We start from the raw sequence: 574,378 nt of genomic DNA, 5'->3' as shown, positions 1-574,378 counted from the left end.
ACTTCTTCCATGCCTGGCTGCCCATTTCAGTCTCTGGGGGCTGCATGCTCTGTGGTTCCATTGAATGACAAGGCTCTCTTCGCCTGCATTCTCCCCACACTTACTTCTTAACATGAGCTAATTTTGTATTTAAATGAAAGTTAGTTTTCAAAAATATCAAGACACCTATTTTAAAATTTTCTGATACCCTTTGGGATAATTGAAAGACATGCTGGATAGACCCCAGGAGAGAAGGAAGACAAATTAAGATTGAGAAGACTGTACAACCTCTCCCCCTCCCCCAGGCAGCTCCCTTTCCCACTGTTCAGAGCTGATCAGATGTCACTAGTAATAAAGATCGATTGTCCCCAGCTCACTAATGTCAAAATGACTTAGATTGAAAGAGGCAGTCATTAAGGAGAGTGAGTTTCTTCAGGTTTAACAAGTATTGGTTAGAACCTCTAATGACCTGTTCTCTGCTTGCCTGTGTTCCTGCTTCATTGGAATGATTTGATTTGAAAGCATTTGACTCACATTTTAGTCATCGTTTGGTTGTTCCACCATCTGAGCCATTAGTTAGTCTGAAAAAAGAATCAGTGCAGCTCCAAGTGACAGCATTTATTCTATATTCACAGACTTTTCCCAGTTCCCCATTGTAGGCTGGCTGCTGAAGAAATCACTCCCACACAGCTCCCTCTTCTTTTTCTCTAACTGTGGGTCTATCCACCTGCACACACTTCTTTCGACAACAGAAGTGGGATTTTGTGCTGTTAGCTGTGGGGTAATCCTGTCTGCATATCACCCGTGTATTTGTCCCTGCTCCTTCCTCTGCAGTCTGCCTGGCTATAGAAAGCTATCTTTTCTGTTGGAACTATGGTGGTTGTTGTTCAGTCGCTAAGTCGTGTCTGACTCCTTGCGACCACAGGGACTGCAGTACACCAGTTTCCCTGACCTTCACTCTCTCCTGGAGTTTGCTCAAATTCATGTCTATTGAGTCAGTGATGCCATCCAACCATCTCATGCTCTGTCACCCCCTTCTCCTGCCCTCAATCCTTCACAGCATCAGGATCTTTTCCTATGAGTTGGCTCTTAGCATCAGGTGGCCAAAGTATTAGAGCTTCAGCTTCAGCATCAGTCCTTCCAATGAATATTCAGAAGTCCTTTAGGAATTCTTTGGACTGTAAAGATGGCTGAGCACTGAAGAACTGATGCTGGAACTATGGTAAAGACAACAAAAGATTTGCTCTTTGGCAAGTAAAGGAAAATAATAGTATTTAGACAAAATCACTTTTATTTAAAACCCAAACTAAGTAAACTAAGAAAAATTCACATTATTATTTCTTTCTCTTATTTGCCTTCCAAGATTGTATAACTGGATCAAGAGCAGTGATTTTTCAAAATGTTTACTGTTTATACAGGTCATGCAAGGGAAGGAAATGGTTGTATATGATGTACATCCTCATTATGCACTTGTTCAGTTGCTATGTCATGGTCAACTCTTTGGGACCTCATGGACTGTAGCATGCTAGGCTCCTCTGCCCTTCACTATCTCCTGGAATTTACTCACATTCATGTCCACTGAGTCAGTGATGCTATTTAACCATTTCATCCTCTGCTGCCCCATTCTCCTTTCCCCTTCAATCTTTCCCACTATCAAGGTCTTTTCCAGTGAGTTGGCTCTTTGAATGATGTGGCCAAACTATTGGAGCTTCAGCAACAGTCCTTCTAATGGATGTTCAGGGATGATTTCCTTTAGGATTGACTGGTAGCTGTTATTGAAAAGAATGAGACAGGGACTTCCCTGATGATCTTGTGGCTAAGATGCTCCAAGTGCAGGGGGCTTGGGTTCAATCTCTGGTCAGGGAACTAGATCCCACATGCTGCAACTAAAGATTCCATGTGCCAAGCTGAAGGTCAACTCGGCAAGTTGAAGTTGGTGAGTGCTGCAACTAAGACCTGGTGCAGCCAAATAAATCAATAATGAGAAAAATCAGGGAAGACAAGAATATGTTAGGACCCTGTGGTGAAAGAAAGCATGGTGAGTGAAAGGGGTTGAACAAAAGCTAGTGGTACTGGAGCCTAAGAAATGAAGGCGAGTGTTGTGGGATGAGGCTTCAGGGGGGACCAGGTTAGGCAGTGCTGGTGGGTCAGTTCTGGGTGTTTTGCCTTCACACTACAGCCAGTGGGATTCCATTGAAGGGTTCTAAGCAAGGGTTGGGAAGGGATGGAATGCCCAGAATGGCATAGTCTATAATGGGCAGAAAGGATTGGAGAGGAGGAGATCAATTAGGAGTCTGTGAAAGTCCCAATGAGATGGGATGGTAACCTTGGACTACGTTGGTGATGATGGGGAAGGAGAGAAAGGAAAGGATGAGAGCTGTGCAGGAGGAAGAGAGAAATGTTGAGATGACTCCTAGTTTCCTGAGAGGTTTTTTGAGAGGAGGGACATCAAATGAGAATTGGGGAGAGCAAGATGGTGGAGGAGTAGGTGGACGTGGAGTACATCTCTCTCCATGGATACATCAGGAATATACCTTCAGACACAGAAGTACATGCAGAACACCAGCTGAAAACAGACAGCAGTACCTGACCAGCAGAAGAGAATATATAGAACCACGCAAAACTCGGTAGGACTAAAGAACTAGGGGGAAAAACAGGAGTGTTCGTAGGACCGGACCTGCCCTTAGTGGGTAGGGGAGCTGAAGCAGGCGTCCGATCCCCACATCAGGGCAATTGTCTGAGTCAGAGGAGAAATATTTAAGGCTGAGAGTGAAACAACTGATCTGTGGCAGCCTAAACAGAATGAGAATCAGACAGTCACTGCTGCAGCCATGCATACCCTGGACAGGTATGCAGGTTCCTTGGAAGGCGCAGCGGCTGGGAGCTGGAGTTTAGGGATTGTGGAGCAATCCCAGGTCGAGGGCTGCTGTTGACTGCAGAGAGATGGATCGAGAGGATGAGAGGGAGGAGACTGTGGTGGGAAATGCCTGTGGAGGAAAGCCAGGCAGCCATGGAAGCAAGGCGATACTACTGTGTCACATGTAGGGGGTGGAGCTATCACCATAGCCTCTCTCTCCCCACACGCTAGCTTCAGGCAGCTGAACAACAGAGAGGCTGGCCCATCAAAGGCCTGACGCACTGAACTACAGAGTAGGGTGCCAGCCAGGGGATGCCCTCTAGGTGCCTGATGTGCTGAACAAGAGAGAAGGACTCCAGGCAAGGGAGCCCTCTAAGTGCCTGAATGGGTGGAGCTACAGAGAAAGACTGACCAAAGAGGTCTTCTGATTGCCAGCTGCAAGAGGCTCAAAAAGAGACTCTGACAGGGCCATAACTCCTGCGGTGGAGGGAGTCCGTGTCCCTTCACACTTGGAACTGCCAGGGTCCCCGCAAGCCAAGCAGCTGCGTCACCTTCATGCTCAACTCTCACTGGGGCAGAGCTGCCACAGGCAAAAATAGTGGTGTCTATGCGCGCCAGGTCGCTTCTGTCATGTCCGGACTTTTTGCGACCCTATAGACAAGCACAGCCTAAAGGAGCTACCCCACGTCTGAGGTCAGGGGCGGCGGCCGCGAGGAGCTACCCGACATCCAAGGAGTGGTGGCTGCGCGGGTGCAGGAGGGCCTAGAGAAGCTATTCCACGTTCAAGGTCAGGAGGGGCAGTGGTGAGGAGATACCCCTCGTCCAAGGTAAGGAGCAGTGGCTGCACTTTGCTTGAGCAGCCATGAAGAGATACCCCACGTCCAAGGTAAGAAAAACCCAAGTAAGACGGTAGGTGTTGCAAGCGGGCATCAGAGGGCAGACACACTGAAACCATAATCACAGAAAAATGGACCACAGACTCTCGTCTAACTCAGTGAAACTAAGCCATGCCCTGTGGGGCCACCCAAGACAGGCGGGTCATGGTGGAGAGGTCTGGCAGAATGTGGCCCACTGGAGAAGGGAATGGCAAACCACTTCAGTATTCTTGCCTTGAGAACCCCATGAACAGTATGAAAAGGCAAAATGATAGGATACTGAAAGAGGAACTCCCCAGGTCAGTAGGTGCCCAATATGCTACTGGAGATCAGTGGAGAAATAACTCCAGAAAGAATGAAGGGATGGAGCCAAAGCAAAAACAATACCCAGTTATGGATGTGACTGGTGATAGAAGCAAGGTCCGATGCTGTAAAGAGCAATATTGCATAGGAACCTGGAATGTCAGGTCCATGAATCAAGGCAAATTGGAAGTAGTCAAACAAGAGATGGCAAGAGTGAATGTCGACATTCTAGGAATCAGCGAACTAAAATGGACTGGAATGGGTGAATTTAACTCAGATAACCATTATATCTACTACTGTGGGCAGGAATCCCTCAGAAGAAATGGAGTAGCCATCATGGTTAACAAAAGAGACCGAAATGCAATACTTGGATGCAATCTCAAAAACGACAGAATGATCTCGGTTCGTTTCCAAGGCAAAGCATTCAATATCACAGTAATCCAAGTCTATGCCCCAACCAGTAACGCTGAAGAAGCTGAAATTGAATGGTTCTATGAAGACCTACAAGACCTTTTAGAACTAACACTCAAAAAAGATGTCCTTTTCATTATAGGGGACTGGAATGCAAAAGTAAGAAGTCAAGAAACATCTGGAGTAACAGGCACATTTGGCCTTGGAATATGGAATGAAGCAGGGCAAAGGCTAATAGAGTTTTGCCAAGAGAATGCACTGGTCATAGCAAACAGCCTCTTCTAACAACACAAGAGAAGACTCTACACATGGACATCACCAGATAGTCAACAATGAAATCAGATTGATTATATTCTTTGCAGCCAAATATGGAGAAGCTCTATACAGTCAACAAAAACAAGACCAGGAGCTGACTGTGGCTCAGATCATGAACTCCTTATTGCCAAATTCAGACTGAAATTGAAGAAAGTAAGGAAAACCACTAGACCATTCAGGTATGACCTAAATCAAATCCCTTATGATTATACAGTGGAAGTGAGAAATAGATTTAAGGGACTAGATCTGATAGAGTGCCTGATGAACTATGGACGGAGGTTCATGACATTGTACAGGAGACAGGGATCAAGACCATCCCCATGGAAAAGAAATGCAAAAAAGCAAAATGGCTGTCTGGGGAGGCCTTACAAATAGCTGTGAAAAGAAGAGAAGCGAAAAGTAAAGGAGAAAAGGAAAGATAAAAACATCTGAATGCAGAGTTCCAAAGAATAGCAAGAAGAGATAAGAAAGCCTTCCTCAGTGATCAATGCAAAGAAATAGAGAAAAACAACAGAATGGGAAAGACTAGAGATCTCTTCAAGAAATTTAGAGATACCAAGGGGACATTTCATGCAAAGATGGGCTCGATAAATGACAGAAATGGTATGGACCTAACAGAAGCAGAAGATTTTAAGAAGAGGTGGCAAGAATCCACAGAAGAACTGTACAAAAATATCATCATGACCAAGATAATCACGATGGTATGATCACTCACCTAGAGCCAGACATCCTGGAATGTGAAGTCAAGTGGGCCTTAGAAAGCTTCACCACGAACAAAGCTAGTGGAGGTGATGGAATTCCAGTTGAGCTATTTCAAATCCTGAAAGATGATGCTGTGAAAGTGCTGCACTCAATATGCCAGCAAATTTGGAAAACTCAGCAGTGGCCAGAGGACTGGAAAAGGTCAGTTTTCATTCCAATCTCAAAGAAAGGCAATGCCAAAGAATGCTCAAACTACCACACAATTGCAGTCATCTCACACGCTAGTAAAGTAATGCTCAAAATTCTCCAAGCCAGGCTTCAGCAATACGTGAACTGTGAACTTCCAGATGTTCAAGCTGGTTTTAGAAAAGGCAGAGGAACCAGAGATCAAATTGCCATCTGCTGGATCATTGAAAAAGCAAGAGAGTTCCAGAAAAATATCTATTTCTGCTTTATTGACTATGCAAATGCCTTTGACTGTGTGGATCACAATAAACTGTGGAAAATTCTGAAAGAGATGGGAATCCCAGACCACCTGACCTGCCTCTTGAGAAACCTATATGCAGGTCAGGAAGCAACAGTTAGAACTGGACATGGAACAACAGACTGGTTCCAAATAGGAAAAGGAGTACGTCAAGGCTATATATTGTCACCCTGTTTATTTAACTTATATGCAGAGTACATCATGAGAAACGCTGGTCTGGAAGAAGCACAAGCTGGAATCAAGATTGCAGGGAGAAATATCAATAACCTCAGATATGCAGATGACACCACCCTTATGGCAGAAAGTGAAGAGGAACTCAAAAGCCTCTTGATGAAAGTGAAAGTGGAGAGTGAAAAAGTTGGCTTAAAACTCAACATTCAGAAAACGAAGATCATGGCTTCTGGTCCCATCACTTCATGGGAAATAGATGGGGAAACAGTGGAAACAGTGTCAGACTTTATTTTTCTGGGCTCCAAAATCACTGCAGATGGTGACTGCAGCCATGAAATTAAAAGGCGCTTACTCCTTGGAAGGAAAGTTATGACCAACCTAGATAGCATATTCAAAAGCAGAGGCATTACTTTGCCAACAAAGGTTCATCTAGTCAAAGCTATGGTTTTTCCTGTGGTCATGTATGGATGTGAGAGTTGGACTGTGAAGAAGGCTGAGCGCTGAACAATTGATGCTTTTGAACTGTGGTGTTGGAGAAGACTCTTGAGAGTCCCTTGGACTGCAAGGAGATGCAACCAGTCCATTCTGAAGATCAGCCCTGGGATTTCTTTGGAAGGAATGATGCTCAAGCTGAAACTCCAGTACTTTGGCCACCTCATGGGATGAGTTGACTCATTGGAAAAGACTCTGATGCTGGGAGGGATTGGGGGCGAGAGGAGAAGGGGACGACAGAGGATGAGATGGCTGGATGGCATCACTGACTCGATGGATGTGAGTCTGAGTGAACTCCGGGAGTTGGTGATGGACAGGGAGGCCTGGCGTGCTGCGATTCATGGGATTGCAAAGAGTCAGACATGACTGAGCAACTGATCTGATCTAATCTGATCTGATTGAATATAGTTCCCCATGCTATACAGTTGGAAGAATTGCTTGATTTTTAAAGAGTATCTCTCAAATATTTCAACATTTGATTTTATCTGAAGCCATTGTGCTCTTTTATACAGAACAATGGACAAAGTGATGAGGGCCCGATGATCTGATATACCTCAAAGACATACAAAGCCAGACAGGATCCAGAGGACACCTAAATTGATCCAGAGGGTCAAAAGAGTCCTTTGTGAGGGATGATAAAAGAATTAGGGCTTTTCATTCTGGGAAGACCCAGGCTGAGAGGGGAATATAATTGAAATTTATAAAATAATGAAAATCATAGGATAAAAATATGAACTTACAAAATCCCAGAGCACAAGAACTAGGGACAACTTTATCATTTTAAAGAAATAGTTTTAGGGCGAAGTAAAAATAGCACTTCCTTCCACAGAAATAGTGAGTATATGGAACTTCATACTTAAAGGTTGGCCAGGACCAAACCAACAAGTATAAGAGAAACACATATTGTTGGACGGTAGAGTCATAGGAGATTATAAAATGAAATTAAAACCATTGGGTAAATCTTTCTAATTTTGGAGGATGACAACATGGAGACTGGCCATTAAGCTTTCCTGTCCCTATCTGGCATTTTGTCCAAATCAGGGTTCCTGAGTGAATATGCCAGAAAGGACAGAGCACAGACTGAGTTCAGAGGGCATGGCTGCAAGTTTTACCTCCTTGACCTTAGGGACTTACTTCTTTATAATGTACCCTGGTTTCCTCAAGTGGGGGAAAAAAAGGTAATGTCAGCATTAAAATCTGCCTGACTATTGTGAGAGATTCAAATGAAAGCCTGTTTCTGGAAGTGCTTATTTATTTATTTTAAAATATTTATCTATTTGACTGTTTCAGGTCTTAGCCACAGTATGCAGAATCTTCATTGTGGTCCATGGACTCTCTAGTTTTGACATGTGGGTTCTCTAGCTGTGGCATGATGGTTCTGGGGCAACTTGGTTCTAGTGTGTGTGGGCTCAATAGTTGTGGTGCGTGGGCTCAGTTGCTCTGCAGCATGTGGGATCTTAGTTCCTTGACCCGGGATCACACCTGCATCTCCTGCATTGCAAGGTGGATTCTTAGCCACTGGACCACTAGGGAGGTCCCTGGAAGTGGTTTATAGTTGATAAGAAGATGTTATCTATATGAACTTACAAAGTTCTGCTTTTATGGTAGCATTTCTAGTTTTCTGTCCACTGGGTGGGTTGACCTTCATCTTGCCTTGCCTGATCTTGCTTGGCTTCCTTGGGGAGCAATATTTCCCAGTTCAGAGCAAAGGAAAGGACTGAGGGCTGGGAACAATCCCGCATCTTCTCGGGAGGTGGAGAGAATGCAGATATATCTTCTCTCATCCCCCTTTCCTCCCTGGGAAGATGAGGAAGTAAAAGCTAAGGAGAAATTTGCAAGCATCTCTTCTCCTTTATATGTTTTGAGTGATAAAATGTCACCTAAAAAGCCAGTCTCTGGATAGCTTTGAGGGTTCTTTTGAATCTTGGGAAAACTACAAAAGGCCAATATAGGGGGCAGATGAGAAAAACCACGGGGACTGGTTTCTCATGGTTTCCTGTAGGTTTAGGATTTAACGGATAGAGAAAAATTGGGACTCAAATTTCCTTTAAAGATGGTCATTGCAGTTCACTATGGCCGGAAAGCTGATGGACATCCGGAGGGAGAGAGCACGTCTTGTCTGGAAGGTCATCTGAATTTTGGATATGTCCCTTGGGAATCTGACTTAGAGCAGGTAAGGCAACAGCAGGAAGATACACTGATAACAAATAACTTATCTCCTTCATAGCAAATATGGACTGCTTCACCAGGCTTCCAAGCATTCCACCATCCACCCTGCCCTGACCTCATTTCCCATGAGGTATAGTGGGAAGGGAATGGCCCATGAGTCAGGCAGCCCTAGATTTGAATTTTGGCTTCACCACGAATTATCTGAGTGTGCCTTAGTCTCCAATTCACAAAACGGTGATAATAGAAACTCCACTTATCTCTGAGTTGCAGTGAGGAGCAAGTGAGATTATATTTGTGGAGCACTTAGCATAGTGCCTGGCACATCATAGTCCCTAAATCAATGTCAGCTTTTGTCACTATCCAGTACCCTGGACTCTAAGGAAACCGATCACTGGAGACTGCAGCCGTGTGAAAGCAGGGGCCAGGATGCACTGTGCTCACTGTTGCATCTGTGGTGCACACACAGTGCCCGAAGAAACACATCTTTTCACTCCAAGAAACTGTCATTGCCTTCAGTGCAAGTTGTGCCCATTCTGAGCTCAGCTGAAGTCTTGTTTTCTCAGTGAAACCAGCTTATATTGACCTTGCCTCCTGGTACCTCCCAATGGCACACAATTCAGCTCTCAGGTAGCCAAGGATTTGCATAGTTGCCTTGTTGCCAGGTGGCTCAAGGGTAAAGAATCCACCTGCCAATGCCAGAGGCACCAGAGTTGTGGATTCAATCCCTACGATGGGAAGATCCTCTAGAGGAGGGCATGGCAACCCACTCTGGTATTCTTGCCTGGAAAATCCCATGGACAGAGAAGCCTGATGGGCTACAGTCCAAGGGATTGCAAAGAGTTGGACATGACTGAGCATGCATGCCCTTGTATTGTATGTGGTAGTGTTATCTTTCAGTGATATTCAACATTTAGGGGGTTAGAGACCCAGCCTGAGAGTAAATTTGTTAGACTCAGAACCTGCCTCTGATACTCTTTCCCCTGCATGGAACCCATGGGTGGAAAGTGACCATCGTATCGCAGACCTGAGAGAAACTGTTCTTAGGTGCTCCTTTCGACACATGACACAGTGGGATGCTTTGCAGAAACCTCTCACTCTGAGGTCCTGGGAAACAGTCTGTGGCACTTAGAGCTTCCTCATTCCTGGTCTCTTTGAGTTGAAGGGACAGCTGTGCAAAGGATGTTATATTTTTGCTGATTTGTCTCAAAAAACACAAAGCAGCATTCAGAATATCTTTCATAAGACCAACATTCACATATCAATTGGAGCCACTTTTGTAACATAAAGTAATAGCTTAAAACATTCCCCTTCTTTTCCTTTTGTTCTGAAGCTGCAAAAGCCAGTGCTAGAAGCTGGGAACCAGGTCTGCTGAGTTTCTCTCTCCCTTTCTTCTTGGAATAAAGTATCAAGGGTAGTGTCTTTTTGAAGGGAGAGCAGGCATGGGGAAGTGGCACCCACACCTGGATGTCTCCTGCTGTTAGTCTGCTCCAGTCTCAAGTCCACTTTCTGATGTAGATTCCAGGGCACCCTTCTCAGTTCTCATGGAGCCAGGGACCACTGTGACCCACCAGGGACCCCTCCCTGCAAGTCAGCATCAATAACCTGTTGAATAGTTCCCTTTTGACTTGAGCTTGTAACATTTCTTATTATTTTTTTTTTTCATTTTTTTATCCTGTCCTTTTCTTTAAAGGTTATATTTTTAAGTTAAAAATAAGCACAAGGAGACCTTGTGATCCTCTTCTCACTGACCCAGATATTTTAAGTGCTGGAGGACTGACTGCAGCATCTCATCTGGGGATATGGGCTGGCTCTCAGGAGCCAATTAGCTAAAGGTAATAATAAAATATTAATCCTATTTCCGACACATACGACCCTCTCCTGTTTTCCCTGTACCTGCTGCTGCTAAGTCACTTCAGTCATGTGCGACTCTGTGCGACCCCATAGACGGCAGCCCACCAGGCTCCCCCTTCCCTGGGATTCTCCAGGCAAGAACACTGGAGTGGGTTGCCATTTCCTTCTCCAATGCATGAAAGTGAAAAGTGAAAGTGAAGTCACTCAGTCGTGTCCGACTCTTAGCGACCCCATGGACTGCAGCCTACTAGGCTCCTCCATCCATGGGATTTTCCAGGCAAGAGTATTGGAGTAGGGTGCCATTCCCTGAGCCTATCCAACCCTATTCATTCTTCAGTGTGTTGTAGAAAAAGCCATGGACTTGAGGATAAAAGATTTGGATCAACTCCTGACTTAAAGTTACAAACTGTCTGACCTTGGGCGAGTCATGACATTGTGTCTGGGAACCTTTGTTTTTTTGCCTGTGAAAGAGGAACATTGATCATCTCATGGAGTGAGAATCGGGGGCTTAGGGTCCGGCCTGGTGACTGGGGTACACAGAACAGCCTCCAAAGAAATACTTACCAAACTCCAGAAAGCCCCATTTGAGTAATCCTGGAATCATGAATCCCTCCTATTTTTGGGTTTCTGTGTTATTGAGTCTATCTGCACCATACAAGTTAACAGTTAACTAACATTGACTTTAAAACGTGGCTCTAGTTTCTTCACATTCCCAGTTGGTGGATGGATAGGTTCTTTGCAGAACTGCGCTGTGCATTTTTTTCCCCCTTGTGTCGTTGTTACAATAATAGGCACTTGATCATTGACTGATGGAGTACATTACTTTTTCAACTAAATTTGGGTTCTTAGCACAATGCAGGTTATTTTCCTCATCTTTATCCCTCCTTCACTGCTTGCTGCTAATAGTGAGGTAGCAGGAAGTCTTTGAGGCTTTCATTATCTTGTCACTTTGTAGCTTCTCATCAAATACATGCTCTATGTATATTCAAAGATACTGCTGACCTGCCATGAACACAAAATTGAATTGTTTATCCACTAGGAGGATGGGTTTTCCCCAAATCAGCTTTGTTTTCACACTTAGGCAGGGTTAAGGAGGGTCCATCGAGCTGGATGTGTGCCTGGTGAGGCTGCCCATTCCCCTGTTCTGACCCTGAGGTTTATAAAGAAGAGCTGAAGATAACCCTCTTAGGCGATGATAGGCGAGCAGTGAATTTAATAGAAGCCCCAAGAGTCTGCCCTTTGGATAAGAACACTATTCCAGCTGTAACATCACCTCCATGGATTGCCTCTTATGGGTTGAACTGTGTCCTTCTCCTCCTCGCAAAAGGCATGTTGAAACCCTAGACCTTAATTGGAAATAGAGTCTTCATCAGTTCAGTTCAGTCGCTCAGTTGTGCCTGACTCTTTGTGACCCCATGGACTGCAGCACGCCAGGCTTCCCTGTCCATCGCCAACTCCCAGAGCCTTCTCAAACTCATGTCCATTGAGTCGGTGATACCATCCAATCATCTCATCCTCTGTCTTCCCCTTCTCCTCCCACCTTCAATCTTTCCCAGCATCAGGGTCTTTTCCAATGAGTTAGTTTTTTTGCATAAGGTTGCCAAAGTATTGGAGCTTCAGCTTCAGCATCAATCCTTTCAATGAACATTCAGGACTGACTTCCTTTAGGATTGACTGGTTTGATCCTCTTTCAGTCCAAAGGATTCTCAAGAATCTTCTCTAGCACCACAGTTCAAAAGCATCAATTCTTTGGTGCTCAGCTTTCTTCATAGTCCAACTCTCACATCCATACATGACTACTGGAAAAACCATAGCTTTGACTAGATGGACCTTTGCTGGCAAAGTAATATTTCTGTTTTTTAATATGCTGTCTAGATTTGTCAAAGGTTTTCTTCCAAGGAGCAAGCATCTTTTTATTTCATGGCTGCAGTCACCATCTGCAGTGATTTGGAGCCCAAGAAAATAAAGTCTGTCATAGATATAATCTTCTAGATATAGATATAATCAAGATGAGATCATGCTGGATTAGTGCATGTGTGCTAAGTCGCTTCAGTCCTGTCTGACTCTTTGTGACTCCATGTACTGTAGCCTGCCAGGCTCCTATGTCCATGGGATTCTCCAGGCAAGAATATTGGAGTGGGTTGCTGTGCCCTCCTCCAGGAGATCTTCCTGACCCAGGGATTGAACCCTCATCTCTTATGTATCCTGCACTGGCAGGCGGGTTCTTTGCCACTAGCGCCACCTGGGAAGCCTGTACTGATTACAGTGGACTCTAATCCAGTGACTGATATCTTTTTATTTATTTATTTAGAAATAATTTTCCTTTTTTTTTTTTTTTTGGCCCTGCTGTGTGGCTTGTTTTCCGACTGGGGATTGAACCCAGGCTCTTGGCAGTGAAAGCACCTAACCTAAGCACAGAACCACTGACAAATTCCCCAGTGACTGATGTCTTTATAAGTAGGAGGGACTTGGACACACACAGAGGGAAGACAGTCATGTAAAGATGGAGTCAAACATTGGGGTGATGAAAGGTTGTTGAATCACGCGAATACACCGGGATTCTTGGCCCCCGGAGGAGAAGAGTTCAGTCTGGGGCCAGAGATGAGGCTTGATTGCTCAGAGCTTTTGTGTAATAAAGTTTTATTAAAGTATAAAGGAGATAGAGAAAGCTTCTGACATAGGCATCAGAAGGGGGCAGAAAGAGTACCCGCTTGCTAGTGTTAACAATGAGGTTATATAATCCAAAGAATGTCTGGAGGTTGTAAAGACCTCATCAGACCTACTCCCATAATTTACATTTTAAGATAACACTGTCCTCAGGCAAGATACATCCTTGTAAAGACCAGGTCTACTCCCATAATTTACATTTTAAGATAACAGAAGGTTGAATCCGAAGACTGTCCTTAGGCAGAATACATTATTGTTATATAATCCTAAGGAATGTGGAGAAAGAAAAAAGTTTGTCCTTTCTTCCTCCTTGATAATTCTAGACCCCTCTCTCCTTGGGGACCCCTAGACTCCCTATCAACCTGCCTAGGAACTGACTCTCTCAGTGATGCAGCAGTAAGCCAAGGGATGCCAAGGATTGCTTAGAGTCATCAGAAGCAAGGACAAGGCAGAAAGGATTTCCCCCGTGGGGCCTTCAGAGGGAGCATGGTTCTGCTGATTTTCGACTTCCAGCTCCCTATGAGAGAATAAGGTTCTGTTGTTTGTGGTAATTTGTTATGGCAGCCCTAGGAAATGAATCCACTGCCTGAGAGTCTAAAGAAAATGCAAAAGAGAGGTTCTAATTAGAATCGATTACCCATCTTCCCTGAAAGGCATTGGTACTAATCCATCATGCCTTCCCTTGTCATTACTTCTGTGCAAGACTCCCAGACCCCCTTCCTTACACATCTTTGTACATCTCCTTATTTGACTCCCATCCTCCTGACTCCAAGACCATCTCCTATGTCCTCAGCCTCTTCTCTGAATGTCCTATCACCTCTTTGCTTGGATACCTGACTCACTCTTGGGGATGAGGGGACACCCCTCAGGTGTCCCAGGGCCTGATTATGGGATTGGTGTCTGCTTTGCTCCTCATGGCCACTCCCAGACCTATTTGAAAGACAGGCCCTTGAATCTCTAGAAACCTCTGCACTGTAGTCCTCCACCAACCTGCCATCACCCCCTGATCCAGGGATGCTTCAACCCCTGCCGGCTCACTTCCACCCTCATCTGTCCTCACTCTTGGTGGATGGCCTGCTTAGATCAGTCAGCCCCAGTGCTGACTGCACTCTAAAATTATTCAAGAAGCTTAAAAAAAAAAAGCACAGGCACCACTCCCCCTCTTCCCAGTCGATTGAACTGGAATCTTTGGGGGTTGGAGGTCTGTGTAGGTTTTAAGAGCTCCCAGTCATTCTAGTATGTGAAGGTTTGAGACCATCAGTAGAGGTGATCCAAGTATTATTCTGGCTTCTCGATCCTTAAACTTCCTTACTTTCAACAATCCTTTTCCCCTCTCAGACAGCCACTCAGTAATACCGGTGTTTGTCATTACTAGTACCTGTCCCCACTCAACAATGTTGGTTTCTGGCATTTCACTGTGACTGCCACTTCCTCACTTCCAGCTCACTCCCTTCAGAACCCCAGTGCCAACCATCCTTTGACCTCGCCAGGTCCAGCAGGCCATCATCTCTACCTCTTTCCACTTGTCTGTTATGCCCCCTGGCCTTGCCTTCCACCTCCCCAGTGTGAGTCCATGGCCCAGCTCAACTCCGCTGCCTCTCTACCCTTCTGCTGCCTGCACCTGGCAGACCCCAGGATCTGATAACCCTCTACTCACCCGTTCATGTCTGCATCCAAGCACCAGATCTCAGAAAGTGACTGAGTGAAAACACACAGCCCCTGACTGGTCTTAATTTTATGAACACAGGACTCAAGTGGATTTGGCAGTGCTACCTCGTTTCCTTAGTTCATTCATTTCCCTTTCTTTGAGAAGCTCTTTCACACCTTCCCTCTCCAGACCAGCTCACGGCAGGAGCCTTTTCACACCTCCAACAGGTCAGTCTTGTTCGTGCTTCACAAAGTGTAATCACAGTGCACTCTGTTTCCATTCTTTCTCCAGATCTTGCCTGGAGCACCCCTCACTGAACTGTCTCTCCTCAGGGAAGTATTCTCGGACTCTTCTACCTAAAGGAGCCCATCTCAACCCTGACACTGTCTATTCTCCATCGCTTTCTTATTTTCTTCAGGGCACTGACTGCTGTCTGTTTTATTACATGATGGATTGATTTTTGTTTGCTTGTCTGCCTCCCTTATCAGCATGTAGGCTTCATGAAGACAGTTTGCTTCTGGTTTGCCTAGGTCATGGCTAGATCCCCAACACCGGGGACAGAGCCTGGCACACACTAAGCTCTCCAGTGACTGAAGACATGAATGAATGAACGAACAATAACAACAAAAGGATCTTTGTTGTCTGTTTTTTTGAAAAATTTTTATTGGAGTGTATTTGGTTTACAATGTTGTGTTAGTTGCAGGTGCACAGCAAAGTGGATCAGTTATACACATGCACATATCACTCTTTTTTTAGATTCTTTTCCCATATAGGTCATTACAGAATATTGAATAGAGTTCCCTGTGTTATACAATAGGTTCTTATTAGTTATCTATTTTACACATAGTAGTGTATGCATGTCAATCCCAATCTCCCAATTTACGACCCCCCCCCGCCCCCCGCCCCCATCACCTGGTAACCATGTTTGTTACCTTGTTGACTTAGGAGGCAGTATAAACAATGATGAAATGTTTGTAGGCCTGGATTCAAAGTCTGGGTTATCCTTGCTGGCTGTGGGACTTTTGAGCAAACTGCTCATTCTCTGTGAGTTTTAGCTTTCTTATTTGTAAAAAAAGAAAGCTTTTCTCATTTTGTGTCAGTGACACATGGAGACATGGGTATCTGGGGAGAGTGGCATGCCGGGAGAAGGCATGGGAACTCCCTGTGCCTTCCTACACACCTCGTTCTGTGCGTCTCTCCTATCTGGCTATTACCAAGTTCACCCCCTTCACCCAAAAAAATCAAGGTGAATCATGGACCTAACTGTGAAAGCTGAAACTGTGAAGCTTCTAGAAGAAAACATTGGAGAATATATTCATAACTTTGGGGGCAGGCAAAGATTTCTTTCATGAGATCCCCAAAGCACTAATTTTAAAACAAAGAAAAATGGATAAATTGGACTTCATCAAAATTAAAAGTTTCTGCTTATTAAAAGACAGTTAAGAGGGAGGAGGGATAAATTAGGAGCTTGGAATTATATATATTTGTATATATCTGAATCACTTAGCTGTACACCAGAAACTAACACAACAGAAGAAATCAACATAGTAAATCACAACATAATAAATACATAGTAAATCTCAACTATCACAACGTAGTAAGTCAACTATACTTCGATAAAAAAGACCTTAAAAAAAGACAGTTAAATGAAAAGGCAAGCCATAGACTGGGAGAAATATTCCTAATAAATATCTCTAACAAAGGACTCAGATCCAGAATTAGAACTCCTATGAATCAATAATAAAAAGAAAAAAAATAAAGCTTAAAATGGGCAAAAAAAAAAAAAAAAAAAAGAAAGAAAGAAGAGCAATAATAGGAACTACTCCTTAAGGCAGCTTCATGGATTTTGTAAAATTAATCTAAATGCTTTTAGCTGTAATAATTTAATATCTATTCACAACAACCCCTGAGGGAGTTACTATTAACCCCATTTTACAGATAAGAAAACTGAGGCCCAGAGCTATTCAATGACTTACCTGATATCAATGGGGCTAGAGAGTGGCAGAGCCAGGACCTCAGCTTGGTAGTATGGCTTTAGAGCCCACACACATAACCCTTGTAATATACTGCCTCTCCTCAAAAACCCTTTGCTTAATCTCTCCTGGGAAGTTTAAGATGTTTTCCCTTCTCATAACTTAGCCTTGGACATGAGTTTGAGCAAACTCCAGGAGATAGTGAAGGACAGGGAAGCTTGGCGGTCTGTAGTTCATGGGGTTCCGAAGACTCAAACATGACTTAGCGACTGAAAACAGCAACTTAGCCTTATGGTGGGTAAACGCTGAGACTGGACTGTCGTTAGAAGTAATTTAATTTAAGGGATGGAGCGTAAACTTCTTTCAAGAGGAAACATTTGTGCATATTGTGGTCTTCTGTCTGTTGTGGTTCACCAACATCTGAGTTGATTCCTTGAATCTGCTAGTGAAACTGTTAAGTAGGTGCCTGTGAGAAACCATGTATTTGGGAACATAGCAGTCATTGCATTTTCTCCTTTTTATTCAGTTGTTTGGTTACATATACACACGTCTATACCTTTTCAATTTACTGGAGATGTCTGAGCCAAGGAAAATGCTAGTTTGTGAAAATATGGATATACTTTTTGCATATTTTCCTAATGTGTCTCTTTTTAAGTGAGGGAAGTGTGTGGAAAATGAGATTGCTAGATGGTCTTTGGATCAGGGTCACAAGTCCCATGTAAACTAAGGCCCAGGATCGTCCATAATAGCCTGAGCAGTAGATGTGTTCTCAAACAAGAAACCTCATATTTTGAATATTCCTTCCTATCTCTTTTTGCATTGATTTCTTTTCTTCTCATCCTTGAAATTACCTTAGGTTTATTTTCCTCTCTTCATCTCTTGTAGCTGACATCACACATATGGCATTTATTTACATCTGCTTTTTACAGATTTCTGTTTGTATCCTTCATTTGTCTAAGTGAGTGATTATTAACAAGATAACAGAGCCTAAACTAATCATAAGACAAGATGGCAAATGCAGGTCATATTTAAGTATTCTTTGCATAAATCTAAGGAGGTGTTCTTTGCATATAAAGCAAGAATATGGTAATTATGGGTGTCTTCACTAGTTATGACAAATCAGGTTATGTATGATCTATTCTTAATATTTGCAGCACAGTGTTGTGAGATGATCTCTGAGAGCCAGAGCCCTAAGTTCTACTGTGTGACCTTGGGCAAGTTATTTAACCTCTCTCATCTCTAATTATTTCTATCTAAAATGATGAGGTGAATCCAAGATCGTTTTAGGTTAAAGTTTTTTGGCCTCTATTTTGTAATTGAAAACTAAGGAACAACATTTATTTTTAAAACATTATTTTCAAAATATTTCTATAATTAAACTATTTTATCTACATCAGGTCTTTTTCTCATTTAAGTTTAAAATTGGGAGCTTCACCCATTCCAGAGCAATGAATATATATACACAATATATGCTTTCTGATTCATACACACATCTACTTAATACATAGTCTTTATGGTGATGGGACATCTTGAATTTTCTATGATTGTACCAATTAAAAAAAAAACAACTCTGTGGTGTTTCCATATAAGTAATTTTACATCCAAGTACATCCATATACCTCATTTCATTCTAATTCAGGAACTGTGGCCAGTGGATACAGAATGACCTTGCCTGTAGTTTAATTATGTAAAATATGTTGGCTGTTTGGTCACTGGTCAATAAGAGCTTATTTCTCAATTTCTGGCTTTGTTGCTGAAAGCAGGGATTGACTGGTCAATTCCAACTCCCCTTTCCTCAGGCGGCATTTTCCCAAATGATTCCTGAGTCACCCCGAGAGGCACTATCTGAGGCAGTATGGGTTACAGCTCTGTCACAGGGCTGTGTGCACATGCCATAGAGCCCCCTCACTGCACCGCACATCACAGGAAGGTGTGAAGGTGTGGCCCTCCTCTGCCATCCGTCTCAAAGGAGAGGAGGGCCATGTGAGGTCTGGGCTACAATAGTGTTTTACATTTCTCTTTGGCATGGCTTGTCTGCTCCAGATAAGCTCAAGAACATCTTCAAAATTCTTGAGTGTATTTGGAACATGAAGGAAAAAACCCAAATCTATTTAAAATTCAGCAGAGGGCCTCAGAAACAGAAGTGCTCAGGCAAGTTACCACTTGTCAATAATTTTTACATAACAGAAGCAGTTTTATTGCTTGTTCTGATTATATAAAGAAATTTTTTCTTTGAGAAAGATTGAAATACATGTAAAATTATAGAGAATAAAATAAAAATCATCTGGAAGCCCACCACCCTAAGATATCTAATTAACACTTTTGTTAACTTCCACACACTTCTCAAGTATACATGCCATTCACATACAGGTACTTTTATATACATGGGATGTAATAAATGCTGTTTATTGTGAAGCCTTTAAAAAAAATCACATCCATCCCTGGTCGTTGTCCTTGTATCGCCTCCCCCTCAAACAAAGCAAGTATTATTAACTGCTGGAGATATACCTTTTGTATACTTTTATCTATATAGATACATAGTTATATATAACCACATATTATAATATATATGCATATATAATAGCATATGGGATAATATTATACTTTTCACTCAATTATATGTCATAGAAACCCCAAACAGAATAACATTATACCTTTTTTATTTTGGCTCATTAATGTTTCATAGAAACCCCTTCAAATCAACCCCTTCAAATCCCTTCGAATTATATCTCTAATTCATTATTTGTCATTAGATACCTGAATATTCTACAACTTAAATGTCTCATAATCCATTAAAAAATCTCTCTATTTATGAGCATTTACTTTTTCAGTTTTCTGCCATTCCAAGCTCATGATTTTTTTCAGCTTAGGCTCATAATTTTTTTAACTTTCTAAAATCTATGATGCTGTCTACAAGTCTAAATTTTACTTTTTTCACTTGAATTTTTTGGTCAGTTATTAACTTGCTGTCATGATGTTTAGAAAGTCGTCATGATGTTTAGAAAGTCATCATAATATTTAGGTTTCTTTTGGAATTCTCATTTAGATACATGAAAGGGTCTGCGATTTCTTTCTGTAATTACCCAGACAGACCTTCTCAATATGGTGGTTAGAGCATGTTTCCAGCCTCAGGATCTACATACAAATAATTCCGTCTGGAAACTGTTGCTGAAGCAGAAAGGTTCTGGGCAGCTGACGTGGCAACACAGCTTACAGTGTCTGCCAGTTGTGAGGAACAGCAGGCTGTCATGTTGGGATATAGCAGAAGCAGCAGCAGCAACTCCTGATTTAGGGGCAAAAGATGTAAGTACTTACTTTGACCATTAACCAATTAACACAAAGCAAACTCAAACTGAAGAAGGCTAAGAGGGAATACAGTTCCCACTAGAGACCCCTTTAGAAGATTCATTTGAGAAACATTTGGTCTTAACCAGAGTAGAAAGTTTTCAAGCTGGCACATGGTTTTCAGCAGAAGGGGAACTCGCAGGGTCTTGTTTGAAAAAAACAAGCTTTAGCTGTGGCTAATGCCCCTTTCAAGTCTTAACTCCTCCAAGGACCTGCATACTCTGGCAGGGGCTGTTCCCTGTGGGATAGAGTGCATTGCTAATGTGCAAAAAGGACATGTGATTTCAGCAAAGATAAAAATTTTAGGCAGGTTTGGTTATGGGAAGATCAAAGGAGGCTTAGCACTTATAGTGTTTGAGGGAGGGAGAGAGCCTGTTAAATATTTAAGGTGGATTCAAACTGGTGAAAGCTAACTTAGAGGCAGTGGTGGAAACTTCTATTCTCAAGCTATATAGATGACCAGGGGCGTGGGGCCTGCCAACCCAATGACAAATGAAACCCTGGCATGGATCCTTACCTTGAGCTGCTGTTCCTGAGACTGCCACCCTGGAAATCATGTCTGGAGTTCCTGGTATTTTCAGAGTTTCTAAACCATATGTTTATGTGTTGGTGATTTTTTTTTTTTCCTGTTGAGATCTTTTACTCTGATGTTCAGCTCTTTATAAAACCTCACAAAGGATCAGCAGTGGCCCACCCTAAGTGTGGTTAACTTACTAACAGGTATTTCTGATGGTTACCTCTATGCTGGGGGCACCTAAGTGAACAAGATGAAAGATGTCTCTGGTCCAATAATGTTTGCTGCCCAGCAGAAAAAGCAGATGTTATGAGAAGAGGGATGAACAGTGGGTGGGGAGTCAGGAGACCTGAATTCTGGGCAAACCATATGGCACTCTGGGCTGCAGTTTCTGTGCTATAAAATGAATGGGTGGGAGGGATAACTTTGTCAGTAAATGATTCCTTATCTACTGTGAGTTTTCCCCTTGCTGAACAGCTTTTTACCCAGCATTGAATTTGCTCCATGTCTCATTTGGGGATGAGTACTTTATTTATGAAATAGATTTCGCATGTCATCATCTAGGCTTTATCAAATTGTGATTTTATTTTTTAAAATAATTTTTTATTGATTTATTTATTGGCTGTACTGGGTCTTCTTTGCTGCGTGGGCTTTCTCTAGCTGCAGCAAGGGGGCTACTCTCTAGCTGTGATGTATCGGCTTCTCATGGTGGTGGCTTCTCTTGCCGAACAGGGACTCTAGGATAATGCCGGCTAAGTAGGTATGGCTCCTGGGCTCTAGAGCAGAGACTCAACAGCTGGGGCACACAGGCTTAGTTGTTCTGCGGCATGTGACGTCTTCCTGGATTAGGGATCAAACCCGTGTTTCCTGCGTTGGCAGGCGAATTCTTTACCACTGAGCCACTAGGGAAGCCCTAATTGTGATTTTCTGTGACCTAAACCTGAAGGATCCTTTTTGGATGGGTGCACATATAGTATGATATTGGTAAGAGGATAGATTGTTTCTGAAAAAGATGTCTTAAAGGTAGCGATTCCACACAGACTCATCTTAAATATCTATTTCCAAGTGGTTATTGATTGGAACTTTTCTAACTGCTGCTGATTTTTGAGGAGCAAAGACGCAAGAGCCTGGCACTAAGGAAAATGAAATTTCTTAAAATAGGTGTGACCCACAGGCTACAGCTTGACAGAAATTAAATTGAATCAAGAATAAGTCAGGCTGTGCTTCCAATAGAATAGGAAAAAAAAAAAAAACCTACAAGTGACTGTGTGTTGCGTCCTCAGCTTCCCGAAACCCAGCACCATCAGCTCAGTCATTTTTAGCTTTGGCAATTGTGGGCGTCTCATTAACATGTTTTAATAGAATCTGAAGGATAAGATCAATTTATTTAACATAATTAGTATGCATATTTAGCCTTGCCTAGCACCCACCCGGGCATTTATATGTCCCTTGCTGCCTCCAGCCCTTCTAAATGGCAGAAGTGTACTTCCTGACCCAAGTAATCTTCTCCTGGGCTATGAGCTCCATCCCTCTATGGCCTCCTAAGGAACCACATCCATCACTCCTTTCCCTTGTTCCCCCATCTCTTTAGCTTCTCTTTTACACTGGCTTTCCACTCCACCATAGGGAAAAGCATGTTCAAGTGTCTCCCATTTTATACCAAGCAAGCAGCCAGCCAATAAACAATCCTCTTTAATGTTCTACCCCTTTTCTCACCATTCCACGAACCCTATGGAATCCCGTGGGTACTTTCAAGTTCCTATGTAACTTGATCTCTTACCGTTTTTATTCTCTTTACCTCTTCCTATGTCTTATGCCCTGGTTTCCTTGATGCTGTTCCAACTCCTCCTTCTTAGTCTTCATGAACTTCTCTTTCTTTGCCTTTTACCTTTAATTCTTCATCTCATTTTTTATTTTAAAGTCTGTGCTGTTCCTTGACAATGTCATTCATGTCCATGGTTTTCATTATGACTTGTGTGCTGATAACACATAAATCAAAACATATACACATCTTCAGGAAAGAAGCAACATATAAACAAATAAATACCACCCACCACACATTTGAATCCCTGCAGACTTTTCTCAGGAGCTTGTGACTCATATTCACTGTCCAAAACAGGTATGTTGGTATATACACTCCCCTGAAAGGGCATTATCTTCCTGTCTAATTGAATATGGTGAGAGCCATATTCACCAGAGCCTGTCCAGCTGGGCCTCCCCTCTATGCCTTTGCACTTACTGATTCCTCTTCTGGAACCACCCCCATGCCTCAATTCACCTGATTAAGTCCTAATTATCCAATAAGGTTTAATGAGTTTTTTCCTTCCTCCTAGTAAGATTTGGTTGAGTTGGTTGCCCTTCTGTGATCATATAAGAAGCTATGTAACATTTATCACTTTTATCTAAGGTGATTATTTTGTTTGCCTTTCCAGTCGATCGTGAAAACCTAAAAAGCAGAATTATATCCTTATTCCTGCGTCCCTAACGTCTACAACAGCATGAGGCACGTACTAGTTATCCAAGAAACTATTGCAGATTGAATGAATGGTGGGCCAGTGGCTGCCCGTGGCTCCAGGTTGCTATTTTATCATCTTAGTCAATCCAGTGGGAAGACTTATTTCCCAGCAGTTCAAGCATAAGCTCTGGGAGCATGCTTTGTGGACTTGTCCCTGGACATGTGCTAACTGCCAAATGAATCACTTCAGGCAGGGAGCTGCAGGACTCTGTCATGTATGAATTTTGTGTCCATTTTAGAACGGGGATGGGATCAGTCCTACCCATGCTATATAAACTGAGAGGGGGCAGGGAAGCTCATCATAGAAAAACTAATGCTTTATTACCAGAAGCTGGAGGAAAGGAGGCAGGCAGGCAGTAGTAGCACATGTCCTCCACACTGTGTGCAATCTGGATGCTAGGGACAGCTGGGGCTGCCCTCTGCTCCGCATGCTGGCGGAGGCAGCTAGGACAGTCTCCAGTCTCAGCCCTCATCACTGCTGTCTTTATCCACTCAAGCTGCTGTGATGTGGTACCATAGACTGGCTAGCTTATAAACTACAGCAATTTATTTCTCATGGTTTTGGAGACTGTCAAGCTGAAGGCCAAGGTGCTGGCAGGTTCAGTGTATGGGGAGGGCCTGCTTCCTGGTTCATAGATAGCCATCTTCTCACTTCTCACATCTTCTCACCTGTGTCTTCACAAGGGGCATGGGATCTCTCTGGGGTCTTTTTGAATAAGGACACTAATTCCATTTATGAGGACTCTGCTCTCCTGACCTAATCACCCCTCCTCCACAGTCTCCACAAATACATCAGTCTGGGGACTAGGTTTCAACATACGAATTTCGGAGGGATACAACAATTCAGTCTTAGCAACTCTAGTTTTGCATTCTAGGCTCCAACCACACTGAACGTAAAGCCTACTGATGATGTGCTAAATGCGCAGGTCCTCCTTCACCTCTGAGCCCTTATCATATCCATCCTCTTGCTGGGAACACCTGCTCTCTTGCTCTCCCTGCCCTGCTTCCAGGCTAACAGACTCACATCCTTCCTTCCTGGATGTGAGTCTTCCTTCACGTGGCCTTCACTGAGACATCTTTCTTTGCTGGGAAGACTTCTCTGACCAGGTTTGGTGCCTCTGGTGTGTGCTTCATCTGTTTCTTACTGCCATCCTCTCCTAGCACTGACCGCTGGCGTTATTACTACTTGTCTGTTATAAACTCCAAGAGGATAAGGAACAAACTCACCTCGGTCACTTCCTGTGGCCTGCACTTAACACCTAAGACAGTGCGTGGCACATAGTAGGCACTCAGTAAATACATGATTAATGAAGTACTCAGCTCCTCACCCATTTCTTGGTTGTTAAATAGGAATTGGGATTTTTTTGGGTTTCTTCTACATAGTCCTGGGCTTAGCAGCTTTATTAGAGAAACTGTGGAGAGCCAGCTCGTACAGGAGAAAATATTCTTATTACAGTGAATAATGAATCATATGTGTCTAAAATATTATTTACTGAATGAAGGAAATAATTTTTAAAAATGCTCCCAGGGTGAGGCTATATACCCCAGTCAGGTTCATTCAGTGACATCATCCCTCTAATCAATGTCATTTGGACCAGCGCTAGGACATGGTGTCACAGTGTCACAGTGTCATGGATCATAGAGAGTATTCATCCTTAGTGAAAAAGGAAGTATTCTTAAGAGGTTTGTACAGAAGCTATGTTGCAGAAGCAATGTTGAGCAAGGCAGTAAGTATTTTCTCAGCATGCAGAGAATCTATAACATCCATATATGGACAGCTCCCAGAAAATAATGAACTTTGGCCATCTCCCTTTCTATGACTACAGACATTTATTCTTAGAAAAGAAACTTCTCCATCAGCTTGTCGTGTCCTTCAGTGTCCTCCAGAAACTGAAGTCTGAGCTTTGTTTTTTGGCATCATAAGCGGCTCCTATGGAAATTGTCCTGGTGTGCTAAATTCAGCATTAGAACAGCACTCCTGGGGATCTTGGCTTTATCTGCAGTCACTTATTCCAGGCCGAGAGAACAAGAATGTGAGTGCCGCTAAAATACGTGTATGCACTCATGCTGTGCACACATGGGTTATTTCTATATGTGGAACAGTGGGCAGAGGAGTAGAACCGTCAAAGTGGTATGCACCTTTACTGACTGACAAATGAGACAAGAGGAAATACAGAAGTTAATGTTTGAGTTTCTATTTTTATGAATATATATTCCCATATATATGTCAAGTTCAATGAGCCTATTTACAGTGACTGATAACTTTGAAGTTTATGGAATGGGTATTTAAATAACTGCAATTTTGTATTAAATGTGCTTGCATGCATGCTAAATTGCTTCAGTCGTGTCTGACTCTTTGCCACCCCACAGACTGTAGCCCGCCAGACTCCTCTGTCCATGGGATTCTCCAGGCAAGAATACTAGAGTGGATTGCCATGTCCTCCTCCAGAGATCTTCCCGACTCAGGGATCACACCTGTGTCTCATGTCTCCTGCATTGGCAGGTGGATTCGTTACCACTAACACCACCTGGGAAGCCCTGTATTAAATATATCACATGGTTCTTACTAACCAGTACGCTTTTCTGAACAAGCCTTGACTAGAAGTCCTGTAATTGATTTTCTGCCACTTGATGACTGATACTGACACTGCATGAGTTTGGTGAAGTCTCTTACCTTTTCTGGACTCACTTTCATTGCCCCTAAATGGACAAACTCTGCCAATACCACTGGGTGATATAAATAAAGAACCAAGGATGCCTGTCTCGGGGGAAGACAAGCTATGAAGGCAGTGGATTATGATGATAAGAGAGAGATCAGGAGAAAAATTAAAAGCAATAACCCAAGATTAGATTTGAAGCCAATAATAAAGACCAGCTAAGATAAAAGCTATGAACTACCATGATAAGAGAACCTAAGAACTTACGCCCTGAACAGCCCAGAAGGGATCTCTCCTGTTAGGATCTTTTACACAACACTGGCACCAAGCACTGGTGAACACTTCCCATGTGCAGGCACCGTGCCAAGTGCTTTTCCTAGCTCGTGCATTCATCTGGCATCAAATATTCATTGAGCACCTCCTACATGCTGTGAACTGTACATTGTCTTACTCATCCTACAACAACCTTGTGAGGATATCTATTGTAATACAATCACTTAACAAATAAGAACACTCAGGTTAAGTAACCTATTTGAAGTCTTACAGTTAGTCAAGGGATGCTCTGCCACTCGAATCCAATTCACACTGCAAAGCCTGAGCCCTTAACCATCATATTGTATCATATTCATGAGTTTTGCCACAGTTTAGATTGAAACACCTTTAACAGCAGGTAAGGAACCTGGAATACAGAGAGGCAGAGATTTATGGCAAACCTCTATTTAACAGGCACTGTGGTGTTTTGCCATATATGATTTCAGTCTATCTGCATCACAGCCCTGTAAGGTACTTTTTCAGTGCAGTTCAGTTCAGTCGCTCAGTCGTGTCTGACTCTTTGCGACCCCATTTCCTGCTGCACTCCAGGCTTCCCTGTCCATCACCAACTCCCGGAGTTTACTCAAACTCATGTCCATTGAGTCAGTGATGCCATCCAACCATCTCATCCCCTGTCGTCCCCTTCTCCTCTCGCCTTCAATCTTGTATCAGAGTCTTTCCAAATGAGTCAGTTCTTTGCATCAGATGGCCGAAGTATTGGAGTTTTAGCTTCAACATCAGACCTTCCAATGAATATTCAGGACTGATGGACGGGGAGGGCTGGTGTGCTGCAGTTCATGGGGTCACAAAGAGTTGGACACAACTGAGCAACTGAACTGAACTGAGCTGATTTCCTTTAGGATGGACTGGTTGGATCTCCTTGGAGTCCAAGGGACTCTCAAGGGTCTTCTCCAACACCACAGGTCAAAACCATCAATTCTTCAGTGCTCAGCTTTCTTTATAGTCCAACTCTCACATCCAGACATGACTACTGGAAAAACCATAGCCTGGACTAGACGGACATTTTTTTGGCAAAGTAATGTCTCTGCTTTTTATTATGCTGTCTAGGTTGGTCATAGCTTTTATTCCAAGGAGCAAGTGTCTTTTAACTGCATGGCTGCAGTCACCATCTGCAGTGATTTTGGAGCCCCTCATAATAAAGTCTGTCACTGTTTTTACTGTTTCCCCATCCATTTGCCATGAAGTGATGGGACCAGATGCCATGATCTTAGTTTTCTGAATGTTGAGTTTTAAGCTAGCTTTTTCACTCTATTTCACTTTCATCATGAAGCTCTTTAGTTCTTCGCTTTCTGCCATAAGGGTGGTATCATCTGCATATCTGAGGTGATTGATATTTCTCCCGGCAATTTCAGCTTGATTGATTCCAGCTTGTGCTTCATCCAGCCCAGCGTTTCTAATGATGTACTCTGCATATAAGTTAAATAAGCAGGGTGACAATATACAGCTTTGATGTACTCCTTTCCCTATTTGGAACCAGTCTGTTGTTCCATGTCCAGTTCTAACTGTTGCTGCCTGACCTGAATACAGATTCTCAAGAGGCAGGCCAGGTGGTCTGGTATTCCCATCTCTTGAAGAATTTTCCACAGTTTATTGTGATTCACACAGTCAAAGGCTTTGGCATAGTCAATAAAGCAGAAATAGATGTTTTTCTGGAACTCTCTTGATTTTTTGATGATCCAGTGGTTTTGGCAATTTGATCTCTGGTTCCTCTGCCTTTTCTAAAACCAGCTTGAACACCTGGAAGTTCATGGTTCACATACTGCTGAAGCCTGGCTTGGAGAATTTTGAGCATTACTTTACTAGCTTGTGAGATGAGTGCCTCTTGAGAAACCTATATGCAGGTCAGGAAGCAACAGTTAGAACTGGACATGGAACAACAGACTGGTTCCAAATAGGAAAAGGAGTTCGTCAAGGCTGTATATTGTCACCCTGTTTATTTAACTTATATGCAGAGTACATCATGAGAAACGCTGGACTGGAAGAAACACAAGCTGGAATCAAGATTGCTGGGAGAAATATCAATAACCTCAGATATGCAGATGACACCACCCTTATGGCAGAAAGTGAAGAGGAACTCAAAAGCCTCTTGATGAAAGTGAAAGTGGAGAGTGAAAAAGTTGGCTTAAAGCTCAACATTCAGAAAATGAAGATCATGGCATCCGGTCCCATCACTTCATGGGAAATAGATGGGGAAACAGTGGAAACACTGTCAGACTTTATTTTTCTGGGCTCCAAAATCACTGCAGATGGTGACTGCAGCCATGAAATTAAAAGACACTTACTCCTTGAAAGGAAAGTTATGACCAACCTAGATAGCATATTCAAAAGCAGAGACTTTACTTTGCCAACAAAGGTTCATCTAGTCAAGGCTATGGTTTTTCCTGTGGTCATGTATGGATGTGAGAGTTGGACTTTGAAGAAGGCTGAGCGCCGAAGAATTGATGCTTTTGAACTGTGGTGTTGGAGAAGACTCTTGAGAGTCCCTTGGACTGCAAGGAGATGCAACCAGTCCATTGTGAAGGAGATCAGCCCTGGGATTTCTTTGGAAGGCATGATGCTAAAGCTGAAACTCCAGTACTATGGCCACCTCATGCGAAGAGCTGACTCATTGGAAAAGACTCTGATGCTGGGAGGGATTGGGGGCAAGAGGAGAAGGGGACGACAGAGGATGAGATGGCTGGATGGCATCACTGACTCGATGGACGTGAGTCTCAGTGAACTCCAGGAGTTGGTGATGGACAGGGAAGCCTGGCATGCTGCGATTCATGGAGTCGCAAAGAGTTGGACACGACTTAGCAACTGATCTGATCTGATCTGATCTGAGTGCAATTGTGCGGTAGTTTGAGCATTCTTTGACATTGCCTTTTTTGGTACTTTTTAGACTTTATTTTAAAAATGAGGAGACTGGGACCGATAAAGTTGGAATGATGGTTTTCCAAAGGCACATGGCTGAGAAGTGGCGATGTTAAAACTAAATCCAGGTTTTAATTCCTATTTCCTTTCTCCTGTGCCTTTGTTACTTCCCCTACTTCCCAAAGTGATTGAGGGAAGGAAATTGCACAAGGAAACATAAATGGGATTGGGGCTGTGAAACCTGGAGAGAAGAAGAAGGGTAAGTGGCATGACATTTCCCTCTATTTGAAGAGTTTAAGTGAGTTTGAGTCACATATGTGTGTTACCATCAAGGAGGAGTATCTTTATTTTTGAAAATATTTACTTATTTGGCTGCATCAGCTCTTAGTTGCAGAGGCTCAGTAGTTGCAGATTGCGGCCTTAGTTGCCCTGTGGCATGTGGGATCTTAGTTCCCCAACCAGAGATTGAACCCATGTCCTCTGCATTGGAAGGCAGATTTTTAACCACTGGACCACCAGGGAAGCCCAAAGGGAGAATATCTTAACTCTAAAATATTGAGGTGTGTTTCTATAAGGAGTCTGAGGACTTACCAACTGGAGAACAAACACTTCCTGCCCCAGGTAAAGCAAGAGAGTCACTGGCCACCTAGGTACCCTATAGAGTCTTATGTAAGAGAGAATTTTTATCCAGCAGTGGAAAGTTTGGAGTGCTACAGGTCTGGAGATCAAAGAGCTGTATGCCTTGGCCTGAGTCTCTGGCTTAGACACTGCATCACCTGCACGGATGGATTCCTTCCAGAGATTCTTCCCAGCTCATCAGTTATGTGTCCAAATGTCTGCTCTTGTTCAAACATTTCCATCAAATGGCAGGGAGTGACTCCCGGGGATGCAAGGTATGTGTATGTGAACATGTGTCTGCGTGGGATGTGTGTGTACCTGTCGTGGTCCAAGTATGAAATTTTTTTTGAAGTTTTTCCTGTTTTGTTGTAAAAAGTAATACAGATTTGAGTTTTATTCCATTATATTCCATATTATAATATTTTTGTTTGTTAAAAATTAAGGTAATATTTTAATTTGCTTATAAAATAAAATTCATGCTGATCCTGTGGCACCCTGACAGTGGCTACAAGTTGTCCAGTGTGAGAAGCATAGGACTGCATTGTCATGAAGTTTCTAATTCTGATGTTCTTACCCTAACCCATTGTTTTATGTCATGCGTTAGTTGTGTAATATTGTCTCTCAATTTTTCCCTGATCTCATGGTTCAGTGGGGACACTGGGTCAAATGTGGAGGAGGAGCTGTGGATTTCAGAGCAGTAATGGATAACCAATTAATTCCTGACTGATGACTGACTGATGACTTGTACCAAACGCTTCCTGAGTACTTCATAGCATTTTCAGGGAAATGGTAATAGTTAACATTTATTGAGCATTTAGTATACGTCACGTTTGTAGTTTTTTAATCTAAAAGTGTACCCTTAAATGATAGCTTTCTGAGAAAGGTTCTGTTATTATTGTTCCCATCTTATAGAGCAAGAAAAGGAGATATAGAATAACTTGCCCAAGTTCACACAGCTAGTAGATAGTGGAGCTGAAATTCACACTCTGCTTTATCCTGCCTATTTCCAGTTGGCTTTGGGGGCTTGGAGGACTCTCCCAGCATGTATAGCCTTTTATTTCATTTAGCAGGTGCGTGAGTCATCTTTGCCTGATGGAAGCTTGACGTGGGGTTAAAAGTCAGAGCAGTATCCATCTGCCACCCCACTCGTCCAGGTTCTGGGGGCATCGATAAAAAGGGAAGGGTGAGGAGAGGAGAGTGAGGCCCCGTCTCCTTCACTTCTAGGGTAAGAGCAACAGTCCCAGGATTGGCACAGGTAGCTCATGCTGCCTGTGCCAGGGTAATTGTCTCTGGCCCTTACACCAGGTTTTCCTGGCACGTATCCTTGCTGATAATGGAACTGCTGACAGGCATGTGCTGCTATGCCTCTCACCTGCCACCCAACCCTCCTGAAGAAGGAGGTTAAACCCTTGGTTGCCAATCCCTGGCTGAGGCCATGAACTCTGTATCTCCAAGGCAGGCTCCAGGGGCTGGCTTTGCTGGAGTCTACGGCTGCTCTGCACTAAACCTTCCCCTCCCCGCCCCGCCCCCGACTCCTTGCTGGAGCCAGAGCTATGAGATGCTAGCTGACTAAAAAGTGCTTCACTGTATCAGATGTTTTTGGAAAGTCTGGGGTCAGCATTATCCAGTCATTCCCCTTTAACTGAAGTTTTACATTTTGAATCATGATTGAATGTTTTTCTTTTGCTGTCGTATTGGAGAGGCCTCTTATGTATTTCTAGGCACCTCACTTAAACAAGGTATGCAGAGAATTTGTGTTTCTGTCTCATTTATGCCCTATATGGCACCCCTTCAACCACTCTTCAGTCAGTCCCCTTAACTCACTGCCTTAACATTCCCTTTTACTTTCCCTAGGAACTCTCTGTCAGAGTTTAGTTCTATACTCAGGCTGGGAAAACTACTGGATACAATCTGCAGCCAAGACTGTTGCTGCTATACATTTCAGAGGTCCATTCATTTATAGGTAAAGTCTTTATTGTGCTCTTGTCACACACCAGATGCTGTGCTAGGCCCAGTGGTCGTAGCATGGACAGAACCACAGAGGCTCAATATCCTCACGGAGCTTCAAATCCATCTAAGGGTCCAGTAACAGCTGCATTTCCTGCCTACTGGTTCCTCTGAGGACACGTTCCTGGTTAAAGCCCACTCCTGTTTTCCACACTGGCCAATCCAGACCATCACCACATTTCTCAAGTTTATCAATATAAGCTCACTTTGATCTCTAGCAGTCTCCTCTGCAGAGAAGTCTCAGTAAGTACTCAGTCCCTTTTTGAACAGACTTGTCTCCATCCAAGCCTATCTTCACCACCTTAATCTCTTTCTTGGAGGGAGAAATGCCCTTTATTTAAGCTAGGCTTAACTTTTACTTCTATACTTCCATATGATCAGCCTCTCTTGAGATTTAGTCCTTCAGTAATTGTATTTCATTTCTGTATCTCCAATCTCCATATGAATCAGCATATAACCTTTTTCATCTTGTCTATGCTACGCCAGTTCTTCAATCCTGAGTGCTTTCTAGTAGTCCTGGCTATTGTCCCCTCTTCTTCATACCCAGGCTTCTCAAAAGAATGATTCTTACTGTCTCCTTTTACTTAATTTCCATTTGCAGCACAAGTGATTTCTGTGTCTAATTCCTCACACCATTGACTGTAGTTCCAAGAAAATTGTCTGTGTTGTGATCATCAAACCTCCTTATTGGTAAAACCAGTGTAGGGGGAATACTTCCACTGTTGCCTCTTTCAGTGTCTCTCCTACACTTGGCATTGTCGATGACTCTCCCATTTCCGAAGCCATCACCTTCCCTGGCTTCCGGGACACCATTCTCTCCTGGCTTTCGGCCCACCTTCATTATTGTCTTTCACAGGCTCCTCTTTCTGTGTGCAGCTTTTCGATATCTACTGCTTCCATGAACTGAAAACCTCTTTAGGGAAAGGATTATGTTATTAATCTCACTGTCCCCAGTGCGAGTGACAATGCTGGGCATGGAGTGGGTGTTCAATAAAGATTTGTTTCGTGAACGTATGACTTCCAGAATCATCTTTCCAGAAGAGCAGACTGAGCACAGCCAAGCGATCTTGGAAGCTTCGGGGACTCACTGCTCCATTTTAGCAACTTGGGTAAATAATTAATTACTGCTATGACAGTACCACATTTGGATATAGTATTGATTAAAAACCATGTTAGTTGATTTTGTCTTTGAAAATAAGTTTATTGTAGGAAAAGTTAGAAAACATGAACAGCCAGAAGAAAAAAATAAAATCATCCACAGACCCATTACCCAGACAAATAATTACCGGTTATCTGTTGACATAAGGCCTCTCAGTTCATTTCCTAAATTTTTACTTTCAGTAAAGAAATGGGGTCAAGCCTGGAGAGTATCTCAGCTACTGAGCTGGCCTTTGCAAGGCTCACTGGTCATTAAATCCTAGTGCTCAGGGATTCATGGCAAACCTGACCTGGATCTAGGTGGGTGTTCACATCTAGCAGCACTGTTATGGTGGGAAGAGATTAGCTGCATTATTAGCAGTGATGATGCTTTTGTTAGATAGATGTCAAACTAGGATATTTGCACCTGGTTGAAGCAAGATCCTCTAGTGGTCTGGTATCTGGAGAGGAAGGCAGAGAAAGGAAATTCACAACAATTAGTAATTGATGAGGCTCCAGTTCCAGGGCTTGACTTCCCTGGTGGCTCAGATGGTAAACTGTCTGCCTACAATGCAGGAGACCTGGGTTTGATCCCTGGGTCAGGAATATCCTTTGGAGAAGGAAATGGCAACCCATTCCAGTACTCTTGCCTGGAAAATCCCATGGACGGAGGAGCCCGGTAGGCTACAGTTCATTGGGTTGCAAAGAGTTGGACACGACTGAGCTAATTCACTTTCACTTTTCTTTCCAGTTCCAGTGGACACTTGGCATACAGAATAGAAATTGGGCGAGACGACAGGACACTTGGGGAAGGGAAAAATGTTAACACTAAACTGTTTCAGCGTATGAGAGCCTATGAGATCATGTGAGGACACTGCAATCAGGTCTTGAGGTGACAAGACCAATTTTAGCCCAACTCCTTTTGGGGATGAGCTGCTATGGTACTGTCAAACTGAGTGAATTTTGTTAGAAACCAGGAAGATTTGAGCTGCCAGGTTGAAAGACTTAGTAACTGTTGATTTATGGGGCTAGGGAAGGCAGGGACTGATAAATCCCAAACCTTTTGGAGTGCTGAAACCCCATACAATCTGTTTCATTTCATGACCCATATAACTGTGGTATGCCATATGTCTATATAAAATAATTAAAGCTAATTAAGATTAATTTTGGTTGGTGAGTATATGAAGAGTTTCATAATAACTCTTGAGATGACTGGAGATGCTTTGGGACATCACAAAAGGAGCATTTGCAATAATGGGGCTAGATGTTTAACCCAGACGCGTGAGATGAAGGCTAGAAACAGAATGACAGTTCTGTGGTTGAAAGAACACTGGAATAGGAGTTAGGAGTTGTAACCACTGCGCCGGGAAAGTGATTATCTGAAAACAACAACAACCTGGTTTTGCAGCACTTGCCAGTTTCTGTGCTGTAAATACCCTCACTGTGGTGGACTTCAAATTATCAACAGTTTTACTGTTGGCTCACATAATTCTTGGATAATTAATAATCACACTTTGGTAAGCCCAATGCAAGACAAGTCCAGTACATCTAGATCATCTTAACTGAGCTTCTAGCTAGCTTTGTGATGTTGACTAAATCACTTTATCTCTCTGGATCTGGTTTTATCACCAATCAAATGAAGTTGCTAAAATAACCTGTAAGCTCTTCCAAAGTTAACATTTCAGTGACAGAGCTGTGTTATAGGGCAGGGCTGTGCTGTGCTGTGCTTAGTCGCTCAGTCATGTCCAACTCCTTGCGACCCCATGGATTGTAGCCCTCCAGGCCACCTCTGTCCTTGGGGATTCTCCAGACAAGAATACTGGAGTGGGTTGCCATGCCCTCCTCCAGGGAATCTTCCCAACCCAGGGATCTAACCCAGGTGTCCCACATTACAGGAAGATTCTTTACTGTCTGAGCCACTAGGGAAGGCCAAGAATACTGGAGTGGGTAGCCTAGCCCTTCTCCAGAGGATCTTCTTGACCCAGGAATTGAACTGGGGTCTCCTGCATTGCAGGCAGATACTTTACCAGCTGAGCTACCAGGGGAGCCCTTGGGGGCACAGCTAACATCATGTTATAAGCCAAAAGAGTTATATCAGATCTTCATGAATGTTATTGTGAGATATTGGGACACATAATTTGACATGTGAGTCTGTGTTGTAATCAACCATGTTCTGATTCCTGTGGTCATTGTGTGTGTCCTTTTCCAGTACCTCTTCTCTGGAGGATTAAAAATGACAGTGAGGTTATTAGTGAGCCAAGGCTCAAAGCCCACCAGAGGGGTAATAAACCACGACAGGAGTCAGAGATTCTATATTCATCTGTCATGGCCTCGGAGTCAGTTGAAGGGCTGTGGCAAAATCTTTTTCTAAAAAACTTAATTAATGAAGCAGGCTCTGTCTTAGTTTCAGCATGCAGGATCTTCCTTGTGGCGCACGGACTCCCTAGTTGTGGCACTCAGGTCCAGATTGTGTGGCCTCAGTTGCTCCGTGACCTGTGGGATCTTAGTTCCCTAACCAGGAATTGAGCCCTTGTTCCCTGCCTTGCAAGATGGCTTCTTAACCATTGGACCACCATGGAAGTCCTCTGTGTCATAATCTTATAGCTTAGGTACCTTAGCCTATTTGATCATGAGCTCAACCATGGACCATTAGTCCAGGCCTTCCCTGGACTAATAAACAGCATGACAGTTTAATTTGCTCAAAGATTTTTGATGACAAGGACTGTGTCCTTCATACTTATGTGTGTCAAATCCTGACACATAATAAGGACTCAGTAAGTGTTTGTTGAAAGAAAGGATAAACATCTGAGCCTTTTTAGAGCAAATTCTGAGTTTGATTTGTTTTTTCTCCCAGCTCTATTGAGATGTGATTGATGTATAACATTGTATACATTTAAGGTAGACAGCATGATGATTTGCTAAATTTTAAAATATTAATTCAAAAGTCGACATGAGCTTCTTTGTGTTCACCAGGAGAACTTTATTTTTCAAACAAGAGAAATTATTTTCTTGTTGTAATAGAAACTTTTCAGTGCCTTCAATTCAGTATTGAGCATTTAAATTTGCCTTCCATCTGGATAACACAATTAATGCACAGTCAGAATCCAATGGCGAGAAATTCAAATGAGAAAAACCTAAACCAGGCATTTACTACCCACCAGTGAATACTCTGGGCTTCTCCAGTGGAGAAGTTAAAGAATTGGCCTGCAATGCAGGAGACCTGGGTTCGATCCCTGGGTTGGGAAGATCCCATGAAGAAGGAAATGGCAACCCACTCCAGTATTCTTGCCTGGAGAATCCCATGGACAGAGGGGCTGGGTGGGCTACAGTCCATGGGGTCACAAAGAGTCGGACATGAGTGACCAACTAACACGCACAGTGTGTACTCTGCCTGCCTCAGCCAGTAGAATTAGCTCATCTCCTTTGAAATGAAAAGATAACATTTATTTATAAAGCATACATAATTATATATCATTCAGTTCAGTTCAGTCACTCAGTCGTGTCCCACTCTTTGCAACCCCATGAATTGCAGCACGCCAGGCCTCCCTGTCTATCACCAACTCCCGGAGTTCACTCAGACTCACATCCATGGAGTTGGTGATGCTATCCAGGCATCTCATCCTCTGTTGTCCCCTTCTCCTCTTGCCCCCAATCCCTCCCAGCATCAGAGTCTTTTCCAATAGTCAGCTCTTTGCATGAGGTGGCCAAAGTACTGGAGTTTCAGCTTTAGCACCATTCCTTCCAAAGAACACCCAGGACGGATCTCCTTTAGAATGGACTGGTTGGATCTCCTTGCAGTCCAAGGGACTCTCAAGAGTCTTCTCCAACACCACAGTTCAAATGCGTCAATTCTTCGGTGCTCAGCTTTCGTTACAGTCCAACTCTCACATCCATACATGACCACAGGAAAAACCATAGCCTTGACTAGACGAAGCTTTGTTGGCAGAGTAATGTCTCTACTTTTGAATATGCTATTTAGGTTGGTCATAACTTTCCTTCCAAGGAGTAAGTGTCTTTTAATTTCATGGCTGCAGTCACCATCTGCAGTGATTTTGGCTATACCTCATTTTATATCGCTTCACTTTATTGTGTTGTTTTACTACCTGAAATCTTGGGCGAAAGCTGCATTGAGCAAGTCTCATGGCACCACCTTCCCAATAGCACTTGCTCACTTTGTGTCTCCACGTCACATTTTGGTAATTCTGGCAATATTTCTCTTGTTTTCTTTTTCATTTTGTACGCTGGCAGTATTTTAGGTTTTTCCATTGTGATCATATTTGTTATGGTGATCTGTGATCAGTGACGTTTGATATTACTACTGTAATTGTTTTGGCAATTTTTAGCAACAGAGTATTTTACATTTATTTATTTGTTTGTCTTTGGCTGTGTCACCACCTAGTCGTGGGCTCAGTAGTTGTGGGTTTAATTGCCCTGTGGCATGTGGGATCTTAGCCACATGATCTGTGGGATCAACCAGGGATCAAATCTGTGTCCCCTGCATTGGAAGGCAAATTCTTAACTACTGGGTCACCAGAGAAGTCCCCAGGGATTTTAAAATTAAGGTATATACATTAAAAAAAATTTTGTTATTTATTTACATTTGGCTGTACTGGGTCTTTTTTGCTGCACGTGGGCTTGCTCTAGTTGCAGCGAGCAGGTCTCATTGCAGTGGCTTCTCCTGTTGCAGAGCATGGGCTCTAGAGTGCAGGGTCAGTGGTTGTGGTGCATGGGCTTAGTTGTCCCATGGCCTGTAGAATCTTCCAGACCAGGGATCAAACCTGTGTCCCCTGCATTGGCAGGTGGATTCCCAACCACTGGACCACGATGGAAGTCCTACATTTTTTATAATTTTGTAGACATACAGCTATTGCACACAATAGATGATGGTATCATGTACAACATAACTTTTATATGCACTGGGAAACCAACAGATTCATATGACTCACTTTATTTCAGTGGTCTGGAATTGAACTCGCAATATCTCTGAAGTCAGCCTGTGGTCCTCATGATGACCCTCCTAAGTTAAGTATTGTTATTCCTCTTTCAGGGGATCTTCCTGACCCAGGGTTCAAACCCATGTCTCCTGAGTCTCCTGCATTGGCAGGCGGATTCCTTACCACTGAGCCACCTGGGAAAACCCACCTTGTTATTCCTCTTTCAGAGAAGTAACAGAGGTTGAGCAATAGAGCGTCCGTGGCCCAGACAGGAGTTAACAGCCCATAGGTGGCACTCTTCTCCCCAGGCCAGGCTGCCTCCGGGCTCTCTGCACTTCCTCTCCGTCGGGTCTCTGTCCTTTGTTTGCTGTGCAGGTTTGCATTCTTTCACATGTGCAGGAACCTGGCTCAGCCCACTACCAGGCAAACAGAAGCAGCAGCCTCTGACTGGGTTCTGGGCAAACACACCAAGCCGGGTCTGGACGAAGGAGGGAGCTGGGCTGTACTTTGCCCTCGTGAATCAGCCCATGGAGGCTGGGCAGTTGCAAAGGTAGCTGACAGGCTGTAGATCTGAGAGCCAGGTAAGTCTTGGGAGATGTGGCACCTGGACTTTGACAGTGTCTAGGAGGGGAGAAGACACTCCTGGAGCGTGCGAAGGGAAGGTGGCGGCTGTCAGAGCAGGTGTGTGGGGACTCTAGTGCCCTTGTAGGCTTTGTCTTGGCTGTGCTTGCTGTGCTGTCAAACTAGGAAAGGCAATATTGACCTTAGTGGGGCCAGGGAAGGTCATTTATGTGGATGTGTGAGTATGACTTGTCCCTGTGCATGTAATGCCTTCATTGGAGTATCTTAAGTGCTTTTCATTTGGGGTCCTTAATTGTAACCTGAGCCTTAACAAGCTGGAATTGGTATCTTGGCAACAGAAATCAACTGGAGTTGACTTTGGCGAAGGGAGTGGGTAATGTGTCTTTGCCGTCAGAGAAGGGCTGTCTAGTGAAAATATCTGGGGATGAGGTGGAAGAGGCTTTCGTCTTCTTTTTTTTTTAATAGATTTCTTTCTTTCTTTTTTTTTTTGCTGTGGACCATTTTTAAGTTTTTATTTATAAATTTGTTTCAGTGTTGTTCCTGTTTTATGTTTTATTTTTCTGGCTATAAGGCATGTGGGATCTTAGCTTCTTGACCAGGGATTGAACCCACACCCCCCTGCATTGGAAGGTGAAGTCTTAACCACTGGACTACCAGGGAAATCCTGAGGCTTTCTTCTTGTTGAGCTTCCTTGTGTCCAAATGCTTTCAAATCCCATAGGCCCCCTTCAGGAAGGACTCAGGTAGCCTTTCACTGTGTCTGGGGCATTTGGCCTTTGCTGAGATTTGCTGGAAAAGGCTCTCGTTACACCTGACTTTTTCAAGGATGTAAGCTGACAAGGGAAGGAAGGTGCAAGTTTAGCTGTGATTGTTCTGGAGGTAGAAGGCACTTCTGCGCCTTGTTCTTCTGGAGCATTCTGCTTACAGCTCTCTGCTCATAGCTGTGGACCCTGGCTCTGCGGCATTGGAGCAGAGTGACATCTTGATTTCAACACACACACCCTTTGACCTTTGCTTCTGATATTTATTATTATATTGAGCTGGGAGTTTCAGGAGTGGGAGCAAGTTGTGGATCCGACCCGAACTTTTCAACCTAACGTAGTTCCCAAGGGAGAAGGAGCATGGGGTCTGATGGAGCCGTGTATCCTCCTGACACAGGAGACTCCTGAGCAGCTGTAAGGGGTGATGGGTGCTTTCCTTTGAAGGCAGCTGGGTGCTGGTGCTGCTCTGTGATACAAGCAGAGAAGCTTGGAAGGTAACTTGTCATTGGGAGCTGTATCCCAGTTTGAAGAATAAGTGGGGAAAACCAGTTTGATCCTGGGGAGACTTCCAGGTTTTAAAATCTCCGGGCAGGAAGATTACTGAGACACGGCTCTCTAGTTTGTCACAGAAGCAATCCCAAACCCTGTGTCTCCTCACCTCCACTGGAGGAGGGGCAGGCATGGGCAGGTTATAGAGCATAGTTCTCTAAGACTTTAAGGATTTAGAAAAGATGTCTCTTGAAGTCACTCTAAGCTGCTGCTGCTTCTTTTTAAACATCTATTTATTTGGCCACGTTGGGTCTTGGCTGTGGCACGTGGGATCTTTGTTGCAGGCATGGGCTCCAGAACAAGCAGGCTTCAGTAGTTCTGGCATGTAGGCTTAGTTGCCCAGAGGCATGTGGGTTCTTTCTGGACCAGGGATCAAGCCTGTGTCCCCTGCATTGGCAGGAGGATTCTTCACTACTGCACCACCAGGGAAGTCCCTAAGCTTCTTTTTATTTAGGAAATCTTTTCAGCTACTCACCCCACGCTAATCTCTATCTCTGATGACACTGTTATTCACTGAACCACTACTGTATCCCAGGCATAGTGTTTAGCACTTTGCATAAGTATCCCTAACGCTGACAGTGTTAATTATTCCTTATTTTATGGGTAAGGAAATTAAGGCTGGAAAAATTTAACTTGCTAATAAGTGGCAAAGTCAAGATTTTTTTTTAATTAGAAAATAATGTATTTGTTTTTTTTTGGTTGCGCTGGGTCCTTGTTGCTGCATGCTGGCTTTCTCTAGTTTTGGAGCGTTTATCATCCATGGGCTTCTCATTGCGGTGGCTTCCCGTCTTGTGGAGCACAGGCTGTAGGTGTATAGGCTTCAGTAGTTCCAACATGTGGGCTCTAAGGCATGTGGGCTTCAGTAGTTGTGGCATAGGGGCTCGTTAGTTGTGGCTCTTGGGCCCTAGAGTACAAGGGCTCCTGTAGTTGTGGTGTGCGGGCTCAGTACGTGTGGCTCACAGGCTTTAGCTACTCCTCGGCATGTGAGATCCTCCTGGTGTGCTAAATAACTTCAGTTGTGTCCAACTCTTTGTGATCCAATGGGCTGTATAGCCCACCAGGTTCCTCTGTCCATAGCATTTCCTAGGCAAGAATACTGGCATGGATTGCCATGCTCTTCTCCAGGGGGGTCTTCCCGACCCAGGGATTGAACCCGTGTCTCTTTTGTTTCCAGCACTGGCAGGCAGATTCTTATCCACTTTACCACCAGGGAAGCTCAGAGTTAGGATCTGAACTGGGTCTAGCTCTGTCTAAAGCCCACTTTATTTCTATGACAGCACAGGGCCTCCTGAATGACTGTTTGTTGGTGAAATAGGTGAGCACACATGTCTTTAATTGGAATACTTTGATTGTGTTTTGGAACTTCATATATTGTTCTTTCTCCCAGGCCTCCCACATCTATTGTTGCTCCAAATATACTTTAAAATTTTTGTAACAACCTCAATATAATTGTCTAGCCTGTTATTTATTTCAAGTATCTGCTTGCGATTTTTTCAGATGTCTCTGTCTCAGCGCCTGTGTGGTTTGTTTTAGATAGAAGATTTTTGAGGACCATGGTGCTTCTTTCACAAAACCTAATTAAGCATCATGCTTGGATATAGGCCTAAAATGATCATTTGTTTTCTTTTTGTTTTGTCTGACGGGAAGATGAAATAACTACACAGCCGACTCAAAACATTAGAGAATTTCAGAAGATCTAGGATGGAACCTTGGATTCCCCAGTGGCTGCCTCAGCCATCGGGGAGGCCCCCAGCACCATCAAAGGATCCAGACCGAGGGCTTTGGAAAGATAGATACTATCAGCCTATTCCCCACTCTTGGCACAATGGAGAGAGGGTCCATCAAAGGCAAGATGTGGGCAGGAGCCCCCAGCCACAGCAGGACCCCAGGGAAGACCTCCAGGAGCCTCACTATGCAGCCAGATCTGGGGAATGGCGTCCACCTGTGTCCGGGGTTGACTATTACGAAGGCGGTTATCCCAGTCAATTGTATTCAAGGTATGAGTTTAGAGCTTGGACTTGATCCAGCTCTCCCAAATGCTTGTGAACAGATCGTTCTTTTCCGTCTTCCTTTTCCTTTTATTTCTCTTCTTCCTTTTCCTCCTCCTCCTACATTGACTTAGCTAAACCCCTTCCTTTCCCAGGCTAGATTGTGGTGACTGAAAATATAGTTTATTTCCCTTTGTTAGTCCCTAGGGGTGCTTCTTAAGAAGCCATCACAACACAATTGGGTGTTGGGGGCAGAGGAGAGAGTAGAAAGAATGGTGAAATTCAAGACGGCAGATGAGACCCTCTTACTCTGGCATCACAAAAGGCAGGATTTGTAGACTATGGAAAAGCTTTTCCTATGGATGTCTATAAAAAGCTCCTTATCCTCTTTGATGACTCTAACCCAGGGTTAGCACCGAACCCACCAGCAACATAAGAGTCCTAGTACCTAGAACAGTACCTACAGTGTGATGCCTACACAGAAAATATATACATTGAGTGAATGATTGGGAACTTCAAAAAATCAGAGAGCAGATAGAAGCTTGGAGTCTCCAAGTTCAGAATGAAAAGGTCTCTGTGAGGTAATTCTGGGAGAATCTGGAGTTTCTACTTTTGGCCTTCATGTTTTATGCAATGTTGCAAGCCATCTATTTTTCACTTTAGCTTTTTCAGGTGGGATGATATTTTCCTGCTTCTAGGTTTAAGGTTGAAATTATGACAGTTATTGTAAAGAATTCTGTCCCTATGAAATAGTAAAGAATTATTGATTGATAAAAATAGTGTTGAATTCTTGAAGGAAGGTCTGTTAAGGGTAGAGGCAATAACAGCAAGCAGATTTAAGATGGTCCAGTTTGACTTTTCCATCTCATTTCCATCTACAATATGCATGGGAATTCCAGTGGTATATTGGGTACTTTACACAGTTATCTTGGGAAGGGGGTTCCTAAGGTGATATCAGGGCAGGGTTTTCTTAGATAATATTTCATGTTGTTGGATGTGTGTATTTGAGGAGTAAGAGGGATCATGAGGAAGGAGAAGAGACACTCAGCTGTGGTTTTACTGTAAAAATTGCAGCCTTGTTCTGACACAATGATTCTATTCCTGCTCCGATTCTAGATTTTCGGTTGTAGGATGAACCATAGCTTTAGAGCAGATTCTAGACGGGTATCTCAGTTTTGTCCTCTGGAGTTGTTTTGTCTGTCAAGTCCTTCATTGTTTTTCTTTTTTTAAAAAATCGTTTATTTATTTGGCTGTGCCGGGTCTTAGTTGTGGCACTTAGGATATTTGGTCTTCGTTGCGGTGTGTGGAATCTCTAGTTGGAGCATGTGCGATCTAGGTCACTGACCCGGATCAAACCCAGGTTCCCCGCATTAGGATCGTGAAGTCTTAGCACCAGACCACCAGGAACGTTGCTCTCCATTGGTTTTTTCTTTTGCTATGCTTATCCTTGAATGAGTGGCCTTTTTTGTGATTCTTTAGGTGGAGCATTGAGGATCTCTATCAGAGCTATTACTCTCCAGCCCTAAGGGAAGAATATGCTTATGGAAGTTATTACTACCATGGACACCCACAGCAGCTTCAGGAAGAAAGAGGTATGGAATAATCTCCAAGAAGCCTTTGGGATGGTACCACTGGTCTGACAGGGCAGAGGCCAAAAGGGCCATGCTCAGAGCCTCATCCTAGGCCTCCACCCCCACCTGCTTCTTTCTTGGTCAGATGCTGCTGCTGCTGCTGCTAAGTAGCTTCAGTTGTGTCCGACTCTGTGTGACCCCATAGACAGCAGCCCACCAGACTCGCCCGTCCCTGGGATTCTCCAGGCAAGAACACTGGAGTGGGTTGCCATTTCCTTCTCCACTTGATCAGATGAGGCCACAGCAAACACACTGCTGCTAGACGTCTTGAGAAGAGATAGAAAAGAGTCATTTCTCTTTGTACATGTAGGTGTAGTTGATGGTACTGAAACTATTTTTATGTTATTAGTGTTATGGATAGTTTGTACTTCATCCATTTTTTTTCTACTCCTCATTATAACCAAGATTATAGTCTCTCCCTGATCAAGTAACAGTGAAGTCAGTTCTTAACAGTGGAGTCATCAAGTGCGTGGCTGGGCTGTAATGAGCCTGACCATCACAGAGTGGCAGATTTGCACAAAAAGGAATTTATACCCTATACCAACAGTAAGGATTTAGGTATGTGTTAATGGCAGCTTCTGACCTACTAGTAAAGAGAAAAATCTGTTTCAGTGCTGAAAACACACACACACACACACACACACACGATCCCCACTGTTGTACTATCCTATACAGTCATGCTGATTGGTTCAGAGAAGACTGAGATTCATCTTACAGACTTGTTGGCTTTCACTTACCAACTTTATTCAATTTGACAAATACAGTCAGCCCTCCAAATTTGCCGGTCTGCCTCCAACTGATCATTGAAAATATTTGAAAAAAAGAAAATTCCAAAACTTAAAACTTGAATTTGTTGCTTGTTGGCAACTATTTACACAGCACCTATGTTGTATTTACAACTATTTGCATAGCATTTACATGGTATTATTAGTTTTAGAAGTCATCTAGAGATGATTTGAAGTTTATGGAGGATGTGCATACATTCTATGCAAATATTATACCATTTTATTAATATATAAAAGACTTTAACATTCTCAGGTCCTGAAACCAATCCCCTAAAGCATACAGAAGGATGACTGTATGTCTTTATACCTGCCATGCTCCAGTAACCTAGCTTCACAACTTGCTAGAATCTCCGAACTTTTAGGAATAGGAAGTGACCTGTCTTCGTTTTGTTTTCTCTGAGGGTGCAGTGCCAAGGCAAGGGAGTCCTTATATCTGGCAGGAAGATCATCGAGATCAAAAGTACCTCAATGATCATCAACATGAAAACCAGAATAGTCCATTTGGAACAAATAGGGAGACCCAGTTCCAGTAAGTATGCAAGGAGAGGCTGGTTCTACAGACTACGTTTGGCAAACTTGATGTCATCTGGTACTGGTCCCTCATCTTTAGAAGCCCGTCTGCTTTTGTTCTGGCCACAAGGCTGGAGCTCAGGCTGGCCTGAGCCAGCTGTTCACATAGACCCTTGAAGGAGGGGTTCTTTATTCTGAGTGGCAGTTTCCCAAACCTGCCTAAGTCCCCAAACCTGTGAGGTTACTTGAGGTCCATCTTGAAGGAGGGCATTAATTCTGTGTTGGCCTTGGAACAGATGTGGCCTTGCATAAGTTCTTACAATTGCATCCTGCCTGGGGATGGGGTACTTCTCCTCTGCCCAGTCCTGTGCCCTAAGAACGGTCTCTCCCCTGGGATGAGAAGAGCAAGGAAGAGCATTTTGTACATGTACCTGTCTGGTACCCTTAGGCCTTTCCCCTGCCAGAAACTCACCAATCCGCCTGCTCTGATTTAAGTCATTCTGGGATGTCAGGCCACAGAGATCCAGCCTTCTCTGCAGAGTTTGGGGGCCACTTCTAGTAACTGTGCTATGAACCCCGGACGTTCCTGTTTTTCTGGTTTAATAGACTGTGGCAGCACAAGAGAGGACCAGGCTTTTCCCTGTGGCACATGGGCCAACCCGACACCTGCCCACACTTTGCGGCAGAGCAGCCTCCGGTACAGAGCAGCTCAGCCTGCTGGCCTGCCCTGGATCCCCTCTCACATGCTCCTGTCATCTTGCTGCAGATCTAAGAGTCGGAATCCTTATAAAGACAGTCCTGCTTCTAACTCTGGACAGGAGAGGCCCGAGGACCTGTTCATGGAGAGTCCGCTAACTGGGGCACAGAAAAACAAGGTAACCTGAAGTGACACAGGGCGGGTGGCCTGTGACAGTGCATCACAGCTGACATCATCAGCAGTGGCAGGGCAGGGCCCTGGGGACGGGGGTCCCTAGTGCCAGCAGTCTAAGGGGTACCATTCCTCCCCTCTTGGCATAGCCTCCATGCCCATGTCCTCCTTTCCCTGATTCCTGTTTCAGTCTTCTGGGTCTGGGGCCCTTATTGAGCCCTTTTGCATTTTTTTTTTGCCAAGTTAGCTGTCAGGAAATATCACCCAAGTCACTCCAAGGTGGGAAAGAAAAGAAGTGTTACCGGTACCCTGGTGGACTAGCAATTTGGTTTACTCAGGAAGTGGGAAGTTGCTAGCATCTTTTAATTTGGGTATGAAAAGCAGAATTTTAAACTTTTCTTGACTCTTCCATTTCTCTCTTCTGAAATCTTACTGGGTGTACCAGTTGGGCTATGAAATGGAGCTCTTGAATATTTTAAACTTTCAATTTTGGAATAACTTTAGATGTATGGAAAAGTTACAAGAGACAAGGTCTTAATTTTTGACAGTCTTGTATTAATCTTCTATCCCTGATTAGGTTTGTATGATTTGGGGGAACAGTTTCTTCTGTACACCTAATACTTAACAGGGCCGGGCACCTATTAGGACTAACAGTAACAACAACGCAATAACAGCAGTCATATATGAGTATAGTACTTTACAGTGTGGACAAAGAGCTTTTGTATCCGTTGTTTGTATCTGTTTTACAATCCTCCCAGAATATAAATTCTGTGAATTTCTTAAAAAAAAAATTTATTTATTTGGCTGTACTGGGTCTTGGTTGCGCATGCATCTTCACTGCAACACGCAGGATTTTTTTTTAGTTGGAGCATGTGGAATCTTTTAGTTGTGGTGTGCAAAATTTCAGCTGCATCATGTGGGATCTAGTTCCCTGACCAGGGATTGAACCTGGGCCCCCTGTATTGGGAGCACAGAGTCTTAGCCCCTGAACCACCAGGGAAGTCCTTTTGTACCTGTATCCTTAGGGAAAGCATTGCACCTGGAGCATAGTAAGTGCTCATTAAACAGTTGGCGAGTGAATGCAAGAGGTAAGTACTTGAACTATATAGGATAGGTATGATTATCTACATTATAAATGAAGGTACTGAGCTTAGAGAGTCTACGTCACTTGTTCAAGGTCACAGAGCCTGGTATTAACAAAGCTGGAATTTGAATTAAAGTCCCCTGACTCCAGGACCTGCACTCTACCCACAGCCAAAATGAATCCTTTAGCGAGAATTGTCAGTTGAATGATCCCTTCTTTTCCTTTCAATATGTCCACATTCATTAGATTTATTTGAAAGTTTGAATTTTGTTGCTTTAAAGAAACACTTCGGAGGACTGTGTCTCTGAAAGTGCCTCTGATTCTTCCCATGTGTTCTTGTTGTTTTTAACTTCCAGCTATCACTGATGGAGGAGTCCAACCTTCTCTGGCAGCATGAGTCTGGTCTCACCTCCAGCAGCTACGAGCTCAGTCAGTACATGGCAGATGCTTCCGAGCTCTGTGACCCCATGACTTCAGCCGTTTGGAGCCCAGTTCAGGCTGGTGGGTACTGACGTGATTAAAGGAGTTGGCTGAGTCTGATGAGAAGAGGGCTGGGTGGCACATTTCTTGGAAGGTCAACTTTACCTGGTATTTCCAAGAGTAGATCCCTTGTCTGCCTCATTTGCATATGTAGGTCCCCTGGGCAGAGTGGCCAGCTTTGGCTCCATTCCCCATCTTTTCTTTGGTACTGAAGAATGCATCATAGCTGATTTTTGGGAAGGAACGCGGCCCATGGTCATCATCAGGTTGGGAGAGGAGGCCCTCGGAGGTACTGTAGGTAACAAGGGAAGAAAGTAAAGACCAGAGTCAGTTTGGGAAAGTCAAGGCAGGCCACGAAGGTCTGGATGTAGGAGATTTGCCCTGAGTACTGGGGCTATGAGAGCCAGTCCCCAACCTGTCACCCTTATGAGAGTCTAGCCCTGGTACATTATCATTTGGACTAAACCATCAATTACTTGCATTATATTATTCTTTTTTCTTTTTAAAATTAATTTTTTATTGGAGTATAGTTGATTTACAATGTTGTTATTTTCCGCTGTACAGCAAAGTGAACCAGTCATATGTATACATATATCCCCTCTTTTTTGGATTTCTTTCCCATTTAGGTCACCGTAGAGCACTGAGTTGAGTTTCCTGTGCTATACAGTTGTTTCTCTTAGTTTTCTATTTTATACCTGATAGTGTATAGATGTAAATCCCAATCTATCGATTTATCCCATGCTCCTTTCCCCTCTTGGTGTCCATACTATGTGTCTCTCTTTCTGCTTTGCAAATAGGTTCATCTGTACCATTTTTCTAGATTCTACATACATGCCTTCATATATGATGTTTCTTTTTCTCTTTCTGACTTGTTTCACTCTGCAAGAAAGTCTCTAGGTCCATCTACATCTCTGCAAATGGCACAATTTTGTTCCTTTTTATGGCTGAGTAATATTCCATTGTGTATATGTGCCATATCTTCTTTATCCATTCCTCTGTCAATGAACATTTAGGTTGCTTCCATGTCTGGGCTATTGTAAATAGTGCTGCAATAAATTTCAGGGTGCATGTATCTTTTGGAATTATGGTTTTCTCCAGGTATATGCCCATGAGTGGGACTGCTGGGTCATATGGTAGTTCTGTTTTTAGTTTTTTAAGGAACCTCTACACTGTTCTCCATAGTGACTGAACCAATCCACTTTCCTACAAACATTATAAGAGGGTTCCCATTTCTCCACACTCTCTCCAGCATTTTTTGTTTGTAGGTTTTTTGATGATGGCCATTCAGACCAGTGTGAGGTGATATCTCATTGAAGTTTTGATTTGCATTTTTCTAGTAACTAGTGATGTTGAGCATTTTTCATGTGCCTCTTGGCCACCTGTATGTTTTCTTTGGAGAAATGTCTATTTAGGTCTTTTGTTCATTTTTTTGATTGGATTGTTTGTTATGTTGATATTGAGCTACATGAGCTGTTTATATATTTTGGAGATTAGTCCCTTGTGTGTTGCTTCATTTGCAAATATTTTCTCCCATTCTGTTATTTATTTTTTTTTTTGGTCTTGTTTATGGTTTCCTTTGCTGTGCAAAAACTTTTAAGTTTAATTAGGTCCCACTTGTTTACTTTTGTTTTTATTTTCATTATTCTAGGAGATGGGTCAAAAGATCTTGCTGTGATTTACATCAGAGTGTTCTGCCTGTTTTCATCTAAGAGTTTTATAGTGTCAGCCTTACATTTAGGTCTTTAACCCATTTTCTGTTTATTTTTGTGTATATAGTGTTAGGGAGTGTTCTAATTTCATTCTTTTACATGGGTTGTTCAGTTTTCCCAGCATCACTGTTGAAGATGTTATCTTTTTTCCATTATCAAATATTGGGTAACCGTAGGTGTGTGGGTTTATCGCTGGATTTTTTTATCCCATTCCATTGATCTATATTTCTGTGTTTGTGCCAGTACCATGCTGTCTTATTACTGTAGCTTTGTAGTATAGTCTAAAGTTAGGAAGCCTGGTTCTTCCAACTCTGCTTTTCTTTCTCAAGACTGTTTTGGCTATTCAGGGTCTTTTGTGCTTCCACACAAATTATAAAATCTTCTGTTCTAATTCTGTAAAAATTGGCATTGGTTATTTGATAGGGATTGCATTGAATCTGTAGATTGCTTTGGGTAGTACAGTCATTTTCACAGTATTGATTCTTCCAGCCCAAGAACATGGTATATCTGTCTATCTCTTTGTGTTGTCTTTGAAATCTTTCGTCAGTATCTTATAGTTTTCTGAGTACAAGTCTTTTGCCTCTTTAGGAAGGTTTATCCCTAGGTATTTATTCTTTTTGTTGCAATGGTAAATAGAATTGTTTCCTTAATTTCTCTTTCTGATCTTCCATTGTTATCATACAGGAATGCAAGAGATTTCTGTGCATTAATTTTGTATACTGCAACTTTAGCAAATTCATTGATTAGCACCAGTAGTTTTCTGGTGGCCTCTTTAGGATTGTCTATGTTTAGTATCATGTCATTTGCAAACAGGATATTTTTACTTCTTTTCCAATTTGGATTCCTTTTATTTCTTTTCCTTCTCTTTTTGCCATGGCTAGGATTTCTAAAACTACGTTGAATGATAGTGATGACTGCAGGCATCCTAGTCTTGTTCCTGATCTTAGAGGAAATGCTTTCAGTTTTTCATCATTGAGAATGATATTTGCTGTGGGTTTGTCAGGTATGGCCTTTATTATGTTGAAGTAGGTTCCCTCTATGCCCACTTTCTTGAGAATTTTTTTTTATCATAAATGGGTGTTGAATTTTTTCAAAAGTTTTTTCTGCATCTATTGAGATGGTTGTATGGTTTTTATTCTTTAATTTGTTAATATGGTACATCACATTGATTGATTTGCATATACTGAAGAATCCTTGCATCCCTGGGATAAATCCCACTTGATCATGGTATATAATCCTTGTAATATGTTGTTGGATTTGGCATTATAGTCTGACATATTCTTAAAGGCCTAAATCTGACTTGGAGCATGTATTTCTTCTAATTATGTAACCCACCCAGAACCTTATCTTGGTCCCAGTTGAAATTTGCGAAGAAATATGTCTGTGGAATATTTCTTACATAAAGCAAAGCAGTGGTTGTAATGCTAACAGTGTCCACCTGTATTGGTTGGTCAGAGGACATCTCAGCAGCTGGTCCCAAGGAACCCATGAAGTTCTATGTCCCTCACATGCCTGTGAGTTTTGGGCCAGGAGGTCAGCTGGTGTGTGTGAGTCCCAGCTCTCCCAGTGATGGACAGACAGCCCTTGTTGAACTGCACAGCATGGAGGTAAACAAGATTCTGTGTCCCCTGAATGTCAGCACATTACTCCCTGCTTCCCTTGCCTGAGCCCTGGCATCTCCAGGAATAGAGTGCTCTTGGAGGGGCCTGAGCCATGTACCCTGTGGATTGGGGTGTGTGTGTGTGTGTGTGTGTGTGTGTGTGTGTGTGAAGGAATGTGTGGGGCTCTTCTCTGAAAGAAGTAATGCTAGACTGATGTTTTACCTGTGATACTGTTGGCTCATATCCAGCAACTAGAGAGCTCATTTTTGTCTTTCTTCTTTCTCCATGAGGCATTGAGCCACACCCTAGGACCAGCTCTGGGTTCTGATACTGGACTCACCTGAGGAGTGGGGCACTGGGGGCACATAATCTTGAAGACCAAACTTGAGTTTTTTGTTCCAGGTTATTCTGAATGATTCTGAGGAACAAGAAGAGATGAGGACTTTCTCAGGACCACTGATCAGGTAAATCGCCATAAAAGTTGCCAAATAAGGGCTTTTGAAACCTATAAAATCTTCCTGCATTTTGGGGATTTGGGCTTGGCTTTCTTGAAAGAAAATATCTGTCCCCATTGGAATGGAATCTCTGTGCTACAAGTTGGAGCCAGATGTGGCTTGAGTCATTTTGACAAGCAATTTGAGTGTTGAAAGACAGAAAAAGGTTTAAAAATCTGAAATCAGTTCTATTTTACAAAGGCTATGTGGTAGGAGGTTTTAATGTTCTGGGTACTTAATAATACTTAAACTGGTAGAAAATTGGGGCACAGCCTCGGAAATCATAGGCAAGTTGCTCATATGGAAAACATTTTTCTGGAGAGATGTATAACTCAGTCAGCATGAGTTCCTAGACAGTGTGCAAGTCTGCCCTCTGCAGGATTGAGCTAGAACTGCTTTTACATTCCTAGTCATGTTTCTGATAAATACTGAGGATGTTCTTTGTTGTGGAGAGAAGAGTTCAGGCTGGTGTCAGAGGTGAGATAATGCATTCTGAAGCCCTTTAAATATCATCACAACTATACAGATGTGTCCTTATCCTGAAGCTTCCCCCTCTAAGAAAATCCCTGGGGTATTTTGACAGTTCCTTCAAGTAAAAATGAATTGTCTCCATTTTTACACACAGGTGTAGCAATGTGGCCTAGAGTACCGAGTTGGGTGTTTGGACACCTAGGGTACTGATCCCTATTTGACTGACTTCATTAAATAATCTCAAGCAAATAATAATTCCTGTTTATGGAGCACTTTATATATGCTACACAATTAGCTAATTCCTTTTTGTATAAGGTAGACTTTAAAACAGTGTTTTAATAGAAGTATAGTTGATTTACAATGCTGTGTTAGATTCATGGGTACAGCGAAGTGATTCAGTTATATATAAATCTGTTCCCTTTCACATTCTTCTCCATTATAGGTTATTATAAGACACTGAGTTAGAGGTAGACTTTTAAAGAAATTTTATTTTGTTTGTTTATTTTAGCTGCACTAGGTCTTCGTTGTTCCACACGGGCTTTCTCTAGCTGTGGCAAGCGGGGGCTACTCCTTGTTGCAGGGCACTGGCTTCTCACTGCGGTGGCTTCTCTTGTTGTGGGCACAGGCTCCAGGCACGCAGGCTTCAGTAGTTGTGGGCACAGGCTCTAGGCATGCAGGCTTCAGTAGTTGTGGGCACAGGCTCCAGGCATGCAGGCTTCAGTAGTTGTGGGCACAGGCTCAGTAGCTGCAGAGCCAAGGTTAGTTGCTCCACAGCATGTGGAATCTTACCAGACCAGGGACTGAACCTGTGTCTCTTGTATCCGCAGGTAGATTCTTATCCACTGTACCACCAGGGAAGCCCTGGAGGTAGACATTTTAATCACCCCTGTTTTATCAGAAAGAGCAGAGTCTCAGAGGAGATAAGCAACTTGTGTAGGCTGAGAAGTTTAGAAGGGAGCTTCCCTGGTGGCTCAGAGGTTAAAGCATCTGCCTGCAACGTGGGAGACCTAGGTTCAATCCCTGGGTCAGGAAGATCCCTTGGAGAAGGAAATGGCAACCCACTCCAGTATTCTTACCTGGAGAATCCCATGGATGGAGGAGCCTGGTAGGCTAAAGTCCACGGGGTCACAAAGAGTTGGACACGAAGGCTGGATTTAAATCCAGGGTTGTCTGATCTCAAAGTCTGTGCTCGAACCTGCCACCCAAATAGTCATTTCAGGTCTCTGGGCCTCAGTTTCTTCCTCTGCAAAATAGAGACCGTGGATGAGAGAATCTCTGAGGTCCCTTCCTGTTCTATATGGAAACAACTGCCCTGTAACTACAGACTCACTGTCCCCATCCTGGGTTGTCCTGTTTCTACTACCATCTCAGTCCCAGCCCAGGCACCGCCCTCACGCTGTAGGAGGGGCTTGTGGTCCTGCCTGGGGGAGGAATCTGTCCCTCACTCTTTGCTCCTTGAAATCTCTCCCTAGGGAAGATGTGCACAAGGTGGACATCATGACGTTTTGCCAGCAGAAAGCAGCACAGAGCCACAAATCTGAGACACCGGGGAGCAGAGACTCGGCTCTACTCTGGCAGCTGTTGGTTCTCCTTTGTCGGCAGAATGGGGTCAGTATCACCGCGGCCGGAGGATGGGCAGGTGCAGGCTGGACTGAAATTTAAATTTTCCTGGGAGAGAGAAGATTCGTCTTGGGGCATAATTATAAAAGGTAGCATTAAAGAAGCATGCCTCCGGCTCCGGCCCTATCAGCCTGAAGGCGCCCGATCTCGTCTGATCTCGGAAACAAATGGCCTCAAGAAAAGAAACTGCTGAGGTCAATGCCAGAGTGCAAATGCTATAACTTTTCCCTGCTCTTCTCCACTGCTGCTGCTGCTGCTGCTAAGTCGCTTCAGTCGTGTCCGACTATGTGCGACCCCATAGATGGCAGCCCACCAGGCTCCCCCTTCCCTGGGATTCTCCAGGCAAGAACACTGGAGTGGGTTGCCATTTCCTTCTCCAATGCATGAAAGTGAAAAGTGAAAGTGAAGTCGCTCAGTCGTGTCCGACTCTTAGCGACCCCATGGACTGCAGCCTACCAGGCTCCTCTGCCCATGGGATTTTCCAGGCAAGAGTACTGGAGTGGGGTGCCATTGCCTTCTCCACTAGCCTCTGGTTATTGCTCAGTTCTTGGGTTACCGCACCAAGCAGATAATACACCTATGAGAGTGTGCATATTTCTGGTCACCTTTGTGGCTCCTGAAAGGCAGAAAATAGCCATGAGAATGAAGGTGGAGTTTCAACTACCACAATGCAAAAGGGACTGTCTTGTGTTTACATGTGGGTCTCCTCCTGAAGTGGACGGGCGCTCTGGTGCCCCGCCTTCTGCAGTCTGGGGTACCAGCATGGCGACGAATGGGAATGGGATTCTCTTTGCTTTGCAGTCCATGGTGGGGTCTGACATCGCCGAGCTGCTGATGCAGGACTGCAAGAAGCTGGAGAAGTACAAGCGGCAGCCGCCTGTCGCCAATCTCATCAACCTGACGGATGAGGACTGGCCAGTGCTGAGCTCTGGGACCCGGGACCTGCTCACCGGGGAGATTCCTCCCAGCGTGGAGACGCCTGCGCAGATCGTGGAGAAATTCACTAAGCTGCTCTACTATGGAAGGAAGAAGGCAAGTACCGCGCCCACTCCTGCTTAAAATAGTCCGGGCAGCCCTATTAGCTCACCCCTCCCCAATGATATGAGTGACATATACTTATTTTATAACAGTAAGTTCAGAAAGGTACAAAGGAAAAAAAAAACATCCAAAGTCCTACCATTAAAAGATAATACCTGTTAAAATTTTGGTATATGTACTTCTAGTATTTTCTATGCATATGTATCAATATTAAAAGTTAAATTAAATTACATATACAAGTTTTTTTCTTTTTTTCCCTTAAGATTATATGGTGAAACCCTCTCATGGCATTAAACTGTGCCACTAAAAACTAGATTATATTCCATTATATGAATGTATCATGTTTTATGCACAATTCACTGCTGTTGACTGTATAGGCCATGTACACTTTTGCCATTCTCTGGTAACTCAGTGGGTAAAGAATCCACCTGCAATGCAGGAGACCAGGGTTACACCCCTGGGTGGGGAAGATCCTCCGAAGAAGGAAATGGCAACCCACTCTAGTATTCTTGCCTGGAAAATCCCATGGACAGAGGAGCCTGGTGGGCTACAGTCCATGGGGCTGCAAGAGCCAGATGTGACTTATCCACTGAACCACCACCACCATAATTATGCAATTCAAAAATCTTGTTATATAAATCTTTGGATGACCTTTTTATTATTTTTTAAGATAGATTCCTAGAAGTGGAACTACTAGGTTAAAGAGTATGTACTTTTAAAAGGCTCTTCACACATACACTAAATTAGTTTCCAGGAAGTTTGTTTACAAATGATACCTCCATCAACTATATCTAAAATATGCATTTCAATACTGAATACTTTAATTCCACTGATGAAGTGATGTCTTCCGTATTTTTTGATATGTAAGTTAGACTTTGACATTTTTATGTTATTTATTAAATTTTAAATAGAAGTATATTTGACAAATGAAATGGCAAGATAAAGTGTACAATGTGACTTGATACATGGTGTGAAAGGATTCCCCTCACTGAGTTATTAACATATACATCACCTCACACATGTCCCTATTATTTTATACCCTAATTTTGAAGTTGAGCTCACATTTTACAAAAGTCTGAAGTGAAGTGAAGTGAAAGTCACTCAGTTGTGTCCGACTCTTTGCTCCCCTCCATGGACTGTAGCCCACCAGGCTCCTCTGTCCATGGGATTTCCCAGGCAAGAATACTGGATTGAGTTGCATTTCAGTAAACTTAAATATTTGCATAAATGGTTGAAATCAATTCGAATCAATTAAAAATCAAAAGATAAAAGGAATATAACAGGAGAAATGATGCTGTTCCTTGCTCCCTCCCAACCACAAGATTTTTCCTCTCTGAAATATATGGAGGTATTTCCTCCAAATATAATTATTTCCTCCCTCTTTGCCCTCATAGCATATTACATATCATGTCTTCACCTTCCTTTTGTCATTTAACAAAATCTTATAGGAAACACTCAATATTGGCATTGGTAAATTTTTTTTCCGTAAAGGAACAGACAGTAAATATTTTAGGCTTTGCTCAGGGACAGAGGAGCCTAGTGGGCTGCCGTCTATGGGGTCGAACAGAGTCGGACACGACTGAAGCGACTTAGCAGCAGCAGCAGCAGCAGCAGCTACTTAGTTCTGCTGTTATTGTGTGAAAACAGCCATGGATAATCTGAAAATAAATGGGTGTGGCTGTGTTTCAATAAAATTTTATTTATGGACATAGAAATTTGAATATATCACTTTCATGTGTAATGAAGCATTATTCTTTTTTTTGATCTTTTTTCAATCATTTAAAAGTGTAAAAACTTTTCGTAGCTTGTAGGCTGTACCAAAACAGCAGTGGGCTGAATTGGGTCTTCGGGCCACATTTTGGTGACTCTTGTTTCTTTTTATATACAAATACCTTCCTCATTATTACTTAGAGCTACATGGGTTTATATAGGTGAATTATAATCAATTCAATTGAACTTCTGTAGATTGACACTTAGATCATTTCTAGTCTTTTGCAATTACAAATAATGCTGCAATGAATAACATTGTCATTTTGCCCTGGGGAGAGAATATATGTAAGGAAAGTTTGTAGAAGTGGAAGCTTTGGATCAAAGGGTATGTGGTTTGTAATTTTGATAGATACTTACAAACTGACTTTTTAGAGGTTGTACTGATTACTCTACCAATATAGAGAGTGCCTGCTTCCCCCCACTCTCACCAACCCAGTGTGTTTCTTTTTGATATGTGCCAGTGTGAGAGGTGAAAAAAATATATAGTAGTTATTTGCATTTTTCTTATTATAAATGAAGCTGAATATCCTTTAATCTGTGGATATTTTTGTCACAGATTTTCCACATTTTTCTGTGGAGCTTTGATACCCATATATTGATTTGTAGGAGCTCTTTACTTTTTTAGGATTTTCTGTCTGAAATAACTTTTTTGGAGTGATATATAGAAAGGCTTTTCCTGCTTCAAAATTAATTTATGAAAATGAAGTTGAAATACTTTTGTGACTTCACCTTTACCTTTAAATCTTTAATTGTGTGTGTCTTTGTATGTGATGTTATCTTTTAAATGAGAGATGGACATGATACTCAGTGAAAATGGGATCAACTTGTAGCATATATGTGTGTGTGTATAGTCATTATATATTTAATATATATATTCACTAAATAGTAGGCACTGCTATTTCTTGCCTGGAGAACCCCAGGGATTGGGGAGCCTGGTGGGCTGCCATCTACGGGGTCGCATAGAGTCGGACACGACTGAAGCAACATAGCAGCAGCAGCAGCAGCTATTTCACCAGTGATTCACTTACTCAATAAACATTTATGTAGCAGCCACTTCTAAGGCATCAAACCCAGTAGGGGATACAGAGATAAATCAGTGATGATCTCTTTCTTAAGAATAAGTAATGACCATAACAACAACAATAATAAAAGAAAATATTTGAAAAATACTTTCTATGTGCCAGATACTCACCCATCAGCTTATATGCATTATCTCATTTATCTTCATAGAAACCCTCTAGTTTAGGTTCTATTCTTATTCTACGTATTTATAAATGAGGAAAGTTAGTAATAAAGCAAGGTTTAGATTTAGGAAGCCTGGTACCTGAGCTTGGGCTTGTAACCACCCACCACATCATCTGTCATACTATGACCCAAAGGTCGCAAGGGTAGATAGAGCCCTGTGGGAGTTCAGAGAGATCTGTGAGGAGCTGGACTCCACAATATTTTTAAAATCTTATATTAACATTTGACTAGGGTCTTAATTCTGGCATTGTGCAAGATTGATAGCCTCCATATAAGTTTCCAATTCATCACTTATTCTTAAATTATATTTTGGGGGATGCAGATTTTTGACTAAAGTAGTATTCCCCAACAATCAAAATGGTTGTCTGAGGAGGCCTTACAAAGAGCTTAGAAAAGAAGAGAAGCAAAAGGCAAAGGAGAAAGGGAAAGATACACCCAACTGAATACAGACTTCCAAAGAATAGCAAGGAGAGATAAGAAAGCTTACCAGTCTTTAGTAAATCCTCCTAAAAAATACTACTATGAAATAGTTTAATGTACAAAAATATCTATCTTCTTTTCCCCAAAAAGAACTTCTTTTTTTAAGATTTCATCTGGGTTTCTTTTTTTTCAAATTGAAGTATAGTTGATATATAATGTTGTGTTAATTTTTGTTGTACAGCAGAGTGATGCAGTTATACATATAGATACACTTTTTAAATTTTATTTGGCAAAACTAATACAATATTGTAAAGTTTAAAAATAAAATAAAAATTAAAAATTTAAATATTTTAATTAAATTTTTAATATTTTAATTTAAATATTTTTAAATATTAAAACAATATTTTTTAAATATTGTTTTCTATTATGTTTTATTACAAGATTTTGAATATAGTTCCTGGTGCTATACAGTAGGAACTTGTTTCAAAAAGAGCAATCTTAATGTCATTTTTACTTCTACTGAGGCTGAATTTCCTAACTGTGATTGTTTAAATTTATTCTCTCTTCAAATATGATAATGTGGGAGATGTTGGGATAATCAAATACATTTTCATTTGGAGGTGGAAATACCTCATTAGTAATCTCCTGTCCAAAAATCAAATTATTTTGGGGACAGTAAGGAAATTGCGTGGTCAGTTACAAGGTTGTATCTGACTCTTTTGTGACTCCATGGACTATAGTAGTCCACCAGGCTCCCCTGTCCATGGGATTTTTCCAGGCAAGAATACTAGAGTGGGTTGCCATTTCATCCTCCAGGGGATCTTCCTGACTCAGGGATCAAACTGGCGTCTCCTGTGTCTCCTGCATTGGCAGGTGGCTTCTTTACTATTCAACCTCACATATAAATTAAACTCTTACTAAATAGTTTTGAAAATTAAATGAAGAGATAAATATATGTATGTGTATGTTTTTAAATTTGCAGCTTTTGACCCATGTCACCAAATTAATGGCATGATTACTTTGACATATGAAGTTGACTAGTTAACTAATAAGCACTTGATATTTAGTAAGTAGTTAGTTATGGTGTTAGGAGGGGTAGAATAATGGCTATGTATACTGGCTTAAACATAATAGCAGCCTTTTTCTCTTCATGTGATAGTACTGGGCAGGTGAACAGAAGATGGGGCAGCCCTCCTCCATAAGTAACCCAAGGGCTCAGCTGTATGAGGCTCTACCATCTTCAACATAGAGTTTCTAAGGCTCCTGGGTATCATCTGCATTCCAGCCAGATGGGGAAAAGGCCACGGAGGACCGAGCATGGGGAGTTCTATGGGCCAGACCCAGAGGCTGCATGCATTGCTTCCATTCCCATCTGATAACCTAGAACTCAGCCACACCTCAGTGCCAGGGAGGTGGGAAATACAGTCCAGTTCTTGGCCCAGGAAGGAGAGCATGGATTTGGGTGAGGAACTAGGTGTCTCTGCCACAGTTGTTAATAAACAGTTCCTCTACTATGCCCTGTGAACACCATCTTACAACTCATCTTTAGAGATGCAGTCCTTGGTGTGAAATGCCTCTCATTCTTGGTGCTTAGGCTCATGAAAGTATCATGTGACATTTTCTCAAGAGATAAAGGTAACCATGTTTGTGGGGAGCTAATGAAATCATGTAATAGGTTCTGATAACATGAAGGTTGGAGAAAGGGACAATGGAGAGAGCTGCCAGCTGAAGCTGGTTCCCTACTCCTTCTTTCTCAGATTCACATGGGAGGCCCTGCAAGTCTTCCTGGAAGCCTAGCCTCCACCTGCTCAGGGGGCAGCGGCGCCCAAGCACAGTTGCTGGTTGTGTTAGAGGAAGGTGAGCAGGGTACTGACGGTGGTGTCTGTGTTCTCAGGAAGCCTTGGAGTGGGCCATGAAGAACCATTTGTGGGGCCATGCTTTGTTCCTCTCCAGCAAGATGGACCCAAGGACCCACAGCTGGGTCATGAGCGGGTGAGTCGGGGACTTGCACAGGGAGAGCCCAATGGAGCGGAGAGACCTCCCCTCCAAATGTGGGGATGAGGGTAGGGAGAAATACAAGACGCACTGAAGAGCCCCACCCTCCAAGCGTCTTTCCAATTCTAAGTCGGGTGTAGTATTTCTCTTCTCCAGATCCTGAAAACCTAGGCGCGGATACATTCTTTTTAGCTGCTGAGTTGAACAAAACATTTTACTGACATTTTCTCAGGGTCAGAGCTTTCAAAGATTAAACAGGATTCTGCATTGCAGTAGCCTTCTCTCATTGGAAGAGAGAAGTTCCTAGAACTCTAGAGAGTTCCATCAGTGAGGGGGTGGATCACTTAAGGGTGACTGACAGAGCCTTAGGACTGAGAGGTAGTAACTCACTGCTTAGTCCTGCAGTGGGGTGTGGGTGCTGGGAAGTAGGGAGGGATACAGAGTAGCAGGACTGTGAGCTGTGGTAGAAAGGGGTTTATCCGGCTGGAGATTAGATACGGAAGACTTCATCAAATGGGAGATGTCAAGACTGAAGAGATGCCCTCGGTCATAGTTTGCACTGGCATACCAGGACCTGGGTGCCAGGAGGCACTGGGAAGAGGGCTCAAACCAGAATGGGATGGGAATGGAGGTGTGAGTACCTAGCCAGGAGTTTAGAACAGGGGCGATGAAACAGTTAAGGAGACCCAGGATCAAATGGAGGTGGTGGGTGTAGCGGGTGCTGGGGTCAGCCCTTCAGGCTGCAGTTAGCATCTGCGGGTGGTTGGGGACAGATGTGTGGCAGGATTGGGGTGGGTGGGGGCCTCCCATAAGGAGCAGGCTGGGGTCAGACAGTGAGAAGGATGTTAACTCAAAATTTATCTTCCCGTGTTGGTTAAAGCCTTGAAGCTACCTTCTCAGCTCGTTTAGTTGCTTAGTCATGTCTGACTCTTTGCAACCCTGTGGACTGTAGCCCGCCAGACTCCTCTGTCCATGGTCTTTCTCAGGCAAGAATACTGGAGTGGGTTGCCATTTCCTTCTTCAGGGGGTCTTCCGACGCAGGGATTGAACCTGAGTCTCTTGCATTTGGCAGGCAGATTCTTTACTGCTGAGCCACCAGGGAAGCTTTATCTTATATTTAAGTGAAGTGAAGTTGCTCAGTCGTGTCTGACTCTTTGTGACCCCATGGACCGTAACCTACCAGGCTCCTCCGTCCATGGGATTTTTCAGGCAAGAGTACTGGAGTGGGTTGCCATTTCCTTCTCCAGGGGACCTTCCCAACCCAAGGACTGAACCTGGGTCTCCTGCACTGCAGGTAGGCTCTTTACCATCTGAGCCACCAGGGAAGCCATCTTATATTTAAGTTTGCCATAAATCCTGCTGGGCAGAGTTGGATAAGAAGATGGACACCCCCACTTTAAGTTGGGTCTGTGGGGCTCACATCTATCCCACTGCCTGGGAGTCTATTCTTCACCATGGTCCCTGCTGAGTCTCTTTATTACTCCGACCCTCAGTCTTCCCAGTAAATGGTGACCACCGTGTTCTTCATTATGTTCACTATGGGTCAGAATAGTAAGGAGCACTGAACTTCTATGAGGAGAAGCACTCCCAGCTCTGGAGGAAGGATGCTTTTAAAGACAGCATTCTGAGGGATAAATCTCCTTTAGGTTTTGGAAGTGAGCATCCCACAACCCTGAGCTGTAGTGTACATCTCTGCTACGGATTTCCACCTTGGGCCATTGATGTTTGATGGGGCCCAGTGAATCGTGAAATCTCTCTCTCACTGAGTATGCTTAAATCTCAAATCAGCCATAGAGCTTATTATATCCTTGTTAAGCAGATCCCACGGTTTGTCATCAGCAGGATCATTTCTGGGCCCTGCTCTACGCCTCTTCAGTTACTGAAAATGACTATTTAGTACTTGTGAGCAAAGGCACAAGAGACCCGGGTTAGCAAGAAGCCCCCCAAAACCAGCACTGAGAACTGTAGGCCAGGCCTGGAGGAGGACTGCCTCGGGGCAGTGGGTCTCGAGGGTGGCTGGGGAGGAGGGGTCTGAAAAGAAGAGGTTCAGGTTTACCGTTGGGCTCTCAGGGTTCATTGACTTATGCGTGGCTCATCTCCGTGATGGATGAAGGTCTATAAAAATGGTTTGCTCAAGAGTTAGGGTGTCAGTGCTGAAGTGCAGAAGGTCTCCCCGGGTGGTAAGGTCTGTTTGGGGTGTGTGGTGGGATGGGTGTCCTAAAGTGGGATGGAGCTGAGCCATAACCAAAAAGCAGAGAGAAACTCAAGTTTCAGCAGAAGCCACTGCAAGGCAACGGGTTAAAGGAGCTCTTGATTGGGTCCCCACTGATGGTCGGTCCCCTCTCTCTGCAGCTTCACCAGCACACTGGCGCTCAACGATCCACTGCAGACTCTCTTCCAGCTCATGTCGGGAAGGATCCCACAGGCAGCCACGGTACCCTTCATAACAGGAGCCCAGCATCCAAAGGGTTTAGTGTGTGGGGACTGCTCAGCGACGAAGTGATGGCTTTAGAGATGACAAATAAAATAACTGTCCCTTAATCCCCTCCCATGTGCCTGGCCTTGTGCTAAGTCCTGTGATGGATATTATTTCATTTAATGTGTGGAGGTAGGAATTATTATCCCTGTTTTGCAGTCATGAAAACTGAGATGCAAAAGTGTAAAATGACCCAAGATCACAGAGCTAGGGGCAGAGGAGTCAAGATCGGTACAGGTCTGTCTGATTCCGAAGATCTTGCTCTTTCCACAAATCCACAGCTACCTGCTGAGTGGAGAATAGTGAGTGAAGCTGAGGCTGCTCTCCCCGCTTACCACAACCAGGCTTCCTTTCTTCCCCACCACTGCACGAGACCCTTCAAACAGGGACACTCTAGATTCTACAGGTCATCAGCGTGAGATGTGGTTCAAGAGAACCCTGAGGCCACCTTGATAGTTTTCCCATTATAAGAGACTAGATCTTTTTGTCCTAAGGCATTCCTTCCTTATCCTCGAAGTCCAATAATTTTAGTAAGATATATCTTATTGACCATCTGTGTCGATTTTTGGGGGAATAGAGCACGCTCTTTTAATATGTGCATCCATCTCTTACAGTTCAGGAAAAATTTCTTGAATTATATCCTTCAGTATTTGTTTTGTTCTCTTATATTGGTTTTCTTTTCAGGAACTCCCTCTATATATAAAATATAATAATAATATATATATATATATATGATTCTTTCTTTTCTTCTTTTTTGCTGTGTCCCTCCTGTGTGTCTCTTACTATGTTTTCATCAGTGACTCTTGCTTGCTATGCTCTTTGAAATTTTGTCATTAAAAAAAAATATATGTATTTATTTATTTGACTTTTTTTGGTCTTAGTTGTGGTGCTTGGGTTCTTTGTTGTGGGAATGGGGGCTTCTCTCTGGTTATGGTGTGTGGGCTCCAGAGCACGTAGGCTCAGCAACTGTGGTGTCTAGGCTTATTTGCCCCATGGCATGTGGGATCTTGGTTCCCTGACCAGGTATAGAACCCACATTCCCTGCATTGGAAGGCAGATTCTTAACCACTGAACCACCAGGGAAGTCCCCTCCATTTTTGTCTTTATTTCTTTGATTTTCCTGCCCCTTCTCTCCTGAGCTTTGCAGGTTACATTTGCCTCCTCCTGTTCTCCACCATCTCTTTCCTCTGCTCCTATAACTTAGCTTTAGGCCTTTGCTTCATAAAAGAAATTGTTTCATTATTTTACTTACATTCATGATGAAATATTTGGTGACCATTCTTTGTTTTGTGGTATCATTTTTTTTTGGTGAATGTTCTCTCTACCGTCTTCCTTCCTTTTATCTTGATGGTATATTTGTACAAATTCTGTATTTGTTCCTTCACAGGCTTCAAGCCTTCCTTGGGCCAGTTATTTACAGGAGGTTTGAGCTGGGGAGATGCCAGGGCCATCTTCCAGGCCAGCTGGCATTTCCACACAACCTGGTATTTTCTATGAGCATCTTTGCTTCTCCCCAGCCAGTGGAGATGGCTGTGGGATCCCCTGTCTCTGGTGTTCTCTCTCTCTGCCTCCCGAACCCACCTCTGCTCAATCTCTTTTGGAAGCCTTTTCTTGTATTTAGAGGCTTGGGTTTTTGCTGACATTTAGTTTTAATGAAAACACACTCACACTTTTGCTTTTTTGTCCTTCTTATTGCTTGTGGACAATTTCAAGAAAAGAAAAGAGAAATACTGACTTTCATGCCCCTTTGTCAAACGAACTGGCTATATTAGAACATGGGATGCACCTCACAGTTCTGCCGAATGCCTGTGCTCTGCAGTGAAATCCTACCATGTCACAAAACGCTAAATGCAGGGAGTGATGTAATCAGCATATGGTCCATTGGGTCTCAGTGTACTGGTAGAGTTTGCTAAATGATCCCTGCTTTGGGGTGAGAAAACCAAGGAGCCAGAAGTGATATGACAGTGTGGTATTTGACCCCGTGTTGGAGAGTTCCCTAGCATCACAGCAGCCAGTAGAAGGCCAGACTTTGGTCCTTAGAATAACAGGTGTAGTGGACGAAGCATGGAGACTGGAAAGCAGAGATGTGGGCTTCTGTCACAGGCTTAACCTAGGCTCTGCTCCTCAGAGTCTAGCTGTGTGAACTGGGTCTTGTTACTTAGTCTCAGAGTCTCAGCTTTTCATCTTTGTGGGCATTTTGATGCCTAACAGAGCTATTGTAAAAATTAAAGGAGAGAGAATATCTGAATGTATTAATGACCATACTTGGCCCATTGAAGTTAGTTAATAAGTGTTCTTTCTCTCTCCCCACCTCCATAGACCTGCTTTACAGTGATTTCTGCTCCCCCGCCCCACCCCCCAAATCACCTGGGGAGAAGACAGAAGAATTGCTTCTAAGTTTTTGTTCTTTTAGCAAGAGCTTTTCTGTTGCTGGTTCCCTTAGTTCCAGCCAGAAAGAGCCTGGCTCACACGTTAAAATGGGGATAATAATAGTACTTAATGCATGTGATTGTTCATAGGAGAAATGCTTAGCACAGGCTGCGGCCCAGGGTCAGAGTGCAATAAATGAGAACTGCTATTATTTTTGTGATTTATTATCATCATTCCTCTCATTCACACTGCTTTGCCCAGATAAACAAAGAGTATCTATAAAATGGAGCTGGAGAAAGCATCTTTTGTTCTGTGGGATAATTACAAATACAATAGCAAATAATTGTGAATTGTTTTGACCTCAGATCTTAGCTATTACTGTCAATCTCCTGTTCTGTCCATTCTGTGTAACAAATTGGAGGACAGACTGGTCTGCAAATCACCTCCTTTCCTCTGCTGTGCTTCCGTGTGTGTGAGTATTTACACCTACATGTAATTTATAAAGTGCAAACCAAGTGCAATCTTATTTTATCGTCAACAGTAATCCCGTCAGGTAGACATTATGATCTCGATTTAAGAAATGAAGAAACAAAGCTTCAAAGGCATTAAGAAACTTGCTCCAGAGGCAGGGCCCCTGTTGAATCCAGAGCCTGTGACATTGTTTTGTTTATTGCTATTTCCTCTGCCCTGAAATTCCCCGTCATTCAGGAGAAGGACGGCCCATCCGTTCCCATGGGGCTTCCACCCGCGTCCACTTCTCTGACTACCCTCTACCGCCCCCTCGTGGAGCTCTGCTGCCCCTGCATCGTCACTAGCGACAGTGCTGGCTGGGCGCCTTGGCCTGTTTTCTCACTCCTCAAGAGGCGATAGGAATTAGATTTCAGAGTTGTGCGAAGATTAAAGAAGGTCATGTGTAGAAGAGGACTCGGTAAAAACAGAAGACATTAGCCATTTGGTAAAATATTAAGGAGCCCAGTGTTCCCCTGTTTTCTTACAGGTTAATATGGAGTCCTCTCATGAACCAAGGGTTTGTGATCCTCCTTCTTCCATGGAAATATCAATATTTTTTAAAAAAAATTTTGTCCCCAGCTATTGAGATTAGGGGCATCAGGATGAAATTTGAAAATTAGTGACTAGTAGTGTGATTTTATTTTTATCTACCTCCCAATATTGGAGAAGGAAATGGGAACCCACTCCAGTATTCTTGCCAGGAGAATCCCATGGACAGAGGAGCCTGGCAAGCTACAGTCCATGGGGTCGCAAGAATCAGACATGACTTAGCGACTAAACCACCAAGGACCACCTCCCAATATTCCTGTGTAGGTGTGTATGTAATGTGTCTGCCTACCCATCCTTCTAAGAATTTTGCTTTGTTAAAAAAAGAAAACTCAGAATCAATGAGTGGCTGCACTGCAGGCAGCCAAATAGGCATTCCTGGCAAATTAGAAAATAGACAACAGCCTTCCTTAATCTATGCTCTGGCCAGGCTGTATTACTCAGCCAATGTGCCATTTTTCTGCTGCTTTTCAGTGTTGTGGGGACAAGCAGTGGGGAGACTGGAGGCCACACTTGGCAGTGATTCTGTCGAATCAGGGTGGGGACCCGGAGCTGTACCAGCGCACGATTGTCGCCATGGGGGACACCCTAGGTAAGCAGAGACCAGCTCCGTCCCCTCCTCGCCTCTGTCTCCAGGCCAGCTTTAAACACCCCGTGCTTAGACTTAGGTTCCGTGTTGGGCCCGAATCTATGTCTCAGGCATTCCTTTGACCCAGGAGCCTCAGTGTTTTGGGGACAGAAAATCCAGGGAGAGGAGTGTCCTTACCTTTCCGTTTCCCAGATTTCTGCTGCGAGCAAGTGCAGGCCAGGCCCCTGAGACTCCGGGGTCCCGCCTCTGCAGGAGGCTGCCCTGAGTGGTTGCTTCCTGTGCCCGGGTCAGAGTCCCCAGCAGATGGAGTTAACACCTGGAGCCTCTCCCCTACTGTTGTTGTCGGTCCCCCAGTGACCCAGCTCAACCAGATAGGAAATTCTATTTTTGCCTGAGCCCCCCTGGGTAACTGTGTAGCCTTTATTTCTATCATCTCTTTGTGAATGTGGCCTTTTAAACACTTAGGGGCTGTTGGATGTTGCAGATCAGTGGTTCTCAGATTGGGTCAAGGGACAGAATATTTAGAAAATCATTGCTTTGTGGCACTTCGTGAAATACTGCTCTGCTAAACTTAAAATAGCTACAGGTAAAGTTGTGTCCAGTCAAATGACAAGTTATTCAGCACCCGAGTAGAAAGAACTAACTTTTGTTGAACCTTTTTGGGTGCCAAGCTAATTACTTTGCCTACTTGAATTAACTCAGTGTTGAACTAATGAAAAAGGTATGGGAGAACACTTAAAAACTGGGAACAATTTGGTAATGAATGTGATTTTTATGAGCACTGGGAAAAGTCTTCTGTTGTTTGATTTTTGCAGGGGAGGCATTAATGCCCCAAGAAGCCTAGTTTAAAAACCGCTGCTTCCAACGGTCTGCTTCTCTGCTCAGGTGTAGGCATTTCTTACCTATTTCTCCCCTTCCAGAAGGACTAAAATGCTTAGAAACGTCCTCATCAAAAGTCCATTAGGGGGAATGTGAAATAGTGCCTTCTTCTAGCTGGAGAAGTGAAATGTAATGTCGGAGGGCAAAAATAGGGTGGGAGAGGGAGTGGGGTTTGGGGTCTGTGGCTCGTGTCATGGAGAGCTTGTTCTTTTATTCCCGTGAAGCTGTCTGCTCCGACCTCAGAGCCGCTCTCAAGCCCTCTCCCCTCCCACCCGGATGGTGGGTCCCTCCCTTGGTGGGCGTGTTCCCTGACCCAGGCTTGTTCTCCGCCTACAGCTGGGAAGGGGCTGGTGGAGGCTGCTCACTTCTGCTACCTCATGGCCCACGTGCCCTTCGGCTACTACACCGTGAAGACAGACTACTTGGCCTTGCTGGGCAGTAGCCACAGGTATGCCAGTCTTCTGGGGGACAGAGAGTGGCGAGGACGTCTTCCGGGGGATTGGGTTAGCCCTAGCTGGGTTTCATGGCTTCCTTTTTCCACGGTCTCTTGTGAATTTTCAGCTGCTGCTGATGGTTTTTCAGCACAGGTAGGCTCTGGGCTGAGAGATGCCGGGAAGAGTGCAGCATCACACCGCCAGGGGTCCTCAGGCCCAGGCCTTGCTCCCGGAAGCTGCGAGCTGGGGCCCGTGGGTTGTAGTGTGCCTCTCTGGCCACTCGGTGGCGCCCTGGCTCCATGACCAGAGACTGACTCTTGGAAAATGCTAATACGAGCGCGGTGGCTTGAGGCTGTGCGTTAGGCAGCCGTGGACCTATTTTCAGAACCGGCCTTGGGCAAAACCTGCAAGTGGAAGAAGTTTGTGTTTCGCCCCCACAGCTTACACTGACTTGACACACAAGCTACTCAAAAGTCAGGCCTGTCATTTATTCCCTGCTGGCCATAACATTAGACTTCTCACAAAGAAGGACCTTGATAAGCCCCTAGACAGTGAATAAATGGATGAAAAGACCAGGTTGCTCCCCAGCCACCCTCCACATTCTGGATCTTTCTTTCTCTCTCTCTCTGTGATAGTTAAGATTTCCTAAGCTCTTACATTGTACCAGCTGTTTTATTTGCACCATTTCCTTCAATCATTACACATGTACCCTGTGAAGAAAGTGTATTTTTAAGCTTCACTTTATAGAGGAGGGAAACTGAGGCACAGAGAGGTGGAGTAACAGGTCTAAGATTGTACAGCTAAAGTGCGGTCAGGTTGGACTTGGAATCCAGACTGTCAGGCTTTTCTTCGTAGAAACGCATCATCTCATGACCTGTCTGTCAAGGTCATGGTCTCTGATAGCACATAGTTAATTTGTCAGAGAAGCCTGTCTGGGCCAGATGTGACAAATAAGCGAAATGGGTTATGCAGTGTCCCCAACCCTTTTGGCACCAGGACTGGTTTCGTGGAAGACAGTTTTTCCGCGGATTTGGATTGGTGGGGGAAAAAGAAAACCTCGTATGGTTTCGGTATGATTTAAGTGCATTATATTTATTGTGCATTCTATTTCTGTTGTATTGCATCAGCTCCACCTCAGATCTCCAGGCGTTAGATCCTGGAGGTTGGAGACCCCTGGGTTAAGGTGTCCCCCTCCTGTGTACTGAATGAGGATGTTTCTGGAGATCCAGCCCTGACCCCAGGGGAAGCCCCAGTGATTATGGTTTCAGCCCCCACGGCAGCTGTTTTGGGGCCTGTGCGGACTCTGAGGGGCCCCCCAGATCACGTTTGCTCAGTCTGCTTTCTCACTGGAGCAAGCGTCCGGTGTAGGGACTGTCATTTGATTTTTGGCTCTGCGGTGCTACCCTCTCTCTGCAGGGCCTTCTTTCTTCAGTGCTCCCGGAACATCACATGGCTCCCTCTTTCCTGCTCTTCTGCTCAGGCTGGGGTGACCTGTCCCAGACACCCAGTCTGGGCTCTCAGGGCACTAAGGCTGGTGCTCAGCATGGTTACATGCTGGGAGATGCAGTGCCCCTCTGAGCTGGGCATGAGAGCATCTTGCCTTAAGTGACCCTCCAGGAAAGATGGCAGGAACCGCCCCCACTCCCTGAAGTCCCCCCGCTTGGCCCCCACCTTCCCCCAGAGCCTTTGGGGGCACAGATTCTCCTTCTTCTCTTGGAGCTGCCCCAGGGATCAGCCCAGGACAGAAACTCTGCCGTGAATGGATGCAGCTGGAGTTCGGCTATCTGTGAGTGAAATCCGTCCCCCACCCGCCCCAACCTCAAACTCTTTTATTGTTATTCTCTGGTTTTAGTCAAGAGTTTTTGAAATTTGCAACAACTGAGGCTATCCAGAGGACGGAAATCTTCGAGTACTGTCAGATGCTGGGCCGTCCCCGATCCTTCATCCCTTCTTTCCAGGTAACTGAACGCTCACGAGGCCCTTTCTGCATCTGACGGCTGTGGGCGGCTGGATTCTCAGCCTTGCTTTCTGGCAGGTAGTGGCTGGGCTAAGTCATCCACTGGACTTTTCCTCATGAGCTGGAGTGTGGGAAGGGTTAGGATGTCTTTCTAGGTCTCCCCAAGGTCTGCGTTTTTAAGACAGGAAAGCAAAACCTGGCAGCAGCCTCTGTGCTGCGGGCTCCTGCCTCCCTCCTGACAAAGGAGAATCAGGCAGGCACCCCTGGGTCCCACGCCTGTCTGCAGCTCCTTCTGCTCTTCTGTCTCCAAACAGCTCCATCTTCTCCTCGGCTCCACGGCCATCCTGCCCGGAGCGGCCCCCGGCTGCTCACTGTTCCTACTCTCCTCTGACCTGCCGCTCCCATCTCTCTTGGATGCCTCCATCTTTAACTCTGGAATTCCTCCCTGCTCTGTCCTTTGGCCCCTGTCTTCCTTCTTCCTCTCAGGGCTGCAGGTGTGTAGGCAGCATCCATGTCCAGGTTCTAACCTGTCAACCTCTCTACTGGATGCCCTGGTGTCCCCTTGGATCCCCAGAGACTTCTTCAGTGATTGTAGTGAGAGAGTATCTGGTGGCAACAACACACACACACTCACACACACAGACCACCACCACCACCACCACCAAACACAAAACAAAGCCTTGGAGATGAATGGATTACTGTCTGTAGGGCAGTGACCCAGTTAGTATCTTCTGTAAGGGTTTTACCAAAGACCCATCTTTTCCAGCGCAGCCCTGCCCAGTGGGCTCCTTTGTGTCCATGCAGGTCTTCAGTCTCTTTCTCTTCTGTAGTCATCCCACCTCTTAGCTGTCTTTGGACTGATAGCAGTGAGATCAGCTGTTTTTAGGGAATGAGTTTTGCACACCTGGCGCTGTGCTATGATCCCCTGACTGAGCGATGTCTAATTCTGTGAGGCAGGCATGATTACTGTCTTTTCGCAAGAGAGGTTCCAAGGAGTTACATGCTATTGGCTCACATCTCTTGGGTACCATTTGCTCTAGGGACTTTACGTGGATTATCTCATTGAATCTTTGAAACCACCAAGGGGGAGATCGTAGTATCATCCCCGTATTAGAGTGAGGAAACCGAGGTGCAGAGAGGAGGTGGGGGAACTAGCTTCATGCTCCATACCAGCATAGAGCTGGGGTTTGAACTTGGGTCTGCCTGTTCCCAGCCCCTCTGTACTCCATCTGGCTCTGTCCCTCATGCTTCTCTGAGCCCTTACCTGTATCTGTCTATACTCTCCCTCTTAGGCTTGAAGCCCCTGGCACCAGGGGCATTTTTTTTTCTTCTTCTGCCTGTGCCCCTGGCTCCTGGTTCTCTGCCCCCCACACACCAGCCTTCCCAGAGATACAGGCTGCCTGAGAAGAAGTGGAGAGGCTGGTGGATTTCCATGGTGACCAGCACCTAGGGAGACTCAGCTGATGTGCCCCCGTTCTCTGCAATGATGGAACTGCAGGCTGGGTTTGGAACTGTGCCTATACACAGATAGAATGCCCTAAATGTTGCAAGGCCCTCTTTAATATTTGGACCCAGAGTTAGCGGAAGTTGGCAGTCCACTGACTTCCAAGAAGTCTTATCTCCACTTCTCTCTTTCTGGCCCTGCTCCTCTTCGCAGGTGTATAAGCTCCTCTATGCGTCCCGTCTGGCAGATTATGGCCTCACGTCCCAGGCCTTGCATTACTGCGAAGCCGTTGGCACAGCCCTCCTGAGCCACGGAGAGAGCAGTCACCCTGTGTTATTAGTGGAACTCATCAAGGTGAGCTTCTCAAAGGGCTCTCTGCAGGTGTGTTATCTTCAGTGTTCAGAGAAAGCTATTGTAAAGCGGCTCAGAGCCCCATTTCCTCTTCTTTGAACATGCTATAAAATTGGAGCCCCTGGCTGTCTTTGACCACATATGCATGCCCAGATGTGATAAGCAGAGGCCTGACACTGCATAAAGAAGGATGCTATGGGTGGGAGGGGCGGGGGACGGGAGTGGGTTTGAAATGGGACTGGAAACCAGGCGTGTGCTGTGCAAGGAAGTCATTCTTGCATCTGCCTTTTTGGTACAGTAAAAATGCATGTTATGGCAAACCATTTTAATTATAAAAGCTGGGCTTAGAAAATATAGTTTAGTGATTAAAATGGGAAATGATCCTTATTAAAATGCTTTTAAATGCATGGAATATTTTATCACATGTGAGATACATTCAAAAAAGAGAAAACAAAAACATCAACTTTTAGTTCCTGGGAAAGAAAACAATCAGGCAAATAGTTGTTCCAATTAATTGAAGAAAAATCCATTGGCTGAGAGTGAAAAGGCAGCCTACCATCACTTTTTGCTTTGCTTTAAATGCGGCCCAAGTGTTGGATTCTGTAGCCAGTAAAATCTGTGCTACTGAGTGCCCTTAATGGCAAATTTCTGCCAACAGGATGATGGTTGTAGGCAGCTCAGGAGCCAGAAGGGAGGAGTCGGAAAGTTTGGGGACTTTATGATGGGATGTTGTTGTTTGGTCATTGAGTTGTGTCCTACTCTTTGCGACCCCATGGACTGTAGCCCATCAGGCTCCTCTGTCCATGCGATTTCCCAGGCAAGGATACTGGAGTGGGTTGCCATTCTCCCCTCCAGGGGATCTTCCTGACCCCGGGATCAAACCTGTGTCTCCTGCATTGGCAGGCAGATTCTTTACCGCCGAGCCACCAGAAAAGCAATGACTGAATAGTCTTGCAACATAAGCAGTCCTTCGACCGGCAGCATGGGCTTCACCTCATGGGGGGCTTGTTAGCAATGCTGGATCTCAGGCCCCACAGACTTCTGGGATCAGAATTAGCATTTTAACAAAATCCCAGGTGGTTCCTACCAGCTCTGAAGTTTGAGAAGCACTGCTCCTGAGAACAGCTTTGCAGAGACATAGAGCAGAGTAGCAGTTTCTCCTCATATTTTATTTAGTATCTAACACCAGGATGGTTTAACTGTTTATGTTGCGATTTGAGGAAGGTATCTGCTGACTTTGCTATTCGGCAGTTCTTTGTAATCTGATTTACAAGTGAGCAAAGGCTTCCTATCTTCTTTTTTCTTACTGCTTCTCCTCATGGTCCATTTCTCCTACTTTTCTCCCTCCTTTTCCCTCTCTTACCATCTGGAAACCGGGCACAGCTGGCAGAGAGACTGAAGCTGTCAGATCCTCTGGTTTTAGAACGCCGCCGCCACCGAGGAGACAGGGACCTGGAGCCGGACTGGCTGGTGCACCTTCGGGGGCATCACAGGGAGCTGCAGGTGAGGGGGGGACGGTCAGCGGGGTGGGCCTCTGCTCCCCTCTTGGCTCTTCTAGACACAGGGTAGGCAGGCACTGACCTCGGCAAGTCCCCAACACCATGGAGGGCCGCGGTGTCCTCTGTCCCCAAGGAAGCACAGCCTGATGGGGGAGGGGTAGCACTCAGCTTCCACACCCTCCCCCCACCCCCACCCAGCCCCCTCCGCTAACGCGCTCCCCTCCCGGGTGGAGACATTTTCCTGTGTTCCCCTGTGTGACGGTGGGACCCTCTCCCGAGTCACCCGGCCACCCTTCTCCGAGGTCCCGGAAAATACATGTTATGACCATCAAAGCTCCCGTCTCTCTCTGTGAGGAACAGTGGCTCACTGTGGCCCGGTGTCACTTTCATGTAATGTAGGGCAAATGCTGAAAAGACTTCCGGACCTTTCCTTTTTTTTTTTTTTTTGTTCTGACAATTGCAAAAGCGGCTGGTAGTAATTGTCATAGTAATTGGAACAGGGCCTCCTCCATTTCCTTTCTTCCTCTGTCTCTGAGAAAGGGGCAGGTGGATTTTTTTTTTTTTTTTTTTTTTAGACACATGCGGCCCTTGCTTCCCCTGTGTGCTGTGGGCCCTGGGGCCTTGTGGTTTAGTTCCCTCCTCTTGCCCCTTCCTCTGGGAGAGGAGGATGCCCTGGCCTCTGCCTGCTGTCTCCGAGCAGAGTCGGGAGGTAGGAAGACCCGTGGGCTCCCAACCCCTCACAGCCCCCACACTCACCTGAGGCTCCCTTACCTCATCACTGCTGAAGTGTCTTGACTTCATTTCAAATCATGTTTCCTTGTTTTTGTTTTCCTTTGTGTCACCTAAGAGGATTTTACTTTATCTTAATAGCAAAAGGAAGCAGGAGACATTGGCCGTCCTCAGTCTGCTCAAGCGGTTATTTCGGAAGCCAGAAAAACTCCAGGTACCTAAACTAATGAACTGAGTGTGTAAATAACTGACTCTTGGGATCTGATTATAGGAGATAACCTAACAAAAAACTTTTCCCCTTCCTTGCCTGGAGTGCCTTCCTCGCCCGTGTCAGTCTGACCTGTGGTCCAGGCTTCTCTCTGCACAGCCCCACCGGCCACAGCCTTCCCTTCTGTTTCTGCTTTGTTAGAGGTTTTGTTTCACATTCAGGCTTTAATCTTGTTGTTGCTGTGCTGTTATATAGTTGCTTCACTTGTGTCAGTACCATCTCCCCAGGTGGATGCATTTCTTGATGCCTGAGGTGGCGGATCATCTGTATTTCATGTTAGCGGTGGGTACATTGGAAGTGCTTATGGCGTTTGAGCATCAGCTGCCGCACACGTGAAATAGGCTTCAAAATGTTTTCAACAGATCCCTTCTTTTCCCTTAGGATGCTTCAGTTGTTGGGCTGGGCAGACATTATTATCCCAGTTAACTCCATGCTGTTTCCCAAATAGCACTCACTGGTGGGGTGAGGACAGGGTCTCACGGCTTTGCTTCCAGCTGGTTCCCAGGCTTTTGTACCTCCTTTAGGAATGATTAAGGGGATAGCAAGTATGGGCAGGCCTTGGTCTCTGTTTCCCAGCTTTGCTGCTGTGCCCCAGAATCGGTGAGGGGAGAGGGATGCAGGAGAGCAGGCTGGGTGCTCCTGAGTGGTCACTTCCCCTGGGAAACAGCCGTGTCTCCTGTCACCCTATCAAGCGGGTAGGTCAGCCGACCTCACTAGTCCCATAATTTGGGCCAACCATTGTCCATGTCCACAGTCCACGCCTTGGTCTGTCTCGTCAGCAACACAGTGGAGCCAGAAAGAATGTCACCAAGTCCCCTTCCTGGGCCAAAGCTCTTATCTTTCAAAACAAAGCCATCATTTCTGTAGTCTGATTTGGGTTTTACATTGAAACTTTCTAAATTCCAAGTACCCCAGTCCATTAGTTAAATCCACAAAAAAGTTTATCCAAAAGCTAAAACGTGTGGAGTTAGACTAAATGGTCATTTCTGCCATCCCGACCCCCGGGTTTAAAAAGCTCAGAGATCATGCAAGCTATAAGGGAGATAGTTTTGAGCACTCTAAGTCATAAGCAGTGGAGGTGTTACAATCGCTGCCGTGTGATACTCGTCACATCGATGGTGGCCACGTCAACTGGCCTGTCCTCGTCACTGCTTTCCAAAGAGCAGGCTTGTTCCTGGTGTTTAGTCCACACAAAGGCCACATTACAGGTCTCACCTCTTCTTCTTTGTCTTGTGTCCTTAGAAAACACTTTCTATCAAGATCTTTCTGGACCTCAAGGCAACTCAGAAGCCTATGGTGACCGCTCTGCTCTGTGGCCAACTCTGGAGCAGTCGGGCCCAGCCCAGCTCAGCCCACAGCAGCCCCGCTCCTACCCAACAGGTGGCGGTTCTGGGCAGATGGGGGTCCCAGTGCCTCTCTACTCGGTTCCTGAGACCCATCTTCTGGGGACCAGTGGCAGCATGGCAGTGACAGGGGCTCCCGGAGGAACAGCCTGGGAGGAAGCCCAGCAGATCCACCTGCCCCCTGGTAAGAGCTGCCAGGAAGGCAGCGAGCCTTGGGTGGGGAGGTGTGGAGGGGAGCAAGCAGAGGAGGGCGGTGCGGGGGCCAGTGTGAGGTGTGGGGTGGGAGCTTGTGAAGCCCTGGGTGGTGGGTGCGCATGTGATTGAGGGCTTCCGGGTGTCAGACCTGGGCTGGTAGCTTCGCGTTCATCTGAGGGAGATGGCTCTTTCCCATTCCAGCCCCGCTCTCTGCTGGGATAAACACAGCACAGCCTCCAGCAGCCACTGCGCGCTCCCTTTGGATTCCGTAGTCTCCGGGAGAGAGGCGGTAGAAGGCCAGACAGTGCCACTGTGCCTCTGGCTGCAGTTTAGGCCAAGTCCTCTTTCTGAAGTCAGCTGTGTCAGGGGCTGCGGGCAGAGGCTCGTGCTTCTGTCCATCAGGTCTTGGACAACAGGGGCCGAATGTGGGTGAGCACTGCTGAGTGATGCCAGGAAAGTGCTGGAAGCCAAAGAGAAGGGTCAGATCTTAGACCTTCTAAGACAAGGTCCTATCCAAGATGGGAGGCTCACACATAGGGGAAGCCTGGGAGGATCCCTGTGATCCAGCCTGACGTGGCTTTCATTTCCAGGGTTCCCATGGAATGATCTTGGTTTGGGGTGGAGGTTGGGTGAGTGGCATGTTCTGGGGTGGCCGGAATTGAGAGGCTTGTGCAAATGGACCTCATATTTATTCTGATCCACTGGGGGCTATGTGCCCAGAGCTCCAGCCATTTGGCAATTAGGAAAGCTGACTGTGGATAGAAGAGAAAGACCCAAGTTCACATCTTGATTTCTGTTGTGATTTCTCAGTGTCTCCAGAAACCCTTCAGCATCCTGATGGGCAGAAGGCTATTTCCAGACCCCAGGTGAGAGGACAGAGTCCCCAGATGACAGCACCCACTCTGAGCTGTGGATTCCCTCCAGCTGCCCCAGTTGCTCAGCCACATGCAGGCACCTTCCTGTGCCCTGCACCAGCCCTTCTTTCCACATTGCCCCTTGTTTGTTTCTACACCAGATCCTGAGAGGTGGAGAGGAGACTCGTTCTTGTTCATTTCACTCCTGCCAACCTGTGTCCGTGGGGGCAGGACTGGGTTTACCTCTGGTCTCGCACATCAGCCCCCTCCAATGCCCTCTTCTTACTGATGCACTGAACACTTGCTGTGCTCTGCGCCATCAGGGAAGACTCTTGATATTTCTATCTTTAACATTTTTACCTTGCTCTATTTCTGAGAAGGACCTATGGCAGCTGTGTCTTTTCTCTTCAGGTCTTGGAGGTAACCATGTCTAGTTAATCATCTATTCAGCTGTTGAATGAATGAATCCCTCCACTAGTAACAGGCATTGCTGGTCCAGATTTAAGATTCTCTCTAGCTTTTCTGGTTGGAAGTGATGTCATAGAACTATCTTGAGTAGTAACTAAGCTACAGACCTTAAAACTTGTTTTTTCCCCTAAATTAGTGCTTTATTGTTATATAAAATCTGAAAAACAAAGAGAAAATGTCATATAAAGTGTCAAACAGCCATCACTCAGAATCACATAGCCAAATAGTCTATTTTCTTCCTATATTTTTTCTATGTACACATTTCTCATGCTATCTAAAAGCAGAGCCTTCCTATGAAACCTTTTGTAAGTCTCAGTGATGTGAAGGGAAGAAGCAGTTACCTCAGTACACATCTTGCTAACAATGCACAAAATGAATCGAGATGAAGCGCAGATGCTCAGAGATGCGGTTCAAAGCCACGTGAGATGCTGAGTGTAGATTCCGGTAAAGGAGCTTAGTGGGGCCAGTCTTGCTGCTTGGGATACAAGCTGCCTCTAAAATGGCTCCTACAAAACAAACGCTGAATGCTTTTTTCACTTTCTAACTTTTTTGGTAAAACTGAAAGTCCTCTTTGGATTTTTTTGGTTGTTTGTTAGTGAAAATAGGTACTAATGTCAGTCTTTGGTAAAAGCAAAGTTGTATGATACAAACTTTCAAAAAGTGAAGGAGACCATCTATATGGGTGTATATATAGATGTGTATATGTTAGTTTTCGTTCCAATCCCAAAAAAAGGCAATGGTACTACCGCACAATTGCACTCATCTCACATGCCAGTAAAGAATGCTCAAAATTCTCCAAGCCAGGCTCCAGCAATATGTGAACCGTGAACTTCCTGATGTTCAAGCTGGTTTTAGAAAAGGCAGAGGAACCAGACATCAAATTGCCAACATCCACTAGATCATGGAAAAAGCAAAAGAGTTCCAGAAAACCATCTATTTCTGCTTTATTGACTATGCCAAAGCCTTTGACTGTGTGGATCACAATAAACTGTGGAAAATTCTGAAAGAGATGGGAATACCCGACCACCTGATCTGCCTCTTGAGAAATTTGTATGCAGGTCAGGAAGCAACAGTTAGAACTGGACATGGAACAACAGACTGGTTCCAAATAGGAAAAGGAGGATGTCAAGGCTGTATATTGTCACCCTGTTTATTTAACTTATATGCAGAGTACATCATGAGAAATGCTGGACTGGAAGAAACACAAGCTGGAATCAAGATTGCCAGGAGAAATATCAATAACCTCAGATATGCAGATGACACCACCCTTATGGCAGAAAGTGAAGAGGAACTCAAAAGCCTCTTGATGAAAGTGAAAGAGGAGAGTGAAAAAGTTGACTTAAAGCTCAACATTCAGAAAACGAAGATCATGGCATCTGGTCCCATCACTTCATGGGAAATAGATGGGGAGACAGTGGAAACCATGTCAGACTTTATTTTTTTGGGCTCCAAAATCACTGCAGATGGTGATTGCAGCCATGAAATTAAAAGACGCTTACTGCTTGTAAGGAAAGTTATGTCCAACCTAGATAGCATATTCAAAAGCAGAGACATTACTTTGCCAACAAAGGTCTGTCTAGTCAAGGCTATGGTTTTCCCTGTGGTCATGTATGGATGTGAGAGTTGGACTGTGAAGAAAGCTGAGCGCCGAAGAATTGGTGCTTTTGAACTGTGGTGTTGGAGAAGACTCTTGAGAGTCCCTTGGACTGCAAGGAGATCCAACCAGTCCATTCTGAAGGAGATCAGCCCTGGGATTTCTTTGGAAGGAATGATGCTAAAGCTGAGACTCCAGTACTTTGGCCACCTCATGCGAAGAGCTGACTCATTGGAAAAGACTCTGATGCTGGGAGGGATTGGGGGCAGGAGGAGAAGGGGACGACAGAGGATGAGATGGCTGGATGGCATCACTGACTCGATGGCCGTGAGTCTGAGTGAACTCCGGGAGTTGGTGATGGACAGGGAAGCCTGGAGTGCTGCGATTCATGGGGTCGCAAAGAGTTGGACACGACTGAGCGACTGATCTGATCTGATCTGATTTGATGGGCTTCCCAGTGGTGCTAGTGCTAAAGAACGTGCCTGCCAATGCAGGAGACATAAAAAATGTGTATTTGATCACTGGGTTGGGAAGATCCCCAGGTTGGGAAGATGCCTGGAGGAGGGCATGGCAACTCACTCCAGTATTCTTGCCTAGAAAATTCAATGGACAGAGGAGCCTGGCAGGCTACAGTCCATAGGGTCGCAAAAATTCAGACATGACTGAAGGGACTTAGCCCACGTGCCTAAATGTGTATATATATATATATACACATACATGTGTTTTTAAATGGTTGAGAACATATGTAGATGAAGCTTCATTTTCTATTTTTAATACTATAAAATGAGATTTTCCATGTCATTCTTAAATATGATTTTTAGAATTGGTATGATAAATTCACATCATTGCTCATGCGTTTATTCATTCACAAATACGGAGATCCTGCAGTGTCCCTGGTCCTGTTATCGAGGGTGGGGATACGTAGGGAACTAGACAAAGCCTAATTTCATGGGGTTTCTGTTCAGTAGAGGCAACTGCAAATACAGCACTGTATGCTTGAGGGATGTTCCTTTAGACGGTGTGGGAGGGAGTGCGTCTCTGAGCTCAGCATGGATGGTGGACATGAGCCAGGTGAGTATTCAGGGAACAAGTGTTCAAGGCAGAGGGCATAGCAAGAGCAAAGACCCTGTAATAAGATGACCTGGTACAACTGAGGGAGAGTATGGGCTGTATCTAGAGAGTGGTGGTCCAGTGGTTAGGACTTTGCACTTTCATTATTGAGGGCTTGGGGTCAGTCCCTGGTTGGGGAACTAAGATCCTGCAAGCTGTTCAGTGTGGTCAAAAAAGTAAAAAAAGAAAAAAAAAAAGTTGAGAGGGCTAAGAAGCCAGACGAGAGAGACAGAGAAAGGCAGGATCATAGAGGGCCTGGTAGGCCCTGGAAGGAGCTCGGATTTTAATTCGTCTTTACTACTTTGTTAAACACTTCAAGTGTCTCTCTCTCCCTTTTCTTTTCTACTCTTTCTCCTTACTTCTCCCTTCCCTTCAATATGTAAAACACAGTGATGGACATTCTAATATATAAGCCCTTGTGTATTTCTTAAATTACTCAGTTAGGAGAGAAATTCCTAGAAGGAAAGTCAGACAGCTTGGGTTTGAATCCTTGCTCTGCCCTTAACTAGCTGTGTGACCTTATACAGCTTGCTTAACTTTGCTGTGTGTTAGTTTTCTCATTTGTTAAATGGGATGATAATAACAATACCTACTAACAAGATAGTTGTAAGGTTTAAATGACTCGCTGTATATAAAATGCTCAGAATACTACTTGGTACACAGTAAGTTCTATACTCATTAGAACAAAAAATGAAACTTTTTCTGTATTTGCCAAAGTGTTTTTTCTAAAGGTTATACCAATTATCTTTTTCTGAGAGTGCAAATTGTAAATACAACACAGAAGGACAAATACCGTATGATTCCACTTATACAAGGCGTCTAGTTTCTGGCAAACTCATAGAGACAGAAAGCGTAGAGGTTCTCAGGGGCCAGAGGGAAGAAGGAAAAATGGGGAGTTAGTGTTAATGGGAACAGAGTTTCTGTTGAGGTTAATGAAAATTTCTGAAAATGGAAAGCGGTGATGGTTATGCAACATCATGAATATTCTAATACACTGAACTGTACACTTTAAGAGGTTAAATGTGTAAATTTTATGAAATGTATTGGGTTGGCCAAAACATTCATTTGGATTTTTCCATAAGATGTTACAGACAAACCTGAGCAAACCTTTTGGGCAACCTGATATATTCTACCACACACACAATTAATACAAAGGGATGTGGGTGTATTTTACTCCCCCCCGTACAGTTGCTCACAGTTCATCTTGAGCAAGTCAGCTAGGAAGTGAGGTATGGGATAAGTTAGATTCAGTGGTTGTCACCTTCCCTGATCTTTGCATTTAGGGGTTCCCTGAAGGGTGTTTCCTGGCTCTCTTCGTCTCCAGTGGAAGCATTCCATACCCCTGCTCCCGGCCTTGGCATAGTTCTGGAAATCCCATGCTCTTGGGGACTAGTAGCACAGTGGCCAAAACCCTGTAGGATTAAGGATAATCTGAAGATGGAGACTGGGCTCTGCCCTTGTCCTGAGAAGTTCAGCAAGTTATTCCTCGTGGCTAAATCGTGGTTTCCCTTCAGTCATATTAGATCCTGTAAGGCTGCTGCTGCTGCTGCTGCTAAGTTGCATCAGTCGTGTCCGACTCTGTGCGACCCCATAGACGGCAGCTCACCAGGCCCCGCCGTCCCTGGGATTCTCCAGGCAAGAACACTGGCATGGGTTGCCATTTCCTTCTCCAGTGCGTGAAAGTGAAAAGTGAAAGTGAAGTTGCTCAGTCGTGTCTGACTCTTAGTGACCCCATGGATTGCAGCCCACCAGGCTCCTCCGTCCATGTAAGGCTATCCCTGCTGATTTATCGAGTAGGTCAGGTGAGGGAGTATATGTAAATGTGCCTTTGTAACCTGTCAAGTGCTATAAAGATGTTACTTCTCTTTCGTCTAATTCCAGGTGCCACTGATTCCCAGAGCTCGAAGTATTTCTGAGAGTTCCATCGTATCAGTCAAGGAAGATGAGGAGGAGTCCTCCGAGAAGGCAGATAAAAAATCTTCCCAAAATACCGTCCAGAGAGAAAAGCTCGGAAACGTGAAGGAGAACACAAAGGTGGAGGGGTCTTTTCTTCCAGATGGTGGTGCAGCGCTGGGGAGCCGGGCTCTTGTGGGGTCCCCTCCTCTCCTGTCTCACCACCGTCATGGTGAGGGGGAGTTAATCTCCACCCTACAGACCACAGAACTCCCCCTCTCTCTTCCAGAGCTCAGGGTTTGGCTGGTTCAGCTGGTTCCGCTCAAAGCCCACCCACAACGCATCCCCCTCTGGAGAAGAAGATTCGTCTGACAGCCCGGACTCTGAGGTGACCTCGGGCGGAAGGTTGTGGGGGGGGCTGGACAGGGAAGCTCCCTCTTCTGTGGCCCCTTCTGAGGAAGTTTCCTCAACTCCAGGAGGGCCTGGAGCTGGCCTCTCCACCCTGGTCTGGATGAAACTGGTTTTGTGATGGGAGGTTGTGGGAGACAGATTGGTCCAGTGAGGGGAGAGGCAGATGACGAAAGGCCTTAAAAGTTAGGATGTAGAATTTTAACTTTCGAGAGCCGGCAGTGACTTGGCTTATTGAGCAGAGGAGTGGTATGAAGACAATGGAGTGTGGTGGAGAGGAGGCCAGCCCTGGTAGAGGGTGGAGGCCGCCATGTGGGTGCTGCAGGAATGCAAGCAGGTGGCATGGACGTGTGGAACCATCAGCGCCACCCTCCTTTCTCCACTAAGCAGGAGATGCCCAGGGCAGCGTCTCTACCTCAGCCCAGCCCAAGCCTCTCACTGACACCTTCCCCAGATCCCCAGTCTCTGCTGGGTGCCAGTGCCTTCTCCAGGGACACAGGTATGCCAACCTCCTGTCCTCTGGGCCCGCTGTGGTCCTCTCTGCAGTTTCCAGGGTTTGGTGGGGAGCCTTCTGGGAGTGGGGACTCCTCTGTCCTGAGTAGTTGGAACACCCCTGACTCATTGCTTCCTAGGTGGAGATGAAGTCCGAGGGTCAGTGTCTGGTGTGGGGACAGCTGAGGGCCCGGGGAGTGGAGGCTTGTCGGGACCTGAGGTGAGCAGCCCACCTGTGTGTGAACTGAACTTTCATGGGGGCTGGAGGTGCTGCCCCGTGAGGGCCTGACTCGTGGAGAGTATGGAGAAAGCTTCTGTAGTGGTTTGCTAGGGCTGCCAGAACAAGGTGTCATAGACTGTGCCGTTTAAACACCAGATGAGTATCTCCTCACAGTTCTGGAGGCTGGAGAGCTGAGATGGAGGTGTCCGCAGAGTAGGTTTCTCCTTGGCTTATAGATGGCCATGTTCTCCCTGCATCTTTATGTGGTCTTTCCCTGGTGTGTGTCTATGTCCAAATTTCCCCTTACAAGAATACCGGTCATAATGGGTTAGGGCCCATTCTAATCACCTTTTAAAAAAAAAATTAATTTCTGTTGAGTATGGGGCTTCTCTGGTGGCTCAGATTGTAAAGAATCTGCCTACAATGCAGGAGAGAAGGGTTTGGTCCCTCGGTCAGGAAGATCCCCTGGAGAAGGGAATGGCCACCCATTCCATTATTCTTGCCTGAATAGCTTTACAATGTTGTGTTGGTTTCTGCTGTAAGCAATGTGAATCAGCCATAAGTATACCTATATCTGTTCTTTTTTTGAATTTCCTTCCCGTTTAGGTCACCATGGAGCACCAAATACAGTTCTCTGAGCTGTGCAGTAGTTAATCACCTCTTTAAAGACCCTGTCTCTGAATGCATTCTGAGGTCTCTGGGTTAGGACTTCAAGACAAGAAGTCTGGGGCAGGAACACGAGTTAGCCCACCACTGCTTCCTTATGTGATGTCTAGAGAGCGGCCTCGGGACTTCCTGGGAGTCCAGTGGTTAAGACTCTGTGGGTCCAGTGCAGGGGGCACAGGTTCAATCCCTGGTTGAGGATCCAAGATCCCACATGTCACAAGGCACAGCCAAAAAGACAAACAAATGAAATGAAAAAAGGGAATGTCCTCTTTCCCTGTCCCCAGTAGGAGCTAGAGTTCACCAGTATCCCTTGCAAGGATTGTGATAAAGCCTTGACGAATTGTCCAGTATGGATTTCATGCCAGTTGCTAGGAAAACAATTTTATTTCTTGGGGCCTGGTTACGGCACTCTTGTAGTATTTTAGGCTTTTCAAGGAATATGAGATTACTTTTTATGATGCTATTAGTATGTTTTTTGTGGCCTTTTCTTCTCACACAGCAGCACCTGAGCCTCTGCAAAGCTCCCCCAGGCTCTGGGGGTGGCTGTGCCCACTGGAACTGTTTTTTTACTCAGGATTCCCTGAGCTGTATCACATTTGCATCTTTCTTTTAAATTTTTTAAAATTTATTTATTATTTGTTTATTTTGACTACGCTGGGTCTTTGCTGCTCTGTGGGCTTTTCTCTAGTTGCAGTGAGTGGGGCTCCTCTCTGGTTGTAGTGCATGGGCTTCTCATCGCAGTGGCTTCCCTTCTTGCAGAGCACAGGCTCTAGGCATGTAGGCTCAGTCGATGTGGTGCACAGGCTTAGTTGCTGTGAAATCTTCCTGGACCAGGGATGGAACCTGTGTCCCCTGCATTGGCAGGTGGGTTCCCATCCACTGCATCAGCAGGGACTGCATCTCTTGACCAAAGTTGATTCTCAGGGAAGCCCCTGACAGTCTAGAATCCAGGAAGTGGTGACTAAGAGGATTTTCTATTATTTTCCATCACAGGGTGTTTCCACTGAGCTCTGCTTCAACGCTGGTGTTCTGCTTCCCCCACCCTCTGTGAAAGGGAGTGTTCCTCTCTACAACCCATCTCAGGTTCCCCAGGTAAGGAAGTCCTGAGGGAGGAGGGGTTTGGAGCATGGGTTCTGAGTGAAGGAGACCCTGGTTTATAACTTACTGATAACCACTTACTATGCCTGAGTTCTTTAGCAATGACTAACCTCTGTAAGTCTCAGTTTCTGCGTCTGTATAATAGGGTTAGTAGTAACTACCTCACTGGATAGTTATGAGGATTAAATCAGGCAGTCTGAAAATGCTCAGTCAGTGTCACTATTATTAATATTGCTCTTGACCTTTCATAGGTCTTAAGACTCAAGAGAGACAATTTGTGTCGGTGTTGTGTGGTTGCACCAGAGCAGTGTCCTGAGGGTGAGGGGATCATTGCAAACTTTGGTTGAAACTAAACTCCCTGCTTCTGCATGATCTGAGGCAGACTGCTTGCTCGGATGTGTTATTGGCTTCTCTTCTTCATAAAATCAAATTTCTTTCTCCTTATTTAAGAGGTAAAGGTGTTGTGTGAAATTGAATAATGAGAATACCACATGGGAAGCCAAATGCTCCTGAAGGGTTCTAGACTTTCAGGATGCCTAAGCTCAATCCAGCCAGTCAGCCCTCAGCAGAGTCATGCTTGGGGTTATAACCTCGTGCTGTGCTTGTCTTTTTCCAGCTCTCCACGGTTACCAGCCTGAACCGGCCGAATCGCCTAGCTCAGCGCCGCTATCCAACCCAGTCATGATGAGAAGGACCACCCATCCCAGGCTCGTCTCCCTGAAGCACAACTGTTATGTTGTTCTTGTTTCTTAATTTCCCAGCCCCTCTGCCATATTTGGGCCCCAAAGACGGTTGTGCTAGCCAGTTGCTTCCACGGGGTATGGAGGAAGCAAGGAGACAGGGTCTCCCAGGACACAGCTCAGTTCAATCTCTTAAGATAAGCTTCACAGTGATGGTGGAAATGACTTCTTCAGGTGGAAAAGCTGGGTATATCATCAGTCTGGAGGGGAGTGGAATGCCATGGCGGCAGCATTAAGGACGTGGCTGTAGATCCTTGGAAAAATCAGGGCTTAAGAATTCCTCTGCGGGAATCGAAGATAACAGCGCTGGACTCTGCAGCAGCAATTACTGGGGGAGAGGCACTCAGAGCAATATTCTAGATTAACTTTGACTCCTTCCACAGCCTTAGTTACAGACCAATTCATGGCTCGAGTTAGCAAAGGATTTTTGAATCTTGGAAACTCGATCATTGTTTCCTGTCATCATTCTCTCTTGGGTGACATTTCGGCAGTTTCCTTCTTGGTTTTGGTTTGTGCACATTTTTTTTTTTTTTTTAATGTGGTTCAGATTAATTATATTTCTCTCACTTTCTTAGCTGGTCCTATTTTTTCACATTCTGGCATCTGGCTATCAAGTTAGATTGCTGTAGGCATCATATTGTCATGGTAACTACCGAACCTAATGATGCAAATGGATGGAACATCGGTGTAATAAAGGACGGAAAATGTTCCCTAAAAATTCACCCCTTGCATAAGAAGAGGATCCAGTGTCTGAGATTGTTAATACTTCCCTTCCTCCCTCAGGCCTTTGCAAATTGATGTTCAGAGGGTCAGAGGAGCCCGAGGGAGGAGGGGACCCTCTTGGAAATTTCCATTTCTCCTTTCAAACCCCCAATAGGAATGACTCTTGCTGTTTGTCAGATTTGTTGAAAATTGCTCCTCACAAAGAACATTTCTTTGCATGTGTAATTGTACATACAGGTTTTGTACTTTAATGTACTACAGTTCTGATGTTGATAGTGATTAAACCAGATAATTTTATAGCAGATGCTTGTCTCTGGCTGATTTTTGCAGAGGGTGAGTACACACTGTGTGGTCTCTTCCCTGAGGTCTTTCTAATAATGGTTTCATTGGGTGATAAGGTGCAGACAGCTGGAAAAAGCCCTTAATTAATGAAGAATCTAGGGACTGATCCTCTTAACTTGTCTACCGTTATTTTTACAATTAAAAAAAAAAAGAACAAACCCACCTCTCATGAAAATTAGTTACTCCGTTAACTAAATGTTGCACATTCTGTCCTCTAAGAAGTTTGTTCATCTCTCAGATTAAATTAGGAAATGTCCGTGTAAGTGTTTTGCATCTAGAAGGCCCTCAGTGAGTGCTGTCCTTGTCTTCCTGAAGACTGCAGCCCCTTCAGTTTGGTGTGCTGACACCCAGTGGCGGAACAGTGTCAGTCGTGTGTGAGTTTCAGAGGCACCAAATTGTTTAGACTTGAATCCTGGCTCATCCACAGTTCACCTTGTAATCTTGGACAGGGTAATCTATTTGTTCTTGTCTTCAATTCCCTCTTCTATAAAATGAGGATACTAATTACCATTGCAATTATAATAATTACAATAGTAATTATAATAGTACTACCACATAGGACCCTGGAGGAGGGCATGGCAACCCACTCCAGTATTCTTCCTTGGAGAATCTCCATGGACTCCAGGCTCCAGGAGAGGAGCCTGGCAGCCTGCAGTCCATGGGGTCGAAAAGAGCTGGACATGACTAAGCACATGAGGCATCGCATAGGGCAGAAGAATAGAGTCAATCTCTTAAAAAAGTACCTAGTACATGCTACACATTATATGTGTGTGTTTCTAAAAAATTATCAGTGTACAATCTAATAAGTAAAATCGCCTTAATCTTGTTGCCTACCAGATTAAACTGGATGTTTATTCACTTAAAAATTTTACTGAAGTATAGTTGATTTACAGTGTGGTATTAATTTCTAGTGTACAGCAGAGTGATCCAGGTATATATATGTGTGTGTGTTTATACACACACCTGCTTTTTCATCTTCTTTTCTGTATAGTTTATCACAGGATATTGAATTCCCTGTGCTGTACAGTAGGGCCTTGTTGTCTATCCCTTCTCTGTATGATAGCTTGCATCTGCTAATCCCAAACTTCTAATCCATTTCTCCCCTGCCCCCTCCCCCTTGGCAATCACAAGTCTGTTCTCTATGTTTGTGAGTCTGTTTCTCTTTCATAGATAAGTTCATTTGTTTATATTTAAATTCCACACATAAGTGATATCATATGGTATTTCTTTTTCTGATTTACTTCACTTAGTATGATAATCTCTAGGTCTATCCATGTTGTTCCAAGTGGCATTATTTTGTTCTTTTTTATGGCTGAATCATGTTCCACTGTATATATGTACCACGTCTTCCTTATTCATTCATTTGGGTTGTTTCTATGTCTTGGCTATTGTCAATAGTGAACACTGGGGTGCATGAATCTTTTTGAATTATAGTTTTCTTTGGATATATACCCAGGACTGCAGGATCATATGGCAACTCTATTTCTAGTTTTTTGAGGAACCTCTATACTGTTTTCCGTAGTGGCTGCATCAACTTGCATTCCCATCGACAGTGTAGGAGGATTCCCTTTTCTCCACACCCTTTCTAGTTTTGGTCGTTTGTAGGATTTTTAATGGTGGCCGTGCTGACCTGTATGAAGGTGATACCTCATTGTAGTTTTGATTTGCATTTCTTTAATAATTAGTGATGTTGAGAATCTTTTCATGTGCCTATAGGCCATCTGTATGAGACTGTTCCTTCTTGATGCAGGTGTGTAATGGGAAGAATAAATTAAAATTAGTTTTCAATAGGTGTTCTCATGACGAAGCTGGTTTCTCTCCGTGCATCCCGCCTGCCACCAACGTTAGACCATGTGGCTTAGTGCCCCCAGGAACAATGACACAGGGGAAGTCCTCTCTCATAAAAAGAAGCACTTTAGAGGAAGAGAGTGAGGACCTAAGAGGAAGGCAAAGATGCCTGTGTTCTTTCACTTCTGCCTCCTGTTGGGACTATTCATGGAAAACCAGGGACTACAGTGTCAACAAAGGAGGCCTTGAGCTTAGTTACTTTCCAGGCAAAGGAAGTAGTGTGTGCAGCAGCAGACACATTTTCTGAGGGGAAGATCAGAGGGTTTTATGCAGTGGAAAGGGCGGAGGCCTTGGCACTTATGCTAATTCATGTTTGGAAGCTTGTACTCCAGCAAAGTCAGAATGCATCCATTCATTGGTGTGTGGTTGGTTAAAACAAGTCCTGCTGTTCACTGGTCAGGAAGGAACCCTCAGTTGAGTGCAGTAAGGGTCTGATGAACTGGGGTCACTCAGAGGTCTTAGTAGTTTATCATCTTTTATTAGTGGTGGTGATGGTGGTGAGGTTGCTAAAGGTCATGATTGTTTTAGAGCTCTAGCGGTTAAAACCAGTTGTGAAACAAAGCATATGCAACTGTAAGAACAAGATATTTTTTCCCTCCTATATAGATAAAAGCTTGAGGATATAGAACAGGCTGTGCTAGAAATATGCTGCCAGGAACAGGGAGCCTGAGAACACTGGGGCTTGTGGCCTGTTGCCTCACCTACAGCTCCTGGGAGGCTGCAGGCCTCTGCAGGCCAAGGAGAAGCTGGCTTTGGCTTGGGAGCTGTAGCATCCTGGCCTTGGGGATGACCATGGTCTGAGGCAGAGCCTCCGGGTCCCTGCAACCTGGTGCCCATGGGACTCTTGGAGGCAATGACTGTGCACCAAAGGTCACAAGGGACCCGTCGTGCCCCAGCAGATGCCAAGTCAGGACTGGATCAGACCAGCCACCTGCAAGGAGAGGGGCTGGCTCTGTCAGCCACAGACCTTCTTTCTCATTTGGAGAGAAGAAACAAACAGATCTTTCTCTCTTTTAAAAAAAGACTTACCCAAAGACACTCTTTAAAAGGGAAGAGACTGAGATATTATTAATTGGCAAGTTTGTTTTTGCCCCCACACTCCTCAATGGGGTGTGAACTTGGAGGAAGAATAGTTATAGGAAATAAAGGCGCTACATTTTCCTTAAAAAACAGAGTGGTAATGTGCAAATTTGCAATCCTGCTATATACATATAATTTAATATTTATATGGAAACATTTAAACCTAATGTTCAGTAATTTGGAAGAGAATAAACCGTTAAATTCCATTTAAGTGTCTTTATCACATATCACCATTCCTGCCTTCTGTCTAATCCACTTATGTGGCTATAAAACTGCAAACAAGCCTTGCTTCCTCAGTCACCTATACAGCCTCCTCTTTCGCCCTAACTTAAGCTTCAGGTTGTTCAGGATCAAAGCCTCTGCTAGCTTTTTTTTTTTTTCACCCTAGAAATCACCTTTCTCTTTGGTTTCTTCCTCTGAGCTACCAAGCATAGCAAAAGACTGCCTCCACCTCTTTACTAAAATCAGAATATTTTCTTCCCAAGAGAAAATATGTAAAACACTCCTGAGCTTGGAAAGAATAATAGGTGTGTAATTTGGGTCTCTCCACTCACAGGGGTTTTTCTGTCACTTTCTCCGCCAAGAGAGTGAAATGGAAGTGGCCTTTTCCCCTCTTGTTTTTGCCATCTTAAGCTGGAAATTGCGTATGGTGTGGTCTGAATATAATAGGATGTTAGGTACTTTCCTGAGTTTGCCTCAAACATGACCGCCAACAGTGCCTTCTCTCATGAGGTACTTAATCCAGGTACCATTCATTCAGATCCTTCAGAAGTGATTTCTTAATGAGATTTAAAGTTATTGTGAATGAGGATTTAGAGCATGTTCAACAATTTTCATTGCAGTCTCACTTAGTAGAGGAATCTGCTTCCCGTACTCTTTCTTTTTATATGTATCTCTAGGTAATGGTACTTCAAGGGAACTAGGTCAATAGCAGTGTAACTCAAACTTGACTGACCCATGCAAACTGCTTGTTATTTTAATGTGAGATGCTTTTCTGGTCTTTATCCAACTTAGAGCCGATTCAGTGTCCCATTTTTAAAGAATCTCTAGAGAGGAGGATTCCATGGCTTCTCTTGAGGTTTCACTGTAGAGTTTCACACTCTCAAACATTAGGAAGGTATTCCTAGTACTTTATACCCAAATTGCTCATGTGGCTCTTTAAGACTCTCAGCTGGTCCTCAGCGGAGATGGAAAACAGCTGCTCACCACCACCTGTGCTTGGAACTCTTCCACGCTTTGGAAGCCCATTAAATCATGTCTCAGCTTGTGAAATGAAGGCTCACAAAAAGGGTTTTTTTTGACCAGAGTTGGGGATTAAATCAGCTAAATGTTTGGAATTTTTTGGTAGCTATGATGACCAGACATTCTGCATTGCAATAACAATAGATATGTATTTATTGAGTACTTATGTAATAGGAGTGGAGCAAGCATGCAGCCGTTAGTCTGTAATTCTTATCAGGAGACCTTGAGCGTGGCCAACAGTCAGTGTCCCAGTGGTCCTTGTGGCAGAGAGTGCAGATTAAGGCCTTCTCCCTGGGGCCCTCTAGGCCCCCCAGCCTCCGGGCCAGTGGATGAGCTGGGCAGCCTGGGGACAGGCTGAGGGCTGGATCCTGAAGAGCTCCAGAGTCCTCACCGTAGCTGGGCACAGGCCTGGAAGCAGCAGCGAACCTTTTCCGCAAACCCACAGTCCATGGAGGCCTCAGCAACTGGAGTGTACGGACATGGCCTTTAAGGTAACAGCTTTAACCGGTTTCTCTCCAAGTTTCAAAAGTTGGTCCAGCTTAGATCAATTGTCACCTGGGAAGTGGCCAGAGGTCAGGGTTAAGTTGCAAGGACATTGTACTTCAGAGTGTCTCTGTGGTTGGGGCTGTTCTCAAAGAGGGGCCATTGTTGTGAGCTGGGGATTAACCTGAGTGGTATTTGCTACAACGTGTATTCCTATTGGTTCTATACAAAGGATTCTCTCCAGTTCAGATGAAAAGCCTGAGGTGCCAGCTGGGCCCTGGGCATCTGGCTCCCACAGTGATGGCGGCTGGGCAGGGTCTGGGGACCTGGCTCTGAGGGTGCTGCCAGTTCACCACCCCGCTTCAGCCAGGCCTGGGCACTGGCGGGAGGACCAAGACTGGTGCTGGACGAATTCTCCTGGGTGGATAAGTGGCCCATGCAGGGACCCCTCCTTGTAGCTAAGGCCTGGACCTCAAACCCTGACATTTTGATATTGTTTGGCCTCACTGTGGGTCAGGCACAGTTACTTGCATTTGATAACACTTTGTGTCAGACACTATGCCATACACTGTGTGTGTGTGTATGTATGTGCTTAGTCATGTCCTGTATAGTAGTATTGCAACGCTTTATTAATGGGGAATCTGAAAACTCAAGAGAGAGTTTAAGCAATTTGTCCAAGGTCACTTGGCTCGTAAGGATGGAGCTGGGATTAGACCCCAGGTAGTCTGGCCTCAGAATCTGGGCTTTGAGCTACATTGTCCCTGGACATACATACATTTATCTGTTCACTTATTCATCAAATATTAATTGAATGATGTGTCAGACGTTGCATTGCTTTCCCATCAAGAGAATCTTCTCTAAAAATACTCAGTCTTGTGAGGGAGACAGACACATGAACACAGAAATTGCTGCTTAATGTCAGAACAGTTGTACTTAAAAATATATTCAAAAAACTTAATTACCTTGATATCTTTAATAATAAGGAGTTTCATCTATTTATATAATTTAAGAGCTAATATAATATGTAACATGTTCAAATGGTACCATCTATTGTTGGTTAAGATCAGGGTGAAGTTTACTGCTAGTACGTAGAAGAGCGAATTCAAACTTTTGGGCTCAAGTGTAAAGTGGCATTAAGCTGCAGGGGGCGAGCATGAAGCCTGAAGGAACAAGAGCCGTGGTGCACTGTGATGACAAGGACAGGGAACAGTGGCATCGGAAAGGAGGATGGTCTGATTTAGATGTACCAGACTGCCATCACAGAACACCTGCTTGCTTCCTCCTGCCTTTTCCAGGATCCTGAGGCTGAAACAGACTGACTATTGCAGTGGAACTCTCTTAGGGAAGGGTCCAAGGTGAGGAGTGCGTGTGATGTGTGTGTGTGTCTCTTTTTACCTTTTTTTCTAGACTTTTATTTCCTTGTCACAGTTGCTGCCTGTCTGGAAGACAGCCCCTCCTTTAAGCATCTTCCAAGTGGCTGATAGTATGTAGCTATTCATGGAGTCCTATTTACCAGAATAGGATATGACAGATCCTAGGTCAATAAATCCAGACTTAGGGCTAGAAAACTGTAGCTAGGATGTTATGTTCCCCCAGTCTGGCTTCTTAGAAATCTGGACTTTTAAAAAAACTTGTCTCGGAGTTCCAGAAGTCCATTTTGGAACATAAAGGATGATGATCACTGTATTTTTCACTGTCCTTGTGTTCTACAATCATGATTTGAGATCACAAGGAGATCTCATTGTCCTGGAGTAGACATAATCTGAGTTGGGGGCTGTAAGAATTTATTTCTAATACTTCTCTGAATATTTGGATGAATACTCATGAATTGAGAACAAATCAGAGCCTTACACTTGTGACTTCTTTATGTAATTTTTCAGCTGCTTCTCCTTGAAGACAACAACATACCAGCCCCAACCTCACAGATGGTGTTAGTCATCCTGATAATGCACCTCAGTTAATATTCAAGTCGGGATCCAGCTACACTTACTTGCTTTGTGCAACAGGTACTTGAACAACAAGCTGTAGATACATTGACGTTTGCTAAATCAAATTAGTTTTTAAATGTACTGGAGTGGCTTGCTATTTGAAGGTAATTGATGTTAAAACCCTAAAATAAAAAAAATGGTTTGCAAAGAAAATGTTCACTTCAAATGAATCACTCAGTTTATAGAGGCTGACTTTGTGGTCTTGGGGGAAGATACCACAGTAAGAGAAGACTTCCAGTTCTAGGCTCACATCTCCCACTAGCTAAACTGGTGATTTTAAGTAAATTAATAGAATCTCTCAGTGTCCCCAAACTTCTCAGCTAAAAACTTGGATTTGCTCATTCAACAAACAAATTAGGACCTCTCATGGAATAGATGGGCTTCCCTTGTAGCTCAGTCGGTAAATAATCTGCCTGCAGTGCAGGAGACCTGGGTTTGATCCCTGGGTCGGGAAGATCCCTGGAGAAGGAAATGGCAATCCACTCCAATATCGTTGGAAAATCTCATGGTGGGCTGCAGAAGAGCTTGGTGGGCTGCAGTCTATTGGGTCTCAAAGAGTCGGGCATGACTGGGCGGCTGACACTTACTTACTTACACTCATGGAATGGATAGGTGAAAAAAAGGACTAGCTCAAAGAGCTCATGGACAGGATGGGAAACCAAGTGAACAAGTATATTTCAAGATAGCGATTGCTCCAGGAGGTAGCAATGTGCTGCCGAGGGCCCTGATACTGCCTGCCAGGGAAGGAGGTGACTGGAAGGTTCTCGAGGAGGTAACTATGGATGAAAAGACCATGGATTGGAGAAGTTATGTTAACCTGTGTGTAGTGTTCAGTCACTCGGTCATGCTCGACCCTTTGCGACCCCATGGACTGTAGCCCATCAGGCTCCTCTGTCCATGGGATTTTACAGGCAAGAATACTGGAGTGGGGTGCCGCTTTCTCCTCCAGTGATTGAACTTGGAACTTCTGCATTATCTGCATTGGCAGGCGGATGCTTTACCACTAGCGCCACCTGGGAAGCCCTTAGTTAAAGTTTTGATTTCCAGGCTGATAGTCTTTTCCTTTGACTATGAGAACATAATTAAAAATATAAAGCTGTTTTATTAGTATATCGAGAGTGTGTCTGTAGTAATAAAAATGTCAATAATAATAACTGAGATTTTGTGCTAGGTGTTGTTACTTGAGTTCACATGTTTACATTCATTAAATTCTCTTAACATAAAGGAAGCAGGTATTTGGAAGAAATTAAACATGGAGTTCAAATAACTTGGACAGCACTGCACAGCTAACGATGCAGCTCAGAAAGCTAGGTGTTGGGTGCTTCATGTATGTTGTCTTATTTAATCATTAAGATAACTCAAAGCAGGTGGCTTTATTTAGCTTCACTTCACACTTGAGAAAATGTAGGCACAGAGAGTTTAGGTAACTTTCCCAAGATCACACAGTATTTTCGGGTGGGGGGCTGGGATTTGAACCTATGCAGTCTGGCCCCAGAGCCTAGACCCTTACCTTCTTTTTTTTTTTTTTCTAATTTTATTTTATTTTTAAACTTTACATAATTGTATTAGTTTTGCCAAATATCAAAATGAATCCGCCACAGGTATACATGTGTTCCCCATCCCGAACCCTCCTCCCTACTCCCTCCCCATACCATCCCTCTGGGCCGTCCCAGTGCACCAGCCCCAAGCATCCAGCATTGTGCATCGAACCTGGACTGGCAACTCGTTTCCTACATGATATTTTACATGTTTCATTGCCATTCTCCCAAATCTTCCCACCCTCTCCCTCTCCCACCCTTACCTTCTGTTCACTTAGTTTAAAGTGGTTGAATCTGTCCTGCAAACTTGAGCAGGACCACTGAATGTTATCCCCAGTCTGACACTTCTGTCTCATCTAGGGTGAATCTCTGTTCCTCTGTTTTCCATCTGTAACTGAGGAACACTACTCATGATCTTAAGTGTTTAGGCATATGTCTGTTTTTTCCATTAGATTTGTGACTTCACAGGGACAGGGCTGATACAACTTACCTTTATATTTCCAGAACCTTTCACAGTGCCTATGTATAATAAGGGCTCAGTATTCAAAGTAGACCTGAATGAATATTTCCTCGTTATGAGTACTTGAAAACTGTAAGAAAATATTTACAAATTATGTCTGCCCTAGAGGTTGCCATGCGGGATCATCCTATTGTTAGAATTTGATCCATCTCTGGGAAGATTCCCTGGAGAAGAGAAAGGCTATGCACACCAGTGTTCTTGCCTGGAGAATCCTATGAACAGAGGAGCCTGGCAGGCTGCAGTCCGTGGGGTCCAAAGAGTTGGACACAACTGAGCGACTAACACTCACTGCATCTTTAGGAATTGAGACGGGTCTCAGTACATAGGAAACACTCAAAAAAAATCCATAAATAAATGATAGCTTAGTAAGGGAGGCAAGGGGTGCAAATGAGAATTATCACAACTTTTGGGAAACTGTCCGTGGGAGAGGTGATAGAGATCGCTGGGAGGGGGAGCCCAGGCTCCTTGCAGAGACCCCCAGCAGACCGCCTTCATGGCAGCTGATGGAAGGGAGGTACCTGCTTGAGGTCAAGGCTCGTGGTATTCTGCACTGACCGCTCCTTATTTGACCCTCAGGGGTGCTTATTTCTGGCAGAAGCATTTTTTGGTTTTAGAAGGCACGTCACCCCCTTTACAACCTGTGTAATTGCTATTGGAATGCTTTGCCCTGGTAGTGTCTTAATTAGGTCAAATTTTATACCAAGGGCTTTAACTTAATGCTACATTTGCAATTCTAAGACCCCACCCCTACTCTTGGCACTGCCAGGAAACACTCACATTTTCTAGACATGGCAACATCCTGACCTGGAGCTTGTTTTTGCATTCTTGCATGCAAATGCAGCATGGGGTTGTGGGTGGGAGTGCGGAGCCGGGGGGGGGGGGGGGGGGGGGGGGGGGGGGGGGGGGGGGGAGTGGGGGGTGGGGACGGAAGCCAGGCGAAAGGAGATATGTGTGTCAGGAGAATCATCTAAATGCTTCTAGAAGGGGAAGCCCATTTTTAAGTTGCCCTGCTCCAAGTGCTGCCTGGATGGAGATTGTTTGGATAATTGCAGGATCCGAGGCTGTTCGTGTTTAGTTAAATTATATAGTCTTGCTCTCTGTGGGTTTTACAAAAAGCCATCTTTTTATTATCTGCCTTTCATCAAGCAGAACACACCCCTAGAGTTACACCCTTCCTCTCCCCTCCACGCCACCCCAATAATGAGAAGGAAGCCATCTGCCAAGAAAACAAACACAATATAAAAATTACACAAATACATAATCCCCAACCCAGAAGGGAAGGAGCAGCTGCCGCCTGGTCCAAACAGAAAACAGCTTAATATTTATACAGAAGAGAAGGTCCCCCAACAGGCCATAATTCCTCTGTGGGGTGGGGGCAGATGAGGGGAAGTCAGGGATGGGAATCACCTCCAAGGTCTGGGTCTAAGTAGGGACACGCTGGGAATCAGTTCATTAAGCTCAGTGTTGCTGTCCCCTGTCACAAGGTGCATTCAGGCAGCACCTGGGGAGGCTATCAATCTGTCACTGGAAAGGAATTGGAGGGGGGAGAAAGGAGGCAATTGGAAATGAGGATGGCTGGGGACTTTTCCTCCAGCGGGAAGTGTTGCTAGAGAAATATGGAGCAGGGCCATCCCCAAGGTAAGGTAAACGCAGGGCTTTTGCCCTTGGCCTTGGGGAACGGTGCCTGGGAGAGATGAAAATCTCTGCCATCACATTTCAGACAAGCCTCTTTCCTTACTCCCGATCTGCTCCCGGGGAGAATTTTACTCCCCTCCCCTGAGAAGTGCGCTTTCTAACATTTCAGTCAACTCAGGGCTTGCACTGATTTATATATAACTTGTATCTAATTCCTTAATCAAATGCTCTCTGACTGAATAGAAATGCAGTTATTAGAAACTATGCAGTTGCATGGAAGCAAGGCAATCTTCCGTTTTATTGATAAATCAGAATGTTGAGACAATGCTGCCAAATGACATGACAGTTCTTTCTAAGGAAGAGGCAGTTTACAGAGCTGTGTAAATCAGAAGTGCCCTTAAACTGTGGTTGGGGAGACATGATATGGCAAAATGTCTACCAATAAAGTGGAGGATTACAGCAAATTACCCAGTTTATACATGCAGGCAAAGCTTCGTTTCTCGTGCCATGTTCGAGAGCCAGTAAAGCTTGCAAATGTGATGGGAGCCACTATTTCTGCCTCTGTGCAGCTGTTTATCAGCAGCTTTTTAACACATTTTCACATATTAATGAGGTGGCATAGCAGTTCCAGAATTAGAACAGTGGGATGTATCATTGTCTGCCTTATCTGAAGATATGCCTGCTGTCAGCATCACTGCCAGGGTGTGTACCACGGAAGATGGAAATTTTGGTGGATGAAGCAGGTGCGTGTAACCTCTGCTTCCCTGTGCCTCCAACCCCTCTTCTCTGATTGTACCTACATTGGCCCTGGCACTGCTGTTTTCAGGTCTTGCTGCACTTTGCAGCTTTATCTTTTTGTTTCATTTTTTAAATTTAATTGAAGTATAATGATCTTATTACATTAGTTTCAGGTAGAAAGCAGAGATTCAATATTTTCATAACTATAAAATGATCACTATGATCAGTCTAGTTACCACCTGTCACCATACAAAGTTATTTTAATATTATTGAGCGTATTCCCATGCAGTACATTACATCCCTGTAACTTATTTATTTTGTAACTGGAAGGCCATGCCTCTTAATCTCCTTCACCTGTTTTACTCATCTTCACGCCCCCTCAACCATGGCAATCCCCGGTTTGTGCTCTATATGTCTGCTCCTGTTAGATTCTGTTTTCTTTTTTAGATTCCACATACAAGTCAAATCAGATGGTATCAATATTTATCTTTTTCTATGTGATTTAATTTACTTAGCAAAAGGCCATCTAGGTCCATCCAGGCTCTTGCAAATGGCAAGACTTCATTCTTTTTTATGATGAGTAATATTCCATTGCATAACTATATCTATATCCTGTGTGCTTTATCCAGTCTATTGATACTTAGGTTGCTTTCAAATATTGGCTATTGTAAATAATGGTGTGATGAATATTGTTTCATGATTTATGTATCAACATGGCTTGAGAATTCTTCTTTGCTTCTCCATTTTCTAAAATAATCCCTAATATTTAGTCAGTGGTGGTGGTGGTGGTTTAGTCTCTAAGGCATGTCTGACTTTTGTGGCCCCGTGAACTGTAGCCCACTGGTTTCTCTGTCCATGGGATTTCCCAGGCAAGAATACTGGAGTAGGTGGCCATTTCCTTCTCCAGGGGATCTTCCCCACCCAGGGATCAAACCCACGTTTCTGGCATTGCAGGCAGCCTCCTGTGTTGCCGGCAGATTCTTAATCACCGAGCCACCAGGGCAGCCCTGTTTAGTAGGTACTCCGTAAATAATGAACAAATGAATGAGTGGGTTGGTGGATGGATGAAAGTCTTTGTTTCCTCAGAGACTAACCTCTGCAGGCAGCCTACCTGTCATAGTTTCAAGGAGCAAAACAGGTGTGAGGCATGGTTTTCCTTGAATTTGCCTACACGTGGTAAAGTGGCAAATGAGATCTCCGAACTAAGAGGCATCAGAGAATTTAGAGCATTTAACCTGGAGATTTCCAAACACAGCTGGAGCCAGAACACTGCAAACTTTTCACCAGTTTTGTTAGCCTTTACTTGGCAAAACAAAAAGATCCTAAGCCCCTGCATTTTGAGAGGATGAAGAGGGGAAGTTTAATTAGTCTGTGAGATCCCAAAATCTGGACCCATGTATTAACTCATCTCTGTCTTGAAAAAAAAATTCACTGAAACCACCCTATTGTTTTTTATTATTTTTTTAATTGAAGATAATTGCTTTACAGAATTTTGTTGTTTTCTGTCAAACATCAACATGAATCAGCCATAGGTGTACATATGTCCCCTCTCTTTTAAACCTCCCTCCCATCTCCCTCCCCATCCTACCCCTCTAGGTAGATACAGAGCCCCTGTTTGAGTTCCCTGAGACATACAGAAAATTTCCATTGGCTATCTATTTTACATATGGTAATATAAGTTTCCATGTTACTCTCTCCATACATCTCACCTTCTCCTCCCCTCTTCCCAGGTCCATAGGTCTGTTCTGTATGTCTATTTCTCAATTGCTGCCTTGCAAATAAGTTCATCAGTACCATCCTTGTAGATTACATATGTATTAATGTTAGTATATGGTCTTTATCTTACTCTTTCTGACTTACTTCACTCTGTATAATAGGCTCTAGTTTCATCCACCTCATTAGAACTGACTCATTTGTGTTTCTTTTTATGGCTGAGTAATATTCCATTTGGAGAAGGCAATGGCACCCCACTCCAGTACTCTTGCCTGGAAAATCCCATGGGCGGAGGAGCCTGGTAAGCTGCAATCCATGGGGTTGTGAAGAGCCGGACACGACTGAGCGACTTCACTTTCACTTTTCACTTTTATGCATTGGAGAAGGAAATGGCAACCCACTCCAGTGTTCTTGCCTGGAGAATCCGAGGGACGGGGGAGCCTGGTGGGCTGCCTCCTATGGGTTCGCACAGAGTCGGACACGACTGAAGTGATTTAGCAGCAGCAATATTCCATTGTGTATATGTACCACAACTTGTATTTCTATTCATCTATTAGTGGACATGTTCAAGCTGGTTTTAGAAAAGGCAGAGGAACCAGAGATCCAATTGCCAACATCTGCTGGATCATAGAAAAAGCAAGAGAGTTCCAGAAAAACATCTATTTCTGCTTTATTGACTATGCCAAAGCCTTTGACTGTGTGGATCACAATAAACTGTGGAAAATTCTGAAAGAGATGGGAATACCAGACCACCTGATCTGCCTCTTGAGAAATTTGTATGCAGGTCAGGAAGCAACAGTTAGAACTGGACATGGAACAGACTGGTTCCAAATAGGAAAAGGAGTTCGTCAAGGCTGTATATGGTCACCCTGTTTATTTAACTTATATGCAGAGTACATCATGAGAAATGCTGGACTGGAAGAAACACAAGCTGGAATCAAGATTGCCAGGAGAAATATCAATAACCTCAGATAGATGACACCACCCTTATGGCAGAAAGTGAAGAGGAACTAAAAAGCCTCTTAATGAAAGTGAAAGTGGAGAGTGAAAAAGTTGGCTTAAAGCTCAACATTCAGAAAACAAAGATCATGGCATCCGGTCCCACCACTTCATGGGAAATAGATGGGGAAACAATGAAAACAGTGGCAGACTTTATTTTTCTGGGCTCCAAAATCACTGCAGATGGTGACTGCAGCCATGAAATTAAAAGACGCTTACTCCTTGGAAGGAAAGTTATGACCAACCTAGATAGCATATTCAAAAGCAGAGACATTACTTTGCCAACAAAGGTTCGTTTACTCAAGGCTATGGTTTTTCCTGTGGTCATGTATGGATGTGAGAGTTGGACTGTGAAGAAGGCTGAGTGCCGAAGAATTGGTGCTTTTGAACTGTGGTGTTGGAGAAGACTCTTGAGAGTCCCTTGGACTGCAAGGAGATCCAACCAGTCCATTCTGAAGGAGATCAGCCCTCAGATTTCTTTGGAAGGAATGATGCTGAAGCTGAAACTCCAGTCCTTTGGCCACCTCATGCGAAGAGCTGACTCATTGGAAAAGACTCTGATGCTGGGAGGGATTGGGGGCAGGAGGAGAAGGGGACGACAGAGGATGAGATGGCTGGATGGCATCACTGACTTGATGGACGTGAGTCTCAGTGAACTCTGGGAGTTGGTGATGGACAGGGAGGCCTGGCGTGCTGCGATTCATGGGGTCGCAAAGAGTTGGACACGACTGAGCGACTGATCTGATCTGAGGCTGCTTCCATGTTCTAGCTATTGTAAATAGTGCTACAATAAACACTGGGATACATGTGTCATTTTCAATTTTGGTTTCCTCAGGGTATATATCTAGGAGTGGGATTGCTGGGTCATATGGTAGTGAAACCACCCTATTTGTTTTAAGTGAGACACTGGCCTGCTTAAAAGAATTAGCTCATTTCAGCAAATCATAAGCTGCCTGTAGCCCCACAGGCTCCTCTCTGTCTTGACTCTTCAGAGCAGGGGTCCAGGCTGGGCCACATGAGTCATGCAGGGATGCCATCACTAGGCGATAGGAGGCTTTTTACATCCAGGTCAGTCCCTGTAACAGGAGCACAGAAGCCAACACACTGATTTCTAATACATTTCCTTCTGCTCCAGACGTAGTTGCTCTGTCCTTAGGTGGAACATATATGTGTTTCAATCATGTAAATACATGTAAATTCTGAGCTACAAGAATTCTGGTTGGTATGAAAAAAAAAAAGACTCTGCACAGACACATCTGCTCAATTATGTCTCCTTTATCTGAATCCCTGGAGCTCATACTGTCTATGCCACACAGCACAACAGCCCTTCGTTTTTACATTGTCTTCTGTGCTGTTAATTATTCACAATCTTATCTCTCCTAAAGAATGGAAACACTCTATTTGAATCCTGTTATTCATTGATAAACTTTTTTTTTGTCAACAGTCTTTTTTTGGAAGTGTTGGCTGCTCACAGTTCTACATACGTTGGAGAGATCAGAGATTCTGTCGACCTGGTTCCCAGCCCTGGCCCTATGACTGATGGATGACAAGTGTACCAGTGAGAACTGAAACTTGCAGCACCTGGATCCCTGTCGCTAAGAGGGAAGAACAGTACTGACCTACCTCATGCAATGCAGTGTCATATGCATTAACTGTCTAATGATGCTAAAGCTCTTTGAGCATGTAAACGTGAAACATTATCATTATGGTTAATACTAGTCTCCAGGTTGTAAGTTTTTTCTTTCCTCAAAGAGAAGCAGAAAGATTATTTAAAGAAATACTGAATAGAAGGCTACAGTTTGTTCTTAAGTCATGATTGACTTTGATCAGAATGGTGTAAACAGTGCGTATGCGGTCTTGAAGTCCTCAAGATAATTATTTCTAACTTCAGGGCATGAAGACTTCTCTTTCTCCTCCTCCCATCAAGGGAAAAAGAAAGAAAGAAAAAACTTGGAAAGCTCATGCTCTTAAAATATAAGACGATTTGTCAGGTCTGGAAATAGTGTTTCCTAAAACCCTTGCTACAAGAGAGGCCCAACTGAGTAGACAGAGCTGGACTCAGTCTTAAACATCTTGCTATGGAAAGACCCAGAAGCAGGAGAGGTTGCAATGAGTTTTTAAAGCCCCTCCAGTTATTTTTTAATTCTAGAATTTCAAGAGAGAAAGGATTCTTGGAGATCCAATATCCTTGTCCAGTGCCCTTTCCACTTGCACTGGTGAATCCCCAGTGGTATGTCTCCAACCGGTGTTGTAACAAGTTGCCACACACTTAATGGCTTAAACCAACATGAATTTATTATCTTGCAGTTCTGGAGCTTGCAAGTCTGAAAAGAGTCTTAGGGACTAAACTTAAGGCATTAGCAGGGCTGGTTCCTTCTGGAGGATCCGGGGGAGACTCTTCCTTGCCTCTCTCAGCTCTGGTGGCTGCCCACATTTCTTGACTTGTGGCCACATCACAACAATGTCCACTTCCATCATCACATGGCCTTCTCCTCTTCTCTAGCGGTAATATCCCTCTTCCTCCCTCTTATGATGGGCCTTTTGATTACACTGGACCTGCTTGGATAATCCAGGATAATCTCTCCGTCTCGAGATCCAGGCCAAGGGAACAGTGAGTGTCAAGGTCTCGAGGTACAGCATGCTTGATGTGTAATAACAGCCATGAGGCCAGCATGCTGTAGGTGATGGAAGGGGAGGGAGTGGAAGGAGAAGAGCTCCCTGAAGCAGAGAGGCAGATCTCATAGGATGTAGGGTCAAGGTAAGGACTTTGGTCTTTAAGTGAGAGGGAGACTGTGGTTGGGTTTTGAGCAGAGCAGTGACTGACATGATCTTTACATTTTTCAGGGATAACTCTGGCTTCTGGGAGAGACAGGAGGCTCTTGGAATAATCTAGGCAATAGGTCATGGTGGTTGGATCAGGTGGTGGGAAGTGCTGAAATTCTGGATATATTCTCAAGGTTGAGCTGTTAGAATTTTCTGGGGGATTGGCTGTGGGGCGTGAGTGAAATACAGAAGTAAAAGTTGACTCATAGGTTTTTGGTTTTAGCAGAGGAAAAATGGGGAAAACTGCAGGAAGAGAGAGATGTCGGGAGAAGATGGAGAGCGTGGTTTGGACATGTTAGGATCTGAGAATTACAAGTGGAGATGTGCCAAGCCATGCAGCTGGAGTTGCTAATCTAGAGTTCAGGGGAGAGGCAGGAGAAGTCTTCAGGAAATAAATATCAAAACCTACAATGTCTGCTTACTTGTTAAAGGACAAAGGCCAAGCCCTTTAATATGACATTTAAGGTTTTTTATGGGTTGATCTCAGCCTCATCTCTCACTGAGCTCCTATACCCAATGCTTCAGTGACTGATATTTTCAAAACTCCTTGCCCTTTCCAGCTTCATAGTCTCTGGCTCGTGTTGTTCCTTTGACCTGGAAAAAGCACCCCTCCCTTGCTATCAGAATCCTGTTCATCCTTCAAGTCCTGTGAGTCTCTTCTGCTTGCTTTAGTTGAAATCCATCACGCCCTCCTCTGTGCTCCCAAGTAGACAGATGGTGCATTCTCCCTGATATCTGACTACTTTTGTTTGTCTGTATCCCCACTAGATTGTGAGTTCCTTGAGGGTAGGGAAGGACCATGGTTCATTGGTCCTTATATCTCTAAGATGTCTCCAAGATGGAAACAGACAGGGGTGAGATTCTGAAAATCGGAACCCTCAGTCCGTCAGTTTACCGTTGCTGGTTTTGGGGTAGACATGCCCGGAGGACATGGCCAGACAAGAGTAGACTATTGATGATCACACGGTGTTGGTTGAAACCCCCACATGGAACCCATAGACCAGGGAGCTGGCTTCACTCCGTGTGAGTCACACTTTCTTCTTGGTCTCCTGAAGAGCGCAAGGACGAGACTAAAAACTGGCTTCCTTGGTCCCTTTCTTATACCCAAGCCTCGACCCCTGTGTGAAAGCAGGAGGGCATGGACAACTGAGTCTAACAGGGAGATGGTCCAGGGGAATACAGCCTAGAGCAGAGCTGGCCTAAGTTAACCCCTGAGGCACTGGGAGATGGCACGGGGCGTAGGAAGCCAAAGGCTTAGCTTCTCTAACTAACCAAATAGAGGAACACAATCTGGAAATTAAATGAGGGGCCCGATAGGAGAGCAGAGAGCAGGGCAGGGATGTTAACAGCCTTTGACTTTTTAAAAACAATTGATATTTTCTCTATGGCTATGCTGGGTCTTGTTGCTGTGTTGGCTTTTCTCTAGGCGTGGTGCATGGGCTTCTCACTGTGGCGGCTTCTCTTGTGCAACGTGGGCTCTAGGGTGCTTGGGCTTCACTAGTTGTGGCTCCTGGGCTCTAGAGCACAGGTTCTGTAGTTGTGGTACACAGGCCTAGTTGTTCCTCACTGTGTGGGATCTTCTTGGATCAGAAATCAAGCCTGTGTCTCCTGAGCTGGTAGGTGGATTCTTTACCGCTGAGCCGCCAGGGAAGCCTTGACTTGTCGATTGCACGGCTGTCCCACCCCACGTCACGGCCCGGCAGTGCTCACTGTGGCGGCTTCTCTTGCTGTGCAACATGGGCTCTAGGGTGCGTGGGCTTCACTGGTTGTGGCTCCCACTCTAGTGCACCTCCTCCTTGGCAGTGAGCTGCCAGGGGAGGAAAGCCTGAGGCCCACCTCCAGATGGAGCCCGTCCCCACATCTGGCCCTGATTTTCACCAAGAAGGTGTTGAATAAGGTTTCACTGAACTTGCTGAATTGGATAAATCCTCAGGAATGCACATGAATCCCTAATGTAAAGACTTAAGGGTTACTTTGTGTCAGTGATAGCAAGTGACATAAACATCTAAGATTTTCCTGGAATCCTAGTGTAAGACATGGTATAGTGTAGTGGGTGAGAGTGAGGGCTCTGGAACTGTGTGATTGTGGACAAGTTAATCTTCCAGGGCCTCAATTTCCTCATCCATAAGATGGGAGTAATGATATTTCTCACCTCATGATTTTTTTTTTTTTTTTGCATTGGTTAAACAAGTTAATACTTAGAGCTGGGTGCATAGTGAATGTTGGGTATGTTTTAGCTATTTTATGTGTCAATTAATTATAAAATGTCAGAGTTGTATGTTAGAGGATATGTCTAGGTCTGTGTTTTAAGAAGGTTTAAAATTTCTGAGGAAGATTTAGATTTTTATCACACTGTCAGTCTACTCAAATAGTCAGTTCATATCCTGGAAGCAAAAATGACTCTTCTTGTCTAGAGGGACCATCTTATGGGAGCTGGTTATGGGACTGTTATTTAGGCAGCTGCTTTTTGGCATGATCCCAAGTGAAATGTTTGAGCTGGCTCTTCCCTCAGGCTCAGAAGTCACCTGGCTAATGTGAACTTCAATGGTCCTGGGATGCTCAGCTGGAATCTCTGGCTTGTGTTACCCCAAGCAGGTGTTCTGAGACCAAAGGGACAGTAATTGGCAACAATGGTTGTTGGAAGGTTACCAAAGACTGGCTGGGAATAGTCTCATCAGCACGCGCGCGCATGTGTGTGAATATTCTCATCAGTGTGTGTGTGTGTGTGTTCTCTCCAGATAGGTAAGAAGGGTCTTGCTGCATGCATGCTCAGTTGTGTCTGACTCTCTGCGACCTTACAGATTGTAGCCAGTCAGGCTCCTCTATCCGTGGAGTTTCCCAGGCAAGAACGTTGGAAGGGGTTGCCATTTCCTATTCCAGGGGATCTTCCTGACTCAGGGCTTGGACCTGTGTCTCTTGCATCTCCTACATGGAAAAGTCCAAAAAGGGTCTCACTAGGAATCTTTGAAGCCAAATTTTCTTCTGAGCTTTCCTGGCTTTTATTGTTCAGAATTTCACTTCTGTCTTGGTAGTCTGAGGATCTTTTTCTGATCTTTTTCTCCCTTCTATTAATATTGTCCGAATACAATAGTTAGAACTGTGTAGAACTGTGACCTGAGAATCCTCAGAGGCCTTTCTGATGGTGTCATTTTAATGCTGTTACTTACCTTTTTAAACTGCATTTCCCCCCCTTCCTATGAGGATCATCCTTGAACAGTGAAAACTCTTCATGGTATGAGGTACCTGGCAATGGCAGAGGGAGCTCTTAGGTAAACAAAGACTTTTGTTTTGCTGTCTGGTTAATTAAACCTCCCCTTTCCTCATATTCCTGTGTCAATAACGCTGGTCACTTTCTGAATTCTAAGAGGAGGATTTACTTTTGAAATAAGAAAAAAAAATCAATGCTTTAAGTCTTTTTTTGGAACCCTATTTATTTAGTTGGATCACTTATAATCTTTTATTTCCTGTGATAGATTTTACACACGAATATTCATTCAACAAATATTAACTAAGAGTCTGTTGGGGCAAGACCCAGTTCTAGCATTGAAGGGGAATATAAATATGATACATTTCTATCTCTCTATACATATGACATAGATTATTTTCTAATGATGGGACATGACAAATGCCAAAGTAGGGGACTGTGTGAAGAAAAAGTTGAGAAAGTTGTTACAGGGAGGGAATAATTCTGATGTCATGGAAATGTGTGAAGATTCATCCTTCCCTAGAGGATATGTACATTCAAAGGGAGTGGTCCACACTTAAACTCTCCCCAGGGCATTGTTGCTCATGGCCCACGACCCCTTTGGGATGGACTTCGCGGCTGCCTATGGGGTCCTCTGCTCGATTCTGAGAGGAGGCAGTTCAGTGTGAGGCAGACCCTGCCTCTGCTCTCTGCTCCTCTAGCTGCTGTGTGCCTTTGGGTGAGTTACTCAACTGCTCTGAACCTCAGTTTGATCGTCTGCCAAACAGAGAGAGTAGCACCTACTTCATGATGTAAAAGTTGAAATGAATTCATATATGTACCATACATGGTAACTAGAAAGTGGGCAGTTCATGTAAATTCCCTCCATTCTTATACCAAGATTTACATTTCCTTTTCCTTCTCTTTTTAATTTCCTTTTTCTCTTGTAGTAGGGGTGAATGGCCAAATCACTTCAATTATTCTCACTGGGTTCCAGGCACATCTGAGATTAATATCAGCTAGAACCTGAGCATCATTGCCAAAACATGAGCTCCTTAAGCTGACATGTGGACCACATGAAGGGACTTTTTTCTCAGTGCTAGGTGATGCTAATTGCCAGCTGATCTGAAGCCAGAGTTGCTTTCCTTTGTTTAATAATTTATATCTTCTCTGAGAACACCGAGCTAAAGTTTAAAACTACAGAAAGTAATGATTTATCTAAATGCCAACAAAGCTAAATGCAGTAAAATCGCCCAGACTCCCTTTGTGGGTTGCTACTCATGCACCACCCCGAACACCAGGTGGCATTTGAGGGAGTATTCGTGTGGACAGCAAGAGAGTTAAGCTCCCGGGGTGTTAGGTCTCCTTGCAGCCTCGCTCTGTAGGTGTCACCAGCTCAGGCTGGCTAAGACGCCAGTAGGACTCATGGAAATGGGTGTGTTACAGTCCCGAGGCCCACCGCATAGGGCTGCACTTTATTTCCATTTATTCTTTCATCAAGCATTCATTGAGTACCTACTATGTGGCAGGTCATCTGCTGGGCATCGTGCAGAGTTACAGAGCTAGAGATTGCCTCTCTCAAGCCGCTCACTCACAGTCTGGTGCAGAAAATGTCCATCAGTGGTCAGTTATCCTGTTCTTCACCCTCCCCACCCATGCTTCCCAAGTAGCAACAGAGCAATAACCTTCTCCAGTATTTTTCCTTCTTTGTGGCATTTTGGGAGGTTGGGACTTGGGGAGGGTGGGGGAATAAGACTGGAATAACAGGAATAACCATTTAAAGCAATTGCAGTGTGCCCTGTATAGTACTTGTTGTTGCTCAGTTGCTCAGTCATGTCCAATTCTTTGTGACCCCACGGCCTGCAGCACGCCAGGCTTCCCTGTCTCTCACCACTCCCGGAGCTTGCTCAAACTCATGTCAATTGAGTCGGTGATGCCATCCAACCATCTCATCCTCTGTCATCCCCTTCTCCTCCTGCCTTCAGTCTTTCCCAGCATCAGCATCTTTTCCAATGAGTTGGCTCTTCACGTCAGATGGCCAAAGTATTGGAGCTTTAGCTTCAGCACCAGTGCTTCCAATGAATACTCAGGGTTGATTTCCTTTAGGATTGACTGGTTTGATCTCCTTGCTGTCCAAAGGACTCTCAAGAGTCTTATCCAGCACCACAGTTTGAAAGCATCAATTCGTTGGCATGCAGCTTTCTTTATGGTCCAACTCTCACATCTGTACATGACTACTGGAAAAACCATAGCTTTGAACATAGGGACCTTTGTGGGCAAAGTTATGTCTCTACTTTTTAATATGCTGTCTAGGTTCATCATAGCTTTTCTTCCAAGGAGTAAGTGTCTTTTAGGCATTTTATATCTAATATCTCATTTAACAGATCTATCCAGAAGGAAATGAGATTTATGAACTATAGATGGGAACAGATCTGGAATTGTCAGAAGTGTTCCTTCCTGGTCACTCTGAGAGATCCAATTTCACTTCACGATCACACAGTTAACAAAGAGCTGTCACTGATTGTGGTTTGACTTTGTGGAAAGCTTGGTACCCTAAGCTGACTTTGATGGCTCAGGTATCTAAGGAAACCCTCTCCATTATAAGAAGGCTATGAAATCAGTCACTAAGGTGTGGCCAGAAGATATAAACATATCTTTGCACCTTTGTTTTCCTCTAACCATAAATCTCTTCCCCTACACGCACATGGTTGGCTCCCCCACCTCCTTGGCCCCCTTCTCCAGCAGATCTCTCTTAGCACTGTTGTTACACAGAACGCCCCTGCTCCCTGGCATTCCTTTTTTAAAATGTAATTTTATTATTATTTTTTGGCCAAGCTGAGTCTTCGTTGTGGCGCGCATACTTTCTCTAGTTGCAGTTGCAGTGGCACTTCTAATTGTGGGTGTGGACTGAGTTGCCCTGTGGTGTGTGAGATCTTACTTTCCTGACCACAAATAGAACCTACATCTCCTTCATTGGAAGGCAGGTTCTTAACCACTGGACCACCAGGGAAATTCCCTGCTCCCTGGTATCTTTTCTTTTTAAAAAGTTTAATTGGAGGATAATTGCTTTACCATGTTGTGTTGGTTTCTGCCATACAACAGCACAAATCAGTCATAATTATATATATGCCCCCTCCATCTGGAGCCTTCCTCCAAACCCTGGTGCCACCTCTCTAGGTCATCACAGACACCATACTGGGGTCCCTGTGTTGTAGAGCAGTTTCCCACTTCTTGCTGTTCAACTTTTCTCCATAGCGCAGATAGTCATCAAACAGAACACATTTTACTTCTTTTTTCGTTTGTCTTCTCTTTCCCCTTATGAAAGGCAAGTTCCACGAGGCCTGACAGTCTCTCCGTTTCTGTTTCCCTGCTACAGTCTCAGCACCCAGAATAGCACCTGGCCCAGAGCAAGTGATCAACAAATGTTTGTTGAATGAATCAGTGACCTGCTGCTATTAATATTAGGAAGAAATGACTTCATGTAGCCTAAGTGTAGAGTGAGGCCCTTCCTACAACAACAGGATCAGGAAATGTACCATTCATTCATTGATTCATTCCTTCAGTGGGTATTTACTATGCAATTAAGTTGTGCCTGGCACAGTGCTGGGCTTTGGGGTAACAAATGTAATGAGACATGGTTTCTGCTTCCAGAGAACTCAGTCTGTTGAGGGAAATGGACCCATAAATAATATTAATGGTGATAATGATGATGGCTTGCATTTAATGGAGTGTGCTACAGGCCAGATGCTGTTCTATGTATGACTCTTATGCCCAATTTGCAGATGAGGAAACAGACACAGAGTCCACACATTCTGAAATGTGGATGGTGTGTGTGACAACAGCTTGCATTGTAACTGGGCACTTCCTTAGAGTGGAGAGGGGCAGGTGGGCAGCTCTGAGAGGCTTATGGGTAAGAATCGCTCTCTTGCCCCCATTGCCTGATTCCTAGAGTTGCTGGACATGTCTCCTTCCCTCACTTCAAGCCTCACTGCTCTGGACCTAGTCTCCCCTGAGCTCTCAGCAAATGCTCTCCTTCCGACCCTCATGACCCCCAGTTCTTTTGCTCCTGAGTCTGTAGGCCTCTCCAGTGCTCTAGAGCAGGCAGGATGGCTCAGCCCAGACCTCACAATTCCTCACTCTGTACTCTCAAATCTGCCCTCAGACACCCGACATCAGGTCCTGTGTCCTCTCGGGGAGGGGAGACACTGAGACCATTTCCCAGATTCTGCTCGCTCTGTTGGGGGAGGGGGCTCCACGAAGGCCCACCTTTGCCAAAAGGGTCTTTTGGGAGTCTCCGAAAGGAGAGTGCAACACCGTCACCCCTCTCACCCTGTTTGCCTCCCCTCAGGCCCTTCTGAGCCTTGGGTGACCACCCTTTGCGCATCAAAATTCTAGGAGGTCACTTATCTTTCTCGCCTAATGATGTGTTACAGAAAACAAGCTTCCATTACTTGCAAAAGTGTGACGGGAACATGAATATTAATAACTCCCATGGGTTTCCTGCAAACATCCATCACTGCGGCTTAGAAAGCTTGTTCAGGGTTGCTTGGCATGGGGGTAACTGCTCAGCAGAACAATAATAAAGCATTCATGAACCCAGCTCAGGCGGAGCGCTTCCTGGGGCTTTGAGCTGCCGTGTTCCTGCAGGGCTGAGGTGGGGAAAGAGCTCCCTTGCACCTGGGTTTCGGCAGGAAGAAGCTTCGCTTTGGTTAGAGACAGGACTTGGCAGCTGCACGGGGACCCAGTGGCACTGCATCGGGGCTTTCTTTTGATCGAAAGGAAAGTTCTCTTTGGTGACAGCATCTTGGAAAGTGGGTGCATTAGATTTGAGCTAAGTCAGGTTGGAGTGATGGTAGAATCCAGAGCTGGTCCAGCACAGATTATTAGAACTTCCAGGCTCAGTGTCATCTCTCTGAATACATGGAGGCCACAAAAGGCAGGAGAAAAATCAGCATCAGGGCCAACAGTAGAGAATCTGGAGAGGATCAGTCCTTTGGAGAACCCTTGAGCAAGGGCCATCCGGATAACATTGCCCTTGTCCTACCTTCAGGGTTTCCTAATAAAGTCTGCTGATGTAGTTTTCTCCGCAAAAGTCATTTTCTCCAGGGAGTCTTTAGGTATATACTATTTTCTGCTCCCTGGGTCTCTGGATGCCTATTAGGATCTCAGGGTTGACTCAGGCTGTGGTAGAGCTCCTAGGTTTCCCATCTCAGGCAGCGCTGTTCTAGTAACGAGTGCTCCCAAGATCTGAAGGGAATTCCTGGCAGAGCTGGAGAATGGTTAGATTAAAGGGAGATGGGGTTGAGAAACATCACAGCTCTGCTTCTTGGGTTCTGTTGCCCCAGGAACCCCATGTGATCTTTAGGGTTTGAGCTCCTGGTTTGATGGCTGTTCAAGAACACTATCGCCTGGGTCCCCTAGTTGAAAATTACTGTTGAAATTTATTTTAATGTATACCGTGTGTGCTGTATTTAAACATTTGTTACTGTTTTTCAGTTGATAAGTCATATCTGACTCTCATGTGATCTCAGGGACTACAGCACCCTAGGCTTCCCTGTCCTTCACTCTCTCTCAGAGTTTGCCCAAATTCATGTCCACTGAGTCTGTGATGCTATCTAACCATCTCATCCTCTACCACCCCCTTCTCCTTTTACCTTCAATCTTTCCCAGCATCAGGGTCTTTTCCAATGAGTTGGCTCTTCGTATTAAGTGGCCAAAGTATTGGAGCTTCAGTTTCAGCATCAGTCCTTCCAGTGAATACTCAGGGTTGATTTCCTTTAGGATTGACTGGTTTGATTTCCTTGCATCCAAGGGACTGTCAAGAGTCTTCTCCAGTACCACAATTTAAAAGCATCAATTCAAAATCTTTCATATTTCTAGCTCACAAAAATAAAACAAAATCATTTGGATTTTCTAGGGAAAAATATCTTCTTAGGTAATTTCAATGTGATTAGGGTAGCATCTCTTTTGCTAACTTTAGGTCAATAATGAAATCTACAGTGTTAATGAAAATGCTCATTTTCTTGGGTAGCAGCATGCAAAATCTCTCTGCTGCACAATTAACAGTGGTAGGGAAATTTCTGCCATTTCTTCTAGCTGTCAGATTTTCTTGTAGGTGGAATTCCATTGTCTTGCATCAGAACAGGCCATGCAGGTGAAAGTTATGGAAACAGCCATGGCTTTCTTCCTAATGTGCTTTATTGTAGGAGGTCATTGCCCCACAGAGTTTCTGGCATTGGGTGTGTTGAATCATAGTGGCCTCTGCCTGGAGATGTTTATCTGGGAGAAAGCTTGGTATCATCATGGAAGGAATAAAAAGTTGAGGTCAGAATATCTTCAAAGTGAATGTTCACTCTAAAATTTGCTAGCTATGTGATTCTGCCCTTTCTGAGCTTCAGTTTTCCCATCTGTAAAATGAAAATAAAAATAACAACTGCTCTTTCTACTTTATAAAATTATCCTGAGGATAATATGAAACCCTTTTATGGGTAATAGTTTTGAAGACTGTGTTGCTAAAGGGTTGTTGTTTTTGTTGAATATTGTATAGAAATAGAGTTAAACCTTTTCTAAGAATGCTCCCAAAACACTCTTTGAGCTATTGTAAAGTGGTTGCCAGGCGTGTGCAATAAAAGTGTGTAACATAGGAAGGCTTCTTTTCCAGTCAGAAAGGGAAAAAATTTTGACTTGGTGATTATAGCATGTAATGTTGACTATTTAAGCAACCTCTATTCAACCTCTATTCTTACGTCAGTCCTTTCTTCTTTGTAAAAGAACCCTGATTTTGTTATATGTCTGCCCTTATCATGATTGCATGTTTCAAGGGAGGCAGACTTTAGCCCAGAAGCAAGATTGGTCTAAGTCAATGGTTCCTAAACCTTGATGGGCATCAGAATCATGCAGAGGGCTTGTTAAAACACCAGTTGCTGAGCACCAGCCCTGATTTAGTAGGTCTGGATGGTGTCAGAGAATTTGCATCAAGTGATGCCAATACTATTGGTCTGAAGACCAGGCTTTGACAGCCACTGTCTGAGCCAATCCTGGTGATCCCCTCCTCCTTACCAGTTGTTGTTGCTCGGTCACTAAGTCACATCTGATTCTTTGCAACCCCATGGACTTCAGTATGCCAGGCTTCCCTGTTCCTCACCATCTCTCGGAGTTTGCTCAAACTCATGTCCATTGAGTCGGTGATGCCATTCAACCATCTCATCCTCTCTCGTCCCTTCTCCCCCTTGATGTTTAGTGGTTAGGTGTAGATACATGGGGCAACTCTTCCCAATGAGATGTGATAAGTTTGCAGGGGGCTTAGGGGAAAGGGGTTCTCACTTTTCAAACGAGACACAGAGAAGAGATGGCTCCTTTTCTACCTCTGAAAAAAGTCTGAATGGAGCACCTGGGACTGCTGCAGATATTCTGGGACTATTAAGGGAGCAACACTTAAAAAGGACAAAGTGAACGCTCTTAGAATGACCAATCTTTTTTGGAACCAGGGGCTGGTTTTGTAGAAGACAGTTTTTCCACAGACTGCAGTGAGGGGTAGGGATAGTTTTGGTTTTGCCTGGCCCTCCACCTCCTACTGTGTGGCCCCGTTCCTAAGAGGCCACAGACCAGTGCCATCAGGGACCCTTGATGCAAAGCACCTGGGTTCTTACTGATGTCTTTAGGTTACCCAATTAAATATGGAGTTGCCTACCTTATTAAGTCATTTTTAGTTGGAGTTCTCTGTTACTTTCAGTCAAAGACAATTGATAAAACAACAATAATGTTAAAATTTCTTTTCTGTCATGAGGACAGTGGGGTAGGTTATGGGACAGGATCCCTGAGCCTTACTTCAAGCAATGTGAGATGCCTGGCATTAGAGAATGCACTCAACCATGAACCATGTGCCTTCATTAAGGTCTAACTATTAGAAGGAGGTTCCGGAAGAACCAGTTTAGGAAGAGCTGGAGGTTCTGAGCAAGTCAGGGTATGAGTAAAGAGTTCCTGACCAACCTGGGAGATGTGAGCATATGAGAACAGGCTGGGCGCACAAGCTGGAGAGAAGGTAAGCTCAATGCCTTAAGGATAGCAAACTTATGAGGATTTTGTGGGCTGGTAGGTGGGAAGGTGAACCCAGGGTTGGAAAGAACAGCTCAGGAAAGGCAGACTAAGAGGATCAGAATTGGAAGGTAGAAAATAAGCAAATGTCAGAGGAACTTGGGAGCTTATATGCTGATTGAGATATTATGTCCCCATGATACATTATTTTTTACTATTTTGACACTGGTAAAGCTATTCTCAGGCTTCCCAGGTGGCGCTAGTGGTAAAGAACCCTCCTGCCAATGCCGGAGATGTAAGAGTTGCAGCTTTGATCCCTGGGTCTGAAAGATCCCCTGGAGGAGGGCATGGCAACCCACTCCAGTATTCATGCCTGGAGAATCCCATGGACAGAGGAGTCTGGCAGGCTACAGTCCATAGGGTTGCAAAGAGTCAGACACAAATAAAGTGACTTAGCACGCACACATGCAAAGCTATTTTCAGTTAAAAGACAACATGGGTTCCTGAGGTGGACTTTATGCCATCTGGTCCAGCCTGTGATTTCACGATAATTACTAGAACTCTCTTTCCCTCAAACTCTAGGATTGTTGCAACTGGGTTCTTCTAGTACTGGTGGGCCTGATCTGTGACCTTTCGGTGTTCATCCCATTTCCTTCCTATTACTTACCCGAATGTCTTCAGTGGGCTGCTGCCTACCAACCCTACCTGCAAACATTACAGGCTGTGGTTCTGCTCCTGCTCCTCTGTTCTGTGCCAGGCCCAAGGGTCCTTGCCCTCAGCACTGGGGATGCAGCAAAGAAAAGAAAGAGCCTTGATCTCAGGATGCCCAGTCTAGGGCAGCACTGTCCAGCATAAATAAAATAAAAGCCACAAGTGTAGTTTTAAGTTCTCTAGTGACCACATTAAAAAAGTGAAATGAAATTGTGATATTAATTTAATAGTCTATTTTATTTATCCCAGTGGTTCTCAACCAGGGGAGATTTTGCACCCTAGGGGCATTTGGCAACGTTTAGCAATGTCATTAGGCAAGTTTTAGTTGTCACAACTTGGAGTGTACTGGTGGCATTTAATGGGAAGAAGCCAGAGATGCAGCTGAACATCCTACAATACACAGGGGACAGCCTCCCATAGCAAAAAGCCATGTAGCCCCAAATGTCTATGCTACTGAGGATGAAAAATCCAGATTTAACTCAATACATCTAGAACCTTTCATTTCAACATGTAATCAAATGTAGAAAACTCATTAATTTGATATTTTACATTTTTTAAAATTCTAAGTTTTAAAGTCTGGTGTGTATTTTACACTTACATCTTAATTCAGGACAGCCATGTTCCAACTGCTCGATTGCCATGTGTGACTAGCAGCTACCAGACAGGCATAGGAGGTGTGTAGTCAGAGTCCAGGAAGCTCTGAATGACCTCAGTTTCCTGGGCATAGCATGCCTTTGTGAGACGGATTTGATAAGGAATTGGGATAAAAGGATTGCATGGAGTCTCTCTGATCATTAAACTAGGTAAGAATGCAAACATATTCAAAACAATGCCTATGCAGCCTCTTGCATTATTTCTCTGCAAAAATGTCATCAAGAGATTGTAATTTCTTATTCCCTTAAGGCAAAGGTCAGCATACCCTGTTGGGAAGATTACGAAGGTGGTAGCTTCAATGCAGCTCTGAGGATTTAGATATTGATTACTGAGGCTTTCATGCAGTCAAACAAACAACCAAGCAACATGCTTTGCTTCTTCCTATAGTTTTTCCCTTTTGAAAAATGAGAAATGAAATGGGTTCAGGTTAAAAAGGTGTCGTGTAGTAATCAGAGCTTTAGAACCATCCAAACTGACCTTAGTATAACATGCTGTACTTGGTAATCCCCAATTTGAAGGCTTCGCAGTATCTCATTAGTCTGGAGTTGCAGTACAGATAACTCTGTATTGAGTGAGTAATTAAATGTGGCACAAGCAGGGGAATGGATTAGTGACACATTCAGGGGTTCCTCTGAGGGGGCCTTTCCTGCCTCTGCCTGTGAGGGAAAGTATAGACAGGCTTAGCAGAACTCCTGCAAGGAGGATCCTGGTGCAAAGGCAGAGTGAGATGTCTCGTGTTATCTGCAGGCCAGGGCAACATGCCAGTCAGTGTGGGGATGGGACCTTTTGGAAGCAAGGCCTCGTCTATGAAGCAATGGGGTCAATTCTGTGGTGCTGCTGGTCTTTTCTGGGCTAATTCTGGGAATTCATCCTCAGCTTTTCTGAGCAAGCTGTTCATTCTGTCTTTAGTAGGACAAGGGCTTGCTGTGTTTACTTGAAGTCAGAGTGAAGAATGCTTCCCATTCTTCTAGGACCCTCCAAATCAGAGCATACCCAACACAGGCAGGCTTTGTCTAAAATGAATAAAGACAAAAAGAGCACTTTCTCATTTTTTACAGTGTCAACATGATGCTTAATTTCATAGAATTGAAGGTTTGGAGAGAGACTCAAGTAGTTTACTTTTTGGCTTCCAGAAAAGCTGTCATTCAACTTTCTCACACACCTGAAAATCCACCCTAATTTTTTGAAGTCCACCAGGGAAGGAGGTTTAAAAAATCTTTTTGGAAACATTCAGGTTCTCTTCAGCCCTCAATGAACATATATAGGGCACTGGCTCTGAGCAAGAAATTATTTAGGAACCATGAAATTAAAGGAAAGAGAAGACAGCTTCTCTTTCGAAGGAGCTCATTAGAGAGACCTGAAAAAGCAGGGGCAACAAGTGCCAAAGGAATGGCACAGCCATGAAGGCCTGCAGGGCTTGAGGAGAGGACACTGAGGTGGGCTGAGCGAGGCGGAAGGCCAACCCCATCGGTCTTCTGCAGGGGTTGAGGAGAGGACACTGAGGTGGGCTGAGCGAGGTGAAAGGCCAACCCCATCGGTCTTCTGCAGGGCTTGAGGAGAGGACACTGAGGTGGGCTGAGCAAGGCGAAAGGCCAACCCCATCGGTCTTCTGCAGGGGTTGAGGAGAGGACACTGAGGTGGGCTGAGCGAGGTGAAAGGCCAACCCCATCGGTCTTCTGCAGGGGTTGAGGAGAGGACACTGAGGTGGGCTGAGCGAGGCGAAAGGCCAACCCCATCGGTCTTCTGGGGTTGGACGCAAGAGAAGGGCCTGGTGTGAGGAAATGCCATCTCATGCTCTCCCATCCACTGTCCCCCCTTTAAAATCCAGTCCCTGCAATGTGACGTCAGCAATGCAAGGCAGCACAGGTGCAAGACAAGTCAGGCTCGGTCCCAGCTTCCAGGAACTCACAATGGACTAATGCAGATTTTCAGATCTTCCATAGACATGTGACTCTTGCTCACTCATTTAATAAATTTTACTGGTCTTCTGTTCTGTGCCTGGTCCTGTTCTTGATGCTGAGGATACCGTGAGATACAAGGATATAGAGGATACAGATGCAGAGGGTACAAGACAGATTTAAGGCCTGCTTTATAAAGTTCATGGTGTAGGGGGGTGGGAAACAACAAACACATAATTACAAGTGTGATAAGAATTATAAAAAGGGGGCAATACGTGCTATGGGAGTATATATGAGGTATTCCTCTGACCTAGGAGAGAAGGCTTCCCTTGGGAAGTGTTGTTTAAGTTGTAATAGGAAAGAACAAATCTGACTCCATGTTGGATGTTTCTTTTACTTTAACCTTTGTGTTCTATTGCTGGGCTTTCCGGGTGGCACTTGTGTTAAAGAACACACCTGCCAATGCAAGAGACATAAGAGATGAGGGTTCAATTCCTAGGGCGGGAAGATTGCCTGGAGGAGGGCATGGCAACCCACTCCAGTATTCTTGCCTGGAGAATTCCATGGACAGAGGAGCCTGGTGGGCTTCAGTCCATAGGGTTGCAAAGAATCCGACACGATTGAAGTGACTTAGCACACACATACACCTTCTATTGCTATAAGTTAAGAATGTTGCCTATAGCTTAAAATATACAGGGTAGCCCATTCTCAAGGCTCTGATCTTTAAAGGGATAACACTTCCATTCTTACAGAGGTAAAAAGTTGCAGAATGGAGAATGACATTTATCTTGTAGGAAGTTAACAGGGACATCATGAAACGACCTACATGGACAGCTGCAGGAACAGAGGATTCTGACACTAAGAAGTTCACACCAACCAACCACATCCCCTCCCCTTTTGGTATAAAAGAAGCCTGCATTCTAACTTGGGGAAGATGGTTCTTTGGGACACTCGTCCGCTATCTTTCTGTTTGCTGACTTTCCAAATAAAGTCACTCTTCCTTGCCACAACAGCTTGTCTTTTGATTTATTGACCTGTTGTGGAGTGAGTGGTTTGAGCGTGGACCCTGTAACAAAGCCAACATATGAGTGAAGAATTGAGTAAACAGGTGAAGGAGGAGAGAGGAACAAGGGGAGAAGAATGTGCCTGTCATAAGGAAAAGACTCCCAAATATCCAAAGTGGAGAGAGTGTGGTGCTTTTTGAAGAACAGAAAAGCATCCCAGATGGTGGCAGCAAGGATGGAGATGAAGCCCAAGAGTTAGGACAGGCCCATCCTGGGCTGGAACACGACTATATGTGCTCTGGGCACAATGGCCAAAACAAATCAAAGCTAAAACAAACATTTTGTCTTGTCTCCCAAAGACATGTGTGCAGGGGAGACTGCGAAGTTGCACAATTTCAGAAGACTGGTGAAGACCCTGGGCATCTTGTCTAGGAGGGTCTCTGCCCAGACCCCTGCACTTGCCACCTCCCCTCCTGCCCCACCAGCCTCTGGACTCAGGACTTACAGATGCCCTCCACCTCCAAGCTCCACTCCACTGGTCCTCGGGTTTCTTGTGACTCTGGAGGAATTGCTGTGAGGCTGAGTTCTCAAGTATCTGGCACCCGGTCCACTCAATGAGTGTGTATTTCTGCTGTGTCAGGAGGGGTACCTGGTATTTGATTCTTCTGCTGAGCTAAGCCCCAAACCCTGAGGAGGCTCCAAGCAGCAGTCTCTACATGCCACTGAGTTAGTTCATCATTGTGCGCCTGCCTCAGTTTCCCTGCTTAATACTTCCAGGTACCTGCTGAGGCTGGAGGTTTGCCCAGAAACTCTAGTCCTCAGTGTTTACTGAGTACCTGAGATAGTGATGGAGTGCTGGGGATGGTGTTAAAACAAAACAAAACAACACACCAGAAGAACTGGCCCATGATCACATACATTCAAGTGTTAGTAATAATTTAATGTGTTGAATTATCATTAGTATTTTGAAAATGTGAAAATCATCTTTTTTATTACTTCAAAGGAGAAGATGATTCTTATTATAAATATGACACTTAAGTAATTTCATCGTTTTTTAAAAATTTTGATCTTGTAGGTGCCAACAATTTCTTCTTTCTCTTTTCAGTTGACAGATAGCAGTTTTAATATTCATTACACTTTTATGTTACAAAATCTGCATGAGGTAAAAACTGGCACTGGTTCCAGGGATGGAACTGAGTCCAAAGTTGTTAATTCGACACTGAAAGCATCTTACCGTTCAGCTCCAGCCTCCTGCCACTGCTCCTGTCCACGTTCTCCACCCTTAGGCTCTCTCCTCTATGTTTGTGCTCAAACTGTCCCCTCGGCCTGGAATGTTCTTCCCCTTCATCTTCACATGCCATCATCCTTGTCCATGAAGACCTCTTCTCTTCCATTTCCATTGGCTTGCCTGTTTCCTCCCCCAGCTCTGAATTCTTCCTCTACCCCTGGTTCCTCATTTTCCATTTTCTTTATAGTCTTTTGCTTGGACCCCTGCTCAGACTTGTGTTCATATGAATCAGCTGTGTATAGCTAACACCGATTTTTGAGGTCTAGCCTAGAAAGCTAATGACAAAATATCTTCCTGATTGTATAATACAATTAAAATAGTTTCTTTTTAAATTGAGGAGGTATGGAAAGTATGAAGATCACAGGGCTTCCCAGGTGGCGCTAGTGGTAAAGAACCCGCCTGACAAGGCAGGAAATGTAAGAGATGAGGGTTTGATCCCTTGGTCAGGAAGAACCCTTGTAGAAGGATATGGCAACCTATTCCAGTGTTCTTGCCTGGAGAACCCTGTGGACAGAGGAGCCTAAAGGGCTATAGTCCATAGGGTCACAGATAGTCAGACACGACAGAAGCAACTTAGCATGCACGCATGAATGAAGATCACAAGGGCTTCCATCAACAATGGAGGGGTAGTCAAGAGTGCAGCTAAATTACTTAGCCTCTCTGAGGCTTAGTTTTCTCCTCTGTGAAATGGAAATGATAAACCCTGTCTCATTGGCTTACTGTATCAGTTGACTATTATGTGTAAAATGCTCAGGAGAGCTTCTGGCAAGAAATAAGTACTCCGTACTTCCAATCCCAAAGAAAGGCAATGCCAAAGAATGTTCAAACTACCACACAATTGCACTCATCTCACATGCTAGTAAAGTAATGCTCAAAATTCTCCAAGCCAGGCTTCAGCAATATGTGAACCATGAACTTCCTGATGTTCAAGCTGGTTTTAGAAAAGGCAGAGGAACCAGAGATCAAATTGCCAACATTCGCTGGATCATTGAAAAGGCAAGAGAGTTCCAGAAAAACATCTATTTCTGCTTTATTGACTATGCCAAAGCCTTTGACTGTGTGGATCACAATAAACTGTGGAAAATTCTGAAAGAGATGGGAATACCAGACCACCTGACCTGCCTTTTGAGAAACCTATATGCAGGTCAGGAAGCAACAGTTAGAACTGGACATGGAACAGCAGACTGGTTCCAAATAGGAAAAGGAGTACATCAAGGCTGTATATTGTCACCCTGCTTATTTAACTTCTATGCAGAGTACATCATGAGAAATGCTGGACTGGAAGAAGCACAAGCTAGGATCAAGATTGCCCGGAGAAATATCAATAACCTCAGATAGAAGACACCACCCTTATGGCAGAAAGTGAAGAGGAACTCAAAAGCCTCTTGATGAAAGTGAAAGAGGAGAGTGAAAAAGTTGGCTTAAAGCTCAGCATTCAGAAAACAAAGATCATGGCATCTGGTCCCATCACTTCATGGGAAATAGATGGGGAAACACTGGAAACAGTGTCAGACTTTATTTTTTGGGCTCCAAAATCACTGCAGATGGTGATTGCAGCCATGAAATTAAAAGACGCTTACTCCTCGGAAGGAAAGTTATGACCAACCTAGATAGCATATTAAAAAGCAGAGATAATACTTTGCCAACAAAGGTTCGTCTAGTCAAGGCTATGGTTTTTCTAGTGGTCATGTATGGATGTGAGAGTTGGACTGTGAAGAAAGCTGAGCGCTGAGGATGCTTTTGAACTATGGTTCTGGAGAAGACTCTTGAGAGTCCCTTGGACTGCAAGGAGATCCAACCAGTCCATCCTAAAGGAGATCAGTCCTGGGTGTTCATTGGAAGGACTGATGCTGAAGCTGAAACTCCAGTACTTTGGCCACCTCATGCGAAGAGCTGACTCATTGGAAAAGACTCTGATGCTGGGAGGGATTGGGGGCAGGAGGAGAAGGGGACGACAGAGGATGAGATGGCTGGATGGCATCACTGACTCGATGGCCGTGAGTCTGAGTGAACTCCGGGAGTTGGTGATGGACAGGGAGGCCTGGTGTGCTGCAATTCATGCGGCTGCAAAGAGTTGGACATGACTCAGTGACTGAACTGAACTGAATTTGGTAACTATTGTTATTAGAATAACCATGGTAATGTTTTCAGACTCTTATTTATACTGTTATTTCTATTAAAAGTACTTAGCAAATTCTAACCAACAGTCTTGCAGGCAAAATTCAGATCCATTCTGTTTTCAAGCTGTGGGCTGCTTCTCTCAGGGCAGAGAAGTGACCTGCTTTCCATCCCAGAAGCATCCACAGATGTCACCAGGAAGTGGAACAAACGTACTTGACTCTCTTGTCTGGGCCTTCAGATCGTGTGTAGCAGCTGAACAGTCACTTCGGGGTGAAACCAACAGAAGGTGAGGGTTCAGTCACTTGACTCAGTGACAGGTGCTGTTTATAGCACTCAAGCTCCTTCCTGGAATGGTTTCATGTTTGTGACACACACCATGTGTTAAGAGTGCACGCGTTCCACGTTTGGTCATAACACGCCGACCAATGGTTGGCCTAGCCTTTGGTTTAGACAACCAGATGGAACCCCCTGGGTTGAGGGTGAACTCCTCCTTATCTCACCCAGCCTTCCTCCTTGTACCACGAAGGCTGTCAGGATGACTGCTCACATCCTGTTAGGGAGAATTACCATAATCTCTAACGGGTAGTTAGGGACAATGTTCCAGTTTAAAGACTTTCATGGGCCGTGAAAACTAGCACGTAAATAATAATTTATCAGCCAGTCACATAGAGGATGCCACATGGAATGACATTTCCAGCACTTCAAAATGCACAGAAGCCATATATCATAATGGGACATAAAAGTTACGTGCGAACAGGCTGTAAAACAACAACTGTTTACCTCAGTGAAGGTTTTATTTACATGCCCTCTGGCATGTAAATAAAAGACACTTAAATGTGCTTCATATGGGGCTGAGGATCACAGCTTCCAGCAGAGCCTGGGTTAAGCGGGGATGCTTTGGGTACACACACTGATTGCTGCGTGATTTCAGAGGCTCTGGTAAAGGTCTCTCTAGCTCCCTCCAAAACTCACTTTGCCTGCTTGATGCTTAAAAAAATCTCTTGGAATCAAAGCTTTATAATTACAGAAAATTTAATTTGACAAGTTCAACATTGGATTCAATGTGAAATACCATGGAATACACAAATAGCCAACATTTATAGCACTCTGTTCTTTATTGAGCACTTCCACATGCAGAACCTTCTTTATGCTCCAACACTCCAGTAGGTTGAATCATTGCCACCAGTTATGAGCCGGGACCTGTAACTTAGAGAAGTTCAATGATTTGTCCAAGGACACATGCGAGTCCCGTCAGGTCTGAGACTTGAATCTGGTGTTTCTGAAGTTGTCTCCTTAGTGCGCTTTCCACAAGAGCAGGCTCTTATATGAAATACCCTACAGAGGAAGTCCTTGACTTAAATTTATATCACCCTGAGAGCCAGTTTTTAAAGGTAGGGATGCAGATGAGAGAGTTGGGTCAGCGGTCTTCCTGGGCCCTGCTCAGCTGGGGCAGGCCTGGAGGTCCCCTCCTCTGTGATGCCCTCTGCCTGCTTGCCCTGCCCAAGCTGATGGGTGAGTGTACACACACTTCCTTTAAGCTCGACCAAGTTGATCCCATTCCACATTTGCATTCCCTGCTGGGATTGGAGCTCTGTTCCGATTCCTAGTCTCCTTGGCCAAAGTCCTAGAAACTTGCTACGTCCTTGCTGGTTCTCTGTCCCTCTGCTCCCACCCTCAGCTGAGGTTTTGTTCCTCTGCACAGACTTATCAGGACTGGCTGCCGATTGTAGTTTTCTCTATTGTAGGAATTGCCAGTTGTTCATTATTCCTTCGTTCATTGAACACATTTTTATAGAGCACCCAAGACAGACAAGATACAGTTCAGAGTCAGTTCTTCTCAGTTCTCAGGGTAACCCTAATGAAGCAGGAGCTTGCCACATACCTTTCGAGACTGTGTGTGTGTATTAAGTTGCCTCAGTCATGTCTGACTCCCTGCGACCCCATGGACTATAGCCCGCCAGGCTCCTCTGTCCATGGGATACTCCAGGCAAGAATACTAGAGTGGGTTGCCAGGCCCTCCTCCAGACCTTTAGAGATTATGTAAGTGTTATTGTTGACTAGCTCACCAGATGCCTTGAAGCTGGGTCTTTTTCCTCTAAATCTCTGATCATCTACTGTTAGCCAGAAGAACTGATGGCTTAGTGGGGGCACTGAAGTGGCAGGAGGTGAGTCTGGATCATGGTTGGGGTCAGAACATGGGAAATGGGTTCCAGGAGACCTTTAAGACACCATGGGAATTAAAAAAAATTTTTTTTTGTCAGAGTACAGTTGCTTTAACCCACTCCAGTATTCTTGCCTGGGAAATCCCATGGACAGAGGAGCCTGGCAGGCTACAGTCCATGGGGTTGAAAAGAGTCAGACACGACTGAGTGACTGAGAACAGCACACCCACATAGTTGCTTGAAAATGTTAGCTTTTGCTGTACAATGAAGTGAATCAGCTGTATGTATACATATAACCTCTCCCTCTTGGGCCTCCCTCCCATTTCCCCTCCCACCTCCCACCCCTTTAGATCACCATAGAGCAGTGAGTTGGGCTTCCTGTGCTATATAGCAAGATAGCATAGGAATTTCACAGTATCAACAAGGTCTGGCTGGCCCTGGCTCCAGGTGAGTCTGTGAGTGCTCTGCTGAGTGACAATCGATGAGCCACAGAGGAAGTGGGGTAATTTATAGAAAAGGGTGACAAGGAACGACCTTCAGCATCTTTGTTTAATAACATTACCTTCACAAGCTGCAATCCTTTAGTTTCACAGATACCAGTGGCAAGACTTGAATGAATTTTATCTGAATTTCTGCTTTATTTATTTCCCTGCTAGCTTCATTTCTAAAATCACCTTTGCTGAATGACAACTCAATCAATTCAATAATATGCAATTTTACACAGTAGGAACCTATTCCCATACCCCCCTTCATATTTAAAATTGTCGGCCGCTTCCTTGAATAGCCTATGTGTGTTTCAAAGCCAAGTTATTTTCATCTCCAGACCCCCGAGGGGGAATGACACTGTGAGATGGACAGAGTCCTGACTTGAGGTTGAAGATGCTCCCCTCTTCCCTTTCTTTTTTCACATGCATCTCTCGTTCATCACAGCCTGAGCTGCCAGCTCACGTTCAATTTCCCATCAGTTCAGTTGTGTTAAGGAATCATTGGCTTGATGGGCTTCATTTTAGAAGCTTTCTGAGATGCTTGGCTTTTTCTTACTTTGTTTCCCATGCTTTTTGGAATCTTGCCAGGGTAAATGAAGGTAAAATGAACGTGTATATTTTGGCTTTGTTCTCCACGGCCGGGTAAAGTGATGGACAGGATTATATTACTAGAGGAATTAAGGAGGATATGGGCTGCACACGTTGGTTGATCCACAGAGTCTGTGAGTAATGAACTGGAAAAAAAAAGCTGCTGATTGAAAATTTGAATCATTAAAAGCTTTGAAATCAACAGCTTCTCTTAGAATTTCAATCTTCTGTGATTTGCTTAGAGTCAGTGCGGCAATGGTCTGAGCCATAGGCCACATTGTCAATCACAATGAACAGGGTTTGCTCAGGGCCTCTGTTGTTTCAGAGATTAAACACTTTAAAAAGCTACAGTAACTCTTCTAGGGCACTGGCGTGGTCATCATGGTATAGTGCTCCCTGGACTTTCACTGATTTAGAATTCACATTTTCCATTATTTGTAAATGACCCTCCAGGTTCAAAATATAATTTGTATTCTTATTGAAGCATGAATCAGAATTGCGCTTGCTGGCTGGGATGCTGGGGTGCAGTGGTAGATTGCATGGCTGGCCTAATGCTTTGCCCTCGCCACTCAAGGAAAAAACGTTTTTCACTTCTTGTGTATACATATCATGGGGGAAATGATGTGATATAGTGGTTCTTTGTGAATTGAGGGGATTCATAGGGATATTGGAAAGAATTACTCGTGAGTGTCAGGCTGTACTGTCGGTATGTCTTATTGTAATGAGATCAAGTACAGCAATGCTTTTCTCATCTGTGAATGACTTATCTGGACATTAAGAAATAACTTATTTTGTAATCAGCCTGTAAAGAAATGGGTTGCTGAGAAGACAATATAGATGTTCCCACATCCATCCACACTAAAACGCATGCTCTTAGCTCAAAGATGATCTCCTCAAGCCCTCATCCAGATCTGCCCTCTGCCCTTTTAGACTTAGATTTGTCTTCAGATGCAAAGAGTTGAACCTAAGATGCTCATGGCATCTGTGTCTTCTTTGTGGCTCACATGGGCTCGTTTATTTCAGTATTTCTCATCTACATACCTATGCCTGTTATCTCCTTCATATCTAGTAAACAAGCAACATGCATACTCATATGTTAAGAGTATGTTATAAAATGTATGGCATTTGGATTTGTATAATTGTATTTCAGTGTATTTTTTTCTTTTTACTGTTTTATTTACAGCATAATTTTTCAGAATTTATCCATGTTGGTGAATGTGCTTGTGGTTAATTCTCCAGCTGCATTGTCTTCCAGAGCATGTGTCCACTCTGTTTTGCTCACAGGACCAGATATAGATGGCATTGTTGGCTCAATGCTTTGCTGCCACAGTGCTGTGAAGACCATCCTTTTCTATGCCCGTATGTGGTCCTGGGTAAGTGTTCCTGGGTGGTAGCACTAGAGTCAGATTATAGGTTATAATAGAGGGGTAACTGAACACTGCATCTCACATGGTATTCTCCAGATGACTGTTCTACTTTTTTCTTCTATGGGAGTGAACCAGGCTTCCTGTATCTTCACATTCTCATCCATATAAATTAGCATATTTCTGGGTATTATTAATACAGAGCATCTCATCATATATTTATTAGTCATTTGGATTTGTCCTTCTGGGAATTGTGTAATCATATCCTCATCCATTTTACAATTGGGATTCCTGTCTTTCTCATCAATTTGTTGGAATTCCATGTGTGTTTTAGACATTAATTTTTGTCAGTTTTAGCTGACGCAATTTTCTTCTGGTATCTTTTGTTGAAGGAAATTACTTTTTATATGACAAGTGTTTTATTTTGGAAGAATTTGAGATTTACAGGAAAGTTGTAAAGATACTGCAGTGTTCCCGTATTACCTTCTCCCTAATGTTAGCGTGTTATTTATTTATTTTAAAACTATTTATTTATTTATTTGGCTGCCCCAGGTCTTAGCTGCAGCATTCAAGATCTTATTTGCGGCATACAGGTTCTTTCCGTTGTGGCAGCAGGTCGTGTCTAGTTCTCTGACCTGGGATTGAACCCAGGCTCCCTGCATTGGGAGCATGGAGTCTTAGCCACTGGACCACCAGGGGAGTCCCCCTAATGTTAACATAATTTTTGGCATATTTGTCAAAACCAAGAAATAACACTGGCTTAAGAACACTAACTAAATCACAGATTTTTTCAGATGTCACCATTCTTTTCTCTGATGTCCTTTTACTGTTCCAGGATCTAATCCAGGATACTGCATTGCTTTTGGTTGCCATGTCCTTAGGCTCTTTTGATCTGTGCTAGGTTCTCAGTGTTTCCTTGCTTCTCATGATGTTCGATGTTTTGAAGAGTACTGGTCAAGAATTCTGTAGACAGTCTCTCGATTTGGGTTTGACTGCCGTTTTCTTATGATTAGCCTGGGCTTACACATTTTTTTGGAAGAAGACCGAAGAAGTAAAGTACATTTCTTAGCACATCACATCAAGGGGTACATAACATCAACATGACTTATTACTGGTGACGTAATCTTAAACACTTGGTTAAGGGGATATCAGCCACTTGTCTCTACTGTCAAGTCGAATTTGTTTCCTTTCCCTACTCTGTTCTTGGACATGAGTCAGTGGGTTCAGCCCACACTCAAGGGGAGGGGAGTCAAACTTCACCTTCTGGACAAGAAAGTAACTACATATGTTATTTACAATTCTATAAGGAAGAAGAAATCCTTAATATAATCAAAAATTGCCAAATTTTCACCATATGGCTTGTGCTTTTGAGATCTTGTTTCCTATCTGAAATACCACAAAGATATTCTTCTATACTTTCTTTACATGCACACACCAATATAATGCTAATTTTTAATATTTAGGTTTTTAATCCATCCAGATTTTACTTTTATGTGAGGTGTGAAATAGAGTCTAAGTTAAAATTTTCTCCTTAAGTTTTTTTTTTTTAACTCTCTTTCTTAAACTGATTCTTCCCCCACTGATTTATCCTGTCAGTTGTCCATATATCCCAATTTCTAACTTGGAACTCTTTGGGCTCTGTTTTGTCCCACTGGTCTATTAGTCTGTTATTGTGCCAGTACATAATAGAGTTATGCTATGGCCTCATAGTATGCCTTCATATCTGGTAGGGCATATCAGGGCATATGCCTTCGTATCTGGCATTGTGAATTGAATGGTGTCCTCCAAAAAGATATGTCCACATCCAAATCCCTAGAACCTGTGAAAGTCACTTTATTTGGGGGGGAAAGTTGTTACATATGTATTAAATTAAGGTACTTGAGATGAAATGAGCCTGATGACCTGGATGGCTCCTAAATCCAGTAGCATGAGACAGAAGAAGGAAAATACAAACACAGAAAGACACAGAAAAGAAGGCTGAGGTGAAGACAAAGACAGAGATTGGAGAGAGACAGCCGCTCAAGGACTGGGAAGCACTGCCTCATCCTGCAGAAGCTAGCAGAGGCCCCATACCGATTCTACCTTAGAGCTCCCAGAGTAAGTGTGGCTCTGCCAACACCTTTATTTTGGACTTGTGGCCTCCAAAACTGTGAGAGACTGTATTTCTGTTGTTTTAAGCCACCCAGTTTGTGGAACTTTGTTACAGACTCCTCTGTCCATGGGATTTCCCAGGCAGGAATACTGGAGGGGTTGCCATTCCCTTCTCCCAGACTGAAGCCCTGTTGCTGCTGCTGCTAAGTCGCTTCAGTCGTGTCTGACTCTGTGCGACCACATAGATGGCAGCCCACCAGGCTCCCCCGTCCCTGGGATTCTCCAGGCAAGAACACTGGAGTGGGTTGCCATTCCCTTCTCCCAGACTGAAGCCCTAGGAAACTATAAAATACAGTAATTAACTGCTTCAGTCCCTTGTTTTTCAAAATTCTCTTTTATTCATGAGTACTTATTCTTCCATTCTCATTTTGGACAGTTTAATGATATGTTTAAAATAATCCTACTGAAATTTGGTTCCTAATTCCATTAAACTTATAAATTTATTTGGGGGAGATTTTCCATCTTTACAGGATTAAATTATCTTATCTTTTAGTTGTGGCAGCAACTATCTAAATCTATTAGCATTGTTTTTTTTTTTCCCCATTAATATGAACTTATATGACCGAAGGGTTTTAAGATTTTCTCTATGAAATTCTCATATATTCTTTGTTATTTCCAAACAACAACAGTTGTACTTTTCCCTGGCAATCTTCCTGTCTCATTGCACTGGCCAAACATTGAGGGCTATGTAAAGAAGCTGTGGTAATAGTAAGCATTTTTATCTTATTCTGGTGTGAAAAGGAATGCATTGAAAGCATATTGATTACATGTGAGGTTTCCTGTGGGTGTTTTGGTAGACTGACTTTCTTCTTTAGCAACTTAAGGAATTTTTTTCTATTCCTGATTCAAGGGGTTGGGAAAATAGACCTCCCATCTTGATAGGAGCAGATGCCAAGTTATACTACAAAGGTCCTGGACAAAGTGATGAGTGGAAAATTGTGACTGTTTTTGTGCTTTCACTTCCACAGGGTAAGTTACTAGCTGTATCTTGCATAGAGAATTTCTGGTTGAAAGCCAGGTGGGGAGTTAGGGACTTCTCAGTTATGAGAGAAGAAAATCCCATGGATGGAAGAGCCTGGTAGGCTGTAGTCCATGGGGTCGCTGAGAGTCGGACATGACTGAGCAACTTTACTTTCACTTTTCACTTGCATGCATTGGAGAAGGAAATGGCAACCCACTCCAGTGTTCTTGTCTGGAGAATCTCAGGGACGGGGGAGCCTGGTGGGCTGCCGTCTCTGGGGTCGCACAGAGTCGGACACGACTGAAGTGACTTAGCAGCAGCAGTAGCAGCATCCATGACTTAGAGGTCGGTGTTGATGAAATGAAGCTTTTAATTTAAAAAATTGAAATAGGGACAACAAAGGGGTGGAATACTGAAAAAAAAACACCAGTAATGTTTTGTGAAATTTTTCTTTTTTCTTGTTTGGCCATGTGGAACGGGAGATCTTTGTTCCCCAACCAGGGGTCAAATCCATGCCCCTGCAGAGGAAGTGTAGCATCTCAACCACTGGACTGCCAGGGAAGTCCCCAGGATTTTTTTTTAAAAGTGAATTCCCAATAGGTACAACCATCAACTTGATCACAAATTCATCAGCAAATATTTGTTGTCATTATGATAGACCAAGCATTGTCATAGTGACTGGCGGAGAACAAAAAATAAGACAGTTTGCCCTCAAAACACTTTTAATTTATTAGGATTAGAAAGATACCTCAGTCCCTCAAAGAGGGCCAATAACACAAGATAAAATGTAAGAGACTTGAAAAGACAGGCTCAAAGAGATGGCAATAATGCATTCATCTCTTTAAAGAGATTAAAAATTTGAATGTATCTTCAATAATACAATAAAAACCAGTGGAGGAGATTCACTTTTCATAACTAGGCCACAAAAGTATTTGAATTCCAAAAGCAAGAGATGTTTATATTAAAATTTCTTCACAAATGACACCCTACTAAGTACATTTCCTAGAGATTTGAAAGAATTAGTGTAACTTTGAAAATAGCTTCCTATGGTCTGACTCTGAATTAAATGTAGGAGACACGAACAGGTTTCTATATCTGTATTGGAGTCTCTCCACTTACAAACCACTAATAACAAAACTAACTTGAAGCATGTGTTGACATGAGAATTGGCTAGTAGAAACCACTGTGGAAATCTTAAGATGCTGTGGAACTAGGTCAGTAATGGGCGTTGGCTTGCCTCCAGTTGCTTCTGAAAGGGAAAAGGAGTTCGATGACAGTTGAGTGACCATTTAACCTGCTATTAAGGCAGCTTGGCTGGCAGGATGCCTGGTGATAAACAGAAGAAGAAAATTTACAGAAGACAAAAGTAGGAGCTGCAAAAGAGATCAGATACCCTTCTTCTCATCCTGGGCACTGCAGGCTTTCTGAACAGGACAAGTCTTTGTCATATAGGATTGCTGTGTTGAGGGAGTTTGGCATCTCCTCTGGCTGAACATCAGTGAGGGTTTCCCAGTGGCTCAGTGGTAAAGAATCCACCTGCCATTTCAGGAGACATGAGAGACACAGATTCGATCCCTGGGTCAGGAAAATCTCCTGGAGAAGGAAACAGCAACTCACTCCAGTATTTTTGCTGGTAAATCCCATGGACAGAGGAGCCTGGTGAGCTAGTCTATGGGGTTGCAAAAAGTTGTACATGCCTGAGCAACTGAGCACACACACACTCTGAACATCACTGAGACAGCGAGCTAGGAGCCCTTAGGAAACAAAGTTGCCAGGGGGTTTAGAGGGAGCAGAGTCTGAAGATGCCAGTTAATGGAGAAACTGAAAGATTTAATGAGTGGCAGCCATATTGTAGTATTTGAGGGGATTTCAGTCAAGTTAATCCATTTTGCGCAGGGCTTCCACACTATTCTCTTTTTCTTTTGGCCGTACCTTATGGCTTGTAGGGTTTTAGCACCCCAACCAAAGATTAAACCTGGGGTCACGGCAGTGAAAGGCCTGAATCAACCACCAGGCCACCAGGGAACTCTCCAGACTATTTTCAAAAATTTGCTTTCATCACATCATGACTCTGTTCTAAAGCCTGAGATGACTCACTATGGCTTACAAATGTAGAACATATTCCCAGGCTTAACATTTGCTTTCTCTCCAAAACTCATCTTCAACACCCATCTTCCATTATCTTAAGTGGACTTTCCCTGTTCTAGTTAACAGAGCCCAACAACAGAATTTTGAATGGTCCAGAATGATCAAGATAGAAAATAAATTAATGCTGGTGTCATGTTTCCAGTGGGGTTCAACACCAAGGCTTGTCTCTGTTGCTCTGAAGTTGCTATTTGTTAACAATAGCATTCTCGTGTTGCAGGAGTTACCTTTCCCTTTGCAGTTTCCTGATTTAAAATCAGCTCTCCAGTGTTGTTCTGATCACAGTCCTTCTATCTTGACCACAGACATTTGTCCTGTACCTAAGTCTTTGCTTCTGTGTATTTCCCCACCCCTTTCATCTGTTCTTCTTTATATGAACTGTCATTTCCAGGAGACTGAACTTCAGTAGTAGATGCTTCAATTAGATTCAAGGTCTATTGCTACCCGCCTCCCCCCAACAACCAATTATCCATTTGAGGCTTCATGGTCAGAAATTATTTTCTTTGTGACCTAGTTGGTATGATAAAATTTTTATTTAGCATTGTCTTAAAATTATCTGTAATGTTGCACAGAAAACCTGTTGTATAAATCCAAATACTCTTAGGATTTCTAGTGCATAAATCAAACTTGATGTTTCATTTATGATAGAAATTTGGGACCCATTCATCTCTGTGTCCTCTCCCTTTTCTTCCTAAGCAGTCCCATAGTTTGGTGACGTAGCCTCCTAAATAGTTCTGAAATTAAACAGAAACTCTCTCAATTCTACTGACAGGTCTTTAGTTCAAATTCTTACCATCTCTCACTTGGATTATATAAATAATCATGAAATGTTCTCTGTTTCTAGATACTTCTCCCCTGTCCCACCTAGCCTCTCACTTCTACCTAAATTCGACTTTTACCATGTTACTGCTCTGCTAGAACCTTTGAATGTTTCCCCTTTTGTTCCAGGATAATATTCAAAAGACTTCAGTCCTTTCATGGTCTAGTACCTGCCCATCTTCCATCTCCTCTCCTACCCCTCCTCCTCAGCCTGTGTGTGTGTGCTCAGGCACGTCCTACTCTTTGTGACCCCACCGACTGTAGCCTGCCAGGTTTCTCTGTCCGTGAAGTTCTCTAGGCAAGAATAATGGAGTGGTTGCCACTTCCTGCTCCAGGGAATCTTCATGACCCAGGGATCGAACCCAGATCTCCTGCGTATCCTGCATCGGTAGGTGGGTTCTTTACCACCATGCCACCTGGGAAGCCCTCTGTACCCTCCAGTGGTGCCAAATAACCATAGTTACAAAAATCGTACTGTATTTTTTATGCTGATATGCTTTTTTGGGGTATTTTATTTTATCACATCAGTTATTTGGCATGAATCCCCAAAGAGATTCTCCCTGTCTTGGTAAGGTAAGAGAGAAGTAGATTATCATATCCATGTATCTTTTCTTTTGGTGGAGGTAGGAAGGACTCTGTCATTTTTTTATTATTTTCTTTATTATTTCTAACTTTTAATATTAGTTTTATGTGAGTTCTCATACTATTTAAAGAAGTGAAATTACCCCTCTCTTTTCCAGTCTCTCCCTAGAAATTTATAGTTGCTTGTTTTTCTACTAGGTATTATTTCAATTATAGGAATTATACACTAATAACCTTCCTTAGCTTTGGCACTTTTTCTAGCCTGACATTTTCAAAAAGTAATTTTATTGGAGTATAGTTGCTTTACAATGTTGTGTTAGTTTTTGCTGTACAGCAAAGAAAGTCGGCTGTAAGTATACATATATTCCCTCTTTTTTGGATTTCCTTCCCATTTAGATCATCACAGTTCCCTGAGCTATGCAGTGAAGTGAAGTGAAATTTGCTGTCGTGTCTGACTTTTTGTGACCCCACTATACAGTCCATGGAACTCTCCAGGCCAGAATACTGGAGTGTGTAGCCTTTCCCTTCTTCAGGGGATCTTCCCTACCCAGGGATTGAACCCAGGTCTCCTGCATTGCAGGCAGATTCTTTACCAGCTGAGCCACAAACGAAACCCAAGAATACTGGAGTGGGTAGCCTATCCCTTCTCCAGGGGATCTTCCTGACCCAGGAATTGAACTGGGGTCTCCTGCATTGCAGGTGGATTCTTTACCAACTGAGCTATGAAGGAAGCCCTGAGCTATGCAGTAGGTTCTCATTAGTTATCTATTTTATAGATAGTATCAATAGTGTATATATGTCAAATCCCAATCTCCCAATTCATCCCTCACCCTTTTCCCCTCTTGGATCCATACATTTGTTCTCTATGTCTGTGTTTCTATTTCTGTTTTGCAAATAAGATCATCTATACCATTTTTCTTGGAGAAGGCAATGGCACCCCACTCTAGTAGTCTTGTCTGGAAAATCCCATGGACGGAGGAGCCTGGTGGGCTGCAGTCCACGGGGTTGCTAAGAGTCGGACACGACTGAGCGACTTGACTTTCACTTTTCACTTTCATGCATTGGAGAAGGCAATGGCAACCCACTCCAGTGTTCTTGCCTGGAGAATCCCGGGGACGGGGGAGCCTGGTGGGCTGCTGTCTATGGGGTCGCATAGAGTCGGACACGACTGAGGTGACTTAGCAGCAGCAGCAGCATACCATTTTTCTAGATTCTATATATATGCATTAATATATGATATTTGTTTTTCTCTTTCTGACTTACTTCACTCTGTATGATGTGAAGTAAGTAAGATGAGACCATCTGTATGATTGTCCACGTCTCTGCAACTGACCCAACTTCTTTTTATGCCAATATGCTTTAAAAATGCTATTCTTTTGTTAATGACTACTCACCCATCAAGATGCCTCTCTGGAGTCACCTTCTCCTGGCAGCATTTCCTGATCTACAGGCTGGGTTGGATGCCTCTTCTGTGTTCTCTACGAGCTCCTCGTGCATTTCTCTGCCTTAGCATATATCACATTGCATTGAAGTGATCTGTCCAGCTGCCTGTCTTCCTGTCTTGACTGTAACCTGAAACCTAAAGTCTGTCTCTGAGTCATCCTTATATCTGCAGCCCCAGCACAATTCGTGGCATAAAACTGATGCTCAGTAAATGTTTTCTGAAAGGTTGAATTCGAATTTGTAAACTTTCTGAGTAAGGCCGAAGAAAAGTGTAAAGTTGAGAAATACCTGGTAAGTTGAGGTGATACTGACAAGTCGGACATTTCAGGCCAAAAGACATCAATTTTTATGATCTCTCAACAAAGGGTTGGGTCAAATGATTCCATCTGACCTCTGACCTTCCCCCCTGCTGACCTGGGAGAAGCGAAGGCAGTCTGCTGAGTGAAGCAGATGCAGGATACTGCTGAGTGCTGACTTGGTTTCATCAGGAGATGGTGGAGAACAGTGCTTGTTATTGAAGGCTCCAGGGAATCAGTCTTTTCTTGCCTCAGGGTTGGTACTGCTGAAGGCTGAAGGCTGTGTGTCTGTATGCGTGTGCACCACATGTGGGCACATTATGGTCATGACAACAAGCAGGATGTTTTGCAGAAGCCCCAGGGTAAACAGGGAGCCATCTTAATCAGCCTGATTGTGAGGCACCTGAGACCTTGATGATGAAAGGCTTTAATAATTCGAACAGCTAATATTTTATGGATTACCTACTGTGTGCCAGGCAATATTCTAAATGTTTTGTGTTCATTAACTCATTTAATCTTCACAACAACCCCAGGAAGCAGGTCTTCGTTTTAGAGACTAGGAAACCAGGGCTTACATAATTGAAGTGATACACTCAAGATTAGTCAGTTAAGAGATGTTAGGGACAGGGACAACCCCAGGAGCAGGGCTCAGGAGCCCAGCTCTGGGCTGACTGCCTCGACTATCTCATCCTGCTGTCGTGTCATGAGCCGGAGCTAGTGCTGCTCACTTTTTGGGAGCCCAGGTCTGCAGCTGGTCACTAGGGATGACAAGGGGGCATTGATCTTTGAAGGGATGTGGGGAGTCCCACCTGGTGGACTTTTGGGCACATGGGCAACTGAGTTCTAGTCTGAGGGAAAGTCTCAATGGGAGCATATGTAGATCTGTGATCTGTGGGGGGAAGAGCTGTAACCACTGGCCAGACAACAGGCTCCCACTGCACGCTCTAGTCCTGGTTAGAAGCTGGACTGGAGGCTGGTAGAGTGAACCCACCCTATGAGCACCCTTGCAGTGGAACCTGCTGGGGCTGGAGGTGGCGATGGAGTAATTCAGCAAAGATCAAGAGGCTAAGTGCCAAGATCTGGGCTGGGAATCTACATACATTGACTCTAATACTCACACTGACCCTGCAAGGTGGATATTCACCCTGTTTACTGATAAGGAAACAGTCTCAGGGAGGTAAAGAGCCCAACTTGCAGCCTTAGTCTGAGCTGAGGTTTGAATCTGTTTCTGCTTGACTCCAAAGCCCATCTTTTTGACCCATAAGTCCTGCCTTTCCTGTATAGTGCCTGCTTTTTTTTCTTTTACTCTTTTATTTTCCTCATTCTCTCTTCCTTTCTTCCCCTTCCTCCATCCCTTCATTCCAGAACTTCCTTCTGGATCATTAAAGGAGAGCTGTGGCCTGTCTACAGAGTGGGGATATTTCCCCTGGATCTGAGGCAGCACGAGAATTGGGAGAATGGTGACCCACCCCATAAAAATTCACTGCTACATTCGATTTTAATCCCTAGGTGTCTGCAGTCAGATTTCACCTCAGATTCTGTCTTTGTCATTTTTCAACTTTTTCACATGCCTGGCAAGTTGGTGTGTGAACAAAAGCTGAGTATGCAGCTCAGGGAGGGCCCAGCACTCCCTGTGGGCCTGGAAAGAGGATTCATGGCGCAGCTGTGGGATACACAGCCAGCTGGGGGCTGTGAGGCTCAATTGTGGAAACCCCCTGTGAGTCAGCAAGAGCATGGAATCCTGAAGGCCAAAGGCACCCATAGCATATTGCTGAATTGGACAGTGATGAAATCAATATTTTATGTTCTGGAGTCATGTGCTTGTTGAATGGGGTGGAGGAGAGACTGAGAGATAGGAAGTCCTGCAGGAATGGAGACCATGTAATATGGGGCTGAAATTAGATGATGGAGTGGGGACGGGAAGTCATGGGGAGATGGAAAAGGCATCAAGATACTACAAAGGAGTAACAGAATGTGCTTGATTGTGGGCAGTGATAGTGCCATGGGATGAGAAGAGTAAAGCATCATAATAGAACCGGGGAAATCAGAAATGGGAGCTCATTTGGGGAGAAAAGGGTTAATTTTAAACAGTTTTTAGCATTTTTTGATTTTTAGGTAGGTATTTTGAAAAGGATTTGGTTGGAAATGCCTCCATTCTTGCAGAGACCATCCTTGTCTTTCAGAAATGTCTTTCAGTAATTTGAGAAATGTGAATCTCCTACCCATCTCTTCAGGACTCCTGAAGACAGAGATAAGCCTTCTGTTTCCAGTGATCATGGGCCAGATGAAGCCAGCCTCAGGATAATAAACCAGGTAATTATATCCATCCTTGCTATGACAATAATGGTGTCGAGGCAGGCAAAGATTCATCAGAGGCAGCTTCGTTGGCAAGCCCCAGGGAGACTTGAGATAAAGGAACTGATTGTCAGAATCCATCGCTGCAGTGTGACACCAGGGGGTTGTAATGATGGCCGAGGGCCACATTGTGCCTCCAGAGTAAAGAACTGTGGAGATGAAAAGGAGAAAGACACCTACATCCTTGCATGGTACCCTACCAAGTCTGCGTGGATGGTCTGGATCAGTAATTAGAAACATAGCGCAATAAATATTGAAAGAAACTTCTGTAAACATTCTAGAGGACAATGAAATTAGAAATAATAAGCAGATGGGCTTTTATTCAAGGCAAATCGTGCCAGATGGACTCAGTACCTCCTTCTTTTTTTTTTTGTTGGATAAAAGTACAAAGTTGGTGGATGAAGGGAAAATCGTACATTTGATGTCTTAGGTTTGAAGATAGTTTAAACCATTTGAATCTTCCAAGAAGTCTGATTTGCAGAATTGGCTCAGAATACCTGGAATAGAAGCACATACCTGACAAAAAAAAGTTAGATAAATGCTGCTAATTGGGCAATAGAAAATGCTGGAACTCTGGACTGGTAGGATAGCCTCAGGAGTGGTCTTTCAAGGGACCATTGAACTTTGGAGCCTGAAGGGACCTTAAAGATTTTCAGTTCCAACCCTCTAAGTATAAGGAAACTCAATCAAAAGGAGACGATGGCTTCACACAACCAAGGCTAGAACAAGGGTAACTTGACAATTAGTTCTGCAGAGTGCCAAGTCTGCTCTCTACCTAGCATCTCTCTTACGTAGGAAGGGAAATCAATACATTCAAGTACATCCTGAAAGGATTCTAAATACAAAGACGAGATTATTGGACCCCAAGCAAACAAATGTGTATGTGTGTGTTCAGTCACTCAGACATGTCTGACTCTTTGTGACCCCATGGACTGTAGCCCACCAGGCTCCTCTGTCCATGAGATTCTCTAGGCGAGGATACAGAAGTGGGTTGCCATTTCCTCCTCCAGGGGGTCTTGCCAAGCCAGGGATCGAACCTGTATCTTCTGTGTCTCCTGCATTGGTAGGTGGATTCTTTACCACTAGTACCCCTTGGGAAGCAAAGCCTGAGATACAAATCTGTTTTGTCAAAAGTTTTACTTTCGTTTTAGGTTCAAGGGATTTGTTAAGAAAAGAAACCACTTGTTACACACACAATGAACAATTTCAACATTTAAGAGAGGATTATTTGACTTGATTTCAATATACAGTCTTTAAAAGAAAACAGAAACAGTAGAGACAGATATTCGGAGAAGGCAATGGCACCCCACTCCAGTACTCTTGCCTGGAAAATCCCATGGACAGAGGAGCCTGGTGGGCTGCAGTTCATGGGGTCACTAAGAGTGGGACACGACTGAGTGACTTCACTTTCACTTTTCACTTTCATGCATTGGAGAAGGCAATGGTAACCCACTCCAGTGTTCTTGCCTGGAGAATTCCAGGGGCGGGGGAGCCTGGTGGGCTTCTGTCTATGGGGTCACACAGAGTCAGACACGACTGAGGTGACTTAGCAGCAGCAGCAGCAGCAGTAGAGAGAGATATTACATCACCAAATTGGGTTGACACCTACATCTAGACTTGAACAACACTGGGAAGTCCTGAGAAACAGCAATCTGGAGTCCCAAATGGAAGAGGTCCTGGTTGGTACATCCAACTTACAGGTGAGACTTCACATTGCGGTTTTGGGGCTCCCGCTTATAACCTTAGGCTGTGAATGTCATCATCCGTTTGTATGAAAAAATGCAGCTCTGGTTTTTCTTTAGCCTTTACAGTGCTGTTTCACCTTGTGAATCATAAGATTTTCCAGACCCCAAAAGACTGACCAGGTCCTTGGGGCTCCAGAAATTCCAGGACCCTCTCCGTTTCTTATCTAAAGTGTTGCTTGGCTTGCTGGTAACAATTGGTGTGCTTGCAGGCTGGCACACAGTCCAGCTAGGGTCAGAAGTTAGTGAAAGGCCTGCTCTCCTACTTCTGAAGCCTCAACAAGACTACGTCCATTAAATTTCCCTAGCAGGATCACGTCCCCTGCAGAGGGTGGGGGCCTCCAACAAAGTGGAGATGGTAGTTGAGAAACAACTGGGAGGCTTCACTCCAGGCCACACTCCTGAGATCCCGGCATGGCATTCAAGCCACTTTCAGTGGCACTAAGTCATCATTGCTGTGAAGCAACTATTGCCCAAGTGAGGGAATGACAGAAGTTGAGGAGGTTTGGTGACTTGTCCAACTAAGGTCCAACAGCAAGCTTGGAGCAGAGCTAGGATGAAAATTCCCGTCTTCTGATTATGGTCAGGCTTTCTTTCACCCACGTTTTGCCTTTAGTAAAATTCTGATAGAAGCCCGGTCCTGCCTGACCCTGTTATTCCTCCAGAAAAGTCCCTTCTTCTCTTGGGTCCTTTTTCAACTTGTCTTTCTGCCCTTATACAGTTCCCGGATGCCTAGCGTAGCCTTCCTGACTTCACTGAATTCGCCCCGTTCTTCATCATATTGTATTAGTCTCCTTTCCCGTTGCTGCCACGTTCTGAGCTCAGCCTTCTGTCACCCTAAAAACGAATTTCCCCCATTGCCTTTACAGGTGATGGTTTCATCTCCCAAGTGTGCTTCCTCGTTTAAAAAACAAAACACACAAGGACACCTAGTGTATCGTGACCTACAGGGAGGGAGCCTGTCTGAGCACCATCGAGTCAATGCCTAAGAAGTAGACCCTGCATTTATGAAGAGGACTGTGGGCTGGGAACTTTCCTAGGACCCCTCTCAATAGTTCTTCCTTTCTTATGCAGAGTAACTTATTTCCCCCAAACCCATATCCGAGCACCCTGTCTCTACATATTCAACAGGGGACCTTGCGATTATAAGGATTAGTCTTTTGGTGGGTGGCAGGTTGAATGGGGAGGGGATGTTAATAAGTAATTTTGCTCCCTTCACACATAATTTTTATTCAGTCAGAGTGTGGAAGAGTTTTTGCAACAGGTAGTGTTTTGTTTGTTTGTTTGAAAGAAGAGTCATTGTGATTAAAGAAAAAATGTAAGCTTATCTCTATTTCCTTCTACTGCTGAAAAATAGCTCCTTGACCTTCACTGGTCCAGACTTTCTGCTCTGGGCAACCCATGGGGCAACACTGTTAAATACAATTCTTGAAATTTTTTTCTAAACCTCTTTCTTTTTTTTTTTTTTTGATAAAAATCCTTAATGCATCTGTACTAGGAAGCACTCTACTTATCATATGCTATGCATTGAATATTTGTTTCTGTTCAATATTCATAGGTTGAAATCCTTACCCTCAAACTGATGGTATTCAGAGATGGGGCCCTAGTGGGTGATGGGATCTTGAAGGTAGAACCCTCTTCAATGGGATTGCTGCTCTTCTATGGAAGATCCCAGAGTGATTTCCCATCCCTCTGCCATGTGGAGACATAGCCAGAAGGCAATGTCTGTGAACCAGGAACTGGGTTCTTACCAGATACTATTGGCACCTTGATCTTGGACTTCCCGGCCTTCAGAACTGTGAGAAATAAATTTCTGTTGTTTACAATCCACCCAATGTGTGGTATATTGTTATGGCAGCCTTAACGACTAAAACCCCATCCAATGACTACAATATTTTTATTTTATTTTATTTTTTCTTTTACTTACCTTCCATGCAGGGTGCACAGCACTAAAGAAATGTGCCTTTTCCCCTTCCTCATGGAATGTGAGCTATTGGAAAGAGTAGTGTCTGGGCATCACTAGACTTGTGTTTTTATCCCGAGTCTTTCATGTGGGAGCCTTGGGCATGTGTCTTAACCTCTCTGTGCTGCAGCTGCTCCTGGGTCCGTTGAATTCAGTGCACTATGACCTCCCTGAAGGCAGGAAATATAGCCTATGTTTCTTTATAATGCCTGACACAACAGGAACAAATTTAGTAAACATTTGGGAATCTTACCTCTCAAAGTTGCTGAAACACATCATCACACACATCCATCACTAACAAATAGCCCTCAATACAATGCCAAATACATGCCTTTCATTACTTAATCTAATCACCATGATTCTGCAACACAGTTATTATCACTGTTTTGCAGAGAAGAAAACTGAGGTAGAGAGAGATTAAGTGATTTACTTCTTTGCCTAGTTGGTAGCAAAGTCGGAATTTAAACTCAGGTCCACCTGCCTTTGTTCTACTAATCTATAGTCAGGACCTAGGCTCCTCATGTAATAACAATACAGTTGCAAAGGACTTTTGACTTTTTAACTGTAACAATCAAGAAGCTTCTTTGCTCTAAGACACAGTAAGAAAAAGCCACAGATTCTGAAAAGGAAGACTGGTGGAGGTGGGAGGCGGATATTATCTCGTCCTTGAATGGTTTTCTCCAGGACAGTCCTTCTGAGGCCCCACCCTCCCCCAGTACTTGACTTGATTGACCTTGGCTGGTGGGCAGTTTCAGGGTTTGCCTCACTTCTGGGTTCAGATGCTCTGTTTCTTTCACTCAGCTAGAGACTTTGGTGAAGTTATGGAGCCCTTCTATGTGCCACACGTTGTATGGGCCCTGAGTATACCCTGTGAACACGATGGGGCTTTTCTGTTTCTTTTAGGGACTTACATGCAAGCCAGGCAGCTGGAGAAGTAAACAGGCAGTTTCTCTGAACAGGTGATTATAGAGAGCTGCACAAGTTCATGGGGTCACATAACTCAGCCTCGGGAGCTGCGGAACGCACGCGACAGGAAGCGGCTTCTGTGTGAGGACCTCGGGAGGAATGGCAGGCTAGCCTGGGGTAGGACAGAGGGAACAACCTAAACAAATCCCTGGAGGATAGAGAGAGCATTTTACATTTAGAGGCTAAAATTTGCATTGTTTTCTTTTGATCCAGAGCCACAGTATTTCAGGAAGAATCCTCCTCCACCCCACACCATGCCCTGGTTTCATTCAGTAATGTCACTGTGCTTGTTTTCTGGCTCTGAGGTCAGACAAACCATCTCCTTCCCCAGTTCCTTCTGGTGGTGGTTACTGGGGTCCAGGCCTAATGGACTCCTGGAAGAGGTCATTTTAGTAACTGAAGGGCTCAATGACACACCTGCTTCATATAAAATTCAGCCTCAAAACAAGTAATATTACATCTGAGAGCTGTCAGCGTATTTATCTGGCATATATTTTTTACTCAGTGACAAGTGGGTGCTTAGAAGCAGGTTATGATACTCAGTTTTTATACTGAGTATAAACTGGTTTTTGATTTTTTTGTGTGTATAAAATGCATGTAGAACATCCCAAGTGGCTTTTACTCAATTATCATGTTTCTTTTTAACCTTCCCATGGCTAATAATAAGCAAATCCTATTTTTTCTCTTAAATCTTTCTTTGCAATCCCTAGTTGAAAGTTTGTCTTTTTTCTTTTTTTTGGTACCTCTTTGATAGGTTTGATTAATGTCTTTAGAAAAAGAAAAGATTAGTTTTTCTTACCCTATAATTAACATTACTGCAGAGGGAGCCAGAAGCTGGGGCTGGTGGAAGAAAGCCTGGGACCGTGGCTTCGTCTCCCGTATGTGTGACCCCCACCTCCACGGGGAGCCGCAACAATGGGGCAGCCTCACTGTGTTCAGTCTTCAAGTCTCTCCTCTTACTATTTTTGCAGTTAAAGATAGAAATCCCTCTATTTTGTCATTTGCTAGGAGGGGTCTCTCCAAGCATCCTGCCTATTGTCCCCAAAGCAAATCTACTCACAATGTGAAATATTGCATGTACAACTTTTTTTGGTTTTCTTTTTTTTCTCCCCCCAGGTTTTGCAAAGTAACCAACTTCTGCAGTGGAGTGAATCTGCCCAGGGGATATTTTTTACCCTGAATAACAATAACTCCCCTAAGAGTGGAAGTTGCTTTTTTGCAGAGCTATATTATTGTTATTTGGGACTGATTGACTGACTGTCAGTCTTTTCTGCCAGGAACAGAAATGCTAATCAAGGCTTCAGCACAATGGAACTGGGGCTCACACGTCTCTACATCGCTCAGATCCACGTGGACGACGGTTTTGCTAAATCTCATTTTTGTAGGTCTTTCTGGAGATGCGGCCTGTAAGAAACTCTAGCAATCTAGAGAATGTTCTAACTGAGCTCAATGTAGTACATTTTTCACCAAATTACATTAGCATACAAAACTTGGATTATTGATTTCTTCTTTACTTCTGGTTTCTGGGCAGAAGTCCAGTTTATAGAAGCAAAGAGAACATGCACACACGAGTTGAGATTCATCTATTTGTTTATTTGTTCTTTATTTTAGAAACCTGGGGCGTGATTCAGAGAGGTGGTATGACTTTGTACTCTGATTTTCTCTACCTAACACCTCCATTAGGCTGCACTCAATCCTTCCATGGCACAGGCTTTATATTTTGAATCCAAACTGGAGAGGGAGGAGCAGGCAGGGAACCATTTGCCAGGGACAACAGAATACCTGCCTTTTGCTAAATACCTACTGGATGTCAGGCAGTGATGACCCTGTACTTACAAGATCTCTTCTGGGGTATATCCTCATTTTACAGATAAGGAAATTCAAGCTTACTGAGGTTAAGTGACTTATTTCAGGTCACCTAGAAGCAAGTGCAAGATTAGTGGCTGTTCATTTTAGAAAACAGTCTGGCAGTTCCTCAAAAGGTTAAACATAAGAGTTACTGTGTGTGTGTGCTCAGTCATGCCCAACTCTTTGCAACCCCTTGGACTGTAGCCTGCAAGGCTCCTCTGTCCATGGAATTTTCCAGGCAAGAATACTGGAGCGGGTTGCCATTTTCCTACTCCAAGGACAGAGTTAACATATGACCCAGCAATTTCATATATAAGTGTGTCCCTAAGAGAAGTAACAACATTCAGTTCAGTTCAGGTCAGTCACTCAGTCATGTCCGACTCTTTGTGACCCCATGAATCGCAGCAAGCCAGGCCTCCCTGTCCATCACCAACTCCCGGAGTTCACCCAAACTCATGTGCATCGAGTCGGTGATGCCATCCAGCCATCTCATCCTCTGTCGTCCCCTTCTCCTTTTGCCCCCAATCCCTCCCAGCATCAGAGTCTTTTCCAATGAGTCAACTCTTCGCATGAGGGGGCCAAAGGACTGGAGTTTCAGCTTTAGCATCATTCCTTCCAAAGAAATCCCAGGGCTGATCTCCTTCAGAATGGACTGGTTGGATCTCCTTGCAGTCCAAGGGACGCTCAAGAGTCTTCTCCAACACCACAGTTCAAAAGCATCAATTCTTCGACGCTCAGCTTTCTTCACAGTCCAACTCTTACATCCATACATAGGAAAACAACAGGAAAAACCATAGCCTTGACTAGACAGACCTTTGTTGGCAAAGTAATGTCTCTGCTTTTCAATATGCTATCTAGGTTGGTCATAACTTTCCTTCCAAGGAGTGTCTTTTAATTTCATGGCTGCAGTCACCATCTGCAGTGATTTTGGAGCCCCGAAAAATAAACTCTGACACTGTTTCCACTGTTTCCCCATCTATTTCCCATGAAATGATGGGACTGGATGGCATGATCTTCGTTTTCTGAATGTTGAGCTTTAAGCCAACTTTTTCACTCTCCACTTTCATTTTCATCAAGAAGCTTTTTAGTTCCTCTTCACTTTCTGCCATAAGGGTGGTGTCCACACAAAAACTTATACACCAATGATCATAGAAGCATTATTCATAACAGCCCAAAAGTAGAAACAACCCAAATACTCTTCAACTAGTGAATGAATAAATAAAATGTGTTCCATTTGTATAATGAAATATTATTTGACCATAAGAAGAAATGAAGTTTTGCTGTAGGCTGAGCCTGGATGGATCTTAAAAACATTTTGTTAAGTAAAAGAAGTCAGTCATGAAGGCACATACATTGCATGACTCTGTTTATACAACATGTCCCAAATGTAGAGAAAATAGATTAGTGATTGCCAGTGGCTGTAGAGAGAGAGCTTGGGGGCAATGGAGAGTGACTTATAATGGTTCCAGAGTTTCAGTTTTGGGTGATGAAAAAAAATCCCCCGGAATTGATTCTGTTTGCCTCTCAATTGCTTCTAAATTCTAAATTGGCTTTAAAATTGATTGTGATGATAGTTGTACAGCTCTGTGAATATACTAAAAACCACTGAATTGTACACTTTAAATGGGTGAATGGATGTGAATAATATCTAAATAAAGTTATAAAAAAATCAGTGGCTACTGCCCACGATGCTTATAGGGAGAGATGATACTACTCAGATTGGGGAGTAATGCGAGATGTTTCTACTGACAGAGACCAAGGTACCAACCAGCAAGCAGCAGCATCTAGCTTTTAAAATATTTACTAAGTACCTGACACTGTGCTCAGCACCTTATATATGATATCTAATTTCATCATTGCGCTAACCCCATGAGCTTTGTGTTACTTTTACTCTCATTTTCTAGGAGGAAATTGAGATTTAGACTCCGTAATTTTCTCAAGGTTGCCTATCTATTAAGTACTATAGCTGCCTCTTCTAAATAAAGACCTTGGAAACAACTGTGCTGATTTATCCAACTTCCGCATGGTATAGTGGTGGCTAAGAGAGGAGAATCTGCAGCTAGATGACCTGGGTGTGACCCAGCCTCTGCCTCCTAGGTCCTGTGTACCTGTGAGCAAGTTGCTTAAAGTCTGAATTCCACTTTTTCCTCTATATAATGGGATAGTAAAAGTATTAATCACACAAACATAAATAAAGGGTGCTGCAGTCGTGTCCGACTCTGTGCGACCCCATAGACGGCAGCCCACCAGGCTCCCCCGTCCCTGGGATTCTCCAGGCAAGAACACTGGAGTGGGTTGCCATTGAAGGTTGGAGATTAAATGAGATAGTATATGGGAAGCATCTAGGACAGTGCCTGGCACATAGTAAGTGCTCAGTACATGTGAGCTATTATTATATACAGCCACTGGGGGATGGGAAGACAGGGATGCACAAGTCGAAGCTTTTGGCTCAGCTACAGTCTAGTGGGGAAGGCGAGTATAGACAGAATTGAAATCGGGGATGACGGTGGAGAGCAGAAGCGCAGAGGCAGAGTGACTAATGATGCACGAGGGCCACTCTCGCTTGTGGTCCTAGATCTTTGGTCTTCTAGGCTCTGGTATGAGAGTGTTAACTGCAGCCGGATTTTCCTCCCTTGCCCTCAAGGTTTCAGGCATATGTAAGAATCTGGGGAGTTTCATGGTTTTGCTTTTCCTGACAGCTTGGTAAAAACATAACACTAGAAAGGATAGAGCAGAGAGAGTAGAAAAGGTCTTTGATTTGGGTTTCTTGAATATTTACCATTAGATCCTTAGGCTATTATAACAGAAATTTGATCAGGAGATGAGTCTTGAAAGAAGAGTCCGTGAGGTTTGTTCATTCTTGATGTGGGTGTTTCCTCCTATTCCAATTACATGAACCTGAGGGATACGTTGGAGGTTTACTATTCATTGAGAAGCATGAACTGAGATTTATAAGTAAATAAGCCTATATATATGTTATACCTAAAGGTTGAAAGAGAGAGGGAGAATGAATTCAAAACAGGAGATTAGGTTTCCAAGTATGAAGCGGCAGAAGGGAGAACCAAGTATATGGAGAAACTGTTTGATGCATGTGCTTCTGTTTTAGTTCCCCGCAAGGCATAATACCTCTTGCCTGGAAAATCCCATGGACGGAGGAGCCTGGTAGGCTGTAGTCCACGGGGTCGCTAAGAGTCAGGCATGACTGAGCGACTTCACTTTCACTTTTCACTTTCATGTGTTGGAGAAGGAAATGGCAACCCACTCCAGTGTTCTTGCCTGGAGAATCCCAGGGATGGCGGAGCCTGGTGGGGTGCCGTCTATGGGGTTGCACAGAGTTGGACACGACTGAAGTGACTTAGCAGCAAGGCATAGTAGGCCTTCAACAAATATGTGTCCAATCTGAACAAATAGATGGTTTATATTTCTAGTTCATACATTGGGGATGACTTCTATGACCTTCAGATTCCAGATTTATGTTTACGCTCTGAGAAGTATTCAGAAAATCAAGCGATAAGTGAAACCACCTCTCTCGGGCATTCTCTTGGCTCCATTGTCCATCCTTGCAAAGAAGCCCCGGGAGGGCCTAGAGGCCAATCTGGTAACTCATCCTGGCTGCGCCTTAGAATCACGTGGGGAGCTTTTGAAACATGTGGCTGCCGGTTGGGCCTCAACCCAGAACAATCAAATCAGACTCCCTGGGGGAGGAGCCTGGATGTTGGCAATTATCTGTTCAAATCCTCCCCAGGTGATTTTCATAGAATTCAGGGGTGAGAAGCGTGGGGCTAAGGCGTCTGTAGATGGGAAATGCGGGTGCTACCTGCCAGAAACCTTGGTGTGTGGTTGACCAGAGGCATAGAACCACAAGTCTATCCTGAAGGAGTGTGGAAGTGTCCGTCACCCTTCAGGTTGCCAGGGTTATTTTCCAGAGATCTCTCTAAGCTTGGAGTGAAGACATCCCCACCTGCGGCAGAGAGGAAGCTGGAAGCTCGGCTGCAGAGAGGAAGGAAGCTGTGGTAATGAACAGGCACTGAACTCCCAGCGGCTTCAGTGCTGTAATTTTGAGATTTCCTATAACCTGAGACTAGGTACCAAGGGGAGGGCGTGTGGGAGGGGATGGGCCACCACAGAGGTGGTCTCCTTGCAGGTGCTGAGCTGGGTCAGCGGAAGGCTCCACACCTCCTGCAAGGGCGGCAGCGTTCTCTGGAGACCCGGCTCCCACAGCAGCGCCGGCTGCACGGCACTCCGGGACTCTCACTGTCGCCCTCTAACAAGCCCATTAAGATGATCAAAGAGTCACTGGAGAGTTCTAGGGGCCTCTGGAGAGTTTGGAGAGTGTGTCTGCGACCACGGGAGCATATACATCTTGCCCTGAACTGAACGGCCGAGGGAGGATCCGCTTGTACTTTCAGTAGGACCAGACTCTCAGCCATATAGCTCTGAGTGCTCCCTACTTAGCAGAAGCATCCTAGAAAAGATACCTGGCTTCTAGAGGCAGCGTGGCTCCTTCAGGGTCTAAGCTTTCCTTCAGCAAAGGATGTTGTTGGGTCCCCTGTGGAGTTTGGGGCTATCAGGGAAAATGTAGGTTCCAGGAAGGAAAATTTTTATTGTTCTTGAATCAGGAGAATTAGATTATCAATGTCAACCCTTCTCCAAAATGCATTTGCACTCACATTGCTCTCTGCTGCCTTCTCTAGAATCTCTCTGCAACCCACTTTCACCACACCATATCCCCTTCCTGTCTCCCTCCCTCCTCCCTCCCAAAGATTCCATCTCAACTGTTCCCGCTTGATAGAATCTCCCACAAAGGTGCATTTATTACTGACCAGCTTCTTTATCTTGGATAGTATATCACAAGTAGTCAAGACTATTGCTCTTGAAGGTAGTTTCACAGATTTAAGATGAAGAAACAGTATCCATATAGTTCCAGAGTCAAGGAAGTGTGATAGCCAGACAGTAAAAAGAAAAAAAAAAATAAGACTGTTGGAGAGTAGAATTTTACTCACTAGAGCCGGCTTGGACTTTAGATATGAAACATTTGATTTATAGTTTCTATTTCACGCTGATAGAAAACTCTGCTTACCCTTATTGGAAGGTCAAATGTGTTGGGTTCTCTAGCTAAGGTAGTTGTTAAAATCTATTTCACATTCAAGGAAAGGGGTGCTTGTTATTCACCACATTCCTATTTTAATTATGATTTTCCTGGCACCATTTTTAACAAGAGGAACCGAAGGCCTGCAAGGAGTGATTTCTCCTATCAGTTCGTAAGCCTGCCTTTCCCCCTCCAAGGAGCTGCTCCAGCTCTACAGATGAAACGCGATGGAGGACTGAGTGATTACCTGGCGGATCTGAACAGGGTGGAGTCAGCAGTCAATTAGAATAGTTCAATTATGAAAATCCTTTTTTTTTTTTTTTTCACTTTCCCTTTTCACTTTCTTTTTTTTATTTTTTTTATTTTTTTTTTTTATTTATTTTTTTTTCCTCTAATTTTATTTTATTTTTAAACTTTACATAATTGTATTAGTTTTGCCAAATATCAAAATGAATCCGCCACAGGTATACATGTGTTCCCCATCCCGAACCCTCCTCCCTCCTCCCTCCCCATACCATCCCTCTGGGCCGTTTTCTCTCCCATCTTCTTTGCTCTAGAGAATGATCATCTTAACTCCTGTTGCTCCACTCACCCTGACTTGCAGCTCCTTCTCATCCTCCTCTCTACTTGGGTCTTGGCCCCCCCACCAGCCTAGCCCTTATCTTCCATGCCTCCTGGGAGAGGGATTCCTCACCTTTGTCCTTTCCCAGGTGAATGGACTCAGAATTGAGCCGCCCTTCAATTCTCATGGCATTTCCCAGGTGTGAGCCCACATCTCTGAGACTGTACGGCAGGCTTCTAGAACTGCCCTTGTCTGAGACTCTCTTTGCACACCCTTTGGGCTCCATGGGCTTTTTCATGGATGCTCGTGCTGCCTGTTCTTGCCGGCTTCCCTCATGAGGGACAGAGGCCTGTTCCTAGCCCGGTGTGAGGAGGGGGCCTGCTCCCAGGCACAGACCTCAGGTCCAGGCACACCGCCCCACAGGATTTTTGGAAACAGCTGTGTCCCCTGACAACTGGCACCTCCAGGGACTTCCTCTTCACCATAGTGTCAAGCACTTGCTTGTGTCTTGGTTAGAGGCAGCCAATCCCATATTTGATTGATCCCCAACTGTCAGCCACATCTTCACCACAGCAGCTATCTGGTTATACGCCTTAAACTGGTCTCTGGCATTTCTTGCTGGCAATATGAGCACCCTGTGCGTGTGTGTGAGTGTGTGTGTTAGTTGCTCAGTCATTTCCAACTCTTTATGACCCCATGGACTATAGCCTGTCAGGCTCCTCTGTCCATGGGATTTTTCAGGCAAGAATACTAGAGTGGGTAGACATTTCCTCCTCCAGAAAATCCTCCCAAATCAGGGATCTAACCCACGTCTCCTGCATTGCAGGTGGATTCCTTACCATCTGGGCCTCCAAGGAAGCCCGTGAGCCACCATACTAGATATTTATTCCTTTATTCCCTCACTTAATACATGTTTATTGAGCACCTAGTGTGCACCAGGCCCTCTGCTGGATGCTGGGCACTAAGAGTTAAACACTACACACATCTTACCCTTAAGGAATATGTGTTAGGTTGCCAGGGCGGCAGAGTACCGCAAACTGCGTGGCTTAACAATATGAACTTGTCCTCCATGGTTCTGGAGGCTGAAACTCTGAGGTCAAGGTGCTGACAGGGTGGAGTTCTTCTGAGGCTGTGAGCAAGCGTCTGTTCTAGGCCCCTTTCCTAGACTCATTGATATCATCTTCTCCCAGCATCTTCACGTTGTCTTCCCTCTATGCATGGTTGTGACTGTGTCCAAATTTGCCCTTTGTATAAGGACATCAGTCACGTTGGATTTGGGACCCACTCTGCTCTGGTATGACCTCCTATTAACTAATTACATCTACAGTGACTATTTCCAAATAAAGTCAAATTCTGAGATATGAGTGGGTGTGGTTGGGACTTCAACATACTGCTTCTGAGGGGCTGAATTTCACCCATAGAGGTAAGCAGGTCATTTTATGGGGGCAGTAATGGTAATAAGAAGTGTGTGTGTGTGTATATATGTATATATATCAGTTCAGTTTAGTTGCTCAGTTGTATCTGACTCTTTGCAACCCCATAGACTGCAGCATGCCAGGCCTCCTGTCCATCACCAACTCACGGAGTTTACTCAAACTCGTGTCCATTGAGTCAGTGATGCCATGCAACCATCTCATCCTTGGAGTCCCCTTCTTCTGCCATCAATCTTTCCCAGCGTCAGGGTCTTTTCAAATGAGTCAGTTCTTTGTATCAGGTGGCCAAAGTATTGGAGTTTCAGCTTCAACATCAGTCCTTCCAATGAATAATCAGGATCAATTTCCTTTAGGGTGGACTGGTTGGATCTCCTTGCAGTCCAAGGGACTCTCAAGAATCTTCTCCAACACCACAGTTCAAAAGTATCAATACTTTGGTGCTGAGCTTTCTTTACAGTCCAATTCTCACATCCATACATGACTACAGGGAAAACCACAGCCTTGACTAGATGGACCTTTGTTGGTAAAGTAATGTCTCTGCTTTTGAATATGCTGTCTAGGGTGGTCATAACTTTTCTTCCAAGGAGTAAGCGTCTTTTAATTTCATGGCTGCAATCACCATCTGCAGTGATTTTGGAGCCCCCAAAAATAAAATCTGACACTGTTGCCACTGTTTCCCCATCTATTTGCCATGAAGGGATGGGACCAGATGCCATGATCTTAGTTTTCTGATTGTTGAGCTTTAAGCCAACTTTTTCACTCTCCTCTTTCACTTTCATCAAGAGGCTCTTTAGTTCTTCACTTTCTGCCATAAGGGTGGTGTTCTCTGCATATCTGAGGTTATTGATATTTCTCCCAGCAATCTTGATTCCACCTTGTACTTCATCCAGTCCAGCATTTCTTATGATGTACTCTGCTTATAAGTTAAATAAGCAGAGTGACCATATACAGCCTTGACGTACTCCTTTTCCTATTTGGAACCAGTCCAGTGTTCCATGTCCAGTTCTAACTGTTGCTTCCTGACCTGCATACAGATTTATCAAGAGGCAGGTCAGGTGGTCTGGTATTCCCATCTCTTTCAGAATTTTTCACACTTTGTTGTGATCCACACAGTCAAAGGCTTTGGCATAGTCAATAAAGCAGAAATAATGTTTTTCTGGAACTCTCTTGCCGTTTCAATGATCCAGCAGATGTTGACAATTTGATCTCTGGTTCCTCTGCCTTTTCTAAAACCAGCTTGAACATCTGGAAGTTCACAGTTCATGTATTGTTGAAGCCTGGCTTAGAGAATTTTGAGCATTACTTTACTAGCGTGTGAGATGAGTGCAATTGTGCGGTAGTTTGAGCATTCTTTGGCATTGCCTTTCTTTGAGATTGGAATGCAAACTGATCTTTTCCAGTCCTGTGGCCACTGCTGAGTTTTCCAAATTTGCTGGCATATTGAGTGCAGCACTTTCACAGCATCATCTTTCAGGATTTGGAATAGCTCAACTGGAATTCCATCACCTCCACTAGCTTTGTTCATAGTGATGCTTCCTAAGGCCCACTTGACTTCACATTCCAGGATGTCTGGCTCTAGGTGAGTGATCACACCATCGTGATTATCTGGGTCGTGAAGATCTTTTTTGTACAGTTCTTCAGTGTATTGTTGCCCCCTCTTCTTAATATCTTCTGCTTCTGTTAGGTCCATACCATTTCTGTCCTTTATTGAGCCCATCTTTGCATGAAATGTTCCCTTGGTATCTCTAAGTTTCTTGAAGAGATCACTCATCTTTCCCATTCTGTTGTTTTCCTCTATTTCTTTGCACGGATCACTGTGGAAGGGTTTCTTATCTCTCTTTGCTATTCTTTGGAACTCTGCGTTCAAATGGGTATATCTTTCCTTTTCTTATTTGCCTTTGCTTCTCTTCTTTTCAGACCTATTTGTAAGGCCTTCTCAGACAGCCATTTTGCTTTTTTGCATTTCTTTTTTGTGGGGATGGTCTTGATCCCTGCCTCCTGTACAGTGTCACGAACCTCCATCCATAGTTCATCAGGCACTCTATCAGATCTAGTCCCTTAAATCTATTTTGCATTTCCACTATTTAATTGTAAGGGATTTGATTTAGGTCATACCTGAATGGTCTAGTGGTTTTCCCTACTTTCTCCGATTTCAGTCTGAATTTGGCAATAAGGAGTTCATGGTCTGAGCCACAATCAGGTCCCAGTCTTGTTTTTGCTGACTGTATAGAGCTTCTCCACCTTTGGCTGCAAATAATATAATCAGTCTGATTTCGGTGTTGACCATCTGGTGATGTCCATGGGTAGAGTCTTCTCTTGTGTTGTTGGAAGAGGATGTTTGCTATGACCAGTGAAAACATATATATATATGTTTACAGTGGACCTAGTGAGTGGAGATTAGTTCTCTTCACTTTTCAGAGTAGACACACCCTCACAGCAGCTAATATGTATCATGTGATAACTATGTACCAGGCATTGTTTGTGTCTCCTGAGAATATCCTACGTGTTGAACACTATCCAGTGATTTATGTGCATTGACATAACCCTGCGAAGAAACTGAGGCCCAGAGAGGTTATGTAAACAGACCAGCTTCATACAGTAAGGGATGAGAAGCAGATCACGTATATTTTATCTGGAGTGAATCACTTAAACTTTTTATCCCCCACCTCCCTGTAGCACCAGGCTCTAATATTACGGATCTCACTATTGTTTTAGATCTTGCCCCTCACAGGGTGAGGCTCACAGAGATTACCCTGTAAGGCAGCTCTCTGAGTCAGGCCTGCAGAAGCCCTATTGCTCCAGGCTTTTCATCCCTGTGAGCAGAACCTCACCCCTTTGGGCCTTTAAAATAAGCACCCCCCATCCATCTCGGGTTCTATTGGTTACCTGTGCTATATCTTTCAAATATAGTTCTACTCATTTGCTAACTTGCTTAGTGTTTCTCTTCCTGATAGAGTACAAGCCTCATGAGGACAAAGAACCAGTGTTACTGGTGCCTAGCACCCTGCCTGGACCATAGAGGCTTTACAGAAAGACCTATGGGTAAATGGAATCCGCTACAGATAAAGCAGATTTCTTTGGAGCCTTCTCCAAAATGAGATTTTGGTAACGCACAGGGCACGAAATGACTCTAGGAACTCTGGGAACTCATAATAGATAATTGAGTAAAAATTAGACACTTAGAGCATCCTCGCTGGTCCCTGGCACAGCTGCAGAGGACACCGAAGATGTGACTCCTTGCACCAAAGTCTCATTACAGCGATTACTGATAATTATCATCCTAAGTGGAGCGGAGAACCTTTCTACAGCTCTTGCATTGTAGCTACAGGTTTCAATTTCACTTCAAGTATTGATTTCCCTCCCAGAACCCCATCCGCATTTTTTCTTCTAACAGTGGTCCTCTCCTGCTGCTTTGTAGGAACAGGCTGTATGTTCCAGGCACACTTGACTGGACTGAGTTCATGTGGAGGGGAGTAATTTATGGACTAGGCATCCCTGAGGTGGTGGAGTCAGGGCAGGTTGCTGGTGTTGGAAGGCCCGTGTTCTTACCCCGGGATACATATAACTCATACTTTATTTTGAGATTGGGTGTCCTCATTTGGGTGAAAAGGGTAAAATAATTTCTGTCCTGCTCGCTTCACAGACTGTTAGAGTTCAATTAAGATAATGCACAGAAAGCATTATGACCCAGCGTGTGTGTGTGCATACGCACATGCTAAATTGCTTCAGTTGTGTCTGACTCTTTGTGACCCTATGGACCTCAGTCCTCCAGGCTCCTCTGTCCATGGGATTCTCCAGGCAAGAGTACTGGAGTGGGTTGCCATGCCCTCTTCCAGGGGATCTTCCTGACCCAGGGATCAAACCTGCATCTCTTATGTCTCCTGCATTGGCAGGTGGGTTCTTTTCTACTATCGCCACCTGGGAAGCCCTCGTGACCCAGCATAGTGATTAGTGAAGTCGCTCAGTCGTGTCCGACTCTTTGCGACCCCATGGACTGTAGCCTACCAAGCTCCTCTGTCCATGGGATTTTCCAGGCAATAGTACTGGAGTGGATTGCCATTTCCTTCTCCAGGGGATCTTCCCGACCCAAGGATTGAACCCGGGTCTCCCACATTGTAGACAGACACTTTACCCTCTGAACCACCAGGGAAGTCCTGACCCAGCATATCCACATGTATAGAGTAATTACCTGGTAGCAGCATGGCAGAGTGGAAAGAACAGGAGCATTGGTATCTGACACATGGGCTCAAATTTTACTGCTTATTAGCTGTGACTTAAGTTATTGAAAAATCTGTGTTTCCATTTGTCATCTGTGAAATGGGAAAAATAATATCAACTTTACATGCATATGAGGGCTAAAGGGAATGATAGTTGAGTGGCTCTTGGCATTTAGTAGGTGCAGTAGTAATAGTCTTCCTATTTGTTTTACTTTCTTACTTCGATAATGCCCTTCTATCAGTATTATATTGCTGTCATAACAAATTGCCAGAGTTAGTGGCTTAAAACAATACAAATTTGTTATCTCATTGATCTTTAGGTCAGAAGTCTAGTGGGCTTGGCTGGTTTCTCAGACTATCTGACTGAAATGAAGGTGTATTGGCAGGCTCTGGGAGATGATCTGCTTCTAGGCTCATTCAAACTGTTGGCAGGATTGAAGTACCTCTGGTTGTAGGACTGAGGTCACCATTTCCTTTTTGGCTGGTGGCTGGGGAGTTGTTCTCAACTTCCAGAGGTTGCATACATTGCTAGGCTTATGGCTCCCTTCCTCCATCTTCAAGCCAGCCATGGCTGCTGGACTCCTTATATCAGATCTTCTGACCTTCTCTTCTGCCTCTCTTCCCTTTTTAAGAGCCTAAGTGATTATGTTGGGCCCACCAGAAGATCCAGAGCCCTATTTTGGGATCAGTAAACATAAATAGGTCCATTTTGCCACGTGACCATTTTGTGACAGTTTAACACACAAAAGTTCCAGGGATAAGAACGTGGGCATCTTTGGTGACCTTTATTCTTCTTACTACAACCCTATGTTGATATCCTATTGCTTCATATGTATTAACACTACTTCCTCAATAAGATCTAATATTCAAGGTACTCATTCAATGCCTGGCATAGAGTAAGCGCTTGACAAATATTAGCTTCAATTTTTGCTATTGATAAGCAGCTGGCAACAAGTCTTTTAATTTTCCCACCAGTCCTAGCATATCCACCTGGCTGAGGGAATATCACCTTTACTCTCTATTTTCATTATCTCCAGAAAGTGTTTTTGGTCACAGCCCTCACCCACTAGGCTGGGTTCAGTGCCAATCCTTTGTGTTAATGAATCATAGGACTTAACTTTGTTTAATTTCCCTTGCATCTCTCCTTATAACTCTTCCATCAGACTCTCAGCTTTTTGAGAACAGAAACTAATGCTTTTACTTGTATCATTTAGTAGAGTTTCTGGTATACAATAGATGCTCAATAAATGCTTATTGAATACATGAATGATGAGAATCTATTACACACTTAAAAATAATTGATCAAATAATTACTGGTTGGAATGCATCACTTGTACAACGAAACACTCAAGGGGAAATGTATGTACCTGGATGCTGTACTTTCTAAGAGACTTGTCTTTACACAGAGGTTTCTTGAAAGATAAATATAGGCTGTGTTTGTGATTCTCTAGGCAGATCTTGTGGAGGAAGGCAGTACTGAAATTGCTGCAGACTTGTGGTAAAAATGGCTTGGAATTCACTGAATGATTTTGCCACTTTTTTTCTCTGAATGCATCAGAGAACAAACAAATACAGAATTGAAATCAAGCCATATCAGCTTGGCTTACTTCTCATTTGCTTACTTACTGGGACTTATTATATCTAACAGCAAAATTGGACCCTAGTGTTATTTCTCTTGGAAATTCTAAGTAGCTCTTCCTTCTGCTTTTTCCCTCCCACATGTCGAATGCTCATTTTCTATCCATTTTGTGAAGTCTCTTAACAATACTGCAAAGAGACAGTGGTCAATAATGATCAAATAAGAGCAATGTTCATAGCATGATATACTTACTGTTGATGTCTGTATGCTTGTTTTCAGCATTTAAAAATTTTATCTATTTCAGTTTGTTACATTGATTCCAGATCAGCCAGGAGGCTGGCTCCTCTTGCCTGGGCCTGAATCCGTTCACAGCTATTTTGAGCTTGGCTGGTCCTTTTGCAATAATTGCTCCCACTCAGGGACTTGGGTCTTTTGATATTTATTTTTAGGTTCAATATAGTCACCATTATTTTAAAGGAACAGTTTTATTATCTGAAACAAACAACCACAAATAAAAAATTGGAGCCAAATCACAGGTCTCAGGACTCAGATGAGGAGTAAAGAAAAATTGTGTGGAGCTATAAATGCTTTCTTCACAGTTTTCCTTCTATTGGGCTGGGGCACATTTTCTGCCATCACAGACCAGTGTTTGGACATCAGATTATGTCTTGATATAGTAAATGTGCTGCCCTCTAGTGGACGGCTGAGAACCCTAGTTTCCTTTGGATTCAGTGCTCCCGTTTTGGAATCTCAGTCCAGCTCGGGTGTGTGGCTTACTTGTGTCACTGAACCATTTTAGGGAAGGTGGTTCTCAAAAGGCACCACTTCTGGTTGATCACTCTTGCACAATTACTTTCAATTCAGAAAATGTTTCTTGAACATTCCCTGTGTACCAGACATCAGTCAAGGTACCTGATAAATACACAGACATCTAATACATGGTTCCTGATTTCAGAAGCTTATGACTTTGTAAAGAAGACAAACTTATACAAGAATAAGTAGAATGGGAAGCTGACTCTGTGAAGTTCTACAAATCCAAGGAATTTTTAAGTGCTATGTATGTAGTGGCACGGCCAAAGAGGGCTAGGACTTAGTACTGGACCAATGGTTGGCTCAGTGCCTGACTCAATGGTGAGTGTTTTGTAGTGTGATATGTATGATTGTGAGAAGGTTCTGTAATTAGAACATGGTCAGTGGTGTCAGGAAGGGCTGCAGCCAGAAACTTACTGGCATCTTCCTCTCCTGTCACACTCTGACCATTTCTAGGGCCACACTGGATGACCTCAGCTGCAGCATAATAGCTGGCAGCATGGTCAGGAGCAACACACTGGCAAACTGTCCAGCAAGACCGTGTCCATTAACCGACGTGACAGGCTGATGTGCCACACATAGCAGGGCTATGCGAGCCTATGTGTGTGTATGTGACGGCCCAGCCTGCTGACATGAAAAGTAGGCACTAGGGACCCATCCATTGGAGAAGGCGATGGCACCCCACTCCAGTACTCTTGCCTGGAAAATCCCACGGACGGAGGAGCCTGGAAGGCTGCAGTCGATGGGGTCGCGAAGAGTTGGACACGACTGAGCGACTTCACTTTCACTTTTCACTTTCCTGCATTGGAGAAGGAAATGGCAACCCACTCCAGTGTTCTTGCCTGGAGAATCCCAGTGACGGGGGCGGGGGGGCCTGGTGGGCTGCCGTCTATGGGGTCACACAGAGTTGGACACGACTGAAGCAACTTAGCAGCAGCAGCAGCAGCAGGGACCCATCAATACCAGCAACTTAGGAGGAAAAGGAGAAGGTGGGAGATGTGGGTAGAGTGGTCATGGAGGAGCAGTCATTAGGGTTTGGGCTGTCGTAGGGACTCTGACTTCCATTCTGAGTAAGGGGGAAGCTATGGCAGGGTTTTGAGGAAGGGGTGCTATAACCTGTTAAAGTTAGTGAAGCAGTCAGCCTGAGTGTTGGGTTGAGAATACACATCATCAGGGAAAGACAGAAGCAGGGACACCAGTTAGGAGGCCCTTTAAGTAATTCAGGTGAGAGATGATGGTGGCCTGGATCAGGGTGGTAGATTGGGGTTATGAGAAGTGGTCAAATTCTGGATACAGTTTGAATGAAGAGCTGATAGAATTTGCTAATGGACTAAATATGGGGTATGGGAGAAGTAGAAGAATCACAAAGGGTGCTAAGATTTTTGGCCTGAGTAACTTGAAGAGTGAAGTTGCCATGAGCTGAGCTGGGGAGGCCTGAGGGAGGAGGTTGAGGGAAAATGAAAGTTCAGATGTCTCTTCGATGTCTCTGTGGAAATTGTGAGCACTCAGTCTGGTGTTCAGAGGAGAGGTGTGGGCTGGAGATGCAAACGGAGAAGTTGTCAGCACAGTACATAGTGTTTAAAGCTAGAAAGACTGTGTGAAGTCACCCAGGGTATGACCATTGGTCAAGAAAAGAGAGCCAAGTACCTGAGCCATGAGATTCATTTAGAGTCACACTTGAGTTCTCAACTCTGACAATCCCAGAAGGAAAGGGAAAGATCGACCTTGTCTTTTCCCAATTTATTTGACCATGGAGCCTGCTTTCCCTCTGTGTGACTGTGGGATTGCTGTTTCATTGAACACATTTTCGAGAAGGCCACATTAGGCTTCTTAGGGCCATAAGGGGAGGAACTTTCTATGATCTACTAAGGAGTTTGGACTTTATCTTGTAGGTGGTGGGAGGTCCCTGAGGGATTTTAAGAGAGGAAGTAACAGGGTGGTATAGTTTTGTGGCAGTGTGGAAGGTAGTTTGGGGAGGGGAGTCTGAAGGAAGAAGACAAGTGAAGAGGTGATTGCAGTGGCCTAGGTGAAAGATGATGAAGCCCTGAAAAGAGCCTTTGGGAATGGAGAGAAAGATTCAGATGAAATGAATATTTAGGAAGTTTAAAATCTATAAAATTTGAAGAGCAATTAGCAATAGTATGTGATGAAAAAGATTCTATGATAACCCTGAGGGTTCTGGCTTACATAGGATTTTCTATAATTACCTATATCCCTTGGAGAGGTCTATCAATGCAAGCTATAAACCAGCATTTCATGTAACTAACTTTTATTTTTAACAAGGTTCCAGTTATATTTTATTTTACAAGGAAAAAAATGGGAATCAATTGACTGCTCAAACAATGCTGCCTTCTTTTTTTTATTCATAAAGTCATACTGGTTTTACTAATCCAAAAATGCTTAAAAATGATACTTAATAGAGTGAATGTAATTGATCCATTTGAATGTGCTGGGAATTATGATGGTATTTTCTTTAACATTAAAAGTTATATTTTTGGAATTGGTATGTTTTAATCTTTTGTATACATACTACAGATTTAAGAAGAAAGCAGATTACACTGACTAGAAAAATGTTCCTAGGGCTTTGGTTAAGAACCTTGGATGTATGCCTGGGCCCTGTTTTCCAACACTGATAAAAAGTGGGAGACATTCCAGTATTGCTTATTTTGATTGTTCTATGTTCAGAATGCTGGCTGAGAAATGCTGGCATTCCTCTGCATACTTCATGGACCCTGGAAAGAAAGGATGCTTCTTTATGGTAGTGGTGGCATGTCCATAGCCTTTTAAATAATCTCTTGCCTGCAATGGTGGCATCTCCTGAATAGCTTAGGCTCCAAAAACTTAATTGAAGAGGACCAAGTCATTTAGGGTTATGCAAATGATGAATAATGTCATATCTTGACTATTAATGAAGTGCAGAAGAAAGACCTTCAGATCAACACCTAAGTAATTCTTCAGAAAAAAATGAACATTTTTGGGGGGGGATAGTAAATATTTGTTCTGTTTAAAAATATTTTTGGTTTTCTTCTCTCTAGGCACATGTTGGATTGAATCTCCTGATCTGCATTATAAAAGACTGGTCATGTGACTGACTTCAGCCAATGAAATGTAAGTGGAAGTGATGCGCATCACCTCTGGATGAGAGTCAGTAAGAGCCAGTGTGTAATTTGCTTTATTTCCTTTCTGTCGTCATGGTGCCCAGTGATGCTTCAGATGACGGAAGCTCTATTGGGTTTTGTTCTTGAGGAAGGCAATGTGGGGATGAATGCCTACACGATTTGTAAGCTTAATTATTTTAAGTGATTGAGATTTGGGGCCTGTTTGTTATAAAGCTCGTTCTGACTAATACACTTGTAATCCTTCATTTACATATTTAAAAATACTGCTTATATTTTCTGATTACCATATGTTCATTGTAGAGAATTTTGAAAATACATAACAACACAAAAAAGAAATATTCACTGAAATCACCTACATAGAAATAGTTCCTGTTAATATTTTGAGGTTTTTTTTTTTTCTCTCATATATTCATGTTAAAAAAATCGAGATCACATTATATACACAATACTGCTTTTTTACTTCATATTATAGCAATAGTCTTTAAAATATAGAAATAATCCTGTATAGTATTAATTGGTGAAGGAGTGTTGTAATCTATTTTTTATATTTATATCATATAATTTAGAACAAAGTTGTATTTTATTTTTGTACTTTTTCTTGCTGTAAATAACATTCTGGTGAAATATTTATATCCATCTTTTCTTGGATTGCTGCTTATTTCCTTAGATTAGATCGTAGAAGGGGAATTATTGGGCCCAGGAGTATGCATATTTTTTATAATTTGCTACATATTGCAAAATCTCCCAGGAGAAAGGTTGTACCAATTAACACTCCAGCAGTGAGAGATGGGCCATCTTGCCACCCCTGTTGAGTATTCAAATTCCTTTTAATCTCTGTTAATTTGATAGGTGAAAATGCTATCTTGTTTTATATTTGCATTTCTATGATTGCAAGTGATGTAGAACATTTATTTCTTATGTTTATGAGTCATTTGCATTTTTTCTTTTGGGAATTGTCTAAATGGATTCTCAAGTCCCCCTAACGCCCAAACTGTTAAACAGAAAGCAACACAGGAAACCAGAAGCGCAGTTCTGCTGCCACAGAGCCTCGGCACACGTGTTTTGAAGTGTGAGCATCGAACAGGCTTCTCTTATTCCCTCTCATCATGCTTGTTTTGATTATTTTCTCCGCAGTCATCTCTCTGCACAGCCCATGTCTCCCTCAAGCCTTGGTCTCCCTCCAAGCATCTTATTGCACCAGGCTGTAGTCATGCCTGAACCTGAAATTGTGAAGAGGGAAGGACAAATGTGATCAAAGTTAGTTTTGAGTGGAAGAACATTATTGTGGAAAAAATCCCCGAAGCGTCCCCCTTATGAAGGTCCCTCACTACCGACTGGTATGTTCCCAAAGCAAAGAGGTGGTGGGCACATCCTCTCCTAAAGGGTCAATGATTAACAGCACAGACTGCCTCTCTGGCTTTAGGCTTGAATCTACTGTCCCTGGTGATAAAGCTTAAATTACTCTTCCTGGAAGCATTCTTATTTATTTCATAGACATTGCATTACCCCTGATTGTCTATTTGGTGCTTTTAAGAAGAGAGAAGAAAGAATCTAAATTTCCCCAAAGTGAGTGTTACTTTTTAGCTACTGTGAGATAAAAGACAGATTGAAATGGAGCCAGAGGGACCTGCCCTTCACCCTCCATCTTCATCGGAGTTGGAAGCTCACATTGGTATGTCAGGCAGCAGCTGGCAGGCTCTTTTATCATCATTAATTGTCCGCTGAGTTGTCACAAGGAGAGACTAGAATTCGAGTTTAATTACATCTGTATCATCTCTGATAAAGTTCAGGAGATTCTGGTGGTGCAAAACAGGCATGGGCCAGTGATGTGCCAAGGATACTCTGCAAAGCAGAAACCATGTGTGTTCTTGAGTGGGAAAAAAGGTGAATTAGCTGAATTCTGAGGGAAATCAGGTGTTATCAAGGCTGGACAACTCTCGTGAGATATGGTGATGGAGAAGATGGGGGAGGGAAGCTGCTGACGGCATTGAGCTGGTTAAGGGTGATTCGATTTCTGTGGAGCAGGTGCAGGGGACTTTCCAGGTAACAAAGATTCATCCAAGGAAATTTGCTTGTCTTTATGGACAAGAATCTACTGCCAGTGAAGGAGCAAAGACATATGTTGGGTTTTCTTTGAAGAAAATACAATAGCACTCCCACTCCCATTTCTTTTCTTCAGATGGTCTCTGATTTAGTTCTGGAAATATGTGCTGGTGTAGAGTGTGGCTTAAGTGACAACTTTGACTAAAAGAAGAACTAAACTACAGTTTAGCAGAAATGGTTCAGAGTAGGTGGCATGGGAGCTGAGTGTATCTGTAGCTCATTGTTTCATGAAATAGTCAACAAGGGCTAAGAACCTTCATCACACTGCGGCAATGGCCCTTCTGCCTGGCTTAGCCACACAAGGTCGCATTCTGATCTTGTATCAGTCCTTATGACCTTCTGCTTCTGGTGCTTTCATTATTGACTGAACCTTCTGCCTCAGAATAAACTTTGGCCTCTGCTCTGTTTCCCTTCATTGGGGCATGGATCTTGTGCTCCAGATTGTGAACCACTAGGCTTCATCTTAACTCTCACTTTCTGAAAGACAATCTGAAGCTCTTTCAAGAGATAGCTCTTGTAGAATTAAGTGTTTTCAAAGAATCATATTGATTGGCCATCTGGCCCTCTGCTTTTCAAAAGGATAATTTTAGTGTGACTCTCATATCTTAGGAAGAACAATTTATTTTAGTCCTTAGCCATCTTTCAGCATTAAAAAAGAGTAGATCATATAAATGCAACTTGAAAAATCTAAGAAGAATAATTATATATGGATGTATGTATCTCTGTACACAATAAAAGGGCTTTGCCTACATTCTAGATCTCCAGTGAAGTGTTATGGTCTTTTGTGTTAGGTCTCTTATACAAACCACTAAACTAATCTTTGTTCTGATTTTTACAGTCAGGTACAAAACTGGTGGTTCACTTAGTAAAGAATCTGCCTGCAATGCGGAGATCTGGGTTCGATCCCTGGGTTAGGAAAATCTCCTGGAGGAGGGCGTGGGAACTCACTCCAGTATTCTTGCCTGGAGAATCCCCATGGACAGAGGAGCCTAACAGGCTACAGTCCATGGGGTTGCAAAGAGTCAGACATGACTGAGTGACTAAGCACAAAACTCACAGGGGTAAGTTTGGAAAAACAGGTACATCAAAATCAGAGTGCTCAGAATTTAAAATATGTTGATGAAGTATAGATACATAAGAAGATTAAAGTTAAATACAAAAAAATATATATGTATACACACACACACACACATATGCATGCTCAGTTGTGTGACTCTTTGTGATCCCATGGACTGCAGCCTGCCAGGCTCCTCTGCCCATGAATTATCCTGGCAAGAATACGGAAATGAATATATATATATATATATATATATATATGCCAAAATTTTTATGTGATTGTAAGTTTCTTGAAGTCAGAGGTTCTATATTTGTATTTCTGTGCAACAATAACAGGGTACTAGGGACAGGGTAGATGCTCAGTAAATATGTACTAAATGTATAGAATATTTACTGAGTATGTTAAGTAGCTGTTAGGAGAAGGCAATGGCAGCCCACTCCAGTACTCTTGCCTGGGAAATCCCATGGATGGAGGAGCCTGGTAGGCTACAGTCTATGGGGTTGCAAGAGTCGGACTCAACTGAGAGACTTCACTTTCACTTTTCACTTTCATGCACTGGAGAAGAAAATGGCAATCCACTCCAGTATTGTTGCCTGGAGAATCCCAGGGACGGGATCCTGGTGGGCTGCCGTCTATGGGGTCGCACAGAGTCAGACACGACTGACATGACTTAGCAAGTAGCTGTTATAGTTACCATATGCTCTGGTGGGCTAATCATGTTAATTGAGATGTAGACAGAAGTAGAAGTAGGTGTGGTGCACTAGATACTGAGCTATTATTGAGTGCATTCCACTTTACAGAAGTCATCAGGGTGCCCCTGAGGTCACAGAACAGAGGCACCTGCCTCTGGGCTGGGTTTGTACTATAGGGGCAGCTAGCTGGGTGTAATTCACGCAGGCCTCTGATAAAGGGGAAAGCTATATAAACCCATATAACCATGGAGTGAAGTCAGGTAATAATCACTTTCTTTGTCTCCCACTACTTTCTTTTCTTTTTTTTTTTTAGATGAAGTATATTTGATTTACAAGGTTGTGTTAGTTTCTGGTATACAGCAAAATGATTCAGTTATACATATATATGTGCATATATACACACATATTCTTTTTCAGATTCTTTTACACTATGATCTATTATAGGATATTGAATATAGTTTCCTGTGCTCTACAGTAGCACCTTACTGATTCTCTGTTTCACATGTACTAGTTTGTATCTGCTAATTCCAATTTATCTCCTCCCCCCATCCTTTGGTAACCATACGTTTGTTTTCTATGTCTGTGTTTTTGTAAATACATTTTTGTTTTTGTAAATTGTTTCTGTTTTTGTAAATAAGTGCATTTGTATCATTCTTTTAGATCCCACATATAAGAGATATCTTAGGATATTTCTCTTTGTCTGACTGTCTTTACTTAGTATTATCACATTCAGGTTCACCCATGTTGCTGCAGATGCCATCATTTCACTCTTTTTATGGCTAAGTAATAGTCCACTGTATGTTTGTACCACATCTTCTTAATCCATTCGTCCATCAATGGGCACTTAACCTGCTTACATGCCTGGGTTATTGTAAATATGCTGCTATGAACACTGGGGCTCATGCATCTTTTCAAATCAGAGTTTTCTCCAGATATATACCCAGGATTGCTGGATCATACGGAAACTTTATTAGTTTAAAAAAAAAAACCCTTAGAAAGGCAGTTTTCCATTCTTACTGCCTTTCCAAGTCCTTTCTATGGGATTATTTTTTCCTCTGTCCCCAAAGAAATATAGGCAGGCCCTGTCACTCTTCTGTCCAAACCAGAGCAACACAAATAGTTCTCCCATCACTTCAAGTCACACAACATCCTGTTAGGATGGTAACGAATGTATCTAGTCCTGCTGCTGCTGCTAAGTCGCTTCAGTTGTGTCAGACTCTGTGAGACCCCATAGACGGCAGCCCACCAGGCTCCCCCGTCCCTGGGATTCTCCAGGCAAGAACACTGGAGTGGGTTGCCATTTCCTTCTCCAGTGCATGAAAGTGAAAAGTGAAAGTGAGGTCGCTCAGTAGTATCTGACTCTTAGCGACCCCATGGACTACAGCCTACCAGGCTCCTCCATCCATGAGATTTTCCAGGCAAGAGTACTGGGTATCTAGTCCTATGATGTAGTAAAAACTAATTTCGTTTAAAAATAACACTTTCCCCTTTCTCCCAGTTCAAGCTTATTCCAGGCAGAAAACCATGGTCAAGGAAAAGAAATGCTGTCAACTTCCCTCTCTTCTCTCCTCTCTGGTCACTTCTAATCCTCCTTCCACATTCTACTAACTCTGGGTTCTGACTAGGGAGATCATACATCCTAAGAAATTAGGCTAGTCTCCTGGGACCTAGTTATTAATATTCCCTTGTATCAGGGTTCTCCAGGGAAATAGAGCCAATAGGATATTATGTATACTATAAATTATAATTGTCTCATGCAATTATGGGGGCTGGCAAGTCTAAAGTTTGTAGAGCAGGCCAGTAGGCTGGAAACACAGGCAGGGTTTCTAGGGTATAGTCTTGAGGCAGAATTCCTTCTTTTCTGGGAAACCTTGGTTTTTACTCTTAAGGATTTAATAGCTGAATGAGCCCCCTAGTAATTGGGGGTACTCTCCTTTACTCAGTGTCAACTGATTGCAAACATTAACCACAAAATACCTGCATGGCAGGATCCAGGCTAGTGTTTGACCAAACAACTGAGCCCTATAACCCAGCCAATTTAAACAGAGTGAACGCTTGCACCTTCTCCTTGGCAGAAGCCTCTCTGTATGTAAAATAAATCACATGGCCACTCCAGCCATGGAAAGGAGAGGAGACAAGAATGCAGGAAACCTCTCTCTTAATGGCGTCTCAAGATGGCAGATATTTAAGCCTGACTCTTGCTCTTGGGGCATTTTTTTGGGTTCTTTGGAGATGTTCTCTTCCCTCCCTCAACACTAGGGGTCTCTAAGCTTGGTTCCCCACAGGGCATAGGCAGCTCAATTCTGGTAGTCCGGACTTGGCTCCAAGGTAATGGATTCCCTCACTTTGCTGTCAGACAAGCAGTAAGCCCACATCTCACCTTTGAGGTGGGAGTCAGATGTGCGCACAAGAAGCACGTATTAGGCTTTCTGAGGAGTCTTTTTGAAATATCTTGTCCTCTGTGTGAGATGAAGCCAGGAGCCACTCATCCCTTAAGGTGTTATTCGCTTAGTTGTGTCCGACTCTTTGTGGCTCCATAGACTGTAGCCTGCCAGGCTCCTCTGTCCATGGAATTCTCCAGGTGAGAATACTGGAGTGAGTAGCCATTCCCTTCTCCAGGGGATCTTCCTGACCCAGGGATAGAACTCTGGTCTCCTGCATTTCAGGCAGATTCTTGATTGTCTGAGCCACCAGGGAAAATGAAAGTGTTAGTCGCTCATTTGTGTCCGACTCTGCAACCCCATAGACTGTAGCCTGTCAGGCTCCTCTGCTCAGGGATTCTCCAGCAAGAATATTAGAGTGGATTGTCATTCCCTTCTCCAGGGAATCTGCCTGACCCATGGATCGAACCCGGTCTCCTGCATTGCAGGCAAATTCTTTACCATCTGAGCCACCACAGAAGCCCAAGAATATTGCAGTGGGTTTCCTATCCCTTCTCCAGGGGAACTTCCTAACCCAGGAAATTAACCGGGGTTTTCTGGAGTGCAGGCAGATTCTTTACCCACTAAGCTACCAGGGAAGCCCTAGGCCACCAGAGAAGCCCATCCCTTATTACACAATTTTATATACACATACACACACCTTTATTGAGCCCATCTTTGCATGAAATGTTCCCTTGGTATCTCTAATTTTCTTGACGATATCTCTAGTCTTTCCCATTCTGTTGTTTTCCTCTATTTCTTTGCACTGATCACTGAGGAAGGCTTTCTTATCTCTCCTTGCTATTCTTTGGAACTCTGCATTCAGATGCTTATATCTTTCCTTTTCTCCTTTGCTTTTTGCTTCTCTTCTTTTCACAGCTATTTGTAAGGTCTCCCCAGACAGCCATTTTGCTTTTTTGCATTTCTTTTCCATGGGGATGGTCTTGATCCCTGTCTCCTGTACAATGTCACGAACCTCTGTCCATAGTTCATCAGGCACTCTATGTATTAGATCTAGTCCCTTAAATCTATTTCTCACTTCTACTGTATAATTATAAGGAATTTGATTTAGGTCATACCTGAATGGTCTAGTGGTTTTCCCTACTTTCTTCAATTGAAGTCTGAATTTGGCAATAAGGAGTTCATGATCTGAGCCACAGTCAGCTCCCGGTCTTGTTTTTGCTGACTGTATAGAGCTTCTCCATCTTTGGCTGAAAAGAACATAATCAATCTGATTTAGGTGTTGACCATCTGGTGATGTCCATGTGTAGAGTCTTCTCTTGTGTTGTTGAAAGAGGGTGTTTGCTATTACCAGTGTGTTCTCTTGGCAAAACTCTAATAGCCTTTGCCCTGCTTCATTCTGTAGTCCAAGGCCAAATTTACCTGTTACCCCAGGTGTTTCTTGACTTCCTACTTTTGCATTCCAGTCCCCTGAAATGAAAAGGACATCTTTTTTGGGTGTTAGTTCTAAAAGGTCTTGTAGGTCTTCATAGAACTGTTCAACTTCAGCTTCTTTAGCATTACTGGTTGGGGCATAGACTTGGATTACTGTGATATTGAATGCTTTGCCTTGGAAACGAACCGAGATCATTCTGTCGTTTTTGAGATTGCATCCAAGTATTGCATTTCGGTCTCTTTTGTTGACCATGATGGCTACTCCATTTCTTCTAAGGGATTCCTGCCCACGGTAGTAGATATCATGGTCATCTGAGTTAAATTCACCCATTCCAGTCCATTTTAGTTCGCTGATTCCTAGAATGTCGATGTTCACTCTTGCCATCTCCTATTTGACTACTTCCAATTTGCCTTGAATCATGGACCTAACAGAAAGCAGAAGAGATTAAGAAGAGGTGGCAAGAATCCACAGAAGAACTGTACAAAAAAGATCTTCACAACCAAACCAAGATAATCACGATGGTGTGATCACTCACCTAGAGCAGGACATCCTTGAATGTGAAGTCAAGTGGGCCTTAGAAAGCATCACTACGAACAAAGCTAGTGGAGATGATGGAATTCCAGTGGAGTTATTTCATATCCTAAAAGATGATGCTGTGAAAGTGCTGCACTCAATATGCCAGCAAATTTGGAAAACTCAGCAGTGGCCACAGGACTGGAAAAGGTCAGTTTTCATTCCAATCCCAAAGAAAGGCCATGCCAAAGAATTCTCACACTACCACACAATTGCACTCATCTCACACGCTAGTGAAGTGATGCTCAAAATTCTCCAAGCCAGGCTTCAACAATACATGAACTGTGAACTTCCAGATGTTCAAGCTGATTTTAGAAAAGGCAGAGGAACCAGAGATCAAATTGCCAACATCCGCTGGATGATGGAAAAAGGAAGAGAGTTCCAGAAAAACATCTATTTCTGCTTTATTGACTATGCCAAAGCCTTTGACTGTGTGGATCACAGTAAACTGTGGAAAATTCTTCAAGAGATGGGAATACCAGACCACCTGACCTGCCTCTTGAGAAACCTATATGCAGGTCAGGAAGCAACAGTTAGAACTGGACACGGAACAACAGACTGGTTCCAAATAGGAAAAGGAGTACGTCAAGGCTGTATATGGTTACGCTGCTTATTTAACTTCTATGCAGAGTACATCATGAGACATGCTGGGCTGGAAGAAGCACAAGCTGGAATCAAGATTGTCGGGAGAAATATCAATAACCTCAGATATGCAGATGACACCACCCTTATGGCAGAAAGTGAAGAGGAACTAAAAAGTCTCTTGATGAAAGTGAAAGAGGAGAGTGAAAAAGTTGGCTTAAAGCTCAACATTCAGAAAACGAAGATCATGGCATCTGGTTCCACCACTTCATGGGAAATCGATGGGGAAACAGTAGAAACAGTGTCAGACTTTATTTTTGGGGGCTCCAAAATCACTGCAGATGGTGACTGCAGCCATGAAATTAAAAGATGCTTACTACTTGGAAGGAAAGTTATAACCAACTTGATAGCATATTCAAAAGCAGAGACGTTACTTTGCCAACAAAGGTTCGTCTAGTCAAGGCTATGTTTTTTCCAGTGGTCATGTATGGATGTGAGAGTTGGAATGTGAAGACAGCTAGCACCGAAGAATTGATGCTTTTAAACTGTGGTGTTGGAGAAGACTCTTGAGAGTCCCTTGGACTGCAAGGAGATCCAACCAGTCCATCCTAAAGGAGATCAGTCCTGGGTGTTCTCTGGAAGAACTGATGCTAAAGCTGAAACTCCAATACTTTGGCCACCTCATATGAAGAGTTGACTCATTGGAAAAGACTCTGAATCTGGGAGGGATTGGGGGCAGGAGGAGAAGGGGATGACAGAGGATGAGATGGCTGGATGGCATCACCAACTCGATGGACATGAGTTTGTGTGAACTCCGGGAGTTGGTGATGGACAGGGAGGCCTGGTGTGCTGCAATTCATGGGGTTGCAAAGAGTCGGACACGACTGAGCGACTGAACTGAACTGAACACACATCTTACAATCTTATACCCTTGACATGAATGAGAGGATGGAGGGTTGATTAGTTTTTGTTTATTCCTTTGAAATTCCTCATGATGGCAAAGTGATATCTATGTTTCAAGATTTTAGCCTGAAGTCCCATTTTAGTATCCTGTACAGAGGCACACAAAAATACATACTTCTGTACATTTGTCTATAAATATTATTAGTCCACAGAACTTCCAGTAACAAAGAAAAGTGGGCTAAGGAATTGTGCCTCACAATGCCCTTCTTTGTTTTCTATGTAATACTTTCTGCATGTTTATTGTGACCTCATTTTGCCAGCAGATAGGGGTGTGTGTGTGTGTGTGTGTGTGTGTGTATTTGTGTGTTTGGAGGTGGTGGGGAGAGGAGGGTAGTACACAACTCTCCAGAGAGTAATTAGTCTGGGTTCTCATATTCTTCTGGGTTCAACCCGGGGTCTCACATCAGACAGCTGTATGGATGCTCTGTAAACCAAGAAGTAGGGTGAATGCTCCTGCTGGCATCACCCTTTGCTATAAAGACATTTAAAACAAGGCCCGAGGCAAGTGGGACATCAAATAACACTATTGCTCTTATAATAGCAAAATATTGAATATTTAAAAGGTAAGCAGGCTTGAAATTTGTAATGGAAAGAAAATACCCCTTTAAGTCATTAAGGAGTATGAGGAACCATAGCCTTTGAAAAATAGTTGGAAAAGTTTGGAGAATTCATAAGTCAAAAGAAGCTGGGTTACATTCATGAATAGGCAGAGCTTTGAGTGAAAAATAAGGGCCAATTCAGAGGTCCATTTAAGAAAGTGACCAGAGCATAATTAAAGTAACTGGCTTCATAGCCAATTTGGAATTCTGTCTCTAGGAAAATGGTTACTATGTGATATTCACAGACAAGCCAGAGAAAATGAGCACGCAAATTGGCATTGAAGAAGAACATAAGCTGAGGTGGTTAAGAGGGCAGGTTCTTGAATGAGAATGAACAGACCTTGATTTGGCTTAAATAATTTATGATCTGAGTGGCATGAGGATACCTGTAGAACGTTCTCTACCTTAATTTTCTCACCTTGTAAATTGGTGCCTATCTCATAGGGTGGTTGTGAGAATGCTCTTGATACATAGTAAGTGCTCATTAAATGCATTGCTATTATACTTAGAATTTTTGTCTCCTAGAAGCACCAGAAGTCTGATATGAAGATGAACATTTCTGATAAAAAAGAGAAGACAAAGCTGAGCTCTACTAGAGAGTAGTTCAGATTTTCTGTTGAATGGATTTGATTATATAGTCACCAAAATAAATAATTCATTCCGTTTCAGATATAAAAGAGACAAAAGTATGCCAAAGAAAGTGTTTAATTCCACAAATAGAGGGAATGACTTTCCGTTTGCTCTTGTTTCTCAGTGTTTACATTACTGAATCTCTTTTCTCCATAAGAGACCAAAAATTCCCCAGAAGTTGTTTCATCTTCTGATTATATTGCATTATATTGGTTTATAGATATGCCTATTAGAGACTCAGTTCTTTAGTCATGAAGATATGACTCATAATAATTAGAACAGACTGCACAGTATAACCAAGACACCCCAAGTCCCATGTTGCATATTAACAGAGGTTTACTTACCCCTTGGACTACAGCCTGTGGCTACAGCTCTCCTGAAGGGTTTCCCTCCAGAATTGAAGTAGTAACCTGGTACCGTTTTATCCTGTGGCTCCCATGATTGCTATGGCCTTTTTGATGTCTTCCAGTGGATCTTTAGTTTCCCCAACTGATAAGCAATGATATGATTTGAAGATGATAATGTGAGATGTTCTATGTTCAGCTTGGGGATGGCAAACATTATTTATTCCCATATTCTTTTCACCAGAACCTGGTCACATGGCCCCAAACCTGACTGCAAGGGAAGCTAGGAAATGTAGGTTTTCTATATTCCCATGAGGGGAAAGAGGGACTGGAAAGCATTTTAGTTCATCTCTATGCATGACTTTTGTTGATGTGACGTTAGAGTTTTTGTACTTGTAAACTTTTATAGGATGGGTTGCAAGAGGATTGTTGAGAGATCTTAGCTACTAGATCAAGGCAAAAGCTTCTTGAACTTCAGAACGTGAATGTGTGCATTGATCTACATAGTGGAGAGGACTACTTTGAGTAGGATGGCCCTCGATCCACTGGGCAGGTAGAACTCATTTTTGCTTACATAGGTCAAGATGCTGAAGAAGTGGCAGGTACCATATATTTGCTTGATAGCATCAAGGTCCTTTCAGATATATTCCAGAAGATGTTGTGACCTCTTTCCTCTGGCTGATCTAATTTAACTTGACGTTAACTCGATATTACATATCTTCTATGTTTCTTCTCTAGAATTTCCCTCATTATGCTTCAATTTTCACATCTAAGTCTAGATCATCAAAATGGCCTTTGCTCTGTCTACACTCATGGATTCATACATCAAACAGTTGTTGAGCATCTCTTATGAAAAGACAAGAATGTGTGCACGCTAAGTCACTTCAGTTGTGTCTGAGTCTTTGTAGCCCCATAGACTGTAGCCCGCCAATGTCCTCTGTCTATGGGATTCTCTAGACAAGAATACTGGAGTGGGTTTCCATGTCCTCCTCTAGGGGATCTTCCCAACCCAGTGATGGAACCTGGGTCTTTTATGTCTCCTGCATTGGTAGGCAGGTTCATTTTTGGTTATATCTTCAGGTAGTAAGGTGGCTTTTTTTCCAAGGGGTAAAAGCTTTCATGAAACAATATATTCAATCATAGTCATTCATAGAAGGAGAATATAGTATCCTAAAGTAATAATAATACTATATATCTGCAAGCTTCTCATTTGTGTAGTTCACTCCAGAAGAGGATGGGCAAATATGGTAGATTGTTGATCAACTTTGAGAGAAAGAACTTAAGACTGCTCTCACAAAGTTTTCAAATGGCAGTAGAACTGTATAATGGTTGTTTTGTACTATTCTGGGCAAGGCTGGATTGTCTGTGACCCTTAACATCTCTATTTCTTTGTTTCTTCATCTCAGTCAGTGTAAGCTGGACCAGATAATGACCATAGCTCTCTCCAGCTTTTATTTATTTATTTATTTTTAAATTTTATTTTATTTTTAAACTTTACATAATTGTATTAGTTTTGCCAAATATCAAAATGAATCCGCCACAGGTATACATGTGTTCCCCATCCTGAACCCTCCTCCCTCCTCCCTCCCCACACCATCCCTCTGGGTCGTCCCAATGCACCAGCCCCAAGCATCCAGTATCATGCATCGAACCTGGACTGGTGACTTGTTTCATACATGATATTATACATGTTTCAATGCCATTCTCCCAAATCTTCCCACCCTCTCCCTCTCCCACAGAGTCCATAAGATTGTTCTATACATCAGTGTCTCTTTTGCTGTCTCATACACAGGGTTATTGTTACCATCTTTCTAAATTCCATATATATATGCGTTAGTATACTGTATTGATGTTTTTCCTTCTGGCTTACTTCACTCTGTATAATAGGCTCCAGTTTCATCCACCTCATTAGAACTGATTCAAATGTATTCTTTTTAATGGCTGAGTAGTACTCCATTGTGTATATGTACCACAGCTTTCTTATCCATTCATCTGCTGATGGACATCTAGGTTGCTTCCATGTCCTGGCTATTATAAACAGTGCTGCGATGAACATTGGGGTACACGTGTCTCTCTTCCCTTCTGATTTCCTCAGTGTGTATGCCCAGCAGTGGGATTGCTGGATCTTTTTAGAGTCGATCATTTATCCTTTCTGTTCTCGAACACTCTTAAGTTTCTCCTTACTTCTTTTTCTTCCATGCCATGGTGGGAGTATAAGAAGAAACAATTTAATTTAATTTTAATGTCATCTGAAGTCAGATGTATTAGGAAGACAAATCTTGCAGGGGAAAAAAATCTTCATCCCAAAGCTAAATACTATGGTGTTGGCAGTCAGATCAAGCACCAACTTTACGCATTAACTGTGCTCTGTGAGGTTTTCGCTAAAGGTAATAGTTTCATTTCAAGAGGGCATGATATGACCCATGATATTTTCACATTCTCAAGAGTAACAAGCCATGAAAACACAGGATTTATTTGTGTGCATGAGTTCCAAAAATCATCCTTTGATTTTGCATGCTAGGAAAAACATCAGACTGGGGCAATGTTATCAAAGGATCAACCAGGTTATTGTTCAAAACATGGAATTCTGGGCTCCACCCCATAATCATTAAGGTCAAGTATCTGGGGTAGAATCCAGTAATCTGAATTTCTGACAAATTCTCTGGTTTGGGAGCTTAATAAAATTTGGCAACCTCTAAACCACTAACCAAGTCACAGAACTGTCCTCATCTGTAGAAGGAGAATACTGATACTTATTCTTTGTCACACAGAATTGTTGCATAGGTTAAAAGGATAGCATGGACCCAAGGATCTTTACTGAATGAAAATTCCCTGCGAATATAACTTTGAGTTGTTACTGTTGGGGCAAAGCCTAGTCAAACTACCATCTTTTGATTTTGCATTTTCTTGAAAATGTCTCAGGTCCCCCTCTTCTCAGGAGCTTAGTTAGGCCAAGAGTATCAGCATGTGATGCATTCCTTCTGGACCCTCTGCTTTAGACAAGTTCATGTCAACTGCTGCAGCTCCAAAGTGCATGTGGAGTTAACTCGAAGCAAGGCTCTATTTGTGCGCTTGCAGATTTTAAAGGGGATAGCGCAGTGCTCTCTTCTGTTTGTCAGGGACAAACAAAGCTATTAGCTCTAGGTCTAGGGAAAGGAAAAAAAAATCACTTTTCATGCTGTGCAACCAACCCTAAGTCAGGTCAATCTCTCCCTCATTGCTGGCTAATATCCAAGCCACAGTGAAAAGCGGATGTTTTTGTTTAGAATGGATTTTTGCAGTGTTTATAAACCAAGACTCCTTGAAATTTTCATTAGGAGGATCATACAGTTCACCTCTTGTCCTGCCCTTTCTCCTTTCTCCTGGAATAGTTGAGTGATTTTGAAAATTCTCAGTAGTTTAATTGATTAGTAAGGAGAGTTCATTGTGAAAGTCACCTTTTGCAAGGCAGAACTGAGATTGACACACAGTCAAGATTCTGTGACCTTAAAGGATGAAGAACAAGGAACGAGGAGAAAGTGACCTTCCTTACAGTCCCGGATACGTGAGGATGAGAAGGGAGCAGTTATTTGGAACACAGTGCTGGCACTTTGTGCTAGGCATGGAAGATACATTGTATCATCAAATCCTAACAGTTTATAATCCCGTGATGTACATTTTATTATTACTATATTTATAGGCAAGGAAATAGAGGTCAAAGTGCTTAACTTGCTAATAGGTGGTAGAGCCAGGATTATTTCTGTGTAGCAAACCATCCTAAAGCTTAATGACTTAAAACGATAATCACGTATTGTTGCTTGCAAGCCGGTATCGGCTGACAGGTTCTGTTGATCTGGGTCAGGGTCAGCTAATCTTAGTCGAGCTTGTTCATGTATTTGCAGTCAGTCCCCTGGCTGGCCGGTGTGTGTGTGTGTGGCTGACTGGTTTAGGATGGTTTCCCTTGTGTGTCTGGCAGTCAGTTGACTGTTGACTAGACTGATGAAGCTGTGACAGGTTGTATTTTCCAAAGATGACCACAGTATATTTTTATTCCACATACCCTTTTTACAATTTGACATTGCAGTTTTCTCATCTCTGCCCCTTTCCTTTGAATCTGGGCAGGCCTTTGAGACTGCTTGGACCAATAGAAGGTGTCAGAAGTAATGTTCGGCTGATTTCTAGGCTTAGATCTTGAGAAAATGGCAGCTCCCAGTTTCTTCCCTTCATGGCTTTGCTCCTGGAAGTTACCTACAATGCTGTGAGGTTGCAGAGCAGTCACTTGGAGGGGCCACGTGTGGATGTCCAGTCCACAGTCCCAGCTTAGGTCCCAAATGACAGCCAGCAGACGTGTGAGTGAGGGAGCCATAGGTGACCCCAGCTCCCAGGTGTCTGGTCCCCTCAAGCCCTTGAGCTGCCCAGCTGATGCCAGAGGGGGAGAGATGAGCTGCCAGGGCCAGGCCCTACTCAAAGTGCTGGTTTGTAAGGAAAATAAATGATAGCTGTTTTAAGTCACTGAGTTTGAGACACTTTGTTTTACTCCAATAGATAACTGCAGTGGTTATCAGGTCATGTGTCTTATATGATCCAGCAAGCTAGACCGGGCTTGTCTGCAGAGTGGTAGTGGGGTTCCAAGACAGAATGTAGAAGCATGAAAGGTCTCTTGAGGCCTAGGCTCAACACTGGCACACTCTCACTCCCAGTGCATTCTGTCGTGCAAAGCAGATCACAAGCCAGCCTGGTTCAAAGGAAGGGGAAAGGGACTCTGCTTTTTGGTGGGAGGAGCTGAGAAGTCACATGGAAAAGTGCTCGGATGAAGGGAGATGAAACCGCGTGGCCATTTCAGCAGTGTATTGCATTACACAACCTCCTGAGCCTTGGGGACAATTCAGGTCTGTAAGAAAGCTGAAGGGACACTTAGAAACACAATGATTGGTTTTCATGTAACAGTATATAGAGAATGAGGCCTGACTTCTGGCAAACTTGGCCATATAGAATGTCATTTGCAGGAAAGGAAAGTCAAGAAGAGCCATCTTCTTCACCAATGGCACAGGTATGCCATCTTCCTACAGGCCCAGTGGAGGAGGAAGGGAAGAGAACAATTTTTTTTATTGAAATATAGTTGGTTTACAATGTTGTGCTAATTTCTGTTGTACAGCAAAGTGATTCAGTTATATATATATATATATATTCAGTTATATATATATATTCAGTTATATATATATATTCAGTTATACATACATACATATATATATATATATATATTTTTTTTTTTTTTCTTCTTGAAATAGTCTTTTCCATTCTGGTTTATCCCAGGAGATTGGATGTAGTTCCCTGTGCTATAGAGTAGGAACTTGTTTATCCATTCTAAATGTAGTAGTGTGCATCTTCTGAATCCAGGATCCATCCCTCTTCCTCCTCCCCACTACCCTTGGCAACTACAAGTCTGTTCTCTGTCTGTGAGTGTTTCTATTTTGTAGATGGGTTCATTTGTAGCATACTTTAGATTCCAGATGTAACTGACATCATATGGTATTTGTTGTGTTAGTCACTCAGTCGTGTTTGACTCTCTGTGACCCCAAGGACTGTAACTCTCCAGGTTCTTCTGACAGTGAAGCATGGTGTGCTGGAGTGACTTAGCAACTCGTGGTTGTTCATGACTTAACAACTTAACGGAAGCAACAACATAATGGCATTTGTCTTTCTCTATCTGAATTACTTCACTTTGTATTATAATCTCTGTCCATCCATGTTGCGGCTGATGGCATTATTCCATTCTTTTTTATGGCTAAGTAGCATTCCATTGTATATATGTATCACATATCCTTTATCCATTCATCTGTTTACTGGAGATAGGTTGTTTCCATATCTTGACTTCTGTGAATAGTGCCATCATGAACATAGGAGTGCATGTATCTTTTGGAATTATAGTTTTATCCAGATACATGCCCAGGAATGGGATTTCTGGATCATACGGTAGTTCTATTTTTAGTTTTCTGAGGAAATTCCATATTGTTTTCCATAGAGGCTGTGCCAATTTACATATATACCAACACTGTAGAAAGAGAAAATGGAACAATTTTATTCCTTTATGCTGCAGAATACATAGGACGTATATCAAAACCTGACTTACATTCATTTATTGATTTGAGAAACATATATTCACTGTGCCTATTAAAAGGTTGAAGTGATGGTTTGGGGACTATTGTCAAGGCTCTTTATGCATCCAAGTTCATGAACATTTACTTGTGAAGATGGGTTATGCTGGGAAGCCAGGTTTATTTTGGGGGCAAACGGCATATTTTTGTTAGCTCTGGAGTAGGTTTAGTGGCTCCTGGTAGAGATCTGACTTGTGGGAAAGTTCTACCCAGTTGCCAAGTTACTGGGCTAGGGAACCAAGGCATGTCCTCTGGCCCAGAAGCCCCAGGCATCTTTTGACTTCTTCTGACCAAGTGAATGGGATTCATTTCAGCTCACTGCTACTTAAATCAGCTAATAGTTATGGAGCAGCTCCTGTGTTCCAGTCATATTGTAGGTGCTGAAGACATAGAGATAAAATAAGATCTGGGTCTTGCTTCACAAGTGTTCATGGCCTTGAAATAAGTCAGTGAACCAGTTCTTACCATGCTGCTGCTGCTGCTGCTAAGTCGCTTCAGTCGTGTCCGGCTCTGTGTGACCCCAGAGACAGCAGCCCACCAGGCTCCCCCATCCCTGGGATTCTCCAGGCAAGAACACTGGAGTGGGTTGCCATTTCCTTCTCCAATGCATGAAAGTGAAAAGTGAAAGTGAAGTCACTCAGTCGTGTCTGACTCCTAGCGACCCCATGGACTGCAGCCCACCAGGCTCCTCCATCCATGGAATTTTCCAGGCAAGAGTACTGGAGTGGGGTGCCATTGCCTTCTCTGAGTTCTTATCATACAATGTGCTAATTCCTATGACCAGCCAAACAGCTGTAAACAAGAAGCACTGGAGAAGGACAATGAATGGAACCCATGAGTCTGGAACACTCTGGGATGAGAAGGGGTTACACAGAAGTGGGTTCCCATAGATTGGTGGAATAGCAAGTGCAAAGTTCTGGAAGCAAGGCAAGTTAAGATAGGACAAAGAGCCCAGAGGTGTGGAGAGAAAAGCAAGAAGTGAACTCACAGAGGAAGGTAGAAACCAAGGGAAGTGACACAGTTGGACTTGGTTTTAGGAATCAGAAATATGGAGAATTTATTCAGGGAGAAAACAAGACAGGGGAATTTTGAGAGACATTTGTGATAATCCAGGCCAGCAGTGATGAGGGCCCCAACCAGGACAGTAATCATAGCACTGACGTAAATGGAAGTAGAGTTGATTTTTAAAAATTAGAGTGTAGCTGATTTACGATGGGTTAGTTTTAGGTGTATAGCAAAGTGGCTCAGTTATACATATATATTAGTTTTCAGATTATTTTCCCTTATAGCTTGTTACAAAATATTGAGTATAGTTCCCTGTGCCACACAATAGGTCCTTGTTGGTGATGTAGTTTATGTATAGTAGTGTGTATATGTTAATCCCAAACCCCTAATTTATCCCTGGAGAGGACATTTTAAGGATGTACTATCGTGGGACTTGGATTAAGGGGATGGAGCATCAGGAGAATCCAGGATGATGCTCAGGTTGGAACAGGTGGATGATATGGCCATTGTCTGACATGGGACATAAGAGGGTGAGCAGGCCCAATCAGGGTGATGCTGAATTTGCCTTAGAACATGCTGTGTTGGAGGTCCAGTGGGCATCTAGCCTGACAAAGTGTATCCTGAAGACTTCATGACTGTTTCCTGGGTTGTTCCAGTTTCTTTCTTCTCCCTCTCCTTGCCTGTTTCCATTTTTTTTTTCTCAGTGAAAGACAATAGCATGTGCCTTTATTTATAATGGCAGGGGGGGACAGATGTGAAAAAATAAAACACCTGAAATTGGTTTATTTTGCATTGGTGACATTCCTTAAAGTCTTGAGAATGATGAATTGGGCAAAAATCAGTGTATGATCCATGAGGACTTCTTTAATAGAGAAGAAATTAACCATTCATACTTGCATCTACAGAAAGAAATTAACAGTCTTGCAATTCTAGAATCCTTCACAATAAGGAATTCTTAAGTTCTCATAAAGTGAGGGGGGAGAAGGGGAGAGAGAAAATCATCCAGAACAGTGTTTCCCAAATTTGGCTGTTTTCAGACATTTTTTGCGGGAGGGGGATGCAGGTTTTCTGTGTAACATTTAAATGTTTGTGTGTTCCTTCTGGGTGTCATCTAAACAATATATGCTTGTCCAGGATTCCCTGGACACCGTCTGACCTAACAGTGTTGCCGTATGATCACCGCACCTACATTTAGACCTCTGATCCCTGTAGCACAAAGTGAAGACCAACTGTGCTTAACTTTTCACGTGGTTTCTCTCGGATTGAGAGACAGAACAGACAGAACCGTCGAACATTTCCTGTGAGATCTGTGAGTTGTCAGGGTTCAGGGCAGTGGTTCACAGCAGTGACTTTCAAAGCAGGAAGGGATGGGGTGGGGTGGAGATGGTGGCCTGGGAAGACACCTTTTGAAAAAGCACATTCAAAATGCCTGTTGATTTCATAATACAAATTCTAGGAAGTCAAACTCAACAAAATAATTTCCAAGCAGTAGCAGAAAACCAACTCTAGCTTCATGCTTTGGGGCCTGAGATACACTTGGTTGAGAAACACAGGCGTTAGAGGTAGAGGCAGCCCAGCTCAGAAGAGACCCTTGTGAGAACCATGTAAGAACATGTGCCAAAGAGAAGGACCATCTTTTGGGTCAGTGAGTGAATCCTAAGCATATCTTGTCATGGTCCCTGGGAACCCAAAGGGCCAATCCACAAGAAACCCGAGACATCCATCAGACCTGTTATTTTGGGCAAGTTGGTCCATTTTTAATACTGAGTCAAAAGAAGCCATTGACTTCCCTTCCCCGTTTATTGCGGTTAAAATATTTCAGAATTTTAAGTAAACAGTTGCTGTAACTGGGTACAGTCACCCCAGGTCCATCCTCCAGGAACTGCTGTCATTATCTGCAATGCCATCCTGTCCCCAAGGGGGGATATCAGTCTGGGTCTGCTCTGTAATTATTGCAGAGCTCCAATTTGCTTTAGCCGTGTCAACAGTTCCCCTCTCTCATGCATATTTACTAGATCCGTGCATCCACCTATGCACTCTTGACCGATGAAGACCCGAGGTACCGTTCTGGCTCCGGTGAGCTGCTGCAAGTAATCTTGAATCTCACTGGTATTACCGGCGGCTGTAATATCGACAAATTCCAAAAGCCCTTGTTTGAAGGGCAGTTGGCTGAGAAGCTCCTGAGTCTTTCTGCAGTAGGGGCAGGTGGGCTTAATGAACACGACCACCTTCCCAGGCTGGATCTTGCTGTTGACGAACGCTTGAGCCATGCTGCCTCCCTCCGGGGGGTACACCGCCTGTTTCCATTTTTAACTCACCTTTGCCCTACAAAAACAAAACCTCCAAAATAGTGAAAACTACATTTGAGAGAGTCTTTCTGTTCATATGGAGTATTAATTGTACAAGTCTCCACCACTTCCGAGGTCGTGCGATGTACTCCCTTCAAAGACCCGTGGGTGCACAGTGCATGGCTCCCACATTTCGTAAATGACTGCTTCTACAAAATGCTGTCAAACATTGGGATGAACCCACTCCAGCCTCACTGGAATGCACAGCCTGGAAGTGGAGGTGTGGGTTGCTCTGTAAGGCCTTTTGCATCTGCCCCCAAACCTAAATCTATCACACAGTGCAAGAAAGTTACCTTCCATGACTTTATACCACTTTACAGTTTACAAGTTACAACTCTAATTGGGATCTCACAACAATCACCTCAGGTCTGTGGGAAAGATATTATGCATTCCATTTCACTGATAAAGGAATTGAGGTAAAGAAACATGGTAGATCTGGAACACAAAGCCAGGCCTTTTCCTTTAAGCTCAATGTTCTTTCTGTCCTGGCATCTTGACCCTCTTTGTGCAAGAACAGCTAAGAAACAAAAGAGCTTGACAGGGTCTGGAATTAGATCCTCTAAGCAAACATGATAGGATCTGGCTTAGGGGACATCAGCGGTCCCTACAAAACTGAAGCTCCTCCATGATGTTCCGGGCAGTGTCACTGGTCAGAGGCTGTTGCATTTGTCTGCTGGGCCCTTTACTGAGGTTGTCTGGTTAGAGTCGTCGTCTAGTTTGAACTGTCACTACGGTTCTTTTGGGAGTGCTAATTCATAGAAATATGTATATTAAGTATATATACAAACTTTCTGCTTTTATGCATAGGTATTGTTCTTCCTTGTCACATTGTATTTCTTTCCAGCTTAGTAGCTGGTGAAGCTCAGGTACCACCACTCAACCAAGAGCTAAGGTTCATGTCTGAAACTGACAAAGTGGTGAGCAGTTTGCCCCTCTTTACTTACAGTCTAGGTCAACAGGGCCAGGGATCTGCCAAAGGAAGAGCAGGGGAAAATATCTCACATGTTTTGTTTACTTGCTTGATAAGTTGGTGTGCCACTGCCTGGCAGAAGGAGTTTGAGAGAGGATATGTTTTAAACAGATATGCATAGATATTTGCTGGAAAACTACATTACCCAGTGATGTGATGGGAAAGGTATTGCCCAATGACCAATCTCTTATATAGTACAAGGAGAGGTAGTGAAAATATGAGTATAAAGGACTTTAATGTAAGATAAAGGATGCTCAAATGTAAAAAAAAATATATATAGAAGTAAAAACTCCTAAAAAATCATTCCCAAGGGCATTCTTTGAATAAATGATGAGACATATTAAAGTCATTTGAAAGATATAGCACCAATTTCCAGCATGAACAAATGGAGATATTCTCATGAGAATAAGTGACATTCTTGTTTTTGCTGGGGAGATATCCTCTTTTGTTTAGGAAATTGACTAGTGAGAGTGGCTTCTTGGGCTGTATTTCTTTGTCCAGTGGCTCTCTCAGAACCTTGGAGGTTGAATATCACTTGGCAGGCGGTGGGAAGCTCAGCCAGGAGAGAAAAAACCAACACGCCTGTCTTCCTTTAGCCATGGGCCAGCTTTGTGCTCATCCCAATTTCTTGTCAGTCCACTCTTCCAAGCAGGGATATCTTTGGGATCCCTGACAACAGTGTGGAGGAGGGACGTGAACTGGAGGCACGGTAGCTTCAGAAGCTTACCAACGTTGCCCAAGAGAACCCTCGGGGAAGGGAAAATTAGAAGCCATCAGCGTTCCTGGTCACTTCTCCCTAAAGCCCTTTTGGGGTTGATGAAGACCTGGGCAGTAGCAGGAGACAGGCCTGTAGTTCTTCGCAGCCCATGGTCCATGCTCAGGAGCCCCTGCTCTGGTCTTTTGAAATTCCAAGTCACACCCTCTCCAAGAGGATGGTTGGAGTTCCTACACTGTCTGCTCTAGTTTAGCTTTGTCATAATCATTTGGGAAATTGCTTATTTGTTGGGAGGCAGTATGGCTTTGGGAAAAGAACCCAAACTGGCTCAAAAGTCCCTAAGTTCAGACCCTGTTGCTGGCTAGTGATACTGAACTAGTCGGTTTAGCTGTCCAGAGTGGTTTCTACATCTCTAAGATAAAAATGAAATGATTGTACATGGAAAATTCCTACATTAATGTGCACCTGCAATCAGAACTCAGACGTAGCTATTACTATATAAGTATTATTATTAGTAAGTATTGTTACTGCTTTCTATCACTGTTGCTGTCAATGGAGCTGGATGAAGGTTAGGGGTAACCCCTTCATCAAACCCCACCCCAGATTCCACAGTGGAACTTGCTTCCCGGCTTTTCCTAATGCTCTCCCCTGCCCACCCCACCCTTGTGGCACACTCTCACTGCTGGACCTCCCTTGGCAATTCCTTGAAGGTGGTGTTTATACTTGTCCTCTTAATAAAGATGATCCCCCAGCTTCCTGAATGCACAGCAATCTGCCTTGCCAGCCTGTCCAAGATGTTCTCAAATATAAGTGCTGCCACTCATTTTCCCTCCTACCCCTTCCCAAGCTCCATGTAAAGCCATAAACAGTGTGGGATAGATGACTTTTTAGCCAGATGGTATAATAATGATAATGATAAAAATGTAATAGATACTAATTACAGAATATCTACTATGTAGTTAGGTGTTTTCCTATTTCATTTCATTGAACCCTTATTGCAATCCTTTTGGATGCTAAGAACATGCTTGTTCCATTAAACATTGACCAAACCTGGGGGTCCAGTCATCTTGCCCTCCTTCTATACCATTCATTCTTAAGGATCCCCAAGGCCCAGAGTTTCAGATCGTTTATTCATTTGGAACCAGCTAAGGAACCACAAAAGACAGCAATTAGTCTGATAGTAACAACTGGTTTCCTTTCTCCATCAATCAACACCCCACAGCCTATTGAACAAGCGAGGTGTATCCTATAAGTAATACATCTTATTATGGAGGAATCCCAAAGGTTCAGTACTGGGTCTCGGCCCCCCTGAGTTTCTCTGTGACCTTCAGTGGCTCAGCCAGGCTTTAGGCAGCAGGTGCTGGAAGGGAGGGTCTGTGAAGAGCAGGAGAGGTTCTCCTGGGTGAGGATCTCAAGCCTTACCTGGGCCTGAGCCTGGGAGTGCTGCCTCCTTCCTTAAAGTTTACACAGGATGACAGCTTTTGACTGGGTTATGCTCATGTAGTAGTAATCAGGAGACAGACAAAAAAATGAAGATGTGTTCATGTGTGTGTGTGTGTGTGGTTGTGTGTGTCTTGGGGGAGGAATAAGGAAAAGGGCATGACCACTCACATCAGTGTTCTTGCCTGGAGAGTTCTGTGGACAGTGAAGCCTGGTGGGCTACAGTCTATGGGGTCACAAAGAATCAGACTCAACTGAGCGACTTTCACTTTTCATGGAGAATTGGGCTGCAGGTAGGTGACCAATCATCCCAGTTTGCCTACGTCTGAGGAGTTTCCAGGGCACAGGGCTGTCACTGCTAAGACCGATATGGTCCTAGGTTAGCCAGAATGGTTGGCAACCTTAGGTGTAAGAGGGGGTAACAGTTAGTCCTTATTCTGAGGGATAATGCACTATTGTGGCTGATGGTTGGCCTGACTGGGTGCAAAGTCTAGCTCTACCTGGGCAAAACAGACCCCGTGCCCCAGTCTCCTCATCTGTAAACTGGGGCTGATATGGTACCTGTGTCATATGTTGCTGTGAAGACTGAAGGACACACCAAATGTCAGGTCCCTGACATACACAAGTAACTGACAGTCACTGTGATGTTCTCTTACCTGGCAACACAGCCCAGTTCCATGGGTGCTCCTTCCTGAGTCTAGGTGACCCAAGACCCTATGAGACCCCCTGTTGTCAGCGTTTGGTACAGAATGCAGTCTGATCTGTGCTGCATAGCAACTTCTTGTAGGGTGTTTGTTACTCTTAGAGGGCTTTTTGCCAGACTGAGAGCTCTGTGGGGGGTGGGGGAAACCAGGGCTGTGCCAGGAGTAGAATATTTCCGAAGACAGAGTCTGGTTCTAAGCACAGACTGTGATAAATGTAAAAACCCAGGAAGGGGGCACTTGAGGTGTCAGCAGGCAGAGGGCCCGTGTCTCCATTAGTTAGTGTTAGTTGCTCAGCTGTGTCTGGTTCTCTGCAACCCCATTGACTATAGCCCAACAGCTTTCTCTGTCTGTGGAATTCTCCAGGCAAGAATATTGGAGTGGGTAGCCATTCCTTTCTCCAGTGAATCTTCCCGACCCAGGGATTGAACCTGGGTCTCCTGCAGTGCAAGCAGGTTCTTTACCATCTGAGCCACCAGGGAGGTCCATGTCTCCATTAGCCCCCCTCTTTGAAGAAGGGGTGTGGGTGGGGTGAGGGGAAGATAGGAAGGCAGAACGCTAATGAGCTGGCTAGAAACACTGGGGTCAGTCCCGCCCAGACACACCAGACCCTTTTCGTCATCTGATAGTCACGCTCTGAGCACACTCACACATCTAGACACACACACTTTCTGCTGGTTCAGCAGCCTCCAGAAGGCAAGATGTAGGGCTTGCTTTTCCTGAGTTGCCTGATCCCTCTTCTCGCCTCCATTAGGTGTGCAGACACTGCAGACCTCCTTCTCTGCATTTCTCCCGGTGCCTCTTTCTGCCCGGGTCCTGTTTCACACCTGGCTTTTCTTCCCAGTGCTTTGAAGAGTGGGGACCCTGCTTTGTAGGATAACAAATAGAATTGTCAAACACATCAGCACTGCCGCCTGCAAAGATAAATGGGGTGACACATGGAGCAACCTCTGTGGATCCTGGGGCCCCAGCAGGAGCTGACACTGTGACAGATGGGGGGGCGAGTGGTGCTGACACAATCGGGTCACCTGAATGTCGAGGGGTGAGGGGGGTGTCTGCTCCTCCCTTGGCTCCCCTCCCCTCTCTACCTTACACGTGCTGTGTTGCTGGAGATCATAAAGAGATAGTAGGCAGGTCACCGCTCCTCACCAGCCTTGTGCATCTTCCCTGTCAGTGGCATGGGGCAAGGAAGCAGGCTGTCTGCAGAGCATCCTGTCATCTCAGGAGTGACAACTGAGTTATGCGCAAGGAGAGCCGGTCCTGGGCAAAGACCAGGGCAAAGTTTGTCTTTTTCCCTCGACTTGGTCCTTTTCCAGATCCACCCTGCTTGGTGACACTTTCTCATCAGTCCTTCCAGCAGGCTATGCTCATCTCTGGTTCTCACCCAGGAACCCCTCCCAATCCTTGCCAATCAGCCTATGCAATCGATCTTTCCACTCTTTTCATATTGTACTCTGTGTCCTGCTTTATCAGGTATCAGAAGGTTGTCCCACTGATGGCTCTCAAACTGCCCTCCTTTGCAAACAGAATACACATCAGCACATTCCCAGCGAGGGGCTGGGCTGGGCTGGACATTCCCGAGTCCCTGAAGGAGGAAGGCCTACAAGAGTTGAAATTCTATTCCAAAGGGATGCAAATGCCTGGCAGCACTTAGGGACAGAGCTTCTGGGTGGTAACTCTTTCTTTCCAACTTTCTCTTTTATTCTGCTTAAAGAGAAGCTTTCCTTTGCTCACAGGTGCTGTTCTCAGCTGAGGTCTTCTCTGGGTCTCTGGTTTCAATATCTATTGCTGATGGGCTGCCAGGGGCCCAGGCAGTTCAACTCTAAACATGTAGTGAGGATCCATTCTCTGTTAAACTATGTGCTGACTGCTCTGAGTTGCGGGGCACAGAGGGGTGGCTGTAAAGATAAGCAAGCTGGAATTTGTCACATCTGGGGACTCACAAGTTAGTTGAGAGGAGAGACATGTATGAGCTTTAATACAAGACTAGCCATGAAAAAGAGGTAATGGGGCAGAAAGAGGACAGGAGGAGGAAGACTAATCTTGACTTGAGAGGAACAAGGACATGCTCAAGGAAGAGGTGGGTTTTGGTAGGGCTTCGGAGGATGAAGAGGATCTGGACAGGCTGAAATGGTGGGGAAAAGACTGTGTATAGAGAGGAATATGAATTCAGACAGATGGGAGATGCAGAGTCTTCTGGGGTCTGGACTTGATCAGATATGACTGAAGCACATGAAAAGTGTGTGTGTGAGTGAGAGAGAGAGAGAGGGAAAGAGAGAGAGACAGAGCGGGCAGAGAGGAGAGGGGGAGAGAGTGTTTGGTTGGGAGAAAAGATTGGATACAGCCTTAGGGTCTGTATTTCATTCTGTTTTCAGCTTTGGATGGGAAGACAATGCTTCGCTTCTTTACTTTCCATTTAGCTTCTCACTGCAAAATTCTCAGTGGAATTGGATGCTGCTCTAGTAATAAGTAAGGAAATAAACATCACACTGTTCTCTTGGATTCTCCAAAAAAAACCAAACAAACAAACAAACAAAAAAAAAAACCGGGGGTGATAGGCAGTAGGGAAAGAAAGGACAGAGGGGAGAAGAGACTGGTATAGAGTGCCTTTGAGTAGAATAAATGAGCTGGTACCAATTACTGAACCTCTTTTAGTTTCCCTGTCTTAAATGGGGATAATATATAACTTCTGGCCAAATATGGGGATAATAATACTTCCCCCATAGGGCTGTTGTGAGGCTAATGGAGAGAATGTATACAAAATGTTTAGTACATTACCTCTCAATACCTGGTGGCTATTATTATGACTATCCCTCTGTCTCCTGACCCATTTTAGCAGGCAACAGCTCTCAGACAGTGTTAATGGGTGGCTGTATAAAAAAAGCACGTGGTTTGTCCACAGGAATGATGTTGCTGAGGGATGCTCAAAGTCCAGATGATGAGGAGACTTAACAAGATCAATACCACTTTTGGAAAAGATTATATGCTATACTAGGCAGCAAATAGACCATTGAAACTGGATTTGGAAGGCATTTATGGAGTCTATTAGAGATGGTTAAACATATCAACACAGAGAAAAATAAATAGTGGATCACACACATGCAGCCTGCTAGTACTCTTTCTCTGTGTGTGCCCTTTTTCTCTCCCTTCCCCTCTCCTTCCCCATTTTCAGGTTTAGGTAAGTAGGACTGAGTAAATAACTCTTCTGAGCAAAGCTGAAGGAGGAAACAACATGGCATCATGGCTGTGCTTATCTAGTCATTTAGAGTGTGTGAAATTTCAGGAGCTGAACAGAAAAGTGATGCTTCTATTTACAGGGGGCAGTGAATGAGTTCTCCCTGGCTGATAAGCTGATGGGTTTTCCAGAAATAACTGAAATCTTTTGGTTAGCTTTTTAAGGTTACTAGTGAGCAATTTAGTGCACTGGAGCAATAATTTCGTATTCTCTAGTGGCTTGAAATAATTAGATTATTTTGTGGAATGAATAAATGAGAAGTTAACTCACTGGCATGGATCAGTGTGGTAACATGATTTATTTCTTGTAAAGGTGAATGCTCTAGAGTCTTGACCTTACAGATGATAGTTTTGACTCCCTCCCCTTTCTCATTTATAATATGTTTTGGGTTATTTTGTGAGGGAGGCTGCCCAGTGGAGTGGGAAGAGCGTATGGACTTTGGGATCAGCCAATTCTTGATTCCATTTTCACGAGGTATGTGACCTTGGGCAAATCACTTGACACACCAGACCCCTCTTTCCACTAATCAGGAAAGGAGTGGTAATAATACTTACCTTATATGAGAGGCATATGAATTAAGCCCGTTACTGAAAGGAAAGCACCTATTACAGCTTCTAGCCCACACTGGGAACCCAAACAAACATTAGATTCCTTTTAGTCTTTCTTGCCACCTTATTATCTTAAAATGATTAATGTTTATACCAAGGATAAACATCCAGCACATTAATTAATGGTGATTCTAATCATTTGTTAGGTTAGAAAGAACTTCTGCCTTGATAAAATGCTTTAATGAAAATGTTTACTGCCCTGTTCTTTTGGATGAAGGGGATGGTGTTTAGCATTTTGCTTTATGGCCACTAATGACCCATTTCAAGGCAAAACCTCTATCTTCAAACCAGCCAATAATTCATATATAAAGTTTAAATAGAATCTTGATTAGGGAAGTGCTTTTGTATTCTCCTCTGTTACAGCATTGTACACAGTGGACATTCTGCAGCCCTTAGATAAAGCACAGAAAAGAAAAAACCAACAACTGAATAGTAGTTGGAGGTTAGAGAGCTGGGAGAGTTTTGGTCAGCTGGTGATAGAAGCAGACCTTGCTTTTCATACCTTTGCTAACTTTTGAATATTTGCAGACTCCCCAGCCATGCTGGGTCCAAATGACATAATACAGCAGCATTGGATGGAGGTATGTGCTCTCAGCTTCTGCTAGAACATTACAGCATTAGAATTCTTGATACAATTTATTCCAAGCCTCAAATCTGTGTATTACTTATCTGCTGAATTGAACAAATTGAAAGTGATCACATTTAGGAACTATTAGTGGGAGGTTGGTTCTTCCTCCTCTTTAATAACATCTTGAGAGCTAACGGGCTTCAGTGCTATTCCTCACATCCACCCTGCCTCCCTCCACACAAATGAGCTCAGTTGGAGGTAGGGTTTATTGACATTTAAATGAGCATATTTGGCTCACTGTAGCATGGATCTAAATGAACACTGCTTTGGTGCATTGAAACTTAATGATTTCCTCTGCATCCAGGTGAGACGGGAATGTTGCGGCATTCAGGTGGGGATGAAGACATATGGAACACAAATCTTCCAGTCAAGAATTAATATCTTGATTATATCATAGGTTATTTTAATATTGGGATGTGGGAACTTTAGGAATGTTCTTCTGAGCCTGGAAAAGTAAAACAATAGCTACAGAGGGGTTGGAAATCAGGAGGAATGCCCAGGTGAGATTATTGATAAGACTAGTTTTTTCTTATGGCTTCATGGTCTCTTTGGGGACTAAAGACACAACTAAAGACTAAAGTTGAGCTATTTCAAATCCTGAAAGATGATGCTGTGAAAGTGCTGCACTCAGTATGCCAGCAAATTTGGAAAACTCAGCAGTGGCCACAGGACTGGAAAAGGTCAGTTTTCATTCCAATCCCAAAGAAAGGCAATGGCAAAGAATGCTCAAACTACTGCACAATTGCACTCATCTCACATGCTAGTAAAGTAATGCTCAAAATTCTCCAAGCCACGCTTCAGCAATACGTGAACTGTGAACTTCCAGATGTTCAAGCTGGTTTTAGAAAAGGCAGAGAAACCAGAGATCAAATTGCCAACATCCGCTGGATCATCGAAAAAGTAAGAGAGTTCCAGAAAAATATATATTTCTGCTTTATTGACTATGCCAAAGCCTTTAACTGTGTGGATCACAACAAACTGTGGAAAATTCTGAAAGAGATGGGAATACCAGACCACCTGACCTGCCTCTTGAGAAATCTGTATGCAGGTCAGGAAGCAAGAGCTAGAACTGGACATGGAACAACAGACAGGTTCCAAATAGGAAAAGGAGTACATCAAGGCTGTATATTGTCACCCTGCATTTAACTTCTATGCAGAGTACATCATGAGACACGCTGGGCTGGAAGAAGCACAAGCTGGAATCAAGATTGCCAGGAGAAATCTCAATAACCTCAGATATGCAGATGACACCACCCTTATGGCAGAAAGTGAAGAGGAACTCAAAAGTCTCTTGATGAAAGTGAAAGAGGAGAGGGAAAAAGTTGGCTTAAAGCTCAACATTCAGAAAACGAAGATCATGGCATCTGATCCCATCACTTCATGGCAAATAGATAGGGAAACAGTGGAAACAGTGTCAGACTTTATTTTTGGGGGCTCCAAAATCACTGCAGATGGTGACTGCAGCCATGAAATGAAAAGATGCTTACTCCTTGGAAGGAAAGTTATGACCAACCTAGATAGCATATTCAAAAGCAGAGACATTACTTTGCCAACAAAGGTCCGTCTAGTCAAGGCTATGGTTTTTCCAGTGGTCATGGCACAGCAGCTGCTCCTCCAACCACACCCCTCCTCCTGCTCCCCCACTCACAGCCCTTGACCCTGGCCAGCCTCCCTTGACACGGGCCACCAGATGGGCTCCTGAGACCCTCCCCCACCCCCACACATGGCAAAAGGCTACTGTGTGCAGCTCATTCCGCTGGGGGTGGAGAGTGGGAGGGTGTACGCTAGACCTTGGACTGGCAAATACAGGCCTGGGGTGAGTGGTCAATGTGCCTCAGTTTCCTCCCTAATGGCAATGGAATTTTTATAATATCTGAAAAGAGGGGACTTCCCTGGTGGCTCAGACAGTAAAGAATCTACCTGCAATGCAGGAAATGTGGGTTTGATCCCTGGGTCGGGAAGATCCCCTGGAGGAGGAAATGGCAACCCTCTCTAGTACTCTCTCCTGGAGAATCCCTTGGACAGAGGAGCCTGGTGGGCTACACAGTCCATGGAGTCGCAAGAGTCAGATATGACTGAGCGACTGACACACAAACACACACATGTATGGATGTGAGAGTTGGACTGTGAAGAAAGCTGAGTGCTGAAGAATTAATTCTTTTCAACTGTGGTGTTGGAGAAGACTTGAGAGTCCCTTGGACTGCAAGGAGATCCAACCAGTCCATTCTAAAGGAGATCAGTCCTGGGTGTTCACTGGAAGGACTGATGCTAAAGCTGAAACTCCAGTACTTGGCCACCTCATGCAAAGAGTTGACTCATTGGAAAAGTCCCTGATGCTGGGAGGGATTGGGTACAGGAGGAGAAGGGGACGACAGAGGATGAGATGGCTGGATGGCGTCACTGACTCGATGGCCGTGAGTCTAAGTGAACTCCAGGAGTTGGTGATGGACAGGGAGGCCTGGCGTGCTGCGATCATGGGGTTGCAAAGAGTTGGACGTGACTGAGCGACTGAACTGAACTGAACTGAAAGACACAACCCATTTGGTATTTGGTGATGGAGCTTAGAATCTCTGAGGGAAAATCATGGAAACCAAAGTTCATTCCCTGTAAATACTGGTCAGTCATGGAAGACTGCCTTCCTCAACTCCACATGCCATCCAGCCGTTCTCCCATTTCTCTGATATTCTCTAATGCAAATTGCTCCAAAGAGTTGTCTAAATACATTGTTTCCGTATCTTCACCTCCCAATCTCCTGTCAACCTACATAGCTCAAGCTTCTGACTTTACCAGTTGATTCAGTCCCCAAGTTGTATCTGATTCTTTTGACCCATAGCCTCCCAGGGTCCCCTGTTGATGGGATTTTCCAGGCAAGAATACTGGAGTAGGTTGCCATTTTCTTCTCCAGTTGGTGGAACGCAGTTTTGCCAAGATCACCAATGACCTATCTGTTCTGACATCCACTTTCTTTTCTCATCTTGATGACCTCAAAATATTTTGGGGGCAATCCTGACTATTTTCTCCTTCTTGAAACAGTCTCCTTTCTTGGTTTCTATAGAAATTCTTTTATCTTGAGTCTTCTCTGACCTCACTGATCCTGCTTCCCTGGTCTCCTTGGCTGTTTCTTTCTCTTCCACCCAAACACAAAATGTTCCGAGAGCTTGGACTTGAATCTTCTTTGCATCTCCAAAAGTTTCCTCCTGTGTGGTCTACTCTGGTTTCATGTGTTTAAATGCAATGTTTACAATGATGTCTCTGATATTTGTATTTTCTCTCTCAGCCTCTCTTTTGAGTTCTACACTTATAAATCCAACTGTCTCCTTGACATTGCTACTTGCATACATTCTAAACTGAGTAAGTCCAGAAAGGTACCCTGGGTACCTATTTTCCAAGTCCTGAATATTATATCTACCACCAAGTCCTGTCAATCCACATCCTACAAATACTTTGCTGTGTCCATTGCTATGCTTAGTCATGGCCTACGTCATCTTTCAACTGGACTAGTACAACTGCCTCCTGATTGGTTTTTCTTTCAGTTCATTCTACCCATAGCCACAGCTTCCCTGCTCAGCACTTACCTGTCAATGTACCATGCCATACTTGCTCTGGCCCTTTCCTCTCTAGTCTTTTCTTACCATACAGTCCTCCTTATTCATCATGCTGTAGTCATGATGCTCTTCTTTCTGCCCCTTGAGCATACTGTACTCCTTTACACATCAAGGATTTTTCACATTCTGCCCCCTTTGCCTGGAATGGTAATTTACGTCTCCAGCTTAATGGCATTTATTATAGGCCAGGCCAGTTCTAAGTGCTTTTCATGGATTAATACATTAAATTCTCATATCACCCACACAAGATAGGAACTGTTATTCTTCTATTTAACTGATGAGGAAATTGATTCACATTTACTCATCTGAATGTTCTTTCCTCCTTTTCGTGTGGCGTCTCCCTCTTATTTTTTAGATCTTATCTTAAATAACACTCTGAGGATGCTTTCTTTGTCTTCCATATCTAAAACACTATTTTCAATCTCAGTTCCTTGTTTACACTTTTATAGCATTAACTATAACTTGCAGGGTTTGTTTGTTTGTTTATTGGTTTACTTGTGCTTTTGTCTTCATGGACTGAGATTAGGTCTTTCTCACTCACTGCTATATCTTGTGGCTCAGAATGGCAGCAGACTCTTAAATATTTGTTGATTGAATGAATGAGGGAATGAATGACCACCTAACTTGGAACTTAGTCGATGAGGTAGGTAGGGAGAGGGAAGGAAAAGGGGTGGGAGGATATGTTGTGTGGCAGCACCAAATGAGTCAGAGACCATGATGTCCTTGTCCACATAACTTTATCTGTTCCATCCTAGTCTTCCTGAAACAACAACAAAACAAAATAAACAAACAAATGAGTGAGAAAGAGCTTAAAGAGGAGAAGGATTACTTATGTATATTTCTCTGATCAGTCTAAGCACTAAAGTAATGAAGACCTACAGGGTATACATTTAGTGGGAGGGAGGAATAGACAAAAGCCTAGAACCAGTAATCAGAGTTTGAAGGAGTGACTATAACAGTTTGTCTGGGTAGAGGATTTGAATGGGAGTGCACTGAAAGATAATTTCAGGAAATCAGGTTGGATCCTTGAGCACTGGCTTAGGGAGTGTGGATGTGAATCACTGAAGGTAGAAAGCCACTGAAAATCTTTGTACTAGTAGTTTTGGAATTACCAAGACTCAGGAATTACCAAGACTCAATATATTATAGACATTAAATTTGTGGCCTTGCTGGTATGTAAGCTATAAGAAGTGAGCAGGTTATAAGAATGTATTTCCTCTGTGTTACTCATTGTTCCATCTATGAGGACCCACAGTTTCAGTTCCAGTAAAGCTATGTTAGATGACGTTAGCATATAAGTGAGCTTGTAGCTAATTGTAAGAATCTGTACATCAAATTTAAATGATTTAAATAATTATGCAGCTTTTATTTTTATTTTTTTGTCTTGCATTTCTAAATAGTATCACTCCCTGGCTTCACTAACTATCAGATGTTTATTATATTAATGTTGTTATTGTCATCTTTATTATTCTGTATTTTGCATATTTTTGTAATTTTCCATTAATACTTTTTGGTGTAAGAGGGTTAACATATACACAAGAGACAGTTTTCATAGGTTTAAAAATGTTTTTGGGGTGAATTATTCTTGCTTCACTAGCATAAAAGTGACAGTATTTATTTAGCGTGGAATTGGTACAGGGGTAATTGATTGTATCTTTTCCTCTAAACTAACTTCCTTTACCCTTGTGAATCACGTGGTACTCAAAAGAACCAAACAGGATTCATGGAGAGGAAGCACTGCCTTAACAGTGTAAGGCATAACAATAACCCTGCCTTAACTTTCATGAGACTTGATGCAGACAGTACTAGAAATTCTTGGGGAATAGCCATCCAATCATAAAAAAAAAATAATTAAGTGGTCATAGAAGAGGCTAGATTCTCAATCTGGCTTTCTACATTCTGCATGGGTACCTGTTCAGAGATTTGACAGGCCCAGGTATTAGCATTTCCAATTTCCCTCTTTTTTTTTTTTTTCCATTTCAAGGGAATGTTAGATTATATTCAGATCTCTAAGTGTGGTCCAAGGATCCTTGTGAGGTCCATAAGATCTACCAGTGGGTCCATGAAATCAAAACAATGTTAAAAATAATATTAAGACATTATTTAATTTTTCCACTTCCAGGTTCTCATGTGCACAGTAGAGCTTTCCAGAGGTTATGAGATATGACATCACAAGAGATTAAATTGGAGCAGATATGAGATTCTAGTTACTTTCTTTAAGCCAACATCTTTCTTAAAGATATTAGAAAAACTGCAAAATAGTGTGATTATTTTCATAAAAATCCTTTTTTACTGGAAAAATATAATTAAAAATAAAAATGTTATTTATGTTAACATGTGTTAGATAATAATATTTAAATGAATCAATAAATCACTGTTTTAAACATTTCTTATTTAAAATTTTGAATATGGTAAATATTGTGAGCATTAACAATTCTTCTGGAAAATGTAAAAGAGATGTATTAAACAAAAGCCTTTTAGGGTCCTTAATAATTTTTAATAATGTGAAGGGATCCAGAATCTCCAAAGTTTGGTAATTACCACATCGAAGTGACTAGTGTTACTAGTAGTAACTTTTTCTTTGTCAACAGGAGGGACACTGAAGAATTAAAGAAATAGAACACCCGGTAATACTAGCGAGGAGATCAGAGTGGGGCCAGGCTCACATAGGCGAGGTCTCTTGGAGGGGGGAGATCAAGACCTGCCCCAAACCTCTCTATATCCCCGTGTCCAGCATTATATCTAGCACAGGACAGTGGCTGCATACAATCTGGATATTGAACAAGCTAATGAGTAAGTGATAAAACACAGCTCATTCTCCTGATAAGGGCATTTGACATGGTGTACAAGGTCTAATTAGGGCTAGGCCTGCCATCCACAATTGAGATGAGCTTTTATTCAATTTTCAATTCATCTATGTATTCAATGGTTACTTATTGAGCACCTATTATGTGCCAATTGCTATGTCTAAGTCACATTACATCTTCAATTTTCTCATCTCTGTAAGGGAAACTCAAATAATCTGTGAAAACCCTTCTAGCAATGTCTTCCTCTGGATAATACAAGAGCTCTCTCTTTGTCTCCCTTGGATAAGCTAACACAGGGAAGAAGATAACTTTCCTCAGGCAAAAAAGCATCGTCTGTTTAAGTGCTGCTGCAGAAACTTTAGAGGCAGATGGTTGACTGCCTTGGCATTTTACAGATAGAAATGGTCAAGTTTGGAAATGGAAAAAATTTAAACTAGAAATCAGCTAGCTCAATCTTATTTTCTAAAATTTATTCAGTATTAAACTCCAACTGAATAATTTCAATTTAGGGAATTTGGAAACCCTACCAGTGTCTCTCCCTTTGCAAAAAGATGATGATCAGAAGTCTTTTGTGAGAATCTGAGAAATTTTCTGCAGTCAATGCAAGCCAGGAAACTGTGTCATTGTGCTAAAATGGGTCATGAATTTTGAGAGAATGAATGATCCCTTTCTTTTAGTCACTTGTCCACAACTTCCATTCTGGTTCACAAAGTCTTAAGTGCTCAAGTTCCATGGGCCTGTTTCTTGATTACTTGTATGAAGAAGTTCCCACATGTATTTGTCAGTTTTCATTAGATTATGTTACAGTAACAAGCAACCTGTATATACCAGTGGCTTACAACGAAGGTATATTTCTTGATTGCATTTCATACTGGCTGTGAGTCAGAATTACACTGCTCCTGCACCAAATAGCTTCTTCCTTTAAGATTCTAAGTTGAAGAAACAGCCAGCATTTGGAATAGCTGTTACAATGGAAAATGAAAAAGAGATGTGGGCAAAGCATCCAACGGTTCTTATGTAGAATGTGGCATTCAGTTCACATTCAGTTGGCCAAAGTAAGTCTCAGGCAGGCTGCCGTCACGGTCACTGGGGGCAGGGGAGATGCTCCTCTCAAAGGGGGTTCTGAAATCGCCTGGCAGCAGGCAGGGATGAAACAATACTATCTAGCACACCATTCTTTGCATGATATATAAACAAACTGCTTTCTCCATTCGTTTCATTTTACTTTATGACAGTTAAGAAGGAAAGAGAATCTTCCTGGAGTTCATGAACTTAAAAGATATGCTTATGGGACTGTTAGAGCATAGTTTGGGGGACTTTCTTGGCATCAGAGATGAGTCTTGCTTTTTCTGCCATGGACTTAGAAAAATAGAAGAAAACAAAAGAAGCAAAATAAACATGTTCTCACTGACAGCATCTCAGTGGTGCTGACAAGGGGCCTCCTTGTCTCTGGCATTCTATAAGAGAGACAGTGAAGAAGAGATCTAGCTACTACACATTTTCTTCTTCATCTCTGTTTCTACCTGTGGAAACTCCACCTGTCTAACCTCTGACCTGAGAGTATGAGCAGCGGCAATGCCCTGTCACTGAACTCGATCAATGAAAACTCAAGAAAAATGCCTGGAAATGCAACATGTACTCTTTATCTCCCTTTTCCGCTCCAATTCTCTAATGTCTCCTCTTCTATTTTAATTTACACCATTAACACTCTGCACCTGGACTCTTATAATAACCTTGTTTGGTTTCACTGCCTTTGCATTTATACTGTGGTCATCTAGTCTCCCCTTGAGCGATTGCTCTAACGTATACATGAAACCATGTTACCACCCTGTAAAATTATTCCCCAGGGCCTACATCTTTGATCCACAATTTCATTACCTGAAAAATGGGAAAATAATATCTATTTTGTAGGGATGAGGGTGAGGGTGCTACGTTATGCTAAGTCACTTCAGTTGTGTCCGACTCTGTGCGACCCTAGAGACGGCAGCCCACCAGGCTCCCCCATCCCTGGGATTCTCCAGGCAAGAACACTGGAGTGGGTTGCCATTTCCTTCTCCAATGCATGAAAGTGAAAAGGGAAAGTGAAGTCATTCAGTCGTGTCCAACCCTCAGCGACCCCATGGACTGCAGCCTACCAGCCTCCTCCATCCATGGGATTTTCCAGGCAAGAGTACTGGAGTGGGGTGTCATTGCCTTCTCTGGAGGGTGAGGGTAAAAGGAGATAATACATGCAAAGTGCCTAACACAGACTCTCAATAAATGGCAGCTAATGATGATGATTATGATAAATATCATAACAATCAAAATTTGGCTCCCCATCCCCACCCTGCCATCCCTACCTGCACTGTCTGCTCTCATTTTGTCAAATGATGCCTAGTTCCCTAATCGGCCACCCTGCTCTTCAGCTCCATGCCACTGCCCTGGAATTCCGCATCTGGAATGCTTTTCCTCACTCAGTTCACTCAGGTCCCCGCTGCTTAGACTGAAGATGCAGAAGTACCTCACTGGCTGTGTTACTCCCGTCCCTCCAGGAGAATGAACTGTTCCTTGCACGGCCACCCTTGAATCCCTGTATTGTCCTCTTCTATATTCCTGTTTGTCTTTTCTGCTAGAGTGTGAGTCCTCTGAGGACAAAGACTCTGTCTTAGTTACCTCTACAAATGGGCCCCATTGCCTGGCATGTTCTAGGTTCTCAAAGAAACGACAGACTGCAGGAAGGCTTTGAATCAAAGATAGATTATGATCAAGCAAAGGCCATGCTCAAATTCTAAGCTTGGAGTGGGAAACTGGAGAGCGGGTCTATATCCTGTACTGTGCGGGGGCTCAGCCCAGCCTTGGATAAAAGTGGCTTTGGGATATATGCCTTTAGGAAGATAAATTTATCATGAAAAACAAAAAATCAAACCCCGAGTTAAAAAGACCTCCAGATGGGCTTTCTCTTGATATAGTAAGTAGGTCCTTTATAGATCCGCTCCTTAGCATCCTAAATCTTGAGCTGTCATGCTGCTCCTGGGGTTAGCCAGTTGCTTTAGGCTGAGTAGGCGTGCGAGGATAAGATTAAAACAAGTAATTCTGTTTGCCTGCTGCACACACCATTGTTTAGCTAGAAAAATTAAATTCTTATTCAAGCCTCTCAGCATGTTTAATAAATGCTTCAGGTGCATAGAACCGTGTGTGAGGCAGGAAGGAATAAGGCCGTTCTCTGGGAGTGACACATTTATTAACCTCACTGAGTACTGCAAGCCTGGCACCTGGGATGCTGGTCAGGCCGTAGGCAAACCTGGCAAACATGGATGAGTAAGACCCCCCCGTGGCACTCCTGTTCTGTGATACAGCGTAGCTAGGAGGACAGAGCTCCTGTTTCAGCATCAGGCAGATCTGGGTTCAAATGCCAGCTCTGCTGCCTTGAAGCTCCTTACTTTGGATCTGCTACTTGTTACTCTTCTCATCCCAGGCTTCTCAGTTCAGTCACTCTGTCCTGTCCGAACCAGCAGGGAGGTCACAAGCTTGTTATTTTTTATTATGGTAAAACATATATAACATGAAATTTGCCGATTTTTCCATTTTTAAGCTTACCAGCTCAGTGGCATTAAGTACATTCACAATGCATCTACTTTAATTTGACGTATGAGGAGGTATTTTTACCCCCTTCTTTCCACAGATGAGAAAACTGAGGCTCTGAGAAATTAAATGATGATGACTCTTTTAAGATTCCTGGAGTTAAACATGAGAAGCTATTATGATTTTCCTTTCAGGACACAGGCCAGAAAACCCTATTTAGACCATTAAGGAGGGAAAGCAGAGAATGGAAATTCTGGATTAGTTCATTCTTTTTCTCTTTTTTTTAAAATTTAGAGAACATGTTATTACTTTCTGTAATCAAACCCACATAGATAAGACCTTACATATTTAATACAGTGCATTACCCCTGTACAAACAGAAAAAATTGGTTTAACGTTTCTAGACCAATATGCTGTTAATTTCTGTACAATGCCAACCCAACATGGTATAACTGGGATTGTTTGTCATTGTTCAGTTGCTAAATCAAGTTTGACTCTGCGACCCCATGGACTGTAGCATGCCAGGCTTCCCTGTTCTTCACTATCTCCTGGAGTTTGCTCAAAGTCATGTCCACTGAGTTGGTGATACTGTCTAACCCTCTCATTGTCTGCTGCTCCCTTCTCCTTTTGCCTTCAATCTTTCCCAGCATCAGGGTCTTTTCCAATGAGTTGGTTCTTTGCATCAGGTGGCCAAAGTAGTATTTTTTCCAAAGTTGAGAGCACAACTAAAGTTTCCAAAAATTCAAATTATATATATATATATATATATATATTTATATTAAAGGACCAATAGCAGTACGTTATGCATCAATAGCAGCGACAGCTTTTCCAGGTTCAACAGTCATCTGAGCAGACTTATAGAGACACCCAGCGCATGCCATTTAAGAAAGAAAAGGAAAAAGGAAAACCTCGGAATATAGCAAAGTTCCATTCCTGTTGTGCTACCTGGCACCATTTTTTAAAAATTGGCTTCTCAATCGTCATCTAGAAAGAAAACATTCTAGAATTAGGTCATTAAAAACAGACCTGATAAAGCACTGTCACTACTATGTATCATGAAGCAGGTACGAGGCATTCTGTGTTCACAGAGGTATGATACAATTTTGTTAAGAGTCATTAGGCTTCCTGATGCTTTAGCAGAGATGCCTGCCTCACCCCATGGAGGGAGTGGAAACAGACAGCACGCCGAGACCCCTGCCTCTGCTGTCCTGCGGAGGTGGGTGTCCAGGCCCCAGCTTTGGTGCCGACCTCTCAGGCTGACCCACTCCAACCACAGCTCCAGGGAGGGGGAAGGGAAGGAAATGAGTTAAGTCTGTCTTCAGACGCGTTGGTATTGATTCTGTCAGTTTCTTGCTGCTTGCTGACAGAAGATAGATGGCTCATAACGCAGCTGGGCACAGCACATTAGATCTCCGTCTCGGGGCTCCTAAATCATTTCGAAATTTTAAATTCCCTAATCAATATTTTATGGCAAGCACGAGACAGGGATTGGGCCCGCTTCTCTTCAGGGTGTGTGCTCGCACACGGGGTCCTGGTGGAAGTGAGTAGGCTAGAGGGGTCCTCCCTGCCTGGGGAGAACTTGAGGGCAGTCATTTCCTACCGGCCAGAACCAAGGGGCCCTCACAAGTTACATGATCCCAGTGATCACCTTTAAAGGGGAAGAAGTCTGAGGACAAGAGATGATGAGGTTGGTCCTTAGTCGCCTGACTTGTAACAAAACTGAGACCAGAATTCAGGTCTTCTGACTTCCAGCCCAAAGCTCTTTCTGTGAAAGCATGCCTAGCAGAGTGCATGGTACATAGTAGATACTCAACATGTGTTTGTTCAGCATTAAGCAAATGTTAAAACTCATAAACAGCCAAAGTTTGAGCCAAATGAGTTTTTGTGCTTATTAAGCGCTAAGTGTCAGCCTCTGTTCTCAGTTCTACACCTGTAAAATACCAGTCTGTACTCACGATCCCATGAAGCAGGGACTATCATTTTCCTCATTTCACATACGGCAGAACTGAGGCTCTGAGAGGTGAGTGGCTTGGCCAAGGCCATACAACTGGTGAGTAAGGAACCTGCATTGAAAGCCAGGCATTCGGGCTTGCGAACTTGTGTCTTAGCCTCTGTGCTGTGTTGGTGCCCCATACAGACTGGGTTTGCTTTCATCAGTTGTGTTTAGACCCTTATCCAAAGTCCATCTGCGTTTCATCCCTTGAAAGAGACAGAAAAAAAGAAAGAAAAGGACTTTGGTTTTGTAACCAGACAATGGCTTCATCTGCTAAATAATCCACCTGCAATGCCAGAGACCCCAGTTTGATTCCTGAGTTGGGAAGATCCCATGCAGAAGGGATAGGCTACCCACTCTAGTATTCTTGGGCTTCCCTGGTGGCTCAGGCAGTAAAGAATCTGCCTGCAATGTGGGAGACCTGGGTTCAATCCCTGGGCTGGAAAGATCCCCTGGAGGAGGGCATGGCAACACTTTCCAGTATTCTGACCTGGAGAGTCCCTGTGGGCAGAGGTGCCTGGAGGGCTACAGTCCCTGGGGTCCTAAAGAGTTGGGCACCACTGAGTGACTCAGCACATCAAAATGGCTCAAGAAGTAAGCAATCAGCTGTCTAATGCTAGACTTTCAGAGCTGATGAAAGTGAGGGCCAACGTGACAGTGTTTAGCAGCTGGTTTCCTGAGACTTGTAACAGAAAGCAGGCACTTGATGAAGAAATTTTGGTGATTCTGGCAATCAGCAGACCTGTTAAGTGCTGCAATAGAGAAAGAAAAAAAAAAAATCCTCACCAGTTCCACTGGCTCACAAAGCCTTTCCCCCTGGATCTGGTCCCTCCCTGACTTTTTCGCCATCTCTTCCCCTTGTTACTCACCCAAACTCATAGTGCTACAGGTTCCTGCTTAGGCCCTGCCTTGCTACCAGATGTTCCCTTGGCCTGAAATGCTTGTCCACATAGTTGTCCCATGGCTGGCTCCTTCCTGTAATGTCGATCTCAATGGAAAACACCAGCTGTTCAGAGAAGCCTTCCCTGCTCCCCCAGTCAAAACTGCCTATTAGACCAGAAGCTCCTTGAGAGCAGGAACCTTCCTGCTGATGTCTAGGACAGCACCTGGTGCACGATAGGTGAGGAATAAATACCAGCACAGTGCAAGAAGGGTAAGTTCTTTGAAGAGGGCCCTCAGATGGTCAGACAGAGCACACAGAAACTAGGAGAGTAGGGCAGGAAGGGAAGGGAAATTATAAAAGATTTCATGCCTGTGCGTGACCAGCCCCTGGGTCAGGGATCTCACGCCCCCCTTCCCTGGGAAGTTCATGCTAGTTTCGTCTTCTTTAAAAGAATTTTTTTTATTTGTTTGTTTATGGCTGCGCTGGATCTTTGTTGCTGCTAGTGAGCTTTCTCTAGCTGTGAATGAGCAGAGTCTACTCTCTAGCTGCAGTGCATGGGCTTCTCATTTCGGTGGCTTCTCTCGTTGTGGAGCACCGGCTCTAGGGCACGCGGGCTTCAGTAGTTGTGGTGCACAGGCTTAGCTGTCTCACAGCAGGTGGAATCTTCCCAGACCAGGGATGGAACCCATGTCCCCTGTGTTGGCGGGTGGATTCTTAACCACTGGACCATCAGGGAAGTGCCCATGCAACTTTCTGATGGCTGCAGGGTTCTTCCTTATTTGGGTGTGAAACCTGATTCCACTGCTTCTGCCCATTCACTGGTTTTTGTTATTTCATTTTTAATTGGAGGATACTTACTCTACAATATTGTGACTGTTTCTGCCATATGTCAACATGAATCGGTCATAGGTATAAATACGTCCTTTCCATTAAACCACTCTCCCACCTCACTCCCCATCCCACTCTTCTAGGTCATCATAGAGCACCAGCTTTGGGAGGAGGTGTGGAGAAAAGGGAAACCTTTTAAACTGTTGGTAGGAATGAAAACTGATGCAGTCATTATGGAGAAGAGTGTGGAGAGTCTTTAAAAAACTAAGAATAAAACTAACCTATGATCCAGCAATCCTACTACTGGGCATATGCCCTCAGGAAACCATAATTGAAGAAGACATTGCTCCCAATGATCATTGCATTCACTGGTTTTGATCCAAATCCTGGGGCTGCCTGAAAGCCAGGCTCCATCTGCAAAAAGCTCCTGAGACCCCAAGAACCCCACCGCACTGGGAATACTGTACCGGCCAGGAACCAGAAGGAATCGTGTCAGGTCTGAGCTGCAGGGATTTGATGATACACCACGTACAGTTGAGCTGTCAGAGTCAGCTTGCTCTTCCAAGGGAACAAGCGGGGAATTCTGGGTCAATATCCTCTGAGAGCCGTAGGAGGTTCTGCCGAGAGCCAGGAGGGAAAGCCAAGGACTTGGCTGTGTTCCTTTTAAAGGGTCCTATTGCAAATGCTGGGGAATCATCATGCTCTCATCCATTTCCACATTGTCTGATGCATTGCAGAGCCCTTTCAGGCGTATTCTTGAATGTTCTCATCAATCTTAAACAAGATATCTGAGACAGGGATCACTGCCTCTGGAGAAGGCAGGACTTGCTGAAGATACTCTGCCTGTGACTTCAGGACTATCTGTGATTACACACAGAGTTGTGCTTCTCAAAACCAAGTATGTATAAAAGTCACTTGGAAAGTTTGCTAAAACACAGATTCCATGGGCCTGAGGTGGGTCTAACAAGCACTCAGATGATGCTGTTGCTGGCGGCATTGGTCCAAATGGTCCCACCCTGACCGGGTGGCTGCATGTGACTGTCACACAGCTGCCTCTCTCTGAACTCTGGTAAATAGCAGATAACTGCAGAAAGCACGCCACATATGGTATCTCATCTGATCTCAGAGTGACCCATGAGATAACTATGGTTATCATTCACATTCTGCAGATGAGACTGAAGGTTCAAAGAGGTCAAGTAACTTGTCCAAAGTCCCTCGTTCTGTAAGTGGCTGAATCTGAGTTTTGCTGAACTTTAGAGCAGTGGATTTAACCACAGATGGCATTGTCTGTCATGATTAGGGAGCATGGAAACTGCTTCCTGGAAGTCAGAGGGATTTGGGGTTAACTAGGTCTCCTGTCCTCACTGGAAGAAGGGCCTTGCTTCCCACTGAGCACTGAGATGAAAGCTGAAATTTCTTGACTTTAGGGAAGAGCCTGACTTCTTTCCGGGAGTCAAAACTATCCCAAGAGCTAGGTGGTCTCTATGCCACTGTAGTTCCTAAGGCATCAGATCCAACCCAGAGGATTACTTTAAACTTCTGTTAAGATCCGAGTGCCATTGTCTAGGGTGGAGCCACCCTGGGCAAGAGAGCCAAACAGATGTGTTGTGGGAACCTCGGACCCTGTGTGTGCCTCCTTTCATGCTGCTCCCTGCTCTCCCCAGTAGCATTTGGGAACTTTCCTGCATTTTGGTCTTTTAAACTCAACAAGAGTTGTCAAACTCTCAAAATGGAAAGGTTAGCAAATTTACAAATAACTCCTCCCATAGGTCTTTGCATTTTAAAGAGTCTTGAGAGAGAAAAGCAATGATTTACCAGCTGAATTCATTTCTACATGTTTCATTTCTGACATCACAAGGGGTAGGTAGGACAGATGATTTGGGACCTGGGTCTTCCTCTCTTTCCTCCCTGTACTTCATGGCACCAAGCACATCTGCTGTGCTGTAATTATTGTGAGGCTGCCTGTTTCATGATTGCCATCTCACTGGGTGATAAACTTCACAAGGAAGAGAGACTTCTGCTCTGCTCTCACTATTGCTCAAAACCAAGACCTGTGGTGGGTTTGAAGCTTAGTCACAGCTCAGACGTGCTCAATGTCATGCTGTTTTTCTATAACTGTCATTAGCCATCATTTTTTGCTGTTGTGGAAAGGCGTATTCTTGAGAATTAAAGGTAAGCTTAGTCAAATTCTGGCTCAATTTGTAGTCTCTTTTAACTAATTCGACAGTCAAAACTCAGGTATTTTAGAATTCAAAAAGTTGTCTTTTATCAGTGTTCTTCTCTTGTCGCCTGCCTGGAATGGTGCCTAATGCAGGAACCATGGAATCATGGAAGCAAGAAGTGGGAAGATTCCTGTCTGGCTTGTTTTCTGGCTTCTGGTCCTGGCTGGCCTCTGAGCTGGAGTAGTTGGTCTGTTTGGTTTGGGGATGTTATTCTCACCGCATTGGTTGTCTCAGCGTCTGTGGCTGATGTAACGTGTGCTTTGTCTTCCTGGTTCAGTCCGAGTGACTACCCACCCAATTTGTGTCTTGACTCAGTTCTTGCTAGCCACAATGATCTTATGAAATTGCCAGGGTTAAAATTTGTGTGCATGTGTGTGTTTGTGTGTGCATACACCTGCCTGTGTGTGTGCTGCAGGATGATATATCTCCTCTGATGGGGGCTCCTCATTCCCACTTGGGGTGATGGAAGCAACAGCCTGGAGGGGTGCCTTGGAAGGGACAGACAGGGTCTGTACGGCAAGTGTGGCGAAAAAGAGGGAGCTGGGCATTCAGGCAGAGAAAAGATTCATTATAGGAAGAAAGAAAGTGATTGGCTTTAGAGAAAAACCAGTGCTCCCCCTTTACAGCTGACTCTTATTATATCCTATCAATGGGAAATTGTGCCCTGAAGGGAGGCGGCCTTAGTTTATCTTTAGCCTGCAGCTGAGGTCTTGGAGTCATGTGGTCGGAGGATTCTCATGGTCGGGTGGTCACGTAGTCTTGAGAAACTGGCACCAGCAGGGAAGAATAGGATATCACCTTAAGGAAAAAACAGGATGCCCACCAGGGCAATGTGGCCACTGTGACTTCATCCCTTGTTTGGCAGGTCACCACAATGAGCCATTTTTAAACTATATGCTATGAGCCCCTTGTGGACTCTAACAGGGTCCTCTCAGGACACTCACTTACATGTAATTTAATTTCCTCGATGTCTTTCTCTGTGATTTTCCTTGAGTTTCTTCTCATCTAGTAGGGGCAAACTGTTCCCACTTCATCTCTTCCATCCTGCCTACTCTATGGAGTCCAGAAAGGCTTTTTTCATTTTCTCAAGTGCCTGGTTCTTGCACTGAAAACCCTGGGCTTTCAAGATTGCTGTCTTTTCTGTGAATTAAAAAAAATTAAATTAGGATGTCAAAGCCACCTTCTTCTTGGAAAACTTAATTCCTTGTTTTCTCTTCTACTCTACCCCCAAGCCATGGATAACTCTGACTCTGAGTTTAGAGGGCTGGTGGGCAACACAAGCTACCAAATTACCAGGAATGAAAAATGCATAGAAAAATGCTTCAAAATATTTTTCTGTTTGATGGAAGGCACCAGTGTTTATGGAGTAGACATTGGTAGTGTTGACCCAGAGTAAATTCTGAACTAACATTAAGGCTCATTTTGAGGTCCTTTGAGCCTTGGAATATTGAATATATGAAGGTTGATTGGAGACTTTAAGATACCACACACTAGGGACAGCCCAGAATAATGTGGTGATGATTATGACAATAACATTTCATTTTACAAGTATTTTCCCTACAGACTATTTTATAATTCATCCTTTATTTTATTAAGCAATATATTGTGTGAGACACAGTGCTAGGACATGTTCCTATGTGAGGAGACAAAATTTATTAAATTGGCAGTGTTTATGAATTTCCCTCTTTCTCCAGCCCATCAAAAATAATCTTGTTATTTAGTCCAATTTTCTCCTGCCACCTTTTTTTTCCCCCAAAAAAGAAAGGATTCTTATTTGTCGAGAAAGAGCTTAAGTTAATGTAGATCACAAAGTGCTGAGAGGGAGGGCAAGAAGATGTGGAGGAACGTCTTTCTCTCCCTCCTCCGCCTTCCTCCCTCCCTTCCTCCTCCCTTCTTTCTTTTCCCTTTTCCTTCCATTTCTGCTCCCTCCACTCTCCTCCCCTTCCTTTGTTCCACTTCCCTTCCTTTTCCATATATCCTCTCCCCTTCGGGGCATTCTCATCGAGGTTCTGGGTTTCTTTCCTATGGGACTAGCCAGAGGTGATGACTCCCAAAGTCTGGATTCAGGCTAGGGAGAGCCAAGAGCCTACACTTGGATTCCCAGCCTGAACCTGATGCTTAGTTAGCTCCATCTGAATTCTGAGACAGGCTGAAACCTGGGACCTGGGACACTTTGCTGCAGTTCTTGCACCTGGACAAACATCTCCTTGAGCAACAAAATACAAAGAAATTATAGGGGACTAAAAATAACTGAAAGATGATGCTCTGAAAGTGCTGCACTCAATATGCCAGCAAATTTGGAAAACTCAGCAGTGGCCAAAGGACTGGAAAAGGTCAGTTTTCATTCCAATCCCAAAGAAAGGCAATGGCAAAGAATGCTCAAACTACTGCACAATTGCACTCATCTCACATGCTAGTAAAGTGATGCTCAAAATTCTCCAAGCCAGGCTTCAGCAATATGTGAACCGTGAACTTCCTGATGCTCAAGCTGGTTTTAGAAAAGGCAGAGGAACCATAGATCAAATTGCCAACATCCGCTGGATCATGGAAAAAGCAAGAGAGTTCCAGAAAAACATCTATTTCTGCTTTATTGATTATGCCAAAGCCTTTGACTGTGTGGATCACAATAAACTGTGGAAAATTCTGAAAGAGATGGAATACCAAACCACCTGACCTGCCTCTTGAGATATCTGTATGCAGGTCAGGAAGCAACAGTTAGAGCTGTACATGGAACAACAGACTGGTTCCAAATAGGAAAAGGAGTACATCAAGGCAGTATATTGTCACCCTGATTATTTAACTTCTATGCAGAGTACATCATGAGACACACTGGGCTGGAAGAAGCACAAGCTTGAATCAAGATTGCCAGGAGAAATATCAGTAACCTCAGATATGCAGATGACACCACCCTTATGGCAGAAAGTGAAGAGGAACTCAAAAGCCTCTTGATGAAAGTGAAAGAGGAGAGTGAAAAAGTTGGCTTAAAGCTCAACATTCAGAAAATGAAGATCATGGCATCTGGTCCCATCACTTCATGGGAAATCGATGGGGAAACAGTGGAAACAGTGTCAGACTTTATTTTTTTGGGCTCCAAAATCACTGCAGATGGTGACTGCAGCCATGAAATTAAAAGACGCTTACTCCTTGGAAGGAAAGTTATGACCAACCTAGATAGCATATTCAAGAGCAGAGACATTACTTTGCCAACAAAGGTTCGTCTAGTCAAGGCTATGGTTTTTCCTGTGGTCATGTATGGATGTGAGAGTTGGACTGTGAAGAAGGCTGAGTGCCGAAGAATTGATGCTTTTGAACTGTGGTGTTGGAGAAGACTCTTGAGAGTCCCTTGGACTGCAAGGAGGTCCAGCCAGTCCATTCTGAAGGAGATCAGCCCTGGGATTTCTTTGGAAGGAATGATGCTAAAGCTGAAACTCCAGTACTTTGGCCACCTCATGAGAAGAGCTGACTCATTGGAAAAGACTCTGATGCTGGGAGGGGTTGGCGGCAGGAGGAGAAGGGAATGACAGAGGATGAGATGGCTGGATGGCATCACTGACTTGATGGACATGAGTCTGAGTGAACTCCGGGAGTTGGTGATCAACAGTGAGGCCTGGAGTGCTGTGATTCATGGGGTTGCAAAGAGTCAGACACGACTGAGTGACTGAACTGAACTGAGCTGAAAAATAACTGTGAGCACATGTAGCCATGACAAATTTGGGACAAGAAGATACAAAAGGTCCAAAAAAACCCAGTCGCCGTTTCTGAAGAGCCAAGAGCGAAATCAGGGTACTGTGCATGTCTCCTTGTACTCAAACCACCTAAGCCAGCCCTTGGGCCCAACGCCTGGACCCACCCCCTGTGCTCACCCCATATAGGGAACCAGCTCACCCCTCACCACCCCTGGGGAGTGAGCCAGGGAACCTGTTACTTGTTCTTCTGCCTCCTGCAGCCGCAGGAGCCTCCATAAAGCCTTGCCTGAATTTCTTGTCTGGCCTCTTATCAATTTCTATTGATTGGGGAAAACCAAGAACCCCAGTGGGTATCAGTTCTACTGTGGTGGGACTGAACAGTGACCCAGTAATAGTGGTTCCTCCCATCCTAGTGTGCCATTATTTCTTGCATGCCCAGCTTCCTCGGGAATTTCCTGGGTAAAGAGGGATTGTCAGGTTGGAATTTAAGCCATTGTGTGTCACGCCCTGGGGATCACAGGTGGTGAAGACAAGGGATCCAACCCTCCAGGAGGTCCCCGTGCAGCGGTGGAGAGGGCCAAATGCACGGGAAAGGACAGCATGGTAGGGTGACTGCTATTCTAGGCGTGTGTGCCGGGTGCTGCTGGAGCACATGGAGGGCATCTCATCCCGCCTGACCAGGGGAGGCTGCCTGGACAAAGGATGTCTAAGCTAAGAAGCTGAGAGCTCTGGCAGAGGCAGGGGAGCAAGCAGCTGTGCTGATTTGTGGAGTAATCAGATGAGGACGCTGAATCTAGGCAAGCTGAATAGAATAGACAATGGGATTCCAAGCAGAGACGGAGGAAAAGTAGGACTGAGGATCAGGAAGGGGAATCAAGAATACGAAGCACCTGATGAGAAGATCCGACTCATTGGAACAGGCCCTGATGCTGGGAAAGACTGAAGGCAAAAAGAGAAGGGGCAGCAGAGAATAAGATGGTTAGATAATGTCACCAACTCAACAGACATGAACTTGAGCAAATGTTGGGAGATAGTGGAAGCCAGACGAGCCTGGCATGCTGCAGTCCATGGGGTTGCAAGGAGTCAGACATGACTTAGTGACTGAGCAACAACCTCTCTCCTCGAGGGTGAGAACTGGAGCTGGAATGGGGGTGAGGCCAGAGTTGGGGAGGAGAGAGAAGCACAGAGAATCAAAGGCTAAGCCTGGGAATGCCCAGGTTTCAGGGCTGAAAAGGCAGAGGGGCTAGAGAATAATTTAGAGAGCCAGCTGGGAAATCCTAGCAACCTGATCAAAGCACCACCAAACCCTAGGTCCTCTCACAGTCCAGCTTAAGAGTGTGCAGCCCTCACCCCTTTGTGTTTCTGGCCTTACAGGTGATGTTCACCACAGCTACCATCTCTCAAGGGAGTACCAAGCAGCAGGCACTATGCTAGACTAATATATATATTATCATCTGAAGTTCTTAGAATTCAGCGCAGTAAACATCAACTTTCCCATTTTACAGATGAGGAAACAGGTTCAGAGAGGTTAAGTGACTTTCTCAGGGCCCCTGTGCCACACAAGCTGGATCAGAACTGGGATCCAAACTTCTAAACTCCATGATAAACACGGTTGTTGTTCAGTTGCTAAGTTCACCCCATGGACTGCAGCCCGCCAGGCTCCTCTGTGCTCTACTACCCCCTGGAGTTTGCTCAAATTCATGTCCATAGCATTGGTGATACTATCTAACCATCTCATCCTCTTTCGCCCCCTTTTCCTTTTGCCTTCAATCTCTCCCAGCACCAGCGTCTTTACCAATGAGTCGGCTCCTCATTGTTTTTATCGTTCAAAAGGGCTATTGGAAGTGTAGCCTTTCCTGGGAGCTGGCAACAATGCAGAGTCTCAGGCACCATCCCAGAACTGCTGATTCAGAATTTGCATTTTAATGAGTGAATTAGCCACATATTAAAGTTGGTAAGCTCTGCTGCAAGCTACCTCCACACATCTCCTACCTTCTGACCTTGTGTCAGGGGTCCACGCTGCCCCTGATTCTTTGCCTCCTGTCCCCTCCTATAGTCCTGTTCTGGGAAGATGTGCTGTGTGGTTTGCTTGGTGGCCCTACTCTGCTCGTGATAATTAGAGTTTGGCGCTACACTTCGGTTTCTCAAAGGGATGGTTTCTTATGGGAGTGTTGGCATGAAGGAGAGTCAGCTTTTCCATGGTGACGGTCTGTCCCCGGAGGTCTGGCACTGGGCCTCGAATGTACTGCTCCCCAACTGTGCTCATCAGATCACTGTGATCCTGTTATTCTCTCTGAGCACACATGGAACCACTGAAGGTTGAAACTCTCCCCACCTGGCTCTCCACTCTGCCCATCCCTCCCCTTGGGTGGATGTTCCCTGTAGTCTACTTACAGGAGAGGAAGAAACTCAATAGCATTTGGCTGCTGTGCGCAGTTGCTGATTAACATGAAGTGTTAGTGTTAGTAGCTCAGTCGTGTCTGACGCTTTGCAACCCCATGGACTGTAGTGTACCAGGCTCCTGTGTCTGTGGGGTTCTCCAGGCAAGAATACTGGAGTGGGTAACCATGCCCTCTTATAGGGGATCTTCCCAACCCAGGAGGGATGGAACCTGGGTCTCCTGCATTGCAGGCAGATTCTTTACCATCTGAGCCACAAAGGAAACCATGAAGCATCATGAAAATTATTACTTTCTGTTTAGCACATTCATATGCCAGGCATTGTGCTGGGTTTTATGATTTCCATTGTACAGATGTTGAAAAGAATTCTTAGAAATGTGAAGTGATGTACTGAAAGTCACATGGCTAGTAAGTGGTGGAGATGGGATACAGTCCCACAGTTACTTGACTCTGAAGTTCATGCTTGTTTCACATTACCTCTAGAAAGGCTTATGGTTCCTAATTTCTATTAATCAAAGTGACAGATTATTGTAACTTTGAATCTTTGCAGACTTCTAGTGCAGTGGCTTTTAAATGTTAGTGCACATCAGAATCAGCAGATGGGCTGGTTAAAACTCTGGTTTAGTAGTTACGATGTGAGGCTAGAGCATTTGCACTTCTCACGAGTTTCCAGGTGATGCTGCTGCTGCTGCTGCTCCAGGCCATGCTTTGAGAACCACTGCCCCTCTGGACTCGAAGGGGTAGAGACGAGCAGAAAACAAAGCACTCGTTGTTCCCATCCCCTCAGCCTGCTGGGCAGTGCTGCTGAGATGCCTGTGCCTTGCTTTTTGCTTCCTGGACATTATTTCACAGGAGAGCAGAGGTCTGGCTACTTGCATCTGTTTCAGTTCAGTATCTCCTCTTGTCTGGGTAGTATGTAGGCTGGTCCACTGCCCTGAACTCAGGAGGGTCACCTTCTAACAAGCTGAGGATTTAAAAAGCATACAATAACACAAACAAAGGCCTAGAAACTGAAAGCATGTTGATTTACGGGCACTGCTCAGGAACTAGTAATCCAGTTCAGAGAATGAAAAAACCTTGGCTCATCCACCCAACTAGAGGGCTTCTCTGAAATTCATGAGATTTGTAAAAAATGGGATTCATCATTTGCCTTTCCCTAGAGTTCTTGCCTTGTTGTATATACCCAAGCTTCCAAACAGAGTTGACTTTGAATTTCCATGATGGACTATCTAAGCATGTTTGGGAGAATGCTGGGGGTCTGTCTACATGCTAACCCTATAGGCACTCTGGCAGTGAGAGGCACGGTGTACAGAGCATCGGGGCTAAGAGCAAGAGGCTATGGAGTGAGATAGAGCTGGTTGCGAAAGCTGGCTCTGCTATTTAACAGCTGAGTGTCCATGAGAATATTACTTAACCTGTCTGGATCTCATTGTCTCCAGAATCAAGGCTGATATAAAAAATATTTAGCCAACAGATATGGCATGAGCATCAGCCAGTCGGAATGGATGGAGGCCAAATCTGAAGCAACGCCAACTGTAAACAAGCCAGAACCAGGGTGGAGGACTGGCTTGCATTTTCAAATACGATGTGGGTTCCATCTGTGGTTTATCTCTGGGCAGGAAGGAGGGTGTGTGTATGTGTGTGCGTGCATGTGGGTGTGTCCCGCACACTCAGAGAACAACAGGAAGCCTTCCTGGGAGTGAGACCACCTGGCTATTTCAGGGTCATGAGAGATATCTCTTTTGGAGGCCTTGGACCATAGTCAATTTGGCCTGTCCCTTTTCCACAATCTGGCTGGTAGCCAGTGAGTGGGAAGCCAAGAATGAGAAAAGGTTCTGTGGGTTGATTCTTATTCTGCTATCTTTGGAAAGAGGCAAGGCCAGATTCCTATTATTGCTCAAGATGTGGAAAAGTACAAAAGACTGCATGAAGGCCTCTCCCTCCAGACATGGTCGGGGGGACCTGAATAGTCCTTGTCCTGGTATACAACCATTGGTTGACCTGGTTTACCTTTTCTGGGGAACAGGACAATGTACCTCACGGGCTTGAATTGAGAAGCAAACAAGACAATAGGTGTGAAACACCAGGCACCCAGCAGGAGCTCAGCTAACGGACGCTCTGTGTTGATCTTCTAGGCCGTGTGCCTACTGCGGGAGCTCTGAGGCTCAGGGGAGCTCTGTCCACTGCCTGAGAGCCAGGGAGCCAGGTAAATTTCCTGTGATGTTGTATGGACCTTGCTTACTGATACCTGAGTGGGTCTTTATAGGAAACTTGTACTGAGTACTAAAACAGATGAGCTATTTGTTATGCAGGGAAAGTAAGTAAAAGAAAAGTACTGCTGAGTTCTAACATGCAGGGGGGAGAAGGCCTTCCTATATGGGGCCTCGTGAAAGTTTCAAGGTTGGTAGCAGTAGTGTAACCCCAGTGCGAATAGCTTGGCAGCTGCAGAGGTGAGGGTATGGCTAGCAATGAGGTGGATGACTGCGTCAATGTGAGGACGAGGGAAGGTGGCCACGAGGCAGATGCACAGCCCCATGTCATCCTCAAGGTCAGCTGTGGCCCCTGGCGCCTCTTGCAGGGGCATATGGTAGCCGTGAGTGAGTGAGTGGGGGAAGGAGCGTCTCTGCTCCAGTTCTAGGGGAAACCAGGCTGCTGCAGCCCCCGGAAAACCTGGGATGAGGCAGTGGACCTGCCGCAGGGCAGATGGACAGGCAGATTCAGAGCCTTCCCTTGTCCATGTGCTCTTCTAGACTGCTGTGGTCCAGGAAACAACAACCGACTATGTCTACATCTTTGGATGTTACACCTGTGTCTCTTTCCTCTGTTCTCTCAGCCACTATAGTCCTCATCTTACTCTTGTTAGTTTAAAGTGGGCCACCCCCTCCTCCCTGAAACTCTTTTGTCTTATCTATTTATTTATGGCTGCGTTGGGTCTTGCAGTGGGCAAGCTCTTCATTCAGGCATGCAGGCTCTCTCATCATGGCACGCGGGCTCCAGAGACCCTGGATTCAGTAGTTGTGGCGCACCAGCTTATTTGTCCGGCAGCCTGTGGGATCTTTCCAGACCAGGGATTGAAATTGCATCCCCTGCATTGGAAGGCAGATTCTTAACCCCGTGCCACCAGGGAAACCCCACTCTTTTGTCTCTTGAGTAATGTGATTTCCTCTCTCAGTCGACCTCATACTTCTAACACCCCTCCTTGGAAGACTCTTTCCTCCTCATGCATCTTTGTTTCAGGGCTTTCTCTCTCTCTCTCCAGGTAACTGCATCTGCATTCAAGAACTCAGTGGTCCCTGTGCAGGAGCCTGAAATCTCCCTCTCCAGTCAGGAGCTTGTTCTTTAGTATTTGGATATAGTTAGTATTTGGATGCCCTCTGGGTGTTTCCTCTTTGGTTGCTGTCTGGATTATTGTGCTGACCTCCCGATTTAGGAGCTGCTTCAGGTTTCCTCTCCTCTAGTCCACACTCCTCCTGCTGCCCAATTTTTTTCCCCCTAAATTACCCACTAGAATTTACCCCTGGGGCAGCTTCAATGATTCACCAATACCCACAAGAAAACTACCCAGTATGAGTGGTGATAGTGGTAAAGAACCCATCTGCCAGTGCAGGAAATGTAAGAGACACAGGTTTGATCCTTGGGTTGGGAAGAAGCCCCTGGAGAAGGAAGTGGCAACCCACCCCAGTATTCTTGCCTGGAGAATCTCATGGACTGAGGAGCCTGGCAGGCTACAGTCCAGAGGGTTGCAAAGAATTGGATATGATTGAGCGACTTAGTGGGCTAAAAGAACCTTGATGTTTGGCGTCTGCTCCCTTGCCAGCCTCCTTCCTCCTTTCTCTCCCACCCAGTTTGCAGACGCTGACCTTCTTGACCTTGTGTCAGTGTCTCAAATACAGTGCATCTCCTACCCCTCCGTGCCTGTAGACATGCCGCTATCTTTTTCTGAATTGTTCTTCCTGTTCATCTGCTGGTGACATTTGTCTTTTCAGACTTTTCTATGGAGGCATCTCCTCTGTGAAGTGCTTCCTGACACCCAGGCCTGGCTTCCCCTGCACAGTCATGCAGGGCCCCAGGCTCAGAAGGGCCCTGCGTTTCATGGAATGCTCTGCTGTCACCATCTTAAAGTTGTAAAGAATTTAAAAATAAAGGACTGTGCATTTTTATTTCACTCTGAGGCCCATAAATTATGGATCTGGTCCTGTTGCCATCCCCACAACAACACCCACACGGCACAGTCGTGACACTTGCTAGGTTGTGTTGCAGTCACTGTGATCCGCCTGCCTCACCTACTGGCTGGTGCGGTCCTTGAGACCATGTCCCATTCATCTCTAATCCTTAGCCCCCAGGGCAGACAGTTACACAGAGTAGGGACTCGGTGAATGCTTGAGGATAGAGTTAATTCAGGGCTGTGAGTTTTTTCTCCTTAGTCTGGGAGAATCCCCTTTCCCTTTCCTTCTTTCTTCTTTTGTTTTTTAACATTTATTTAATTGGAGGACAATTCCTTTACTGCCTTTCCCTTTTAAAAACATTCCCCATGTGAAAAGCAGTTACCAGAAACAGTGAGCTCCAGTTTTAATTATTATTATTATTTTAGCTTGGCTTTATGACCTAGCCTGACTCTATTTACTTCTAGGGGCATCAGTTGACTTATCTGTGAAGTGAAGGGCATGACCAAACTTCAACACTTGGGGGGCTTTTGGGCTGTAACTCTCCAAGCCCCCCTCTCTCTCTCTCTGTTTTGGTTCTCTCCTTCAGAACAGTCAAGAATCCTCATCCTTTATACTCCTTTTTGGAAAAAAACAAAAACAAAAAAACAAAACTCGCCTTCTCTCTCACATTACCTCTTTTGTTTTTCATCAGGAAAGGCAAGGCCAGATTCTTCACTCAGCAAAAGTGGTCTTTGTTGACATTTGGAGGGAAAAAAAATGAAGAGAAAAGTCAAAGATCCTTCAGAATCTTGGTGTTTGAATATTTAAAGGCTCTGAATGCTAGAGATGTTGACAGGTCTGTGTCAGCTTTCGTTCTGATCCCTAGGCCATTGTTCACTCTCCAGAAACAAAAGGAGCTCACTTCAAGGGTCCGTGTGCAGAACAGATTTGCCGGCCAACTCTTCTGTCTGCCTGGCCTTCCCCGGCCCCCACGGCTGCCTGCCTGACTGCTTCGATGCCAGAGTTCTCAGAATGCTCCTCTCCAGCGTGCTCTGGGGACTCCAGGGTGGGGCTGAGGGAGAAGGTGGGGGGAAATTGAGTTGGGAAGAGGACCAAGGCAGAGAACCAACCAGAGTTGGTTCTCAGGGACCCCTCTCTCATTTCTACCATTTTTACTGCTTTTCTATTTGAGGGCTCTGGGTAAGAGGTGACTGGAAATAAAGGGTTGTAAAGCGAAAAAAAAAAAAAAAAGCATGAAAGCCTCTGTCTATGGACCTGGTATAAAGTCTCAGTCCTGATATCTAGGGCCGCCGTGGCTGGCTAGACTGACTCTGTGGCATGATTCTTGTCAATAGGAAAGAATATAAATTTTTTATGCTTCCTGTTCTTACTCTCAATCCAGTTATAATGGGGAAGTACGGTTCCTGGACTGGTCTCTTCACCCGCTCTCCCTGGCCACAGGCTGGGTATTGGCTGGGGCTCCAGCTTCTTGGCAAAGGCTAGGACAGGGTGGTTGATAACATTGCTATAGATGTTAAATGGCCGAGGAGGCCACCTCTTCACCTGAGGGCCTGGATCCTTGCTGAGAGACCATGCCCAGAAGGACTGGCAAGGATAGGTGACGGGACTTGCTGGCTGTGGACACCCCTGTCCTCCAGTCCCCAGACCATAAATATCTTATTTGTTTTACCAGAGGGTCTTCTGGTAAGCCCAGCCATGGAACACCATGGAACAGAGGGTGGCACGGGATGTGGAGCTGAGGTGATGTGGAAGTCTGGAGCCCACCACACCTGGGATTCGGTCCCAGTTCTGCCGCCTAACTCGCTCTGAAGTAACTCCATGTGCCTGTTGCTATGTTAGATCCTGTAGGGGAAAAAGGAATTTGCACTCTAAATGGGGAGAAAGAAAATCCAACTTTTTGGCTGATAGGAAAGTTTACTTAGCCTCTTCACCTCCACCTCCCAAACAAGCCAGACAGAAACCCAGGAATTGAAGAGGAGAAACTTGGCGCAGTATCTTTCACTCTGCAGGAAGATTGGGAGAGGACAAAGGCTGTTGGCAGAAAAATTAGTTCAAAATTACATTCACAGGAAAAACGTGTCTCCGTAGTAGCCCTCTTTAAGGATTTTGGCAGGGAATAAATCCTTACAGTTTCAGATGTCTGGTATGTTTAGATACATATTCGGGGAAAGAGCAAATGGCAAACTGGAATGGTAGACCCGGAAACCTTCCTCCTCCACAGGGACCCAGAGGGCCCCCCGCCACCATGCCCAGCAGCAGGAACTGGGGGCAGAGGAGACCCATCTTTGACTCATGACAGCGAGCAGAGCCAGAGCAATTTAGGAGCTACCCACGAGGACTTGGGTCTATGTGATGTGTGGGGAGGGGTGGTTCTGAGTGGTTTAGAGGGGAGAGTAAGGAAGAAGGGGAACTTTAGGAAGGAGTTAAAAGAGACAAGGACTGAAGGAAAAGGAAGGAAAAGGCAGCTTAGGGAAAGAGGGCTTGGTCCCATGGAACAGTGGTCCCCAACTTTTTGGCACAAGGGACATGGAAGACAATTTTGCATGGACAGCAGGTAGGGGATGGTTTCAGGATGATTCAAATACATTACATTTATTGGGCACTTTGGGGGCTTCCCTGGTGGCTCAGTGGTAAAGAACTCACCTGCAATGCAGGAGCTGTAGGAAACATGGGTTTGATCCCTGGGTCAGGAAGATCCCCTGAAGGAGGAAAGTATTCTTTCCTGGAGACTCCCATGGACAGAGGAGGCTGGTAGACCACAGTCCATGGGGTTGCAAGAGTTGGATATGACTGAAGCGACTTAGCAGGCATGCATTGGGCACTTTATTCTATTATTACATCAGCTCCACATTGAATCATCTGGCGTTAGATCCTAAAGTTTGAGGACCCTCTACCTGGAAGACTCCTCTAGGTTCCAGGGAGTGTCCATGTGTAGGCATAATCGGAGGCACCTCAGAGAAGGGAGGGTACCTCGAGGTGGCCAGGATGTCTCAGGGAACAGGCAGGATTTGAGCTGAACCCTGGAGGACAGAAAGATTTTCATAGCCAGGTAGAGGGGGTCAGTGAGGACACTTCAGGTGTAAGGCTGTGTGGTGAATAAGCTGTGTTTTGGTCCTAGCCTCTGCTGCATCCTCCTGTCTCCTTTACTGGCTGCCCTCCCCCACCCTCAACAGGGCTTCTGAGCCCATCCTAGCAGTGGCCGTGGCCCCATCTCCTTGCCCACAAGGCTGGAGCATTTACTCAGGTCTGGGACTAGCCCTTCCTGGGGTCTGGAGGCGATGGCAGACAGCCCTCACCCTGCCTTAAACATCTACGCAGCGGAAGGTGAATTTCACATTTCCAATTATGACACAATCTGCTTGGTGTGGAAGTGGGAGCCTGTTGACTTTAACAGCCCAGCTGTTCCTGTCTTCCGGACGATAGTGAAAATCTCTTCCGAGCAGAGGGGCGAACAGTCTGAAGTTCTGATGGGAGTCCTCCCGGCTGCCACAGAAGAGCAGTTTGTTACGGTAACGTGGCCCTGGGGGCCTCCGTGTTCCTTTCTCGTGCGATGCAGATGGGACCACCAGGCCCGGCTGTGCTGGGAGCTATTTTCTAAATGTCACAATTCTCTGAGACGAGTGAGTCCCATATTTCTTACGGTTTCTTAAAGCCTGTATTACAGAGCTGTCATTTGTTTGGGCTTCCTACCAGCTTCCTTCCCTCCCCCTTCTCCCTGTCTTACCCTCCTTATGAGGAGGTAGAGGGAAAAGCCCCTATTTCTTTCTGCTCATCAAACTGAGCCCTGCCTGCTTTCCCAAGGCTTAGTCCTTCCTCTGATCCCTGTGCCTGGCTGCCCTCTCCACTGGAAGGGACAAGCCCTCTTACCACCAGGGATTTTTCAGAGAGGGGCCCTTGAACCTGCTCTTGGCTCTTTAACTTCTAATTGCCTTTTAATGCCTCACCTTCTTCTATCTGCCTTTTGAATCCCATCACTCGTTTCCAGCCTTGTAGAAGAGGCTGTCTCACAAAATTAATTGCAAAGCAATGGAAAATGTAAATGTAGTGGAAAACATGGTGAATCCCTCTTCTGAGACTAAAGTATGGTTAAAAATGGTTTATTCATTTTTAGCTTAGTCCTCTCTCTGATGAACAGCTGAGCTGGTACAGCTTTTTGGGCTTCTTGGGTCAGTATGAACACTCTTACCATTGTTCACATCTGAGGTTTTACTGTAAAGCAATGAGTGTAATTTTTTTTTTTACATAAATATACCACAATTTTGTGAAATGGAAAACTGCCTTCTTCAATGTTATCAACTGGTAAGTACTTTACACACACCAATTGTGTGTTTAGAATTGATAATGCAAAGGTTTTCATCAAAATTTCATCTGAGTCTGTTCATAAAAAATTGACATATGTCAGAAAGTACAATATTTCAGCATCTAAGTTATATTTGCAAAATGGCTTCTTAAATATGGAAGTGGCTTAAAAAGTGTTTGTCGGATCATAAGTTCTGATTTTTAGTTTCAGAAAGTATCACCCCGGTAACCATACCCTCATGCCCAGGGTGTGTCATTGCATACAAACATTGATCAGACTTCAGCATCAGTTTGTATGTCATACAAGAAAACCACATTCATCTCTCCACCGTCACCTTCATATTGACCCAAAATGTTTCTACCTGCTTTACTCCAATGACTTTAGACTGTCTAACCTTCAGATATGAAACGTTCTTATAACGAAAGGTATTGAAAGAATAGCTACAGGCTCTGAATAGGATTCTTAAAGAGGATCTCAAAAATATTCTAACAATTGTAGCACTGAAAAAAAGAGACTCTGTCCCAAAGGATCCACTTTTTAAAGTTGAAGTATAATTGCTTTACAATGTTGTGTTAGCTTCTGCTGTGCAGTGACGTGAATCGGCTATATGTATACATATCTATTCCCTCCATCTTGGACCCCCCACTATTCTACCCATGTAGGTCATCACAGGGCACTCAGCTGAGCTCCCTGGGTCATATACGGCAGATTCCCACCATCCATCCATTGTACACATGGTTGTGTTGTTCTTGTTGTTCAGTCGCTAAGTTGCATCTGACTCTTTGCAACCCCATAGACTGTAGCATGCCAGGCTTCCCTGTCCTTCACTATCTCCTGGAATTTGCTCAAACTCATGTCCATTGAGTCAGTGATGCCATCCAACCATCTTACCCTTTGTCACCCCCTTCTCCATGTATTTAGGTCAAACCCAGTCTACCAGTTCATCCCACCTGCCCCTTCTCCTTCTGTACCCACATATCCATTCTTTACATCTTCATCTGTATTCTTGCTCTGCAAACAGGTTCACCTGTACCATTTTTCTAGATTCCACATATAAGTGCTAATGTACCAACAGGTCCACTTTGAAGGACATGGTTATTGGATTGTGGGCAGAGGAGGTGTCTTCCCCTGACTTCATGTATCTATGTGAAGAGCTACCTCTAGAATAGCGTTACTGGCTAATCCATGCCTCCTGCACTCCTCCCAGGGGGCAAAGAATAACTGAGACTAATGGTGACTTAGGGAGAAGACTGGTAACTTAGGGAGGACCAGACATGCATGGCTCAGCCCCTTCGGGCTCAACTTTCAGGTATGCGACATCTCTTGGCCCTGAAGTGAGTGAGAGGCCTGCCCTGGAGAGGTCTTCATGTGTGGGTCTGATTAACTTGGAGATAAAGTATTAGCAAGCCCTCCTGGCCACAGATCTAAAACCTCATGGTCAAAAAACTTGGCAATATTTTGAATTCTATCTTTAGGGCTCGGTGTATTTCTCTCATTTAGTGTTTTATTTATTACTATTTACTTTTGGCTGTGCTGGTGTCTTCATTGCTGCACAGGCTTTTCTTTAGCTGCAGTGAACAGGGGCTACTCTGTAGTTGTGCACAGGCTTCTCAATGCAGTGGCTTCTGCTGTGGAACATAGGCTTGCTCTAGGGCACGCAGCCTTCAGTACTGTGCTCAGCGGTTGTGGCTCTGGGATTCTAGAGCACAGCCTCAGTAGTTGTGATGCACAAGCTTAGTCGCTTCATGGCATGAGGGATCCTCCTGGATTGGGGCTTGAACCCTTGTCTCCTGCATTAGCAGGCGACTTCTTTACACTGATCTACCAGAGAAGCCCTCTCATTTGGTTTTAATCTCCAGGGGTTGAAGAAAGAGGTGTTATTTATTAGCCCCAATGGCACCCCACTCCAGTACTTTTGCCTGGAAAATCCCATGGACGGAGGAGCCTGGTAGGCTGCAGTCCATGGGGTCGCTAGACTCGGACATGACTCAGTGTCTTCACTTTCACTTTTCACTTTCATGCATTGGAGAAGGAAATGGCAACCTACTCCAGTGTTCTTGTCTGGAGAATCCCAGGGATGGGGAAGCTGGTGGGCTGCCGTCTATGGGGTCGCACAGAGTCAGACACGACTGAAGCGACTTAGCAGCAGCAGCAACATACCATCAACTATGTTCATTTGGCTGTATAAATTTTTGTTGCCTTTATGAAAGCAGCTCCTTTGCATTACAGTTATACCTGATGTAGTAAAAAGCTAGGAACAACAAAAGAGGAAGTCTTCCTTGGCCCTATCCCTTTATTTTATTAACTTAAAAAATTTCAAGAAAAAAATTTCATCAGGAAATATGAAAGAGGGAAATGCCCATTTCCTACTTGTGGAAGAGAGTTGTGAGTAACTCCACTTGCTTTTGATAAAAAAGGGTGGTTTTTTTTTTTCCCCACAATAGTTTATTTTTATTTTATTTTACTTTTTTGGGAAGGTTTAATGTATCATTCTAGTGGAAGCCTTCCTTCATTGTGATAAAATTATCCCATTTCTTTTTAGAATCAATAGAAATGAACAACTTTTGCTGTGATTCTAATTTCTTCCTACAGTAGAAGCTCATACATAGCAGGGCTATGCTGTTCAACGTGATCACACCTTCTTAGCTGCTGGATGTTCTGTTGTTTCTCCTTGCTTTCTCCTGAGGCTCAGGTGTGGTTGTTGGAGATTGTTAGGTGGAGGTTTCTGGAGAGAGGCCAAGGGATCTTTACCCCTGAGGACCAGCATCACAGCTGAACTCTAGAAAGATGCTTTTTTCTTCCTGGTCTCCTTGTGCCCATCTAACCTGAGAGCAGGGAGAACTTAGCTCACCTGTCCTTTGGGTTTCCTCACTGGGGACAGATATAGACCTTCCCCTGCTGGTGTGCGTGGTGTGCGTGGTGTGTGTGGTGTGTGTGTGTGTGTGTGTGTGATCTGCACACAATGAGCTCTACTAGCATCTGTAGTTCTGACCTGGACATTCCGAAACTGGGCCTCCAGGCTTTCAGTAGGCCCCACAATGGAGAAAAATTTCACCAGTTCTAGGAAAAAAATCTAGAAGATCTAGAAAAATCTTACCAGGGTCCCTGAGGCTTCCCCTGTATTCATCCTGGTGCCTTTAAGCTCCAGAGCTCCTTTGGTTGAGAATTAGAGATACATTGGAGATAGACATGTGGCAGGCAGGGGGTTCGTCTGGGGGGAACATTGTGTGGTCAAACCACTCTCTTTCCAGAATCTTCTTGATTCCATCCTTGCCTGTCCCCACAAAGTAAATATTAATACCATCATGGTTTATAGCAGTCACCTTGGAAACCCCAGGCACTTGAGAGCTGGTTTGTCCCAGGTGGGAACAAAATGTATTAGGCCCTTCAGCAAGGGCTAATGTGATTGATGTGCAATATAACCCGACTGCTTCTGAGCCTGGGGCTGGTAATTTGGCCAGGCTTCCCTCTCGTCTTGGTGCTCATGGGAATCCCTTCATACATAGTCCAATCTAGTTTCCCTTTGGGCTTTCTCTACCCAGTTTTGAACTTCTGGCTTCCTTGCCTCTTGTGGTCTCTGAACTTCGGTTTGAATCTCATCTTTTCAGGAGCTCTGTCTTGGTTGCCCCTCTAGATCTTGTCTCTAGAAGGAAGTGCCCTCTATAGAACCCTATCCCAGCCCTGGACCCTTGGCTGATGCCCTCTCTGGGTGGTGGAAATCAAACAGGTGCCTGATGTCAGATGTGACAGAACCTGAAGGCTGACGCAGGGAAGTTTTGCTTTGAATAAGAGGTGGCCCCTTTTTATTAGCAGAGGGATTTCCCCAGTGGCTCAGTCCGTAAAGAATCTGCCAGCAATGCAGGACACCTGGATGGCCCCTGGATTAGGAAGATCCCCTGGAGAAGGGAATGGCTATCCATGCTAGTATTCTTGCCTGGAGAATTCCAAGGACAGAGGAGCCTGGTGAGCAACAGTCGATGGAGTCGCAGAGTCGGACACAACTGAATGACTAACAGGTTCATGTTTTCTTATTAGCAGACCTGGAATTGCATGGTCATATCCTATGACATTTCCAGAGCAGGTTTGGCAATATGGTTTTTTGGATACCCCAAACTGTCTCCAGTGTTTTTACAACTTTCATGAAGTTTGTATGTATTTCTCAAAACAAAGTTATTTTAGCTTTTTATTGCAAACAGAGCAGTAAGCCAGAAAGCAGGATGAGCAGGAAAAGAAGTGGGATTGTCACACAAAGCAGAGACAACTTTGGTGAGATTCCTTTCTGTCCTACTGGCCTTGTCTCTGTGCATGTGAAAATTAGGCCAAAAGAGGCTTAAGTAGAGAAAAAGGATTTTAATAGTAGAGAAGACTTGCCTCTTGATGTTTTATTTTCTCCCTCCTCGAATACCAAAACCAGACCCGTAAGTCTGGGTGTTTAATTTCTGTTTCTAGGACATGGAAAGGAATTTAGAGTTTTCAGAGCTGTAAGAGAATGAGAAGTGATTTGATTCAAATCCCTGTTCTATAGATGAGGTAGCTAAGGACCAAATTACTGAGCTGAGCCAGCTGAGGCTGCAGTCCGTTGGTGACAGGTATGCAACCCAACGCCAACCTCCTGACTGCCCGCTAGTTCTCTGTCCACTTATGTTCCTTCATGTTCAGAGGGGGGAAAGGAGGCTGGAGAAGTGGAAGAAGGTAGGTCTCAACATCCCTGCTCTCAGCTGACAGCAAGGATGCTGAGTGGAAGCTGCCAGAGAAGACACAGGAAATCAGTTAAAGTATAGCTTTGTGCTTTTCAGCATCAAGCTTAGGTCAGCTGGGTGAGAAAAATGCAGAACTCGTAACTAAATGTTCCCTCGATTTCTCTAAATTTTGCAATAGAAGGTATGTAAGTCATATGTTTAAGGCAGTATCCAAAAACCTCACAGAAGCAGTTATGAAATATTTTGTTTTACTGGCAATGGGACAAAAAATAATTGGGCATTAAATCAAGGAAATGGGGAAAAGGGAGCTGCAAATCAAGGGAAATGGTAGAAAATTAGGTCTTAGTGGAGAGAAATGTGTACATATGAACTGCTTGATGTTTCAGGGGAAGAAAGATAGTCCTGTAAATCTCCCCCTTTAACCCTTTAAATGTGAGGACTGAGTTGTGCTTGCCTCTTGGTGTTTGGGGAGCCATCCACTTTGCTGAGCAGGCAGTGGGGTGGGGCTTGGCTTCTCCCTGTCCCATATTGTCAGAAATGGAGTGTGATGATTTAGAATTAGCTCTTCTCTTTTATGGGCTTCCCTTGTAGCTCAGTTGGTAAAGAATCCGCCTGCAATGCAGGAGACCTGAGTTCAATCCCTGGGTTGGGGAGATGCCCTGGAGAAGGAAAAGGCCATCCACTCCAGTATTCTGGCCTGGAGAATTCCATGGATTGTATAGTCCATGGGGTCACGAAGAGTCAGACACAGGTGAGCAACTTCACTTCACTTCACTTGTCTTTTATGGGCTTCCCAGGTGATGCTAGTGGTAAAGAACCTGGCTGCCAGGAGACATAAGTTTGATCCCTGGGTTGGGAAGAACCCCCAGAGAAGGGCATGGAAACTCACTCCAGTATTCTTGCCTGGAGAATCCCATGGATAGAGGAGCCTGGTGGGCTACAGTCCATAGGGTTGCAAAGAATCGGACATGGCTAAGCAATTTAGTAAGCACGCATGCACTTGTCTTTTAAGGGGCTTCCCATGTGTCTCAGCGGTAAAGAATCTGCCTGCCAATGCAGGAAACTCAGGGGATGCAGGTTCGATCCCTGGGTCATGAAGATCCTCTGGAGGAGGAAATGGCAACCCACTCCAGTATTCTTGCCTGGGAAATCCCATGGACAGAGGATATGGCCGGCTATAGTCCATAAGGTTGCAAAGAGTTGGACATGACTGAGCGACTGAGCAGAGCAAAGCCCTTGTCTTTAATGGGAGTTTGGGATCAAATTCCTGGGACTCTCACAACCTCTGCATTTCTCTTGCCTCTCACTGGGCAGAGAGTGACCTCAGTCTCTTGGCAGCTTAGAACCAGGGAGATAAGCAAAGGCCTTTGCTGGAGGGCACTAGGGCCCTGCCACCAAGCCACATAATTTCATTAGATCCCACTGAAAGCATGCCTTATTATCGGTCTCCTCTATATGTACTTTCTATAAATTATAAATTAAAAAATAAATAATAAACACCTTTTTAATTGCATATCCTCTATTTTTTCCTCTTGTCAATTAAAGTGAACTTGCAAAGCTGCTTAACACAAAAAAGCTACACAGCCATCAACTCTTGTTAGATGTGGTACAAGCCGTTACACTGATTTTCCCATAGCTGCAAGGATTAATCACAGATAATCATCACAAAAGGATCACACCCGTATAAATAATATAAAAATAGCAAAATGCCCAAAGTGGAACTACTGACAAAAGAAGAAAACCACTTAAACATGGATACCTCTGACTTGCCACTTAGGGGGCAACGGAGTGGAAACAGAGAGATCTTAATGCTTGCTCTTGAAAAATCCTAGATGTGGTCCATTTGATGAGGGATGTGGGACCAGGAAAGTGCTGAAGTGATTGACTGGCTCTGGGATGGAGGCAGCCTTTATATATTCATTTTTAAAGAATTTATTTATTTATGATGGTGCTGGGTCTGCTTTGCTACACCCAGGCTTTCTCTAGTTGCAGCGAGTGGGGCACCTGTCCAGTTGTGGGGCACGGGCTTCTCACTGTGGTGGCTTTTCTTATCGTGGAGCAAGGGCACTTGATGGTTACCTGGCTTGGGCAGATAGAGACTCAGTCAGCATCGTTTGGTTCCTTTTTGAGTGGATCACTTGAGGAACACGGGTGTAGGGCACTGGGTTAGGTGAGGAGATGTAGTCATGTTTCTGCTATGACCTTAGGGTTTCATGAAGGGTTGGAGGTTTGAAGCCAGTTTCAAAGCGAGAAAGGCACTTGCCCTGGGAAGAGGACCCAGGACCACAGGGACCACCACCACGTGTGGAGAATTAAGGTACTGGCATAACTGTGCCATCTTAGAACCAGGTGTTGGTGACGGCAGGCAGGCTACAGCTCACGGGTGCCGGCTTGAATAGTGTTCTGTCGGTGTTTGAGGCTATTGTGTGTGCTTTGCTTGTGTGGAGTAAAATGAAGTGGAGCTTGGGCGACATCTCAGCAGGTTAGATATGCTGAGGTCTAAAATGTTTCTCTTCAGATTGTGGATGAGAATACTGCTTCTGTTCTGACTGAATTGGTTCTGCATTTGAGGTTACAGGGCTTGTCCAATCAGTATCTTTTATCAACACTTGAAAGCTAACATTGGAAAAGGAAAAGGCTTAACTTCCCTCCTGCCTGGTCTTCCCAGCACCTGGGTGAGGGGTTTCACACGCTGCCTGTGCTGGGATTCACAGCTGGATCGACCGGGACCAAGCCCCAGGCCACATCCCAGAGTCCCCAGTGATCACCTGGTCCTCCAGGAAGCCGAGGCAGGGCCTCTCAAGCTGTTCCGTGTGTTGCTCTCCAGTGTAACCTTCAGGTGGTTCTTCCCTTCCTCCCTCTAAACTCCTGTCTTGCTTTGCTTTGGAATCATGTGGTTGTCAGTCCTCAAGATGGCAAGACAAGGTGTCTGCAGGATAATGAACAGCTGTGGGAAGATAATTAATGCTCTCCGACCTTCCTTACAGACTTTACCACCTCGCCGCAGCACCGCCAGCAACATCTGTGCTTCCTAGCAGCTGAGCTGTAAAACACCCTTCTCCACTCTTTGTGAAACAACCGTCAGACGGGCCAGCACCCACATTAAGGGCAAAACTTCAAAATGCTACACGCGATGAGCTGCGCTGTTCCCAAGACACAGATGTTGAGTCTCTCCATGAGAGAAGAGGGATGAGAACTTTGCGATGTATTTGGTTCTGGTGTGGATGTGGAGGGAAGGCAGAGGTGGAGGACAGGAGGACCCGGGAGGAAAAGGCTTTCAGTCCTTTCTTCCAGGGAAGGTTGCTGAACCTGCAGGCTTTGGAGCCAGTCCAGAAGTGCTTCGTCAATCACCAGGGGAGAGGGTGGGGTCATCTGATAGAGGCCGCATTCAGAACAATGAGTAGAACGGCACAGGCACCATGCAGAGCAGACCTTTGTTGTAGGGACTTAGTGCAGCCGTTCCAGTGTGCACTTTCTGCATATCAGACCTGGTCTCATGTTCCATGATCTCTCTTCAACCTCAGACATAACAATATTTTATTTAAAAAATTTATTGGAGTATATTTGATTTATAACATTATGTTAGTTTCTGCTGTACAACAAAGTGAATCAGTAATAGGTACGCATACACCCCCTCTTTTTTGGATTCTCCTCTCATTTAGGTCACCACACAGCACTGCTGAGTAGAGTTTCCTGTGCTCTACAATTGTTGTTGCTCAGTTGCTAAGTCGTGTCTGACTCTTTGGGACCCCATGGACTGCAGCATGTTAGGCTTCCCTGCCTTTCACTATCTCCTAAAGTTTGCTCAGATTCATGTCCATCGAGTCAGTAATGCCATCCAACCATGTCATCCTCTGCTGCCCCCTTCTCCTACTCTCAATCTTTCCCAACATCAGGGTCTTTTCCAATGAGTCAGCTCTTTGCATCATGTGGCCAAAGGATGGGAGCTTCAGCTTTAGCATCAGTCCTTCCAATGAGTATTCAGGGTTGATTGCCTTTAGTATTGAGTGGTTTGATCACCTTGCTGTCCAAAGATGCTCAACATCACTCATTATCAGAGAAATGCAAATCAAAACCACAATAAGGTACCATTTCACACCAGTCAGAATGGCTGCAATCCAAAAGTCTACAAGCAATAAATGCTGGAGAGGGTGTGGAGAAAAGGGAACCCTCTTACACTGTTGGTGGGAATGCAAACTAGTACAGCCACTATGGAGAACAGTGTGGAGATTCCTTAAAAAACTGGAAATAGAACTGCCTTATGACCCAGCAATCCCACTGCTGGGCATACACACTGAGGAAACCAGAATTGAAAGAGACACATGTACCCCAGTGTTCATCGCAGCACTGTTTATAATAGCCAGGACATGGAAGCAACCTAGATGTCCATCAGCAGATGAATGGATAAGAAAGCCGTGGTACATATACACAATGGAGTATTACTCAGCCATTAAAAAGAATACATTTGAATCAGTTCTAATGAGGTGGATGAAACTGGAGCCTATTATACAGAGTGAAATAAGCCAGAAAGAAAAACACCAATACAGTATACTAACGCATATATATGGAATTTAGAAAGATGGTAACAATAACCCTGTATACAAGACAGCAAAAGAGACACTGATGTATAGAACAGTCTTTTGGACTCTGTGGGAGAGGGAGAGGGTGGGATGATTTGGGAGAATGGCATTGAAACATGTATAATATCATATATGAAATGAGTCGCCAGTCCAGGTTCGATGTACGATACTGGATGCTTGGGGTTGGTGCACTGGGACGACCCAGAGGGATGGTATGGGGAAGGAGGAGGGAGGAGGGTTCAGGTTGGGGAACACATGTATACCTGTGGCGGATTCATTTTGATATATGGCAAAACCAATACAATATTGTAAAGTTAAAAAATAAAATAAAATAAAAAACAAAACAAAAACTGCTCACTGGGACGACCCAGAGGGATGGTACAGGGAGGGAGGAGGGGGGGTGGTTCGGGATGGGGAACACGTGTATACCTGTGGCAGATTCATGTTGATGTATGGCAAAACCAATACAATATTGTAAAGTAATTAACCTCCAATTAAAATAAATAAATTTATATTAAAACAAAAAACAACAACTCTTCTCTAACACCACAGTTTGAAGGCATCAATTCTTTGGCGCTAAACCTTCTTTATGGCCCAACTCTCACATAAGTACATGACTACTGGAAAAACTGTAGCTTTGACTACATGGACCTCTGTCAGCAAAGTGATATCTCTGCTTTTAAATACGCTGTCTAGGTTTGTCATAGCTTTTCTTCCAAGGAGCAAGTGTCTTTTAATTTTGTGGCTGCAATCACTGTCCGTAGTGGTTTTGGAGCCCAAGAAAATAAAATATGTCACTGTTTCTGCTTTTCCCCCTTCTATTTGCCATAAAGTGATGGTACCCAGTGCCACGATCTTAGTTTTTTGAATGTTAAAGTTTAAGCCAGCTTTTTCACTCTCCTCTTTCACCTTCAAGAGACTCTTTAATTCCTCTTGACCTTCTGCCATGAAGGTGATATCACCTACATATCTGAGGTTGTTGATATTTTCCCCAGCAATCTTGATTCCGTTATATGTTCTATACAGTAGGTTCTCATTAGTTATCTATTTTGTATATAGTAGTTCAAGCATAGCAATATTTACTGAGTACCTATTACACCAGAAATGGCTTTAGCAGATTTTGTAACTTCGCACATGATGCAAATGCTTTAACAATAATGTCAACTTTCTCCCCTGGTTTATGAGTGCTAATTTGCATGTTTATGACTCGAGTCCCAGCTGCATTTGCAAAACCTTAGTCTCTTTGTAGTCTCACCCACCCACCCTCAGCCACCATCCACGTATTCCTGGGCATTCCCAGGGGATGTCTCATCAGTGATCAAGGATGTGCCGCTCATGTTCTCCTGATCCTAGCTCTTGATGTTGTCTTTTATCCACAGGACCCTTGAGGGAGGGTATCCTGAGGCTGGTACCTTCCTGACTCAGGTGTTGGCTTTTGATGCTCTCTCCCGACATCGCTATTCGCACTTTACTGTACATCAGTGTCACACCTTGTTCTCTGTGCCCTCAAGTGGCACTGGAGTGTCTGGGGTAGCACAAATATTCCTGTGAAAAACAGCTCCTTTGCTTCTGCTTGTGACCCCTGTCTGTATTCGGCAAAGCCCAGCTGGAAATCTTACACACAGGATCCATTTATTTCCTTACTTCCTTTATCCCTCCATGGATGGAGCCCCAATCTCCTCTCCTAGCAGGCCACTTCCTCCCCTTGCAAGTAAGTACCTGGCCTGTGAGGTGGCCATACACCTCAATTGGCCTCACACAGGCCCTTTTTGACCTTAGCCCACCATCGAGTAATTCAGCTAACATCAGGTCTCAAATTGCCTGTCCAGGGGACGTTCACTGCTGTTACAAAGAAAATGACATGGCATGGTGCAGATAAGGTCTAAATAATTTTGAATCAAAGCAGAAAAAGACTTTCTACCAAACAAACTTGAATAGCACCCTTGCTCAGAAGAATATGGAGACTCTGCTGGTTAGAGAGACCACAGCCATGGAGCTCAGGATGGGAACTTGCTGCTGGAGGGTTAAAGAGGCATAGCCAGCACTTTGCAGAGCTGAGAAGGGTGGCACCTTCTTAGAAATGAACTGCAGTCAGTTCTTAAAAGGCTATTCTCTGGCTAAGTGCTTAAGACAAGACTAAAACTACATTTCAGCCTCAAGGAAGCCATAAAGACAGAACCATGTGGGGCCATCAGGAAAGGGCTCAGGCAGGCCCAGGCCTGGTCCCTGCCTACAACTTATCACAGATTCTTCGGCAAGGATGCACAGGAGAGAGACATTCATATTCACTGCCTTTCTCTACACATTCTTAATAAATCCTTAAAAAATCCTTGGTAAACCCCCAAGTTAAAAACTCTTTGTTGTTGTTTAGCTGTTAAGTCATGTCCAACTCTTTGCAAGCCCATGGACTACAGCCTGCCAGGCTCCTCTGTCCATGGGATTTCCCAGGCAAGAATACTGGAGTGGGTTGCCGTTTCCTTTTCCAGGGGGTCTTCCTGACCCAGGGATGGAACCCATGTCTCCTGCATTGGCAAGCAGATTCTTTACCACTGAGCCACTGTGGAAGCCCAAACACTTGTTAGATGTTGCTAAAATAGAGACCTGGGCCCAGACAAAATATGCTTGACTAATGGAGTTGAGTCTCTGATGCCTAGACTTTTTAAAACTGTGATCTATTAGAGAGGCTTAGTTCTTTCTGAACCTACCAAGTAGTCAGTCTTCATTATCTGATTTAACGTTCTTCCTTGATCTATGGAATCCGTTTGTTTTGAGCCTGGCACAAGCCCTGACCCTCGAGTTGCTCACAGTCTAGAGGGAGAAAGGAATGCACACATGCTTAGTCACTTAGCCGTGTCCAACTCTTTGTTACCCGTCTTTTCGACTGTAGCCCGCCAGGCTCCTTTATTCATGGGGTTTTCCAGGCAAGAATACTGATGTGGGTAGGTATTCCCTTTTCCAGAGGCTCTTCCCAACTCAAAGATCAAACCTGGGTCTCCTGCATTGCAGGCGGATTTTTTACTGTCTGAGCTACCAGGGAAGCCCAGAGGGGGAAATGGACAAATCAATGGCACAGAGTGTGAGAGTTGGTATCCAGGAATGCATAGAGGCAGTCAGAACTCATAGAGAAGATGCCAGCATCACATTTGATAGGGGTGGCTCAGGGGTGGGATTAAGGAAGGCTTCAGAGTGGCGGTAACTCCAGAGCTGAGTCTTAATAAGTGAAAGGGATTCTCAGAGTAAACAGTCGGCATAAAAATATGAAGCCTTGGGGAGCATGATGCATCTGAAGAACTATCGTCAATTCACTATAGTTCAAAATTTTGATGTGAGTGTATTGGGGCTAAGTTAAGAGATCTGGTGAGAAACTAGATCGCAGAGGGCCTTGGAAATGAAGGTAGTCATGCTAAGGAGATCACAGATTGTCCAAAAAGCAACAGGAAACCGTGGACTGATTTAAGCATGGGATTGACATGTTTAGAGTTGCCTTTTAGAGTCTTCACTGCCCATTTGAGTGGGCATTTCACTTTTCAGCAGTTGCTGGTGTAGGTTTTCTTCTGCCTGACTTAAGAAAAACATCTTCCAGGTAGGTAGAGCTGTGAGGAATACATCAAATTTTCTGAAACAACATGATATGGAAAAAAAAAAAGTATTTTTGTCCAAATAATGGTGTGCTGGATAATAAAAACTTTAACAATAGATGCATCATTCCTTATTAGAGGTGAGATGGAACTCAGTGTTGAAGGCAGTGGTGGAGAATCAAGAGAGTAGCTGTGATTCTTGGTTTCGTCATGGTTTTCCAAAGAACCAGAAGAGAAGCACTGTCCTCTTGGTTGAAGGTGTGAGTGGATAGCTACAAATCCTACAGAACTGGTATCTCAGAGGCTTTGGTGGACTGTTCTCAGTTTACATATTTTGACCAGCTCCAGCCTGGAAAGTTTTATATGTGCCCATTTTGGACAAAGTGAGTGATTGAAGCATAATGTCGAGGAGCCTTAACTCTTTGTCCTTGGAGAGCTATCTTGGTCTTTTTGGAGGACACATGTTGACATGGACTGAACCTTGTGAGTGAGAAGAGCAGGGGGCTGCTGGTTGGCTTAAGACAGTTTCATTGGCTGCTCAGTTAATACTGTTCTCAGCCTTTTGGATTTCAAGCTTTTATTATCCAGCACATTATTTGGACAGAAATAATACTTTTTTTTTTTTTTCACACCGTGTTATTTCAGAAAATTTGATGTATTCCTCCACGGCTCTACCTGCCTGGAAGATGTTTTTCTAAAGTCAGGCAGAAGAAAACCTACACCAGTGACTGCTGAAAAGTGAAATGCCCGCTCTTCACAATGTAATTACCTTGACAAGTATTTCTAATTGCCACTTCCCTTCCTCCAAGCCCTCCTTTTCTTCAGACATTGTGAATTTCTGGTAATCTTGGGTTATTATCACACTGAGCTGCTAACCTGAGTCTTGACACTCCTCCTGGAGACCTGTGTCAGAAATAATTATAGCAGAGAGAGGTGATTCTTCCTTGGTTATTAGCAGTTGCTGGTGTTGGTATCCAGCATTGATTAGCAATTTGGAACACCACGTTCCTTGGACTTTGTTTCTTCTTCTGTTCCTTGGAGGACAGAGCACATTGTTCTTCATTTCTTTTGCCTCTGTTTGCCCTTGTCTCTGTCTGTGTGTTTTGAGAAGGTTCCTTTCATGCTCCACTGATTTATTTACTTGTAACCTTATTTTCTGCTCTCTTGTTTTTCAAACCGTTTGCGGGCCATTGGTGAGGTTGAGAGACTTCACCTCTTGGATACTGGGTGTGGTTGTGGGAGTTCTGGGAGCTGAGAACTCCCATCCAGGACCATTTAGCACCCAGTAACCCAGGGCTCCAGGCTTCCTTGGTGGCTTGGTGGTAAAAGAATCTGCTTGTAATGCAGGAGATGTGGGCAATGCAGGAGATGTGGGTTTAATCCCTGAGCCAGGAGAAGGAAATGGCAACCCACTCCAGTATTCTTGCCTGGAAAATCCCATGGACAGAGGAGCCTGGCGGGCTACAGTCCATGGGATGGCAAACAGCTGGACACAACTTAGTGACTAAATACCACCAACCAACCCAGGTCTCCAGCAGAAGCAATGGAGAGGATAGAAGGGAGAGGTGAGACTGGATTGAGCAGGAACTGGGAAAGTGAGGGGTTGTTGCCTGCACAGATGTCTGCTGCCAAGAAGCCTGCTTCTTTCCTTTTAGACAGCCTTTCTCCTGTTTGTTAGCTGGGATTGCTATGGGGTGGGAGATGGGGGGTGAAGTTTATAATCATAGCTCTGAAAGGATTCTCTCTGCTTGCATGGTGCATGAAGTGCATATCCTGCCTAATTAAATATCACCCCTGTTCTGAAGAGGCTCTCTTTTGTGTGGCTGCGTAGAGTCAAAAGAACTTCAGGAAGGAACACAGGGCAATTCCTCATCAGAATTCTAGCTCTGCTTCCTTCTTTCCTCCCTCCCCCTCTCTCTGTCTGTCTTTCTTGGATTAGCTGAGCAGAAAAGTAAAATTAAATTAAGATAATTTCTTTCCTGGTCTGTTTATTCTTCTTAAGGTTTACTGAAACCAGAGTCTCAGTCCCCAAGTACAGTTGACCCTTGAACAATGTGGGGTTAGGGGCACTGATCTTCTGCACAGTGGAAAACCTGCAGGTCACTCAAAGTCGGCTCTTTTTATCCATGGTTCCTTGGCACATGCAGATTCAACGAACTCTGGATTATGGAACCTGGATCACGTAGTATTTCCCACTGGAAAAAAAAATGGAGTATAAGTAGACCTGTGAATTCACGTTTGTATTTTTCAAAGGTCAGCTGTATAATATGGGTGCTTCTGTGCTGCAGTGGGGGCTTCCCATGTGGCTCAGTGGTAAAGAATCCACCTGCCAGTGCAGGAGACACAGGAGACATGGCTTTGATTCTGGGGTTGGGAAGATCCCCTGGAGAAGGAGTTGGCAACCCACTCCAGTTTTCTTGCCTAATGTGGTTGCTGTGCCTTATGGAGACTCTTCCATACTTCTGTCCTTGGATAGACACAGTTTCTTAGACTCTGGATCCCAGCTCTTTGAAAAGACAACTGTCCTAAAGTTCCCCCTGTAATTGAATTTACTGCAGCATAGGATTGAATGGCCACTGGAAGTCTAGGATCTCAGTGTAACAGCCTCATGTGACATATAGTTTATGTGCTCATTTAGTTTTCCATTCAGTAAACCTATATTAAAACACTTTATCATGCTGGGTGATAATCTAAGCATTATTGATATTTATTGAGAATCAATTATGTTTCAGGAACTTGTACACCTATTATTGGAGTGACTCTGTTGCACAGAGCTTACTAACATAGACTTTGAACTTGAACAGATCTGTTTGAAGTCCCAGTTCCATCAGTTGATATACGTGTGACTTTAGTCATATCCACTAACTTCTCTAAGCCTCAACATGCTTATCTGTGAAATAGTGATTATATTACTTCCTACCTGGCAAAGTCGTTGATAGAAATAAATGACTTAATGCATATTAAGTGCTTATATTACCTGGCACAGCATAAATTTACATGATCTTTTCTCATTTAATCATCACAAGATCCAGAAAAATATGTTTGATTGTATTGTAATTCTATTTAGAGGACCCAATATTGGATATTTTGGAGAATTTTATCCAAGATTTTAGAACTTTAAACCATAATGTTAACACTGCTTCATAGTTGAAGCAACTGAGATGCAGAGAGGTGGTGGAATCAGGGCCCTACCCCAGGTCCCACCGACTCCCAGGCCAGGTCTCCACTGAGACTTCACATCCCCCCTCGTTTACATTATAATCTTCATGGCCATCTGGAAGGAATCTCTTTGAACTGTCTAAGACTGTCTACCACTTACCAATGTTAGAATCATTCCTCCCTTGTTTGAAGGGTGAGTACACAGTTCATATTTTCCAGACCATTTTCATCTCTTCTCTGTGTGCACTTTGGGCCTTCCGTCCTCATTAACACCTTGACCAGAAAGGAAATGTAAAAGGAAATAAACCTTAAGCCACTCAATTTTGTTCTTTATTAGCAGCTGTTTTTGAAAGATCTGGTGGATGGGGAGGCTGACTTTTAGCTACAGTGGGTTTTTTTTTTTTATAGTCACAGATTTAAATTATTTGGGCTACCTTTCTGGATGTTACTGTGAATAAATGAGAGTTGTTTTTCTGAGTCCCAGTGGGCCTGTGGTCACAGAAACCCCTGTCTGCCCAGCCAGCAGCTCTGGCCTTTCCAACTCTCCACCCTTTCTACTGGTGCTCTCTTTATAGACACTGCCCTGGGGGCTTCTCATTCTGCATCAGAGATGGAAAGGATTCTCTTCAAGGTCACACATTTGTTAGGACCACCATGTTGCATGGGTGAAATGAGGCCTAGATTTGTGCAGGGTGGTGGCCCTGGGCTGACTGGAATTAGAAAAACCCCAAACTGGAAATCAAAACGTCAGACATTTCTCTTCCTTCTTATGTTTTAAAACCTAGTTCACTTTCTAGCTGTACCACATACTCCTTGGAGAGTAAAGCTTTCCTTGGGGTCTCCCCGCTGCTTGTTATCTGGACTACATTCAGCCAGGGCCTGGGAGTGTAGCCTGGAAGCCAAGCCTCTATCAACCTTGTCAAGTGGACTTCCTTCTGTTGGTTTTTGATCTTGTGAGTGTCAGCAGAACACAGTCCCCACATCTTGTGCTCTTTTGGCCTGCCCCAGTTCTTAATTTCTTCTTCCCTGTTTATCACAGAACTCCAACATATCCTTTTGTCTTTTATCACCTAATAGCTTTCTCCTGTCACCTGACTTCCAGCAATCAAGTACGGGCTGAATTTTAATGGTGGATATTACGCAACCGCTTGGGAACTGGGGATGACAGCTTGGCCGAATAGCTTCAGTTTTCTCATCTGTAAAAGCCTGGGGTTCTTCTAAATGGCACACATGGTCACATTTGGTACTACTTTCCTATGATCTTGTCAATACTTGTTTTAGGAAGTTCCTCTTGAGATTCACAGAGCCAAGCTGGAAATCAGGTAGAATAAAGAATGATAAGTAAAATAACCAAAATGAAAAATACCTGGGTGACCTTGGGCACTGTGTTTAACTTTTCTGTGTCTTATTTCATTAACTCTAAAATTGAAGACTAGCCTCTGGGTGAGACACAGGATAAAGTGGCCCTGCTTTTGAGGATCTGGTAGAGTAAGAAGAGAGAACGTTCTTTTTATCATTTAAACCATTTTGTTTCTTTATTGGAGTATAATTACTTTACAGTGTTGTGTTAGTTTCTGCTGTGCAATGAAGCGAATCAGCCATATGTAGACATATATCCCCTCACTCTTGAGCCCCCCTCCCACCCATCCTCTAGGTTACCACAGAGCATGGAGCTCAGCTCCCTGTGCTATGCAGCAGCTTCTGAGAAAACCATCCTTCAAAAATACTCATGTACCCCAATGTTCATTGCAACACTATTTACAATAGCTATTAATAGGACATGGAAGCAACCTGAATGTCCATTGACAAATGAATGGATAAAGAATGTGGAACATCCCCTCTTAAGCGACCAGTGAGTCTGACTAGATGAGGAAAGGGGAAAGGGCATTACCGTTACTGCTGGCTATTCAGAGGAATGTGAGAAACTCCAGGAACCCCCAGTCCCATGAGTTCCTGGGAAATTCCTCCACAGAGCAGCAGAACTTCTAGTAGGGATTTCCCCCTTTCATCACTGTTTGTGTCTACATCACTGTCCTCCATCACTAACGGGTAGAATTCATCCTACTGAAAAGGCCTGAGCCTTCATTTCTTTGGAAGTCCTCTGCAAGCAATGACTTGTGACTGGCATCCAAGTGCTGTATTCTGTTTGATCTTTAAGATATCTGATGGGGATATGCAACCTGGCAGGTTTAGATTGATGTGCTCACATTCTTCTGGCCCTCCATTCCCCTTTAAAGAAAACTGAGTGTTTTTATTTGAGTCAGCCGCTGTTCCCAGGGCTTCCCAGCTGGCACTAGGGGTAAAGAACCCAACTGCCAATGCAGGAGATGTAAGAGACTTGGGTTCAATCCCTGAGTAGGGAAGATCCCCTGGAGAAGGAAATGACAACCCACTCCAGTATTCTCGCCTGGAGAATCCCAGGGACAGAGGAGCCTGATGGGCTACAGTCCATGGGGTCCAAAGAGTTGGACACGACTGAAGCAACTAAGCATACACACATGCTGTTTGCACCAAGATTTGGGACTGATATGTTTTTAATAGTTTGAGAAAGAAAATTCAGAAATAAGAGAGGTGATTGGGTTGTCAGAACTGGAAGATTTGGGGTTGAGTCTTGGGGAGAGATAAAAAGGAACAGTAATATGTTTGGAGAGGAAGGAAGGAAGAAGGATTTAGGGATGTATAGCCTGCTGGGTTGGAGAAGGCAATGGCACCCCACTCCAGTACTCTTGCCTGGAAAATCCCATGGATGGAGGAGCCTGGTGGGCTTACAGTCCCTGGGGTTGCTAAGAGTCGGACACGACTGAGTGACTTCACTTTCACTTTTTACTTTCATGCATTGGAGAAGGAAATGGCAACTCACTCCAGTGTTCTTGCCTGGAGAATCCCAGGGACGGGGGGGGGGCCTGGTGGGCTGCCGTCTCTGGGGTCGCACAGAGTCGGACACGACTTAAGTGACTTAGCAGCAGCAGCAGCAGCAGCCTGCTGGGTGTTGCTGCCCCAGTGTGGAGTTCCAGGGAGGGAGACCTAAAGTCAGTACCCTGCGTACTGGGGTAAAGATTTGGAGAAGACCCTTTGGTGAGCAGTGAGAGCTCTCCTAGGTCATGGGGGGACCATGCAAGTTTGAAATAGAATCCTCAGCTTTTCCCATCAGGAGTATTTACACTATTCTGCTTCTCAAGAACCATAAATGTACTGGAAAAAACAAGTTAGCAAACAGGTCCCTCTCTTCAATTTTGGGAGACAGCCATGCTATATGAGCTTAACAAATATATTTTAAACTCTGCTGGGTTTCTGATTACAAAAGTCACGCTTGTTCATTGTAGAAAATACAAAAAAGCATCTAGAAGAACATAAATATCAACTCAAATTCCCCTTCTGAGAGATGGCCACTGTGAACAGTCTGTTGGTGGACTGTGCAGTCCACACACACTTTTCTAACAAACAGGATGATCGTACCCATCATTTTGTAACTTGCTTTTTCACTTAGCAATAGAGTCTGAATATTTATATATGTCTTTATATATCTAGATTTCCCAGGTGGCTCAGTGGTAAAGAATCCACCTGCCAATGAAGGGGACTCAGGTGCCATCCCTGGACTGGGAAGATTCCCCCGGAGGAGGAAATGGTGGCCCACTCCAGTATTCTTGCCTGGAGAATTCCATGGACAGAGCAGCCTGGTGCGCCAAAACCCCCGGGGTCTCAGAGAGTCAAAGACTGAGCAACTGAGCACACATGCATGCCTTATGTACTTGCCCTCAATGTGGTTTTTAATGTGGGGCACTGACTCTCAGCTGGATCTTCGTAGTTACTGATGTGACTGAGTAGATCAGGGCAAATATGGATTCACTACGTTTGCTCTGGTCCACGTGGAAGTTACCTCTGGTCTCTGCCTCACTCTGCTTTGCTCTGTCTCAGAAATTAAAGGGACACGACTGAGCCTGAGCATGATGATGACCTTCTTGTGAAGGTGAAGAGTGCTTCAACCCTTCTCTTGATCACATTCCTTTCAAAAAACTTGCTTGTTAGCCCCCTACACCCCATTGTTTTTCATATTTTTTTGTGACCATGGTTATATCCCTAGCTCAGACCCTTAATTCTTCCCACTTAGTAAGCCATCATAAGAGAGTTCTTATTTGTCTTCTCAGATGGCTCAGTGGTAAAGAACCCAACTGTCAATGTAGGAGATGGAGGTTTGATCCCTGGGTTAGGGAGATCCCCTGAAGAAGGAAATGGCAACACACTCCAGTATTCTTGCCTGGGAAATCCCATGGACAAAGGAGCCTGGCGGGCTGCAGTCCATGGAGTCACAAAGAGTCAGACACGATGTAGTGACTGAGCATGCATATATTTATCTTCTACCCGCCAGGGTCTCTCCTCCAACCTGCTTTACAGCTGTTGGTATATTAATCATATTAAGCTACAGCCATGGTCTATCCTCTGCTTGAAATCATTTAGTGTTTTCCTGAAGCTGTCTATGTCAGGTTCAGACCCCCTAGACTGGCTTCTGGGATCTTTTTCATATGGCCTCTTGTCCCATACAAGGAAGGAAACTTCAACCTTTCTCTTTCTGTCTTCCTACCAAATCCATTTGGTCATAATCTCCTATGGATTCTACCCTGCTCTTACCTAAGAGCCCTCCTTCTTTCTACCCCTTTGCTCCTGCCTTCGCGTACACCCTGCTAATCCTCTGAACAAGAGTAGACTCTTCCCTGGCTTTCCTGCCTCCAGCCCTCCCCCTTCTACATTGCTCATCACACTGAACACAGGAAGTGCAATATGACCATCATGCACTCCCTTAAAATCTTTAATGGCTTCTCATAGCATCTGGAAGAAGTCCCTAATTTCTTAGCATAACCTAAGCTTCTTCCTGATGTGTATCCCCCTGTGTCCCTTTAACACCATTTTGATGACTATTTTTGCTACGCAGCATGTAGGATCTTAGTTCCCTGACCAGGGATTGAACCCACGCCCTCTGCGTTGGAAGCATGGAGTCTTAACCACTTGACTACCAGGGAAGTCCTTGATGTTGGTCTTGAATCACTCTGAGTGCCTTCAGTTCCCTGTGTGCCCCAGAAGTGGTCTGGTCTTGTATACACTGCCCCGCCCTCTTTCATATCCCCACCTTCCTCCTCCGTGCCCCTGGGTTTAGTGTCCATCCTAAGGGCTTCCTCAGCTCCTTGTTCTCCCTGGTACTTGAAGTCCAGTTACATTGCATTATTGCCTTTTTGCTTGTCTGTAGAGAGACTTCAGCTCCTTGAGGACAGAGATGATTTTTTATTTGTCTTAATATTTCCCTAACAGCTGATACAGGGGATACAGCAGATTCATTTAGTCATGTTTGGTGTATGAATGAATGGGTAAATACCCTAAGATTAGGTAGTGATGCATCAAGCATTCAGACAGAGAGGGAATGGGGCAGTGGGTGCTGATGGTCCTTCTTTGATGATGCAGGCAAAAGGAATTTGATAAATGGTTGTATATAACACACAATTCCCATGATTGCTCTGTCTTCATCCCTCTGTCTGTGCTTGGGGCTGTTGATACCTACACTGTTTCTAGCCTTTACAGTCAGGGTCTCTTTATGTGTTTGTGTGTGGATTGTGGCTGGAACACTGTGCTGTTGGCTGTGATCCTGGGGATGGGGGGATCTCTGTCTGGGAATCTGAATGGAGTCATGACTAACACAGGATCACTTTGACCTTTGCCTATGATTTGATAATGATGGCAAGAGCAATGACAATGATGGTGATGATGGAAAACACACACAAATTTTACCTATATCAAGTTCAGGCTGGGATGTGAGTGATGCTTTTATTCCGAACTGATCACAAGGCCCATCCCTAGTTGACAGTAAGCTTGACATGTCCCTGGTATAAGCCACTAAACACTATGCAGTTGTTTTTAAGAGTCTCTGTGCTTTCATCCAAGGCTCACACATAGAAACATTCAGATTGCTTTGCCTTTCCTTTTAAGACCCTCTAGCATCGTCCTGTTGCATTTGGATCTGAGATCTTTTTAATGGACTGTGAGGTCTTACCATGATCTGAATCCTGCCTGCTCTTCCCATTCTCCTTTCTTCCTTAATCACCCTGTTCCAGTCACTCCAACCTTCTCTTTGCCTCTTCAGCGTCTCTTCTTGTGCCATTCTCTCTGCCTGGAATTTTCTCCCTTTGCTTTTTGTGTGACTGATTGCTCTCTTGCTTCAAGTCCCAGCTTGGTAACCATGACCACCCTTCCGAAGAGAGCCCTCCACTGTGCACTGATCACTGTGAGCATCTCATTTTCTTCATAGCATTGCTCAGTAGCTGTAACTGTGAATTTATCTTTAGATATACCTATTGCTACTCTTCAAACCTAAACTCTAGAACTTACTAGCTGAATGACCTTGGGCAAATTATGTAACCCAACTTTCACCCCATCATCTTCATCTGAAAACAGAGATACTTTTCTTGAGAGCATTTACTCTGTGCTATTTATTTAATGTGGATTTATTTCAGCCTCCCAACAGAGGGGCACAGAGAGAGTACCCAATTGCCCAAGGTCACACAGCTAGTTAATGGGGATGGGATCTGAACACATTTAGTCTGGTTTCAGAGTCCATGCTCTCTACTGCTTTGCCAGGCTAAGTGCAAAAGTTCCGGGATTGCACCAGTGAGAAGCTTCCTCCTGAGCCCTGCTGAGTTTTCTCTGAAAGTGTTTTGCATCATAGCAGGGATATTTACCAGCTTTCTAGATCCATCAGAATACTTGAATTCCCCCTCCAGCCCCTACCACCCCTCCTGGCCTCACTTACCCTCCTTGGAAGCAAATGTGGCTTTAGTGTCCCCCTGAAGGCTGGAAACCAAGCCCCATCTTTCAGAGTGGCCCTGATGAGGTAGAAGCAGGGGCCCCCGCCTTTATGCGTTGGTAGCAGCTTTTAGACAAATATGCTGCGTGTGCTCCTGGCTGCATCTGCTGCCTACAAATAGCCAGCTACAAGGAATTCACTCTGGGTTGATTCTCCTTTTCTTTTCTTCCAGAAAAGGCAAGAACTGTGTGGGGAGGAGAACCTTTACTCTGAAAAGAATTGTGACATGCAGAGCTGGCCTTACTGTTCCACAGATCAGTTCTGAGGACTCGAGCCTGGCGGCAGGGGCAGGGGGCTTGGCCCAGGAGGATGCAGGCACTGAAGCCCATCTTTCCCTAGTGGTCCTGCCATGAGCCCCTGACCGTGGCATGAGAGGTGCTGCCGACAGACAGGCTTTGCCTCCCGGCTGCCAATGACAGATATCATCACACACGAGCCCGCATTTCCATTTCCAGAGCTGGCTTCTCCTTTCTTTTATGAACAGAGAGTGTTGAAGGCCTGTGGGGATTTCTTTGAGCATCCCTCCTAGTTGATGAGCCCCACCTTTGGGGCTTTTCCTGCAGTAGTTGTGCTCCTCTCTATCCTTCATTCTACCAAATATGTCCCTGTATACCAGGCATGCAGCAAAACACTCTTAAATGAATATATAACCCTCAGTGACTCTCAGATGACCCTGAGCAGATCTCCTCTGCAGGGAAGGGCATCATAAAGAGAGGAGGTGGTGTGAACAAAGACACAAGATCAGGGAATTGTGTATGCCATCAGGAAATCATAAGCTCATGTCTTTGGCCCAAGACAGGGTGTAAGTGAGGACTGTAGGGGTTATTCTTTTGATGCCCTTAGTACCTATTTTTTTTTAAAAATTTATTCTTTGCCTTTCTTGTCCCCGCTCTGAGCCCCAGGAGGCTGACTTCTGTGGTTCAATCATATGGGCTCCCTTGCCCTGTGCTTTGCTGTTGGAATTAACCAATAGAAGGCCCGACAAGCCATCAGAGGTTGGGAATGAGGAGAATTCAGGTTGTTTATTTTCTTCCCTCCTTCCTCTCCCTCCCAAGCTGGCTGAGGTTCTGGCAGAACTGCAGCCCCTCACTCCTCTAGCGACACTTGTGTCACGGCTCACCTTCCTTCAGTGTCAGCTCTCCCAGGGATCTGGTAGTACCATTCCTACTCTTGCTCCTTCAGGCCTAGGGGCAGGTATGGCTTCTCACTGATTCCTGGTCCCTGTGGGACTCACTTTCCCTTGTGTGCTGTGCTCTGCTTAGTCACTCAGTCGTGTCTGACTCTTTGCAACACCATGGACTGCAGCCCACCAAGCTCCTCTGTCCATGGGGATTCCCCAGGCAAGAACACTGGAGTGGGTTGCCATGCCCTCCTCCAGGAGATCTTTCCAACCCAGGGATTGAACCCAGGTCTCTGGAATTGCAGGTGGATTCTTTACTGCCTGAGCCACCAGGGAAGCCCAAGAATACTGGAATGGGTAGCCTGTCCCTTCTCCAGGAGATCTTCCCTACCCAGGAATTGAACTGGGATCTCCTGCATTGCAGGTGGATTCTTTACTAGCTGAGCTACCAGGAAAGCCCTCACCTTCCCTTGCTGGTTACCTAATCCCTACTTGCACCTGTGTAAACAGTCCCCTGACTGAATTCTTTGTAGTTGAACCCTTTAGCATGCGTGCCATCTATTTCTGGTGGAACCCTGACCAATGCAGAGAATAGTGGGAGACTAGGCTAGAAAGATGGCGCTTAGCTAGATTTTGGAGAACATTAAGGACTATGTTCAGGATTTTATATTCTTTTAATCAGGCTACTTGGAAGTCATTCAGTGTTTCTGAACACAAGAAGGGCTTGAGCAGAGGTATGTGGCAACAGTCAAAATGAAAAGCAGTGAATGCAGGAGAAGGTGCAAAGGTGAAGAAGTGATGAAGAGGTGGGATCACTGGTTGTGTGAGAAATGGAGAAGGAGCCTTTGAGGTTGAGTCCCTGTCTCTAGGACCAAACTAACAGGAAGGTGCCCCCGCAGAACTAGGAAATAGAGGGGAAGTCGCTGTTACAGTTGGTTGAAGTTGAGAATGCCTCAAACCTTCATCTATAAATTGTGGTCATGGTTGTCCGCCTCAGAGGGACTGTGGTAGTGTCAACTAGTTCATCAATCACCCCAAGCCTGTTACAGCTCAGAAAATATCACATGGAGATGCTGCCTTCTTGGAAAAAGGCTACTTAGTAATCAAGAAAATAAAATTTTGGTGCCTTTGAAGGTTAATCCACAGCAAAACCATCTGGAGTTTGCTAGATAACAATGAGATCTCAAATAATTTTGTAGATGTGCTTTTTATTTAGACTTGAGATGAGGAGGCAAAATATATCAGATGAGGATACCTTGGGGGAATGAGGGCTACTGAGCTTAGAGAAGGCTGTGGGGAAAAGAGGTTCATTCTGACAGAGCCAGCAGCAGCTCTGAGAGCCATGAGTGGAGGTGTGGGGGAGGTAGGCTTCTACTGATAACACAGAAGCAGCTTCTATGGATTGATTCACTCTGCCCATGGGTGGGATGAGCCTCTTACAGAGTGGTGAATGCCTGGTCCTGAATGGGATTAATTTGAAGCTCAACAGTTTCTGTTCAGGTACTTTGTGAAATGACTTCCTCCTTGTGCTATAAATCAGGGTGAAGAGAGTCACATCCTATTCCATTTCCCTCAGTTCCCGCCCAGTGACCCCCATGATTACTTCTCACCTAAACACAGATGCAGAGGTGGGTTAATGGCCACAAATCTACACCCGGCAGTGTCCAGGGTCATGGCCTTTCATTGCAGGAATGTTCCAGAAGGAACTGGCAGGGGACAGAGCAAATAGAAAACCCTTCATGAGTCAGAAGTTGATAATACTTTTGTTGCTGTTATTCAGCTGCTAAGTCATGTCCGACTCTTTGCGACCTCATGAACTATAGCCCGCCAGGCTCCTCTGTCCATGGGATTTCCCAGGCAAGAATACCGGAGTGGATTGCCATTTCCTTCTCCAGGGGATCTTCCTGGACCAGGTATCAGACCTGAGTTTTCTGCATCTGCAGGCAGGTTATTTACCACTGAGCCACTAGGAAAGCCCCATGATAATATCCTGTTTCCTATCAATTCAGATGAACAGCGTGAGTTTAATTGGTCACCCATGTGGGTGGCAGATACTCAGAAGAGAGAACAAATGTGCTTTGATTCCCTAGTGGTTCCACCAGCTGGGGAGTTTCAAAGATGACTTTTTAAATCTTAGTTGAAATGGGACAAAGGTAATGTGTTGTGATGAAAACATGTCTGCAATGTAGAAAGATGGCAAGTGAAGAATTTCTTGCTAAGTGGGGGCAGAGAAGAATCTCTTTAGGTCAAGTGGTGTTAAAAAAGATACATGCTATTATACATGTTTCAATGCTGTTCTCCCAAATCTCCCCACCCTCTCCCTCTCCCACAGAGTCCATAAGACTGATCTATACATCAGTGTCTCTTTTGCTGTCTGGTACACAGGGTTATTGTTACCATCTTTCTAAATTCCATATATATGCGTTAGTATACAATATTGTAAAGTTTAAAAATAAAATAAAATAAAAAAAAGATACATGCTTACATAGAACCCTAATAGTGTGAAGGAATTCAGAGATTTTTTTATTGCTCAGTCTTCCATTTGATAAAGCATACATATTATTTACAAAGCAAGTTCAAGTTTACAAACTGACCCATGCGCATTTTATCTTATGAGGCAGGTGTGGCAATAACTGTTTGCTTGATGAGCAAATTGAGACTCAGAGAGGCCAGGTTTCCTGTTCAAGGTTATGCATATGATAAAGAGGTGAGCCAGGCTTTGCCCATTAACCCTCTAGTCTTCCTGGTGGTGGTGGTTTAGTTGCTAAGTCATGTCCGACTCTTTGTGACCCCCATGGTCTATAGCTCACCAGGCTCCTCCGTCCATGGGTTTCTCCAGGCAAGAATACTGGAGCGGGTTGTCATTCCCTTCTTCAGGGGATTTTCCCCACCCAGGGATTGAACCTGGGTCTCCTGCATTGAGGAAGATTCTTTACCAACTGAGCCACTGAGCCACCAGTCTTCCTACCATGGCATAATGGTGGATTAGATTATGATGAGTGCTGTGTATTTATTTTATGCCAGATGCTGGGCTAAGCACTTTACCTAGGTTAGCCCACTCAGTCCTTATAACAATCCCCATTTTCCATATGGAAACAGAGTGTGCTCCCTCCAGCCTCTGGCTCTACTGAAGCACAGACTGCAGTTCAATGTCAAGGTTGTTACAGGCTCACCTTGTCTCTAAGACTATGATGAAAGAGAAAGGCCAGGAGCATTCAGTTCAGGGGAGTGTGTGCAAGTCTGCGCATGTACAGGGTATGTATGTACAAAGAGCTTCATACTTTTTCTAAACTGCCTTCTAGCCACCTCCACTTGGTTATACTCCCAGAAATGGAAATATCCCATTTCTCAAACTAAACTCATTAGCTTCTCCCTAACATTGTTCCTCCTTTTGCCTTCTCCGCCTTGTCCAGGTGCCTCACCCAGGCTCAGCACTGGGGATTTGTGTTGAAGACCTCTGGACTCTACTTCACCAGAACTGCTCACAGCCGTCCCAGTCGGTCCAGTCCCACTGCTGTGCCTCAGGTCACATCTACGTTACCTGGACTTTAGAAGTCAATGTCTAGTCTGGACTCTTTCTCCTGTTCCATTCCTCTCTCAGTCCACTCTTCTTGAGAGCATCTCATTTGCCAGAAACATGGATCTCATCCAGTTGTTCTCTTTCTTCAAACTCTTCATTGGCCTCTTGTAGTCATTTATTCCTCAGGTGTGAATTGAGCAACTGCTAAGTGCCAAATGCTCTATTAGCGGTAGGTATAGCAGAGTCAACAAAGCAGCTACAGAGCCTGTCCTCGTGCGACTAGAAAAACGCATGCTCTTCAGCCTAGCATTCAAAACCATCTGCAGTTTGGCTGAACTCATCTTTCTGGCCTTTGTCACCTCTCTGCTGATCTGCAGGTAATATCTATATCTCTTGTCATCCTGTCAAACTGTGTATCATTGGGGTCCTTCTTTGTGCCTAGTTGAGTGGTTACCTGAACCTGGAGTTTCTGCTCACTTGTCCAAATTTCCTGTGACCTAACTCATCTGTATCTCTTTCTTGAATTCTCTCCAGACCCTGCTCTGGCCTTAACAGCTCTGGTCAGAATTAGTGTCACCTGTACAGTGAGCACAGTGATTTTGAATGTAATGGTCATGTTCACAGTCTGCATTATTTCTCTGCATGCCTGTCTTCTCCTTATACTGAGATGCTTGAGCATCCTTGAGAGGAATGTCTCATCTGTGTTTGTGTTCTTGAGACTTTGTTCGGTGCCTGGCACACAGTAGGTGCCTAATAAATACCAGCAACTTTGAAATGGTTAGAAGTGGAAGTTCTTAATGGTACTTCCCACCCTGCCATCATCTACCACCCCATTAAGAGCTCCTTAAACAAGCTTACTGGGCCTTCCCAGGTGGCACCAGTGATAAAGAACCCTGCTGCCAGTGCAGAACAGATGCAGATCCGATCCTTAGGTTTGGAAGATCCCCTGGAGGAGTAAATGGCAACCCACTCCATTATTCTTACCTGGAGTATCCCTTGGACAGAGGAGCCTGGTAGGCTACAGTCCATGGGGTCACAAAGAGTCAGAAAGACTGAAGTGACTTAGCATGCACGCAACAAGCTTTCTTATACAAATAAGATGTCTTTGTATCCTGGTGTACAAGTGCAGGAAGGCGCTCGTCAGCCTCTAGGTGGCAGTGTTACTGTGCTCAAAGTAAGGTCGTGTGTCAAGTCAGGAAATCTTAGCCCCTTAGGGCACCTGCCTTTCTTTCCTCTTCCTCCCTCTCTTTCCTTTCTCCCTTTCTTTCTCTCTCCCTCTCCTCCTCCCATCTCCACTTCTACTCATCCATTCAGTCTCCTCATAGGTTTTTAGAAACATCAAGATGCCATTGTAAGGACCGAGACAAATGTACAAGGTCTCCTGGAGACCCAGCCTCCTCCACTCATACTTGGTGTAGAATTTTACTTCTGATACACCCCATTTACAATTTGAAGATGTGGATGGGTTATGCTTTTCTGAGAGCAGGAGATAGAAAGCAGCTGTTTTTAGAGGCAGCCAAGGAAGCAATTCAAAATGGCCTCACACTCTTGGCTGGGTGTGTCTGGGGTGCTGGGGGCTGAGGGAACACCTGGCTGTGCCTGGCAGACCCGAGACAGGCTTATGGACCAGGACTAGGGAGGCTGTGTCTACAGAGGGTGTTTCAGGTCAGCCCAAGATGAGGTGGCCTGGCAGAGTGTGCTGGGGACCCACCTCAGAAGAGGAACGAGAGCAGGGGGTGGTGGTGGCAGGGCCCAGCTGGGTGGAGGTGGGCAGCGGAGCTCCCAGAGGGGCTGCGAAGGCAGGTGGGCTGTGCTCTCTGGGGACAAATCCACATCTCTACGTGCCTGTTTTTCCAGCGTGCCCACTGTTTGAACAATTCAGCGTTTCAAAGTAGGGGTGGGGATGGAGGAGGAGGGAATTAGTAATTTAAGCATGAAAAATGTCAGTTTGCCTCAGAGCAGACTGCCTTTCTGTGCCCTGGCTCCTTTTGTGTGGTTTGGATTTAGACATATCTGGAAGATCCTTTGCCCAGGACTAATAGGAAGGCTCAGGGTGCTGCTTATTAGGAGATGTGACGGCACTTCCTCTCACTGTGAGAACACAGCGGCCTTGTGCCACTGGTTTCTATTTTTTGCCACCAAGAAACCCTCTCTCTCTCTCACACACATACCCCCCTCCACAAACTCCCTGGATTTCCACTCGTAAGTTTGTCTTTGAAACAATTAAAAATCCATTTGTCTTCCTCTAAATCTCATCCTCTTAGATTCTTTTCCTGCCATAGGTTTAAGGTCATTTGATTTAGCAGAGAGGCCCTTTTGTGTGCAGGCAGTTAATGAATCCCACTCTTTCCTCCTGCCAAATTTCTCAGTATCTTTTACTTTCTAAATATGAACTGTGTTTTCTGCTAATTTCTCCTGTGAGTAGCATGTGCTTAGTTATCTGTGACTTTGGGGATCTCACTGTTGTTGTTATCATTAAAAAAGTTGGGGTACTGCTTTAAAAGAGGTTTAGGACTTTACTTCATTTGCTGTCTCCTTATAAAAATATGTTCTTTTTAGGAAATCTTTGTTTTATTCTGTCCCCAGTTCTCTGATTGGTGCCGTTGAGCACTGCTACACTTTGGGTATTTGGAGGCTCATGGGTGAGGTACCGTCTTTTCCCGAACCTGGTTGGAACTTGTAGCCCTGTTGTCTGTTGGAGAGTCAACCTTTTCTCCCTCCATGCTTTAAATATGGGGAAGAATGAAGAGAAGAATCTGTCAGGTGGGTCTGGAGTTCAGCCACAGTCTTTAAAATTCTGCAAAGTTCTTTCAACAAAACAATACATATTTTTTCTTTTTTCTTGCCTTCTCTGATGGGCTTTCCAGGTGGCTCAGGAGTAAGAATCTGCCTGCCAATGCAGGAAAAGTGGGTTTGATCCCTGAGTTGGGACGATCTCCTGGAGGAGGAAATGGCTACCCACTCCAGTATTCTTGCCTGGAGAATCCCATGGACAGAGGAGCCTGGCAGGCAGTCCATGGGGTCTCAGAGTCGGACACAACTGAGCACACAGGCATGTCTTCTTTGACGATTTCTCAAATGTGGCTTAAACTGCTTTGTACCTGGGCCGAGGCTGGCACCCTCTGTAACCCTTTGCTGGGTTTCTCCTCCTGTTGGTTTCCTTGCAGCTTCACCAGTGAGCCTAAGGAAACTCACTGCCTACCCATGGGAGGTATGCAAAGCCTGCTCACTGTACCCCTCTCCACTAAAGGATGTTTAGCAAATTTCTAAAAAGTTTGCTATGATAGAAAAGGAAGCTGTTCAGGAAAAGAGATGATGGCTCTAAGGGCACCCAACGGGCTGAAGTGTGACTGTGGAAGTGGGATCAGATTGGCTTAGTGGTTGTAAGTGGGTTTGCAAGTTGGTCAGATTTGGGTTCCAATCCCCAGTCCTTCCTTAGCCTCCCCAGGCTTCCTTTCTTTATCTGAATAGGGATAATCATAGCACCCCAAAAGTTTATCCTGAGGACTACATGACATAATGCAGGCAAAGTTCTTACACAGTGCTAGAACATGCCATGTGCTCAGGGAATGTCATCTGTGATCTATGATTAAGGTGATGACTCTTAAGGCTGGAAGGTACCTTAGAGATTATCCACCACCATCAACTACCATTTCTTCCAGCTGAGCCGAGGCTCTCAGGCAGCTGTTCGCAGTCTCTCAGCAAGCTGGTGACAGCAGCTTCTGCTAGAAGGCAGGTCTCCTGACTCCTAACCCAGCATGCTTTCTCCTGCAGTTACAAGCCCTAGACCTTCCACCCTTTTCTGCTGATGGCAGTGGGTGGTGGTGACACACCAGTTAGGATTACACAGCCATTCATTCAATCACTATTTATTGAGAAGATGCAATGACAAGAATATATGGATCCTGTATTCAGCAATCCTATTGTGTCACTGGGGGAATAAATTATGCAACATTAACTAAAATTCAGAGCAATATAATAGGTGGGCTTCCTGGTGGCTCAGTGGTAAAGAATCCACCTGCCAATTCAGGAGACATGGGTTTGGTCCCTAGGTCAGGAAGGTCCCCTGGAGAAAGAAATGGCCACCCATTCCAATATTCTTGCCTGGGAAATCCCATGGACAGAGAAGCCTGCTACAGTCTACTGGGTCACAAAAGAGTCAGAGTTAATGAGTAAACAACAACAGAACAATATACGAAAGTACCTGGGAAGGCAGAGAATAGAGGCCACACAGAGCTGAAGGCTAAGGTAATACTCAATGAAAACTTATTGGGCCCCTGTGACATGCTAGGCATGATGGAACATATAACTTTAAGAGCAGGAACTGTCTCTGATTTATCTTTGCATACTCAGCAGCAGCTAGCATGGTGCAAGCAAGTGGTAGGTAGACAGGAAATGTCTGTCGGGGGACTGAGTAACCTGAGTGCTCTATCTTCTATCATTAGTTTAGGGTCATCATGAGGACTAGCTGGCAGGACCACCATTTCTGCTGCTTCTTCCTCTTCTGCTTGTTCAGTTCTGTACCCTTAGGTGTCCACAGCAGGACAGCAACTCTTGGAAGTTAGGCCTGTGGTGGTTGCCATAATTGCTCTGCCTTAGGAAGGACTCTGCTCATAGGTGTCTGACTTCCCCTGGGGGGCCATTCTCTCCTTTCCATCAAAGCCCTTCCCATGAGGTGTCCTGCACCCTATACCCACAGCACTCTGTGCTATTCTGATCTGATCAGTGATTGCATTCCGTGGTGTTATTGCCCAGCTTGGCTGCTTTGTCAGCAAGTGAGCTGAGAGGTGTTTTCTGATTTCTAGTGGGTTATGCTACTTTGGCTGGAGGGATCAAGAGGACCAGTGTGGGTAGATTTATTCCTCAAATAATCCTCCCCAGACACCTTCGTTGGCCGTCTTTGTGGAACAAATGGATGTTGTCAGCGTTATTGATTCGCCCTTTCCCCCTCTCCTGGTGGGCAGTGTCTGCGTCCTCATCCCTCCTTTCTCTCGGGAGCAGTGAGACACTTTAGAGCCATTTCTAGGAAACCTCTGCCCTTCCCTTCAGCATTTTGGAGAAGGAAAAAACATTTTTACATGAGTACAAAATAATGGAGTTGTGATACCCCAGACACTCTGCTTGTGTGGCACACTGGAGTCCATGGAAAACAATTTGGTGGACATAATTTTAATATGGGCTTTTATTTCTGATGGAGGTTCCTTCTCTGCTGGCTTGAGCTTTTCAGTGATTTGTAGATGGTATACAAAGGAGAACATTCTGATTTTTTGCTCGCTCTGCAGTAAGGGAAAGATGAGGGCTCAGAGAACCTTCTTTTAGTCTAGTAGTTAGATTGCTGCTGTCAGTGGCAATTTGTGTTCCTCATGTAGAGGGTGGGGAAAGGAAGCGGGCTCAGAAGTGTTAGGCTTGGGTCACATAATCAATTTAAAAATGTTATATTTATTTGTTTTTTTCTTATGAAATTATGGAAGACTCTTGAGAGTCCCTTGGACAGCAAGGAGATCCAACCAGTCCATCCTAAAGGAAATCAGTCCTGAACATACATTGGAAGGACTGATGCTGAAGCTCCAATACTTTGGCCACCTGATGCAAAGAACTGACTTGTTGGAAAAGACCCTGATGCTGGGAAAGATTGAAGGTGGGAGGAGAAGGCAGGAGGAGAAGGGCATGACAGAGGATAAGATGGTTGGATGGCATCACCAACTCGATGGACATGAGTTTGAGCAAGCTCTGGGAGTTGATGATGGACAGGAAAGCCTGGTGTGCTGCAGTCCATGGGGTCATAAAGAGTCACACACGACTGAGCAACTGAACTGAGATTAGAGAAAAATCAGAAAATGACATAAACAAGATCAAGAAAGAATTATTAAAACATCACAGTGCTAACAGCTTACAGATACATATCTTTTATGACTTAGCATGGCCACTTCTCAGGGTCAGAGTACAGAAATGGCATAACTCCTTCTTTCTATTGAAATAAAAATCAGGGCTGCTTTATGTGAACTGAAGTTAATCATAAAAATGTCTTGTATCTTTTATTGAAATTATAAAATATACTTGTTTATCATCTTATTTAATCTTATAATGACCCTTTGATTCAGGTTGTTCTCATCCTTGTTATCGGAGAAGGCAATGGCACCCCACTCTAGTACTCTTGCCTGGAAAATGCCGTGGATGGAGGAGCCTGGTAGGCTGCAGTCCTCGGGGTCGCTAGAAGTCGGACACGACTGAGTGACTTCACTTTCACTTTTCACTTTCATGCATTGGAGAAGGAAATGGCAACCCACTCCAGTATTCTTGCCTGGGGAATCCCAGGGACGGGGGAGCCTGGTGGGCTGCTGTCTATGTGGTCACACAGAGCCGGACACGACTGAAGCTACTTAGCAGTAGCAGCATCCTTGTTATAATAACCTCCCCATCCCAAGACTCAGAAAGATATAGTGACCTTTTCCAATTAATTTTTAAAAAAATCTGGCCACACCATGCAGCATGTGGGATCTTAGTTCCCCAACTAGGAGTTGAGCCCACGCCTCCTGCACTGAAAGCGTAGAGTCTTAACCAGTGGACCACCAGGAAAGTCCTGACTTCCTCCAACTAACTAGCAGGTAAATGGCAGACCTGGGTTTTGAACTGAAGTTAATTTCAGAATTAAAGTTCAATCTACGAGATTCTAGAGACCTCATCATTTTATAGAGCTCTGTGTATCAGTCAGTGATTGGTACAATAATGCTGTGTAACAAACCACCTTAAAGCTCTGTGGCTCTCAACAGATTACATATGCTGTCACTTACACGTCTGCAGATTAACTGTGGCTAGCAGGTTTAGCCTGGCTTTGCCTGGGAGGCTCTGCTTTCGGCTTCAGGTTGACTGTATTTGACTTAATCCTGTGTCTTGTGTTCACATCTGTTCCATGTTGTGTTTATTCTGAAGACCAAATAGAAGAAGAGGCTCTTCTCATGGCGGATCAATACGAGATCTAGGATGAACCACACATGAGCACATTGAAAGTCCTTGTTCCTACCATGCCTGGCCATAGTCCTTTGGCCAAAACAAGTCACAAGGCCAATCCCATGCAATGAGGAAGGTTATAACACCCACAGTAGGAGGGGAAGGGAAGTGAATAAGATAAGCCATCACAAATACGCAAAATATACTTATCCCCATCCCAACACTCTTAGATTACTCCCCCTCTCTACACCAGGTTTGACATCTAAGATCTTGCAGTTATAGCAAATCCTGATGTGGCTCCTATTGACTGAGACATTTATGAAATAAAGAGACAAGTTATTTGCTTTCCAACCATGTTAACAGGAACAGAATAAATTCAATAAGCACTCCCATTTGAAAAACGTAAGAATGGCAGGCGCATTGCAGTCACTATTGTTGTTCACTTGCTAAGTCATGTCTGACTCTTTGCAATCCTATGGACTGCAGCACGCTGGGCTTCCCTGTTCTTGGCTATCTTCCAGCGTTTGTTCAGATTCATTGTCCATTGAGTCAGTGATGCCATCCAACCATCTCATCCTCTGTTGCCCCCTTCTCCTTCTGCCCTCAATCTTTCCCAGCATCAGGCCTCTTTCAATGTGTTGGCTCTTCACATCAAATGGCTAAAGTATTGGAGCTTCAGCATCAGTCCTCCCAATGAGTAATCAGGGTTGATTTCCTTTAGGATTGATTGGTTTGATCTCTTTGCTGTCCAAGGTACACTCAAAGAGTCTTCTCCATCACCATGATTTGAAAGCATCAATTCTTTGGTGCTCAGCCTTCTTTATGGCCCAACTCTGTCACTGAGACACAGCAGTTCTGAAACCCTGCTATACAAATTAGCCAGAGTTCCTTATTGTGTAGGTATAGAATGTTCTTTTATTATACTAGGCTGGGTGGTTGACAACTGTAAAGCCCAAGATAATAACTATTTTAGGTTTTGCAGGCCAGATAGTATCTGTTGCAACTTCTCAACTTGATGTTGTAGTAAAAAGCAGCATAGAAAATATTTAAATGCATGGGTGTGGCTGTGTTTCAATAAAACTCTATTTACTAAAGCAAGTAACAAGCAGGGTTTGACCTGTGGGCTCATGGTTCACTGATTCCTGGATTAGGTCCTAGTTCTGTTCCCTGGAAGTGACTCACCAATCAATTGTTCTCCAATTCTTTTGGGTGCTAACATTCAGGGGTCTTTCTTTATTCCATTATCTCCCATGCCTATTCACTTCTGAAGAGACCTTTAGAGAATACACATTTCTTTCTGGATAAGCAAATTTTTCAGCCTGCTTTCTTTTGATTTTTTTGATGTGGACCATTGAATCTTTTATAACAATGCTTCCGTATAAATTTTTGTTTTCTGGCTGCGAGTCAGGTGGGGTCTTAGCTCCCTGACCACGGATGGAACACATGCCCTCTGCATTGGAAAGTGAAATCTTAATCACTAGACTGCCAGAGAAGTCCCTCAGCCTGCTTTCTGCTTATAGAAATTTGGGGACAGGAGATCTTTTGGCATCTCAAACAGTTAGTCCCAAGTTGAGAATATTTTACCAATACAGATGTCTCAAAAGTTTTGTGTCTCCTATGTCTGATTTTAGTCAATTCCATGTTCAGTTCAGTTCAGTTGCTCAGTTGTGTCCGACTCTTTGTGACCCCATGAATTGCAGCACACCAGGCCTCCCTGTCCATCACCAATTCCCGGAGTTCACTCAAACTCATGTCCATCGAGTTGGTGATGCCATCCAGCCATCTCCTCCTCTGTCGTCCCCTTCTCCTACTGCCCCCAATCCCTCCCATGTTAGTTACACCTATAACATTAATAAATTCTGAGAGGTGCCTCCCTCTTGAGACTAATTTTAGGTATCTTGGGTTTATTAAGTGTCCATGGGATTATGCTTTCTGTCTTTCTAGGAGCACTTTCGGAGAAGGCAATGGCAACCCACTCCAGTACTCTTGCCTGGAACATCCCATGGACGGAGGAGCCTGGAATGCTGCAGTCCATGGGGTCACGAAGAGTCAGACACGACTTCACTCTCACGCATTGAAGAAGGAAATGGCAACCCACTCCAGTGTTCTTGCCTGGAGAATCCCAGGGACAGAGGAGTCTGGTGGGCTGCCGTCTATGGGGTCACACAGAGTCGGACATGACTGAAGTGACCTAGCAGCAGGAGCACTTTGTTCAGCTGAAAGGAACTGATAATCACCAATGCAGTCCTTTCAAAAGTTGTGACAAAGGATGTGAGAACTGCACCCTTGATATAGTCTTTGTCCTGAGGCTGATAAGATGGTAAAGTGAAAAACAGTTTTAAACCCCTGGAAATTCTGGGCATTCTATATTCTTTCTCAGTTTTGTTGGCCAGCTGCTCAGTTTCTTTTTAAACTCAAGTTTGTCTTGCAAAACCTTATCCAGCTGGTAACAACCAAATTATACTATCAACGTTCTGCCCTGACACTTTCTTACTCAATGCTTCAAATTCATTAAGCACATTTTCTATCTTCCAAGTTATCCCAGATGAGTTTTGCCAAGGGCTTCATCACTATATAACATGGGATGGCATGTTTCTAGCTCTCCATAACGGTTTCCTCATCATCTGCTGCCTAATCACCAAACTACGGTCACGTATTTTAGACGTTCATGATGGCAGGACTGCACTTCTGCTCAATATTTGTGTTGCCTAACTATTGTGACAATAATACTGCATTGTAAACTACCCCCAAATGCATTACTTACAGTAATAAGCACTTATGCTCACAGCCACATGTGTCCTGGGTGATTGTTATTCAACTGATCTCAGCTGACTTAAACTAATGAACCTGTCTTAGGCTGTGTATTGACTGATGTTGGATCCAGGCTAGGTTTTGGGCTCAGATGTTTCTTACTATTTCGGCCTAGACTGTAAAGGGCAGCAGCAGCTTGGGGATAAGCTCTTTTTATAGTGTTATCACTGAGTGCTAGCCCAGTTGAACTACACATGGAAAGCTTCTTCTTGCATCATACCCACCAACATTCCACTGGACAAAGCAAATGACATGATCAAACCTAACATCAGTGGAACAGGGAAGTATACTCTGTCTACAGTGGGAAGGGGAAGGAATGACTTTTTAGATGATTTCATTCAAGTGATCACCCTAGGATTTACTTTCAAGATATTGGTGTCAAAAAGAGAAAAGAAATGGATATTTATCCAATGTCTTACTCAAGATATCTGGCTTTTCAATTTATTCCTCACCATAGCTCTATGACCAAGTTCTGACAAATGGGATGCAAATGATGTGTGAACTTTTGGATTGTGTCCTTGAAAGAAACGGGTATGCTCTCCTGTTGCTCCTTTCTAACTCCTGATGTCTGGGACTTTAAGAGCATCTTAGGTCCCAAATGAAAGCCATGCATTTTTGATGGCAGGCTGCTTTCCCAGTTCTGGACTATTATGTGAATGAGAATCTTTGCTCTTGTTTAAGTCACATTAAAAAAGAAATCTTTGTTACAGTAGCTTCACTGCTGTTGTTCAGTTACTAAGATGTGTATGACTCTTTGCAACCCCATGAATGGCAGCACGTCAGGCTTCTATCCTTCACTATCTCCCAGAGTTTGCTCAAACTCATGTCCATTCAATTGGTGGTGCCATCTAACCATCTCATCCTCTGTCACCCCCTTCTCATGTCCTCAATCTTTCCCAGCATCAGGGTCTTTTCCATTGAGTCATTTCTTTGAATCAGGTGGCCAAAGTATTGGAGCTTCAGCAGCAGCATCAGTGCTTCCAATTAATATTCAGGGTTGATTTCCTTTAGGACTGACTGGTTTGATCTCCTTGCTGTCCAAGGCATTCTCGAGTCTTCTCCAGCACCATGATTCATAAGCATCTATTCTTCAGTGTTCAGCCTTCTTTGTAGTTCAACTCTCATATCCATACATGACTACTGGAAAAAAACATAGCTTTTACTACATGGACCTTTGTTGGCAAGGTGATGTCTTTGCTTTTTAATACTCTGTCAAGGTAGGTCATAGTTTTTCTTCCAAGGAGCAAGCATCTTTTAATTTCATGGCTGCAGTCACTGTCTGCAGTGATTTTGGAGCCCAAGAAAATAAAATCTGTCACTGCTTCCACTTCCCCCCACCTATTTGCCATGAAGTAATAGGACTGGATGCCACAAATTGTACATAATACTTTTAGATTGTTACACCATAGGGGAAAAACTATCTTGTTTAAACCACTGCATTTTGTCTGTTAAAGAAACATAGTTGGTTTCTTAAAGAATAGAGATTGTTATACTACCCTTCATGGTGGTTGAAGGGATTAAGTGAGATCATGTGAATAAATCCAAGAACCTAGTAGACTTGATGCTTTTGAACTGTGGTGTTGGAGAAGACTCTTGAGAGTCCCTTGGACTGCAAGGAGATCCAACCAATCCATTCTAAAGGAGATCAGCCCTGAGATTTCTTTGGAGGGAATGATGCTAAAGCTGAAACTCCAGGACTTTGGCCACCTCATGCGAGGAGCGGACTCATTGGAAAAGACTCTGATGCTGGAAGGGATTGGGGGCAGGAGGAGAAGGGGACAACAGAGGATGAGATGGCTGGATGGCATCACTGACTCGATGGACATGAGTCTGGGTGAACTCCGGGAGTTGGTGATGGACAGGGAGGCCTGGCATGCTGTGATTCATGGGGTAGAAAAGAATTGGACATGACTGAGCAACTGAACTGAGTAGTAACATAGTAGACACATATGTAATTGATATAAATATAAACAACTAATATATAATACAATTAATATAATTATTATAATAATAATTATAATAACTACTGATCAAGTTCTAGACAAAGTCAGTGAAGATTATCAGCTCTAAGAAACTATCAATTCTAGTTCACAGGGAACCCCCTCTTTCTTCTGTCTCCATCACCTTCCCTGCAGTAGTTGCCTCTATCATCTCTTCAACTGTGGTCCACTTAGACTTCAACTAGTTTGTCTATAAGTAGTCCTGAGAATAGTGAAGAGTTGGAAGTATTCAAGTGGGAGAACTCAGGCCTTGAGTGAGATATGCCAAGTGCAGTTGGGATGTTTCATTGGTTTTCAAAATAAAATAGCAGAAGTGCTGTGTATTTTTTTCCCTTCAAACCACTGAGTCTAGATTTTTAAATTATAGCTCAATCCCTGCCAGACCCCTCTCAAATGCATACAGGTAGTTCAAGGAAAATTCATCACCATTTCTGGAAAAACAGCCTTACATTTAATAGTCTATGGACAGAAGATCAATAATAGTCTCTATGCATAAGTAGAATAATATATTTTCATTATATATTCAGGGTTTATGGAGAGGTGTTATGAGACTGGCAAAAAGAGTGGCTCTCATGCCTCAAAGAAAATCTGTCCTTTGTTCCTTAAGTAAGCATTTACTGAGCATTTTCACAAGCCTGGTGCTTCGTTGGGGATATAGAAATGAACGAGATGTATTTTCTACCCGCAAAGAGCTCGCTATCTTGTAGTTGCAAGAAGGCAATAGATGGCATGCTTAAGAGCATGGACTCTGGAGCTGGTCTAGTTGGGTTCAGTCTCTGGCTCTGATGCTTCGTGGCCTTATGACCTTGGAGTTCATGTAAGTGCTTTGGGCCTCACTAGCTTCTGTCATTGTGTTAGTCACTCAGTCGTGTCCAACTCTTTGAGACCCCAAGGACTATAGCCCACCAGGCTCCTCTGTCCATGGAATTCTCCAGGCAAGAATACTGGAGTGGGTTGACACTTCCTCCTCCAGGGGGACATCCTGACCCAGGGATCGAACCTGAGTTTCTTGTGTCTCCTGCACTGTCAGGCAGATTCTTTACCACTGTGCCACCTGGGAAGCCCTTTAAACATTAAGTCAGTTAATACCAGTAAGGCACTTAGAATACTGCCTGGCACATACTAGGGTGGCACATTCTATATTGGCCAGTTTTATCCACTAGACTGTAAGCTCTGTGAGGGCAGGGATCTTATCTGATTTTCTCACTGCTGTGTATGTAGCAGCTAGCCTAGAGACTGGAGGGGGATTCCAACCTCTGGGTGGCACAGTGGTGAAGAATCTGCCTGCCAATGCAGGAGCCACAGGAGAGGTGGCTCTGGGTCACCTGGGTCAGGAACCCCCTGGAGGAGGAAGTGGCAATCCACTCTAGTATTCTTGCTTGGAAAATCCCGTGGGCAGAGGAGCCTGGTGGGCTACAGTCCATGGGGTCATAAGGAGTCAGACATGACTGAGTACACACACACACTAGGGCCTGGAACCAGGAAGCATTCAGTAAAAATTTGTTGATTAATGAGGTGGCACTAGTGGTAAAGAACCCGCCTGGCAATGCAGGAGACACAGGAGATGTTGGTTCCATCCCTGGGTCAGAAAGATCCCCTGGAGGAGGGCATGGCAAACTACTCCAGTATTCTTGCCTGGAGAATCCCGTGGACAGAGGAGCCTGGTGGGTAGTAGTCCTTGGGGTCGCAGAAAGTGGGACATGACTGAAGCAACTTGGTACAAACACATGCTATGAATGAATTGAAGAAAAGGAAAACCACTAAACCATTCAGGTATGACCAAAATAAAATCCCTAATGACTATACAGTGGAAGTGACAAATGGAGTCAAGGGATTAGATCTGATAGACAGAATGCCTAAAGAACCATGGACGGAGGCTTGTGATGTTGTACAGGAGGCAGGGATTAAGACCATATCCAAGAAAACGAACTGTAAAAAGGCAAAATGGTTGTCTGAGGAGGCCTTACAAACAGCTCTGAAAAGAAGAGAAGAGAAAGGCAGAGAAGAAAAGGAAAGATATACCCATTTGAATGCAGAGTTCCAAAGAATGGCAAGGAGGGACGAGAAAGCCTTCCTCAGTGATTAATGCAAAGAAATAGAGGAAAACAATATAATGGGAAAGACTAGAGATCTCTTCAAGAAAATTAGAGATACCAAGGGAACATTTCATGCAAAGATGGGCTCGATAAAGGACAGAAATGGTATGGACCTAACAGAAGCAGAAGATGTTAAGAAGAGATGGCAAGAATACACCGAAGAACTGTACAAAAAAGATCTTCATGACCCGGACAATCACAGTGGTGTGATCACTGACCTAGAGCCAGACATTCTGGAATGTGAATGTGAAGTCAAGTGGACCTGAGAAAGCATCACTATGAACAAAGCTAGTGGAGGTGATGGAATTCCAGTTGCGCTATTTCAAATCCTGCAAGATGATGCTGTGAAAGTGCTACACTCAATATGCCAGCAAATTTGGAAAACTCAGCAGTGGCCACAGGACTGGAAAAGGTCAGTGTTCATTCCAATTCCAAAGAAAGGAAATGCCAAAGAATGTTCAAACTTCATCTCACATGCTAGCAAAGTAATGCTCAAAATTCTCCAAGCCAGGCTTCAACAATACGTGAACCATAAACTTCCAGATGTTCAAGCTGGTTTTAGAAAAGGCAGAGAAACCAGAGATCAAATTGCCAACATCTGTTGGATCATCAAAAAAGCAAGAGAATTCCAGAAAAACATCCACTTCTCCTTTATTGACTATGTCAAAGCCTTTGACTGTGTGGATCACAACATACTGTGGAAAATTCTTCAAGAGATGGGAATACCAGACCACCTGACCTGCCTCTTGAGATATCTGTATGCAGGCCAGGAAGCAACAGTTAGAACTGGACATAGAACAACAGATTGGTTCCAAATAGGAAAAGGAGTACATCAAGGCTGTATATTGTCACCCTGCTCATTTATGTTATATGCAGAGTACATCATGAGAAATGCTGGGCTGGATGAAGCACAAGCTGGAATCAAGATTACTGGGAGAAATATCAATGACCTCAGATATGCAGACGACACTACCCTTATGGCAGAAAGCAAAGAAGAACTAAAGAGCCTCTTGATGAAAGTGAAAGAGGAGAGTGAAAAAGTTGGCTTGAAACTCAACATTCAGAAAACGAAGATCATGGCATCCAGTCCCATCACTTCATGGGAAATAGATGGGTAACAGTGGAAATAGTGGCAGACTTCATTTTTTTGGGCTCCAAAATCACTGCAGATGGTGACTGCAGCCATGAAATTAAAATACGCTTACTCCTTAGAAGAAAATTTATGACCACCTAGACAGCTTATTTAAAAGCAGAGACATTACTTTGCCAACAAAGGTCCGTCTGGTCAAAGCTATGTTTTTTTCTAGTGGTCACATATGGATGTGAGAGTTGGACTATAAAGAAAGCTGAACGCTGAAGAATTGATTCTTTTGAAGTGGTATTGGAGAAGATTCTTAAGAGTCCGTTGGACAGCAAGGAGATCCAACCAGTCCATCGCAAAGCGAATCAGTCCTGAATATTTATTGGAAGGACTGATATTGAAGCTGAAACTGCAATACTTTGGCCACCTGATGCAAAGAACTGACTCATTGGATAAGACCCTGATGCTGGGAAAGATTGAAGGCAGGAGGAGAAGGGGACGACAGAGGATGATGAGATGGTTGGATGGCATCACTGACTCAATGGACATGAGTTTGAGTAAACTCTGGGAGTTGGTGATGGACAGGGAGTCCTGGCATGCTGCAGTCCATGGGGTCACAAAGAGTCATACATGACTGAGAGACTGAATTAACTAACTAATGTGATGAATGATATAATGAATAGATAACTGAATGTATTGGCATTCAAGCTTTCTGTTGCTGCAGATCCTCCACACTTCAAAATGTTTCACTGAGCACTTACTATGCTTTGCTGCTGCTGCTGCTGCTAAGTCACTTCAGTCGTGTCCAACTCTGTGCGACCCCATAGACGGCAGCCCACCAGGCTCCCTTGTCCCTGGGATTCTCCAGGCAAGAACACTGGAGTGGGTTGCCATTTCCTTCTCCAATGCATGAAGGTGAAAAGTGAAAGTGAAGTCGCTCAGTCATGTCGGACTCTTAGCGACCTCATGGACTGCAGCCTACCAGGCTTCTCCGTCCATGGGATTCTCCAGGCAAGAGTACTGGAGTGGGGTGCCTTTGCCTTTCCGTACTGTGCTCTGACTCCTTGTTAATTGATTTCATTTAGCTATCTATAAGTTTCATGAGTTATGTATCATCAACACAATTCACAGATGTGGAAGCCAAGGCTCAGAGAGAGAAAATGACTGGCCTGAGTTCACACAGATGCTAATGGGCACATTCAGGATTTGAACAGAGCACACTGCTGCTCAACTGCTGGTGCTTTTGAACCCCTGCCCTCTCCTGCCTCCTGACATTCTGTAAATGGCAAGTTGATGGCATCTGTATTCTCACATGCACTGACCCGTGTTTCCTTATGCAGGTGCCCATCTACAGTATGCAAAGGGAACTGAGCACATTGGGAAAGGGATCTTGGCTGCCATGTGCTCTTCACATGGTTTACCGGCTGAGAAGAGGAGAGCGAGCTTTGGCTCTGAATGCTGAAGGGCTCGTTGCCTTGGCGGATCCTGTACTCCTTAATGTTTAGGAAATAGAAGATGCAGTTGAACTTGGAACTGATGTGTCTGTTCCAGTCATTATTTACCCAGGACACCACTTTATCACAGGAGCTCCTAAGTGTCTGACAACGAGGAAGGCATCTCATTAGTGCCTGGGAAGTTATGGGGTGGGCAGATGGCTGTTCTCTTCTTTTTCTGGACAGAAACACAAATGTCTCAGAGAATGGAGTGGAAGCTTAAATTCTGGGGACTTCGATAGCCAAGGCAGACCAGTCCCTCTCTCTGTCCCTTTCTTTACCTTTTGTTAATCGTAAAACAAAATGCTTTCTAGCCTCTTGCTGTCAAGTTGGTATTTACAGGCAGTGCAGTCCTAACAGGTCAAGGGAGAGCAGCAGTTCCTAGATGTACCCTGATACACATTCTTGACTTAGCAGCTGTCCCAAGCCCTGTGTGACTAGATGAGTTAGGGGAGGGGAACTGCAGGTAACCTGGTACCTTTCATCATTGGCAGGGTTGTCTGTACATAACAAGATATCATATAGTGTCAGCAAACTCTAGTCAATTAACTCTAGGTCTTTCATCTTCAGGAACCAATGTCTGGAAGAACTGTGATTTGATTGTTTAATAATATCCTCACGTCAGATGGAAAACAATGATGACAGTAATAGTAACCATGATGATAACAACAGATAATATTTACTGAGTGCTTCTGTGTGCCCATACTGAGCTAAGTGCTTGGCATGCACTATCTAATTTAGTCATCAGAACAATCTTATGAGTGTTTAGTATAACAAAAATTAAGCACCTGGTATCTGCTCTTCATTGTTTTAGGCATTTGGGATAGATCAGTGAGCCAAACAGCAGGGAAGTATAAACAACAGATGAAGTAATTGAGTTATATGGTATACTAGAAGGTAATGAGTGTTATGCAAAAAAAAAAAAAAAAGGAAAAAAAGGCATAGAGGAGATGAGGGTATTTGGAGTATGCAGAGGGACAGTTTGCCATTTTAAATAGGGTGGTGGTGGATGACGTTGGATGGAAGACTTGGCAGATATGAAGGAATGAGTGCTGCAGAGAACTGGAGGAAAGGCGAACCAGTGAAGGCCAGGGGTGAGAGCATGCTGGGTACTTACATTTTTTAATATTTCATCTTTCTTTATTTTTAAATTAATTTTTATTGGAGTATAGTTGCTTTACAATGTCATCGTTCTACTGTATAGCTGTTATACTGTATAACAGCTATAGTTATACACATATCTGCTCTTTTCTGGATTTTTTTCCCATTATGGTCACCACAGAGCATTGAGTAGAGTTCCCTGTGCTATACAGTAGGTTCTTATTAGTTATCTATTTTATGTCAATCTCAGTCTCCCAGTTCATCACTCTCCCTCTCTCCTCCTTAGATCCATATGTTTGTTCTCTATGTTTTGCTTTACAAATAAGATCATCTTTACCATTTTCCTAGATTTCACATATATCACACTGGGTACTTCTGAGAGCAGGGGGAGAGGTGTGGCTCAGTGTGGAGTGAATTGGAGGAGGGGAGAAGGAGATGACACCAGAGAGTTAACGGAAGGTGCAGATAGGGTAGGAATATAATGAGGCGCCCTCAGAGGGTTCTGAGCAGAAGAATATGATCTGATGTACTCTGGCTGCTGTGGTAGGTGATTATCACTCCTATTTTATAACCAGGGTTTAGATGGCTCACCTGTCCAGCGTGACAGAGCTGATAAGTGCAAGAGCAGGACAGACTTCCAAGTCTACCCGATTGCAGATGCCATGCCTCTAAGCACACTCTATTTTCTGTATTATATGATCAACGCTAATTTCCCCACAAATAGATGATTTCCATTTGTTCTTCATAAGTCTTTCCTCTTCTGCCCCTGCCCTCTCTGCTCCTTGCCCAGCCAAGCTGGGATGTGGTGGTGATTTTTGTTCAGTCTTGTAAAAACCTTTCATTTCTTGCTATCAATGCATTCTCACTTGTGGTTATTTATATGCTGATTCATTTCATACAAAGACAGAATATTGTCAAGTTCCAGCTTTCTCTTTTGTTACCCTGCTAAGTGAGTGGTGAGTGTGTGAGGACCGTGTTTCGGTCCATGGCCACTTTGGGATGAGCAGAACAATTTCAGGCATTGGCCACTCTTAACATCCTCTTCAGTGGCCTAGAGAGTTGATGGCAGAGGGATCATAGCCACTCAGTGGGAAATCAGGGCTTATTTCATTCCTTTTTCCTGAAACTAGTGCTTCTGTCTCAGTAGGGGCTCCTTTAATGAATCAATTAAGGAGGGTATTATTATTGGGAGCTGTTTTCAGCCCAATTAAAACCTTGCAACATGTCGGTTGTGATAATAAAAGTGAGTTAAATCTCAATTTTTCTTTATTAGGGTGTTTATTGGAAGATTGAAATGTTCATTAGGTGGAGTAAAGTCACACATCTGTCTTTTGCTCATCAGAAGCACAGTGGAAACTATATTGCACTCGGGGTTAACGTGGTGGCCTTTTTGACATATATACATAGAGCTGAGTTCTAACTCTGCTTCTGCTGCAGGAAAAAATACGTTTATCAGGTTCACAACTCAGGGAACTTTCTTTTGCCTCGTGTGACTATGGAAAAGCTGACCGTGTTTGCTTGTCTGGAAGTAAGATAATGGGTCAATATTTGCTATATTGATGAGCCAAATATGTAAAGTTTGGGGAGGACAGAATCTCATGCTAATCATTTGTGATTAGCACAGGAACTAAAAACCACAGATTTTGTAAACTTTATAATTTGGGGCCATAAAAGTTTTCCAACATATGGAAAGCACATAAGGAGCAAATTATTGACACGCATATATCGCTGCCAGCTTTATCAAATCTTAACATTTCCCTTATATTTACGTCTACATTTTTTTTGTTAAAACCTTATGGATTTAGGGACTTCTCTGGTGGTCCAGTGATTAAGACTTTATGCTTCTGGTGCAGGGGAGTGGGTTAAATCCCTTGGTTGGGGAACTAAGATCCCACATAACATACATATGGCCAAAAAATAAATAAACAAAAAATAAAAGAAAACATTGTGGATTGAAAACTACCTCTTGTGAAGTCTTCCCTGACTCCATTATCTGTCACTACTCGATTTCCAAGGGTTAACTATCCTCTGAATTTATCATCCCATACAAGTTTTTATACCATTACTCTATATAATATATGTGTGTATTTGTAATCATACAAGCTATTGTTTTACTTGCTCTCAAACTTTGCAAAATTTTTAGCATATGGTGAATATCTTATGTATGTCTTTCTATAGCTTGCTTTTATTCATGCCATATTTTGTTTTTGAGATTTATTTATGTTGACATACAAAGATTAAGTTTATTTGCTTTTTGTGTGTGTATTTATTTACCTCAATTAACTTATCTGTTCTCCTATTGATCAACTTCCAAGATATTTCCAATTTTTCCTGATTACAAATAATATTGCGGTAAACTTCATAGTATGTCTTTTGGCTCATGCTTGCAAGTCCTAGGCTAGAGTTTTTGAAACTTAAAATGAAAAAAGGAAGAGATGAACTTTCCATCACAAATGTAGTACATGCATATTTCTTACTCGTGAGTATACACCCCACAAAGGAAAGTTTTTTCAAACTGTATATTCTTATTTCCATGAAGCACTGTGATATTTACTTTGATTTCTATTCTGTTCTGTCCTGTCTTTACCCATGCTTTCCTATCCTATTCTATTTATTCCTTTTCCCATCCTTTTTTCTTTTCATCTAAAAAAAGTGCTGATTGCAATTCACTAAATTGATTTTATGACCCAGGATTGGGTCATAGACTGGAGTTTAAAAAACTGTTCTATGATGTATTACCAGGAAATAAGAATTTTGGACATCTTGGATTTTATTAAATATTGAGAAAATACTCTCCTAAGTGGTGTACCCTTTATTTTGAATTTTTTGGATGTTTTGCTTTAGGTGTGTCTGTTTTCAGCAATAATAGGTGTATTAAAAACAAATTCCAATATGATGTTCTCTGATGTTTTATTGAGAGTTTAATCTGCACATGCACACCACGCAGTGATATATTTGGACTTATTTTGACATTTTTATTTTGTGTTTTTATCATTCTTTCCCCTTGTTTCTTTTATTTTTTGTCTTTTTGCCATCTGTGCATTGATAAAGTTTTTATACTCCCATCATCAACCCCTTAGTTTTCCTCTGTTGGTTTGGAAGATAAAGATGGTAGTACTTTTTGTTGATAGCTCCCCCTAACCTTAAAAAATACACACTTTACTATAAATAATTAGTAATAATTTCAAGTTGTTAAGCACTTTTATCCTTCTTTTGCACATAATATGGACCTACCATCCTTTTGAATTGAGTTTATCTATTGCATCATGTTATTGCGGTCTAAAGTTTAACTTTACTTTTTTTTTAACATATAAAAATGTTTTTGATTTTTATAGCCAGTAGTTAATTAAATTTATCAACTTAAATTATTTTCTGTTCTCATGTTTTTTTATTTCTTGCATTCCATGCTTTCCTTCTGTATCCACTTTTTGCTGAAGTACATCCTTTTGTGTGAGTGAGGATATATGGAGAAGACATTCTTTGTTTTTCTTTTTTTGTGTGTGACTAAAAACTACCTTTATTTTGTCCCTAAACACCAATACAGTATAATAACACATATATATGTAATTTAGAAAGATGGTAACGATAACCCTGTATGTGAGACAGCAAAAGAGACACAGATGTGTAGAACAGTCTTTTGGATTCTGTGGGAGAGGGAGAGGGTGGGATGATTTGGGAGAATGGCACTTAAACATGTATATTATATGTGAAATGGATTGCCAGTCCAGGTTTGATGCAGGATACAGGATGCTCAGGGCTGGTGCACTGGGATGACCCAGAGGGATGGGATGGGGATGGAGGTAGGAGGGGGGTTCAGGATGGGGAGCACGTGTACACCCGTGGCGGATTCATGTCGATGTATGGCAAAACCAATACAATATTGTAAAGTAATTAGCCTCCAATTAAAATAAATAAATTTATATTAAAATATATATAATTCTAATTTAATATTTATTTTTCCTCAGCATTTAGACATAACTCCATTGTCAGTTATCCTCTTTGTTGCAAGTAGTGTGCCATCATTTTAATGTCATTCTTTTGGGGGCAATTTGGCTTTTCTCTTTGGGGTTCTGAGGCATTTTTCTCTTTTTCTTTTCTCCTTGATGTTCCACAGGTTTACTAGTGTTAGAGGTAGATTTATCTTTACTTTTCCTGCTCAGAAGTCCGAAGGCAGACTTGATTTGATGATTCTTGTATTATTAATTCTGGAAAATTCTTAGTTCTTTAACTTCTGGGATAGCACTAGATATTTTTCATTCCATTCTCTTGTTTCTTAATTGCCTTTTAATTTATATTTTTGTTTTCTCTGTGATGTTTTCTGCGTGAACTTCTCTGTATAAAAATTTTTCAACATATGAATTATTTCTTTGAATGTCCAATCTAGAGTTTATCTCACTATTTGAGATTTAAATTTTGTGATGTCTCTCATTTATAAGATTCCCCTCCCTAGATTTACTAAGGTATTGATAAATGCAAATTATATAGCATGTAAGGTGTACTTTGTGATTTGATATAGCTATACATTATAAAATGAAATGATCATCACAGTCAAGCTAGTTGGGATCTTCTCATTCCCATCTGGGTTCTGTAGTTTCACAATTACTCTTTTTAAATGGAAGTTGTGACTTTATTACTTTGAGTTATGTAAATGCAACTTTGTCAGAGAATGACACATATGCACTACTATGCATAAAACAGATAACAAATGAGAACCTATTGTGTAGCACAGGGAACTCTGCTCATTGATCTGTGGTGACCTAAAGGGGAGGGAAATCCAAAAAAGAGGGGATATATATGTATATATATATATAGGTGATACACTTTGTTATACAGCAGAAACTAACATAACATTGTAAAGCAACTACACTCCAATACAATTTGAAAAAAAATCTCTGTCAGACTGTTTCATAAAGGTAATTTAGTCTGGGATGAATTTATGTTCAGAGAGTGATTCTGTTGACTGTTTTTCTTAGCATTAAATTTCTTCTGGTGTTTTGAAATTTTAGTTTTCTGGCTAAATACTGTTGGTCTCACGTCTCCCTCTCCTTCTCTCTCTCTTTCTCTTTGTCTCTCTCTCTCTGTGTCTCCTTTCCCCTCTTTACTCTTTTATTGTAAAAATTATTTATTTATTTATTTTTGGTTACACTAGATCTTCCCTGCTTCATGCCCACCTTCTCTAGTTGCGACGAGCAGGGGCTGCTCTTCGCAGCAGTGCACGGACTTCTCAGTGCAATGGCTTCTCCTGTTGCAGAGCACAGGCTCTAGGCACGTGGAGCTCAGTAGTTGTCGCTCGTGGATCCTAGAGCACACGAGCTCCAACAGTTGTGGTGCCTCGGCTTTAGTTGCCACACAGCAGGTGGAATCTCCTCAGACCAGGGATTGAACCCATGCCCACTTAACTGGCAGGTGGATTGCTATCCACTTTATCACCAGGGAAGTCCGCCCCTTCACTCTGTACTCATCCTCCATGTCCAGGGGCTTTGTCATTCATTCTATCTTGCTTCTGCCACGTCAGGTTTATACCCACTGGAACTCTTGTTCTGAAGTGAGGTTGGGGATAGCACAGATGCATTCACTATGTCATGAGCTACTGAGTTCAATTTCTGATGGAGAGGATGTATCTGGTCTTCTAGCCACTCTGGTAGTTCTGGCCAAAGGGAGGTTGTGGGACAGGAAAATCTCCCTACCAAACTCTGGGCCTGAACTCATGGGCATTCTTCGATTCCTCTGTCTTGATGGTCAACTTCCTGGCCACCCTTTTTGTATACAGACCCAGAATCCAGCAGGCTGCAGCTTTCGCTCCACTTACCATTTTGTCTTTCTATTCTATTTCTGGATCATAGAAACTTTATTTTGGTTGTTGAGCTTGTCTCTTTAACTTTTTTCTATTTTCATGTTTTGCCTCGTTGGTAAGTGTGTGAAACAGAGAGTATGTTTCGAAGTGTAAACTCCCTGTGCATGCTTGATGAGGAATGATTGGTTTTCCTTTCATGGTCTTTCTCTGTTTCCTCTTCTCCCAAGTTAACGTTTCAGAAGAGCTTCCAATATCCTCTCTTTCTCTTGTCAAATGTAAGAACTAGATCTGTTTGCAAATGAGTTCATTTTTTTGTCACTACAAGAAGTCTGGTTAACATTCCTACACGTAGTTACTATTTTTCTCTTGTTGTAAGAACTTTTATTCTCCTAGCAACTTTCAAATACACAGTGTATAGCATTATGAACTATCGTCACCTTGCTGTACAGTACATCCATTTTTGATTGCTTTTTTTTTTTTTGATATTGAATTGTTGCGGTTGTTCAGTCGCTAAGTCATGTCCAACTCTTTGAGACCCCATGGACTGCAGCAGGCGAGGTTTCCCTGTCCTTCACTATCTCCCAGAGTTTGCTCAAATTCATGTCCATTGAGTCAGTGATGCTATCTAACCATTTCATCCTCTGTGAACTGTTTAATACTATTATGTTTTGATTACTATGCTTTGCAAAATAGTTTAAAATCAGAAAGTTTTGTTCTTTCTTCAAGATTGCTTTGACTGTTCAGGGTCTTTTGTGGGTCTATATAAATTTTAGGGTTAAAATTCTTAGAATTATAACCTCATGCTCATCTTTCTTTGTTGAACTCTGATGTGGGCTATGTGCTGCTTCTGAATAGACTGGCCTGAGAGTTTCAGGGTTCTCTTGACTCATCTAGGTTGGTTTAGGCATGTGAACTCTGGGGTTTAAAATGGGTATGAATTTCTAGAGTAACTATTAAGTGGCTGTGAGGTCTCAACTAAGTTAAATTAATTCTATGTCTTAATTTTCTCCTGTGTAAAACAGAGATACTAACTGAACTGGTCTCAAGCGTACAGTAAGGATTAAGTGAGATAATGCCTATGAAGTGCTTAATTCAGTTTCTTGGTATGTTAAACACTCACTAAAAATGGGAGACTGGCATTGACATATACACACTACTATATATAAAGTGGATAACTGAATAAGAACCTATCATGTAGCACAGGGAACTCTACTCAGTACTCTGTAGTGACCTCTATGGGAAAAAAAGTCTAAGAAAGAGGGGATATATGTATATGTATAACTGATTCACTTTCAGTTCAGTTCAGTCACTCAATAGTGTTCAATTCTTTGTGACCCCATGAATCGCAGTACGCCAGGCCTCCCTGTCCATCACCAACTCCCGGAGTTCACCCAGACTCACGTCCATTGAGTCAGTAATGCCATCCAGCCATCTCATCCTCTGTCATCCCCTTCTCCTGCCCCAATCCCTCCCAACATCAGAGTCTTTTCCAATGAATCAACTCTTTGCATGAGGTGGCCAAAGTACTGGAGTTTCAGCTTCAGCATCATTCCTTCCAAAGAAATCCTAGGGCTGATCTCCTTCAGAATGGACTGGTTGGATCTCCTTGCAGTCCAAGGGACTCTCAAGAGTCTTCTCCAACACCACAGCTCAAAAGCATCAATTCTTCGGCACTCAGCTTTCTTCACAGTCCAACTCTCACATCCATACATGACCACAGGAAAAACCATAGCCTTGACTAGACAGACATTTGTTGGCAAAGTAATGTCTCTGCTTTTGAATATGCTATCTAGGTTGGTCATAACTTTCTTTCCAAGGAGTAAGCGTCTTTTAATTTCATGGCTGCAGTCACCATCTGCAGTGATTTTGGAGCCCCCCAAATTAAAGTCTGCCACTGTTTCCACTGTTTCCCCATCTATTTCCCATGAAGTTATGGGACTGGATGCCATGATCTTCGTTTTCTGAATGTTGAGCTTTAAGCCAACATTTTCACTCTCCACTTTCACTTTTCATCAAGAGGCTTTTGAGTTCCTCTTCACTTTCTGCCATAAGGGTGGTGTCATCTGCATATCTGAGGTTATTGATATTTCTCCCAGCAATCTTGATTCCAGCTTGTGTTTCTTCCAGTCCAGCATTTCTCATGATGTACTCTGCATATAAGTCAAATAAGCAGGGTGACAATATACAGCCTTGACGTACTCCTTTTCCTATTTGGAACCAGTCTGTTGTTCCATGTCCAGTTCTAACTGTTGCTTCCTGACCTGCATACAGATTTCTCAAGAGGCAGGTCAGGTGGTCTGGTATTCCCATCTCTTTCAGAATTTTCCACAGTTTACTGTGATCCACACAGTCAAAGGCTTTGGCATAGTCAATAAAGCAGAAATAGATGTTTTTCTGGAACTCTCTTGCTTTTTCAATGATCCAGCGGATGCTGGCAATTTGATCTCTGGTTCCTCTGCCTTTTCTAAAACCAGCTTGAACATCAGGAAGTTCACAGTTCACATATTGCTGAAGCCTGGCTTGGAGAATTTTGAGCATTACTTTACTAGCATGTGAGATGAGTGCAATTGTACAGTAGTTTGAGCATTCTTTGGCATTGCCTTTCTTTGGAATTGGAATGAACACTGACCTTTTCCAGTCCTGTGGCCACTGCTGAGTTTTCCAAATTTGCTGGTATATTGAGTGCAGCACTTTCACAGCATCATCTTTCAGGATTTGAAATAGCTCAACTGGAATTCCATCACCTCCACTAGCTTTGTTCATAGTGATGCTTTCTAAGGCCCACTTGACTTCACATTCCAGAATGTCTGGCTCTAGGTCAGTGATCACACCATGATTCACTTTACTGTATAGCAGAAACTAATACAACATTGTAAATAAACTATATTCCAATAAAATTAATTAAAAAATAAAACAGCAAAAGTGATTGCTGTCATAATTATTCCTGTGCTTAGTTGCTCAGTCATGTCTGACTCTTTGCGGCCCCAGGGACTGTAGCCCACCAGGCTCCTCTGTCCCTGGGGATTCTCCAGGCAAGAATACTGGAGTGGGTTGCCATGCGTTCCTCCAAGGGATCTTCCCAATCCATGAATTGAACCTAGGTCTCCAGCATTGCAGGCGCATGATTCTTTAACTCTCTGAGCCACCAGGGATCCCTAAAAATAATCCTGAATATAATCCATCAGGATGGGAAGATTGCTAGAAAATTATTCTGAATGAAAGACAGGGGACTGTAAGGGACCACTGTGAGGGCACCAATAGAGTGAAGATAATTTAGGAAAGAGACCACAAAGTAATAAAGGGATGCCCTCTGATGCATTTGTCTCCTAAACCCACTACAGCTTTTAGTAACTCTCTTAATGTGAATGCCTCCTTCAAATTGCAAACGCAGCAGTTAATAGGAAAAATGATGACATTTTAGTTCTACTGGGCCAAAGCCTGAAGCTTAAGTCTAGAGGCAGCTGAGTTACTGTGGAAGGAGCCCTGTTCTGGGTAATGGAGACCTGGGTTTGATTTTTGTCTCTACTTCCCTGGGTTAGTCATGCCACTTCTTTAAGCTTCAGTTTCCTTATCTGTAAAATGTAAATGGTAATCCTGTTTCTTAGGGCTATGTTGAGGAAGAAATGAGATAATGTGTGTGTAAATGCATGATACCTAACAGATGCTCAGTGATTTTTATTTATTTTTTTACAAAGAGAGAAATCAAAGGGATTTAGTGACAAATGCCCCAAACACTGGCTCCTTGGATCCCAATCTCAACCCACATTTGTGCGACTCTAGCTGGAGGCCAGCACCCCTCCACTTTTCTCTGCCTTGCCTGCATGTTTAGTCATGTCCGACTCTTTACAACCCTTCTGGACTGGAGCCTGCCAGGCTCCTCCACCCATGGGGTTTTCCAGGCAAGAGTACTGGAACAGGTTGTCATTTCCTTCTCCAGAGGATCTTCCTGTCCCAGGGATCGAACCCCTGTCTCCTGAGTCTCCTGTGTTGCAGGTGGATTCTTTACCCGCTGAGCTATAGGAAAGGTTTCTGTAGGCAGGAAGCAAGGAGGGGCGTTGGGGCTTGGTAAAAAGCCTGTGACAAAGGTGGTGGAGCCCTGTATGACATCTGTATGACAGATACTGCTCTGAAAAAAAAAAAGACTTTTTGGGTTGCATCAGGTTTTTGATCATTTGGAAGTGAACAGTCTGAAGACATGTAGTCAGAGTACTAGGGGTTGGGACATGTGGCTGATGCTACTTTCACTCTCTTTGATTTTTTTTTTTTTCTTTCCCAATGTCAGACTCAACTTGGAGGCTTCTCAGTACTGTCCCTTATAGGACTTTTTTCCCATCCCTTCCCATACTCTCTTCTGTTGTTTAGTTCACTAAGTTGTGTCCGACTCTGTGAGACCCCATAGACGGCAGCCCACCAGGCTCCCGTCCCTGGGATTCTCCAGGCAAGAACACTGGAGTGGGTTGCCATTGCCTTCTCCAATGCATAAAAGTGAAACGTGAAAGTGAAGTCGCTCAGTTGTGTCTGACTCTTAGCGACCCCATGGAATGCAGCCTACCAGGCTCCTCCATCCATGGGATTTTCCAGGCAAGAGTACTGGAGTGGGGTGCCATTGCCTTCTCCAATTCAACTCTAAACATAACCCTAAACTTCCTTGAAGAACCTTCCACATAACTTCTAACTGTAAAAAGGACAGTTTTAGTAGGGATGCTAAGGGAGGGGTGTCAACACAGTTCAAAGTCTGGGCACTGTTTGAAAAGAGAATGATTGAAGAACATTATTGAAGAAATTAAGGCATTCATATCTATTCATACAAGAGAGAAATCATCAAAATGAGTGCTTCCCCAAATTGGTCATGCAGCAGAATAGTCTAGGACCTTTTAGCCTCAGATTCATGTCCCTACTTCAGAATTACTGAGTCAGAATTTCTGGGAGATGGGACCTGGCAATCTAGATGTTTATCATGGGTCATTGAGCAGGGCCCAGGTGATTCTGATGCAGCCTATTGTTGTGAGATACTGGATGAAATGACCCTAAGACCTCTCATAGTGAGTTGGGAATCTCACAGAATCTTAGACTTTGGTTAATATTTTCAAAAATATTTTTGTCAAAGAGGAATGAGTTGGTTCAAGTAATATCCTGACATCTTATTGAAGGATAAAGGTCTTAATTCTCTAATTGATTAAAATGCACCCCCAAACCTAATAAAAAAAAAAAAACCCAGCCATCTAAATCTAAGCAGATCATGAATAGAACTGAACTCTTATACTAGCAGAGTCGGGGGAGAAGCTGGTTGCTTTTTGAGGGTAGGGACATAGATGATGAATTTATTTCACGTGGTAGAGCAGTTGTCATCAACCTGGCTGAATATTAGAACCACTCTCCAGAGCAATTAGGTCAGAAGCACTGGAGATGGAGCTTGAGTGTTGGTATTTTTAAAAGAGCACCCCCAGGTGATTCTAATATGTAACTATGCTGAGAACCACTGCATTAAAGAAAGAGATGTGCTCTCAGGGGAAAGGATAGAAAGGCAGGTTGTTAGCGCAACACAAGTGAATCTTCCCTGGCTAAGAATAGCAGCTCCTTTCTCTTTTAAACAATCAAGATGGGTGGGCTTATTCTCTGGAAACTGAGGAGAGAAGGCAGGTACTGAGAGGAAAAAGGAGTGAAACAGAACCTGATTTGCACTTTAATTTGGAAGAAAGCTGGATATGCTGGATGGTTTTTGTTTTTCTTTCCCCCTAATATCCTAAAATGTATCCATGTCTCTATTCCCACCAACACCCCCTGGACTACTAAGTGAATGATTCTGATTTAAGCCTAACCTCAAAGACACCAAAATAGGACAATATTTATAATAACCATACTCTGGAGTTCTTTTGATGAGGCTAACCTGTGAAGTAGGCAGACTGCAGGGAACCTTATTCGTTTCTTCTTTTTTTTTTCCTTCTGCAAAAGGCTTTATTGTTTCCATTTGTTCCACAGCTGGGTCCAAGGCTCCAGGGTCTTTAAAAAGCTGCCTGGTGGCTGCAGGGAGAGACTCAGGTGGAAGCCTTGATACAGGGGATGCAAAAGGCCCCCCCCCCCCCCCCAAAGGCTGCTGGGTTCCAGAGGCTCCGGTGCTGGAGGGTGAGCCTTGGACGAGATCCTTGTTCAGCCCAGTCTGGGGGCGGGGTGGGGCGCCAGCCTGCGGGGTGCAGTCAGGTGGTTGCCATCTTCTTGATGAGCTTCACCTCCTCATCTAAGGAGTTGTTCAGTTACTGCATGCAAGTTCACATTCATGGTGCATTCATGGTGTACAGTGAGGTCAATGAAACTGAAACATCGGAGTTTGGAGCAGAGAAAGGTTTATTGCAGGGCCCTGTAAGGAGAAGGGTGCTTATGCCACCCACCCCCAGTAAAAACCCAAATTCCCTGAAGGCTTTCAGGAAAGCATTTTTTAAATTTTATTTATTTTTTATTGAAGGATAATTGCCTTACAGAATTTAGCTGTTTTCTATCAAACCTCAACATGAATCAGCCATAGATATACATATATCCCCTCCCTTTTGAAACTCCCTTCCATCTCACTCCCAATCCCACCCCTCTAGGTTGATACAGAGCCCGTGTTTGAGTTTCCTAAGCCATACAGCAAATTCCTGTTGGCTATCTATTTTACATATGATAATATAAGTTTCCATGTTACTCTTTCCATACATCTCATCCTCTCGTCCCCTCTCCCCATGTCCATGTCTATTCTCTATGTCTGTTCCTACATTGTTGCCCTGTAAATAAATTATTCAGTACCATTTTTCTAGATTCTGTGTATATGTGTTAGAATACGATATTTATCTTTCTCTTTTTGACTCATTTCACTCCATATAATAGGTTCTACGTTCATCCACCTCATAAGAGAATTAGAATTAGAATGAATTAGAATTAGAATTCACATTAGAATTAGAATGTGACTCAAACGTGTTTCTTTTTGTGGCTGAGTAATATTCCATTGTATATATGTACCACAACTTCTTTATCCATTCATCTATCGATGGACATCTAGGTTGCTTCCATGTTCTAGCTATTGTAGATAGTGCTGCAGTGAACAATGGGATACATGTGTCTCTTTCAATTGTGGTTTCTTCAGGGTATATGCCTAGGAGTGGGATTGCTGGGTCATATGGTGGTTTTATTCCTAGATTTTAAAGGAATCTCCATACCATCTTCCATAGTGACTGTATCAATTTACAACCAACAGTGCAAGAGGGTTCCCTTTTCTCCACACCCTCTCCAGCATTTATTGTTTGTAGACTTTTTGATGAGGGCCATTCTGACAGGTATGATGTGATATCTCATTGTAATTTTGATTTACATTTCTCTAATAATGAAACTCCAGTACTTTGGCCACCTCATGCAAAGAGTTGACTCATTGGAAAAGACTCTGATGCTGGGAGGGATTGGGGGCAGGAAGAGAAGGGGACGACAGAGGATGAGATGGCTGGATGGCATCACTGACTTGATGGATGTGAGTCTGAGTGAACTCTGGGAGTTGGTGATGGACAGGGAGGCCTGGCGTGCTGCGATTCATGGGGTTGCAAAGAGTCGGACATGACTGAGTGACTGAACTGAACTGAATGGAATAATGAATGATGCTGAGCATCTTTTCATGTGTTTGTTAGCCATATGTATGTCTTCTTTGGAGAAAAATTTGTTTAGGTCTTTTCCCCACTTTTTGATTGGGTTATTTGTATTTCTGGCTTTGAGTTATATGAGGTCCTTATATATTTTGGAAATTAATCCTCAATCAGTTGTTTCATTTGCTATTATTTTCTCCCATTCTGAGGGTTGTCTTTTCACCTTGCTTATAGTTTCCTTTGCTGTGCAAAAGCTTTTAAGTTTAATCAGGTCCCACTTGTTTACTTTTGTTTTTATTTCCATTACTCTGGGAGGTGGGTCATAGAGGATCTTGCTTTAATTTATGTCAAGTGTTTTGCCTATGTTTTCCTCTAAGAGTTTTATCAGGAAAGCATTTTTAAAGGCCACGGTGGGCAAACAGATGGGGAAAGAGTGGAAACAGTGACAGACTTTATTTTCTTAGGCTCCAAAATCACTGCAGATGGTGACTGCAGCCTTGAAATTAAAAGACACTTGCTCCTTGGAAGAAAAGCTATGACCAACCCTAGACAGCATATTTGCCAACAAAGGTCTGTCTAGTCAAGGCTATGGTTTTTCCAGTAGTCATGTATGGATGTGAGAGTTGGACTGTGAAGAAAGCTGAGCGCCGAAGAATTGATGCTTTTAAACTGTGGTGTTGGAGAAGACTCTTGAGAGTCCCTTGGATAGAAAGGAGATCCAATCAGTCCATCCTAAAGGAAATTGGTCCTGAATATTCATTGGAAGGACTGATGCTGAAGCTGAAACTCCAATACTTTGGCCACCTGATGCAAAGAACTGACTCATTGGAAAAGACCCTGATGCTGGGAAAGATTGAAGGCAGGAGGAGAAGGGGACGACAGAGGATGAGATGGTTGGATGGCATCACTAACTCGATAGACGTGAGTTTGAGTAAACTCTGGGAGTTGGTGATGGACAGGGAGGCCTGGCATGCTGCAGTCCATGGGGTCTCAAAGAGTGGGACACGACTGAGTGACTGGACTGAACTGAGGAGTCACAGGGACATTGTAGGGCTTGTGATCAGCTCATGCACAATTCTCTGACTGATGGTGGGTAACAGGGCTGAGTCACAGGGGTTACCATTATCAGTCCTTAGGCTCCAGAAGGCCTGGGGTTTATGTGCTCATGGTCCTCACATGGTTAATTTCCTCCACCTGGTGGTGCTTTCTGGCATCTGAGAAACTCAGGAAATATATATGTGGTACTTCAGGGAGGAGCTACAGCAGAGAACTTGGGGGAGGGATCTCACTGGGAGGGCCTCATCAGGTTCTGCTGGGTTAAGAGCTGGGCGTTGGTCCATGCAAAGTTTGGGATACAGACTCCAAGAGGCCTGGGTCAAGTTCTTCTCCGGGGCCACCATGTCTTCCATGGTGTACAGGGCTTTACCCCATTCATCTTGGGATGGTGTTGGCCCATCCAACACCGTGAGATGGTGTTGCTCTCAGTAGAACAAGAGCAGCCTCTGCACTGGTTTTGTGTCTACAAGAAACACTGGGCACCCTCAAGCTTCTCCTTGGGACTCATGGAAGAGGTGGTCCAAGCCTTCTGGACCCCACTGTCACAGTTGAAATAGAAGCCCAGAGAGAGGGGTATGTGTAGGAGGCCCTCAGATACAGCTTGTCTTGGCAGCTCATGGTGGCCTGGGAGCTTGTGGTTGGTTGGTGATAAGCTAACGACAAAAGCTGGTGTTGGCTGGTGCTGGAGGCAGAGGACAGCTGAGAGCTTGCTTCCGAGGGAGGCTGTGCCTGGAAAGGAGGTTATAGAATATGGTCACAAGCTGCAAAGAAAGGGAGTCCCTGGTCTGTTTTGTCCCAAAGCTGTTGAAACAAGAGGCAACATGGGGGTGCCAGCCTACTGTGTTAGTGTTAGTTTTGGGAGGAAAGAAATAGGGAAATTAAGGGACATAAAGGAAATTGGGGGAGGCAGGGCTAAAAATTGGGTTGGGGGTCTGTTGAAATATATTTCTAGGCCCATGATGGAGCCACTTCAGCCTGGGGTAGGATAAAGATAGCCTTCTTGTCCCTGAAAATACTACTCCTGAACAGAAAAACTCAGCCTGTCCCCCAAAGCTAAGTCCACTCTCTCCACACAAGGTTGACTCCATGACCCCAGCCAATCGTATTTTCTGTTTCTATCGTCCTTGTTCTTTCCCATAAAAGCTTCTGGCTTTCTGCCCTATCTTGCAGTTCTCTGAAAGAAGACCACCTACTTCAGGAAGTATTAAAGTTTGTTTTAATACTTTAAATAAGGTGTTTTAATTAAAAATCTAAGTTTAAAAAAAAATCATTTTCTTTTTAACAGTTTCTGTTGATGAGTGAGCTTGGAAGCTGACTGCTCGTAGCACCAGTGAGGCAGCCATGAGCCCTTTGAATTCATTGTTCTCATCCTTACTGAGGGACCTGGTGAGTCACTCTTGGATCTGAACTCCACTTACTGTGTGCAGCTCTCCTATCTAAATAGCTTTATTTAAAAACATATATACTGTTTCTGGAAAAGTTCTGCATTTCTGTGAAAGTTCAGGATTGCTCTATGGGAAATCCATAATGGATGACAGCTGTTAGGCAATTTGCAAAGCCTAGAGGTAAGTTCACAGCATAAGCTGCTGGGGGACTTAGGAAAATACATTCAGAAAAGAAACTGAGACTGTTTTGACCCTCAGTCTAAGTAGGCACAAGTTAAACTATTAAAAACCGTCCAGGCATCTGCCACTACAAAGAAATCTATGCAAGAAAGGAAAGACCTATTGCGAATGGCAGTCTCAGAAGCCAATGATGTAAAACCTTTTGATGTTATGACAACTTCCTCAAATCAGTGTTTTTTTTTTTGTTGTTGTTTTTTTTAGTGTTTTTTTTAATTGAAGTGTAATTGATATTATGTTAGTTTCAGATGTACAACATTCTGATTCACCATTTGTGTACATTGTGAAAGGGTCACCACACTAAGTCTAGTAATGTCCGTCACCATACATAGTTAAAACTTTTTTCTTATGATGAGAACTTTTAAGATTTACTCTTAGCAACTTTCTAATATGTAATACGGTGTAATTAACTATAGTTACCATGCTGTGCGTTATACCCCTATGACTCTGTATGACTATTTTATAACTGGAAAAGTTTGTACCTTGTCTTCCCCCCAATCATTTCTCTTCCCCCACCCCCACCTCTGGCAAAGACCAATCTGTTCTTTGTATCTATGAGCTTGTTCTTTTCTTTTTAGATTTCACATATAGGTGAGATTACACATTATCTTCCTCTGACTTTATTTCACTTAGCATAATGCCCTCAAGGTCTATCCATACTGCTATAATTAGCAATATTTCATTCTTTTCCACAGCTGAATAATATTCTATTGCACACACATATACCACATTTATCCATTCATTCATTGGTGGACACTTAAGTTGCTTCCATATCTTGGTTTTTGTAAAAAATGCTGCATTGAACCTAACTTGTGGGTGCAGATATCTTTTTGAGTTAGTGTTTTCCTTTTCATTAGGTAAATACTCAGAAGTGGAATTGCTAGATTATATTGTAGTTCTGCTTTTAGTTTCTTTTTTGTTTTGTTTTTAGTTTTTTGAGAAACCTCCATACTCTTTAATATAGTGGTTGCACCAATTTGCATTCCCAGCAACAGTGTACCAGGATCCCCTTTTCTTCTCATTCTTAAAAACTTGTTACCTCTTGCCTTTTTGATAATAGCCCTTCTAACAGGTGTGGGTGATATCTTGTGGTTTTGATTTTTATTTCCCTGATTAGTGATGTTGGTCACCTATAAATCTCTTGAAAAACTAGAGCCTGAGTTCTTAATATATTTTGGATATTAAACCATTATTAGGTATGATTTGAAAATATTTTCTCCCATTCAGTAGGCTGCCTCTTCTATTTCAGTTAATTTTTGTGTATAGTATAAGATAGCGATTCATTGTCACTCTTGCGTGTGAATGAGTTTTCTGCCTCTGCTTCTAAAAAATTCTCCGTTGATTCCAGCTTCACTCACCCATTTTAGCTGCTAATCCTAATCCTATTTCTGCATGAGGAGGTAGAAAGGAATTTCTACTACCCTTTCTTGGCCCAGCATAAGCCTCAACTTCAGGGTTGTAGAACCCTCAATGAGAGTAGCAGCATCAAAGGACAGCCTTGGGGGAGGTGTGGGCAGCACCCTCATCATGGTGAAAACTCTAAGCTGTAGCAAAAGAAAGCAGTGTGCTTGTCGGGCAGTGCAGCCTTGACACAAGTCACACAGCTTGCTGCCCCTCCCTAACCCCACTATATAGACGTCCTGGAACTTTTACTTCTCCCACTCCATTATCTCTTTCTCTCATAAGCTCCACTGTACAAAGTCTGCAGCATGCAGTTTTGTTTATTTATTTATGGTTGTGCTGCGTCTTTTGTTGCTGTGCATGGGCTTTCTCTAGTTGCAGCGAGTGGGCAGCTTCTCTTCCTTGCCGTGTGCGAGCTTCTCCTTGTGATGGCGTCTCTTGTTGCAGAGCACAGGTTCTAGGGCCTGGGCTCGTGGTCTTAGTTGCCCCAAGGCAAGTGGGATCTTCCTGGACCAGGGATGAACCCATGTCCCCTGCATTGGCATGTGGGTTCTTAATCACAGGACCACCAGGGAAGCCTGCAGCGTGCAATTTTGTTCTTATTAAATGCTGCCTGCTGTCTTGTTATGTCCTCTCCCCAGAATGGCTGCACACGGGGCGGGGGCGACTTTTATCTCTGATGTAAAGCCCGACGTGGTAGGTGAGGCACCCGTGCTTGCTAGCGGCATGGACTTCCCACCTGTGCCTCACCTTCTCTCTCTTCATCTCTTGCTTCTGGTCTGCAACAGCACAATGTTGACTTCTAGGGGAGAGGTTTGACCTGAGGAACATAAAGACCTAGCTGAGAGGACAACGTGACCAAGAAAACGTTCACGACCCGCTGAGTCACCATCATACAACATTGCGTTGTGACAGCATGAGGGCTCCTGTGTGTGTGTGTGGCAGGGGGCGGTGGGGGGCGGGCGGCAGAAATCATCTTTCTTTTTTTGAAGGCACAGTAGGAAGGAGGGTGATTGAGCTGAAGATGTACTCTGGGTTGGGGTCAAGCTGGCTCTCTAAAGGCTGCGAACAGCCACTCAGAAATGCTCAGAAGTGTGGAAGGTTTGCAACCAAACCATCGCCTCCAAACTGGAGTTCCCTGAGTGTGTCTCAGAAGAAAGGCTGCATTAGCAGGTTTGGAGAGGGAGCAAAGATGCTAATGAAGCGTGAACTGGCTGCTTTCTGCAGAGCCTTCTGGGCACCACGCCACCATCTCGCTTTCTTTCCTACCCATTTATTTATTTATATTCTTAATTAATGGAAATTTCAACTCCCATTAGATCGGGAGGAGTCAGTAATAAACAGCCAGAGCATTAGGCAGGCAGCTCTGCTGGAGAAGGGCAGAGGCTCCTCTGCCTGCTCCCAAATTCCGGTCACATGACTGGCCTGAGTTCAGGGAGAGAGAATTCATATGCTGGCTCTATGCATGAGAGCCAGGAGTCTGGGTTGAAGGGCCACTGAGTTCCCTGGTATATACGAGTTTCTTTAGGCATCATTGAGACTTTCCCTATTTAGCTGTGTTGGAATCAGGCAACCCAGGTTTGAAGCCTACTTAGCTGTGCCAACTTGGGCAAGTTAACTAACCATTCTATGTCTCTTTCCGCTCTATTACATAGTACCCATTTCAGAGGATAGCTGTGGGTCTTAAATGAAGTCAAGTGTGTGAGTACTCACTGAATGTAAGCTGGAACCCACATGTGCTCATATCAACACAGCTCCCGTCTTAGGAACCTCAAACAGACCAGTGGAAGCTCCTTTAGGGAGAGGCCTGGCGAGTACCCTCTTTCAGGAATGTCCCAGACCGTGTTCTGCTCTGGATTCTGGCATCTGATTTGGAGATGGCAGTGTGAGCTGGGTTAGGTGGGAGTCTGGAATCTCAGATATATCTTCATCACTTACGAAACTTGAAAACCTCTAAATGGGTATAATCCAGGGCTCAATGTGAACGTGGGTCTTAGGCAGAGTCAAAAAGCCATTGATGAACTGGGATGTGGTAGAGTCATAGAGTGGGAAGAAGTAGTTGATATCCCTTAGCAAGAGGAAAGCTCCCCAGCTTGGCTTAAACAGAAGGCTTCAGTGGGCTCCCAGATCACGAGGCTGAGAGCCCCAAGGAGATAGGGCTAGGAAGGGGAGTGATTATAGAGCTTCCATCTGATGTCACACCTGCTGGGTTTGGCTCCTGCTCCACAGCTTACTGGCATCTAGAACAAACTTTATAACCTTTCCAAGCCTTAGTTTCCTAGCATGAAAAGTGAGCGTGATAATAACTGTTATTTTCATGGAGTTATTGAGAGGTTGACATGAGATAACATACAAAGTGATTAATAGAATGCCTGGCAAGTTCTCAGAACTGTAAGCTATTATGATTAGATCTGTTTTACTCATCCCTCTTTTTCAGTTATAGTAAGTACTCAATAAATAAGTTGTTAGATGATCAAATGGAGAATGTGAGACATGAAACAACTCCCTAGCCTTTTGGCTTTGCTTACCTTGATGGAGGGTCCCATCAGATGTCCTCGCATGCCACTTCCAGATCAACACACAGGGGATTCTGTGCCAGGTTCATAGAGACCCGTGTGCTATTTCACCTGAAAGAACAAACTCCCTTCCCTCTTTTTTGAAAGATAACATTCTATATTGACAAAGAACAGAGTAGCCAAGATCCTGGGTATCTCTGGAGAGGAAAAGAATTAAACTGCTGTGTTTGAGTTAAATTACCAGCACCTTTTTGGATAAGAAGGATCCACTAGTTATCTTGGCTGGGCTATTGGATTTCATTTCTAAAGGAAAGGGGCAACTCCAAAGGTGAGCAAGACATTAGTGGGTATTAAGAACAAACTGGAGCACAATTGGAGAAGAATTGTTATGCTCTCTGGTAAACCTGTGCTCTGTGGTCACCTTGGCCATCTCATTCACTTTGCAGCTCACCTAATCTCGGGTAGGACACAGCAGAAATAGAAAAGGTCCCTGGAAGGACAGAGCGGATGGCTATGGGGGAAGGGGTGACTTCCACACCAAGAAAGATGAAATTTTCCATTCTAAAAGGAGCAGGGGAAAGGAGTAAGCCTGCTCCGGGTGGCGAGTGTAATGAATGAGAAGCAGCCAGCCAACTGCAGGCTCCGCCTTGCCCTTTCCCCTCTTCAGAGAAGGAGGCAGCACTCCACGAAATTAAAAGGGAGCAAATTTAGAACTGATGAAAGGAAATGCTCTCCACACAATGTATAATTAACCTATGAAGGAACCTAACCTGCTCGCTATTAACTGAGGCAAGCGGTTAGCCGGGCTTTCAGAGACTTGGAAGAATAACAGCCATGTGGGCAGTTACGCTGGTTAAGGCTGCAATTCCCGAGGTAATTCCTCTTCTGCCTCCAGACACAAAGTGATGGGCAGGAGGAGGAAATGCACCTCCCCTGGGCTGCAAAAGAAGGGGGTGAGGCTGGGCATTTAGTGGTGAGGATGTTGGTACTGCAAGAGGCTATGGGAATGCTCCAGGGAAGAGAGGAGACTTGACTGAAATCAGATGGCCTTTTGGTGGTAGAGCCCAGGGGGCCAGAGTCCTCAGCCAGGGACGTCCTGTAACAGTATGTGGCCCCAGGAAGGTGTTAGGGTCCTGGCACTGACTCTTATTTCTGCCTTGCCCTTCACCCTGTCCTGTGCTCATGGCCCAGTTAGTGGGAAGGGTATGGTTAGAATCCATGCCTGGGAAATCATCTGGATACAGTCCTGGGCAGGAATTCGGACCCAATTAAAAAAAATTATATTTATCCATGTGATATTAAGTCTCGCACAAAGAGCAGAGTGACTGTATAGAATAGAGTAGAACAATGCTTATTTTTAGGGAAGAGGTTGGTATTAACTGGCTTCCCAGGTGGCCTAGTGGTAAAGAATCCACCTGTCAATGTAGGAGATGTAGGAGTTTGAATCCTTGGGTTAGAAAGATCCCTTGAAGAAGGAAATGACAGTCTGATCCAGTATTCTTGCCTGGGAAACCCATAGACAGAGGAGTCTGGTGGACTACAGTCCGTGGGGTCATGGAGAGTCAGACATGACTGAGCACGCATGCATGCTTGGTATTAACTGTTCAAATGTCATCTTCACTTCTTAAGTGTATGACTGTGGGCCCTTAATCTCTCTGAACTGTTTTGTTATCTTACTAATACCTTCTTCAAAGACATGAGGGTTAAATGAGACAATATTGAAAAGCATTTAGCATGTAATGGTACATGGTAACCATTCAAAAACTGGCAGCTAAAATTATTATTAGAACTAGAATTAGCATGAGCTGACCTCATGCTACAGGAGAAACCCTTTTTGATTTATTGTCTATCTCTTTATTCTCTCATTCACTCAACAGATACTTCTTGAACACCTAATATGTACTATTTTAGATACTAAATATGCAATGGTGGGTGAATATGGTTTCTATCCTGTTGGAGCTCATAATTAATTGGAGGAGACAGTGGTACAAAAAATTCAATGCTGTGTGACACATGCTGATTTAGAGGTGGGGATCTATCTTGTATTGTGGAATCGTAGGAGGACTTCTATTTGTTAAATATTAAGCACTAACTATCTGTTAGGCTCTGGTATATGCATTCATCAAGTTCAGTTCAGTTGCTCAGTCATGTCTGACTCTTTGCAACTCCATGGACTGCAGCACTTCAGGCCTCCCTGTTCATCACCAGCTCCCAGACTTTACTCAAACTCACATCCATTGAGTTGGTGATGCCTTCCAACCATCTCATCCTCTGTTGTCCCCTTCTCCTCCTGCCTTCAATCTTTCCCAGCATCAGGGTCTTTTCAAATGAGTCAGTTCTTCACATCAGGTGGCCAAACTATTGGAGTGTCAGCTTCAGCATCAGTCCTTCCAGTGAATACTCAGGGCTGATTTCCCTTAGGATGGACTGGTTGGATCTCCTTGCAGTCCAAGAGACTCGCAAGAGTTGTCTCTAACACTTCAAAAGCATCAATTCTTCAGTGCTCATTTTCTTTATAGTCCAATTCTCACATCCATACTTGAGGAAAAACCATAGCCTTGACTAGACGGACCTTTGTTGGCAAAGTAACGTCTCTGCTTTTTAAGGTGCTGTCTAGGTTGGTCATAACTCTTCTCCCAAGGAGTAAGCATCTTTTAATTTTATGGCTGCGGTCACCATCTGCAGTGATTTTGGAGCCTTTTGTCATGTTACCAGTCAAGTAAATCCCACCCTCAGAAAAATGACATGCTGCAAAGTCATTCTGTACTTACTGGGAATTCCAGAGAACCTTCCAAGAACCCGAGTTTGCACTGACAATACAATTTCTATTAAACACTATTTACTACCAGACAACATTCTGAACCACTCAAATGTGGTTCAAGGCAATGTTTATCATCTTAGGGAGAGATGTTGGTCAATAAGCCCTGGAAAATAAAGTTCCTGGAAGACAGCCAGAGTTCTTCTAAGAATTTGAAGGCCCTAGGCCCTCCCTCTTACATTTGAGGCCTTATTCTAGATTTTAGCAAACATTCCAAGGATATGATGTGATGTGAAATGTCTCCATACTTCCTGGTAAATTTATCTTTTCTTTTTGTTGTGAAAATTTTAAATTATTTTCTAGTTTTGATTTTAACATCATTTATGATGATTTTTAGAAATTATATCCATATTAAAGAATTCTCATGGGATTAGAAGACCTTAAATGGTTGTCTAATATAATGACTTTTTTGAGGAATGTTAAATTGAACAATTAATGAAGTTGATATAATATTACATCTTGTAGACATTCAATTAAACAATAATTTCAATGTTATACTTTTTTTTGTATTTGGAACCACTTCCTTTAGTTTTTTAGGTCCAAGACATTTCTATAGGCATTTGAGAGGCTCTTAAGCTGGAGGCCTGTTGCCTCTGGATGGGAGAGACTTGGGGCAGCAGCAGGTGTCTCTGGCAGGCCAGCTCTGACCCTTTTCCTCAGCTTTGAGGGCCCCTGAAGATGATCTGATGAGGTCTATATTAACATGCTGTTAATAAGCCACATTAGAGTAGATTTAGGGCAGGGTAGTAACTGTGAGGCAGATGTTGGTGAGCTATTTCCCAAGCATGCCAATGAAGTATGAGTTTCTTTTGGATCCTCTTTCCTATTTATCTTTCCCCTGTTCTGCTTCTCTTCATCCTCTCTCTTTAACCTTCTCTCCTGTCTATGGCTTTGTCCACCAGGGGAGTAGCTCATGGCCCCACTAGAACCCTCCCCACTCTGCAAGTGCTACTGAAGTCACTTCTGGCCTCAGTGAAGGCATCATGGAAGGAGGGATGGCTATAAACCCAACACCTGCAGAATTAAAGACAATTATGGAGACACTTTTGATTTCCAGTTGATTAAAACTGGAAATACAAAGTGGTTTCCATGTATTTCTTTATTAAACTAATGTCCTAATGTCTTGTCAGAGTTCAGTTTAGTTCATTGCTCGGTCATGTCTGACTCTTAGTGACCCCATGGACTGCGGCATGCCAGGCCTCCCTGTCTATCATCAACTCCCAGAGTTGACTCAAACTCATGTCCATTGAGTTAGTGATGCCATCCAACCATCTCATCCTCTGTTGTCCCCTTCTCCTCTCGCCTTCAATCTTTCCCAGCATCAGGGTCTTTTCAAATGAGTCAGTTCTTCGCATCAGGTGGCCAAAGTATTGGAGTTTCAGCTTCAGCATCAGTCCTTCCAGTGAATATTCAGGACTTATTTCCTTTAGGATGGACTGGTTCGATCTCCTTGCTGTCCAAGAGATTCTCAAGAGTCTTCTTAGTGAGAAATGAGTTGTTGAACTTTGATCCTTGGTCAATTTTACTGAGTGGAGAGACTGCTGAAACTTTCTTGTTGGATTGCTTAGAAGCATCCTTTGCCGCTATTCTGTGCAGAACACCCTTCTATCTGCCTCATGGCTGCATCCCTTATAGCTCAGCAGCAAGTCACCTCCTGGGGAGCTCATCCTTGACCTCTCTGCCTGGTGCTTCTCCTGGCCTTAACAGTTGTTTACACACCTATTAAAGTGATGCCTGTCTCCTCTTGTAATGGTTTGTTTTACTGACACGTCTGACTCCCACTGTAAACTCTTTGTAGGCAAAGGCCCTGTTTGCTTCCATCTCGGTATCTTCAGCTCTATGCACAGCAATAGGCATGCAGTAGGATCTAAAGCAATGAGATGACTGATTGGAAACTTGGACCCTTCTTGATCTGCTGATTTTTGAGTCATTTTCAACTCTGTCTAGCCAAGTCAGGAAAGACTGCATGCTTGGTCTATCTTCAAGAAGAAGTCATGTTGAACATCCACTCACCCCATGGTGTCCCTTCCCCTAAATGTCCCCAAAGCATGAATCATAAGACCTAGCATCTATCGCCCGGAAAAGGCAATGGAACCCCACTCCAGTACTCTTGCCTGGAAAATCCCATGGTTGGAGGAGCCTGGTAGGCTATAGTCCATGGGGTCGCTAAGAGTCGGACATGACTGAGCAACTTCTCTTTCACTTTAATGCATTGGAGAAGGAAATGGCAACCCACTCCAGTGTTCTTGCCTGGAGAATCCCAGGGATGGGGGAGCCTGGTGGGCTGCCATCTATGGGGTCGCACAGAGTCGGACACAACTGAAGCGACTTAGCAGCAGGAGCATCTATCGCCACCATAGATATTTTAAAAATTGCAATAAAGAAGCAAGGGTGCAAATAGGAATAAATACCTCTAGCTGTAGAAGTGAAATAAATCAATATCACTTCTTTGTGGCCAGAGATGCTTAATAGGCAGAGATCACTGCCAGAAATGTGTTTAGCAGGTGATGAGGGCAAACCTGAGCTCCAGGAATGAATCACCCAACTGCTTTTCTCATCTTAGAGTGAAATACCTTTTTCTTTGGCATTAGATGATGAATATAAGTCTGTATTCACAGGATTTGATTCTGGTCTTGCTTCCAGGACCTGGAGGGTGTGAAGGGTTGAGGGTCACTGACCACTTTCAGCTGGGGTTGAAGGTACTGGTTGAGGCTCTTCCATTGGCCTGGAACACGGCGTTACCAGCCCCTTCAGTGCATCATCTTATGCACCATCATCTGATTAAAGTAGGATAAAGTGCCTGCTGACACCCCTGCCTATCTTCCCAGTCTCCTTTTCAAAGCCCTTTCCAGGCACTTCTCTCTCAGGCACTTCTCTCTCAGGCCCTCTGCTCAGGCCTTGCCAGGATGCTTGGGCCTTCCCTGCATGCACCCTCTGTTCTTGCCCACCTACTTCTTTATGCTTCTTTGTCAGCCTGCAATGTCTCTTTGCCCTGTCTTTCCCACAAGGCTTGCTCTTCAAACCTCAACCCCAAAGTCAATGCTCCCCTGACTGGAAATTCTTCACCTTCCTGAAGGAGCAAGTTTCTCCTTAATCTTTGATCCTGTATGACCTTATGTACCCCTTAATTATGGCTCTTAACCACGTTCTGTCATAGTTTATTTTTACAGTGATTATAATAATTAATCCATCAGCAAATCCTGTCAGCACTACCTTCAAAATATATCTGAAACTTGACCACTTCCTACCACATCTGCCTCTGCCACTCCGGTGAGAACCATCATTTCTCGTTGTAATTGTTGAGATGCCCTTGACCTGCCATCCTTGTCTCTATTGGGCTCCCTACAGTGTACCTTGCACATAGGAGCCGGACGGGTTCTTCTAAAAGATGAATTAAACTCCATCATTCCTCTGCTCAGAACCTTCAGTGCTTTCAGAGGGTTTTAGGGTTCTCCAGAGAGACAGAGCCAGTAAGATATGTCTATATGTAAAAGGAGACTTTTTTTTAAATGAGTCTTCTCATTGATACATTATTGTTTTATTTATTCATTTTATTTTTGGTTGTGCTGGGTCTTTATTGCTGCACGCAGACTTTCTCTAGTTGTGGCAAGTAGGGGCTACTCTCACTGTGCAGTGGCTTCTCTTGTGGAACATGGGCTCAAGGGCATGCAGGTTTCAGCAGTTGCAGCAAGAGGGTTCAGTAGTTGAGGTACATGGGCTTTGTTGCCCTGTGGGCAAGTGGGTTCTTATTCCTGGACCAGGGATTGAAACCACGACCCCTGTATTGACAGGTGGATAACCACTGGGCCACTAGGGAAGTACCGGGAGATTTGTTATAAGGGATTGGCTGACAATGAGTGTGGAGGCTGGCAAGTCCAGAATCTTCAGTGTGGGCTGACAGTCTGGGAGACCTAGATGGGGCAAGGATACAGATGAAGACTGAAGGCAGTCTGCTGAAGAATTCTCTCTTGCTGGCGGTGACTGGTCTTTTTGTTCTATTCAGGCCTTCAGGTGGTTGGGCGAGGCCCACCCATATTATGGAGGGCAGCTGGCTTGCTGAAATTCACCGATTTAGATGGTACATATGTGCTAAGTCACTTCAGTTGTGTCTGACTCTTTGTGACCCTATGAACTGGAGCCCCTCAGGCTCCTCTGTCCATGGGATTCTCCAGGCAAGAATACTGGGGTGGGTTGCCATGCCCTCCTCCAGGGGATCTTCCCTACCCAGGGATCAAACCTGTATTTATCCCGCATTAGCAGCAGGTTCTTTACCTCTAACGCCACCTGGGAAGCCTCATTTAGATGTTAATTTCATCTAAATACACCCTCCAAGTTGACACATAAAATTATCTATCAGGCCGTGTCATTTGGTCCTCATCACATTCCCACCTGGCCCCTGGCTGAGTGAACAGTCTCTGGGTATCTGTCTTGTCTGTCCTTGTGTTCCAGCCACGACTGCCTCCTTGCTGCCCATGGCACATTCCTTCATCTGGGCTCTTCTCTCTGTTCTCAGAAAGAGCTTAGAGGGATTCTCCCCACCCAGTTGGTTGCATGTCTTTCTCCTCCTCCTAAAAGTCTGTCTATATTCAAGTGGCACCTTCTTAGAGAGGCCTTTCCTGACCTGTTTCTTCTTCACATTTCCCCCCTGGCACCCTCTAGTGCTTTACCTGATTTATATTCTTCCTGGTCCTTTCCTGACTTTGAATCATGCATTTATTCCTTCAATTTCTGTCTCTATCTAGAATACAAGCTCTGTGGGGGCAGGATCTTCATATATTTTTGTCACTGTTAATATCCTCAGCACCTAAACAGATGCCTAGCACACTAGAAGCACTTCACAAACATTTATTGAATAAATGAATACATTGAAAATATACTAATGGCAAGAGACCCTGGTTTGATTCCTGGGTCAGGAAGATCTCCTGGAGAAGGGATAGACTACCCACTTCCCTGGTGGCTTAGATGGTAAAGAATCTGCCTGCAATGTGGGAGACCTGGGTCTGATCCCTGGGTTGGGAAGACCTGGATTTGATCCCTGGGCTGGGAATATTCAGGAAGATCCCCTGGAGGAGGGCATGGCAACCTACTCCAGTGTTCTTACCTGGAGAATCCCCATGGATACAGGAGTGTCATGGGCTACAGTCCGTAGGGTTGCAAAGAATTGGATGAAACTGAGTGACTAAGAACCTCAATATATATTAATTGCTTCCTATTCTTTTTATGTTTATAACAACCTGTGGGGTAGATTCTGATCTCACACTAGACTTATACTAGACTGCAAGATCCTTGAAGGCTGGGACTTTGACGATCTTATTCAGGGCCATATTGCTAGTACCTAGAACATAACATGATCTCAAATATGATCAGTAAATGAATGCATGAACAAGGCACCATTTTTAACAGACAGGAGATTGAAGCATAGAGAGGGGAAGTGACTTTTCTAAGCTACTCTAAACAAATGCAAGAAACAGAATTTCAACCTGGATCATCTAACCTCATTACACAGCCTATAATGATGTCTGTTTCCCATTCCACTGATAGAGCTCTGTAAGGATGGCAACTATGACTTGTCTATCTTGATTTCCCCAGTTCCTAGCTTACTGTTGGCACTAAATAATTGTTTGTGGGCTGGAAGTAGCACAAGCTGGAATCAAGATTGCTGGGAGAAATATCAATAACCTCAGATATGCAGATGACACCACCCTTATGGCAGAAAGTGAAGAGGAACTAAAAAGCCTCTTGAAGAAAGTGAAAGTACCCTCTCCCTCTCCCACAAAGTCCAGAAGACTGTTCTATATGACATTGATTTTGAGTTTACTGAGTGTGTATGTGTTCATCTGTCTGCATGTGCTTTTCCTAAAAAATACTGAATTTTGTCAAAAGTTTTTTCTGCATCTGGCTCTAATTGACCCTGCAATCACTCTTTTATTCAATCATATGATATGATGACCAGTTCTCTGTGCCATCCTTTATGATTTGATAAAATGCTAATCAAGTTGTTGCAAAGATTATTTTCTAAATGTGATTAAAATCTATATTCAGTTGACTTTAAATAAAGGAGATTATCCTGAATAATTTGGGTAGGTCTGATCCAATCAGTTGAAAAGCTTCAAAAGCAGAACTAAGGTTTCCCTGAAGAATACATTCCACATGTGAACTGCAGACAATCTACCCTACAGAATTTAGACTTGCCTACTTAGTTCCCAAGATCATCTAAGCCAATTTCTTGCAATAAATATTAATAAACCAGTTATGGTATAAAAAAAAAAAAGAAAGTGAAAGTTGAGAGTGAAAAAGTTGGCTTAAAGCTCAACATTCAGAAAACGAAGATCATGGCATCTGGTCCCATCACTTCATGGGAAATAGATGAGGAAACAGCGGAAACAGTGTCAGACTTTATTTTTCTGGGCTCCAAAATCACTGCAGATGGTGACTGCAGCCATGAAATTAAAAGACGCTTACTCCTTGGAAGGAAAGTTATGACCAACCTAGACAGCATATTCAAAAGCAGAGACATCATTTTGCCAAGAAAGGTCTGTCTAGTTAAGGCTATATTTTTTCCAGTAGTCATGTATGGATGTGAGAGTTGGACTGTGAAGAAAGCTGAGTGCCGAAGAATTGATGCTTTTGAACTGTGGTGTTGGAGAAGACTCTTGAGAGTCCCTTGGACTGCAAGGAGATCCAACCAGTCCATTCTGAAGGAGATCAGCCCTGGGATTTCTTTGGAAGGAATGATGCTAAAGCTGAAACTCCAGTACTTTGGCTACCTCATGCGAAGAATTGACTCATTGGAAAAGACTTTGATGCTGGGAGGGATTGGGGGCAGGAGGAGAAGGGGACGAGAGGATGAGATGGCTGGATGGCATCACTGACTCGATGGACATGAGTCTGAGTGAACTCCGGGAGTTGGTGATGGACAGGGAGGCCTGGCGTGCTGCGATTCATGGGGTCGCAAAGAGTCGGACACAATTGAGCGACTGAACTAAACTGAAATAATTGCTTATGAATAGAATGCATCCTAGTTCTTTCATCTTCCAAGCTCTTCCATGATGGAGGGAGACCCTGAGGGCTCAGCGGTCAGAATTTCTTTTAGGTGATGTTGCACTTAGCTTTCCAGTTCAGGCATAGGTAAAGAACTCAAAATTTGCCATGAAACAGAACCAAGTCCTTTACCTCTGGTGGTATGAATTCAGGCCTCCATTTTTCTCGATAAGGGATAACACTAGTGTCTACTTCCATGGATTACTTTTAGGGTTAACTGAAATAATATATGTAAATCATTTATCTCTGAGCCTGGCACACTTGGATTGCTTGACAGACGCTAGCTTTTATCATTTGCTGACCTCTTTGCTCTGAACTTGCAGCACTTCACTTGGTGTGACCCTTCTCAGATATCACAGTACATCCTTTACCTCCTGGGGAGCCTCCGGAACACCGGGCTGGATAGACACCATGCCTTGCAATTTATGTTATTGCATAGGTAGGCTGAGAGTGCTGCTTTGTGCCTCATAGTTGTTCAGTACTTAAATAAACCAGTGTATTCCTGCAGTTCCTGTAAGAGAAGTCCATGTCACCAGATTCTGTGATGACTCCATGAAAGTCCGAGGCAGGTTTCAGCTGATGAACTTGGGAATTTTTGTCTACACCAATACCCTAGGGAATTTTGAATCCGATGACAGTAGTTTAGGTGCCGTGAAAACAGATTACAAATTTGTGTCTTAGCGCATCCCTTCGAGTCCTGCCAGCCATTTCTTTTTATCCAGGAGAAGAATCATAGTAATGTGGATGTCAAACAAAAATACTGAAAAATTTTGCTTTGACCTTAATTTCTAAACACTTGAATTTAAAAACAGAGCACCTAAAATTCCAAAGGAATCTAGGTCATAACATAAACCAAGTGATGTGGGTAAGTAGTCAGGAGAAATAGGAGACAAATACTGGATAACATGGGCATGGAAGGACATATTTGAGCAGAGTTCTGAATGACAGGAGAAACCAAGCCTTGCACATCTATGGGGGAGATGAGCAACCAGGCAGAAGGAACAGCGGATGCAAAGGAGCTGAGGCATAGAGTGTTAAGTGTGTGTGAGGAACAGCAAAGAGACCAGTGTGATAGGAGCTCAGTGAGTGAAGAGAAGAGGTTGGAGATGAGGAAGCGGAGCAATCAGGGGGGTGGTTCATCCAGAGCTTGATGAACAGGCTGTGACAGGGGATTTGGCTTACACAGTGAGTGAGGTGGGCCACCCCAAGGGGTTCCAAAGAGAAGAAAGACATCATGGAATTTACATGATTTACTTTTCTAAAAGATCGCTCTGACTGCTTGGTGGCTTGCAGGAGGACAAGGGCAAAAGTAGGCAGACCAATTGGAAAGCTGTTAAGTTTGAGTGAGAGTATGGTAGCCCTCACAAGTGGGGGTAAATAGAAGTGGTTTATTTTGAGACGTATTTTGAAGGTAGATCCCATAGAATTAGTGGATGGATTAGAAGTGTTTAGAAGTGTTTGAAATGATATATAGGATAAAAGAGATTAAAAAAAATTTTTTTTTTCTGGAGCAACTTATCAAATAATTTGATATGTTGAAATGAAGAGTATATAATAAGGAAATAGCTTTGGGGGGACAATTGTGGAAATTAATCAGTTTTGGATATGTTAAATTTATATATCCCAGTGGAGATTTGGATAGAAAATTAGATGGAGAGGGCGGAAGTTCAAGGGGGAGAACAAAGCTCATGGTGTACTTTTTGAAATCATCAACAAAAAATGGGATTTATTTCTGTCTTTTTCCCTTTATTAATTGAAATATAGTTGACATAATATTTCGTGTATACAGCATAGTGACTCAGTGTTTTTATAGATTATATTCCCAATAAAGTTATTACAAAATAAAGGCTACATTTTCCTGAGCTGTGCAGTATACCCCTGTTGCTTGCCTATTTTATATGTAGTAATTTGTGTCACTTAATCTCATACTCTTATCTTGCTCCTCTCCTATCCTCTCCCTACTGCTAACCATTAGTTTGCTTTCTATATCTGTGGGTCTGTTTCTATTTTTGCTATATACACTTATTTGCTTTTATTTTTTAGCTTCCATATACAAGTGATCAGTTCGGTTCAGTCGCTTAGTTGTGTCCGACTCTTTGAGACCCCATGAATCGCAGCATGCCAGGCCTCCCTGTCCTTCACCAACTCCCGGAGTTCACTCAAACTCATGTCCATTGAGTCAGTGATGTCATCCAGCCATCTCATCCTCTGTTGTCCCCTTCTCCTCCTGTCCCCAATCCCTCCCAGCATCAGAGTCTTTTCCAATGAGTCAACTCTTCACATGAGGTGGCCAAAGTATTGAAGTTTCAGCTTTAGCATCTGCTACTGCTAAGTCGCTTCAGTTGTGTCTGACTCGTGCGACCCCAGAGATGGCAGCCCACCAGGCTCCCCCGTCCCTGGGATTCTCCAGGCAAGAACACTGGAGTGGATTGCCATTTCCTTCTCCAATGCATGAAAGAGAAAAGTGAAAAGTGAAAGTGAAGTCGCTCAGTCGTGTCCAACTCTTCGCGACCCCATGGATTGCAGCCTACCAGGCTCCTCCGTCCATGGGATTTTCCAGGCAAGAGTACTGGAGTGGGTTGCCACTGCCTTCTCCCCAGAATGCTAGTTACTCCTAAAGGAAATGTACAACGTCTTAAGAGTCAGGTACTTAACTTCTAGTTCAAGAACTGCCATCACTGATTTAACTTTCTTTCAAAAGGTATGATTCTGATTTGTTCTTACAAAGTTGGTCATTGATTGAGGGCAGAATTTGACATAGGGTAGAAATTGCTTTCAACTCAGCAACTAACACCTGAAGAACACCCAGGACTGATCTCCTTTAGAATGGACTGGTTGGATCTCCTTGCAGTCCAAGGGACTCTCAAGAGTCTTCTCCAACACCACAGTTCAAAAGCATCAATTCTTTGGCGCTCAGCTTTCTTCACAGTCCAACTCTCACATTCATACATGATCACTGGAAAACCATAGCCTTGACTAGATAGACCTTTGTTGGCAAAGTAATGTCTCTGCTTTTGAATATGCTGTCTAGGTTGGTCATAACTTTCCTTCCAAGAGTAAGCGTCTTTTAATTTCATGGCTGCAGTCACCATCTGCAGTAATTTTGGAGCGCCAAAAAATAAAGTCTGACACTGTTTCCACTGTTTCCCCATTGATTTCCCATGAAGTGGTGGGACCAGATGCCATGATCTTCATTTTCTGAATGTTGAGCTTTAAGCCAACTTTTTCACTCTCCACTTTCTCTTTCATCAAGAGGCTTTTGAGTTCCTCTTCACTTTCTGCCATAAGGGTGGTGTCATCTGCATATCTGAGGTTATTGATATTTCTCCCAGCAATCTTGATTCCAGCTTGTGCTTCTTCCAGCCCAGCGTTTCTCATGATGTACTCTGCATATAAGTTAAATAAACAGGGTGACAATATACAGCCTTGACGTACTCCTTTTCCTATTTGGAACCAGTCTGTTGTTCCATGTCCAGTTCTAACTGTTGCTTCCTGACCTGCATACAGATTTCTCAAGAGGCAGGTCAGGTGGTCTGGTATTCCCATCTCTTTCAGAATTTTCCACAGTTTATTATGATCCACACAGTCAAAGGCTTTGGCATAGTCAAGAAAGCAGAAATAGATGCTTTTCTGGAACTCTTGCTTTTTCGATGATCCAGCGGATGTTGGTAATTTGATCTCTGGTTCCTCTGCCTTTTCTAAAACCAGCTTGAACATCTGGAAGTTCATGGTTCACGTATTGCTGGAGCCTGGCTTGGAGAATTTTGAGCATTACTTTACTAGCGTGTGAGATGAGTGCAATTGTGTGGTAATTTGAGCATTCTTTGGCATTGCCTTTCTTTGGGATTGGAATGAAAACTGACCTTTTCCAGTCCTGTGGCCACTGCTGAGTTTTCCAAATTTTCTGGCATATTGAGTGCAGCACTTTCATAGAATCATCTTTTTGGGATTTGAAATAGCTCAACTGGATTCTATCATCTCCACTAGCTTTGTTTGTAGTGATGCTTCCCAAGACCCACTTGACTTCACATTCCAGGATGTCTTAGTATCTCTAATTTTGTTGAAGAGATCTCTAGTCTTTCCTATTCTATGTTTTCCTCTATTTCTTTGCATTGATCACTAAGAGAGGCTTTCTTATCTCTCCTTGCAATTCTTTGGAACTCTACAGTCAAATGGGTATATCTTTCCTTTTCTCCTTTGCCTTTAGCTTCTTTTCTCAGCTATTTGTAAGCCCTCCTCAGACAATCATTTTGCCTTTTTGCATTTCTTTTTCTTGGATATTGTTTTGATCCCTGCCTCCTGTACAGTGTCCTCCTGTACAGAACCCCCATCCATAGTTCTTAAGACACTCTATCAGATCTAATCTCTTGAATCTATTTGTCACTTCCACTGTATCATTATAAGGGATTTGATTTAGGTCATACCTGAATGGTCTAGTGGTTTTCCCTACTTTCTTCAATTTAAGTCTGAATTTGGCAATAAGGAGTTCATGATCTAAGCCACAGTCAGCTCCTGGTCTTGTTTTTACTGACTGTATAGAGCTTCTCCATCTTTGGCTGCAAAGAATATAATCAACCTGGTTTCGATGTTGACCATCTGGTGATGTCCATGTGTAGAGTCTTCTCTTGTGTTGGTGGAAGCGGGGGTTTACTATGACCAGTGCATTCTCTTGGCAAAACTCTGTTAGCCTATGCCCCCTCTTCATTTTGTACTCCAAGGCCAAATTTGCCTGTTACTCCAGGTATTTCTTGACTTCCTACTTTGCATTCCAGTCTCCTATGATGAAAGGACATCTTTTTTGGGTGTTAGTTCTAGAAGGCCTTGTAAGTCTTCATAGAACTGTTCAACTTCAGCTTCTTCAGTCTTACTGGTTGGGGCCTAGACTTGGATTACTGTGATGTTGAATAATTTGCCTTGAAAACAAACAGATCATTCTGTCATTTTTTAAATTGCACCCAAGTACTGTATTTCTTTTGTTGTCTATGAGGGCTACTTCATTTCTTTTAGGGGATTCTTGCCTACAGTAGTAGATATAATGGTCATCTGAATTAAATTCAACCGTTCTAGTGCATTTTAGTTCACTGATTCCTCAAATGTTGATGTTTACTCTTTTCATCTCTTGTTTGACCACTTCTAAGTGATAACAAACTGTATTTGTGTTTCTCTATATGACTTATTATTTGGGCTTCCCTGGTGGCTCAATTGTTAAAAGAATTCACCTGCAATGTGGAAGACCTAAGTTCAATCCCTGGGTTGGGAAGATTGCCTGAAGGAGGACATGGCAACCCACTCCACCATTCTTGCCTGGAGAATCCCCATGAACAGAGGAGCCTAGTGGGCTATAGTCCACCGGGTCTCAAAGAGTTGGACATGACTGAGGAACTAAGCACATATGACTTATTTCACTAAGCATAGTAGTCTAGGTGCATCCACATTGTTGCAGATGGTAGAATTTCATTATTTTTTATGGCTGAGTATTATTCCTATGTATGTCTGTGTGTATACACCATATCATCTTAGTCCACTCATCTGTTGGTGGACATTTGGGTTGCTTCCATATCTTAGCTATTGTGAATAATGCTGCTATGAGCATTAGGGTATATTTATCTTTTTGAACTAGTATTTTCATTTTCTTTGGATATATACCCAGCAGTGGAATATCTAGATCATATGGGACTTATATTTTTAGTTAAATGAGAGTTAAAGCCATAGGAGAAAATGAGATTATCTGGGAGTGAAAACAGGGAAGGGAGGAATGACAAAGTCTGTCTTGGGGTAATTCAGTACTTAGAGGCTGGAAGAGAAGCCACAAAGGAGACCGAGAAGTAGCAGTGATATTGAAATAAAGAGAAAACATGAAGAATGTGGTGTCCCTAAATCAAGTTAAGAGTCCATTTTAAGGAGAGAATGATTACCCATGTCAAATGTCTCCAGGAGGTAAAGGTAGACATTGAGAATTGACCCCTGGAGTCCATACAAGATACATACTGAATGCTATTAGAAGCACTGTTTATTTTTAGCAAAAATATCAGAAGCATTCCTAAATGTCTATCAGTAGGAGAATGGGTAAATATGTGGTGCTATGTTTGCATGATGGGATTCTGTTCACCTGACAAAAATTAATGAGAGTCACATGGATGAATCTCACAAATTCGGTAGTAAGAGCGAAAATGGAAGAATCTTTATAGTTGAATACCATTTATGAAGTTGAAGAATGTAAAACAAGCATATTGCTTAGAGAAACCTACATACTAAAAGTGTAAAGAAATATGTGGAAATTAAATATACTAAATTCAGGATACTAGTTACTTGAAGACTGGAAGAAGAGGAAGCCATCCAGGAAGGATACACAGGAGATATCTGACAATGTTGGTGATGCTCTGCTTTTTAAGCTTGGTGGTGGGAATGCAGATAACCACTGAATTATTTATACTTTTCATATAATCTAAATATTGCCTAAGAAATTCTAAATGAAAAGGAAAACAATAATTTAACCACTGAACTTGTCAATGAGGAAGTCATTTGTGACCTGGATAAAAGCAGTTTTGGTGAAGTGTTTATGAACAAGCTGATTGAAGTGGATTTGAGAGAGAAAGGGAGGGAGGAAGTGAAAATGAGGCAGACAGACAACTGTTTAAAGAAGTTTAAAAAGAAGCACAGAAATAGAGTGCTGGCTGAAGCGGATTTTGGATAAAGGAGGAAATGATTGACAGAGTGACTCCAAATGTAAAAATTCCCAAGGCCAAGTAATGGAAGAAATGAAAACATAGTTTGTTTATTTAGCATTAGCAGATAATCAAAATCTCTTGGTTTCCCTTTGGTGTTTTGGCATTTGATTTGTTCATTAGCATCTTCACCGGAGAAGGAAGAACTCAGATCAGTTTTTTTTTTTAATTAAAAATTTTTTTAAATAAATCAATTACTTTGGATTCTGGTGAAAATAATTTAGTAAAAGCCAACTGGGAAGGCATTGGAAACAACTCGTATCAATGAGGTTTGTAATTACTGGTGGATTAATAGAGATGGAACATTGAATAAAAGCATTGCACAGACTGCAGAAATTATTTCAGGTGTTTTAGAGTGTGTGGTTTCTGGAATTAGGAAGGTTGTTCAGACTGGTGCTCAAAGGCCACTTAGAACTGTAGCTTTCAAGAAAATTTCTTGAAGGTGGAGAGGCTTTTCAAGTAATTATTGTTCTGTATACAAGACCTGTTGCCATAAGGGATGGGACTTGTATTGCTGTGCTGGTTATTGTTGTTTTTCTAGTAGCTGGTGTGAATCTGTGAGCATCCTCTTACCCTATCTACTGAAGCTCATTTAGACCAGGCATACCTATGAGCAAGATAATGCACATAATAATATAATACGGATTATACTGAGTATCATTTACAAAGAATCTGTTCTGTGTCATGCACTTTCCTAGGCATTATGGCCCATTTCATTAAACTCTTACAACCTCCATGCAAAATAGGTTTTATTATTTCCATTTCAGGTGGGGAAACTGAGGCAGTACTGAGTTCCATAGATATTAAGTTCCAGGGCTGGAACTGGAACCAGGCTAACTCTGTCCTGCTCTAGTTTTCTGGGCAGCCTGTAAGGATGGCTGTGATCAAGCCTGTGACATAGACTCAGTCTCACCCCCTCCATGGGACTGCAGTTTCTCACTAGGAAGGCCAGTCTTCTTATTTCATGGTGTTTGTGTTGCTACTGGACATGAGGCAGTCTGGATAGGAGTGGTCGTTGTGGGAAATAGAGCAGCACGTCAGTCAGAAGTTTTGAAGCTCTATGATGAATTGGGAATAAAACTGTAACAGCACGTTATGAGCCCTTTGACTTTATAAAACATCCTGTGTTTCTAAAACATCCACAGCAACTGTTGTTGTTCCATATTATTTAAATGAGCCAGTGTCCTAGTTTCAGGAGGAAGAGATTTTTTTTTCATCAAATTTACCGTACATCTGTTTAAAGGATGTGGCAACAGTATGTATAAATCTCCAATCAAAATATTACAGAACAGCCAATTTTATGATATTAAAAATGTATGGCCAGATACAATGTGCTGGAAATATGAAATAATCATGTGATGCCTTTTCTGCTCTGTTTATATTGGACTGTTTATTCCCAAATTAAATCTTGTGTAAAAAATATACCAGACAAAAAAGGAGTTAAGCTTGGCACTGAACAATTAAACTGATGCTATACAAGTGTGTCTGTATAATATGCCAACGTGGCAGATATAATTTAATAGCTATAGAAATTTTTGTAATATCTTAAATAGATTTTGAAACATTCAAATTATATATGCCATTACATATAATGACGTTTTATGGGTATTCTATAATATAATATAGAAGAATTTTAAAGCTCCTCTAGTAGGAAAATCTTCAAATGTTTTATAAGTAACAGGGGACCTGCCTTTGAAGGACATCTAGTGCTAATTGATATTTTGTTTTCCTTGGGGTTAAGATCCAGCTGGACTTCTATATAAGCAGACTAATACCTTCAGATTTTCAAAATAGAGATAACATCTTCTTTCATGGAATACCATCACCACCACCACCATCAGACCAACACTGAGATTTACGATTGCCTTCTACATGAGTAAAGCATTAGTCAATTTCCATATAATATTTAATCCTCAAAGTGGACTGTGAGGTGATTCTTGTTAATTCATCTTATAGATGGAGAAACTGAGGTTTAGAAGGTTAATTAACCTTGCTCTAGGTCACACACCAAGATCTCTGCCCCGAGAAGCTTGATGTATGTAGCACTGATAATTCACAGCACGGTTTTAGCAGTATCACGTTGGATGGTTCTCACAACCTCTCTGCTGTAGAGGAGGCAGATAGGCGTGCTACTCGGAACAGTTAAGTGGCTCTCTCAGGGTCACCAGTGGCGAAGCTTGGCCTTTGGATTACTGACTAGTGTTTTCCATCAAACTTCACAGAAAGCTTCCATGTGAAAGGAAAGCCCTTTATTGATTGGGCCTGCGATGCAGCTGCAGGAGACAGATGGGGTTGGAGATGGGGAGTGGGGGATGGACGGGAATTCAGAGAAAATCAGTTTTGTTTTCTCTTTTCTCACAGAGATTTTCTCTGCCAGTCTGAGGCCTTGCATCTGATTCTTGGGAAGCGAGAGATTGTAAGCAGGAACCCAGAATGTAGATTTCATACAAACCCTTTGTGATGCATTGGGAATACCCTAAAGCACACTTTAGGATGAAAATTTTAGACCGAGGTCCCCTGGGGTGTGGGAGATGAGGGAAGTCTCCCCTCTTCATGGACCAGACTGCAGTTCAGAATGATGCTGGCACAGGAAGACTTGGGGTGGGACTATGCTCAGGAAATGGCTCTGTTACTGGGGGGAGGGTCAGCACGTGGGGCGTGTTGGACAATGTTGCTGCCAGGAGTGGAGAGGGGAGGAGACACAGTGCTGGCTGCAACAGGTGATGAAGGTGCTTTGTGGTATCCTGGGCCCTTTCAGAAAAACCTGGGAAAGTTTTGGCAGGGTATGGCCTTACAACAATAATTCAAGACGTACAAGTATACACACAGGCTTCTCAGGTAGCTCAGTGGTAAAGAATCCACCTGCCAGTGCAGGAGACATAGGTTCAATCCCTGGGCTGGAAGAGCCCTTGGAAGAGGAAATGACAACCCACTCTAGTATTCTTGCCTGATAAATCTCACCTACAGAGGAGTCTGGCAGGCTACAGTCCATGGGGTCATGACTGAGCAACTGAATATGCACGCAAATGCATGCACACACAAGCATACACACACACACACACACCTTCCTACCTTGAGAGAAAGAAAAAAACGTGTTGGAAACATAGATGGGAAGTAAGTTCAGGGTGACAGAGGATATTAGAAACAGACAGGAGCAACATAAGGTCAGAGAGGTGGGTTGGTTCTGGAATATAAATCTCAGATGGGTAAAATTATTTTGATAGGCCATTGGCATTACTTGAAAGTTTGTGAGCAGGGTATAAGGGGGATCAGAACTCAGCTTTAGGAGAATGAATCAGGAGATGATGTAATAGATGTTTTAGAGTGGAAAGAACCTAACACACAAAGAGCTTGGTGAGGAGCCTTTGGGTAATACTGGGATATCCCATTTAGCACAGGGCATAGGTTTCTGAAAACGGGAGTGCTAATTGGATTGGTGCTGTAAAGACTCTATATAGCAAAAGAGTGATTCAAACAAAGGGTCATGGAGTATGAGAACCACTGGAGAGAAGAGGGAGCTGAAGAGAAATGGGTGACCTGGGGGTCTCGGTAATGGGGAAGGGCTGGTATGATGGGAGAAACTGGGGCAGCTGGAAGGAAGGAGGGACTGTGTGTGGTTATGAAGCACACTCCTGGGAGTGAAAGAGTTGCAGGTGATGATAAGGAACTGGAGAGAGAAACCCTTTAGAGGTTAGAGAGTCAAAGAACTCAAGAATCAGGGTGTTTGGGGCCAATCACGATGGTGGCAGGACAAAGTACAGATCCTGAAGATTTCAGGGAATGAAGAACAGTGTCCTTGAGGGCAATAGATCACAGAGCTGAAGATGGTGCCATGTGCCTCAGGGAGAGGGTGCTGGGCTTTTTTATCCATCTTTTTTAAAAATTTTATTTTTATTGGTGCATAGTTGCTTTGCAAAGTTGCATTAGTTTCTATTGTACAGCAAAGTGAATCAGCTATGCTTATAGATACACATCAGTTCAGTCGCTCAGTCGTATCTGACTCTTTGCAACCCCATGGACTGCAGCATGCCAGGCCTCCCTGTCCATCACCAACTGCCGGAGTTTACTCAAACTCATGTCCGTTGAGTCAGTGATGCCATCCAACCATCTCAACCTCTGTCATCCCCTCTCCTCCTTCCCTCGATCTTTCCCAGCGCTAGGGTCTTTTCCAATGAGTTGGCTCTTTGCATCAGTTGGCCAAAGTATTGGATATACATGTCCCTTCTTTTTTTGGACTTCTTCCTATTTAGATCACCACAGAGTGCTGAATAGAGTTCCCCGAGCTCTATTAGTTGTTTATTTTATACACAGTAATGTTGTTGTTCAGTCGCCAAGTCCTGTCTGACTCTTTGCGACCCATAGACTGCAGCAAGCCAGGATTCCATCCTTCACTATCTCCCAGAGTTTGCTCAAATTTATGTCCACTGAGTTGGTGATGCCATCCAACCATCTCATCCTCTGTTGCCCCATTCTCCTCCTTCCCTCAATCTTTCCCAGCGCTAAGGTCTTTTCCAATAAGTTGGCTCTTTGCATCAGTTGGCCAAAGTATTTGGAGCTTCAGCTTCCAATCAGTATCAGTCCTTCAATGAATATTCAAGGTTGAATATTCAGGAGTGTACGTATATCAGTCCCAATTTCCCAATTTATCCCACCACCCCTTCCCGCCTTGATGTCCATAGTTTTTTTCTTTATGTCTGTGTCTGTATTTCTGTTTTGCAAATAGTATCACCTGTACTATTTTTCTGGATTGTACATACATGTGTTAATATATGGTATTTGTAGAGACATGGATGGACCTAGACACTGTCTTATGGAGTGAAGTCAGAAAGGGAGCTGGGCTGTTCATGTAAGAAGGTGCAATAATGTCTGAGAGGTGCAGGAAGGATGATTCTAGACCTGACTCCCACTCCTGAATGACAGGGGTGTTGGGAGATTGGGGAGCTTCCACTTGTGGTGTTACAGGGGAAGTAGGGTCCTCAGGGGACAGCCGTGCCAGGATAAGGGAGTAAAGGGACATTCAGTGGAGAAGATAAGGATGTGAGGAATTTGTTGGAGATTCCAGACAACAGGTGCAAGGACTGAGGAGAAATGTGAGTGCTAGAAATTGGATCAGGGTGATGAAACATCAAGCTATTGGGGAACAGAGGAAACAAAGAGGATAAACCACTAGACAGGCCTCAGGTTAGGAAGGCATTGTCATGAGGCTGCACGTTTGCCAAGACAGCAGGTCCTGAGAGTCTGCTGAGGGTGAGGTGCTGGTGGCCCCCAGGGCTCATCTGCAACCTTATAGGGGGCCTGGGCTCTGGGTAGCAGTAGAATGGAGGGGTATCCTGCAGGCTCGCATGCTCTGAGTGCAGAGACAAAGTTGGGTGGGCAACGTGCTTTGAGCAATTGAGCCTGGATACCCAGCTCTGACAAGGCAATTTCGCTAAAAAACAATCTGTCACCTCCACCATAAACCCACTCACGTGGCTCCACCTCCCCTTCATCCCAAAGTAAAAGTGCTGGACATAGTTTACAACCCCCTCCCCCAAACTGTGCCTTCTGGCTCCCCCTTGAGACTTCCTTTACAAATCATGTTCCAGCCATCCTGAGATGCTCGTAATTTCCTCAACATATTCTGCAGCTTTTGATTAGAATTCTTTCCTTCCTATGCATCTTTCTCTGACCTCTATAGACCAGTGGCCTCACTGTGGCCTCCAGCTCAGGAATCTGCTCCTCCAGGAGGCCTTTCCTGACCATCTAATGTTGGATCAGATGCCTCATTTCTCATAGAACCTCTGCTATTATCAATACCCTCTTATTACCTCTATTATGGGATGTGATCTCCTTTCTATAGAAAGCCTTCACTAACAGCACTTGCCTCTGAGAACTTTTCTAGGCAGACTCATATCTTATTCACCATCACATCCTCAGCATCTTTCATGATACCTTACAATAGAAGACTGCCCATTAAGTATTCAGAGAGAGATTGAGATAACAGGAGCTGAATTAGGTCAGTGCTGGAGGGAAGAAAAGGAAAGCATGGATTTTAGAGTCATAGAATTAGAGAACTGGCAAGAATTAGCAAATTTGTAATGTGTGTGCATGTGTATATGTACACTTGTGAGTTTAGTGGGGAAGAAAGGAAGGTCTCAAAGTCTGACTTGGGGTTTTGAACCTGGGTCAGAGATAAGATTGGAGTATCATTAACAGAAACAGAGGGGGCAATTGGAGACGCAGTGTTGGAAACAAAACTGTCGCCTTCAGGATTGAGGCTCAGGTAAGATACACAGATATAGAGAGACAACTGAAAGTGGTAACCTTGGGTGGAAGGTGATAAATTCAAATTAATGAAAATCAAGAGAGGAGAGAGACAGAAGTGACTGGCTAGGTTGTAATGGAAGAACAATCACTGGAGATTCATGCTCTTCTCTTCAGGCATTTAGTAGAAAGAACAACAGCAACAATAACATCATCATCATACTATTATTATCCTCCTCAATACATGAATACTACAGATTTAGGCTTATTTTTTTAAAAAAATACTTATTTGGTCATGCCAGGTCTTAGTTGTGGCATGTGTGATCTAGTTCCCTGACCAGGGATTGAACCTGGTCAATCTAGCATGAAGTGCTAGTCACTGGACCACCAGGGAAGCCACCCTAGGCATTTGTGTGTGTGTGTGTGTGTGTGTGTATAAACATGGAATCTAAAAAAAAGATACAAATAAACTTACTTATGAAACAGAAAGAGACTCAGAGACATAGAAGACAAACTTATTGTTACCCAAAGGGGGAAAATTTAGCAGTTTGGGATTAACATATACACACTACTATTCTTCAAGAGATGGGAATACCAGACCACCTGACCTACCTCTTGAGAAACCTATATGCAGGTCAGGAAGCAACAGTTAGAACTGGACGTGAAACAACAGACTGGTTCCAAATAGGAAAAGGAGTCTGTCAAGGCTGTATATTGTCACCCTGCTTATTTAACTTGTATGCAGAGTACATCATGAGAAATGCTGGGCTGGAAGAAGCACAAGCTGGAATCAAGATTGCCGGGAGAAATATCAGTAACCTCAGGTATGCAGATGACACCACCCTTATGGCAGAAAGTGAAGAGGAACTAAAAAGCCTCTTGATGAGAGTGAAAGTGGAGAGTGAAAAAGTTGGCTTAAAGCACAACATTCAGAAAACAAAGATCATGGCATCTGGTCCCATCACTTCATGGCAGATAGATGGGGAATCAGTGGAAATAGCGTCAGACTTTATTTTTCTGGGCTCCAAAATCACTGCAGATGGTGACTGCAGCCATGAAATTAAAGGATGCTTACTCCTTGGAAGGAAAGTTATGACCAACCTAGATAGCATATTCAAAAGCAGAGACATTACTTTGCCAACAAAGGTCCATATAGTCAAGGCTATGGTTTTTCCAGTAGTCACGTATGGATGTGAGAGTTGGACTGTGAAGAAAGCTGAGCGCCAAAGAATTGATGCTTTTGAACTGTGGTGTTGGAGAAGACTCTTGAGAGTCCCTTGGACTGCAAGGAGATCCAACCAGTCCATTCTAAAGGAGATCAGCCCTGGGATTTCTTTGGAAGGAATGATGCTAAAGCTGAAACTCCAGTACTTTGGCCACCTCATGTGAAGAGTTGATTCATTGGAAAAGACTCTGATGCTGGGAGGGATTAGGGGCAGGAGGAGAAGCGGACGACAGAGGATGAGATGGCTGGATGGCATCACTGACTCAATGGACGTGAATTTGAGTGAACTCCAGGAGTTGGTGATGGACAGGGAGGCCTGGTGTGCTGTGATTCATGGGGTTGCAGAGTCAGACATGACTGAGTGACTGAACTGAACTGAACTGATATATAAAATGCTTCCCTGGTGGTGCAGTGGTAAAGAATCTGCTGTCAATACAGGAGAAGTGGATTCAGTACCTGCGTTGGGAAGATCCCCTGGAGGGGGAAATGTCAACTCACTGCAGTATTCTTGCCTGGGAAATCCCATGAACAGAGGAGCCTGGTGGGCTATCGTTTATGGGGTTGCAAAGAGTCATACATGACTTAGCAACTAAGCAATATCATGTATGAAATAGTTGACAAGGACCTACTTTATAGCACAAGGACCTGTGCTCAATATTTTGTGATAACCTATAAGGGGAAAGAATCTGAGAAAAAAAAAAAAGACATATAAAACTAGGACTTCCTTGGTGGCTCAGATGGTAGAGAGTCTGCCTGCCAGTGCAGGAGACTCAGGTTTGATCCCTGGATTGGGAAGAGCCCCTGGAGAAGGGAATGGCAGTCCACTCCAGCATTCTTGCCTGGAGAATCTGATTGGACAGAGGAGCCTGGCAGGCTACAGTCCATGGGGTTGCATAGAATCAGACATGACTGAGCGACTAACACTTTATGTATATAACTGAATCACTGTGCTGTATACCTGAAACTAATTTGACATTGTTAATCATCTATAACTCAATTAAAAAAAAATTAGTAATCTCTGTTACCTCCTCTCAGCCTCCTCAAAATTTTATGAAGTTTGTAGGGTAGATATTATTTTCATTTTGTGAGTGAGAATGAGACATGGTGATTATGCTGTCAATAGGGGCAAAATAGACTTCAGACTGGGGCTCTTGGTTTCCAGCTATTGCTCATTCCCCTGACTACCCTGCTTCCCTCAGAGAGGGAGGGATTAGATTTCTCAAGGGTATAGTAGACCTCCACTTTATTCTAGTTTTTAGCATACTGATGTTGGAAGTAACATCCGTGTGTCTGTGGCTCTCAGGTCTCCTCTGCAGCCCATGTCAGAGAGAGAAGTCACTCTGGCAGTCTGCCACTCTGATGGCATGTGGCCATTTGTAACTGCAAGGTTGCAACTTGGCCAGCAGCCTCACAATTTCATCCTTGAGTTCCTTCAGACCCTTGGGTTGGTGCCATCTACTCCTGGTAATTTATTTGTTTCTAAATTTGTCAATTAGATCTAAAGCATCTACTGCTTTACCACCACATTTTGTTTTCCCTTAATCCCTATGTTCTGAAAGATAATTTGTGACTAAGAATTTCCTTAGCATATTTCTCAGTAAGTACTTTATAAGTATAGTTGGAGTTTAAGTAGGACCAAGACTGATTTATATTGGCTGGAGACTCAGAATATTTATCTGTTGAAATTTATATCCGATAGAAAGTACGGAGAAATATTCCTCTTCTCTCATCAAGAGTTGTGGTTGAGGTTGGGATTGCATAGAAAAACAGTGATCTCTTACTCATGGTTGATATTTACCACCCTTCCCTCCCCTCTCTCTAGCATCTCCTTATCCCTGTTATTCTCATCCTCCTAAAGAAACTGTTATGAAAAATGTCTACAAATGGTCTCCTGAATATCAAACCTAAATAGCTGGCATCTCTTTTGTTCTACTGGGATTTTTGGAAATGTTGGACGCATATTTCCAGGCCCAGATCTTAGGATTCATTCTTGATTCTTTTTTAACTCTTATTTTCCTTATACTGTTGATGATCACATGTATATTTTCTTTTTTAGCTTGTTAATATGGTTAGTTACATCGACTGATTTCTTTTTTTGGATGTTGAATCATCATCGCATTACAGGGATAAATTCTTCTTGGCCATAGTTTACTATCCTTTGTATATATTGTTGAGTTGTTAAAATTTTGTTTAGAAATTTCAGGAGAAATTTCATCTGTTTTCATGAGAAATTTTGTTTGGCCATGTTCTACATGTACTTTCTTTGTTTTGGGTATCAGGATAACACTGGTCTCATAGCCTCAGTTGAGAAGTATTTCCTCCTCTGAAATTTTGCGGAATTTCGTTTAGAATGAAACCAAATTATTTCTTTAGCGTCTATTAGAATTCACCAGTGGAGCCATCTGGACCTGGGTGTTTTCTTTTTGGGAAGACTTTTAAGTATAAATTCAATTTCTTTAATAGAGATAAGTCTAATCAAGGGTACATTTTATTGTTATTATTTTTAAGAGATTCTTTTTTTTTTTTTCCAAAATTGAATGCAGTTGATTTACAATGTTAGTTTTTGGTATACAGTTGAGTGGTTAAGATTATATATAGATAAGTATGTAGATATGTGCTTGTGCTTAGTCACTTCAGTCTTGTCTGACTTTGCAATCTATGGACTGCAGCCCACCGGGCTCCTCTGTCCATGGGATTCTCTAGGCAAGAATACTGGAGTGGGTTGCCATGCCCTCTTTCAGGGGATCTTCCCGACTCAGGGATTGAACTTGTATCTTCTGTATTGCAGGTGGATTCTTTACCACTGAGACACCAGAGAAGCCATATATATAAATATATACATCCACTTTTATGCATTGGAGAAGGAAATGGCAACCCACTCCAATGTTCTTGCCTGGAGAATCCCAGGGACGGGGGAGCCTGGTGGGCTGCCGTCTATGGGGTCGCACAGAGTCAGACATGACTGAAGTGACTTAGCAGTAGCAGCATGTGTGTGTGTGTGTGTGTGTGTGTGTATATATATATTTCCAGATTCTTTCCCATGATAGGTTATTGTAAGATAGTAAATATAGTAGGTTCTATACAGTAGGTCCTTGTTGGCTATTTAATATATAGTAATGTGTATATCAGATCAGATCAGATCAGTCGCTCAGTCATGTCTGACTCTTTGCGACCCCATGAATCGCAGCATGCCAGGCCTCCCTGTTCATCACCAACTCCCGGAGTTCACCCAGACTCACGTCCATTGAGTCAGTGATGCCATCCAGCCATCTCATCCTCTGTCGTCCCCTTCTCCTCCTGCCCCTAGTCCCTCCCAGCATCAGAGTCTTTTCCAATGAGTCAACTCTTCGCATGAGGTGGCCAAAGTACTGGAGTTTTAGCTTTAGAATCATTCCTTCCAAAGAAATCCCAGGGCTGATCTCCTTCAGAATGGACTGGTTGGATCTCCTTGCAGTCCAAGGGACTCTCAAGAGTCTTCTTCAACACCCCAGTTCAAAAGCATCAATTCTTCGGCGCTCAGCTTTCTTCACAGTCCAACTCTCACATCCATACATGATCACAGGAAAAACCATAGCCTTGACTGGACGAACCTTTGTTGGCAAAGTAATGTCTCTGCTTTTGAATATGCTATCTAGGTTGGTCATAACTTTCCTTCCAAGGAGTAAGCATCTTTTAATTTCATGGCTGCAGTCACCATCTGCAACCCAAACTCCTAATTTATCCCTTCTCCACCCCTTTGCTCTTTGGTAACCGTAAGTTTGTTTTCTATGTCTCTGTGTCTGTTTCACAAATAAGTTCATATGTGTCATATTTTAGATTCCACATATAAGTGATGTAATATGGAGTTTGCCTTTCTCTGACTTACTTCACTTAATGTGATGATCTCTAGGCTCACCCATGCTATTGCAAATAGCATTCCTTCATTCCTGTTTATGACTGAAATAGTTCCGCATGTTCTTTATCCACTCATCTGTCGATGGACATTTAGGTTGTTTCCGTGTCTTGGTTAGGGCTCAGTAGTAAAGAATCTGCCTACCAATGCAAGAGACATGGGTTCTATCCCAGGGTCAAGAAGATCACTTGGAGAATGAAGTGGCAACCTACTCCAGTATTCTTGCCTGGGAAATCCCATGGACAGAGGAGCCTGGGGGGCTACAGTCCATGGGGTCACAAAAGAGTTGGACCTGACTTAGTGACTGAACAATACCAGCAACAACAACATATCTTGGCTATTATAAATAGTGTTGCTGTGAACATTGGGGTGCATGTTTCTTTTGAATTAGAGTTTTTGTCTTTTCCAGATATGTGCCTAGGAGTGGAATTCCTGGATCTTATGGCTGGATCGTAAGGAACCTCCATACGGTTCTCAGTAGTGGCTGCACCTATTTACATTCCCACCAACAGTGTAGGAGAATTCCCCTTTCTTTACACTCTCTCCAGGATTTATTTGTAGACTTTATTATGATGGCCGTTCTGACTGGTATGAGGTGACATCTCATTGTAGCTTTGATTTGTGTTTCTCTGATAATTACCGATGTTGAGGGTCTTTTTTTAATGCCTGTTGGCCATCAAGGCTGCATATTTATTGTTGAGTAAGGTTGATAGTTTGTGTCTTTCAAGATGTTTGTCTATTTCTTCTATGTTGTTGATTTTCTATGTATAAAATTATTATTATCCTTTTATTACCTATAGAATCTGTAATAATGTCTCCTCTTAGACCCTATATTGGTATTCATGTTTTCTTTTTTTTCATTCCCTCTGCTCAGTGTTACTGGAGGGTTATCAATTTTATTACTTTTTTCAAATAACCAGCTTTTGGTTTCATATTTTTTACATTTTTTTGTTTCCTTGATTCCTGTTTTGACCTTTATTATTCCTTGCTTGTGCTTATTTTGGGCTTAACTTGCTCTCTTTCTAGTTTGCTAAGTTTAAAACTGATGTGATTTGTGACTTTTCTTCCTTTCTAACATAGGTCTTTAGTGCTATAGATAACCCCTTAAGTACTATGTTAGCAGTATCCCATGATTCTGGTTTGCTGTGTTTTCATTTTCATTCAGTTCAAAATTCTTTCTAATTTTCCTTTTGACTTCTTATTTGACACATGTGTTTTTTTAAGAACTGTGTTATATACTGAGAAATACTTGGGGGATATTTTCCATATAACTTTCTATTATTGATTTGTTACTCCATCGTGGCCACAGACATATTTTGTATAATTTGAATCCTTTAAAATTTATTGAGATGTATTTTATAGCACAGAGTGCTTTTTTAAAATCAGAGGGATTAAACTTTTGGGGATCACATTTATGATGGTCAGCCAGCAATGCCCTGGTTAGCAATTTACCACTTTTCAGCAGCGACATCCAAGCAGCCCTCTCCTTATAAAACTCCCTTACTTCCTCTCTTCATCCTCCTAACCCTTTATATGCCTCAACTCAGAAAGGCCTTTCCCAGGGCAAGCCTGAAATTCACTTGCTTTATTTGATAGAATGGAAGGCAGGAGTGTGGAGTTAGGCTGATAAAGTCAGAAGAAAGGACACAAGGGCAAATAAAGAGGTAGCCCGAGGAAAGCTGAATTGTGACTGTAAGAGACATTTCATTCTACAGCTCACAAACTGACTCAAGGCAATTCCAAAAAATATTTTGAGCAATGGCAGCATTACTGGTTGAAGAGTTGTAACCTTGGAGATTGCTTTGAATGACAGTACTCATTTGGATGTGTGAGGTCCCTGAGTGCTTTAGAAAAACATTAATCATTATTTTTTGCTAAACATGTAATTATTTTAGTGAACATTCCAAACTGAATGCAGTACAAGCATGAAACAATTTTCCTCTCTCTGATTATTGCTTTCCACCAAATTTCGTCCAACCTTCCTTCCTTAGAATAGTATCATAGATATTTTCCCAGAGCTTTGTGATCATTTTCAATTATTAAAAGTCCAGTACAAAGAATCCACCTGCCAATGCAAAAGATACTGATTTGATCCCTGTGTTGGGAAGCTCCCCTGGAGAAGAAAATGGCAACCCACTCTAGTATTCTTGTCTGGGAAATCCCATGGACAGAGGAGTCTGGTGGGCTACACAGTTCAGGAGTTGCAAAGAGTCAGACATGACTGGGCAACTAAACAACAACAGACTTATTTAAATTCCTGTCCCATTTCCTAGACTGACCATGGTGGAGGATCTACTGTGAGGATGAGACCAAGACCCTCCTTTGTAGTCTTTTTATCCTCAAGCCTGTTGGAAAGAGGGACTGAGATGAACAGACAGACACACAGCACATATTCAACTATTGCTTATCATCCTGCTCAGTCCAGTGAGGTGTGTGTGGGTGGTGACAGTGAAGCGGGGGGAACCCAGAGAATCCTGTAGAGAAACTGGAATAGCCTGCCTACAGGGAAGCTTGGCATTATGCTTCCCAGGTGAACATCTGCTTCTCCAGTGGTGGTGATGATCTGCGTGCGGATAGAATTAACCAAGGTGACCTGCAAGGTTTCTCCTTTTGACCTACAGGGCTCTCTCATATTCTTAAATACGACAGTGGATGTTTAGTCAGCTGAACTTGTATTTGTTTCTTTGCCTTGCTGTCTCCCTCTCGTTCATTTTTTACTTGCTCAAAATAGTCATCAGTAAGCAGATATTCAACAGGGGAAGAAAGGGCATTTTCCTTTTTTTTTTTTTTTTTTTACTGAGTAGTTTTTTTTTTTTTTTTTTAATTATTTAATTTTTGGCTGCACAGTTTCTTTGTTGCTGTGTGAAGGCATTCTCCAGTTACAGAGAGCAGGGGCTACTCCTTGTTGCAGTGTGTGGGCTCATTGCAGAGCACAGGCTCTAGGGTACGGGCTCAGTAATTGAAGCACTCGGGCTTAGTTGCTCCCAGGTATACGTGATCTTCCCTGACCAGGGATTGAACCCATGTCCCCTACATTGGCAGGGAGATTCTCAACCATGGGACCAGCAGGGAAGTCCCTACTTTCCCTTTTTTGCTGGTATCCTCAGTCTCTAAAAATACTTCCCTTCCAGTCCCTATATTTGTCATGGAAGATGATAAGGGAAGGGGAAGACCATGTACTCTCTCCTTTAATGTAACAGTCTGTATGGGCTAAGTTCTGTCATGGTAACAAACTCCCCAAGGTCTTAGGAGCTAAACACAATCTAAGAAAAACCTCTCAAGTTACTAGTTCATCCTAGTTGGTAGGCAGGCTCTGGTCATCACTGCTGACATAGAAGCTACCATTTGAATGGTGCCAGCCACTGTGTTAGGGAGGAAGAAGAGCTCTGGAAGGTCTCACACTGACCATTTGCTATTCTGGCTGAGAATGACTCACGGTCTATAACTAGTCATATGGTCCTATCTTAACAAAAGGGTCAGGATGTGCAGCTCTACTGTGTGCCCCAAAGGGAAAAGAACCAGAAAATTCCACTGACAGCACTAGTCACCACCATGTTGGTCTCCATGGAATGTCGTCCAGTGGGTCTCTCTCTCCACTCACATATCCCCAGTCTCCTGCTCTCATAGGCAGTTGGGAGGTAGGGGTGGCACACAGGCGGATGAGGCCATGGCTAAGGCAGGCTGATTCTTATTCCACCTATTGTCATATACACATTTATGGGCATATGAATGACACCTGCTATAGCAAGTAAAGTTCAAGACTACTTGTAGGGATGGAAAACCTTGGGTTTGTAGATTCACCCCAACACAGGGCTATTTGAATACAGCCCCTCTGTTATACATTATAGTTATTTGAAGAACATTGTATGAAAAACTATGTGGCAGAGACTAAATGGATGAGCTTCAGTGTAGACAAGATCTGGTTTATACACGTTAAGACCCAGGTACGTTCCATATGCTTCCCTGGTGGCTCAGTGGTAAAGAATCCACCTGCCAATGCAGGAGACACGGGTTCAATCCCTGGGTCAGGAAGATCCTCTGGAGAAGGAAATGGCAACTCACTTCAGTGTTCTTGCCTGGGAAATCCCATGGACAAAAGAACCTGGCAATTTCAGTTCATGGGGTCACAGAGAGTCAGACATGATTTAGTGACATGTTATTTAGTCGGACATGACTAAATAACAACAAAATGTTCCATATAAGCTAAGAGTCGATGTGAATCCAAGGGCTGTGTTAGAACTATAAAACTTGGTGAAATGGTAGTTTAAGAAAGCTGAAATTCTTTATACTTTACAAACACCTGACTGGTAAATAGTATGATTGCAGTGTCTAGACTTGTGACAGGGATTTCTATTGAGAAAAGTGGATAAGAGCAAAAGGTAGCAAGCAACGACTGAAAAATCCTTAAGCCTTTCAAAGTTTTACCACCTGAACATGGTGCTTTTGCAGCTTTTAATTTGTTGTTGTTAACATAGAGCCATTATGTCACTTCTCCCTGCCAGGCATCTCCTTATCTTTTGATATCTTTGTTCCAGGATGTTTTCTGTGTAAAAAATGGGCCCATTTCTTGAATCTCCCCAAACCAGTGTAGCCCACAGTCATTTCTCCCCTGTTTGAACCACTGCCATCAGACTCACTGCCACACAGCTGTTCCTTCTCTGAGCCCCAGTGGCTGAACTGGGTGGTAATTCGAGAGCAGGGGCGCACACTGTGGTTGAAACCCTACCTTATAAGGACCTCACTGATGTTAGAACAAGTGAAGGACAAAAGAGGCTCTATTAGAGGTGTTTGGGAGGTAACAGGATTGTGTGAAGGACCGTTGTTCTGCTCTCTTAGGCATATTTTTACTATAAATGAGACATTTCAGTAACATTTTCATTTTTGGTTGTAGAGGGAGAATGATATGTTGAATTTGGAATCTGGGTCTTAGACACATGGATTTCAGCTTCTGGGCTGCACAAGTCAGCTCGGGAAAGATAGGTGTGGGGGAGGAGAAACTGAACAAGCCTTAATCCCTTCCAATTCCTACATTACAGTGTTTCAGCAAATATTTTGCAAAAGGATTTTCTGGATGAACTTCAAACTGAAAGAGGTTCACTTTTGTGGCTCAGAGAGCTGTGCAAATGATTCTTTTTTCTTTAAAGGAAATGAACATTGTTTCAAGCTGACATTTAAACCTCTATTCTCTTACTAGTCTGTCACATTGCTTCATATGTTTTGGTCAGACACACTTCCCAGAAGAAAAGGATATTTATAGGATTGTAGGAATGTGGAGTCCTGGTTTTTGTCATTTTCTGCTTATATAAAAATTCTAATAATAGGGCTCAGAAGCCTGACCAGCTTCTGCCTCTCTTATGGATTTGGTAGCTCCCATGGAAATAGCAATTTAAAGGATGAATAGAGTTTCAATAAGAATAACTCTACCTAGAGATCTTTTCAACTCTGTCTCCTCTTTTTGCCTGGAGTCTGAGACACTAAACCCAAGGGTTGTTTGAAAGAGTTTTGGATTTTTATTCCATTCTATTGCTCACAAAAATACATTGGCTTTTTTCAGGCTACATTGAGAAATTTTCAGGCTACATAGCCAGATTAAAAAAAAAAAAACTTTATTATTCTTATTGTTGTTTAAAAAATATTTTTGGCTGTGTCATGTGGAATCTTAGTTCCCTGACTAGGGACTGAACCACTGCCCCTGCATTGGAAATGCAAGAGTCTTAACCAGTGGATCACCAGGCAAGGCCCATAACCAGAGTTTTGGATCTGGTTGAAGAAGATCCAATATGAAGAAGTGCAGTCTTCATAATAAGGAGTCCTTTAGTGTACCTGTTATAATCTCAGGAGTCTAACTCAGTAGTCAGCAGACTACAGACTGTGGACTACATCAGCCCACCAACTTTTGGTGAATAAACCAGGAACATAGCCCTACTTGTTCTTTACATACTGCCTTCAGTTGCCTTCTTGCTATAATGGCAGAGTTGGATAGTTGCAACAGAAAATATTTTGGCTCAGAATCTTCAGGAGGAGACTGCTGAATTAATTACTCTCCTGACTTCATGAGTGTTATTACATGAGTCTGAGAAGGGCCCTCTTAGGTTTTACTTTATCCCCATCTCCAACCTCCATTCCCTTCTTTCCCAGAGGCAGTTATCTCCCTTTAAAATGTGTATCATTCTGTTTAAGCATGTTCTTAGAAACTGTTTTTGTTTTGTGTGCATGTAGTCTTGGTTTTTGAAAAGCATGTATATTTTGTACTCTCATTTTATTTATGACTTTTCCACTATGCTGTAAGATCTCTTCTTGTTGGCGCGTGTATATGTATCTGTTGCCTCTAGCACACAGTGCGTATCTGCCGCATTTAACTTACTCCCTGACCCAGTGATGGACGACCAGGTTCAGGCCACTGTGCACAGCCTACTAGGTTGGCACCTGCACAACTCCACAGCTGCCACTGACATACCCTGCAAGTAGTTTACAGTGAACATCTTGAACATACCCTTTGGACCTGTGTGAAAATTCCTTTTAGCTATATAATCTAGGAACAGATTTGCCAGCTCATAAGGTATGTGCGCTTCATTTTGTAAGTAATGCAAGACTGTTTCCCCTGAAAATACCACTGGTCTCTATTCCCCCCAGCAATATGAAGGAAGTCCAGTATACATGTATTCTCTGCCCCAATACCTGGCATCATCCAGTTTTCTAATGTTTGTCAGTCTAATTGGTATAGAGTGAAATCTCAGTGTTGTTTTAATTTGCCTGCTTCTGACTACTGATGAGGTGGAGTATCTCTTGATATGCTTCTCAGGTTTTTGATTTCCTCTTTTACAAATTGTCTGTTTATATTAGTTGCCCATTTTTCTAATGGAGATGCTCTCTTCTTGAATTTACTTTGCAGCTCTACTTTCTAGATATTAGTTCCTTAGAGTTTTAAGTATTGAGCATGTCTGTCTTCTAGCTTAGTTCCTGATGTCATTCAGTGCATGTGTTGCTATTTGGCAGAAACAAACACAATATTGTAAAGCAATTATCCTCCAATTAAAAATAAATAAATTTAAAAAAGAAATAATTTTGTTGCCATATAATTCATTGAGTTATTGTTTTAGGATTCAGACTTGGAAAGTTTATTTAGACAGTTCTATACTCTTACAGACCACCTGACCGGTCTCTTGAGAAACCTGTATGCAGGTCAGGAAGCAACAGTTAGAACTGGACATGGAACAACAGACTGGTTCCAAATAGGAAAAGGAGTACGTCCAGGCTGTATATTGTCACCTTGCTTATTTAACTTATATGCAGAGTACATCATGAGAAATTCTGGGCTGGAAGAAGCACAAGCTGGAATCAAGATTGCCAGGAAAAATATCAATAACCTCAGATATGCAGATGACATCACCCTTATGGCAGAAAGTGAAGAGGAATTCAAAAGCCTCTTGATGAAAGTGAAAGAGGAGAGGGAAAAAGTTGGCTTAAAGCTCAACATTCAGAAAACTAAGATCATGGCATCTGATCCCATCACTTCATGGGAAATAGATGGGGAAACAGTGGCTATTTTTTTGGGCTCCAAAATCACTGCAGATGGTGATTCCAGCCATGAAATTAAAAGACGCTTACTCTTTGGAAGGAAAGTTATGACCAATCTAGATGGCATATTGAAAAGCAGAGACATTACTTTGCCAACAAAGGTCCATCTAGTCAAGGCTGTGGTTTTTCCAGTAGCCATGTATGGATGTGAGAGTTGGACTGTGAAGAAAGCTGAGAGCCAAAGAATTGATGCTTTTGAACTGTGGTGTTGGAGAAGGCTCTTGAGAGTCCCTTGGACTGCAAGGAGATCCAACCAGTCCATTCTAAAGGAGATCAGTCCTGGGTGTTCTTTGGAAGGACTGATGCTAAAGCTGAAACTCCAATACTTTGGCCACCTCATGCGAAGAGTTGACTCATCAGAAAAGACCCTGATGCTGGGAGGGATTGAGGGCAGGAGGAGAAGGGGACGACAGAGGCTGAGATGGCTGGATGGCATCACTGACTCGATGGACGTGAGTCTGAGTGAACTCCGGGAGTTGGTGATGGACAGGGAGGCCTGGCATGCTGCGATTCATGGGGTCGCAAAGAGTCGGACACGACTGAGTGACTGAACTGAACTGATACTCTTACATCATGAAACATTCTTCTGTATTTCTTCTATGTGATATTAATTAGGGATTCCATTTTATTTCTCTCTAGCAAATCAATTTCAGCCAAATGACTAATTCTTTCTTCACTGATTTATAGAACTATTTTAGTGTGTATAATGGCTTCCCCGGTGCCTCAGCAGTAAAGAATCTGCCTGCACGCAGGACACGTGGGTTTGATTCCTGGGAGATCCCCTGGAGAAGGAAATGGCAACCCACTTCAGTGTTCTTGCCTGGGAGATCCCATGCAGAGAGGAGCCTGGTGGACTACAGTCCATGGGGTCACAAAAGAGTTGGATACAACTTGGCAACTAAATAACAAAACATGGTCCTATGATGTCACAGATCTCTGAGTTTTCTCTTCAGTTCCTTGGTCTATTTACCTGTTTTTATTTTAATGCCAGAGTTATTAAAAAACTGTCATCTTACAATGATATTTTGCAGGACAAGTCCTTTCTATTTAGTCTTCTCTTTTAACAACAACTTGCACATTAATAGAGACAGTTTTCTTTATACATGTTGTTGTTCAGTTGCCAAGTTGTGTCTGACTTTTCGTGACCCCATGGACTGCAGCATGCCAGGCTTCCCTGTCCCTCACCATCTCCAGGAGTTTGCCCAAGTTCATGTCCATTGAATCGGTGATGCCATCCAACACCTCATCCTCTGTCTCCCTATTCTTCTTCTACCTTCAACGTTTCCCAGCATCAGGGTCTTTTCCACTGATTCAGCTGTTCACATCAGGTGGCCAAAGTGTTGGAACTTCAGCATCAGTCCTTCCAAAGAGTATTCAGGGTTGATTTCCTTTAAGCTTAACTGGTTTGATCTCCTTGATTTCCAAGGCACTCTCAGTGTCGTCTCCAGCACCACAGTTCGAAAGCATCAATTCTGCACCGCACAGTCAAAGGCTTTAGTGTAGTCAATGAAACAGAGGTGGATGTTTTTCTGGCATTCCCTTGCTTTCTCTATGATCCAGTGAATTTTGGCAATTATCTCTGGTTCCTCTGCTTTTTCTAAACCCAGCTTGAACATCTGAGTTCTCAGTTCATGTAATGCTGCAGCCTAGCTTGGACAATTTTGAGCATAACCTTACTGGCATGGGAGATTAGTGCAGTTATTTGGTGGTTTGAACATTCTTTAGTATTGTCCTTCTTAGAAATTAGGGTATGTTTATTATGTTTCATGGAAATTTGAGTTAAGGTTTTATTTTGATTGCTTTAATTTAAATATTAATTTGGAAGTAATCCACATTTTAGGCTATTAAATCATCCTATCCAAGAGCATGGGATCTCTTCACTTATTTATTACATGCACATTATCCTCCTGTATGTCCTTTATTTGTATTTTATGTTATTTTTATAGAGGTCTTGTATGCTTAAAGCTCAACATTCAGAAAACTAAGATCATGGCATCTGGTCCCATCACTTCATGGGAAGTAGGTGGGGAAACAGTGGAAACAGTGTCAGACTTTATTTTTGGGGGGCTCCAAAATCTCTGCAGATGGTGATTGCAGCCATGAAATTAAAAGGCGCTTACTCCTTGGAAGAAAAGTTATGACCAACCTAGACAGCATATTCAAAAGCAGAGACATTATTTTGCCAAGAAAGGTCTGTCTAGTCAAGGCTATGGTTTTTTCAGTAGTCATGTATGGATGTGAGAGTTGGACTGTGAAGAAAGCTGAGCACCGAGGAATTGATGCTTTTCAACTGTGGTGTTGGAGAAGACTCTTGAGAGTCTCTTGGACTCCAACCAGTCCATTCTAAAGGAGACCAGTCCTGGGATTTCTTTGGAAGAACTGATGCTAAAGCTAAAAGTTTAGTACTTTGGCCACCTCATGGGAAGAGTTGACTCATTGGAAAAGACTCTGATGATGGGAGGGTTTGGGGGCAGGAGAAGGGGACGACAGAGGATGAGATGGCTGGATGGCATCACTGACTTGATGGACATGAGTTTGAGTGAATTCCCGGAGTTGGTGATGGACAGGGAGGCCTGGCGTGCTGCGATTCATGGGGTCGCAAAGAGTCGGACACGACTGAGCGACTGAACTTAACTGCACTGTATACTTTCAGTGATGTTGACTTTTACTTTGTTGCTGTTGATATTGCAATCAGTATTTTTCACTCTTTAAAATGACATTTTCAGTTGGGTTTTACTAGTCTAGGGACAGTGACTTTTGTAGGTTGATCTAGTATCTGGCAGCTGTTGATTGTGCTGATTTTTCTAGGTAGATTATCACATTTACGTAGAAGACAATTTACCATCTTCCAATCTTTACACCTATTATTTTCTTTCACTTTTTTTTTGCAACATTGACCTCTTATACTAAGTTAAATTAGTAGAGATGATAGAATACAGCACCATAGGAGTAATACCTTATCAACTGCTTTTTCTGAATCAATAGATATTATTATACAATTATTGTTCATTGATATTTTATAATTTATATATAGCTATATATACGCTATGCTAAGTCACTTCAGTCGTGTCCGACTCTGTGTGACCCCATAGACGGTAGCCTACCAGGCTCCCTGTCCCTGGGATTCTCCAGGCAAGAACACTGGAGTGGGTTGCCATTTCCTTCTCCAATGCATGAAAGTGAAAAGTGAAAGTGAAGTCGCTCAGTCGTGTCTGACTCTTAGCGACCCCATGGACTGTAGCCTACCAGGTTCCTCCGTCCATGGGATTTTCCAGGCAAGAGTACTGGAGTGGGGTGCCATTGCCTTCTCCAATAGCTATATATATTTAACTACAATATAGTGGATTTACAATGTTAGTTTCAGGTATACAGCAGAGTAATTCAGTTATACATATCTATGTATTTTCAGATTCTTTTCATTACAAGTTATTATAAGTTGTTATAGGATATTGAATGTAGTTCCCTGTGCTAATCAGTAGGTTCTTGTTATTTATCTATTTTTATATAGTAGTGCGCATCTGTTAACTCAAACTCCTAGTTTATTTCCCCCTTTCCCCTTTGATAACCGTAATCTATGTCTGTGAGTCTATTTTATAAATAAGTTCATTTGCATCATTTTTAAAGATTCCACAAATAAGTAATACCATGTGATAATTGTGTTTCTCAGTCTGGCTTACTTTGCTTAGTATGATAATTTCTGGGTCCATCCATGTTGCTGTACCTGTCATTATTTCATTCTTTTTTATGGCTGAGTAGTATTCTATTGTGTGTGTGTATATATAATACACTATATATATATATATATATATATATACACACACACACACACACAAACACCACATCCTCCATGTCTTGGCTCTTGTAAATAGTGCTGCTATGAACATTGGGGTGCATGTATCTTTTTGAATTAGAGCTTTGGCATTTCCAGATACATGCCCTGGAGCGAGATTGCAAGATCATATGGTAACTCTATGCTTAGTTTTTAAGGGAACCTCCTTATTGTTGTTCTGTATTTTTCTTCATTTTGATCATGATAAATTATGTTGTTAGATTTTTGATGCATCCCTGGTTAATTTCACTTGAGCTTGATACACATAAATCATTGTTGATTCTGCTAGCTTCTATTTTATTTTGTATCTTTGTATTGAAATTTATAAGTGAAATGACTCTAGAATTGTCTTTGCTTATGTTTATCTAGTTTCAGAATCAAAATTACATTTTCTCATAAGATGAGCTAGGTGAAGTTTCCCTCTTTTGCTATTTTTTAGAAGCAGTGCTTAAAACTGGAATTCATCATCCCTTGAGAATTTTATAGAACTCTTCCATAAACTATCATGCTAGTTTTGGGATAGGAAAGTCATTGAATTTCTTTTATAGCTCTTAACTGGTTTCTTTAAGGTCCCCAAATCTTGTTGCTATAATTTTGACAGTTACAAATTTTTAGTCTTCTATTCATTTCATCAGTGTTTTCAAATATACTCACCAACAGCTGTTTCTTAATGTCTTCCTTCCTTACTCCCATCCATCCATCCTAATTTCATGAGGAGGGCATGCAACTTTTCTCTTTTTTCCCCTTGATCAGTATTGCAAGAGATTTATATTTTATTTTCCTTATGAGACAAGAAAATTGTCTTTCGAATGTGGTAATCTTTTGTTGTGTGTGTTCTCTATTTCTTTGATTTTTGCCCTATTATTATTTCCTTCGTTTTCATTTCCTTGGGTTTGCTCTAAGGCTCTTTCCCCAACTTATTTAGTTACATGCTTAGCTAATTTACTTCTAACTTTTCTTATTTCCTGATCATTTATTTAAACCTATAAATTTTTCTCTAAGCATGACCTTACTAGTGTCCTGCAGAATTTGACAAGTGGTATTTAAATTATCATTCAGTCCTGAATATTTCTAAATTTCCTTTACCACTTCCTGCTTAACTGAATAATTATTTGATAAAATGTGACTTCATGTATATAAAAATGTAAGTTATCCTTTTGCAGATAATTTCTGTTTCATTGTTGTTGAAGTCTGATATTGTTCTTCAGTAATATATTGAGATTACTTTAATGATCCGACACGTGGCCTATTTTTGTAACCAGGGTGTGATAAAAGCTATATTCTTTATTTATTGTTCCCATATATATTCTGTATATACTTAGTGTGTTCTCAGTTGCTAAGTTGTGTCTGACTCTTTGTGATCCCAGAGGCTGTAGCCCTCCAGGCTTCTCTGTGCATGGGATTTCCCGGGCAAGAATTTTTTTCTATCCCTGACTCTTCCCTCTAATAACACACAATACATCAGCATGCTCTTATGTTCTTTTCTTTGTCTCCCTACCTTCTTGGCTGTTAATTAGGATTGACAACAGGTTTCTGTGATGTGTAAATATCCATCACAATTCAAGACACAAAATAAGTATCTGATGACATTGTTCCTTTTTCTCCTTTAAAGGAAGTTTGTTTCTTTTAAAAGGAAAAGTTTGTCTACTGTCATCCCCAAACTAATGTCATTAACGGAAAGTTTTTCTGCTAAAATAATCAGTATCAATTGATTCATTTATTGAACTCCTATAAGGTGTTATAGCACATAAAAAAGAAAATGACACATGTACATCTGAAGAAAAGTACCTCTATGCTGTTATTTAACTGTGACAGATAAAGAAGTTTGTGGCAGTCTATATGAATTGGATTGGGGCTTCCCAGGTGGTAACAGTGGTTAAAGAACCCATCTGCCAAGGCAGGAGAGGTAAGAGACACAGGTTCAATCCCTGGGTTGGGAAGATCCCCTGGAGGAGGGTATGGCAACACACTCCAGTATTCTTGCCTGGGAAATCCCATGGGCAGAGGAAACTGGTGGGCTACAGTCCATGGGGTCTCAAAGAGTCGGACACAGCTAAGTGACAGCATGCAGATGACTTGATATATGTAAAGTATGGGTATGAAGACATAGAAGACACAGACCGAGCTTTAATTCCTCTTTCTCTTGTCCATAGGGTCTTCCTTTGCTTACTCAACAACGGTCAGATAGAAATCTTTAAAATCCCTCATCATGACATCTAATTATGGTTGAGATTTAAAATCAAGTGACTGCTATCTATTTTAATAAATACATTTTCTGTGAAAGATGTCTAAGATAAGTTTATTCTTGTAGCCTCAGGATCCTGATAGATACAGGGATTATACACCACATATTGGGTTTTATAACTCAGACTCTTCTGGGATTTTTAACACAGGTTGGAACTGTCACTCATACTCAGTGGAGTAGCTCTCTGGAGTTTTTTAGTAACAAGGTGCTAATTTAGTAATAGCCCTGAGCATTTGTGAATATTCTGTTATAGATATTTTATAAGCATTAACCATTTAATCCTTTACAACTGGAAAGGTCGATGCATAATCCCAATAATTCACTTGGGGAAACTGAGGATCTTCAATAACTCACCAAAGTCAGGTAACTAGCACAGGACAGAGCTGGGGTTTGAACTTGTCTGTGCTGACTCTGGTGCTTTTCTTCCTTCCACTGTACCGCAGCTGCTCCAATATGACTTCAAACTGGAAAACTCCATACACACGTCTGAATCTCTTTCTTGTATTTCAACCTATTGTAAGGGGCTCACTTACACACCTTACCAAGCACACACATACATGGTTAAAAAGGATCAGCACCCATCAAAATCATTTCACTTGTGATCCGAAATCCTATTGAAACGCTGATCTCCTGAGAGAGGTAATGCTGGAGGGTTATGGCATTTCTTGGTTTCTTGATTACAGTAATTTGGCCTATATTTCCTTATTTGTTTTTCTTTCCCTAGTGCTCAGGTAGAGGACGGGGCTGGGGGTAGGAGCTAGGCAGGGGAGGCAGGTCTGGCTTTACTTTTATTGGCTCTGAGGACCATGAAAAGCTTAAGGGGAGCAGGCTTCCTTGCTAAAGTTTGTTCCCAGCACTGCCTCTCGGGAGGTGGTGGGTGGGATGCAGGGAGGCCTGGGTTTGGACAGCCTTGATGGGCAAGGAGAAGATGCTGGGGCAAATGATGAGAGAGGCCTCTCTGTTTCTGTTTATTATGAATAATTTCAAAAAGGTAAAGGCAAGAGACTGAGACTATAATGGTGAAAAGGAGATAGCACAGCCCGGAGCCCAGGCTCAGCTTCCCAGGGCGTCTTCATCTGTCCCAGGGAGGCTGGTGCCTGCTGTCACTGACTCTTGCTCCTGAAGCCAATCTCTCTCTTAGGAGGCTCCGAATCTCCCAAGAACCAAGGAGTGCAGTACATATTCCTGAAAGTCACAGTGACAGGTGGGAATGTAGCCAAATGCCCCACACCATCCATTTATCATTTCATGTAACGGGCTGCTGCTGTGCAAGGTTCCTGTGGGCCAACTCTTGCAGCCAGTTCCTTAGTATCCCCTCCTTCTTCAGGAAGCTGACAGTTTTACCTTGACCGACCTTGGGGTGGGGTTGTGAACAGTTTCCGAGAAGTGGATCAACTGTGTCAGAGACTCTGCCTAGTGTTTTATTTTGTGCTACACATACAGAATAAACTCATTTCATTTCCACGATAACTCTTTACTGAACGTTAGATATAATTTTCCCTATTTTACAAGAACTGAGGTCTAGGAAGTTAAGTGAGTTCCCTAAGACTCCTCAGGATGAGTAAGTAGTAAGAGTGGGATTCAAACTCATCTTTGGCTCCTTGTCTTCTTTCTGGTGACATGGATCTCTCTCAGCTGTGCTGTTCACCCCATTGAGAGGACAGCCCCTCCCTAGCCCTTTAGAAATGTGAACAATAATGATAATGATGAACAAGGATGGTGATCATCCCAGCAAGAATGAATAAACCTTCCATTGAAAGCTCTTGGAATTTGTTTGAATTTCCTCTTGTCAGAGTTATAGAAATTAATGAGCTGCTAGATCTGGACCTGGTGTGCCTTGATAAAAGGACTTATTTTTAGTGCTTTAGCATTTAAAAGGATCTGTTATAATTTCATGCTTATAATAACACTAAATAAGGGCCTGTATTTGTCTAGCATAATTGGAAGAAGCAAAGGAAAGGGGAAACAGTTACTTCCAAACAAATGGCATGACTGCTTCTTGCGAGAAATTGGAAGACAGAGAAACCCCCCAATGAAACAAACACCCGGGCTTTAATTATCCTCCATGGAGAGCATTTCCCACAGACCAGAGATGGCCTTTAGGAACACAAAGTCCCACCCAGCTAGGCTGGGAGTGTGTGGGTGGCTATGGGGGTTAGAAGGCGGGGCAGGGTTGTTTCAGTTAAGGAGTGATGCTGTCCATGAACAGCTTACTTGAGTTGCTTTAGGACCAGAGAGAAGGCACAGGAGTGCCGGTCCTTCCCTTTTTTTGACTGTCTCGGGGATGATTTATTGACCTGTCCTTTTGTCTTTAACCTCACTGTCTTTGAGGCCTCTGAGAACACGGTGGCTGAAATAAAGAAGGATGAGAGAGGGTTAAAGCCTAGGACGTAGTAAATGGACTACTCTCCCAGACTTCCAGATCAGCCCAGGGTCACTAAGTCTCATCCCTCCCTTGCTCTCTGCCCGGAACCCTTTTGTTGAGCACCCTCCTTACACGCAGCACCTGGGGCCCCGCCCCTCTCATGGCCACACCCCTTTCGTGGCCACACCCTCTCCCCATAATCTGCACCCAGTCCTTCATCTGCCAGTCTCTTTCTCCCACAGTAAAATTTTTTGCTCTCTTTGTGCATTTGCATTTCTGCTGACTGCTAAGATCAGTTTAATTTCATGGGTGTCATTTCCTTCAAGAAATCTCTCTCTGAGCAGCAGCCCATCGAATCCCCGATAAAACATATTTTCCTACGGTAATGATTTTATGGGCCCATAAGTCATGAATTTATTATGATCTCAGCTCCTGCTGCTGATTGCTGTAAAATGCAAAGTAATTAACAGCGAGCGGTAGCAGTTATTCCCACCTGGTAACGTGTTCCTTCGTTCACTGATGGGTTTGATTAAAGTAATGACTAAAGAGTAAAGCCCCGCTGTAAAATATTAGCATGATTAATACTGTATCCTAAATAAGAAACAAAACTAACGGGCACGGTCGGAGAAATTAAAAAAAAATGTATACACATAATCCTTCCTCTTCCACCCTCTCCCCCTCCCTTAAGCAATTGTTCTGGCTCATTTAGGGTAAGTCTTGCTTCCATTAAATAATGTATGGCTTCCAAGGCTAGGGGCTGGCTAACAGAGCATGTTGCACACTTTCCATAACATCTTAAGTGCTGGTGTTAATTTTTTCCCCTTTCCTCTTTGATGTGCAGAATGGAGATTAGATGGCAATGTACTTCGGACTACAGCCTAGATATCAGTGACAGGGTCCCTTTCATTTCTGTGTGGGGAATGGGTCTTCATGGGCCATCTGGGACAAGAGCAAAAGGAGCTTTGGTGACTTTGCTTCTCTCGTTGACTAGCTGGAGCCTGGAGAAAGCTCTGTGGGAGTTCAGGGAAAGTATTACTCGGGCGATCCCCAACCAGAGAGCTACAACTGAAGCTGATGACCTTCAACTTTACCTTTCGTAATGTTAGAAAAAACCTGTAGTGTTGGACTGTTCTGTGGAGAAACATATATGCCTCCTCGGTGCCTGAACACTTCATTGTCCTTATTCGTGGTGCTATAAAGAGGTACAACTTTCTTGAAGCCTCACTTTTCCTGAAGATGGAGTTGGAGGCCCTCTTCACTGTGGGGTTGGAGGCAGTTCTGTGTGTGGAACTCCAGAGCATCTATACCTCTCAACTCTGAGGAGAACTGCTGCTACTGCTAAGTCACTTCAGTCGTGTCCGACTCTGTGCGATCCCATAGACGGCAGCCCACCAGGCTCTCCTGTCCCTGGGGAGTTCTTGCCTGGGATTCTCCAGGCAAGAACACTGGAGTGGGTTGCCATTTCCTTCTTCAATGCATGAAAGTGAAAAGTGAAAGTGAAGTCGCTCAATGGTGTCTGACTCGTAGCGACCCCATGGACTGTAGCCCACCAGGCTCCTCCATCCATGGGAGTTTCCAGGCAAGAGTACTGGAGTGGGGTGCCATTGCCTTCTCTGCAACCAGGCACAGCCCTCCTGAAGTGGCTGTGGGCAGATAGAGGTTGACCGGGGGCTGAGGGTGAGCTGGAGGAGATGGCCTGCTGAGAGAGGTCTTGGAGAAAGGGGAGAGATATGCCTTTGTCTTCCTCCAGTTGCTCTGAAATTAATTTCATACCTACCTCTGTGGGCTGGGGGAGAGAGAGACAGAGAAATATAGGAATATGTGTGCAGTAGAAGGACTCTCAAGCATTTGACCCAGGAAAAATTTAGGAGCGTCTTTCTTATGAGAGAATTGCTTGGCCAAGTGTTGAAAGATGGTCTATGGGAAGACAAGAGCCCACTTCTTCAACTCTTTGTGTGTGCATGCTAAGTCTCTTCAGTTGTGTCCAATTCTTTGCCTCCCCTATGGACTGTAGCCTGCCAGACTCCTCTGTCCATGGGGATTCTCCAGGCAAGAATACTGGAGTGGGTTGTCATGCCCTCCTCCAGGGGCTCTTCCCAACCCAGGGATCGAACCCATGTCTCTTACGTCTCCTCCATTGGCAGGTGGGTTCTTTACCACCTGGGAAGTCCCTGGATGCCTATTATATGCCAGTCACGGGACTATAGTCTCTGTCGTTAAGAAACTCCCAGGTTAAAAACTCAACTAAGAGAGAAGATGATAAAGCAAACCTCATGGGCAAAAGCATGAGTAAAAGAAGAAATGGGGACCTTGGGACTCTTGGTCTTCATTGCCTTGTGTGTCTGAGGGGCTGGAGAGAGAAAGCCACACTGCTAGGTAGGAGACAGAGGTGGATGACATAGGTGGTCCACTTCGTGAATTTGGAAGGGAAAACACCGTCTTTTATGGGAGCAGTGGGCATCCTTTTTCTGACCCATAGCCACAGACAGCATGGAGAATAGTGCCATCAGTTTACACCTCTCCTTGATTTAGGGAACTTTCTTGGTGGTTCAGATGGTAAAGAATCTGCCCCCAAAACAGGAGACCTGGTTTTCATCCCTGGGTCAGGAAGATCCCCTGGAGAAAGAAATGGCAGCCCATTCCAGTATTCTTGCCCGTGAAATCCCTTGGACAGAAGAGCCTGGAGGGCTACAGTCCATGGGGTTGCATAGAGTCAGACACAACTGAGTGACTTTCACTTCAGTTCGATCCTTGATTTAGAAGAGCTCAAAGCACTTCAAAGTACAAGATCCTTGTTGGGGGAGAAGTGAAGGACAGATGTAAGTGGAGGCTTCTTAATGATTTGGGGCCCTAATTCTGAAGAAGGAAATGATTTGTTCAAAGCTGCTCTTAGTAAGGGGCTGGTGTGAGATCAGACCCCATGTCTTCCCCATTAACAAGTCATGCCTATTTGCTTAATGGATTATGCTTCAGATGCCAGGTTTCTGGAGGCCATGCTGACAGGCCACCCAACTGGGTTTGAGCAAACTACAAACAATGGCAATTTGCACAGCTCTGTTGTGAGTCCCTGGAATAATATCACATGGGCTGCCTGGGAAAGAATCTGACAGAAAGGCATCAGGTGGTTTTTTTTTTTTTTTTTCTTTTTTTTCCTGTACTAAAAACGACAGCTGCTTCCAAAGTGCAAGGTATTTTCCTAATCAAGGATGAAGCTGTGATGAGGTGAGGTTGGGGGTTAGGTGAGAGTAAATCGATCTCTAAAAATACTTTTTCCTCTTCTCTTCCCTTCTTAACAAATTAGGGAGAAACCCCTTGTTGCATGATATTTCAGAAATAATACAATAGACATGTGCCTTTCTGCCTTTACTCCTGGAGCCCTTGCTTCTCAGGGGTAGAGGAAGGAAGAGTTATGGGGATCGAGGTGCTGGCAACCAGGAAGATAAACGCAAAGCCCTCCCTCTCTCCACCGCTGAGCAGGTCAAAAAATGATTGCGTTGGGTGTGAAGGATTTATGTCTGCCGTGAGTCAGTCAGAGTGTCGGGGTAAATCAAGGCTGACATTTTTAGCATCTGGGGAAAAAAAAGCAATTGCATTTTATGTCTACATTTTGCTCAGCTAATCAAGGTGCGGAAGAGACAGTCTGCCTGGGGAAGCTTTTCCACTTTTTATTATTTAGGTAGGGTTTGGTTCGCCCCATAGAAACATGGAGCAAATCTATAAAGGCCTCAGTTTAGAGTCAGGAAGAAAGGAAAAGGCCCTCCCTGTCACATTTGATTTGGAGAGAGAAGTTGGCAAAATGTATCAACAGCTGAGGAAGGGGATTTGGGGAGGAGCTGGACATGGGGGGTTTCTGAGCAATCTTATGAACAAAGAAGTGAAGAGTCATCTTTGCAAAGAGTTTTTCTCTCACTGAGTCTCCAACAGGACCTAGGATATACTAGAACTTTTATTTATTTTTTTTTTTTTATTTTATTTTATTTTTTTTTCTCCAATTTTATTTTATTTTTAAACTTTACATAATTGTATTAGTTTTGCCAAATATCAAAATGAATCCGCCACAGGTATACATGTGTTCCCCATCCCGAACCCTCCTCCCTCCTCCCTCCCCATACCATCCCTCTGGGCCGTCCCAGTGCACCAGCCCCAAGCATCCAGCATCATGCATCGAACCTGGACTGGCAACTCGTTTCCCACATGATACTTTACATGTTTCATTGCCATTCTCCCAAATCTTCCCACCCTCTCCCTCTCCCACAGAATCCATAAGACCGTTCTATACATCAGTGTCTCTTTTGCTGTCTCGTACACCGGGTTATTGTTACCATCTTTCTAAATTCCATATATATGCGTTAGTATACTGTATTTATGTTTTTCCTTCTGGCTTACTTCACTCTGTATAATAGGCTCCAGTTTCATCCACCTCATTAGAACTGATTCAAATGTATTCTTTTTAATGGCTGAGTAATACTCCATTGTGTATATGTACCACAGCTTTCTTATCCATTCATCTGCTGATGGACATCTAGGTTGCTTCCATGTCTTGGCTATTATAAACAGTGCTGCGATGAACATTGGGGTACACGTGTCTCTTTCCCTTCTGGTTTTCTCAGTGTGTATGCCCAGCAGTGGGATTGCTGGATCATAAGGCAGTTCTATTTCCAGTTTTTTAAGGAATCTCCACACTGTTCTCCATAGTGGCTGTACTAGTTTGCATTCCCACCAACAGTGTAAGAGGGTTCCCTTTTCTCCACATCCTCTCCAGCATTTATTATTTGTAGACTTTTGGATCGCAGCCATTCTGACTGGTGTGAAATGGTACCTCATAGTGGTTTTGATTTGCATTTCTCTGATAATGAGTGATGTTGAGCATCTTTTCATGTGTTTGTTAGCCATCTGTATGTCTTTTTTGGAGAAATGTCTATTTAGTTCTTTGGCCCATTTTTTGATTGGGTCGTTTATTTTTCTGGAATTGAGCTGTAGGAGTTGCTTGTATATTTTTGAGATTAGTTGTTTGTCGGTTGCTTCATTTGCTATTATTTTCTCCCATTCTGAAGGCTGTCTTTTCACCTTGCTAATAGTTTCCTTTGATGTGCAGAAGCTTTTAAGGTTAATTAGGTCCCATTTGTTTATTTTTGCTTTTATTTCCAATATTCTGGGAGGTGGGTCATAGAGGATCCTGCTGTGATGTATGTCGGAGAGTGTTTTGCCTATGTTCTCCTCTAGGAGTTTTATAGTTTCTGGTCTTACGTTTAGATCTTTAATCCATTTTGAGTTTATTTTTGTGTATGGTGTTAGAAAGTGGTCCAGTTTCATTCTTTTACAAGTGGTTGACCAGATTTCCCAGCACCACTTGTTAAAGAGATTGTCTTTAATCCATTGTATATTCTTGCCTCCTTTGTCGAAGATAAGGTGTCCATATGTGCGTGGATTTATCTCTGGGCTTTCTATTTTATTCCATTGATCAATATTTCTGTCTTTGTGCCAGTACCATACTGTCTTGATAACTGTGGCTTTGTAGTAGAGCCTGAAGTCAGGTAGGTTGATTCCTCCAGTTCCATTCTTCTTTCTCAAGATCGCTTTGGCTATTCGAGGTTTTTTGTATTTCCATACAAATTGTGAAATTATTTGTTCTAGCTCTGTGAAGAATACTGTTGGTAGCTTGATAGGGATTGCGTTGAATCTATAAATTGCTTTGGGTAGTATACTCATTTTCACTATATTGATTCTTCCAATCCATGAACATGGTATATTTCTCCATCTATTAGTGTCCTCTTTGATTTCTTTCACCAGAGTTTTATAGTTTTCTATATATAGGTCTTTAGTTTCTTTAGGTAGATATATTCCTAAGTATTTTATTCTTTTCGTAAACAACTAGCTTGATGTTTTTAACTAAATTAGCCAGCTGCTAATTGACCGTTTGTTAGTCCTTGAGCTGAAGCAACCAGCGAAATAACTAAGTAGATGAGATGGAGCTGTTAAAGCAGCTGATGTATATTGACATGGTTCAAAATCAAGCCACAGTTAATGTGTGCAAGGGGAAAAGAAAAGCGAACAAATTCACTAGTCATATTTCTTTTTAGCTTTCTGTTTTCAAGGCTAATTATTGGTTTATCTAAGTGCTTTGCCTTCATAAATGAGAATGTATTTGGATTTCAAAAATCTTCTATTTTGCACCAGGGACTAGATTCAGCAAATAGACTTTCATATGTTAGTGGATAGTAATCATGATAGCTAACTTTTCTTGAGAGGGAGAGGATTTCTTATTAAATCACCAATGCCTCAGGAGAGGGTTGCAATCTCTGTTTTACAGAAGGGGAAACTGAAGCTTAGAGAGGTTGACTCCTATATTTGAGGTTGTATCTGGCTCTTCCTAGCTGGTAATAACTAAAAAGTTCTTTGAACAAAGACAATTCTGCCTCCACAACCCTCATGCCTAACTTCTCTGTGGGCTGCATCAGAGTTGATCTCAGCAGAGATGCACAGTTACACTAATAATGTTAGAATCAAGAGCTTTTATGAAAACACACTTCATTAATAACTAGATTTTCCTTTTCATGGCCCTGAAAAAACTTGGGAACCAGCCACAGGTCCTGAAAGTGTGAGATGATGATGGTAATAGCTAAAATGTGTTACTTACGTGGGCTTCCCTGGTAGATAAGTGGTAAAGAATCTGCCAATGCAGAGGATGTGGGTTCAGTCCTTGGGTTGGGAAAATCCCCTGGAAAAGGAAATGGCAACCCATCCTGGTATTCTTGTCTGGAAATCCTTATGGACAGAGGGGCCTGATGGGCTACAGTCCATAGGGTCGCAAATAATCAAACATGACTTAACAACTGAACAACAACAAATTGCTGACTTGTCATATGCCAGACACCATGTTAAGCTCCTTATACTTACTTACTCACAGTATCCATAGTCCTAAAAAATGAGCCAGTTAGGAACCCAAGCTTCAGATGAAGAAATGGAGGGCCCAAGAAATTCAGAAAATTTCCATGCTTTTAACTAAGAAGCCAGGATAGGAAGCCAAGAAAATGAGATGGTGTCAGAGCCCAGTACTGCTAGTAATGGCTTGGCCAGGCCAGGACGTGTTTGGGTGGGACAAGAGTATTGCAATAGTTTGTTCATTACCTTCTTGTGTATGTGTGTCCTCAAATGATTACTTTGTGGTGTCTGATTTAAGAGACTTCCAAGTTTTCTTACAAGCAATTAATACTCTTGGGACTTCTCTTGTGGCTCTTGTGGTAAAGAATCTGTCAGCAATGTGGGAGACCAGGGTTTGATCATTGGGTCAGGAAGATCATCTGGAGAAGGGAATGGCTACCTGCTCCAGTACACTGAGTTTTCTTGCAAACAATTAAAGCTCTTCCTCTATTAGCACATATTTAGTTTAGAAAGAAAGGGTCAATAAAACTGGAAGAAAAATAAGGAAAAAAAAGTTGCCAACAAAAAAGACAAAGAAGAAAATACTCGTCCATCCTAAAGGAAATCAGTCCTGAATATTCACTGGAAGGACTGATGCTGAAGCTGAAATCCAGTACTTTGGCCACCTGATCTGAAGAGCTGACTCATTTGAAAAGACCCGGATGCTGGTAAAGATTGAATGTGGAAAGAGAAGGGGACGACAAAGGATGAGATGGTTGGATGGCATCACCGACTCAACGGACATGAGTTTGAGGAAGCTCTGGGAGTTGGTGATGGACAGGGCGAACTGGCATGCTGCAGTCCATGGGGTCGCAAAGAGTAGGACACGACTGAGGGACTGAACTGAACTGAAGAATCTTTTATCTGAGATTTCAAGCACTGCTTCCCTTCTTAGGGCCCTAGGACCCCTCCCTAGATGTCCTAGAAGGGGGTACAGGGACCTTAAAATTATCTTCAGTATATCAAAAAGTCAAACTAAAATTGATTTACAGATAATAAGGCATCTTAGTGTAAGTCAAACAGCACGTTCATGGAGTTATATTTGCTCAGTGAGGTAATGCTGATTACTGCATACTGATTGTTCTTTGATGAATAAAGATAGGGGAATATTCTTTAATAAATGCCGTCAATTAGACAAAAAATATATTAAAAAATAAGAAACCTCATAAGGAAAAGAATAAAAGGTCTTTGGTGACAGAAAGCCTAGAAGCCCCTGATACGAAGAAGGTTATTTTTTCTTTTTGTTCTTTGTGGCTCGACTATTTGTTGGAAATGCTAGCAAAATAGTTTTCAAAGCCCAATGAGATAATTTATGTAAAGTGTTATGCAAATACTAGCTTTTTTGTTATTAATATTAACAGTAATAGTCATGATAATGATCTTGCTGTGGAGCAGGTGAAATCGCATCAAGAACCTTAATTTTAAAACTTTTCCTCAGTAGAGATTTGTTCTCTTCTGCACCAAACCTTGTGTTAGTGTAGGTGTACCCTGTATGGTGTGTGCTCCCACGTGTGTCCACTGCATGTGTCACACTGTATGTGCATGTGCGGTGTGTACAAACACACATGCCATGGTTTTGTGAAAATACCATAGCCCCCACCCGCTGTGTCTCGTTGAGAAGCTGCACATTACACAATTCTTTGCTCAGAAAACTTATTTGAAAGGGTGATGAAGCATTTGGGTTGTGCTGTGGGTTTTCACTCCCCAATTTTTGCCATTAATTAGACAAACCTCCCCACCAAATCCTCCTAAGGAGGCTGAAGGGTCTGGGAGAAGCTGGACCTGAGAATCTGGCCATCTTTATCTTGGGCCTGTGCCTCTGAACACAAGGTGATTTGAATGTCACACTGAGGCTGTGAAATCGGTGTCTCAGGTACGCGTCCAACACATACCACTATGGACTTGACTTAATGCTTCCTTTTTAACTAGTTGTTTTGATGCGCTGTGGAGACAGTGTGAGTCACACTATTAATTGGGCAGAGATTAGCACATAATCAAATCACATCTGCTTAAAAAAATAGTCAGAGCCCTCTTTATTAAAATGGAATAAAGTGTAAATTGATCTATAGCAATTTGACTCTGCACTCCTGGTTAAGAAAAGGCTATTGAGTGGAATGAGATCAGTACCTACTCTAATCTTTGTTATCAATCTCTTGTTGGTCTGTCTCTGTACTTCTTTCATCTTACTTCAGAGAAAGCCTTGATAGTCTCCACATGGCTCTCTGAGGTTCAGTCTGTCCACACCTTCTCTGCCTGCCTCATCAGCTCCTTCTACTTCTGCCTCACTCCAGCTCCAATTGAGGCTCATATTTACCATCAGCAGGCAAAGGTGCCTCCTGAACACCCCAGTTTACTCTGCATGTCCACTTACTCTAGATCTCTCCTCTGCTTCTCTCTGTTTAAATTTAATTGTTAATTCTTGGCCACTCTGTGTGGGATCTTCGTTCCCAGACCAGGGATCAGGCCTGCATTGGAAGCAGGAAGTCTTAACCACTGGACCACCAGGGAAGTCCTTGCTTATCTCTTTGCATGAAGTTAGCTGTCCTCTTGATCTGGCGTGGGTACTACTGGTCTCTTTCCAGTATCTGAAGCCATAGGCCATCCCTCCCCATCACCTGCGTGCACACACGAGCAGGTGTGTTCTAACCTGTGAGGGCCTGCTTACCAAGCATTGTTGTTTCTTTTTTGTTCTTAAGCTCATTATTTATTACTCATCTTTACATAGACTAGGCCTCTTCAACGTCATTTTTCACAGTGTACCAAAGACTTTGCCAGGGACTTAATTCCACCCCCCGCCCCATCTTATTATTTCTATTATTTAGATTGACCAGTGTGGTCAAAGACAGTGTGTAGTGGTTTCTCACAAAGAGGAAGCGCTACCATGGTCTCCAGGGGCTACAGGTTCACTGGGTTAGGCATTGAGTTAATAGGGGATATGAGTTGATTTGAATTACTATTTTTCTTCACAGCAATCTCGGCAGCTTTAGGGAGCTGGAACATGGAATAAAATGGTGGCTGAAAAGACATTCCAAGTGACCACTGCTATCCACTTCACAGCATGGCAAAAGTGGGAAGGTTTTAGGCTTTTGAGTGTGACATGTATGCAAATCCCAACTCCTGTTATTTTGCCTATGTGACCTCTCAGTCTCAGTTTCCTAACCCATAAACTAGGAATGATGGTACCTTCCTCACAGGTGGTTGTTAGGGAAAAAAATGAGATGATATATTTAAAACAGATCACAGAACACACTATAGGTCCACAAATGTCATGGGCTAAAGTACATTATCAGAGAGGTGGATATCCTTGAAGTGAAAGTGTTACTTTTACTCTCAGTCATGTCCAACTCTTTTTGACCCCATGAACTGTAGCCTACCAATTTCCTCTGTCCATGGAATTCTCCAGGCAAGAATACTGGAGTGGGTAGCTATTCCTTACTCCAGGGGATCTTCCCAACCCAGGGATCAAACCTGGGTCTCCCGCATTGCAGGCAGATTCTTTACTGTCTGAACCACCGGGGAAGCCCCTGGGGGCAATGTAAAACTTAAATTATTAACACAGCCATTCCTCAAATGAATTCTGAACACTGAAAATAAATGAGCATAGAACTGCCAGAGATGAAGTTCCTAAGGAAAGCATATCCTTTACTGCAAGCTGAGCCCTGCACTTCCTGGGATGCTTGGGGTATGTTTCCCGTTTGGTGGCAGGGAGGCAGAAGACGATGAGCTGTCTCAGCTCAGTTCTCAGCCTTAGGGCAGTGCCTTGGGTGGTAAAAAGATGCAACTCAAATCTTTAGAAATTGAGAGAAGGAACAGGAGAGAAGTCTCTACAAAGAACTGAGAGTCAGAAAGAGACTTAGGAGAGCCCCAGCAGGGTTACTTAAGAGAAAATCGGGTGCCAAGGTCTGAAGGTTGAAACATGGAGGGAAAAGGATGCAGACTTTGAGATGCTAGAAGAAAGATTCAAAATACCTGTACAAATTAGAATTCTGTTTGGATTTTGGTCTAAATCAATAAGGTAATATGGATACATGAAGATTCTTGAAATTCCGATGCCAGTTACAGAGGTATAGTGGTGTGTGTGTGTGTGTTTATATGCATGTGCACATACATGCAAAGGATGATCATCCTCCTCATAACAAACACTGGTTCCTTCAGGTGTGCCCTGGGTCCCATTTCTTTCTTGCTTCCATCTTCAGGTTTTTGGTTTTTTCCTCTCTCCAGCATCATCAGTTTTTCCTTTTCTTACTGCATTGTATGTATTTTCCAAGGTAAATCAAAATGAAGTCCTCTTTTGATTGCTTATTTTCTCTAACCAAAGCCTCAATTCTCTGCTATCCTTTAAGATCAGATTTCTTCTAAAAGTTGTTAAATTGTGTTTTAATTATGTCCATTCATTCTTCAGTTCCCTCCTCTATCCTGAAGGTGGCTCAAGGCACTGCCAGCTTATTCATTGTGCCATCCAAGGGTCAGCTTTTCAGTCTTCATCTTCATCAGTCTCCTAGCCACCTTATCCAGGGCTGGTCACACTCTTCTTGGCATAGTTCTCTCCTTCCTTCCATGACATCACATGTTTCCTGGTTGTCCTTTCCCCCTCTAGTTCCTCCCTTCAGTATAGGCTCTCTGAGTGTGGTTATGCTCTAAGGCTTGGTTTTCCCTCTTCTCTCCATGTACTTATTTCCTATGTGATCTCTTCTATCCTTATAGCCCTAAATTTCCTCTATATGCTAATGAGATAAATAAATAAAAATATATTTATGTCTCCAGGCCAAAAATCTCTTCTGAGACTCAGACTCATATATCTACCTGGCTACCTGACATCTCTACCTGGATGTCTCAGTTCAGTTCAGTCCCTCAGTTGTGTCCAACTCTTTGCAACCCCATGGACTGCAGCACGCCAGGCCTCCCTGTCCATTACCAACTCCCAGAGTTTACTCAAACTCATGTCCATTGAGTTGGTGATACCATCCAACCATCTCATCCTCTGTTGTTGCCTTCTCCTCCCACCTTCAATCTTTCCCAGCATCAGGGTCTTTTCAAATGAGTCAGCTCTCCACATCAGGTGGCCAAAGTATTGGAGTTTCAGCTTCAACATCAGACCTTCCAATGAATATTCAGGACTGATTTCCTTTAGGATGGACTGGTTGGATCTCCTTGCAGTCCAAGGGACTCTCAAGAGTCTTATCCAACACCACAGTTCAAAAGCATCAATTCTTCAGCACTCAGCTTTCTTTATAGTCCAACTCTCACATACATACATGACTACTGGAAAAACCATAGCTTTGACTAGACAGACCTTTGTTGGCAAAGTAGTGTCTCGGCTTTTTAATATGCTGTCTAGGTTGGTCATAGCTTTTCTTCCAAGTAACAAGCGTCTTTTAATTTCATGGCTGCAGTCACCATCTGCAGTGATTTTGGAGCCCCCCAAAATAAAGTCTGTCACTGTTTCCACTGTTTCCCCATATCTCACAGACATCTCAAAAGAAAGATGTGAAAATGGAATTTTGCATTTTCCTTGCACACCTGTTTCCTTTTTAGAATATCCTCTCCCCATAAATGATGCCACCATCAGTGTAATTGTTCAAGCCTACAGCCCTCAAATTATGAATAGGTACTGCCGTATCTATTGCATTCATTTGTTCAGTTAGCATTTACAGTTGATTCTCATTATTTGAGGCAGTTATGTGCTATGAAGTTGCTGAGAATACCAGTATAGTGAATGCTGAACCATTGCTCCTAGGGAGATTACAGGCTTAGGTTCCTCTAAGCATCTGGTCAAGCATTTTTGCCAACTGCTGAATACATTCCATGTGTGTTTCTGTTCACAGACAACTTCTTTTATGTATATTGTTGATTTGTCAACACTGTACTCACGGCCAACAGCACCATCACTCTTGCCTGAATGAAGTTTATCTGACACATGTATTTTCTCCATAAGGTATATGACAGCCTTCTTGCACTGAGGAACACTAGAACGCACTTGAGCAATATACTTGGGGACCATATTAAGCTCAAAAGTGCCAACAAAAAGCACACAAATGCAAGAAAGTGGCACAGAGTAGACAAGGAAAAAGATACCTCTGTACAGCATGAGAGCTGGAACAAGAGGGTGGAGCATTGCTTTATGGGCCATCAGCTAGGAACACACGCGTCAGGCAAATCAAAATTTTCACCTGTCTACAAATGTCTGTGAATGAGGGCAAAAGTGCCCCAAGTATCAATTTGGGCGTTTCATTTAGACAGTAGATGAATTTGCACATGTGGAATCTGTAAATAATGGAGTCCAGTATATTAATATTTATGTACTAGATGTACTATGATGTACTAGATGCTATGTTTTTGAAGATAGACTGCTAAGACCAAAACACGCATGGTCTCTTCCATGGAAGGTATTCATTCTGACTCTGGAGTATGTATTTTGAACCCATCTGCTTTTCTCCACTCCCTCCCTCAACTACTCTAGTTCTTACCACTGATATTTCTCATTTGGGCCATTACTTATTAAGTAACCTCCTTCAGTTTTGCCTCTTCCAATCCCTTCTCCCAGCATGACCAGAGTCGTCCTTTCAAACATGAATTATGCCACTGTTTGCATTTTATCCATTAATGACTTCCTACTCACCTATCTACTGAGGCAGCAGTCTAGCTTAGCTCTACAGTCTCATCTCGAACCATAGCCTCCCTTTACTCATGTTCCCACCACACTGACATCCTTTCGGATACTGTGTGGCCAGGTTCTTCCCTGCCTCTGAGATTCTGTCCATATCTTTCTCTGTCTGTGCCCAGATCACTCAGCACACTTTGGTTCATCCTCAGGTCGAATACTAACTCTTTCCTCGAAGAAAAACCTTCCTTGAACATAAGGTCTGCCTTGTTATTCTCCATACAGATATACCTTATTTTTTTTTAAACTCCTTGTAACATATTTATATTTTTCTTTCTTACTAGTTTACTGCGTCATCCCTACTAAACTAATTCCATGAGTTCATATACTATCTTTGCTCTGCTTAGTACTCATTCCTTGTATCTAGCACAGTGCCTGATTATATTAATCACATAATCAGTATTATGAATGAATGAATTTAATGAATTACTAAATGAATAGCTTAGAGTGTCAAAGGACCACTGTATATAGGCTTGTACCAGCTGAGGTAGAGAAGCTCTGGTATTGTCTTCATCCAAATTTCTCTTGCTATTTCCAGTCCTCCTAGGCAGCTATATTCTATATTCTAATTCCTTACTTTGGATTTATAATTCAGCATTTTGTTAGCTCCAGTAGTCCATCCTCTAATAAGCAGAACCAGATATTTGCCATAGCAGCCTACCTTCTTGGAGCAGGTTCCCAGTGCTCACTGTATCACCATGGTCCTAGAGAGGATTCCTGGTGCTCTCCTAGACAATCAGTGCTGCTGTGGTCCTTGCATACTCACCAATGTATCTGGTTTACATTAGGTCCTCTCACAGGTGAGCAAGAGCTGTCAAGGTGACCAAATCTTCTGAACCATCACCTGAATCTAAACTGCCCTGTTGATCATCTGTGACCTTAAAATACTGTGAATTGCACAAAGGAGAACTGATGCCAAAGGTCAGAAATTTCAGAAAGTCCTCTTTGGACCCAATATAAGGAAGAACTTCTAAAGTTGGCTGATTGAGTAGGTGAGCACTCAGTGAGTGAGTGAGTGAGTGAGTGAGTAGTGAGCACTCAGTCCTTCAAGGTGCGGAATGAGGATGATTGTATCTGATGAGTCAATAATCTTAGAGACTTCAGATTCTGGTCTGTGGACCACCCATGCCAGAATCATCTGTGGATGGTTGCAGGGCAGTGGGGTTGAGTAGTGTCCGGGACAAGTTGCACATCCACGCATGGTGGCCCTGGTATGTTTGTTAATAATCATTTTCTGGACTCAACCCCAAACTTTGACATAGGTGCTCTGCAGGATGCAACATGGAGAGATCTCTGAAGCTTGAGCATTCTGGCCTAGATAGTCTCTAAGGCTATCTCCCACCTTCAGATTGTGGCCTTGTAATCTCATGTATTCAACATCCATTCAACAACTGTTGATGGAAAGCTTCTGAGTGTCGGTCACGGCTCTTGGCTTTAGATATTGTGATGATTAACTTTCTGTGTCAACCTGGTTAGGCTATGGTACCTAGTTATTTAATTAAACACTTATCTAGATGTTCCTGTGGATGTATTTTGTAGATGTGGTTAACATCTATAATCAGTTTAAGTAAAGATAATGTAGGTGGGCCTCATCTAATCAGTTAAAATCTTTAATTGCAAAATAGCCTTTTTGCAGAAGAAATTCTGCTTCAAGGCTAAAGACAAGAGACCAAAGACTTCAAGACAAAACCCTTGCTTGAGCGTCCAGTCTGCTGGTCTGCCTTACAGATTGTGGACTTTCCAGGCCTCACAACTGCATTGGCCAGTACCTTAAAATAAATCTCTCAAATATATGTCAGTTCAGTTTAGTCATTCAGTCGTGTCCGACTCTTTGTGACCCCATGAATCGTAGCTCGCCAGGCCTCCCTGTCCATCACCATCTCCCAGAGTTCACGCAAACTCACGTCCATCGAGTCAGTGATGCCATCCAGCCATCTCATCCTCTGTCATCCCTTTCTCTTCCTGCCCCCAGTCCCTCCCAGCATCAAAGTCTTTTCCAACGAGTCAACTCTTCACATGAGGTGGCCAAAGTACTGGAGTTTCAGCTTTAGCATCATTCCTTCCAAAGAACACCCAGGGCTGATCTCCTTCAGAGTGGAGTGGTTGGCTCTCCTTGCAGTCCAAGGGACTCTCAAGAGTCTTCTCCAACACCACAGTTCAAAAGCATTAAATATGTGTAGGGCTGGCCAAACTGTTTATTCGTTTTGTTCCATAAGATGGCTCTAGTAGTGCTTAGTTGTCTTTAACTTCATTCAAAACCATTTTGTTAGACTGTATTGTGACAGCTGTCCTATCAGCTTGCATTTTAAAAACCTTATCAAAGTTGGTGAAGTTTTGTGTAGCATTTTAATGAAGATGGAAGAAAAAAGTGACATTTTTAGCATTTATTACTTCAAGAAAGGTAAAATGCAACTGAAATGCCAAAAAAAAAACAAACATGTGTAGTATATGGAGAATGTGCTGTGACTGATAGAATGTGTCAAAAAGTAGTTTGCAAAGTTTTGTGCTGGAGATTTCTTGCTGGATGTTGCTACAATGTTTGGGTAGACCAGTTGAAGTTGATAGTGATCAAATTGAGACATTAAGTGAGAACAATAAATCGTTAAACCTCTCGGGAGATAGCTGACATACTCAAAATATCCAAGTCAAGTACTGACAATCATTTGCACCAGCTGGGTTATATTCCTCACTTCATGTTTGGGTTCCACATCAGTCAGTGGTGTCTGACTCTTTGTGACCCCATGGACTGCAGCACACCAGGCCTCCCTGTCCATCACCAACTCCCGGGTTCCACATAAGTTAAGCTAAAAAAACCTTCTTGACCTTATTTCTACATATGATTATCTACTTAAATATACTGAAAATGTTCCATTTAAAACAACTTAGGATGGGGAATGAAAAGCGAATACTGTACAATAATGTGGAATGGAAGAGATTGTGGGGCAAGCAACATAAAGCACCAGCAACCATGCCAAAGGCTGTTCTTCATCCAAAGAACGTGATATTGTGTATATGGTGGATTGGAAGGGAGTCGTCTATTATGAGCTCCTTTTGGAAAACCAAATGATTAATTCCAACAAGTATTGCTCCCAGTTAGACCAACTAAAAGCAGCACTTGACAAACATTCGGAAGATGCATAATCTTCCATCAGAATACTGCAAGACCACATTTTTCTTTCACCAGGCAAAAACTGTTGCAGTTTGGAAAAAAAAAAAAAAAAAAAAAAAACCCAAAAAACTGTTACAACTTGACTGGAAAGTTCTGATTCATCCTATGTATTCACCAGACACTGCACCTTCAAATTTCCATTTATTTAAATATTTATAAAATTCTCTTAATGGAAAAATATTTCAGTTCCCTAGAAGACTATAAAAAGCACCGGTAAGAGACTGTAAAAAGTACCTTTTGCTCAAAAAGATAAAGTTAGGGGAAGATGGAGTTATGCAGTTGCCTGAAAGGTGGCAGAAGGCAGTGGAACAAAATGGTAAATATGTTGTTCAATAAAGTTCTTGGTTAAAATATAAAATATATCTTTTAATTTTTACTTAAGACCCAAAGGAACTTTTTGGTTAACCCAAAACTTCACAATAAAAATGTATCTTCTTTCTATCTTTTTCTCTCTCTTTCTCTCTCTCTGTCTGCTTGATCCAGACATAGAGCAAAGAATGAAACAAAATCTTTTATCTCATCAAGCTTAAATATTAGGTTCCACAGAGGACTATTATGTTTTCAGTGGTTTAAAATTTATTTAAACTTCTTTATGAATCAGGATTTATGGAGAAGGAAATGGCAACCCACTCCAGTACTCTTGCCTGGAAAATCCCATGGATGGAGGAGCCTGGTAGGCTACCGTCCATGGGGTGGTGAAGAGTCGGACACGACCGAGTGACTTCACTTTCACTTTTCACTTTCATGCATTGGAGAAGGAAATGGCAATCCACTCCAGTGTTCTTGCCTGGAGAATCCCAGGGACGGGGGAGCCTGGTGGGCTGCCGTCTATTGGGTCGCACAGAGTTGGACATTACTGAAGTGACTTAGCAACAGCAGCAGCATGACTCAGCATATGGTCTATTTTGATAAACTTACCCCATGCTTGCAAAGACTATGTATTGTGATGTATTATGCAGCTGTAAGGTCAAGGAGGTTGAATGTCTGGTTTACATCATCTATGTCTCTCCTGATTTTTTGTCTAAGAGTTTTATTAATTGTTGAGAGATGTGTGTTAAACTCTCCTCTATGTAGTGGAATTGTCTATTTCTCCTTTAATTCTATACATTTTTGGGTTTTGTGTTTTGTAGCTCTGCTATTAGGCACATGCCACATTGATGATTGTGAAATCTTTTTGATGATACAAACAAATCACTCCATTTGTTATTTTGAAATGTCCTTTATCTTTAATGTTACTTTTTGTCTTGAAATCTATTTTATCACATACTAAAATAGCCACTCTGGACTTCTTTTTACTATTTGCTTGTATATTTTTTCCATCCATTTACTTTCAACCTATCTATAATATTTATTTCTGTTTCAAGTGGAGTCTCTTATAGACAGCATGTAGTTGAGTGTTGACTATTTTAATTATTCTTTCAATTTCTGACTTATATTGAAAGATTTAGTCCATTAAATTTAATGTAATTATTAATATTGTTTGGATTTGGGTCTGCCTTTTATTATTTGTCCTTTTCTACACTGTTTTTTATTCCTTTGTTTTAAGTTTTAGAATTCCATATTAACTTATCTACTAAACTCCATTTTAAGAACATTTTTTGTAGTGGTTCTAGGAACTATAATGTAAATTCTTAACTTTTCACAATTAAGTAAGAATTATTATTTTACCAATTCAAGTAAAGTGTGGAAAATTTGCAACAGTGTGGGTGCATTTACCTCCCACTACCATGCCTTTATGCTATAGTTGTCATATGTATTAAATCTATATAAACCCTAAAAGGCTGTGTTATAGTTATATGTCTGTATATTGTTTTTTAATTAAGAGGAAAATAGTATTTTATATATATATATATATATATATAAAAATCAGTTCAGTTCAGTCACTCAGTCATGTCTGACTCTTTGGCACCCATGAATCGCAGCACACCAGGCCTCCCTGTCCATCACCAACTCCCGGAGTTCACTCAGACTCACGTCCATCGAGTCGGTGATGCCATCCAGCCATCTCAGCCTCTGTCGTCCCCTTCTCCTTCTGCCCTCAATCCCTCCCAGCATCAGAGTCTTTTCCAATGAGTCAACTCTTTGCATGAGGTGGCCAAAGTACTGGAGTTTCAGCTTTAGCATCATTCCTTCCAAAGAAATCCCAGGGCTGATCTCCTTCAGAATGGACTGGTTGGATCTCCTTGCAGTCCAAGGTTCTCTCAAGAGTCTTCTCCAACACCACAGTTCAAAAGCATCAATTCTTTGGTGCTCAGCTTTCTTCACAGTCCAACTCTCACATCCATACACGACCACTGGAAAAACCATAGGCTTGACTAGACGGACCTTTGGCAAAGTAATGTCTTTGCTTTTCAATATGCTATCTAGGTTGGTCATAACTTTTCTTCCAAGGAGTAAGCGTCTTTTAATTTCATGGCTGCAGTCACCATCTGCAGTGATTTTGAAGCCCCCAAAAATAAAGTCTGACACTGTTTCCCCATCTATTTCCCATGAAGGGATGGGACCGGATGCCATGATCTTCGTTTTCTGAATGTTGAGCTTTAAGCCAACTTTTTCACTCTCCTCTTTCACTTTCATCAAGAGGCTTTTGAGTTCCTCTTCACTTTCTGCCATAAGGGTGATGTCATCTGCATATCTGAGGTTATTGATATTTCTCCTGGCAATCTATATATATATTTGCTATTTCCAGTGTTGTTTATTCCCTCCTAAGGATCTATCTGTTGTTACTTTAGACCAAAGAGTCTCCTTTACAATGTGTTATAGTGTAAATTTGCTGGTGATGAATCCTCATTAAAAAATAAAATCAGAAAATGCCTTAATTTTTGCCTCATTCTTGAAGTATAATTTTGCTCACCATGGAAGTCTAGGTTAACAGGCTTTCTTTTGGCACTCTAAAAATATTGTTTCATTATCTTTTGACTTTAAAGTTTTCAATAGGAAAGCTATGTAATTCTTATTTTTTGTTCTTTATGTAATATATTGTTTCTCTCTGTCTGCTTTCAAGGTTTTGCATTGGTTTTTACCATGTGATTTTGATATACATAGACATGGTTTTCTTTATAATTATTTTACTTAGGGTCTTGAGATTCTTAAATCTGTTTGTCATCAAATCTGGGTAAAATTTGGTCAGTATTTCTTCAAACATCATCTTTTGCCACACTATCTTACCCTTCTTACTCTGGCAATCCAATTATGTCCAATTATACATTAGATGTTCTGATGTTTTCCTCAGCTCTAATTTTTTATTGTTTCCCCCATACTCTTCAGATTAGATAATTTCTATTGCTCTATCTTCATGTTTCCTTTTCTCTGTAATCTCATTCTACTGTTAAACCCATTCTGTGAATTTTTAGATTTGAGAATCTGTTTTTTACCTGGTCCCAAATTTAAAATTAAAAAAAAAATTTCTCTGCTGAGATTTCCCTTCTCTTGTTCTTTGTGAGCATAGTTTACTTTATAACATTGAACATAGTTATAAAGCTCCTTAAAAATCCTTCTCTGAAATGGAATCCTTCTATTCTGTTGATGGTAATGTGAATTGGTGCAGCCACTATGGAAAACAGTATGGACTTTCATTAAAAAAACTAAAAGTAGGATTACTGTATGATCCAGTAACCCCATTCCTGGACATATAAATGGAAAAGATGAAATTTCTAATTTGAAGATACAGGTACCCCAATGTTCATAGCAGCACTATTTCTAATAGCCAAGGCATAGAAGTAACGTAAATGTCCACTGAAGATGAATGGATAAAGATGTGCTATCAGGGTGTGTGTGTGTGTGTGTGTGTGTGTGTGTGTGTGTGTGTGTGTACACATCATGAACTATTACTCAGCCATAAACAAGAGTGAAATAATGCCATTGCAGCAACATAGATGAACCTAGAGATGATCATATTAAGTGAACTAATCAAAGAAAATATATACTATACTATATGTGGAATCTAAAAAAAAATGATACAAATGAATTCATTTACAAAAAAGAAACACACTCACAGATTTAGAAAATGAATTTATGGTTACCAAAGGGAAAGGGGTGAGGAAGGATAAATTAGGAGTTTGGTATTAGCAGATACAAACTACTGTTAGAAAATGAATAAACAAGAAGGACCTATTGTTTGAAATGGAAAAGAATCCAAAAAAGAATATATATATATATATATATATATATATATATATATATATATGTTTGAATATGAAAAAGAATTCATGATATACACACACACATGTATCTGAGTCACTTTGCTATACACCAGAAAGTAACACAACATTGTAAATAAAATGTACGTCAACAAAAATAAATAAAATCCTTCTCTGCCAATACCAACATCTGTGCCAACGTGTTAATCTCTGATAACAACTTTTCTTGCTTTTCAAATTTTCATGGTCCCTAGAACATCAAATAATTTTTATTTTACCCTCAACATTGTGGCTTTTTTGTTGTGGACTCTCCAGATTCAGTTATATACCTCTTAAGAATGTTGACTTTTGTTTTGCCAGGCAATTAATTTGGCTGGATTTAAACTGAAAATTCTGTCTGTTGGCCAATTGTCAAGTCCAGTTTTTAACCTTAGCCGAACTGCTTTTGAGTCTGTCTGGTACTGCATAATTCTTTGGTGAGCCAGAGATTTTGGTAAGGTAGAGTGTCTGTACAAGATTTGGCACTCCATCTTTCTGGCCATTTTCTTTCTGAGATTCCCTCTTTCCAGTGGCTTTAGTTGCACCAAACTCTGTCTTCTGAGTCTTCAGACCAGAAACATTGTTTTTATGTTTTGATTGGTTTAAACTACCTTATATAATTCTGGCTCTTCTTCTTCTTTTTTTTTTTTTTTTAAATTATTGGAGTATAGTTGATTTGCAGTGTTGTGTTAGTTTCAGTCATCAGATCAGTCACTCAGTCGTGTCCGGCTCTTTGCGATCCCATGAATTGCAGCACACCAGGCCTCCCTGTCCATCACCAACTCCCAGAGTTCACTGAGACTCACGTCCATCGAGTCAGTGATGCCATCCAGCCATCTCATCCTCTGTCGTCCCCTTCTCCTCTTGCCCCCAATCCCTCCCAGCATCAGAGTCTTTTCCAATGAGTCAGCTCTTCACATGAGGTGGCCAAAGTACTGGAGTTTCAGCTTTAGCATCATTCCTTCCAAAGAACACCCAGGGCTGATCTCCTTCAGAATGGACTGGTTGGATCTCCTTGCAGTCCAAGGGACTCTCAAGAGTCTTCTCCAACACCACAGTTCAAAAGCATCAATTCTTCAGTGCTCAGCCTTCTTCACAGTCCAATTCTCACATTCATACATGACCACAGGAAAAACCATAGCCTTGACTAGATGGACCTTTGTTGGCAAAGTAATGTCTCTGCTTTTCAATATGCTATCTAGGTTGGTCATAACTTTCCTTCTAAGGAGTAAGTGGCTTTTAATTTCATGGCTGCAGTCACCATCTGCAGTGATTTTGGAGCCCAAGAAAATAGTCTGCCACTGTTTCCACTGTTTCCCCATCTATTTCCCATAAAGTGATGGGACCAGATGCCATGATCTTCGTTTTCTGAATGTTGAGCTTTAAGCCAACTTTTTCACTCCCCACTTTCACTTTCATCAAGAGGCTTTTTAGTTCCTCTTCATTTTCTGCCATAAGGGTGGTGTCAGTCATATAGCATGGTGATTTGGTTTTATATATATATATATATATATATATATATATATATATATATATATATATTTGGTTGTATATATATATATGCACATGTGTGTGTGTATAGAAACACACATATACATATATATTCTTTTTCAGATTCTTTTCCTTTATAGTTTATTACAAGATATTAAGTATTATTCCCTGTGCTATACAGTAGGCCCTTGTTGGTTATCTGGTTTATAATAGTAGTGTGTATATGTTAATCCCAAAAGTCCTAATTTATCCCTCCCTCTGCCCTTTTCCCTTTGGTAACTATAAGTTTGTTTTCTATGTCTGTGGGTCTATTTTTGTTTCATAAATAAGTCATTTGTATAATTTTGCTTAGATTCCACATATAAGTAATATCATATGTTGCCTTTGTCTGGCTTATTTCACCTAGTACGATAATGTCTAGGTTCATCATGTTGTTGCAAATATTTCACTCTTTTTTATGTCTGAGTAATATTCCATTATATGTATGTACCACATCTTCTTGACTATTGTAAATATGTGCTGTAATGAATACTGGAATGCAAGTATTTTTCTGGATTATATTTTCTCTGGCTATATCTAGTTCATTTTTAAAGTTGTAAAAAAGGGAAACTCATTTCATGTAACTTCCTTCTTCAAAGTCTTGTTGTCCCTCTGAATCTGACTAGTCTAGTCTTCAGGTTATTATTATTTTTTTTTCTTTTTGGATTTTATCCAGAGTTTATAGTTGTTATCTGAGGGAAACTTGGTGTGATTGGCGCATAATGTTACCTGGCCATAGTGGAAGTAACACTGAAAATTACCTTGACTTTTGGACAGACATATCTCCGTGCCCTTGTGAAGTGTGTGCCTCTTAGAACAGATGGAAACAAAGAATGGAGCCAAAGTTATGGTGGGTCCATCTCAGAAGAACATCTTAGAGGCATTGTCTAGTAACATGTTGCTGACCTTGGTGTCAGATATTTAATGTAAATTAATGAAGAGGGAAGCATCTCTGCCATCTCTGTGTGGTAGTAGTTGAGGTTAGAAGAAAGAAAATGCTTGGGCTTGGTAGACAGAGTGACAAGGATCAACTCTGCATACAACTCACATGGTTTGTGACAGTGGGTCCAAGTTACCTAAAATTCCTCATTGGAAAAATAGATGTAATGATTCCTATCCTGCCCAGTTGGTTGTGTAGGTTCAACAGGATAAAGTGCTCAGGGGCCCACTGACAAGGTCCTCAAACCGTTTCCTCCTCTTTGAACTTTGGGAAATGGCCTGCCTTTGCCTTGAAGTACACGTCTCCTCGTGATCTTGGGGAGAATTGAAATTAGGTCTGCCTCCCAGGTATATATATACAAGGGATAGCAGGATTTCACTGGGTTCTAGAATGAATTTTTTTTTTTAAATTGTGCTGCTTTTAACTGTGTCTGACTCTTTGTGACCCCATGGACTGTAGCCCACAAGGCTCCCCTGTCGTTGGGATTTTGCAGGTAAGAATACTAGAATGGTTGCCATTTCCTCCTCCAGGGGATCTTCTTGATTCAGAGATAGAACCCACACCTCCCAGATCTCCTGCACTGGCAGGCGGATTCTTTACTACATTACAGAGAACCATACAGAAGATAAGCATTGTCTTTGAAGTCAGCGATCTGGTTTGAATCCCAGCTTTGTCAGTTCCACCCAATGTAATTTGGGCCAATTGATCTCTCTGAGCCTCAGTTGTTTAAAACATTCTTCATGGAGTTTTATGAAGGTTGTATGAGACCACATACATAAGGCTCCTATATCATCCATCAGGGCCTTGTGCAGAGGAAGTATTCAGTAGATGTTAGTTATTGTCGTTATCACTGTTGTTTTCTAAAAATGGGGGCCAATGTAAAACCATTGGCTTATTTATTTATTTATCTTTGGCTGCACTGGGTCTTCATTGATGTGTGTGGGTTTCTCTAGCTTTGGTGAGTAGGGGCTACTCTCGAGTTGTGGTGTGTACAATTCTCATTGCCATAGATTTTCTTGTTGCAGAGCTTGGGCTCTAGGGAGTGCAGGCTTCCATAGTTGTGGCACACGGGCTCAGTAGTTGCAACTCCTGGGCCCTAGAGCACAGGCTCAGTAGTCGTGGCTCATGGGCTTAGATGCTCTGCGGCATGTGGAATCTCCCTGAACTAGGGATTGAACTCTGTCTCCTGCACTGGCAGGTGGATTCTTAACCACTGGAACACCAGGGAAGTCCAATTACTGGTTTTTAAAACTGGAAAAGAGTCACTGGGAAGAAAGAGGAGCCAAAGAGGGTAGTGGGTAAGTGCTGGAGCAAGTCTATTAAATATTTTTTATAAGCGGGGAGTGTGTTTTGACAGTTGGAGAAGGAAACGGCAACCCACTCCAGTATTCATGCCTGGAAAATCCCGTGGACCGAGGAGCCTGGTGGGCTACAATCCATGGGGTCGCAAAGAGTCGGATATGACTGAGCGACTTCTGTGTGTGTGTGTGTGTGTGTATGTGTTTTGACAGTAAGGCTAAACTTCCCATGGGGAAAGATTAACATGGGAAAACTGGAGTTTTGCCCTTGGAACAAGTCAGGCCCACTGTGGGCCTCTGCCTCGAGGACTAAAGATGAGATTAAATATTTAATGTTCATTTGTAATTAGGTCCTTAGGGGTCCTATGGAGCGTTTCACTGACACAGACATTTTTATCTATTTACATTTCCAGTTGTATGGGTAAAAGCATTGATCTTACAGTCCAATGTACCTGTGTGGAATGATAGTTTATGAGCAAAATCATAGCTCAGTTATCCAGCATTTGCAGATTTAAGGGGTGGAGGGTGGCCATAGAATCCTAGAGGATCGGATTGTAGCCCTCACCTAGGACTGGGGTTGAAGGACGCAGAGCATATTTTCAGGTTGTTGAGGAAGTGGATAGCATGTGGAAGCAGAAGTCATCCACCTTATCTTGAACTCTATAAAACTCTCATTTGGATGAGCATCCCTCTAACTGCTCAATTACTATTTGCCATAGATCTCCTGTTTGCTTTCCAATACTGCAACTTCACATCATTCTCCACAATGTTCCTTAGATCTGCACCTAAATGCATATTCAGATTTACTGTTTCCTGAATTGTTTTGGTAAGAGAAACAGGAGTGGGGTCAGAAGAGTAAGATCACATCTAGAGGAGGAACCAACCCTGAGAGCTGGAGGAGACATTCAGAGGGCCAGGACGGCTCTGCATCCTCAGCAGGAGGAGCAAGGGACAGAGGCAGTGGTAGGTGAGCCCAGCGCAGCCTCCAGGGCCTGTGAGTGGGAGGAACCAGCCTTCAGCTGCCCCATCTTCCTAAGCAAGGGGAGTCACTGGCAAATATCAAGCCTGAAGGTAACAAGCTGGACTCATTAGCCTCAGTCAAATCACATGATTTGCTGATTTATTTGACTTATTTTAAAATATGTCTCCAGCTCTAGGGCCTCTGGATCTACTCCAAACCACTACCTGACATTTAATGGAAATCAGAGATTCTCTTTTCAAGGATACCAGGTCAGAAGGTTGGTCCTTAGGGGTCAAAGGGAGGAGAGGTCCTATGGTCCTTCAGATTGGAAATTGGGGATCAAACCATGAACTTACTGTGAGTCCTTGGGGAAAATTCCCTTTTCATGTCATGCCTCAGCTTTTCCGTTTTGTAATATTCTTCTTGGCACCCACCTGCTTGCAGATGAGGATGGGTGCAGGGTTTCTGGAAGATACCTGACCTCCCTACCTCCCTCCCTTTCTCCAGGTAACCAAGTTGGTAATAGAAAACTTTGGTCCCCACTCTGGGCTTTTGTCCCCTCTTATGTTTCCTGTCTTATCAAAGCGCCTCACCATTCCCTTAGTGAAAGCATCTTCTGAGGTCCCATCTCTCCCTTCTGGACCTCTGTCCTCAGTCACTCATTTACTCTTGTCAAGTCTACCTCATGTATATTTCTAAAATATATCTACTTCTCCAAAACTCTACGGCCATTCACTTGGTTCATACTAGAGTCATTTCTTGCTTCGGTGACAATAATCTTAATTCTTTCCCTTATTTCCAACCTTGTTCCCTGTACCCCTTACTCTCTCAACCCGAATGATCTTCTGAAATGTGAACTGCATCCTGTTGGTTCCTGCTTAAAACCTTTGAGTGGTACCCTGCTGTTGCCAGGTTAAGATCCCAACACTTTGGATTTTCAAAAAATTTTATCTTACATTGGACAACACATGCTTTATTGTGTTGGTTTCTTTCATACATCAGCATGAATTGGCTGTAGCTATACATGTGTCCCCTCCCTCTTGAACATCTTTCCTACCTCCTACCCCAACCCACCCCTCTAGGTTGTCACCGAGCACCAGGTTGAGCTCCCTGTGTTATACGCCAACTTTCCTCTATCTATTTTACATATCCACAGCTGGGAATTGTTTTTGCTTTGGCTCCATCCCTTCATTCTTTATGGAGTTATTTCTCCACTGATCTCCAGTAGCATATTGGGCCCCTACTGACCTGGGGAGTTCCTCTTTCAGTATCCTATCATTTTGCCTTTTCATACTGTTCATGGGGTTCTCAAGGTAAGATTACTGGTTTGCCATTCTCTTCTCCAGTGGACCACATTCTGTCAGATCTCTCCACCATGACCCGCCCATCATGGGTTGCCCCATGGGCATGGCTTAGTTTCATTGAGTTAAACAAGGCTGTGGTCCTAGTGTGATTAGATTGACTAGTTTTCTGTGAGTATGGTTTCAGTGTGTCTGCCCTCTGATGCCCTCTTGCAACACCTACCATCTTACTTGGGTTTCTCTTACCTTGGGCGTGGGGTATCTCTTCACGGCTGCTCCAGCAAAGTGCAGCTGCTGCTCCTTACCTTGGATGAGGGGTATCTCCTCACCGCCACCCTTCCTGATCTTCAGCATGTGATAGCTCCTCTAGGCCCTCCTGTGCCCGCGCAGCCACGGCTCCTTGGACCTGGGGTTGGTCCTCCCGGCCGCAGCCCCTGGCCTCGGACACTGGGTATCTCCTCTAGGCTGCCCCCACTGACCTCGGACGCGGGGTAGCTCCTCTCAGCCGTTCCTGCGCCGTCATAGTCTGGCACTCTTGGCCGCTGTCCCTGACCTTGGATGCAGGGTAACTCCTCTTGGCCACCACCCTTCGGGCATGGGGTCCTCCCGGCTTCTGCCCCTGACCTCGGACGTGGGGTAGCTCCTCTCGGCCGCACTTAGCACGCTGGTCGCAGCATCCTGGAATGTGAAGTCAAGTGGCCCTTAGAAAACATCACTACGAACAAAGCTAGTGGAGGTGATAGAATTCCAGTTGAGCTATTCCAAATCCTGAAAGATGATGCTGTGAAAGTGCTGCAATATGCCAGCAAATTTGGAAAACTCAGCAGTGGACACAGGACTGGAAAAGGTCAGTTTTCATTCCAATCCCAAAGAAAGGCAATGCCAAAGAATGCTCAAACTACCGCACAATTGCACTCATCTCACACACTAGTAAAGTGATGCTTAAAATTCTCCAAGCCAGGCTTCAGCAATATGTGAACCGTGAACTTCCTGATGTTCAAGCTGGTTTTAGAAAAGGCAGAAGCACCAGAGATCAAATTGCCAACATCCGCTGGATCATGGAAAAAGCAAGAGAGTTCCAGAAAAACATCTATTTCTGCTTTATTGACTATGTCAAAGCCTTTGACTGTGTGGATCACAATAAACTGTGGAAAATTCTGAAAGAGATGGGAATACCAGACCTGCCTCTGATCTGCCTCTTGAGAAATTTGTATGCAGGTCAGGAAGCAACAGTTAGAACTGGACACGGAACAACAGACTGGTTCCAAACAGGAAAAGGAGTATGTCAAGGCTGTATATTGTCACCCTGTTTATTTAGCTTATATGCAGAGTACATCATGAGAAACGCTGGACTGGAAGAAACACAAGCTGGAATCAAGATTGCTGGGAGAAACATCAATAACCTCAGATATGCAGATGACACCACCCTTATGGCAGAAAGTGAAGAAGAACTCAAAAGCCTCTTGATGAAAGTGAAAGTAGAGAGTGAAAAAGTTGGCTTAAAGCTCAGCATTCAGAAAATGAAGATCATGGCATCCGGTCCCATCACTTCATGGGAAATAGATGGGGAAACAGTGGAAACAGTGTCAGACTTTATTTTTTGGGGCTCCAAAATCACTGCAGATGGTGACTGCAGCCATGAAATTAAAAGCCGCTTACTCCTTGGAAGAAAAGTTATGTCCAACCTAGATAGCATATTCAAAAGCAGAGATGTTACTTTGCCAACAAAGGTCCATCTAGTCAAGGCTATGGTTTTTCCTGTGGCCATGTATGGATGTGAGGGTTGGACTGTGAAGAAGCTGAGCGCCTGAGAATTGATGCTTTTGAACTGTGGTGTTGGAGAAGACTCTTGAGAGTCCCTTGGACTGCAAGGAGATCCAACCAGTCCATTCTGAAGGAGATCAGCCCTGGGATTTCTTTAGAAGGAATGATGCTAAAGCTGAAACTCCAGTACTTTGGCCACCTCATGCAAAGAACTGACTCATTGGAAAAGACTCTGATGCTGGGAGGGATTGGGGGCAGGAGGATAAGGGGACGACAGAGGATGAGATGGCTGGATGGCATCACTGACTCGATGGACATGAGTCTCAGTGAACTCCGGGAGTTGGTGATGGACAGGGAGGCCTGGCATGCTGAGATTCATGGGGTCGCAAAGAGTTGGACGCGACTGATCTGATCTGATCTGATCTGATCTTACATATGGCAAGGCACATGTTTCAGTGCTCTTCTCTCAATTTGTCCCACTGTCTCCTGCCTCATTGCAAACACTTTGGATTTTAAAATCCCGAAGCGTTGGACCAGTCTCTGTTGATGCCCCTTTCTTGTTTCTTGATGTTCCCTCTGCCTCTGGGCACTCGTCTCCTCTGTCTCTCCCACTCCATTTTCCTTACTCTGCAGTTTCCCTTATCTTACAGGTTTTACTTTTGATATGACCTCCTCAGGGATGTCTTCTTTGAACTTTCAAAGCCTGGACACAGTGCCCCTCTCATGTGTGTTTATATCCTATGCTCCTCCTCTCATATAGCCCTTTATCATTACAGCAAGTGCTTTTGACTCATCTGAATTCTTCAACAAACCATGAGCCCTGTGAAGGCTGGGCCACACCAGCCTGGATTCACCTGCATATGTCCACCTCCTAACACCTGCCTGCCTCAGAACATATTTGTTAAATGAATAAATAGAAAGAGTTACTCAAATGTAAGTTCTGTTTTTTTGAGTGGAGGAAATTTGTTATTCATTTAAAGAAGAACCATGTAAGGACATTTTTATTCCAAAAGGTCATTGACCTTTCTCCAACACCTTGTGTACTTTTACAGGGATAGGAAGGAGATGAGATTGGTCATTTACCCCTGCAAATGTTGTCTGGAAGGTCTTCCTTGTAAGATTGGCTGCTAATTTGTGAGGGTCCAACCTTGCAGGCAGAAAATGGCTTTCAAGAAAATTCAAAGTCTTACAACTCTTCACTTGCTTATCTGGTAGGCCCAAGAGGAGAGAGTGTAGAAGAAATGGGCCCTCAGTGGGCAAGGTGACCTTTTAATGTCTCTGGGCCACTGAGTTCAGAAAGAGTCTGGCTGATCCTGCTTGCCCTGACAATAATGCACAGGGAGTGAGTGTTGAGCCTCAGAAGAAGCCAGCAGCTTGGTTCCCTCTGTTTCTGGATGATGAGGCTGGGCCCTCGGGCTTCTGACAGGCTGCCAGCATGGGTCTCATCCACAGTGTTTGATTGCTGCCCTGCTGCTGGGAGAACAGAAAACAGTGGCATGTCAGCATGGAGGAGAGGCCCACTGGGAAGACAGGATTGGAACAGAAATCGTTTTATTCTGTCACCTGATTTAAAATCAAGGGGACATGGTGAGATCACAGGAACTAGACTAAAGGAAATATCTCTGCCTCTGTTGTGTACTAGAGAGCTGGTATAACTGTGGCAACAATATTTTGGGTTTTTAATAGACCTTTCTTCCCTAGGGTGTGGGGTGCTTTATTGTCTATCAACAGACTTTGAGTTGAATGCGTTCTCCTAGGACCTCAGTTCTGATGACTGTAGCACTCATTTTTTAAGAATTATTACTATGGTGCCTGAAATATGAGTTGGGAAGTCATCTGTATTGATATGAACAGAGGGCTAGATAGGGGTGTGTGTGTGTGTGTGTGTGTTTTAAATTACACCATTAAATATTAGATGAAATAGGAGGGTGAGCAATGAATAGATGGGAGCTAAAGAGGAAACAATTTTGCACAAATCATTACAATTCAGTTGTGGCATTGCTTGCAAATCAACGCCAGATCAGGCTTCAAAAAAAGGGAATAATTAGGAGAGGAAGTTTCTCTTTTATGCACAAAGACACATTTCTTTTCAGAAGAAAATCTTCCCTTGTTCTTGAAAGCCATCACCAATCAGTAAATATGAAACATGTAAAATAGTTTCATATGAGGCCATCAAAATGACTGAACCTTTGTTTCTTGGTTCTTGGCACTGACGAAATTGTCTCTACTTTGTGGTTGTTCAGTTGCTAAGTCACATCTGACTGTTTGCAACTCCACAAACTGCAGCACGACAGGCTTCCCTGTCCTTCACTATCTTCCAGAGTTTGCTCAAACTCATGTCCATTGAGTCCGTGTTGTTATCCAACCATCTCATCCTCTGTTGTCCCCTTCTTCTCTTTCCCTCAATCTTTCTCAGCATCAGGGTCTTTACCAATGGGTCTGTATCCCCATCAGGTGACCAAAGTATTGGAGCTTCAGCATCAGTTCTTCCAATGAACATTCAGGATTGATTTCCTTTAGGATTGACTGGTTGTTCTCCTTGCAGTCCAAGGGACTCAAGAGTCTTCTTCAGCACCACAGTTAGAAAACATTAGTTTTTGGCACTCAACCTTCTTTATGGTCCAACTCTCATGTCTATACATGACTGCTCAAAAAATCATAGCTTTGACTATATGGACCTTTGTCAGCAAAGTGAGGTCTCTGCTTTTTAATACACTGTCTAGGTTTGTCATAGCTTTCCTTCTAAGGAGCAAATGTCTTTTAATTTCATGGCTACAGTCACTGACTGCAGTGATTTTGGAGCCCAAGAAAAATTCTATCACTGTTTCCACTTTTTCCCCATCTGTTTGCCATGAAGTGATGGGACCAGATGCCATGATCTTTGTTTTTTGAATGTTGAGTTTTAAGCCAGCTTTTTCACGCTCCTCTTTCACCCTCATCAAGAGGCTCTTTAGTTCCTCTTTGCTTTCTGCCATAAGGGTGGTGTTATCAGCATCCTGAGGCTGTCCATATTTCTCCTGGGAATCTTGATTCCAGCTTGTGATTCACCCAACCTAGCATTTCATATGATATATTCTTCATATAAGTTAAATAAGCAGGGTGACAATATACAGCCTTGACATATTACTTTCCCAATTTTGAACCAGTCTGTTGTTCCATGTCTGGTTCTAATTATTGCCTCTTGACCTGCATACAGGTTTCTCAGGAGACAGGTAAGGTGGTCTGGCATTCCCATATCTTTAAGAATTTTCCACAGTTTGTTGCTATCCACAGCAACAAAGGTCCATCTAGTCAAGGCTATGGTTTTTTCAGTGGTCATGTGTGGATGTGAGAGTTGGACTATAAAGGAAGATGAGCGCAGAAGAATTGATGCTTTTGAACTGTGGTGTTGGAGAAGACTCTTGAGAGTCCCTTGGACTGCAAGGAGATCCAACCAGTCCATTCTAAAGGAGATCAGTCCTGGGTGTTCATTGGAGGGACTGATGTTGAAGCTGAAACTCCAATACTTTGGCCACCTGATGTGGAGAGCTGACTCATTTGAAAAGACCCTTATGCTGGGAAAGATTGAGGGCAGGAGGAGAAGGGGACAACAGAGGATGAGATGGTTGGATGGCATCAACAACACAATAGACATGAGTTTGGGTGGACTCCGGAAGTTGGTGAGGGACAGGGAGGCCTGGTGTACTGCGGTTCATGGGGTTGCAAAGAGTTGGACATAACTGAGCGACTGAATTGAACAGTCAAAGGTTTTTGCATATTCAGTGAAGGAGAAGTAAACATTTTTCTGGAATTCTCTTGCCTTTCCTATGATTCAACGGATGTTGGCAATTTGATCTCTGATCCCTCTGCCTTTTCTAAATCCAGCCTGTACATCTTAAAATTCTCAGTTCTCATATTGTTGAAGCCTAGCTTGAAGGATTTTGAGCATTACCTTGCTAGCATGTGAAATGAACACAACTGTAGAGTAGTTTGAATATTCTTTCGCATTGTCCTTGTTTGGGCTTAGAATGAAAACTGATCTTTTTTTTTTTTATTTTAATAACTGACATGTTCAGTGCAGCATTTTAACAGCATCATCTTTTAGGATTTGAAGTAGCTCAACTGGAATTCCATCACCTCCACTAGCTTTATTCATAGAAATGCTTCCTAAGGCCCACTTGACTTCACACTCCAGGATGTCTGGCTCTAGGTGAGTGACAACACCATCGTGGTTATCCGGGTTGTTAGGATCTTTTTTGTACAGCTCTTTTGTGTATTCTTGCCACTGCTGCTTAATCTCTTATGCTTCTGTTAGGTCCTCACCATTTCTGTCCTTTATTCACCAGGGAAGTCCTTGTCTCTACTTAGACTTCTGTATCTAGTGTGATTACAAGTAGTGGGAACCAAGGTAGAAAAAAAGGCAATAAGAATTCATAATGTTTCAGTGAAACTGTTTACTGTAGAAAACAGAAAACAATTAATGAAACAGTAAACCTAAATATATATTTATATGCAGAGCTAAGGAACATCCTTGAGAATGACTAAGTTGTAATACTGGAAGGCACATAGGTGATCTCCTTGATTGAGGAGAGAGCGAGCTGGGAGTACAGGGAGGCCAATGTGATTAGATTTTGCAGGACAGTGTTTTAAGGAGAGACTTGCATAGAGCACTTTGGAGATCTGCTTTGTGGAGCACTTTGGAGAATCTCTTTGTGTCTTCAGGTATTAATAGATACTGGTCAGCACATACTTTTAAGGAAACTACCTGAAGCTTAGAGAAGAATAACTTAAGAGGATTAGAGGGGACAGTATCCAAAACTCAGACAAACTGGAAATATATTCAGCTCCCACCAGAGTGGAAAATCTCATAAGTCATCGATATCAGTAAGAGAAGTCTGAAGGGTCCTGCTCCAGTAGTGGGTTGAAATTAGCACTAAACTAAGCACTGCTCTGGTTCTACCTAGCAAAATTATATATATATATATATATATACACACACACACATATATATATACATATATATATATACACACACACATACACATATATACATATACACACACACATAAAAGACCAAAAAGAATCAAACTGTCTCCAAGTAAATCGATGGTGAAGCAGAACAAAACTCAAGAATATTAATAGAAGTACAACAATATCTAGCACCCAATAAGATAAAAATCGTAACTCTAGCACTCAATAAGAATTAAACAGGTCTTCAAAGAAGAAAAGGTGATTTATAATCAGAAAAATCAGTCAAAACCAACTGAGAAATGGTATAGATGACAAAATTATTAGATAATACATTCTATATGCTCAAGCTAGAGACAAGATTGAGTGTATTAAGGATTGTATAATGGAAAATATAAAAAGAACTTCTAGAGATAAAAACCACAATTTCTGAGATTAAAAATACACTAATGGCAAATTAGATAATGCAAAAGAAAAGGTTACTGAACATGAAGAGACAGAGTAGAAACTATCCAAAATGAAACAGAAAAAAAAGACTGGAAAAAGTAATGGACAGAGCATCCATTAATGTGGTATACTTCCAATATCCTGGGATACATGTAATTGGAGTCTTTAAAAAGAGAACAAATCACCAAATAATCTGAAGGCTTAATGGCCAAAGTCTGTAAAACTTTGATGAAAACTATACGCTCGTAATTCCAAGGCTCAACAAAAGCCCAATAAATGCGAAGAAAAATTCACCAAAGCAGATTATAATCAAATTGTTCATAAATAACTGATAAAAAGAAAAATCCTAACAGCAGCCAGAGAAAAAGATACCTTATGTGTAGGAACAAAGTTAAAAATGATAATAGATTTCTTACTAAGCAATACAAGAGGAAAGACAAGCAGCATTTAAAGAACTGATGGAAAACAACTGTCAACTTATAATTTTATACCCAGAAAAAAAGTTTTAAAAGCTAATGTTAAATAAAGATTGGTCAGATATACTTAAATGGAAAAAACTGGCTACCAACATATTCTTATTACATTGAAGAAATTCTTCAGGCACAAGGGAAATGATACGATGGAAATGTGGATCTACACATAGGACTGAGGAGTATTGGACAAGGTCAATATGTGAATAAATGTAAGACTTTAAAAATTGTTTTAATTTATTTAAAAGAAAATGATCATTTAGAGCAAAAATAACAACGTTTGTTGGACTTTATACCATAAAGCAAAATGTATGACAACAATATAAAGACTAGGATAAAAATGAAATGTGGTTGTTAAGTTCCTTTACTATAGGTGAAGTGATATAATATTACTTGAAGATAAATGGTGATAAGTTAGAGATATATTTTACATGAACCTTAGAGTCACCACTGAAATAATACTGCAAATAATTCTAGCAATTATAGAAATCCAGCAAGGCAGATTATATGAAATCATAAGGGATGCTCAACTAATCTCAAAGTAGGGGTGATGGATATTGTCTTGTTTGTATAAGGTACAAACAAGGCAAGATATATCAAATTATAGATTTTAATAAGTTTATTTTATGATGTTAGTTTTATCCTAATAAAACTGTTAAAAAAGATAAGATGAATTTAATTACTTAAATTATCTATAAATATTTATTTTTAAGTAATAAAGTATTACATAGTTCAGATGAAAGTTCTAGAAACACCTACACCTATGTGATTTGGTGAGAGTAAATTAGAATTATAGAAGTTGTGGCATTTACAAGAGTGAGAAAGTATCTTTGTTGTTTAGTTGCTCAGTTGTATCCTACTCTTTGTGACCCCATGGACTGTAGCACTAAAGTTCCCCTGTATATGGGATTTCCCAGACAAGAATACTGGAGTGGGTTGCCATTTCCTTCTCCCAGTGATGTTCCCAACCCAGGGATTGAATTGGATCAATCTCCCTGCATTGCAGACAGGTTCTTACCACTGTGCTACCAGAGAAGGCCTTCTAATTCTAGTTGTGGTTGTTAGGTTCTTTAACTATATATGATGTGGTATAATATTACTTGAAGATAGATGGTGATAAGTTAGAGATATATATTACATTAACCTTAGAAACCATCTAATTCTCCTTCCCTATTTCACTTATATAGAAATGAAGGTTGAGATACATAATATGAATTACTCCAACATATCACCAGTCATCCAGGATGAGAGTGAACAATAATAATAAGAAGAAAGAAGCCAGTCCTTCCTCAATTTGTTTTCCTTTGACACTCCCCAGGTGTAGATCTCCATGGATTATAGGCAAAAGTGTATCATCCATCATTGTGTCCCAGGAGAGGGAGAGGACAGTGTTTTGACTAAAATGTTAGCAACTCAAGCTAAGAGTGGAACAGGACTAGAGCTCCTGGGACTAGCAACTGCTGCATTATATAGTTAAAGCCAGAAAAGCTGCCTTGTTAGTAGTAATCATGATCTTCTGGACTTCTTTAAGTAAGCAGTGGCTTCAAAGACCTAGGGTATTAAACTTCAAAAAAAAAAAAAGCACATTTAGAGAATTAATCTAATAAGTATGATGCAGAGGGAAGGAGGAAGAAGTATTAAAGTCTATAACTAGATGGCATTTTGAACATCTGAATAGACACTGTAATTAAAGCATAGTGGATTACAATTGCTTTGGAAAAGAAGATTGGAGATTGCTTGCTCTTTGCAAAGTGGATTTACAAAGGGTGGCTTAAAAACCTGTGAGCAAAGAAAAATCTGACTTGGAAAGGAAAGGGACAGGAGGGAATCAAATGAGGGTGTGCAACTCAAGTTAGGGCAGCCAAAGAGCAGGGTGAATTAATGTGAGCAAATGAGAATGAGAAAGGCTTTTCTGAATAACCAAGAAAAAAATGGAGGCAAGGGAAAAGAGAGGCTGGCTGATGAAGATGATTATAAGATTAAAAAGGACTTTGAAGGTTGCTGAGGTACCCCTACATTCCCCCTCATCCCCTCTGCCAACTCCGCTTTAGTAAGAGGAATGAAAATAAACTTGGACAATTAAAAGACAATGAGGACTCCCCTAAGGAAGCATTTGATAAAAAGCAGGGAAGGAAACATGTTACAACTTTAGCCTTCCATTTGGAAAGCGCCCTGCTAATCAAAACTGGAAGGCAGTTCAGGATGGAGCTCACCTTTAGAGAGTTTTTGGTGTTTGTGTAGAATTGAAATAAACTGAGAAAAATATCAACCTTTGGAAAAACTAGGAACATCTTTGTGATGTCTGCCAAACCTGATGTCAGTGTTTACAGAATAGTGGAATTGATTTGGACATTAAAAAAAAAAGAACTATAAAATTCTGAAGAATAAATGTTACTGTAGTTGTCAAATGGGACTTCCCTGGTGGCTCAGAGGGCAAAGTGTCTGCCTGCAATGCAGGAGACCTGGGTTTGATCCCTGGGTCAGGAAGATCCCCTGGAGAAGGAAATGGCAACCCACTCCAGTACTCTTGCCTGGAAAATCCCATGGACAGAGAAGCCTGATAGACTACAGTAATAGCCCATGTGTTTAGGTATTTAAATTAAGCAGGTCATGCTTTAACTCTCTTAATCAAAATTACAAAGGCATGGACTATATGGTGTGAAAAGGAGAAAATAAAGTGCTCATAACCCCCTTTTCTAATAGAGCTGTGGAAATAAGTCCTGCTTGTCAATTTCTAGGCTTAGGGCTTTAACGAATTTGAACAATAAGCCCAAATCTTTCTCCACATGTTGAAACAATAGACATCTACCTGCTTCACTTGATATCAGGAAATCTATGAATCCTGTTCACTTGATGCGCTTGTCCTTTCCATATCCCAGGAGTTTGGGATTCTCCAGGTATCGCCGTCATTGGATGAAAACATCCTTTCAGGCTAAACACAGTTATCTTACCTGGAGGAGGTAAAAATGCATTGTCCTTCAATACTACTTAATAGAGGGATTGATTTGGACTGATTATCTTAAAAAATAACCAAGATATAAAGGTTTAATGAAATAATAAGAGCTAACACTTATTGAGTGCCAGTTTCCATGCTACTTATTCACATAAGATTATCTCATTAATCTTCTGGCCAATCCCTTGAAAAAGGTACAATATATTAATAATCCCACTTTGCTGATAAGAAAACAAAGGCACCAAGAGATTTAGATAGTTGCCCAGGATCAAAGAGCTCATGAAGCGTGGAGCTACTGTTTAGAAGGGTGCAGGGGACAGGGTGCTATAGAGAAGAGAAGGGGGACTTGTCAATAGCAAGGGGATCCAAAAACCCCTTATCCCCCCACTTCTTATAAGAAGCATCCTCTGACTTTTTCACACTTTGGTTGATATCTTTATGTTCCCATTTTATGATTAGATTGTTTATACCTCAAATTCTGTGATTTTATAGTTACATTAGAGAGTAGGGTCCTAGGAGGAAATATTAAGGATGTGTGAATATTGATGGGAGATGGGGAGAAAATTGAGAAAGCAATACAAGAGGGAATGCAAGTGAAACAATGGGAAAAACTGTGAAGTTCAGAGCAGCTCAAGGGCTTTTCTTGGTGGCCTCACTTCCTTACCCATTCTGGCAGTGAATTTTCTACTGCTAAGTGAAATCCTTTCTCAGAAACACAGGAAAGATCCTGTTATCACACACGTTTGCCTGAACCACACTAATGTATCATCTCCAAATCTCTGTGCATTTGTAAACCTTTTACCTTGCTGGGGCTCAGGGAGAAAGCAGATTGTGGATATCTGTGAAGTGGTCGCTCAGTTGTGTCAGACTCTTTGCGACCCCATGGACTGTAGCCTACCAGGCTCGTCTGTCCATGGGACTTTCCAGGCAATAGTACTGGAATGGATTGCCATTTCCTTCTCCAGGGGATCTTCCTGACCCAGGGATCGAACCCGGGTCTCCGGCATTGTAGACAGACGCTTTACCGTCTGAGCCACCAGGGAACAGAAGTTGTGGATATCTGTGTGAGGGCTGCAAATAGGTTGTGTGACCAAGACTGGGGACTAGGGATGGGGGCTATCAGTGAGTCAGGCATGAAGAGGAGGCTTGAAGGGTAGCCTGGAGGCTCATGTCCTCACTGCTTTTAGTAGCTTAGCCAGAAGCTGATGAGCTGAATTAGTTCCCTGGGAGGACTGATTGATAGCAGCAGCTGATCCCTTTAGTCCTAAAGTTCTTGTCAGGCAGTCAGCTAGATGTTCCTCAGTGCCCCTGCCTCTTCTACTTCATATACAGTTTTTAATAGTTTGACTTTTTTAATTTAAATTTTAAAATTTGCATCCTCCTTAAAATTTTTTTTAATTAGAGTATAGTTGATTTACAATGGTGTGTTAGTTTCAGATGTACAACAAAGTGAATCAATTATATATATATACACACACATATATATAATATATATATTCCCTGGTGGCTCAGATGGTAAAGGGTCTGCCTGCAATGTGGGAGACCCAGGTTCAATCCCTGGGGCTGGGAAGATCCTCTGTAGAAGGACATGGCAACCCACTCCAGTATGGTTGCCTGGAAACCTCCACGGTCGGAGGAACAAGGTAGGCTACGGTCCATGAGGACACAAAGAGTCAGACATGACCAAGCGACTTCACTTTCTTCTTTTTAGATTCTTACCCATATAGGGCATTAGGTAGTATTGAGTAGAGGTCCCTGTGCTGTACAGTATGTTCTTGTTGCGTGCCAAGTTGCTTCAGTCATGTCCGACTCTTTGTGACTCTGTGGACTGCAGCCTATCAGGCTCCTCTGTCCATGGGATTCTCCAGGCAAGAATGCTGGAGTGGGTTGCTGTGCCCTTCTCCAGGGGATCTTCCTGATCCAGGGATGGAACCTGCATTGGTTATGTCTAACCTCCATTGACAGGTGGGTTCTTTACCACTAGCACTGCCTTGGAAGCCCATGTTCTTATTAGTTAGCTATTTTTCTTTGGCTGTGCTACATGGCAAGTGGGTTCTTAATTCTCTGATCAGAGATGGCACCCATGCTCCCTGCAGTGGAAGTTCAGAGTGTTAAGCACTGGACCACCAAGGACATCCCTATTTTATATTTAGTTATATATATATACACATATATACACATATACATGTCAATCCCAATCTCCAAATTTATCCCTCCCCACTTATCCTTGGTAATCGTATTTGTTTTCTACATCTATGACTATACCTCTTTTATATTATGTAAATAAATTCATTTATACATTTTTTTGATTACACATATAAGTGATATCATGTATTTGTCTTTCTGTGTCTGACTTACTTCACTCAGTATGACAATCTCCAAGTCCATCTATGTTGCTGCAAATGGCATTATTTTGCTCTTTTTTATGACTAAGTAATATTCCATTGAATATATGTACCACATCTTCTTTAAAAAAAATTTTTTTTTAATATTTAATTTTTTAATCTTGGATGGCAAGGCTTTTATAAGAAGATACAGTGGAAACAATTTAAAATTGAGTACAATTTATTTTTCAATTCTGTACAATAAAAATGTCATACACAAAGCAAGAATCCAAATTGTGTTCAGGAAATAATATTTTCTTTTTTTTTTCTTTTTTAACTTTACAATATTGTATTCATTTTGCCATATATCAACATGAATCTGCCAAAGGTATACACATGTTCCCCATCCTGAACCCTCCTCCCTCCCCATACCATCCCTCTGGGTCGTCACAGTGCACCAGCCCCAAGCATCCAGTATCATGCATCGAACCTGGACTGGCGACTCGTTTCATATATGATATTATACATGTTTCAATGCCGTTCTCCCAAATCATCCCACCCTCTCCCTCTCCCACAGAGTTCAAAAGGCTGTTCTATACATCAGTGTCTCTTTTGCTGTCTCGTATACAGGGTTTTTGTTACCATCTTTCTAAATTCCATATATATGTGTTAGTACACTGTATTGGTGTTTTTCTTTCTGGCTTACTTCACTCTGTATAATAGGCTCCAGTTTCATCCACCTCATTAGAACTGATTCAAATGTATTCTTTTTAATGGCTGAGGAATACTCCATTGTGTATATGTACCACAGCTTTCTTATCCATTCATCTGCTGATGGACATCTAGGTTGCTTCCATGTCCTGGCTATTATAAACAGTGCTGCGACGAACAGTGGGGTACACGTGTCTCTTTCCCTTCTGGTTTCCTCAGTGTGTATGCCCAGCAGTGGGATTGCTGGGTCATAAGGCAGTTCTATTTCCATTTTTTTAGGAATCGCCACACTGTTCTCCATAGTGGCTGTACTAGTTTGCATTCCCACCAACAGTGTAAGAGGGTTCCCTTTTCTCCACACCCTCTCCAGGATTTATTGCTTGTAGACTTTTGGATCGCAGCCATTCTGACTGGCATGAAATGGTACCTCATAGTGGTTTTGATTTGCATTTCTCTAATAATGAGTGATGTTGAGCATCTTTTCATGGGTTTGTTAGTCATCTGTATGTCTTCTTTGGAGAAATGTCTATTTAGTTCTTTGGCCCATTTTTTGATTGGGTCATTTATTTTTCTGGAGTTGAGCTGTAGGAGTTGCTTGTGTATTTTTGAGATTAGTTGTTTGTCAGTTGCTTCATTTGCTATTATTTTCTCCCATTCTGAAGGCTGTCTTTTCACCTTGCTTATAGTTTCCTTTGTTGTGCAGAAGCTTTTAAGTTTAATTAGGTCACATTTGTTTATTTTTGCTTTTATTTCCAATATTCTGGGAGGTGGGTCATAGAGGATCCTGCTGTGATGTACGTTGGAGAGCGTTTTGCCTATGTTCTCCTCTAGGAGTTTTATAGTTTCTGGTCTTCCATTTAGATCTTTAATCCATTTTGAGTTTATTTTTGTGTATGTTGTTAGAAAGTGTTCTAGTTTCATTCTTTTACAAGTGGTTGACCAGTTTTCCCAGCACCACTTGTTAAAGAGATTGTCTTTTCTCCATTGTCTATTCTTGCCTCCTTTCTCAAAGATAAGGGGTGTCCATAGGTGCGTGGATTTATCTCTGGGCTTTCTATTTTGTTCCATTGATCTATATTTCTGTCTTTGTGCCAGTACCATACTGTCTTGATGAATGTGGCTTTGTAGTAGAGCCTGAAGTCAGGCAGGTTGATTCTTCCAGTTTCATTCTTCTTTCTCAAGATTGCCTTGGCTATTCAAGGTTTTTTGTATTTCCATACAAATTGTGAAATTATTTGTTCTAGCTCTGTGAAGAATACCATTGGTAGCTTGATAGGGATTGCATTGAATCTATAAATTGCTTTGGGTAGTATACTCATTTTCACTATATTGATTCTTCCAATCCATGAACATGGTATATTTCTCCATCTATTAGTGTCCTCTTTGATTTCTTTCACCAGTGTTTTATAGTTTTCTATATATAGGTCTTTAGTTTCTTTAGGTAGATATATTCCTAAGTATTTTATTCTTTTTGTTGCAATGGTGAATGGAATTGTTTTCTCAATTTCTCTTTCTAATTTCTCATTAGCTCGGGGGTTGTGTAACTAGTTAGCATGCCAGAGACTCGTTCATTATTGGAATTAACCAGACAAATCACTCCATCAACTAAGAACGGCCATGCACCACCACCCACGGAATCCTGTACCACATCTTCTTTATCCATTCCTCTTTTGAAGAACATTTAGGCTGCTTACATGTCCTAGCTATTGTAAATAGTGTTGCCATGAACATTGGGGAGCATTTATCTTTTTATTAACTTTTTCTTTTTTATTGGTGTATAATTGCTTTACAATGTTGTTTTAGTTTCTGCTATATAACAAAGTGAGTCAGGTATATGTATACATATCTGAGCTGTCTGTACTATACAGCAGCTTCCCATTAGCTATCTATTTTACACATGGTAGTGCAGCAGCAGCAGCAGTGTATATATGGCAGTCTTACTCCATGGAAGGACTGATGCTGAAGTTCCAATACTTTGGCCACCTGATGTAAACAGCCAACTCATTAGAAAGGACCCTGATGCTGGGAAAGATTGAAGGCAAAAGGAGAAGGCGGCAGACGATGAGATGGTTAGATAGCACCACCAACTCAGTAAACATGAATCTGAACAAATGCTGGGAGATAGTGAAGAACTGGAAAGCCTGATGTCCTGCAGTCCATGGAATTGCAAAGAGTCAGACATGGCTTAGTGACTGAACAACAACAAATATTTCAATCTTACTTTCCCAGTTTGTTCCACTCTCCCCTTCCCCTGCTGTGCCCACATGTCTGTTCTCTACATCTGCATCTCTATTCCTGCCCTACAGATAGGTTCATCTGTACCATTTCTCTAGATTTAACATTTATGCATTAATATATCATATTTGTTTTTCTCTTTATGACTTCACTCTGTATGATAGACTCTAGTTCCATCCACATCACTGCAAATGATCCCATTTAGCTCCTTTTATGTCTGAGTAATATTTCATTGTTTATATGTACCATGTCTTTATCCATTAACCTGTCGATAGACATTCAGGTTGCTTCCATATCCTGGTAATTGTAAATAGCACTGCAATGAACATTGGGGTACATGTGTCTTTTTGAATTATGGTTTTCTCAGGGTTTATGCCCAGTAGTGAGATTTCTGGGTCATATGGTGTTCTATTTTTACTTTTTAAAGGAATCTCCATAATGTGCATGCATGCTCAGTCATGTCTGACTCCTTGTGACCCCATGGACTGTAGCCTGCCAGGCTCTTCTATCCATGGGATTATCTGGGCAAGAATACTTTAGTTGGTTGCTATTCCCTTGTCCAGGGGGATCTTTCTGACCCAGGGATTGAACCCATGTCTCCTGAATTGGCAGGCAAATTCTTTACCACTTAGCCATCTGGGAAGCCCACTGTTCTCCATAAAGGCTGTACCAATTTACATTCCCACCAACAGTGTAAAGATGATTCCTTTTTCTCCAAATTCTCTCTAGTATTTATTGTTTGTAGATTTTTTGATGGCCATTCTGACTGGTGTGAGGTGATAGCTCATTGTCATTTTGATTTGCATTTCTCTAATAATTAATGATGTTGAGCATCTTTTCATGTGCCTTTTGGCCATTTGTATGTCTTGGAAGAAATGTCTATTTAGATCTTCCCATTTTTGATTGGGTTGTTTGTTTGATATTGAGCTGTATGAGCTGTTTGTATATTTTGAAGGTGAATCTCTCATTGGTTGCTTCGTTTGCAAATATTTTCTCCCATTCTGAGAATCATCTTTTCATCTTGTTTATGGTTTCCTTTTTCCTTTACTGTGCAAAAGCTTTTCAGTTTAGTTAGGTCCCATTTATTTATTTTTGTTTTTATTTTCATTACTCTGGTTCAGTTCAGTTCAGTCACTCAGTCATGTCCAGCTCTTTGCAGCCACATGGACTGCAGCATGCCAGGCCTTCCTGTCCACCACCAACTCCCAGAGTTTACTCAAACTCATGTCCATTGAGTTGGTGATGCCATTCTGCCATCTCATCCTCTGTCATCTCCTTCTCCTCCCGCCTTCAATCTTGCCCAGCATCAGGGTCTTTTCATTACTCTAGGAGGTGGGTCAAAAAAGATCTTGCTGTGATTTATGTCAAAGAGTATTTTGCCTATGTTGTCCTCTAAAAGTTTTATAGTCTCTGGCTTACATGTAGGCCTTTAATCCATTATGAGCGTATTTTTGTGTATGGTGTTAGGGAGTGTTCTAATTTCATTCTTTTATATGTAGCTATCCAGTTTTCCCAACACCACATAATGAAGAGACTGGCTTTTCCCCATTGTATGTTCTTGCCTCCTTTGTCATAGATTGGGTGACCATGGGTTTATCTCTGGGCTTCCTATCCTGTTTCATTTACCTGCATTTCCATTTTTGTGTCAGTATAATACTGTTTTGATTACTTTGTAGCTTTGTAATATAGTCTGAATTTAGGGAGCCTGATTCCTGCACTTCTAATTCTTTTTCAAAATTGTTCTGGCTATTTGAGGTCTTTTGTGTTTTCATATAAATTATAAATTTTTTTATTTTAATTCTTTGAAAAGATACCATTGGTAATTTAATAGGAATTGCATTGAATCTGTAGATTTCTCTGAATAGTATGTTCATTTTCACAGTAATCAATAATACTGATTATTCCAATCCAAGAACATGGTATATCTCTTCATCTGTTTGTGCTATTTTTGATTTTTATCAGTGTCTTATAGTTTTCTGAGTACAGATATTTTGCCTCCTTAGGTAGGTTTATTCCTATATATTATATATATACACACACACAGACATATGTGTGTGTGTGTGTGTATATATATATATATATATATATATATATTTCCCCCCCCAATGGTAAATAGGGTTGTTCCTTAATTTCTTTCTTTGTTAGTATATGGGAAAGCAAGAGATTTCTGTGTGTTAATTTTGTATCCTGAAACTTTGAGCTCTAGTAGTTTTCTGGTAGCATCTTTAGTGTTTTCTACGTATCATATTATGTCATCTGCAAACCATGACAGTTTTCTTTCCCAGTTTGTATTCTTTTTATTTCATTTTCTTCTCTGATTGGTATGGCTAGAGCTTCCAAAACTATGTTGAATAATAATGGCAAATGTGAGCATTCTTGTTATGTTCCTGATCTTAGAGGAAATGCTTTCAGTTTTTCACTATTGAGAATGATGTTTGCTATGAGTTTGTCTTCAGTTCAGTTCAGTCACTCAGTCGTGTCTGACTCTTTGTCACCCCATGAATCACAGCACGCCAGGCCTCCCTGTCCATCACCAACTCCCGGAGTTCACTCAGACTCATGTCCATCGAGTCAGTGATGCCATCCAGCCATCTCATCCTCTGTCGTCCCCTTCTCCTCCTGCCCCCAATCCCTCCCAGCATCAGAGTCTTTTCCAATGAGTCAACTCTTTGCATGAGGTGGCCAAAGTACTGGAGTTTCAGCTTTAGCATCATTCCTTCCAAAGAAATCCCAGGACCAATCTCCTTCAGAATGGACTGGTTGGATCTCCTTGCAGTCCAAGGGACTCTCAAGAGTCTTCTCCAACACCACAGTTCAAAAGCATCAATTCTCAGGCGCTCAGCCTTCACAGTCCAACTCTCACATCCATACATGACCACAGGAAAAACCATAGCCTTGACTAGACGAACCTTTGTTGGCAAAGTAATGTCTCTGCTTTTGAATATGCTATCTAGATTGGTCATAACTTTCCTTCTGAGGAGTAAGCGTCTTTTAATTTCATGGCTGCAGTCACCATCTGCAGTGATTTTGGAGCCCAGAAAAATAAAGTCTGACACTTTTCCCACTGTTTCCCCATCTATTTCTCAGGAAGTGATGGGACTGGATGCCATGATCTTCATTTTCTAAATGTTGAGCTTTAAGCCAACTTTTTCACTCTCCACTTTCACCTTCATCAAGAGGCTTCATCAAGAGTTCTTCTTCACTTTCTGCCATAAGGGTGGTGTCATCTGCATATCTGAGGTTATTGATATTTCTCCCAGCAATCTTGATTCCAGCTTGTGTTTCTTCCAGTCCAGCGTTTCTCATGATGTACTCTGCATATAAGTTAAATAAGCAGGGCGACAATATACAGCCTTGACGTACTCCTTTTCCTATTTGGAACCAGTCTGTTGTTCCATGTCCAGTTCTAACTGTTGCTTCCTGACCTGCATACAGATTTCTCAAGAGGCAGGTCAGGTGGTCTGGGATTCCCATCTCTTTCAGAATTTTCCACAGTTTACTGTGATCCACACAGTCAAAGGCTTTGGCATAGTCAATAAAGCAGAAATAGATGTTTTTCTGGAACTCTCTTGCTTTTTCCATGATCCAGCGGATGTTGGCAATTTGATCTCTGGTTCCTCTGCCTTTTCTAAAACCAGCTTGAACATCAGGAAGTTCACGGTTCACATATTGCTGAAGCCTGGCTTGGAGAACTTTGAGCATTACTTTATTAGCATGTGAGTTTGTCTTATATGGCCTTTATTATGTTGAAGTAGGTTCTTTTTATGTTCTCTTTCTGAAGAACTTTTATCATACACTTGATCATGGTGTATGATCTTTTTAATGTGTTGTTGGATTTTGTTTGCTAGTATTTTGTGTAGGATTTTTGCCTCTATGTTGATGTTGGCTTGTGATTTTCTTTTTAAAAATATCTTTGCTTTTGGTATCTGGGTGATAGTTGCCTAAAGAATGAGCTTGGGAGTGTTCCTTCCTCTTCAAGTTTTTGGAAGGATAGGTGTTAGTTCTTCTCTAAATATTTCTAGAATGTGCCTATGAAGCCATCTAGTCCTAGATTTTTGTTTGTTGGAAGATTCTTAATCACAGTTTCAATTTCATTACTTGTGATTGGTCTATTCATATTTTCTGTTTCTTCTTTGCTCAGTCTTGGAAGTTTGTACCTTTCCAAGAATTTGTCCATTTTATTGTCATATAATTGCTTTTCAGATCAGTCGCTCAGTCGTGTCCGACTCTTTGTGACCCCATGAATCGCAGCACGTCAGGCCTCCCTGTCCATCACCAACTCCCAGAGTTCACTGAGACTCACATCCATCGAGTCAGTGATGCCATCCAGCCATCTCATCCTCTTTCATCCCCTTCTCCTCTTGCCCCCAATCCCTCCCAGCATCAGAATCTTTTCCAGTGAGTCAACTCTTCGCATGAGGTGGCCAAAGTACTGGAGTTTCAGCTTTAGCATCATTGCTTCCAAAGAACACCCAGGACCGATCTCCTAAAGAATGGACTGGTTGGATCTCCTTGCAGTCCAAGGGACTCTCAAGAGTCTTCTTCAACACCACAGTACAAAAGCATCAATTCTTTGCTGCTCAGCCTTCTTCACAGTCCAACTCTCACATCCATACATGACCACAGGAAAAACCATAGCCTTGACTAGACGGACCTTTGTTGGCAAAGTAATGTCTGTGCTTTTGAATATGCTTTTAGCAGTCTCTTATGATCCTTTGTACTTCTGTGGTATCAGTCGTAACTTCTTTTTCATTTCTAATTTCCTTGGTTTGAGTTCTCCCTCTTTTTCTTTTCTTAATGAGTCTGGATAAATGTTTATCAATTTTGTTTAACTTCTCAAAGAAGCATCTTTTAGTTCCATTGATCTTTGCCATTGTTTTCTTCACTTCTATTTCACTTCCTTCTGATCTTAAAAATTTCTCTCCTTCTACTAACTTTGAGTTTTGTTTGTTCTTTCTGTAGTTGCTTTAGCCATTTTATACACAGTTTTAGAACCTTATGGGAATGAGTTCTTCATATTGGAGCCCTTTCTATGGTGTACTAAGTTATATTCCACTCAGAAAACACTTCCTATTATGGGAAAATGATGGAAATCCGTGCACTTGGCTGTTTTCCCAATGAGCTTCTTGAAAGAAATATTTTGTGTGGCACAAGTGGTGGTTCTTCTATGCCCTTTGCATGCCTGGACAATGATGAACCAGGTGAGCAGTGCTGGGAGGGTACCCATGGAAATAAAAGAGTGGAGTGTGCAGTGGAGAGGGTGCTCAGGCACGATTTGAGGGCGCCTTCAGTCATATCTATAGGCGCAGGGCTCAGTCCTGATTTCTGAGAGGTAGCTGGATGATTTCCAGGAGAAATGATCACTGAGTAACCAGGAAGTAGAACCCAAGCCAATGCTAGGATAATAGGAGTCTAGAAACCCAAGTTAAAGCACACGGCAACAGGAATTTGCAAACAGAAGTAAGCAGGTGGGATGCACACAGTGCTTGAGTCAAGAAGAAACTCGAATAGCAAACAATCCCTAGTGTGTGATACCTGTGCACAGACCTGGGCAAAAAGAGCTGACAGTGTACAGGGCAGTTTCCAACATGGGAAGCCAAGGATCTTTGGTCAGGGCTTGAGTCTATTTACAGAATGTGGGGCAAGGGATAAGGAAATGCATGTTTGCACAAGGTATCAAAATAGCGTGAACCCAGGGTCAGGCTGAACTTGCCAAGAAGGCCAGAAAAGAGGTCAGCTCTTGTGGTGGTCTGTGCAGAGCCTGCATCATCTAGACAGGACTCAGACCCACAAAAGAGGGTCCCAGGAACAGAGAGCAGGATATGGTGTTATCTGAGGTCCGCTAAAGGAGGATTGACAGCTCAGCAAACTTTCGAGAAGATAAAGAGGTTCTAGCGAGATGAATCATAAAATACCCAGGAGAGCATTAGAGGCGCTTGGCTCAGACAGAGTCCCCTGCCCCATGAGATCTTTTCTTCTGAACAGTTTCTAGAAACCCAATTGCCCCTTCCTCAGGGTTTAGCCCAGAGGCACTAGAGGATCTCTTCTGGCTTGGGAAGCTCTGTGTCTCTTGGGGAGGAGAAAGGAGGCATTCTCCCCATTTGCCTTGGTATATTGGAATCTGAATTTCGAGGGAAGTCATGGTCTTTGAGTGAAGTTCTGTTGGGGTGCTTATTTCTGAACCTTTTGGGGTTGGATGCTGCAAGAGTGATGATCATCCTGCAGCAGCTTATCTTCCCAGTCTGAATCTTCTTTAATATTCAGTTCCTTTCACTTTTCTGTGAAGAGGTAGAGATCCAGTCATGTAAGCCCTGAGGAAAAAAATAACATTAGTTTACTGATTTATTGACTCCTTTGCTCATTCATCCAGTGAAGTCTTATTAAAAACATACAAAGCATGGTGCTCTGGATACAATGGCAAACTTGTTACATGTAACCTCTGCCCTCCAAGCTCCCAAGCCCTTTCTTGGAGGACTTTCTTACCCCAAGAAAGCAAGATAGAGAAGTAAACAACAATCGTGACTATGTAATCAGTGGGATATGACACATGAGTGCAGTGGTGCTGCAGGCAAGAGGCATCTAAGTTTGACCTGGAAGGTCAGGGAAGGTTCTAGGAGATGGTTAGTCTTGGTTTCTGAAACCCTCCTTAGTGACTGCACTTCCTCACACATCCTGGTACTGAATTCTCTACCCCTTTCTACATGAAACTCACCCCATAAACAGGCAAGACTGTTGTCATTATACACATTTACCTGAAACACACTAACGTATTATTTCTAAGGCCCTGTACATTTGTAAACCTTTTATCTCTATTTGTGGAATGAAAGATTACTTTCTGTTCAAAGGAATTTCAGCCTTCGGCAAATGGATATAATGGGTACTATTTCTACATTTTAAAAAAAATTGTGAGCAGGCCAGTATACTGCTAAGAAAGTAAGCACATGGATTTAATCAGACCAATTTTCTTCTATGTACTCTAATATGCCATTGAAATTAAAATTCCAAACTGGAAAAAATATTTGCAGCACATGTGATACATAAAAGAATTCTCTCCTCAATGCATAAAGACTATTTAAAAACCATTAAGGAAAAAGACAAACAGCCATCTAGAAATATGGGCAGAGGACTTGAAAAGACAGTGTAGTTCTGTTAATTTACAGTCCTTTTCCTTGCAGAACTCTAGTACATGAAGAAAGCTCAGAATTGTTCCGGTAAATTTACAAGAAAGTTAATCTGACACATTAGAGTGATAGACATATTATTATTGTGTTGCATGATAATTAGACTTAATTTGCATAAAGGCTGTAATTAGTATTACTCTTAGCTAGCCAAAGCTTCAGTTCTTTCTCTCACTTTTAAAGTTTCTTGGTAACTATAATTATTGTCAAAGATGTCGATTTTCCCTCAGCACACTCATGTTCTCTCTCTCTCTCTCTCACATATGCACACACAAGGTCTTGCACAGGCAGGGAAAGTAGTAAGTATCCTAGATCATGTTCTGTGTCTCTACTTGCCCTTCCGTGGCTGAAGCTCCCTCTGTGATGCCCCTAGGCACTCCTCTGTCTCCGGAGCCAATATTTGTTGGGCAATAACAAATTTCGAGCTCATTCTCCCTTCCCACATTCACAGGGGTCCCTTTTCAAGGCAGAGAACTCTGCACTGAGGGAGTGGCCTGTCTTCTAGAGGGAAAGGGGCAGCAGGGTGTAGGGCTGGGAGATGAACTTGGGGAGGGAGCACAAACAGGTCAGTGATGGTGGCTCAGGGGAAGTAAGAGGAAAGAGACAGAAAGACTGTGCAGTCCCAGGCCCTGGAAAGAAGCTGGGAAGACCAAAGGAGGGAAGACGGCTCAGATATCTCTGGCTCCAGGCCCAGGGGCCACAGTGCAAGAAACCAGCTATTTCAAGACCTTTCCCTTCACAACCACTGCAGAAAATAGCATTTTAGGGAGCAGCCTAGATATGTGCCATGAGGACAGCCAAGTGAGCAGGAGAACAGAGAAGTCACGGAGTGAGTGCTCCTTGACGTGGGCCATCTTCTCTGAGTTCTGTCTGTCCTTCTGTTCTTGACGCAGCATCTGTTCTGGCCCCTCCCCAAGACTGGGCATGGTTTTTAGGAGCCTGGGGAGGCTCCCTTTCATCTCTAACCTGCACACTGCTTAGTTGGTGCATGAAATTCCTTGCATGGAAGATAAAACCCTTAATTCCCACAATTAAAGATAAGAGTCTTAAAATTACCTAGGGAAACTAATGCATTATCATGAAGGTGGTTTTGTCAAATTGTAAAAGACTTAAAAGGTCATATATCCTGTTCTGTTTTGATGGGAGCAATGAGAAGAACCAAGAGATCAACACTGGGCTGACTATGTTGGAAAGAACCACCTCAGCTTGACTGATACCTGGAATCTTGATGACCTTTCATGAAATATCTTTTAGAAATGAAACTGCACAAAGCCTAGTGTTCCTCTGGCTCATATTATAGAAATGATGCAATGATCCCGAGCCAGAGCACTGGGTGGGGAGAGGTGGAGATGGCAGGTGACAGACAGACTATACTTTCTAATAACAAGCATTTGTCCCCACCTGAGCCTCCCAGTTTTCGCAGGGTCCATTTGCTCTTTCCAGGGCAACTGGAAACTCTGAAGGTCAGAAGTTTGCAAGGTTGTGAGACCTGGTTCTCCTGATTTTTGGTCCTTCCCCCAGTACAGTTCTTCGCTTTCTCTGAAGACAGCTGGGAGGGAGTAAACAAAGAGGTCTTGGAGTGAGCAACCAGCTGCCAGATACAATGACCAAGATGAGTTTTGCTCAGACTTGTGTTTTCATCCATAGAGCCTCTCTTTATCTTATGGTCCACTCTGGATGTTTCATAGTTCTAGAGCTATGCAGGGACTGACCGGCTGTTTGTGTGTGTGTGAGGACATGCCATTCTGTTATTTCAGTCTATACAATAGTTTGTATCAACATTATTAAGTAGAACTGACCAGACCCAAGAAACAGGAATTGGAAGGTTGAAGAGGTTAATGAGAAAGTCATAAAGAAGCTGGTAGACTCTAGGCAAACATTACTTCACACTGAGGTTGTTTAGAAATTTGGGACTTACGTGAGTCCCCGGAGGGAAAAGGGGATATTACATACACAGATATTTTATTTATTGTCTTCTCCCCAAACAGCAAGTAATAAACAGATGAAACCACAGGGTTATAGAATTGTATTACCTTTTGGCTCTGACCAAGTAGAACTTTAATTTTCCAGCTGGCGATAACAGACAGCTCCTATTACTCTGAGGCAGGGGAAGGGCTACTGCAAGAGCTTCCCATAAGGGGATTTGTTCTGGGCTTTAGTGGCTCCTGGAGGGAAGTGCACAGGAGGCTGGATGATCCTGGGAAGAGTGTCATGGATTAGGGTAATCTCCCTTCACAGCAGGCCAGTCAGATGTACGGTGATTCACGAACTGAGTTTTCTGAATTCCGGTAGTAGATCATGGTTTATTTTCCCTGCCCAGCTGCTTTTCACACCAGTCTCTAACTTCACATTAAAAGTTCAAAAGGCCAGTAGGTCAGTGCTGGAATCTTCCTAGCATTCATATTCTTCAGGATCTGGGGGTCAACCATTCCTAGCTGTTTGAAAAAGGATACTAATGATTAGCACATATGAATAAATCAGTTAGATTAAAGCATGCTGCAGTTATAGACAACCTCAAATCTCATTAGCAACAGAAGTTTATTTTTGCTTCTGTAAAATCTGCGAGTCTAAGCCACTATCCAGGAAACTATTCCCATCTGTCCATCCATCCATCCATCCATCCAAGCTGTTCCCATCTTTAGGCCCCTATCATGTCAACCCATGATCTCTAAACTGTCCACCAAAAGGAAAGAGGGAAGCTGGAGGATTTGAGACTTTTTTTTTATTCTGAGTCACTTACCATATGATATGATCTTGTCAACTTAAACGTGGCTGAAATGTATAATCTCCCATGTGCCTAGGAAGGAAAAGATAACTGCATATTGGCGAGAATTGGTGCCATCTACCCTAACATCCTTCCCATGTGTCATACTTTTGAAAATGAATGATGTGGCCGTCCATGTTATTATCAGTGTTTCAGAGCAAACATTGGGTTTCAGAAAAGTTAAGGACTTGCTAACATTCAAGACAGGTCTGCTCGACTGTCATAGAGAGGTTATATGTTTGTTTGATTTTTACCTTGGGTACAAAGGGTTGTTTTCATTATATACATTATTATCATCAATCCAAACCAAGTTTTAATGGTTTCATTTATGTATGTATTCCCTTTTATTTCCTTTACTCAGGCCCAACTATTCCCTTAGGGAATTATTCAAATCTATTCATAGATATGTATTTTTATATTTATATACTTTCTGTGTTCTTGTAAAATGTGTGTTCCTTTGAATGGTCTATGTGCTTTCAACCCTGGCATACCATCTCTCAAAAAGTGCATTAATGATCTCTGGCAAGACCTTATAAGCATAGTGACAGGGAGAGGGAAATAATTATTGGGTATATGTAGCCAATTTATACAGTCCAGGCAGAAATCCTTCATTTTCCCTGCGGTAGTCTCTGTTGTGTGTGTGTTTGTTTCCCTTTTAATAATGTACACAATTGCCCCTATGTTTTGCCTCTGCTAGTCATATTTAACCTTTGATAAGGTAGTAAAGAATCCACCTGTCAATGCAGGAGACATAAGAGACATGGTTTCGATCCCTGGGTTGGGAAGATCCCTTGGAGGAGGGCATGGCAACCCACTCCAGTATTCTTGCCTGGAAAGTACCATGCACAGAGGAGCCTGGAAGGCTGTAATCCATGGGGCCGCAAAGAGTTGGACATCTCTGAGTACAAGGCAGTTAATGAGTGTCTCCAGGTCTCAGTTGTACCATCTATGATTTGAAGCCAAGGAGAGTTTCCCTGTACACCCAAAGGATGTCTTGATGTTTAATTCAGAAAGCAATCTGAAAAGGAAATCACCAGGGTTTCCTTGGAGGCTAGAGCTTTGCAGATAAAGGTATCCCCCACTTTTGCAGTTCTTTTTATGCCATTCTTTGCTTTTATGAAGGAGCTCCATTAGGACCAGTTTTCATTAACAGAAAGAAATCCAAAGAGGATTTTCACTTTTATGAAAAAAGATGAAAAAGCAAAAATAGTGTTCAAGGCTTGTTTTTCAGCGAGCTGTTATAGGCAAGGTGCACCCCAAGCATAGAGAGTGGCTCCACCAAGCTCCTTTGCCAGGAACTACATTCAGCATGTCAACATCAAGATGTCAAGCTTTTTAAATCTTATTTATTTATTTATATTGAAATATAGCTGATTTACAAGGTTGATTCCTGTTTTACATCAAAGTGATTTGGTTTTATATATATATATACACACACACACACATACACACACATACACACACACACAATTCTTTTTAAAATATTCTTTTCCATTATGTTTTATCATAGGATTTCTTTTAATTGGGGGATAGTTGCTTTACACTGTTGTGTTAGTTTCTGCTGTACAACAATGTGAATCAGCTATAAGTATACACATATTGCCAAACTTTAAACTGTGTCTGTGAGCATCTGTGTTTCATCTCAGTTTCTTCTGTGTATCCCTTAATAAGATGTGTCCTAAGGTAATTACTTTGTTTTACACCATTTTGACTTAACGAAAACTTTCACAGGAACACTCTACTTTTGAATAGTGGGGATAAGTGTGTAAACTCTTACCATCCTTAACTTCCTTGTGACAGGTTTATAGCCTGTTGGACTCACTTGGTACCTGTCACTTACCTTCTTCTTAATCCCTTACAGAGCTTTATCTGTTGTGCATCTCAGGATCAAAGGAATATACAGAAAATTGAGCTCATGGGGGATGGTGCTGACAACACACTGCTTTCTCTAAGGCACAATAGATGCTAGGCTGCCTTCTGCAGTAACAGGAGGTATTTTAAGAGAGGTTGAAATCTGGTCTACTTGTGGTTACTCAGTTTACACTGCTGCTGCTGCTGCTAAGTCACTTCAGTCATGTTCGACTCTGTGTGACCCCATAGACGGCAGCCCACCAGGCACCGCCGTCCCTGGGATTCTCCAGGCAAGAACACTGGAGTGGGTTGCCATTTCCTTCTCCAAAGCATGAAAGTGAAAAGTGAAAGTGAAGTGGCTCAGTCGTGTCTGACTCTTAGCTACCTCATGGACTGCAGCCTACCAGGCTCCTCTGTCCATGGGATTCTCCAGGCAAGAGTACTGGAGTGGGTTGCTATTGCCTTCTCCAGAGTCTACACTAACTAGCCTCAAATATATTAAGAAATGTGAATACTTTCCTTGGGATAGAGGAACATGTCTTTATTTATCTGTCTTTTCTAACTACTGGCTTTCTGGTCCAAATTTTCTACAATGACATCCTCCATTATTCCCAGTTGGCTCATTTTCTCCCCCCTTAACCCTTTGTGCTACCTCACATTTTGTATGTTTGTTTATTATTTACCGTCTTCACCTCACTCAACAACATAGACAACTGGAATATAAGCTTCATGAGAGCAGGAACTCTGTTGTATTTACTGTTCCTTTCTCAGTGCCCAGGTGGTTCCAGGAATGTAGCAGGACACATTTGTTGAATGAATGGCCCATATGTACCCTTGAACACTGCCTTTTCTATGTATCTGTACCACAAATGTGTGTCTCTGAGCTGTGTATACAGTGATAAGAGTGTATATTTAAAAGTAACACCTAGTACTTTGCCATAAGTTACAGTGTAGTTAGGAGGCAAGGTTAAGTTGTGTGAGATGAAATACCACAGCTCTCTTGAGTGATTCTAATTATACTCATTGTACTGCATCTTCTAAGCTCCTCTTGGGCAGGACTTGTGGGCAGGCAGTTTTTCTTTATTCCCTTTCTTAAATTGAGACTCTTTGCTCTAAAAGTTAACAGCTGTGGTATTTCACCTCCAAGTTGTCTGGTGCTCAGTCATGTGTTAGCTGATCCATATCCATTTGGTACATCTGTCTTGGAGACTAGCTCCTTCTCAGCCTGCCCTTTAACCCTGTGAAGTCATTTTAATCTGAGATACTCTGCAGATGAAAGTTATATTGCACATGCCATATAAATTAATATTATGATGCTGAGACCGTTCCATTTGTCTAGAGATTTTCAGTGATTTACTTTTTATAGGTAAAGTTGTATTCAACTCTTAACAATGAAACATAAAACTGTTACAATTGTAATGAAACTTATAAAAGCACAGAGGGTAAAGTGAAGTCACTCAATCCTGTCTGACTCTCTGCGACCTCATGGACTGCAGCCTACCAAGCTCCTCCATGGGATTTTCCGGGCAAGAATACTGGAGTGGGTTGCCATTGCCTTCTCCAGGGGATCTTCCCAATCCAGGGATTGAAGCTGGGTCTCCTGCATTGCAGGCAGACGCTTTACCCTCTGAGCCAATAAAAGTCTCAGGTAAAATGTCCCTTAGGGGAATGATGATACCTCTGAGGACAAATTGAGGAAAGCTTTAGTCAGTCATTCACAAAGATGCCCTCAGTATATTTAGGATGATCCCAGACCAGGGCCCTGAACCAGTCTTGTTTATAACTTGCTCGAAGCCTCTAATCAACATCAAAATTAGAAACTCCAAGTGTTTACAGAATCTGAAAAGTGTCCTTAAAGAAAGGTGAACTTATTTTTAACCCTTCTGGAGCAGGTTGGCTATAGTAAGGAATCGATGGAAGGATTATATTAGACTCATTTTAGGAGATTTTTATAAAAGAAACCATTTTTAAAGGGATAGCAGTAGGAAACTCACATGTGATGATGCAGTACCTTGAAGCTAGCAGCAGAGGGGCTTCAGTACCACCCCTCCGTCTGCAGGAGTTGGGGGAACAAGTGGTTCCTGGAGCCCTGGGACAAACAAGGTTTCTGGAGGGCTTTCGACTATAGCTGAGATCTCTGAAAACACAGCCTATAGCAGTCTATAGCAACACAGTCTATAGCAACCTTTCAGGAGGGAAACTGGGGGAATTCTTTCCTCCCTCTATTCTTTTGTCATTGTTCCTGTTGGGCCAGATTCAACTGGAAGCCACAGGACAAGGGGACTCAGGTAATCTATGCAGGTTAGACTTGTGGGGAACAGAGCTGTGTGGTACATAATCAAGATCAGATCAGCAAGGGTGGAAAGGCTTCCTTTATGGGAAGGAAAATAGCCATGGGGAAAAGGTCAATGCCAGGATTTCAGCCATCATAGCAGTGGAGATGATAGCTCTCAGCTCAAGTACCGTGAAAATCCTGGCAATGCACAAGTCTACTGGAAGCTCTTCTTAGGCAAAAACCAACCACATGGTTTTTGCTTCCTTCTCGGTTTTCTGAAAGTGTCAGGGTATGGCAGAAGGGAACGGGAAAGAGAAGTAAGAGTCCTGGAAAGTTGGGCTTCAAACCTAAGGAGAAGGCTTTTGATATTGTAATAATTATTCATGTACAAATTTCACCATTAAATTACCTCTTTTACTTTCCCTTTAGACTTTACGATTTCAAAGCTTTATTTTATAATTTAGGGTAAAGGTGGGAAATGTTTCAGGATCTAGGCAGGTATTTATAATGCTACCAACATGAAGCAACATTTGCTGAAGTAGTCTTCATCAGCCTCTCCTGAAAAGCTGTGCTCATCTTGCTAGCCTCTCAGAAAGGATTTAGAGTGATGAGAATAAGCAGAAGTGGCTGAGACTAGCCTTGACAAAGAAAGTGGTTTGGGACCAGAGAACTGATGCTGAAGCTGAAACTTCAACACTTTGGCCACCTGATGCGAAGAACTGACTCATTTGAAAAGATCCTGATGCTGGGAAAGATTGAAGGCAGGAAGAGAAGGGGATGACAGAGGATGAGATGGTTGGATGGCATCACTGACTCGAGGGACATGAGTTTGGGTAACTCCCGGAGTTGGCGATGGACATGGAGGCCTGGCATGTTGCAGTCTATGGGATCGCAAAGAGTTGGACACAGTCGTCTGAACTGAAGTTTGAACCATAAATCAAAGCTATAGTTTTTCAACCTTTTTTTTTCCCACACACAGTTGATTTTGCCTTGCATGTTTAACTTCTCAGCTTTATCTCTTCACTGTTTTTCTATCTTAAGAATGCTGTCTAACAAAGGTACTTAAGGATTCTAAATTAAGAAATTTGTTGATGAATGTTAACGTAATCATACCTTTCCATTTATGGTAAGTTTTTATTGGTCCACATAAGGTTATTTATTTTTAATTTCCTCCTACCCTATTTCCTTCTCCATTCTCATAGGTAGCCATTCTAATGTGCATCTTTTGGTTGGATGTGTATTTGGTTAAAATGTGTATTATTACTTTGTACACATATATTTTAAACTTACATAAATGGTATTATGTTGTATATGTAGATGCACTGCGTTTGCAGATCCATTGATGTTATATACATACATATATATATATATATATATGTGTATAAACACTATTGCTTCTAACTTATTGCATGAAATGCATTCATCTGGGCAAAGAATATCATACTAATGATATTCAGTTCAGTTCAGTAGCTCAGTCGTGTCCGACTCTTTGTGACCCCATCAATCGCAGCACGCCAGGCCTCCCTGTCCATCACCAACTCCCAGAGTTCACTCAAACTCACGTCCATCAAGTCGGTGATGCCATCCAGCCATCTCATCCTCTGTCGTCCCCTTCTCCTCCTGCCCCCGATCCATCCCAGCATGAGTCTTTTCCAATGAGTCAACTCTTCGCATGAGGTGGCCAAAGTACTGGAGTTTCAGCTTTAGCATCATTCCTTCCAAAGAACACCCAGGACCTATCTCCTATAGAATGGACTGGTTGGATCTCCTTGCAGTCCAGGGGACTCTCAAGAGTCTTCTCCAACACCACAGTTCAAAAGCATCAGTTCTTCGGTGCTCAGCCTTCTTCACAGTCCAACTCTCACATCCATACATGACCACTGGTAAAACCATAGCCTTAACTAGACGGACATTTGTTGGCAAAGTAATGTCTCTGCTTTTGAATACGCTGTCTAGGTTGGTCATAACTTTCCTTCCAAGGAGTAAGCGTCTTTTAATTTCATGGCTGCAGTCACCATCTGCAGTGATTCTGGAACCAAAAAACATAAAGTCTGCCACTGTTTCCACTGTTTCCCCGTCTATTTCCCATGAAGTGGTGGGACCAGATGCCATAATCTTAGTTTTCTGAATGTTGAGCTTTAATCCAACTTTTTCACTCCCCTCTTTCACTTTCATCAAGAGGCTTTTGAGTTCCTCTTCACTTTCTGCCATAAGGGTGGTGTCATCTGCATATCTGAGGTTAAATTGATATTTCTCCCAGCAATCTTGATTCCAGCTTGTGCTTCTTCCAGCCCAGTGTTTCTCATGATGTACTCTGCATAGAAGTTAAATAAGCAGGGTGACAATATACAGCCTTGATGTACTCCTTTTCCTATTTGAAACCAGTCTGTTGTTCCATGTCCAGTTCTAACTGTTTCCTGACCTGCATATAGGTTTCTCAAGAGGCAGGTCAGGTGGTCTGGTATTCCCATCTCTTGAAGAATTTTCCACACTTTATTGAGATCCACAGAGTCAAAGGCTTTGGCATAGTCAATAAAGCAGAAATAGATGTTTTTCTGGAACTCTCTTCCTTTCTCAATGATCCAGTGGGTGTTGGCAATTTGATCTCTGGTTCCTCTTCCTTTTCTAAAACCAGCTTGAACATCTGGAAGTTCACGGTTCACGTATTGCTGAGGCCTGGCTTGGAGAATTTTGAGCATTTCTTTACTAGCATATGAGATAAGTGCAATTGTGCAGTAGTTTGAGCATTCTTTGGCATTGCCTTTCTTTGGGATTGGAATGAAAACTGACATTTTAAATTGAAGTAAGTAGGGAAAACCACTAGACCATTCAGGTAAGACCTAAATCAAATCCCTTATGATTATACAGTGGAAGTGAGAAATAGATTTAAGGGACTAGATCTGATAGATAGAGTGCCTGATGAACTATGGACAGAGGTTCATGACATTCTACAGGAGACAGGGATGAAGACCATCCCCATGGAAAAGAAATGCAAAAAAGCAAAATGGCTGTCTGGCTACAAATAGCTGTGAAAAGATGAGAAGCGAAAAGCAAAGGAGAAAAGGAAAGATATAAGTATCTGAATGCAGAGTTCCAAAGAATAGCAAGAAGAGATAAGAAAGCCTTCCTCATTGATGCAAAGAAATAGAGGAAAACAACAGAATGGGAAAGACTAGAGATCTCTTCAAGAAAATTAGAGATACCAAGGGAACATTTCATGCAAAGATGGGCTCGATAAAGAACAGAAATGGTATGGACCTAACAGAACTAGAAGATATTAAGAAGAGGTGGCAAGAATACACAGAAGAACTATACAAAAAAGATCTTCACAACCCAGGTGATCAGGTCCCTAGAGCCAGACATCCTGGAATGTGAAGTCAAGTGTGCCTTAGAAAGCATCACTACAAAAAACAAACAAACAAACAAACAAAACAAACAAAGCATCACTACAAACAAAGCTAGTGGAGGTGATGGAATTCCAGTTGAGCTATTTCAAATCCTGAAAGATGATGCTGTGAAAGTGCTGCACTCAATATGCCAGCAAATTTGGAAAACTCAGCAGTGGCCACAGGACTGGAAAAGGTCAGTTTTCATTCCAATACCAAAGAAAGGCAATGATATTAGCCCTTTAATAAATAAATATCATACTACAGTTTACATATCCTCTGTCCCATTGATGGGCACTTGGATGACTTTCAATTGCTTACCATCTCAAGCCATGCTTTCCTGAATGATCTTGCACAGGGATCATTCTACTATTCTATAATTAAATGATTATAACCATTAATTTATGGCTTTCTGATTGCTACAATTTTGAGCATGCCTTCGTATATTTGGTGGTCACTTAGGTTTTCCTCTGAGAATTGTGATTCGTATCCTTTGCCATTTGCAAATTGATCTTCCTGTGTGTGTATGTTTGTGTGTATTTTAATGTCTTAACGTATTTTAAGTTGCAGAAGTTCCTTATCTATTCCAGATGGAATTTTTTGGAGGGGTTTGAACTGTTGTATGTATATTCTCCTAGTCTGTTATCTCATTATTACCCTTTGTTGAATAGAAAGAAGTTTAATTTCATGTCAGACTTTTTTTTGTCATGATTTGTGCTTTGTAGGTTTTAAGAAATCTTTCTTTACACTTAGTCTATCTACATAGATATTCTATAGTTTTTTAACTTTTATAAAAAGTTTATATTGAAATCTTTAATCCATCTACTTTGCAGTTCTGTATGAGATATTAATTAGAGATCCAGTTCTAGTTTTCTCTGTGTAACGAGTTAGTCGCCCAAATCTCATTCAATAAGAAAGCATTCTTTCTACTTTCATTTGGGTTGCCATCTTGATCACACATTAAGTTCTCACACATGCATGGCTCCTGTCTCTCAACTACCATTGTTTTTTATGGAACGATGCCATTCCATTGCCCATATTTTGTTCTTGTGCCAGTATCACTTCGTTTTTATTGTTATGGTTTTATGACTATTTTTACTATCTGATAGAATAACTTTCTCCTTCTTGTCTTCTTTTTTTCAGGGTTGCTTTAAATATTTGTGCACCTTTAACTTTTCATATAAGATTTCAAATGTTTATAGAGCTTCTCAAAATTCCAGCTGATATTTTGAATGAGATTATATTGAATTTATAGACTAATATGGGGGAGAACTGACATCTTTATGAATTAAAATTCTATGGATTTTTATTATTGATCTTGTAACCTCCAAACTTGCTGAATTCTTTTTCATCTGTATGAAAATTGTGAGTTTTTATCTCTTTTTCAGAATATCTTATTTCTCTTATTTCTTCATTTTATTCCTTATTGTGTTGGCTAGGACTTCTAGTATTATGTTAAAAAGTTGTAGTGCTAACAGTGACTTCCTTTTTTTGCTCCCAATTTTATAGCAAAAATACTTAAAATTCTCTATTAAATGGAATGTTGCTATAGGTTATTATATTACTGTTAAAATTTGAAATTGGCTGGATTACTTTTTGATAAGAATATTTTAAAGAATTTATCATAATGGAGATCAAATACTATTTCTACATCAATTGAGAGAATCATATTTTTATGTTTAAGTTTATTACTGCTGTGAATTACATTTATAGACTTCTATGCTTTTTTTTTTCTTTCCAGTTTTATCAAGATATAATTGACACACAGCACTATGTAAGTTTCAGGTAAATGCATAATGATTTGATTTACATGTGTTCATGGAAGTAAAATCATTACCCATTATTGTGTGAAATCATTAGCATAATAATGGGTATTGGGAAAGGAAATGGCAACCCACTCCAGTTTTCTTGCCTGGAGAATCCCAGGGACAGGGAAGCCTGGTGGGCTGCCCTCTCTGGGGTCGCACAGAGTTGGACACGACTGAAGCGACTTACAGCAGCAGCAGCAAGGAGCATCTATCATCTCATATAGACACAAAATAAAGAAAAGGAAAACATGCTTTTTCCTTGTGAAGAGAAATCTTAAGATTTGCTCTCTTACTTTCTTATGTAACACAGCAGTGTTATATTTATCATGTTGTACATTATATCCCCGACACTTATTTATCTAATTGAAAGTTTGTACCTTTTGACCACCACCATCAAGTCTCCCTCCCTGACTTACGACATGGCGATTTGGTATTTCTATATGTTACATTTTTCTGATTATATACATTTCTCTGATTTTTGAAACCACTGTTTTAATAGTGAAATGACCTACATATAATCATTTTCTTTATTTTTTATGCAAAATTAAAAATAACAGTTGAGAGAATAGTATAACTACCTCTTACATACACATCACCAAACTTCAGTAATTATTAGCTCATAGTCTATGCCCTGTCTTCACATCCCTCAAACTGATCATTTCAAGAAAATTCCAGACATTTTATTATTTCATTAAAATATACTTCATTAAAATATTTTTCAAAGAAAAGATCTTTAAAACTGCATAATCACTGTCATCATGATGCATTTATTTTTTAATCATTTTGCTAAAATTTTAGATTTTTCTTCTACATTTCATATTAACTTTAATTTCTTACTATCTTAATTTAGTTTTAAAGAAAATATTGATTATTATTGCCTCATGAAATTATCCTGATGATTTTTGCTTTTCCTCTTCCTCTTGAAAAATTGGTACAATTTAAAAAATAGCTAATTCTTATAATTTTGGTAGAATTCATCTCTAAAACAGTCTGAATATGGGAGTATAATTTTAATTGAAAGGGAGGTTTTTAGCTTCAACTTTGCCTTTTAAAAGTATTTATTTGCCTATTTCTTTTTTTCTTCTTGAACTAATTTTGGCATGTCACATTGTCTATTTATTCTAGGTCTCAAAGTTATTAATATGTAGGTGCTCACAATATCATTTAAATCTGTTATATTTGTAGTTGTTGGCTATTGCCCCCTGTGTTTATTTGTATAGTTCCTTTTTCTCTTTAATCTGTATTACTGGTCTCTTGCCTGTGATCTTTTCTAAGTACTTGTTTGAACAATGAACACTATATATTGCCAAGATATTAAAAAACTATTGAAGTATAGTTGATGTACAGTATTATGTTAGGTTCAGGTATACAACATATTGGTTTGACACTTAAATCCAATGCAAAATGATCACCTTAAGTCTAGTAAACATTTGTCACCATGCAAAGTTCTTGCAGTATTATTTATATATTCCTTATGCTGTATATTACCTGCCCATGTACCTCTTAATTCTCTCCACCTATTTCACCCAATTCTTGACCCTTCTCCCACCCCCTTACAACTATCAGCCTGTTCTCTACATCTATGAGTATGTTTTGCTTTATTTGCTCATTTGATTTCGTTTTTTAGATTCCACATATAAGTGAAATCATATGGTATTTGTCTTCTCTATCTGACTTATTTCACTTAGCATAATACTGTTTAGATTTGTCCAAGATGTCCCAAATGACAAGCTTTCATTTTTAATGGCTGAGTGATATTCCATTCTGTTTAGATACATACATTTTCTTTATCCATTTGCCTATTGATGGACAATTTCCACAATATGGATATTGTAAATGCTACAATAAACATAAGGGTGCATATGTATGAATTATTTTTGTTTTCTTTGGGTAAATACTCAGAAGTGGAATTTCTGGATTGTATGTTCTTGTTTTAATTTTTTGAGGAAACTCCATAGGGTTTTCCATAGTGGCTCTACCAATTTGCATTACCATTAGCAATGCATGATGGTTCCCTTTTCTCCACATCTTCACCAACACCTGTTATTTATTGTGTTTTTGATGATAGTCCTTCTAAGAGGTTTTAGGCACTATATCATTGTGGTTTTGATTTGTGTTTCCTTGATGATTAGCACTGGGGAGCGTCTCTTCATTTGCCTCTGTTGGCCCTCCATATCTCTTCTGAAGACGGATGGGATGGGGAGGGAGGTGGAAGAGGGGTTCAGGATGGGGAACACATGTACACCCGTAGTGGATTCATGTCAATGTATGGCAAAACCGATACAATATTGTAAAGTACTTAGCCTCCAATTAAAATAAATAAATTTATATTAAAAAATTTAAAAAAAGAAATGAAGAGCATGGGAAAAAAAAACAAGTTCTCAAGTCTTTTTTCTTTTAATTGGATTCCCTTTTTTATATTGAGTTGAGTTCTTTATTTTGCACATTAACCTCTTATCTGATATGTCATTGGCAAATATCTTCTCCTGTTCAGTAGGTTGTCTTTTCATTTTGTTGATGGTTTATTTTCACTGTGCAAAAGACTTTTAGGTTGTCCCATTTGTTTGTTTTTGTTTTGTTGTCCTTGCCTAAAGAGACAAATCCAAAAAAATATATTGATAAGATTGATAAAAAGCTTACTTCCCTTTTCTTCTAGGAGTTCTATGGAGTCAAGTATAATATATAATAAGTTTTGAGTTTATTTTTGTATATGGTATAAGAAAGTTTTCCAGTTTCCTTCTTTTGCATGCAGCTATCCAGTTTTCTTCACACCATTTATTGAACAGACTGTCTTTTATCCATTGTATATTGTTGCTCCTGTGTCAGATTAATTGACCATAAGTGCATGGGTTTATTTCTGGACTCTCTATTCTGTTACATTGATTTGCTTTTGTGCCAGTAATATATTGCTTTGAAAATTATAGCTTTGTAGTATGGTTTGAAATCAGGAATGTGATATTGTCAGCTTCATTCTTTCTCAAGATTTCTTTGCCTATTTGGTCTTTTGTGATTCCTTGCAAACTATAGGAATATTTCTTCTAGTTCTTGGTATACTTGTGTTCCTTTCTTTCTTTTTTTTTTTTTTTTGTGTATCTATTACAGATTTTTGATTTGTGGTTACTGTGGAGTTCATATAAAGCTTCCCAGGTGGGAAGCTAGAGGTAGCTTTACCAGGTGGTGCTAGAGGTAAAGAGCCCACCTGCCAATTCAGGAGATATAAGAGATGCTGGTTCATTCCCTGGGTCAGTAAGATCCCCTGGAGGAGGAAATGGCAACCCACTCCAGTATTCTTGCCTGGAGAATCCTGTGGACAGAGGAGCCTGGAAGGCTACAGTCCATGGGGTTGCAGAGAGTTGGACATGACTGAAGTAACTGAGAACACATGGGATTTATATATGTTGATCTGTAACAATATTTATTTATTTTAGGCCATAGTAGTCATTTAATTTCAAGCACATTCTAAAAGACCTATTTCTGTTTAAGTTCCCATTCTGTTCCTCCATTCTTGAGTTTGGTGAGTACTTTTATGAACATTGCTTTGAACTCTTCATCTGGAAGATTGCTTATCTCTGTTTCATTTAGTTCTTTTTCTGAACTTTTGTCTTGTGTGAGAAATAGATTTAAGTGACTAGATCTGATAGAGTGCCTGATGACTTATGGATGGAGGTTTGTGACATTGTACAGGAGACGGGGATCAAGACCATCCCCAAGAAAAAGAAATGCAAAAAGGTAAAATGGCTGTCTAAGGAGGCCTTACAAATAGCTGTGAAAAGAAGAGAAGTGAAAAGCAAAGGAGAAAAGGAAAGATATACCCATTTGAATGCAGAGTTCCAAAGAATAGCAAGGAGAGATAAGAAAGCCTTTCTCAGTGATCAGTGCAAAGAAATAGAGGAAAACAACAGAATGGGAAAGACTAGAGATCTCTTCAAGAAAATTAGAGATACCAAGGGAACATTTTATGCAAAGACGGGCTCAATAAAGGACAGAAATTGTATGAACCTAACAGAAGCAGAAGATATTAAGAAGAGGGGACAACAATACACAGAAGAACTATACAAAGAAGATCTTCACGACCCAGATAATCATGATAGTGTGATCACTCACCTAGAGCCAGACATCCTGGAATGTGAAGTCAAGTGTGCCTTAGGAAGCATCACTATGAACAAAGCTAGTGGAGGAGATGGAATTCCAGTTGAGCTATTTCAAATCCTACAAGATGATTCTGTGAAGGTGCTGCACTCAATATGCCAGCAAATCTGGAAAACTCAGCAGTGGCCACAGGACTGGAAAAGGTCAGTTTTCATTCCAATCCCAAAGAAAGGCAATGCCAAAGAATGCTCAAACTACCTCACAATTGCACTCATCTCACACGCTAGTAAAGTAGTGCTCAAAATTCTTCAAGCCAGGCTTCAACAATATGTGAACTGTGAACTTCCAGATGTTCAAACTGGATTTAGAAAAGGCAGAGGAACCAGAGATCAAATTACCAACATCCGCTGGATCATAGTGGAGAAGGCAATGGCACCCCACTCCAGTACTCTTGCCTGGAAAATCCCATGGATGAAGGAGCCTGGTAGGCTGCAGTCCATGGGGTCACTAAGAGTTGGACATGACTGAGCCACTTAACTTTCAACTTTTCACTTCCATGCATTGGAGAAGGAAATAGCAACTCACTCCAGTGTTCTTGCCTGGAGAATCCCAGGGATGGGGGAGCCTGGTGGGCTGCCATCTATGGGGTCGCACAGAGTCAGACACGACTGAAGTGACTTAGCAGCAGCAGGAGCAGCAGCTGGATCATCGAAAAAGGAAGAGAGTTCCAGAAAAACATCTATTTCTGCCTTATTGACTATTCCAAAGCCTTTGACTGTGTGGATCACAATAAACTGTGGAAAATTCTTCAAGAGATGGGAATATCAGACCACCTGACCTGCCTCTTGAGAAATCTGTATGCAGGTCAGGAAGTAACAGTTAGAACTGGACATTGAACAACAGACTGATTCCAAATAGGAAAAAGAGTACATTAAGGCTGTATATTGTCACTCTGCTTATTTAAGTTATATGCAGAGTATATCATGCAAAATGCTGGGCTAGATGAAGCACAAGTGGAATCAAGATTGCCGGGAGAAATATTAATAACCTCAGATGATACCACCCTTATGGAAGAAAGTGAAGAAGAACCAAAGAGAGTCTTGATGAAAGTGAAAAAGGAGAGTGTAAAAGTTGGCTTAAAGCTCAACTTCAGAAAACTAAGATCATGGCATCAGGTCCCATCACTTCATGGCAAATAGGTGGGGAATCAGTGGAAATAGTGGCTGACTTTATTTTTAGGGGCTCCAAAATCACTGCAGATGGTGACTGCAGCCATGAAATTAAAAGATGCTTGCTCCTTGGAAGGAAAGTTATGACAAACCTGCTGCTGCTACTGCTGCTAAGTCGCTTCAGTCGTGTCCGACTCTGTGCGACCCCATAGATGGCAGCCCACCAGGCTCCCTCGTCCCTGGGATTCTCCAGGCGAGAACACTAGAGTGGGTTGCCATTTCCTTCTCCAGTGCATGAAAGTGAAAAGTGAAAGTGAAGTCTCTCAGTCATGTCCGACTCCTAGCGGCCCCATGGACTGCAGCCCACCAGGTCCCTCCATCCATGGGATTTTCCAGGCAAGGGTACTGGAGTGGGGTGCCATTGCTTTCTCCAATGACCAACCTAGACACCATCAAAAAGCAGAGACATTACTTTGCCAACAGAGGTCCATCTAATCAAGGCTGTGGTTTTTCCAGTAGTCATGTATGGATGTGAGAGTTGTACTATAAAGAAAGCTGAGCACCACAGAATTGATGCTTTTGAACTGTGGTGTTGGAGAAGACTCTTGAGAGTCCTTTGGACAGCAAGAAGGAGATCCAACCAGTCCATCCTAAAGGAGATCAGTCCTGAGTGTTCATTGGAGGGACTGATGTTGAAGCTGAAACTCTAATACTTTGGCCACCTGATGTGAAGAACTGCCTCATTTAAAAAGAACCTGATGTTGGGAAAATTGAAGGCAGGAGAGGGGGACCACAGCAGATGAGATGGTTGGATGGCATCACCGACTCAATGGACATGAGTTTGGGTAAACTCCAGGAGTTGGTGATGGACAGGGAGGCCTGGCGTGCTACAGTCCATGGGGTTGCAAAGAGTTGGACACGACTGAGCGACTCAACTGAACTGAACTGTCCTGTTCTTTTACTTTGAATATTTTCTTTTGTCTCTGCATTTTGCCTGATTTTCTGTGTTGTGTTTATGTATTAGGTAGATTAGCTACATTTCCTGGTCTTATAGGAGTAGCTTTATGTAGAAGGTATGCTATAGAGTCCAGCAGTGTAGTCTTCCCTGGCCATCAGAGCCAAGTGTTCCAGAAATGTCCCCTCCCCTCTGTGGGCTTCCACCTGTTGCTGCTGAGCTGCAGTTGCTGTAGGCATGTCAGTATGCTAGGCCTGGACCTTGTGCTGCTGGCCATAAGTCCTGGTTCTGACTACTTGGGGTGCTCTGGTGCACTAGTTCAGTCACTGGGACAGGAGCTTCTTTGGAGTGACTGTGGTGCCAGCTGAGGGCACTTGCCTGAGTGATGAGTGGGGCATTGCTTTGGAGAGGCCCTGGTTCCAACTGAGGGCATCTGCCAGTGTGGTGGAGTGGAAGACCTCTTTGGAGGAGTGCCAGCTAGGGCAGGTCCCCCAAGGTGGGGACTATTGTGCTAGTTAGGTAGATGGGGAGAATAAACAATGGCACCTGTCAGTGCTGGGTCAGCTAGGTAGAAGGTGAGCAAAAGTAACTGTACCTGCCAGGGCCTCTGAACCTGAAGAAAGTTCCAGCAGATCTGCCTTGCTGGCACATGCCCTAAAATTATTAACTTTCTTCACATATGACAAAGGCACTTTTCAAACTGATGCCTCTGTGGTGAGACTTGAAGTGAGGGACTTTTTGTGTGTGCCCTTTAAGAAAAGAGTCTCAATTTCCTACAGCCCTTTCCCAGACATAAGCCTGGTTAGTATTCAAAGCTAGATGTTATGGGGGCTGGCCTCCCCAGTACAGGCCCTCTGGGCTGGGAGCCTGATGTAGGCTTCGGACTTTCTGCTCCTCGGAGAGCACCTCTGTGGCTGTGATACTCCTCCCACCTGTGGACTGCTCAGTTGAGGGTATGAAACTAGCCAGACTGCAACTGCCCTCCCCTCTGTTTCAATGTGGACTTTCCTTTTCAATTTTAGATGTGAAAATCTTTTCTTCTAGTCTGTGGGTCATTCTCAGAGATGGTTGCTCCGTGTGTGGTAGTTCTGGTGTGTCCATGAGAATAGAGAAGCCACGATCTTTCTGCTCTGGCCTTTTGTCCTCCTCCCTGATATATTGAGCTATGTTTATTTTGTCTATCTCCTACAGCATGTCAATTTTTTTTTTCTTATTTGAATATCCTGAAAGAGTGTTTAAGTTGGGGTTTTTTGCGTGTGAAACCTCCCGAGGTCTTATATAGTCGTAAAGGGTTTTGTTGTGCCCTCATATTTGAATGATACCTTTCTAGATTTGAAAGTGTTTTCCTTTCAGTGCTTAAAAATTATGCTCTGTCTTCATAAAATATTCCATTTTCATCTGTTTTCAGTGTTCTTGGAAATTCTAGTATTAGCCTGATTTTGCGTATTTAGAATGACTTTTACCTTCCATTTAATATATTTTTCTTTGCTTTAATATTCTTTAATATAAAGTGACTAGGTATGAGTTTTTTTTTCCTTAGCTGTTCTATTTGGTTCTCTAAGAGTCCTTTCGTTCTGAAGAATTCTATCATTCATGAAACCTGGAATATTTATCTTCATTATTTATTTAAGTAGTTTCTCCTTTCCATTTATCCACCCTGTTCCTCTGAGATCCTATTATCCTTCATATTTCTCAGCTTTAAATTTTTTCTCTATATTTTCTGTCTGTCCTTAAAGAATATTTATATGGACCTTTTTAAAGTCTTTATTGAACTTGTTACAATATTGTTTCTGTTTTATGTATTGATTTTTTGACTGTGAGACATGTGGGATCTTAGTTCTCTGACGAGGGATCAAACCCACACCCTCTGCATTGAAAGGCAAAGTCTTAACCTCTGGATCTCCAGGGAAGTCCCACTACTCTTTCCTATTGCTTTTAGGAAATATTTCTCATTGTGATCCTCCAATTCAGTATTTCTTTCTTTAGCTCGATTCCATCTTATTATTTATTTCATTTCAGCTATAGGTTTTGCATCATATCTTTCTTGGTTGCTTTTAAGGTTTCCTACTCTTGCTTTATTGGTCTCTCCCCACATCCCCTTAAGCATTAGAGTAATGTTATGGTCTTCTACTTGTTCAAAAGATTCTGCTTCAGATAGTGTATGCTGTCTGTTTTTGTCTTTCTTTACTGGATCTTGGCTATTCAGCTGTGTAAGCTCATGCTCTACTGTGGATATCAGCTATGTTTGTTGGGAAAGGCAAAATATTAGATTCTAGTCTCCATCTGGTTAGACATGTTTAAAATAATGAGATATGTGGAGCCCCAGGGCATGATACCGTAGGAGCCATAACGCTCTTTGTGTCGTTCTCTTCCACTGACTCTCCCCTGGGCAGAGTTTCTCCTCTAAAATGAATTACTGGGGAGATGCAGAACTGAGCTGAGTCAGTCTCCATTCCACAGTTTGTAATTCTCGCAGGCATGGGAGTCTGGAGGAGGAGTGGGGATCAGGATACTGAAGGGCAGGGCTGCTGCTCATAATTAAGCAGGTGGCCTCGACTATAGGAGGCTTCCCTGGTGGCTCTGACGGTAAAGCATCTGCCTGCAATGTGGGAGACCCGGGTTTGATCCCTGGGTTGGGAAGATCCTCTGGAGAAGGGAAATGGCAACCCACCCCAATACCCTTGCCTGGAAAATCCCATGGACAGAGGAGCCTTGTATGCTACAGTCCACAGGGTCACAAAGAGTCAGACACGACTGAGCGACTTCACTTTCCTTCTTTCCTTTTTCCCCACTATAGGAGAGAGGGGACAGGCACTGCCATACACCTTCTCTCCCAGGCTGTTTACCCTGCTATGAGGCCTGCCCATCTGGAGGCAGGAGTGCCTTTTCCTAATGCACACAGTGTTACCACATGTTCTATCAGTGGCCTTTCAAGAGTTCCTGGTCAGCTGCCCCTGCTTTCAGCGTCTCCTCACCCCAGTATCCACCTGCACTTCCTTGACTTTACTGCCAACACCAGTGATCTGGAATCTGTAAAAGGATTTATGCAAGGAGGTAGTTGGTGAGAATTGTCTCTAAACAATGAAGGGTAGAAGTCAAGAGCAGTAGTAAAAAGCTTTTCTCCAATATACCTTCTCACTGCTACCTCTCATAGCCTTTTGTCTTTAATTGTAATATACTCCCCATGTATAGTTCAAACGAGCTTCCCAGGTGCTTCTGGTGGTAAAGAACCCGCCTGCTAATGCAGGAGACATAAGAGATGTGGGTTCGATCCCTGAATTGGGAAGATCCCCTGGAGGAGGACATGGCAACCCACTCCAATATTCTTGCTTGGAGAATCCCATGGATAGAGGAGCCTGGCAGGCTACAGTCCATAGAGTCGCAAAGAGTCAGACATGATTGAGGTGACTTAGCATGCGCACACACCAGTTCAAAACATCCTTCAGTCTCCTATGAGAGTTACATGCTTTTTATTAGCTCCAAATATTCATATTTCCCTCCTACTTCTTCATATACTCCAGGGCTGAATTTGAAGGAGGAGTCAGCAGGTACTAACTCTTCATTTTCATTAGATCTGGAAGCTTAAATGTATATCTTTAAAAATATTACTTTACTTGTCTTTTATTTTGGAAATAATTGTTTTGACCTATTTCTTGAAGACCTTTAAGGCGAATGAAAGAGAACTTGGGTGTCCCCAAATGAGGGTGGGTTGCTACATTATCAGAGTTCTCCAAAGAAATAGAAGTAGATATTTATAGAAAAAGGTTTATTGTGAGGAATTGGCTCATGCGATTATGGAGGCTGAGAAGTCCTACCATCTGCTCTTTGCAAGCTAGAGACCCAGGAAACTTGGGGTGTAATTCCTATCTAAGCCTGATAACCTGACCACTGAGGGAACCACTGTGCAAACCCCAGTGCAAGGACAAGAAAAGACTGATGTTTCAGCTTAAGCAAGCACACAGGAAAGAAAAGGAGTAAACTCCTCCTTCTTTCCCCTTTTTGTTTTATCCAGACCCTGAACAGATTGGGTAAAGCCCACCCTCACCAGGGAGGGCCATTTATTTTACTGAGCCCATCAACTCAAATCCTAATCTCATCCAGAGTCACACTCACAGACACACACACCCGGAAATAATATTCAATTTGGGTGCCCCTTGGTCCAATCAAATTTACACATAAAATTAATCACCATAGTTGGGAATCATAGATGAAAGTCAGGTAAAGAAGAAAAGACAGCACTGCCCAGAAGACAAGACTCAGAAGACCATGACTGCATCCTTATTCAATCAGTTACCTTCTCTATCCTCAAGTTTCCTTGCCTGTAAATTGGGAATAAGAATAAATGTTCCGTTTTCATCCCAGGGTTATTTTGCTGCTCAGTAGGATAATATCTGTGGAAGGCACTCTACATGCCACTACCGAGGGAAAGCAGCACTGTTTAGCATGAACCAAAGAGCATTTGAAATGATATTAACTCTCGGGGGACAGGATGTTCTTTGGCTGGGAAGGTGGTAATCCCTCCCCTCTGCGACCTCAGTGAATTTCAGACAGATCTTCAAAGCAGATCAGGTCTCTGCAGCCCAGAGTGGTGAAAATAGTCCAAGTTCTCTGACCTCTCTAAGCTGGGGAAGGTTGGCATCAAGGACAAAAGCTTTCAATTGCATTGAACATGGCCTGGACAGGTTCCAAGTGGGTAATTACTTTATGCTTACTTACAATTTCCCCTTCAGCTTCGAAGGGCTAGAGCATCCCTCATTTCCTAGACTAGCAGGGCCGTTCAGTGTTGCTAGGCATATGTTGAACAGCTGCCCCAGTCACCTACCTCAGCAGCCACCGTATTTTAGTAATGAAGTCAGGGCTCAAATTGGGCAAGATGGTAACACATTTCTTTGATTAGTGTGTAGGACAAATGTGGCCTCTCTTTGAACAGAAGGGGAGGGCATTTGATTATGTTTTTTTTCTCACTTGCATCAGAAGCAGGAATAAACTGAGCAGGTTCTCTATGAGCCAGCTTTGAGAGGTTCTCTGAGATGAATCTTATTAAGAAAAATAGATTAATTTTATCGTCAATAGTTATATCTGACTCTTCAATTATGAAAAATACATGCTCATGAAAAGTAGGATGGCAGCAAAATTTCATCTAAGGAACTGCATGCTCTGAACATCTTGTTTTAAAACTGAGAATGTTTGTGGGCAAAGAAATATTTCCAGTCTATAGGGTGAAGGCAGGATCTAGGCAATGAGGGATTTCATGTAACTGCAGATCAGAAACTTGAGTGTTCTTTGATGTGCTGATCCATTTGCCTCTCTCCCACCCTTCATTTTTCCCATTGTCTAATTAGCATAGTGATTTGGGTCTAGGCCCTTAACTTTTCTGAGCAGCAGGTACTTTTATCCACAAAATAGGGGTAATAGTGGTGCCTGTCTCCTCGAACTCTTGTAAGGAACAAAGGAGGTAATATACTTGGCATATAGAAAGAGCTCAGTAATTGTTAGTCATTAACACTATTGTTGTTATTATCTCTCAGGTCTTAGTTTAAATATCCCTTTTTTTGTTAACAATAATTTCCATCCCTATTTTAAGACTAGGTTAGGTAAATGACTTGGTGCTTCCATAGAACAGCTTACAACATTATTGTAAAGTAATTAGCCTCCAATTAAAATAAATAAAATTTTTTTAAAAAGAAATTCCAAAAAAAAAAAGAAATTCCATTGTTTTGAGTACATACCAGCTTTTCTACACTATTTGAGCTGTTTTCCATGTATGCATTATTAATTATCCCACTTTACAAATAAAGAAATTTAGAGAATTCATGTAGCTGACAAGGGTGAGATTTGAACGTAGATATTTAAACTCCAAAGTTCATATTCTTAATGATAACACATCATGTTTTATGGTGATTATTCATGTAATTTTCCTTGCTAGACAATGAACTCTGTATGTTCCCAGACCCTCAATCTTTTTGAAGCTCCCCTAATTTACACGTGGTCTCACCCTCTCCAAAACCCATTGATGCGAGCAGCTTTCTTAGCTTGTGACTCCTTGGCTTCACCTCAGCTAGAAACATCCTTCTCTGTGTTCTTGACTTTGAGTCTAATGTCTACTATTTCAGGATCAGTTACATCAGTATTGCCCTTGCTCTCATCCTTCTGACCACCACACTATGTTTCAGTTAGGGGTTTTGGTTGCATGTGAGAGAAACTGTCTCTGGTAGTTACAAGCAGAAAGGACTTACATTGGAAGAACATAAAGTGCTCAGAGCGTTGATGAGATCAGGACTAGGCTTAGAAAATTCGAAGGAGTCAAGGCCCTTATCAGAGCCTCTACCCTTCCTGGCTCCTTGTCTTATTTGTTCAGGATTCAAAGTCCTGGAGTCTGGATAGCTGAGCACAAGGTCAGTGCCTACTTCCTAGAATGGCAAGATGTGGGAGGATCCAGGATCTGGCTCCTCTTAGCTTCTGTAATAGCAGATGTAGGAAGGCACCGTGAATCGCCTGTGCTTGACCATAAACACACAGGTGGAAGGATATTTCCTCACAAGGAAAGATAATGAACAGTTGATAACAAAAAAATTACATTTGTCTACTGCACACTTGAATGGTTAGCTCTGGTCATCCTGCCAAGCTATTTCCCAATGCCAATTTCAAAATTCAAAAAGTCTCTCCAAAATATAGCCCAGGTCCACTAATATACTGCATGACCTCACCTAAGAAACTTCTTGTGCTGAATCCTTTATGTCCTCCTGATTCCTACACCATATACTCCTATGGAGGTATCTTCAGGCTTGGCACAGGCCTTAAAAACTGGGGACAGACCAAGACTGCTTCATGGATAGTCACAGTCATCCCATCTTATTTACAGCATAATGTCCTGGCTCTGGGCAAGCATATTTCCCCAGGTGACTCCTTTGAAATATCTTTCCAGGCCTGCTCTTGTGTTCCAGACCCTTGGCCATATAAATGCATGTACCTCCCTTTCAACTCCTGCTCTGTATTTCAATTTTAAAATGGACTGATTTTCATGTCTCTCATTGCTATAGCCTACAGTTCCTATAGGCTATATATAGGATGTGCACCTAATTTTGACCAGTGGCTTTCACTTCTGCATAGCTTGTGCTGGTTATGTCCACTCCCCTGGCTTTATGGTTCTAGGTCTAGTTCATGAATCTTGTATGTGGCCTCACCCTGGCCAATAGGTCTTCTGGGATGCTGTATCCAAACCCATCTGCACCATATCATGAGCTTTTACATGGTCACCTCTGGTTCAGTCCTTCTATGTCCAGAACTCATGTTAATAGTGGTAGGAGAAATTAATGTAATCTGACCTTTGCGACTAGTTAGAAGAGAGGCCCAAAATTTGTCACATTTTAAAATTCTAGTCCTTTACCTCTCAGTCTCATATTCTAATAAATGGCCACTCTACCTTTTCCTCATGAACTAATTGTCAAAGCGAATCTCAATTCTAGTGTAAAGCCTTAGACTTCTTCCCTTTGTGGGCTTCCCTGGTATCTCAGTTGGTAAAGAATCTACCTGCAATGAAGGAGACCACGGTTTGATTTCTGGGTCATGAAGATTCCCTGGAGAAGGGATAGGCTACTCACTCCATTATTCTTGGACTTCCCTGGTGGCTCAGCTGGTAAAGAATCCACCTGCAATGTGGGAGACCTGGGTTCAATCCCTGGGTTGGGAAGATCCCCTGGAGAAGGGAAAGGCTACTCACTCCAGTATTCTGGCCTGGAGAATTCCGTAACTGTACAGGACTGTAGTCTTTCCTCTGTACCAGTCTTGCTTTGGTAATACCTCAGTGCTCTAGTCTGTTGCAGGATTTTAATGTGTCTTATGCTAGAGTCCTGACACTGACGTTGAACCCTGCTGGTTGTGACACATCTCTCTGGTGCCATCTGCTTGTTTATTGATGCTAAAGGCCAAGGACACCTTTAAAATGCACTAAAAAGAAAGTGACTACAATTGTGGACAGCTTGATAGAATGTAGCCAAACAGCCTTGGATGTTGTGAAATAGTAGAGTTTCCTGAATTGCACTGGTTGGAATTCTGATTCATACTTATCTTTCCTCTGTTTGCTTCTGAGCTCCTGTGTCAGTCTTCACTACTCAGTTTGGTCTTTACCTTTTTGAACAGGTATGTGATCTCTCTTTTTTGATCTCCTGTGTCCTAGGATCTGATGCAACACTTCTCTGGGTTTCATTTCCCTTCCTTTCTCCACTACTCTGCTATAGGATGCACTTGAGCATGACTTTGCCTTTCCTGAAAGTGGTCTACACCAGCCTGCCTGGAAGAAAGCAGCCTCATCACAGTGGAAGGTCTTATGTCAGGTGTTCCTCATACATCTGCTCTGTTTGCTGAATATAAGACATCTGACAGAGACCACGTTCTCAGAAAGGCTGCTTCTGCATATGAGCTCTTCTACACCCTCTTCAGGAGAAGGCAATGGCACCCCAATCCAGTACTCTTGCCTGGAAAATCCCATGGACGGAGGAGCCTGGTAGGCTGCAGTCCACGGGGTCGCTAAGAGTCGGCCATGACTGAGTGACTTCACTTTCACACCTTCTTCAGCTTCCCTGGTGGCTCAGTGGTTAAGAATCCACCTGCAATGCAGGAGATACAGGTTTGATCCCAGGGTCAGGAAGATCCCCTGGAGGAGGGTGTGGCTACTCACTCCAGTATTCTTGCCTGGAAAATCGCATGGAGAGAGGAGTCTGGTGGGCTACAGCCCATAGGGTTGCAAAGAAGTTGGACATGACCGAAGCAACTGAGCGTGTATGCATACACACCCCATCTACTGTCCTTGTTTCCCTCATTAGCAGTCCTCTTGCCCTTTCATCAAATGGTCTTGCTTTGTGCATTTCTGGGGCTATGGAAACCATCTGGCACGTTCTTCTCCTCCACCTGCTTCCTCAGAGTCTCTGCCCTCCTTCTCCTATCTTGGAGAAGGAGGTGTCTCTCTTTCCTAGGCTTACCCCTGGCCCCAGGAGGTAGAGTTGGTCCCTGTCTCCTCTTTCAGAATGATGTTCTCTCAGGTGTTCTGCCTTCCCTGGGTATTTGAAAACTGTTCCTCTCTGTGGGATCCTTCCCATCTGCCTTTAAAGCAGCTTGATCGATTGCCTCCAAAGAATGGTCCTCTGTTCTCTTCTTGCCAAACTTCTTGAATATGTGAGTGCCACCCACGGACTGGGCTTCTTCACTATTTCACTCCAAATGCCCTGCAATCTGGCTTCTATTGTCACTAAATTCTGGAGATCCTCTCTCAAAGTTTACTGTTAACCTCTTAATTGCCAAACATAAAGGCTTGTTCTCAGATTTTGTGTCTTTCGTTCTATCAGCCACTTTGCAGTGTTAAAATATTTGATCTTACCTTTCATGATTGAAATTTCCTTTTCTATATTACCATCTTTTTCATTGACTATTTGAATGTTATTTAGCTTTTCCTATGTGTTTCTCTGTTCTTACCAGCTAGATGTAAATTCCTTGAGGCTGGGAGCTGTGCATTTATAAACATTGTTTCACAATGCTATGTGCCTATAGGTGTTATGACAAATACTTTTTAAGTGAAGAAATAGAACTATTCAGAGTGAATTATTCATTCGGTCATTTATTCATTTAAGAACAAATGCTTCTTATGTACCCCAATATACGATTATTATAGTCTGTGAAACGGTGATTCATAAGACTTGCTTGGGTTTCCCTGGTGGCTCAGCGGTAAACAATCTGCCTGCAGTGCAGGAGATGCAGAAGACACGGGTTCGATCCCTGGGTCAGAAAGATCTCTTGGAGGAGGAAATGGAAACCCACTCCAGTATTCTTGCCTGGAGAATCCCATGGACAGAGGAGCCTGGTGGACTACAGTCCATAGGGTCGCAAAGAGACTCGACGGAAGCGATTGAGTGAGTGGAGACACACTTAGTTCCTGCTTTCAGAGACCTTATAGTCCAGTGAGGAATGTATACGTGATAATATACACTCATAGTACAAAATGATAAATACCACGATGAGGAGACATTTAACTGGGGGTGGAGGGGATCAGGGAAGGTTTTCTGGGAGAAATAATATTTAAACGAAGTGGTAGCAAGGTAAAAAGAGGAAAGAGGAAGCGTGAGTTCCTAGCAAAGGGAGTAGTGTCTTCAGAGGCTACACAGTGTGACACTTTTGAGGAACTGACTGAAAAACTGTCAGAGACGTGAATATGGTGAAAAAGGGAGATGGGGCAAACAAGCAGGTGGGCTGTGCCTAACGCAGAACAGGCATTTCACCCCTTCCCATTTCTAAGCAATTCCCTGTTTACTATGTAATCCTCACAGCCTTTGAGTGGTAGGTGGCAGCTGTCTTACAGAGGGAGAAAGTGAGTTTTGTAAAATTGAAACTCACTAAGTCAATAGTAAGCCTGAAAATATCATCACTTCTTGATGCAGCTTCCTTTTTGAAAACAGTAATTTTATTGGAGTGTAGTTGATTTGCAATGTGTTTGTTTTAAGCGTACACCGAAGTGATTCAGTTACGCATATTCATATATTCATTCTTTTCAAGATTCTTTTCTCATATAGGTTATCACAGAATATTGGGTAGAGTTTCCTGTGCTATACGGTAGGTTCTTGTCGGTCATCTATTTTATAAGAAGTAGTGTGTGTGTGTTCGGGCTTCCCTGATGGCTCAGACGGTAAAGCGTCTGCCTGCAATGTGGGAGACCTGGGTTCCATCCCTGGGTCAGGAAGATCCCCTGGAGAAGGAAATGGCAACCCACTCCAGTATTCTTGCCTGGAAAATCCCATGGACGGAGGAGCCTGGTGGGCTACAGTCCATGGGATCGCAAAGAATTGGACACGACTGAGCAACTTCACTTCACTTCACTTCTTCAGTGTGTGTGTTCATCCCTAGCTTCTGATTTATCCCTCTCTGTGACATTTCCCCGTTCATAATCATGTTTGTTTCCAGACTGTAAGCCTGCTTCTGTTTTATAAATAAGTTCACTTGTAGATTCCACATATGAGTGATATCATACTATATTTGTCTTTCTCTGTCTGACTTACTTTACTTAGTATGATCATCTCTAGTTCCATCCATGTTCAGATACAGCTTCCTTTTTCATTGACTATCTAAGCACCCAGAACAGACTGAGGAAAATATAAACTGTAATTTTAAAAAAACCCATCAGAGAGCTGAAGATGAAAAGAAACCTTAAGGAGTTATATTTGAGGAGAAAGGAGACACATGGCTGTGTTCATCACTGGAAGAACAGTGGGAAAGGGAAGAATCCACCACAGACAAGGGTAAAGAAAACTCAAGCTAACTGTTAATGAATTTGAATGACTGCGTGGGTGCTGGTGGGATGGTATCCTTAATCACAGAGCATGTTGGTACCCACCTGCCAACTCTGTTCTGAGTCTTCACCTAGGACACAGGGAAAGATGTCAAAGGCGGGGGATCAGGCAAAGGTGCTAAGAGAAAGTCCCCTGAGAAATATAGGGTCTGCCTAAATGAAAGGCAGGGATATTCTCAAATACAATATAGTTGCTGATGAGGGGTGGTGGAAAGCGAATAAACTGAACACATCCTGTACCCACGCTGGGCCTTTCCTGAGTGCAAGGCAGTGTCTCACTGAAGGCTGGCATTAGGGCAGAAGAATTTATGAAACTTCTTCTAAGGCCCACTAAATCTCTCATGGCTCTTGACCAAATGCATGGAAGGCTGGGGAAAGAGAAGCAAAATTGGAAAAAACCTCTCCTAGACACTTCAGGTCTTTACTGAATCCATTGCTACAGCCCTCCAGAAACTGGGGACAGAGCATCAGTACAGGTAGTTCTCCTGAGCTAAGACAGTCAGAACTAGGGCTGAAAAGTCAGAACTGATCACTCCCCAGTGACCCCTAAAGCATCTTTCATGGTCCAGAAAGTTAGGAACTGGGAGACAAAGCATAATTTTTTTTTTTTTGAAGCCTCCCTGGTGCTCAGATCCTATGTTATGCTAAAGGAAAATTCTAATCCTATCCCCCAAATATTTAAATACAGTTGTAAACTGAATATAATTAAAGATACAACATAGGCCAGTTTAATACAGATTAGATGGAAACACATCTTTACCATAGTGGACTGACAGAAAAAGGGATGTACTGTTTTTTGAGTAAATATTTACTTTTCAGTCTAATTTTTAAAAAGTACACAATGTCTGACATAGGAAAAATTATGACAATGAAAGAAGCACAAATGTAATACATAATAAAGAATAAGTAAAAATAGACCCTCAGATAGCCAGAATGTTGAAATGGTCAGATGAGGAACTTTAGAATGACTATAATAGATACATTAAAGGACACTGTGAAAAGTGAACAACACACACGACTACGTGGGGAATTCAAGGAGCAATGGTATTTGTTTTTTTTTAAAAAGAAAAAAGTGGACATGCTAGAAGAAATATATACAATGATGAGCTTATTCAATCTTCATTTTAGTTATCTATTGCTGCTTAGTAAGGTTCACAAGCAGAGGATTTAAAGAGTTTAAACTTATTTTTCTTTTCTGCTATCTGGGCTGGGCTCAGTTGAATAGTTCTGTTTCAAGTGGAGTCTGCTGGGCTTTGAATGTTCAAAATGGCTTCCTTACTCCTATATTTGGTGCTCAAAACTGCAGTGCTTTCACCAGTGTGGTTTGCCAGAAAAGTTGGAGGTCGACTGATCTTTCTTTCATTCTATGGGCACTCTCCAAATTGCTAACCTAGGCTTCTTCACAGAGTAATGATCTTAGGGTAGTCGGGTTTTTAACCTATGGTGTCTGATTTCCAACAGAGAAGTGGAAACTGAAAGTTCTCTAAAGATATGGACTCATAAATCCTAGACCATAATTTCTCTTTTTATTTTCTTCTTTTCCTCTTTTCTTTGGCCATGATGTGTGACTTGAGGGGTATTAATTCCGCAACCAGGGATTGAATCTCTTGACAGTGAATGCGTGAAGTCCTAACCATTGAAATGCCAGAGAATTCCCTAGACTGTAATTTTCAATGCATTGTATTTTTCAAAGTAAGTCACAAGTTCAGCCTAGATATCACCACTGAGTATGTGGAATAGTATATATGTGCAGGAGAAGAAGAATTGATGGTGGCAATCTTGGAGACTACATCCCTCTTCCCCCTGGCCACCACAATTCACATCCATCCTATGTGAAAACTACACCACACACCCCCACCATGGTCACCAAAGTCTTTTTAATTATGGCATCATGTGCAACTCTTGCATCTCAAGACCCACATCAAGTCGAGATGTGGATGAAGCTTCTCAAGCGCATCTCTTCTCAGTCTGAAGAGAAGGTTACTCCCCCGCCCCACAGCCATCCAGTGTAAAACAATGAGACAGTGATAGAATAGCTCCAGTAGTTGCTGCTGCTGCTAAGTCGCTTCAGTTGTGTCCGACTCTGTGCGACCCCAGACGGCAGTCTATCAGGCTGTCCCATCCCTGGGATTCTCCAGGCAAGAACACTGGAGTAGGTTGCCATTTCCTTCTCCAATGCATGGAGGTGAAAAGTGAAAGTGAAGTCGCTCAGTCATATCCGACTCTTAGCAACCCCATGGACTGCAGCCCACCAGGCTCCTCCGCTCATGGCATTTTCCAGGCAAGAGGACTGGAGTGGAGTGCCATTGCCTTCTCCGAGCTCCAGTAGTTACTCCCATTTAAAGAGGAAAATGGAAAGGACATAGCAGTCAATGGTCCACAGTCATTCTAAATACAGTTGGCCATATATCCAAGTACTACCAACTCTGAGGAAGTATGGAACATTCCATGATTTATCCCAATTCTCCTTTTTGAGATTAATTCTTTGGAGATTTTGACTATGTTGTTTGGTATCTGGGCTATGATCTCTGAGGTATTCTTAGGAAATGGTCTTATTTTTAACTGAATTTTTTTTCTTAGCCTTCTTTATGCCCATGGAAGTTTTATGAGCTCTCTCTCTGCATTTTAGTTAAAACTTGTGGTGCTTTTATTAGGAAAGTTATCTTAAAAACTTTATAAGTTTTCTATGAAGCATACTGGGGGTTACATTTTACAAAGCCACACCTGCAAATCTCTTTGAGATAGGCCTCTTTCCACTTTTAGCTGCTTTTGTACAATGCCTGAAAGATCCTTAGAAGATTTTATGTTTAGCTAAAGGTGTCTATGAGACACCATCATAAATCTTTCTGAAGTCTTAAAAGAAGTCTTGTAACCATGTTCTTAATTTGATCTTTAACTTGAGCCTACATTGTACTGTCAGTGCCCTGAATTTGGTCTTTGCTATAACCCTAATATTATTTTTTTTAATTTAAGTATAGTTTCTGTACAATATTACATGTTACAGATGTATAATATAGTGATTCATGATTTTTAAAGGTTATACTCCACTGATTGTTAAAAAACATTAGCTATATTCCCTGTGTTCTACAATAAGTTCTTGTAGGTTTTTTTTTTTTTTTTTAATTTATACCTAAAGGAGGGCAAAGGCTAATAGAGTTTTGCCAAGAGAATGCACTGGTCATAGCGAACACCTTCTTCCCACAACACAAAAGAAGACTCTATACATGGACATCACCAGATGGTCAATACCGATATCAGATTGATTGTATTTTTGCAGCCAAAGATGGAAAAGCTCTATACAGTCAGCAAAAACAAGACCAGGAGCTGACTATGGCTCAGATCATGAACTCCTTATTGCCAAATTCAGACTTAAATTGAAAAAAGTAGGGAAAAACACTAGACCATTCAGGTATGACCTAAAACAAATCCCTTATGATTATACAGTGGAAGTGAGAAGATTCAAGGGATTAGATCTGATAGACAGAGTGCCTGGTGAACTATGGATGGAGGTTCAAGATATTGTACAGGAGACAGGGATCAAGACCATACCCAAGAAAAAGAAATGCAAAAAAGCAAAATGGCTGTCTGAGGAGGTCTTACAAAGAGCTGTGAAAAGAATGGAAGTGAAAAGCAAAGGAGAAAAGGAAAAATATAAGCATCTGAATGCAGAGTTCCAAAGAATAGCAAGGAGAGATAAGAAAGCCTTTCTCAGTGATCAGAGCAAAGAAATAGAGGGAAACAATATAATGGGAAAGACTAGAGATTTCTTCAAGGAAATTAGAGATACCAAGGGAACATTTCATGCAAAGATGGGCACAGTAAAGGACAGGAATGGTATGGACCTAACAGAAGCAGAAGATATTAAGAAGAGGTGGCAGGAATACACAGAAGAACTGTACAAAAAAGATCTTCACAACCCAGATAATCACGATGGTGTGATCACTGACCTAGAGCCAGACATCCTGGAATGTGAAGTCAAGTGTGCCTTAGAAAGCATCACTACAAACAAAGCTAGTGGAGGTGATGGAATTCCAATTGAGCTATTTCAAATCCCAAAAAGATGATTCTGTGAAGGTGCTGCATTCAATATGCCAGCAAATTTGGAAAACTCAGCAGTGGCCACAGGACTAAAAAAGATCAATGTTCATTCTAATCCCAAAGAAAGGCAATGCCAAAGAATTCTCAAACTACCGCACAATTGCACTCATCTCACATGCTAGTAAAGTAATGCTCAAAGTTCTCCAAGCCAGGCTTCAGCAATATGTTAACCGTGAACTTCCAGATGTTCAAGCTGGTTTTAGAAAAGGCAGAGGAACCAGAGATCAAATTGCCAACATCTGCTGGATCATGGAAAAAGCAAGAGAGTTCCAGAAAAACATCTATTTCTGCTTTCTTGACTATGCCAAAGCCTTTGACTGTGTGGATCACAATAAACTGTGGGAAATTCTTCAAGAGATGGGAATCCCAGACCACCTGACCTGCCTCTTGAGATATCTGTATGCAGGTCAGGAAGCAACAGTTAGAACTGGACATGGAACAACAGACTGGTTCCAAATAAGGAAAGGAGTACATCAAGGCTGTATATTGTCACCCTGTTTATTTAACTTATATGCAGAGTACATCATGAGAAACGCTGGACTGGAAGAAACACAAGCTGGAATCAAGATTGCCGGGAGATATGTCAATAACCTCAGATATGCAGATGACATCACCCTTATGGCAGAAAATGAAGAGGAACTAAAAAGCCTCTTGATGAAAGTGAAAGAGGAGAGTGAAAAAGTTGACTTAAAGCTCAACATTCAGAAAACGAAGATCATGGCATCTGGTCCCACCACTTCATGGGAAATAGATGCAGAAACAGTGGAAACAGTGTCAGACTTTATTTTTTGGGGCTCCAAAATCACTGCAGATGGTGACTGCAGCCATGAAATTAGAAGATGCTTACTCCTTGGAAGGAAAGTTATGACCGACCTAGATAGCATATTCAAAAGCAGAGACATTACTTTGCCAACAAAGGTCTGTCTAGTCAAGGCTATGGTTTTTCCTGTGGTCATGTATGGATGTGAGAGTTGGACTGTGAAGAAGGCTGAGCATTGAAGAATTGATGCTTTTCAACTGTGGTGTTGGAGAAGGCTCTTGAGAGTCCCTTGGACTGCAAGGAGATCCAACCAGTCCATTCTGAAGGAGATCAGCCCTGGGATTTCTTTGGAAGGAATGATGCTAAAGCTGAAACTCCAGTACTTTGGCCACCTCATGTGAAGAGTTGACTCATTGGAAAAGACTTTGATGCTGGGAGGGATTGGGGGCAGGAGGAGAAGGGGACGACAGAGGATGAGATAGATGGCTGGATGGCATCACTGACTCCATGGATGTGAGTCTGAGTGAAGTCCGGGAGTTGGTGATGGACAGGGAGGCCTGGCATGCTGCGATTCATGGGGTCGCAAAGAGTTGGACACAACTGAGCAACTGAACTGAACTGAATGAATATATGTGGAATTTAGAAAGATGGTAAAAATGACCCTATATGTGAGACAGCAAAAGAGACACAAATGTATAGAACAGTCTTTTGGACTCTGTGGGAGAAGGCGAGGGTGGGATGATTTGAGAGAATATCACTGACACATGTATATTATCATGTGAAACATATCACCAGTGCAGGTTTGATTCATGAGATAGGGTACTCAGGCCTGGTGTACTGGGACAACCCAGAGGGATGAGATGGGGAGGAAGGTGGGAGGGGGGTTCAGGATGGGGAACATATGTACACCCATTGCTGATTCATGCCAATGTATGGCAACAACCACTACAAGATTGTAAAGTAATTAGCCTCCAATTAAAATACATAAATTTAAAAAAATAAAAATGAAAAAAATAAAATAAATGTCCATCCACAGAGAAAGAAAGTATAGAGGAAATACAGAATGTTTATACACACATACACACAGATTGGAATACTAATCAGCTATTAAGAAAAAAACAATTTTGCCATTTGCAACAAGGTAGATGGACTTGGATGGTCCTAAAAGCGAAAGTGCTAGTCGCTCAGTCATGTCTGACTCTGTACAGCCACATGGACCATAGGCCACCAGGCTCCCCCGTCCCTGGGACTCTCCAGGCAAGAATTCTGAAGTGGGTTGCCACTTCCTTCTCCAGGGAATCTTCCCAACCCAGGGATCGAACCTGAATCTCTTTATGTCTCCTACATTGCAGGAATATTCCTTACCATCTGAGCCACCAGAGAAGCCCCGCACAGCATTATGGTCCTTGAAATAAGTCAGGCAGAGAAAGACAAACATTGTACGGTATCACTTACATGTGGAATCTAAAAACGACGGCAAAGTAGTGACTGTAACAGAAAGGAAGCAGACTCAAAGGAAGAACAAACTAGTGTTTACCAGTGGGGATAGGAAACAGAGGCAATATACGAGTAGGGGAATAAGAGCTACAAACTATTCAGTTCAGTTGAGTCGCTAGTCGTGTCCGACACTTTGTGACCCCGTGGACTGCAGCACGAGAGGCTTCCCTGTCCATCAACAACTCCAAGAGTTTACTCAAACTCATGCCCATTGAGTCAGTGATGCCATCCAACCACTTCATCCTCCATTGTCCCCTTCTCCTCCCACCTTCAATCTTTCCAAGCATCACAGTCTTTTCAAACGAGTCAGTTTTTCTCATCAGATGGCCAAAGTATTGGAGTTTCAGCTTCAATATCAGTCCTTCCAATGAATATTCAGGACTGATTTCCTTTAGAATGGACTGGTTGGATCTCTGTGCAGTCCAAGAGATTCTCAAGAGTCTTCTTCAACACCACAGTTCAAAGCATCAATTCTTCAGCACTCAACTTTCTTTATAGTCCAACTCTCACATCCATACATGACTACTGGAAAAAACATAGCTTTGACTAGACAAATCTTTGTTGGCAAAGTAATGTCTCTGCTTTTTAATATGTTGTCTAGGTTGGTCATAGCTTATCTTCCAAGGAGTAAGCGTCTTTTAATTTCATGGGTACAGTCACCATCTGCAGTGATTTTGGAGCCACAAAATACAAATTCTGCCACTGTTTCAACTGTTTCCCCATCTATTTGCCGTGAAGTGATGGGACCAGATGCCATGATCTTAATTTTCTGAATGTTAAGTTTTAAACCAACTTTTTCACTATCCTCTTTCACTTTCAACAAAAGGCTCTTAAGTTCTTCTCTTTCTGCCATAAGGGTGGTGTCATTTGCATATCTGAGGTTACTGATATTTCTCCAAGTAATCTTGATTCCACTTGTGCTTCCTCCAGCCCAGCATTTCTGATGATAACTTATATACTCTGCGTATAAATTAAATAAGCAGGGTGACAATATACAGCCTTGATGTATTCCTTTTCCTATTTGGAACCAGTCTGTTGTTCCGTGTTCAGTTCTAACTGTTGCTTCTTGACCTGCATACAGATCTCTCAGGAGGCAGGTCAGTTCAGTTCAGTTCAGTCACTCAGTCATGTCTGACTCCTTGTGACCCCATAAATCGCAGCATGCCAGGCCTCCCTATCCATCACAAACTCGCGGAGTTCACTCAGACTCATGACCATGGAGTCAGTGATGCCATCCAGCCATCTCAGCCTCTGTTGTCCCCTTCTCCTCCTGCCCCCAATCCCTCCCAGCATCAGAGTCTTTTGCAATGAGTCAACTCTTCGCATGAGGTGGCCAAAGTACTAGAGTTTCAGCTTCAGCATCATTCCTTCCAAAGAAATCCCAGGGCTGATCTCCTTCAGAATGGACTGGTTGGATCTCCTTGCAGTCCAAGGGACTCTCAAGAGCCTTCTCCAACACCACAGTTGAAAAGCATCAATTCTTCAACACTCAGCCTTCTTCACAGTCCAACTCTCACATCCATACATGACCACAGGAAAAACCATAGCCTTGACTAGACAGACCTTTGTTGGCAAAGTAATGTCTCTGCTTTTGAATATGCTATCTAGGTTGGACATAACTATCTTTCCAAGGAATAAGCGTCTTCTAATTTCATGGCTGCAGTCACCATCTGCAGTGATTTTGGAGCCCCCAAAAATAAAGTCTAACACTGTTTCCACTGTTTCTGCATCTATTTCCCATGAAGTGATGGGACCAGATGCCATGATCTTCGTTTTCTGAATGTTGAGCTTTAAGCCAACTTTTTCACTCTCCACTTTCACTTTCATCAAGAGGCTTTTTAGTTCCTCTTCACTTTCTGCCATCAGGGTGGTGTCATCTGCATATCTGAGGCTATTGATATTTCTCCCGGCAATCTTGATTCCAGCTTGTGCTTCTTCCAGTCCAGCGTTTCTCATGATGTACTCTGCATATAAGTTAAATAAGCAGAGTGACAATATACAGCCTTGATATACTCCTTTTCCTATTTGGAACCAGTCTGTTGTTCCATGTCCAGTTCTAACTGTTGCTTCCTGACCTGCATACAGATATCTCAAGAGGCAGGTCAGGTGGTCTGGGATTCCCATCTCTTGAAGAATTTCCCACAGTTTATTGTGATCCACACAGTCAAAGGCTTTGGCATAGTCAAGAAAGCAGAAATAGATGTTTTTCTGGAACTCTCTTGCTTTTTCCATGATCCAGCAGATGTTGGCAATTTGATCTCTGGTTCCTCTGCCTTTTCTAAAACCAGCTTGAACATCAGGAAGTTCACGGTTAACATATTGCTGAAGCCTGGCTTGGAGAACTTTGAGCATTACTTTACTAGCATGTGAGATGAGTGCAGTTGTGTGGTAGTTTGAGAATTCTTTGACATTGCCTTTCTTTGGGATTGGAATAAAAACTGACCTTTTCTAGTCCTGTGGCCACTGCTGAGTTTTCCAAATTTGCTGTCATATTGAGTGCAGCACTTTCACAGCGTCATCTTTTAGGATTTTAAATAGCTCAACTGGAATTCCATCAACTCCACTAGCTTTGTTTGTAGTGATGCTTTCTAAGGCACACTTGACTTCACATTCCAGGATGTCTGGCTCTAGGTCAGTTATCACATCATTGTGATTATCTGGGTCATGAAGATCTTTTTTGTACAGTTCTTCTGTGTATTCTTGCCACCTCTTCTTAATATCTTCTGCTTCTGTTAGGTCCATACCATTTCTGTCCTTTATTGGGCCCATCTGCATGAAATGTTCCCTTGGTATCTCTAATTTTCTTGAAGAGATCTCTAGTCTTTCCCATTCTGTTGTTTTCCTCTATTTCTTTGCATTGATTGCTGAAGAAGGCTTTCTTATCTCTCCTTGCTATTCTTTGGAACTCTGCATTCAGATGCTTATATCTTTCCTTTTCTCCTTTGCTTTTTGCTTCTCTTCTTTTCACAGCTATTTGCAAGGCCTCCCTAGACAGCCATTTTGCTTTTTGCATTTCTTTTCCATGGGGATGGTCTTGATCCCTGTCTCCTTACAATGTCATGAACCTCATTCCATAGTTCATCAGGCACTTTATCTATCAGATCTAGGCCCTTACATCTATTTCTCACTTCCACTATATAATGATAAGGGATTTGATTTAGGTCATACCTGAATGGTCTAGTGGTTTTCCCTACTTTCTTCAATTTAAGTGTGAATTTGGTAATAAGGGGTTCATGATCTGAGCCACAGTCAGCTCCTGGTCTTGTTTTTGTTGGCTGTATGGAGCTTCTCCATCTTTGGCTGCAAAGAATGTAATCAATCTGATTTCGGTGTTGACCATCTGGTGATGTCCATGTAGAGAGTCCTCTCTTGTGTTGTTGGAAGAGGGTGTTTGCTATGACCAGTGCATTTTCTTGGCAAAACTCTATTGGTCTTTGCCCTGCTTCATTCCGTATTCCAAGGCCAAATTTGCCTGTTACTCCAGGTGTTTCTTGACTTCCTACTTTTGCATTCCAGTCCCCTATAATGAAAAGGACATCTTTTTTGGGTGTTAGTTCTAAAAGGTCTTTTAGGTCTTCATAGAACCGTTCAGCTTCTTCAGCGTTACTGGTTGGGGCATAGACTTGGATTACTGTGATATTGAACGGTTTGGCTTGGAAACAAACAGATCATTCTGTCATTTTTGAGATTGCATCCAAGTACTGCATTTCGGACTCTCTTGTTGACCATGATGGCTACTCCATTTCTTCTGAGGGATTCCTGCCCGCAGTACTAGATATAATGGTCATCTGATTTAAATTCACCCATTCCAGTCCATTTGAGTTCGCTGATTCCTAGAATGTCGACATTCACTCTCACCATCTCTTGTTTGACCACTTCCAATTTGCCTTGGTTCATGGACCTGACATTCCAGGTTCCTATGCAATATTGCTATTTACAGCATCGGACCTTGCTTCTATCACCAGTCACATCCACAACTGGGTGTTGTTTTTGCTTTGGCTCCATCCCTTCCTTCTTTCTGGAGTTATTTCTCCACTGATCTCCAGTAGCATATTGGGCACCTACTGACCTGGGGAGTTCCTCTTTCAGTATCCTATCATTTTGCCTCTTCATACTGTTCATGGGGTTCTCATGTGTTAGTATATGTATCAGTGTTTTTCTTTCTGACTTACTTCATTCTGTATAATAGGCTCCAGTTTCATCCACCTCATTAGAACTGATTCAAATGTATTCTTTTTAATGGCTGAGTAATACTCCATTGGGCATATGTACCACAGCTTTCTTATCCATTCATCTGCTGATGGACATCTAGGTTGCTTCCATGTCCTGGCTATTATAAACAGTGCTGCAATGAACATTGGGGTACTAGCGTCTCTTTCAATTCTGGTGTCCTTGGTGTGTATGTCCAACAGTGGGATTGCTGGGTCATAAGGCAGTTTTATTTCCAGTTTTATTAGGGAATCTCCACGCTGTTCTCTGTAGTGGCTGTACTAGTTTGCATTCTGTGGATGGACATTTAGATTGCTTTCATTTCTTGGCAACTGTAAATAAGGCTGCTATAAACATTGGGTCACATGTTATTTTCAAATTAGTTTTTTTTTTTTTCTTCCCAGAAAAGACCTGCTGGACCATGTGGTAGTTTTATGTTTAGTTTTCTGAGAATCCATACCATTTTCCATAGTGGCTGCATTAATTTACATTTCCACCAACAGTGGAAAAGTTTCCCTTTTCTCCACATCTTTGCCAATACTTGTTATTTCTGTTTCTTTCCGATCGTAGCTATTCTGACAGGTGTGTGGTGATAGTTCATTGTGGTTCTGATTTACATTTCCCTGATGATTAATGATGTTAAATGTCTTTTTGTGTGCCTGTTGACCACCTGTATGTCTTTAGAGAAATGTCTATTCACTTCTTATGCCCATTTTTTTTAACTGGGTTGTTTGTTTCTTGTTGTTGAATTGTATGAGCTGTTCCTATATGCTTTGCATTAATCCCTATTGGTCATATCATTTGCAAATATTTTTCTCTCATTCAGTAGTTTTTCTTTTCATTTTGTTTTATGATTACCTTTGCTGTGCAAAAGTTTTTAAGATTAATTAGGTACCATTTGTTTATTTTTTGGTTTTATTTACTTTAGGAGATGATCCAAGAAAAGTTGCTGTGATTTATGTCAAACAGTGTTCTGCCTATGTTTTCCTCTAAGAATATTATAACATCTGGTCTTATATTTGGGACTTTAATACATTTTGAGCTTATTTTAGTATACAGTGTTAGAGCATGTTCTAATTTCATTCTTTTACATATAGCTGTCCAGTTTTCCCAGCACCATGTATTGAGACTTTCTTTTTTCCACTGTATACAATAGCCTCATTTGTCATAGATGAATTTATCATAAGTGCTTGGGTTTATGGGCTTTCTATCCTGTTTTGTTGGTATTTGTATCAGTTTTTGTACTTGTACCATACACTTTTGATGACTGTAGCTTTGTAATGTAGCCTAAAGCCTGTGCATATAATCCCTCCAGCTCTGTTTTTCTTTCTCAAGATTGTTTGGCTACTTGGGCAGTAATAAAGGACTTATATGACAAACTCACAGCTAACATCATACTCAACAATGAAAAGCTGAAAGCATTTCTTCTAGGGTTGAGAATAGGACAAGGATCCCACAGTTACCACTTTTTTTTTCAGCATAATTTTGGAAGTCATAAGCCACAACATTAGAGAAGAAAAAAAATTCAAATTGGAAAAGTAAAACTGTCACTGTTTACAGATGACATGATACTATGCATAGAAAATCCTAAAGATGCTACCATGAAACTGCTAGAGCTCATCAATGACTTTGGTAAAGTTGCAGAATACAAAATTATTACACAGAAGTCTCTTGCTTTCCTATACTCCAGCAAAAGAAGAACAGAAAGAAATTAAAGAAACAATTTCACGTATCATGACATCAAAAAGAATACCTAGGAATAACGTTATCTAAGGAGGAAAAAGACTTGTACTTGGATAAATATAAGACACTGATGAAAGAAACTGAAGACAACACAAACAGAAAGATATACTGTGTTCTTGGATTGGAAAAATCAATATTGTTAAACATGACCATACTACCCAAGGCAATCTACAAATTCAGTTCCATCTCTGTCAAAATACCAATGACATTTTTCACAGAACTAGAAATAATTTAAAAATTTTTATGGAAACAGAAAAAAAAAGCCAACCCCAAATAGTTATGATCCTAGTCTTGCTTTTTTAAAACAAACAAACAAACAAAAAAAAACTGCCAGCTGGAAAATCTCAAAATTAAAGGAGCACCAGTAGGGTAAATATCAGGCTTCCCTGGCTGCTCAGTGGTAAAGAATCTGCTTGCCAGAGCAGGAGATGTGGGTTTGATCCCTGGGTTAGGAAGATCACCTGGAGAAGGAAATGGCAACCCACTCCAGTATTCTTGCCTGGGAAATCCCATGGGCAGAGGAGTCTGGTGGGCTACAGTCCATGGAATCATGAAAGATTAGAACATGACTTAGCACCTAAACAATATCTCTGTTAATTGAATAATCTCTGTTAATAATGTAAATATCTGTTAATTGAAATGACCCAGGAGCAACAATAACACAGCATCTCTGAGCACCCCAGTATCCAGTCTGTGTTCTTTAAATACTATTCTCAACTTAAAGGAAGGAGAACTTCATAGAGAAATGGTTGGTTTAAAGTTTAGAGCAATAAATGTGCAAGATGATTTTGAGCGTTATGTGTGCCAGAAAACTGGTAAGCTATTGAAGACTGATGAGTCGTGTTGAGAATATGGAGAAATTGGAGCCCTTATATATTGCTGGTGGGCATGTAAAAATGGCTCAACTGCTGTGAAAAACAATTTGGCAGCTCCTCAAAAAGTTAAATACAGAATTACCATGTAACCCAGGCATTCCACTCCTTGTTATATATGTTCAAAAGAATTGAAACAAGGGACTCAAACAGATATGTGTATGTCAGTGTTCATTGCAGCGGTATTCACAATAGTCAATAGGTGGAAACAATGAAGTGTACATTGACAGATGAATGGATAAACTGTGGTGTATACATACAGTAAAATATTATTCAGTCATAAAAAGGAGTGAACATAGGTGAAACATAGATCAATATTGAAAACATTATGTTAAGTGAATTAAACCAAACACAAAAGGACAAATGTTTTTGATTTCACTTATATGAAATATCTAGAACTGACAAGTTCATACTGACATAAATAGATTTTAGTCCAGAAGCTGGGAGTGGAGATAGGGAATTATTGTTTAGTGTTAATTAATGTTTAATTCTGTTTGGAGTAGTGAAAATGTTTTGGAAAGAGTGGTGATGGTTGCACAATACTGAAGTAGAATTAATACTACTGATTTGTACACTTAAAATGATTCAAGTGACAAATTTTATGCATACATTTTACCACAGTAAAAAGTATATTAAAAAAACCTAATGGTCATGTCAAAAGAACAATGAAGCCAACTCAAGGGTACTCCTAATTGGCTTATTCTTTACTGTCTGAGCCATCAGGGAAGCCTAAAAATACTGGAGTGGGTAGCCTGTGTCTTCTTCACTGGATCTTCCCAACTCAGGAATTGAACCAGCATTGCAGGAAGATTCTTTACCAGTTGAGCTACCAGGGAAGCCCAATTAATTGGGCCAAGTTTATCATTAAAAAAAAAAAACAACACACTACGTTTTAGTTGAAACACATGAAACATATAAAAACTCATGACTTTAATGTTAAAAAAATAAAATTGGTCACTACTATGTCTTTCTAAGACATAACTTATTACTCTGAAGATTATCAAAGAATGGGAAAGAATTAAGCAGTTATCTTGCCTTTCCTACAGGAACTGTATTTAGGGATATCACTGGCTGATAAAGACAGATTCTTCTTTACAAAATTCCCATTAATAGATGGGAATTACAAGGAGTAATGGGATTGAAAATTCCCATTCTCAACTGCTAATGATACAACAGATCATCAGCTGGTCAAGTGGTACATAATTTTTAGGTGAAAAAGAAGGGTGATATAATGGAGGGGTTCTCTGTTCCCACTGGAAGTCTTATCATCACGAAAGATAAGACTCCAAACATCATGTACCTTATGACATGATGTAGGAAGAACTATACAGCACATTCTATGAATGATTTTCACTTAAAGAAAATCTGAATTTGATCCTAATCAAATCTCCAGCTTTAACCTTTAGTTTATGGGAAACTTGAGAATAGAAGAACAAGTTCAATAACACTATGAGGAAGTGATCAGCCAAATTTGGAATACAGGATGTTTTAGCAAACAGAGGGCTCAGTTTTACTAACTTTTCTGGGAAAAAGGATGAGAGTGAGGAAAGGAAAGGAGCAGTTTATGGAATAAAATCTAACAATCAAGAGCAATGTGTGGAGCTTGTATAGATCCTGAATAGAAAAACCAATTATAATTTGACATTTTTGAGATAATCAGGGAAATTTGAATATGTTCTCATTATTTGATGGTAATAATAAACACTTGTTAATTTCTGTTAGGCTTTCTAATGCCATAGTGGTCATACACACATAGATAAATGGGTAATGGCAACCCTAGGGACTGTAGTCCTCCAGGCTCCTCTGTCCATGGAATTTTCCAGGCCAGAATACTGGAGTGGGTTGCTGTGCCCTCCTCCAGGGGCTCTTCCCGACCTAGGGATTGAACCTGTGTCTCTTATGTCTCCTGCATTGGCAGGTGGGTTCTTGACCACTAGTGCCACCTGGGAAGCTCCTTATCAGTTAGAGATCCATAATAAAGAATTTTTAAATAGAGTGAGATGATATTTAGGTTTTGCTTTAAAAAATTCCAGGAAAAACAAAAGCAACATATTTGGGGAGATAATGAGGCAAGACTGGTAGAAGGTCGATGATGATTGAAGAATGGTTTGTTCATCAAGGTTCATTGGTTATTCTACTTTTGTGTGTGTTTATACATAATAAAAAGTTACATTTGCTTTTCCTGAAGAGGAAATTTACAATCCAAAAATGAAGAGTAGGACTTTACTCTCACTTTGCCTAGATTTAAAGACATAGTAAAAGTAATTTGGAGAGGCATCAGCACATGCCATGGCAGGAAGGAACTGTGACACATGGAGGCTGCTTGGGAACACAGAAATATTTTGAGTGGCAGCTTTGAGGAGCTGAGATCGAATTGAATTAAAAGACATGGCCTACGTACGGTTGGATCATATCGATGAGGGACTTTCTGTTCCTTTTGTACTTCTGGCCTGCCAGTCCCCTCTTTGTGCCAGCAGCTCTGTCTCTCACAAGCTGGGGGCCGATTCTTCATTCAGTGAGTTAATTTTAAATGAAATGAAAACCCAAGTCATAACGTTTGGTTCACTACACAGGCAACAGGCACTGTCTGCCTCATTAATGATTAACACGGCAGCTGGTAATGTCTTGCAGCTGGTTGACCAGTTTAATGATGCCATGTTTGGCTACATCCTCCTTCTGATCTGACCAATGCAGGGATCAGCTTTGCTCACAGTGGATCAAGGTTGGTGCTGGGTAGACACCTTGTCCATCACTCCACATGGATTATCAAGAAGAAGGAAAAGTGTTTCCCCCACTGTGACCAATGCAGGTGCAAAGGCTCCGGTGCTTTTTGCTGAGTTAGACACAAAGAATGGAGGACCTAGAATACATTGATCTCATGTGGGAAGCCACAGAATGTTAGCTATCCTGAGAGGCAAGGCTGAATCTCAGAAAGGATTAAGGGGCCACTGTTACTAGAGGCTAGCTCAAGGAGGCGGTCTTGGAGGTCCCAGATAACTAAGGAAAGCATTAAGGACTTGTTCTACCAAGAGGTGCATATAGGGTCCAGAATTGAAGGTTAAAGAGCACTTCAGGGCAGGTAAAAGTTTTGAAACCTAGGCTCGAGTAACCTGCCAAAAAGATATAACCTTCACAGCTTTGTGATATGAATATCAAAATTATTCCACTTATATTTCTGCAAAGACATGGATCTGAGAAAACCTCACCCCAGAAATGTGAGTGAGGAAATGCCTGCTTTTGACTGTTGTGGCCAACATGGGGAGGCAGGCAGAATGGAATGAAATGAACATGCAGGCTTTGAAGTCAACAGCCTGAAGTTTCAGTCATTCTATTTATACTAATATGACTTTGGACAATATTCTTAACCTCCTCATGTATATTATATAAATATGATAAGTAGTAGTATTAATAATGGAATATCTCAGATACTAACTTTGTTTTTTCTTTGTCAGGTATAGTTTTATGCATACCTCATCTCTTATTTACTTGGGAGAAAAATTCCTGTGGCATGGATGATGTTATCTTGATATATTATGGGTGAGGAATCTGAGGCTCAGGATCCACCGTGATCATTGGCCCAAAGTAGCAGAGTTGAAACTAAGCCAGTTCTGCCTTCTGAACTTCTTACTGCCTACTTTGCCACAGTTTAACAATTCCTTAACCTCTCCTAGTCTCAACTTACTATTTGCTCTAGAATCTTTGATGATCTTGAACAGGCTCCCCCCACCGCCAACCCCACCACACTCAGACTGCTTTGCAGAGCAATTCATAATATACGACAGCATAAACTGACTTATTAGAGAAGGTACCACACCACTGAGAACAGAACTCCAACTCTGAGGCCATCTCTGTTTCGGCTGCTTAACTTTCTTAAGGCTCTTGATTAAGATACTGTTGATATTCTGGGCTGTGAAGGCTGATTCTGAGTTAAGTCCTTGTACACTTAGTTTGCTTTTCTCTGATGCGTGTTGTGACTGTTTTCTGTGCCCATTCTGTGACTTATGCTTTTTATTTTTCAGCATTAGAGGTTGAAGGACACCACAGGAGTGTGGAGGTTTAGGAATTACACCATCTCCCAGCCTTCTGTTCACACAGGCACTCCGGCACGTGCACACAGGCATATGCAAGCCTCTGAGTGCTCGTGTTGGAATGAAGCCTCCACGGTGCCAGAATAGACACTATTTCACTTGGAAGAAGTGTTTTATTTCTACCCTTCTCAAACCTTGTCAGGGTAAGAAAAACGGAAGCTGTGACTTTTCAATGCCATCTGGTAAGTTAGATTGAGCATCAGCATCGGGGTGCGTGTCTGTTGTGCTGAAACAGGCTTCTCTAGGATTGAATAGCTGACGTTCTCTAAGAGATCTCAAGGGAAAGAGGCATTTCTGAGGCCTGCCTCACTGAGAAGAGTGTAAGGAATTAGAGACCCTTCCCCCTCAACCATCACTGTCACCTTTTGGATGTGCTCCTCCTAGGGAGTCACGCACGTGCTCAGTCCCAGAACACCTGCCCGGGGTCCTGGCAAAGCCCCGGCTCAGTTAATGAGGAGTTTAATGATCTCTGTGCATGCCAACCTGGAGCTATAACATATAACTCCTTTCTATCCAACCCCAGGCAGTTTTCCTCCATTTTCATCGTTGCATTAGTAGAACACAGCTAATTGTAAGTCCCTGCAATGAAAGTCATTATCAAAGTGAAAATTGAGGATGAGGAGAGCCTTCCTGTTGGCTTCCTCTGGCAGAGCTGAAGCCTCCGTCTATAGCAGTCAGTGCTGAATGATGAAATGACCAAGTCCCCAGCCCAGGCGGAGACAGGAGTATCTGCCAGTGGGCTTGGAGACATGGCAGTGCATGGTCACTTGACTAGTCCAAGTGGGGCTGGAAAAGAAGGCAGAGGCTGTGTCAGGCCAGGCCTCCCTCTCCATCACTGTTCCTTGACATGTTTGTGTTACTCTGGAAACTTCTACTCAGCTGTTCTTCGGTGTCCTTCCTCCAGTCCTGGCATGGGCCAGTGCCACAAGCCTAGAAATTCTGCTTGTGATGCCCTGACACTCAGCCTATTGGCAGAGGCTGAGCCCGGGACCTAATCCATCCCTGTTGAGAGAGAGACTTTTGAGAGCATGGTGCTTTTGTGATAAGTGGTAGACTGAACTGCATTTCCCAGACTTCCCTTTCCTCTATGTTTCCTGTTGGATATGCCACAAGAGAGATTCCTGTATGGAAAGTGGAGGGTGTAAGTGAAGGAGCAGCCATTTGTGGCTCACACACCTTGTCACTGATTTACTGATTCACCTCATCAGCATGAAACAGCATTTTGGCCTTCAGTTGTCCTGCCTTCTTCTAGATCTATTGGTTTTACTGTTAGGCAAGATTCATGTTTTTAGCTCCATGACAGAGGGCCTTGGCTTCTGCAGGACAGTCACACCACCAAGGCCAGAGGGAAGAACTCATGCGCATTTCACTCCATTTTGGTGAGTTTGTGGGCTTCTATTTGTTCTTCCTTTCCCTCTCTTTCTGCCTGTCTGCCCCATGGACTCCTAGCTCCAACAGCAGCTATATAGATAATTAGAAGAAACCTGCTTAACCAGGTTTCACAGTTGCATGAAGTCAAATCCCAATAAGTCTGTTTGCCTGCCTGCCTGTCAATGATCCTAGTGGTTCTGCTACTTTGACTGTTTGAAATAGAGATGAGAGCCCTATGAATCTCCTAAAGCTGAATTCCCTTAAGAATGCTGCCTGCAGACTTGAAGACTTGAAGTGTGCCTCATGGCTAGGCACACTCAAACATATTTTTCCATTTTCAGTTCTGGGAAATGGCCCCCTTCCCTTACAGGTGCCACATGTATAGAAAGTCATATTGGCCACATGAGTAGGTGTATTCATGTTGCAAAGGCCTCTTCTAGCTACCTTTAAGTGTCTCCTCTACTGCATATGTTTTCCTCCTTCGAATCCTCATCTACACTTGAATCTTCGGGAAATTTGAAACTGTCTCGTCCTGAGTCATCCTAAGCCTAATAGACCAACTTCTCTGTAGGAGCCAGGAGGGTAGGAGACTTCAAGGAAAGGGCCCTGCAGGGAAGTCAGGTCAGCAGTCCCTGATTACAGCCCCTCCAGTGAGGGCAGACAGATGAAGGAAGAAGCATAATTTGTTTTTTCTGACTGTAGTGTGGGAGCATCGTCTTCCTGTCGCTCAGTCAAAGATCAGAGAATACTCCAAACAGGAAGCCAGCTTGGCCAGCTGTTACTCCTGCCCCCTGCTGACTGCTGGTAGCTGGCTGGGAGCTGAAACCTGACACTCCCTTCTCTAATCCCAGGCAGCAGAAACCTGGCCCTTCCTACTCCCACCACAAAAGACACGCCTGGAAACCCTGGTACCTCTGACTAATCTACCCCGAGTCTCTTGTCATAGGATGCTTAGTGTGTATTACATTTTGAGGTTTGATGGGTAGGTCAATGCCTCTTGATAATTTCTCAGTACAAAATAATGACAGCTTGAATGAAATCCAAACATTACTATTTATTTTCCATATAATGTCTATTTCCCCTAATATATTACTTATTTATTGTTTTACACCAGCTCGTTACTTCCCCTAGTTGAAACTGGTAGCAAAAGCAGAAGGGGTGAAATACCACCAAGGGGGCTATTCCTTCCCTGTTCATAGCAGGTGGCTCCATTAGGCTTTTCCTCAGAGCCACATCCAGGTGTATCAAATTAGTTAAAAGGGCCATGGGTTCATTTGCTTGTGATCTGCATATGGTTTCTGAATACCTAGACAAACAGTGTCTGCCTGGCATGTTCCAGGCAATTTCAAATTTAAATTGTGTTGCTACTTCTTCAGTTTTTCCTTTTTCATCCTTTTCTTCTGTTTCCTACCTGTTTGTTGTTCAGTCTCAAAGTTGTGTCCGACTCTTTGTGACCTCATGGACTGCAGCCCACCAGGCTCCTCTCTCGTCCACTGTCTCCAGGAGTTTGCTCAAATTCACGTCCATTGAGCTTGTGATGCTATCTAGCCACCTCATCCTCTGCTGCCGTCTTCTCTTTTTGCCCTCAGGGTCTTTTCCAATGGGTCAGCTCTCTGTATCAGGTGTCCAAAGTATCAGCATTCATCCTTCTGATAAGTATTCAGGGTTGATCTCCTTTAGGGTTGACTGATTTGATCTCCTTGCAGTCAAGGGACTATCAAGAGTCTTCTCCAAAACCAGTTCAATAGCTTTAATTCTTTGGCACTCCGAAGAATTAAATTCTTCTTTAATTAAATTAAATTATTCTTTATGGTCCAACTCCCACATCTGTACATGCCTACTGGAAAAACCATAGCTTTGACTATATGCGTGTTTGTCAGCAAAGTGATGTCTCTGCTTTTTAATATGCTGACTAGTTTTGCCATAGCTTTCCTTCCAAGGGGCAAATGTCCTTTAAATTTCATGGCTGTAGTCACCATCCGCAGGGATTTTGGAGCCCAAGAAAATAAAATCTGTCACTGCTTCCACATTTTCCCCTCCTATTTGCCGTGAAGTGATGGGACTAGATGCTATGATCTTAGTTTTTTTTTTTTTAATGTTGAGTTTCAAGCCAGCTTTTCTATGATATCTGGCTTCATACCAGAATGCATATAATCATATACATGGAAGAATGTTTAAGAGGTGGAGGAAAGAGGAGAGAGCTATGTGGGAAGAATTTCTGTGCTGCTGGGCCAAGGGGTCTGTTAATTAGAAGCCTTAGGGTGAGAAGGGAATTTTGAGATACAAGGAGCCTATTCTTAAAGGGTTTTCCCATCTAAAAGATCAAAATGATGAAAGTGGTGTTGCTGCTGCTGCTGATACTGGTGACAGTAGTAACTAATCATTTAAGTCTAACATGCCATGAAGTTTCCCTATGGTTTCTCCAGGCTCAAGAGCCACCCATTCAAGAGCCACCCATTTGATTTCTACATTAGTGTACATGCTGGTATAAGTCACTGATCCAAAACCTTTGTGGCAAAATCAGTGAAGTCTATTGGTGTTGAGTATCGCTAAGTGAACCAACATTCTACATCCAAAGGACTCCTCTCCTAGTATCCTTTAAGGAAAAGCCAGTCACCTCCCCCAACTCCCACCACCCCCACTCACCTGTCCTTATTTTTCCATTCATTCTTTCTTGCTGTCACTGGATTCAGGGTCTATTAGGAGGTTTATTTTCCTTGCCAACAGCCTGCAGGCTTAAAAATATAAGCTCAATCTTTCCTTTGGCTGAGTTAAGAGAACATCTGATTTCCTTAGGGACTCGATACCATTTTCTCTAACTTTCCCTGTCTTTTCCCTCTCTCTACCTGTCTTTTTTACATCTGTCTTTCCACTCCCCGTCTGTACTCTGCAGAGAATCACACAAAGCTTAGTCCTAGCATAAAGGCGGTGGTGGCGGCAGCAGAGGGCGGGCAGTGGGAAGCAGTGCGTGTCACTGAGGAAGCTGGAGCCATGTAATGATGGGCACAGAGTCCTGCAATGACACACTCGGTAAAACCTGCCCTGCTGTAGCTGGATTCCATGCCAGGAGGATTAAGCGGGTTTTGTTAAGACCCTTAAAGAAGTAGTGAGTGGCAGCCGTTTACTGGGGCTGTAGGAGATTTGTCAGAGTAAAGTGAAACTAGGCAGCTGCCCTGGTCAGAGGGAGGAGAAGGCTTTTATCCAGATCTGCAGTAAGGCCTGAAGCATGGAGCGACATGAAAGCCAGGATGCCAGGGTGCAATGGGATCCACTGGCCTGCCTTTCAGCACCAGAGCGAAGCAGGCCTTATAGCAGACCCCAGCGAGTATGCAAAACAGCCTTTTTGTTGTGTTTCCTTCTTTTCTCTCCAAGGAGCTCAAAGGGTTTTTTACCTCCCACGGTTTCAATTGATCTGGTATTTTATCCCATACCTTGTGCTGAGAATGAGTGTGGTAGATGCCAGACATTCTGGATCATGATCAAAAAGCCTGTGTTTAATCCCCGTGAATTCATCGCTTATCCAGGCCAAGCCTAGGGTCTCTTAGAGGAGTAGACGTGACTGGCAATCTCAGTTTATTGATGTGCAAAATCACCAATGGGCAAAAGGGGTATTTGCAGAGCTTCTCACTAGGTGGCTCAGGTGGTAAAGAATCTGCCTGCAAAGCAGGAGACCTGGGTTCAATCCCTGGGTCAGGGAGACTCCCTAGAGAAGGGAATGGCTTCCCACTTCAGTATTCTTGCCTGGAGAATTCCATGGACAGAGGAGCCTGGCAGGCTACAGCCTATGGTCGCAAAGAGTCAGACGTGACTGAGTAACTAACACTTTCACCAGTAGAGGCTTCTTCTACGGCATGGGGAGAGACCTGTTATACAGTCCCATGATTATGCATTTTGCATAGTAAAATTTTTTTAACCACAGTTGGTTAAGATCATTCTCTTTTATCTTCAGCTTCCACAGTATCTTACTTCCCTTTGTGTTGGGAGATGTTGAAATGCCTTGGGCAATTTGGAACCCAGTTAAGGAGAAGAAATGAGACATGTAGTCTGGGTATAGTGACTTTATTAATATAGGTCACTGTCCTTTCCATGCACAGTTAAGTTATTGCCAGCTGCCCCAATGTAGGAATGGCTTCTGGGAATATTTCTACACCCTAGTGTGCCCCCAAATCAGCGTCCAAAGTTGTAGGGCTGGAAGTTATAACAGGAGGGTGTGCTGTGATGGCTGCTACTGGATGGATGTGGCTAGTAGGGGAGAAACGAGATATGAGATATACGGAGTTACAAGCTTTCCAATAAAAAATTCTTAAATCATACAGCTCACATGAGAGAAACTTGACGGGAACTCTCCCAGATTTGTCAACAACTCTAAAAATTTACATGTCATTGCTAATTACAAGTTATGAAGTCAAAAGAAACTTCTCTAAATTATCAATGATAAAAAACAAATGCTAATCAATTATGTAGAGGAAAGACTAAATTATGTTTCTATTCTCTCTATTGAAACTGTTATAACTGATGTCTGAGGAGGTGGTTATGCATTTAATAATGTATGGGAAATGAAGCAATGGAGAGATTTGTCAGACAATTAATAAAAGTACTAAGTTATTTTTAAAAGTTAAAAAACTGGTGTTTGTGATACATGTCAGCTTTTTAAAAATATGTAATTTATTGTGATGTATTTTCTCATTCTAAACAAACATTCACTTTTCCACTTAAGTTTGAATTTGTCAACTTGTATTCTTTTCTGAGAGAGCGATTCCTAAATTATATAAGCTTAAGGCTACAAATCCTGAATCTACCCCTGGGTGTTTGACTTGCCTCTGGGAATCCAGGTTCCTGGTAGCTCTTGCTTTTCTGCTATCTGCCTATTAAGCTGGAGCTTAAGCTACAGGCAGATCCAATGAATGAATCCTCCCAATCACTTGTTAAACTTGCATGCATAGAACTAATGTGCCCTGGACTGCCCTGCCTTTCTTAAGACTATGTTTTTCTCCAGGGTTACAACCTGTGAGACTTAATGGAAAGATCCCTGATTGTAGTTGAAAGTTGGACATGATCTAATTGTGTGAATTTGGTCAAGCCAGCACATCTTTTTGGAACCCCAATTTCCTCATGTCTCATCTGAGCATAACTATGATGGCCTACTCTCTGCCACGGGGTTATGGCAGGTACTATTGGGATTAAAGGAGAAGTGAAAGTTGTCTGAAAAGTACAGAGTGCTTTGCAAACAAAAGGGGTTATGTTTTATTTATAAAGCCAAAGCAACCATCTTTCAAACCCGAGCCTTTAGGTACTTACACTTGCTTTCCGTGTGAGTCAGAATTTTCTACATTTGTCTTTCTGACAATCACAACCACTTTGTGTGCAAAAACCCTTGGTACTTTGACTGTAGCACATGTGATGGGGCAGGCAACCATATCTCTTAGATGTCAGAGGTTATTAGAGGATCTGGAATATAAGAGGGGGCTTAATTCAACCCACATTTTCAGGAGCTGCTCCTTTGAGGTGACTTCCTCCTCTGTGCACAGAATCCTCTGATGCTTCTAATTTACTTGAAAGCATCTTGTCTCTCCTTAGAAATGTCACCTAGCCCTTTTCCAAGTGCATTTCCAGGCAATCAGGATCAATATATCACTTAGGTTAACCATATGAGATAGCAATTGACAGCGCAAATGAGCTTACACTTTGACCCTCAGCATCAGTTCTGATATTAGGAGCTGCTAAAACCCATTCATATCTATGAGCAGAGATCAATGACCTAGAAAGACAATGTCTTGAGAACAGGTATAGCCTAGAGTAGAGTTTATCACAGCTGGCCTCTAGGTTCAAGCTAGTCAGAGGCCTCAGAATTCAAAGTCAATTCCAATTAAATAGTTACTTGCTGGGTCCTGTTTTGTTCCAGACATTGTGTTGCCATGAGATATAAGGAAGATCAAGCTTGTGCCTTCCCATAATGAGCTTACAGTATAGTAGGGGGTTAACACGCACACACAATGTGCTCGTGTCTGTTGGACTAGGGCTGTAACAGCAGCAGAAAAAATAAAAACTTCCAAGATCCGACAAAGGAGAGATAATATCCTATCTATTTGGCCTTCATTTTTCTTTATTTGAACAGTGGGACAAGCCTGAGTAAAAATAGACTTAGCTTGAGAAATTGCAAAGTTAACCCTTTCACCAGCTTAGTCCAGAAACAACACTTATCAAGCACTTCTTTCCTATAATATATTAATCACGGCACTGGGTCCTGCTTAAATTAAAGAATATTCACTCTCTTATGAATAGAAAGATCCCTGGTTTTCTAAGGTTGTGCACAAGAATTTGACTGAACTATAAAAGGGCACTAGGGAACTTTTTTGGGTGATGGGAATGTTCTAAAACTAGATTGTAGAGCTGGTTGCCTAAGTCTTTAATTTTAATAAAATCATGGGAATGTACAATTAAAAAAAGAATATTCACTCTCTGACTTCAAGAAGAATATGGTCTGATACTATGATCTTTTATTCACAAAGACAGTACTGGGGGCTGTCAGGAGTAGGACGTGTGTTGTAATAGGGAGCATTTGTACTCATCAATGGCCACTTTCCCATCCATTTCTTGGTGGCCCCTTACTCTTGGCTGCAGGACAGCGAAACAACTTTACGGGGTGTGTCTGTGGACATAGACCACTGGGACCTGGCTCCCATGGGGACTAAACACACAATCTTGGCTTCATTTGTTGTGGCCCAGCCACCTGTCCAACCACAGCTTCCTGTAGTGTTCTGCCATTTTGGGGGCTTTTGTCCTTACAAGTTGAGGGGTGGCAGTAAACACCCATAAGATGTAGAGGGAAGAATCATGGACTTGGAGTTCAGAGACCTAGGTTCTAATCCCATCTCAGCCTGTTCCTGCCCTCTCTTGACTCTGCCTACATACTTTCAGTCTAGTCGGTATGTGTGTTTCTGGATGTTATTACCTTTACCTGCAGGTTGAAGGCTGAGAGCTCTCTTGGAATGAGTCAATACCAAGAGTTCTTGTGAACCTGGGACAGGGGGCCTCACTAGGGGTTCTTTTCTTGTTCCCAGGGCTGAGCCTCCTCTATTCTCCTTCCTGTTTGGCTCTGCTCCCTCAGGGTTTATTCTTGTAAATCTCCTCTTAGATGCCTGATCACCTGGCCCTCTGGCAGCTCCAGTGGCTCTCATTATTATTTATGTGGACATTGTGCCCTGCTAGGATCCTGGTTTCCCTGGTACCTGGATTTTCTGTGAATTTATGCTTTCAGGCAACTCTTTCCATGTGAAACATGGAATGAGATAAACATCCTGAGAGAGAAAATCCTGGAACTTACAGAGACCAAGGGGCACTAGATTTGTTGTTCGGTCAGTAAGTTGTGTCTGACTCTGCAGCACCATGGACTGTAGCACGCCAGACTCCTCTGTCTTCCAGTATGTCCTGGAGTTTGCTCTAATTCATGTCCATTGAGTTGGTGATACTATCTAGCCATCTCATTCTCTATCATCTCCTTTTCCTTTTGCCTTCACTCTTTTGAACATCAGGGTCTTTTCCCGTGAGTCAGCTCTTCGTACCAGGTGGCCGAAGTATTGGAGCTACAACTTCAGCATCAGTCCTTCCAATGAATATTTATGGTTGATTTCCTTTAGGATTGACTGGTTTGATCTCCTTGCTGTCCAAGGGACTCTCAAGTCTTCTCCAACACCACAGTTCAAAAGCATCAGTTTTTCAGCACCCGGTCTTCTTTATGGTCCAGCTCTCATATCTGTACATAACTACAGGAAAAACCATAGCTTTGACTATGTGGGCCTTTGTCAGTGAAGTGATGCCTCCATTTTTGAATATGCTGTCTAAGTTGGTCATAGCTTTCCTTCCAAGGGGCAAGCGTCTTTTAATTTCACGGCTGCAGTCACCATTTGCAGTGATATTGGAGCCCAAGAAAATAAGATCTGTCACTGCTCCCACTTTTCCCTTCTATTTGCTATAAGGTGATGGGACTAGATCCCATGATCTTAGTTTTTTGAATGCTGAGTTTTTTTTTTTACTTTGTAAATTTTTATTTGTCTTTTTTTTTTTTTTTTTATTCCTTTATTTCTCATGTGTTCCCCATCCTGAACCCTCCTCCCTCCTCCCTCGAATGCTGAGTTTTAAGCCATCTTTTTAACTCTCTTCTTTCACCTTCATCAAGAGGCTCTTTAGTTCCTCTTCACTTTCTGCCATTAGAGTGGTATCATCTGCATATCTGAGGTTGTTGATATTTCTCCCAGTAATCTTGATTCCAGCTTGTGATTCATCCAGCCTGCCATTTCACATTTCACATTCAGGAAAGTTAAATAAGCAGGGTGACAAGATACAACCTTGATGTACTCCTTTCCTTGTTTTGAACCAGTCCGTTATTCAATGTTCAGTTCTAACTGTGGCTTCATGACTTGCATACAGGTTTCTCAGGAGACAGGTAAGGTGTTCTGGTACTCTCATCTCTTTAAGGATTTTCCACAGTTTTTTTGTGATTCACACAGTCAAAGGCTCTAGCATAGTCAATGAAGCTGAAGTAGATGTTTTTCTAGAACTCCCTTGCTTTCTCCACGATCCAACAAATGTTGGCAATTTGATCTCTGGTTCCTCTGCCTCTTTGAAATCTGACTTGTACATGTGGAAGTTCTTGATTCAAGCTAGCTAAAGCCTAGCTTGAAGGATTTTGAGCATAACCTTGCTAGCATGTGAAATGAGCACAATTCTATGGTAATTTGAACATTCTTTGGCATTGCCCTTTTTTGGGGATGGGAATGAAAACTGACCTTTTCCAGTCCTGTGGCCACTGCTGAATTTTCCAAATTTGCTGGCATATTGAGTGCAGCACTTTCACAGCAGCATCTTCTAGAATTTTAAATAGCTCAGCTGGAATTCAGTCATCTCCAGTAGTTTTATTGATAAATACTAGAATAGGTACTAGTTAAAGGATCTAAGGAGTGGAAAACCCTTAGCATATTCTTTCGAGCAGTATAATCTCAATAAATCCTGTAATTCTTTTTATAATTACTTTTGGTTGTGCTGGGTCTCGCTGCTGTGCGTGGGCTTTCTTTAGCTGTGCAGAGCTGGGGCTCTCTTCCTTGTGGTGCACATGCATCTCGTTGTGGTGGCTCCTCTTGTTGCAGAGCACGGGCACATAGGATTCTGTAGTTGCAGCGCACAGGTTAAGTAGTTGCGGCTCATGTGTTCAGTTGCTCCAAGGCATACACAATCTTCCCAGATCAGGGATCGAACCTGTGTCCCCTGCCTTGGCAGGCAGACTCCTGTCTACTGCACCACCAGGGAAGTCCCTATTATTATTATTACTAGTAGCAATAATCATTCTGTTATTTGATTATTATTATTATCATTAGTTAACATTTACTATCCTGTCTTCACTCTGAAAGAGAAAGGGACCCCCAGCAGTGCTCTTTGAATTTCAACATGCAAACAAATCTCTTATCTTGTTAAAATAAAGATTTTCTTCAGAAGTTCTGAATAAATAACAAGTCTTCAGATGATGCTGGTGTTCCTGGTCCATGGACCACAGTTTCAAAACCCTTGGGGCAGGAGAAAAGGGCAGGAGACTGAAGGTGGGGGTTGGAGGAAAGAATAGAATTAGGGTGTTTGATCTCTGAGTACCTCTGAAGTCAAGAGCATCAGTGGGAGACAAGGCTGCTGGAGGCTTTGTAATTCCCCATTTTCATAATTTTTATAATTATGGTTAGATGATTGCTTTCCTGTGGAGATAGCAGAACAAATTATTAAATGAAAAAGGTGTGAGAACTTGTTTTTGCATCATATCCTGAGATGGGTCAAGAAGAGACTACCTGCTACCTAGCAGTCAGCACTAGGGAAGAGGACCCTTCGTCTTGCTTTGGGTGAGTCATGGCAGATTTATGGAAAGAGAAAGGGAAAGGTTGTGGGAAGCCTAGGACAGCAGTGACCCTCTACAGGTCACATTTTGTGTGACTTGTAGTTCATTCCTTTGAACTGCTGTTTCCCCTAATTTAGTAGATTAGAAACTTATTAGGGAAGATGAACTCCAAGCAGAAATAGTTTCTGTTTCCTATTAGTGCTTTCTTAATAGTAATGCCAATTGCAATATTAGAGCTTGGTTAGGCCCAGATATTATTTAATCTGCACAACAATTTTAAGAAATAGGTGCTGCTTAATTCTAAGACCCTTTTCACCCTCTAACATCCTTTATGTTTTGCCTATTTTATTCATTGTCTCTTCCAACTAGGCTGCACTCTTCATGCAACTTTGTTCATTTCTCCCCCACCCTGAGAATAGCATCTCACACATAGAAGTTGCTCAGTATGGGCATGGCGCTAGTGGTAAACAGCCCACCTGCCAATACAAGAGACATAAGAGACATGGGTTAGATCCCTGGTTTGGGAAAATCCCCTGAAGGAGGGCATTACAACCCATTCCAGTATTCTTGCCTGGAAAATCCCAAGGACAGAGAAGCCTGGCAGGCTGCAGTCCATAGGGTTGCATGACTGAAGTGACTTAGCATGCATGCACACATGCATTTGCCAAACAAATGAGTACATAGACAAAAAGATCAAGAATTAGTAAGGTCAAATAATTTGCCCTAGGTTACCCGGATGGTAAGTGCTATAATCAAAACCCAAATTCTGTGCACCTGGCTTTAAAGCTCTTCCTCACCTTGTTGTGCATGCTCCCTCTTATTTTTGCTGCACCCTAAACCCATTGCTGGCTCCCCAGGTGGCTTGGTGGTTAAGAATTCATCTGCAATGCAGGAGAGGCAAGAGATGCGGGTTCAATCCCTGGGTCAGGAAGAACCCCTGGAGAAGGAAAGGCAACCCACTCCAGTATTCTTGCCTGGAAAACCCCATGGACAGAGGGGCCTTGTGGGCTACAGTCCATGGGGTCACAAAGGAGTCCTATAGGACTTAGCGACCAAACAACAAAAACAAAGCCCATTGCTATAGGCTTAGGTAGAGCATGTTTCCATTCTGTTGAGTCTTTGGCTGGTGAGGACAAAGTGCTGTGGGTACCACCTGGGTACTTGCATGTTAGTTATCTATGATCTCTGGGAGGTCACAGGAGAGCTGACTGATGAGCTGGCTCCAAGGCATCCCATGTCATCTGCCCTCCCATATAAGTCAGGTGGAGATGCTTCTAGAGATCACTCACCCCAATATGCCTGGGTCAGCAGGCCAGCTTAGAGTGAAGTTTTCTGTACAATGCCCATATATATTTCTTTATGAGGATTGTCACCTACCGAGCCCCAGGAGAGGATTGTTTTATTTATTGTTTTTGGCTCCCAAGGAAAACCTTGTAAGGTACATGTTTGAGTTGGAGGATCTGGGATATCCAGGGGAAACAGTACGGCAAGGCTCCCAAGCTGCAGACTCCATGGGCAGAGAGCCTCCTATTTTCCCTATTAGAGACAGCAGTGGGTGCTGACAACAGTCCTTCTGATGACCAATATACACTGCCTTAAAATACCATCAGAGACTCAGGATGGCAGCTTTGGCAGAACAGAGAAAAAGAAAGTCAACTGGTTTTCTAAAGATAAGTTCTTGAGTCAGAATTAGCATCTCTGAATCTCCTGACATAAAGATGAGATGTACACCCAGAGCTAGGTGACCCTTATTGAGTGAGGCAGTCACATCCTGCCACACCACAACCTTGGACCAAGGGTGCAGGAGATTGACACTGATTGATCCCCACCCAACCTCATGGGTGTAAAGTGCAAGTGATTACACCTGCCACTTAACACATTCCCAAATGTCCTTGAACATAACCAGGCCCAATGGGCATGAGGCCAGAAATGAGATTCAAGTTGAAAATAAAATGTGCTTCCTTTCCTGAGATAGTTATTACCAGGAAAAGACAGAAGAAAGGGATATTATTTTATGCCAGCAAACTGAAACTTCTCAGTTCTGGTTATTTTAAATAGCTTATTCTGAGATGGAAGCCACGATTCATGCAAAGTGAACATCAGAGGATTACCTAGACTTTCATCATGTAATCAGGACAGGATCTCTTCTAATTGGTTCACTGTGTATCTACAGTGGCCCCAAATGAAATGCTCAATTTTTAATGGCTTTATCCAATGAAAAATAAGATCTGTTGTTCCTATTATGTCACTTAAAAGCCTTTCAAATTATCCTTGTGAGAAATTTTTGTGTCTAACTGGCTTTATGAATCTCGAGGAAGGACTTCCATATTCCTGTAACCCAGTCTAAAATGGAGTTTCCTGTGGCTTAATTGATGAAGGGGTTAATTTTTAGGGGCCTTCTATAATAAATTATAAATAAGGAAGCATGAGCAAGCAAACAAATCCTCTCAGATTTAGGATGATCAGTGACTCATACCTTCCCTTCAGCTTATGAGTTCATTTTGTAACAAAGAATTGAGGAATTTTCTGCTTGAGGTACATACATCACAGCAATCTCCAAACCCAAATGAGGCCCCAGCTCCATCAGGAATAACAAATGTCCAAGCTGTTTCAGACTATAATTTATTTCTGTTCCAGGAGTTCATCACATGATCTGCCACCACGGCTCATTTTCTGAAAATAATTTCTCTAGATGTCCATGGGTTTCTAGCTCTCATCAAACAGAGCAGTAAAGAATAGTCATCACCTTACATATTTTATCCCACTGTCCACAAATCTCTCCAGGTCTCCACAAACAAAGCAGAGTGTAAAATGCAGAATACAATTGCTCATCAGTACATGGGCATGTCTCCAAGTGCATTATAGAAACTGTGGACAAAGGAGGAAATTGTCTGCTTGGGACTTTTAGCCAGTGGCCCTGATTTTACCCTTGAGTGCACGCTCTGTCCCTCATTTGTGTCCAACTCATTGTGACGCCATGGACTGTAGTCTGCCAGGCTCCTCAGTCTATGGGATTTCCTAGGCAAGAATACTGGAGAGGGTTGCCATTTCCTCCTCCAGATTTTACCCTTGCCTCCCTCTAAACTAAATGGGCTCCTGGCTACTGAGATTCCCATCATAGATGATCTAATGCAGTTTGCTCTAAAATCAATCTGGTATCTGTCTCCATTGTCTTAGGAAATACCATAACTGGAAACAAAGCAAGCAAGAGTCAGGTTTCAGGCCAGAAGTAGGAAGTAGAGTTTAGACCTTCCAAGAAGAGCATGCCCAACACCATCTCCATATCTGTTTGCTTTAGAGCCATTAGTATTTGTAGTCAGTAGCAAAGTTACAGAAAAGAGATATAAGGCCAGGAATTCAGGGGTATCGTGGCTTGAGTCAAGATGATTATATCTTTTCTTACAATTACATTCAGATAAATACTATGTTAGGAAAAGGTAGAGGGGAAAATTACAGCGAACAATTCACTGCAAGTAGCATTAAATTCAATAAAGCAAGTCCCATGAAAGATTCCAGTCGGATGCTGCTTTTATGTTTTGAGGAAGTAAATCAAATACAGCCAGGATATACTAGGGAAATAACTATAATAATTATCTGGGAATTTGTTCAGCCAGGGTAAATCACTCACCTACTTCCTGCTGTACCATTTCTTTTCCCATTTCAAGCCAGTTATATACTATAAATAGAGTGACCATTGACTTTTTTGACTGCCTCCCCTCTCCTTTCAGCACCACTCCATTCTTCCACTGCACCTCTCCATCAGCAGGAGAATTTAATCATTGCCTGTATTCAGTAATTGTTTCTTAGTCTTACCATCATCCCCAAAGAGCTCACTGTTTTGTTATCATAAGTACCCAACTCTCTCCAGCATTTGACTATACAGCTGGCCCTTGAGCAGTGGAGGCGTGTCAGGGGCCCCAACCCTCTGAAATCCACATATATCTTTACATTTGACCCTTGTACCCACATTTTTGCACATGTGGATTCAACCAATCAACTGCAGTTGGTGTAGTGCTGTAGGATGTATTTATTTTTTAAAAAAACTCTGAATATAAGTAGACCTGCACGGTTCAAACCTATGTTGTTTTAAGGGTCAACTATGTCATAATCATCTTTGCAGCCCTGTGCCCAGCACCCTACTGGTCATATAGCAGGGCTTCATTTCAGTTATTGAATGAAAAAAGATTTGGAATAAAGAAGAAAATCCCATTTTCTCATATTTTGTGGGCTTACCTGGTGGCTCAGTTGTAAAGAATCTGCCTGCCAATGCAGGAGACCTGGGTTCGATCCCTGGGTCAGGAAGATCCCCTGGAGAAGGAAATGGCAACTCATTCCAGTATTCTTGCCTGGGAAATCCCACAGACAGAGGAGTGTGATGGGCTACAATCCATGGGATCGCAAAGAGTTGGACGTAACTTAGTGACTAAACAACAAGAACAATACATGTGTATATGTAATATCTGAGCTATCTTTAATAAATTGAAATATATAAGAATCATTGTCTACATATCATACATAGGGCTCTTGGTTTGTTCTTGATTCTAAACTTGTTGCATTTAGACACAGTTTTAAACATTAAAAAATATTTTCTCATACCATGTTAGAAATACATGAATCAAAATGGAATTAAACTCAACAAAAAACAACCTTCCATCTGAAACAGTCAAACTCATAGAAGCAGAGTAGAATGATGGCTGCCAGGGCTTGGGAGAAAACAGGGAGATTTTGGCCAAAAGTATAACAAACTTTCAGTTACAAGATGAGTATGTTTTGAGGATCTAATGTATAGCATGATGATGATAGTTAACAATACAGAATTACATACTTGAAAGTTGCTAAGAGAATAGATCGAAAGTGTTCTCACCACACATACACACATACACATACACCAAGGTAAATATGTGAGGTGGTGGAAGTGTTAACCAACATGACTGTGTTAATCCTTTTGCAATATATAGAATATATATATATATATATATATATATATATATATATATAAACAAGTCACACATTATACCCCTTAAACACACATACTGTGTTATATGTCAATTATATCTCCATAAGACTAGAAGTAAAAGAAAAAAATAAAACAGTCTTCCATCTGAAAGTAAAGTATTGTTTTTTTTTTTCTCTTCGAGTTGCATTGTCTCTTTTGAAGATATTTGAAATACCCTCTTGCATCCTAGAATGGGCCATTTGCTAAATAATGCCCTTTGCTGACAAATTCTAACTTTTCCTTTGAAAAGTATTGCATTTCCTTTCTGTCAGACGCTTCTGTGAAATTCTAAAAGTTCTAAAAATGTGCGAGATTAGTCATATCTTGTAACTGTCAGTAAGTGAGGAACTGTGGAAATTATTTGAATAACTAATTTGCACAACCAGTTGAGGCAAAGGGATTTATCTTCTGCCCAATTATCTACCAGTTTGCCCTAGTTCTTTTTGCATGAAGCCCTAACCTTGGTTGTCTAGAGGATCTCACATCTTCTTCCATGAAGGTCAGTACATTTTTTCATCATTGCTGTCTCTTAAGTCTCCTCGGGTCTCTTTTCTTTTTTTTCTGTTACTTCAGCTGCCCTAGAATAAAAAAAACAAATCCTTCCATCTTCCCTCTCTTTGACACAGTGGATCTGTTGTCTCCTGCTGCATATCTCTGAAATTAAGAGGTTATAAATGTACCTCTAAGTGGTAACTCCCGTGTTTCTATGATGAGTGGCAAATTAATTTCTTATCTGGTGGTATTGGACTATCCTTTTCTCCACACTCCAGACCTCAAAAAGCACCTCTAATTCTCCAGATTGCCATGCTGCTAAGTTACCTTTGCCTTTCCCTTTCTTCCTTTACTTCTCTTTTTCTTCCCCTGACTTTGCGGTTGACCTTGAACAGAATGCTTTCTTGAGCATCTCTGGGTACATCGTGTGGCTTGCCATTGCTCATTGGATGACTTGACATCCCTAGTTCTTTTTCCATTATTCCTGCCCCTTTCTCATACCCAATCTATAAAATATTCTTTTGGCTTTGTTCTTGAAATGAATGAGGTAGATTGCATGTTAAGAATGGGTACTGACACATATGATTAGCTCTGGGGAGATTGCTTTAGTTATGAACAGTACTGATCCTCCTTCCTACTGTGTGACTGTGGGAGACTTTTGAACCTTATCCTTGGTCTATAAGGGTCTCTGTTGAGCCTCAGGAAGCTGTAGGTGGTGGCAGTAACAGAAAGTACAAGGGTAGAGGCAGGGAATGAAGCCATACCAGGTGTTATACTTCCTACATAATAATCCAAGGCAATTTATCCCAATTATTTTATCGACTCTTATGTCCTTTAGAATATATCCAAATCTCCTCCCCCTCTTTTTTGCCTAAAACAATAATACAATTATAACTAATATTGATGATGCTTTGCAGTTTTCAGTGCAGGTCCAGAGATTCTACTTCATATGATTTTCAAAACAGCTCTGTAAGGTAGGCAAGGCTGGTAATATTTATTATTACCATGTGCACACTTCCTTGATCATGCTTTTGCTTTGTATATTGATATAGAACATGGACATCAAATGAACTCCGAGCTAGTTTTACATCCTGCTCCACAGGTAGGAAAACTGAAGCCCAGGGAGAGATGAAGTGATTTGCCTAAGGTCCATGGGTAAAAGTTAAAAGAAGTCAGGTCTTCAGTCCATATTGTCTTAACGCTTAAAAAATAGATTATTTTGAAATAAACATAGATTCACAAGAACTTGTTAGAAATAATACAGAGAGATCTGTATTACCCTGCACTCAGTTTTTCTCAGTGGTAGCATCTTCCAAAACTGTAGTACAATGTCACAACCAGGATATTGACAGCGGTTCAATCAAGATACAGAGCATGTCCATCACCACAAGGATCAGACTCACCTTCTGCTTCTACCCTGTCTTTAACTTCTGACAACCATTAATTGGTTCTCCAGTTTTATTATTTTGTCATTTCATGAATATTATATGACAGAGTCATATAGTGTACAATCTTTAGGTATTGGTTTTTTTCACTTGGCATAATCCTCTGAAGATACATTCTGGTGGATGCATGTACCAGTAAGTTTTTTCCTCTTTTCATTGTTGAGTAGCATTTCATGATACACTATACCTCCACAGTTTGTTTAACCATTGATCCACTGAAGGATAGCTGAGTTGTGTATAGTTTGGGATATCACAGAAAAAAAGCTGCTGTAAACATTCCATAGGTTTTTGTGTGAACATCAGCTTTTGTTCTGCAGTTTCTGGGCTGTATGGTAGTTGCATATTTTTAGCTTTTTAAAGGAAGGGCCAAACTATTTTCCAGAGTGGATGTACCATCTTATTAATACATTCCCATCAATAATGCATGAATGATTCAGTTTTCCCACATCTTTGCAACCTTTTGTGTTGTGACTATTATTGGATTGTAGTCATTCTAATAGATATGTAATGATGTCGCTGTGATTTAAATATGCATTTCTCTAATGACTAATAATGTTGAACATCTTTTCATTTGCTTATTTGTCATCTGTATATCTGCATTAACAAAATGTCTCTTTATGACTTTTGCCTATTACTTAACTGCATTCCTTTTTTAAATGTGTGTTTTTTCCAATGTGTGTTTTTTTCCTTCCTTCCTTCATTCTTTCCTTTCTTCTTTTGAACTGAGAGTACTTTATATATTGGATGTGTGATTTGCACATATTTTCTTCCAGTCTGTAACTTATCTTTTCATCTTTTTAACAAGATCTTTTGCAGAGCACAATTTTAAAATTTTGATGAAGTTCAATTTATCCATTTCCTTTTATGTATTATGTTTTTTGGTGTCAAGGTCTAAGAAAACTTTGTCTAAACCCCTAGATTCTGAAGATTTTCCTATGTTGTTTTCCAAAAATTTAATAGTTATAGAAGGAGTAAGACCTATGTTGATATTCTTTTTTTCTTTTTATTATGCCATTGGCTGTGCAATTGATTCAGTGCCATTTATTGAAGAACTTTCTTTCCTTCATTGGATTATTTTTGCATCTTTGTCAAAAATTAGTCTGGCTTATTTATGTGAATCTGTCTATTCTGTTCTATTGATCTGTCAGTTTCTCCACCATCACACAGTATTAATTATTGTGTTATATACTAAGACTAATTACTAATACTAAGGCTAATTACTAATACTAAGTTATATACTAAGACTAATTACTAATACTAAGTTATATACTAAGACTAATTACTAATACTAAGACTAATTACTAATATATACTAAGTACTAATTACTGTGTTATATACTAAGAATCAAATAGAATGATTCCTCTCACTTTATTCTTACTCAGAATTGTTTTTAGCTATTCTAGTTCCTTAACTTTTACTTGTAACTTTTTGTATCTATAAAGTATTTTTGAAGATTTTATAGAAAATGTATTAAACTTTTTTTTATCAATTTGGGGAAAATCAGCATCTTTACTATAGAGGTTATTACAATTCATTATCATGGTATTTCTCCTTACTTATTTAGATCTTCTTTGATTTCTTTCATCAGCATTTTGAGGTTTTTACATACAAATTTTGTTTTGTTAGTATTTTTTGTTATTGTAAATGGTGTTGTTTATATTTTGGTGTCCACATGTTCATTGCTAGTACATAGAAATATAATTGATTTTTTTATGTTTATCCATATAATCCAACCTTGATGAATCAACTATTAGTTCTATGAAATAAAACTTTTTTTGGGGGGTATATTCCTTGGGAATTTCTGTAAATAGTCACAACACCTAAAATTAGACAGTTTATTTCTTCCTTCCAGTCAGGATGTGTTTAACTCCTTTTCTTGCCTTATTGCACTGGCTAGAGTCTCTCAAAACATGTTGAATAAGAATGATGAGAGTCAAAATTCGTTGGACATAGTTAAAGCATTGCTGAGAAGGGAGATTTATAATGCTAAATGCATACATGAGAAAAAGTCTCAAATCAGTTATCTAAACTCCTCAAGAGTAAGGAAAAAAGAAACCACTGAAACTCAAAGCAAAACAGAAAGGAAATAATAAAGACAAAAGCAGAAATCAGTGAAATGAAAAACAGAAAACAAATAAGCCAGAAACTTTTTATTTGAGAATATGAATAACTGATACATCTCTAGCAATATTGTAAAGGAAAAAACCATAGAAGGCACAAAATTACTAATATCAAGAATGAAATAATTCTAAACACTATCTCCAGAAAATATGAGACAGAAACACTTTAAAATTAATTTGTAAAACCTATTATTACACTAATAATAGGGCTCCCTTGTGGCTTCAGCTTCAGCATCCCTGGGTTGGGAAGATCCAGTGGTTTCAGCTTCAGCATCAGTCCTTCCAATGAGTATTCAGGGTTGATGTCCCTTAAGATTGTCTGGTTTGATATCCTTGCTGTCCAAGGGACTTTCAAGAGTCTTCTCCACCACCACAGTTTGAAGGCATCAATTCTTTGGTGTTCTGCCCTCTTTACCGTCCAGTTCTGTCAACTGTATGTGACCACAGCCTTGACTATGGAAGACCATAGCCTTGACTATACAGACCTTTGTCAACAGAGTAATGTCTTTGCTTTTCAACACACTGTCTAGGTTTTTCATTGCTTTCCTGCCAAGAAGCAATCATCTAATTTAATGGCTGCAGTCCACTGCAGTCACCATTAGCAGTGATTTTAGAGCCCAAGAAGAGGAAATCTGTCACTATTTCCACCTTTTCCCTTTCTATTTGCCATGAAGTAATGGGTCTAGTCAAGGCTATGGTTTTCCAGTGGTCAGGTATGGATGTGAGAGTTGGACTGTGAAGAAAGCTGAGTGCCGAAGAATTGATGCTTTTGAACTGTGGTGTTAGAGAAGACTCCTGAGAGTCCCTTGGACTGCAAGGAGATCCAACCAGTCCATTCTAAAGGAGATCAGCCCTGGGATTTCTTTGGAAGGAATGATGCTAAAGCTGAAACTCCAATACTTTGGCCACCTCATGCGAAGAGTTGACTCATTGGAAAAGACTCTGATGCTGGGAGGGATTGAGGGCAGGGGGAGAAGGGGACGACAGAGGATGAGATGGCTGGATGGCATCACTGACTCGATGGATGTGAGTCTGAGTGAACTCCGGGAGTTGGTGTTGGACAGGGAGGCCTGGCGTGCTGGGATTCATGGGGTTGCAAAGAGTCGGACATGACTGAGTGACTGATCTGAACTGAACTGAATGGGGCTGGATGCCATGATCTTAGTTTTTTTTTGATATTTAGTTTTAAGCTGGATCTTTCACTCTCCTCCTTCACCCTCATCAAGAGGCTCTTTAGTTCCTCTTTGCTTTCTGCCATTAGAGTGGTATCATCCACATATCTGAGATTGTTGTTTCTCAGCGGATGTTTTTCCCACCTATCTATTTTTGCTTATCCTGTATTCCTTCCTGATATTTCAAAATTCTTTTCTTGTCATTTCTTTTCTGTTTAGAGAACTTCTTTAGCTATTGCTTTTAGGGTAGATGTGCTGGTGACAAAATTTTCCTGCATCTGAAAATGCTACTATTTTTCCTTTACTCTAGATTAATGGCTCTGTTTTTTCAGCAGTTGAGAGATATTGTGCCACTTTCTTCTTACCTCCATAGGTTTTGAAAATATATATACTATCATATATAGGTTTTTCTACCTATAGGCGAGGTGCCATTATCCTCTGGCTGCTCTCAAGATTATTTCTTAGTCTCTGGTTTTAAAAATATGACTCTGCCATGTCTTAGTATAGATTTCTTTAGGTTCATTCTTTTGGGGATCTATTCAGATTCTTTATCATTGTAGTGAACGAGATACATGTAGCATAAACTTTGCTGTTTTAACCATTTTTCAGTATAAAATTTAGTGGCGTTAATTACATTCACAGTGCTGTATGACCATAATTGCTACCTATTTCCAAACTTTTTATCATCCCAAACATAAACTCTGAATTCACTTAAGCAATAATTTCTTTTCCCTTCCTTCTAGCCTTTAATAGCCTCTAATCTACTCTTGGTTACTATGAATTTGTCTATTCTAGATGCTTCATCTAAGTGGAATTGTACAGTGTTTGTTCTTCTATGTCTGGTTTAGTTCACTTACCACAATGTTTTCAAGGCTCATCCATGTTGCAGAGTATCAGAACTACATTCAGTTTGGAAGACTGAATAATGTTCTAAGTAAAGTGAAAGAGTTAATTGCTCAGTTATGTCCAACTCTTTGGGACTCCATGGACTGTAGCCCACCAGGCTCCTCTGTCAATGGAATTCTCTGGGGAAGAATACTGGAATGCATATTCCTACTCCAGGGGATCTTCCTGACCCAGGGATCAAATCCCAGCCTCTTGCATTACAGGGAGATTCTTTACCATCTCTGCCAATATTCTGCTGTATGACTGCCCTACATTTTGTTTAGCCATTTATCTGTTGATAGACACTTGGATTATGAACAGGTCTGCTACAAACATTGGTGTACACATACCTGCTCGTGTTCCTGCTCTCAGTTCTTTTGGGTATAAACCTAGAAGTGGAATTTCAGGGTCATATGGTAATTCTGTGTTTAAGTTTTTAAAGAGTCACCAAACTGTATTCCACAATGAGTACTCCACTTTAAATCCACATAGAGTGTATATGAGGAGAAGGCAATGGCACCCCACTCCAGTACTCTTGCCTGGAAAATCCCATGGACGGAGGAGCCTGGTAGGCTGCAGTCCATGGGGTCACTAAGAGTCAGACACGACTGAGCGACTTCACTTTCACTTTTCACTTTCAAGTATTGGAGAAGGAAATGGCAACCCACTCCAGTGTTCTTGCCTGGAGAATCCCAGGGATGGGGGGGCCTGGTGGGCTGCCGTCTATGGGGTCACACAGAGTCGGACACGACTGAAGTGACTTAGCAGAGTGTATATGAGGGTTCCATTTCCCAACCTCCTCACAACACTTATTTTTCATTTTATTTATGTTATAGACATCATGGTAGGTATGAAATAGTGTGGTTTTGATATGTGTTTCCCTAAAAACTGATTATGTTGAACATCTTTTCATGTGTTTATTAGACATTTGTACATCTTTGAAGAAATGTCTATGCAAATACTTATGTCCTTTTAAAAATTAGAATGTCTTTTTTTTGTTGTTGTTGAGTTGTAGGAGTTCTTTATTCTGGATAGTAAAGTCTTATCAGAGGTATGATTTGCTAATATTTTATCTCATTATTTAATAGGATTCTTTTTAAAAATTTTAATAGGGCTTCTTTTTAGAATAGATATAGACTCATAGAAAAATTAAGAAGGTCCAGAAATTTCCCATATACCTGCTATCCCTACATGTGCATAGGCCTCCTTCATTATCAACATCTCTCTGTAGATTGGTACCTTTGTTACAGTTGATTTACCTACTTTGACACATCAAGGGTTTATAGTTTACATTAAAGGTTCGCTTTTGGTGTTGTACAGTCTATGGGTTTGGACAAATGTGTAATGAAACATATCCACCACTATAGTAGCACACAGAGGAGTTTCACTGCCCCCAAAACCCTCTGTGCTCTACCTATTCACACCTCTGTTCCCCCTAGTCCTTCAGAACCATTCATTGATCTTTTTACTTCTTCCATAGGTTTGTCTTTCCTAAAATGTAATATAGATGGAATTGTATAGTATATAAGCTTTTCAGATTGGCTTCTTTCATTTACTAAACTGAAGTATAGCTGATTTACAAAGTTGTGTTAGCTTCAGGTATTCAGAAAAGTGATTCAGTTGTGTGTGTGTGTGTATGTATATGTGTGTGTGTGTGTGTGTGTGTGTGTATCTGTGTGTGTATGGGGACTTCCCAGGTGGTGCAGTGGTAAAAAATTCACCTGTCAAGACAGGAGACTCAGGAGACACGAGTTAGATCCCTGGGTTGGGAAAGTCCCCTGGAGTAGGAAATGGCAACCCACTCCATTATTCTTGCCTGGGAAATTTCATGGACAGAGGAGCCTGGTTGGCTATAGTCCACTGGGTTACAAAGAGTTTGACACGACTGAGCGTGCATGCGTGTACATATGTGTCTGTCTATATACATACATACATGCATGCGTGCATGTGTGCTCAGTCATTTCAGTTGTGTCTGACTCTTTGCCACCCTATGGACTGTAGCCTGCCAGGCTCCTCTGTCTATGGGATTGTCCAGGCAAGAATACTGGAGTGGGTAGCCATGCCCTCCTCCAGGGAATCTTCCTGATGCAGGGATCAAACCAGTGTCCCCTGCATTGCAGGTGAATTCTTTACCACTGAGGCCCCTGGGAAGCCCTACACATGTACATATATTCATGTTATTTTTCAAGTTCTTTTCCATTATAGATTATTGTGATAGTGAATATAGTTCTCTGTGCTATACAGTACACCTTTGTTGTTTATCTGTTTTGTATATAGTAGTCTGTATCTGTTAATCACAACTCCTAATTTATCATTCCCTCTCTCTCTTTCCCCTTGGGTAGTCATAAGTTTGTCTTCTATGTCTGTGAGTCTATTTCTGTTTTGTAAATAAGTTCAGCTGTATTATCTTTAAGCATTCCAAGTATAAGTGATATCATATATTTGTTTTTCTGTCTTCATTAGTTTGATAATCTCTGGATCCATCCATGTTGCTGCAAATGGTTTATGGCTGAGTAATATTCCATTGTGTATATATACCACACCTTCTTTATCCATTCATCTCTTCATGGATGTTTAGGTTGGTTCCATGTCTTGGCTATTGTAAATAGTGCTCCTATGAACATTGGAGTGTGTTTCTTTTTAAATTAGAATTTTCATCTGTTCCAGATATGTGCATAAAAGTTGGATTGATGGATCACATGGTAGCTCTATTTTTAGTTTTTTAAAGGAAATACCATACTGTTTTTCCACCAACAGTATATAAGGGTTCCCTTTTCTCCACAACTGCTCTAGCGTTTATTATTTGTAGATTTTTAATGATGGCCATTCTGATGCATGAGATAATACATCATTGCAGTTTTCATTTGCATTTCTCTAAGTACTGATATTGAGCATCTTTTCATGTGCCTGTTTCTATCTATATATCGTCTTTAGAGAAATGTGTATTCAAATCTTTTGCCCATTTTTTTTATTGGGTTATTTGGGGTTTTTTGATACTAAGTTTTATGAGCTGTGTGTATGTTTTATAAATTAAACCCTTGTCTGTTACATCAATTGCAAATATTTTCTCCCATCCTGTAGATTGTCTTTTTGTTCTACTTATGATTTCCTTTGTTGGAGAAAAGACAGTCTCTTCAATAAGTAGAGCTCTGGACACTCACATGTACAAGAATGAAATTAGAACATTCTCTAACACCATATGCACAAATAAACTCACAATGGGTTAGGTTAAAGACCTAAAGGTGTGACTAGATACTGTAAAACTTATAAAGGAAAACCTAGGCAGAACATTATTTGACATAAATAACAGCAATATTTCTTTGACTCCACCTCCTAGAGTAATAAAAATAAGCAAATGGGACCTGATTAAGCTTTAAAGTTTTTACACAGCAAAATGGGAGAAAACATTTGCAAACAAAGTGACCAACAAGGGATTAATCTCCAAACTATACAAACAGTTCATGCAGCTCGACATAAAAGCAAACAGTCAAATCAGAAAATGGACAAAAGTTCTAAATAGACATTTCATCTAAAGATGATATACAGATGGTAAACACACACACACACACACATGAAAAGATGCTCAACATAACTAACTATTAGAGAAATGCATATCAAACTACAATGAGGTAGATCATCACACCATTCAGAATGGTCATCATAAAAAGTCATAAACATAAACAACAAAAGCTGGAGAGAGTGAAGAGAGAAGAGATCCCTCCTACACTGTTGGTGGGAGTGTATATTGGTAAAGCCACTATGCAGAGCAATATGGAGGTTCCAAAAAATATATATAGAACTACTATATGATTCACCAATCCCACTCAGTTCAGTTACTCAGTCGTGTCCAACTCTTTGCAACTCCATGGACTGCAGCACACCAGGCTTCCCTGTCCATCACCAACTTCAGGAGCTTACTCAAACACATGTCCATTAGTCAGTGATGCCATCCAACCATCTCATCCTCTGTTGTCTCCTTCTCCTCCCGCCTTCAATCTTTCCCAGCAACAGGGTCTTTTCCAATGAGTCAGTTCTTCACATCAGGTGGCCAGAGTATTGGAGTTTCAGTTTCAACATCAGTTCTTCCAATGAATATTCATGACTGATTTCCTTTAGGATGGACTGGTTGGATCTCCTTGCAGTCCTCTCAAGAGTCTTCCCTAACACCACAGTTCAAAAGCAACAATTCTTTGGCGCTCAGCTTTCTTTATAATCCAACTCTCACATCCATACATGACTACTGGAAAAACCATAGCTTTAACTAGACAGACCTTTGTTGGCAAAGTAATGTCTCTGCTTTTTAATATGCTGCCTAGGTTGATCATAGTTTTCCTTCCACGGAGCAAGTGTCTTTTTAATTTTATGGCTACAGTCACCATCTGCAAGTGATTTTGGAGCCCCCCCAAAATAAAGTCTGTCACTGTTTCCATTATTTCCTCATCTGTTTGCTATGAAGTGATGGGACTGGATGCCATGATCTTAGTTTTCTGAAAGTTGAGTTTTAAGCCAACTTTTTCACTTTTATCTTTCACTTTCAGCAAGAGGCTCTTTAGTTCTTCTTTGCTTTCTTCAAGAAGAAAGGGTGGTGTCATCTGCATATCTGAGGTTACTGAGATTTCATGATGTCCAATAAAGGACAGAAATGGTATGGACCTAACAGAAGCAGAAGATGTTAAGAAGAGGTGGCAAGAATACACAGAAGAGCTATACAAAAACGATCTTCATAACCGTGATAACCAATCTGGTGTGATCACTCACCTAGAGCCAGATATCCTGGAATGCAAAGTCAAGTGGGCATTAGGAAACATCGCTGTGAACAAAGCTAGGGGAGGTGATGGAATTCCAGTTGAGCTATTTCAAATCCTGGAAGATGATGCTGTGAAAGTGCTGCACTCAATATGCCAGCAAATTTGGAAAACTCAGCAGTGGCCACAGGACTGGAAAAGGTCAGTGTTCATTCCAATCCCAAAGAAAGGCAATGGCAAAGAATTGCCTTTGCCAAAATTGTTTAAATTGCCAAAAATGTTCAAACTACTGCACAATTGCACTCATCTCACACGCTAGTAAAGTAATGCTCAAAATTCTCCAAGCCAGGCTTCAATAGTACGTGAACTGAGAACTTCCAGATGTTCAAATTAGATTTAGAAAATGCAGAGGAACCAGAGATCAAATCGCCAATATCTGTTGGATCGTCAAAAAAGCAAGAGAGTTCCAGAAAAACATCTACTTCTGCTTTATTAACTATCCCAAAGCCTTTGACAGTGTGCATCACCACAAACCATGGAAAATCCTTCAGGAGATGGGAGTACCAGACCACCTGACCTGGCTCCTGAGAAATCTGTATGCAGGTCAGGAAGCAGCAGTTAGAACCGGACATGGAACAACAGACTGGTTCCAAATCAGGAAGGAGTATGTCAAGGCTGTATATTGTCACCCGGCTTATTTAATTTATATGCAGAGCAATCCCACTGCCAGATATGTATTCTGCAAAAAGCCTGTTTCAAAAAGATACACGCACCCAGTGTTCATGGCAGGACTATTTACACTAGCCAAGACATGGAAGCAACCTAAATGCCCATCAACAGATGAGTGGATAAAGAAGAAATTTACATTTGTATAAGGAATATTACTCAGCTATAAAAAAGAATGAAATAATGCCATTTGTAGCAACATGGATGGACCTAGAGATTATCATACGAAGTGGAATAAGTCAGAAAAAGACAAATATCATATGATATCCCTTATATGTGGAATCTAAAAACATGGTATAAATGAACTTATTTACAAAATAGGAACAGACTCACAGACAACAAACTTACGATTATCAAAGGGGAAAGGTGAGGGGAAGGAATAAATTACGAGGTTTGCATTAGCATAAGCATATGTTCCAGTTCACTGATTCCTTCCTTCTGACTCATTCATTCTGCTGTTGAATTTTAAATTTGGTGACTGTATTTTTCATTTCTAAAATTTCCTGTTGGTTCTTCTTTATATTGTCTATTTATTTTCCATTTGTTTCTGTTTTTGTATGGATTTTATATTTTTTTCATTTATTTCAAGTGTGCTTGTAGTTGGTAATTGAGGCATGTTTATGATTACTGCTTTAAAATATTTGTCAGATAATAATTCTAAGATTTCTGTCATTTCTCCAACAGGCCTACCGCAGTGGAGAAGTGGAAATTTGTTTTGGTAGTACTGGGTGGAGATGGATGTCCAGGCTCCTCAGAGTGTCTCTGATAACATTATAGACAGGGGTGAGAGGAACTCATTACCATCCAACGGAGATGGAATTTCAGCTCCCTACTCATCCTTCTCTGACATCAGCATACTGGGTGGTTAGAACGTCTCATTATAGCCTCATCTAGGCTTTCCACTTGAACTTGGCTGACATGGGTAGGGATGGGAGCCACAGTTTACCTGTTGTGTTTGGCATAGAATGTTTATTGTCTATAACATATCTTTGTAGGCTTCCCCTTTATTTTTTCTTTGTTTAGAGAGAGTTGACTTCTGTACTTGTTGGCATTTCTAGGTTGCCAGCTTCTTCAGTTCCAAGTCTGAGACATGTGAGGCCAAAAGAAAAGCCACAAATTCAGCAGTACATCATTCCTTGGGTCCTCTAGTCCCTAGATTGTCTGACTTCTCTGCCTTAGCCTTTCAGAGTCTTCTTATGTTTATTTAAATATAATTCTTAGAGTTTTTAGTTTTACTTGGTAGGAGGAATAGGAGAAGGACATTGTTCTCTCTTACTAGAACTGTACATACACTTTTAACAGAATTTCAGTCTCCCATATCAAATGTGAACTTCATTTACTGCTTTTCCAGACTAGTAGCTCCTTATTAAAAGTCTGGCTCCGTGTTTTTAAAACAATAGGCTGTGACTCATTAGTGAGTCATAAAATCCACTTTATGGGTCATAACTAGCATTAAAAAATGAAATATAATAGTGTGAAAATCAAGTACATAGTAAGGGCAAGAATTGTTGCATAACATTTTTAATAGTCTCTGTGTGTGTGTGTGAATGTGTGCATGCACACATATGTCTGAATACTGGGTTGCAAAGTTAAATGCATTTTTTAAACTGTGAATTACAGTCAACATAGTCTGAAAATCACTCACTTACATGGGGGAAGAATGGTGAGAGAGAGAAGGCAAGACTCATTCAAGCTTAGATGAAACCCCTGCCACCCAAAGGCATTAGTTGACTTAGGGTATTGTATGTTAGCTAGTTTCGCAGATTGGACTAAAGAGTCATGTTTAGTCCATTGCTTTTTTTTTTTTTTTTTTTGCTTTTTAAAAATGCTTTTATATCCCCCCAGAATCACTTGCCTGTAGGTTGAAAGGGAGAGACCTCACTATCACAACTGGCCCTAAACCTGAGACTTTCATTCCAACTGTTGAGCTTAGAAGCAAGTAGATTCTTATAAGGAATGTTTGGAGGCAATTCCATTGTATTCCAGACATAGATTCCTCCAGGAAAATTCTCTTAGGAATAAAAATTAAATTAGTGCCATCCTCACCTCCGCCCCCAGTGCATTTCTGAGTTAAAAGCAAGCTTTTACTCAGTACATTTTGTGCTCTTTTGATATCGAGTGAGGAAGAAGCAGTAGTGGGTGACAGGAAGCCAGACTCTGGTGGGGAGTCCATAGGACTATTCCTTGGTGGAGAAGGTAAAAATAAAATGTTTCAAATATTGTAAAGCAATTATCCTCCAATAATGAGAGAGAGAGAGAAGAAATTAGCTGCAAGTTGAACTATAGGACCTGTATTACTAATGGATAAGACGAGGAGGTAGTAAATTAATCAAGTAAATCTTAAATGGCCAGAACACCTTAAATTGCCATGGAGTTCTTCACATTACTTCAAATTAGGAGACTCCGTGTAAATCACTAATTCTTGTGATCTCATTATAGATGGATTGTGTGTGTCTTGGAGATTTTGATAATGAATTGTGATGGTCTATTTTGGGCCCAGCTCAGTGATAGACACTTTCACATGGGTACTCTATTGACTTCTTAGAATAACCCTGTGGACAAGTAGTATGAGCCCCAGTTCACAGATGAGGATGATGAAGCTTATAGAAGGTAAGTGATTTGTCCCAAATTATAGAGTTGGCAAGTGGCAGAGTCAGAATTTAGACTCAGGTAAGCTGAGTAGTTTCCATATGCCTCCCACTTTACTACAACTGCTTTTGTGAAATGAGGCCATGAGAGAATACAGTTAACCTCTATGAAAATTAAGAGGCTCAAATATTTTTTAAAAAAGTTCTGTTGTTATACTATTATTTTTATAGCTTATTTTTAATTTTTGACCATGCTGGGTCTTCATTGCTTTCTGTGCACAAGCTTTCTCTAGTTGCAGTGAGTGCGGTTGTTGCTTTTCCTTGCAGTGCTCGGGTTTCTCCTTGCTCTGGCTCCTCTTGCTGTGGATCATAGGCTCTGGGTCCGCAGGCTTCAGTAGCTGTGGCACTCTGGTTTAGTTGCTCCTTAGCATGTGCAATTCTGGACCAGGAATCAAACCTCTGTCTCCTGCATTGGCAAGCAGATCCTTAACCACTGTGCCACCAGAGAAGTCCGAAAGTTCTGCTCTTTTAAAGTTCTGCTATATTTTAAAGTTCTGGTAAAAAGCAACCCACTGTTGCTATTTAGATCTGTGAAAAGATTTCATGATATAGGACTTTTTCTGCAACTTTACTGTTTAAAGAAAACGTGTCTTCTTTCCTGGGCTTCTTCAGTGGCTCAGCAGTAAAGAATCCACTAGCAGTGCAGGAGCTTCAGGAAATACAGGTTTGATCCCTGGGTTGGGAAGATCCCCTGGAACAGGGCATGGCAATCCACTCCAGTATTCTTGCCTGGTAGGGATCCCATGGAAAGAGGAGCCTAGTGGGCTGCAATCCATAGGTCCCAAAGAGTTGGACACAATTGTGAAGCAACTTAATACGCATGAATACATCTTCTTCCCTAAAAATATTTTACTGGTTAAAAAAGGATCATAGTGAAATCTACCAAAGCATAAAACAAAATGTGAAATACGGCAGGAGGCATAAGCTGTTTCACCAAACACTGAATGGTATGTTTTCAGAAATGGCTGTAAATTAAATAAAGCAGCAGCATTAGAAACTGTTTAAGCCCTTAACAAATATTTGGGATAGTGATGCTGTTAGAGAAACTTACTGCCAATGATTTAAAAAAAAAAAAACCAGTAGAGATAATAAGCCCTGGTTAATAAACCCTGTTATTTTATCAGTGAAGTAGAAAAAATACTTTCAGTACTTTCAGCAAGAGATTCATGATGCAGGAGGTGTTCCAGAGACCCTTTCTGCAGCATCTGCACTATGTGAATGAGTGACTGACTGACTGAAAGTTGCTCAGTTGTGTCTGATTCTTTGCGACACCGTGGACTGTAGCCCACCAGGCTCCTCTGTCCACAGAATTCTTCAGGCAAGAATACTGGAGTAGGTTGCCATTTTCCTGTTCAGGGGAATCTTCCCAACACAGGGATCAAACCCGATCTCCTGCGTGGTAGAGAGGAAATTCTTTACCCCCATCTGAGCCACCAGGGGGACCACCAGGTGGCATGGTCTAAACCCAAACATCAGCTGAAAGCAACCAAATAAATTACAAACAGGCATCCGAACAACCCCTAACCAGCGTCAGAAATAGCAAATTGGTTCCTGAGTAGATTAATAGGGACAGTATTAGGGGGAAAGTGCAGTCTAAGCAATACAGGTATAAACCTTAATAATTGACTCTATGCTGGCTCTGAGTAGCTGCAAAGGATTCTTTGGGGACAGTATTTTAAAAGGCAACACTATTGCCTGAATCAGCTAGACTGGCTCTCTTAGCTGAGTTGGAGGGTTCTGGAAAGATTTGACTGTATGAATAAGATGCTTTATTCCTGGGCAGAGGTTTAATTAAAAAAGAAAAAAAAAATCATATGTTGAGACCTTAGGTAGGCAAAATGTCTTTAAAAAAATATTCCAGTGACACCTGGATCATTATAGCAAAGAAGAATTTAGAATTTAATTACCTACAGGGTGTTTACATATGTTATCATCAGGAGCTTAGAGAGCAAATTAAGATAGACCTAGGCACTTTTTATTTAACCTGCAGTCAGTCTTGTCTTTCCTGTTCCTCAGATGCAAATACAGTATCATTAAAGAGGTGACTCAATTTCCATAGATGTATTCCTGAAAACCAGATGTGCTGTGAGCAAACCAAATTGTTGGGAAATCAAATTATGTTTTATATCCTAAGGGAACTTGTTATTTAAGCATCTGTGGTGTTTGTTATGGCTTAAAGGATTGGCATTTATAGGCCAAATGGTTACCTCTGCTAAGATGCTGTGTCTATGTTGTAGTCAGGGTCATGTTAGGCTATGCTGTAGGGAAAAAAAAAATATAAGTGTCAGTGACTTAATACAGTGATTTATTTCTTGTTTTTGTCAGAATCTGATGCAGGTTTGGACAGCCCTCTGGTGTTCTTGTCTTCCAGGGACCTAGTGACTCAGGGACTCAGAGTATTCCCTTTTTGCATTTCTAACATTTCAGTGTCATATGACCCCAAACGACACACAGAGGCAGTAAAGGTAGTATGTGAGTGCCCCAGAAGTTGAAAATGGTTTGGTGACCACAGTCTGCCACCCTGGGGTTTATTTCTGTGTGATTATCTTTGTGGGTTTTAGAAGCATTGATGAGACTCTGCTACAGTGAAGTGATTTTCAGAGCCCTTGGTATATTACACATTTAATAATGCTTTTTGTATACAAATATAGCTTATCATTAAAATAATGATAAAGGCATCTCTTAAAAAGGATACACTGGCCATCAGATTCAGGAACCAGAGGAAGAAAAGACATCCATGGGAAATTATCACAGACCCTGAAAATGGGTCTTCGCACAACAAAAAACACTTTGTGTTACATTATTGGTTCTACAGTTCATGCTTTCAAGTTCTCTTTGCCTTGACTTTATGGTAATTTCCTGGATGTCATCTCAGACGGCTCCCCTGACTTTGGTCCTTCTGTTTTCTTGTGTTTCGCCTGCGTGTTCCTGACTTGGTCTGCAACCTCAACCTGCAGCCCTGATCCTTGCCTTCATTCTAAATCTTCGTTGGTAGCTTGCTTATGTGGCCTTCCCAGTATCTAACCACTCTCCGTATTCTGCCCATATTATTGCTTCTATGTAACTCATGCTACTGTATTTCCTAAAGCCTGCTCAGGGATACTACTCTGGCATTCACCCCCTCTCTGCCCTATCATTGTTCTTCCCCCATTCTACTGAATATTCCCTACTAAATATTCCTTTCTCTATTGCGTTCAAACAGTCTATTGTTTCTCCCACCCTGAAAGAAAGAAAGAAAACCTCTCTTGACCTTAATTCCCATTCCAGTTAACTCTATTATCTCCTTCTCTTTACTTCAAAATGCCTTAAATTTCTTTAATTGCTTTAATTTCTCTCCTCCACCCTCACTTGAATCTACTCCAATTAAGCCTTCACCAGCACTACTCTTCTGAAACTGCATTTGTCAAGGTCACCCTTGAGTTCCATGTTGCTAAATCCAGTGGTTATTCTCTGTCTTCATCTTACTTAAAATCTCAACAGCACTTGACACACAGCTGTTCACTCTCTTCTGTGTGAAAATTTTTTTCTTCTTTGCTTCCATAATACTACTCTTGCCTGGTTTTCCTCCTACCTTTTAAAATGCTTCTTCTAAATCTTTTTCCCCCCTGTTTTCTCATTTCCTCATCTCCTAAATATTAGAGTACCCCAGTTCCCTGCTCTTGGACCTCTTTTTTTTTTTTTTTCTCTATCTATAATTCCTCTGTAGATGATCTGATCTGGATTCATGGTTTTAAGTAGCATCTCTGTGCTGATATTATTCAAATTAATATCTCCAGTCTGGATGCCTTCCCTGATTCTGAACCTTCGTCACTTGATGGGCATCATCTCTTGGATGTCTAATAGGACCTGGAAACTTTAACATTTCCAAAGCTAAGTTCTAGGTTTTTCTCTAGATGAGCTTTTCTTATACGTTTCTCCATTTCAGTTAGTATAACTTCAGTCCTTAAATTGCTAGGATAAAAATGCATTGACCTCAGCCTTAACTCTTCTGTTTCTCTGACAACCTTTATTGATCTGTCAGAAAATCCCTACAAATTCTTCTAATTTGACCATTGCTTCTCACCTGATTATGTCTCACCTGTGTTACAGTAATTTCCCAATTAGTGTCTTGCTTCTGTCTTTGCCCACCTTGCCTCCCGCAAACCTATCTTATCCCAGCAACCAGAGGGATCCTCTAAAGATATGTTAGATCATATCAGTCTTCTTATCACTCTCATCTGAGTCTCATCTCATCAGCCTAAAACCCAAAGTTCTCACACTTACCTACAAGGCTCTATGGGGCCTGGCTCCTGGTTGTGTTCCTTCTTTGCCCTGCTCTTCCCGCTTCAGCCACATTGCCTCACTGCTGCTCTTGGACAGTCTAGGCAGCCTTCCTCTTTTCATCCTTGACCTTGCTGTTTCCGTTCCCTGGCATTCTAGCTTCCTAGAATGGCTCACTTGCTCATGTCCTTCAGATTTGCACTCTGCTGCACCATTTCTGGGAAACCTTACCTCATCATTTATCTAAAAGTTGCAGCCATTTCCCCTGATATTTTCTACTCCATCTGCCAAGATTTATTTTTCCTTCTGCTATTGTCATTTTTCAACCTACCTAATTTTCAAACTTATCTTGTCTTTTTATTTTATCTTCCCCATTAGCATATAAGCTCCCTGAGGGCCATATATTTGACTGGTTGATTAACATTGTATCTCTTGTGACTCAAACAATGACTGACATATAGTAAATGTTCAAGAAACACTTGTTGAATGAAAGAACAGATCAATGATAGGATTGTGTTCTCAAAGTTAATTTAAAATTCTGCTATGTAGAACACTGTTTACATTTCCTCACAGAGACAATACTATTCATGGTAGATAAGTCCTGAAATACTTGCTTAAAATCTAAATTCTACAATATGCCCAAAACTTAGGGCATCAGTTGAGTTATCATACAATGTTCCCAGGTCTCCCACATTGTAGGCAGATTCTTTACCAGCTAAGCCACAAGAGAAGCTCCAAAATACTGGAGTGGGTAGCCTATCCCTTCTCCAGTGGATCTTCCCAACCCAGGAATTGAACTGGGGTCTCTTGCATTGCAGGCACATTCTTTACCAACTGAGATATCAGGAAAGCCCCAAATAATTACTTATTTGGCTGTGCCAGTTTTTAGTTGCAGCATTCACTATTTAGTTCCCTGACCAGGGATCGAACCTGGGCCCTCTGCATTGGGAATGTGGAGTCTTAGCCACTGGACCACCAGGGAAATCTCAAAAGTGAAAGTTGCTCAGTTGTGTCTAACTCTTTGTGGCTCCATGGACTATACAGTCCATGGAATTCTCCAGGCCAGAATTCTGGAGTGGGTAGCCTTTCTCTTCTCCATGGGGTCTTCCTAACCAAGGGGTTGAACCCAGGTTTCCCGCATTGCAGGTGGATTCTTTACCAGCTGAGCCACCAGGGAAGCCTGATGTCCCCTAGCTATCTACTTTCAGTAAGACACAGTTGATCACAATATAACTTTGTGAGGATTCTAAAAGGGGGATTAGAGAGTCCAGTGGGAAAACTCAGAAAAAGGAGCTATGGTTTTGGAATTTGAGTTAATTTCACAGAAGAAATTGTATTTGCATTAGGTCTCTAAAAATGAAATGGAAGTTTGCCACAGAGAGAAAAGGAAAGAAATGTTAATAGGCAGAAGGACTAGCATATCAGAAGATGTAAGTGTAAAGTAATATGGTTTGTTTGTGGAAAGAAGAACAATTTTTATGTGACTGGAATATTGGTGAGAGAGGCAGAGGGGTCAACATTGTGAAAAATTCTATAAGCCATGTTGGGGAGCTGAGGTTTATTTTGTCATTGCTAAGAAAGTTTTCTGAATTGAATAGAGCCCTGGAGACTGGTAAAGAAGCAAAAAGCTCATTTCTTCTCTGAGAAATTTTCTTAATGCTTTGTGGCTTATAAATTGTGTTTCTCAAATGTGATTTGGTTTCTAAGCAATTTCAAAGTTGATTGGGCTGCCTCAAAGTATGCGTGTGTATATATACACACATGTATATATGCATGTGTATGTATGTATGTATACACACACAATGTAATTTACTGTTTTACCCAAACATTACTTTTATGATATCCACATACACCCTGACTAAATCTTGCCATGTTATATCTTTAGCCATAACTGCTTAATAAAGTCAAATTTGATCTTTAGGAAGAGACTGGTGACTTGGAAGAAGGCATGGGAAGTTTGCTTATCAAAAAGGCAGGTGCTCAAGTCCTGGGAAAAGAAATTATAAGGAAAGAGATGAGGGAACCAAGATTCAAAAGTATCTGGAGCCTGAATCCTGAGTACTCAGTCCACATTAAGAAGGAAAACTTTAAATATAGAAAAGCTTAATGTCCTGAATTTAGGATCAACAATTTAATTATGTAACTCAAGACTGGGAATGCTTAGGCTGGCAGCTGATATGAGGCTAAGTATCAGATACTATTCTAAGGGCACTTTGCACAGCAAAATAAATGATCACCAAAAATACAAAATGAATGGGAGAAAATATTTGCAAATGATATGATCAACAAGGGATTGATATCCAGCATATATAAACAGCTTACACAATTCAACATCAAAAAAAAACTCGGTTGAAAAATGGCCATAAACAGTGAATAGATATTTTTCCAAAGAGCAAATGCAGATGGCCAACTAGCAAATGAAAAGATGCTTAATACTGCTAATCATCAGGGAAATGCAAATGAAAACCATAATGAGGTATCATCTCACCTGTTGAAAGACATGATCAAAAAGAACACAAATGACAAACACTGGTGAGGATAAGGGGAAAAAGAAAACCTTGCACACCATTGGTGGGAATGTAAATTGGAGCAACTGCTGTGGAAGACAGTATGGAGTTTTCTAAAAAAACTAGAATGAGAACTTTCATATTACCCAACAATTCCACTTCTGGGTATACATCTGAAAAAAACCAAAAACATTAATTAAAAAAATACATACATTCCAGTGTTCATAGCAGCATTATTTACAGTTGCCAAAACATGGAAGCAACCTAGGTGTCCATTCATAGGTGAATGGATAAAGAAGATACAGTATGTGTGTGTGTGTATGTATATATGTATACACACAATGAAATACTATTAAGACATCGTTGGCCACCTGATGTGAAAACTAACACATTAGATAAAACCCTTCACTTCTCTTTGTTTCACAGCTATTTGTAAGGCCTCCTCAGACAGCCATTTTGACTTTTTACATTTCTTTTTCTTGGGGATGGTCTTGCTCCCTGTCTCCTGTACAATGTCACAAACCTCCGTCCATTGTTCATCAGGCACTCTGTCTATCAGATCTAGTCCCTTAAATCTGTTTCTCACTTCCACTGTATAATCATAAGGGATTTGATTTAGGTCATACCTGAATGGTCTAGTGGAAACATTTCATGCAAAGATGGGTCAGTTTTCATTCTAATCCCAAAGAAAGGCAATACCAAAGAATGCTCAAACTTCCGCACAATAGGCTGCAGTCCATGGGGTTGCTAAGAGTCAGACACGACTGAGCGACTTCACTTTCACTTTTCACTTTCATGCATTGGAGAAGGAAATGGCAACCCACTCCAGTGTTTTTGCCTGGAGAATCCCAGGGACGGGGGAGCCTGGTGGGCTGTCATCTCTGGGGTCGCACAGAGTCGGACACGACTGAAATGACTTAGCTGCAGCAGCACTCATCTCACACACTAGTAAAGTAATGCTTAAAATTCTCCAAGCCAGGCTTCAGCAATAAATGAACCATGAACTTCCAGATGTTCAAGCTGGTTTTAGAAAAGGCAGAGGAACCAGAGATCAAATTGCCAACATGCGCTGGATCATCGAAAGAGCAAGACAGTTCCAGAAAAGCATCTATATCTGCTTTATTGACTATGCCAAAGCCTTTGACTCTGTGGATCTGGATAAAGGGTTGAAAATTCTGAAAGAGGTGAGAATACCAGACTACCTGACCTGCTGCTTCAGAAATCTGTATATGCAAGTTAGGAAGCAACAGTTAGAACTGAACATGGAACAACAGACTGGTTCCAAATAGGAAAAGGAACACATCAAGGCTTTATATTATCACTGTGCTTTTTTGACTTATACGCAGAGTACATCATGACAAACGTTGGGCTGGAAAGCACAAGAAAGCACAAGCTGAAATCAAGATTGCTGGGAGAAATATTAATAACCTCACATATGCAGATGATACCACCCTTATGGCAGAAAGTGAAGAAGAACTAAAGAGCCTCTTGATGAAAGTGAAAGAGGATAGTGAAAAAGTTGGCTTAAAGCTCAACATTCAGAAAACAAAGATGATGGCATCTGGTCCCATCACTTCATGGCAAATAGATGGAGAAACAGTAGAAACAGTGGCAGACTTTATTTTTAGGGGCTCTAAAATCACTGCAGATGGTGACTGCAGCCATGAAATTAAAAGACGCTTACTCCTTGGAAGAAAGGTGTGACCAACCTAGACAGCATATTGAAAAGCAAAGACATTACTTTGCCAACAAATGTCCGTCTAGTCAAGGCTATGGTTTTTGTGGTAGTCATGTATGGATGTGAGAGTTGGACTGTGAAGAAAGCTGAGCACTGAAGAATTGATGCTTTTGAACTGTGGTGTTGGAGAAGACTCTTGAGAGTCCCTTGGACTGCAAGGAGATCCAACCAGTCCATCCTAAAGAAAATCAGTCCCGGATATTCTTTGGAAGGACTGACACTGAAGCTGAGACTCCAATACTTTGGCCACCTGATGCAAAGAACTGACTCATTTGAAAAGACCCTGATGCTGGTAAAGACTGAAGGCGGGAGGAGAAGGGGACGACAGAGGATGAGATGGTTGGATGGCATCACAGACTCAATTGACATGAGGTTGAGTAAACTCTGGGAGTTGGTGATGGACAGGGAGGCCTTGTGTGCAGCAGTCCTTGGAGTCACAAAGAGTTAGACACGACTGAGCAATTGAACTGAACTGAACTGAATGCTAATTGAAAAAAGTCAGACAGAGAAAGACAAATACTAAATGTCATTTATATATGAAATCTAAAAAGTATAACAGACTAGTCAATAAAAAAGAAGCAAATTCCCAGATATAGAGAACAAACTAGAGGTTACCAGTGTGGATAGTGGTGGGGGCAGTATAGGGGTGAGAAGGTGAGAGGAACAAGAGAGTGAGAGATGCAAACTCTTGGCTATAAAATAGGCTCAAGGCTGCATTGTAGAAAATGGGAAATATTAGCCAACGTTTCTTAAAAATTGTAAACGGAAAGTAATTTTTAAAAGTTGTTTAAAATTTTTTTATTTTATTTTTTAACTTTACAATATTGTATTGGTTTTGCCATATGTCAACATGATCCGCCATAGGTATACACGTGTTCCCCATCCTGAACCCTCCTCCCTCCCCGTACCATCCCTCTGGGTCGTCCCAGTGCACCAGCCCCAAGCATCCAGTGATATTATACATGTTTGAATGCCATTCTCCCAAATCATCCCACCCTCTCCCTCTCCCAAAGAGTCCAAAAGACTGTTCTATACATCAGTGTCTCTTTTGCTGTCTCGTATACAGGGTTATTGTTACTACCTTTCTAAATTCCATATATATGCGTTAAAAATTTTGATCTTTTAGCCTAGGCTTTTGTTTTGTTAATGAGGACACCATGGCCAAAGTTATGAGTATAATATGAGCCAATAGTGAAGTGGGGCTTCACATACATAAATTCTAGTTTTCTTTGTATCATCCCATAAAAATTATTTTATTGTGGTAAGAACAAAACATGAGATCTACTCTCTTCATAAATTTTTAAGTGTATAGTACATTATTATTGATGATAGGTAGAATGTTATACGGCATATCTTTAGAACTTATTCATCTTCCTTAACTGAAACTTTCTGCACATTATTTAGTAGCTCTCCATTTCCCTCTCCCTCATCTTATTCCACTTTGATTCTATGAATTTGACTACTTTAGATGCCTCATGTAAGTAGAATCATGCAGTATTTGTTTTTCTATGACTGCCTTATTTTGTTTAGCATAATGTCCTCAAGGTTCATCTGTGTTGTCTCATATTGTAGAAGTTTCTTCTTTCAAACTAAATATGTATGTGTATACCACATTTTCTTTATCCATTCATCTGTCAATGGACATCTAGGTCATTTCTCTGTCTTGGTGATTGCAAGCTGCAATAAGCATGGGAATACTATCTTTTTTTTTTTTTTTGAGATCCTGATTTCAATTCTTTTAGTTAAATATTCAAAAGTGGGAGTGCAGAGTCATATGATAGTTCTATTTTTAATTTTTAAAGGAAACTCCATACTGTTACCAAAGTATCTGCACCATTTTGCATTCTCAATAGCAGTGCCAAAAGATTCAATTTTCTCCACTTTTTGGCCAACCCTTGTCTTTTTTTTTTTTTTTGGTAATACCCATCCTGATAGATGTTAAGTCATGTCTTATTGTGGTTTTGATTTGTGTTTCCCTGATGATTATGACAGTAAACATTTTTCTATAAACCTGTTGGCCATTTGTATGTTGTCTTTGGAGAAAAGTCTATTTAATTTAGTCAAATGTTAGTCTTTGGTGGGATTAAAAAAGACATCATGTTCCATGAACTGGGGGTGAACATTTCCTCTTGCACCATATTTGAAGTACTGTGCTTAATTCAGGGGTTGTATTTTAACTGACCTACAAAGTGGCCCCAGAGAAGGAAGTCAGGATGTTGAGGGGTCCCAAAATGTGTACGGAGAATGGCTGAATTGATTAAATTTGTATAGCCTGAAAAAGAGATAAAGGGAATGCTTAACAGTGGCTTCAAATATGAAGGGCAATTGTGTTCAAGAAGGAAAAGTTGGAGGGTTCAGGATGGGGAACACATGTATACCTGTGGCGGATTCATTTTGATATTTGGCAAAACTAATACAATTATGTAAAGTTTAAAAATAAAATAAAATTAGAAAAAAAAAAAGGAAAAGTTGGGGCTTAAAAAAGTTTTGCCTTCTAAATAAATATGAGCAGTTTTATATTAGAATTCCAAAAATGGAAAAGGTGTCTTGTGAGGCAGTGAGGTCCCTGTCATGAGGTGTATCCAAATCAGGTTGTGAACCTTGTGGAAATACAGTAGAAGTCATTACTCCAGTGGTCAGAAGGTTTGAAAAACTGGCTTCTAAGACCCTTTTAAACTGTAAGAATATATCCGTCTAAGAGGTCCTCAGTCCAAAGGGTAAGCCATTAAATCTTTACAGTCCATTTGATGTTACAAAAACCATTTTAGATTATATTCTTTACTGAAGGTCATTTACCATAACCCTTTATATAAATCAACCGATGATATGATTTTAGCAATTCCCACCTGATCTAACAATACATCAATTCTAAACATAGAATACACATTAGATTTGGTTCACAGATCAAAGAGTTTTGGAGCTATGAGCTATGAGGTCCTTAGAGATTGTCTGGTTAAATCCTTTTATTGTAGAGGTGACAAAATTGAAGTTAAAAGTCACTATTTATTCCTGTCTTACCTAGCTCCTTACAGGAGCATAAGGAATTCCTTTCCCCTATAGGCTCAACTTTGTTAACTTTTGAGACAATACAGGTGAGGGCAGGCACTTAGCAGCAGTCTTTGTTTGAGAAATGGTAATGCCTAGAATTTATTGAATAACAATAATTGCAATTTATTAAGCACCAACTCTCTACCAAACTCTGATATGGATGCCTCTCAGATGATATGAAACTTAGTTCTGTAAGAGCAGGATTATTATCTTTATTTTACAGGCTAGGAAAGTGATTTATCCAAGGTCACACAGCAAGTAAGAGAGCGGACGGTACCTTCAGATCCACAAAGGTTTGACCCCAGCGCCTGTGCTTTCATCCACTTTACATTGCCACTCAGTCATAGCCTGTACTTGCCTATATCACCTGGAGCATTTCTTTTGCTCACTAGATTGAATCTGTCTGACCTGAACATTCTCTTGGATCATACCTGTTTTTAGTACTCCTCTTGGACACAGAACATGGAATCATTGACCTCAGGGCCAGTCTGGCAGCCAGAGCATTGCCAAGTCTTTGAGACGGTAATTTCCACATAGTTTTCACTTTGAGTTAGGACAGGTGAGTAAGTCAGGACATCCTTACTTACTCAAGGATGCAGAGGGTAAAGGGGAGATCTGGGACCTGGACCCCAGAATTCTAATACCCATTATAGTGCATATTCCTCTATACTTGATTTTATTTCCCCATAAAACTGTAAATGAGATATATAATTTAAAAAAATTTTAAAACTCAATCTTCACAGACTAATCCAAAGTAAAAAGCTTTGAGTTATGCTTGATTGTCTCCTGGATATCCAGGATAGAACGGGTTTCTAATCCCACTGTAGACAACTCAGTATTTTTCTCCTTGTGTAACATCCGTCTGCAGGTTCGAGTATTTCTCATTCATGAAGGATTTTTTTAAAGTATTTATTCTGGACCATTTGATGCATTCTATTCATTATGAGCACATATTATGTATATCTTGGATCTCGTGTGTCTTCCATATCTGTCAGCTTCTTGTTAATCATTTTTATAAGGTTTCTATTCATTTTTCTCTTAGTTTATTTATATTTAGAAACTATTTAAAACTTAATTATATAGTGTTGAAGTTTCCAACTCTAATTGTTGGTTTGTTTATCTCTCAATTCTGTCAGTTATTCATGAATTTTGAAGCTCTGATATTAAGTACATGCAAGCTTAGACTGTTCTTTTTTAAAAAATTAATTTATTTAAATTGGAGGCTGATTACTCTACAACATTGTAGTGTTTTTGGCCATACATTGACATGAATCAGCCATGGGTGTACATATGTCCCCCATCCTGAAACTCCGCCCCACCTCCCTTTCCATCCCATCCCTCAGGGTTGTCCCAGGGCACTGGCTTTGAGTACCCTGTTTCATGCATCGAACTTAGACTGGTGATCTATTTCAGTATGGTAATATACATGTTTCAGTGTTATTCTCTCAAATCATCCCACCCTCACCTTCTCCCAGAGTCCAAAGGTGTGTTCTTTATATCTGTATCTCTTTTGCTGTCTCGCATATAGGGTCATCGTTACTTTCTAAATTCCATATATATGCATTAATATACTGTATTGGTGTTTTTCTTTCTGGCTTACTTCACTCGGTATAATAGGCTCCAGTTTCATCCACCTCATTAGAACTGATTCAAATGTATTCTTTTTAATGGCTGAGTAATACTCCACTGTGTGTATGTACCACAGCTTTCTTATCCATTCATCTGCCGATGGACATCTAGGTTGCTTCCATGTCCTGGCCGTTGTAAACAGTGCTGTGATGAACATTAGGGTACATGTGTCACTTTTAATTTTGGTTTCCTCGGTGTGTATGCCCAGCAGTGGGATTGCTGGGTCGTATAGCAGTTCTATTTCCATTTTTCTGTCTTCTTGCAGTTATTATCATTAAAAAATGTCCCTCTTAATTCACAGTAATAGCCTTTGTTCTGAAGTTTGCTTTTCTGATATTAAGATAACTATTTTTGCTATTTTATCCTGAGTGATGCATATCTTTTTCATTGTTTTACATTTAACCCAAGTAACCCAGTTTCCTTTTTGGTTAACGTTGGCCTGATATATCTTTTTCTATTATCTTACTTTCAACTTACCTATGTTGCTGTTTGAAGTGAGTTTCCTATATGCAGCATGTAATTGGGTAATTCTGATTTTAATCTACCCTGCCCATTTCTGTTTTTTAATTAGTGTATTTGGACCACTTATATTTAAAACGATTTATAGGGCCACTGATATTTTCATGGTCGAGAATCCATATCTATGAACATGGTATGAATTTTCATTTACATAGTTCTTTATACTTTCTGTGTGTGTGTGCTGTGGTCACTTGGTTGTGTCTGACTCTTTGGACCCCTTGGACTGAAATCTGCCAGGCTCCTCTGCCCATGGAAATCTCCAGGCAAGAATACTGGAGTGGGTTGCCATTCTAGGGGATCTTCCCAATCCAGGGATTGAACCCAGGTCTCCCACACTGCAGGCAGATTCTTTACTGTCAGAGCCACCTGGGAAGCCCCCTTTTTTCTCACTGTAGCTTTATACCTTTCCCATGAAAATATGGCCTATGTTTTGATACATTTATGTCCAGGTACCTTTTATATTTTATTTAAAATGATACATTTAAAAATATTTTGCTTATTGATGTATAGAACAGTCTTATGGACTCTGTGGAAGAGGGAGAGGGTGGGAAGATTTGGGAGAATGACATTGAAACATGTAAAATATCATGTAAGAAACAAGCTGCCAGTCCAGGTTCGATGCACGATACTGGATGCTTGGGGCTAGTGCACTGGGACGACCCAGAGGGATGGTATGGGAAGGGAGGAGGGAGGAGGGTTCAGGATGGGGAACACATGTATACCTGTGGCGGATTCATTTTGATATTTGGCAAAACTAATACAATTATGTAAAGTTTAAAAATAAAATAAAATTAAAAAAAAAGAAAGATATTATATAGAAGTACAATATTCTAGCTAGACTAGCATTTTAGTGTAACTGCTGCCAAATTTTCTGATTAATTCTAGTAATTTGGAAAATCATTTGGGTTTTCTATGTAGACAGTTAATATCACCTCTGAATAGTGATGGTTTTGTTTTTATCATTATCTTCATCACTTCTATTTGCATTCTTGTATGTCATGTATTTCATATTTCTCTTTCTTGCTTTACCTTCTACTTTTGAAGCAACACTCTCTTTGATAATTTTCTGAGAAAGGGTATGTAGCAGGAAAAAGTTTTAGATTACTTATTTCTGAAAATACCTATACTTTCCCCCCTCTATTGGTGTTGGTATTGGGTGGGCATAGAAATCTAATTTAGAAAATATTCTTCTTTGTAGTTTTGAAGTAACTGCTCAATTTTCTGCTAGTTTTCTGTACTGGTATAGAAATATCTGAAGCCATTGTGGTTCTTGATCTCATCTGTGTCACCTCTTTTTCCCTCTGTTGTTTAAGGACTTTCTTTTGGTCCTCAGTGGTCAGAAATTTTACAGTAATATTCCTTAGAGTGGGCTTATTTTAATCCATTGTGCTATACACTTTTACTCTGAAAAAGATCATGTCTTTCATTCCTGATAAATCTTGAATTATTTCATATGATATCCTCCTTTATTTTATGTTTTCATATTTTTGATGCTGGAGATAGTAAAGTCATTCTCTAGTTTGATTATCTTTTGTGATCAACTTATCTACTGTGATCAACTTACGCTCTTTTTACTTTTTAGTAAATTTATCTCATTAATTTTTAAAATTCTGCTATTATACATTTGATTTTTTTCCCCTATACATTTCTTTTATTGTTCTAGCATTCTGTTATTGCTTCCTTAAAACCTTGTCTTTCCTTATATCTCTAGGGATATTAATAACTTTTTCTGAAGCTTTTTCTTTTCCTTTCTGAGTAATCTCCTCTTTATCTGAATTGTTTTTCCATTCTCCTTCCCTCATTTGTACAGTTTTATTTGCCTTTTGTGTTAGAGACTTTCCTTGTATTTTTGATAATCTTTGGTTGAACATTAGTGATTGAGACCTAAACATTTATTTGGAAGCTCTGAGCACATAGACGTGTAGTTGTCAGTTTTGAGCATCCCTGTATTCAAAAGCAGAGATATTACTTTGCCAACAAAGGTCTGTCTAGTCAAGGCTATGGTTTTTCCAGTGGTCATGTATGGATGTGAGAGTTGGACTGTGAAGAAAGCTGAGTGCCGAAGAATTGATGCTTTTGAACTGTGGTGTTGGAGAAGACTCTTGAGAGTCCCTTGGACTACAAGGAGATCCAAGCAGTCCATCCTAAAGGAGATCAGTCCTGGGTGTTCTTTGGAAGGACTGATGCTAAAGCTGAAACTCCAGTACTTTGGCCACCTCATGCGAAGAGTTGACTCATTGGAAAAGACTCTGATGCTGGGAGGGATTGGGGGGCAGGAGGAGAAGGGGACAACAGAGGATGACATGGCTGGATGGCATCACTGACTCAATGCACGAATTTGGGTGAACTCCAGGAGTTGGTGATGGACAAGGAAGCCTGGCGTGCTGTGATTCATGGTGTCGCAAGGAGTCGGACATGACTGAGTGACTGAACTGAACTGAACTGTGGGCCAAACTGTGAAACTCTTGTAAATAACTTAGTTTCAATTTTTACTACCCTTCTTTCTCCCTCTCTTTTTTTTAAAAATTTTATTTTATTTTTAAACTTTACAATATTGTATTAGTTTTGCCAAATATCGAAATGAATCCGCCACAGGTATACCTGTGTTCCCCATCCTGAACCCTCCTCCTTCCTCCCTCCCCATACCCTCCCTCTGGGTCGTCCCAGTGCACCAGCCCCAAGCATCCAGTATCGTGCATCGAACCTGGACCTCTCTCTTTTTAATTGCTTCCTTATGCCATATTTGGATTTATTTTTTCTTCTTTTTTTTTTCTGGCCTGATAGGTGGTTTTCTGTTAAGTTTCACCTTTTCCACATTTCTGTCCTAAGTGTTTAAATATATTTTTTCTTTAAGCATCACCTTGCCTGATGGTGCTAAGTCACTTCAGTCATGTCTAACTGTCTGTGACCTCATGGACTGTAGCCTGTCAGGCTCCTCTGTTCATGGGATTCTCCAGGCAAAGATACTGGAGTGGGTTGCCATTTCCTCCTCCAGGGTACCTTGCCTATGTCCTGCAAGATTTGATTAAGAATTATCTTGCTTGTATCTTAGCAGTCCCGTTGCTAGTTAGTGCTAAATATGCTATGATTTCCATTAGGGTTCCTTCTTTCTCTACTCATGAATTATTTAAAAGTGTGTGTGTGTGTACATGGGTTCCCCAGGTGGCGCTAGTGGTAAAGAATCCACCTGCCAATGTAGGAGACATAAGAGACTCACGTTTGATCCCTGGGTCAGGAAGATCCCCTGGAGGAGAAAGTGGCAACTCACCCCAGTATTCTTGACTGGAGAATCCCATGGACAGAGGAACCTGGAAGCCTGTAGTCCCTAAGAACACAAAAAGCAGGACACAACTAAAGTGACTTAGCATGCACACATGCATGAGTGTGCATATGCATGTTCACCCCCTTGTTCTCCATTCACATGTGCTTTCTTAAATTGCATTGTGGTCAGAAATATCTGGTCTTTATGATAGTAATTCTTGAAAGTAGTTGGAATTTGCATTATGGCTTAGGATGTGATGAATTTTCATAAATGTTGCCTGTGTATTGGTTAAAGACTATGTTACTAAACTTTTAATTGCATATTCTGTATATGTCTTGTATAACCCAAGTTTGTTCATGGTGTTGCCCAAATATTTCATACCTTTACTATTGATTTCTGAGGGAGATGTGTTAAAATTTCCCAGTAAAATGATGGATGTTTTTTCTCCTTGTAGTTCTTTTTATTTTCTTTATGAATTTTAAGTTATTCTATTGGGTATATTCAAATATAAAATTATAACTTTCTGGAGAAGTGAACATTTTTATCATAGTGAAATCGTTCTTTTTATTTCTGGTAATGCTTTGCTTTAAAGTTTATTTTTGCCTGATGTAGTTATACAAGTTTCTTTTTGTTAATGCTTGTATCTTTTTAAATTTTTCCAGTATTGCTTTCAATTTTTCTATGTCTTTATGCTTTAGGTGTATCTCTTATAAACCCCATACAGCTTAAAAAATCCTGTCTGACAATCTGTGACTTTTAACCAGATTTGTTGATGTTGTTGTTGCTAAGTCATGTCTGACTCTTTCCCACCCCATGAACTGCAGCATGTCAGGCGTCCCTTTCCTTCACTCTCTCCTTGAGTTTTCTCAAGCTCATGTCCATTGAGTCGGTGATGCCATCCAAACATCTCATCCTCTGTCACCCCCTTCTCCTCCTGCCCTCAATCTTTCCCACCATCAGGGTCTTTTCCAATGAGTCATTTCTTTGCAACAGGTGGACACAGTATTGGAGCTTCAGCTTCAGCATCAGTCCTTCTAATGAATATTCAGGACTGATTTCCTTATCCAACTGAAAGGTTGGATCTCCTTTCAGTCCAAGGGACTCTCAAGAGTCTTCTCCACCACCACAGTTCAAAAGGATCGATTCTTCGGCTCTCAGCTTTTTTATGGCCCAACTCTCATATCCATAAATGACAACCGGAAAAACCATGGCTTTGACTACAGGGACCTTTGTTGGCAAAATGATGTCTCTGCTTTTTAATACACTATCTAGGTTTGTCATAGTTTTTCTTCCAAGGAGCAAGCATCTTTTAATTTCATGGCTACAGTCACCATCCACAGTGATTTGGGAGCCCAAGAAAATGAAATCTGACACAGGTTCCACTTTTTCACCATCTGTCATAAAGTGATGGGACCCGAGGTCGTGATTTTCGTTTCTTGAATACTGAATCTTAAGCCAGCTTTATCATTCTCCTTTTTCACATTCATCAAGAGGCTCTTCAGTTCTCCTTAATATTCTGCCATTAAAGTGATTTCATCTGAATATCTTAGGTTATTGCTGTTTCTCCCAGCAATTTTATTCCATCTTGTGCTTCATCTAGCCCAGCATTTTATATGATGAACTCTGCATTTAGGTTAAATAAGCAGAGTGACAATATACAGCCTTGATGTACTTCTTTTCCAATTTTGAACCAGTGCGTTGTTCCATGTCCAGTTCTGTTGCTTCTTGACCTGCGTACAGGTTTCTCAGGAGGCAGGTAAGGTGGCCTGGTATTTCCATCTCTTCAAGAATTCTCCAGTTTGTTGTGATCCACACAAAGACTTTAGTGTAGTCAGTGAAGCAGAAGTAGATTTTTTTTTTTCCAGAATTCTTTTGCTTGTTCTACGATCCAACAGATGTTGGCAGTTTGGTCTCTGGTTCCTCTGCCTTTTCTAAATTCAGCTTATACATCTGGAATTTCTAGATTCATGTACTGCTGAAGCCTAGTTTGAAGGATTTTGAGCATAATCTTGCTAGCATGTGAAATGAGTGAAACTGTGCAGTAATTTAAACATTCTTTGGCATTGCCTTTCTTTGGGATTGGAATGAAACTGACCTTTTCCAGCCCCGAGTGTTACAAATTTGCTGACATATTGCATGAAGCCCTTTAACAGCATCATCTTTTAGAATTTGAAATAGCACAACTGGAATTCTATCACCTCCACTAGCTTTGTTTGTAGCAAAGCTTCCTAAGGCCCGCTTGACTTCACACTCTAGGATGTCTGGCTCTAGGTGAGTGACCATACCACTGTGGTCATCTGGATCATTAAGAGCTTTTTTAACCAGAGAGGCTATTTTTTAATGTAATCACTGATATATTGAGCTTTATTCTGTGTTTCCTTTTCTTTTTTTCTTTTTAGGTGTTAGAGATTGTGTCCTTTTCCCCCTATTTTCTTTCCTTTTTTTGAATTGATTCAAGTTTTCTTTCCCTTTATACTGGTTTTGAAGATATTAATTTTATTTCTTACAGTGGCTATCTTTGAATTTTTTAAAAATGTATTCTTTACACAATATAAAGTTTAGTAATATTTTTACCTTTCTTCCCTCCAAATTTAAGACCTTAAAATTTATTAATTCTTATTGCTTCTAACAGGTGTCTAAGTGACCATCCTTTTAGCTTTCTCTCTAGTAGATCATAAATTAGACACTTTATTATTGTTTTATAGAATCACTTTTATTTAAAAGTTACATATATATATATACACACACATATATATACACATATATATTTCACTTGTATTCCTTCTTGAATGTCAAAACTCCTTTCTGCTATTTTCTTTCTTTTGGAGATACATACTTTAAATTTTTTTTAGTACAAGTCTAAAAATGGTAAACGTTTTCAAATTTTTGTAGCTGAAAATATCTTTATCTCATCATTGTTCTTGAGATATAGCTTAATATGTGTACAAATTTAGATTGATGCAGTAAAATCCTAACATAATGCAATAAGCAGGTGCACAAATATTCATATTCATAAAATGAAATGACATATTATTTTAGGGTTAAAATGACTTGGTTGAACCTAACTGGCTGGTAGTTCCCAAGTTCTAGTTACATGATGCAAATCTATCCCTATCCCAGCATTAGTGAGGGACTGTCTTTTGGCCTTTGTGTGTATTTTAGTCTCAGTAGTGATGGGGACAATTCTGGGTTCCATGCCCAGCTGAGACTTCCAAGAGAGTAACTGTTTCTGAGGGTTTCCTAGTTAGTTAAGGAGATTGGGATTCATCTTTTTTCCACTCTCCCTACCTCTTTAACCTTTAATCTACAGAAGGTAAGAAACTGAGCCAGAGAAGGGACCTGTCTTCCATTGTCTTGTATTTGTATTTTACTATATGAAGTAATGCATCACTACATGGGGTTTTACTATACTTATCCTTTGTCATTATTGAGGAAAACTAAAATATTATTTTCTGACTTCACAGCTGCTGCTGAGGTGTTAGCTCTCAACTTAATTATAATGATTCCTATCTCTAATTGCTTTTGAGGTTTATAATTTATCTTTGCTGTCCTGCAATTTTACTATGATGAATCTTGGAATTGTTGAGATTCCTAAAACAAAATTTCATGATTTTCAACAGTTCTATAGAATTCTCATCCATTAAATTTTAAATATTGTTTTTATATTCTAGTTTAAGTCCTCCTGAAACTTTGATTAAATCTATGTGTGTTGCTGTTCAGTCGCTCAGTTATGTTCAATTCTTTGCAACCCGATGGACTGTAGAATGCCAGGCTTCCCTGTCCTTCACCATCTCCCTGAGTTTGTTCAAACTCATGTCCATTGAGTCGGTGATGCCATTCAACCATCTCATCCTCTATCATCCCATTCTCTTCCTGCCTTCTACATTTCACAGCATCAGGGTCTTTTCCAGAGAGTTGGCTCTTCACATCACATGGACAAAGTATTAGAGCTTCAGCATCAGTCCTTCCAATGAATACTCAGGATTGATTTCCTTTAGGATTTATTGGTTTGATCTCTTTGGTATTTAAGGGACTCTCAAGTCTTTTCCAACACCACAGTTGGAAATCATCAGTTCTTTGGCCCTTAGCCTTCTTTATGGTCCAACTCTTAAATCCATACATGACTACTGGAAGAACCATAGCTTTGAAAAAGAAGGACCTTTGTTGGCAAAGTAATGTCTCTGCTTTTTAATACACTGTATAGGTTGGTCATAGCTTTTCTTCCAAGGTGCAAACATCTTTTAATTCCATGGTTGTAGTCACCATCTGCAGTGATACTGGAACCCAAGAAAATAAAGTCTTTCACTATTTCCATTGTTTCCCCAACTATTTGCCATGAAGTGATGGTATCAGATGCCATCCATGATATTCATTTTTCAAATGTTGAATTTTAAGTCAGATTTCTCACTCTCCTCTTTCACCTTCATCAAGAGGCTCTTTAGTTCCTCTTCACTTTCTGCCATAAGGGTGGTGTCATCTGCATATCTGAGGTTATTGATATTTCTCCCAGCAATCTTGATTCCAGCTTGTGCTTCTTCCAGCTCAGCATTTCTCATGATGTACTCTGCATATAAGTTAAATAAGTAGGGTGACAATATGCAGCCTTGACATACTGCTTTCCTAGTTTGGAATCAGTCTGTTGTTCCATGCCTAGTTATAACTGTTGCTTCTTGACCCACATACATGTTTCTCTGGAGGCAGATAAGGTAGTCTGGTATTGCCATCTCTTTAAGAATTTTCCACAGTTTATTGTGAACCACACAAAGGCTTTAGCACAGTCAAAGAAGCAGAAGTATATGTTTTCTGAAGTTCTCTCTTTTTTTCCTATGTTCCAGCAGGTGTTAGCAATTTGATCTGTTTCCTCTGCCTTTTCTAAATCCAGCTTGTACATCTGAAAGTTCTTGGTTCATGTACTGTTGAAGCCTAGCTTGGAGGATTCTGAGCATGACCTTGCTAGCATGTGAAATGAGTGCAATTGTGCAGTAGTTTGAACATTCTTCAAAATTGCCCTTCTTTGGTATTGGAATGAAAACTGACCTTTTCCAGTCCTATAGTCACTGATGGGTTTTCCAAATTTGGTGGCATTTTGGGTACAGCACTTTAACAGCATCATCTTTGAGACTTTGAAATAGCTCAGCTGGAATTCCATCTCCTCCACTAGCTTTGCTTATAGTGATTTTCCTAAGGCCCACTTGACTTCACTCTTCAGGATGTCTGGCTCTAGGTGAGTCATCACACAATCATGGTATCATGGTTATCCGAGTCATTAAGATCTTTTTTATATAGTTCTGTGTATTCTTGCCACCTCTTCTTGATATCTTCTGCTTCTGGTAGCTCTATACTGTTTCTGTCCTTTCTTTGTGCCATCTTTGCATGAAATGTTCCCTTGGTATCTCTAATTTTCTTGAAGAGATCTCTAGACTTTCCCCTCCTATTGTTTTCCTCTATTTCTTTCTGTTGCTCACTTAGAAGGCTTCTTATCTGTCCTTGCTATTCTTTCAAACTCTGAATTCAGATGGGTATATCTTTCCTTTTCTCCTTTGCCTTTTGCTTCTCTTCTCAGTTATTTGTAATGCCTCCTCATACAATTATTTTGCCTTTTTGCATTTCTTTTTCTTGGGGGTGGTTTTGATCACTGCCTCCTATATAATATCACAAACCTCCATCCACAGTTCTTCAGGCACTCTGTCTATCAGATCTAATTCCTTGAATCTATTTGTCAGTTCTACTGTATAGTCGTGAGGTATTTGATTTAGTTCATACCTGAGTGGTCTAGTGGTTTGCCATACTTCCTTCAATTTAAGTCTGAATTTGGCAATAAGGAGTTCATGATCTGAGCCACAGTCAGCTCCTGGTCTTGTTTTTGCTGACGGTATAGAGTTTCTCCATCTTTGGCTGCAAAGAATATAATCAATCTGATTTTGGCATTGACCATCTGCTGATGTCCATGTGTGGAGTCTTCTCTTGTGTTGTTGGAAGAGGGTATTTGCTATGACCAGTGCATTCTCTTGGCAAAACTCTGTTAGCCTTTGCTCTGCTTCATTCTGTACTCCAAGGCCAAATTTTCCTGTTACTCCAGGTATTTCTTGACTTCCTATTTTTGCATTCCAGTCCCCTATAATGAAAAGGACATCTTTTTTGGGTGTTAGTTTTAGAAGGTCTTGTAGGTCTTCATAGAACCACTCAACTTCAGCTTCTTCCACATTACAGGTCAGGGCATAGGCTTGGATTACTGTGATAATGAATGGTTTGCCTTGGAAATGAACAGAGATCATTCTGCCATTTTTGAGATTACATCCAAGTACTGCATCCAAGGTATCTCCTGAATTCCTACTTTTGCATTGCAGTCCACTATGATGAAAAGGACATATGCTTTTTGGTGTTAGTTCTAGAAGATCTTGTCCATCTTCATAGAACTGCTTTTTCTGACTATTGTCTTGAGCTTATATCTCCTTAATATTTTCTATTTTTAAAATGTCTCTGAGAAGCATTCTCCATCTATCTTATTCTCTAAGATAAGATCTTAGAGATCTTATCTGACTTATCTGACTGTGGCTCAGACCATGAACTCCTTATTGCCAAATTCAGACTTAAATTGAAGAAAGTAGGGAAAACCACTAGACCATTCAGGTATGACCTAAATCAAATCCCTTATGATTATACAGTGGAAGTGAGAAATAGATTTAAGGGCCTGGATCTGATAGATAGAGTGCCTGATGAACTATGGAATGAGATTTGTGACATTGTACAGGAGACAGGGATCAAGACCATCCCCATGGAAAAGAAATGCAAAAAAGCAAAATGGCTGTCTCGGGAGGCCTTACAAATAGCTGTGAAAAGAAGAGAAGTGAAAAGCAAAGGAGAAAAGGAAAGATATAAACATCTGAATGCAGAGTTCCAAAGAATAGCAAGAAGAGATAAGAAAGCCTTCTTCAGCGATCAATGCAAGGAAATAGAGGAAAACAACAGAATGGGAAAGACTAGAGATCTCTTCAAGAAAATCAGAGATACCAAAGGAACATTTCATGCAAAGATGGGCTCGATAAAGGACAGAAATGGTATGGACCTAACAGAAGCAGAAGATATTAAGAAGAGATGGCAAGAATACACAGAAGAACTGTACAAAAAAGATCTTCATGACCCAGATAATCATGATGGTGTGATCACTGACCTAGAGCCAGACATCCTGGAATGTGAAGTCAAGTCGGCCTTAGAAAGCATCACTACGAACAAAGCTAGTGGAGGTGATGGAATTCCAGTTGAGCTATTCCAAATCCTGAAAGATGATGCTGTGAAAGTGCTGCACTCAATATGCCAGCAAATTTGGAAAACTCAGCAGTGGCCACAGGACTGGAAAAGGTCAGTTTTCATTCCAATCCCAAAGAAAGGCAATGCAAAGAATGCTCAAACTACTGCACAATTGCACTCATCTCACACACTAGTAAAGTAATGCTCAAAATTCTCCAAGCCAGGCTTCAGCAATATGTGAACTGTGAACTTCCTGATGTTCAAGCTGGTTTTAGAAAAGGCAGAGGAACCAGAGATCAAATTGCCAACATCCGCTGGATCATGGAAAAAGCAAGAGAGTTCCAGAAAAACATCTATTTCTACTTTCTTTACTATGCCAAAGACTTTGACTGTGTGGATCACAATAAACTGTGGAAAATTCTGAAAGAGATGGGAATACTAGACCACCTGATCTGCCTCTTGAAAATTTTGTATGTAGGTCAGGAAGCAACAGTTAGAACTGGACATGGAACAACAGACTGGTTCCAAATAGGAAAAGGAGTACGTCAAGGCTGTATATTGTCACCCTGGTTATTTAACCTATATGCAGAGTACATCATGAGAAACGCTGGACTGGAAGAAACACAAGCTGGAATCAAGATTGCTGGGAGAATTATCAAGAACCTCAGATATGCAGATGACACCACCGTTATGGCAGAAAGTGAAGAGGAACTAAAAAGCCTCTTGATGAAAGTGAAAGTGGAGAGTGAAAAAGTTGGCTTAAAGCTCAACATTCAGAAACTCAAGATCATGGCATTCTGTCCCATCATTTCATGGGAAATAGATAGGGAAACAGTGGAAACAGTGTCAGACTTTATTTTGGGGGGCTCCAAAATCACTGCAGATGGTGACTGCAGCCATGAAATTAAAAGATGCTTACTCCTTGGAAGGAAAGTTATGTCCAACCTAGACAGCATATTCAAAAGCAGAGACATTACTTTGCCAACAAAGTTTCATCTAGTCAAGGCTATGGTTTTCCCTGTGGTCATGTATGGATGTGAGAGTTGGACTTTGAAGAAGGCTGAGTGTTGAAGAATTGATGCTTTTGAACTGTGGTGTTGGAGAAGGCTCTTGAGAGCCTTGGACTGCAAGGAGATCCAAACAGTCCATTCTGAAGGAGATCAGCCCTGAGATTTCTTTGAAAGGAATGATGCTGAAGCTGAGACTCCAGTACTTTGGCCACCTCATGCGAAGGGTTGACTCATTGGAAAAGACTCTGATGCTGGGAGGGATTGGGGGCAGGAGGAGAAGGGGACGACAGAGGATGAGATAGATGGCTGGATGGCATCACTGACTCGATGGACGTGAGTCTGGGTGAACTCCGGGAGTTGATGATGGACAGGGAGGCCTGGCGTGCTGCGATTCATGGGGTTGCAAAGAGTCGGACACGACTGAGCTACTGATCTGATCTGATCTGAGAAGCATTCTCCATCTATCTTATTCTCTAACTCTCTCTTGGATGTATAATATTCTGTTTAATTATTTCATTGACTTTTTTTAAAAAAATTGAGATATAGTTAACATAGTAGAGTGCACAATTCTTACATATTTAGCTTATGAGTTTAGGCAATTATTTATATAGCCACATACCAACCAAGCATAACGAATTAGAAAATATTACCGTTTCCCCCAGGAAGTTTCCTGGAACCTCTTTGTAGTCACTTATACTGAACTTTTCAGTTATTTGTTTATTTCAATAAATTATATTTGATCTTCAGATCTACCTGGTCAAGTTTGATAATATTGCGTCTTATTTTAGAAATTATTTTCTCCAAAAAAGGAGCTATTTAATACTCTTCTTTCTGATAATTCAAGCATCTGGGTTCTGTTTTATCATTGTCACTGTTGTTTCTAGCTGATTTTTATAAAAAATTTAACCCTGTGAACTCATTTATTGGAACACATTCTGTGGGAGGTTTATGTGGCCTGAATTGAAAGATCTTTTTCCCCCCACAGGATGCTCTCTGTTTTCTCTTATTGTTTTATAGTGTTCTCTTTGAACTCTTAATTTTCTCCTTTGAACATATACGTTGAAATTTTAATCATTATTTTTCAAGAGAGAGATTAGTTGTGTATAAGTAGAAGAATTACTTATTTAAAAGAGCATTTCCTCTCTTTTGGTTACTTCTCTTTGAATGTTTAATATAATCACATGTTTTTGTCCATATTCCCTTACTTAATTCCTTATTTTGCTCTTGGAATATTAGTTGCCCACAATTTTCAGCTTTTAAGATGTTGGTTAGGCTTAGAGTAGGTTCTCAGAAATCACAGGCTTTCTGCCTCGTGATCTGGTGATCAAGATGTCATTTTCACCTTGTTTAACCCCTGTCGCCCCACCCTTAGCTAAGGGTTAAGATCAGAGACAATATAAGTGAGATGTCAGCATTGTTTTTTCGTACAGTTTTTCTCCCCTGAGTACTGTAACATTCATCTGCTTCTCCTCAAAATTTTTATTAACCAGCCTTTCCTGGGTATTTGCTTTTAAGGATCTTTTTTGAAGAACTGAGGAGCTATGTCAGTTTCTAGAATCTTCCTTCCCCTTTGTACAGATTTCTCAGTATTTGGAAATCTGCTTCATTGTTTATAGCTGTTTGCTTGTTTTATAGGCAAAGTTTTAAAAATGATTTTTTGTTATTCTTTTGTGACTTTAGAAAGAGGCTTTTGGAGTATAATTACCCTTACTGAATCAGATTTACATGGAAGTCTCCATATAATGTTTAATAGCTCAAAAATTTATTAGAATGAAGTAACTAGTTTGGGAACAAGAATCATGGGAGAAGCCAAAGGATTAAAGTTTGTTGGATTGTTTTAATCTATGTTTTGCCTCTCCCCTGAAGTCACTTATCTCCTCTTCAATAACAAAAATAATTGATAACACATGTTGACCACTGTGTAGCCTGGCTGCATCTGATCCTCCTGGTTTGCTGTGGTGTGTATCTCTGAGGCAAAGATGGCAAACTTTAAACCAAAATTCATGCGTGTCCTCCTGTATTACTGAGTTGTTCTTGTAAAACAGTTGCACATTTAGGAATTCTATTTCCCAGTTCTTCTGCACCTAGGGAGGCCATATGGCTAGTTCTCACCAACTGGAATATAAACAAAAATAATAGTGCCCGCTCAAGGCCAAGGATATTAAGAAGTGTGACTTTTCTGCCTTATGTTTTTTCAGCCAGAGTAGAACATATGACTTCAAGGCTCTAAAGGAATAACAAAGAGACTAGGAGGGTCTTTCAGTCACCAACTGGAGAAAAGCAGCTTACCTACCAGGAACGCCACTGGAATGCTCTTTAAGTGAGAAATACACCTCTAGTTTGTAAGGGTACTAAAATTTTGAAATAGGTTTGTTACAACTGCTTACATTACCTTAACTTATATAATCCAAGTATTCATTTGGAAAGATCTGTTCCTTTCTAAGAGGATCAGAAACAGTAGGAAATCACACTAGATACTCCATGCTAGGCATATCAAGCCCTTCCATCATCTTTAATGCTCATCCAATTTTGAGTCCTTGAATGAAGTTGCCTTCCACACGTGGGTTTATATAATGACATGTACCTCTTTAAGGTTTTATTTTATTTATTTTAGTTTTTATATTGCCTGAGAGGTGTTTTCCTAATATAGTACTTAAGGAAGTACATTCCTATGCAGTCCACAAGATTTTTTATAAAACTAATTATCTGATTGTGTTGGGTGTTAGTGGGATCTTTCATTGTGGCATATGAACTCTCCAGTTGTGAGGCGTGGGCTCAGAAGTTGCAGTGTGTGGGCTTAGTTGCTCCGCAGCCTCTGGGATCTTAGATCTCTTACCAGGTATCAAACTCACATCCCTTGCATCGCAGGGCTGATTCTTAACCACTGGACCACCAGGAAAGCCCCAGTCCACAGCATTTTTATGTAAGGGCAGAAATGAATCTTATCTCCCTCTTGAGACATTTTGCAAAATGCTTTTTAAAAACCCCAGAACTTGTAGATATTTTATGTTTGCTCTGTTTCCCTGTAACAAAAGTCCCTTTTTTTTTTTTTTTCATTTCTTCTTGAGACTTGATACATGGTCTAGCGCTATGATTTTGAACCCTGCAATGTTCTCTTCCAAGTGTTTTGATGAAACGTGATGTTCTTACTTTCATCCCAAATCTAAAGTGAGTGCATTGTTGATCCTTGGCAGAGATCTTTCCACCCATATAATAATAGCTTATTGTGACAGTTTTAGGAGAGAATAATCTATTAGTCAGTTGTGGACTCTTACTAGTAATTGGATATAAGTAAAGAGTTTCATGGACTTCCCAGGTGACTCAATGGTAAAGAATCCACCTGCCAAGCAGAAGACATGGGTTTGATCCCTGGGTTGGGAAGATCCCCTAGAGGAGGAAATGGCAACCCACTCCCAGTATTCTTGCCTGGCAAATCCTATGGACAGAGGGCCCTGGTGGACTACAGTCCATGGGGTCACAAAAGAGCCTGACGTGGCTTAGCATCTAAACAGCAATAGCAGCAAAGAGTTTCATAGAGCTGGTCAGATCCCAGGCTTACAAATCAGTGCATGTAGGAAGGAAGAGGAGCTAGAAACTCAATAGTTGTTGGAGGTGGGAGGGCCATTAGACTCTGTCTCGTGTTCCAGACTTCCTGCAGTCACTGCTCATATCAGACTCAGTGTCCTGGAAGACAAAGCACAGAATGGGTTGAGTGACAGCAGCCAAGGATTTTCTTATATGCATTTATGAAGTGACTTGGTAGGCATGGGTTACTGCTCCTGGCACTAAGACTTCACAGGTGCAAATAGATGAAAGTGGGGACTTTGTCCTGAGAATGGCAGAGGGGACTGCCAGTCCTTGGCACAAACAGACTTAGGAGCATAGTGGTTGTGCTGTGTCCTGTCAGCTTGTCTTGATGGATGTCCTTGGAGCAGCCTACATGATGAATGTCCCCTAGGATGGCTGCAGAGGGACTCTATGCTCTCTCTTGCCTCCTTCAGGTTTATGGAGGGGCTACCCATCCCTTCATTTAAAAATCTCAACACTTTGACTTAGGAATCTCTTATCTTGAAGCATTTCCCACTGGCTTCACTAAGCCCGGGGGTTAATAAAAGCTGCAGAAAGAGGCAGGCTATTTGGCTCTTCCTCACAGCTGGGTTGGGAGGCCACAGGCTGGCCAGTTTGAGTACAAACTTGGACAGACTCCCAACTGGAATGGAATCAAAGACTTCTGTGGCCTCAGGTTTGTTTACTTTGGTATTTTCCAAGGTTTCCTGGCCCTCTGGTTGTTTGAGAGACAAGAGGCTCTGCACAGCTCTCATCCAGAGTCAGGTTCAACATTGGGAAGAATTACATGCAAGTGAGATGAGCAACATACTGGGTGTTTTCCCTGAAACACACATGGGGTGAGGGCTGGGCCAGCTGTCTGAGTCATCCCCTGAAACCCCCAGTGCAGCTGGATTTTCCCCTCCCTTGTGCCAAGCAGGCCTATCATTATTAGATCACACTGCTCTGGGCCATGTGACAAGCATACTTTGGGGCAAATAATACAGTAAAGAAGAATGGAAAAGGAACTGCATTTTCTTTTCTTTCATTCTCTTGCAGAAAGCCTGCAATGTTATGCTAAAATCTGCCTATTGATTTGAGTATAAATAGCCCCCTTTTTTATAATCCAGATGCAGCCATGTGCCCCTCTGTACAGGGTTGGAGATTCTCTGTTGTGTCTTGGGAGTAATAAGAAGATTCCACTGGAAAGAATGCCGGCAAATCAGCCCAGCTGAGATTACATAAAAGGAGAAGGAAAAGTGGAGAAAGTGTGTAATAAACCTCAATATCTAGTTGAGTGTGATTTTTAACAAAAGGCTCTTGCATTTAGCTCAATGACTTAAGATCTTTAGATAGTAGCTAAATGCATTTTATTCAAACTTTTCTAGCCCTGGGCAGGAGCCATTTCAGTAGGCAAGTTAATTCTTCTGGAAAGGCATAAGCCGCTAAAATCAGAGGCTTAGGAGTGGATTTCAGCTCCTTGGTGATTTGTATTTAGAACTTCAGAGGCTTGGGCCCTGCTAATGAGCAACTAGCCATCTTATGGGAGATGGGCTAGATCTAGGAGAGAGGCCTCTTGTCTTGAAAGATCTGATGAATCTTTGATTCATCCTTATATTTTTACTATTCCATAACTCTACTATTCTTGGACTTCTATATCTACTTTTTTTTTTTTTTTTAATATTGTCTCCTGCTTTTTTTCTTCAGTGCTACACATTCCCTCCTGCCCTTAGATATTTTGGCCCTGTAGGGAAGTATTTCCCAAACATGTTCTCATTAGATCTGTAGAATGTGGCACAATAAAATATTTCATGGTCAATTTAGATTGAGAAATGATGCATACAGTACACCTCTCTTGGAAATGTGTAATGAGCTTTTTAAAAGACACTGAAGGAAAGTTATTTACATTTGTTTATGTAAATATATGCACACTTATTTATTTAATATCACAGTGTCCATTAGCCTCCCATAGAATTACTAGTTTTCAGCATTTTGCTTTAGGTATTGTTACTATCAATGCCCACAGGCTGAAAATTCAATATAGACTACTAGACATGAAAGTTACGAAGACATGGCCATGGATCATCAAACCCTTTGAAAAGGCTTACTTTTGAAGGCAAAGGATAAGCACTGGCTAATCATGTAAATAGAAGCCAAAGGAATCAAATGTTCAGTAAAGCATAGACTAACTAGAATAAACTGGGTTGGCTACTGTCCATGTGCAGAGGTGCTGAAGCAGGGATATGCTGTGAAAAATGGATCCCTGAAGGAGCCCTTAAAAAAGAACTGTTGAGAGAGTGAGGTTTTGGGGCTACATCGAACACCTAGATACAAAACGTGTAGTAAAACTGCACAGAGACAGCATGGGAGAAAAGAGTCTTATACTGGGTAGGAAATTAACGGCCATGGTATTTGATCTCATTGTTCCAACTAATTGGATGTGTGAGCCTGGGCAAACCATCCAATCTCCCATGCCTTATTTTTCAAAGAAGATGATTGGACAGGATGTAAGTTCATTCCCAGTTCTAAAAGTTATAATATATAATGATTCTTCAAGTTGGTCTTTATGTGAGCATGGGAGAAATCAAACTGATGGGTACTTGTCCCAGGTCTCTGGGCTTCTCTAGGGAGAGGATGTGCTTCTGAACCATATGTGTTGCACTCATTGGTAAGAACATTCAGTCTTGAGTCAGTAACAAATCACAATATGGGAAAGGAGAGAGTGCCTGAAACAAATGTTACAAGTTTCAGTTACCATTATTGAGAAGAAAATTTCTCTTCCTCCTGACTTCTAAAAGGAGACAGCTTTTAATAATGTGTTTAGCAAATGTTTAATTATGAAATAACTATTCATTACCAGACTCTGTTCCAGATGCTTGGGTTACTTTGTGTGTGTGTGTGAAAGTGTAGGGGAGACAAAATAGACAAAATTTCCTACCTTCAAGGAGTTTATATTTTAGTATAGGGAGACAGATAATAAACAGTGCACCCAATAAATAACATAGATAGCAAAAGTCAATTATATAGAATGTTAAAAGATGGTAAATTTTATGGACAAGGTAAGGGGGCATGAAGGGTTGTAATTATAAATAGAGTTGTTTGGGTGAGCCTTTTTGAGAAAGCCTTCCTTGGTGGCTCAGATGGTGAAGAATCTGCCTCAATTCAGGAGACCTGGGTTGGAATCCCTGGGTTGGGAAGATCCCCCTGGTGTAGGAAATGGCAACCCACTCCAGAATTCCTACCTGGAGAATTCCATGGACAGAGGAGCCTGGCGGGCTACAGTGCATGGGGTTACAAAGGGTCAGACATGACTGAGAGACTAACACATAAATTGAGTCAAGACCTGAAGGAGGTAATGGCGTGAAACTCGTGTCTTTCTGGAAGAAGGATGCAGACAGAGGAAACAGGGCAGAGGCAAGAGTGTGTCTGGCAGGTTGCAGGAATAGCAAAGCAGCCTGTGAAGCTGGAGTAGAGTGAGTAGGCAGCTGTGCTGTAAAGATGGAGTCTGGGCTGCTTTGTCTGGCGGGAAGAAAGACATTGAACCTGCGAGAGCAATTTGCACACCCAACAGCAGCATAGCCTGACCTCAAACTTCTTTTCTTTGTAGGAAGCCCTGTAGCAGTCCCGGAGTGATGGGACTCCCTGCCTGGCCTGAGATACCCAGTTAGCACCTGCGAATCAGAATTTCCTCTTCGCAGCAATAAAGCATCCAGCCTTTGCATCTGTGACAGCCTCCCCTGTAATTTATGCATTCTATGGTGAGTTTAAACGCTGACTCTATCATTATCTGAGTTTATTACCATGGCCATTTGCATATGTTTGATGGGGACGGGGTGGGCAGGAATACCTCTGGATAGATTCCAAGTTGAAAGTCTGCATGTCTCTCCTCACCCTTACTTCCTCCCCAGTCCTATGCCTAGAGCAGAGCCCGGACCAAGGCCAAGTGTGCACAGTGCTAAGGAATGGCGAGTGTTCTCAGTAGCCTGCCGCCCTCTTCTGTCTCTGTCTCCTTTCTTGTCCCTACTGTGCGTCTCTCCCAACATTCCTGACGTCTCAGCACCCAGTACAGTACAGTGAACCTGCCTCCCTCCCTACAACCCTCAGTAGCCACCAACCCTGACTTCCAACCTGGAACTGATAAATTTGCTCAAATTAATATGAGCCTGATGGTTACCTCTTGGGGGGCAAGATTCTCCTTTTTGACAGAGAATAGGAGAACTTCTGTTTCATTGTGCCATTTCCTCTCTCATCAAGATTTAATGGGGAGGTGTTGAGGAGACTTCTCAGCATCCTGGAACCCTGAAAATGAGCACCAGATGGCAGGCAGCCTTAGATCCCGCTGCCCACTTATCCCTAGCTCAGCTCTACCTGTTTTCCCTAAATCACTTTTCTGCACAGAAATTTGTTCACTTTTTTTTTTTTTTTTTACAAGAAGCCTTCTATATATAGTAAATTTTCAGGCACACCTCATTTTATCAGATACTGTGTTGTTTTTTTGTTTTATAAATCTGAGATTTCCAGCAATCCTATATCAGGGCAAGCTTATGCGCACCAGTTTTTCAACATTATTTGTTAACTTCATGTTTCTGTGTCATATTTTGATAATCCTCACAGTATTTCAAGCTTATCATCATTATTATATTTATTATGGTGACCTGTGGTCAGTGATCTTTGATGTTACTATTGCCGAAAGATTAGCATTCATTGAAGTCATACATGATGGATAGCACTTTTTTTAACAAAGTATTTTTAAAAATAATTTTATTTATTCATTGGCTATGCTGGGTCTTCATTGTTGAGCAGACTTTCTATAGCTGCGGCAAGCAGGGAATACTCTCTAGTTGTGGTTCATAGGTTTCTTCTTATGGTGGCTTCTCTTATCGCAGAGCGCAGGCTGTAGGACATGCAGGCTTCCGTAGTTGGGGTATATGGGGTCAGTAGTTGCAGCTCCCAGGCTCTAGAGCACAGGCTCAGCAGTTGCGGTGCACAGGCTTAGTTGTCCCATCGCATGTGCGATCCTCCCAAATCAGGGATTGAGCCTGTATCTCTTGCATTGGCAGGTAGATTCTTTACCACTGGGCAACAAGGTATTTGGTATTAAAAATACCAATAAGGTATTTTTTAATTAATGTATGGACATTGCTTTTGGGGGCTTGCCAGGTGGCATTAGTGGCAAAGAGCCTGCCTGCAAATGCAGGAGGCTTTAGAGATGCAGGTTCAATCCCTGGGTCAGAAAGATCCTCTGGGAGAGGGCACGGCAACTCATTCCAATATTCTTGCCAGGAGAATTCCATGGACAGAGGAGCTTGGTGGGCTAAGGTCCATAGGGTGGCAAAGGTTGGACATGACTAAAGTGACTTAGCAGAGCACAGCACATTGCTTTTTAGACATAATGCTGTTGCACACTTAATAGGTTACAGTGCAATATAAACATTTTTTATATGCAGTTTGATCTGCTTTTGGTGGTGGTCTGGATCCAAATGTATAATATCTCCCAGGTGTGTCCATAGAGTGAAATGTTTGTGTGAGCCTCTGAATAGCTCTTAGGAGCCAAGAAGCAACTCAAGCCCTAAGGAGGGGGTGGAAGGAATTGCTGCCCAATGGCAAGCAACTGGGTTTATTTCACAAGATTGTGTTTTTCATGTTGCTTGCATTGTGAAATAGTGTGCACAGGTGCCCCTGTTTGATTCAATTTCAACTCTCATCATGATTGATAGTCCCACCTGGTCATAGCCAGCTCACGTTGCTGTTTGCCCTTGTCTGCTGGGCTGCAGTCTATGAGTGGGGAGCCAGAGCCAGACATTTTAAGGACTCAGAATGAACAAGCATGTCTGTCCCTCTTCTTCCCAGATTTTCACCCTTTTAGACCTTTTTAATCCATCAAAAAAATCTAATCCACATTTTTTGTAAAGAGACACTACCAGCCTATAGACAATGTTAAACTGAATGAAGGAATTATAAATATTGGAAATGCGAAAACCTTGAAAGAGCTAAAAGGAGAAAGAGGACATTTTAAGACTCATTTATGACCTTGTGTTCCTGCCATTGCCATCATCAGTATCGTCATCATATCACTGGCATCACTGTCAAGTTAACACAATAACCATCACCCAGGTGGCACTAGTGGTAAAGAGCCCACCTTCAATACAGGAGACATAAGGGACGCGGTTTCAATCCCTGGGTCAGGAAGATCCTCTGGAGGAGGAAATGGTAAGCCACTCCATTATTCTTGCCTGGAGAATCCCATGGACCGAGAAGCCTGGTGGGCTATGGTCCGTGGCATCGCAGAGAGTCGGACATGACTTGAAGCGGCTTAGCACACAATGAATATGTATTGTTACTTTGACAAGTATTCTAATGAGTTTTTTAACCTAGGAATCTTTCCTGGTGATTCAAGATAGGACTCTGTCACATGTGCTGCCAGGACCCTTTGTCTCAGGACCAAGAGAAAGAGACAGGGAAGGTAATGTAGAACAAGCCCTGTCTGACCCAGACCTTCTCTCTTCTCGTCCATTTGCTTCTAGGCACAAGCCCTGAATTTTCCCTATGCAGACTGCCTTTATCTCACCCTCCTTTCTTCTCTCAGCTAGATCTCCGTCGTAGCTCCAGTCACACCTCATCACAACAGTCTATGCATGTCTGTCTCCCCTCCCTCCCTGCTACCCTGAGAGTAAGAAACATGAGGGGATGACCTTGTCTTCATCATCTGGTGGACCAGAGGGACTGGCCTACCAGACTTCCCCAAGCCATGTTTCTTAAAGGATGCTTAGCCATTGCTAGACCTGGTCCAGGTGGGCAAAGAAAGTATGGGAAGGAATTGTTTAGCATTTGAAAACCAAAACAGAACAAAACGAAACACAAAATAAGACTGTAATCTTTGGCCCAAGGAACTGAGAATTATTTGAAACTTGTTTCTCATCCTCTTCCCTCTCTATTTTGCTCTGGCTCTTGTCATTTGGTAAGTGATGCAGACATATTCTTTTCTCAGGATTGGTTTAGAGAGTCTGAAAAGGTAGCTGGACTGGGTGGAGGTAGGGAGTCAGAGGAAGCATAAAACAATAAAGATGATTTAATTTATATCTGATTGCAGCAACCAGCTGGCTATGCCATCAATTATTACACCCTCAAAGTTGTTAAAGAGCACCTCTGTCATAGGTACCTTATTAGCTAGGGATTTATGGAGCACAGAGCCATGGCAGGAAATATTGATATTTCACTCGCAACATCACCCGTGAATGTCTGGGTTGTCTGTCTCATAGCCTTATCTCTTCTCCTATATCTTCATTTGTAGGTCCCATCACCTCAGGCTCGACTCCCACAATGTTTTGCTCCTAAAGTATGCATGATGGTAAACAGTCTCACTCACTTGTGTTTCAATTCATTTTGTGTCTGTTTCACACCTATGGCTATAATATTTCTCCTTTCTAGGCAGAAAGTGTTCTGGGCTCTATCAAATATTTGATTTGAACAATTTCTGTGTTGTAAATCACCTCCTGTTATAGGACTTCTGGTTTCAATTTACTTTGTAAGAGAAAAAGCTAGACATTGGATTTCATTTATCCAGGTCACATGCTGTGGCTTGAGTCCCAGAACCCAAGCCCTTAGTTTCCTTGGCCTCTGTTTTCCCTCAAAGCCCCAGTGCCCATGAGTCTTAAATTTTATCCAACGTGGCTTCCAGGTTTCTTACAAAAGTCTCCGGGCAAGGTAAATAAGTTGCTTTGACATTCAAGGTACACTTTAAACACCATTAGATACTGTACTCATTCCTAGAAGCAATTATTCCTAATTATAACCAATTTTTATGTGTGATATCAGAAAAAAACACCAAACTGCAGTTTAAAATTGGAAATCTGTATGGGGAAGAACAGTGATACAGAGCTATTCGTGTCAACTCAGAGAATTTCTCCTTTGAAGGTAGCATTTTTAAGAACTAAAAGAATTTCCACATTTTGATTCTTTGAAGTACCAAAGTGACACCACAGGAAGAGATGACACAAGAAAAGTGGCAATTTAGATATTTACCCAGAAATGCAGAATTAGGTGTTATTAATGAGTGGCTAGATCACACCTGACGTTTTACAAAGTGATATGCAATCGCATCTGTGTGAGCGGTTGCATACACACACACACACGCACACGCACACACGTGAATACATACTCCATGTGGAATAGAATGAAAGAAGAGGACAATTAGGTCTCATCCTTAGAGGCAGAATCTACTGTAAATGGTGCCTGTCTTAGTAAGATGGAATAAAAAATTATAAGCAGGAGATAGAGAGGGAAGGAGTTAAATCCATGAATGATGAACACTAGCTGGATGAGGATTATGATGTATCCACATAAGTCAGACCACTCTATTCACACATGCACATGCACTTATGGTTTGTTATAACTCCTCAGAGGCTTCCCTGATAGCTCAGTTGGTAAAGAATCCACCTTCAATGCAAGAGACTCTGGTTCAATCCCGGGGTTGGGAAGATCTGCTGGAGAAGGGATAAAGCTACCCACTCCAGTATTCTGGCCTGGAGAAGTCCATGGCTTCCCTGGTGGCTCAGATGGTAAAGTATCTACCTGCAATGCGGAAGACCCAGGTTCAACCCCTGGATTGGGAAGATCCCCTGGAAAAGGAAATGGCAACCCACTCCAGTACTCTTGCTGGAAAATTCCATGGACAGAGGAGCCTGGTAGGCTACAGTCCATGGGGTCACAAAGAGTCGGATAGGACTGAGTGACTTCACTTTCACTTTTTTAACTCCTCAATGAGTCTAGATTGCCACTACTGCTCTGAATTTACAGGTTGAGGAAATAAGCCTTTGGGATTGTCTATGGGAATAATGTCCAGCGTTGCATTACATCATGGAGTTTCAGATAATTACACTCTTACTTTGTTGCTGACCTTTTGGTGTCTCAAATAGTAGCTAGGAGAGACGGGTGGTGGGTTGAACTCTTTATTTATTTATTGTATGTTGATGCATTTTTCCAGCTTTATTGAGGTATAATTGACAGAAATATTATATATATTTAAGCTGTATGATGTGATGACTTGATATGTGTATATATTGTGAAATGATTACCACAATCAAGCTAATTAACACATGTATCATCTCACATAATTATCTTTATTTATGTATTTTTTTGATGAGAATACTTAAGATCTACTCTTTTTGTAAGTTTCAAGTATATAATACAGTATTGACTAGAATAAGCATACTTTACATTAGACCCCACAACTTAGTCAATTTATAACTGAAAGTTTATACCCTTTGACCAACATTTCCCCATTTGCCCCAATCCCCAGCCCATGACAACCACCCTTCTTTGTTGCTTCTGATTTTGACTTCATATTCTACACATGAACGAGATTATGCAGTATCTGTATTTCTGTGTCTGATAATGTACATGTCCATTCATCCATCAACAGACACTTAAGTTGTTTCCACATCTTGGATGTTGTGAATAATGCTTCAATGACCATGGGAGTGCAGATATCTCTTCCAGATACTGATTTAATTTCCTTCCTGTGGTTATCCAGAAGCAGAATATCTTGATCACATAAAGAGTCCTATTTTTGTTTGAGGAATGTCCATAATATTTTCCATTACAGCTATGAAAATTTATATTCTCACCAACATGTACAAGAGTACCCTTTCCTCCATCAGATAGATGGCATCACTGATGAAAGGGACATGAATTTGAGCAAACTCCAAGAGATAGTAGAAGACAGAGGAGCCTGGCATGCTGCAGTTCATGGGGTCACACAGAGTTGAACACGACTTAACGACTCAACAGCAACCCTTTTCTCCATACCCTTGTCAATGCTTCTTATCTTTTGACTCTTTGATAATAGCCGTTCTGATATGAAGTGATGTATCATTGTTGTCTTGATTTACATTTCCCTGATAATTAATGACATCGAGCACCTCTTTCTACATGTTTTGGCCACTTGTCTGTCTTCTTTGAAAAATGTCTATTCAGGTTCTTTGCCCATTTGTAAATGGAGTTCTTTGGTTGTTATTATCGTTTGCTATTGAGTTCTATGAGTTTGTTTCATATGTTGGTTATTAACCTATTATCAGATATTTGAAAGATTTGAAAATATTTCTGGTCATTCATACATTGTCTTTTCTTTTTGTTGTTTCCTCTGTCATGTAAAAGTGCTTTAGTTTGATGTAGTCACAATATTTTATTTTTACTTTTGTTGTCTTTGTTTTTGGTTTCATTCCAAAAAGTCATTGCCAAAGCTAATGTCAAGGAGCCTTTTCTCTGTTCTGGAAGTTTATGGTTTCAGGTATTACTCTTATATCCTTATACCATTTGTAATTAATATTTGTGTGTGGTATAAGCTTCAAGTGCTATTCTTTTGCATGCAGATATCCAGTTTTTCCCATACCATTTATTGAGGAGACTATCCTTGTCCCATTCTTGTCACCCTTATCAAAGATGAGGTGCTTATGTATGTGTGGGTTTATTTCTGTACTCTCTAGTCTGTTCCATTGGTTTATGTGTTCATTTTATTGGCAGTACCACACTATTTTGGTTACTACGGCTCTGCAGCATAATTTGAAATCAGGAAGTATGATGGCTCTAGCTTTGTTCTTTCTCAAATTGCATTGTGATATGGGATTTTTTAATTGGTTCCTTACACAGTTGGGGGATTTTTTCTATTTTTGTGAAATATGCTATTGGGATTTTGATAAGGGTTGCATTGAATCTGTAGATTGCTTTGGGTATTATGGAGATTTTAAAAATAATCCTTCTAATCCATGAGCATGGGATATTTTCCATTTATTTGTGTCTTTAATTTCCTTCATCAATGCTTATAATTTCAGGGCACGGATCTTTCACCTTTACCTTCTTGGCTAAGTTTATTTTTTAGTATTTTTGATGATGTCATAAATTGAATTGCTTTCTTAATCTTGGTGGGAAGGGGACCATTTTCTGTTAGTGTATAAAAATGCAACTGATTTCTGCAAAAATGCAATTGTATCCTGCTGCTGCTGTGGCTAAGTTGCTTCAGTCATGTTCGACTCTGTGTGACCCCATAGATGGCAGCCCACCAGGCTCCTCTGTCCCTGGGATTCTCCAGGCAAGAACACTGAAGTGGGTTGCCATTTCCTTCTCTAATGCATGCATGCATGCTAAGTCGCTTCAGTTGTATTTGACTCTGTGCGACCCTATGGGCAGCAGGTTCCTCTGTCCATGGGATTCTCTAGGCAAGAATACAGGAGTGGGTTGCCATTTCCTTCTCCATTGTATCTTGCAACTTTACTGAATTAGTTTATTAGCTTCAAGAATTTTTGGTTAAGTCTTTAGGGTTTTCTGTATATAAATAAGATTATGTTATCTGCAAACAGTTTTACTTCTTCCTTTCAGATTAGGATGCCTTTTATTTATTTATTTTTACCTAATTGCTGGGGCTAAGATTTTTAGTGCTATGTTGAATATAAGTGGCAAAAGTGGGCATCCTTGTTTTGTTCCTGATCTTGGAGGAAAAGCCTTCAACTTTTCACCATTGAGTATGTTAGCTGTTGGCATTTTCTATATGGCCTTTATTATGTTGAGGTACATTTATTCTATACCTAATTTGTTGAGAGTTTTTTACCATGTTGAATTTTGTTGAATGTTCTTTCTGCAACTATTGAGGTTATTATACGATTTTTATCTTTCATTATGTTAATATGGTTTATCACATCTATTTATCTGTGTATTTTAGCCATCCTTACATGCAAGGAATAAATCCAACTAGATCATGGTGTATGATCCTTTTAAAATGCTGTTGAATCCAGTTAGTATTTTTGCTGAAAACTTTTGCCTCCATGTTCATCAGGTATATTGACCTACAGTTTTCTTTTCTCATGATGTCCTTATCTGACTTTCCTAGGAGGGTAATGCTGGTTTTGTAAAGTGAGTTTGGAAGTGTTCCCTGCTCTTGCATATGTTGAAGATTTTGAGAAGGATTGGCATCAGTTCTTCTTTAAATGTTCAATAGAATTCACCAGTGAAGCCATCTGGTCCTGGATTTTTCTTTGTTGGGAAGTTTTTCATTATTTATTCCATCTCTTTACTAGTAATTGGTCTTTTTAGATTTTCTATTTCTTTATGATTCAGTCTTGATAGATTGTATGTTTCTAGACATTGATCCATTTCTTCTAAGTTGTCCAGTTTCTTGCATAATTGTTCATAGTAGTTTCTCATGCATTTCTATGACATCACTTGACTCTATTAATGACCTTTGGGATTCCTAGATGTGTACATTTCCCATAGTAGTCAAAGAGACCTAATCCCCTCCTTTTAAAGAGACGGAAACTATATCAGAGAGGGGCCAGATCTGTTTAAGGTCCTATAACCTTTTGGTGGGCTTCCCTGGTTGCTCAGACGGTAAAGTATCTGCCTGTAATGCAGAAGACCCAGGTTTAATACCTGAGTCAGGAAGATCTCCTGGAGAAGGAGATGGCTACTCATCTAGTATTCTTGCCTGGAGAATTCCATGGACAGAAGAATCTGGTGCCCTACGGTCCATGGGATGGCAAAGAGTCAGATATGACTCAGCAACTAACAGTTTCACTTCACAACTTTTTAGTGTCTGAAGTCAGACTTTCCTACTAAAAGCTCTTCCTATCATTGAATGGTCCTTTCTAGGCTAGTAGGGTACCTGGCTAGCAACACTGGTACCAGTGATAAAGGTCATAAGTATGAACTACTTTCCATCATTCTCTTTACTCTGGATGTGTCCCTCAAGTTGAAATGAAGTGCCCTGTGGTTGAAATCAATATCTCTACACAGTTCCCTTATTCCAGAGCAATCAGATGTATTGCATTCCTTTAAGAGAACAAGGACTATCTTTAGACTAAAGATAGAATACACTGTAGAGCTTCCAAAATGGAAGTTTCATTCATTCAGAAAATATTTATTTAGTGTCTCCTATGTGTCAGGCCCTCTTCGTGCATTGGAAATACAACAGGGCATGTGACAAAGTCCTCATGCTCGTAGAACTTATTGTCAGAGAAACAGAATCCACAGCCTCAACTGGATGTTGATGAGGAGCAGCTGCTCTTTTTAGGGTGACATGTGGTTCCTGTGGTTTACTAGTTCCCCACATTCATTTGAAATATCAGTATGTCCTCAGGTCTACCAACTTTCTTGCTTCAGTTTTCTGCCTGGCCTCTGTGAGAAGTTTAAACCCTCCAAGTTGCAACTTTACCATCATAGAATAAGCACCTGCTGACTACTAAATGTAAGCACAAGCACAATTTCAGGCTCTCAACCCCATCCAGTTGGGTACAGTCTCTGGCTATTAAAGAATGAAGTAAGTCAGGCTTTGTGATCAGGACATATGCGTGAGGAGACAAATTTAGACTGAGCAGAGGATACTGCACATCACAATGGAGGGACGTCAAGAGAGATAGAAGTTGGTGCGGGAGGAAGTGCAAGGTTAATCGGAGAGAGTGATTATGGAATCTAATTAGCCTCTCATTTTCATTTGCTGAAGGAACATTCAATTCACTTAACACCACTCTAAAGATCCTTCTACGCTCATCTGTACCCAGGGGAAAACAAATTCCAGTGTAATAGACCATTTGGACAGCAGCAGACTTTAGCAGGGAAAGCATGTAGCTGAAAATGTGGAGTCCTGGGTCCCAGTCTTGGCTCTATGTTACTAGCTCTGTGACCCTGGGCACAGTGCCTGCCTCTAAAGGGACCAAGGGCCCATCTGCTGAGTATGGAGATTGGATTAAAGCATTTTAAAGGTCTTTTTAACTCCAAAATGCTATGTTTGTTTTTCAGTGCATATCTCCATGCTATGGCTTAGTAAAGCATGTGGTTACAATTTTGTAATCATTTACTATGGTTCGGTCGATAAAAGTTTGAGCTTTGAAATCAGAGAAACCTGAATTCCAATGGAGGAGACCCTAGTCATTTAACTGTGGGCCAATTACTTAAGCTTTCTAATCCTCAGTTTATAAAAACAGGGCAATCATAATTGTATTTATTTCATAGATGTTTTTGTGTGTATGTGTATTAAATGGACGAATGCATTTGAAGCACTTTGTACAGTGTTTGGGACATAGTAAGACTCAAATGTTTAGCTGTTACCTATTTTCAGAGTACTTGGATATATTATCTCAGTTTTTAAAAATATGGGCTGGGTCTCTCTTTTAAAAGAAACCGCTTGATGACATGGTGGGTAAGTTAAGTAATGGAGTGAGACTGAAATAGCTCCACAGAAATAAAGCATTTAATGTGGGAATAAATGAAGTTGCCACCCAGAACTAACAGCCAGAGTCTTGGTTGGGCTGTAATTGATGAATACGATGGCCAAGATTTATAAGGATATTTTAAGAAGTACCCACACTGCATGGAGCCCTGAGTTTTACGCCTGGGCTGAAGGAAGATCAATGAGAAATTCATTAGATCCAAGATTTAATGGGGGATGAGGTTTTGTCCCCTGTGTTGGGGCTTTCTGCATGACAGCTACTTGGGATGTTTTCTCTGAGATGGAGGGCAAGGGGATGAGAAAAAAGTTGTTGATCACTTAGAACTAAAGGAGAAAGAAAGATGTTGGAAAATGCAGAGAAGAGACTCACAACCCAAACTTTTTTGAAGACTTTCTTTTTTTTAATACCTTAGACACAGCCCAGCTAGTTGGTGGGAGGTGTCCTCAGTCTTCCATTCTGAGGAAGTCTTTGGACAGAGCTGCCCTGAGAACAGGGGACACGCTGCTGCCAGAAGCTTGGGCACCCTGAGGATGTAAGTCTGGGTGCCTGAATTAGCAGTCAGCACTGCTAAAGCATCTTTAGACAGGCCTCTAAAGATGGCTTTGCTGTCAACAGGGACATCTTATGCTGGTCCAGTGGGTTCCAGGTGGCCCCTTATACCCTGAGGCCAGGTAGTAAGCTGGAATTTGTGGCTTGCTTCTTTTTTATCAGTAGCAGAGAGAGGTGGCTTATAATGTCCTGCTAAGAGTTCTGTTCTGCCCTGGAATTTGGGGATCAAAAGCACATATATGTTTTCAGTTCCCCTTTTAATGTGTGCTCAAGGAAGACCAAAAATCAGAGCACAATTTGCCAAGTCTCCCTGGACTTTACTTCTGAGTACACGAGGCAGGGAAACGTCTAATTTAGGCTCACCCTTGGGGAAGGAGATTTTCCATTTTCCCTTGATTCGTGTACAATGCTTTTATGCTGCACCAGTTTTGTGCTCCTTCTGCCTGCATGTTCTTCTCTCAGGAGCCAAACTTAGCTCCTTTAAGGGTCCTCTCCTGGGATAGCAGTGACCTTGCCTGAATATAAATCTGGCACATTTTGTTCTCATTGTTCATGGATTTAATACATGGCCCCTTCCATTTCACTTGCTCGTACTTTATGTAGCTGCTCAGCTCTTTCTTTTTCATAGTTCACCCATTTTTAAATCCTGCCTTCTATTAATCCTTCTTATAAGTCCTCATCTTCAGTTGTAGAAATTTTGCTGTATTTTCTCGATATGATTCTTATATTTCTCCCTTAATAATGTTCTATTCTGTGGGCAGAGTCCCTGGTGGTGAGATCTATCCCTCCATCAGTCTCAAAGATATATTTCATGCATTTGTATGAAATTTGATCTTTTGCAAATAATTGTAAAACAGTTATCATTCATTGTGTTTAGTTTTATCAGGTGCTGTGCTGAATGCTTTGTATACACCATCTCATTTTATCAAGAGTCACACCCTTATTCCCATTTACTTAATTTGGTTGTTTAAAAACTATTTTTCTTTCCAGTTTTATTGAGATATAATTGACATACAGTGCCATATAACATTAATGTGTACAGCATAATAATTTGGATTATATACATTTTGAAGTGATTATCAAAGTGTATTTAGTAAACATCTATCATCTCATATAGATGCAAAGTAAGAGGAAAAAATCTCTTTTTGTGATAAGAACTCCTAGGATTTACTCTAATAACTTTCATATATATCACACAGCAGTGTATATCATGTTGCACAACACGCCCCTAGTACTTATTTATCTTGTGACTGGAAGTTTGTACCTTTTAAGTATTGACTAATTGATTATCTTCCAGGTTTATTGATCTCTAATTGACATAAAGCACTGTATAAATTTAAGGTACAGAGTATAATGATCCGACTTACATACATAATGAAGTTATCATCAGAATAAGTTTAGTTAACATCCATCATCTCATACAGATACAAAGTTAAGAAAATAGAAAAAAAAGATTTCCTTGTGATAAAAACTCTTAGGACTTGCTTTCTAAACAACTTTCATATATAACACACAACAGTGTTAATTATATTTGTAATTTTGTACATCACATCACTAGTACTTATTTATCTTATAACTGGAAGTTTGTACCTTTTGACTACTTTCATCCAATCCCCCATCTCCAGCCTTTGGGAACCACAAATCTGATCTGTTTTTCTATAACTTTGTTTTTGAACTATAATTGGTATACTATACTATGCTAGCTCCTGTTACACAATGTAATGATTCAATAATTCAATACATTTCAAAATAATCACCATGATGTCTAATTGCAGTCTTTTTTACCATCCGAAAATATCACATAGTTATTGACTGTATTTTCTACGTCATGCATTTCATACCAGTGACTCGCCTATTTTGAAACTGGAAGTTTGTGTGTTTTCGTCATCCTCACTTACTTCATTCATTCCCTGGCCCCTTCCCCTTTGGCAACCACCTGTTTGTGCTCTGTATCTATAACTCTGTTTCTGTTTTGCTGTGTTTGTTTACTTGTTTTGTTTTTTAGATTCCACATATAAGTGAAATCATAGTATTTACCTTTGATTTATTTCACTTAGAATAATAACTTCTAGGTCAACTCATGTTGTTGCAAATGGCAAGATTTCATACTTAGGGCTGAGCAATACTCCTTTATATATTTGCACGCTCCATATTTTTAATCCATTCAGCTAATTGATAGACTCTTAGTTTGCATCCATATCTTGGGCATTGTAAACAATACTGCAGTGAACATAGGGTGCAAATATCTTTTCTAATAGTATTTTTTCTATATTCAAGTAAATACTCAAGAGTGGAATTTCTGGATCATGTGGTAGTTCTATTTTTAAGTTTTTGTGAAGTCTCCACACTGTTTTCACAGTGACAGCACCAATTTACCTTACACCAACAGTACACAGTGGTTCCCTTTTTACCAATACTTGTGTTGCCAATACTTGTTATTGTTGTTTTAATAATAGCCATTCTCACAGGTAAGGTGATATTTCATTATTGTTTTCATTTGCATTTCCCTAATAGTGAGTGATATTGAGCATCTTTTCATATGTATCATAGTTATCTGTATGTTTTCTTTGGATAAATGCCTATTCAAATTCCTTCCTTTTTAAAAAATTGGATTGTTTGATTTTAAGATAGTAAAGTGTATGATTTCTTTGTATACTTTGTGTATTAACCCCTTATTGGATATATGGTCTGCAAATATCTTCTCCCATCTATTTTGTTGATAGTTTTCTTCATTGAGAAAAAGCTTTTTATTTGATGTAGTCCTATTTGTTTATTTTTCTTTTTGTTTCCCTTGCCTGGAGAGACATATCCAAAAAATACTATGAAGATCAATGTCTAAAAACACATTACCTATGTTTTCTTCTAGAAGTCTTATTGTTTTAGGGCTTACATTTAACCTCCATGTGTTCATATATTTTGCATTTTTATCTTGTAATTGATTTCTTTACTCATAGTGTTGCACTTGGAAAAAATGCGTGATATGACTTCAGTTTTCTTAAATTCACATATGTGTGTGTGTTGCTCTCTAGAGTAATCAATTAAATCCATCCAATCTGGTCTTATGTTTCATTTAAGTCTAGTGACTTCCTTACTGATTTTCTGTCTGGATGATTTGTCCATTAATATAAGTGGGATATTAAAGACCTGTATAATTATTGTGTTGATTTTTCCCTTTATGTCTGTTAATATTTGCTTTATGTTTAGATCTTCCTATGTTGTAAATATTTACAATTGTTACATATTCTTGGATTGATCCATTGATTATTATGCAATGTTCTGCTTTGTCTTCTATTATAGTCTTTGTTTTAAAGTCCATTTTGTCTGATATAAGTGCTGCTAATCTGGCTTTATTTAGATTTCCATTTGCAAGGAATATTTTTTCCATCCCCTCACTTTCAGTATGTGTTTGTCTTTAGAGTTGCTTGTACTGTTTCTCTTCTCTGGGTCTCGGAGTATATGAAATTTTGTGTGCATCCTTAAGAGTGGATTCTTTATTTCCCACAGCCTTTTGGCTCTCACAAAAGTAAACCCCACTGGCCTTTAAAGCCAAATATTCTGGGGGCACATCTTCCTGGTGCAGGATCCCCAGGCTGGAGAGCTCAATGTGGGGCTTCGATGCCTTACTCTTTGAAGAGAATCTCTGTAGTTGTAATTGTCCTCCTAGTAGTGGGTCCCAATAATATTGCCTCTCTATCCCTCATATCTATCTCATTGTGTTCCTTTTAGTTGTACAAGGTCTTTTCTGCTAGTCCTCAGTTTGTTAACATTGATCAATTCAGTTCAGTTCAGTTGCTCAGTCGTGCCCGACTTTTTGAGACCCCATGAATCACAGCACGCCAGCCCCCCCTGTCCATCACCAACTCCCGGAGTTCACTCAGACTCACGTTCATCGAGTCAGTGATGCTATCCAGCCATCTCATCCTCTGTCGTCCCCTTCTCCTCCTGCCCCCAATCCCTCCCAGCATCAGAGTCTTTTCCAATGAGTCAACTCTTCGCATGAGGTGGCCAAAGTCCTGGAGTTTCAGCTTTAGCATCATTCCTTCCAAAGAAATCCCAGGGCTGATCTCCTTCAGAATGGACTGGTTGGTAGCTGCTCTGTAAGTATGCTGTTTTGGTGAGCCTATGGGAAGACTGAGCTCAAAGTGAGCTCTTCCTACTCCACCGTCTTGGTCACTCTCTGGAGTAATTGACTAGGTCTGCATTTAAAGGAGGTGAGTGAGAGACCAGAGGCAAGCATGCAGGCATGGGCCAGGTCTGCTTCTTCACTGCAGCCTTGCATATGTTTGCACAGGGCAGCTCAGGGTGGAATCTAGATAGTAAAACATGATCGAGGAAGATGCTACTAACTGAGATGGCAAATTTGGAATGAAAAAGATTGTGAGGTTGAGAGCAAGGGGAAGTTGGGTTAGAGATAGTGAACTTCAAATATATCATGTTGAATTTGAGATGACTTTGGGAAATCCAAGGAGATGTATTCAGGAGATAAGTTGAGACATTAGACAGGATATTTGGAGAGAACGGAGGTCTAGAAATTTATATTTAGAAATTAACAGCATCTAGGAATTGTGTACTATTGGTATGAATAACGTCACTTTTGGAGAGCATTATGAAAGGGCTTGGAAAATGCCTTTTTGGAGTTAACCATCTCTCAGACTGATAAGACAGTCTAAAGTATTGAGTCCCCTTTACGTAGAATCATCTTTTCTGGTATTGTTGAAAAAACCTATTTTATCTCTGACTCAGTGAGAGGAAATCTTGATTATTTTTGTGAGCTTTAAGGGGAGTCTCTCATTCATTCCTTCATCCTCACTAATACCATTCAGGCTAACTCAGTTCAGCATCTTGACAGAGCCCCTAGTGTATGAAATTCACAGTATTAAGATCTGTAGGGTATATGAAAGGAGTGAGCCTTGCTTTCAAGGAACTTCTAATATCTTAGAGAAAAGTAAACAAGGGTATAAATGACTAAAATGTAATATGGGAGAAAGTAAGTACCATTTTTATTAATAAATTGAATGCTATGAGTATTAAAAAGACTGGAGGAATTAGTATTTTGTAGAGATCAGGAAATGTTCTGCAGAGAAGGTGGTCTTGAAGGATGAATAGATTAATGATCAGCAAAGACAGAAATTATTGATAGGAGAAACAGTAAAATGAAAGTGACATTTGCTGACTTGTAAGGGGACATTTGGAGGTAAGCCTGGGAAGACGGATTAGGGCCCTGAATGCCAGGGTGAAAAGACTGTATTTGATTTCATAGTTCAGAGAACTTCAGGTCTCTTCCAACAATATTTCAGAGGTCAATACTAGGCCTTCCTCAATTTCAGAGCAAATGGGTATTAAAAGAACAGTGATCCTTTTTCAAGGAGAAAATTAATTAAGTATTACAGAATCATCATATGTAGTAAAGCCAAAATTGGAAATCCACCTCCAAAGACAGATAGTTTGTTTAGAGTGAAGCCACAGACCCCGTTCCCATTCCCTTAGATCCAGATCTGTATTTTCTTAGCACATGATTCCCTTGAGGGCACTGCTCTTTTTTTTCTTGTGAGTCATTTGTTATCTTAAATATTGGCATCTGTGAGATAAGAGTTTTCTAAATCACATTTACAGAATGCTTGTAAACACTCTTCATGTTTAGAGCAGGTTCTTCATTGACCTTGTGCCATTGATGTGCTCCAAGCTACTTCGGGGTGTTAAATTCCCTGGAGCTTCGCCATGGAAACATATTCTCTGGTCATAAGTCTTCCCTGTGCCTGGGTGTGGGCCCCAGTGGTTTATGTGGTGGCTCACATAACCAATCTAACAGGATTTTCAGTAAAACCTGAGCTGCCATAGGGATACAATATTTCTTTTCCTAATTGCTCATAATTTTATCCTATTTCTTCTAACAGCAATTGAAGATGACATTACACTCCCTTTTTATGTCAGTTGATGATGCATAATTCTCCTGCAACAGCCAATGACTGTATTTACTAACACATTAAAAAACATCGATATGTATTCAGGTCAGAGCCATTTTTACATCAGTATTTTATGTGTGCGTCAGATGGTGGAATGTTGAAAAGGGGCTTCATTCTTAGAAAAACTACCTCCCACCCTTGCAAACAAAATGTACAGCTGAAGGCCTGTGAATCACCAGATGTATCCCCCACTGACTCCCACCCCAGCCCCAGATTTGTTCGCTGTCCTTCCTTGGCTTGCTCTGTACTTCCGAAACTGTCTATTACAGACTGTATCATCAGGACCCCTTTGCTCACTGGTCTCTTATGGGATAGTAGGAGGCATCAGCAAGATACCAGAGGATGGCAGGAGAGAAATTATAATATTTCTCTCTTGCTCTCTCCCAGCTTTAGTGCGGTGTGATATTTTTGGCAGTAGCTATTCCCCGTCATCATTGTAGCCTTCACTGGCTTCAGATGACACTAATTCTTCCCCTTGCCCCTTCTTCCCTGGCAGTGTAACAGCTTTCATCTGTTGTCAGTCTCTGGGTACCTCAGTATCCTGACCCATTGCTCTCTGGGTAACCCTTCACATAGGTCTCTTCATTTGACCCATTTGGGGATGTATTGCATTTCCTGTTGGAATTATGTTGAAAGCACCAGATATTGCAGTTTCCAAATAAATTATTTGGCAAATGAGCTATATGTTCACCTTGCCTATAACCCACCTGGACCTTTCTTTCATGGCCATCAAGGGACCCACCATGAAAATATCATCAGAAGTAATTAATTTTAGAACATTGGAGCTTACTTTGGAAGCAAAATGAGGCCAGATTATCCTACTTGGAGTGGAGACACAATATATTCTAGATTTTATATGCAGAGCTTATGGAAGCACATAAGATGATAAAAGTTTTCCTATGAATAATGTGTTCACTGATGAAAGGTCAGAGGAAGAGCCATAGTGGATCAGCTCCATGTGATTCAGCAGATTTATATTTTTAAGTGAGAAAGAAAAGCTGGGTTAGATGGAATATTAACATATTCTAAAGCCTTGTCCTACATATGCTGGTTCCTGATAAAGGTTTGCTACAGCTGATCTGTGTGATTAGGATAGGATGGAAGTTATCAAAATTATATGCAATGCCAAGGGCTCTTTTTTTTAAGAAGTGCAGAGATTGTTCAGTTTCAGATTACTGGAGATCTTGCTTCACTCTCACTTAGTTCTACCACTGTGAAGAGCGTTAGCATGTCGATAAGCCTCAATTTTACCATGGGCAAATGGGAATAATTATAGCCAGTTTAGTTATTTCATGGGATTGCTATGATGATGAAATTTAATTACAGATATGAAAGCACTGGGGTATACATACATACTATCTACTACCAAAACGGGATCTTAATTTATTTTATCTTATTAGCAGAAATGAAGGTGAATTTTTTTCTTTAATGTAAAAATATATATGATTTGGAAATCACACTTGCTGCCTAAGGCTGTCTCTTGAGGCTCATTAGGACCCAGAACTCAGATATAAACCACAAAACCATTTTGCCTCTATGATGTCCTGTACACACAGGAGACTCAATAAATATTTGTAGATTAGATTTATTTTATCTAGATTGGTTTGGGTGTAATTAATATTTTAATGACTGCAGTGGCATAGACCGAAACACTAGGTTATTTTTCCTATAACACCTTACTTCTGATTGGATCATAGCTAAACTAGTTGACAGGTTCTCATTTTCAGGATAAGGACTCAGAGTGATGGCCAATTCCCACTGGGCTTCCATAATGATTGACAATACAGAATGTGCTGGAAACTGTTGTGCTCAGACTCTGTAGGGCAAGTAATGAGGCAGTATGGAGAAAATTCTGAGTTTGGTAGAAATAATAATAAGATTTCAGTAAAGGAAAGTGAACACAATTGAGGTAATCTCTTGCAAAAATGGAAAGAGGGAATCTTTACTAAGAGAGAGACATAAAATCATTGAAGTAGCCTAAACTCAGGCATCAGAAAATCTTTATCACTAACTGTTTGACCTTGGAGCAGCTTTTTGTAAACCTCTCTGAGTCTCAATTATCTCATTTGTAAAATGGGTAATTGTTTATTTACAGACACACACTTACTAGCTCTTTAAGCACAGTGCCCAGCATAGAAAAACATTGTTAATAGCAGTTGTTATTAATGGAAGCAATAATCTGACTTTAATTTTCTGTCTTTTCCACAGTATGTATTCATCAGTGTAGGCTATACTATGTTAAAGTAACAGATAAACTCTGAATTATCTGTGGCTTAGCATGAGAAAGGCTTATTTATTGCCCATGTCACTTTCTCATATGGATTAGGTGACTCTTCTTCAGGAAGTGACTCAGAGATCTGGGATTCATCCATCATGTAGTTATGCCAACTGAAACTCATAGTTTCACTGGAAAGAGAAGCAAGGGGTGGAAGTTGCTGGCATGATGCTTTTTTAGGACCAGGACTAGAAGGACTAGAAGCTTTACATCTCTCCTATTGATCTTTCATTGGCAAAAACTTAGTTGCACGGCCTCTAACCTAATTGTAAGAGAGACTGGAAAATGTAGCTTTCATATATCTTTGAGAAAGCAAAAATGGTGTATATCTCTGCTACACATAGCAGGTGTTAGCCTCAGTGATCCTAAGGAGATGGATTGATAAAATTCTTCTTTTGTATATTTGATAGTTTTCCTAATTTTTGTTATAGTATGTCAGGACCTTGGTTTGTAAATCCCCCAGCCCTTGGAAAGGATCAAGCATGCTCTAGTCTGCTATGAAAACTGCAGCTTAAGGGGAGCTGAGACTTGAGCTTCTTTCTGCCCCCGCCCTGGCAAGCTGAAGTGGTAGAAGTGAAGGTTATCAGCCTGGAGACTGGGAAACATGTGAGCAGTTGTTTGGCCACAGGGATCTGCCAAGAAGAGCAGTGATGTAAAGCTGCCTTGGGCTTTAGCAGATGCAGCCAGAGACCAGAAGATCATTAGATATTACGAAGGAAAGAAAGTCTCAGTGATCTTGGGTTATCATGGCAGTTGAAGGAAAGCTTCATTTTACCTTGTTGGGTGGTGGGGCTATAATGGCAAGGTGCCATTGGAATCGTGACTAGGATTAAAATCTCAGGAAATAGTTACTATAAAACCCAGAAGGAGTTTAGTTTAGGGGGAAAAAAGTTTTAATTGTTCTGTTCTTTTTTTTTCCCCTTATCTGGCCTCTAGTTAATTTCTTTTTAATTCATTTTTAATTGGAGGATAATTGTTTTTACAATGTTGTGTTGGTTTCTGCCATACAACAATGTGAATCAGCCAGAAGCATACATATATCCCCTGTCTTGAACCTCCCTCCCCCACACACCCCTGTTCTGCTCCTTTTAACAAATTACATTGGCCCAATAATCTTTTACAGTTGTTTTTAGTACCAGTAACCTTTTCACTTGAGATATTGATATGACTAGTGGTAGGACTTAAACTTTACATTTGACATTTTATTAATGATGTACTTTTTTGTGTGTAAAATGCATGGACAACTTAGAGCTCAAACTCACAAGTCTTGCTCACTCCTATCTATATGTTTACACTAATTCTCTTAGACTCTTTGTTCAAATCCCTTCTTATGACTCAAGTACTAAAGTACTACCTTTTCCACGAAGCTGTCCCTGGGATTTCTGCCTACATGGTCTATTGCTAAGGAACTAATGTCCACGTGCCTTCACCAGACACTTTATCACACATCACCTTGTAATGTTTCTTGGTTTGTTTTATATCGTTTAATTCTAGGGTTGCTGTCGAGCATCGCTTGTCATCATGTCTGGGCTTTGCAACCTGAGATACCCAGTGCACATTATACAGTGTTAATAGAAGTTCCATAAATGTGTGCCATAGCCAGATAAGTGAGGGGTAGAGGCTGAATGAGGGAGCTTGAAATGAAAACATGCCCCCAAACACAGTTGCCTTTGTAAGAGTTCAGACTTGGAAATGTGGTATTGGATTTATCTCTTTGGGTGCTTTGCTGCATCACTGAAAAGAGATGTTGTTCACAGACGCATCATCCTTTTTTTTTTTCTTCTTTTGTTAAGTAAAATGGCAGGGAATTAAGCTGAAACCTCATAGAGCACAACACGAAACGCACAGTTGTCAATTTCCTATCAGAAGAATGAATCATCCTCTTGTACTTTGTGAGTTTAAGAGGAAATGAACTCTGTAGACATGTCTAATTTTGTCTGTGGTTGTTGTTAGTATTGTTCTTGGGGTAGCTATAAATATAAATAGAACTGCAGTCTTATGGGAAATAGAATTTTCTGAGGGCACCTGGAGATTGGAGAAAAAGCTTGTAAGTTAGGCAGGTATCTGTCTACCTATATAACAGCCTAGTAACTCTGGTGCCCAGTGGATTTTAAATTTGGCAACTGACTGTGTCAAGGCCCAGTACAGCTCTGATGCTCACTTACTCCTCAGAGGGGCAACCCCCTTCAGATTTTTATCAACACCAGAGGGAACAATGTGACCAGTCTCCTGCAGTTTCAGACTCATCTACTTTTACTTTGATTGAATAAAATTATATTGAGCATCTACTGCATGCAAGAAGATGCTGGGGAGAGAGAACTGATTTGGGCCCCAGTAGAAACACATATCTGGAGAAGGAAATGGCAACCCACTCCAGTATTCTTGCCTAGAGAATCCCAGGGATGGGGGAGTCTGATGGGCTGCCGTCTATGGGGTCGGACAGGGTCAGACACGACTGAAGCAACTTAGCAGCAGCAGCAGCAGCAGCAGCGGCAGCAGCAGCAGAAACACATATCTGGCTTTGTAGGTGGCGCTAAAGGTAAAGAAACTGCCTGCTACACAGGAGACGTCCCTAGTAATATCCCTAGACGCAAGTTCGATCCCTAGGTTGGAAAGATCCTCTGGAGGAGGACATGACAACCCATTCCAGTATCTTTGCCTGGAGAATCCCATGGAAAGAGGAGTCTCAGTTTAGTTCAGTCGTTCGGTCATGTCCTACTCTTTGCAGCCCCATGGACTGTAGCACACCAAGCTTCTATGTCCATCACAAACACCTGGAGCTTGCTCAAACTCATGTCCATCGAGTCAGTGATGCCATCCAACTGTCATCTCATCCTCTGTCATCCCATTCTTCTCTTGCCTTCAATCTTTCCCAGCACCAGGGTCTTTTCCAGTGAGTCAGTTCTTCTCATCAGATGGCCATAGTTTTGGATTTTAGCTTCAGTATCAGTCCTTCCAATGAATATTCAGGACTGATTTCCTCTAGGATTGACTGGTTTGCTCTCCTTGCAGTCCAAGGGACTCTCGAGAGTTTTCTCCAACACCACAATTCAAAAGCATCACTGGGGGTCTACAGTCCATAGGGTCTCATAGAGTGGGACACAACTGAAGTGACTTAGCATGCACACACACAGAAATACACATACAGAACGTTAGTAAAAACTCATTATACAAAGTCAGAGTTTAGCCTCAGAAACCTAAGGCTTGGGGCTCTATTTGCTGTTTATATTGAGCTTTCATTTGTGGAGCACTGACTATGTATAATTTTACATGTATTATCTCATTTAATCTGTGAAATATTCCTTTTTTCCCCTCATTCATTCAACAAATATACTGTGCCTGGCAATGTTCTAGACCCAGGGAGTACAACAGTGTATAGGATGGACAAAAAAACCCACCTTATATGGACCTTACATTTCTGGTAGCTGAAACACATATGAGCAAAATAAAGAAGTAAAATTATCAGTGTTTTAGATAGTGATAAAATTTAAGGAAAAAAAAAATAGACAGGGAGTGAGGATAGGATAGCCAGGAAGGCCTCAGAGAGAAGGTAAGCTTTAAGTAAAGACCTGGAGGAGAGAAGGGAGTGGGCCACGCAAGTATTTGAGGAAATGAATATTGCAGAGAAGGGAAGCTAGAAGTAAAAAGCTCTGGAAAATAGCAAGGAGGTTCCTGTGGCTACAGTGTGCTGATTTTTTAAAAAATGCATAAAATGAGAGTTGTGAGTTAAGTTTTACTTGGAGCAAAATGAGCACCATCGCCCAGAAGACAGCACCTCAGATACCTCTGAGAAACTGCTCCAAAGAGCTAGGGGGATGGTCAGTATATATGTGATTTTGATGAAGGTGGAGTCCATGCAATCAAGCACATATTTTTTGCAGAAGATTTCTGCTAGTCTCATGAGTAGATGTCACCATGAAGGATTTTAGTACTTTTCTAGATAGGAGGAGTTATAAGAATTGGGCTCATAAAATCATCTCCTGAAAATATTTAAGTATCTGAAGACCTGTTCTGCCAGTTTTTCCCAGAGCACAGAGTGCCTCATTTCTGCTCCCCACCCTGAACTCCTTTTAAGAGGGTGTTGAAAATCAGCAGCTACAGCAGCTCATGATTTAATCCTTGTAGAGGTCGATGGCAAGTGCCAATGACAAGTGCTAGTCTGTAGTTGAAGTAGAAAAAGCAAAGTACTGGCAATAAGATCCTGAGGCCTAGTAGGCTATGTAGGGAATCTGGCATTTACAGTGAGTGAGATGGGAATCTGTTGGAGGGTTTGAACAGAAAAGAGATGCAATCTGACTCACTGGCTAATGGCATTATTGAAGGTGTCTGGGGGCAGAGAGACTGTTGGGAAACCAAAGCAATAGTCCATGTAAGAGATGATGGTGGCTTGGACAATGGTTCTCGAAGTGAACTTGGTGATGAGTCACTGGGTTTAAGAAATATTTTAGAGGCTAAGCCAGTAGGCTTTTCCTGAACATTGAATATGGGACATAAAAGCAAAATAACAATAAGACTTCAGGTCTGATCAGTTAGAAGAATAAAGATGCTGGTCCATGAGATCAGAAGGAGCATGGGAGGAGCAGATTTCGGGGAAATGTTAGGAGAGCCACTCTAGGTATATTTAGTTTTAGATGCTAGTGACACATCCAAGCATAAATGTGGATTAGGAGATGTACAAATATGGAGCCTAGGGAAGAACTGGTATTAGAAATTCTAGCATCTCATCAGTTTATGGATGATATTTAAAGCCATAAGGCTCGATAAGATAGCCAAGGAAACAATAATAATATTTGATAAGGAAAGTAAGATTTAGGGCAGTTAAATAACTTAAGATTATATAGCAATAGCAGACCAGGGACTCAAATCCTGGTCTGTCTGACCACCAAGACTGTGCTCTTCATTCGTAGAAGATCTTGCCTTCTTTGATGGCTGATAGTTAATAGTGTTCCTGGACTTGATCAGCTAGGGACTGCGGGACTGATGGCAGAAAAGAATGATGTATTGGAATCTTGAAGAGTCCAACACTGAGAAGCCAGAAAGACTCCTGCTATTTCCCCGGTTCTCTGGAACACATTGGCAATAGTCTCTTGCCTTTTACAAATACGTACAGTAGATTGTATCCATTTCTTTAACTCTTTACCTTTCCCTGCACCTATGTACTTTGTCATGGAACCTTCCAGTTACCCACTACCAAGGCATATCATATCCTTTGCCCCATTACTTCAGTGTCACCAATGTGAATTGTTTTGGCTACTGATGTGAGCAAAGGTTTGAGAAGTTCTCATGTAACTGAGCTTTCTCTCTTATTCCATTGTCATGAGAGGAACACATCTGGGGTAGCCTGATGATTTCAGGAGCCTGAGAAACATGTGGAACAAAGATGATTGGTGTCAGTAAGCCATGCCTAGATCAGTTGTCTCCAATTTGATCACCAAACATATGCATGAAGCCAGCTGAGGATCAGAAAAGTTGTTCAGCTAAGCCCTAGTGAGCCCAGGCTGAATCAGCCATTCGTGCATCAGTGAGAATAAACAAATGCTTTAAACCACTGAGTTTTAGGGTGGTTTGTTTATGCAGCATGTTTTTTGGCAGAGCTAATTGATGCAACACCTTACAAAACACCTTCATGGCATTGCCTCATGTAAATCTCATAGCAATTTTGTGAGTTAGAAATTATTACCCCTTTTATACATCTGAGGGAAATGAAGGCTCAACAAAGTCTCCTGACTTGCCTTAAGGTATGTGTTGATAGCTAGTAAATACTAGAGCAAGAATGCAAGCAAGGACCAGCTCCTGATGAAGACTCTTGTCCTCTTGAGTCTAACACTTTACCTTGTTTTCCATTCAGTTGCCATTTGGGAAGACAGTTTGCTCTTATGGGATCCTGGGAGCAACATCTTCCTTGTCAATTTAGAACTTTCATTCACATAATTAAGTATTTATGTAATTGTGCTGAGCTGTGCTTACTTGCTCAGTTGTGTCTGACTCTTTGTGACCCCATAGACTGTAGGCCACCAGGCTCCTCTGTTCATGGGGATTCTCCAGGCAAGAATACTGGAGTGGTTTGCCATGCCCTCCTCCAGGGAAACTTCTCAACCCAGGGATCAAACCCAGGTTTCCTGAAAGGCAGGTGGATTCTTTACCATCTTGGTAAATTCACACACACATATATATAATGTGCACATATACACTTACAGTCACTAAATGATATAAATCCTGCTCTTCTCTTATGGTTTAAGGTAACAACAGTTTGGGGACAACATCTTGTCCCTAACCTCAAAGAAGAGTCCACCTCATTCTTGAAATCCCGTGATTGAAAGCTTTCTCTCAGCTTCCATGTCTTCTGCTCCTACTCATCTCATAGACCTCCTACCAGTGTCCAAAGACTTCTCTTTCCCAAAGCACCTCTCTTTGGGAGCATGCTGAATTCCAGGAAGAGAGCTATGTGAAAGGAACATTGGTTTATCCACCTCATGATCCATCATCTCTGAAAATTAAAGCTATCTTTGGATTTCCTGCCAGGGAAGGTAGTGCCTTACATGTTGTCCTGGGAAGCTTTTGTTTTCTCTGCTTTTTATTTATTGGGGGCATAGTTGCTTTACAATGTTATATTAAATTTCTGCTGTACAATGAAGTGAATCAGCTATATGCTTACAATATGTCCCCTCCTTACAATATGACTCTCCCTCCCCTCTAGGTCATCACAGAGCACCAAGCTGAGATCCTTGTGCTTTATACATGGTTGTGAATTTATGTCAATCCCAATATGTGATATAGAATAAGAACTGTCAAAGACCTCAGGCAAAAGAAAAAAACAGATCCTCCTGACAAAAAGGGCCTGCATTTTTAAACAGATGTTAAGGGTAGGATATCAGTTATCTCTGGCTGCGGCAGAGGGTGCTCGATGTGGGGAGACCTGGCCTGGAAGAAAAAGAACCCTCATCCTCACAGTTTCAGCCTCAATCCCCACTTTCCTCCAGAGCAAAACTCCCAGTCTTGCCAAGTGAGCCTCCTCACTCCCTCCCCTCCCATTTCACCTGGTACTTTCCCATCTTTGTGATTTCCTTCATACCATTCTTTAGCTCAATGTCCTTTCCCAACCACCCAAGTTAATGAGCACCTAATACACAGAAGAAACTGTTCTAGGTGCTGTGAAAAAACAAAAGACAAAACTCCTCCTGATATGCAGCTTGTGTTTAAGTAAGTAGAGACTGATTGTAAACAAGTCATGTATCAATGGCATCAGATTGTGATAAGTTACAGAGAAATATAACAGAAACAGATAATAGAGAGTCTTGGGGATTTTTGCAGCATTAATTAGTGTGGTATGGGAGGGCCTCACTGAGAAGATGCCATTTGAGCAGTGACCTGAAAGGGTTAAGAGTGAGCCAGGCAGATGTCTGGAGGGGCTCCAAGAGCATGTGAGGTATATTTGGAGAATATTAAGAGGCTCAGTGCCATTGAAATAGAGTGAATTGGGGGTTAGAGGATAGTAATAGTAGATGAAGGTGGAGAATTAATGAAAGGTCAGACTGTCTGAGCTGTGTAGGGCATGATAAGGAGTGAGATAAAAAGCCAGAGGAATGACATGATCTGACTTAAGTTTTAAGTAGACCTTCCTGACTACAGTGTGAGCAATAGTCTGTGTGGAGGCAAACCCCAAAGTAGGTAGACCAGTGAGAGGCATTTACAGTGATCTAAGTGGGAGATGGTGGGGCTTTGGATAAGGCGGTAGTGATGGAAGTAAGAGAAGTATTTGCATTCTCTATATATTTTGAAGGTAGAGTCAAGAGAATATGAACAGAATTTAGATGAGAGTATTAAAAAAAAAAAAAAAAGAGGGATGACTCCAAGGGTCTACAGGGTTGAACTGTAGACTTGCAAAGTGTTATCTGTGCTTTTTCAAGGGCCAACTCCAGCACCTGCTCCCTAAGCTAGACATCATTCATCACTCCAGAATCCCTCTAACTCTTCTAAACAATATCATCTATAGGCCACTTATCAAATACTGCCCTGAACTGAGAGCCTTTCCTTTTCATGCTTCTGTCTCATCTTTCTGAGAAGTCCGTTAACTGTTAAAGAGCAGATGGTGTGTCTCAGCAACTCCCAAAGTTCAAGAAATAGTGTCTAGTTCGCAACGTATGGCTTCCCAGGTGGGTCAGTGGTAAAGAATCTGCTTGCCAATGCAGGAGCTGCGGGTTTGATTTCTGGGTCAGGAAGATCCCCTGGATAAGGAAATGGTAACCCACTCCAGTTTTTTTTGCTGGAAAATCCTGTGGACAGAGGAGCCTGGTGGCTTACAATCTGTGGGGTTGCAAAAGAGTCAGATATGACTTAATGACTAAACAGTAACAGCATAAGGAATTAAAAATGGTCTTCTGGAGATAAGTTGATGTAAGATTGTGGAGACTTAGCATTCCTACCCCCAGAAACTTGTCACAGCCACAGGGACAGGAGTGTGTGTATGGGTGAAGGATCTAGGGCCTGGCCACTAGTGGATGGACTTGGGGTAGAGCAGGTGCAATGGCCTGAGCAGTCTCTCACAGGCAGGTCTGCGTCCAGAAAAGTCTGGCCTGACACCATGTACCCTGGTGTGGCACTCATGGTTTTTTTTTTTCTTTTTCTTTTTAATTTTATTTTATTTTTAAACTTTACATAATTGTATTAGTTTTGCCAAATATCAAAATGAATCCGCCACAGGTATACATGTTATTTTTTTCTTTCTGAATCCACTGAGTGGTTTTTATTTTTTATTTTTTTTAAATTTTATTTTATTTTTAAACTTTACAATATTGTATTAGTTTTGCCAAATATCGAAATGAATCCGCCACAGGTATACATGTGTTCCCCATCCTGAACCCTCCTCCCTCCTCCCTCCCCATACCCTCCCTCTGGGTTGTCCCAGTGCACCAGCCCCAAGCATGCAGTATCGTGCATCGAACCTGGACTGGCGACTTGTTTCATACATGATATTATACATGTTTCAATGCCATTCTCCCAAATCTCCCCACCCTCTCCCTCTCCCACAGAGTCCATAAGACTGATCTATACATCAGTGTCTCTTTTGCTGTCTCGTACACAGGGTTATTGTTACCATCTTTCTAAATTCCATATATATGCGTTAGTATACTGTATTGGTGTTTTTCTTTCTGGCTTACTTCACTCTGTATAATAGGTTCCAGTTTCATCCATCTCATTAGAACTGATTCAAATGTATTCTTTTTAATGGCTGAGTATTTATGATAAGAACTCTCCAGAAAGTATTTTTATTTTTTAATATAAATTTATTTATTTTAATTGGAGGCTAATTACTTTATTGTATTGGTTTTGCCATACATCGACATGAATCTGCCATGGGTGTACATGTGTTCCCCATCCTGAAACCCCCTCCCACCTCCCTCCCCATACCATCCCTCTGGGTTATCCCAGTGCACCGGCCCTGAGCATCCTGTATCATGCATCGAACCTGGACTGGCGATTCATTTCACATATGATATTATACATGTTTCAATGCCATTCTCCCAAATCATTCCACCCTCGCCCTCTCCCTTAAAAAGTGGTTGTTTTTATTTGAATATATACAAAGAAGCCATTAATTTTTTTTAATTTTATTTTATTTTTAAACTTTACAATATTGTATTAGTTTTGCCAAATATCGAAATGGATCCGCCACAGGTATACATGTGTTATTAAATTAAAAAAAAATTTATAGTTAACAATGTTGTGTTAATTTCAGGTGAACAGCAAAGTGCTTCAAGTATACATACACATCTATCTATTCTTTTCAAATTCTTTTCCCATTTAGATTGTTACAGAATATTGAGCAACATTCTCTGTGCTATACAGTAGGTTCTTGTTGGTTATCTATTAAATATTTAAATATAGTAGTATGTGTATGCCAATGAGAGCATTCCAGATGTGGCAAATGAGAAGAATGTCAAACCAAACACAATGGCTCCAAGAAAGGGTTGGACTGAGTTTTAGTTTCTCTTGGTTTTTATGCTCAGAGTGCTTCAAAAAGTTCTTTTTTCCTTAAAAAGATTCTCCAAAATGTTGGGTCCCAAACAATTTTTTTAAGAATGTTATTATTCTGAAATTGTGTGTGTATGTGTAGTTAGCTTTTGGGACTGATGGATCATTCCTCCTCTGCCCCAGTTGTAGGTAGCCAGGTGAGGAGGCAGATGGCTGATGCTTCAGGGATGAGGGACATATGACTTCTCAGCGTATATTTATGACTAGTTGATAAAATGACCCTCAGGACTAGGAAGTCAGATCCCAGCCTCAGTTGAGAGATTCAGAAAAGGGAAACCTCCTTGTGGACTTTTTAGCTTCTAGACCTGTATTTTTCAACCTCTGAATTGAGATATATTGGTGGGTTATGAGCTCAATCTAGTGGGTTGTAACCCACATATTTTAAAGATGAACTAAAATAGACTGTACAATAGAAAAAATGCCTTCATGAATGGTGGTTTTACTTTGGTAGATTTTGTTTTGGTGTTGTGTAAGTATGGATGTGTATGGATAAATCCTAGGTACTAACAATGTAAACTTTATTTCAAATAAGTTTAAAGTCTACTTCAAGAAAGAAAAAACACTTTAAGACAATTTGGAGACAAGTAGAAAATCTAGTTTAGGGAGAGACCCTTCACTCCTTGAGCTCCTCCCACAAATGCCAAGCGTCCTGGGTCCTGGGTCCTGGGTCCTGGGTCTGGGTTTTCCAGGAGGCGGCCAGCCTCATGGGCCCCATGGGCCACACTCACACATGAGTCTTGTAAAGGGCACGATGTGCTCCAGTTTACCATCTCAGATACACACACAGGTGCTAGCACGTATGCACACCCTCACTTGGGACAGCATTCCGCCCTTTCTGAGAGACAGCACTAAGCCCCAGTAGGTTCTCAGATCAGCGTCCATCCAAGGGTAAAATTCAAGAAAGGGGGGTTGTCACTTTCTTGCCCTAAGGGGCTATAAAGCTTCATTAGAAAGGTCTCTCCTCCTCTGCTCCCTGCCACCTACTCCTGTGTGCCGGAGCCACGTGTGAGCCCTTATTAAGCATGCACTTCTAAGCAAGGAGCATTGACTTCCTCTTAATTGAGGCATAATAATTAGAGCATTAGCACATTAGGAGGGTGAGACAGCATGTTTAGCTTTTGTGATTAATTATCTGAGGATTGTAATAAGTTGTTAAGACATTAATTACACTGGCATGTTTACTGCTCTCAGTGGCACAGGCAAGGCCTCGCCATGGCATGTCTAAGAGGGTAGCCGGGATGGGAGGCATGGTGGGTGGGTTACAGAAGCGAATCTGTGAATCCCTGTGGCCCATCTGAGGGGGTTGGGGTCAAAGTCTGCTGATTTTCTTCCAGGTCGTGTGTGGTCCCAGGATGTAGAAGAATTTTTTTTTTTTTTTTCTTGTAATGTAGAGTTGATGAAACAAAGACACTGAGTTCACCAAGTTCAAAGCCTTTTCAATCCTAGAGGTCAGTAACAATGTAAACCATGTCATGACAGGCTTGTGGGTCTTCCCCTCAGGCTACCCCACAAGGATGTGTCTCTCTGTCATGTGGGAGGGAGATTTCATTAGGGAAGAGGAGAGGACGATGGGTGAGACCTGGACATTTGAGCTGGGTAGGGGCAAGAAGGGAGAGCCTGGAAGCCTCTGAACGGAAGCCTCTGAACAGAGGCCTGAAGGAGAAGGTACTGTCCACCCTGTTTCCAATGTCATGGGCTGTGGGTCCCGTGCTGGAAAGACACTAACATAGGCTGGGTGTGCAGAATGTGTTGGGTGCAGTCAGCTATCCATGTATCAAGAATATTGGAGTGGGTTGCCATGCCCTCCTCTGGGGCATCTTCCTGACCTAGGAATCGAACTGGGGTCTCCTGCATTGCAGGTGGATTCTTTACAGGCTGAGCTACCAGGGAAGCCCAACTTAAATAGATAACAGACTTATTATTAGGGGAGAAAGGCAGCTTAGGGAGCTCAAATCTGGAGAGATCGTTTAATAATTGTTTTAGGCTCTTGTGTAGACTTCCTTGGGATGTAGTTACCTGTTGTTGCTGAGAGAGGAGGTCAGGGAGAAGAGCCTAAGAGGTGAGTGGAATACATGTTTATATTCCTAGAGATGAAGAGTCAGCTGTTAAAAATCAACATTTGGCTAAAGCCAAATATGACTACTAGAGAATGAACTTCTTTTTATTTTTAAAATGTATTTATTCCAAAAAGTTCATTATGGAAATTGTAGGAGTCCTGTTTTAAGTTTGACATGATGGTGCATGACCAACAATCTCTTGGCTCTGTCAACCAGTGGTTAGGCACTAGGTTTCCAGGTTATATAGCTTCCATCCTAAAGGCATGTTCATACTCAGTTCATGTGGCTGGAGGAGTAGGGAACATGGCCTAAAAGAGAATAATAGCCAGTTCATTTTTCCAAGATGACTTTGTCTAATGTTATGAATGCCAGATTTTTAAAAACCAGCACAGATTAGGAATACGACTTTTTTCTTACGCTGTTACTCTGCCTGGGGTTGTTTCTGTTATTGTTCAGTCAGTAAGTCTTGTCTGACTCTGTATGACCCAATGGACTGTAGCATGCCAGGAGACTTCCCTATCCTACACCATCTCCCAGAATTAGCTCAAATTCATGTCCAGTGAGTCAGTGATGTTATCTAACCATCTCATCCTCTGCCCTCCTCTTCTCTTTTTGCAGTCAGTCTTTCCCAGCATCAGTGTCATTTCCAATGAATTGTCTCTTCACATTAGGTGGCCAAAGTACTGGAGCTTCAGCTTCAGCAGCAGTTCTTCCAATGAATGTTCAGGGTTGATTTTCTTTAGGATTGACTGGTTTGATCTCCTTGCAGTCCAAGGGACTCTCAAGAGTCTTCTCCAGTTCCACAATTAGAAAGCATCAGTTCTTCAAAGCTCAGCCTTCTTCATGGTTCAACTCTCACATCCATACTTAACTACTGGAAAAACCATAGCTTTGACTATATGGACTTTTGTTGTCAAAGTAATGACTCTGCTTTTTAATATGCTGTTTGTTCAAGCTGGTTTTAGAGAAGGCAGAGGAACCAGAGATCAAATTGCCAACATCTGCTGGATCATTGAAAAAGCAAGAGAGTTCCAGAAAAACATCTATTTTTACTTTATTGACTATGCCAAAGCCTTTGACTATGTGGATCACAATAAACTGTGGAAAATTCTGAGAGAGATGGGAATACCAGACCACCTGACCTGCCTTTTGAGAAACCTATATGCAGGTCAGAAAGCAACTGGACATGGAACAGCAGACTGGTTCCAAATAGGAAAAGGAGTATGACAAGGCTGTATATTGTCACCCTGGTTATTTAACTTATATGCAGAGTACATCATGAGAAACGTTGGGCTGGAAGAAGCACAAGCTGGAATCAAGATTGCTGGGAGAAATATCAATAACCTCAGATATGCAGATGACACCACTCTTATGGCAGAAAGTGAAGAGGAACTAAAAAGCCTCTTGATGAAAGTGAAAGAGGACAGTGAAAAAGTTGGCTTGAAACTCAACATTCAGAAAATGAAGATCATGGCATCTGGTCCCATTACTTCATGGCAGATAGATGGGGAACCAGTGGAAACAGTGTCAGACTTTATTTTTTTGGGCTCCAAAATCACTGTAGATAGTGATTGCAGCCATGAAATTAAAAGATGCTTACTCCTTGGAAGGAAAGTTATGACCAACCTAGATAGCATATTCAAAAGCAGAGACATTACTTTGCCATCAAAGGTCCGTCTAGTCAAGGCTATGGTTTTTCCAGTGGTCATGTATGGATGTGAGAGTTGGAAGAAAGTTGTGAAGAAAGCTGAGCACCGAAGAATTGATGCTTTTGAAGTGTGGTGTTGGAGAAGACTCTTGAGAGTCCATTGGACTGCAAGGAGATCCAACCAGTCCATCCTAAAGGAGATTCGTCCTGGGTGTTCATTGGAAGGACTGATGCCTGAAGCTGAAACTCCAATACTTTGGCCACCTAATGCGAAGAGTTGACTCATTGGAAAAGACTGATGCTGGGAGGGATTGGGGGCAGGAGGAGAATAGGACGACAGAGGATGAGATGGCTGGATGGCATCACCGACTCGATGGACATGAGTTTGAGTGAACTCTGGGAGTTGGTGATGGACAGGGAGGCCTGGTGTGTTGTGATTCATGGGGTTGCAAACAGTCAGACATGACTGAGCAACTGAACTAACTAACTAGGTTTGTCATAGCTTTTCTTCCAAGGAGCGAGTGTCTTTTAATTTCATGGCTGCAGTCTCTGTCCACAGTGATTTTGGAGCCCAAGAAAAAAAATCTGTCACTGCTTCCACTTTATTCCCTTCTATTTTCCATGAAATGATGGTAGGATCTTAGTTTTTTGAACATTGAGTTTTAAAACAACTCTCCTCTTTCACCCTAACCAAGAGGCTCTTTAATTCTTCTTCACTCTCTGCTGTTAGAGTAATATGATCTGCATATTAATATTTTTCCCTGCAATCTTGATTTCAGCTTGTGAATCATCCAGTCCAGCATTTTTCATGATGTACTCTGCATATAAGTTAAATAAACACGGTGAAAATAGGCAGCTTTGATGTACTCCTTTCCCAATTTCAAACCATGCAGTAGTTCCTTGTAAGGTTCTAACTGTTGCTCCTTGACCTGCATACAGGTTTCTCAGGAGACAGGTAAGATCGTCTGGTACTCCCATTTCTTTAAGAATTTTCCACAATTTGTTGTGATCCACACAGTCAAAGGCTTTAGGGTAGTCAATGTAATGGAAGTAGATGTTTTTTCTGGAATTCCCTTGCTTTCTCTATGATCCAACGAATGTTGGCAATTTGATCTCTGGTTCCTTTGCCTTTTTAAAATCTAGCTTGTACATCTGGAATTTCTCAATTCACATACTACTGAAGCTTAGCTTAGGTTTTTAAACATAACATTACTAGCATGTGAAATGCATGCACTTGTCTGTTAGTTTGAACAGTCTTTGGCACTGCCCTTTGGGATTGGAATGAAAACTGACTCTTCAGTCATGTGGCCACTGCTGAGTTTTCCAAATTTGCTGACATATTGAGTAAGGTACTTTAACAGCATCATCTTTGAGGATTTGAAGTTGCTCAGCTGGAATTCTATCACCTCCACTAACTTTGTTTATAGTAATGCTTCCTAAGGCCCACTTGACTTCACCCTCCAGGATATCTGGCTCTAGGTGAGTGACCACACCATCATGGTTAGCCCGGTCATTAAGATCTTTTTTTTTTTCTTGGTATAGGTCTTCAGTGTATTCTTGCTACTTTGTCTTAATCTCTTCTGCCTGTTAGGATCTTATTGTTTCTGACCTTTATTATGCCCATCCTTGCATGATATGTTCCCTTGATATCTCCAATTTTCTTGAAGATATCTCTAGTCTTTCCCATTCTGTTGTCCTCTACTTCTTTGCTATGTTCATTGAAAAGCCTTTTTAGCTCCTCTTGCTATTCTCTGGAACTCTGCATTCAGTTTGATATATCTTTCCCTTTCTTCCTTGCTTTTTGCTTCTCTTCTTTCCTTGACTATTTGTAAAGCCTCCTTAGACAACCACTTTGTCTTCTTGCATCTGTTGTTCTTTGGGATGGTTTTGTTCTCTGCCTCCTGTACGATGTCATGAATGTCTGTCCATATTTCTGGGATGGTTAGTTCAGTTCAGTTCAGTCACTCAGTTGTGGCTGACTTTTTGTGACCCCATAGACTGTACCATGCCCGGCTTTCCTGTCCATCACCAACTCCTGGAGCTTACTCAAACTCATGTCCATAGAGTCAGTGATGCCATCCAACCATCTCATCCTCTGTCATCCCCTACTCCTGCCATCAATACTTCACAGCATCAGGGTCTTTTCCAGTGAGTCAGTTCTCCACATAAGGTGGCCAAAGTGTTGGTGTTTCAGCTTCAGCATCAGTCCTTCCAATGGATATTCAGGACTGACCTCTTTTAGGATTGACTGGTTGGATCTCCTTGAAGTCCAAGGGACTCTTAATAGTATTCTCCAACACCACAGTTCAAAAGCATCAATTCTTCAGCACTCAGCTTTCTTTATAGTCCAACTCTCACATCCATACATGACTACTGGAAAAACCATAGCTTTGAATATATGGACCTTTGTTGGCAAAGTAATATCTCTGCTATTTAATATGCTGTCTAGGTTGGTCATAGCTTTTCTTCCAAGGAACAAGTGTCTTTTTAAATTCATGGCTGCAGTCACCATCTGCGGTGATTTTGGAGCCCAAGAAAATAAAGTCTCTCACTGTTTCCATTGTCTCCCCATCTATTTGCCATGAACTGATGGGACCAGATGCCATGATCTTAGTTTTCTGAATGTTGAGTTTCAAGCCAACTTTTTCACTCTCCTCTTTCACTTTCATCAAGAGGCTCTTTAGTTCTTCTTAGCTTTATGCCATAAGGGTGACGTCATCTGCATATCTGAGGTTATTGGTTATTTCTCCTGGCAATCTTGATTCCAGCTTATGCTTCATCCAGCCCAGCATTTCTCATGATGTACTCTACGTATAAGTTAAATAAGCAGGGTGACAATATATAGCCTTGACATGCCCTGATCTGGAACCAGTCTGTTGTTACATGTCCAGTTCTAACTGTTGCTTCCTGACCTGCATACAGATTTCTCAGGAGGCAGGTCAGGTGGTCTGGTATTCCCATCTCTTTCAGAATTTTCCAGAGTTTGTTGTGATCACACTGTCAATGGCTTTGGCATAGTCAATAAAGCTGAAGTAGATGTTTTTCTGGTATTATCTTGCTTTTTCGATGATCAATTTTATCTCTGGTTCCTCTGCCTTTTCTAAATCCATCTTGAACATCTGGAAGTTCATGGTTCACGTACTGTTGAAACCTGGCTTGGAGAATTTTGAGCATTACTTTTCTAGTTTGAGATAAGTGCCATTGTCCAGTAGTTTGAGCATTCTTTGGCATTGCCTTTCTTTGGGATTGGAATGAAAATTGACCATTTCCAGTCCTGTGGCCACTGCAGAGTTTTCCAGTTTGCTGGCATATTTAGTGTAGCACCTTCACAGCATCATCTTTTAGAATTTGCAATAGGTCAACTGGAATTCCATCACCTCCACTAGCTTTGTTTGTAGTGAGGCTTCCTAAGGCCCACTTGACTTCACATTCCAGGATGTCTGGCTCTAGGTGAGTGATCACACCATCGTGATTATCTGGGTCATGAAGATCTTTTTGTACAGTTCTGTGTATTCTTGCCACCTCTTCTTAATATCTTCTGCTTCTGTTAGGTCCATACCATTTCTGTCCTGTATGAGCCCATCTTTGCATGAAATGTTGCCTTGATATCTCTAATTTTCTTGAAGAGATCTCTAGTCTTTCCCATTCTATTGTTTTGATGGTTATTTACACTGTAATAAATATTTGTGTTTGTAAAAGGATACAATGCTCCTTCTGAAGTTGTTTAGATAACACACTCATATTAACTCCTCATTAATTTTCCTATTTGCTTAGCAATTTGAAAGTTCTAAATAATTATTTTTGTCTTAAAATTAACAACTTGTAGAATCATCATTAATTTTTGTAGTGTTTTACAATAATAAATGTATATTTAACCATAACTCATAGAATTCTAAGACATAGACTTTCATTCCAAGGTCCTTGCACAATACTTTGCCATATTTGAAAATATTCAGATGACAAGAAATTCAAATGACATGGCTTTTTTTTTCCTGGTGGGATTTTCTTGCATTAAAAAAGTAGTGATGTATGATTACAGAGTCATTGATCTCACATACATTCAGGGGTCCCAGAAATGATTTTTGAAGTGAGTCTTCAGTTATTTAGCCTTTTGATGGCTGCAGCTCAAACAATGGGAGATTTTGGCCAAGCACCAGGGTTGAAGGCTGAGTTTGGTACATTCTAGTCTCATTTGTGAAAATGAAACTGCACCTTTTGTATGGAGTGAATTACCAGCATCAAGAGTTTGGGACTGGTGTCTTTAGGGCAGGGTTGGTAAGGGGCATGCAATTTAAATGGCAGGAACTGATATCCGAGACTATATAAGAAGTCAGGGTAGAGCTTGGACAGAGGCTGCTCATCCCCACTAATATCTCGCCATATTGACAAGGGACAGGCTTTTCATCCAGCCTAGTCTGACTGGAGAAGGAAGCATAGAAGGGTGATAAGTCAGCCTGAGCTGAAACTGGTGGGAATCACCAGCCTTCAGAGCTCCAAGAAGGCCTGTCACTTGGAGATGGGGGGAGAAGTGGAGAGGACCCTATTTCCTTTTATCCCCTATCTCCTCACTCCAGAAAGGTTCTTCCTCAGCTCACTTTGACACATAATTGACCAGAGACATATTAATGTCTCTTTTGTTATTTTCCAAAGGTTATTGCCCATAGATATATCAATATGTTTTTAGGGAGTGATACAGTTAACATCACCATGCAAGGTTGTTAGGGCTTAAAATGCATCAAGGGTTTATTATACAACTTATGATTGTAGTTATCATTCCCATTTTGCTCCATTAGGATTTTATTCCAACCTGGTGTATATTACAAACACAAGTTTATTACCATAAAATTTTCAAAAATGACACATCATATCCATCTTGTGGATGGAGAGCCCCCCTGCAAAGATCCACCTTGTCAACTAGCAGGAAAAATAAAAGAACATATTCTAGAGGAAATAATACCCACAGGACTAAAATCAAATGCCATCAGAAAGTGTAGAGTCTGCTTTTCCAGGGGAGAGCACCGTGAAACACGGTACATTTGTCACAATATTCTGTTTTCCTGCACAGACATGACTGCTGTACTGCCTACCACACTCTAATGAAATAACAGAATGCTTTTAGTTAAGACATGTACAAAGGTTCAAATAAATACATTAAGTGCCAAAAAAGTTGTTGATATTTACTCAAATTTGGGTGTTTTGATATTCACTTACATAACAAATCACCAGCCACAAGCGTTAGTTTCTGCAAAAATTCCCCAGTTTTTTATCTTAATCTTAATTCTTAACCATATCTTAATTCTTGATCTTAATATCTTAATCAATATTAAGAATGTTCAATTCCAAATGCAGAGCGATTCTTTCTTAGCCTGTTTCCCTGGGGGTCTTTAGGGTCTGCCCTGCCTAGCTGGCTCAGAGAGACCCCCTAGACTGGAGTGTATACCACTGACCTGCAGCTGAAGGCCTGATGAGCTTCAGATCCTACAGAGCAAACATTCTTTCTCAACTAAAAACTGTCCCCCCACTTTCCTGTTCTTTCCCGCTGCCTTAGTCTGCTCAGAGCATTAAGTGTGGAGCTGTTTGGTTATATTCCAGTAGGCCAGCACTAGAGCTTGGAAGGTGGAAGTTATCATTATTGAATACATTTCAAGTCTTCCACACATATCTGCGTACAGCAAACATTAAAAATTAATGCCTTTAATAATAAAACCCAGAATAATGATGCTGTTATTACTAATTGTAATTTATGGCCAGCTGGTAGTGTGTTAAGTGCTCTGAAGAACATAAAGGTACAAAACAGCCTTCTTTGAATAGGTGAGTAGGATGAATGATTTCCTTGCTCTTGAGATCGCCTGCACATTTGATGCTTACTCACAGAGTAAGCGAGGAACCCCTTCTTCCTGGTTATAGGCCAGTCTGCCCCTTTAACAGTGTGGGAGGAAGAAGGAAGTCTTTGAGGCATTTCAAGGGGTGATTATAACCATTCTTTTCTGTGGTCCATGAAGTTATGATTCACATGACTGGCATCAGCTAGCATTTGATGTTATTAGTTATCTTCTCCTGTATGCTATCAGTCCCTCTACCAAGTAATAAGTCCCTTGAGATCTGGATCATTTTATATCTCCCAGTGACTGCTACAGTGTCTTAATTTGCATTATTGTAAAAGCTCTTAAAATGGAATTGTGTGTGTGTGTGTCTGCATGCACAAGTCTTTTGGCCCTTACAAAATTTTAAACTTTTTGACGTTCAAGGCAATGTCTTACTTATTATCTGTAGTTTTTAGTAGAGCCCTGTTCTCCCTATTAACATATATTGATCGGTTAAATATTAAGCTATGATCACTTTTCTCATAGCTCTGCTATTATTACACATTAATGAGACACAGGGAGAAAGCAATGGCACCCCACTCCAGTACTCTTGCCTGGAAAATCCCATGGGCGGAGGAACCTGGTAGGCTACAGTCCATGTGGTTTCGAAGAGTCGGACACGACTGAGCGACTTCACTTTCACTTTTCACTTTCATGCCTTGGAGAAGGAAATGGCAACCCACTCCAGTGTTCTTGCCTGGAGAATCCCAGGGATGGGGGAGCCTGGTGGACTGCTGTCTCTGGGGTCGCACAGAGTCGGACACGACGGAAGCGACTTAGCAGCAGCAGCAGCAGCAGCAGCAATGAGACACAAGATTCTCCATTTACTCATTCACTCATTCATTCATTCATAAAATATAGGCTTTTACATTTTTCTAAGCATTATACTAAGTGCCAAGGATACAGAAGCAAAGTAGACAAGTCTGTGCTCTGTTGGAACTTATTCTCTTAGGATAGACAATAATCAAATTAGAGCATGGAGAGGCAGGATGACTTCTAACTGTGGTGAGTGCTGGTAGGTAAATTATGGGTAGAAGGGGAGAGGTGGGAAGGATGCCACTTCAGAGAGTCACCAGGGAAAATCTCTACAACAAGGAGAGGGCTGGTTGGGCATTATCCACAGATGCTCTGAGATGATGCTTCTGAGGCTGAAAGCATTTAGCTTCTTAAGTTTGCTTTATCTAATTTATTTATTCATTCAGTAAGTCCTTTATCATTTATTATGCCCGTGAGTGTGGGGTTCTGAGTACTTGGCCCTGAGGATCCAGAGATGATGATGGCATGACCCTGCCCTTGAGGAATTTGCAATGCAGTGGTAATGAGCATCCTGGAGATGTCAAATGCAGTGGACTCCTCTGAGCTGAAGGCTGAAGGAGTCTGGGATATGGTTCATTTTGCATGTGCTCACTCAGCTCCTGGCCCAGGGCTGCACTGGGGTCAGCCCTCAGTGAAGGAGGAAGTGGGAGGACAGGCGGAGGGGCAGAGGTCACTGAGAACTCGAGCAGCTCTGGGCCTGAAGTAGGGCTCTGGTCAGAGCCTGGATGGCTGCCTTGTTCTTCATTTGAATTCGCTCTCTGCAGAATTAATTGCTAAAATCCTTCAGAAACCAGCAGGGAGGTGTTACTTGCCCAGAAGACATTTTCATTTAGCGAAATTTGTGCCTATGACACATTTCTAAGAGGAACCAGATTTCATATCCTTTGTATTTCTTGCAGGACCTGTTAGAGGACTTTGTGTGTATGTACATGTGCATATGTACATATGTGCATGTATTTGGTTGTTTGATTGACTTGAGCTCTAGAACCAAAGAAGGAAAACGATTTTTGGTTTCTAAAAGGCTGTACTCTTGGTCCCTGAATAGAAGATGAGTCATAAGAATGTCAAAAGACAGTTTAAAAGGAGAAACACAGGATTATGCGTTCCTCCTGGTTATTGCATATAAATTGCTTCTTTGCCTGAAAGATCATGTTCCATAGGGACTACCAAGTGCCTGGCTTAATTTGTTGGTTCCTGTGCGACGGAGTGAATTGAGTTCTTCCCCCTAGTAGTGGGGTGATTGTGTCTAGAATATCAAGCACAGGAGGTGGGCATTAATTAGAACTAAAGGCCTGTAGTTGGAGTTGCCTTTATCCCTCCTTCCATTCTCCAAGCCTGAGACTGTCAGAAGGCTCGTTTTCACTGAAGCATCATAATTAACGCAGAACCTAATGTGAAAGGCAGATGAGGTTGAAACCCAAAATAGCTCAGCGCTACCCAAGGGTTTATATGTGAAGAGCTGTGGGAAACAGGCCTAGGAGAAGAGGAGGCCGGCATTTAGGTTGACCTCCAAATGTTTTCTTTTCAGAGAGGGAGTTTAGAAGTCAAGCCGGTAAGTACCCTTTCATATTCCTAAAAGGAACGTTCTAAAACATTGAACTAGTCACTGATGGAATGGGGTGTAGAACCCTGGTCTCCAGAAGTTGCAGGAACCACACTGGCAAGTCTCAAATCCTCTGCTTTCCTTTCATTGCCCCTGATTGTAAGAGAAGATTTCCTTCTTCATGAGGCTGACATCTTTTTTTTTTTTTTTGGTGGGACCTGGGAGGGCTGGTAAATGTAATAATGTCCACAAAGTCCTTGGAGTGCCTTGGAAGAAAATTCAAGGTATTTCTCTTGTTACTGCTGGTCTTCCAATTCCCCTGAACTCTGAGAACCCATTTAAGTGATTACTTCATGAGGAGGTTAGTAGAAAAGCAAGACTAATATATTTCTTCATTTGGCAGCTCCCACACAGCAAAGAACCCTAAGTGCACTTACAATCACTGTCATAGTCTCACACCTTCCCCCTGGGTTCTGCTTAGAACATAATACACTAAACACCTGCTATTTGTCTCCTAAGAAGACCAGATTTCATGAACTTTCCACAGATTGCTTGCAGCACCCCTTCTGCACAGCACAAATATTTACTTAATTCCATGTTACGGGGGAACTAAGAGAAAGATAAGGGGAGTGCCTGTGCCACCTTATAATTCCAAGCCCCCAATTCAGAGAGAGGCAAAACAGGAAAAGAGAAAACTGAGGAATAGTTTAGGTTCTCCACACCAGGCTTCCTTGGGGGACTCAAAGGCATTGGCTTAATTTCCATCCTGAGCTATTTGTTGAAAGGAAATCCCCTAAATATATACAGTGTTCCTCTTCCCATCAAGAGGAGGTTCCAGAGGAGTGTCACATGATATTAGGTGTAAGAACAAGGACAACAATTGCTAATTTGATACGCAGATGATTGGCACGTTAGGAAACTGTCTCATTGCACTTGCTGCTACAGGGTGCTCCCATGACTTGGGGGCATCAACATGCAATTCCTCTGGTGATGATGGAAATGGCATGCAGATTATTCACAGCCAGATGCAGATTCAGGAATGCTGGGGGCACCCACATGCAGAAACCAGCTACTTTGTTTCTACGTTGTTCAGTGGCTCAGTCTTGTCTGACTCTTTGTGACCCCATGCCAGGCTTCCCTGTCCTTTACTATGTCCCAGAGTTTGCTCAAACTCATGTCCATTGAGTCAGTGATGCCGGCCAACCATCTCATCCTCTGTCTCCCTCTTCTCCTCCTGCCTTCAATCTTTCCCAGCATCAGGGTCTTTTCCAGTGAGTTGGCTTTTCATATCAGGTGGCCAAAGTATTGGAGCTTCAGCTTCACCATCAGTCCTTCCAATGAATAGTCAGGGTTGATTTCCTTTAGGATTGACTTGTTTGATCTCTGTAGAATATTTTTATTCCCTAGTGGTTTTTTTCTTTAAATCTTTTCTTATGGGTGGTAATCTACTATGTCATTAAGTTGCTTTATCAGTAGATTTCCTAGATCATGTGGATTTTTATTCTCTTTTAAATATAAGTTTATTTATTTATTGGCTGGGTTGGGTCTTTGTTGCTGTATGGGCTTTTTTCTAGTTGCAGGGAGCTGCGCCTGCTCTCTAGTTGTGGTACGTGGGCTTTGCATTGCGGTGATTTCTCTTGTTGCAGAGCGCAGGCTCTAGGCACACAGGCTTCAGCAGTTGTGGCTCATGGGCTTCAGCAGTTGTGGCTCATGGGCTTCAGCAGTTGTGGCTTGTGGTCTCTGGAGCGCAGCTCAGTAGTTGCAGCACATGGGCTCAGTTGCTCCGTGGTGAGGGGGATCCTTCTGGACCAGGGATTGAACTGATGTCTCTTGCACTGGCAGGTGGATTCTCTACAACGGAGCCACCTGGGAAGCCCTGGGTTTTTATTCTGATGCTTGGCCATTTTGGAAAAATCAGGGATAAATTGTTTTCCCAATCAAGATATAATCAGGGCTGGCTTTATTTTAGAGACATTGCTTTCTGATTTTTCAAACTTCCTCTGACATTTAGTAATTTACCTGAACTGAAATACTTGCTAGTACAAATAACTTGAGCCAAAGTCAAACAGTGTAAACAGTGTAAAGACTTTTGGGGAAGAGTCACTGGGTAGCTGTGAACATGAGCTTTGGGGTTGACTGAGATATGTAGCTAGGGTTAAAAAATGGTGTCAAACTGGTACACTCTGGCTGATGTGGCCCTACTGATTAGTGGGTATATGAGATACTGTTTATTCCTTAGAGTGAATATAACATCTGCATGCAGCCCAGTCCTCTGGTTTCGACAGTGGCACCAAGGTGTTTTGCTCCTTGGCAGAAAACTTTTGACAAACCTAGACAGAATATTAAAAAGTGGAGACATCACTTTGCCAACAAAGGTCCATCTAGTCAAAGCTATGATTTTTTCAAGCAGTCATATATGGATGCGAGAGTTGAACCATAAGGAAGGCTGAGCATGGAAAAATTGATTGTTTTGGATTGTGGTGTTGGAGAAGACTCTTGAGAGTCTCTTGGACTGCAAGGAGATGAAACCAGTCAATTCTAAAGGAAATCAGTCCTGAATATTCATTGGAAGGACTGCTGCTGAAGCTGAAGCTCTAGTACTTTGGCCACCTAATGCAAAGAGCTGACTCACTGGAAAAGACCCTGATGCTGGCAAAGATTGAGGGCAGGAGGAGAGGGGGCCGACAGAGGATGAGATGGTTGGATGGTGTCATTGACTCAACAGACATGTTTGAGCAAACTCTGGGAGATAGTGAAGGACAGGGAAACCTGGCATGCTGCAGTCCATGGGGTCACAAGAGTCAGACACAACTGAGAGGCTGAACAACAGCAAGGTTTTTGAAAGATGGTGTTGCTTTCCATACACTCAAACTTAAAAGACTGGAGATACATAATTTAAATATGTACAATTGTTATTTTTTTGAAAAGACTGGAGATAAAGCTTCAGATCCCTTCACTTTCTCCATAATGTCTTTAATAGGCTAACATTCTTCATATTTTTTGCCAAATTTTCTAGAATGATAGAAGTTAAAGGTGCCTGAGGAAACAGGCTGTTTTTTAGGAAACCTCAGGTTTCAGACAACTAGAGACTAGGAAAGATAGGTGGGAAGAGACCAACAGATAAAGCTGTAAATGTGCCAGTAGTGAAGGGCATTGAAGACAGTTATATAGGAAAGAACACCAACATGGGTTAAAGTTTCAGCTCCACTAAAAGTCGCATCAGCTATCTATCCTGATTCTTAAGGTGACAGATGGGTAGAAGACTTCACTGAAAAGACCCAGATTGAGTTTCCATATTTCTGCTCTGCTAGCCTCAAACCATCAGAATTAGCTCCTCTCATGCTTGCACAAGTGTTGCTGCAGCTTTTGTATCACATAATTATGCACCAATATCTGAAGATAAATACAGGGTCTACTTTATTTGATAAAACCTAAGATGTCTTTGTTTGGAAGATGCACTATTAATATTTTATATACTACCGCAAAAGGAACAATACTGCCAGTTGGATTTTGACAAGCTATTTATTGTCAAATGCATCCTGAATTAACCAATCGATGAAATGTTTCTTATGTAAGAATGCCTTTGAAACCTTTTATCATAGCATTTCCCCTCTGTCAGCAGACTTCCCACATACCAGTCCTCGAGCCAGTCCCTGGTAGTACCCCGTGTCTTGTGTATGTCCTCCTCTTCTCTCTGAGGGCCTTGGAAGTTTGCAGCTTCGGCTAGAGCACCCTGGGCCAGTTCCATGCAAACCCATCATTTTACTAAGTCTCTGGCTTCTCCCACCACTTCTGGATTTTGGCGAACACCACGCTAGCAGTTACTTCTTATGGGACAAACTGTTACCGGTGGAAGAACAGAGAGTGGGATGGGACTTGTAGACAAATTGCTTCCTCTCTGACCCAACCACCCCGCAACACTGCCTCCCCCTTATCCCGTTCCATAGCATGGGTTTTGGTTGTAGCTTCTTTGGAGATAGTCTCAACTGGCTCAGTAACTTCGGTTACTTCGGTAACTGTTAACTTCGGTAACTGTGTCTCTATGACATGGTGGGCCAACCTGAAAAAGAATCAAGTTTGTGTATTTTCCATTCTTCCTTGCGTCATTCCCTCCTTCCTTCACTCTTGATGCCCCGGCATCATACCTCTCAATAACATATTCACACTTTACCCTTGGCTCAGACCTTGTTTTCTAGGGAAGGAGGCTGATCCAACCACCACTATGACCTCAAATCAATCCAGATTAGTTCTAGCTAATTGAAGGAGAGGTAGACTTCAGAAGAAAACTAGGGCTCTGCTGATATGGAAGAGAAATGGTATAGCTGGAGAGTGGGCCATCAGCGGAATTGACTAGTACCTGCCCTGCTTCCCAGGGTTGTCAAAGAGTTAAACAGATAATAAGGTACAAATGTCTCAAGCGTAACATAAAAATGTAGAGTTGTAATTGGACTCATGACTCTTCACAAGAACTTTACTAATTCATTCATCTGACAAAAATTATTTAATGAGCACGTACTGTTTGCCAGTCCAGTGGCTGGCAGAGGTAATATGACAGTTTCTGATTTGCAGGAGCTTCTTATCTATAGGGAAAATAAGCAAATAAATTACATGTTATTACGGATTGAGGGCAGGAGAAGGGGATGACAGAGATGAGATTGTTGGATGGCATCACTGACTCAATGGACATGAGTTTGGGTAAACTCCGGGAGTTGATGATGGACTGGGAAGCTTGGAGTGCTGCAGTCCATGGGGTCTCAAAAATACAGACATGACTGAGCGACTGAACTGAGCTGACTGAACAGTTTTCTAAGGGAAATGGAGGGTGTGTTGTAAGAACTTAGGTTTGGAGTCGGGGGTCAAAAAAAGCTGCCTGGGCAAAATGACATATAAGCTAAGAGCTGGAGGAGGACTTGGGGATAGGTGGTTGGGAGGGGGGCACAGAGGTGTGATAGGTGGAAGGAAAATCATCTACAAAGGTGAGGAGATAAAAGAGGGCTTGGGTAGGAGGGCAAAGCCCAGTTTATGGCACGTGGCTCCCTTGGCTTGAATTGAGAAGGCAATGAGGAACCACTGAAATGTTTAAGAAGCATAGTTTTAGGCTGATTCATGTTGATGTTTGGCAGAAACCAACAAAATTCTGTAAAGCAATTATCCTTCAATTAAAAAATAAATTAATTTTTTAAAAAATTGTATTTTATTTTTAAACTTTACAAATTGTATTAGTTTTGCCAAATATCAAAATGAATCTGCCACAGGTATACATGTGTTCCCCATCCTGAACCCTCCTTCCTCCTCACTCCCCATACCATCCCTCTGGGTCGTCTCAGTGCACTAGCCCCAAGCATCCAGTATCGTGCATCGAACCTGGACTGGCAACTCGTTTCATACATGATATTATACATGTTTTTAAAAAAGCATTGTTTTAGAAAAACCTCAATAATGGTAGAATGAATGGAGTGGTGAGGAGGATGCTAAGAAGTCAGGAAGCTGAGACACAATCATATAATATGGCATTTCCTTTTCTTTATTTAATTGAGTTTGGAGGAGTTTTTCTTAGTTAAATATTCTTCGTAATTTATGATTTAGGTGGGATGAATTGAGAGAGTAGCGCTGACACGTACATACTACCCTGTGTGGAATAGCCAGTAGGAAGCTGATGTACAGCACAGGGGGCTCCGCCGGGTGCTCTGTGACAACCTAGAGGGGTGCAATGGGGTGGGGGGAGGGCTCAGGAGGCAGGAACGTACGTGTACTTGTGGCTGATTCACATTGTTGTAGGGCAGAAGCCAACACGATGTTGTAAAGCCATTAGCCTCCAATTACAAATAGAAAAAAGTTTTAAAAAGAATATTACAAACCCTGCATATGTCCCTAATGTCCCCACATATATCAATTTGCTCAAGGACAGATTAACCTTTTCAAATAAAGGATGGGAAGGATCTTTGTGACCTTTAACCCAGACAGTCATGTGCATAACAGCTGTCTTTTGTTTGTGCTGTTAGTTCTGATTAGATCTTGGGGGTACTGATGAATGCAAGGTCAATAATGTGACTCCCCAGGGAGTCAATTACCCCTGAAGAGAGAAGCACCAGCAGACTAAATTTCTGTATGTGGCTGGTCATCTGCAGCCATTGTTGCAAAGTGTACAAGGGGAAATCTACTAGGTAACTTACTCATCTATTTTTGTTTTTTTATGTATTCATTCATTCGTTTGTTTCTTCGTTCTTATTCAGCTCACGCTTTCATAACAAAAATACCCTAGATTATTGGGAGGCTTAAACAACAGATATGAATTTTCTTGCAGTTTTGGAGGCTGGGAAAATCCAACAGGGTGCAAGTCAGTTGAGTTCCTGATTAGAATTGTCTTCCTGGCTTGCAGACAGCTAACATCTTGCTGTGTGCTCAGATAGCCTTTTCTTAGTGCTTGTGGAGAAAGAGAGTGAGAAAGCTCTCTGATGTCTCTTCTTATAAGAGCACCGAGTCCATAATGAAAGTCCCATCATCAGGACCTCATCTAACCCTGTTTATCTCCCAAAGGTTGCGTTCAAATACAATCACATCAGAGTTAGGACTTTAATATAAGAATTTTGGAGGACACAAAAACTCAATCTATAGCACTTTTTTATTTCCTTCTTTTCTTCCTTCTATCATTTTATTTCATTGAACTTGCATTTATTGAATATCTTCTATGGATTAGCTATATTATTAGCCACTGTTCGTAGGAAAATAAACTAATATAGGCCTTGTTTCAAAGAGTTTATAGTGGGGAAAGAAAAGTCAGAAAATAAAAGATGTCAGTATGGTGTGAGAGTGCCAGAAGAGAGTTACATATGAAATGCTATGAATGTACAGGGGAGAAATGTAAACCTTCATAAATGCAAACTTCATGGTGTGGGACAGAGAGAAAGAGGAGGGAGAAGAGTGAATGGTGGCATATCATGGAAGAGAGAACATTAGGAAACCCTCTGAAGGGGAAGAGGTGCTTGAGCAGAGTTTTCAAGCAAGAGGGCACTGGCTTGGTTGTGGTGTTGGGTGTGGGGCTGGGCTTGGTACTCCAGATAGAGGGATCACACAGGAAGAGTGTAGAGGTATGTGACAGCATGATGTGTGCAGGGATCAGCAAGGATGTCATGAATGGCAATGAATGGAAAAAACCTTGGGAGACTGTGGGGAGGGTCATCAAAGAAGGCTAAGAAAGGGGGCAAGGAATAGATCATGGGTGCCCTTCTGGACTGTGGTATGAAGTTTGAATTTATTTTGAAGATATGAAGAGGCGTTGATGGTTTTTAAACAGGAGAATGACATAAATAGATGTGCATTTTTAGAATGTGGATGAATTTAGGAATATGAAGGGTAGATGAGTTTCCTGGATGATGCAAGAGGTGAAGAACAGTCTGCCAGTGCAGGAGATGTAAGAGATGTAGGTTTGATCTCTGGGTTGGGAAGATCCCCGGGAGGAGGGCTTGGCAACCCACTCCAGTATTCTTGCCTGGAGAATCTCATGGACAAAGGAGCCTGGTGGGCTACAGTCCATAGTGTTGCAGAGTCGGGCATGACTGAAACAACTTAGTAGGTATGGATGAAGGGTAGATAGGCAAGGTTGAAAGCAGAGAGACAATTACAGATGGTGTTTATTTGCAAATCTGCTTTCAGTGTTATTTGTCCTATTGATGGGGGGACAGTAGCCTCATTGGTTTTACCCATATAGGGTGTGACATAGAGAAGGAGAGCAAAACTACCGGGGTCTGGATAAAGAATATATGAAAGATGCTTGCCATTTGTGGGAGATAAATTCTAGAAGACTTGATGACTAAGGAAAGTTGTGAATCCTATAATAATGAAATGTTCACCCCCTTTGAACTCTCATTCATCTAGCATATCCTTTTTCCACTTTTAGTTGCCAAGATCAAGAATATCAACCATTCTGAACTGCATTTTGGGTTTGAAAAAGGGGCACATCTCCCTGTGTCAGAACGTGGCTTGTTACCATAACCTGTGATGAATATGATAAGGTCAGAACTGTGAGAATGGTGACTGGAACATTCTTAAAAGTTTTCCTCCAAACTTGAAGTGTAGAATCAAGAAAGAAATGAGGATATTATTAGATTTTCTAAGCTTTCCCAAGTACTTTTCATTTGGATTCTGAAATTAATATAACTCAGAGCTTCTTCTCTTCTTCAAGTGCACATCTACTCAATGGGATCTACCACCATATGGAAAGGTAAAATGATAATGAATGACACTTTGCTTCATCTTATTCAGAAATAAAGCATGCTGTTCAGTCATCCCACCCTCCCTGAACGGAGAAAGGACATTTAATCTGTGTAACACTTTCTTTTGCCAGGAGTCAGTAACCCTCTGTATTTTTAGGTCCTCTTGAAAGTCCATTAATAATGTAATTTTTTTTTTTTTTTTTTGAGATCTTTCCTGCCTTATGCACTGACATCGGCATATTTCTGGTTTTCTGTTTGGACCTATGGGAGAGTTTCTTTCATTCACTCTCCTGTTGATAAAACCTGTTAGATTTTTTAAGTCCTCCTATCTTTCTACTTGTTATCCATTAAGTCTTGTTCTCATCTTTATCCTTCCTTATTGCTAACAGTTGTTTCTAGACTGTGTGTCATCATGGATAACCACTGATATACATCACAGGTTCAAGTTCTCACACTTGTGTTCTATTCCCTGGGTGGGTGACCACCTCTCAGATGTAGGATATGAGAGCTGTGTGGGATTTAATGCTGTATGTGACACACAGAATTTGTAGGTACATAGTGATCAAAAGAGCTGTAACTCTAGTTGGAAGAGCATCATGATTGCTTGATTTTAAATCTAGGCAGATGATAGGCAGAAAACAACTTCTGGTGGGTATGTCTTCAGTTGACTTGCTCAGTCCTGTCTGATTCTTTGCAACCCCATGGACTGCAGCATGCCAGCTTCTCTGTCCATTACCAACTCCCAGAACTTGCTCAAACTCATGTCCATCAAGTCAGTGATGCCATCCAATCATCCCATCCTCTGTCATCCCCTTTTCTTCCTGCCTTCAATCTTTCCCAGAATCAGGGTCTATCTTAGTGGTTAACTTATTAAATACCTAAAATCAATTTAAAAAACTTGAATGAGTTTGTGGTATAAGGTCAGAGAAAGTGAAAGTGGGAGTTGCTCAGTTTTGTCTGACTGTTTGCAACCCCATGGACTATATAGTCCGTGGAATTCTCCAGTGCAGAATACTGGAGTGGGTAGCCTATCCCTTCTCCAGCGGATCTTCCTGACCCAGGAGTCAAACTGGGGTCTCGTGTATTGCAGTCAATTCTTTACTAACTGAGCTATCAGGGAAGCCCTATATGATCAGAGAAAGGCAAATGAATGGAATGATCCTCACACTTCTAATTGTTACTCTTCCTGGGTTTTCTGATAAGAGAGGTGATATTTTTGAGGTTCAAATACTGACTCATGTATATAGGCATTAAAGAGTTTAAGAATAAAGCCCTAGTTACCACACAGAACAGATTTTAACTTCAATCTTTAGCTGAGGACATTTACTATGTGAGGCAGGAACAGCCACAATTAGGCATTGTAGTAATGAGAGATCTTCCAGGAAGTCCAGAAAATAATTATTTTTCATCTAAGATCATGCAAAACCTGGACAAAGCAACATATAATAAAATTACTCTTGTGGAGCAGGAGTAGGCATTTGATGAATTATATAGGCACAGTCACATGACCTGTTGGCCTACATTGCAAATACGTGTGCTGTGGCAATTAAAAGGTAGAAGTAGAATAGGAGAGTTGTGGAAATAGACACTTAACTTTTGCGTAATGTGATGGTAGAGCTGCCTTTGAGAGGAGAACAAGTATGATTTCAGTACTATAGGGCTTATTTGAAAACTGATTTTTTAATTTCATTTAAGTATGGGATAAATTTTCAGATGATTCACTGATATAGAAATAATAGGATGAAAACTTGTTGCACAAATGTTAATATTAAAGAAATAGTTGCTTTGTAAAATTTTTCTAACTATACCTTCACTTTCTTTTGAGGAATTAAAATTTATATAAGACAAGATTTCAAATTTTCAAGTGTTTGTTTTACTGAATTTTGACAAATATACACAATACCACAATCAAAATGTAGAACATTTTCATCAACCAGAAAGTTCTCTCTTGCCAGTTGTAGTCAATTTCTGCATCCAACTGGCAACCAGTGATTTGAATTGTATCATCATAGATTAATTAGTGTTGCCTGTTCTTAAATATTATATAAATGGAAAAAGAACCCAGAGAGAAAAGAATGCCCCAGGGTAAATGGAATCCTACCCTGGGGCATTCTTTTCTCTCTGGGTTCTTTTTCCACTTTTTCAGCCATATTTGCTGTTGTCCATTTTTTAAATTTTAGTTTTACCGATTGCTTTACAATAGCAAGTAATATTTTACTGTCCTTTTAATCTTGCAATTCTTTGCTGAATAATGGTTTTGAATACCTACTTATGTGCTACTTAAGTGTTGCAGCCTGTGCTCATATCTTATTCTTATGAAATGTCTGTTCAGGTCTGCAGTCTACTTGGTAATTTAGCTGATTGTCCTCTTATCAGTAAAAATTCTTTATTCTGGATACAAATTTTTGACCAGATATGTGTATTTTAAATATTTTCTATCAGACTGTGACATGCCTTTTTATTTTCTTAATAGTTTTTATATGTAAATCTTACGAGTACTATGGATTTATTTTGTCTCATCTAAGAAATCTTAGTCCCCCAACTAGGGACTGAATCCAATTTCTGGCAGTGAAAGCACAGAGTCCTAATCATGGGACTTCTGGGGAACTCCCTTGTTTTTCTCATATGTTGCTAAAAAAAGGTTTTCATTTCTCCTATTGAATTATCTTTCCATCTTTGTCAAAATCAATTGATTCTATATGTATGGGTGTATTTCTAAAATCTTTTTGAATTCTATTCTTAACCCAGTACAGCGGTGTTTTTTACCATGTTGTAAACTCATTGTAAATCTTTCACTTTGTTTTAGTTTTTCAACATTACTTGGTACATTCTGGTGACTTTGCATTTATATAAAAATTTGGAATTATTTCATGTTTTCTACAAAGACTGAAGTATTATTTGGAATGATACTGAATCTGATATCTTAACGATATTAGATCTTCCAAGAGTTTAATTTCTCTGAGCAATGTTACATAGATTTCAGTATGGCGGTCTTGTTTACCTTCATCAAATTTACTCCCAAAGATATTTTTAATAGCTATGGAGGTGTAACTTACATATTATGAAAATTGTCCACTGTAAGTGTACAATTCAATGCTTTTGTTCAATTTATAGATGACACAAACATCATTTCAGTCCAGTATTATAACATTTTGATCACCCAGAGAAGTTTCCTCACACTTATTTACAATTAATTCCCTTTCACCCTCATAACCCTAGGCTGCTATTGATCAAAGTTATATCTCTTTAAATGTCTTTACATTTAGTATTAAAGAATCATGTAATGCCTTTTTTTTTTGGCAGCTAGTTTCTATCATTATCGTCATGTTATTGAGGTTCAACTTGGTTGAAGGATATCAGCGGTTTTTTCCTTTGGATTGGTGAATAGAATTTCACTGTTTTTCACAAATATTCATAATTTGTTCATTCTTTTACTAGTTGATAAGCATTTAGATTTCCCCCCTTGTTTTTGACTATTATGAATAAAACTGTCATGAACATTTCTGTACAAGTCTTTGTGAGGGCACACATTTTCATTACTTTTAGGTAGACTCCTAGCAACTGGATTGCTTTGTTCTATGGTAACTTTGTGTTTAGCTTTCTTTCCCTGCCCCAAATGAGTTATAACTGACTTATTAGCTTCAAGTGTACACCGTCATGATTCAATATTTTTATGTATTAATATATGGTCATCACATGTTAGCTAGACTTGTTTTTAGCTTTTAAAGGAATTGATAATCTATTCTGTGAAGTGGTTAAACTCATACTTTCATGAACAACCCACAGGGTTCTGGTTGCTTCAAACACTTGCCAAAATTTGCTACTGTCTTATTACTACAGCCATTCTACTAGATATGTAGCATTTCATTGTGGTCTCAGTTTGTATTTACCTAATGAATAATGATGCTGAGCATCTTTTCACGTGCTCATTAGTGATTCCTATATCTCCTTTGGTGAAATGTCTATTCAAATCTTTTGCCCATATTTAAAAATTGGATTGTTTGGCTTCTTATTATTGACTTACAAGGAGTCTCTATGCATTGTGAATACAAGGCCTTTATCAGATAAATGATTTGTAAATATTTTCTCCCAGTCTGTAGCTTGCCTTTTCACTTTCCTAATGATGTCTTTAGAAGGATAAGGGTTTTTTTTTTTTTTTTAATTCTTTTTTTTTTTTAACTTTTATTTTATTTTTAAACTTTACAATATTGTATTAGTTTTGCCAAATATCGAAATGAATCTGCCACAGGTATACCCGCGTTCCCCATCCTGAACCCTCCTCCCTCCTCCCTCCCCTACCCTCCCTCTGGGTCGTCCCAGTGCACCAGCCCCAAGCATCCAGTACCGTGCATCGAACCTGGACTGGCGACTCGTTTCATACATGATATTATACATGTTTCAATGCTATTCTCCCAAATCTCCCCACCCTCTCCCTCTCCCACAGAGTCCATAAGACTGATCTATACATTGGTGTCTCTTTTGCTGTCTCGTACACAGGGTTATTGTTACCATCTTTCTAAATTCCATATATATGTGTTAGTATACTGTATTGGTGTTTTTCTTTCTGGCTTACTTCACTCTTTATAATAGGTTCCAGTTTTATCCATCTCATTAGAACTGATTCAAATGTATTCTTTTTAATGGCTGAGTAATACTCCATTGTGTATATGTACCACAGCTTTCTTATCCATTCATCTGCTGATGGGCATCTAGGTTGCTTCCATGTCCTGGCTATTATAAACAGTGCTGCGATGAACATTGGGGTACACGTGTCTCTTTCCCTTCTGGTTTCCTCAGTGGTTTTAAATTATGATGGTGTCTTATTTACCAGTTGTTCAACTTTTAGCTGTTAAATATGATGTTGGTTGTGCCCCTTCAAAGATGGACACATGCTTATTCCCAGAACCCCAAAATATGTTACTTTACTGTCAAAAGGGACTTTGCAGAAGAGATCAAGTTTATAGACCCAGAGATAGGAAGATTATCCTAGATTATGAAGGAGGGCCCTTTGTAATCACACATATTCTTAAAAGCAGAGAACCTTCTCAGGCCATGGTCAGAGAAGGAGATGTGGTGATGGAAAAAGGGACAGAAAGGTGCTACATTGCTGACTTTGAAGATGGAAGAGGGGGGCCATAAGTCAAGTAATGCACCCATCCTTAGAAGATGGAAAAGGCAAGAAAACGGATAGTCCCTCAGAAACTCTGCAAGAAAAAATAAGCCCTGCAGACCTTTTGTTATTTTATTATTATAAGATAATTTTGTTTTAAGTTACTGTTTGTGGTAATTAGTTATGGCAGCAGTAGAGGTAATACAGTTAAATTTAGAAAGCTTTCTTATCCCTAGATGGAGAGTTTTTATCATGAATGAATGTTGGGTTGTCTTAAATGCTGTTTCTGGACCTATCTGCATATGATAATGTGGTTTTCTGTCTTTTATCCTATTGATGTGGCATTATATAACTTGTTACTGTTCTTTTTATTATATATTAATATGCTAATATATGGTATGTTATATTAATTGATTTTGCATGCTAAACCAACGTTTCTTTTGTGAGATAAATCTACTTGGTCATGGTACATATTCCTTTATAAATGTTGCCAAATACACTTTGCTACTATTTTGTTGAATATTTTTTAATCTGTGTTTATGAGGTATAGTGACCTATAGTTTTCTTTTCTGGTGATATCTTTGACTTTGGAATCAGAGTAATATCAAGGATATTTTCATGCTATTGTTAAGTGGTATTGCTTTCTAATTCATATTCCAATTGTTTACTTTACTGTTAGTTTTTTTCCTGTATCAAACATGAAAACACTTTTTCCTATGACACAGTTATTGTAATGCTCTCATAAGTTTTAATCCAGAGGCTTTATAACCTTAGCTATTAGATTTAAGTCTGTATTCATCTCAGGTTAATTCAGGAGCGTGGGGTTTGCTTTATTTCTCCTATTGCATTTTTAGGCTTCCCAGGGGTTGCTAGTGGTAAAGAAACTGACTGCCAATGCAGGAAAGAGGAGACGCATGCTTGATCGCTGGGTCAGGAAGATACCCTGGAGGAGAACATGGCAATCCATTCCAGTATTCTTGCCTGGAGAATCCCATGAACAGAGTAGCCTTGTGGGCTACAGTCCACAGGGTTGCAAAGAGTTGGACACAGCTGAAGCTACTCAACACACACACACACACACACATTGCATATTCAATACTTTAAAAAATGGAATTTCTTTGAAACATTTGTTCAATACTACTTTACTGTTTAGGTTTTGGACTATTTAATTAAATTATTTGTTTATATTTTTGCCATTATTACCATGGTTTTGATTACTGCCTCTTGGTAGTAAATCTTTGAAGTCAACTAGAAAAATCCTCAAACTTAGTTTTCTGATTTCAATATTGTTATGACAATTCTATGTCCTTTACAGTTTATTTAAAATTTAGGAAGTAATTACCAATTTCTATGAGAACATCTGCAGATATTTTCTTCAAATTTCATTGACAATATAGACTCAATTTGAGAAAATTAATGTCTTAAAATATAAAGCTTTTCAATTCATGAATACAATACAGTTTCATTTTATTTGAATTGTCTTTTTTTTTTTTTTTAGCAACTTTTGATTTTAGTTCTCAGTGTAGAAGTCTTTTATCTCTTTTGTTACATTTTTCCTAAGCATTTTTAAAATTTTTTTTAATTTTATTTTATCTTTAAACTTTATATAATTGTATTAGTTTTGCCAAACATCAAAATGAATCCACCACAGGTATACATGTGTTCCCCATCCTAGACCCTCCTCCCTCCTCCCTCCCCATACCATCCCTCTGGGTCGTCACAGTGCACCAGCCCCAAGCATCCAGTATCGTGCATCGAACCTGGACTGGCATCTCGTTTCCTACATGATATTTTACGTGTTTCAATGTCATTCTCCCAAATCTTCCCACCCTCTCCCTCTCCCACAGAGTCCATAAGACTGTTCTATACATCAGTGTCTCTTTTGCTGTCTCGTACACCGGGTTATTGTTACCATCTTTCTAAATTCCATATATATGCGTTAGTATACTGTATTGGTGTTTTTCCTTCTGGCTTACTTCAGTCTGTATAATAGGCTCCAGTTTCATCCACCTCATTAGAACTGATTCAAATGTATTCTTTTTAATGGCTGAGTAATACTCCATTGTGTATATGTACCACGGCTTTCTTATCCATTCATCTGCTGATGGACATCTAGGTTGCTTCCATGTCCTGGCTATTATAAACAGTGCTGCGATGAACATTGGGGTACACGTGTCTCTTTCCCTTCTGGTTTCCTCAGTGTGTATGCCCAGCAGTGGGATTGCTGGATCATAAGGCAGTTCTATTTCCAGTTTTTGAAGGAATCTCCACACTGTTCTCCATAGTGGCTGTACTAGTTTGCATTCCCACCAACAGTGTAAGAGGGTTCCCTTTTCTCCACACCCTCTCCAGCATTTATTATTTGTAGACTTTTGGATTGCAGCCATTCTGACTGGTGTGAAATGGTATCTCATAGTGGTTTTGATTTGCATTTCTCTGATAATGAGTGATGTTGAGCATCTTTTCATGTGTTTGTTAGCCATCTGTATGTCTTCTTTGGAGAAATGTCTATTTAGTTCTTTGGCACATTTTTTGACTGGGTCATTTATTTTTCTGGAGTTGAGCTGTAGGAGTTGGTTGTATATTTTTGAGATTAGTTGTTTGTCAGTTGCTTCATTTGCTATTATTTTCTCCCATTCTGAAGGCTGTCTTTTCACCTTGCTAATAGTTTCCTTTGATGTACAGAAGCTTTTAAGGTTAATTAGGTCCCATTTGTTTATTTTTGCTTTTATTTCCTCGAATAGCCAAAGCGATCCTGGGAAAGAAGAATGGAACTGGAGGAATCAACCTACCTGACTTCAGGCTCTTCTACAAAGCCACAGTTATCAAGACAGTATGGTACTGGCACAAAGACAGAAATATAGATCAATGGAACAAAATAGAAAGCCTAGAGATAAATCCACGCACATACAGACACCTTATCTTTGACAAAGGAGGCAAGAATATACAATGGATTAAAGACAATCTCTTTAACAAGTGGTGCTGGGAATTCTGGTCAACCACTTGTAAAAGAATGAAACTAGAACACTTTCTAACACCATACACAAAAATAAACTCAAAATGGATTAAAGATCTAAATGTAAGACCAGAAACTATAAAACTCCTAGAGGAGAACATAGGCAAAACACTCTCTGACATACATCAAAGCAATTTATAGATTCAATGCAATCCCTATCAAGCTACCAACAGTATTCTTCACAAAGCTAGAACAAATAATTTCACAATTTGTATGGAAATACAAAAAACCTCGAATTAAATTTATTTTTTTATTGAAGGATAATTGCTTTACAGAATTTTGTTGTTTTCTGTCAAACTTCAACATGAATCAGCCATAGGTATGCATATATCCCCTCCCTTTTGAACCTCCTTCTCATCTCCCTCCCCATCCTACACTTCTAGTTTGATATAGAGCACCTGTTTGAGTTTTCTGAGCCATACAGCAAATTCTCATTTGCTATCTATTTTACACATGGTAATATAAGTTTCCATGTTGCTCTCTCCATACAGCTCACCTTCTCGTCCCCCCTCCCCGTGTCCATAAGTCTATTTTCTATGTCTGTTTCACTGTAAATAAATTCTTCAGCACCATTTTTCTAGATTCTGGAGAAGAAATGTGTATATATGTGCATTAGAATATATGTTTATCTTTCTCTTTCTGACTTACTTCACTCTATACAAGGTTCTACGTTCATTCACCTTGTCAGAACTAACTCAAATGCATTCCTTTTTATGGCTGAGTAATACTTCATTGTGTACATGTACCATACTACTTTATCCATTCATCTGTTGATGGACATCTAGGTTGCTTCCATGTTCTAGCTATTGTAAATAGTGCTGCAGTGAACAATGGGATAATGCATCTTTTTTGATTTTGGTTTCCTTGGGCTATATGCCAAGGAGTAGGATTGCTGGGTCATATGGTGGTTTTATTCCTAGTTTTTTAAGGAATCTCCATACCATCTTCCATAGTGCCTGTATCAATTTACATTTGCACCAACACTGCAAGGGCGTTCTCTTTTTTCCACACCCTCTCCAACATTTATTGTTTGTAGACTTTTTGATGAGGGCCATTCTGACTGGTGTGAGGTGATATCTCATTGCAGTTTTGATTTGCATTTCTCTAATAATGAGTGATGTTGAGCATCCTTTCATGTGTCTGTTAGCCATCTGTATGTCTTCTTTGGAGGAGTGTCTGTTTAGGTCTTTTTCCCACTTTTTGATTGGGTTGTTTGTTCTTCTGGTATTGAGTTGTATGAGCTGCTTGTATATTTTGGATATTAATCCTTTGTCAGTTGTTTCATTTACTATTATTTTCTCCCTTTCTGAGGATTGTCTTTTCACTTTGCTTATTTTCCCTTGATATGCAAAAGCTTTTAAAGTTTAATCAGATTCCACTTGTTTACTTTAGTTTTTATTTCTGTTATTCTAGGAGGTGGGTTATAGTGGATCTTGCTTTGATTTATGTCATCGAGTGTTCTGACTATGTTTTCCTCTAAGATTTTTATAGTTTCTGCTCTTACATTTAGGTCTGTAATCCATTTTAAGTTTGCTTTTGTGTATGGTGTTAAGAAGTGTTCTAATTTCATTCTTTCACATGTCACTGTCCAGTTTTCCCAGCACCATTTATTGAAGAGGCTGTCTTTGCCCCATTGTATATTCTTGCCTCCTTTGTAAAAAATAATGTATCCCTAGGTGCATGGGTTTATTTCTGGGCTTTCTATCTTGTTGCATTGGTCTATATTTCTGTTTTTATGGCAGCACCATACTGTCTTGATGACTGTAGCTTTGTAGTATATTCTGAAGTCAGAAAGATTGATTCCTCCAGCTCCATTCTTCTTTCTCAAGACTGCTTTGGCTATTCAGGGTCTTTTGTATTTTCATATGAATTGTAAACTTTTTTGTTCTAGTTCTGTGAAAAATGCGATTGGTAATTTGATAGGGATTGCATTGAATCTGTAGATTGTATTTGGTAGTATAGTCATTTTCACAATATTGATTCTTCCTACCCAGGAACATGGAATATCTTTCCATCTGTTTATGTTGTCTTTGATTTCTTCCATCAGTGTCTTGTAATTTTCTGTGTACAGTTCTTTTGTCTCCTTAGATAAGTTTATTCCTAGATATTTAATTCTTTTTGTTTCAATGGTGAATGGGATTGATTCCTTAGTTTCTCTTTCTGATTTTTTATTGTTAGTATATAGAAATGTAAGTGATTTCTGTGTATTGATTTTGTATCCTGCAACTTTGCTATATTCACTGATTAGCTCTAGTAATTTTCTGATACTATCTTTAGGGTTTTCTATGTACAGTATCATGTCATCTGCAAACAGTGAAAGCTTTACTTCTTTTAAAATCTGTATTCCTGAGAGGAGCCAAGATGGCGGAGGAGTAGGACGGGGAGAACACTTTCTCCCCCACAAATTCATCAAAAGAGCATTTAAACGTCGAGTAAATTCCACAAAACAACTTCTGAATGCCGGCAGAGGACATCAGGCACCCAGAAAAGCAATCCAACTCTTCGAAAGGAGCGCGACTGAACAAAGAGAAGAAATACAGCTCCACCCATCAGAACACCGACACAAGCTTCCCTAACCAGGAAACCTTGACAAGCCACCTGTACAAACCCACACACAGTGAGGAAAAGCCACAATAAAGAGAACTCCACAAACTGCCAGAATACAGAAAGGACACCCCAAACTCAGCAATTTAAACAAGATGAAGAGACAGAGGAATAGCCAGCAGATAAAGGAACAGGATAAATGCCCACCAAACCAAACAAAAGAGGAAGAGATAGGGAATCTTCCTGATAAAGAATTCCGAATAATGATAGTGAAATTGATCCAAAATCTTGAAATTAAAATGGAATCACAGATAAATAGCTTGGAGACAAGGATTGAGAAGATGCAAGAAAGGTTTTTTTTTGTTTTGTTTTGTTTTTTGTTTTGTTTTGTTTTGTTTTGGAATATACAATGGCACTACTCAGATATCTTGCCCTATCTTTCCTTATTTTCACTGCATGCATTTAATCACTGTATTACTTAATGTTTGATTTGTTATTATGGGCATTTCAAATAGACAAGCATGAAATTGTAATGACAAGAAGCCTATTTTATATTGAGGATATATGCATTTGTATTTCACACACCAGAAATATTAAACACTGATTAATTTTATGCTGCTGTTTATTAAAAATGTTTACCATAAACTATTTCCTGAATATTGCTATCATGGAGGTGTTTGGGAATTTTAATATTATTTCTCCTGATGTTTGACATTTCATAGAAAGAGGAATCATAATTTCTATTTACTGCTATTTCATTGAAAAGCTTTTTTTTTTCAAGTAAGCTGTTTTTTATTTTTTCCATGTGCGCTTAAGAAAAAGGTGAAATTCATTGTTTTGGGATGAAATGTCCTATAGCTATCAATTAGGTCTAACTGGTCTATTGTATCATTTAAAGTTTGTGTTTCTTTGTTAATTTTCTGTTTAGTTGATCTATCCATAGGTGTGAGTGGGGTATTAAAGTCTCCCACTTTTATTATGTTATTGTTAGTTTCTCCTTTCATACTTGTTAGCATTTGTCTTACATACTGCGGTGCTCCCGTGTTGGGTGCATATATATTTATAATTGTTATATCTTCTTCTTGGATTGATCCTTTGATCATTATGTAGTGACCTTCTTTGTCTCTTTTCACAGCCTTTGTTTTAAAGTCTAATTTATCTGATACGAGTATTGTGACTCCTGCTTTCTTTTGGTCCCTATTTGCATGGAAAATCTTTTTCCAGCCCTTCACTTTCAGTCTGTATGTGTCCCCTGTTTTGAGGTGGGTCTCTTGTAGACAACATATGTAGGGGTCTTGTTTTTGTATCCATTCAGCCAGTCTTTGTCTTTTGGTTGGGGCATTCAACCCATTTACGTTTAAGGTAATTACTAATAAGTATGATCCCGTTGCCATTTACTTTATTGTTTTGGGTTCGAGTTTATACACCATTTTTGTGTTTCCTGTCTAGAGAATATCCTTTAGTATTTGTTGGAGAGCTGGTTTGGTGGTGCAGAATTCTCTCAGCTTTTGCTTGTCTGAAAAGCTTTTGATTTCTCCTTCATACTTAAATGAGATCCTTGCTGGGTACAATAATCTGGGCTGTAGGTTATTTTCTTTCATCATTTTAAGTATGTCTTGCCATTCCCTCCTAGCTTGAAGAGTTTCTATTGAAAGATCAGCTGTTATCCTTATGGGAATTCCCTTGTGTGTTATTTGTTGTTTTTCCCTTGCTGCTTTTAATATTTGTTCTTTGTGTTTGATCTTTGTTAATTTGATTAATATGTGTCTTGGGGTGTTTCTCCTTGGGTTTATCCTGTTTGGGACTCTCTGGGTTTCTTGGACTTGAGTGATTATTTCCTTCCCCATTTTAGGGAAGTTTTCAACTATTATCTCCTCAAGTATTTTCTCATGGTCTTTCTTTTTGTCTTCTTCTTCTGGAACCCCTATGATTCGAATGTTGTAGCGTTTAATATTGTCCTGGAGGTCTCTGAGATTGTCCTCATTTCTTTTAATTCATTTTTCTTTTATCCTCTCTGATTCATTTATTTCTACCATTCTATCTTCTAATTCACTAATCCTATCTTCTGCCTCTGTTATTCTACTATTTGTTGCCTCCAGAGTGTTTTTAATTTCATTTATTGCATTATTCATTATATATTGACTCTTTTTTATTTCTTCTAGGCAAGAAAGGTTTAACAAGGACCTAGAAGAAATAAAAAAGAGTCAATATTGAGAACTATATTGAATAGTAGTGGTGTATGTGGACATCCTTGTCTTGTTTCTAATCTTAGGGGGGAATGCTTTCAGTTTTTCACCATTGAGAATAATGTTTGCTGTAGGCTTATCATATATGGCCTTAACTATGTTGAGGTAGGTTTCTTCTATACCCATTTTTTGAAGAGTTTTAATCATAAATGGGTGCTAAATTTTGTCAAAGGCTTTTTCTGCATCTGTTGAGATTATCATATGGTTTTTATCTTTCAATTTCTTAATATGGTGTATCACATTGATTGATTTGTGTATATTAAAGAATCCTTGCATTCCTGGAATAAACCCAACTTGATCATGGTATATGAGCTTTTTGATGTGTTGCTGAATTCTATTTGCTAAAATTTTATTGAGAATTTTTGCATCTATGTTCATCAGTGATATTGGCCTGTAGTTTTCTTTTTTTGTGTTGTCTTTGGTTTTGGTATCAGGGTGATGGTGGCCTCATAGAATGAGTTTGAAAGTGTTCCTTCCTCTGCAATTTTTTGAAAGAGTTTGAAGGATAGGCATTAGCTCTTCTCTAAATGTTTGGTAGAATTCTCCTGTGAAGCCATCTGGACCTGGGCTTTTGTTTTATGAGAGATTTTTGATCACAGCTTCAGTTTCAGTGCTTGTAATTGGGTTGTTCATAATTTCTATTTCTTCCTGGTTCAGTCTTGAGAGATTGAACATTTCTAAGAATCTGTCCATTTCTTCCAGGTTATCCATTTTATTGCCATATAGTTGTTCATAATAGTCTGTCATAATCCTTTATATTTCTGCATTGTCTGTTGTACCTTCTCCTTTTTCATTTCTAATGTTGTTGATTTGATTCTTCTCTCTTTCTCTTGATGAGTCTGGCTAAAGGTTTGTCCATTTTGTTTATTTTCTCAAGGAACCAGCTTTTAGTTTTACTAATCTTCACTATTGTTTCTTTCATTTCTTTTTCAATGATTTCTTCTCAGATTGTTATGATTTATTTCCTTCTCCTAATTTTGGGTTTTTTGATGTTGTTGTTGTTCTTCTTTCTCCAGTTGTTTTAGGTATGAAGTTAGGTTATCTGTTCAATGTTTTTCTTGTTTCTTGAGGTGGGATTGTATTGCTATAAACTTCCCTCTTCGAACTGCTTTTGCTGCACCCTATAGGTTTTGAGTTGTCATGTTTTCATTATCATTTGTTTCTAGAATTTTTTTAATTTCCTTTTTTATTTCTTCAGTAATCTGTTGGTTATTTAGAAATGTGGTGTTTAATCTCCATGTGTTTGTGTTTCTTACAGTTTTTCTTCTTGCAATTTATATCTAGTCTCATAGGGTTGTGGTCAGAGAAGATGTTTGATATGATTTCAATTTTCTTAAATTTACTAAGGTTTGATTTGTGACCCAAGATGTGGTATATCAAGGAGAATGTTCCATATGCACTTGAGAAGAGGTGTATTCTTCTGCATTTGGATGGAATGTCCTGAAGATGTCAATGAGATCCATCTCATCTATTATATCATTTAAGATTTGTGTTTCCTTATTAATTTTCTATTTTGATGATCTGTCCATTGGTGTGAGTGGGGTGCTATAGTCTTCTACTATTTTTGTCTTACTGTCAATTTCTCCTTTTATATCTGTTAGTGTTTTTCTTATGTATTGAGATGCTTCTATGTTGGTTGCCTAGATACTTACAATATTATATCTTCCTTTTGGATTGATCCCTTGATCATTATGTAGTGTCCTTCCTTATCTCTTGGAATATTCTTTATTTTAAGGTCTGTTTTGTCTGATATGAGGATTGCTACTTCAGCTTTCTTTTGCTTCCCACTTGCACAGAATATATTTTTCCATCCTCTCACTTTCAGTCATATGTGGCTTTAGGTCTGAAGTGAGTTTCTTGTAGACAGCATTTATATGGGTCTTGTTTTTGTATTCATTCAACCAGTCTGTGTCTTTTGGTTGGAGCATTTAATCCATATACATTTAAAGTAATTATTGATATATATGTTCCTATTGCCATTTTCTCAATTGTTTGGGGTTGATTTTGTAGATCTTTTTTCTTCTCTTACATTTCTTGACTATACAAGTCCCTTTAACATTTGTTGTAAAGGTGGTTTGGTGGTACTGAATTCTAACTTTTGCTTGTCTGAAAAGCTTTTTATATCTCCATCAATTTTGAATGATATCCTTCCCGTGTACAGTAATCTTGGTTATAGATTTTTCCCTTCAGCACTTTAAATATATCCTGCCATTCCTTTCTGGCCTACAGAGTTTCTGCTGAAAGATCAGGTATTAAGCCTTTGGGATTTCCCTCATATGTTGCTTATTGCTCCTCCCTTGCTGCTTTTAATATTCTTTTTTTGTGTTTAATTTCTGTTAGTTTGATTAGTATGTGTCTTGGCATGTTTCTCTTTGGGTTTTTCCTGTATGGGACTCTTTGTGCCTCTTGGACTTAATTGACTATTTCCTTTTCCCTACTGGGGAAATTTTCAACTACAATCTCTTCAAAAATTTTCTTGTACCCTTTCTTTTTCACTTCTTCTTCTGGGACCCATATCATTTGAGTGGTGGCATGTTTGATATTGTCCCAGAGGTCTCTGATACTATCCTCAGTTCTTTTCATCCTTTTTACTTTATTCTGCTCTTCAGAGGTTTTCCCCACCATTTATCTTCAGGCTCACTGATTTGTTCTTCTGCTTCAGATATTCTGCTATTGATTCTTTCTAGAGTATTTTTAATTTCAGTAATTTTATTGTTTCTCTGTGTATGCTTATTCTTTAATTCTTCTAGGTCTTTGTTAATTGAGTCTTGCATTTTCTCCATTTTATTTTCAAAGTTTTTGATCATCTTTACTATCATTATTCTGAATTCTTTTTCAGGTTCAGTTCAGTTCAGTTCAATGGCTCAGTCGTGTCTGACTCTTTGCGACCCCATGAATCACAGCATGCCAGGCCTCCCTGTCCATCACCAACTCCTGGACTCAGACTCATGTCCATTGAGTCGGTGATGCCATCCAGCCATCTCATCCTCTGTCGTCCCCTTCTCCTCCTGCCCCCAATCCCTCCCAGCATCAGAGTCTTTTCCAGTGAGTCAACTCTTTGCATGAGGTGGCCAAAGTCCTGGAGTTTCAGCTTTAGCATCATTCCTTCCAAAGAAATCCCAGGGCTGATCTCCTTCAGAATGGACTGGTTGGATCTCCTTGCAGGCCAAGGGACTCTCAAGAGTCTTCTCCAACACCACAGTTCAAAAGCATGTCTATTTCCTCTTCAAATATTTGAACTTCTGTGTTTCTGGTTTGTTCCTTCATTTCTGTAGTATTTCTCTGACTTTTTGTTACTTTAGAAAAACTTATTGTGTTTGAGGTCTTCTTTTTCCAGGCTTCAAGGTTGAATTCTTTCTTCCTTTTGGGTTCTGCCCTCCTAAGGTTGGTCCAGTGGTTTGTGTAAGCTTCATATAGGGTGAGATTTGTGCTGAGTTTTTGTTTGTTTGTTTTTCCTCTGATGGGCAAGGCTTAGTGAGGTGGTGATCCTGTCTGCTGATGATTGAGTTTGTATTTTTGTCTGTTGTTTAGGTGAGGTGTCCTGAACAGGGTGCTACTGGTGGTTAGGAGATGCTGTGTCTTGTATTTAAGTGGTTTCCTTTGTATGAGTTCTGACTATTTGATACTCCCTAGGGTTAGTTCTCTGGTAGTCTAGGGTCTTGGAGCCAGTGCTCCCACTCCAAATGCTCAGGGCTTGATCTCTGGTCAGGAATGATGATTCCATAAGTGGTTTGTTATGGCATTAAGTGAGATTAAAACAAATATCCAAAAAGGAGAAACCAAAGTTGAACCCCAGACAAATGGCAATTATAAAATCAGGCAAATAATAATTAAAATAATGGAATATACACATACACATACATGAACAAAATCAAAATAGCCCAACAAAAATAAAGTACAATAGATTGATCTGGGGAACAAAGAAAATTGAAAATTATATTTATCTGTTAAGAACAAAACTAACTAAAGTTCAAACTGGAAAACAAAGCAAGGTGTCAAGTGGGGAATAAAGTGATAAAAACAAAACTAACAAATACGTTGAGAGGGAAGGAAAGAAAGAAAGAATATATGCAAAGTTAAATAGAGGTAGATGAAGAAAACTTATATACATTAAAGATTAACTGCAAGGGGTAAAAGAATAGTAGGAAAGGCAAACAAATGAATAAATGTAGAAAAAAATACAATAGGTTTAAAAAATTAAAAACTAAAATTATAAAAAAGAGAAAAGAATAAAAAAAATGGAAGAAGAAAGTAAAAAGGAAAAAAAAAAAAAAAAAGCAAAACTCCCCAGAACTGCAAAAGCCCAATGTAAAGGCAGAAGTTTATAACAGCAATAAAAAATGTGGCTGAATATACACATATACATATACACCCATAAGCAAAATCAAAAGAGTCCAACAAAAATAAAGTATAATAGTTTGATCCAGCGAATAAGGAAACCAAAAATTTTGTCTAGGAGAACAAAACTAACTAAAGCACAAACTGGAAAACAAAACTAAAGCAAGGTTCCAAATGGGGAATATAGCAATGAAAATAAAACTAGCAAATATGTTGCGAAGAAAGGAAAGAAAGATAAGAAAGAAAGAATACTTATGCAAAGTTAAATAGAGGTAGATAAAGAAAATTTATATAAATTAAAGATTAATTGCAAGGCAAAAGAATAGTAGGAAAAGAAAACAAGGAATAAATGTAAAAAAATAATATGTTTAAAAAATTATTTAAAGAGAAAAGAAAAAAGAAAACTCCCCAGAACTCCAAAAGCCCAATATAGAGGCAGAGGTTTATAACAATAATAAAAAATGTGACTGCGAAAAAAAAGAAAAAAAAATCTCAAAAGCTTAATTAGATTTTACAGTGCCGATAAAACCAACAACTACAAAAGAGGGAGGAAAAAGGGGGAAAAAATCCAAAAGAATCTACAGAACAAGTCAAAACATTAGAATAGTAAATTTTTTCTGAGTCAGTGCTGTCACAGTCCTTTCCCTCACTGGGAGTCACAGTCCACCTCACCTCCCTAGGATGCCCTCCAACACTGTGCTGATCTTTGGACCTGCTGTGGGGGCAACTCAGACTCTAATCTGGTCCTACTCCAGTGTGTCCTTGCCTCCAATGCCCAGAACTATCAGAACTAGTGTGTTTTCTTTTGTGGGAGCTCTCAATGACCTTTAATATATTCCATAGACACACTCTGCCTAGTTGATTGTGTGGATTTAATCTGTAGCTTATACAGCTAGTGGGAAGTTTTTGGGTCTTCTTCCTTAGTCACACTGCCCCTGGGTTTCAATTATGGTTTTATTTCCACTTCTGCATGTGGGTTGTCCATTGGGATTTGCTACTGAGGTTGCCCTGGAGGACTTGGATCTGCCCCAGTGAAGGCCAGGTGTGGAGGTGGTACAGCTGCTTGGGTCGCAGGGGTTCTGGCAGCACCAGGTACTCAGGGGAGTTGGTTGCTAGAGCAGCAGGAAATATAGTGCTCTAGAAGGGTATGACAACCAGAATTGGCCAGTATGCTCCAGTATTCCTTCCTGGAGAAGCCTCTTTCCTGACAGAGAAGTCTGGCAAGCCATAGCTTAAAGGGTCACAAAGAGTCAGACACTACCAAAGTGACCCTGCGTGCATAGATGCAAGACCTTTTGTGCCTGTGGCAGCTCTGCCCCAGTGAGAGTCAAGCGTGAAGGTCATGCAGCTGCTTGGCTTGTGGGGACCTTGGTAGTGCCAAGTGTGCAGGGACACAGACTGCCTCTGCTGCAGGAGTTATGACCCTATCAGAGTCTTTTTTCGAGCCTCTTGTAGCTGGTGACTAGAAAACCTCTTTGGCCAGTCTTTCTCCATAGCGCTGCTGTTTCAGGCACTTAGAGGGCTCCCTTGCCTGGGGTCTTTCTCTGTTGTTCAGCATGTCAAGCACATAGAAGGGCACCCTTGACTGGGGTCCTACTCCGTAGTTCAGTGCCTCAGGCCTTTGATGGGCTAGCCTGTCTATTGTTCAGCTGCCAATGCTGGCATATGGGGAGAGAGAGTCTATGGTGATGGGTCCACCCCACCCTGACTCAGCAGTATCACCTTGCTTCCCTGGTTGCTGGGCTTTCCTCCACAGGCATTTCCCACCACAGTCTTCTCCCTCACAGCCCCTCAATCTGTCTCTCTGCAGTCAACAGCAGCCCTCCCCCTGGGATTGCTCCACAATCCCTAAACTCAGGGTCCCAGCCACTGCTCCTTCCAGGGAATCTACATCCCTGTCTGGGGTATGTATGGCTGCGGCAAGGACTGTCTGATTCTCATTCCATTTAGGCTGCCACAGATCAACTGTTTCACTCTTAGCCTTAAATGTTTCTCCTCTGACTCAGACAATCGCCCCGATGTGGGGATTGGACCCCTGCTTCATTTCCTCCACCTACTGAGGGCGGGTCCAGTCCTACTCACACTCCTGTTTTTCCCTAGTTCCTTCATCCTGCCAAGTTTTGCATGGGTCTATATATTCTTTTCCACTGGTCAGGCACTATCTGCTCTCAGCTGGTGTTCTGCATGCACTTCTTTGTCTGAAGTTGTATTCCTGATGTATCCATGGAGATGGATGTACTCCACATCCACCTGCTCCTCCACCATCTTGTTTTACCTAAGCATTTTCTATTTTTGGATGCTATGTAAATGGTATCACTTTTGAAAATTTGTTTTCCCATTGTTCATTTTTAGTATATATCAATGCAGTTGGTTTTCGGATAAAGACTTTGTATCTTGTGACATTGCTAAATTCGCTTATTATTTCTATTCACTTTTAAGACTGATTTCCTTCATGTGCAATCATGTCACTTGCAAAAAAAAAGACAATAAAAATTCTTTGTTCTTACTTTTGTATGCCTCTTCTATTTCTTTTTCCATTTTAATGCACTGGCCATTGAAGTTGAATATTAAAGGTGAGAAAGGACATTTTTGTCTTATTGTTGATTTTAGAATTTAATGTGTTACCATTAAGAATGATATCAGCTATAATTTTTTAGATGCCCTTTATCAATTCTTTTTATTTTTAATTTGCTGCTTTAAATAATTTTTTAAAAAACAGTGAATGGCTATTTTCTAATTTATTTTGATTTCTCTACTGACCCATAAATTACTTAGAAAAGTATTTTTAAACTTAAGTCTTTAGATATTTTCCAATTACATTTTGTTTTGAATTCTAACACAGTTACATTTTGTTCAGTACATTTCAATCATTTTAAACTTTTTGAAACTTGTTTTATATCCCAATACTACATGATCTTTCCTGGTGAATGTTCTAAGTCCTGTTAAGGAAAAAAACAAAAGTGACATTGGGTGTAAGGTTATCTAAATGTTAATTTGTCCAAGTTGTGACTGTGTTATTCAAATATTCATACTGATGGCTGTCTTATTTATTGCCTAAAGAAGGGGGTTAAATTTTTCAATTTTGTGGGTTTATTTCTTTAATTTTTAGTTCTGCTTCATTTATTTGGTAGGTTTGTTATTAGTTACCTACATTTTAAACATTGTTTTGTCTTCTTGGTGAACTGAACCTTTCTTCATTCTCAAATTTCCCTGTTAATTTTTTTGTAATAGTGTTTGAGTGTAATTTTTCTCATAATAAAAACTTGCATAGCTTTCTCATGCTAAGTACTTGTATTGCTTGATTTTATTTTTATTCTTTTACTATATACCCATTTGTTTCTTTATAATGAAAGTGTTATCATGCATGAAAATCTTTGCTTTTAAATTAGCATGTTGAACCCACTTATAGTTAATATATATATATTTTTATATTTGGATTTAAGTATGCCACTCTGGGGAGAAGGCAATGGCACCCCACTCCAGTACTCTTGCCTGGAAAATCCCATGGATGGAGGAGCCTGGTAGGCTGCAGTCCATGGGGTCGCAAAGTGTCGAATATGACTCAGTGACTTCACTTTCACTTTTCACTTTCATGCATTGGAGAATGAAGTGGCAACCCACTCCAGTGTTCTTGCCTGGAGAATCCCAGGGACAGGGGAGCCTGGTGGGCTGCCGTCTATGTGGTCGCACAGAGTCGGACACGACTGAAGCGACTTAGCAGCAGCAGCATGCCACTATGGTGTTTGTTTTGTATGTATCTTATACAGTGTTCTTCTGATTTTTATTTACTTTTGTTGGTGAGTCAAGTATTTTTTAGTGTTCTATTTTTTTCTTCTCTATTGACATTTTAGTTATGTTTGTGTTTTTATTTTTTTTCCTTTTCTTAAATTTTATTTTATTTAACTTTACAATATTGTATTGGTTTTGCCATATATCAAAATGAATCTGCCACAAGTGTACATGTGTTCCCCATCCTGAACCCTCCTCCCTCCTCCCTCCCCATACCATTCCTCTGGGTCGTCCCAGTGCACCAGCCCCAAGCATCCAGTATTGTGCATCAAACCTGGACTGGCGACTCGTTTCATACATGATATTATACATGTTTCAATGCCATTCTCCCAAATCATCCCACCCTCTCCCTCTCCCACAGAGTGCAAAAGACTGTTATGTACATCAGTATCTCTTTTGCTGTCTCGTATACAGGGTTATTGTTACCATCTTTCTAAATTCTATATATATGCATTAGTATACTGTATTGGTATTTTTCTTTCTGGCTTACTTCAGTCTGTATAATAGGCTCCAGTTTCATCCACCTCATTAGAACTGATTCAAATGTATTCTTTTTAATGGCTGAGTAATACTCCATTGTGTATATGTACCACGGCTTTCTTATCCATTCATCTGCTGATGGACATCTAGGTTGCTTCCATGTCCTGGCTATTATAAACAGTGCTGCGATGAACATTGGGGTACACGTGTCTCTTTCCCTTCTGGTTTCCTCAGTGTGTATGCCCAGCAGTGGGACTGCTGGATCATAAGGCAGTTCTATTTCCAGTTTTTGAAGGAATTTCCACACTGTTCTCCATAGTGGCTGTACTAGTTTGCATTCCCACCAACAGTGTAAGAGGGTTCCCTTTTCTCCACACCCTCTCAAGCATTTAATGCTTGTAGACTTTTGGATTGCAGGCATTCTGACTGGCATGAAATGGTACCTCATAGTGGTTTTGATTTGCATTTCTCTGATAATGATGTTTGTGTTTTTAAGTTGTTGCTCTGTACATCTTTAAAACTTACTATAGTCTACTTTAAAGTATATTATATTACTGTATGGTCAATTTGAAAATCTTACAACAATATGCTTCAGTTTACCACCCTCCTACACTTTCTGTATATTGTATAGGTTTTTGTTTTTGTTTTTGTATTTACAGCTTACTCTTTTTAGTGTCTTTCATTTTTCAAAGTCAGGTCTTTTTGGTATCATTTTCTTCCATCTAAGTAAAAGTTTTGGCAATTTTAAGAAGTCAATTTCTTTGAGAAAACAAAATTTTGAGTATTTGAATATCTGGAAATATCTAATTTTGCTACTTTTGAAAGATATTTTCTCTGAAGATAGAATTGTAGATTGAAAGAGTTTTTCTTTCAACACTTGAAGGTTGTTTTTCTATTATAATATCTCCTGGCCCATTGTTTTTAATGAGAAGTTGGTCAATATTAGTAAAGATATACCCTTTTATGTAATTTTTTCTTTGCTTTTAAGATCTTTTCCTTACCTTTGGTTTTTTAGAATTTGACTATAATGAGCCTAAGTGTAATTTTCTTCATATCTATGTAGTGTGAGTTTTACTGAGATTTTGTGATCTTAAGGTTGATATTCTTGTTCAATCTTAGAAAGTTCTTGGCTCTTGCTGCTGCTGCTGCTGCTAAGTCACTTCAGTCATGTCTGACTCTGTGCGATCCCACAGACGGCAGCCCACCAGGCTCCCCTGTCCCTGGGATTCTCCACGCAAGAACACTGGAGTGGGTTGCCATTTCCTTCTCCAATGCATGAAAGTGAAAAGTGAAAGTGAAGTCGCTTGGTCGTGTCTGACTCTTTACAACACCATGGACTGCAGCCTACCTACAGGCTCCTCTGTCCATGGGATTTTCCAGGCAAGAATGCTGGAGTGGGGTGCCATTTCCTTTTCCAGGGGATCTTCCTGACCCAGGTATCAAACCCAGGTATTCTGCATTACAGGCAGACTCTTTACCATCTGAGCCACCAGAGCCATTGCATGTTAAATTATTTGTTCTGTGCCTTCTTTGTCTCTCCCTCCTAGGGTTTCAGTTATGTATGTGTTAAGTGATTTAATATATCTTCCTTACCTTATCTTAAATGCTTTGTATCATTTATTATTATTATTATTATTTTATACTTCAACTTCAATTTGTATAGCATATTGCCCCATGTTAGCACTTACTGGTGTTTTAATTTTATTTCATTTCAAATACAGTTTACTCTGTTTAAAACGATAATCCCATTGAAAAAAGTTTTTCATGTATTACATCCGTATACTAATTTTTTGTTAAAAGACAGCAGTGAGGTAGACTTTATTTAAGGGGACTACTACAAAGAGGCTTTTTAATAGGAAAGAGAGATTTCGTTTAACTCCTTGGTTCTTTTTTTATAGTTCACATCTCTGATGAAATTCTCCATCAGTTAACTTTTTTTTTTTTTGCCTTTTGCGTTAGAAATATATGCATATGTTTCTCCACCTGAGTCTTCTCTGTGTCTGTCTATGTTGACTGTTTTTTCTCTTCATAGTGGGCCAGAAATTTTTACGTTATATGTGTTGGATATCATATCTAAAATAATATGATAGACTGAAGTAAGTAAGATGAATACTAAAAAATTAGTGTTTTTTTTTCTGTCAATAATCTTTCAGGAAGCACAGTGATTCTGGCTTGGAGTTGGTGTTGACCTAGGCTTTTTTGTTTGTTTTTGTTAGATCATTTCATCAAGGCTTTAGATTACTTGAGGGCAGGCAGTGACTTTTCCTTTAGCAAAGCTTTCAATACGGAGGTTAGTGACTGTTCTATTGTATGCCGTTAGACTTTAAGAGGCCGTGTCCATGTGCCTCAGTGGTTCATTGTCAGGTCCTATTGCCCACTCTGGGTGCAGAGGCTACTGCCTTGTACTCAGTGTAATGCTTGGGAGTGCGTGTGTCATTTCTTTTAGTTTTTGTGTTCTACCTTGAGACTTCTGCCGGATCCATACTGATTTTTTTCCCCCATTCATTGTCACTTGATGGTTGTGCCCTTGTCTTAGCAACTAAAGTCCATGTCCTATACTCAGACAAAGCCCAAAAATGCTAGTGAGGTTTCTTTAGGTTCTCTTCCAATTTCTTCAGACTTCAGCAGGCCCCTGAGCCTGTACCTCCAGGGTTCTCTCAGTTTTCCTTCTGCATCCCTGTTGTAGACAGTCACTGCCTGGAATTTAGTGAAAAGTTTTGAGCTGTCATGGAGTTTCCTTTAGTTCTTCTGCTCTGTTTTGAGTCTTCAGCAGAGGGTGACTTTTTCTCTCCTGCTCTGACTCCAATCTTTCTCAAAAGTATTCAGGAAAAGCTCAGAGAAAGAAGTTGAGGGTGGGAGCAGATTTCCCTTGAGTCTGAAGCTTCTACAGATTATCAGTTGCTATGCCAAACCTCACTTGAGCTTTAGTAATCAAAGCCCAGCTATTTTCATCGTATGCTTTCTACAGCAACTTCCTCCTCCAGCTATTGCTCCAACAAAAACGCAAGCAATACTAGGTCCCTTCTCTCTCATGAGTGACTTGTAACTTTTTAGAGTTTATTATGTTTTAGTTTTTTGTGATTTCAATTAAATTTTTTACATTATGTAGAAGATGCAGCCCACTCAGTAAATTTTTAGAACGTTATATAACATAATATAATACACTATTCCAGTGTACTGTCTAGACCTACTTTTGGTTGTTATTTTAGTTTTCATTTCTATGTTTCAATTTCTCCATTGGTTCATACATTAGCTCCATCTTCTTCATAGTATCACTAAGCATAATGTTAATAGCTGTTTTAAGATCTCTGTATAAAAATTTCAGCATTTCTTTCTACTAAAAACTTTGTGTCCAAATTAGAGTCATGTTTTGCTGATTATTTGCATGTCTACTGATTTTTAATTTTGATATGTGTTTTGGTATAAATTTGCAGTTCTTTTGCGTTTAACCCAGTTATATATATTTAAAGTGGAATTCTTATAGATAACATATAGCTGGATCTTGCTTTTATCTAAGCTGATAATTATGGTGTTTAGACCATTTATATTTAATGGAAATTAATATGATTGGGTTTAAATCTACTCTATAACCATGTGTTAGTTTGTCCCATCTGTTCTTTGTAACTTACTTCTTTTTCTCTTTTCTTTTAGATTAGTTTAGTAGAATTTATAATTTTGTTTTACTTCCTTTTTGGTTTATAAACTATATTTTTTTCTTTCATAGTATTTGCTTTAGAGTTTGTAGTATACATTTATAAATAATCATATTCTACTTTCAAGTAATATTATTTCACTTCTTACTGAAGGGACTAAATATTGTTTTCTCTTTGACTTGAGGGGTATCATTAACAGCTCCTGTAGTTCAGGTCTCCTTGTAATTAATTCTTTCAACTTTTATATATCTTTAAACATCTTTATTTTGCCTTCAGTTTGACAGACTTTCACTGGGAATAGAATTCTGTGTTGAAAGATTTTTCTTTCAATATTTAAAAAATCTTACATTACTGTTCTTACTTCTGTTGTCTCTGACAAGAACTCTGTTGTCATTCTTGTATATATTTTCTTTCTAATATTTTTAATTTTCTGTTTATTACTGATTTTAAACAATTTCAGTTCATTTGCTCAGTTGTGTCTGACTCTTTGTGACCCCATGGACTGTAGCATGCCAGGCTTCCCTGTCCTTCATCATCTCCTGGAGTTTGGTAAGACTCACATCCATTGAGTCAGTGATGCCATCCATGACATCCATGCCTTTATGAAGTTGTTTTTATATTATCAAATTTGAGGTTTATTTGACTTTGTGCATCAGTTAGTTTACAGTGATTATCAAAAATGAAAGAAACCTTAAAAATATTTGATTAATTGGAAAAGTTGCCTGAACTTGTGTGTAGACACTCACATTTGCAACCTTCCAATTTTTTTCTTCCTTCCTCCTTCCCTCACTCACTCCCCCATCTTTCCTTCTTTGTTTGCTTCCTTTCTCGCTCTCTTTCTTTCTTTTTGATGTACAGTTGGTTTACAATACTTTGTTTCAGGTATACAGAATAGTGATTCTGTTAATTTTTATTTTCTGCAGATTATTTTCCATTATGGATTATTACAAGATTTTTTTAAGTTTCATCTGAAAACAGTATAGTTGGTTTACTTGATAGAGTTTTGTTAGTTTCTCATTAAGTTTTTCTTTAAGTATTTTATGCTGCAACTATGTTGGAACAAATGAACTCTTAATTTTCCTGATAGATTGCTGCTGTTATTAGAAAGTTTGGTTTTTTTATTTAATACCAGACTGCCACTGAATTATTAATAATTCTAATTCTTTTTGTTTGGCTATCCTTTTCCTTAAAAGAAAAGCCAAAAATATCAGAGATGTAATGCATGTAAACTTGTCATTTATAATGATGATTTTTTCCTAAAATAATTTTTAAAAATTGATTTAAAAATTTGGCTATTTCTTCAACTGTTTTTTCCCATATACTGTGTCATCTCTTCTTCCTGTGTGCATGCTAAGTTGCTCAGTCATATCCCACTCTTTGTGACCCCATGGACTGTAGCCTGCCAGGCTTCTCTGTCCATGGGATTCTCCAGGAAAGAATACTGGAGTGGGTTGCCATGCCCTCCTCTAAGGGATCTTCCTGACCCAAGGGTCAAACCCCATGTGTCTTATGTCTCCTGCATTGTAGGCAGGTTCTTTACCACTTGCACCACTCTCTTCTTCAGGGACTGAAATTACATGTAAATCAGAAGGTTAAAGGTCACTGTTGCTCAGTTTTGCTTTTTCTTGTGTTTTTTTCTATGTTTACTTTTGATTAGTTTCTGTTCCTATGTTTTCAAGTTTAGTAATCCTTTTTTTTTTTGTAGAATTTAATTTGCTTTTAGCACACTATTGACAAAACATGTATTAATACATCTTTTGTTACCCAAAGGCTATTGACTAGAGATGTGTCAGTATATTTTTAGAGAGTGATACAATTAACCTTACCATGCAAAGTTGTTAGAGCTTAAAATTGATCAAGGCTTCATTATACATCTTATGGTTGTTGTTATCATTTACATTTTGCTCCATTAGGTTTTTGTTCTAACCTTGTATATAGTATAAATGCAAAAATTTTTTAAATGATGCCTTGTAAAAATTTTGAGTGAAGAATTTTTTGGTGAATTTTATGCAGATACTTTTGATTGTCCAAGTGACATATATATTAATGTATCAGAAGATGGTAGTTCTTCATAACATAGTTCTGATTCAGATGATGTGAATATTAGATGAACAAAAGGACAAAAAAAATCTTTCATGATTGATTCTGATATGGAAGGTGTAGAATGAAACTCACAGTGCTGGAGAGTGCTTCTACAGAACAGTGGATTTAAAATAGCATTTCAAAAAAATCAGAAGACTTTACAGGTGTATCAGTTTTAACTATTGAATTTAATGTAACCCACTAAGTGTTGGTGAAATAACAGAATTAATATTTGGCCAGCCAAAAGAAAAATCACTGGCCACAGGCATTAGTTGTTTTAAAAATCCCCTGGTTAAAATGAATTAATCTCATCCAGTGTACTTTTCATCTCTCATATTGAAGTTTTTTTTTTCCCAAACTTTTTATTTTATATTGACGTATAGCTGATTAACAATGTTGTGATAGTTTCAGGTGGACAGCAAAACGACTGAGTCATACATATACATGTATTCATTTTCCCCTAAACTCCTTTCCCATCCCAGCTGCCAGATAATATTGAGCAGAGTTCCCTATGCTATACAGTAGGAGGACTTTGTTGGTTATCCACTTAAAAGGCAGCTATGTACACACGTTGATCTCACATTGCAGTTTTATCTCTAGAGGCGCAGTTTGGATCTTTTTAATATATTTCTTTCCTCTGTTTAACATTCATGATCTTCTACCTACTTGAACAACTGGAGAATAGTCATAATATCTGTTAATATCCTTGTTTACTAATTCTATCATTCATGTTATTTATGCATGTATTTTCATTGACGGATTTGTCTTCTCAGTTTGGGCTTTATTTTTTAGCTTCTTTACATGTTTCATAATTTATGACTAGATGATGGTGATTTTGAATTTTACCTTGTTGAAATTCTGTATGAAAGTGTGAAAGTGAAGTGAAAGTGTTAGTCACTCAGTTGTACCTGACTCTTTGCAACTCCATGGAGTGTAATTTTCCAGATAAGAATACTGGAGTGGGTTGCCATTTCCTTCTCCAGCGGATCTTTGTGACCCAGGGATTGAACCTGTGTCTCTCCCTCATTGCAAGACTATTAATCATCTGAGCCACCAGGGAAGCCAGAAAGAATTCTGTATATTTTCATATTTCTCTATCTATTCTTGAACTGTGTTCTGGGGCATAATTAAGTTATTTTAAAACCATTTGAGAAAGCCTTTGACAAAATTCAACATCCATTTATGACAAAAACTCTCCAGAAAGCAGGAATAGAAGGAACATACCTCAACATAATAAAAGCTATATATGACAAACCTACAGCAAATATTATCCTCAATGGTGAAAAATTGAAAGCATTTCCCCTAAAGTCAGGAACAAGAAAAGGGTGTCCACTTTCACCACTACTATTCAACATAGTTTTGGAAGTTTTGGCCACAGCAATCAGAGCAGAAAAAGAAATAAAAGGAATCCAAATTGGAAAAGAAGAAGTCAAACTCTCAATGTTTACAGATGACATGATACTCTACATAGAAAACCCTAAAGACTCCACCAGAAAATTACTAGAACTAATCAATGAATATAGTAAAGTGGCAGGATATAAAATCAACACACAGAAATCCCTTGCATTCCTATACACTAATAATGAGAAAATAGAAAGAGAAATTAAGGAAACAATTACATTCACCATTGCAACGGAAAGAATAAAATACTTAGAAATATATCTACCTAAAGAAACTAAAGACCTATATATAAAAAACTATAAAACACTGGTGAAAGAAATCAAAGAGGACACTAATAGATGGAGAAATATACCATGTTCATGGATCAGAAGAATCAATACAGTGAAAATGAGTATACTACCCAAAGCAATCTATAGATACAATGCAATCCCTATCAAGCTGCTAACAGTATTTTTCACAGAGCTAGAACAAATAATTTCTCAATTTGTATGGAAATACAAAAAACCTCAAATAGCCAAAGCAATCTTGAGAAAGAAGAATGAAACTGGAGGAATCAACCTGCCTGACTCCAGGCTCTACTACAAAGCCACAGTCATCAAGACAGTATGGTACTGGCACAAAAACAGAAATATAGATCAATGCAACAAAATAGAAAGCCCAGAGATAAATCCACGCACATATGGACACCTTATCTTTGACAAAGGAGGCAAGAATATACAATGGAGAAAAGACAATCTCTTTAACAAGTGGTACTGGGAAAACTGGTCAACCACTTGTAAAAGAATGAAACTAGAACACTTTCTAACACCATCCACAAAAATAAACTCAAAATGGATTAAAAATCTAAGGGTAAGACAGGAAACTATAGAACTCCTAGAGGAGAATATAGGCAAAACACTCTCTGACATAAATCACAGCAGGATACTCTATGAACCACCTCCCAGAATATTGGAAATGAAAGCAAAAATAAACAAATGGGGCCTAATTAAACTTAAAAGCTTCTGCACAAAAAAGGAAACTATTAGCAAGGTGAAAAGACAGCCTTCAGAATGGGAGAAAATAATAGCAAATGAAGCAACTGACAACTAATCTCAAAAATATACAAGCAACACCTGCAGCTCAATTCCAGAAAAATAAACGACCTAATCAAAAAATGGGCTGAAGAACTAAACAGACATTTCTCCAAAGAAGACATACAGATGGCTAACAAACACATGAAAAGATGCTCAACATCACTCATTATCAGAGAAATGCAAATCAAAACCACAATGAGGTACCATTTCATGCCAGTCAGAATGGCTGCAATCCAGAAGTCTATAAGCAATAAATGCTGGAGAGAGTGTGGAGAAAAGGGAAACTTCTTACACTGTTGGTGGGAATGCAAACTAGTACAGCCACTATGGAGAACAGTGTGGAGATTCCTTAAAAAACTGGAAATCGAACTGCCATATGACCCAGCAATCCCACTGCTGGGCATACACACTGAGGAAACCAGAAGGGAAAGAGACACGTGTACCCCAATGTTCATCGCAGCACTGTTTATAATAGCCAGGACATGGAAGCAACCTAGATGTCCATCAGCAGATGAATGGATAAGAAAGCTGTGGTACATATACGCAATGGAATATTACTCAGCCATTAAAAAGAATACATTTGAATCAGTTCTAATGAGGTGGATGAAACTGGAGCCTATTATACTGAGTGAAGTAAGCCAGAAAGAAAAACACCAGTACAGTATGCTAATGCATATATATGGAATTTAGAAAGATGGTAATGATAACCCTGTAGGGGACACAGCAAAATAGACACTGATGTATAGAACAGTCTTTTGGACACTGTAGGAGAGGGAGAGGGTGGGATGATTTGGGAGAATGGCATTGAAACATGTATAATATACGTGAAACGAATCGCCAGTCCAGGTTTGATGCATGACACAGGATGCTCGGGGCTGGTGCACTGGGATGACCCAGAGGGATGGTATGGGTAGGGAAGTGGGAGGGAGTTTCAGGATGGGGAACACATGTACACCCATGGTGGATTCATGTCAATGTATTGCAAAACCTATACAATATTTTAAAGTAATTAGCCTGCAATTAAATAAATAAATTTATATTTAAAATAAATAAACAGAAAAAAACAAAACCATTTGAACTTTTTGAAGCATTTTTAAGGTTTTTTTTTTTTTGGTGGCACTAAAGAAGCTATTACTTAGGGATGACTTTTCCCCCATTGCTACAGCAAATACTCTTGTGAATTATGAGGTTTTTCTACTCTGGTGTTGGGAACATGAATTACTCTTGGCCATGTGTGATCTTTGAGAAGTTTCCCCTCTATTCCTTTCGGGTGTTTCTTTCCCCAGCTTTGATAATTTCTTTACATACATACTCTGATTACTACTCAGCTAAAGACTTGAGGCAAACCCCCTTGTAGTTCTCTTTCAGTGAAGATTTCTCCTCTTCATTACATTGCCAATGTGAAAAGCAGAGACATCACTTTGCCAATAAAGGTCCATATAGTCAAAGCTATGGACTACTGGAAAAATCAGTAGTCATGTATGGTATATGAGAGTTGGACCATAAAGAAAGCTTAATGCTTCATTGATGAAGAATTGATATCTTCAGACTGTGGTACTGGAGAAGACTTTTTAGAGTCCCTTGAACAGCAAGGAGATCAAACCAGTCAAGCCTAAAGGAAATAAAACCTGAATGTTCATTGGAAGGACTGATGCTGAAGCTCCAAAACTTTGGCCACCTGATGTGAAGAGCTGACGCATTGGAAAAGACCCTGATGTTGGGAAAAATTGAGGGCAGGAAGAAAAGGGCCTGGTAGAGAATGAGATGGTTGGATGGTATCACCAACTCAAAGGACATGAGTTTGAGCAAACTCTTGGAGATAGTAAAGGACTGGGAAGCCTTCACTTCCCAGTGTGTGCTGCTGTCCATGGGGTTGCAAAAAGTCAGACAAGACTTAGAGACTGAACAATGAAAAATGGAGAAGGAAACGGCAACCCACTCCAGGGTTCTTGCCTGGAGATTCCCAGGGATGGGGGAGCCTGGTGGGCTGCTGTCTATGGGGTTGCACAGAGTCAGACATGACTGAAGCGACGTAGCAGCAGCAGCAGCAGCATCAATGAACAACACATTAGCTTTCCTAGTATCACATCTAGATCTCAACTGAGGGAAATTACTGGGTTTAGTCTTGGTTCTGCCTCCCTTGCCCTGCATCTTAGAAGCTCTCTCCTGACAAAAAAGTAAAAAAATTATAGTTCTCCCCTCATTATTTTTGCTTTCCTCATGATCATTTTCTTCTACTATCTGGTATCCATTAGTTTATGTATGTTGTCCATTTTTTAGATGTATAAGGTAAGAGGATGAATTCAGTCTCTATTATTCCATATTGGCTCAAATGGGAAGCATATTTTGATGTAATTTCAAATATATAGAATAGTTTTAAAAATATTGTAAAGTATTCCCATATACCTTTTACTAATTTCCATGAAGCATTTATATTTATCCATTTGCTTGCTCTCCCTCTCAATGTATGTGTTTTTTCCTGGAAAAAATTTTTGAATAAGATCAAGACATCATGTTTTTTTATACTTAAACATGTCAGTGTGCATATACTAAGACTAAGAACAATGCCATTCTCTTACACAAGCAAATTTATAAAAAATAGGAAATTTGATATTAATGTAATAGGTCATTTTTTTTCTTTTTATCAACTGTCCTTAAAATTTCCTGAATACCAATTGATTATTTCTTGTCCAGGATCATATCCAGGATCCTGATTTACATTTAGTTTTCATATCTCTTTAGTGTCTAATTTGGAACAGTTTTTTAGACTCTTGTGCTTTTTGACTTCGATATTTTTGAAGACTTTAAGCCATCTGCTTTGTACAATGTACCTCAGTTTTGATCTGTCTGATATTTCCTCATGATTAGATTCAGGATATGCATTTTTGGCAAGAAAACCACCGAAGTGATAGTGTGTTCTCCTCAGTGAATCTTATTAGGTAGAGTGCATAATGTCATTATGCTCCCAAATTGGCTGTGTTAGCTTTGATAAGTTGGATAAAATGGTGTTTTCTACATTTCTATAATTTAAAAGAACTTCTCCTGTGTAATTAATAAGTAACTTTGGTAAAATATTTTAAAAATGTACTTTTACCTACCAGTTTTAGCATCTAATAATGATTTTCTAACTCCATTAACCTTCCCATATTTATTAGTTCAATTTTATTATGAGGAAAAACTTTTATGGTAAAAAAAAAATTTTATGATGGAAGACTCAAATTTTTAATTTTATTAATGGAGAAGGCAATGGCACCCCACTCCAGTACTCTTGCCTGGAAAATCCCACGGACGGAGGAGCCTGGTAGGCTGCAGTCCATGGGATCTCAAAGAGTCAGACACGACTGAGTGACTTCACTTTCACTTTTCACTTTCATGCATTGGAGAAGGAAATGGCAACCCACTCCAGTGTTCTTGCCTGGAGAATCCCAGGGACAGCGGAGCCTGGTGGGCTGCTGTCTATGGGGTCGCACAGAGTCGGACACAACTGAAGAGACTTAGCAGCAGCAATGGATTATAATATATTATTATCATTATTTTTATACTCAAATTATTCCAGACTTTAAAGAAAAAATTCAAAACCATAAAAATATTTATTAATGCCATTATTTGTCCTTGGCTTCTTATTTTGTCATCCCCTCCTCCAAAATGCTCTTCATCTTCCTGTTTCTGGTCAAACTTCATCCATGATTGAAGTTACTCAGCTCAGGTTCCATTTTACCCATGTAGAATTCTTTCTCTAATCATATAATTATCCCAGATTTGGTCAGTGGAAAATTCCTCTATCTGCTTCTGTTATCTTTTGATATATCTCCATGCTTCTTTGAGTATTTTCTTAGTCTCTGGCGTAGTTAGACACTCTGGGCTTTGTTTGTACTTTCCCTGCAGTAGCCCTGAAGTCATCATTTCCCTGAGACGTTTTTGGTTCAGAGTGAGGATGATAGTATTTAGAAACTAAGATATGGGGACAATGTATTCATATTGTTACTGATGTGTCCTAGTTCTAGGCACTCTTAGTAAACATAGCCTGGGATTGTGCGTATACTCAAGAAAACCCTGAGAGGGTCCTAAACCTTTAGCTCTGATCTTCTGAATACTTTATAAGCAGGAAGTGAAGGTTATAGAAGACACGTAAATTATATAGAAGACACATAAATTATGTGGTTGAGTGTCAAAGGTATGTTCTAACACATTCATCGAGTCCATCTGTAAGACTAGGAGGTTTTCAGGTTTCACACATTTGAGGAAACTTGTGTCTAATCACTATGTGGCCACTAATCTGATGGAACAGAGATTTCAGTGGCTACACATGAAGGATACAGACTTTAAAAAGATTCAGAAAAGTCACTAAACAAGCAACCGACAACAAATAACAACAGAGACGGTAAAATTAGAAGCTGGGGGAGAATCTGGTTTTCATATTTGCTGTATCATATTAAACACACTTTCAACAATTACAGGGCATACAAAGAGAAAGTCTGACCTGTGCACAAGAAAAGCTGTCACTGAAAACCGTCTCTGAGGCAGTATAGACATTGAACATACTAGACAAAACTTTAGCTATTTTAAATATATTCAAAAAGCTAAAGGAAACCATATGTAAAGAATAAAAGGAAACAATAAGATTGATCTATCAAATAGAATACATCAGTAAAGAGATAGTGATGTGAAAAAGAGCCAAATGGAAATTCTGGTATTGAAAAATACAACTGAAATGAAAAATTCACTAAAAGGACTCAACAGCACATTTTAGTAGCTGAAGGAAGAATCAATGAACTTGAAGACAGGTTAATTGAGGTTATCCAGTCTGAGGAAGATAAAAAAAATGAAGAAACATGATTGGAGCCTAGGTGACTTATAGGATATTATATAGCATACTGCTGCTAAGTCACTTCAGTCGTGTCCGACTCTGTGCGACCCCATAGATGGCAGCCCACCAGGCTCCCCTGTCCCTGAGCATATGCATAATGGGACACCTAAAAGGAAAAGAGAGAGACAAGGAAGAAAGAAAATATGAAAAATGGCTGAAATCATCGAGGCATTGATGAAAAATCTAGAGCTTAAATCCAAGAGACTCTGTGAACTCCAAGTAAAATAAACTAAAATAGATCCACATCAATACATATTTTAATCAGCCTGTTGAAAGACAGAGAGAATGCTGAAAGCAGCAAGAGAGAAGCAACTGATCATAAATAAAGAATTGTCAATAAGATTACAATTTTTTTCTCATCAGAAACCATGGAGGCTAGAAGGCAGTGGTTAGTGTGTTCAAAGGGCAAAAGAAAAAGTCCCTAACAGTTAAGAATTCCATGTGGAAAAAACTATCTTTTGAAAATAAGAGGCATTAAGACATCCTAAGATAAACAAAGACAAGGAGAGTTCATCACTAACATATAGCAACTTGAACACACATACACACATACACAAATAAAAACAGCTAATAATGATAACTATGTGGGCTTCCCTGGTAGTTCAGTGGTAAAGAATCCATCTCCAACTCAGGAGATGTGGGTTCAATCCCTTCATTGGGAAGATCCCCTGGAGAAGGAAATGGCACCCCACTCCAGTATTCTTACCTGGGAAATCCCAAGGACAAGGTTCCTGGTAGGCGACAGTCCATAGGGTCACAAAAGATTCAGACACAACTTAGGGACTAAACAACAACAAGTGGTAAGTACACCTGAAAATGCAAAATTTGTTTAATGTATTTTTGTTCGCATTTTCTCTTTATTTAAAAGACAACTGAATAATATAAGAATTAAAATCTATGTTGACAGTTGCACAATGTGTAGATATAATTTTTTACAAGAATAACATGAAGTGGGGCAGACATATAAGAGGAAAATTTTTGTATAATATTGAAAGTGACATGTTCACGGGGTTCTTAAGGCAAGAATACTGAAGTGGATTGCCATTCCCTTCTCCAGTGAGCCACATTTTGTCAGAACTCTCTACCATGACCAGTTCATCTTGGGTGGCCCTACATGGCATGGCTTATAGTTTCATTGAATTAGGCAAAGCTGTGGTCCATGTGATCAGGTTGGCTAGTTTTCTGTGATTGTGGTTTTTCAGTCTGTCTGCCCTCTGATGGAGAGGATAAGAGGCTTAAATACAGGACAGTGGAAGATGAACTCCCCAGGTCGATATGTGCCCAATATGATATGCTACTGGAGATCAGTGGAGAAATAACTCCAGAAAGAATGAAGAGACGGAACCAAAGAAAAACAACACCCTGTTGTGGATGTCACTGGTGTTGGAAGTAAAGTCTGATGCTGTAAAGAGCAATATTGCATAGGAACCTGGAATGTTAGGCCCATGAGTCAAGGCAAATTGAAAGTGGTCAAACAGGAGATGGCAAGAGTGAACATCAACATTTTAGGAATCAGCGAACTAAAATGGACTGAAATGGGTGAATTTAACTCAGATGACCATTATATCTACTACTGTGGGCAAGAATCCCTTAGAAGAAATGGAGTAGCCCTCATAGTCAACAAAAGAGTCTGAAAAACAGTACTTGGATGCAACCTCAAAAACAACAGAATGACCTCTATTCATTTCCAAGGCAAACTATTCAATATCATGGTAATTCAAGTGTGTGCCCTGACCAGTAATGCTGAAGAAGCTGAACTTGAACGGTTCTTTGAAGACCTACAGAGCCTTCTAGAACTAACACCTGAAAAACATGTCCTTTTCATTACAGGGAATTGGAATGCAAAAGTAGGAAGTCAAGAAATACCTGGAGTAACGGGCAAATTTGGCCTTGGAGTACAGAATGAAGCATGGCAAAAGGTAATAGAGTTTTGCCAAGAGAATGCACTGGTCATAGCAAACACCCTCTTCCAACAACACAAGAGATGACTCTACACATGGACATCACCAGATAATCAATACTGAAATCAGATTGATTATATTCTTTGCAACTAAAGGTGGAGAAGCTCTATACAGTCAGCAAAAACAAGGCTGAGAGCTGACTATGGCTC

General features: G+C 41.9%; 1 protein-coding gene, 4 long non-coding RNA genes, 1 other non-coding gene and 1 pseudogene across 10 annotated transcripts; 4 read left to right on the top strand and 3 right to left on the bottom strand.

Moving 5' to 3' along the window:
- Window positions 1–20,085: 20,085 nt before the first annotated feature.
- Window positions 20,086–85,570, top strand: SEC16B (SEC16 homolog B, endoplasmic reticulum export factor). 5 transcript variants are annotated; one of them, XM_027565419.1, is made up of 26 exons: window positions 20,086–20,200; window positions 41,349–41,698; window positions 43,169–43,281; window positions 44,514–44,634; window positions 45,382–45,490; window positions 46,924–47,068; window positions 50,212–50,363; window positions 50,760–50,821; window positions 52,795–52,930; window positions 53,744–53,974; window positions 59,310–59,407; window positions 61,763–61,844; window positions 65,787–65,904; window positions 67,117–67,228; window positions 69,067–69,172; window positions 70,829–70,969; window positions 72,350–72,469; window positions 73,336–73,408; window positions 74,705–74,989; window positions 75,811–75,866; window positions 80,908–81,060; window positions 81,209–81,307; window positions 81,718–81,826; window positions 81,960–82,039; window positions 83,699–83,797; window positions 84,420–85,570. In XM_027565419.1, exons 2-26 carry the CDS (start codon window positions 41,403–41,405, stop codon window positions 84,486–84,488), a joined length of 3,165 nt encoding a protein of 1,054 aa, XP_027421220.1. In that variant the 5' UTR covers window positions 20,086–20,200; window positions 41,349–41,402; the 3' UTR covers window positions 84,489–85,570. The 5 variants fall into 5 exon arrangements, with proteins under 5 accessions (XP_027421220.1, XP_027421222.1, XP_027421219.1 ...); XM_027565421.1 differs by lacking the exon at window positions 20,086–20,200 and adding an exon at window positions 37,740–38,391 and having other exon boundaries at window positions 74,843–74,989; XM_027565418.1 differs by lacking the exon at window positions 20,086–20,200 and adding an exon at window positions 37,740–38,391.
- Window positions 85,571–90,022: 4,452 nt separating this feature from the next.
- LOC113906792 lies at window positions 90,023–103,676 on the top strand. Its single transcript, XR_003514987.1, has 4 exons — window positions 90,023–90,269; window positions 91,557–91,616; window positions 92,142–92,267; window positions 100,837–103,676. It is a non-coding gene; the product is annotated as an uncharacterized LOC113906792 (long non-coding RNA).
- A 76,366-nt stretch (window positions 103,677–180,042) lies between these two features.
- On the bottom strand, window positions 180,043–180,575 carry LOC113906185 (annotated as a pseudogene).
- A 53,126-nt stretch (window positions 180,576–233,701) lies between these two features.
- LOC113906791 lies at window positions 233,702–488,245 on the top strand. Its single transcript, XR_003514986.1, has 3 exons — window positions 233,702–233,803; window positions 280,154–280,254; window positions 488,101–488,245. It is a non-coding gene; the product is annotated as an uncharacterized LOC113906791 (long non-coding RNA).
- On the bottom strand, window positions 234,210–243,527 carry LOC113906789. The gene is made up of 3 exons (XR_003514984.1): window positions 242,191–243,527; window positions 235,558–235,670; window positions 234,210–234,433 (listed from the first exon to the last, which is right to left on the bottom strand). It is a non-coding gene; the product is annotated as an uncharacterized LOC113906789 (long non-coding RNA).
- On the top strand, window positions 246,260–249,776 carry LOC113906790. The gene is made up of 3 exons (XR_003514985.1): window positions 246,260–246,619; window positions 246,778–247,261; window positions 249,471–249,776. It is a non-coding gene; the product is annotated as an uncharacterized LOC113906790 (long non-coding RNA).
- On the bottom strand, window positions 460,896–460,968 carry TRNAG-CCC. The gene has a single exon. It is a non-coding gene; the product is annotated as a tRNA-Gly (tRNA).
- Window positions 488,246–574,378: the final 86,133 nt, after the last annotated feature.

This window comes from Bos indicus x Bos taurus, chromosome 16 (genome assembly GCF_003369695.1).
Source record: "Bos indicus x Bos taurus breed Angus x Brahman F1 hybrid chromosome 16, Bos_hybrid_MaternalHap_v2.0, whole genome shotgun sequence".
In the NCBI taxonomy this organism is placed as follows: domain Eukaryota; kingdom Metazoa; phylum Chordata; class Mammalia; order Artiodactyla; family Bovidae; genus Bos; species Bos indicus x Bos taurus.
This window is presented reverse-complemented; position numbering and strand designations above follow the sequence as displayed.

Excerpts from the sequence above, each read along its gene's own strand:
- SEC16B (XM_027565419.1), top strand. The coding sequence starts at position 41,403 with ATGGAACCTTGGATTCCCCAGTGGCTGCCTCAGCCATCGGGGAGGCCC. Across the intron at positions 70,970-72,349 it reads TATTAGTGGAACTCATCAAG|CTGGCAGAGAGACTGAAGCT; the intron begins GTGAGCTTCTCA and ends AACCGGGCACAG. Across the intron at positions 81,827-81,959 it reads TGCCTTCTCCAGGGACACAG|GTGGAGATGAAGTCCGAGGG; the intron begins GTATGCCAACCT and ends ATTGCTTCCTAG.